The 576,716-nt window shown below is 45.1% G+C and overlaps 6 protein-coding genes, 1 long non-coding RNA gene, 2 other non-coding genes and 2 pseudogenes across 23 annotated transcripts in view; 6 read left to right on the top strand and 5 right to left on the bottom strand.

Annotated features, from left to right (window-relative positions):
- The first annotated feature begins 336 nt into the window (after positions 1-336).
- Positions 337-21,108, top strand: SEC61A2 (SEC61 translocon subunit alpha 2). 4 transcript variants are annotated; one of them, XM_072955182.1, is made up of 13 exons: positions 337-461; positions 2,517-2,584; positions 3,651-3,716; positions 6,021-6,099; positions 9,531-9,662; positions 9,783-9,892; positions 14,037-14,190; positions 15,144-15,304; positions 15,617-15,814; positions 17,045-17,236; positions 17,694-17,770; positions 20,299-20,477; positions 20,718-21,108. In XM_072955182.1, the coding sequence occupies exons 1-13, from the start codon at positions 455-457 to the stop codon at positions 20,723-20,725; spliced, it is 1,431 nt and encodes a 476-aa protein (XP_072811283.1). In that variant the 5' UTR covers positions 337-454; the 3' UTR covers positions 20,726-21,108. The 4 variants fall into 4 exon arrangements, with proteins under 4 accessions (XP_072811283.1, XP_072811281.1, XP_072811282.1 ...); XM_072955180.1 differs by lacking the exon at positions 20,718-21,108 and having other exon boundaries at positions 20,299-20,698; XM_072955181.1 differs by lacking the exon at positions 20,718-21,108 and having other exon boundaries at positions 20,016-20,569.
- A 2,276-nt stretch (positions 21,109-23,384) lies between these two features.
- Positions 23,385-42,944, bottom strand: NUDT5 (nudix hydrolase 5). Of its 8 annotated transcripts, none has more exons than XM_072955187.1 (9): positions 42,762-42,944; positions 35,635-35,739; positions 34,150-34,217; positions 30,556-30,605; positions 29,177-29,284; positions 27,701-27,796; positions 27,082-27,183; positions 25,718-25,883; positions 23,385-23,626 (listed from the first exon to the last, which is right to left on the bottom strand). In XM_072955187.1, exons 2-8 carry the CDS (start codon positions 35,695-35,697, stop codon positions 25,720-25,722), a joined length of 651 nt encoding a protein of 216 aa, XP_072811288.1. In that variant the 5' UTR covers positions 35,698-35,739; positions 42,762-42,944; the 3' UTR covers positions 23,385-23,626; positions 25,718-25,719. The 8 variants fall into 8 exon arrangements, with proteins under 8 accessions (XP_072811288.1, XP_072811286.1, XP_072811287.1 ...); XM_072955185.1 differs by lacking the exon at positions 42,762-42,944 and adding an exon at positions 42,560-42,749; XM_072955186.1 differs by lacking the exon at positions 42,762-42,944 and adding an exon at positions 42,564-42,748 and having other exon boundaries at positions 25,718-25,771.
- Positions 42,945-43,018: 74 nt separating this feature from the next.
- On the top strand, positions 43,019-86,227 carry CDC123 (cell division cycle 123). The gene is made up of 13 exons (XM_006208852.4): positions 43,019-43,159; positions 48,143-48,214; positions 52,001-52,058; positions 52,289-52,321; positions 58,027-58,122; positions 60,164-60,270; positions 71,228-71,276; positions 73,340-73,415; positions 74,933-75,055; positions 75,947-75,975; positions 83,367-83,495; positions 85,095-85,232; positions 85,989-86,227. Exons 1-13 carry the CDS (start codon positions 43,086-43,088, stop codon positions 86,013-86,015), a joined length of 1,011 nt encoding a protein of 336 aa, XP_006208914.1. The 5' UTR covers positions 43,019-43,085; the 3' UTR covers positions 86,016-86,227.
- A 43,021-nt stretch (positions 86,228-129,248) lies between these two features.
- On the bottom strand, positions 129,249-129,352 carry LOC116279862 (U6 spliceosomal RNA). Its single transcript, XR_004189161.1, has one exon. It is a non-coding gene; the product is annotated as a U6 spliceosomal RNA (small nuclear RNA).
- A 1,387-nt stretch (positions 129,353-130,739) lies between these two features.
- On the bottom strand, positions 130,740-135,406 carry LOC116279841 (uncharacterized). Its single transcript, XM_072954899.1, has 3 exons — positions 134,811-135,406; positions 133,898-133,989; positions 130,740-133,652 (listed from the first exon to the last, which is right to left on the bottom strand). Exons 1-3 carry the CDS (start codon positions 135,404-135,406, stop codon positions 133,426-133,428), a joined length of 915 nt encoding a protein of 304 aa, XP_072811000.1. The 3' UTR covers positions 130,740-133,425.
- On the top strand, positions 135,375-476,569 carry CAMK1D (calcium/calmodulin dependent protein kinase ID). 5 transcript variants are annotated; one of them, XM_072954896.1, is made up of 11 exons: positions 135,375-135,496; positions 274,049-274,180; positions 350,940-351,014; positions 420,105-420,243; positions 425,683-425,809; positions 441,954-442,029; positions 460,761-460,873; positions 461,971-462,049; positions 467,749-467,836; positions 468,773-468,894; positions 470,484-476,569. In XM_072954896.1, the coding sequence occupies exons 1-11, from the start codon at positions 135,405-135,407 to the stop codon at positions 470,506-470,508; spliced, it is 1,068 nt and encodes a 355-aa protein (XP_072810997.1). In that variant the 5' UTR covers positions 135,375-135,404; the 3' UTR covers positions 470,509-476,569. The 5 variants fall into 5 exon arrangements, with proteins under 5 accessions (XP_072810997.1, XP_072810995.1, XP_072810996.1 ...); XM_072954894.1 differs by having other exon boundaries at positions 468,773-468,890; XM_072954895.1 differs by lacking the exon at positions 135,375-135,496 and adding an exon at positions 149,489-149,563 and having other exon boundaries at positions 468,773-468,890.
- On the top strand, positions 164,850-228,740 carry LOC102526196 (ubiquitin-associated protein 2-like; annotated as a pseudogene).
- On the top strand, positions 206,487-206,616 carry LOC116279858 (U6atac minor spliceosomal RNA). Its single transcript, XR_004189157.1, has one exon. It is a non-coding gene; the product is annotated as a U6atac minor spliceosomal RNA (small nuclear RNA).
- On the bottom strand, positions 357,409-359,648 carry LOC140691391 (NELL2-interacting cell ontogeny regulator 1 pseudogene; annotated as a pseudogene).
- A 36,402-nt stretch (positions 476,570-512,971) lies between the features above and the next one.
- On the bottom strand, positions 512,972-568,877 carry CCDC3 (coiled-coil domain containing 3). Its single transcript, XM_006208908.4, has 3 exons — positions 568,224-568,877; positions 565,255-565,429; positions 512,972-514,337 (listed from the first exon to the last, which is right to left on the bottom strand). The coding sequence occupies exons 1-3, from the start codon at positions 568,595-568,597 to the stop codon at positions 514,062-514,064; spliced, it is 825 nt and encodes a 274-aa protein (XP_006208970.3). The 5' UTR covers positions 568,598-568,877; the 3' UTR covers positions 512,972-514,061.
- A 6,935-nt stretch (positions 568,878-575,812) lies between these two features.
- The window catches only part of LOC140691514 (uncharacterized), a 3,261-nt gene continuing 2,357 nt past the window's right edge, over positions 575,813-576,716 (top strand). Inside the window, exon 1 of the long non-coding RNA XR_012067223.1 lies at positions 575,813-575,922. This is a non-coding gene — a long non-coding RNA (uncharacterized lncRNA). The remainder of the gene's footprint in view (positions 575,923-576,716) is intronic.

Below are 576,716 nucleotides of genomic sequence, written 5' to 3' on the forward strand. Positions count from 1 at the left end.
CCGGCTCTGGGGGCGTCTCAGCCCCAGTCGTGGGGACCGAACACCCCGCCACAGACTTGGGGTGGCCGCTTTGGCCAGGTCTTGACCGGCCCGGCGGCCCTGAGCGGACACAGCGGTGGAGGAGAAGGCCTTTGCTGCTCACTGAGCTCGGAGACGTGCTCACAGGAGGAGGGCACCGGCCGCCTGGCCTCAAAGGCTCCCAGCCTTTGAGGAGCACGCCCACCTGAGCACCGACGGTGGCCATGGCAACGCGGCGGACGTCAGCGGCGCCGGCGGCCAACAGCCGGGGCCTCGTCAAGGGGCGGGGCCGAGCGTGTGTCACGTGGCCCTGGGCGGAGCCTGCGCCGGGCTGGCCGGAGCGCGTCGCGAGCGGGTGCTGAGGCCCGAGCCGCGGGACCCGAGCGAAGGCCGTGCCGAGTCCGCTGGGCCCCGCCGGGCCGCCCCAGCCGCCGCCATGGGCAGTGAGTAGCGGCGGCGCGGCTCTCGCCGCGGGCGCGGACGCAGACGGGCCGCGGACGGTGGGGCGAGCGCCCGCTCGGGGTCGCCCCCCCACCCCACGCCGGGCCGGGGAGGTGCGGGCCGCACGGGGCCGCTGCGGAGGGCGCGGGCCGGGGGCCTCTGCCGAGGGCCTCCGCCAAGGTTCCTCCAGCCGCGCGAAGGCCTCGCCCGGGCCGGCTGCGGGGCTGGGACCCGGAGGCTCGGGGTCTGCGCTCGAGGGGTGACGGGGAGCGGAGGACACTGCAGGAGGCCACAGGCTTTGGGGGCCGGGAGCCAGGGAATCGGGCGAAACCTGGACCACTTTTAATTTTTCAGGAGCTTAGGAAACTCATATTTTTATTCCCAACTCAGCCTTCCTTGGCATGTTAGTTGTGATGAATGAAGCTCCTTGACTTGTTTCGTTTTTTAAAAAGTGATGCATGGCGTGTATTTTAAGGGAGGAAAGGAGGCAATCGATGGCATAGCGTTTTCCTTAGAATTTTCATTTCAGCCATTGTCGTGTTTACTGAAAACTCAACGTGTATCACGTATAAGCCTTAGGGACCAGGCCTTGTATAATGGGGATCTTTGGAGGGCCCTCTCCCAAAGCCTCAACACCGCATCTCTTCACAAATACACTTACAGAGCTGTTCAGGTGATTGCTGGGCGAATGGTTTACCGCAAACCCAAACTGCACCCATTGGCCAATTAACAGAAAGGAAGCAGAAGAGACCCTTGGCCTTGAGTTTGCAGTATGAAGAGTTAAATTCTGCAACAGAATGGACAAGTGGCAGACTGGAGCATTGCTTGAACACGAGTACTCCAACACACATGATCACAAGCCAAGAAATCTGGGAGGGTGGCTTGAGGTGGGAAGGAAAAGAAGTGAAGGATTCTAGGAAGTTTCCTGATGTGATTGACATTTGTTTTGCATTAGAGATGAACACTTTTATAATTCAGATCTACTTTCCAAATAGTCTGAAATGGTGCTTGGGTAACAGACATCTGCCCCTGAGATTTCCCGAATTCTCCTGTCACACATCAGTGGCTGCCGTCACTTTGAGAGGTTTCACAAAAAGAGCATAGTCGGCTTTTGGCTAACTGCCTCCGTGTAATTACCCATGTTTGTTTTAAAACAATTTCATGATGTTAGTATACAGAATCCAATGTTGATAAGGGAAGACTATCATAACTAATAGCTAGCTGTGTCTTCTTGTTTTTCTGCACATTACAAACGCTGGCAAAGACTGAGAGATTATCATCTTCATCCTCCAGTTCTTTGGCAGGACTGGACTTAAGCCATGCCAGACAAGAGTGTCTATCCTTAAAGAACCTTGGTTTATCTTACTTTGAGATATTATGAGTTGTCTGGGAAAACAGTTCTTTTCTCATGAAATGTAATGGTCATTCTTTGGGCTGATTATTGTAAATAACACAAGTACTTTAAGATCCTTATGTGGAAGAGCGACGAAGCAGTGAATTCAGTGACTTAATGAAATGAAGTAGGGATTGTATACAGTACTTTAAAAACCCATTTATAGAAGACTTCGTGCTCTTTCTCACTGACGCATGTCAGTATCTTTCAGTCCCAAATGGTCAGTTCTGTAGTTTTTGCCCCTTTCCTGTTGTGCTTTCCTCTTTCCTCCTCTGATGTGTTCTGTCTTCCTGCATTCTTTGGGTAACGTAGTAGCTTGTGTTTGCTCTTTCTGCTGTCATGATGCTCACTAAAGGATCCCTCTTCTGTGTATACAAGGGGGCTGGGATTCAGGCGTGAAGAAGCAAAGTCGTGGTTAAAGGCGTGCTTACTTGTTACTTGCTTCTACTGACCAGCCCTTGAACTTTTGGATTCATTTGTCCCTTGAATTATTTCTCTTCCCTTCTATATTTGGAATGGAGAGCATCATGATTAATTCATTTTGTGGGTGGGGATGGGATGGATTGCCATTAAAAGAGAACATTTATGTTTGATTCTGTAAAGAGATACAGAAAACTTTAAAAACTTTGTAATAGGGGCATTTATTCTTTTTTCTTTTTAACAGTCAAATTTCTAGAAGTTATCAAACCTTTCTGTGCTGTTCTACCAGAAATTCAGAAACCCGAAAGGAAAGTAAGTAGACTGTTTTGGTAATCTAGAGGGTAGCTGAATGACTAACTCTGTGAAACTAGCTACATTAATTTATTTTCCTCAACCTTTTTCTGGTTGTGTTTGGAGAAACACTACCTGTTCCTCCTCCTTTCAAGAGGAACAACGTGAATGAAACTAGTATAGACCTTTTAAATCTAGGTGGACTGTCTCCTGGTTTCAAAATGACTGTTCTGTAAGTTGTAACATTTCCAAACCAAGGGTTTCTTTGGCCTGTGTGTTGGGTAAAATACAGAATTCTCCTCTTGTGATCCACTGCGCTCGGAATGACCCGGTCTGCTGGGTTGTTTTACATAAATGGATTGCGGCTGTGCAAGTATATACCTCCCATGTCTTGATTCATTCAGTGCAAAGAAAAATCACAGCAGTGCATTCAGGATATATTGTGACCGCATCAGATTGTCTCTCCATCACTGTAAGCTTTTGGAGCTGAGGCATTTAAGTTCCAGAAATATTGTTAATCCCAAACTGGCCAGTTCCCAGACATTCCTTTTCTACTGTACTTGCAATTTCTCACAAAACTAACCAGAATAGGGACAGAGAGAGAAGCAAAACTTTTGTTAAAATTACTGTTTCCTTTAGAGCTATATTTCTTTTTTTTTTTTATTGCTTTGAGGTTATAAAAATACTTGTTCCAATTACATGTAAGGCATCGGAAGAAACTCTTGCTTTTCATATTCTGTGAAATATCTGTATTACAGGCAGGCCTAGCTTTGTACGATACGGTGTTAACTGAAATGTGTGCATTTTGGATCTGTCTTTTCATCCTTTTCAGTTTCAGTTAAATGGTAAAATGCATTGAGGCCTGCCTGTATTTAAATTACCTAATTCTTGGAAAAGTAAAGAAAGTTACGTTTGAGAAGTTCAGCTGTTTGCTTTAGCTGCTACTAACTAGGTTGAGAGTATTTTAAGAGTAAGTAATAGGAGCATGTCATGATGAGGAATGTTGGTTAAGCTTTAATATGGATTTTTGCTTTGTATTTGCTATTTCTTGGTTTTGAGTGATCATTCTTTGTATTTTGTTGCACAGATCCAGTTTAGAGAGAAGGTACTGTGGACTGCTATAACTCTCTTCATTTTCCTAGTATGTTGTCAGGTACGTAACCATAATATTATATAAATGTCTATACTGTTGTTCTAAGTTCTTGGTTGGTTATAATTCAAGAAACTTATTTTAGTTAAAATAATAAATATACTGGGGGGTGGGAGGGGATAGACTGGGATTTCAAAATGTAGAATAGATAAACAAGATTATACTGTATAGCACAGGGAAATATATACAAGATCTTATGGTAGCTCACAGAGAGAAGTGTGACAATGAATGTATATATGTTCATGTGTAACTGGAAAATTGTGCTCTACACTGGAATTTGACACAACATTGTAAAATGATTATAAATCAATAAAAAATGTTAAAAATATACTGAATTATTTTAAGCATCATTCTTCTTGATCTGAGTTGATAGTGAAAATGGTTGTCTTTTTCTGCTGTCTATTTCTTTCGGTTTACTGGTGGGTTTGAATGTTATTTCCTTTTTTTCCTTAGTTTTCTGTTAATGATCCTTACCCATTTTCTTCTTGAGCTTTTTAAAAATTGATCTATGACAGGTTTTTATATATAAAAGTGTTAAACCTTTGACACGTATAGTACAAATATTTTTTCATTTTGTTTGCTTTTAATCATGTTGTAAATAACAGATATTATTTAGAAATTCCCCAAAATCAAATTCTAGAACCCCAGGGATATACTGTGTTTATACATTAATAAAGTTCAGTGATTTTTTAAAATAAAATTTTGCAGAGATTAAATTCATAAAATGAGGATAAAACGTGACCTTGCCCATTTCACAGGGTTGTTGGGAGGAATCAGTTAGATAATTTAGGTAAAGTTTTAGCAGATTTTGAAAAGTACCAATATACACATAAGAAAGTTTTAAAAAATTATATTAGGAAGCAATAGAACAAATAAAGTCTATGAGCTGAGGAAAAGCCAAATGTATTTTTTTGAAAAGTGAAATGATTTGATCATTAAAATATTTTAGTATTCTACTTAGGTGAAAATTCTTCTGGGTGGTCAGGGAGAATGAACTTTTAAAGAAGTAGGAAAGTAGAAAAAAAGAAGAATCATCCACATTCCTACCATCTTGTTTTGGCATCTTGGACATTCCCCCCTTTATTAAAAAAAAAAAATCAACCTTTTCAAGGTGTAATTTTTGTACAGCAAAATGCACTCATTCATTACTTTTTTTCTTTTTTATGTGTTTTTTCTTCCTTTTTTTCACTTTTTTAAGTGCACACTTTGAAGAGTTTTGACAAATGTCCAGACACCTACGTACCTACTACCTCAGTAGATATAGAGCATTTCTGTTACTCCAGAATGTTTCTTGTCATCTTTCTTAGTCCGCACCTCAGTCCCAGGCAGCCACTGATACGCTTTCTGTTTCTGTGATTTGATGTGTCTTTTCTAGACTGTCATGTAAATGCAGACTTACAGCATTACTCCTTAGTGTCTGACTTCTGCATCAGCTTTTTGAGATTCATCCATGTTGTCCCTGTGGCAGGAATTCATTTCCTTCTCATTCTCAGGAGTATCCTGTGTGATCGTATCACAGTTTGTTCATCTTGTCACTTGGTGGACGTATGGGTTGTTTCCAGATTTTGGCTATAACAAAATAAGTTGCTGTGAACATTCTTGTACAAGACTTTCTGTGGATATTTGTTTTCATTTCTGTTGAGTAAATGCCTAGGAGTAGAATTGCTGGGGTTTATGGTAAATATATATGTTCAACTTTGTGAGAAATTAACTCTGTCCCAAGTGGTCGTGCCAGCAGGTATAGGAGTTCCAGTTGCTCTGCATCCTTGCTTACTCTTGGTATTCCTGAGCATTTTAATACTAGCCATTGTAATGGGTGAGGTGTTTTTGTTTTTTTTAATTGAAATATAGTTCATTTATAATACTGTGTTGGTTTCAGGTGTACAGCAAAGTGATTCAGTTATATATATATTTCAAATTATTTTCCATTATAGGTTATTATGATATTGAATATAGTTTCTTGTGCTGTACAGTAAATTCTTGTTGCTTATCTATTATATGTATAGTGGTTTGTATCTGTTAATCCCATTCTCTTAATTTATCGCCCCTTTCCTTTCACCTTTGATAACCATAAGTTTGTTTTCTGTGTCTGTTAGTCTGTTTCCGTTTTGTATATAGATTCATTATAAGTTAGTTTCAAACTTAATTTTGGGGGGTGGATTAGGTAGGTAGGTTTGTTTGTTTATTTTAAAGGAACCCAGTACCTTGTGCATGCTAAGAATGCACTCTACCACTGAACTATACCCTCCCCCAACAAACTTCATGTATATAACACAGTTTTATAAAATACTTTATGTAATCTTACAGATACCACTATTTGGAATCATGTCATCAGATTCTGCAGATCCTTTCTACTGGATGAGAGTCATCCTTGCATCCAACAGAGGTCTGTGCTGCTATTCTTTCTCCCCCGTGCTAGTACTGACATCAAATAGATGTGGAAATGTGGAAACAACTGTTTTTTGATGTCTATGGGGAGGATATGGTAAAAGAAACTCATTGTCTCGGAGACGAGACCAACATGGAAGTAATTACAAAACTGTGTATTTATTGTAATAATGGAAATACACACAGAGTGTAAAGGCACAACAGAATGGAGTGATGAGTACTATCTAGAGCTTTGTGATGTGTTCTCTCCCTAGAAAAATGCAGGTAGTATACACTCCTACGTGCAGGTTTTCCATAAAATCTCAGGAGATCTCGTGGACCCTCTGACTCGTAATCTTGGGTTTGTCATGGGACTGAAAGACCCTGATGTGCAGTGTCAGGGAGGAGGTGATGCTGGGAGAGCATTTGAGTTGGAGTTCAGCCTGCGGACCGATGCGAGAGAGATGCCCAAGTGAAAGCGTGAGGCCGCAGGACACAGGCTGGGGGTTTGGGCAGGGGATGCTGCCCTGTGAGGCTAAGAGACAGGAAGGGGCTGGATCAGGAGGGGCTTTTTGAGTGATTTTTTTTTTTATATTGAGAAAGTAATATTTGTTTGTTATAAAAAAAATGCAGTGACATTTCAAATTGATATAAAGCTGAAAATGAAAGTCTCACTTCTCAGGGATAACTCCAGGGAAAATGACAGGTGAATATCCATCCAGACCTTTTCTCTGGTGTATTCACATCTGTGAGTTTATATACTTCTTTTAAACTGAAAAAGAAGGTCTACTATGTAACTATTCTGCTACTTGGTGTGTTATTTAATATCTTTGATGAGATATTTCATTGATGGCCGTATACATATCCATTATATGGATATGCTGTGATTTATTTAATCATTCCTTTAGCAGGTATTTGTTCAGTTCTTACTATGAGCTCAGCTTTGTGCTCAGTACTGAGATTAGCAGTCGTCAAGGCAATGTCCTTGTTGTCATGAGGTTATCATTATTCTACCTGAGTCTACATGAAGTGTGTCTTGAAAGAGGTAAGGGGCACTTGAGCAGAGACCTGCAGGACAGAGAGAGAAGGCCATGTGAAGATCTGGGGAACATTCTAGGGATAGCAAGTGCAAAGGCCCTGAGGTGTGAGTTTGCTTAATGTGTTCCAAGAACAAAGGAGAAGACAGTGTGGCTGGAAGAAAATGAGGGAAGGGGGAAATGTGGTAGGATGTGATGCTGCAGATGAGTCCAAGAGCCAGATCATGAGCTTAATTATCTCCCAGAAGCCTTGTATTATCTTACACACTCTGCTCTGGTGTGTGAGAATGACTGTTTCTCTTCTACCAGCGGATGACATTTGTCCTTGAGTCTTTGTATCAGTCAGACAGACACACATTGGCGTCTGCTGTCTCATGTGCTGTGAGCTTGAACGTCCTCTTATGTTTTGGCTAAGTTTCAGAGTTACATAGTACAGATTTGGGGGCTGGGGTCCTCTCCTATATCTTCAGTATTTTCCTGAGAAAGAGCATTATTGGGAGTGACCACATCATCTATCTCTTTTTAAATTTTTCTATATTTCTGTGTGTTTTTTTCCCCTCTGTTTTCCGTGGTGTACCATCCATCCTTGAGCCTGTCTTGGACCCAGTAGTTTGTACTTCCCACACCCCCACCTCTGTGTCGCCCCTCTCCCCGCTCCCTACTGGTAACCTCTGTTGTTCTATACATCTGTAAGTCTGCTTCTTTCTTGTTATATTCACTAGTGTGTTGTATTTTTAGGTTCCACATACAAGTTATATCATACAGGATTTGTGTTTCTCTGACTTATTTCACCTTTGTTGTTTGTTCATTTTAAAATTCATCTGTAGGAACTCTTTGCCTGTTAGAGATCTGAGCTCTTTGTCGCTTGTGTTTGAGTATTTTTCTTTTACCTGTCCTTTGCCACACGGAGGTTTGTAGTTGTATCTGGTCAGATCGTCCATCTTTTTCCTTGTGGCTTTTAGATATTTCATCATGTTTAGAAAGGCTTTATCTTTTTCGAGATTAGAACCATACTCACTTCTAGTACTTCTGGTACCTTTGTTTTTTGTCTTTTATGGTTAAATGTTTTTAAATATCCAGCCTTTATTTTGGTGTAAGTCATGGGGTAAGGAATCTAGGCTTAATCTTCTATAAATGGCCAGTCATTTGCCAAGGCCCATTTATCCTTCTTTTCCCTACTGAGTTGAAGTGCCGTGTTTCCTAAGTGAAATGTTTATTAAAGCATAATTGGATTAATTTTTAGACTAGATCCATTTGATAGTTACAAATTTTGGTGATTTGATGTAAAAAGAAATCTACCTACCTGCCCACTAGCTTTAAGAATAGAACATGTTTTTATCTTTTACCACTGAGGAAGTATCTAAGAAGACATGAAGAATCCTTTTAAGATAGAATCTTTTCTCACATTAAGGGCACCTTTTCAGCATTTATAAAAGCCAGGATTCAAGGTTGTAATCTGAGTGGGGAGGGTATAGCTCAAGTGGTAGAGTGCATGCTTAGCATGCACGAGGTCCTGGGTTCAATCCCCAGTACCTCCTCTAAAAATAAACAAACATAATTACCACCCTCTCCCTGCCTCCCCCTCCCCCCAAAAAAAGGTTGTGCTCTGACAGAATGACCACATGGTCTTGGCTGTGTGGAATTACTTCATTCTGCATAGTGTCTTATACACTTGGTGTATTTGGTTTTCTTATTTTTTTAATTAAAAGCATAATGCATGTTTTTTGTAAAGAAAAACTTAGAAAATAGAAAGGCAAAAAAAAGTTTTTTGTCCATAATCTCACTGGGTAAAAATAACAATAAAAACATCTTGATAACCAGACTAAAATAACAGGAAATGATTTTCCACTTAAATATTAAATGAAATCAAACTGTACATTATTGTTTTTGAATGTTTTTTCCTATTTACAGTGTCATTAACATTTTTCACACCTCTAAATATTCTACAATATTGATTTTGATGACTTTATAAGTTTAGATTTTATATTAGGGGAATCACAAATATTCTTAAATAGAATTTTTTATTAACTTTATTTAATTTTGGGGCTTATATGTAATTTTAAAATTTTGCGTTAAAATATTTAGTATAAATTTCAAAAATACAATGATATGGATGGAAATCTTGGCCGATTTCTTTCAAAGGTTTTTTTTAACAGTTTAAGTTTAGATTTTACAGGAATTTAAGTTTTTATAGTTTTTATAGTTTTTATAGTAATTTTGATTTGTTGCTTTATTGTGAGGTTGTGTTAACAAATAAGAGGGTTTTTTTTAGCAATTAATATTCAACAGATGAAAATTTGCTTGTTAACATTTAAGCATGTATTTCAGTAGACATGATTAAGGGCTGGGACACTTAAATTAATCTGCATTGGGTATAGTAAAGATTGTTTACTTCTTTCCCCTTCCTTTCCAGGAACCTTAATGGAATTGGGGATCTCCCCAATTGTAACATCCGGTTTGATTATGCAGTTGTTAGCCGGAGCCAAAATCATTGAAGTTGGAGATACACCCAAAGACAGAGCCCTATTCAATGGAGCCCAGAAACGTGAGCATTAACACAATTAAATAGCCTTTTCCAAATTTGAGAATTCCGTGGTTAAGATTCTTCTAGTCCCTTTTGTCTTTGATTGTAAGCGTGTACTCCTTCCTCCCCCATTTTTGCCAGTGTTTGGTATGATCATTACCATTGGGCAAGCCATTGTGTACGTCATGACGGGCATGTACGGGGACCCTGCCGAAATGGGCGCCGGGATCTGTCTGCTCATCATCATTCAGGTGAGGAAGCCTGCGTTTTAACATACACATGCCGGAGACAGTGTGATCCTCTTTTCTTTTGTAACAATTCTTTAGGCAATTGATATGTTCCTTTTCTTACTTCTGAATTATTTTACTCATAGTGTTTTGACTATTGTAAAAAATTTAAATTTATTGTAATAGCCTTGTAGATGTGTAAATAAAAGGATTACAGATCAACTGTATTCCACTGATTCTAAGATGCACGTTCCTCACATTTTGATGTCTCTCTGAAATGAGGATGTTTTGTTAGAGCTGCTAGTGTCCTACAGTTGGGGTCAGGCGGCAGTTGTGACAGTCACGATTGCCTACGGTGTGTGTCAGTAGGGTCACAGCTGTTACATTGTCGGTATATGACGCATACATACATACACTTGAAATAACGTGTCGGTGAGTTGTAATTGCTGTTTAAAATGTCTTCCAACAATCTGCTGTAATTTGTTATTGAAATGAAAAGTTATCGTGTATAAAGGCACAGAAAGAGCAAGCTAGATGGTAGACATCTATGTCTAACTCTAAGCTTTTTTCATAAGTAGAAAATAAAAGTTCTTTGTAATAAGTTATTGTGTCATAGTTAATTGGCAGTATTTTTTTCTTTCTTAGTGCTACACAAAATAATGGCATTACAAATAATACTACCTTATGGTCAGTGAAATACCACATAAACATACCTACATCGAGTCTGTGGAGTTTTAAATGGGTACTTTGGAATGGAATTTTTAAAGGCCAACATAATTCTCCCTCTACTAAGTATCTTAAAATATGTAAAATTTGAAGATATTTCTCTAAGGTATAATCCTTTAAAACTCACGTAGAGAATTTACCCAAGAACAGATTGTACTTGAGTTACATAACAGTTATTTATTGGATTTTGAAAAGAAGTTTGCTTACATTAAACACAACATCTAGAGTCCTGGTTATCTTGGAAATGCCTCTTACTCACAATACAAAATTAAGCTTAATTTAGGAAATTTTTTTTTAATGATCAAAAGGATCAAGGCCAGAAAATAGTTTAAAATAAAACTAAAATACCAGTTTTTGTGTGTGTGTGTGTATATATATATAGAAGGAGAAATAACGACCATTTCAGACTGGCATGGTTGACCGTCTTTTTTTCATAGGAAATCTTACATAGGAAGCAAATCATAGTAAGAAGATCGCTGAGTGAGTGTGATTGAGAGCCAGGAGAATGGGATTGTTGAAGTACTTATTGGATATCATTATCAATACAGAGGGCTTTTCTAACGAAATGGAAATATTTTGTCTTTTGACTTGGGGGGATTTTTAATGGACTATTTTATTAGGTAGTTTTCTGAGTCCCAATGCGTTCCCATTTGGTATACATTACATTTCTTTAAGGAATGACATTGTCTTATTTCTCCATTTACAAAATACTTGACTGGCAAATTTATAACCCTTCTAACAGGAAGCAGAGTTGCAGTGGATGGGGAGAGCAGACCCTCTGAAAGCTGGCTGTGGTGTCTTTCAGTGCTCTGGCTCTCTTCACGTGCTTGTGGGCATGTGAGGAAACTGATATACCCCTTGTTGGCTTATTTTGTATCTTTCTAGCATTTACTTTATGACTCTTGGTTAGAATAACCCAGATTTTTAAAAGACATTCAGAATTGGCATCTAGCTCTTAGAATGTCACGCATCAGTAACATTTCTGTAGAATTTTAGTAAAGGTATGTCTGTAGTCTTAAGGAACCTCAGCTGATTGATTCTGGGTTAGTTAGTTCCAGTTCAAGTTGGTTGACTTCTTGTGAAGTCAGTTATGCATTTGAATTGCTATAAAATGGAGTTAAGCTGTATTTTTTTTGCAGTACAGGAAATGAAGGAATAGTTAAGTTCCAGGAACGTAACAAGTCGAGTGGATATGTGCTAGGCTGCGTAAGTTCTGGTGCACAGATATTTGTCTTGTGCTTACTTGGTTAACTACAGAGAGATCTTTCACGTTTGATCACTGGTGGGTAGTGACCCGCTGTGCCTCTTTAAGGCCTTGCTAACCTCGACAGTGTGTGGATACACAGCAGACATACGATTGGATCAGTATGTTTTCACCTAGAAATTTTGAAAACTATTTGCATGCTGTTATGTAAGGGGCTTTTCACCTTAATTATTCTTGATTCATACACATGGTCAGTGTTTTTCCACTAGTGAGTTTTGAAATCAGAATAGTGGGTCTTGATTAAAATTTTTAAAACGAATAGGAAGTACCAGTGTGCACGGCACATAGTAGAGGTGAGTATTGTTTTGTCACCCTGGGTCATGTGTGTGCTGTGTGTGTGCTCGCACGCATGTGCCGGGTTGAAATGTAGTAGTATTTTTATACCTTTAGAGATGTGTATGTATTGAACATTCTAGAAAAGCATAGTTAGTATTCAGTTTTATTTTTTTTTAATCACTGGTTTCTAGTCAAAGAGATGCTGTCATTTCCTGATTTCTCATTCCTCTATAGACATGCATGCTTTTTTACGATCTTGTTTAATTATAGAAACCATTTCTCATTTAGGTTTCTCTATAATTCCTTTGTCCAATTAGAAAAGCATGAGTTTGACTTTCACTGGATATACACGAATCACTCTATGGTCAGATGGACATTGATGTGAACAGGGGTTTGGACAGTTACCATTGTTTCACAGTTACCTGTGTGACCTTGGACAGGTCATTTAATCAGAAGCCATGGTCACACTTTTTGGATGGCCGGTAGTTTGTGGATAGCTGTCACGCACCATACAGGACTGGGTGTCCGTATTTAAGACTGGGAGTGTGTACTTGTTACATAATTGTCAAAATAAAATCTCAGTAGTCAAGTCCTAGCTTGTCTTTTATCTTGTCAAAATGTTAAACTTGGTTTTCAAACAGTAAAGGGTTCACGAGTTCTCTTAGAAGTTTTGAGAATTTAGAACATGAAGGTGACTGTATGTCTGTCTATGCATGACTGGGACATTGTGTTGTACCCCAGAAGTTGACACATTGTAACTGTACTTCAATTAAAAAAAAAAGTTTTGAGAATTTTACCTTTTTTACAGTCCATTGAAAGTCAAACTGAAAGACTGTAAGTAGACAAGTTAGGCTCTGTACAGCCATTGAAATGAATTAAGGGGGAAAAAAACAAACAAACCCCCGTAAGGTAAGCAGGCTTCGAAGGGTGCGCTGTACTCCTCTCTCCACGCCGGGGTGTCCGGTGAATAGAGTAAGCGAGGAGGGTGGGCAGCTTTGGAGCTGGGAGGGTGGGTGTGGCATCTCCTCGCTCCTGTAGGAGGGTGTCTCCAAGGTGGGACAGTTGAAGCTGGGGGCATAGAAGTACATTTTCTCCCCCTCTTCATTAGGTGACGCAAGTGCGGGGAAGGAGTCATGTGACCAGGGAGGTCCCTTGCAAGGCTGTGGACTATGTTTAATTGATGCATGCTCCTACTGAAATGTGTTCTCCACAAGGAAAATTAAGAAATTTCAATTTCACATAAATTAAAGTTAGTATGCTTTCATTTCTTAAAAAAAATTATGAGCGTAACCTGGTAAACCCTTAATTATCTTCAAATTTACATTCAATTTTTGTCACTATATGCATCGAATGCATTTTTACATTGTTATAATCTGTGTACTTGTTTGTGCTTTACTTTTCGCCTTATTCTGTATGTGTTTTATGTTATGTATAACTTAAAAGTATCAGCGTAGTTCACATGCTTTTCCTTTAACGGCCTATGAATTTGAATCTTGTTATTTTATCATAATTCATTTGGCCTTTCACTTACTTGAAGCTATTTGGAATGCTTTCAGTTTCTTGGTGTCATAAATGCTACAACTGAACGTTTTTGTTTTAGTGTGCCTTTCAATAGGCCTTACTTAAACATTGTTAAGAGAAACTCTTTAGATGGTGTATAAATATACTTTAAAAGTCAAAATGTCTGCTTTATAATGTAACAACATTGCCAGCCCTCTGATTCGCACACTTGGCTTCTGACTAAACAAAAATCAGGTTAAAAGATGCAGAGAGTCATCACAGTGATGCTGCACAGTGAGGTTTTAATGTGGAAAGTGCCCAAACTTTGAAAACAGCCCGTATTCCCCTCCCCTTTCTTGAGTTTGTTCTTGCTTCCGCTTACTTGCCTTTCTTTCCCCACAGTTGTTTGTTGCTGGTTTGATTGTGCTGCTGTTAGATGAGCTGCTACAGAAGGGTTACGGCTTGGGGTCTGGGATTTCCCTCTTTATTGCCACCAACATCTGTGAAACCATTGTCTGGAAGGCCTTTAGTCCCACTACCATTAACACAGGCAGAGGTACAGTGCACGGTGCACAGTGGCTGCAACTGCTGAGCGCGGCGGGCGGGGTGCTGCGCGATCCGGGGGTGGGGGGAGCAGGGCGCGCCCGGACATGTCCTGGTTTGCTGTCCCAGGCGACAGCGGATGCCAGTCGTCCCAAAGCCAGTAAGCAGAGGTTGGTGGAGTATGAAATATTACTTCAGAAAGAGGAATATCTAAATTTTACCCTCTGCTCATTTGAAATGTCAGTGGTTGCAGACATTTAAAAAAATTTATTTGCCTAAGTCATTGCTGTAGAAGTCATTGATTTTGACTGATTTCAGCATTCCTGGGGTGATAAAAAGGTAGTGGATTAAGATTTTTCCGATGAAAACCCTGTTACTGTCCCATCGGGGAGCACTAGTACTTCTGCTGCTGTCCTCGGCTTTGTACTGGCGCCTCAGTTCTGAAATGTTTCCTTGTCTTTCCCTTTATCCATCTCCACTTCTCTCACGTGCCATCCAGGATTTGTAATGGTTAAAGCCGAACCTGGTCCCAGTATAGCAGTGATGGTGTATTGATGTACTTGGTAAAATAAACTGAAAGGCAGGCTGGATAGAGTAACGCAGATCTTTTGGTTCTGACATCTTTATTCTCTTTGCTGCTGCCTCTCCCCATCTCCCCCCACCCCGCCCCCAATATTCTCTTCCCTTCCCTAAAGTAAAAAGCAAGGCAAATCGTTATGAACTAAATATTTGCTTTGGTTTATTATACTTTGTTTTCATCTAGAATAAATCTGAGAAAACTTCAGATTTATACTGAAAAAGGATACATTGCCTCAGTGGTGTGAAAAATACCTTTTAGAAGCTCCTCATGTGGCTGTATTGTAAACACTGTTCTACCTTGTACTGGAGCTTCAAGGTTATTTGTTTTGCTCTTTGGAGCAACTTCGGGTCGTGAGGCTAGAGCTGATTGCTGTCTTGCTCTGCCAGGTACCGAGTTTGAGGGTGCGGTCATAGCGCTCTTCCACTTACTGGCCACCAGGACAGACAAAGTTCGCGCTTTAAGGGAGGCTTTCTACCGTCAGAATTTACCCAATCTCATGAACCTCATCGCTACAGTTTTTGTGTTTGCTGTTGTTATATATTTTCAGGTGAGCCTACTTTCTTCACTGAAGTGGGGTGTGGTTTTTGCTTGCTCTTAAAGAGGAGAATGCCATTTGAAACGTCAGTAGCTGACGAATCAGCGCTTCGAAGTCTAGTTAAGCAAATGATTCCATTGTTTAGACTCTAAGGTGCGAAATCCTTGTGGTTATGAACTAGGAAAGGATTTCTATTCTCGTGTGTCTGTCGAAGGGAGAGTTTGTTGGCATTGTCTGTGTATGTTCCCCACTGGTAACTGTTCTGCGTCCCACCTGTGTTGATTGTGCAGTTCCTCTGACTTCCTCTGAATCTCTGTTTGCCAGGGATTCCGTGTCGACTTGCCCATCAAGTCGGCCCGCTACCGAGGGCAGTACAGCAGCTACCCCATCAAGCTCTTCTACACGTCCAACATCCCCATCATCCTGCAGTCCGCCCTGGTGTCCAACCTCTACGTCATCTCCCAGATGCTGTCAGTTCGGTTTAGTGGCAACTTTTTAGTAAATTTACTAGGACAGTGGGCCGTGAGTATTTTGCTATTTATTCTAAGTATTCAAGCTGATCGTAATTTGCGTTCCATGCTTCTGTTCTTCACGGGAAGAGATGAGCCGTAATTGAAGCAGCAGCTAGAACATTTTCAGACTCACTCACCTGTAGCGGAGTTCGTCGTTTATTTGGAAGGGTTGTAAAACTGCTGTAAAACTAAGATTGGCCAAGTACTGTTCATTATTTTACTGTCTAGGGAGCATTTTCATATCTCATTGGAGTGAACATCTAGGTGAAAAACGCAGTTGCTCTTATGAAAGTGATTCCCTATTTTGTAATCTTACTCCCCTGCTGTCTAGAATAACATTTTTCTCAAAGAAGCTATTTGCTGATCGTATGGGATACTGAAATCATCCTCTCCTGCCTGCCTCGTGGTTTCCACGGCCCAAATGGCAGTCAGCTATTTGCGATTAACTGGAGAAAGGCATGTAATTACTAGACTGAAGAGAGAACAGAGTTGTTAGAAGTAGAATCCAGTGCGTCCCGACTTCCTCTTTCACATCCCCTTCATCACGGCCTCCCCTGAAGCGGTCCAGCCACATCACACCGAGGTGTGACTTACCGTAGGACTGCATTTTAATTGATTTAAATTTTTTCACCTGAGCAAGGAGCAGTTTTTTTTCCCCCCTTAAAACTGTAGAATTAAAGAAGACTAAGATCCTTTGCTTTGTAGAATATGTAATTCTAGAATTTGTATTCCAAGGAGTATTCGTTTTTACAGTCATCCCTGAGATACGGTGCTTCTTCCATGCATTTATCTTAATATGCCACCTGTTGTGTTTTAAGTTGTAGCGACATATCTTTCTGCTTTCACTGAAGGCCATTTTTTTTAATTGAAAGTTTAACAGGATAAGACGGTAACTCTTGAATATGAGTTGAAGGAAATGGGATTCCCTTTATCCACAACACAGCTGACCCTGAACAACGTGGGTCTGGGCTGCATGGGTCCATTTAGACACAGATTGTTTTCAGTAGTAAATACTTGAGTACCACACTGTCCACGGTGGGTTGAATCCTGCGACGCAGAGCCACGGATACAGAGAACTACGTGCAGAGGGACGACTGTAAGGTACCTGTGGATTTTCCACCTCGTGGAGGGTCGGCGCCCCAACCCCCCGTTCTTCAAGGGTCAGCTGTGCTGCTTTTCCGTTCTCATAACAGAATTTGATTCCCTGTGACCATTCGCCCTTTTTATTCTTGTTCTGTAGGATGTCAGTGGGGGAGGACCTGCCCGTTCCTACCCAGTGGGGGGCCTTTGTTACTACCTTTCCCCCCCTGAGTCCATGGGCGCCATATTCGAGGACCCCGTCCATGTGGTGGTTTACATCATCTTCATGTTGGGGTCGTGTGCGTTCTTTTCTAAGACGTGGATAGAGGTGTCTGGTTCCTCAGCCAAAGATGTAAGTATTTGTTTTATTTGAAAATGAGAAAAAATTCGTAATTTTTGTGTGTCAAATGGTAATTGATACACTCAAGTAATTTAAACTATAATTCATACATTCTTAATGAGGTGATTTCACCCCCAAGGGGTTAAAAACTAGTTCTTGGAAAGTGAAAAATTCTTGGATTTTACAGTGCTTTGTGACCCTCCAAAGCTCAGCCCTACCCAACAGAGTCTTATTCGTTTGTATTTAATTCCTCTTTGGGGAGGTGACAATTAAAAAAAGCTTGTGAAACCCTAGATTAAGGTATGGGTAATGTGGTTGTGCCTCAGGGAAGGCAGTTTTATATGACAGGACCTGCTTCAGCTTCTTACGTTTCACTTGTCAGAGTGCAGAAAGCACTTTGCACAGCCTGGTTGATAGTAAACAGCGCAATAGTAGTGTCTGATTTCAAAAATTGTTTTCCTCTTCGCAGGTCGCTAAACAGCTTAAAGAGCAGCAAATGGTAATGAGGGGCCACAGGGACACCTCTATGGTTCATGAGCTTAATAGGTAAGGGCACCAGACTCTCCTTGATACGAGTGTGTGTGTTACGTACTTGGTTTTTCAACCTATCTTTCATTTACTGTCAAAGTGATAATTTGTTTAAATTCATATTTGAAGCATTTTTTCTTCTACTTAATACAAAAGAATGAAAATTTAACACAAAACTGAATTGTTCTCCACATCAAAATTAACACATAAATTATTATTTTAATTGAAATTGTGTTCCCTTCGCTGCTCAGGCCAGGGTTAAAATGCTGTAGGTAAGAGGTTCTCGTTGCTGGCTGGCTGCACGTAAAATCACCTGGGAGCTTTCAAAAAATGCTGATATCCCACCTCTAGGAACTGTGATGTATTGGTCTGGGGTGGGTCCCAGGCGTCGGTTTTTTCATGTAGCTTTATTGAGAGAGAATTCACACATCATTGTATTTACTCATTGGAAGTATATGGTTTAATGGCTTTTTGGGGGTTTTTAGTATATTCTGAGTATGTAATCATTACAATAATATTTATTTATTTATTTGAATTTATTTATTCATTTGTATTATTGGGGGGGTAATTAGGTTTATTTTTGTTTGGAAGGAGTACTGGGGATTGAACCCAGGGCTTCTACCACTTGAGCTCTATACCTTCCCCCGCTACAATGTAATTTAAAAAACATTTCATCACCAGAAAGAAACCTTGTACCCATTAGTTACTCCCCCTTCCTTCCCAGCCCTCCTACCGCCCAGCCCCAGGCCTTTATCGTCGAGATTTGCCTATTCTGGACATTTTATATAAATGGAGTTACATGTGATCTTCTGTGAATATCTTCTTTCACTTAGCATAATGTTTTCAGGGTTCATCCATTATTTGTGATTAGTATTCCACTGTTTGGCTATATCATGTTTTGTTTATTCATTCATCATTTGATTAGAATTTGGCGGTTTCCACTTTTTGGCTGTACGAACGATGCTGTTGTGAGCGTACTTGTTCGGGTTTTGTGTGGTCGGATGTAGTTTTCATTTCTCTCGGAGAGGACTTGTTGGGTTGTGTAGTAACTCTGTGTTGGACGTGCTGAGGAGCTGCCAGACTCTTTCCCAGGGCAGCCGCCCGTTCTCCATCCACCAGCTACGTGGGAAGCCGCGGCACGCGCACCCCACTGCGCGAGTCCCCCTCCTGGGTGTGAAGTGGTGTCTCGTTGTGGTATTGATTTGCGTCTCCCTGATTAGTAATGATGTTGAGCATCTTTTCATGTGTTACCCATTTGAATATATTCTTTGGGAAAATGTCTCTTCAATTCTTTGCTTATTTAAAGTTTTTAATTGGGTGGTCTCTTTGTTACTGAGTTGTAAAATTAAAAAGGTACTTTGGATACGTCTCTTGTTAGGTACATGATTTGCAAAAATTGTCCTGTTCTGTGGGTTGTCTTTTCACTTTCTTGGTGATGTCCTTTGATGCACAAGTTTTTAACTTTGATGAAGTTCAAGTTTCCTATTTCTTCGGTTGCTTTGTGCTGCCTTTTCATTTTGTATATCTAAGAAACTCAGGTCACAAAGGTTTATCCTCTTACACTTAGGTCTGTGATCCACTGTAATTTTTGTGCTTGGTGTGAGATAGGGGTTCAGATTCCTTCCTTTCCATGTGGGTATCCAGGTGTTCCAGAACCATTTGTTGAGAAGGCATGGGTGTTTTAAACCTTTTATTTAGAACATAGACTAGATTGCAGGGAGTAGTACAATGAACCTCTGTGTCTAGCCTTAGCAGTTACCATTCTGCCATTCTTGTTGCATCTACCGTCCCCTACCCCTCTTTATTTTTCCCTCTCTCTGGAGTATTTTAAATACAATTCCCTTATTTTTTGACAGTTCTCCAGGTGAGTCTAACATGTGGCCAAGGTTGAGTTACTGTTGAGGACGATCATCCAGACCTTGTCACACAAATTTGATACCTAGAAAGCATTTTGAAATTTACTCTCCATCTACAAGAGGGAGCTAAAAAGGTGACCCACTTACAGACAGTATTAAACATTCCAGCACTTAAATCTCAGTTGAGGAGTCTCCTCTTCTGCCGTGAAAATCACGTATTGCCTTTCCTGGCTGTTAACTGGTTTCTTGCAATCAGGGAGTCAAATCACTCCCTTAATCACCAAGTTTTCACCAACATGTAACTGTATGTGCTCTGTCCAAGCCAGCAGTCCCGCAGACTGTCCCTGCTGGCGGAGTTCAGCTACCCCCCACCTGCCCCTCCTCTGACTCCGGGCTCTGTCTTCCAGGTACATCCCCACGGCGGCCGCGTTCGGGGGCTTGTGCATTGGCGCCCTGTCGGTGTTGGCCGACTTCCTCGGGGCCATCGGCTCTGGCACTGGAATTCTGCTTGCAGTCACTATTATTTATCAGTATTTTGAAATCTTTGTTAAGGAACAGGCTGAAGTTGGTGGGATGGGTGCTTTGTTTTTCTAAATGTTCCCGTATTTCTTTTTGTGTGTGTGAAAGGGAAAACATTTTGACACGTTGTTTTTGTCAGATAATGCTGGTCCCCTTTCTTTTCTCTCACAGTTTGTTTTCAAGTGTTAACTGTCCCATTTCTGAAATGGGCACGGAGCTAAGCCTGTGTGCAGCGTTAGTACCAGCTGCCTTAAAACCGAAGTTTACATCATTCATTACAAAACGTACACGCAGTGTTGCCTGTGATGCTGGAAACCAGTGTACCCGCCTCGCCATGTTCAGCTGTGACGGTGAGATGGTGACGTGCATCAGTTTTGCACACAACATTCAAAACACTCAGTATTCCCCTGACTTGTTTAAAAATAAAGAGTTCAAATTGCCACTTTCCAGTATTTTTGTGCTTATTTAATGAGTTCTGGAACATTTATATCTAATCTATATTTTAGATATAATTGCTTTTTATACTTTTTTAACGCATAGTGTCCATGTTCCCACCCTCCCTCCCTCCTATTTGTCTTTCCTCAAAGCAGCCGTGTAGCCCACGTGGGCAGAATCGAGCTTTCCGTCACATCTGTCATGAGAGACAACCGCTTCTGATTTCCCGATCTCCAGTCCCCCTCCTCCCCAGGGACAGCACCGTCCGTGCTGTTTTGCTGTATTGGCTATGCCTTGAATTCCAACACGTCACTTGAGAATACTCTTAGAAGAGCCTATGCTCCAGTTGTTTTTTTTTTTAATCCCTAAAGCAAAGATCTAATTCTCAAGCAATGTCTGTAGTTCAGTGGGGGTGAACGACGAGTAATTCGTGCTAGAATCTGTGTCTGTTGTACTTGACAGCAGCAACATGAGTGTTAACAGTAGACAATAAAATTTTATTTAATAAAACTTTTGGTTGGAAAAATAAAGTCTGATATTAAATGATTTCTAAGATGATTTGTCTTGAGTTCACTGCATTCACACAAAATTCATCTGAGATACCTACTGCAAATGTATTAGTTTGACCCGAAAAAATACTGAGGGATAGTGACCAACATAAGGGTACTCAGTTTTGTGACTAACATTTGGAAAGAACAGAACAGTGGTCTCAAACATCTTGGCCTCCATTTGAAATAGTACATTTCTTTATAAACAATTCATGTTTTCAAAGTAAGTGCTTTATTGTCCAAAGAGTGCAAACTTAATTTTTCAAAGACATCCTTTTCATTTGTGTGGTTTTTCTGTCATTGTTTAAGTGCGGGAAGTATATTTTATTTAGCTTAGGCTCACAAGGCCAGCTAATTTCAGGAGCAAGGCAGAGAAAACAAAGGCAGGCAGGACAGTGGCCATGGTCACTGGAGAGCATTTTCTGAGGTCCTCAGACCATTGTTACCATGGAAACATGCACCCAGCGTTAGAGGTGTTTCCTAAAAGTAGGTGGAAATACAGCTTTTATTTTATTTTGGGGGTGGGTGGGTGGGGAGTAATCACATTTTTTTTTTAGAGGAGGTACTGGGGATTGAACCCAGGACCCTGTGCATGCTCAGCATGTGTTCTACCTCTTGAGCTATACCCTCCCCCCAAAATATTATAATAATTCTTCAACTTTTAAATGCTGAGATACTAACAGCGCCAGCCAACAGACTGCCAGCTCTCAAACTGAATTTCCAAAGCATAGGCTTGGGTGTTTATAGGTAACAAAAACCGCCTTAGGGGACGTTCTAGGGTTTAGCTGTCACTTCTGCATTTCACTCTTAGGAAGAGAAATGGCAGAAAGGACAGGCAGGGGTTACAAATCTCTCCTTGGTCAGCATTTAAGAGTAGATTTCTCAATTGCCATGGAGACTGGTTTTGGAAGGGCTGGTCGGTTTGGAGACTAGTCTCTGCTTCAGTCTTATTTTATGTATGCCTTGTCTCTGATTTTGATGGAAAGTTAGTAACAAGGGAAATTACAGGACATGGGCCTTGAGAGCTCAGGGAAAGGGGTGGCAATCTCTGGAGAATCATGATGCCGATGATTTATAACAAGGATTTTTTTTTTTTTTAAAGAGGCATAGGGGAAGGCTACTGTTAGAGCAAGTTGTTGGGGCTGAGTTTTACTTATTTATGAGAAGAGTTGATCTTTGTCCTCTTGTTCCATAATTTTCTACATTCTTGTTTAGGAAGTACAACATAAAGATCTTGTATTTTTGCTCCTAAAAATATATCTAGGGAAGACAGTGACCCTGTAGACAAACAAAATATACTGCAGCCTTTCTGGCATTAGTCCCCTGATTCTCTCTGGCTCAGGGGCCTGGCTAACCCCTGGATCCAGGGCTGGAAGCATGACAGAGGCATGGCCAATGAGAACCATCTAGAGACTTCTGCTCGGGGCCACACCGAAAAGGCAGTAGTCCTGGAGCTGCTGGAGGCCACAGAAGTCCACAGAAGCGCCAAGCTCAAGAGGTAAGGAAACGGCCAGTAATGCTGGTGGACCCCTGAGGAGGATGGGGTTTTAGGCACAGCGTGAGCCCCCCACAATCCCTTTTTTTTCCCTTTAAAAACAACTGTATTGGGTTTCCGATACGTGCTATGTGGCTGTACCATGGTTTAACACCAAGACGATGCCCCACATCACGTAAACCTTATTCCTATGGATTTGGTTTTTAGAAATTTCAAGTACTCTTTGAGGTAAGGACAGGAAATGAGATTCTAAAGTATATACACGTGCTTGGGGGACGGGCTTTGTCTTTTCATTAGCCTCTTAACCAACAACCGTTTTTCTAAGAGATGGTCACCCTCCCGTAGTCAGCTGACTGTAAGGACCCTCGCTAACTGGAAACACTTGCTTATCGCAAATGTTATTGTCCACTTTATACCCTCGCTACATAGGTTAATTCCATATAGTGGGTAATTCAATTAGGAGAGGCCAAGAAAGTCCCTGTAGGCCTGTCTTTAAAAAAAACAACTAATGGCAACAGTTACTTGCACACCTCGCTATTTTTTTTTTTTTTTGGAGGAGGGTGGTGGAAATAGTTAACCTAATTTGCAATTCAGGGCTATTTTCCTATAGAAATACTGTATTCTGGACTAGATCACAAAAGTAACAGCTGAGTTTTTTGTGTTTTGTTTTTTAAAGCTGGATTAAACATACATGCATTTATGTTCTTTAATATTAGCTGTAGCTTAGCATTTAAACGAAGGCTACAACCTCCCTGTAATTACAATTCCATACTACGACATGCATTCTATGTTGCTTTTATTTTATGAAAAAGCTAATTTCAAATCTACATTAAGACTAAGCTGAATACGAAGTCTTAGTGAAGGAGGCCTGGTGGTTCTGTGTATAAAAACATAGCCACTGTCCTTTGGCCTTAAAACTTCAGGAAGGGCACTTCAAATGGCTTCGTGTTTGCGTGTTTCAGCGCCAGGGCGTAGGAATAGACTCTGGCGTCCACTGTCAGCTGTTCTTCAGCCATCAGAGCTGGAGGACATAAAGGGGACAAGTCAGATAACGAAGCTGACACCAGCTAATCATGCCCTTCTCGCTCAATCAGTGTTTACTGAGCAGCTACTGTGCACCAATTCCTGAGCTAACCGCTGGTCATACAGGGATGAACAGGACATTTGCTGCCTTCAAGGATCTTACTTCAGTGGAAGAATAAAGGATCTAAGAGCATGGTTACACTTCCAGTATGGGACAAGGACGAAGAGCGCATGTGTAAAATGATGACTTTATGCCTTAAAACAGCAAGGCCGTAAGTTAATGGATTCAATTGTTACTTCATTTATAGCTGACTCCAGGGCTTGGCTACTCTCCACCCACACAGGGATGGCGCTTCCCGCATTTTCTCCTCCTCAGGGGATACACGTTCCACATGCAGGTTAACATGTTCCACAGCGCAGGACACACTGGAATCGTCCTTACCATCAAGAATGAGGTCTCAGAAACTGACCACAGGGGCTTTCATGAGAACGCCTGTTTTCCTCAGGCCATCAGACTGCCACTCGGCCCCCTGTCTTACAGCCGCTTGTTCAGGAACAAGCTCAGAGACGTTTTGCTCCTGGAAGGCAGGGTTACGTCCTGCTCCTCCCCGCGCAGCAGGTGCAGGTAAGTGCTGAAAGCTGTTCCTTGCAGCAAACTGAACTCCCAGGCCTTCCTCCTCCTTCTCAAATGTTACTCGTCCGGGAAGTAAGTAGATTACCCCCTTGAGTCTAGTAAAGCTAGGACGACAGCTTCTTCTGCCCTCCCTCCTGATATGTCCGTATCCCCTCCACCTTCCTCCCTCCCTCCTCGAGGCCCTCTCCTACGGCCGGGAGGGAAGTCAGCTGGAAGAAGGAATTTTTTTTTTACAAAAGATACTTTTCTAATATAAAAAACAAAAACACAGCAGCATATAACATTAAGGGTCTGGGTGCCAAGGTTATCCCATTTAACTTTACTCCACCTCCTCAGAGGTAGGGACTCCTAGTTTAGGAGAAGAGCTAAGGAACTCGTTCAGAGTTGCCACTACCACATGGGCGGCTGAGCCTCCGACCCAGTCAGACCTGCCCACTTCGAAGCTGCACTGCCCGCCTGGTGGGCCCCGCTGTCCCCAAGAAGACGCCCCAGAAGTCACCGCGTCTCTTCCTGGCCAGTACTCCCAGCTCCGACCTGAGACCCTGAGGTCTGGTTTCTAGGAGGTAATGCAGGGATGGAGGCTGTCTGGGAACCTGAAACCGCAGCAGTTTCTCAAAGATTCCACTTGACTTTTTGAACACAGACATTGGAAATAAAACTGTGAGCCACTGGTAATCAAGGGAGGAAAGGAGAGCTCTCAAAAGCTTCAGGTCAAACAATGCTCCAAGCTAATTTTTAAAATAAAACTTATGAACATCCACTTCTTTATGGTGAGTGAGTAGGGACCGACCCAGCTGACAGAAGAGCCCCCCGAAGGCCCCGCCACGCCTTCTGAGTACCTCCTCATGCAGGGACACCAGAGCACGTTGGTCCACGTAACCTTCCTTGCCCAGATCTACAAAATCCTGAGATGGGCCGACCAGGAGCCACATGGCGTAACTACGCGGCGAGTAACCTACCCAGGGGCGCACTGCTGGGTGGTCTGCTCCCTGTATCACATTACATCCCACGTCACACTTGGTGTGTACCAGTATTTGTAGAAGGAACACTGTTAAATTCTCCTTTAACTCACACGCCACACAAAGAGCCACCCAACATACTAGCACATTTGAGGAACAGCTGAGAGATTTACCACACCTCTGGATGGATGGATCAAAGATTTAAGGTACAGAATAGATCTGGCTAATCAGCAGGAAGGTAATCGTGACTGTTCTGTAGAATAAACAAAGCCCCTGATGAAAGCCTGACAGAGAATGTCTTGCTCCTATTTTCAAACTCTATGCCACTCAGAAAGGAATATTATTATAGGCCAACTGCAGTCTTACAACAGTTCCCAGGTATCTGCCTTTAATGTGGAAGAGCAGAAAGAAGCAATTCTATTCAGTGCCCCGTTCACTGGGCACGGGGACAGGGAAAACAGAGCAAGGTGGGTAGCTAGTGACCAAGAATGCTTACCATCAAGCCTCTTCAGCAGGTCGTTCTTTGGTAAGGAAATTACCTCCACAAATTCTAAACAAAGTCCAAGAAAAACAAAGCTGAACGATGGGCGAGCCCCCAGAGCAACTCACAATGCCTGCGGCCACTCCCACTGCACCAGAGGCGGACAACATACCTCCTTCTGCTGAAAATAAAACAGAAGAACATTTCAGCAAGGCCCGGAGTGGCAACACCCCCTGGAAACTTCTATGCAAGACATCAAAAAGGCCATACGAGTTTAACAGAAACCTGGGGCTCTACCAATTACATTTATATTCATGGTAAAAAAAATTCCAACACTATAAAGTTACTGTTCTCCTAATCAAAAGTTTAATCACCAAATTTAAAGCATGTATATATGTATTTTATTTTGGGGGAGAATTTTACTCAATTTATTGATTAGTTGATGTACGGATTGACAGATTTATCAATTTAGTGGGTTTCAGTGGCTTTTCTGACAGCCGCATTACTTGGGGCAGGTGTGTCTGCTATGACTTCTTTATGGCAGGCTCTCAGGCATGGTTCCTCTTTCTTCAGAATTCTGGTAGCACTTGGTACAGCCCTCCTCATATTGCACTGTGATTTTTTTTTTCTTTTGTATCTTTTCCCACTCACAGGTGTGGAGTTTTTAATGGAGTCACCTTGGTCTCCTCCATGACTTAAATAACACAGTGCAAGGTCACCTCATTATGAAGGTGACTTAGAACTAAGACTGTAGAGCTCAGGGACTCGTGAGAACTGTGCAGAATCTTACTCGGTGTCAGCTTATACCTGTAAGAGTTGTCGACCCTCCAATAGGAAGAATGCAGAGAATTCAGAATGGAATCAAACAGTTAACAGATGTTCTGAATCCAGTCTAGGGTTGTTGCAGCCTGAGAGGCACTAAAGCTGCTACAACCAAACTTGCAAAGACATACAAAGAATTCCTAAAAGCTTCACTAAGTATGGAACATAGTAAAGAATCGTTAATAAGGTGCTCTCCTATAACTGTCCCATAACATTCCTGCCATTCTTACAGTACAGACGGGGACAGAAATCAGAATGATTTTGAATACTTCCACTGTTTACTCTTGAAGGCTTGTAGCTCTTACTACTAAGTGAGAATAAACTCTATACCGAAGAGAGAGAAATACAAAATTCAACATTTTGTATAAAGAAAGAATAAAATCAATGAAGTGCCAAGAGAAAAATACTAAAATACACAAGATTAGGAAAACAGCCAAGAGTACCAGTGAAGCATCTGTAAAAGACTATCCCTCTCTCAACAAAAATCAAACTAGTAGGAAGTAAAAAGATATTTACTAACAGTGCACCCACCTTACACGCAGCCAACGCACCCTTACCTGGCTTTGGCTTCGGCCTTACGTTTTCAGCATCATCTCCGTTGATAGTCACTGTCACAATGTGTGTGGTGCAGTTGGACAAACCCGGATCCATGCATACGGCTGCGGAGACAAGCACCTGTTTCATTACTTAAGTGTCTCTGGGAGAAGACTGGGTCACTAACTCAGGTAACAGAGGTCATGCAGGAGAGCCAGCACCCGCTGTCGGGAGGCGAAGCACCCATGCAGTCAGCCCCCCCCGTCTTCCCCAGGGTTCCTGGGTACAGTTTGGTAGATCTGAGGGGGTCAGATGTTGTCAGAGCCGTTCTCCACGCCAAGAGAAATGCTGTCCAGTGAGGCGTGAGGCATGTGGATGAGATGAGTCATAAGGCTCCGGCCGTGGGAACCTGGAAGGCAACTTAACTTCCTAGCTCTTCTCCCACTTCAGGCCCTTTGTGCTCAGACGTGCTCCCGTAGTGGTGGGGGTTCACTGACAGGTGACCCGTCCTCCCCCGGGCTTTCTCCTCAGTGAACAAGTGAAAATAAAAGCCACCTGAATTCCTGACCACAAAGAAACACCTACTGGGGGCTGATTTTCCAGAGCCTGTCCCCAAGGGCACACCCAGAGAGCCGCACGAACCTGGAGAACATTCAGCGACGTCACCCTTGTAGCCAGTCTCCTCCTCCAGCTCCCGCAGGGCGGCTGCTTCCGGGCTCTCGTCGCCTTCGAGGAGACCTGCAACCGTGGCGGGTGTGAGGCGGGGCTGCGGCCCGGGACACACAGGCTGCGGAGCTAGCGGGAGGCCTCGAGTCGGGAAAGGGGTTGTGCACACAGCACTGACCGAGGCTCTGATCTTCTACAGGGAAGTAAAAGGCAGAGGAACATCCCCCGGCAGATGTAGTTGGTTCTGCTCCTCGTGCAGAGACACAGATTGTTCTGAGCATCCCAGCAACAGGGGTTCTGCACAGCATGGACCTCCTGCGCGGGTGAGTGGCCTGGGGGTGGCCCAGGCCCTGGACCGGCCCTGTGACCACAGCCCAGGAAGCCCGTGGCTGTTCCCGTTTCCCCATGTCAGCCGGGGATGGGGTCACCTACCCTGCCCTTCTCCCTCAGGGCTGTGCCGAGGGAGTCACCCGGGAGGGAGAAGAATGGGAAGGAGGGAACCCAAGGCGAGGGGACCTGCGGGAACGACCCGCTCTCTGAGGGGGTGAGCAGAGGGGCCGCCTGGGAGGACAGTGGCACCGCAGATTCTTTTTCCTGAAAGGAATTTTTAAAATGCGTAGAAAAAGGGAAACATAGCCTATTCAATTACTATCTGTATATACTTGTGTGTGTGTGTGTGTGTATAGTTTTTTTTAAAATTGAAGTATAGAGTCAGTTTACAACGTTATGTCAATTTCTGGCACAGCACAGGGAAACAAATTCAATTACTTTTAAAGTTACTCATTTCTTCAGTGAAATGGCAAGTAAACGAGAAAGAAAGCTATTGAAATCGAATATATCTGTATGTTCACGTATGACTGGGGCATTGTGCTGTACACCAGAAACTGACACAACACTGTAAACTGACTGTACTTCAATAAAAATACATATACACAAATGCCCCCCAAAAAAGGGCTATTACTTATATGTTATACTATGGCATGGACTTTAAATATACAAAACTGAAACCACTAATGATAAATAAATGAGATCCAATCTCTTCAGATGGAAACAACCCAATTAAGTCGTGTCATGATGCACTGCACTGAATTCTAGACAGTTCTGCTTTCTGTACAACTGAAAAAATATTCCAGCTGCAATTAAGACAATTTCCTTGGCCTGTATACATACGTCCCAGAGGATCTTTTCCATTCACAGTTTTTGGAGTTTAGAGTTGGGCCTAGTTACTACTATAAATGTGTCAGAAGCAGGCCACTAGTGACGGAAGCTGAAATAAGCTGACAAATTACAGAAAAGCAATGACCCAAAAGAGGCTGTAATACTGCGAAGAGGAGGGCGGCAGCCTGGAGAGGCGGACGGATGGGAAGTGTTAAATGTCTAAGCGCCGCCGTGCACAGGCTCTGCCCTGCTCAGCCCCACAGCCCTTGCGAAACAAGAGGCTGAGTTACTCACCCGCGGGGAATTCTAGGCAGTAGCCTCCCATGGGTGGTCGGAACTGCTTGACCAGAACGATGCACTCATAATGCAGAGTTCTCTGCAGCACTGGGATGACCGCCACACCTGTCCCCAGGAAACACAGCCAAGGAAGTCCCTGATGAAAGGCTGGTAATGCCAGCAGTTTACTCAGAGCAATCTAACCAAAATCCTGTATATTAAAAAACGTTGCATCCAAAATCTGTCTTATATTTGCCATTAGCAATAAGAAGCTATTTTAAACTACAACACTGGCAATTAACTTTGGAAGTTATTCTCATTAAAAAAATGCAAGGAAACAAATCATCACACTTCCCAGTTGTTTTTCTTTTTCTAAAAAGCTTGGTTTTGTTGTCACAATTTCTTTAGAATCACATCAAAACTAGAAGTAAACATTCAGCCCAGGGCCAAGGACACAACTGCAGTCCACACTAACGTCTGCAGAGACCACTTCTCAGCTGCCGTGACTGGGCTGCTGGGGAAGCTACGTGGATCTGTGTGCTCTCGGACTTCCTTTCCACAAGAGATCGAGGAAGTTCCCGTTTGTGGTATATGCTAGCTAGACTGAACTGTACTGTTTCAGGATAAAAGGCCTTTCCTCCCAGGTTACTTGGCCTTAAAACAAAACAAAACAAAACCAAAAGGCACTGGATTCTGGAAAACACAGCTGCCCAGGAAGGGGCCACTTGGCTCCTTTCACTTTCCTGGCAGGAAGCCACAGTGGCTGCGGCCGCTACTCTGTCTGCTTTCGGTCAAAACTGGGCACAGAACAAAATGGAAAAATAAATGGGAAAAACAACAAAGACCTATTGCCCAAGTCCGCCTAGACCAGAGGTGGTTTTCAGGACTGTTTCTGGGCTCTTTCAGTCAAAGAACTCATGCCTGGAAGGGAAAGTGAACTGAATGAACAGTCTTTTCCTAATTCGTTTCCTCGTCAACTTAGAAAACAAGCGGTCAGTAAGCACAAAGTAGTGCCAAGGAAGTTTTCCAAACTAAAGGCTCTCACCTAGATCCCCTGAGCAGAATACGAGGGATTTCCAGAAGGTATAACATGTCTAGCACGGTATGTGGCATAAATCTCACCGATTTATGTTTGGCTTTAAGTATTATTACATCTTCCCCTCAGAAACACTGCTCTGAGCTTAGAGAACAGAAGCCAGAAGTGATTTAGAAAGAAAGCCTAACCGAGTTACACAGCGATGCAACGCAGAGCGCCACAGGTAAAGACAAAGATCATACTTGACGGCAGCTCTGCTCTGACATTTTGGTTATAGTGAAAAACCCTCCTCCACCCGGCCTCCTGCAGTGAAGAGTGGGGACTTCCTTTCTGGAGAATTAAAACAGGTTTGCATTCATACCATCAGCCGACTGTCCTCTCCTGGTTGTACGTTTGACACTTTCCCAAGTTCTGTTCAGGCAGACAAGAAAAAAATCAAAACCATTAGTGCTGAAGAGACTGTTCTTCGGTTTTGTGTGTATAACCAGCACCTTGCAAATGCAAAGCATGCAAATGTGCTAAAGGTAACAGCCAAGAACACCAGGCAGTAAAGATCTGTATGTGAAGAAGCCAAACGTGCTTTCCTAGAGCTTCTGAAAACTACCAAAGAACACCCCTGCCAGCCCGATCTAAGCCTCTATATCTTAGCTGAAGGCTGCTCATCACTGAGCTGCCTTTCAAATCAGCCCTCAAGTCATTTACTAGAATCACTTCAGTCTGGACCATAAATCCACAGGGAGCAGCACAGCTGGTGACCGAGGCCTCAAAGACCATTGAGCAGTCAGCGCAACTGAAGCCCCGACGCAAGTTCCAAAGGATGCTCCGCGTAACGTGAGCCGTAGAGATAGTTATTTACGCAGTTCAGATTTTAAAATCTGCGACCTCAAATACACAGTTTAAGAAAGTAGGGCCCTCCTATTTATTAACTGAAGAGTTATTACATTTAGGTAAGTGCTCTGCTTTGCAGGCCCCACATCCTGTCTCAGGGGAAAATGGTCCCCAGAGGAACATGTCGGGTAATGGCGGCAGGCTCCCCACCCCATCTTCCAGCTTTACTCCTGGTCAGCTGCCTGTCTCAGGGCAGCATGGTACTGAAGTCTAGTTACTGGAACAATCATGCTGTTTGAAGGGGGAGGGGCATACGAGGGGATTCCCTTCTCACTCTTTTATCCCTTAAACAGAAAAAGGCAGTGGCAAGAGTTGGGGTGAAGGAGCCAAGAACTGTGGATTTCAGAGAAGGAAGACATGTGAGTGACTCCGGGGAAAGAAAGGAAGGCGTCCACATGCGACATCAGTCTCCGGACGGGAAGAGGGTGCTGAAGCGGCTCTACATGGAGGAGCCCTCACCCTTTTTGTCTGGTCGTCCTTAAGGTCTGGACTCTGCCATGCTTCTATTAAAAAACATCAGCTATTTAGTTAAAAGGGCAAGTATGTCAGAGTGAACCTATGAGAATCAGACAGGCTCCTGTGACAAGCCAGCTGCCAACATTCCTGTTAGTAGCAAGAAGCCAACCCACAAGCCATTCGGATCAGCCAGTAACTCAGGTCGCAAGAGACACAGCACCTTTCAGCCCAGCTTCCGCTGCTGCCTCCTAAGGTCAGTCCTAAGGACTAAGACGGCAGTGCAGGGAGGGCACCGAAGGGCCCATCCCGAGCGCTAGGAAGGAGGGAAGCAAAGAGGAGCATCAGTCCAGTGGTCAAGCTGAAGTAAACAAGCAGTCCTGAGCCACAAAGAAGAAACGTGTTTCTAAGAAATACCGGAACAAGGACGCCCCCCAAGAGCTCCACTTGATGGAGTCAGAACAGCTCCATCTCCATTAGCCTACCAGCCGAGCCCACGGCCACGGCCTCCTGGAGACTGCGTCCTCGTCTGTAGAACCAGGGAAGTGCCAGTGTTCAAGGGCTCTTGTAGCTTGAGAATCCTGACTCTGGCTGAGTTACCCTGTTTTTTAGTCTTTGTTACAGGAAAGCCTGTTTTACTTTCTTCATCTTGTCAACCTGCAGCAAGAGGCAGGCCGGGTGGCAGAAGATGAGTTCAGCTCTATCCTGAACTCAATAAAGGGGCACCCAGTCAGCATATCTTCACACTCCTAATATCACTCTATGTCCTCTTCCACAAACAAGATGCTGGAACAAAGGAATTCTCTACTGCAATTTTATTGTTTTGTACATGCAATATTTTATAAATGTAAAAACCATAGCCTACTGTGAAGTACTGAGATTCATTCTTCAAAGCTTGACATTCTGGTATGAATGCTGATGTTTTACACAAGACCTCTCTGGAGGCCACAGGGAGGCCCTCTGTATGGACGGATGGAGAAGAGGCCACACTGGGTGGTGTCCGGGAGACCTCAGAACCCACCCCCAGCCACTGAAGCCAGCTCTCCGGAGCTGAGACAGAATCATGAGTTTCTAGAAACAAATCCTCCTGTGATTCTAATGCACACCCCTGATGGAAGGAGAAGCACTGGAAGGGGGGCCGAGGAGCAGGTGCTGAGCCACATGGGCGCCGACCGACACATACTCTTCACCTGACCAACACGAAGGGCTAGACTCCGTTATCAGGTCAGCCTGACGGGAGAAGAGAACCTAAGTGCACCACGGTAAGGCGGGGTCATGGCTCTGGCTCTGTTTTCACAAGCACAAGCCCAGTGCACACACTGTGTTCCCGAAGGCTCGGGCCTCACCACGTGTCTGCAGCCCAGTTCTGCACACTCAGCACTGCACACACGTGACCCTCTCCCACTCTGTGCGTGGGGTGCAGGCACTGAGCTGACTCTGGGGTTCGCTGGTGCTATGGGTAGCTTCACGGACCCCAGAGCTCTCCAACACCTGGCCTCATTACTACTTTTGCTACTTCAGGAGATTATAGTCAAACACTGTTTAAATTACTGGCCATGTACTTTCACACTGATGGGAGATGCATTTATCTCCTTATGAAGAAATTCTATATTCTTACTTGATCACTTAGCAGTTTTTATGTTAATGAATTCGTATCATATAACCTGGATACTAAACCTAGTTATGTTTTCCTATTTCCTCATTCTGTTTTCCGCCTTTTCGTATTTCACTAAGTAAATGTTTAATCTATTTTAACATATTTTTTCCTGATAGTTATTTGTAATATACAAAAATTACTAAGCAGAAAAGCTGGAAAACAGAAGAAAATAGGTTAATCCCACAGCTGCCATTAATATTTTGCTATTTTTCCTTCTTGACTTTTCTTGCACATTATTTGGCAGAGTTTAAAAAGCATATATACAATTTCCTATTTTGTTATCAGCTTATTAACTTCTCAAACTGCTACGTCTTCATGACCTGCTTGGAGATGGCTGCACAGATTTTACCAAATGAATACATTATAACCTACAACCATTATTTCTCTATTTTTAAGACGTTTAGGTTGCTTTCAATTTATCTGTCTTTTAAAATTTTGATGAACATTTTTCATGCATTAATCTGATTCCAGATAGTTTTCTTAGCACAGTCTCAGACACCACAGGGGCCTGGCCCCAGGAACTCCCTTCCCGGCCCCAGGAACTCCCTTCCTGCCCCAATATGTCTTTATGACAGTTGATACATAGTATGAAATGCCTTACAGAATTTTTTCCCCACAATTTAAATTTCCATGAGCAAGGTATAAGCGTGTCAATTTTATCCCTAGCCCAGCAGTGTTTTCTCTTACATCCTAATTCAGAGATTAAAAACTGATTTCATAAATGGGAAAACCTGTACCGTGAATGATTCTGCTGCTTTATCAGCTTAAATTAGGCTTGTCCAAAATAACTTAGGTTCACCCTAATCTACCTGGGAGAGTGGTGTTAAAAGAGCTAAACTAGATTCTTTATTTCAGTCAGAGTTACAATGAGGAAAATATCAGTTTATGCCAAACGCTCAACAGAGACCCTGAGAACCCAAACACTAAGCATTTTACAAAAGGAAAAAAAAAGTTTACCTTGTTTTACCAGTAGGATCCCTGTAAGTTGTTTTTTCAAGCTTGACCCATTTTCCTTCTGAAATTAACTAAAAGGAGATCAGACAGTAAATTGGGAAACTTTTAAACCATGTTGTTTTTTGGTTTTTATTTAGGTTTTCTTCCTTTCAAACTTCCTCTATGAGGCTCTCCTAGTGACTATTATGTTTCCCTCCCCAAAACTGATGTGCAAGTTTTCAGTTCAAAGTAATAAAAGTTGTTTTTCTGATGGGTGGGTCTACTGCTTTTTTGGAGTTTGGGAGACAGTACTGGAGGTGAAAAGAAATGAGAGTTGGAGAAATTCTTGGGCCGGGGGAGGACTAGAGGTGCCTGGAAGAGAGCAGGAGGGCTTCTCTGGGATGCTCCTGCCACGCTGTCCTCTGCTCTGCTGCCTGTCACAGAGCTGTGGTCCCTGCGTGAGAACTCAGTGCCATGTGACTGACCATGACTACAAAGCACAGCTGACTGCGAGGACACCGTGGCCAATGACCACGTTCTCCATAGTAACACGTGGGTCTACCACACAGTCGGAGGGGCACCCAGCACCGTTCAGCCTAGACGCCGAGGAGTTTTAGTTACCAGGACTAACTTAATCTACAGCACTACACTGACTGAGAGCAAAGTTCACTCTGTACGGAAAGCAATTAAGTAGGCTTTTCTTACTATTCTCTCTCGCTTCTCGCCAGCAGCAACCTAATAATTATCAGCAGATCTGGTCACAGACAACATGGAAAGAATTTTAAATCAAAAAGAATTCCAGAAAGGTATCAACCTTGTGGGGGGAGGGTATAGCTCAAGTCGTAGAGCACATGCTTGACATGCCCGATGTCCCAGGTTCAATCCCCAGTACCTCCTCCAAATAGAAATAAACCCAATTACCACCCCCGCATAAAACAAGCCGAATGTGTACTTTGATATTAAAAAAAAAAAAAGGTATCAACCTCAGAGTTTCAAGATGAAGGATTTAAAATTTATCCAGTGCAATGGTTCCTGTAGGAAGAGACTTTTTAAAAGGTAAACTGGGTAACATTCAAGACATTTATCAGCTCTGGAATTTAGACAACAACTGACAACTACTAAAATTAGGTTTTCACTGTTCTTACACACACACAGAAAGTATAAACAGCTAACCAAGATGTGCTACCTAGGCCTAAGCCCTAAAACTCACAAATGATTTATTCTTCTACCCAGGGAAACTTTTAATAAAAATTGAGAATTTTTTTTCAAACAGCAGTCAAAATCCACTTTAAAATCAGTCTCACTTTCATTAATACATACAATTCAGAGAGAGAGACGACTGCTCCCACACAAGAGCAAAAGGTCCCTGAGGCCTAAAAAGGGAGCAGGAACAAGGCTTTAAAACTGTCCTGCAGCATTAAAAACAGGCATCTGAAACAGCAAAGAGCGTATACATTTCTTTGAAACTCAGCTTTATGTGGGGAAAGAGAAGTAAGAAACAGTTCATACCTCCTCTGAAATAATAGACTGTTTGGTATTTTGAGATGACTCTGCTGGTTCCTGTTTTTCCATTTTCCAGCTCGTTTCCCTTTGGAGTCCCCGGGCAAGTTCACGCTGTGAGAGAATGAGATTGGTTCAGGCTACGTACATGTTTCTGAATTAAACATCTGTCTGTAGGTCACTGGTCAAAGCACTTAAATGGCGGAAAAACTGATGTCAGCAAAGCTGCTTTTCTCACGTGAAGATCTGGGAGAACTGTCCAAAGCGGAAGGGCCTTGGGGACACCCAGGAAAGAGCTCAGAGCTCCCCAGCGAGACCCCACCCACGCCTGCAGGTTCCTGCCGTGCGGACCAGGCCTAGCCTGACTCCACAAGAACCTTCCGAGGGGATAGAGCGCAAAGATGGTGAACCTCGCCCCACGCCCACCCCCCACTGCTGTCCCTTATCAGCCCCGGCGAGTGAGTGAGTGAGTGTGCATGCTGCTGAGAAACGGAAGCCACGCTGGGTCTTGGTCCCACGTGACCGGCTCGTGCTCCGGACACCTGCAGCTATCCGCGTGCCGTCACGGCGATGTTACCGCAGGGACCCCGTGGGGCCTTTCAACCCGGAAACTTCGCACTGTGCTTCCTGAATTGCCTCACGGGTCACTTCCTCCCGTCCGTGCTCTCTGTTCTCCGGGAAGCAGTGCTTAGCTGTTGGGCTGCCCGAATCGGTCCTCTGTCTTATCTTTTCACCCCCATTTTCTGTTCCTTGTTATTTTGTCTCCGTTTCTCAGAGGCTATTCCAGCCCTTCACTGCCCTTCCCTGGGCCCAAGGACTGACGGAGCCCAGGAGGCTGGTTTGCGGCCCGGTTTTCTGGCGGGGCCGCAAGAGCAGTTACTGCGCTGTCTGCGCTGCTGCGGCTTCTGCTGCCCTCGGGGGCTGCGTCCGCCTGAGGCGCAACACGTATTTCTGTTGTGTTATGAAAACGTTATGAACATTGTTGCTTGCAGACTATTTTGTGGGCAAAACTAGGAATTACTTTGACACAGAAGCAAAACTTGAGGCCTTAGGTAAAAAAAGACGACGATATGTTAAAGAAAGAAAAATAACCTCTTAATGCGGATGAGAGGGAAAAAAAGCCTGTATATCTTCGCACTCAGTGAAGATGAATGCTAATCGATACGGAGTGATCAGGAAAGGCCCTTAATTTGGTGACATCTGAACAGAGGCATGAAAATAATAAAGAACGTGGATATTTGGAGACAGACATTTAGCATAATAATTATATGCACACAGCATAAGAAAACAGGCAACTATTTCTTTGAAAGTATCCCAGATGGTAATTTTTAGGTAAACTTTTAAGTGGCACTGGTTTATATTAGACAAATAGTTTACATTATATTATTATAGGCAATCAAAGAAGTGTGCTGCCCCCGATGAAAACTTTGAGGTTAGGTAAACCACGGGCTGATACCTGTCTCTCTACCTGCGAGCGCTACACCCAGAGAAAAGAAGTTTGTCCATCTAGATTTTTATCATCTAGATTTTCGATCCCTTCTATTAATAACACATACGCAAGAGAAGGAAAATTTCCACAACTTTCAGATCTGACATTTAAGAGAAAATAAATTAGGCAACCAAGCAACCCCATTTAGTGCACAATATAATCTGCCCAAAACAATAGTACAAAATGCTTGGATTAAGTCAAATTTCTATCTCCTTCTAAAGTGACTCTCTGACCCCAAATAAGTTTTCTGTGTATACCCACACTTCTTATCCTTATTTTTAAATTAATTTTTTGGAAAGCGGAGATAATTAGGCTTAGTTATTTATTTTTAGAGGAGGTACCAAGGACTGAACCCAGAACCTTGTGCATGCTAAGCATGTGCTCTAGCCCTTGAGCTATACCCGCCCCCTCCAAAATTCCTAAACGCAGGGAACTGCAGTCCTTAAAAAGTACAAGCACCACCAGGAGAACAGGTAGGAAGAACTAGATGATCCCTAATTTTCCCTATGTGAAAGTTTTAAATCTGGATTCCCAGTAGACAAAGTGCTCTGTAACAGCTAATTTAGAGGAGCAAAGAGGTCCTCCTCCTAAGCCCATGTGAGTATCTTTAGGAGCAAAGGGGCATCTGGTTCCTTCAGATTTACATGTAGCTTTAAGGCACTGAGATTATCTGCAAGATTCCCTTATGTTTTTATCTTTACAGCTGTCCTCAGATTTCCAAAGGGACTGTTGACAGCCAAAAGGGCGAAGAAGCACTTTTCTGAAGGATGATTCCTCATCGACTGCTCTTCATCGAACCAAGGTTGCTCAATTCAAGCACAGAACAGTCCCAGGAATCAAAAATCCATCCTCGGTCAGCAAATGTTAAACTATAAGGAGTTGTTTCAAACACACTGTACTTTTAAATGTTTAAGCTAAAATGTTAGAGATCTAGAAAAACAGAAAACGGGCTCCAGATATAAATTACGAAAGAAAGATAGAAGAAAAAAAAGAAGTGGCCAACAGAGCCAGCTTCTCTAGGGTAATCACCTGGAAAGCAGTCAGCCCCAAGGGGGAAAGAGTATTCTGTAGTGACATATCCACAGTATAAGAGACAAAAATGGGATGAAAGAGGGATTTCAGAAGTATACTGTTTACTAGGTAATCCCCAAAATGTTCAGGATTATGAAGGCACCTCGAAAATACTGCTGAAACAGAAAAGGATGATTCTTTTTAGCACCATTTCAGAAAAAGAAGCAAAAAGGTGCCAAGGGGGCTGTCACTCCAAGGACAGCACTGCGGAAACCAGGGTCTCCGTGCCCCCTGCTCTATTCCTACCCAGACAGAGCTGGCCTCTGCTGACTTCACACTATTTTGAGATTTAAAAGTAAAGTTTACTATGAGTTTTATCCACTTCATTAGCTAGAACTTAAGGTCATCTACATTTTGCTGCTAATAGGTGTACATTATATGTAAAAACAAAAACAAAAAAAACTCCTGTGTACATAATGTTGAGTGTTCTGGTTGGTTTTTTTTTTTTTTTTGAGTGTTCTGTTTTAATTCACATAATCCATTTTAACTTAATTCAGCTTGAACACTGAAGGTCTCTGATGTATGGTTTTTCCAGGGCACAAAAAACTCCAAGGAGGGGAAATGTCACAGGATTCCTAGAATTCCTCACAGTGGCAGGCAGCAGTGTTCAACTCGTTGTGTTAGCACGGGCAGTTCACAAGTTCGAGTATAAACCAACTGCCAAGTGAGCGTCATTCCAGCTCTGGGGGCCCACGTAGTTGAACACGTAAATAAAAAACCAGAAGGGCAAATGCAGACAGTGTGCAACACTAGGCTGCTTTAAGGGAGGGACAGATGACATCCACTTAGGAGGCAGGGCAAACAGTAAAGGCTTTTAAAAAGCTACTATTAAAAGGCAGTTTGATACTAAGATAGGATTTAGAGACCAAGAAGGCAGAGAAAGCCTTCTGAGAAGGAATCACAAGAACCAAATCGGAGATGTTAACTGGGGGAAGGGTTGAGAAATCACGGGACAGTTTGGCAAGCCCTGTGGCTCTCACTCAACCTTTTCCTCCCCACCCCATTCCAAAACACCAAAAGCAAGCCCCATATGTAATGGACGATGTTAACATTTACAAACGTATATCCAAGGGTTTCCACAGATTCAGCTGGATGCCTGACCCTTCCCGGGAAGATCTGCAGGCAAATAAAGCACTCAACAACCCTAGCTGGCAGGCCACAAACTCTTGCTGCCTTGAGAGTTCCTCTTCGGGTTAGCACTAAGGTCTCTGCTAGTAACTTGGGTATTTCAGTATTAGAATCAACAGCTGGATTCGAGCTACATGGGAGTTCAGATTCAAGAAATTAAACTGAGACACTCAAAAGCCAGGCTGCAGAGTTTGCCCTCAGGCGCCTCATGATTCAACCATTACCACACCCGAACCCCTGCACTTTGCTGAGGTTGTAACAAGAGGCAAAAATCACAAAAAGAAATCATCCACTGGTTAGTCTCTCCTGGCAAACAGTTGAGTATTGTAGTAAACACCACCTCAACCAAAAAAAAGAAGCAGGAGCTCCAATCATAGGCAAAACTTCTGATTGACAAGTGAAGGTCAGGCAGTTGGAAGAGTTTAATAGGAAACAGAAATCAGCAAGGCACCTTGAAAGAAATTAAGTGGGAAATCAATTTTTGCAAAAAGTAACTATGCTCGTGGTACTGAAGTCAAGCATCCCTTGCTCAGGCACGTCTATGACGCCAGTCTACATTCCTTCCAGGACAACTGAAGGGCAGGTGAACAACCAAACAACTATGCAGAAAAGCCGCCTGATTTACAACAAAGAATCAATTAGTATAGTTACATTTAATAATCTTGGTTATAATCGTAAGACTTCAAAAATTTTAGTCTTTTTAAAGATAATATTTTAATCAGTCCTTCTTTTATACCACCTGTGGTAAAATTCTGGTGTCCACATTAAATGGGTTTCACTTTACCTGAGCTTTCCTTTGCTAGCAACAATTCTCCTCACTAATGAATACTTCTGGCAGGTGCTTTGTTAGTGACAGAGAGCCACTGAAAGTTTTCTTCTTTCTTTTCTGGTAGGTGTAAGGGCTTGGACAGGCAGGGAGGGAACTAACATTTTACTGAAATTATACTACTTGGTGATTTATAATCATTACACTTAGTGCTGGTTAAGCAACAGTGAATTGATTGGGAAAGTTAATTGGTTACAGCCACACAGTAACAAGACCAGTAAAGAACCTCTTTTGATAGCCCAGGAAAGAGATAACCTAGGCTGGGACTAGGGTGGAGCAGCAGCGAGCAAACAGACTTAACTCTTTGCAGGTGAGAGTTTACTACTTTTCCTAAAACAGTTTGTGGGGGTGGGGTTTCCAAAGCCAATTCCAAGGAGGCGATGATCTCAAAGGACATGGGGAGAAAGGGGTGGTACAGCTTTCAAATCTGGACACACTGAATTGAGACGTTGGTACAATATCCAAGTGGAGAAAACCAGCAGGGAGTTGGAAATACTAATCTACAATACTAATCATATTATGAATTCAGAGAAGGAAATGTTTTTTCATTGTGTGTTCTGAAATTGCTCAGTTACCCCTGCCCCCTGCCAATCCCTTGGCTACTGATACTTTTTTGGCAGACACGAGAAAAAACAATTTTTCCACTGTTGTGAAGGTTTCATTGAAGAAACTTGATGAGTATAAACACTTCATGGCCAAATGAAGAAAAGATTAACACAGTGGCTAAAAAATAGTGGAAGTGAATTGAGTTGTACCCATTCAAAATACTGAAGCATCTGTATTACTTGATGCTGGTTGGATGTGTGACAAGTTACTTAAAATCAGCTGTGAGTACTACTACAGTGTCACACACTACTCAAGTATATAGGCTAAATAAAAGACATCTGCATCAAATTCCTTCCCGGTAGAGTCTCTAAATTTACAAATTTAGCTGCTTCTCTACAAAAAAGTGCAATTTAGAACTAAAGCTTTGCAGCTGCTCAACCTCTACATGCATGTTTCCTGGGATGTTAATGTATTACTCCTCCCAGAGTGGCTACCTTCCGAGTTTCTCCTTTCTCCTATACTTCAATTAATTCCTATCTTCAACAGAAAAAAACCTTACCCAAATTAACCCCACCAGTGCTAACATTTCCCTCAGCTACTTGTTTATTTCTAGGTCAAATCAAAACAAATATTCGAGAGACCACTCCATCCGGTATTAAGTGTCTTTTAGACCGGGCAGTCTGGCACTGTTCTCCCAGCATTATGGAATACTGTTTCTTTCCCCCTCGGAAACAGAAGGCATTGCATAATCCTGAATCTCAAGACGTCCTGATGATCCACTAGCGCCACCTCTCCTCCAACATACTCTGCAACATTGTACTCTTATTTACCTCTGTTTAGAAGATGTATGTTTAAAAGCAATGCTCCCAACTAAGCCACTCAGTAACATTTTTTTAGCAAAGGAAAACAGGAAACAGTGCATATGGAGGGGGGGGTGGAGTCCCGTAATTATCCTAACGAATATATTTCTAGAGAGGCCTGTAATCGGTGAGGTTCTCACCTCTATTTTATTTATTTATTTTTAACATTTACCTCTTTCTATTTTAAAACGACTTAAGATAGGCCAGTTAAGATTGTGCAATTTTAAGGAGCTATACAAAATGTGAGTCCGTAGGCATAGGTGCCAGGGACAAGCCAGAGGCATATAACTGTCCAAGAAGCAAGGCTAGGTTTAAAAGGCGTTTCTCAGCACCCAGTCATTTCTCTTAAGTCATTTAAAGAAATAAATAAAAGTTAAGCTTTCTTAATACTTAATACCACCACTTTCTGGTGGCCATCTGATACGTCATTACGGAAGTAACAGGGAAAACAGGTGATCGGAGACAGAAGAAGAGGGAAAAAGAATGACATGACAAATTCGACTAGAATTCCCACAGCCTAATGAACCCAGCATGGCACGGATACTGATGCAATCTGGCTGTGTTTTCACAGGCTGCTACTTTGCGAAGCTGGAATAAATAATAAACTCTACGCTCAAAGGAGATGCCTCTCGTTTCCTCTATGCTCCCAAATTTACCACCTCTACTACGTCCAAAGTCGAACTCCCCAGGATGGTGCAGAGGGGACCCTTAGCTCTCTCTCATAACCCTCCCCCACGTACCAAGAGGGGCCACCCTCCCCTTTGCAGATGCCTCAACCGCTGCACTCACGCTAAGATTTCACTGTGGTGTTTCCTGCTTTCTCTTCTCCGAGTAGCCCACCCCTTCAACCCTGTCCGTGGTTCGCCGCTGAACCTGCCCTCCTTTCCGCGCCTCGGCGGGCGCGAGCCGGGTCCGCAGCCGGGGACACGCGCGCCGCTGCCGGCACGCTCCAGGTGTGCCTCCCTCCCTCTCCGGCTAAGAGACCCTGCACGTGAATGGCCCGCGCCCAGTTACCTACTCCAAGGCGTGGGGCGAAGGGATGGGCACTCCTCTAAGAAGGAGGAGGAAAGAGAAACCGCGAGTCCGAGGCGGCAGCGATGCGGTGCTACTACACTAGCCACAACCAAGCCTCGAGATGAGGTGGTGAGAGGGTGCGCGCTCGCCCCCTCCCGGCACCTTTAGCATGCCCGCCGGTGACCCAGCCGCACACGATTACCTTCCGGGGCAGCGCGCGGCTGGGCGGGAAGCGGGGCGGCGCGCTGCTTAGAATCTTTGTCTCAACACTTCCGGAATTCCTGTTCCGCAGCCAGAACTCTATGCGTGCGTGTGTTTGTGTGCGTGTGTGTCAGTGTACACTAAAAGCACGCCCCACGGTTCCTTCTCTCGGCTCCCTTTTCGCTCCTTCCTCCTTGCCTAAGGGACCGGAAGTGTCCTTGAACCAAACCAGCTCGGCGGGCACTTCCGGGACGGGAGACCAGGGTTCCGGGAGGGTGCTGGGAGGAGAGGGAGAAGCGGTGGCGGCGACGGCGGCGGCTGGAGGATGAAGAAAGAGCATGTGCTGCACTGTCAGTTCTCCGCATGGTACCCACTGTTCCGAAGCCTCACCATCAAGAGGTGAGACAGGAGTGGGCTTCGCCGGCGCGAGGGGCCCAAAGGACTGCGACATTTGGGGCGAGTCCCACCTCCGTCCAGACGACCGCAGGCCTGGATGGGAGCGCCGGTGCCGAGATTTCGACTTCCTAGGGATATTTCGTAGGGGGGACGGAGGGGGGTGAATGAACTCGATCCATATTTGCTGTGCGTCCTATTGCGCGATAGGGAGGCTGCTGGGGAAGTAGAGGGCGCACCCTGGCTCACTGAAGGTCAGAGAAGGGCTGAGGAGCAGATAAAGCTGGTTTAGGCTTGCGGGTTCACCATCACTGCTTTTAGAATTGCCCGAGTCGGGAGGTGACCAGGAGAACTGGGTAGTCTGGGCTTTGCCACTGACCCGCCGCGGGACTTAAAGGCTTTCGGTCACCGTCAAATGGGAACAAGGATACAGACCCAACCTCAAATTCTGTTCTGAAGCCCCAGTAGGATAGAGTACGTGGAAAGCATTAGTAAAGTATACTTATGTATTGTTAGGGATGGAAGCCACCTGGAAGAGAAGTGGAATAGTATTCGTTTAGTTCCCTGGCCCACGACAAGGAATCCATGCCCGGTTTGCAGGGCAAGCAGAGGATTAACTGTTTCATCCTTCACCCGGTCACTCAAGGTAATGTAGGCAAGGCAGCTAGGAGAATATCCCCAAATGTTCAAAAGCAGTCTTAACATCTGGAGCGTGCTGCAAGGGTAGGCTTTTCCACACTAAGACGGATAGATAAAGAACTTTGAATCCGTGGATAGGATTTTCTGTATTTTGCCCGCCCCCCTTTTAGACCTGGATTGCCACTTATTTAAATGTCAGCCGTCTGTTCCTTTTCATTCTTGGTGCAGAGAGTGTGAATACACAGAGGGAGACTTTTGAAATCCTGAGGATTTGGAAGAGCATAAAGAGATGATTCAAAAGGCAGTTCTTTTCTGTCCTGTTATTCATACATTGAATCTGCTTCTGGTTATCCAGGGTGTGATGGAGGTTAGAGCAGCTCAGAGGAGGATGAGCTTTGCATTTGAAGATAGCTGAAGTCACACCAAATCAGAAGGAAGAGCTTTAACAACTGCTGCAGACGTGACTTCCTAACATAGACGTTACTTGCCAGTAGGACATGACAGTCCTCTGTTATCTTGCATAATTGAAACAGGCTTTGGGTTTGAGGTGATACTGGAGTTACTTATTTTCTGTTGGTGTGATAGAAGGTATATTTGGGAACCTGTCAGACATTTTCACTTGGGTTTCACTCGAAACCGATATGTGCTTGGTGTGCAGGTACCTTTGTAACCTTTGGTGTAGTATTTTTTCTTTTCTTTTAAAAAAATTATATATTTATTGAAGTGTAGTCAGTTTACAATGTTGTGTCTCGCATAGTATTTCTTCGCAGTAAAGTATAATGTTTAAGAATTGGGCTCTGGAGTCAGAGCCATCTGTCTGGCTTTGAATTTTGGTTCCACCAGCATCTTCAGCAAATTGCTTAATCTCTCTCAGCCCCATCTGGAAAATTGAGAAATAATAGGATTGTCATGGGAGTTAAATCAAATAAAGCATTAAAAATGCTCGCTACTGTTTCTGGTGTGTAGTAAGCACACCCAAAGCTGCTTGTTGTTAATATTTTGGATTTAACCAAAGTTCCATTGAAGCAGAATAATTTTAGTTCACTTAAAATGGGTACCATTCATATGAAGCTGGGAATGAGACACAAACCAAGAGGTGGGGTTTTCTTACCACTAAGCTGTGCTGCCTTAAAGTAGTCTTTCCTCTGTCTTTAAACTGTAACTTCAATCTAGTTAGTTCTGTGTTGATATCACTGGAACCCAACATATGACAGGGTTTTGCTCCATCCTGGTGGAGTTGTGTTAGATTTGTCATTGTCATTGTCACCATTAATGCCTAGAGACCATATTCTGGTTATTGGCTCAGCTTTATTATCTGGTGTTTATTAATCATGGTTCAGAGGTGATTACGCAGCTAAGAATACAGAATCATTTTTTGATAAGTTCTAGAACTTTGTCTGAGGCTTAAGAATAATCAGCTAGATGACTGTGGGCCATCCACTCTACCTTTCTAGATATTTCTTTCCTCAAACACGGAAGTTATATTAAATAATCTTTTAAAGACCCCTTCAACCTCCATTCCGTTAGAGTAACTTGTCTGTGTGTATAGAATTATATCCCCTTTCTAGGGTGGGTACTTTGCCATTAAATTCTTTTACATCTGTCAGTTGGGCCTCAGTGGATTCTTGGCTGCATGGTGGGTTTCCGTGGCTTTTCTGACAGCCGCATTACTTGGGCAGGTGTGTCTGCTACGACTTGTCTATGGCAGGCTCTCAGGCTTTCTTCAGAATTTTGGTAGCACTTGGTACAGCATTTATCACATTGCACTATGATTTTTTGTTTTTCTTTTGTATCTTTTCCCACTCATAGGTTTTGAGTTTTTAATGGAGTCATCTTGATCTCTTCCGTGACTTACATAACATAATGCAAGATCATGCCATTAAGAAGGTGACTTAGAACTATGACTGTAGAGCTCAGGGACTCAAGAGAACTATGCAGAATCTTACTCGGTGTCAGCTTATACCTGTAAGAATTGTAGACCCTCCAAAAAGAAGAATTTGCAGAGAATTCAGGATGGAATCAAACAGTAAATAGATATTTTGAATCCAGTCTGTTGCAGCCTGGAGGGAAAGCCCAGCTTCACATCAAACTTGAGAATTAGTATAACTCAGAAACAAAGGACACAGACTCTGGAGTCATCGATCTGGGGACTTGAGAGATGTTCTTGACATAGAAGAGGGCTCTGCTCTCACTGTGGTCAGGAAGATCGGCAGGATGTCTAGGAACCAGCATCCTTGACTGCATCTCTCAGTCTCAGGCCCTGAGAAGATAAACTTCCCATTCTTTTGGGAAGTTCATCTCTAATCCTCTTGGGATGACATTGTTGAGTAAATATCTTTAACTCTGGGAAGAACTAGGGTTATAGAGGTGATGAAATAATTCAAACTGGAGATTTTTTTCTTCTTAAGTTTATTTAATATCCTTAAGAATTTGCCATTTTGAGGCTAAATGAGCATATATAACAGATTGGCCTTGTGGTTCCAATTTAAATCATGTAATTGGTTTAGAATCGTAATACGTTAAACTACACAAGAAAAAATTTCAAGTTTTTAAATAGTACTGGAATGTTTGCAGGAACCTTGGATTCACTATACTTATAGTTTAATTCACTGGTTTTGTAAGAGTTAAATGCTTGGAAAGGTTTATCTGTAATTAGACAGTTGACATATTTAAAAAGAAAATTGAATAGATTATTTTTATAATAGAGCTAAAAAATTTAAAGCAACTGTTAAGTTTCAAAGACTCACCTGAAATTGGTTAAAATTTACCAGATTTACAAATAAAATAATAAGATTCAATTAGCTGAACTTAAAAAGCCTGTAAAAGTAGGCTTTTGAATGTGAAACAGTAACTTTGATAAATTAGATAATTAATTAAAAAAACCAAAGTAGCCCATGAATAATCTTTTCTGTGCACAAAAACCATCTGTAATGTTCCAAAAACCTTATTCAGTAAATAAATGAAGTACAGTGTTATAAGTCAGTGATGTTCTCTCTGAAAGCAGGCCATACTTGTTTTCGGTATTTTAAAAATATATGCCTCAAGATCAAAGTAATAGCATTACTTTCAAGTTATCTGTGTCAGGACTTTTTGATGATTCATTTGTTTATTACAGAGGAAAAAGCAAATTATCCCATATGTTTTTCAAGTGATACCAGGTGTGGCTTGGCCAGCGGTCAGTAGGGTTATCTGAAACAAATTAAACTGAAGCAGGTCCAGGTGAGCAGCTGTGTAGCTCTGGTGCCCAGGTGAGTAGAATGCCACCACAGCTCATCCGAATGTATCATGAATTCTTAGCCTTATACGTTCATTGCCAACCAGAGAAAGGCTTCCAGATCTTAAGTCTACTTGCATCCTGTATCTTAGAAGGCGGTCAGATGCCTTAATCTTCTGATTCTTTTCCTGCATTTCCTGTGTTGAAGCAAATACCTGCGGGTCTCCAATTCCTTAAAGGCATATCACCCCTGTACTCACAATTCTTTAGAACTTGCTGCTTTCATACTTTGATTTCACCCCAGTTCTTTGTTGTTGTTGTTGTTGTTGTTTTAACACTTTCTTTTTTATTGAGTTATAGTCAGTTTATAGTGTTGTGTCAAATTCCAGTGTAGAGCACGATTTTTCAGTTATACATGAACATACATGTATTCATTGCCACATTCTTTTTTGCTGTGAGCTACCACAAGATCTTGTATATATTTCCCTGTGCTATACAGTATAATCTTGTTTATCTATTCTACATATGCCTGTCAGTATCTACAAATTTCGAACTCCCAGTCTGTCCCTTCCTACCCCGCTCCCCCTGGCAATCACAGGTTTGTATTCTATGTCTATGAGTTTGTTTCTGTTTTGTATTTATGTTCTTTTTTTTACATTCCACATATGGTAATTTTCTTCCTCTTTCTGGCTTACTTCACTTAGAATGACATTCTTCAGGGACATCCATGTTGCTGCAAATGTCAGCCAAATTCTTTGGATTTGACTGGTTTTTGTTTCTTTACCACAAAGACAATTGGGATAATTATATGCACCTAATTTAGTTTACTGCGATATTTATTTATATTATTCTAGTTTCTAGTCTGCCTCTACCAAATGTGCATCATTAACATTCCCCACTTCATATTAAAATAAAGGAGAGAAGAAGAAAAATATGTATAACTGAATCACTATGCTGTATGCCAAAAATTGACACAACATCGTAAAGCAGCTATACTTCAGTTAAAAAGAAAAAAGCTTCCTACAATAAAGAAGATAAGCAATTCAGAAATTAACGGAGTTTGGAATTTTTTCTCTCTGCTTATGGTTGGTCTTTTTAAGTGATGCCTTTTTTGTTATATGTATTTTGTTTTTTAGCATCATTCTTCCACTTCCTCAGAATGTGAAGGATTATTTACTGGATGATGGAACTCTGGTGGTTGCAGGAAGGTAAAGTATACCAGAAAAAAATCTTTAAATTTTAGCGTGAAGAAATGTTGTGATGATTAAATCTCAATTACCATGTAAAATAAATACTTTGGCTTTGGCCCCATCCTCTTCCATTTTTTTGTCCTGTTTGAAGTTGTGTGCTGATCTCTGTCCTGTATCCCTTGTCAGTGCTCAATTAATAAGATTTTCAAAATTGAGTACTTCCTCCTCCATTAATTACAAGTTGTGAAATTGAGTAATTCCTCTCATCTCTACCTTTAGAAAATGAATGTAACCGTTTCTTCTGTTCCCTATAGTTCCGTGTTTAAAAGGAAAGAAATTACCATGCATGTTTTTTTAATGCAAACTTGGAAAAGTTTAAGAATTATGTACTTTAATGATGTTCCTGTTTTTTCATTCGCGTCTCTGCTGAAAAGTCATGTTAAGTGTTCGTCATTCACTTTCCTTTCTGAAATGACTTAATGGTAACCCTTGCTGGTACATCACTCTTTTTTTCTTTTTCTTTTTTTAAATAGAATTCTAGGTTGGAAATAATTTTCCCTTAGAATTTTTTAAAACAATTTTTTTTATTGAGGTAAAATACACATAACATAAAATTTACCATCTTAACCATTTTAAAATGTGCAGTTCAGTGGTATTAAGTAGTTATAATGTTGGGCAACCCTGACCACCATCCATCTACAGAGCTCTTGTCATCTTGTGAAACCAAAACTCTGTATCTGTTAAACACTAACTCCCCATTCCCCCTCCACCAGCCCCTGGCAACCACCCTTCTACTTTCTGTGCCTATGGCTTTGGCCCCTCTAAATACCTCATGTAAGAGGAATCATATTTGTCCTTCTCTGACTGGCTTATGTCACTTGGCATAATGTCCTCCAGATTCATCCACGTTATGGTACATGATGCCATGGTATGTGATGCCATGGTGCAGGTAAGAATATCCTTCCTTTTTAAGGCTGAATAGTATTCCACTGAACGGACTGACACATTTTGGCACATCACTGTTTATTCCCTCACCTCACCTTAATTTTTTGTGGAACGTTTATTTCCATCTGATGTCATTCCCTCAGTATTTCTATTAGAATAGAGTCTTCCTGACAACAGGGTCTTGGAGAGCTCTGTTCCCAGCTCTTGGAACAGTACCTGATACATAAGAGGAGCTTGGTGGACAACTACTGGATGAATGAACTCAGAAATACAGTTAGAACCGCATGTGTTTTCAACAGCACTGATTTTACCCATATGTGTTTGTATGGATATATGGGGTAAATTTCGTGTCTATATGTATGTACATATGTACTTGTACAGTGGGTCTTCTGTGTAGATCTGTGATGGACCTTTCTGGATGATATTTCTGTTTTTGGTGTTCTCAGGGCCTCTTTGAGTCTCGACACTGGGCGAGTTCTCTGTCGGTCTTGCTGAGGTCACTCGTGCAGCTGTAGTCATTTGGTGGCTCGACCTCACTGGGTGGTTTCAAGGTGGCCTCACTCATGCGTCTGGCAGTTGATGCTGACTGTCAGCTGGGCGTCTCTTTCCACGCGGTCTCATCCTCAGACTCACCTCAGCGCCTTTGCACAGTGGTGGCAGCATTCCAGACCCGTGTGCTCAGCGGCTGGAAAGACCTTTGACACCGAGGCTCAGAATCACGTGGTGTCCCTGGTGCTATATTTTGTTGGTCACAGTGAGTCTCGAAGCCAGTCTGAAATGACAGGGTCGGGAAACAGATGCCATTTCTCGATGGGAAGAGTAGCAAAGTCACCCAGCAGGGGTCGGTGAGATGGGAAGAATTGTGGTGACAGTCTTTGTACATCGTCTGAGGTTCTTGTTCTTGTTTTCGTTTTTTCCATTCATTGTGACGTGTAGTTGGTGGGCTCTTTCTTTCTCAAGACTTGTATTTTTTAGTTTTGGAACAATTGAAAAATACTCTCTCTGATAATTTCCTCTTATTTTCTTGCTTCTTTTTCTGGAACTCCTATAATTTAGATATTGGATCTGCTGGATTCTCTGAATTATATTGTTTCTTGTCTATTGTCCTTTTAGTTCTACTTTCTGGAAAATCTCCTTGGTTTTGCCATTCATTCTGTTGAATCTTAAAATTTCAGCTGCCATGTTTTCAGTTTCTACAAGTTCTATCTTGTCCTCTGTTCTTCTCTTCGTTTACCTTTCAGGATACTTATGATTTTTAAAAATGTTTTTCATCTGGTTCCTTTACTGTCTTTATTTCATACATGTACCTTCTCTCTCTCCTTTTTAAAAAGTCTTTTTTTTTTTTATCTTGGAGCCTTTCTTTAGTTTTCTAATGATTCTAGACCTTTATTCATATTTAAGAGTGAGGGACACACATGCACGGAAACTTTGTGTACCTGGATGGGGCTTGTTGGCTAAGAGTGCCAACTGTCAGCAGGTGTTGATGGAAGAGTCTCAGTTGACAGTTATCTGTGGTTCTCTCTTCTGGGGTTGTCTGGTCTCTGCAGAGAAGAATCCTCTAATCACTCTGTTGTGGGAGCAGGGGTAGAAGGAAGGGGACTAGAGGCCGCACCGTTAGTGTGACTTCCATGGAAGACTGTCGTGTTCTAACGTGTCACCTCACAGTCCCCTGGGGCGTTGTGGACCTGAGTCTTGCCCTCTTCAGTTCACAGAGGAGGGTTAGCTGCTGGGCTGAGCCAGGGGAGGAAGACTGGCTGTGTCTTCCTGCCCCTTTTATGGGCTTTAGACAGTCACCCTCTTTGGAGCCCAGAGCCATGGTCCCCATCATGCACGAGAGCTCTGGGTTCTACCTGTCGTTCACGGGTACCCCTCATTGGCTTTCTGTTTTCCGGACTTTGGTTATTGTCTCTTCTCTGCACTTGTCTCCTCTTTGGGCCTTTTTTTCCCTATGGGATCTTTTAAGTCATTTTAGTAGCATTTCAGGAGGGAACTTGGGGATAGATAAATGCCCCTGCTCAACCAGAACCCTCCCTTTGCCTTTTTCCTGGCATAAATCGTGTCCTGGTCCTTAGTCTGATTAGCATTTGTTTTGGATGACGTGAGTTCTTCATCGATGAATGTTGATGGGGGGCGAGCAGGGCCCTCCCTCTGAGGTCTGTCAGCCTTTGCCCCTCCGTCACCCCAGGCAGTGGAGACCGGCTGCTAAGTGGCCCTTTTCAATGCCTGCTTTGCTCACTGGCTGCTTCTAGGACAGCGTACCTGAGTATTTCTGTCTCTCCCTCCCCCGTGCCCTCCTGTGGTGCTAGTCCAGATCCAGGGTGATTCCTGACGCTGGACGCGCTGTTCTCGCCGTCGGAGCTGTGCCCGCGGGGTGTTCCCGCAACTGCCTAGACCAGCTCCTCAGACGATGCCCTCTGCGGCGTCCTTCATCCCATCTGAACTTCCTTGTCTTGGACAGCTCTTCCTCTTATATCGGGATTCAGACGTGAGTCAGTGTCCTCAGAGATGGAATTCGAGCTTTTCTTTCCCTTGCTTCTAGTTATTTCTGAGAAGAGGGCAGAAAGCTTTTATTCTGCCGTCTCTCTTTTTCTTTTCAGTGGAGCTTGAACCCAGGACCTACCACTGACCTGTATCCCTCCGCCTCCCCCCCCCCCCAGTTCCGGCGTCTCTTACCGGACGTGTACTCTCATTAATTTCAAGTTAGATTTTATCAGTTTCTGTCTCAGAAGAGGAACTTTCCCAACATTACCCTCCAGTTCTCAGGCAGCTTCTTTAATATGTATACGCAGCACGCCTGAAATTATGACTGCATGGGACCAAAGCTTTTTCTTGCTCAATTTTTGCCTTATGTTCTTCCAGGGAAGACCCACCAACACGTTCTCAGCCAGACAGTGATGACGAGGCAGAAGAAATACAGGTTGGTTCAAAATAAACTTATGTAGAGAAGTGCATTCCGTTTAAATGCTCTCTGAAACAGTTCTGGCGTTACGATCTCAGAGTACGTTCGGTAAAGTGAGAAATTACACAGAAATCTCACTTCGACATATCGTCTCCCATGTATGTGTCATTTTTAGATGGAGCACTGCTTTTCGGAAGCCCTTGCACTTTCCACATTTAACGTTTTGTTTCTGCCTCTTTCCCCTTCAGTGGTCGGATGATGAGAACACGGCCACGCTTACGGTAAGAGCCGCTCGGTGTGGGGGCAGCTGCGTGCGGACACAGGGGCACTTCCAGGTGTCAGCACTGATCTCTCTAAATTCTCATTTACTCACCATTTCAGGTTTTTATTCATTATTTTGAAAAATAACTTAAATCTCTGTTTATAGGCAAATATAGCCTGTTCTTTTTTTCCCCTTTGATTTCAAAGGAAACATTTCAAGTGCTTGGTTGATGCCTTGACTTGCTTCTGCTCAGCTCTGAAAGAATCAAGCCTGACATTCAGCTCCGAGGTTCCCAGATCTGTGGAGCCTAACTCAAAGTGAAAATCTATATTCACTTTTTAAGTATATTTAAATGGCATAAAAATTGCAGTTTATTTCAAGTGAGAGATTGTGGCTTTAACCAGTATCTTGTATCAAAACGTAGAAGTTGCTCAAGCATGTTTGAGTCTTTCAGGATAAGTGTGTTGTCAGATTCAACTTAAAATATGTTTTAGTTAAAATCTTTTTAAATGAATGAGGTTATTTCCAAAGATATGATAGGTAAATGAAGCTCCTCATACGTTGAGATAAAAGAGAAAGGTTTTTATAAAATTCCCTACAAATAAATGTAAAGGCATAATAAAGGAAATTATTAGAGGCGGGTTTATTCTAATACAGTTCTAAATAAAGAGGTACTTCTGTTAATGTTAATGGAAGAGAGATGATGTCCAGGATACAAGAAAAGAAAAGTGGAGGTACCTCAGCTGACATTTCCTTAGGTCTGAAAAGCACACCAACACATGCAGGAAGGGGAGTTTTACATGTTTTGTTTGACTATGGGTACCACTCAGATCAGTTACTCTCCTTTTATGAAAATTCTGTTCAGTTCAACATCCATGTTAGTTATCTCCCATATTCAGTGCCCTAATAGTGGGTTCTGTGAAGTAAACAAAGATGAATTGATTCCTGACATTAGTGGAAGGTGCCCCAATTCGGGCGTAGAAGACAAAGTGCTGTCAGAACAGCACAGCCAAGAGAACAGTTACAACCAAGGGCATCTAGAAGTACTTCCGTGTGGGAAGGATGATCAGTATCAACTCACGTTTTCTAGTATAGATAGATAGATACAGAATATACATGTGTGTAATTACCAAAGTCTTGTTTGCTAAGGTCTGGAGTGACATAATGACATCATGGTGGCAATGAGCACACCTAATGCCCTAATCATGGTTTGTAAGTACCGTTCTCCACTCAAAGGAATCAAAACTTGGAGGAATTCAAGACTGAGGGTGGAAAAGTAAAGATCAACCTGTACCAACTTGTGTCAGAAAGTAAGAAGGATGCTGACCTGACAAAAAGGACCCGGAAGCCAGCCTGAATGGGCTTCCACTGTCTGAATACTTGAGTATCATAACAAAACGATAGTAATGGAGTATAACCACCGACTAAAATTAGAATCCGTGACCCCGTACTGACACAAGAAAATGATTAAATTAGGTAAGTGGAGCAGAAGAGAAAGCCCTTTATAGTAGAAAGGATGCCAGCTAATAAATGTGGAAGGAATGGTAGCATTAGAAATCACCATTGGGCAATCATTATAGTAATAATTGATAAATAGGTATTAAAACTAGTGGGTGAGTATTGGATGAGGATATTTGAATATTCTCAAAGTATCTCCACCAAAATTATATAATTATAAAGCTATAAAGAGAGGAAAGATAACCTTCCAGTGGAAGGACCTGGCGGCAGCATGATCAGAGTTAACCTCATCCGAGATGGGACAACTGACATCATGTGCCTCTTTCTAGCACAGAAGGACACATCACCTGCCAACAGCGTGCAGCCGGCCTCCAGTCATGGGAAGCATCCAACACACTCGGCGTTTTGGAGATTACATGGCATTACTGCCCCATAAGTATTCCATAATGTCAGGGTCGTGAAAGATGATGTGCAGAGAGAGGAACTGTTATGGGTGGAAGGAGATTAGAGAGACACAGCAGCTGAACGCAGTGCCCTGTTCTAGACTGAATCTTGGCCGGAAAAACATGTTCTAATTCTCTTTCACTGTAAGAGACATTGTTAGGACAAGGGGCACATTTTGAATAAATTCTGTAGATGAGATAATGTTATTGTATCAGGGTTAGCCCCCTGATTTTGATTATTTGGCTAGGTTATGTAAAAAAAAAAGTTACTACTTTTTAGGAAATATATATTGAAGTATTGTACTTAGGGGTAAAGGGACATCATGACTTCAGTTTACTTTAAAAGAGTGTAGGAAAAGAAAATACATTTTATACACACACACATATGTATATATATGGATACACACATTCCTGCGTAATTATACACAGAAAGGGGGTTAGGGAGGGAGAATCATAAAGCAATGTGGTAAAACACCTGAGTGAAAAGGATACAGAAATTCTTGTTACTCTTCTTTTAATGAAAGAGTGAAATTATTTCAAAATTATCCTAAAATTTGTTTATTTTATTTTTAGGGGTTTTGTTTGTTTTGTTTTGTTTTTGGTAGAGAAGGTAATTAGGTTTATTTATTTATTTGTTTTTAGAGGCAGTACTGGGGATTGAACCCAGGACCTCATGCATGCTAAGCACACACTCTTCCACTGAACTGTACTCTACCCCCCGAAATTATTTCACAATAAAAAGTTAATTGAAAAAGTGATTGGGTTTCACTGGTAGAACTAGATGTTGCTGGACAGGGCAACAAAAGGAATGTGAGCTAAGATCCAAGGTGGGGAAATTACTTTTGGTGAGTGGTAATAGTCCATTGGTAGAAACAGGAAAACCCCCAAATTAAAAATGGAAATAGACAATCGAGATGAGTACATTTCAAAAGCACAAATGGTGAATTTCAAAGGGCAAGTTATCAAAAGTGTACAAATCAAGTGACAGCAGTTGTGTTAGTTTTATAGAATGTTATACTTTATGGACAGGTACGCGTATCATAGGTGTGGAGCCGTGGCTCTAGAAGAGTTTGTTCAGTTTTGTGATGATGGTTTCCTGTGGGGAGAGGGAAGGACTAGGTGGGGAGCAAGGAGATTAGGAGCCTCTTTGGTATCTGTGATGCCTTAAGAAATGGTCTGGATCACATATGCCAAATTGTTGAATGTATGTATCCAGGAACATAGGTATATATTTTTGTGTATTTGAAACATTTCATGATTATATAAAAAAAATTCTTTTAAAGAGATGCCCTTTCTGAGTAGGGGGCTGTGGTGGGTAGAGTTGGAAAAATAGTGAATTTGGATCACGGAAATTCCACGGATATGATTAAAAATGTGGATTTCATCCCACTTAAAACAGGAACCTTTTCTCAGGCAGCTGAGGTGTTTGGCATATTTAAAATTGACTCGTTGAGCTATAGGCTTTAAAAGAACCCTGTTACTAGTTAAATCTGTTAGAATTTTCAGGAAAAGTTAGAATCATGACTCCCACATAGCTATAAAACTCTTTAATACATGTTGAAGATTTTATTTAACTCGAGGGAACCAAGCAGATGTCATAACTGGCTCAAAAGAGAGTCCAAAGGACAGACATATTTATAGGTTAGGACTGAGGTAAATGTGTAAATGAGGCAGAACTGGTTTTGCCTTCCTGAGAGGTTGGAGGAAGGACATTCAGATTCCTATCAGATAGAATAGAATTTTCACGTCCATGAGTAATACTTGGTTATCCCTTCCTGTAACGGACCAAGTTGTAAACTAGCTCACAGGCCCAGCTAGAATCGGGTAATCCAGAAGGTGCGGTATGTATACAATACGTAATCTTCCACTGAAGCACACATTTTTCTGTACGGTGCATGAACTGTTTATCATTTCAATTTGTTTTAGGATCCTTATGGGAGGATTTCTTAAAGTTGAATAATTTGAGGATTTGAGAGAACCTCTTTTAAAATGTAATACAGAATAGCCAATATTCTGTAATAACTGAAGTATAATTTTTAAAAATTGGGAACCACAGCATTGTACATCTGTAACTTACATAATAAAGAAAAAAATAAAATGTAATTCAGAAATATAAAGGCAACCCTTATATGTGAAGCTTTATAGAATAGGAAAATTATATTGTTTTGTCTTCAAAGATTGAACCCTTCATATTGTAAAATTTGTGCAACTGTGCCGTTTAGTGAAAATACTGCTAATGTAAATCGTGGATGAGTGTTTCTATGGGGAGAGCTTTAGGGAAGCCAAACCAGCAACTTCTGGGGATTATAAGTAAATTACTGGCTTAGCATAAATCATAATTCCTTTTGATGGGGAGAGGTGAATGGAAAATGAAAGACTCAAGGCTGTAACTCGCTTTGAAAGCCTCTCAAAATGGCTACAGTTTAGTTCCCCATATCTAAGCCGAGGAAGTGGAGCGGAAGGTAGAGACAGCGGCTGGCTGGCCGAGAACGAAGGGACAGCTGCCGCTGCGGCCCAGCGGGAAGTAGGGACGTCCAGCGCCCTTGACCGCTCCCTCTACTCGCTAGTCTGTTCCTTGACGCTAGTATCTAGTTTGGGGGGTATATTACCTTTTTTTTTTAACTTTCATATTTTAATCTTCCAATTCTTGTCACGGTTTTTTCTGTTATAACTGGCTCAGGTCTTGGAGGTCAGTGTAAGCCATTTGATTTGTTTTTGCGATATGTACTTTAGCTTGTTCTAGACCTATTCTTACTTTCCCCCCCCCCTTTTGGAAGAACTTGTCATTACTGGACTTTTTCAGTACTTTTAGTTGCCCAATAGGGGGCAGCAAATATAAAGGGATAAAATAGGGGAGGGTATAGGTCAAGTGGTAGAGTGCATGCTTAGCATGCATGAGGTCCCGGGTTCAATCCCCAGTACCTCCTCTAACAAGAGATAAATAAGTAAACCTAATTATCTCTCCTACCAATAAGTAAGTAAGTAAGTAAATAAATAAATAAAAAGGGATAAAGTGGCTGCAGAGAATCAGGGTTAGTGTTTTTGTATTCTTGTCCCTCCTGCAGGTCCCTGTGCCTTATTCCTCTTTTCTCTACTTTATGTCCATGGGCTCCTTTGCTGGTGACATAAGGCCCAAGGGAGAGCATAATAGTAATTAGGTTTACCTTCACTACTGTGTTTCTATTTACCTCCTGGTGGAAACGACCCTGTGGGTTTTTGGGTACTTACCATTATAAAATAATGCATTTTAAAATCGACCAAAAAGGAAAGAACATTTTTAACTTCACCAAGGTCCTGCTTTTTGAGTTCTGTTTATATTAAAACTTGTCTGGAAATAGCCATGTTTAAAAACAGTTAACCACATAATTTATTTCTCACTCTCATGAAGCCCTTGGGGGATGGGTCCAGGAATCTTTTCCTGCAAACAGAAAGGCTTCTGGCCCTTTAAATATGAGGTATTACTTCTAACAATCGGAGGATATGTACAGGTGATACTCCGCTCCTCTCTTTTCACTTAATAAATGCTGGTTTCATGTAGATGTTAAGAGCACCCTTCCTTCCTGATATCCCCACATCCCTCTTCGGCTTTGTGGGTCTTGATTGCTTTGGAAAGCGTCATTTGAGCACTTGTTATTCATTTCCGTTTCTCATGTTATTTGATCGTTGTGTTTATTTAGCTGAGTTCAGAAGTTCTGATGGTAATTTGTATTCTCAATTACCTTTTAACACCCTGAAGAGTTGGACCTTGAGATTTTGATCTGTTTTCTATATTTATTGTGAATGATACTGACTTGCCTAAATGATTTCTTCTTTCTCTCTGTAGGCACCAGAATTTCCTGAGTTCACCACCAAAGTCCAAGAAGCTATCAATTCCCTGGGGGGCAGTGTATTTCCTAAGCTTAACTGGAGTGCCCCAAGGGTAGGAACATTTCAGTAAATCTCTCACTGTTTGAATATTCTTTGCTCTGCTCTTCCATTTCATTTTATATCCCCACGGAGGGTCCAATTATATTCCTAATTCTAGGGAAAATACTGTGGAGTTGATTTTCACTCTCCCCCTGTTACTTTATTTCCTTCATTTTGCAGTGCACTTTCCTGGGTCTGTGAAATACTGTATATTTTGCCAGAAGACAGTTTCAACCTCTTGTGTTACTGATCACACTAGAAATCTGAGGAAAGCCTTTCTCTGCTCTTTTCAAAACTTCAGCTGTTCAGTTTGATGGAGACATTTTTCTCTATTGAAAAGTAATAAAAATTAAAATGTCACAGGATCTAGAAATAGAGCAGTTTGACAAATCAGCTGACATTTTCTTAAATTGTGTTTTATTGTTTCAACATTGCATTGAAAAGATTTTTTTTTTTTTAAGTGGAGGCCTGGGAAAAAATTCCATTATTTTTCCTACACCAGTAGAAAACAGTTTTATGTCAGCAAAGCTCATTTGAGGAACCAAGACTTATTTGCAGTTTCACAAATCATGTCACATGTTTCTCTTTTCTTATTCTAAAATGAGTGATAAACTGCTTAATCTGATTTTTATTTTGACTTATTAAAATTAGTGACACATATACATAGTTTAAGTTTTCGAAAGATCCGGAAGCTTGCTAATAAAATCAGCAGGCCCTGACACCTGCTTTGCTTCCTCATTTCCCACTGCTCAGAAGCAGCTGCTTTCAAATAGTTCAGTACATTCTCTGTTTTTTTCTTCTACTTCTTACTTCTTCTGTCTCACGTATTTATTACTGACTTCCCAATTTCAAGCAGAAACGTTCAGCTCTCTTTCATCTTCTATCCCTCTGACTTTCTGTTCCACTGACCTCACAGGAACAGCACACATTGATTAGATCCGTGTTCCATGTTTCTCCTGTTACATTTATGCAAACACCACGCACACATCGGACACATACCATACATTGCTTACGTTTTCTTCAACATTTTGTATTCCCTCGAGTTAGTGATTGTCGTTGATTCAGTTGCCTGGTTTTCTGTGCATACACTGTCGTTTCAGTGGCGTTAAATCTGTGTGTTCAATACACCACCTCTAACCAGAAGTCCATCATCTTTTTCATTGGGAGAGATTTTAAAGAAGTTATTGAAGCTCATTTTTAGATTATGAGCATCGTTCTTTACAACTGATCTGGCCTGAGGCTTTCCAGTTAAGATGGGGAGATTATTTGTGGTTTTAAGTGATTCTTTTGTTCATTTATGTATTTCTTAAGTGCCGGCTGTGCGCCAGTGCTTTCTTTCATAGAGCATGGATAATCGGACATTTTTTTTGCAGTCATTAGTTTTCTCAAAATTATATTACTGTCCTGTGTCTGCTCTATCTGTGGGAGCAGTATACTTTTTAAATGACTTATTCTGTCATTTTTTAGGCATGTTTCACTGAGATTTGTGCCTCCTGTGTCTGCTGTCCTTACCCATTTGATTCCTGTGTATGAGATGTTCACCGTTTTAAATTGCAATGGTTCAGAATATGTCACCTCCTCTCTCCCAGAGTCAATAGACATGGGTCTTACCTGCTTCAGTCACCAGACTTCAGTGTTCCAGCTGTCTCTCCCAGAAACAGGAAGAAAGGAAAGCTTCTCTATTTTCTTAGAGGGGAGCTAGTCAGGCTATCTCTTTATACCTGGGTCATATCACTGAAGTATCAGCATTTCTGATACCTCTCTATCCCCTTCTTTCTCATCTGTAAGGAAGACATAGGGAAGTGCTTGGGCACCTTTCATTTGAGGACCGTAACACCTCAGTTCAAAACTGAGTGTCCAGCATGCAATAGAGATGCTAATCCCTGTGTGGAAGTGTAATTTGACATTTGACAGTACAGCTACAATTTCTTACCTGACTTTTTCCTTTAAACCCTTGAAATGACATGCATTATTGAGTCTGTATATAGGCCTGAACGCCATTCATGGCAACTAACTTGGAATATAAACTGAGCAGCACGTGCTTTATGATTCAGGATGCGTACTGGATAGCAATGAACAGTTCCCTGAAGTGTAAAACCCTCAGCGACATCTTTCTACTGTTCAAGAGTTCTGATTTCATCACCCGTGACTTCACCCAACCGTAAGTATGTCTCGTGTTCTCTTACATCAGCAGTTTCAGTGCTTGTGAGCGTTTTTCTACAGGTGAAATTCCGTTAATTCTAGTACCGTTATAAACAGTTCCCCACAGCAAGGCTGTTTCATTTTCTCAAATAACCTATTAAAGCAAACCTTTCTTATCCTTTGGCAGCAAATACTGTTCAATGAATGGATATATGTAAATATCAAGGGCTTTCTATATATCTGCCCATTAAATATATGGGTAATTTTTTTCTTATTATAAAACCACGGGGGAGGATATAGCTCAAGTGGTGGAGTGCACACCTACCAAGCACGAGGTCCTGGGTTCAGTCCCAGCACCACCATATAAACAAACAAACAAACCTGTTACCTCCCCCTCATAAAACAAAACAAACCCCCAATATATGCTTATCATAGAAAAATTAAATTAGGGACTATAGCCAAACAAAAACAGGAAATGTAAACGCATTCATTAGCTCACCACAATTGGTTTTACATACTTGCAGGATTCTGTCTATGCGTAGGTATAGTACATAGACCTATGTCTTAACTATTTCAGTTTTTTTAAAACAAAAATGAGATCGCGTCGTTCATACTGCTTAGCGGCCTGCTTTTGCACTTCTCAGTATATAGCAAACATCTTTACGTGTCATGAAATACTTTAAAGGCATCATTGTTTTAAACTTCCTGAAGACTTTTCTCCTGGAGAGCTGTAGCACCATTTGGGTCGCCAGTCCTCTCTTCTCACGGCAGTCGTGCAGTGAATATCCTTGAGCTTAAATCTTTGTGCACCTTCCTGATTTTTCCTCTTGGATAAATTCCTAGACCTGGACTTGCTGTTCCCCTGCCCTTGCCGGCTACCCCAGGTCTCATCCTCCCCAAGGGCAGACGGCTCGTTCCCCTCCCCTTGCCGGTTACTCCAGGGCTCATCCTCCTCGAGGGCAGACTGCACGTTCCCCTCCCCTTGCCGGTTACCCAGGGCTCATCCTCCCCGTGGGCAGACGGCCGTCCACACTGCTGAGCTGTAGGCCATCTCTTTATGCTTCATTTGTTCCGTCACCAAACAGCAGTTGTTCTTCTAGATTTCTTGTCCTACCCCATTTCAAACCCGAAATCTCAGTTAAACTAACCACTAAACTGACTTTTAAAATAAAGCATATCAGAATGTCTAGAAACTAACTAAGCAGGTACACAGGGCTGGAAATCCTGTGTACACTCTCTGCATCCCCCCAGCTGCCAGGTCAGTTTGCCCTGCGCAGTCATGCCCTTTCAGCCTGGGATCCTTTCCTGAAGAGGAGCCCGGCATAAAAAAACTGCATTCTCTGTAAGTCAGCTGCGTTATCACCTCTTATGCATCTGGTTCTGCAGCTTGGGTCTATGGTTTTAGTACTATATTAATTAAAGAAACTGAAGTTAAGTAATAATAAATGAGTGTGACTGTCCTCCAGGTTTATTAGCAAAGGATTTTTACCTGTATTGGTTTTTCTGTTCCATTTACAGAAAAAGCTTGCTGTCGTTCTGACATTTAGGTATCTGCCTTTTAAGACTGTGCTGGCACCGGTGTTGTTAGGTGTTTGCTTTAGTAAGAACACAGAAGCGTTTTCATTCTGGGAGATGCCCTCTGAGTAGAGGAAGTCGTGGCTCTCGCTTTTCTTTTTTTTGCCATCATAGGAACTTTTGGACATCAAATGCTTTTGTAAAGAAACTGCAGAATATATTATATTAAAAATACTCTGTACCTATTAATTCACTGAATACCATTTTTATACACTTTTAATATTAGTTGCGGTGTATGAGGACATTATTTCCTGTCCGAAAATGATAAATCCCTCCTAGTTCTCTGTGGCTGATGGTTTTTAATATCATCTTTGCAGTCTAGCGACCTGCAGGCTCCTCTTGGCCGGCCTCTCCCTCTTTGTCTTATGTGAATTTAGCCACGGTTCCAGTGAAGGGTAGAAACACCAGTCAGCCATTGTTTTGCCTTTTGTCATTTTTCACTTTTGCACCGGTAAGAAGTTCAGTCAGCAGGTGAATTTTGAGGCCTTGGAATAGGAGCATTTATCCCCAGAGCGCCGCCCTTCTCCTTGTGTACGTGGTTGGGGGTTGGCAGGACAGACCCCGAGCCCTGAGCTTTCAGCCTCTCAGACGGGCAGTTCCCACGGTCACCCTTTTCTGGAAAGTTCTGTCAGGCGTCAGTGAGTTGCATAACTGTAAATCTTGCCACTAAATGAAAATCCCTATCGATCGTTCCTTTACTGAAAGATGAACTTTCGTCACAGAGGCCTTTCCCAACCCCTTAAAGATTAAATTAAGAGTTTAATTCTTTAAGTTGGATAGAATTCCATCAGTGATCTAATCTAACTCTTCTGTCAGTTAGAAAATGAGGCCTAAATCTGTTCAGTAATTTGCTCCCATAAACTAGTAATGGAACCAAAGCCAGAATATAATTTCAATAATGCTGTTCTAAACGATCTCTGTATTTTCACTTCATAAATTCCTTCTTTTATAAATGCTTCAAAGTAAAACATTATAGAGTGTAGTAAAAAAGAGAATATTACAGTATGTAATTATATGTGGAAAATTATGTAATATGAAAATTCTGTGATATTTTCCTATTTGGGGGGAGAAAAAACAAAGCTGTTTTTGTTGGGATTACAGGTGAACAGGATTACAGGTAGAAGACCACCTAAAAAGACGTCTAAAAATCACACACAGGGGTTTTAAAAATACATTATTGAACAAGGAGTCTGGAGATGGAGTATTTCTAGGGTGAACTGAGCTACTCATCAAGGTCACCAGGGAGCAGGCGCCCTCAGCCTCTCCCTGCGTCATCCTTGGCTTAGGCTGAGTGTTTGGGGTCATCACCTGATGGTTACATGATGGCTGCTGCAGGTGTGGGTATCATGTGGAGATGATATGTGAATCACAAGCAGGAGGAGTGGGTGCATTCCCTCATTCTTCTCTGGATATGAGCAAGTAGAGCATTCTGGAATCTTCCCAGGAGACTTCCTGATAGGCTTATGGTCACACAGACGGTTACTCAGCCTCATCCAGTAGTTGGCAGAGGGAACAGAAATGCCATGATTGGTGTAGACCTCTGGCCCTCAGACTTCAGCTTGCATCAGAATCATCTGGAGAATTTGGCAATACACGGATTGCTGGTCCCCACGCCCAGAGTTTCTGATTCACTAGGCTGGGAGTGGAGCCCAAGAATGTAATTTCTAACATGTTCCCAGGTGGTCCTGGTGCTGCAGGTGTGGGCCCACAGTCCTTGAGGAATGTGTCCTTAGGTGTACACGTGCATCCCTAGGATTGCGGGCGCCCGGGCGTCCGCATCTGAACAGCCCCAGTTCTGTTCGCATGGCTGGGGGTTGGGAATAGCTGGCAAGTAGACAGCCAGGACTGTAAGTTGACATGGAATACTGAGTACTCTTATTTTTCCTCTTCGTCACATGGTTATTGTGCATAAGAAGCTTTAAAAAATGGAGATCGAAATATGAGAGTCAGCATAATCTGTCTGCATTACACCTGCCGAGTGGATTGTCCACATAAACATTCTATGTGACTAGACTCGCCAAGTCACAAGGCTGCTTTCATTAATTATTTTATTGATTGGGTGTCAAATCTGTAGGCCAAGGCCTGAAAAAATCTGGTATTCAACTGGCATTTGGAAGAAAGGGCTGAGTGAGTGAAAAAATTAATCCATTAATTGTGTCTCTGAGAGGCGCATGACTAAGGTAGTTTGATTTGACTAAAGGTCAGGAGAGTTCACTTATCTTAGTGATTTGGGCTCAGCTGTGATCAACATAATTTTTATACATACTTACGTAAGATTATCACAAAACTCATTATTAATCCTAAAATTCAGCAGCAAATGATTTCAGGAGTAAAATTTTGTACGTAAGTTGAACCTAATAGAATCTTTACCTTTGTAGTTTTTAAGATCTGTCTATTTAGATGACAGGTCGTCTGTTTCAGATGGTTACAGTTTTATTTTGCTTACTTATTTTACTTTATTTTTTAATTGAAGTGTAGTTGATTCATAATGTTTTTGGGGGGAGGGAGCTCAGTGGTAGAGCATGTGCTTAGCGTGTACAAGGTCCTGCATTCAATCCCCAGCACCTCCATTTAAAAATAACAAATAAATAAATCAATCTAAACACCTCCCCCTGCAAAAACAAAATCCAAGAAAATTGTATTAGATTGTTCTTTTAGATAGCATATTTTAGCTCTTTTTGAAGAATTCTACGAAAATTCGAACGAACACACCCAATCACCCTTAATTCAGTATCATTTTTTTACCTTTTCTTCACCACTGGTGAGAATCTGTGTACGTGAACTCTTATTTTGGATCCTGCTGAGCAATAAAATCTTTAGCATCAGAACTTTGAAGCTTAATTTCCCCCTGGTGCTTTGTTTTTCTTTTATATTTCTGCCCATGACTTAAATTTTTTTTCCTATATACTTAAGAATTGTTTACCATGAGATATAATGTCGTAACCTTCTGACTTTTTAGGAAAGCTTGTCCATGAAGATTAGCCCCAGTAGACACCTGGGCGGCGTGCCCCTTTGAAGCAGTCCTGCTTCTGTGTACTGCCGCTTTACAGAGCTTCACTGTGCTGTTTTCTCTTTACAAAGGAAAATGATCACATTGCGATCTCAGTGGATTCACGCAACACCTAAGCTGTCTAGTCAGCTCACTGAATTACCATTCTCAGAGTACACGAATGCTGTGATGTCTCCTTCCTCCATTCCTGCCACATTTTCTGATCCAGATTAGAGAACTCTCACTGTCTGAGTAGGTGTCATTGTAAATCTGTTCCTCCCATCCCAGAACCTCACACCTTATCCATAACACATAGGACTCCTCTTCATGTGAAGTCTTTTCCGCTAGAGGGGTCCCTTGTTCCCACCTCCATGGTGCTCTTTTTTGTTCAGTACATTTCTTAGTTGCAGTGCAGCTCATCCTATACACATGTCCTTTCCTATCATTTTCCTCCTTTCCTAGTAACAAAGCATAGGACACACTTATCTTATCTTCTCTAGACTACTTCCATATTTTTTCTGATTGTGCAAGTTGCCCTAGTTCCACACATGTGCATCCTTATCATTGAACGAGCTGCATTTGTTTTCTTTCAACTTGTGAAACAGTTGGAACATCATGATAAAAACTGTGTGTTGATCACAGTTACAAAGCTCACAGAAAAAACTACGTCAATCTTAAGCCATGGTCAGGGCATCATGAATGTGCCAAAAGGTGGCATTCCTGTCATCAGTGCCAGCTAAGCACAGTTCTTACAGTTTTTGGCTTTTTTCTCTTCCTTTCTTTCTTTTTCTTTTCAAAACTTCTGATCCAGAACATTGCTCTCCAAAATTCCTGTTAACTGGGTAATTGTAAAATGTATTAAAAACATACTGGCATAATTTCGTGGTAGCTTTCATCCAAGTAGACCTTTGTTTTTTGTTTTTTTGTTTTTCCTTTTTTCAAAATAAAATCTTTACCATTATTGTCTCTGAAAATTCTTTTATTTTGTAATGCATATTGTAGATTATGTAATGTTAATTACTTAATAACACGTTTATTTTGACGTTTTAATAGCTAGAGGAGCTGAAATTACTTGCCAAGAATTAGGAGTTTATCATGAAACATAGGAGCCTCCTTTCTACCTAGACTGTAAACCAATGACTTTGATTTAATACTGCTTTCTCAGGGTACCTTGTTGAAAATTTCAAAGAAACACCAGTGTTGCAATAGGAAACATACCGTAGTGTAACTGCAGAACACCAGAGACGGAGAGAGAGAAAAGGCAAATTACGTAGAAACAGCAGTAGAGGTGTCAGCAGATTTCTCAACAGAAATTTTGTTTCATCTAGTTCGGCCTCTGCAGGGAGGCACTGGGTCGTCGGCAGTGGGGGAGGATATGGAGCAGATGTCTACATTGTTTCTCCTTTACTTGGGATGCTTATGAATCTAGGACGTAGACTAATTCTGAGTTATAACAAGGAATTGTCTTAACAGTTGCCCACCTTCCAAAGTGATCTCAAATGATTTCATATTAGTTCATCATTCAGACAAATTTCCATGTGTTATTTAAGGTATTTTTTTTTTACATTTTTTATTGATTCATAATCATTTTACAGTGTTGCGTCAAATTCCAGTGTTCAGCACAATTTTTCAGTCATTCATGGACATACGCACACTCATTGTCACATTTTTTTCTCTGATTTATCATAACATTTTGTGTATATTTCCCTGTGCTATACAGTGTAATCTTGTTTCTCTATTCTACAATTTTGAAATCCCAGTCTATCCCTTCCCACCCTCTACCCCCCCCCCCCCCCGGTAACCACAAGTCTGTATTCTCTGTCCATGAGTCTATTTCTGTCCTGTATTTATGCTTTGTTTTTGTTTGTTTGTTTTTGTTTTTTAGATTCCACATATGAGCGATCTCATATGGTATTTTTTTTCCTCTTTCTGGCTTACTTCACTTAGAATGACATTCTCTAGGAGCATCCATGTTGCTGCAAATGGCATTACGTTGTCGGTTTTTATGGCTGAGTAGTATTCCATTGTATAAATACACCACATCTTCTTTATCTAGTCACCTATTGATGGACATTTAGGTTGTTTCCATGTTTTGGCTATTGTAAATAGTGCTGCTATGAACATTGGGGTGCAGGTGTCATCCTGAAGTAGATTTCCTTCTGGGTAAAGTATTTGTTGAGTTAACACAGGGGAGGTATTAGGTATTATGATGTATTTCTTGCTTTTGCTCATAAATAAATTTATAATACATGTTATAATTTTGTATTATATGCTGAGTTGGAATTTGATAATCTGTACTAGTTCTTACCATGGCTTTTTAGTTATGTGCTTATAGAAACAAAAGCTAAAGTAGATTTAACGACTCAGTATTCCTTCTCTGTAAATTGCTTTCCTTGATCAGTGACTTGCTGTTACCTCTCTGAGGTACCTCTTTCTTTTGGCGGTTGGGAAAGTGTTATTTTTGGAAATGAGATAATCAGGTTTTTTCCTCCATTGCAGATGTAAATTTTTGGATCATCCGTGTTCTTGGTTCAGTCAGTTAAGGGAATAGTACAAACATTTTTATGTTTGATATGACTGAAGCTATTTTATTGTTCCTGTTAGGATACTTTCATTTTCTGTGAGTATTGTTTCTACTGGTATTATCAAGGTAGTAAGTAGCCTTGATTTAAGGATTTATTTCTTTTTCTTTTTTTAGTGTAACCTGGAATTTTGGAACTTAATTTATATAAGGATTGTAAAAATTTAAGTGTTAATACTAATTATCTTAACTCACTTATGCTTTTTAAACCAACTTCCTCCAGAATATAAATGGAATTTAAATATTCATAGGCAATTCTTTGCAGTATTTCAGCTGAGCTTCTGAAAATGTTACTGTTGACCTTCGCATTCAGTCTTAATTAGATGGCTCTGCACTTTCGTCTCCTTTCAGGGATGAGACTTGGCCATCTGGTTAATCATCTTAATAAGAAAAAGCCTTGTGCAGTAATCGCACATAACACATATGTTCTCACATCAACCTTTTGAAACTAGTCAAGGTTTTTAAATAACATTAAATGTTAAACCAGTCACCACTTAAAAAAATAACGTTACAGGATGGTAAAATGCAAGTGTGTTTTATAAGGTATACCTATTTTAAAGTAGCAAATGAAGATTAACCAAGGGTTGAAATCAATATTTGTAGAAATGGAGAAGCATTAAAAAATTTAGATAATGAAGACCTGTATTGGAAATGTTCCTTTTGGTTTTCCTGTAGAATTTTTAAAGTAGGTAGATATAGAGCCTTAATCTACCTGTTTATAGAATAATATATAGTATTAAGAGCTAGCCTCTATAATCAGATTTATAAAAAATATGGCACCCACATGGTTAAAATCACATTTCAAGGATTAAAATGGTAGTAGTCCTGTTACATTAACCATTAAGATAGTGCCGTGTTAATTTGTTTATTTGAGTTCCTTTGTCATTTTTCTTTCCCCATCTCTCTTGAATATTTTAGATACATTTAAATTAAGGAAAGATAGGCAATTCAGTTTTATGATAAAAAGCTGGTGGTTAGTTGGAAGCTAAAATATTAACTTTGAAAAAAATTGAGGTGTAATTGTCCAAAGATTATATTAGTTTCAGGTGTACAAGTTAATGATTTTTTTGTATATATTGCAAAATGTGAAATATTAACTTTTAAAGTAAACTTGAATTGCCTGCTTCTTATAAGAGCAGTACATGTACACTTTGTACTTTTATGTATTGTCTAATTCTTCAAAATTAAACATCAGAATAAAAGCAATGTGTATTTGAGGTGATAAGTATAATGTTAGAAATCTACAGACAAGCAGCAGAAGAAATGAACAGTCACTGCTAGGGAAGAACTGTTGTCAACGTTCTAAAAATGATCACTGTGTCATGCATGCTTTAAAAGAGGAGATTGTACTGAATGTAGTTTTGTGACTGTTTTTATTGTTTAAAAACGTACTATATTGTGAACGTTCTCTCCTGTGAAAAATTTCTCTTACCACGTAATTTTTTATTGCGCAAAACAATGTATTGATTTTTGACACATTTTTCATCTTTTCATGGAGAATTTTAAAAAGAGTTGAAGAAAAATGTTATAAGGATTAGGTGAATTTTTAGTATATATGTAATTTTTACAATGTAATTGTTTACCAATTTAAATATTTAGGCTATTAAACTAGGGGGGGAAAGGTGAGGGAATCTTCTAAAATAAAGAAAAATTTATTATGTAGAACTATTGAAAGAGATGATCAAGGTCATATGTGTTTCTCAGGGTCCATCCAGTGTTTGTGGGTTTTTAGGTTTTCTTAAGTGAAATCTGAGAGCTTTCACAGCAGCTCTAGAAGCTCCGCCCCTGAGGGAAGCAGTTCCACGTGTAGTTTAGTGCCCTGCCACCACTTCATTGACTTCTCGTGTGATGAACGTGGACAATAATAGTAGCACTTTCTCCCAGGACTGTTGCAAGGATTAAATGAGGTAGCAAATGTAAATGCTTCCTCTGGTGCCTGTTCGCTAATACAGTGAAAACCTGCTCCTTTCAACAAAGCAGCCTGTGTGTTCCTTTCTTTGTCATTCAGATTGTATTCCTTGATTCTCAACTGTTAATGGCAATGAAAGTTCTTATTTTTGGACGTTCTTACCCAGCCACATTATTTGTTTGTTATTGTTTGTAGCATAAACCATAAATGATTGCAGAGAATTCCAACTTAATTAGATATGCAGGGAAATTTAAAAGCTTTTCGAGCTCAATTTCACTTGCAAATTGCCGAAGACATCTTTAAAACTACTTTTTGGTTTGCTAGTGTATCTTCTTCATAAAAATGTCCCTTGACTGCCTGTTTTGCTTATTCTTCAGTTGTTACTTTTCCCCAGAATTCTGTCACCTGCATGAGGTGATTGCTTCTGTCTACTTCCTTGACGTTGATTCTTACAACCGCCTGATGATTATTTCCAGATGGTTATCTGCAACTCCACCCTGTCTTCTGAGTTTCCTTATTCCAGTTGTTTACTAGACATCTGTCTGTGGTTCTCCCAGGATGTGTCCCACTCTGGACACCCAGATGTAGTCATTTCCCCTTTTCCTCCCTATCCCTCCCCCAGCACCTGCTTTCCCTTCTGTCCAAGTAAATGGCCTTCGCATCACCATCCAGCTTGTCCTCAAGGCCAGCCACCCCAGTCGTCCAGCCTCTTTCTTCCTCACCCTGCACTTTGAGTCAGTCACCACATAACACAGACTTTGTCTCCTAAATATCTTTATGTAGGGCTTCTTTCCCTCTCCCTCTCATGGCCATTGCATCAGTGGGGCCCTTGTCTCTCCCGAGAACTGTTGCAACAAGCCTTCTGACTGGTCTCTGTCTCCCAACTTGCCCCCTCCGTCCCCAGGCGCCCAGCACCATCACCGCTGTGATAGTCCTCAAGCCTGTGTGCTCTGATGTCCCTCAGATATTTAGAAACTTTTAACCCTGTCCCCCCCACTGTCTGTGTAATAAAGTACAACTCCCTGAGTGGGCCAGCGAGACCCTTCATGATCTGGTGCTACTTGTCCAGAATTTCTCTCCAACCCTCCAACCTCATCTTTTGGTGAATTCTCCCCTCGCGTCCCACATCCCTCGATACGGTCTCCGGTAATTCTCTGCAGCCCCTCCTCCCTGTCGCATGAGGCTTTCCTGACTCCCAGCTCCCCTTCCCCGCACATAGCAGAGTAATCACTTCTCCCTTCGTGCCGCCAGAGTGTTTTTATTTTCATTTGCAGTGTTTTGAAATTCTTTGTCTGCTCGTTAGTCTTTCCTCACCAGACCAGCCTCCTGAAGGACAAGCGACTCTTAGTCATTTGAGCACTCAAGGCCTGGCCAGCCCCCGACAAGGTGGGGATTTAATAAAGGATATGAAAAACTCTTCGTGAAGCTGACGGTTTATTTTAAGGGAGAAGTAATATACTTAACGGAGGAATGAATGATTCTATGAATTATTTCTTAAATGGCACATGGGGGAAGGATTAGGTTAACTGTATGGCTGTAGATGGCAGAGTTGATGCTGGCCGAGAACCAGATCCCGGTCCAGCCGGGAAGCAGGGCACAGAGAGGACTGCGGTTAGACAGTCTGGCTTGTCTTGGGGACTGTGTGTGGTCTTTTCTGGGTCTTAGCTTTTTTTAAATGGACAGAAAACTGGAGATTCTAGTAGCTCACATGGTTGTTTTGAGGACCAATGAAATAACATTTCAGGGTGCCTAGGCTAACTCCTGACCCTGACTAGTGCTTAATTCAGTGAATTTGAATTAGTTTTCTGTTACTGGATTCTTTTAATTAAACCTTACTCTCCTTTTAAATATAAGCAGTGTGTGTTCATAAACTGATGCTATAAAAACAAGATTCAATTGCTTTTTTTTTTTTTGCCTCAAAGATTTATTCATTGTACTGATGATTCTCCAGATCCCTGTATAGAATATGAGGTAAGAACCTTTTTTTAAAAATCTTGATGAAGTTGATAATCCTAAATGAAGATGTTTGGAGAATTGCTGTTTATTCTTAAGTGAAATGAATCCAGTTTTTTGGACTAAATTCTCTAGGAACTTAGAGCCATTGGATTTTTTAATTTATGAAATATATACATAAAATATATGTTTTATATATATATAAATATATATATATAAATATATGTATGTGTGTATATATATATATACACATACACACACCCCCAGTATATATGCAGTATGAACATACTATAGAATATTTTATTTTGTAATAAAAGAAACACCTTTATACTAACTGTCCATCTTAACCTGTTTAAGCTTTTTTAACCTGGTTTACAAGGAAAAGTAGTCATCACCATTTTACCATTTAGGTCCAGTGGACCTTTTTATTTTTTTTTATATTGTTCACTCACTTTACAGATTACATACTGAAGAAAACAAAAGGATCACGAAAAACTTTTTACTTTTTGTATTTTTTTCAACCACAGTGTATCCAAAATGTTTCAATAAAGATTACACAGATTTTCCAAAACCTTAATGTCAGTTTGCAACAATTGCATGTTTCTTTGCTGTTTTAATAAAGATGACTGTAGCCGTAAAAAATATATTTGTGGGTTTCAGGTTTTAATAGATAACAACAGGGTAATCTTTTAGTGTGGGGTTCTTCATTTAATAATTAGGTTCTTTTCAAAAATACAGCACACGTAAAACTTGACTAATACTTCATAATGATGAAAATTGAAATCAGTGCATTTTAAATTTCTAAGACATACTTTAACAATAGTTTGGTTTTTTTTTTTTAAAGAAAAGCAACTTCCTATCAAAAACTTAACAATACAAGAAAGTATGAGGAATCTACCACCCGTATTAATTAGCATTTTGGCCTTCAACTTCCCTTGAGATGTTTGTGCGTGTTTGTGTGTGTGTGTGTGTGTGTATACACACTCTTCATGATGCTTTGTATGCCACTTTTTTTCCTCCACCTCTGGCATAGTATGAGCATTTTCACAGTTCATTAGATATTTTTTATATCATGATTTTTAGTGACTGCTTAGAGATTTGCCATTTCATTTTTCATTTGACAGACATTTCCTCAGCACCTGCTAGGTGTTCCATACTTGTTCTGGGAACACAAAGTTAAAAAGACCCAGAAGAGAGACTTGTGTCAAATTATCATAGAACAACAGGGATATATGGGCTTTCTCTCAAGTGTCATGTACGAGAAACTGTGGGAGGCACAGTAGGAAGGGCCTGGGCCCATTGGGGGATTCCAGGAATGGGGCCGAGAGCAATTCACCATCTCCTAGGTCTTGAGGGGCAGAGAGCTGTGTGCCAGGATGAGAGAGGCTGGGGGCACTAGCCAGTGATTAGTGAATACTTCAGAAGGACAGGACTAGTTTTTTTCCAAAGAACATTTAAAAACAAACTCCGAAACATACATCTGTCATCCATACTGTTTATAAATTGCAGCAATATGAGAATTTGCACAAATTAAATAATCAATCACAGTAATAAGACCCATTTATGACTTGGGCCATTGGTACAATTGTTTTACCTTAAAATAATGGGAAAATCATAGAAGAGTTATGGTGAGTCTTTGTGATAAGCCATAATAATTTTATCAGAGTAAATAGTACAGAATGATGCTTAAGGTAGATAACTTTGAAGTTATTTTATTTTCTGATATTCATAAAGGAGTAAGGAACGTATGAATTACAGGGCAGCTTGCATCCCAACAATGATAAGATTTACCTTCGTCATTCTTTGAGTTGCATTATGTTAGAATTCCCCAAATGATAAATAAGTGACAAAAAGGCACTTTGTCATCAAGAGTTTTAACACAGTTTCCCCTATTCTGTTAGGCTAGTAGATTGTAACTCGATTCCCTGCATCTCATGTCAGGAATGTTTCATTATGCCTTTTTTTGAAAAAACCATTTGATAACAGCAGTTAAGCCACAGTCTTGACATCAAATTGTCTACTAGACTAGTGAATGTCCTCTAATTACGTAGTTGGATTACTTTTTTTCCCTTTGTCTGCAGCTTGTCCTTCGAAAATGGTGCGAATTAATTCCTGGGGCTGAGTTCAGATGTTTTGTCAAGGAAAATAAGCTTATTGGTGAGTTTTTTTTTTTTAACCTTTGTAAGTAATCGTTAAAAAAAGTAAAGCTTTTGATGGAAATAAATTACTTAGTAATTAAGACAGGGTAACAGTCAGTTTTTATCTCAGATGCTGCCTGTCAGCAGTTGGCACGGACTGTCTGGAATGCTCTGTTGACGATGATCATGAGGCCACATTCCCTTCCTATAGGAAATCATGTCTGTCTGGATTCCAGAGGCATAGGTGATGGTCTTCACCATCCCCAGTTTAGGATGTGTATAATACCACCTACCTTCTCTTTGGGGCTTTCCTAAGTATTACTAGCAACACACTGCTTATTTTAAGCATCATAAAAAGCCCAGTTTTTGAACTTTATTTCTACCCAGAGAAAATACGTGAACAAGTATGTGCATTACTTTAAAAGCCGCCCATTTTCTTTCCTCTCAGGTTATTATTTTGTCTGCTATGATACACCCAAGTTAAACATTGAAAATAACTTGCTCTTACTTTGTCTAAGCACATTTTCCTTGAGGTAAAACTGATCATCAACCAAGAAAGTGTGATTTGAACAGAATCATATCAACACTGTTTGTTTATTTAATGTGATATTGACATGTATTAACTTACCTAAAATAAACTTGGGGTATTCGAATTTATCATGTTACTAGATATTCCTGAATGAAAAACTGCAATGTAAGTGCAACTAAAGAAGGGAGTCATGGCGGGGGCAGTGTAGCTCAGTGGTAGAGCATGTGCTTAGCATGCACGAGGTCCTGGATTTAGTCCCCAACAGCTCCATTAAAAATAAATAAACCTAATTACTTCCCCCCTCTAAACAAACTAACCCCTCAAAAAAGAATGGAGTCCTACATATGATTAAGAAATTGGATGGAAGTCCTCCTTTCAGAGTAGAGAACTTTTTCCTAGATGTGGAGCAAACTGAAGGAGTTTTTACAGTACTCCCTTCTGTGTATTTGGAATATCAGCAAGTCACTCTGAAGAAAGGAATGTTTACTTTTCCACGGCCTGAAACATCAGGCTTGTGAAGGCGGGACAGCACGTATGAACAGGAAAAACAGGCTGCGTCCGTGCAATGCACTAGGAACATGAAAGACATACAGTGATAGATATTTCACATTTTCTCAAAGAAAATGGAAAAGAATGCCAACTTTTAGAGAGTTCACTGGAAAAAATGAACTGACTGTGTGCAGGTTTAAAATTTCTTTCATATTTTACCCAATAAACATTTTTATGACTTTGAATTCTTTCCCTTTTACTAAATAAAAGTAACTGCCATTTCTAAAGTAAGAATGCATGGCAAGATGGAACTTCAGGGTTCACCGGTCCATATGAACCTTTATAACTGGTAAGTTTTGTTATCTGTATAAAATGCTGAGTAATGTATAATGCAGGCCTCATCTGATTGGTCTTCTGGTCTACTTTAATGGTTCTTTCAAAAAGAGGTTCAAATCACATTTTGATGTTTCGGAAAAGAATATTATATATTAACAGAATATAAAATATTTTCTTGTTAGGTATTTCTCAGAGAGACTACACACAATACTATGATCATATTTCCAAACAAAAGGAAGAGATTTGCAGATGCATACAAGACTTTTTCAAGAAACACATACAGTATAAATTCTTAGATGAAGACTGTGAGTATTTTTTACTGACCCAGTGAAATGCATGTTACTGAACCTTATTTCACAGTGGTGTATATTTTAAAATTGGATTTGAAAAACTATTTTAAGCATTTTGCTGTATTACGGTATTGCTTGATGGATTGGCATGTTGATTTTACCTTTTTAAACCAGAGTCCCTTTTTAGTACTGAGACAGTTCTCTCTCCTGTCTTTCGAGGTATTTTATTATCCATCTCAGAGAGTCTCTACAGAGAACCAGATGCTTCTGTTATTAGGACTAAAATCAGCTGGTTGACTTACCTACCTTTCTAGGTTTTTTATTTGAATGACCAGATAGCACTAGTTACGAAGCAAATATTTGTGAGTTGTTAATAAGAACTGAAGGTTTATTGTGTATGAGAAAGTTTTCATGCATCGTCAAATTATATCTTCTGTGGTTTACACTTTTCTACTTGCCAAGCCTGGGGTCTATGACAGATTTGACTTTTAAAAAAGATTAATCATGCCATAAGCACAGCTAGATTTTATGCTTTCCTACTACAGGTTTGGCTCATTTAATTCCCCATCAAATAGCAAGTTCCTGATGCACCTTTCACTAGTGTGGGTAACCTGTCTGTAATGGTGAACCGGTTGAGGCAATGTCGGTGTCTGGTTTGAATTTTTAAATATAAGGGATGATGGCTGAGGATGAGGAAAGAAAAGCAAAATTATGGAAATGAAACATTGCAGGATGCCTCTTTATAGTTTGAAGTTTTGAGATGTAGAAGCATGAAGTCCTCAAGGTCAACAATCTAGTCTTCTGTGTGAGTAGCTGATAATAAAATGTATTTTAATTTTCAAAAGGAGACTCAGTTCATGGAAATAGTAGTTCACTGTTAACTTTGAGTCTTTTTCTCCTTTGCAGTTGTATTCGATATATATAGAGACAGTAGGGTAAGTAAAAAATAATATTTGATATGCTTTAAACACATAGGCATTCTATATGTGAAGGGCTCACTGCTCAAAAAATATTTCCTCAGATCAACTAAGGTATTTGACGTACACAGTGGACAAGAATCTCCCCTTAAAATATCCTTAACACTGGGAGACACGGTGTCTTCCATCATTACGAGTCACAAGTTCAGGGATTATTGATGTAACAGACGGCTAAACGCCACCCTCTGCCCTCCTTTTCCTGGGGTCTGCGCCTGCTTAAAATAGTTCAGTTCACACTCTTCAGTGTGGCCAGGAGTTTGTCACTTGATGTTTAGATGGTTATTTTCAATCACCTGAAAGGTAATTGAGTCACTTGTACCTTTAGACTGAAGATGAGGATTTGAGTGATCTATGTTTATTCTGTAATTCTAAAGTGATGGAAACTTCTGTAATGAAACAGAAAACAAAAACCTGACCTAATAAATCTTGCAGCAAAGATTTCACTATGAAGACATGCAAGAGAAATTTGGGTCACTGAGGGTCCTATGATGGTGCTCACTGACTTAGCTGTGCAGAGGACAGCAGGTGTGTTTTCCAAGTACGTGACCCATATGTTTCCTAAACGTTACCCACAGTGTTCTCATTCCTTCTCCACACCCATGTCACCTCACTGTTGTGTTGCTTGTGATAGCTTTGAATCATTTTTTTGGACACAAGGATATGGCCTGTATGATCACGTCCTGAAATAACTTAACTGTTTACTCTCCTCTGTGGAGCTGAAGACATCAGTTACTCTGTTTTCACCTCTCTGTCTTGAAGGGGGATGGCATCTCTTAAGTTAGAAAGGGAGCTATAAATTGAGCTGTGATAAAGAAGAGGGATGTTACCTGGCAGAATTCCAACTTAGTGGAAACAAACCTAGAGAAGGGATGGGGAGCCGTTGTGGTGGAATGGCTGCGACCTGAGCTGTGGGAGCTCAGGGCTCCATTCCAGCCTCTGCCTCTGACAGCCAGACACCGGCCACGTCCGGTCACTCACGCGCCCACCATTTATCGAGAGCCTGTGATAGGTTAGATGCTGTGCTTCTAACAAGATGATGTCTCGACCTTCAAGGAGCTTACCTTGGAGACTTCCACCTGCCAGGGAACTGGCCTGGTCAAAAGCAGGAACAAATCAGTCAGTGAGGGAGTAGACCTAGCCCTTCACCCTGAGTGTGCAGCTCAGAAGAACTTTATTCTTACTTAATTCAGGACCTCCTGTAGTCCACACAACCCTGTGAAGTATGTGTCATTTGTTCCCATGTTACAGATACTAAACCTAAAGCAATTATATTTTTCACTCATAATTTCTTCAAATACATTTTCCATTCCCTTTTATCTTCCTTCTCCTTCTGGGACCCCTGTTATGTGTAGATTGGTTCGCTTGGTATTATCCCCTAGGTCTCATATGTTGCTTTCATTTTTTTTATTTGTCTTTCTGTCTGCTGTTCTGATCAGGTGATTTCCATTATTCCGTCTTCCAGATCACTTACTCGTTCTTCTGCATTATTTAGTTTGCTGTTTATTGCCTTTAGCTCAGCTTTCATCTCAGCAATTGAGTTTTCTGATTTTCATTGGCTCCTCTTTATAGTTTCTAGTTCCTTGTCACAGTGATCTGCGTTTCTGTTGAGAGCCTTTTTAGCTCCTTCAGTATTTTTATTACCTCCTTTCCGAACTTGGGATCTGGTAGACTGGAGAGGCCTGTTTCATTGTTTTTTTGAGGGATTTCTCTTGCTTTAGTTAGGCATCTGCTTCTTCATTTTACTTATATTTCTCTGACTCTGAATTTAGGAGAAACAGTTGTGTGCTGCAGTCTTGAGGGCTGTTTTCCTGTGAGAGTGTCCCCGGGTAGCCTGCATGCATCTAATACTTTTGTGCGAGGGCTGTTTTTAGTGTGAGTGGCTGCCATGTCTTTCCTCCACGTGTGCTGGCTGTGACCCCCTTGACAAGGGGTGTGACTGGTGCCGTGGTGACCAGAGCCTGCACTGGGTGTTGAGGAGGGCCTCCTCTTTGCTCTCTGGTTGTCACAGCCCAGTTGGGGGCCAGGTCTAATCCCCAGTTGCTGGAGGAGAAGTCCTCAGATCGGTTTCTGAGCTGCGGTGTGAGGTGGGCAGGACTAGAGCACTTCTGCTGGGAAAGGAGCTGCTAAGTCTTTCTCCTCAGGAGCTGTCCCCCGGGCAGTGCACACCATGGTGTCACCTGTCACCTGTTGTGCGGGCTCCCAGAGTGCACTGTGGTTGGCGCTGCCCTCGCCCCGCCTCAGCTGTGGGAATGCAGGCAGTTAGGCCAGATGTCCCTCAGGTGCTGTGCTCACAAAGCCACCAACACGGATCTGGTGGTGCAGATCCGCCGAAGTCAGGTACCAGGATCCGCACATCGTCACACACCTAGACCTGCTGTGGGAGCCAAGGGATCAGCCCAGACCCCAGCCCTGCCTCCACGTGCACACGCCCATGGAGCCCTCAGCTTGAAGCAGTTCTGTCTTAATGCAGTTATATTTAATGGCATTTGCAGATTTGTAGCTTGCCCGGGTCTCTCACTGTTTCCCTGGCACACGCCCAGGTAGGTCTGCTGTGATGTTCGGGAGGGCCGGCCAGTCAATGGAAATGTGTAGTTTGGTGAAAGAGTTATGTAGATGTCTTAAGTGAAGTTAGACGTGTCCATAAGTAATTACTGCTGGGATCTTACAGAACTGAAAGCAGCCATGTGCTTTCAAAGTGGGAAACCTGCCAGTACAAACATCCTGACAGCTTCTGAGAAGAGATACGAGCCGTGACGTCAGGCTCACTTGTATTCACTCAGTGCATGGTCTCAGACACATAATTTTACAACCATTCTTGCGACAGAACTAACTCTTCTTTTATGGTGGTCTCTGACATGAAGTGTAACTGGAGTGTGTTTGGGCTTGGCAGCACGTCGATGTGTCTGCTTTCTGCTGGCGCCCGGGCAAGGTGCCTCAGTATGGATAGGTTCTAACCCCACGTATGTCAGAGCCGTGGCCACCCAGCCATCAGGGCTGGGGTGAGGCCTTGGAATGTGTATTTTAAGAAGCTCCTTGAGCAATGATAACACATAACTGGAATTTAGAATAACGACCTTAGATACTTGAAAAATGATTCATTCGGGTCCCCTTATGGATTCTTTTTGGTGATAGTTACTGTTTTGTTACTAATTTCATTGCTTTTGGGGATGAATATGTCTGCCCTTGAGTCTTGGATATTGTTGAGAATGGATTTGCAACTTGGTCACTTTTTCATAACTCTCCTGTGTGTGATTGAAAAATGAAAGTACAGTTTCTAATGTTAAAGTATTTTGTAGGTGTTTTGTTGGATTAAGCATATTAATAATGTTAAAATCTTCTGTGTGTTATGAATGAAGTGATGTCTGAGGATCCCTTCAAAGCAGTGCAGATTTGGGGGAACAGGTGGGCTATAGATGAAACAAAACCAGCCACAGATTCGACAAGAGAACTGTGGAAACTGATGGAAGGCACATGGGCTCCTTGTACTATTTTGTCTGCTTTTGTTTATATTTCAACTTTTCCATGTAAAAACTTTTTTTTTTAACTTTAAAAAGCATGAAAAAAAATCTACATCTTTCCTAATTTTGTCTACTTAATTTATCAGTTACCGAACAGGGTATATTGAAACCTCCTGCTTTCTAGTTCTGTCTTTTTTTGTGTTACATACTTTGGGGTTATGTTCTTCAACAAATGCTAGTTCGTGATGGTTTTGTTTTCCCAGTGAATTCTCATCCTTAGGCAGTGACCCTCTCTGTCCCTAGTAACACACTGGTGCTTTTTGCATTAAAGTGTGTTTTGTCTGATTAATACTGTTGCTAGTTTTCTTTTGGTCTTAGAATGTATCTTTTTTCAGTCTTTTTATTTTTAGCCGTTAGGTTTTAGGTGTGCATTTGTGTCTTGTAAAGTAGTGTGTTGCTGGGTTTTGTTTTTTCATTCAGTGACAGTTCCTGGTTTTAACGGGCAAGTGTAGTTTGTATTGATCATATTTGATATTTGAATGTTTTCCAGCGTATTTTCTTGACTGTTTTGATTTGCTTTGCTTTCCTATGCTTTTTTTTAATCCTTTTATTTATATTACTGTTTTTTCTTTATTCTTTCCACCCTCTCCCCCAATTATTTTGAAGTTTGGCTTTTTATTTCTGTTATTTTGGTAGTTTATCATTAAATCTTAATATGGGTAATTAATAAGCTCTAAAGTTAATTTCACCTCCTGTCACCCTCATAATGCAAGGACCTTGGAACACTAGTTCCTGGCACCCATTTTGGTCTCATGTGATTTCTGAATTTTCGTTCAGCTTTGGATTTATCCCGCAAATTACGCATTGCTGTCACTGTTCAGTTTCTTTGCTCACCAGTGCTTTTTGCTTCTCACTGCTTTTTGGATCCAGTTTCTTTCTGACAGCACGTCCTTGAGTAGTTAAGTCCCTCTGCTGTTGGCTGGGGAAGGTTTTGTTTCAGTTTTGGGCGTGAATGACGATCTTAGCTGAGTACTGAATTGTCAGTTGACCAGTTCTGTTGCCTCAGCACCTGGAACACACTGTCCCATTGTGGTCGACTTTCCTTTCCTTTCCATTTTTCTCTTTTGTCTTTTTGCCATACTTTCAAAGTCTAAGAATTCATTTCTTTTGTCAGTTATGGAGAATCTCAGGTACTTTTTCAAACACTGTGTCTTCCTTCTCTGTCCTCCGGCCTCTGGGATCTGATGAGAGGTGTGCTGGCGCGTCTCCTCGCCTCCTTTCCCCCCTGTTCCTCTCGGTGCTGTGCTGTGCGGTTCCTCAGCTGTGCTCCAGTTCACTGGTTCTCTTCCAGCCACGTCTCATTTGATTCTTTTAACCTTTTTACTGTGTTTTAAATCATAGCAGCTAGATTTTTTCATTTCTGCAGATTTTGTTTGGTGACTTTTTCAATTCTGCCTATTCCTTTTTTCATAGTATCTTGGTTTTAGGGCTTTGATTTCTTTCATATTTTCAGTCGTTTAAAACTGCTGAATTTTTTTGGTCAGATTTTTTGAGATACAGTTTTCGTAAAGTTCACCATTTGTAGCGTCTGTGAGTTTTGACAGACGCGTCCAGCCGTGTGACCACGGCCGCAGCGAGGACGCACAGCTGCTCCAGCGCCGCCCCGGGCTCCTCGTGAGCCGCCCCAGCCCCCGGCGGACACCGGTCCAGAACTCGCAGAGTCTTAAAACTTTTAATTGATGATACATTCACGTAGCTCAAAAATCAAATCAGTGTGAAAATACACACAGAAGGTCCGCTCTCCCCCCGCCGCTCGGCACTGCTACAGGGACGCTTGCGTTTGTTTCTGCTGGATCCTTGCGGTATTTCTCGATGCAGAACCAAGCAGCACACTCAGTTTTTTCCCATCTTTCTTACACAAGAGTTAGCATATGATACACACTTGGACCTTGCTTTTTGCACTTTTTTAAAGCAATGTATCTCGGAGGGCTTTCTAGTTTCTTACATGGCTGTGTGTGTGTGTGTGTTCTGGTCTGGACTGAGCTCTTTAAAGGAGTAGATTCTGTGTTACTGATCTTTATACCTCAATGCCTGGCACCGTGTTTGGTGCCTAGAGATTTGCTTGGGAGGACTTGGTGGGTGGTGAGTTGGTGGATATTAGGAAGGTCAGTGTGGCCACTTTTATCTGATGGATCACCTACAGCAACTTCTCAGGATGTCCTGTTTCCGAGGTATGACATGAAAAACGTGTTATAGGTATAAAATCCTCATCTTGATAGTTTTAGGCCTGATTACGGCTGGTTTATTTTTCTTTAGATTAGAGGATGGCTTCTGACTCACAGAACAGATTCTGCCAGCCATCAGTCCTAACAGCGGTGATCTTACTTGTTTTTTTCACACTGTGGCAAAGTTTTAGTTTATGGAGTCAATATCCTGATACAGATGCAGCGAGTTTTTTTTCTTTAAAAAAAAAAGAAAAAATATAATGAGATGGTTTTACTGGTTATAAAAACTCAAGTAGAAAGGGTTTGAAGGTTAGAAAATACTCATTTTGTTAAAATAGCATGCAGTATACCAAAGACAAAAGAGTCATCGCCCAAAAAGCAAAGCTGACATCGTACGAAGGGGTTGATTGATGGCTGACATTACTTCACACATTGAGAGAACGTCTGAGTGGGCACCAGACTGAGGTGAGGATACAACTCAAGTGGCGAGAAGGAGCTGCAGGATTTCTCCTGGGGATCCTAAAAACTAGGACACTTGGCCAAACAGCGTATGGTACAGACTTCCTGTGATGGTTCTCTGCCGCTCACGAGAGGTTTCTAGTTTGGAGCTAGTGCTAATAGATGTTTCATCTGTCTTAAGTTTTTCCTTGAACCCAGATGAGAAATAGTCCTAGGTGTTAGTGATGCGGGCTCAGCAGTCTAGTTCCTTAGGTATTTGTAATTTTACGCACGCGTGTCTGATCAAGACAAGATTGCTACATATTTGCAGAAAAAAAACTACCAACAACCAAACAGTCCAATTATACGAATTTCTCAATGAGAAAGATCAAGAGGTGCAAAGACAGAAGTTTCCAGGAAACGTTTATCTACCAAATGGCACATGCGTCTCTGTGATCAGATGTGTTGGCTCTGATTTCCCAGCAGGATTTTGCAGATTCCCCGGCTCATTTATGGCTGTGCTCTCCCACTTTATACTAAGATGCCACTGTGTCTGACTAACCTGGTCTGACCAGATCAGAGCTGTTTTTTCCCTGAGGCTGGTCCTATCACGCTGTCCATCACTTCTCTCTCAGTTGGAGAAGACTGACTGTTTCTTTCAAAGGTTGATACATTGTTTTAATTTCATCTCCCTTTCCTATGTCATCAAGTTCTATCACGCAGAGAAGATAGTTATTACATTGAAATTAAAGACAACTGAGCTTTTTCTTAAGTCTTTCGTATGTTTAACAAAAAATAAAAAACAGCCCTTTCCAGCAGCCTCTCAGGGTTCAGGAACGGTGCTGAGAGCTGCTTCCTTGGGAAGGGTAACTGAAGACACCCTCAAGCGTCCCAGCTACCCTGCTTTGGGGGAAACACTTTGTGAGGGTGTCCTTTTACCTGCTTGGATTTTTGATGTGACTTCCCCCCATGTCCTGGGGCAGGAGTTGGAAGATATGTCTCCGTCAGGGCGCTCTCTTCTAGGTCTTTCCTCTGCCTTCCCTTTGGGTCTGTGCCTCCTTGACTTAGACAGGTGGCCCTTTCTCAGGTGGTACTTGGAGGAACTGCCGTTCGAAATAAATGATAAGGTTTTTAAGATTATATTTTGGATAAAATTATACGACCTTTCTGATAAGACAGATGACTTGGTTTCATCTTATGCTCATGAGACTTTCTGTCTGTGCTGCAGGGCAAGGTGTGGCTGATTGATTTTAATCCGTTTGGTGAAGTGACAGATTCGCTGCTGTTTACATGGGATGAGCTGATATCTGGAAGAAACCTAAAGGGAGATTTTACTGAAGGAGAAGCTCTGGAGCAGGTGAGATGATGAAGAGGGTCCACAGCCAACCTCTCAGGCCACTGAGCAACTGCTCGCTTGTCCTTTGGGCAGGAACACAGATTTACTCAGAGACACTGGCCCCCAGCAGTGATGGGAGAAGCGTGTGCTTTGTGACTTACTCACTTAAGTTGGTCTGAAGAAATGAGGTCACCTGATAGATTTTTTTCTTGTTTTTCTTTTTCTTGGCTCCTCTGTCCTGCCCACCTGGGAGAACCCTGACTCTGGTCTGTCTACTCTGGTGCCAGCCCCAGGCTGATAGAGGGGTGTCGCTCTGACACACAGATGGGAGCTCTTCCCCATCCCAATCCCCGACTTCCCACGGGCTGTCACTACCACCTGCGTGTCCCTCACCAGCATCCTCTCCCCTCTCCACTCTCTCCTTTCTCCCCATCTCCACAGCCACACCGTCTTACAGCAACAACTTTGTCTTGCTTTTTTTCTGCTTATAAAAGTAGTGCATGCTCATTTTTAAATTAAATTTGAAAGTCACCCATCATCTTACCACCCAGTGTTTGTATTTTGTCTGTAGCATGCCTATTCAAATGAGGCACTACGTGTGCAGTCCTGTCTGCTCAGTGCTTCATTTCCTGCTGTCTTGTGTTTTCTGCCTTTTACAGAATAGTTTTCTCTTCACCTGACTAGCCGTCTAAAGGGGAGCCTACATGGTTCTTTTCTCATCGTAGCGCCCTGTTGTTTAGTTTTTATAACCCATTTTACTATCTGGATCAGCCTTGTGAGTTTATTTATTTGCTTGCTCGTTGGCTTTCTGCCATTCTTGCTGACCAGCTTTTCTCCCATCCTGAGAACAAGGTCCAGCACACAGTAGGTGTTTGATGAGTACTTGTCAGATGGCTGGTCTGTCCCAAGAGACAGCCTGCTTTGTAGGGCTCTGTGGTCCTGTTCTGTGCCAGCTCCATCTGCTGGACTCCAGCTGTCCCTCCCCTAGACAGCTGCCGCCTGGGAAGCCCACACCCAAGGCCTCTGCTCGGAAGTTCTTTCCGGCACCAGGCACCGTGTAAATAGCCTGTGCAAGACTCTAGGCAAGTACGTTAAAGAATGTGAAGGCCCGTTAAATAGGATCCCTGCATTTGCAGACATAAAAGTCTGACAGAGACCCGCAAAGAAGTAAGTTAAATGACATGAGAAAAGAACAGAAGGCTTAGGAGTTCGGAGCCCTGGTTTGCCCCACGGTTATTCTCGCAGGCAGCCCTTCCCAGCCGTGCGCCTGCGGAAAACAGTCATGGTGGTAAAGCCTGCTGGCCCGTCTGGGACTGCTCCGCGCCGGAGATGAGTAGCCTCGGCCTGTGAGAGACCCGCCCATCCGCACCGCAGCCCTCAGGGGTCCGCCTGGCTCCCCCAGACTCTGTCTTCACATACGTTGTATTCTTACATTCTTGTGAGTCTGTGGAAGTGTTTTTCAAAAGTCTTGGTGTTTGCTTTTGCTTCAGAATTGCGTTTCCTTCCCTGCCTAGTACAAAAGCGGACACAGAGTGGAGTGCTAAGCTAGGCTCTTTTTCAGTCCGGAGAACAGACTTGAAAAGGAGCGTTCTCACCGACTCCCCTCTTCCCTTTGTGAAGGACTCCCCGGCCTTCCGTTGCACCAACAGCGAAGTCACAGTGCAGCCGAGTCCCTACCTGAGCTATCGGCTGCCCAAGGACTTCGTGGACCTCTCGACCGGCGAAGACGCTCACAAACTCATAGATTTCCTGAAACTGGTAAAGTTCACGTATGCTTAGTGCGCTGGTTCGTCTCTGCTTTCACACAGACTTTTTGCTGTTTCATTTCAGTCCTATACCACGTAGGCTTTTATTTGATTGGGAACTAAAGGGACAGAATTACTGAGTCAGGTCATTTTTAATGAAAAATGCAAAGTTAGCTGAAGGAATCATTGATTGACAGAAAACCTTTTTATGGTGTGATGCTTTTGAATGATTTTCATAATACTTCTAATTTTGAACAAAGTGTATACAGTTGACCCTTAAATAAACAGAGGAAAATCAGCATATAACTTAGAGCCAGCCCTCCACACACCCACGGAGTCAACCAGTGCGGTCTTGTAGTAACTGTAGAATTTACTCTGGGAAAAAAACCCGCACGTAAGTGGACCCGTGTGGTTCAGACCCGTGTTGTTCAAGGGTCAGCTGTGTACACTGTTACAGGTCTGAGAGAGCAGGGCTCCTCCAGGGGGAACGTGAGCATCTATGTCTGCGTGGGTCTCTGTGTGGTAATATTTGTACACAAAGAAGAAAGAGAAGAAGATGTTCACACAGTGAGGGTAGCGTGCCCAGGAGCCAGAGTGATAAACCAGCCTAGGGAGCTATGGAAGGCATGCTTCTCCATGCCGGTTTTCAACCACATCTTTTGCCAAGGCCTCCGGAAGGTCATAACTCGCCAACAGAAAAAGTGATCTCAGTCGAACAGATGTCCAGCGGGAAGGTGCTGTTTTAATGTCTCGTGGTTTCCTTTGACAGAAGAGAAATCAGCAAGAGGATGCCTGATGACGTGCCAGAGCTGAAGGCCAAGTCACAGCGGAAGCAGCGCTGCTGCTGGGGGCCGGACGCCATTCACAGCCTCCTATTAACCCGGGGCAGGGGGGCTGGGGGAGCAGGATGGAAATCAGCAGCTTTTTATATTCATGTATAAAGCTGGGGGGAAATGGAGGGGCTTTGCTACATGTAGAAATCACATAATAAAATAGATCTTAAACACAGGAGACCGACGTCTTCTGATGATGAAGTACGTTCTGTGAAATGCCGCCTTCTTTTCTGTTTCGATTCATCTCTGTTTCTCATGCTGTCATTGTTTTGTTTTTTATACCTGTCAGGTAGCTGGGCAAGTTCATATGTGTTATACAGAAACGGGTTCTTTCTTAATATTATTTTTGCATTGGAAAAATAGAACCTTATATCCCTAGAGAAATATTTTTTCCTACTTTGAGGATTTTCTTGTAATTTTTCTGTCAACTTAGCTTCGGTTTGGGTATAGTTAAAATAATACAGACTTCTCAGACTATCCACCATGAAAATTTCAGTACCTTAACTAACCACCTTCATATATACTAGTGAAACCGTCACAGAGTTAATTATAATTTGGCCTTTTTAACAGTTATTGGAATTTTGGGGAGGAAGGGTGAATTTTTTAGGCTACCATCGTAGCAGTTATTCTTCAGGGTCCTAACTGATGACGATACATCCATGATACCTGACTTACTCAGCACCTCCAAAATGCCACGACCCTCTGCTAAGTGTTCTTTATGGGTCATTTTACTTCACGAAACAAGCAGTTTGAAGGAAGCAGACGTTAGTTTCCCACAGTATCTGTCTCATGTGGTTTCAAAGGATATTTTACTAATCAGAGGTATGTTTCTCAGCATCATCAGAGAAAGTGTGAGGCTCCCACAGATACAGAGGGGAGTAGCACAGCGTCTCCCCTCCCATGCAGTTAGGGCAGATCCTGTCTGGTGGGGTGGCAGCGAAAATAATCAGCAAACCATCTAGAACAGAAATAGAACAGAGTTTTATTTGAGCCAAACTGAGAACTACAGCCTAGAAGACAGCCTCTCAGATAACTCTGCGGAATTGCTCTGGAGAAGCAAGGAGACTGTCTTCGTACTTAGCAATTGTGCAGCAAATGCAACGATATTCTTTGTATGGCTATTTGTCATGTTGACCTTTGACCAAAAAAAATCAAAGACATACCAAAATACAATTTTGAAGAGATTTTTATGGGAGGCTGAAGTAGACAAGTTTCTGATGATACAACTTGACAGAGGAACTGGAGTTTGTATTTCTTAGAAAATGTGAATGGACACATCTGTCTTGGCAAATCTACTTCAGATATCAACCATCTTGGGAAAGTTCGTGAGAAGGACTAGTAACAAAAAGTTGAACTCCCCAGTGAGAAGCTGTGATAAAAATACTCTTGCTGAATGAAGGGACAGGATTAAGCTTCATGTATCAGACTTGATTATTCATTTGCAAAAACCTTCATGTCTACTGATATTTTCTTTTACACCATTTACAACAGAGATTTGATGTCTCAAGGGAGCATTCTTGACCACTTTGACTGTCAAAAAAATTTTTTAAATTGAAGTATAGTTGATTTACAGTGCTGTGTTGGTTTCTGGTGTACAGCAGAGTGATTCGGTTATATGGATGTATATATATTTATATATTCTTCATTATAGGTTATTACAAGCTATTGAATATAGTTTCCTGTGCTCTACAGTAGGGCCCTGCTGTCTGTCTATTTCTGCTAATCTCAAACTCCTAATTTATGCCTCCCTCTCCTTTCCCCTTTGGTAACCATAAGTCTGTTTTCTGATTTTCAAAATGTTTTGATACAGATTCTACAAAAATACAAGCAGCACAGGGTTTATTATGAGGTCAGTCTAGTCCTTAGATAATTGCGTTTAAAAGCAAAGGCTGGTAATACATCAGCTCACGCAAGGGGGAAAATGACCCAGCAATGTCCCAGCACTTACAACAGTGGTTTCCACACAGCACTTATGTGTGCCTAGCCCTGTTCTAATCACGCTTTCTCTCTGTCAACTAGTTTAACCTTCATGGTAACGTGTAAGGGAAACACTTTATCATCCCATTTTAAAGACAAGAACACTGAGGCACAAAGAAGTTAAGGCTGGCTCGAGGGCACCGTATTAGTAAGTGGAAAGTTAACAGTCCTTGAATGCAGATATTATGGCCTTTGAGCCAATTTCCTACATCACACACCCAGGAGAGTGGCAGCCATTGTAGGTGACTGGATAGCCATAAAACATTTGCCGACCTTGGAGAAGCACATTCCAGTGAAGAAATAGATGTGCACATACAACTATACTTGGGAGAAAGGGAGGGCTTGTGTGGACTGCAGAGGGAGGTCACCAACCCGGCTGTGTGACCCAGAATCCAGCCGTTTCTGTAGCTCTTCTGTTCTTGAAGGTGCAAGTTTCCTTCTCTTATAATTTCCCTTCAGTCTGAAGAACTTCCTTTAGCAGTGCTTTTAGGTTTTCTTCATCTTAGAATGCCTTTATTATTTTTTAAATTTATTATCTTTTTTTTTTAAATGGAGGTACTAAGGATCGAACCTAGGACCTCATGTGTGCTAAGCATGCACTCTACCCCTGAGCTATACCCTCCCCTCCTTAAGAATGTCTTCATTGTGGCTTCATTCCTGAGGAATATTTCCAATCGTTGCTCTGTGATAAGTAAGGTGTTTTTCACCAGCTAATTTTGAAATTTTTTTTCTTCCTTTTTTTTTTTTTCCAGTTTCAGCAGTAAGTTCCAGTGTCTGTGCTTGGTTTTCTTTGACTTTATTCTGTTTGGGGTTTACTGAGCTTCTTGAATCTGCAAGTTTATACCTTTCACCAAATCTGGGAAATTTGGGGGTCATTATTTTTTCAGAGATATTTCTGTATCAACCTCCCCTCTTCCTCTGGGACTCCTATGACACAATGTCAAGCCTTCGGTTATTATTCTATGGCTTATGGGGTTCTCCTTCAGATCAGATATTTTTATCCTGAAGTTCATTGACTCTTTACTCTCCACAATCTTTCCTGAACATTATTTGTTCATGTCTGTGGACATTTGCATGGGAAGCATCTGTAGACACACCACTTTTATTACCTGTGCTCTCTCTCTGTATTCCTTGATGTGTGTTTCCATCAGGGTGGAGTTGGAGGGTTGGGTGGAGGAAGTGGGGAAGCCACAGAGAAACACCCTCTGAAAGGATGCTCAGACTCAGTGGCCTTGACCTTAACAGACCACAGAAGGCCAGCCTTCCACCCCAAGAGTCTTCCCTGCCACCAGACCAGCAGGGAATGTGTTATACACGGTGGGCTGTGACAGCAGGGAAAGGAGTAACTGTCACCTCAAGGAAATTCACCTGGAGGAACATTTGCGTTCCTATTTTCTTCCCTTTCTCTTTCCCCAGTCTGTTACTGAAGATGGCCCCACGATAATGGATGTTCTCTCTGGGGAATGGAGGTGGGAGAGCAGGGAGACCAGACCTGTGTTTTTCCTCTTACGGGGTGTCCTGTTCTAGCTGCTACTCCATCTAAAACTGAGTTTGTGACTTAATCCTTGACCCGATGATGACAGTGGCAGCAGGGCCCTGCCTGAGTTAAAGGCGGGGCATCGGAGGTGGGGGCAGCTGGAAGGGGTCCCCTCAGGGATGCAAAGGTGCCTTCAGGGGTGCGAGGGTGCCCTCCCACCATAAGTTCCGTGCCTGCCGGTCCTCCCCGATGCCTCCTGCCTTCTCCCCTTCCTCCCACACGCTGTCTGCCCCTGTCCCTGAATGACTTCCTAAGTGCCACTTCAGCTCCTCTCTGGGGCCTTGCAGTTCTTTCCACTGCTTCTCCCAGGTCTGTTTTCCCTTCTGCAGCTTGCCTCGTGCTGCCTAACGATGCCCTCAGTGTGTCTCTTTGCGTCTGTGTCTGTGTCTTCCCGGGCCTCTCCCCTCCCTTCCAGGTTACTGCATCACAAACAGATCCAGGAGTATTTTGGTAACAGAACAAGAAGGAAATGGACCCCCGCCATCCACACTTTGTCACTATCGTCCCCCCACCCCCCTGAGCCACTTAGCTGATCTTCTTTTCCTTCTAACGTGTTATGTTGGCTGCTAAGACCAACAAAAATGAACATTTCTTGTTTCAGACCCTTAGTCTCTCCCGTCCATGAGCGAGCAGCGAAATGTGGGAGGGAGCGCAGGCGGGAGCTACAGATCCTCAGATTCATCCATGTCCCTGACCTGTCAATACAACTTTCTCCTTTGTTCCACTTTAAGACAGCAAAATGACTCTTGCTCCCGGGCTCTCTGCGGCTTGCTTTGATGGTCCTCCCTTCCTGGAATCTGAGGGCCAACTTCCAATGTCTTTCTTTTGATCTCTCCTTTTTCCCCACCACATCCTCCCGCCAACTCTCACCTGAGAGATGGCCTTGTGTGTGGTTTTCTCTGTCCCGCCTTTCAAGCTATGCCCAGCACCTGGCTTCCAGAGAGCCGAACTTAGATGCCCTCCCGACCCCCAACATCATTTTCAGGCACCCCACCCTCCAATTTCCCGAAAGCTAATTGTGATCATTCGCACCCATCACTGCATCTTTCTTCCAGCAGAGTGACTTTCCACCCCAGCAATCCATGTTTACCAATTCACGTGGCCTCCGTCAGCCAGGCTGGCTGTGCAAATTTAGCCACAGTGGGAATACATGTGACCATGCCTGGACCACACCAATGGGCATTCAGCAAATGTTTGTTTAATTTTAATCTGAATAGAAGAACTCAGAGTTTGGGCAAGAGAGAATTCTGATTAAAAAAAAATTTTTTTAATGCCGTCAGCCTTGTGTTTATTTCATGGCCAGTATATTTCAGGCATGGGGCCTTCTGATATTCAGCCAGTCTAGAGCATTCACTGAGCGCCTTCTGTGAACTTGGCACTGTTGTATCTCCATGAAATAAGTGCAGGACTTAAGAAGCTTTTAAGGGTGGGGGTGTCTTACAGGCTGGTGGATTTGGGGGTGTGTTTACTGTCAGGCTGGGCTGGCAACACAAAGAATTTTGATTGTGGCCTGGAGTTTTTGTGGCCCAACTTGACAAGCTGGCCATCTTGCTCAGGTGTCTTGCATGACTGCCCAGCCACAGATCCGCAGCTCTGATTTCATAACCACACAAAATACAGAACTTCACACCCACTCTTAACCACTGTGAGTTTACAATCTAAGTGGAGCACTGAGGCCCACAGCAAAGGCGTGAGATTAGAAATTAGGAAACCTTGGCTCCAATTCTGGTTCTGCAGGCGCATGCTCGACTGTGTGAAGTTCTCCTAAGTGAACAGGCTGCCCTTCATCCTTTACATGTAAATTTTAGGGAGACACCGCTGGCTAACCCTTCCTCAAGATGAAAAAAGCAAATAGAAAAATACAGGGTCCATGTGCTCAGGCCATGGGCTTCCTTTCAAGTTATTTAAAACTAATCCACCCATGACCATTTCTGGAAAAATTCCCTTATCTTTGAAATAGTTTGGAAATGAGAAAGTACAGTTTAATCTAGAACCTGAACCTCTGGGTGAAGTTTTTTCTCAAATAAAGAAAGGTAATTTTCAGTAAAAAAAAAAAAAAAATTAATTTTCTAGTGAAACAGTCAAATTTCTTCCTCAACAGTCTTCCTGGATTTTATTTATTTAATTTATTTACCTTTTTTTTTATTGAAGTAGAGTTGATTTACAATGTTGTGTTAGTTTCTGGTGTGCAGCAAAGTGACTCAGTTATACATATATGTATATATTCTTTTTCAGATTCTTGTCCATTATAGGCTATTACAAGGCACTGAATATAGTTCCCTGTGCTCTGTAGTAGGTCCTTGTTGTTTGTCTGTTTTATATATAGTAGTCTGTGCCTGCTTCCTGGATTTTATAATTGCTGACTTTGGGGTGGGGAAATCTCAATCAGTATTTATTAACTCTTGGATCCAACAGAAAGTGTATCATGAACACTTTTTCATTATTAGGAACTCGAAGCTCAAGCTGTTCTTAGACTAGTAAAACCAGTCTAAACACTGCGCTTCACAAAATTAACAACGTGGGGAAAACGGACGTCCTGTTTCTTTCAAATCGCTAAAGGGATTCACCACAAGGTGGCACCACGCAAATGGTGGTCAATAAGCCGCTTTCCCCTGCGTGTGCTGTTCTTACAGCAGGCCCTCCTAGTACTTAAGAGGGTGGCGTTCAGCACATCTGATAACGCTCTTCTACAGAGGCAAGTGCCTGTCTTGCTTTGCGAGTTTTCGGTGACTAAGGCCTTCCTCTTGTGCTTTTCACATGAGCTCTCCCTTGCAAGGAGCCCTCCTGGTAACAGGCCATCGCCACGACAACCAGCCCACAGTTACTCACAGATTTTGAGGAGAAGGTGGCTGAGGTAGGTGGGCCTCCCACGGCAGTGAAGTTTCCCCCTCAGCTCCTGACGGAAAGTGCGAGAAGGTTGTATTCTGGTTCCTCTCTCTACCACGTTCTGTTGTTGTGGATTTCCTTAAGCACCAAGCGCTTGGTGTGCTTCATTTATCTGTAGAAGATCAGCAGCAAGTCTAGAAAAGTCCGCAGTGCCTGCGATTCTCATTTCTGAGAAAGCGAGGAAGGGTCTGACCTCCAAGGCTGAGTGACAGCCAGTCCCTTCATGCGTGAGAGCAAACCTCGTATCGTCTCCATGGGATGTTCAAATCTGGGATAACTGATGATCTGGAAATGAAAGGGGGTCCAATCTTCACATGGTTTTTTACAAAGGATGTAGCCTTTTTTATGTGTGTGGAGAGAATGAAGTGTTGGGCGTGTGTCCTTGAAGTTAAATAGAATTTTACTAGTCCTGCCCTGTTGCCATGCAGCTAGGTAAATATTTGCAAAGCGCCTACTGCCTCTCTGGATTTGGGGCATGTGTCTGCTGCCCGTGAAGCAGGCGCTGTGGGCAAGTGAGCCTACCCAGGCTTTATCTCTCTCTTGCTGCAGAATTCACTGATATGACACAACCTCCAGAGGAAAGGGAGGCCTCCCAGTTCTTATCTTGTCTAGCAACTGGCTCCGGGACATTCTGGTGGCCAAGACCAGTGGGTCCTTTGCAGGGGCCTTGAAGACAGGCGGTTGGCCCAGAGGTTCCTCTTCTGAATAAGAGACACATTCCTGGAATGGTAGTATTTCCTCAGGGCTCGTGGTCACAAGAACTGAGCAGTAGACCAGTTAGCTCACAGGTTCTTTGGGGCCATCCATTGACAAGAAACACTAACACAGTGTGGAAAATTAACAAGATGGGAAGTCATATTTTTCAGAACTCTTCTGAGGGGTAGGAAGAAACACTTTGGTAAGGGGTTTAAGGTGAAGTTAAGATCCCCAACCCCGACCCTACCCCACTCCAGAGGTCATGCCTGAGCAGCCACATTAGCTGCCACCCACCTTCCAAGTGAAGGACCGGTTTGCTATGTAGGACACACAGTGTGGGGCCTGAGCTAAATTTTTAGGGACAAAAGAGGAAAAACTGAGTTATCAGACATTTGTCCTTCTCTGTCTCCCCTGCTACCTACCAACCAATGGGCTTTCATAGTCATCAAACAAATCCCTAAAGACCGGGACTTAAAGGGGTGCCCAGGTATAAGCCTGTTAGAGCGCCGAATGGCTTTACCCTGCCCGGGTTGGGGAGGGCCGCTGGGGGGACTCCTCAAAAAAAAAACCACCAGAAGAGGTCCCCATGAGTGGATTATTATCCCAGCGCCCACTGGGCAAGGGCCTCGGCTTTTCACACCTGCCTTGTCTCTTCCCCAAGTATCTCAGGACAATAATGATAGTTATATATCCCGAATTTCCAAGAATGGTCTGGTTTTAAATAGTCTGTCCATGCTGTTCAAGTAAGATTATTTTAACTTGACACTCAAGTCTTATGTCCTGACTTTGGGCTCAGAAAATTAGCCACCACAGACAGACTCAAGAACTTTGAAATCAGCAGGTGTTCCTTCCTTGCAGTGGGAAATGCCCTACGAGATGATCAGAGGGGGGCCACCGGGAAAACTGCCAGGCCAGGGGCAGGACGTGTCTCGTGTCACCCCCAGTGGAACACTCTTGTGGATGCTTAAGTGAATGAGTCACTGAAGAAGAGGATGAGACAGATCAGAGACCAGGGTCAGTGGAGATAAATATTTTTAGAGAGCTCTGAGTTATTCAAGAAGGGCCCTCTCTGAGTGCAAATGGACCTACAGAAACAGAAATTCCATCGTTTGGTTGTAGAATTTCACTGTTTGACAGAAGGCTCTCTGAATCGTCCAGATGAATGGCACATATTCCGGGCCATGGTTGGCAGTCCCTCTTTCTTCCATTCCATTTCTTTCCCTTCTTTAAATTCCTCTTTTCTTTTGCCAAAGTAGTGATCTTTCTGTGGGCAGTAAACCTTCTGAGTTCTTGCATGCACGTCTGAGAGTCGTGCATTAGATTGATAATTTGAGCGGTATGGAACTCTAAATTCAAAGCTATTTCCCATGTTTTTGAACATTGCTTCATTGTCTCCCAGCCTAATTATTTTAAGTTTCAAACATTTAAATAAGAGTTTTCTTTCAAGCCATTTCCTTGGGCCATCAAGTCTCTCCACCCCTATTAACTTCTGCTTCTTAGGCAAAGTGTTTCCTCATAACTAGGGTGGGGTCAGAACTCCCTCTGAGACTGTACGTCTCTCAAGAGGATCAAATGCTTACACTCAGGGTGAAAATCTATTCATCGTTAGTGCCAGGGGCTGGAAGTGGGCCTTTTATGGAATTTGTGACTCATCATCTGAGAGCCCAGAAAATGGATTTGTTTCTGTTGGGCCCTAACTGCGTGGGCTGAACCTCAGCTTGGTGTCTAAAATCCGGCACCTAGACACCATTTTAACTCACCTCGGGGATTCGTATTTATGATTCGTATTTATGATTTATGATTATGTCAGGATTCAGAACACCTGCTTCATGGGTTGTCAACTTCCAGGTCTAAAAAGCCATCTGCCACGTTTGCTGAGTCACAAGGTAAGAGACAGTGAGGACACCTGGATGCCAGCACAAGGGACGGAGTAATGCATGCTCTAAGCCAGAGGTGGCAGCTGGTGATAGCTCTCTCCGCATAATTGATGAGTCTGAATTTGGAGTTAACCCAAGAGAGGGGGGTTGGGTACAGCTCAGTGGTAGAGCACATGCTTAGCATGAACGAGGTCCTAGGTTGGATCCCCAATACCTCTATTTAAAAAAAAAAAGAACTTATTAAAATACAGTAAAAGTTTTTAAAAAGTGGGAACTGAATTAGCCGCAGGGAGAACACCTCAGCCAGAGCCGACTGGAAGTGGGATGCGCTGCTTGGGAATCTGTGAGTGCCTCCTGAGAGTTATTCTGGGTGGAGATCTTGTACTTCAGAGCCAAGAACCTACTGAATGGTTGGAATGCTTGACCTTTAAGTTCTTTTCCACTGTGAGAACTTCTCTGCCGTGCTCAGTGTAGTGCCTGGCACAGAGTATATGCTCAATAAATCTAAATAAAATGTTTGTGGACCACAATATGCCTCTGCTGCCAAGGGCGAATGGCACCCCTGTTTCCATGTGCCATAATTCGTCTTTCCTCAGCAGGCTGTAGTTGGCAACTACCATGAGCTGCATATATCGAAACATTCACTGAATAGAATCTTCCACAGACAGTGGCTGAGTTTGACCCGGGGACTCAGTTTTGGTGCCAAGCACCCGACTGCTTGAAGTCACTGGAAAAAGACTTGGTATTGCGTAGATGGACGCAAGGCCCAGGGCATGAAGCAGTTAAACAGCAAAGCCCTGTTTAGCCGGCGGGATTAGGGCTTGTGAATGCTAAGAAAGAGGCTTCCAGGCGGCACTTGGCCTGGAAAACACAGCTTTTCTCGTCTGCGAGGGTTGAAGAAGATACGCCGCTCTTTTGTCTCCCTGCCTGTGTGGTGTGGTTAGGGATGGAATCTGCACAGGTGAGGACAGTAGGGACACAGATGACAGTGACCGTCAGGCAATGAGAAAGCTGGAAAAGATGGAGCCTTTCAGATAGGAGTGAGGGAGGCCGCCATGCAAGCTTAACAAAGTCCACACCAGGAGGAGACTGGCCTGCGGGGTCAGCTGACCGCCGAGGGCAACAGGCCAGGAGCGGACCCAGCAGCCCGGGCCCACTGCCCTCGCCTCTCCACATTTCTCAACCAAAAATTGGTCTGATAGAGGATGTTTCCTGCTTTGTGAATTTATTTGTATGTACAAAAATAATATTACAGGTTTATAGGAAGATGTAAAAGAAAATAATCTATCTATAATCTTATCATGACTTTTTCAAGCCCATTTAACACTCCCCAGGCTCCCCGCCGGCCCATGACGTTTATTAGAGACGGATGGTAATGCCAATACCATGTTTGTTATTGGATTATTTTCCCTACTTTATGTATCCCGTGCATTTTGCTGAATATTTTCTCCCAAATTTTATTTCACACTTTCAGTTCCTGGGGGCTAGCTGGTGTTTTGTCAAGTGGAAGGAATAATAATACTGAACATGTGTTGTGTTGATCACATGCTGAGCTGAGTGCCCTGGGCTTTCAATGTTTATCTCATTTTTTCCCCACAATTCTGGGATGGTAGCGGGTATCATTTACCTCTTTTTTTTTTTTTTTTTTTTTTTTTTTTTGCAGAGGAGGAATTTTGCAAAGAGTTTGGTAGCACAGACCTGAGGTTCTGCCCAGATCTGACTCCAGAGCAGTTCCCTTCCTAGCTGGACATTTAAATTGCTTCCTTTCATTTTCTTTTGTTATTAGAACCCACTCTGCAACTAAACACCTTTATCCACAGGCCATCCCCAGTATGTTGTCAACTCTAAACAACAAGAGTCAAAGAGTGGGGACGTTTTGATGACAGGTGATGCCTGGTGCCAAAATGACTTTGAAAAAATTATGCCACTTTATAATATATAAATTATCCATCTATCTATAAACTTAGATCCTTGCCCACATTAATTATGTTAATTTAAAATGTTTCACGAACTTAGTAGCAAAGTGATAATTTAGTATTTTAACTTCGTTTGTTATCTGAACAATTAAACATTGTTTCATGTGTTTGTCCACTGGCTTTAGTTCTTTGAACCACAGGTTTATGTACTTTCCCCATTTATCCACTGGAAATGTTTTAAAAAGATCAATTAATAATGACTTTTCTCAGAGGAATAAAGCTATTAACCCTTTGTTAGATTTGGTACAAAAATTGTTTCCTGGTCTGTTTGCATTTTTTAATTTTTTTTTCATTTTGACATGTTTTCTTTTTTTTTTAATTGAAGTACAGTTGATTGACAATGCTGAGTTACAGCGTTGTGTTAGTTTCAGGCATACAGCGCAGTGATTCAGTTACATATACACATATATTCCTTTTCATATTCTTATTCATTATAGGTTATTACAAGATATTGAATACAGTTCTCTGCGCTATACAGTAGGACCTTGTGTTTATTTGATAGTAGTGTACCTCTGTTAATCCCAAACTCCTAATTTAACCTCCCCTCCTTCTTTCCTCTTTGGTAACCGTAAGTTTGTTTTCTTTATCTGTGAGTCTGTTTGTATTTTGTAAATAAGTTCATTTGTGTCATTTTTTTAGATTCCACATATAAGTGACATGTGATTTTTGTCTTTCTCTGTCTGACTTACTTCATTTAATAGGATAATCTCTGGGTCTGTCTATGTTGCTGCAAATGGCCTTATTTCACTCTTATTTATGGCTGTATAATATTCCATTATATATATATACCACGTCTTTATCTATTCATCTGTTGATAGACACTTAGGTTGCTCGCATGTCTTGACTAATTGTAAAGATTGCTGCTATGAACACTGGGATGCATATATCTTTTTGAGTTACACACAGAGTCATTTCTAACTTTTTAATTAAATATACTGCTTCTAGACAAAGTTATCTCTTCCAAACTCTTCTCTAGATATTTCAAAAATATTTTAATTTATTTTCCCATTGTCTTTCTATTTAGTTAAATGCTATTTGGAATGTATATTGACTTTTGTGCATATAAGCGTGATGGAGAATGTCACACGGCAGAGAAAATTGGTAGCACTAGAAAGGCATCACCAATGCAAAGTTTTGACTCCACCTGGGAGCTACTGAATCAGAAACGCTGGGGGTGGGGCCCAGCACTGTGTGTTTAACAAGCCGGGCAGGTCCAGGTGGTTACAATGTACACTCAGGACTGAGCACCGCTGGTGGGGGAGGGGGGAACAGAGCAGGAAGACAGGGGCTTGGGGAGGGGGAGGGGCCCCTACAGACAAACCACTTAGGGGGATGTTTTGCTCTGACTCCTGAAAACAGAAACTGGAGGCTATTTTGGTCTTTGGAAAGTGGTCACTCCAAAGAGTGGGTAGCATTGCTTCGGGCGATGTTTGGGCTGCGGAGCACTGAGAGAAGGCCCGTTTGGCCTGGGAGGCTGGGAAGGACTTTCTCCAGGTCATTTCACTCCAAAGCAGGCCACTTCCACGCTCCTCTGAGGGCAGAGGGGCCGCAGAAGGGCTGCCTCGCACTCCCTGGGGCTTCTGGATGGATGGAGGTTCGATGTTGGCTGTTCCCATCAGGAGCTCAAATTTATCTCCCAGCCTCTCGGGAGTGCCCTGCTTCCGTTCCTGTGGTGGCCTGAGTGTGGTCACCCAGCCTCTGGGAGGGGCTGGCTGAGTGGTCCTGGGAGCAGTCTGGAAGGTTCTGCTGACCTGGCTGGGAGCACACAAGCCTGTGTTATCCTGGGACTCCCTGAGGACCAACCATTTTGTTTCCTAAGCAGAAAAGAATGGAGGGACAAGCCAGACGGACACTGGAGCCAACTTCTGTCAAGTCATGGCAAACATGTGTGCATTGAAGGGGGAAAAAAAAAGGAAAGGTAAGAAAGTGTCTTTGTTTTAGATAGTTTAAAACCACAATAGATTTGGTACAACAAAGAACGTGGGCTTGTCCAGGAAAGGGAGAACATACTCCCAGGTGCTTACTGGTTTCCTAGGGATTACCGTGCTTAAAATCTTGTTGAGACATTTTTGCTACCTGGTAGAACGTTGCTTTCACTGCATCACTCTCTTGCTCAAGACCTTGTCCCTGCCTGCCAGTTGAGGGCTGCCTTTTGCTGTAGACTAAAGCCTGGGCTCTTTCCCAGACTTTTAATCCACTTACTTAATTTGATCCAATCCCACCTTTCTACGCTCATCTCTGAATTCCTACCAACACTCAAGGCTGCCTCCTCCAGACAGTCTCCCAGCTCACCCCACCCTTCTGCTCACCACCACGCCCCTGCTTTCCTAAAGCACCTCTCTCTTCCCAGAGCCAAACTGCCCCTCCTTCATGATCTGCAACACCCTCCCTGATCATGCCAGTTCACACTAGACTCTTACTTCCCCAACTCTGATGTGTAGGCTTTACCACCAAGTTACTGGCTAAATATATATATACTGTCTTGTGTTTTTTCCTAATTAGCTCTCTAACTGGTTTGTTCTATGGGAGAGGAAGCTTGAAGTCAAATTCCTTTGGATTCTCCAGGAGAGCTGGCTTTGGGCTGGTCTCAGGGAAAACAGATATCCTGCACCATTGTTTGCTAGAGTGGAGGTTTGGTGTGTTGGGTATTGATGTACTGAATCACGGGGTTCCCAACTGTGCCCCGGGACCACCAGCTGGGTGTGATGTTAATCGTTCTGTCTGCCATATACATGCCTCTTACCATCTTAGACTGGGGACACCCATCCCAGGGGCAGCAGTTTCTTCCTGTGACCAGTGTTGTTCTGAGTTAAAGACAACTGGCTAAAGTCCAAATAGGACCGGAGAATGAAAGCGGGGTGCGGGGAGGGGGGTACTATCCTTGCTCTTGATATTTCAATGCTTTGTCTAATGAGGGGAGTATGCAAAGATACATGAGGGACAAGTGAATTAAAATATGCTGAAAGGGGAGGAAAGCAGATGCCCGAAGAGAAGGGTGTTAGAGTTTGACTTTCTGAGGGGGCCCGGCTTTTCTCACTTGGCCATTTCTGGTTAGTTCGTTTGGACCACAGCGGTTGTCCATTATTGCTTTGTGTGTTTAGCTGATCACTCAGATAATAGCGCCTCTCAGACCTGAATGAAGTTGGAATGCTCTCACCAGTAGAGAAGGCTTGTGGGCAGATAGATGAGACACAGGTAGAAAGTTAAAAATCTGGGTACTCCAGAAACTGCTACCCTTTCTCTTCCAGCTTTGGTGTGTGCACGTCCACACACACCTTTGTTTGACATGGATGAAATTGACAATCAGTCATATACAAAGACTAGTCTTGTCCCTTATTTTCTTTTGCATTGGTGAAGAACCCTTTTAAAAACTGTCTTATTTTTGCTATGCAAATAACATGATCAATTTGCGTATATTCAACATGTGGATAACAAAAAGAACACAGTCACCTGAAATCACATCATGCATTCATAACAATTCCTACTATTTTGCCAAATGCATTTCAGTTTTTTTGGTTCCATGAATGCATATATACAAACATGGAAACTTTTTTGTTTCCTTTTTTTTTTCATTAAACTATATATAGTCAGTTTACAATGTTGTGTCAATTTCTGGTGTACAGCATAATAGTTCAGTCATATATATACATACATATATTCATTTTCATATTCTTTTTCACCATAAGTTACAAGATACTGAATATAGGTCCCTGAGCTGTACAGTATAAACTTGTTGTTTATCTATTTTATATATAGTAGTTAGTATCTGCAAATCTCAAACTCCCACTTTATCCCTTCTTGTCCCCTTCCCACCCTGGTAACCATAAGTTTGTTTTCTATGTCTGTGAATCTGTTTCTGTTTTGTAAATAAGTTCATTTGTCTCTTTTTAGATTCCACATGTAAGTGGTATCATATGGTATTTTTCTTTCTCTTTCTGGCTTAGTTCACTTAGGATGATGAGCTTCAGGTCCATCCATGTTGCTGCAAATGGCATTATTTTATTCTTTTTTATGGCTAAGTAGTATTCCATTGTATAAATATACCACAACTTCTTTATCCAGTCATCTGTTGAAGGACATTTAGGTTGTTTCTATGTCTTGGCTATTGTAAATAGTGCTGCTATGAACATTGGGGTGCTTGTATCTTTTTGAATTAAAGTTCCCTCTGGATATATGCCCAGGAGTGGATTGCTGGATTATATGATAAGTCTATTTTTATTTTTTTTTTTGAGGACTCTCTATACTGTTTTCCATGATGGCTGCACCAAACTACATTTCCAAAAACAGTGTAGGAGGGTTCCCTTTTCTCCACACCCTCTCCAGCATTTATTGTTTGTGGACTTTTGAATGATGGCCATTCCGATTGCTGAGGTGATACCTCACTATAGTTTTGATTTGCATTTCTCTGATAATTAGTAATATTGAGCATTTTTCATGTGCCTATTGGCCATCTGTATGAAACTTCTTTGGAGAATTCCTTGTTTAGGTCTTTTGCCCATTTTTGGATTGGGTTATTTGTTTTTTTATTATTGAGTTGTATGAGCTATTTATATATTTGGGAGATTAAGCCCTTGTCAGTCTCATCTTTTGCAAATATTTTCTCCCATTTCATAGGTTGCCTTTTTATTTTGCTTATGGTTTCCTTTGCTGTGCAAAAGCTTATAAGTTTAATTAGGTCCTATTTGTTTATTTTTGCTTTTATTTCTGTTGCCTGGGTAGACTGCCCTAGGAGAACATTGCTAAGATTTGTGTCAGAGAATGTTTTGCCTATGTTTTCTTCTAAGAGCTACAGTGTCTTGTCTTATTTTTAAGTCTTTAAGCCATTTTGAGTTTATTTGTGTGTATGGGGTGAGGGAGTGTTCTAACTTCATTGATTTATATGCAGCTGTCCAGTTTTCCCAACACCATTTACTGAAGAGACTGCCTTTACTCCATTATTCTTGCCTCCTTTGTCAAAGATTAATAGAGTAAAATCATCACTATATGCGGATGACATAATACTATATATAGAAAATCTTAAAGGCTCCACACAAAATCTATTAGAGCTGATAAAAGAATTTGGCAATGTAGCAAGATACAAGATTAACATACAAAAATCAGTAGCATTTCTTTACACTAAAAGAAAATGAGTACAATTAAATATCAGAAAAGGAAAGTAAAGAAACAATCCCTTTTAAAATTGCATCCAAAAAAATAAAATACTTAGGAATAACCCTGACCAAGGAAGTGAAAGACTTACACGCGGAGAACTACAAAGCACTGAGGAAATTAAAGATGACTTAAAGCCATGGGAAGGTATCCCATGTTCTTGGGTTGGAAGAATTAATATTGTTTAAATGGCCATACTACCCAAAGCCATCTACAGATTTAATGCTATCCCTATCAAATGGCATTTTTTCACAGAACTGGAACAAAATATTTTTTTTAAGTTGTATAGGAACACATAAGACCCTGAAGAGCCAAAACAATCTTGAGAAAGAACAGGTCGGGAGGATTTACACTCCCTGGCTTCCAACTATACTACAAAGAGCATCGTTCTTAATGAAATAAATATATCCACTGGAGGGCTGATTTTTTTTCTTTCCTTTTTGTTTGTTTGTTTTTAGTAACTCTTACAAATCAACTACATTGAGCCTGTCTAAGTAAAATTCAGATGTACCTGACTGCTTGGGGAACTGCAGCCTTGGACACAGACCATTACCTGAGGGAATGCTGGATAAAGGACAAGAGAGAGTGTCCATGTGGGAAGGACGAGTGAGTGTCCTTGTCACATGTTTCAGGAAAGTGACATGACTGCTCTGTGTGGTTCCCATCCATTCCTCCGTCCGCATTGGTGGTACCCTGGTAAACCAGCTCTCCAAGGGGGAAAAATTGAGCCTGATTTACAGCATTTGCTGATTTCCATGGCCGATTTCAAGCTACCAACATTTTACAACTGGCTCACCACGTTCCTGACTATTTAACAATCAGCTCCTTCCTCAAGAACATCTCAGTGGTTGCTTTTACAATCTATTATTAAAGCTGGTATTCAGGGGCCACCCCATCTCACCTGTTTATTGTGATGGGCACACAGGAAAAACTGCTTCTCACTATTACGTATACGTTAGGCACCCCCGAAATCATTTTACGATCACGGCAGTGGACGGCTAACACCTTGAAGGGCAGGCTAAGTTGTCTTTTCTGCGCTTGCTGGCGCAGACGCTGGGCTGTACCTAGATGCTCTTGAGAGGTTTCTGGCAGGCTCATTCCTTTGTTGAGAAAAACTGGGGTCCTGCTGCTTGGGGAACAGTGGCTTTTGTTTGAGAAAGAGAATATTTGTCAGATCCCTTAATTTTCACAACAGTGTATCCATTCTGGGAGCTGGCATCAGGTAACTAAGGAATAGAAAGAAAACGTTTATGGGCTGTACACACACTTCCTGTTCCAGATCAGTGTCTCAAACTTCCGTGGGCATCACCACCACCGAAGCAGTTTCCAAAATGTTGATTTTGAGCCCTTCCCTCCCAGTAGTCTGATTCAGTGGGCTTGGGTCCATCCAAGAATCTACATTTTATCAGCAGTTCAGCTGAATGTGATGCAAGTTCAGGGGGGTGGGGTGGGGGGGACATACTCAGAGGCCCTGGTCTTGCCTCCTCTGACTCTCACCCTTGTACTAAGGTTGGTGATCAGACGGGAATATGCGCAGACCTGTGGCGTCCTCCTTACTTAGCTGCAAGTCAGTATTCCACGCCCTTGGCTTTTTATCAAGGGCCCATACAAGAGCCAGCCACGTGAATAAATGTATGTTTTTGCTCTTGCTTGGATTTAATAACACATTCCTTTTAGAGTTTAATTTTAGTGAGAAAAAACTCTTCTTTATTATCTGAAGACGAAGCCATCACATTTTTTTAGCCCCCAAGATGCTCAGAATGAACTAAATTTGGTGTTTAATCACAATACTTGCCCACCCCTGGTTCCTGGTATAATTACGACCATCTTTTTTCTCCACAGTTTCTGGTGTCTAAGCTTTTATTTTAAGAAGATGCCTCAAATCCTTTTGGAAGTACAAAATGTGTAACAAAGCAAAATATAGATGAAACAGAGGGCGATTTATTAGATATCATTATACCAACAAGGGACATAATTTATCTCTTGGTACACCCATAGCTGTAGACCAGTAAAGGACTTCATAGCACAGTTTTCCCTACCATGTCTTCTGTCTTTTAACGTCCAATTCCCTTCTCTCCTACCTTCATTAGAATAGGGCTGACCGTTCCTCCAACAAAACTGTCAGCACAGCCATGGACTGAATGTTCATGTTTCTCCCCTTTCATAGGTTACAGTCCTAACTCCCAGGGTGACGGTGTTTGGAGGTGGGACCTTTGGGAGGTGATTAGGTCCTCAAGGTGGGTTAGACCTGGTAAGAAGGGGAGTTAGGTGAGGTCGTAAAGGTGAGATTCTCGTGGTAACAGTTAGTGGCCTTACAGGAAGAGGAAGGGACGGAGGCACTGGCCGCCCAGTCAGTGGTATTTTGTGATGGCGGCCTGAACTAAAACCAACAGCATCTATGAGCACCTACTGTATACCCGGGAGTCTGGGCTGCCCTTTGTCTGGCAAGGGGAAAGATTGGGCAGATCTCTAAGACTGGACGAGTTAACTTTTACACCCCCTACGCCCAGAAGGACTGGTCTTTGTGGCTTTTTCTGACAAACACAGTTTCCTAAGTGTGAAAACGTCCCAGGAGAAAGTGCGACCCTTCCTCCCACAGAGAAGAACCCCCCAGTCCCGCGCAGCTCACGGGCTCTGCCCCCATCGCCTGGCTCTCACACAGTGGTGGGCGAGCTCCTCAAAGGCCCCTCGCCTGAGCCTGAGCTTCTGTGAACCGCTGCCTTCCTCATCGGCATGGCCGAGGCTCCGAGCCACCGGCAGGGCCTTTACTTTTTAACTTCGAGTCACCCAAGTTTTCTCAGCCAATTTGACCAGCGGATCCCTCCCTTTTAATTTTTACTTTCTGAATAATGCCTGAGACAGTCAGAGTCGCAGGGTTGGCTCAAGACCTGCCTTCTCTGAGCGCTCTCCTCCCAGAGGGGGCTCCGTTTCCCACGCCCACATGGACCTCAGCTGCCCCTCCGAAGGCTTCCCCACTGAAAGAAATGCTTGTTTTTGTTTTTAAGTCCAACAGAGATGATTCTAGAACTCTAAGGCAGTTATAATGAGGCCAGTCATTAGATCTTAGAAAGGGCCAGGGCAGTCTATAGGTGGGAGGTATCTTGAAAAACAAAATGGTTGGAAGGAAATACTAGAGATTTAAAAGTCGGGGGGTGGGGTGTGGTATAGCTCAGTGGTAGGGTACATGCCTAGCATGCACAAGGTCCAGGGTTCAATCCCCAGTACCGCCATTAAAAATAAATACATACATAAACCTGATTATCTCCTCCCCTCAAAAAATGTTAAAAAATAAAATAAGTCTGTGAAAGGGGGGATGGGAAGTGGGGAGCTGTTTAATGGGTACAGAGCTTCAGTCCTACATGATGAAAAAATTCTGGAGATCGGTTGCACGACAATGTGCACCTATCTCACGCCGCTGAACTGGACAGGACATGTGAAAATGATTAAGATGCTGCATGTCACGTGCTGTGTTTTTTTAGTTTTTTTTAAAAAACACAATTACAAAAGGAAAAAGTCTAAGAAAGGTTGGGGGAAGGATGGGTAGGGGCAGGGAGCACACATATCTGGAAAGCTAATGCTTAAACTTGAGTGTTGTAATAAAATTACCTGCATCCAGTGTATAACGACACCAAGAGCATCTGTCTCTCTCATTTGTGTTTTCTCTCTGTTTCCCCGTTTTCTCTCATCATGTTGATATGTAGAACCTGCTGGGAGACTAGACCAAAACTAAGGTGTCCAGACAGCCGACAGTCACAGTCATTTTGGCCACTTTTTTTTCAGGAGACCCAGGGCTGCCAGCCTTTTTTTTTTTTTCCGCTAGTCCTCAAGGCATCTCCAATAGCTAGAGAATTCTTGAATCCCGCCAATGCTAAGTCACTGCTTCAGGCCCAAGGTTAATGGATGGGGGAAGAATTAATTAATTGATTCACTGCTGGATCAGAGCCAGGTCTTTGTTTATGCTGAATTGCGCTTTGGACTCAAAAGTTCTGCCAGAAAAACCTGTGACAAGGCCATCCGATGTGAGATTGGGGTAATCAATGGAAAACAGGCTTTCCTATACTGTTTCTAGACTCCACCTGAGAAGGGGTATGGGTCCTTTCCTTCATATGCAACTGAAAATGCTCAGTGTCTGATGAGATTTGAGCTGTAGGCAATAGTAATTAATCTTACGATAACTAACATTCTATATCCTATTTGACATTTTACAATCCCTTCTACCTGAATCATCTCACATGGTCCTGGCAAAAACCACTGAAGGCGGGTCCTAGAATCTCCCTTGCATAAGCAAGGGTCCTTGCCTGCCTGAGTAGTGTAGTGGTTTGTCTGAGTTACAGAAGCAGTGATGGGAGTTAGGGCTTGAGCACTGTGATTTCAGCAATCCGAGCAGGAGGTGGCTTGGTGGTCACAGGTAATGTAGACCTAAGAAGAATTTTGCTTATGGAGGGGGCCCACATACAAACCCTGCACGAGTTCTGACTTCCTGTTTGACCGCACAAATCCATCAGGCTCGACTGTTCTCAAGGATCTCCCGAGGCCACGTGGGCTACTCGCCGCAGCTCCCCTGTGAATGTGGTTGAAATCTTGGAGGGCAATTTCTGTAGTTCTGGTGAGCCTTCATGTTCCCAGAGTGAGGGCCAGCACAGAGAGCATGCTTCTTTTTGGTCCGGAAGCGCACGCTGCCAGCTCTCCCCTAGGAGGGCCTCCCAGGGCCCAAGGCCAGTGACGTAGGTGATGCAGACGCTGCAGGCGGGCTCCGCTTAGCTCCACGGCGTCCACGGTGAGAAACGGCTGGGTTTGCCGGCCGGTCTGGTGGTGGAACCGGGCTGTGTGTGAACAAGGACCGCCCAGAATCAGTCCTGCTCTCACCGCGGGGTGGGGGGTGGGCAAGGTGCAGGAGGGACAAGGAGAAACCACACAGCCCATCGCTAAAGACTTCAGTCTTTTCGGTCCGCCTCTGGGTGCTTCCTCTTTCCTCATTCCTGCCCTAGCAGGAAGGAGAAGGATAGAGTTCCTCCTCGAGTCCAATTCTTGTGAGAGTGACCTTAGGTGCTAAATGTAATGACTACAAACCTCAACTTCCCCATGTTGTTTTAAATGGAGGTACTGGGGATTGAGCCCAGGACCTGGTGCGTGCTAAGCGTGCACCCTGCCACTGAGCTACACCTGCCCCCCTCAACCTCCCCATTTCTGATCCTTCCTTAACATGACATACTTGGAACCTTTTGATTTGTCACCATCTTCTTTTTTACTCTCTTACAACATCCCCCCCAGTGCACATTACACATGGACACAGTAAACTACAGATGGAATGCCCGTGTCCCCCCCAAAATTCATATGTTGAGACCTAACCTGCAATGGGATGGTGTTAGAAGATGAGGCGCTTTGTGAGGAATGAGGTCGTGAGGGTGGAGCCTTCATAATGGGACCAGTGCCCTTATAAGAGGCCCCAGAGAGCCCCCTGCCCCTCCACCATGTGAAGACACGAAGAAGGTGGCCATCTGTGGACCAGGAATCAGGCCCGCCCCCCCACCAGGCACAGAATCTGCGGGAGCCTTGGACTTCTAGCCTCCAGAGCTGTGAGAAGTAAACTCCTCTTGTTAGGCTGTCAGTCCGTGGTATCTTCCTGTAACAGCCTGAATGAACTAAGACACAGTAGACATTTGAGGTTCCCCCACCCCCAATGTCGTGTTTGTTCTCATCTTTGTTGCTTGCTCTTGATAATCTTTGCTCTGCCTGGAATGTTGCCACCCCAACCCCGACCGGTCGAATTCTCACTTCTCTTTTAAGATCTGTTCAAAAGACCCCTCACTCTTCTGCATTCCCACAGAACTCGGCATGTACTCGTGTTAACAGCATCTGCCAAATTTCACCAGGTTATTTCGCCCACTCCCAATCAGGGCTGTATTCATTAGAATAGTTTGGGTCCCAAGTACAGAATTTAGATCCTTGAGGGCAAATATTACATCTTTGCCCCTTCCTCACCCAAATGCTAGCTGATGATGTATAAAGTGATTAGATAAAGTAATCTTGAGATGTCAAATATTTAAATACAAATTTCTTTGATAAAATATTTTTCTTTGTTAATTATATTACAATTAATCTAGAGTGTTTTGCCAATATAAATGATCCTAAATGAACTTGGTACATTTTTGTTATGCTTTTTTTACTGAAAAAAAAAACTTTCATTAGTATTATACGTAAGGCTTTTGGTGCACTTACGCCTGCAAAATTAATTGCAGTTTTTGTAAAGTGCACCTAAGAACGGAGAATTTCTTATTAAGAAAAAGAAACAGCCTGCAAGAGGTAGAGATTTTATTGTCCAGCATATGGTAATCTGCCTCGAGAAAATTCTCCAATTTATGAGGGGGGGTTCTGACTGAGTGCCAGAGCACTTCCCTGACAAACGTTCCTATAATATTAAGTAGGAAAAAGTTTCCTGACTTGAATTTGATTCTCAAGGATTTAAAGATGTTTTCTTTGCAACCATGGCAATGGACAAAACTGGAAACTATTAAAAGGCAAATTAAACCTTGAGAAGAGGAATAACATATTCATTAGGAGCAAAACATATCCATTTGTCAACATTTAAATCCCCTCAGAATCTGTGGTTTTAAGAAGGCAACCCCTACGGCCAAGTCTTTGACTTTGGAGTAACTTTGGCTGGAGAGGACACCTCTCTGTTTCTAAGCAGAACTTGACTTTGAGGTGAGTTGTTCTAGTCAGAGAAGAAGATTCTGTCTCTGTTCCCAGGGTGAAGATGTCTCAATGAATCACAATGTTTACAGCCAACAAACTTCCCAACACTGCAAGTGCTGGGCACTTGGTCGGTGTTCAAGAAATAGTTGCTAACTTAGGTAGACCAGATGTCCTGTGGGACATTAAAAACACTAAAACTGTTACTTTCTTAACTTTGTGGATTTCAACCAGCTATTGATGCATTTTGGTCTACATGGATCTGCTGCTCCTTCGCCTTTGTTCTCTCTCTTTTTTGATCAGTGGGATTCTTGCTAACACTAAACCCCAAGAAGAAGGCTGAGCCTGGTTTTCCTATCTCTCCTATGAGCGATGGAACATCTTCACATGCCAGTGCTCTTGCCCGTCTCTCCACCCCAACTCCATTCACCCTTTCTTGGCTGAACTTTCCAGCCTTAATTGCTAAAAAATCACGGTGAACACCCATAGGCGCCCCTTTCTACCTCTCTCCCTGCAGTGATTTGGCAGTTACCAAGTTAAGATCTTGCCTCTTAATATAGCAATAACTGATGTCTATTCCCCTGAAAACTGTGAAGAGGCAATCTGCTTCCTTTCTGAATTGTCATCACAAGCACAAGTAGACCAATTTTCACAAGCACAAGAAATTTCAGTGCCCATTTCCCACCTGACACCATGGCCTCAGCATAGTTCCCACTGCTTTTGGTCCTGGAAGTGGCTCTAGGGATTAATGAGACAGAGTGGCAGTGTGCAGAGAATGTTCTGCTAAAGAAGAGGGTCAAAACCCCTTCCCAGGAGATGTAGCCTGTATCCTCTAGGGAATAAATGTTTCTTGGAGGATGAGAAGAGGATGATCATTGAAGCTCATGTCTTCAGCCTTTTTCTCTTACGATGTGGGAAGTTTGTTGGTGGTTTTCTTGACATGAAATCTGTGACTGAGACATTCTTCTTATAAAGGCCACTTGTATTTTCTGGGCACGGCACCTGAAGGGAGGCCATTGAAGAGATGTGTTGGTGCCTTTATCTTTCTGAGTCGCAGTTTCATCAACAAACTGGAGGTGACAGTGATCACACTAATAATTTGCTTAAAGCTCTGTTGGGAGCTGTAAGAGATGATGCAGGGAAAGTTCTTTGCAGCTGCCTGGAACACACCAAGTGCTCAATGAACGGCCACTTTGGAAGGTTGGTTCTCCCAAGTCCTTCCTCACTGTCACAGGCTTCTTGTGCGATTCCTCACTCTCCTTCGAGGCTGAAACTCCCTGTTGTGGCCCACCTGGGGATCCTACTCTGTGACCTCATGGCCTTCATGGAAATAATAATGACCACTAATGTTAATTCAACACCTGTTCTGTACCAGGTATGATCGAAATGCTTAATAAGCATCCACTCACTTAATCCTTGTCACTCTGCAGCAAGACGGAAGTACAATTATTTCTGACTCACATATGAGAAACTGAGGCATCGGGGTGCTTTATCTTGCTGCCTAGCTGTTGCAACCCAGAAAGCAAGCCGCTGGGCTCGGAGGTCAGGCTTTGGGGTATCCCTTCAGTGACACCTTTAACTGTGAAGTCTTTCACGGAGCTGATTGGAAAAAAAAAATCCAACAACTATTTGTAACACCTTTTTGAGGAAAGCGTGTGTGATTTCCAAAAGCCAATGAACCCATGAACTTTTGGAATGATGTTCTTCTGTCCGGGCTGGGCTGCTGATAAGGCGGTGGGGAATGGGGCCCCTGACTGTCTGTTTGGGGTGAGCTCTGTTGATAGGTCGTCCTCTCCACCCTCACCCAGAGCTGGAACTAAAGTGCTCATTTTCCACATGTCCAGGGTGTCATTCTTCTAAGTCAGTGGGTCTGGCAGGCTCCCAGCAATTACTTTATGCTTTTGGACAATCCACTCAGACTGGCCTAGTTTCCAGTGGCTTCCTACACATCACTCTCCAGAGGCAGTCATGCTGTTTCCAGTGCTGGCTCCCGGATGGGAGGTCCACTTACAGACTGGATCTTTGGGTTATCAACTATTTTAACTGTTACTTGTCACTTGGGTGAATACATTTTCTATGTTCTTTTGACATGTTAGCAGCAGGGAGATGGAATAGCAATTTCCTCTTTTCTGTTTCTTTTCTGTTAAGTGCCTGCTTATAAGGAATTCTTTTTTTTTTTTAAATTGGTGTATAGTCGGTGCACGATGATGTTAATTCCTGGTGCACAGCAGAGTGATTCAGTTTTATATATATATATATTCCTTTTCATATTCTTTTTTATTACAGGCTATTACAAGATATTGAATATAGGTCCCTGTGCTATAGAAGAAATTCTTTATTGTTCATGATCATAATCGCTCTTACTTCTTAAGTCTGTGTCCTGGGAACTGGGCCCAGATTTTTGAATATGTTCTCCCCAATTTCACCAATTTTACAGATGAGGAAACTGAGGCTCAGAGGAGTTAAGCCGTAGGCAGAGCTGAGGTTGAAACCTGGTTCTGTCTAGTACCAAAGCCTGCTTCCCAAACCACTAGGCTTTCCTGCTTGTGGCTACCTTGTGGTCCTTTCCAGGGGATAAAGGTGGGGGCCTATCAGGCTAATCCGAACAACAGGAAACTTTAAAAAAAATTCTTGTTTCCTTCTGGAATCCATTATTCATGGCATTTGCTTGTCTTCTTTAGGCTAATATTGAAATTAATTTGCATTTTGCGAGTGTACAGTAGACCAGGGTTTGGAGGGATAGATTGCAGCCTGGGAAGTCTGGGGAATCAAGGGTTAAAGAAAACCAGATTGAGCTTAAAAATTAGCCTCCTGGTACCAACAAACAGTGGCTGCAGAAGTAGGTAACCAAGGGTGTGCTGGCTACGTGCCCGAGTTTTCTGGTACATTATCAAATGATGAATTTCAAACTGTAGTGCAGTTTCATTAAGTTCAGACACTGCTAATTTGGAATTCATGGCAACTGGGCAGCAGCTGAGTTGAAGCTTTCCTGTGTTTCTGGAGCCAAACAATTTCTTTAAAGATCACGCACATGAATAAGACAAACAATGACCTGGGCTGTTCAAGGTAACTTGGTTTGGTGAATTTTCAGCGTGTTAGATGCATTTCTTTCTAGCTGACAATAAATTAAGTACATGTCTTATTCCTAGTTTATTAAAGTGGCCCCAGAGAGACCTCTGTTAAGGAATATTATTCTGTCAGGCAGTCTTCTGTTAGCTGAAGTTGTCATTCTTTTCTAGAAAGTTCTGGGATTAAGAAGGTCTTAGGTTGTGAATAGCCTTCCTTCGGATTTAATGAGGTTTGACTTGTCTCTAAAAATTTCCATTTCTGAACCCACAATTCTTGAGTTGCAGTCAATGTCTGGTGTGTGGTGCCGTCACGTACCTTGTTGTGAAGAAATCGCTGTGCATGAAGGAAAACCAATTAATTACAGTGGAAAGGGGTCGGCCTCCCCACTCAGGACTCTTTTTTTTTCTCATGGCCATTTCTGGAAAAGACAAGCTGTCCTAGATTCATATAATTTTAGGGCTGGAAGGGAGCTTAAATATGACCAATTCCCTTATTTTCAGACATTTCTCAGGAATAACCATTTCCTTGAAAAGAGCCCTAGAAAATGCAAAGAAAATCAGATGCTGCGCTGAGTCTGTCTTCCCAGACCCATGAGGTGTCTGTTGGCTTCTTTGTGTTTTATTGAAGTATAGTTGGTTTACAGTGTTGTGTTAGTCTCTGGTATACAGCATGGTGATTCAGTTATACACACACACATATATTCTTTTTCACATTCAGTATCTTGTAGTAACCTATGATGAGGCGTTTGTTTTAATGGTGCATCTGCGTACCTGCTCCCACACTCAGCCCTCTCTCTCCCCATAATCTCACTCTTATTTATTCATCTACAGAGGAAAAAAATGCAAGGCTGCCTCTCTAGCTCCAAGAAGAGGAGGATATAATGCTGCTAATCACACATACCTTTTTTTGACATTCTTTTTAGGTCGTTCGAGATGATAGATTAACAGGGGAATCACATACATATTCAGGGCACCTATAAATTTCCAAATTGCTAAGGTCATGAGTTTAACTGATACTGACTACTATTTAGCCCAGTTCACTGGTAAAAAGATGGCATTTTGAATGTCAAAATGTATTCATTTATCCATCCATTTGAGAAGGATGTACTGATCAACTGTCAGGCACCATCCACTGAAAGCAGAGCAATAAATAAATCACAGACCTTGCCCTGCAGGAGCTCACAGTGCAGAAGGTGGGGGTGAGGACTTGCCTCTATCTGAGAGCCTGAGCACCTTGACTGTTTTCTAGGGACTGTGATGGGTTGTACTGACTCACAGTTTACCCAGAGTTTGCTTGTGAACGGGGGCACTCGTTTCCCAGGCTGCTTGAGTTGGGGGTGCAAGGAAGACTCGGAGTGTGGGGAGAATCAGAGACTGGGGCCTCACTGGCACCATGTTCTGGTCAGGTAGGCTGGCCGGACTCAGCTGTGATTCATGATGATGGCAGAGGCCACAAGGCGAGCTGATTTGCAATGTTTACACCTGGATGAAGCATGTGTCCCTGAATCCTTGCCAGTTGACCCCACACTGAGGGTGCTGTGTAAGTCAGTGGTAGGTGCCTATTATCACAGACCCTCTTTAGAGAAGAATTTGAGCCCCAGTAGACAAAGTTCAGTGTAAAGCCAACGAGTCATGTGCCACTCTTAAAGAGTAGAATAAATGAATTCAGTTCCATCTCTGTTCATCCCAAAAGATTTCTGTTTAGGAAAGTAAAGCTCAGAGGATCAGAAATTTGTACCTCCAAGGCTTGGCTTCCTTTACAGTTTTAAGGTTTCCTTGAGGTGAACACACACAATCTCAATTTAGAAAAAATAAATCAAAGCAATCAAGTTCAGATTTCACTGCTGTTTTGTTTTGATTTTTCCAATTCAGTGTGTTCCATTTTAATAACCAGACTGTGCTTTTACTTTATTTTACTTTCATTTTTTTAAACCAGAGAACAGGCACAGAATTGCAAGATCCTTTTTTAGGTTTAGTCCAGATATCTGTTTCTCAGAACATTTGTCTTTTATATAACTTTGTCTTCTATATGAGTAGTAACTAGGAGACAAGAAATGAGAGAAATGGATTTTCTTTATTTTCATGTAGAGTTATTTATAAAAGTACACACATAGGTGATCTCAGAAACAGTAAAAAGTTCTACATGTCTTTCATAAGATTACGGTAATTAAAGCAGTGTATTATTGGCATAGATAGTAAAGCACAGGTGAACAGAACAGAGAAGATAGACATGAAGCTGGTCACAGCACATCATAAGAGTATATGACAAAGGAGCTTTGCAAGTCATCACTAAAGGAATGAATTTATTTAATGAATGATAGTAGAAAAACAGACAATCCGGGTGAAGTCTCTATTATCTGCTTTCACCATTGGAGGTCAAGGCATGTCTAAATGAATTCCAGATGGATTAAGAGTGAAATGTAAACATAAAACCATCAAAAATCCAAGAGACAAATGGATTTATTTACAAAACAGAAACAGACTCATAGACATAGAAAACAAACTTATGGTTACAAAAGGGGAGTTGGGGAGGGATAAATTAGGAGTATGGGATTAACAGATACACACCAAAATATATAAAATAGTTAAACAACAAGGACCTACTGTATAGCACAGGGAACTATATTTAGTATCTTGTAATAACCTATGATGGAAAGGAATCTGAAAAAAAAAATTCTTTGCATCACTTTGCTGTACACCTGAAACTAACACAATATTGTAAATCAACTATATTTCAATTAAAAAAAGAGAAATAATGCCTTATATTAAATGTTAAAATAACAGTAGGATTCTCCGAATATATGAATATATATATGTATGACTGGGACATTGTGCTGTACACCAGAAATTGACACATCATAATTGTCTGTACTTCAATAAAAAAACCCCAAAAAACTAGTAGGTTTCTCAACTGATATTGGGAAAAAGTCAAGGGAATCAGAGAGGCAATGAAGTCATTTCAATTAAAAAAAATTCAAAAGAAATGTAAGTGATCTCAGTGGAGAATGGGACCTTGTAATTTAAAAAAAATAGGAAAGATCGATAGATTAAATTCTATAAAATGTAAAATAGTTTGGTCAAAATACCATAAGTAAAATTAAAACACATGTAACAAATGGCAATCAGGTATACTAAGAGCTTGTTAAAATCCAAATTGATAAATGCTTTGCACCAATAGAATAATGAGCAAAAACCCAGATAATTCATAGAAGTACACATTAATGAAAAATACGTTAAAAAATTCAGACTCACGGGTAACAAAATGGTTATTTGGATGCACTTCTGTGGTTCCATTTTTCATTTATGAAATTAAAAAATAATGCTTAACTCTAGGGAACACCTGCGGGAAACAAGCCCTTTCATGTACTCCTGATGAATGTGCAAATTGGTGAAATCTTTTTTTAAAACCATTTGTCAATATAGATTCAGACTTCTAAAAATATTTACACCCTTTGCTCTAGTCATTTCATATCATGAAGTCGTCAGAGAGGGGCTGACTGACATTTATACACTGCAGTGTTCACTGAGGCATTATTTGTACTAATGAAAAACAGGAGACAACTTACACGTTTAAGAGAGAACGATCATTAGTAACATTTGGTACACCAAGAAACAGGAGTAGTACGCAGCTGGTGAACATGTTGTCTTCAAAGGCTATTTCATGACATGGAGAAAGCCTCATAAAATGATGTTTAGTGCCAAACAGACACGTTCATCCCACTTCTGGAAAAGAAAAACTTACGTTTAGAAATAAAACAGGAAGAAAACCTGCCAAAATGTTAACGGTGGTTATCTCTGGCTGATAGAATTACAGTGTGTTGGTTTACTCACCCCCAGATTTTCAAAAAAACTTGTGTTGTACAGTGCAGAGCAGAACTAAGAATCTTGTGAAAATAAGTTGCAATGTTTATTTTCAGTAACCCGAAAAGCACTGCCCACAAGCATTTTTATTGTGTTTATCATACTCTACCACAATCCTTTATCTAGAATTCAAGTTCCTTTCTGACAGTTTCCCTGCCTTTTTTCTGTTTTATTGCTCTTTGCTCTCAACCCACCCCCTTGCCCTCCAGGGCCCAGACCTCCTGGTCCCCTAAGCCCTTCTCTCCACCTGGAATTTCCTCAGGGCTGATCCCTGAACTTGCAGGGCCCCAGGGCTTCACCTCTACTCTGGGAACATCTTCCCAGGCCAGCCTCTGAGCTCCCACAGGCCTTTATCATGTTCCCCTGTGATCTGCCGTTCTCTGTGGGCGTCTGTTTCTACAGCAGATTCCGCATACCCTCGGGGCAGCCCCGTGTGCATCTGGTACGATCATGGTTCACAGAGGTCGTGTTAGTACACAGCAGGTGCTCAACCAGTATCTCAGATTGTCTCCTTCTTAATCTAATTGTGGTCATGCAGTCCGCCAGCCATTTGGAAAACATTTACAGGGGCACGTCTCCCCTCCACCTGACCCTGCTCCAAACAAGATCATTTAGTGACCACGGGACCATCTGTGAACCAAAGGAGCAGCCCCAATGGAGGGGAAATGAGGCTGCGGACCGAGCAGACCTTTAGTATCCCACCCCCGACCCCCACTTCGGGGCTCTCCCTCCACCTCCATACTGGTGAGGAATTGCCTTCTGTATGAACTTCAGGCAGAGGCTTGGGTAACCTCACAGAGGAGAGGGCATTGCAGAGCGTGAGGACTTCTGTTCACTCCCTTTGCAAAGAAATGAAGTCATCCTTCATTTTAGTGACGGGAGTTTTAGGGAGAGTGGGGCCTGTGTTACAGGCCCAGCTGGGTTTATACTGGAAATTAGGGCTGGAAAGGAAAATGGAGGCAGGAGCTGATGGCACAGCCTCCCAGGCCCACGGAGGGGACGGGTACTGGGCTGGGGATGAGACAAGAGGCCGTGGGTAGAGAGCCAAGCTGCAGTTCCCAGGCTCGAGGCTCGAGGCGTGTGAGCTTCCTGACCCATCACTTGCTCAGGCCCTTGGAGGGGCCCTAGCAACGTTACAGTTAAAACTCTGACTGACTTTTCTTAGGGAGGTTGCCCCAAATCACAGAAGCTTCCGGCCCCACCATCCGTGGCTCCGAGTCTGGTAGGACTTGTCTAAATAATTCGGACCCTTCAGCTCCAAGGGATGACAGTTCATCAGAAGTGCTGCTAAGGCTTCTGAGTTTTCAAGAGCAGCAAGGAATCCAGGTTTTTTCTTTTTTTTTTTAAATCTGAAACCTCTTATATTTTATTTATTTATTTTCAAGTTTTTAAAATTTTTTATTGGGGCATACTTGATTTATAATATTGTATGAGTTTCAGGTGTACAACATAGTGATTCACAGTTTTTAAAGACTATATTCCACTTATAGTTATTATTAAAATATTGGCAACATTCTCTGTGCTGTAAGCTATTACATTTTAGATGTTGGCAACTTAAAATCCAAAACCCAAACCCTCTCTGGCCAAAACAAGTCCTACGTGTAGGCTTGCTGGAGCCCATGGGCGGCCAGACTGACGTCTGGATATTGAGTCCGTAGAAATTCCAGAACTGCCGAATGCCCGGGACGGCTCTGCCACAGCTCCACCTTCCCTCCCCGGCCTTGGCCCACCGAGGACAGGTCAGACCGGGTCTAAACCAGAGAGCTGTGCTCTTTTCCATGGCTACAGCCAACAGCCAGGCCATCCCTAAGTGTCTGCCACGGGTCACAGCGCAGGGAGCTGACCGAGGGTGTGGATGGACGCGTTGGTGTCAATTCCTCTTTACAACTGGCCAGGCCAACTGGAGCACGTGGCCCACAGACAGTGACAGGCAGCAAAGTCACCTTGTGAACATCTGAAGACAATGCGGACCGGCAGTCATTCTTCTCTGGGTACCAAGTGCTCTTGGAGGTGGGCGAGGAAGTGTTTTGTGCTCCTCTGTAGGGCGGCAGCCGATGATGTCAGGAAAGATGTACGTAACGGCTAAAACGGAAAGCATCGCTTCTCTGTAAGCCCCCAGTTGTCCTGAGACTAGGCCGCCCAGTATTCCAGCCTGCAGACTTTCCGCAACGCGGACAAGCGTTAGGAACTAGAGAGGGCCCTGCAGTGAAAGGAACGGCTTCTGGGTACCACTCCACGGGCAGAACACGAGGCTCTTATCAAGCTCTGGTGTGACAGGGGACATCAGAAGGAGCTGCAGGCTGGAACTGGGAGCAGAACCTGGCAGTTAGGGCTTTAGGAGAGAGAGAGTCACGGCTGATGGGACCGAGGATGGCCAGTGGCTGCCCAGTGGGTGTCCCTCCACTGTCAGCACAGATGGGTTTATCAAGCTGCTTCAGTGGTTCCATCTTGATTGCTAATTAGCTTCTTGTGGGGTCTGCTTTGCCGCAGAGTGGCTTTGGGGGCAACAATTTGGCTTTTAATTAATCTGTTGTGGTGACTAGTCTTGTCAAGCAGGGGGCCAGAGCTGGAGGGGTCTGCTGTCAAACCCGCACTTCCTCTGCGTCTGCCGGAGGCCACAGCAGAAGTGGGGGAGCGGCAGAAGGTGGAGGGTGTGGGGCAAGTTGTAGAACGTTTACCTCTACTGGGGGACTTCAGGGAGCCGTCCTCTTGTGCACCTGCTTCTTCTGGGAAAGGGTCTATCGGAATTTCCCGCAGCAGGTTTGAGCACGTCTCACCACTACCTAGAGAGTTTGACAAATCCACACTCACGCCTGCGTTCCCCCAGGGTTTGCTGTATTCCAAGCTCTTTGTTTTGCAGCTGAGCCCCCCAGCCCCCCCGGGGGGGAGGAATGAGTGACTTATGCGGATGGGGCACAGGTGAAAGGGGCGGGACCGAGCCTGGACCACTTCATCTAGAACCTCATATCCTGACTTCTGGCATCATGCCTTTTCAACTATGACCTCCCTTACCCTGAGCAGGATGGTGGGATTTCTAGAGATTGTTAGGGACAAGATCTGGAGACCCCAGGAAGGCTGTTTTGGTGTGGCACGTGATCTGCCAAAGCACTGTGACTATTTCAGAGTCGTGGCTGGCTTTCCATGCCCTGAGTGCCAGCACCACGCTCAAGGCTTACTTCTTACGAGGATTCAATGCACTCCAATTGCTTATCAGTCCATTTCACCCTAAATTTACAAAATCTTTATTTTTCGGGAACTGCAGCAGATAATATGTGATAGGAGGAGATTAAAGAAATGAGATGAAGGGTTTTTCCTTTTTCCAGGGAGGTGGCAGCAGCCTGCCTGAAACCTTCTTGGTAAACAGTATTCCTGATATGCGCTTGGTAGACTTGCTGCACATCATGTACAAATTCACTCCCTCACAAATTAATGTATGACTCTCTATTATAATCCAGGCCCTGTTCAGACGCTGGGAAAATAAGATGAATGAAATACATTCCCTGGAGTTTGGAGCGCTCATAAAGGATGGTGTGAAAATGAGATCACCCTTCTCTGGTCATCACCCCACTCAGTCCTGAAGCCTGTTTCATCTTAGCTTCTATGAGATCACTGGGTCCCATAGGTAACTGGCCACTGAGGGAGGAGGGACATATTTTTATTGTTCTCATCTCATTCCTACCTGGCCCTGGCTGATTCTTTTGCTTTTCTGTGAGTTAAAAATTCAGTCTTGAGGGCCTGCTGAATTAAACAAGGGTGTTTCATTCTGATTACTGCTAACTGGTTGTAGCATTTTTAGAAATGTTCTAGAGTCCAGCAGTGTTTCTGCTTACACAGGAGGAGGGCCACTTAGCAGCTGATGATTCACGTAGGATGCCGTCCACCCAGGGACAGTGGCGGGGGCGGGGGCAGGTGAAAGGGCCCAACTCAGGCCTCGATGGAAAGGGCCTCCATGCACTAGGGAGGCAAACTCACATCAGATGGTCTAGGGTCAAGATTTCTCTGATTTTGGTTGCTTGCACTTTCTCTATGTTGTATCTAGGTGTGCATTTTTGCAAAATTCGTGTTACTTAGGATTTGTTGGGCTTTCAAAACTGTAAGGTGATGTTTGCCATCCATTCTGGAAAATTCTTGGCTGTCGTCTCTTCCAATATTGCCTTTGTTCCAGTATTTATTTCCTCTCTGGATGCCAATTAAATGTATGTTAGGCCTTTTAAATGTATTTTCATATATATATATATATATACATACATATATATATATATATATACATATATATATATATATTTTTTTTTTTTTCCTCCAGTTCAAGCTGAATTCTTTTGTTTTTTTTTTTCTGCCCTGTCTTCCAAATCACTAATTCTCACTTCAGCTGTGAGAACCTGTTCTTAGCCCAGCCACCGGGCGTTCTTAACTCCAACAATCCTAGTCCTCCATTTGCAAATTTCTACTTGGATCCTTTAAAAAATCTTTTACATTATTTTCTCCTGTTTTTAGTTCCCTGTAACAATTTTCACGTGTGGCACTTGTGTTTCTGAATATAGTAAGTAGAGTTCTTTAATAGTCTGTATTGAAAAATTCCCATTTCTGAAATCTTTGTGGGCCTGTTCCCACTCCTGGCTGTTTCTGCTCTGCTTGCTCATAAGGACCTGATTTCTTGGGTGTTTCTATTCTCTTAGTGGGCATTAGACATTGATAAATATATATGTGTGTAAATAAATAAATTCAATAAATAAATGCAATAAAAATACTCAATGCCATACACGCATGGCATGGAATACATTCGGGCATTGAGGGCACTGCCAGTCTGAAGCCACCTTAATCCAAGTGCAAAGGCTGAGATTCTGTGGCCTCAGTGATGATGTGAACCTGTTACAAGCCCAACAGCTTTAGCCCTCCTCTTCCCTCTCACCTGGGACCCAGCTAAAAATGGCGAGTGTTTGATCTGAATCCCAACTGTGGCAGGCCCTGGGCTTTGGCCTCGTGAGGCTATGCAAACAAAAGCTTATTTTCAAATTTGTTTTTTCTTTTATTTTTTTCCAAATTGACAAATACTTTAGGATAAAGCTTTGTGGGCTGGGCCAACCTCTTGGGAGTTTGTCCTTTCCTAGATTTTGGCAGGTGTTTTCTTCACTCCCTTATTACTGCTTTGATGCTTTTAAGAAAATTAAAGAAATATTTCATCCAGCTTTTTAAGTCATCTTTGATGGGAGGGTTGGTCTGAATTGCTTTGTCTGCCTTTTCCAAAACCGGACGTACCAGATGCCCTGGCTTTAAATCCCAGGTCTGTCACTGATGAGCTAATTGACGTTGGCCAAGTATATTCCCTCATCTCTGAGATGTATTCATGATACCCTAGCTACTTGACAGTGTGTCTGGGATATTTAAATATGAAAAATTTTGAAGTGGTCCAGTCTCATTTTTGTTGATTATTTTGTTGATTACTAGAATGTAAGCTCTGTGAGGATGGCAGAGTGACTTTTCTCACTGCTGTTTTCCCAGTGGTGCCAAGTGCACAGCAGATGCTCAGTAAACATCGAAAAGGAGAAAGGGCTACTGCATATGTTTTAAAATAAAAACATATTGGGAAAGTGCACTCATGTTGGGGGGGGAGTCAAGCTCGAATCTTCGTAACAGCTCCTACAACCTAGAAGATCCTATTCCTCTGTATTATTTTATAAACCTGGCAGTGAGATGGATACAATTGTTATTTTGTTTTTGTTTTCCCCTTGGTTTTATTTTGACTAGCATCTTCACCTTAAGTGGAAGTATTATGTCCCATTGCTTTGTGGAAACATGGTCCCATCCTGCTGCACCCTTGGACTCTTTCTAGTTTGGGGCTATTAGAGATCATGCTGGCTTCTTTATTTGCAGCTGACAGTGGAAAGAATGAAATGTGTCTATTATCAAGTCTTGGTCAGGCTCCTTTCAGAAGAAGCATGTCTTTCCGTGCTTGAAGTCTGGCATCATCTTCTTGAGCATAAACAGAATCAACAAAAATTGATCCTTGAGTCTCCCAGAGAACAGCTCAGGCTGCTTTCAAAGCCGATTAAAGAAGGAAGTCATACGATGTGGAATCCAGGGTCACTGTTGAATCCCAACAATTAACTTTTGTATTTCCTTGGACAGAAATGATTTTAATAAATGCCCTATCAATCATTGTTGCTGTGGACATTCTTTTTTTTTTTCTTTTGCAAACCAAGGAGTGATTTAAAAATGGTTATGTGGTTTCTTTTAAGGCATTGAAGCCAGGGTGCGTGACTACCTCAGTCCACACTCTTCTGCAGCTTTTGAGATAAACAACTAAATTAATTTTGTCATCAGAACAGCTGAGTAACCCAAGGATACTTTTATTTAATGATCACATGATTGGGTGAAAAAGTTGTGACAATAAGAACTACCACTTACTGATTGCCTCTGTGTTCAGTGTTTTACAGTTATTCATTCTTTAATGTTCTTAAAACCATACAGCAGGGCAGGCACTGTGGTTGGTTCCATTTTCTGAGAGAGGTTTTGCAACATGCCCAGGGCCCCACAGCTAGGGAGCAGCTGAGGCCAACCAGTGGTGCCGAATTCAGGGCCCACGCTCTTGTCCCCACCCTCACCGCCCACTGACTTCTCATCTCCAGTGAGGAGGAGATGACATTTCCTATTTCCAAGCTGTCCCCTGTTGGAGCATCCTCATGCCCAGGGTTTGGGGGTTCATTACGTTCAACAGGTGTTTCTTTAGGACCTAGCAGTGTTTGCCCCTGGGGCTCTGGGTAAGGTGACTTAAAAGGTGACAAGGGACTTTAGACACAGCTTCTGCCTTTTGGGGCTCCATGACGAAGTCAGACATCTGTCCACATGGAAATGAGCAACTCGAGTGGCCCATGGGGTGGCATGATCAGTAAATGTGATGGGGGCCCAGAGGTAGGAGGGGTGGGCGGGCTGATTGAGGAGAGGGAGCCCTGACCAGCCCATCTCTCAAAGGATCAGGAGAATAGGATTTAAAAATTCCATTTTAAAGATAGAAAAGCTGAGATGCAGCTTCCCCTGTACATGAAGATAATCATTTTGAATTAGCATCCAAAGCCAATTTTTTTAGATTTATTTACTTTATTTTAATTTAATTTATTTTTTGAAGGGGGGAGGTAATTAGGCTTATTTGTTCATTTACTTACTTTTTTAATGGAGGTCCAGGGGATTGAACCCAGGACCTCATGCATGCTAAGCATGTGCTATACCACTGAGCTATTCCCTCCCTTCCAAAGCCAAATTTGATGTGTTTAGTATTTCCTGAGTATACACTTTGGGTTTGGGGTCAGAAAGTAAAAATGTGAACCTCTCTTGGCTAGCACCCATATGCCTGCTTCTCCCTCCCATTTGCCATTTGCCATTGGCGGGGAAGGTGGCAGGGAGGGTGTGATGGCAGATGGGGGAAGAGGGCTCTGAAACCTTCTTTTGTCCTGGTTCACTTCTGAATCAGACTGGAGCTCAAGCCCTCTGTGACTCTGTGAATATTCTGGTTTCTGGTGAAAAGGCTGAGTGCAGAGGGTCAGATGAAAACTTTAGGCTTTATGAAGGCACAGCAACAAAAAAGTTCAAGTGTCTTGTCCAAGGATACCTATCAAGCCAGAAATAGAAGTCGGGTCCCTGGCCTGCCAGTCTAGGGCTTCCTCTAGTTGAACGTTCCGTGTGAGTCACAGCTTTGCCCAGTGCAGGGAGGCGACCAAGAGGCTCAGTGTCTTTTCATAACCCTCGGTAGCTGGGTTGAGGGAAAGAGAAGGTTTTGTTCATGAGCTCATTCCAATCTGAACGTGTCCAGATGCCCAAATATTTGATTTGAGCCTGGTTGCTTAGAGACCTCCCACTGGGACCCAGCTGCCTGAGGGCAGGAGGGTGGTATTGGCTTCACTTCAGATTTCTGCCAATTTATTTTGAAACCAGAAAACCTGGAACCTTGGCCTCCCCAAGGCAACCACGGGGAGAGGAGAGATCTGAGTCAGCTGAGCAACAGAGGAAAACCCCCCACTGACCTTCTGCCAGGGGTGTGTAGGAGGGTTAAGGACAGGATTCTGACACAGTCATGGTTGACTGGGGGTGAGATGTGCTGGGAGGGTGATGAGGAAGAAACTGGAGCTTCGTGCTGGATCATGCAGGAGACATCTCGAAGCAACCCCAGGGATTCCAGAGCAATGCTGGACTTCTGAGTTCGAACTGGGCGTGGTGAAGCCTGCCTTGCCTCAAAGCCAGTGTCTTGGGTTTTAATTATCCGGTGCCTTAAACCCCCTCAGGGAGTGCCACTGGCCAAAGTGAGGTCAAGAGGTGTGTGAGGGGTCAGTACCCGGGGGAGAGCTGGAGAACCCCGCTGCTCACTCTGCTGAGGACAGCTGAGCATAGCAGGTCTGCCTCCCGGTTGTCATGGGTAAATGACTACCACTGCATCCCCATCCTGTGCAGCTGAAAAGAACCCCTTAGGCCAGACCCCTGACCCCAGCGCCATTCTCAGGACCAGGCAGTGATCACTCCAGGCATGAGACTTTCTCCAGGGTATTTTGCTTCTGAATTTGGCTTTCGTGCTTATTTATAAGTGTATGCAAGTGAGAATCATAGATTTTGCTGCCAGGATTTTCGTATGAGAGTTGTCATGTCATGTCATGTCATGTCATGTCATGTCATGGAAAGGTTGTGGATGGTGACTCTTGGCTTCCCCCAAAGCCCTCCTTTCAATTACTGACTTGCTTAGAGGCAGTATAACCTAGGAGGTTTTGCTTTCGAATAGAACTGAACTGCGGGCTCCATTCTTTTCCGCATAGACGCATTCCCTTTGGTGAAAAAATACTTCAAGGAGTATTTGTCAGGTTTGAGAAGTGCAGGCAATGAGCAGTGTGGTGCTTGGGAAAAATCAGCTGGAAATAGGAAGGAGCTGGAAATTAAATATGGAAACAAGAGAGCAAAGGGACTAGTTTGGGGCATGCAGTCACTGATTTCTAAGTCATTCTGAATTTGCTCCGTGAGATTCCAATCAAGTTTGCTTGACTGGAAAGGAAGATGAGGAAGGAGATGGATGCCCAGTTCCATGCACAGAGGACTCTGAAAACCAGGAGTGACTAGTTTGAGTGTAATGGGGAAGATCGGGGGAGTCATGCAGGCATCTCACAGCTGGGTCTGTGGTTCAAGAAGGCATCACGCCAGCAGATAAAATAATTTCCATCTTGGGGACCAAAGAAAAGATACCCTCCCTCCAGCCACGAAATATGGCTGAATCCAGAGAGAAGGCCCTTCAGTAAAGCAAGTTTGAGCTGTTGTGTCCGCGTGGAAGAAATCTGCAAGAGAGCTCTGGACTCGATCCCCCCACCCTTCTGGTTAAGTATACTGCATCGTCTAAGATACCACGGATTTGTTTCCATGAAAGAAGCTGTGAGATCACAGGGCTGCACTGTGATGTCATCATAGAATCTCTGTGGCGCTTGACCAAGAGAGACAGCCTCTTGCTTCGGATACAGATATCTTGCTAATGAGGAACCTTGGCAGGGAGAGGAAGGCGGCCACTCCAGATAAGATAAATATGGCAGACAGAGGGCCAGATCCTGCACAGAGATCTCGAATATTCCACAGGATAGTCAGCCAAAACCTGTCTCTTAGTTTTTCAATAATGATGGATGACAAAGCCTGGGGTAAAAATAAACCCACTTCCAGTGTTGTTTCTGGCTGGTTCCACGGGAAACAGCATTGTTAACCTTGAGGGGACCGCCGTGCTGTCTGAGATTTGGAAGTCTGGGCCTCTCCAGGGAGGGGAGCGATTGGGGAAGGAGGGGCGTTCCGGGGCATTCGGGCCCACGTTCCGTACTTGGCGCCCTTCTTACTTCCTGTGTCAATTCAAGTAGAAGAAAGGCTCTTCTCGTGGCTGGTAATTTAAACATCCTTCCTTCACGTGCCAGTTCTAGGCCAGCAGTTTCAGGAGGTAGAGGAGCTGACATTCTGTGTAGCTAACACCCTAGTAATCCCACCGTCTGCTTTATGTCCATCTGGGGTATACATTCCACCATGAACTCTGGGAAGAGCAGCTGGGCCAGGAATGCGGAGAGACATTTTAAATTATTTTTTGCCCAATAACTTTCTGGTGAATATTTTTGCCCCACTTTCCTCTGTTTCTAGAAACACTTTGGAGAAATAGGACCACAGTGGCCCACAGGGGCACTCTGTCACCTTGAAGGAGCACATCCTTTTGAAAAAATTCAACAAGTCATTTGCTTTTATAAAAAACACTGCTCTCCACTGATAGGTCTATGGTTTAAACATAAATACTGATGTGTTGCTGGTTACAGACTTTTTTTTTTTTTAAGTTTTGATTTTGAAGAGTTAATGGCCACACTGCCAACACACTCTTAGAGAATAAGATATTAGCCGGACCCGGGGAGGTTTTCTTTAGCAAGAAAACCCCTGCCAGAAACAAGAATCCAAGACATCCCAAGATTGTGGACATTGACTATAAAATGCAGCCGTCCAGGGGAAGTCTGGTGGGTGGGTGTGTTTTTGGTACGATGTTTTTTCTTTTTAAACTATTCATTTTATAGTCCAGGCAAAAAACCAAAAAGCCAGATGTGACAGCTATTTTTAAAAAAAATGCATACTATTCATATCTTCTGTGCACCTCCTGCCTTTCTTCTGAGAAGTCCACAGTGCTTGGCTGGTGTTACTTCATCCCTGTATGGTACCCTCAGCTGAAGAAAGGATTGGAAAATGCCTGAGGTCAAGGAATGGGTTAGATATCAGACGAGACCTGGGTTCTTTCTTACTGCACCACATCTTGCTCTGGTTTGTACTCTGTATTCAGTGCACCAACATTGGAACAAGTGGGATGCCTTTCACACCAGTTGTGTTTGAAAGTGCTGTGCCCACTCCATTGTTTTGCTATTTGTAGCCCAAAGGGAAGAGTCTGAGCTTGTGAACAACTCTCACCAGACCGACTGACAAACCTGATGACTTTTTGGCTTATTTCCTGCATCAGGCTGTTTGCAAAGTCAATTTTGCATGGTGTACCCTCCCATTCACCAGTAACCGGACTCCAGGCCCACAGCTCTAGGGCACTGGAGTTAAGATTCCGTGATGCCCCTGACTGTCTCTGAGACTCACGCCCACAGAGATGCCCCAAGAGTAGTTGCATTGTAGGACCCTGGCTAATCAGTCCAGACTCGGCACATATTTAGGACTTCACCCCAAATTCTCTCCTTGGCAAAATCTTACTGATCTGTCCAGACCCAGTTTAAAAGTCTTCCTTTCAGTGAAGTCTCTTCTGACACCTCCAAGAAGTCAGACCCTTTCTAATCTGAGCTTCCCCACCACTCTCTGTGCAAACCGCCATGATAGCCTCAATCACGTTTTATCTTTACTTCCTGTTTACACATCTGTCTTTGTCTCGTAGATGTCAAACATCTTGAGGGCATGAACTTAATTTCGTTCTTTTTTCTGTCCAAAGTGTCTATTTAAAAGTCCCAGCTCAACAAATGTCTCACAGAGAAATTAAGGCACTCAGAACAGTCGATGGACACAGTTCAGGTCAGCTCACTGGTGTTACCATCCATTGTCCCGATGCCCTGATACACCAGCAGTGGTAATTTACCAAATATTGGAAGATATCTGTTAAGATTGACTTCTCTCCTTCAGCATTATTTAAGTGACTATCATTTCAAAAATGTTTGTGGTTCAATTTCAAAAATGCTTGTGGCTCAAACTGCTGAAGAGGAAGAGAGAATGTCTTACAATTAGGCTCCCATCTTTTGATAATTACTCATTTTTACAGGAAAAGATTTTTTAAAAGATTTGAGGTTTTGGAGAAAATCAAACTTTATGGGCAGTTTTTTGAGGCCATTGTGGTTGGTTGTGTAGGCCTGGCTTACAGCTTATTTATTGACTAAATGACCTCAAATTCTGTAAATGCATCTATGTACATCATTCAAGGTACCTCTCGCCGCTGTTTGGAACATACTGTTAAGTTGAAATATAAATTGATGAGAATCTATCTCAATGTCTGTTGTAGATCACGTTCAGGGTAGAAAACCAGGGGAGGTGCTGTTTTGGTTTCGGCCCGGTTCCCCAGATAAGAGGAAGCACACTTACTGTGCTCAGTGTCCTGGATTTTATGCGTATTGCCAGATGCACTTCCTTGAGTTAAGAATAGACTCTTTATTCTAACATGAACTGACAAGACTGTGTTTCAATGTCAGCTGTAGAAGAAGCAGGGTCCAGGTCTGGGAGAACATTGAGAAAGGCCTGACGCTTGTTTCAGGTCTAAGGTAGACAGAAAAGAGGTTCTGTCCACTAGGTAAAGATCCAAGCGGGTGTGTTCACTTAAAGGTCCCTGGGGGGTTGAAAAAAAAGAAGCTCAAAAAACAAACATACAAAGATACATTTGTGGATGGGGCAGTCATTTGATTGTCCAATTTGGGTTTTGAACAGCTATCATTCTCCTCTTTTCTTTACTAAAAAGATGACTTTTACACTATGGGGGACACCTATCACCTTTGCCTGCTCAACATCCATCCTCTTTCAGTAACAGCTTCTCAGTGTTTGATGCCTTTTAAATGACACTTTGACAGAGGGATCACAGTGTGACAGTTAAGGGCAGGGCTCAGGAGCCAGGCTGCTTGGGTTTTATTCATCTGTGCTGTGTGCCCTGCAGTGTGTTTCTTAACTTCCAAATCTTGGTCTCCTCCACTACATAATAGGAATAGCAATGTTACCTACTGCCTGGAATTGATGTGAGGATTGATAAGGAAATATGGTAAAGCACTTCGAACAGGGTCTGATACATGATATGAACTTGGTTAAGTGTTAACTATTATTATGAAATTCTTACATCACAATTAATTTTCTTAGGGACTTTATAAACATGGCCTCTATCACTGAATGTAGCTTTAGAAGTCGATGAAAGGCTGGTATAATTTTTTCCCCATCACATATAACTTGATTTTTTTTTCCCTGAGAAGACCAAAGGACTATTTATTTAGAGATAAGTAGTTTTACTAGGACAAGTCTTGATACTGATGATCATCCATATATTTTCTTTTTATTTTTTAATTTACAATTTAGTTTACAATGTTGTGTCAATTTCTGGTGTACAGCATCATACTTCAGTCATACACGAACATACATATATTCGTTTCCGTATTATTTTTCACCACAAGTTACTACAAGATACTGAATATAGTTCCCTGTGCTGTACAGTAGGAACTTGTTGCTTATCTATTTTATATATATCAGTTTGTATCTGCAAATCTGGAACTCCCAATTTATTCCTTCCCACCCCTTTTTCCCCCTGGTAACCATAAGCGCGTTTTCTGTCTGTGAGTCTGTTTCTGTTTTGTAAATAAGTTCGTTTGTCTTTTTTTTTTTTTTTTCCAGATTCCACATATAAGTGCTATCATATGGTATTTTTCTTTCTGGCTTACTTCACTTAGAATGACCATCTACAGTCCACCCATATCGCTGCAAATGGAAAAATATGGAATGCTTCACGAATTTCAGTGCCATCCTTGCACAGGGGCCATGCTAATCTCTAAATCATTCCAATTTTAGTATCTGTGCTGCTGAAGCGAGCACATCATCCATATATTTTCTGATACATGATGTACCCCTTCAATCTGTAGATTAAGGTCTGTCTTCATTTCTGGAAAGTTTTCTTGAATAACATCTTTGAATAATTTTTAATTGAAGTATAGTTGATTTACAATGTTGTGTTAGTTTCTGGTGTACAGCGTAGTGATTCAGTTATACATATATATTCTTTTTCATAATCTTTTAATTAAAATATATTTTGTTCATTATTTCCATCTCTTCAGAAGGAATGCCATTTATGACTATATTGAACTTCCTTTGTGTTTCATATAATTATCTTGCTAGTCTTTGCTCCTTTCCAATTTATTTTCTCACTGTTCTTGATATGTTTTCTATATCCCTTAAAAGGTTATTTTTAAAAATCAGTTTTCTTTGTGCCATTTCCAATGTAGTCTTCCTATCTATGGTGGCTTTATTCTGTTTCCTGATCCTTTCCCGAGCTGTCCAGCTAACTCCTCTAGTTGTCCTGCCCTATCTTTGCTGAGCAAATTCTTGTTATAGACAATTAAAAATTTTTTTGATATGTCTGAACACAATTTTCATCTATTCTAGAGCAATTTTTTTCTTGTGTTGAATCTTCACTTCTGTTGTTCTTCCTATTCCTTCTCTCTCTTTTTTCAATTGGAGGACTTCTGTAAAAATGTTGCGCTGGTTCTACCCTGATTTCTCATCTGAACTAGACGAGTTTCTCCATGAACAGCTATTTGCAAGAGGCTCACGGCAAGGAGGGGACCTTGGACATTTTCCAGCCTAGCTGGACTGTTTTTGTATCAGGCTCAGGTTCTTTGTGACCCAGGTTTTTGACTGAGGCTCTTTTTGTCTTTAGCTCTTTGAATAGAGAGCTGAAACAAAATCTCCGAGTCTCTCTTCTCGACCCTGCCTCCCTGCTGGACTGCTTTCTGCAATGGTGGAAATTATGCGTGATTCCTCATTCAGCTATGCTTTTTCTGTAGTGTGATTATCATGTACAATGTCCACAACCTATGCTGATCATCAGTATACAGGCACTCCTTGTTTTATTGTGCTTCACAGTTATTGAGTTTTTTATAAATTGATGGTGTGTGGGTACCCTGTGTCAAGCAAGTCTATCTGTGCCATTTTTCTAACAGCATTATTTTATTTTATTATAAAAACTGAAGTACAGTTGATTACAATGTTGTTAGTTTCTGGTGTACAGCAAAATGATTCAGTTATATACATGTGTGTGTGTGTATATAGGTCCATCCATGTTGCTACACATGGCATTATTTCATGCTTTTTTATGGCTGATTAGTATTCCATTGTGTGTGTGTGTGTGTGTGTGTATCGCATCATCTTTATCCATTCATCTGTCAATGGACACTTAGGTTGCTTCCATGTCTTGGCTACTGTAACTAGTCCAACAGTATTAGTTTTTAATGAAGGTGCATACATTTTTTTTTAGACATATGCTATTACACACGTAACAGACAACAGTATAGTGTAAACATAACTTCTACATGCACTGGGAAAACAAAAATATTGAGTGACCCGCTTTGCTGCAACATTTGTTTTATTGTGACGGTCTGGAACCAAACCTGCAGTATCTCTGATGTGTGCCTTTATGGGAAATATGGCTAAGCAAGTCTTAACTATTTCTAGAAACTATGTATACAATTTAAGGTAGCATAACTTTTGCAGGATTTGTGAGGTCTCTAACATCAGAGTGTTGTCAAACCATCCATTTGATGGAGATGATATGCCCAACTTTAAATAAGAAAACATTTTTCCTTTCAGTATTTCTTGTTGAGATTTAACCAAGGTGTTCATATAGGGCTATATGAGGTCACCTAATAAAACATTTATGATCAATGCATTTTTAGACCAAAATGTTCTTAAGTTTTCAAGGAGGAATGATATTTTGGATAAGCTTTTCATCATATGAAGAAAACACACTGATTTACAAATCCTAAAACCATCGAGTTTATATACCACTCTCCCTCTTACAATCTGGATTTTATAGGCTCAGCTAGGTAAAGTGTCTTAAACCAGACTTAGCAGCAGACTTGAGACTTAAGCCTAGTTTCCCAGATTTCTAGACTTCTAGTTCTCTCTACCACCCCAGCCTGCCTTCCTGGTTTATCATTTTAGGCATTAAAGGTAGAATAGAGGCAATTGAGACATTTTCAATTGTAACCTATGCATTTGCTTTAGATAGTGTATATCTCCCTCCACCACCTGTCCAGGTCTGAACCTGGGCCACACAAACCTGATCTGTTGGCAGGATAGTTGGTTGGAAAAGAGCTTGATGGGCATAAAATTAGTAACTCTTTAATGATGGGTGTACGGTCAGGCCACTCAAGATGGCTGTTCTCTTGCTCCCTGTGCGTCCTCTGCTGGACCAGGGCCACCTTCACCTGTATCCTACTCTCCTGACTGATCTTCCTACGTACTTGCCCCAGGCCCCAGTGATTATGATTGTTCTAGTTTTAGATCAGATCTCCCCTATAACTGGTAATCCACCCCCCCCCCCCGGAGTGAAGACTGCTGCCATGTCCTCCCGCTGACCACCTCACATGGTGGGGTATCTCTCCAGGGCCTTGCTTCAGACGTGTAAGCTCCCCTGTCCATTAAAACACTGATGCCTCTGTTGCTAACTCGGGGTTCTTTCTTCAGTCTTGAAGCTGGGCAAGGACAGGCCTTGTGGGCCTGTGGGGTGCAGCCCAACAGTGGGTTATTAAGCAACCTCCACTTTGGGTTCTGTAATAAAATTTTTAAGGGCTTAAAGGAAATATAAAGACTTGGGACCTAAACTTTAGTGATCTGGAATATCTGGCATAGCTTCCTGGAGTAGAATTGTTAGGGAACACACAGCTTTTGGCTGACAGGTAACAGCTAATTGACAATGGGGTGGAAGGAGGAGCTAGGCAGCCATCATCTGTTCCTCTAGAAAGCAGAGCAGGCTGGAGGGAATGGGCAGGTACTGGAGGACAGTACAAGCAAGGGTCCCCAGGTGAACAGCATGCAGCCACTTCCAGGGTAGAGTTTAACCGTTCTTCGGAAGTGGTGGTTTTGTTTTCTAGTGCAGTTTCCAGGATCAAGATCTCTTATTACACACGGTGTCCAGTAAGGGAGGAATGACCACACTAAAGCCAGGCTGAATTTGTCTTTGGTATTTCCACTTCCTTTTTGGGTGATGGGATCCATCCTTTGGGAATTGGCCTCATCAACTCCCCATTCAGCGTTTGGGTCTTTTCTCCAGGACCTAGTCCAGCTGAGGGGAACTTGATAATGCTGAATGAACAGCATAATGGGCAACGTGGGAGAGAAAGAAAACTCCCCATGGCACTTCCACCAGTACAGCAAATACCACATAGCTGTCCTAATTCTGTTTCTTTATCCCTGCAACACCCATTCATGCATCCGCTACTATGTGTTAGTTACTGTGCTGGGTACTGGGGATAAAGTGGTACAAGAGGCAATAAGTTCCTTGTGCTCATGGACCTTACGGGCTGGTGGGTGAAGTGGTGGCCACAGAGCCACGTGCACCCTCTTCTGCTTTCACTTCACCTTTCCTCCTCCTGGAAAACGATGTACCTTTGAAAGGAGGAAAATAGACACTAACACCACTTCTTTAGTTCTGGGGACACAAGTTGAGATCGAGAATTGTTGTTATGAGCTCTGGAGGCTCATCTCTGGGCAAGAAGCAAGGCTGAAATAGAGAGGAAAGAACTGGATAAGGAGTGAGAGGAAGGGAAGGAGGGGAAAAAAGGATGAGAAGATGCACAGGATGGGGCATGGGAGAGTGTGGGCAGGGATGTTAATCATGCCTGGTTCCTACTCTTCATATTGCCTGACCTTTGACCCCAGTAAACGATATTCTAGATCTTCAAATATATTTCTTCTTTTTTTTTAATGGAGGTACTAGGGATTGAACCCAGGACTTTTGCACGCTAAGCACATGCTCTACTGCTGAACTAAACCCACCCCACTATTTCTTATTGAAGTGGTGCTGTTTGCCTTTGGCGATGTGTCCCAACTTTGAGAGACGTTCCCTAGTAATCCACATTGGAAGCTGGGTTTGTCGATTTAGTGTGTTTCTAACAGCCAGACCCCCATTTGCTCTCCTCAGCCTGGAGAGCCTTAAGCCAACAGCCCCTGAAAGACGGAATCCAGCAGGCAGGTGTGGAGGAACAGGGAGGCCAGGTAATCTTCGGACTTCCTTGGGGTCGGGGAAGGGGTGGAGGGAGGGGAAGAGGTGGAGGGAGGGCACTGGGCCTAGATGGCTTCCACTGGCTTTGGAGAGGGCAGTCGGCCTGCGTCCAGTCTGTCAGAGCGAGGAAGAAGGTGCTGGGTAAGTTTCCTTTTCAGGGAGTAGGATTTTTTTCCCCTCTTCTACAGTGAAATTGGAATAGTCCTGGGAAAATGGGACAGGTGTCACCAAGCAAGAGACAGGACTGTTTGCCCAACTCAGCTGAGGGGCCCTCAGGGAGTGACAGTCTTGATACAAAGAAAACTGTAATTTTTTGATAGTTCTTGCAGGTTGGGGATGGGGATCCGCACGTGGCTCACCTTCTGACACGTGGACATGGGAGATGGATGGACAGTCAGAGTACACCTTCGAGATGGGAGGCCAGAGGGAGCTCTGGGTGCGTTTCTCCAGCCTGTAGGAAAGGATGCTACCAGGTACCTGCCCCAGGACAGGGTTCCCCACTAAACCCGCTGTGGCTGGGCTTAGGAGGGGCGGCCCTCCTGTCCAGGAGGATGTGGGTCTAAGTCTCTGGGTTTTGGCCGGCGGGGAGAGAGAGACCAGGAGAGGCCATGCTGGAGCAGAGGCCGGCCAACGCCCGCCCAGGCCCGCCGGCCGCCCCTGCCCGGGGACTGGGGCAGCCTGAGCAGAGCACGGAGCCCGGCAGCTAATCCACCCGCCGCCCGGCAGCCAAATAACCCCGGGAGTTAAGCTCCCAAAAGGAAAATGAGGCAGCGCCTGGCACGTCCAGAGCCTCCCGGGCCTCGAGGCTCTGGGGCTCCCCTGCTCCCTCCTCGCCGCGAGGCCCCCTCCCCCGGCCGTAATTGGACGCTGGGAGCCGATTTTGGTGCAATGCGAATCAGCTCCAGTCGCCGAGTCGGGAGGGCCAGGCAGGCTCGGGGAGCGCCAGCCGCGGGCCAGCACCGTGGAGCTTGAGTCTACGCCCACCTCCGCCAGCATCCCCGCCGCCGCCTCCCGTCGCCATAACAACCGGCCCCCGCCCGCCCGACCCCGCGCCGGGAAGCCCGGGGAAGACTCCCCCTCCCTCCGCGCGCGGCCTCGCACCCCCGTCCCCGCCCCGCCGCGTCCGAGCGCAGCGCAGAGGCGCCCCCTCCCGCCGCCGGGGAGGAAAGCCCACGCGCCCCGGAGACTTGACTGCAGAATTAAAGCAGCCCGGGGGAACCGGGGTCCTCCAGCTCGCGGCTGGGCGCTCCCACCTGCCCAGGTCCTCCGCACCTGCCCTCTCTCGGGCTTCGGGGCGCGCGCGGCGGCGGGGAGCGTGGCCAGGCGGCGACGGCGGTGCTCCCGCGGCCGGGGCGCGGCGCCCCCAGGAAGCAGGACATCCCCGAAGGCGGCAGCGCGCGGGAGGCGGGGAGGCGGGAGGCGGCCCGGGCGCGCGGGGAGGGCGGGGAGCCCGCGGGAGGAGGAGGAGGAGGGAGCAGGGCGGGCGGCGGGGAGGGAGGAGAAGGGAGGCAAGAAAGTAGCAGAAAGTGAGGCTGGCAGCGGGCGGCAAAGGAGCCGAGCGAGCGGCGGCGACGGCGGCAGGAAGTCTGTGCCCGAGACGCGCAGAAATAAGAGCCAGGGAGGGACCGCGGCGGCGGCGAGAGTGAAAGAGGAAACTGCAGAAGAGGAAGCTGTGCCGCAGCACAAAGTCTCCTCAGACTCTCGTGCCGAGCATCCCCGCGCCGCCGGCCCAGCCTCCCGGACCGACCACCACCGCGCCCGCGCCGCCGCCGCCCCCCGCGCCCCTGCACCCGGGCGCCCCCTCCTCGCGCGCCCACCCCGGCCTCTCCGCCTCGCCGCTCTCCGCACACGCCGCTCTGGTCTGCCATGGCCCGGGAGAACGGCGAGAGCAGCTCCTCCTGGAAAAAGCAAGCTGAAGACATCAAGAAAATCTTCGAGTTCAAAGAGACCCTCGGAACGTAAGTAGGAACCGGGGAAAAGACGGTGGGGGTGGCAGCGGCCCCAGGTGCAGAGGTGGCTCCGGCTGCCACTGCCGCCGCCGCCACAGCGGCAGGAACCGGCGGGTCGCCGTGTCCTCATTGTCCGGTTACCGGCTCTGCGGAGCCCCCCGCTTGCCAGCCGCGTGGGAGAGCCCGCGGCCCGGGTGGGCGCCGCTCCAGGGCGAGGGAGGCGCTGGGCTTTCGGGGACAGTCGCAGGCGGGCGATTTGCCACTTCCCTGACACCGCCGCCCTCTCGACTTCTCCCCACGCCTGACTGTGGGCTAAGCATGGTGGATATTCCTGCTTGCTGGCTGCTTGCGTCTACTCACCGTGTGCATGGGCGCATCATGTGGGCGAGAGAAACCGGCAGGAGAAAATCGGGCTCCGGGCATCCCCGTTTCTGCCCTTCCAGCATACGTTCTTACAGAACTGACATCTGCACGTACTAGGTGTAGGCAAGACTTTGGGTGGCCGCGCGGTTAGAGAAGGGAGGAATTTCGCAGTGTTCAGGGTCACGTGCGGGCAGAGCCTGTCCTGAGGGTCTGTCCGTTTCACGAGGCTCAGCCGCTCACGCGGGGGGTGCGTGTCTCTCAGGGAGGGTCTGCGAGAGTCGCGGCACAGGCCGTTTCTCTCCAGGGCTGTATTTAGTCCAAGGCTGGTGGCTGCGTCTTGAGAAGGCAGAAAGAATCAGAAGTCGATGGCAGGAAGGCTTCAAGCAGGTGCTGCCCGGCTCAGCTGCTGTTCTCCTTCTGTCTATGCGTTGGTTTTTGTTTGGTTTGCTTTGGAGCACCTCAGAATAGGTAGGGAGGCTGTTAGTGAGAGAATCGGGCGCAGCTGGAAGAGTCTGAAGTTCGAGTTATTTTTCTTCCCTCACGTGATCTGTATCTGTCAGCATATACATTCACACACATATGCGCTATATGAACTGAACCTTTTGCAGGGGTTCATGGAGGTGTTCATTAGGCTGGGAAGAGATAGAGAAGGTGTTCCCTAAGATAAATCAGTGTGTTCTTTCTTGTCTTCTTCCTCCTCCTTTTACTTGCCCTTGTGCTTGGTTGCTTTTCCAGAACAGCATTTTCAAACCTAGATTGTTTTGTGCTCCATATGCAGGGTCCACTGAGTTGCTGGATCATTTTCTACCCCCTACCCCGATATCTGCAGCGGGTCCCCCCACAGCCAAGTTGTGGAGGCTGGCATCCCTGCCATGCTTCTGACCCTGGGAGCGCACTCTTGCCGAGGATGAGAGTAGGGTTCCACAGCTGTTGTGCACCACTTCAGGGAGAGCTCCTGGAGGTATAGACTTTCTATCTTTGTTGGAAGGAAAATGGAAGGGACTTAGCCTTTTCATAGAGGGTTTTGGGGCTGCCTCTTGGCGTGGCCAGATAAGGGGTGAGGTTTGATCAGAACTCTAGGAAATTACCAATGAGGTTTATTCAGGTTTAGGGATCGTGGCTCTGAGATGCTCAAGTTGCCAAGGAACAAGAAGCGTGTCCTTGCTGGTAGTCCTGAGGCTGATGACGTGGCTGTCGTGTGAAAATGCATTCCTTTGCATGGCGCCACGGAGCCCCTTGCGCTGGTCCCTCTGCCTGCAGCCTCTGGGCAGATGGATGCAGCCTCCTCTGACTGTCTGCCTCCTGCTCCGGGGAGAGCCTTGCAGCCACGCCTCTGCAGTGGCCAGGCTGCTCAGCTCTTGAGCTGTGACTTCACTGAGGGGCTCCTGCTGTGGCCGGCGCTGTTTGGGGATGACTGTGGGTAGTTCCACCTCTGGCCAGTATGGGGACTTGCCTTACGGCGCCAGAGAGACCTGGAACTCCTGCAGAACCACCTCTTGGACTCTGGCCACTTTCGCCATGAGCCTGGGGATGGGTCTGTGTTAGAGGTCCAAAGCTTTGCCTTCTGCCTTGGAAAGAATTCTTTGAAAAGACGCTTTCCACTACGATCACATAGTGCTGGCAGGGATTTTAGAAGAGTGAAACAAACGATAAAATGATCAAAATATTTTCACTCAATAGCATCATGGTAGTACTACTACTACTAATAGTAATTGTAGGTGACTTAAATGAGTACCAAGTACCAGATGTTATTCTAAGTGCCTTACATGTATTAACTCATTTTACTCTCATGATAACCTGGTGAAGGACGTGTTTACTATTATCCCCACTTGGCAGATGGGAAAGCTGAGGCAACAGGGAGATTAAATGACCTGTCGAACACAAGCTAGTTATTACGTGGAGCTGATACTAGAATCCAGGCAGAACAGCTTGTGATTATCCTTGTGGGTTGAGCCACTCTGTGGATTATGTAACAGCAAATGTTGATTCTAATTTGACTCAACTTTAGTATTTGAAAAGCTAATTTTAATATGAATGTAAAGAAAACATAATGATGGAGTAACCTGTTACCTAAATATGTAACCTTTCAAAGCTTTTGGGTGCTTAGCACCATTTTGTCTCTTGGACTTTCTAGAAGTGGTGTGAAGTTCAGGATGCCTGTTTCATCCTGGGCCAAAATCCAGTGCCCTTGACCTGAGTCTAAACAGAGGTCACTGCTGGTCCAGGCAGTGTGGATTTTGGGTCTGGGCTTTTCACTTGTTTGTAATGAAACCCAGAGTCAGTCAAGGGCACCAACAGTTGTGACTGGAATTCCTTTCCAGGGCCCTCTGCAGGTCCAGTCATTTTGTTTGTCACACTTTTACCATATGCCTTTAAGATCCTAAGGCAGGAAAGTCCTGCCAGGAGCCAGACTGTCAGCCTACAGTGTTAAAATGCTTTCAAAATAAAGCGCTGTGAAGGCCCAAGGAACACTCACTTTGCCAAACTTTGTAATCTGATCTCCAGCTGCCTGATCCAGGTGCCTTCCCGTGCAGAGCACTGCTGAAGGCCAAAAGGTCGAGCCGTTTCATCCTTGTGGTCAGTCAGCAGCACCTTGCTGGGGGGCGGGCGCAGAATGAGAGTGGAGGCGGGCCCAGGACGGTGAGAAAAGAGCTTGAGGACACAAAGGACAGCGGAGGGGGAGGACCCACCATGAGGTCTGGGCCTGGTTGTCTTATGCGCCTCTGGGTCGGGCCTCGGGAAGAACCTCGCAACTTGCGACCTTCAGTGTGGCTCCCTCTGGAAGGGCTCCCAGAGCCTGACCATCCCTCAGAATAAGGTGGGAAGACTTAATTACTATGTATTAACCAACGACATGTTTTCAGAGGCTTAGCACACCCCATAAACGCGAGACCAAATGTATGTTGTGTGACAGCAGTTAGGAGTGGTCAACAGTTCTGTGGCGCATTTGCTGAAGCTGTTCAGACCATCTCCACCGTAGGTATCTTTGAATGTCTTCTGAACCAAGAAAACAAAAATAGGCCGTTTGGAAAAGCATGCAGATGGGCAGAAAGCTTGGATGGGGTGTCCAGGAAGTACCCTAGACTCATGGAAGTCGCTGTTATATTTTCTTCCCCATAAAAGGCACCTGAATAGAGGAGGCCTTCTTGGTTGGCACTGCCCGGAATGTCTCCCAGTACACCCCATTTCCCCCAGAGGACGGGCAATGGCACATCCTGGAGAATGTATTTTCATCTCTGCAGGGTAGGAATACATGCTTTTCCTGCAGACTGACCTTTTTGTGTTGAAGTAGTTACTGTTTGCAGGGGGAGAGGGGCTGCTGGGCCGTGGAGGACTTGGGCCTGGGTTCAAGGGCAGGCTCGGCCACTGATGGAGTGTGTGGCCTGTGGGCTGCTTGGACATTTGTCCATGTGACCTTTCCTGGTCTTAGCTTCCTCCTCTGCAAAATCGGGGGATGGGGGGCAGGGGAGATGGGGTGATTTTCAAATGCGCTTACTATTCTAAGGTTTTTTTGGCTCGTCTGTGGCAGGAAGGCCCTCACTGTCCCTCTTCAGGAGCTTTTGGGTGTATTCGTATTTGGAGGGACATTTTTTTGCCCAGGCTAGTAGCAAAGTGACACGGCGCAGAATCAGAAGTCTTATGGCACAGCGCTGCCTCTTTTTCATTAAATGAGTGCCGGCTGGGTGCTGCTTTAGGAAGAATATAAATAGAAATTTCTGTGGGTCCAGCATTGCCTTTCCCCACTAGTATCCTCCTTACCCTCCTTGTTCTGAAATTGCTAAGTAGATACACCTGTTGAGGACACATGATCGATTTATCTACAAGCCTGGGGAGAAAGCCGACTCCAGTGTTCTTTTTGGGGGGATGTATGTAGGGGGAGAGGGGGAGGTTGCAGGTCTGTCTGGGCTGGTTTGTGTATTTGACTGGCTGATTTACAGGTATTTATTCTGGGATTACTCAAAATCGTAGAGTCTGTGGGAAGCATTAGAAGGAATATTACCAAGAGGAAAATAGGGGTGGGAGGCCCCCGGAGAGCTCCCCGAGGGTATCCCAGCTGCAGAATTTGTTCGAAGTTTGCATTTCTCAGTCCTTTCTTTGAGGCATGATATAAATTCAGCCTCTCGTACATTTAAAAATATCTACTGAACACCTGCTATGTTCTAGGCACCGGGGGGGAGAGCAGTGAACAGACAGACACAAATGCCGGCTTTCCTGGAGCTCACAGTCTGAAGAGGAAGCCAGAAAATAAAAAAATATGAATCGGGAAAATGTCGAGTGTGTTATATAGTATTCCCATTAGGGAGAGAAATAAAGCCGGGAAAGGGAATTTTCTGGAGTGAGGGGGGAGTGTGTGTGGCAGTTTGAAGCAGGGTAACCGGAGCTGCTGTCTGAATACAGATCTGAAGGAGCCGTGGAGATGGCTAGAGGTAGAGTGTTTCAGTCACGGGGAGCAGCGAGGGCTGAGGGAGCAGGCCCGGTGTTTTTAAGGCCCCGCTGCTTCAAGGAGGCAGGTGAGGCTGAGAATGAGTGACCAGGGAGGAGATGGGGAGCTGAGGGGAGACAGATGGGGGAGGGGGCGTGGAGGTCAGAGTTCACCAAGTTGTAGGTCATAGTCAAGACATTGCTTTTACTTTCAGAGAAAAGGGGAACACTGGAGAGTTCTGAGCAGAGGCCTCCCTTGACCTGACTCGGGTCTTTCCGTTATGGCTGTGGTTGCTGTGTTGAGAATGGACGGGCGGGTTCAAGGGCAGAAGCCGGGAGGACAGCTCAGAGGCGGTGGAAACAACCCGGGGCAGAGAGATAGGTGGTGTCGGTCTGGGAGGCAGCTGTGGAGGTGATGAGATGTGGTTGGATTCTGGACCCATGAGAACGGGAGAGCCGATAGGAATTGCTGGTGGATTGTGTGGAATGTGAGATTCGCCAGGGTTGGAAGGCTGTGGCCATTTGTTGGTCAGTTTTTCCAGAGATTTTCTAAGCAAGTGCTCTGTGTGCACAGCAGGGCCGTCCATGTTCTGGGAAGCTCTTGGAAGCAGTTTGGATGATGAGCACACGTCTTTTGGGCTTCTGGGTTCCCCTTGTGAGGGGCCCTTGGATTTAAGGCTACTTTCTTTCTACGAGCTTGCGTCTGGAATGATGGGCTCTGGAGGTAGCTCCTCTCCGGTCACTGTGAGAAAGTTGTGATAGGCTGGCCGTCCGAGCAGTGGGAAGAGCTGCTTAACCTTCTGTGAAAACACTGGGTTTTGCCTAGAATCAGCCATTGAAAGAGCTAGATCGTGTTGACAGGTGGACCTGTAACCTCTGACTCTCTCACTTGATTTGGGAATTTAAAGTCCAGACGTTCTGTGAAAAATAATAAATGAGAACTGACTGCTTTTGCTGCTCCTTTCTTTGACAGGGCGTTTTGTGTTTGGAGAGGAAAAGCTGAACGTTTTTCTCAGGTGCAAAAAAGACAACAAGCTCTCATGGCCTTTTTGATTAGTCAGGTGGGGTCTGGGAAATGGCACTGTTTAGAGCTTGTTGCCAGAGGTGCTCACAAAAACTGTGTCTCGAGTAGAAATTTCTGGTTCAAACTTGGCAGCTGAGTGGACAGTAATTAGATTTGGCAGGTGGATATTCGTGTCCTCTCAGGGGAGGATTTTAGGGGTTAACTTGTTGAGTTTTTCTTTGGCTGGGTCTCCATAAATCCCTTTAATCTTTCCTTTCCCCAAATAAATCTCCTTAAATCCCCTTCAATCTCTCCTCCTTCTCTCCCCCTGGGAGGGCTTAGGCATTGGTCCAGCAGGACATTGCCACATTGTTGGTCAACTTGCACTCACAGGGTTGGACGCCAGGACCTCATGCCACCTCCAGTCCTCACCAGATTTTGCAGGAACTATCAGGGACATTTCTTTGATTGAAGAAGGAACTGCTCATGGGTAGCCGGCGCGAAGCCTGGAGGAGCCCTAGTTAGCTGATGCAAGTTTCTTTTCTGATGCAACATGGTCAACCTAATGCATGTGTAGCAAGAACAGGGGGACCTGTGGACTCTGGGACAGATGCCAACACGATTTTTCTCAGTTCATGTTGGGTACATCCCTCTGACTGCCTGTGTTGCAGGAGCTCACTTTTTCCTGGGGCTAGTTTTCTGTTAGATCCCACCTGATTTTAAGAAATGCTTCTTATGCGGTGTGTGGATTGTTTAGGTTCAAATCAGACCAAAGGTGACCTCCAAATGGATGCCCCAGGCCAAGTTCATTTTGTGGCAGACCAAGTTCATTCCCCGTCGCCAGCGATCAGCTATTTGTCTTGTGCCGGTTTTCCTAGTATTTCAGAAATGGAGGGGTGCTGTCTCTTGGTTGACACCAAATCTTGAGGATGTGCATTTAAGACGGAGTATTGGCTGATGAGGGCCAGGTAGGGGAGGCAATGAACCGTAATAGAAAGGTAGTTCCAGCACCACCCTGCATAGCTGTAGCCCTCTGGACGGGTTCCTTCATCTTTGGGAATTAAAATGGAGATGGAAATTGCTGCGTTGTGGGATTCTTGTAAGGATTCAGTGACATCTGTGGGGCACCAGGCACATAACTGAGATCGAGTAAACAGTAACTCATCGAGTTCTGGTTGCCTTCAGCAGCCGTGGTGGAGGATGACCACTCGTGGATATTCAGGGCTGGTGCCACGAGGAAGAACGTGTCAGCATCTGTTGGAAATTGATTTTGGAAGCTTTTGTTGCGAACACACAGAATGGCGCTTAGTTAACATCCCCCTTGAGTTGCTTTAAGAAACCAACACCTATTAAAACAGCTAAAATAAAAATGGGTGACAATACCAAGAAAGAAATAAAAGAAACCATCATCAAGTCCTCAGTCAACTGAACACAGCATAGTTGTGAGCTGCTAAGAATGGAGGCTCTGAGGTCACCAGAACCTGGGCTGAAATCCTGCATCCACTGCTTCCTAGCTTTGTGGTTTTGGGCACATTGTTTTGCCATTCTCAGCTTTCTGCCCTCCTCTGTAGAACAGGATAAGACTGGTCCCTGATCTAAGGGTTGCAGTGACAATTAGATGAGGATGCGTGGAAATGACTTAGCACAGTGCAGTAAATGTTAGTTCTATCTCCTTAGTCCCTGGGTGCTGGAGCCCTGCTCCTCGAGGCCACTTGCACAGGTCTGGAGGTTCCATTGTACCAGTCAGCATTTGCTTCCCACGGGAGGTTGATGGGTTTACCTGGCACTGGCATTAACCAAGAGTCTCATCCTGAAGCGTCCTCGGGCCAGCTCGTGTGTTGGAGTGACCTAGTTTGCTACATACACAGACTCATCCCTTCCCCTGGTTAGCTCATCAGCTTTGTCTCTCTGCACCTCTCCCTGCACCCTGAGCTGGGTTTTTTTTTTCCCCTCAATCTATCTGTACATCAGCTTGTGCAAGAGCCTCTTCTAACTGCAGTTTCTGTCTCCAGCAGTGCTTAGATCTTGGTGCAGCTGTGGCCCTTCTTCAGCTTAAACGTGCTGCTCCCTTCTGGGAATGGCTTCAGCCGTTTCTGCTTCATTTCTTCTTTGTTTAAAAAATTGAAGTATTGTCAGTTGCAGTGTGTCAGTTTCTGGTATACAGCATGTTTCATGTTTCTTATTGAAACTAATGTTCAGTTTTGAGAACTGAAGTAATTTCTTGATTTCAGTGTTACAAAGCATCAAGGAGTTTTGGAAGTTTAAAATCTCTAGGTCCTGAGTACATTTCAGTGTTAGGCTACTTCACAAATGGCAACATGTCTGCATAGACCACAGGAACATGCTGGGTCATAGTTTATTCAAAAATATCCTTTTCACGGATTGCTGGATGGGGGGATGGGAGATGACCTCAGACGTTTACTTCCCAGGTCACAGGAAGTCGGTATAACAGGTGGGGAGCTCATATCTGAATGGGGTGAGGTCCCTCATTTTGATCTCCCTTTTAGCCTTTTTGACGGCCAAACCAGATCTAGGGTCACAGTCTATTGGTGCCTCTGTAACGTGGTGGGCAGGGGAAGAAAAGCCTTCAAACTGGATGGAGTCAACATTTCTACCTGTCAAGAAGCCCCGCCTCTGACTTTTATGACCACGGCTTACATCACTGAAATGCTTTCACACCTAATTGGATTTGGGGCTATAAATGGAATCCTAAAGTTACATTCAGTAAAACCTCAGACAGTCCCTAGTTTTCAGGTGACACTCCTTCCTGCCCCTGCACACGACTCCATTCCTCTATCCCCTTCCACCAAAACCCGCAGTGTTTTGGGAAAAAACAAAAAACTGAAGAAAACTCCCCCAAACCTTTGCAGCTTTGAAAGCTTGTGGGTAGAAGAGAAGCCGTCCTCAGCGGAGAGGTCTGGTGGGGCGATGGGGTCGGCAGACGCTCGAGGGCCGTGCTCCCTGCCCTCAGGGGTCTTCCTATCTTTGGGGCTGACCCTCCTTTAACCTGGATAAAAATGGCTGCTTGAAATTTGCCTTAAAACACTAGAAGACAGAAATGCCTTGAAATAGGTTGAGAGACCAGCCATCTGTGATGTAAGTGATTTTAAAGAAAGTGCTTTGTCTCCCATGCGAAACTGATAAGAATTAGCATTTGGATGGAAGAAAGGAGGAAAGTAGGTAATTGTGGTTTGGGAACTTGGGGGCAAGCGGGGAGGCTCCCAATGAGTTGGAAACTGGGAAGTTGAAGGCCAGGTGAAAAGAAGGATTCCAGATGGAGTGACCTCAGCCATTAAACTGGGTCCTATACTGGCCTCAGTCCCCAAAGGAAGGACCCTGTGGTGCTGTGATCTCTCCCCTGTCCCTGTGATCTCTCCCCTGCCCCCTCCTCCCCCAGCTCAGCCCTGGTTCCCAGGACCAGGCCAGGACTGCTCACCCTGTAATTCAGCCTTCACAGGTGCTCGTCTTCTCTCTGCCTGAGTAGAGTCCTTCCTACCATGAAGCCGTAGACGTTACGCTTTTACTAACCACCACAACACAAAGCTTAAGATGAACTTCCGGGCAGACCATGTATGAAGGCTGGCATGGCCTGTGTCAGGTACAGGAGCCACGCTGCTGGGGTTCTTTGCACCTGTGTCAGCGGGGCCCGTGTACACAGACTTTGTGGTCCCAGTCGTGATAATACGCTGATACTGGCTTTTTAGGGCCTTTTGACAACTGTGAAATAACAAGGCCTTGGATTTGGGTGTGTGTTTTTTAATTGTAAAAAAAAAAGGCATGACATAAAATTTGCTGTCTTAACCATTTTTGAGTCTACTGTTCATTGGCACTGAGGACATTCACCTGGTTGTGTGCAACCATCACCACCAGCTCCAGAACTTTTTCATCTTCCCAGATTGAAACTTTGTACTCATTAAACACTCACTCCCCATTTCCCCTCCTCCCAACCCCTGGCAGCCTCCGTTCTCCTTTTTGGTTTATGAATTTGACAACTCTAGGTATCTTACATAAGTGGAATCATACAATTCTTGTCAGTTTGTATCTAGCTGATTTTATTTAGCATAGTATTCCCAAGGTTTACACACCGAGTGGCATATAACAGAATTGCCTTCCTTTTTAAGGCAGAATGATAGTCCATTGTGTGGCTAGACCACATATTATCTGTTCATCTGTTGATGGACATTTGGGTGGCTTCCACCTTTTGGATTTTGTGAATAATGCCACTGTGAACAAGGATGGACACATACCTCTTCAAGCCCCTGCTTTCCAGTTTTCGGGGACAGACCCAGGAATGGAATTTGCTGCATCATGTGGTAATTCCACGCTTCATGTTTGGAGGTGCTCGCACGCTCTCAGTGCTCCACAGCTGTGTGGTGTTTTGCAGTCTGCAGGATGCTTTTATGTCCAGGATTCCTTCTGAGCCTTAGGACAACCCCGTGAGTGGGTGGCAATCATTGCCCTCATTTTATGAGAAAATGGAGGTTCAGAAATTTGAAATCACTTGGTGAAAAGGTTGCTAAGTGGCAGGTGGAGATTTGAGAGCCTTCTGACTCTGAATTCACTGCAATTTCTCCCCTGTCATGCGGCTTATAAGATGGTTATTGGAGGCGGTGGGAACAGAGGACATTGATGGGTAAAAAAATGCCTCCCCCTTCTGTGAGTGTACTGTGGTGTGGTTAGGAGATCACGGGAGCCGGTGTGCCCTGGTAAACCCGCTCCGATTTCTACCACTTGCTGATTTCCATGATGTAAATACTCCCGCTTGGTACCACTCCAGGCCACCTCTGGTTTAACAACCGACTGCAGAATTCTTGATGTAGGCTCTTCTGAGCACACGTGAGTTGGCGCCGGCTCCCCTCTGCAGGAAGTAGAGGGCTGGAGAGCTGAGGTCAGTCCTGGCTCTGTCATTTCAGGATTGTGGAGCCTTGGCCTTACCCTCTGTTTGTCCAAAGTGCCTTGTTTGTTAACTGGGGATAATGACACCTGCTTACATTACAGACCTGTCGGAAGTCCTGGATGAGATAAGACGTATGCAGGGAGGCCTTATACAAATAGAAGGTGTTGTTACGTTCTGAAGATTACAGCTCCAAAATATTCCTTTCCCATACATGTTGGTATCAGGCATACTCTTTGGAACCCAGCTATCATCTTTCGGGCAGGGTTCCCAGGAAGTTGAGCTGTAGTCAGCCTTGGCTCTGAAAGGATCAGCTCAAATCCCAAACTTCATCTGGGCCTCTATATTTTATCTGGGCCTGTTCAGGTGCATGTTGTTTTTGCCCTCAGTGTTTTAAGTGATGGGTACCTTCAGAAGCACCCGTAAGAATTTATAAAAGCAACATATTATCCTAGTAGAGAATCTGAAAAATACAGAGGAGTGTAAGGAATATGATATGAATCAAGTAGTTTACTCAGCCGTAAAAAAAGAATGTGATAATGCCATTTGCCGCAACGTGGATGCACCCAGAGATGATCCTGTTGAGTGAAGTCAGGCCAAGACAAATATCATATGATATCACCTATGTGTGGAACCGAAAAAAAAAAAGATACAACTTTTATTTACAAACTAAAGACAGACTTACAGACATAGAAAACGAACTATGGTTACCAGAGGGGAAGGAGTCAGGGAGGGATAAATTAGGAGTTTGGGATTAACAGATATACATGATTATATAGAAAGTAGATGAACAACAGGCACCTACTGTAGAGCGCAGGGAACTATATTCAGCTTCTTGCAATGACAGATAATGGAAAAGAATCTGAAAGAAAAATAGCTATGTGTGTATATGTATATCTGAATCGCTTTGCTGTGCACCTGAAACTAACGGTGTAAATTGAGTACACTTCAATAAAAAATAAAATGAAAAAAAAAAAAAAGAATCAACCGGCTGGCTGGCTGGATCCTGGGACATCAGTCCCTCTAGGGGACAGAGAGGTCTCAGGGGAGACAGGAGACGTCAGCCACTGGGGTGGGTCTAAGGGGGTGGGGTGGGGTGTGGTTCTTCATCCGTGGTGTGAAGCTGTTTCAGTATTTTACCAGCTGGTCTGATTGAACCCCTGCACACAGGTTGAGCACTGGCTCTGGAAATAGGGGTGGTGGCGTCTGCTGAGTGCAGCAGGTGTCCCGAGCTCTTCAGGGTGCGGGTACTTTGTGTTAGTTTGGTGCTGGTGGTGATGCTGTCATTGGGATTACTGTCATGATTAGCTTCTCTACCCTTGTCACCACCTGTAAACACCTACAGAGTCCGCAGTGGGACAGAGCCAGGTGCCAACAGGACACCCGGCTCAGCGGACTTCCGGTGGGCTCATTATCCTTGTGGGAAGAAGGAGGTAAAAAAATACCCATATCCAAGTGTGGGTGACTCCCCGGCTTGGGTTGGACACAGGAACCTAGATTCTCAGTCACTTCATGGGGTAAAATAAATACAGTTGGCTCTGGACTGAATGCTTGTGTCACCCCAAATTCCTGTATTGAAATCTAACCCCCGTGTGATGGTACTTGGAGGTGGACGTTAGCGTAATGTCCTCAAGGTTTATCCACAGGGTAGCCTGTGTCAGCATGGCCTTTTTTGGGCCTGTGGGAGGTGATTAGGTCACGAGGGTGGAGCCCTTTAAAACGAGCTTAGTGCCCTTATAAACGAGACCCCAGAGGGCTCCCTTCCCCCGTATGAGGACACGGTTGCCTGTGAACTAGGACGTGGACTCTTGACAGACATCAGATCTGACCGTGCCTTCATCTTGGACTTCCAGGCCCTGCCTGGCAAGTTACTCACCCAGGCAGGGTCCTGATGGGGGCGTGGTGTGGCAGCCTCTGAGTCTTCAGGCTCAGTGTGGCCTCTGCCAATCTCACAGGGCTGTTCTGGTGGCTGTCCTTCCTTGTAGAAACTCTTGAGTGTGTATTCCCTGATGGGTGTGATCCCATCCCAGGGCTGCAGGAGTGGTCCAGGTAGGGGCAGGGACCTCCAGAAAGCTTGGTCAACCCTGAAGGTCCTCAGAGCTGGGTGTCCTTCACAAGCTCTCCAGGAATTTGTCATTGGGGGTCTGCTGTGTGGGCTCTTAGCATGGCCAGGGGGTTAGACCCTAACCCTGCAGAAAACTATTGGGTTCATTGAATCCTGAGTAAACCAGGCCCCTCTTTACCAGCCCCATCTGCCAGTAAGCATGAGGGAAACTTGAACTAGTCCTGGTACTGGACATTCAGATGGATTTGTCTAGCCAGAGCCACCTGGAAATGGGCCTTCATTTAGTCCCCTCGGTCAGGCTCTGGGTAAGACTTTGGAGACTTGTGAGACTGATTCAACAGTTCTTTTCTTTTTAAAAAATTTATCGCATGTTGATTGAGAGCCTGCTCTGGGTCAGGCACTGAGGAAGTGTTGATGAGACAAAATGTGGGTCTCATCCCTAGGGAACTTCCTGAGGAGACAAACATGTAACTATACTTCAGTGTGATGGTGCGGTATGGGGGGTATGCAATATGGGAGCTAAAAAGAGGGGTACCTCACTGGAATTGGGGCTTGGGGACAGTGAGCTGGGCTGTTGCCTGAGAGAGTTCCGGAAGTCAGAGGTGGAAAAGACCTAGCATGCTTCAGTATTTAATGAGTTCCTGCTGCATGTCCAAGAGAAAGCTGACTTCTGTAAGCAAGGGAAACACTTACTTTTAATAATAATAATGACTAATAATAGTAATAACAAGCATTTATTGAACACTTACTAAGTGCTAGACACTATGCCAAATACAATATTTTTCATGAATTTTTGCAATAAATCCTCATAGCAGCCCCACAAAATAGATCTTATTGTTAGCACCATTTTAGAGATAAACACATGGAGGCCCAGAGAGGTTAAGTAACTTGGCCAAGGTCACACAGAACTATAGGGAAGAATTGGGGTTTGAAGTTAGGTTATCTGTCTGGGGCCAAAGCCAGTGCTCTTAACTGTCGTTATACTGACATTATACCAACCTTATAGGTTGGTAAATTTTGTCCCGTGGACTCTTAACAGAGAACATTGGACGTGTGCCCATATACCCAGGATGCAAAGCAGCACATGGTGACATAACGTGGCCCCAAGGGAAGGAAAGTAATTTTTGTCAGAAGTAATGGGTGGAGACGAATCATAAGAACTGGTAACTGAACTGGTTTTCTAGTCCAGCTTCTCCAGTGACCCACTTCCCAGATGGCAGCCATGTGTTCATTTAATGAATGGTCGTTAAGCTCTCACTTAATGGCTAAGGCTGTACCGGCTGGAGATTCAGTGGCAAGTGAGAGGGCTGGTCCCCCCGTGTCCTCCAGGTACGCCAGACCCGTTCCCACCTCTGTGCCCTGCTCCTGTGAGTTCTCCTGTTTCTGTCGCTTACCCGTCAGTTCTTCAGGGCCTGAAGATCTTAAGATCACTTAAGTCTGCTCTCTTGCATCAACTTTCTCCAGACATAAGCAGCCCACTTTGCGCTACTCTGCTTCTTCTTTTGCAGGATTTTCTAAGATGCTCTCTTAGGATCACACTGTTGAGGGTCAGCCATTCAAGGTTTTGTTTTCTTTTTTCCTTTGCCAGCTTTTTCTCCAGCTGGTACAGCTCAGAGCTGCTTGCAGGGGACATTCTCACCCACGTGGTTTCCCTCCCGTGTGTTTCCCACAATGCCTTGCACCCTGAGTAATAGATGGAGATTTTGTTTGTTTCCCTTTAAAAAATTCCCGAGCAACGAAGTTGTCCCTGGTCTCTGAGGAAGCTTGCTTTTCTAAATGTTTTCATTACTTGTAATCTTTTCTGAATGTTCCGCCCATATTTTCTCCCTCTGGATTTCACCACTTTTCCACGTGTGGATTACTCAGCCGGTGGATTAGCTGCGGTGCATTTTTAATCTGTGGGGCTTTGCCTGCTTCCTTCCTTTGGTAGGCTCTTTCTCTTGGCCGCCATCTGGCTGTGCTCAGAGAAAGAAAACTAGCTGTCAGGCTCCAGAAAAGAGTCTCCCTCAGTAGGATGGCCCAAAGCTAAATGGAGGTGATGTTTGGATGATCACACGCTTCTGTGGGTTGGGTAGCCCCTGCCGGCTGTGTCCTGTGGAGTTCTGTTAAATACCTCTGTTTCCTGTTACTTTCCTTCTTGGAATGTCCCCCCTCAAACAGGGCTTGTTGCAGTCTTGAGATACTCGTGGATGCAATATGGAGTCGGCTTTTTTCATCTTTTCCTTTGCAGTCAGGCCTTTAATCGTTGTGTGACTTCATCTGCCTGCTAATGTGTCCAGAACCCAAGGATGACCCCTTGGCTGTAATCATCAACTATAGTATTTTTCTTCCAAAAATATGCTGTCTCTAGAATAGACGGTGGGATGAGAAATTTCAAGGCAGGTGCAGTAGTCTTTCCTGATGTCCCTTCCCTCAGAAGGCAGCACACTCTTTGTCTGGACGTCCCAGACACACTGACTTCCAGGTATAAGTTGTCCTTGCTCTTGGTACTCGGGTCAGACCTTCTCAGTGAAAAAAAAAAAAAAAAGTGAAATTTCTCTTTGGACAACACCTGATTTTTTTTTAACATTTTTAAATTGAATTATAGTCATTTTACAATACTGTGTCAAATTCCAGTGTAGAGCACAGTTTTTCAGTTACACATGAACATATATATATATTCATTGTCACATTTTTTTCTCTGTGAGCTACCAAAAGATTTTGTGTGTATTTCCCGGTGCTATACAGTATAATCTTGTTTATCTATTCTACAATTTTGAAATCCTGTCTATCCCTTCCCACCCCCCACCCCCTTGACAACCACAAGTTTGTAGTCTATGTCTGTGAGTCTGTTTCTGTTTTGTATTTATGTTCTTTTTAAGATTCCACATATGAGCGATCTCATATGGAATTTTTCTTTCTCTTTCTGGCTTACTTCACTTAGAATGACATTCTCCAGGAGCATCCATGTTGCTGCAAATGGCGGACAACACCTGAGTTTTGAATGTACCGTTATTTTCTGAGAGGGGCTCCACGCTGGTGTCCGCGGGAAGGTGTGTAGGTGGTTTGAAAAAGCATAGTAATGGCTACGAATGTTGGAATGTCTTCTGGGCCCGGGGTCCTTCACTGGACATGTGGTGGGTCATTTAATTCCTCAGTAACCCTGTGAATTCAATACCGTTTGACAGTTGAGGAGAACTGACTGGCCCCGGGGCATGTGACTCACTAGTAACAGGACAGCAGTTTGAACCCAGATCTGTCTAAAGAAGCTTCTGGAAGGGTGTGCCCAGCTCACAGCTGTACTGATTGAGGTGATGCAGGCTTCTCTGGGGTGTGTCCTGGCATGGTCCTGGGGGCTCTGATGGGGAGACTTGAGTGCTTGTTTGTTACAGTGTTTGTCACTGAGCCTCCAGGATGGCCCCCTGCCACCCTTCTCTTCAGGCCCATCAGAGCCTCGCTCTGGAGCCTGGAGCCGGGACGCTGTCTTGTGCTCAGCCTGCAGGTGAAACGGTGCTACCTGGAATTGGTGACCTGGCTCACACTGACCAGAAACCTATGTGTTGAGAGAGAAATGGGCCCAGTCATGATTTTATGGGGCCGAGGATACATTTTGGGATTGCGTGGCTATTTCCATCCTGGCAAAATGAAGCAAATCATTTTGAAGACATCGAGAGAACCCTGAGATTTTAAATTAGACAATTGGCCAAAAAGAAAAAGAAAAGATCTAGAGTGCTCACCTCAGGGTTCTAGCAAGCAAAATGTCGTATTTTATGAAACTTAGAAAAATATGCATCATTTAGAGCATAGGTTCCATTAGCAAAAGGTCATGGAAGATACAGGCAGAGAGCCAGGAACTCGCCAAGTCTGGTGTGTTTTCTCAAATGCCTAAAAAACATGTACAGGAGTGTGATTTCTATCCCCACCTCTCTCGTGTGAGCTGCCTGGTTCTCAGTGGCAGTTGAGCGACGAAGGGACAGACGTTCTTGAGTCCCAGGTCAGGGCTTTTTTTCCCGCCGAAGGGTTTTTTTTTTTCATTGATGATACACTGCTCACACTAAAATAATTATTTTTCTTTTCTTATTGCAATGTATTGTGTTTTACAAAAATTTATTAGATCAGATTTTATCATATGATATTGATATGGGGAATCTAAAAAAAATGAGACAAATGAACTTATTTACAGAGCAGCAGTAGACTCAGACATAGAAAAAATTTGTGGTTACAGGTTGGGGGAAAGGCGGGGTGGGGAGGGATAAATTGGGAGTTCAGGATTTGCAGATACTAACTACTGTATATAAAACAGATAAACAGCAAGGTCCTTCTGTACAGCACAGGGAGCTATATTCAATACCTTACAATAACCTCTAATGAAAAAGAATATAAAAAGGAGAATGTGTATGTATAGCTGTGTCGCTATGCTGTACACCGGAAATTAATACAACATTGTAAACCGACTATACTTCATACTTCAGTTTTAAAAATTTAAAAATTATTAGGTCAGATTTACTTTTTCTCAGGGCTTGGTAATTACAAAAAATTACTATTCATTGTGCAGTAAAGGCCTCATCATACATAATGTACCTCAGATGGTTTCTTTATATTGTCATTAATTGGAAACCACCAGGAGATAGCCAATAGGAATACTAAAAATGTTGAAACACCCGCTCTGTTAAGAAAGCCATCTCAGCACAACAGGCCACGGTACTCATTGTTTCTCTTCAGGAGGTGCTGTGAAATCTGTTTCTCTAATGATTTATATGCAAGATGACCTTTTCCTGCAGTCACAGACAACTTCCTAACATAAGACGCGCTGAACACTGGCTCTTGTATGGAGTTCACGTCTAGTGGTAGTAGGAGCCAGACTGTTTGGCATTCCAGTTTGAGATTCCGGTTTTGCATGTGGCTAGTTCTGGAGAAAGCACCTGGCACGTAGCTGAGCTCACAGACCATTTCATAGCCTCGTTCTTCTGAAGTCTGGAGTGATCTCCGGGGCCCTATACCCCCATCCCTCCTGGGTCCGGCTTCTTGGAGGGGGCGAGCTTCATGGTCTCATGAGGCCCAGAGGGTCCCACGCTTCCTTCAATGAGTTTTTCCCACTGTCTTGAAATTCTTAGTATTTTTTGAACAAGGACCTCCCCATCCCCACCAATTTCATTTTGCGCTGGGTTCTGCAAATTACATAGCTGGTCTGATCCCTCATAATTATAAAACTTTACACTCCTTTCAGCCTCATATCAAAGGTCTTTTACTGATTGTTTAACATTTTCTTAGGGTGAGTGGTTAAGAAATTTAGGGAATACTAAAGTTTATTAGATACTTGGAGAAGTCTTGTATTGTGATACCTTGGGTAATGAACACTACCTGGATATGGGTATACTTTTTTTAGCGTTTAAAAAAAAAATATTCCAGGCACTCCTCTGACAAAACTAGAGGTGTTCCTAGAGTGTTGTGCTTGCTGGCTTTCTTGGTGTCAGTGCGGATCTTAGAAGTAGGTCATGGTCTGTGGATCGGGACACAGAATTCTCTGGGCCTGAGCCCCGTTCATCTCCTCACCAGCCAGGTGTCTACAGGGCTGAGTCTCTATTTACAATTCATAAAATGGGGATAAAAAAATGGCCCGCATTAGGTAGGGTTGCTGTGTGGTTTCAGTGAGATGACTCATGTCAAGTTTTTATGTGTGTGCATAATGCCTGGTGTACACGAAAAGCTTATTAAATGTGAGGTGAGATCACTTTATTTTGCGCCAGTTTTTGCCACCCTGATTCATGGCCAAATATGGTACCTCTAACTCCCAGTTAGAGATCATTAAAAAAAAATGTATCCTCAAGCAGATGGATCAGTGACAATCTTTTAAGAGAACTTAAAAAAGGGGGTGTCATTTTGAGATGTCATTCCCTGCCTATGAAGGGCAGGGATTGAGAAGTTTCCTGGTAACTGATAAGTTAGAGTAGCTGGAAATACTATTTGGAGTGTCAGATGGAAAAGGGTAGGGCAGCTGCTCAGTGTACGTACACACACACACACACACACACACACACACACCCCTCCTGTATTGTAGACCGTGTGGATACAAAATGAAAAAGTCACAGTCCCTTCTCTCCACAAGCAGCGATGGGAAGGGCCCTTTCATGGTATTTTACATGGCCCCTTCAAGCTGGAAAAAGGGAGGCCTTTGCTCCTATGGTTGCTTCTCTGATGTTACAGATCGTGGGCTGTGTCCCTGCAGGGTCTTGGGGCTCTGGCTGCAAATAACGCTGGAAGAGGGGTGGATGTGACAACCCGCGAGTGTTTGGCCTGGGTGACTGTAGCAGTGGGTGGGGTGGGGAAGGGGTGCAGAGGAAGGAGGCAGGTCCGGTTCCAGGCCAGGTGAACCCCTTCTTGCCTCAGGTCTGAATCCTGCCTTGTGATGCGGTTCTGGCTTCCAATTAAGCGGATAAAGAACTTCAAATACGTGATAGCGGTTTGTAACACTTCGGTTTTGGTCACACTTGTTACCTCTCTTAGATAATAATTGTTCAGTTTGACATCAGATAGGAGGCCCCCAAAATCCGTCCTTTTTTGAAGCAGATAAGAGATACGTCTCTTCATGCGCTGGTTGTCCTTACAACGTGGATTGATTTTCATTTCGGTGCCCCAAGATCAACAGTTTTATTTCTAAGAGCATTTCTCAACTAATTTAAGGCTCACATTTTCAGTAGTGGTATACTTGGCTAGTTGGTCATCTCTCCATCTCTTTTGGGTTAAAATGAATGGCTTGAGGTTCCGACAGAAACAAAAGATATGCTACCTGTGTGAAGTCACTGGTGCATTTTATGAATTTTGCCCATTTTGATTTAGTTGAAAGCCTTCCTTTTCCCTGGAGACTTAAAGAAATAAAAAGGAGGAGGCCGTGAAAAGGACTGGCTGTGCCTTTAAAACCATTGTAAAGGAAGGTCAGGTTCGTACCTACGGGGAGCACTAGCAGTGGGCTAGGCACCTTCTGGAGTCACAGAATTCATGCCGCCCCCTTCCCGGTGTGCGCACAGCTTGACTTGGCCACATGTGATGAAAATCTGAACCCACCAGAGAGAGATCTCAGGGAGCGTTTCTTAAACTGCAGGTCAGAAGAACCAGGCCAGCATAACTCTCTATTGTGAAACGCGTCTCCATGTTCCTCTGGTGACCAGCCCCAGCACAGGGCTGTGTCCTGCCGTCCTCACATGGCTGGGAGCAGATGAGGGACATTTTGGATTTTCAAGCTTCCCAATTGTTGACTCTGGAGAGGGCCTTGTGAACGTCTTGTTCTTTGATCAGGTTGAGAAAACAGAGATCTGGGGCAGCTGGGGGCCCTCCCCAGGGCCACATAGCAAATGTGGGAGATTCAGCGCCAACTCCCAGAGCGTTTGTGCACAGGGCTCATTGCATGGTTGCATCAGGATTGTGGATGCTACACTTCTTTAGGGGACAGAAATGCATGAAACGAATAGAATTGGACTTCAGTCTTCCTTCTACTTGTCCTATTTCTGATTCTTTATTCAAATCTCAGGGAGGCCGAGGAGTGTTGTAGTCAGGGGCCCTGTCTCTGGCTCTTGTGAGAATTAGGTAAACTAACATGTGTTTCCAAGTTTTCAGCCAGCGCGGGCCTCAGAGTATTTGCTCAATCAGCCCAGATCTGACTTTCAGGAGCTGCCTGACACTGTGAGCAACTGGGTATTGTTTTCTGTGCCTTGTGACCATGTGGCCTCCAGCCTGGCTGTGTACCTGAGGGGGTGGCTGTTACTTCAGGGGACCATGTGTAGGAGCAGCACCTACCTACTAAATGATTGTTGGGTTTATTTCTCTGGTTGCCCGATGAATTTCGGTTGTTGATAAATGATGTTCTGTGGCTGACATTGCTAATTACGAGACAGCCCTGCACACGTGCATTTGTGCGCATGGGCTATTTGCTTCTGGTGGTGTCGCTGAAAATAATCAGTAATCAGCAATAAGATAAGAAAAGAGTTCTCTTTGAGCCAAACTGAGGACTAGCCGGGAAGCCTGCTCCCAGGTAACTCTGAGAAGCTACTCTGGAGAAGTATGGTTTCCAGCATAGTTTTATGTCTTGTCAGAACACAGAATGTTAAAACAAGTAATTTCTTCAAGATTTCAAAAAAAAAAAACCAAAAAACCCCCAGAACCAGACCAGCATGGCCAGTATGGCCTTGGCACCTGGGACGGGAATCTTATCATCAAAGGAGGACCAGCATTGGCGTCCCAGGAAGGAGAGGCATTTAATCTTTATTTTTAACTTGGACATTTACTTCTGGTCAGTGTGCCCTTTTCTTTAGTAGTTAAAGCAGATGTAACCAGGTATGTTTGATAGGCCACAAACAGGCTATTTTAGTTAGCATCAAATTCCAGTTAACTCATGTTTAAGCCAGAATGACTTCCCTGTGTCTCCGTATGTGAAAATTTCTTTGATCAGTAGGCATTTTATACCGGCTTAATTGTTTTGTGTTGTCCTCTGGAAAATTCAGGGCTCAGCACCTGGACCACGGGAGGTGTTCTGGCTATAATTGTGGAATGAATATAAGTCAGATATCTGGGTTCAGTTCCTCTCCTAATAACTGCTGCCTGGTGGACAGACCTCTTCCCTCCCCCTTCTTCCTTTTTCCTGCTCGCCAACCTGCTAACTTTTTCGGGACAGGAACTTTTGTCAGGTGACTATGATTTTCACTGCTATGAAAATACAGAGTTTTGAGATTCACGCTCAAGCTGTCAAAGAAGACAGAGCAGACCTCTCAGAGTTGATTAGAATCACAGCCTGAGTGTTCTGAAGCATGTGTTGTGGCATCCAGGAGCAGCCTGAGTTCCTCTTCACAGGGCTGGCCAGTCCTCATTAGCTTGTTAATTGGACAATTTCAGATGTGCCAATTAGCCTGTGTCAGGAGCACACCAAGGAGGGTGGTGGTGGGGAGGTTGGCCACTGCTGATTAGTTCCCAGAGTGGAGACGTGGCCTTTCAGGGGACTTGGGGATGGAAGATAAGAGTGGAGCTTGCAGCTCACTGGCCCCTTTCCTATACTGCCCTTTGAAGGACAGCAGGCAAACAATAGTTGCATAAGCTCATATTTGGAATTTATTAATGAAAACCGTGTTTTAGAGTGTGTGCCAAGTCACTCACTGTATAGTCAAGTCAGCCCAGTGTCCTGCACCTGCTCTCTCTGCAAGACAGTGTAACAGTAATGCACATAGAATCCTCATGGTGTGAATCTTGTTCGATTTCGCCAGCTTGTAAACTGCATGTGGATGAAACTGACACGCCTTTTGGTCACTTACATAGGATCTTGCAGGTGAAATGCTTATCAATGAGGTGGAAGATGTAATTGTGTGTCTGCCATAATACAGAGACACAAACAGTACTCCCATTGCTGAGAAGGACTTTCAGCCACAAAAGTATGAGAACCAGAAATTACAATGGACAAGACTGTTCCGTTTCCTGAACAGTTTAGTTAAGAAACACTAATACTACCACTATGTTCCAGGCACTTTATGAATAATATGTCATGTAATCCTCATAACCTCCCTGCCAGGCAGAAGTTTTTAACCTTAAAAATTTTTGTTAACAATTGGCACAGAGAGGTTAAGTAATTTGCCCCAGGATGCACAGCTGAGAATGGAAAGATCTGGAATTTGAGGCTAAGTCTTTTCAAGTCCAGATGTTTTCCCCTGTACCTCTGTGTATGTGTCCCGGCTAACCAAGCTGTTGCTCTAATATAGTTTGTTTAGGGGTCAAACCAGATAATCCAGGTTTCAGGGCGTAGTCTTTAATCTGAAGTATTTGGTATGACTAAATAATCAAATTAAGTAACTGTCAAATCCCTCTTTGTTCTAGGATTTACAGATTTAAATATAATTAGAATAGATCTTTCCAACTTTTTTTTTTTAAGCCTTTCGTGGCAGAACTAATTTTGGTGAGCAGCAGAATGAGAACGCAGGAAACATTCAAGCAGGAAAATTGACACAGAATTTCAGAACATGCTCAGATTAAAGTCTTCCTTTCTGCAGTGAATTGAGCAGCTGACAACCCAGGGAAACGTCAAATTGACTTTAACTTAATGCTCACTGCTTGGACTTTGTATTAGCAGGTGTTTATTTCACCAGACACAGGTGTTGGATTTCATTAAATCTGTCCATTTCAAGGCTCTTTGAACTTCAGAAAATTCTTGAGATTTTCTTTAACATGTCACTGTCCCTTTCCTACCTAGTAGAAAATCATAGAATGTTGAAATTCTGTTAGGGAAATAAATATTGAAGACATTGCACATCAGGAAATGGACATATTTAGGATCTCTTATGAATGGGCAAAGCATCGAAATAACCTTTTTATCTTCTCACAACAAATACATTTAAGAATTCTATTCTCGGAGCTAACCTCATACTTCCTGGTGAAAGATGAATGCTTTCCCCTCAGACCACGAACAATACGTGGGTCTCTGCTCTTGCACTTCTTTTTTGTTTTGCTTTTGCTTTATAACTTTTTATTTTTTTAAACATTTTTTATTGAATTATAATCATTTTACAATGTTGTGTCAAATTCCAGTGTAGAGCACAGTTTTTCAGTTACACATGAACATATATATATATTCATTGTGACCTTTTTTTCTCTGTGAGCTACCATAAGATCTTGTATATATTTCCCTGTGCTATATGGTATAATCTTGTTTATCTAGTCTACATTTTGAAATGCTCTTGCACTTCTTTTTAACGTTGTGCTGGAGGTTCTGGCCAGGATAGTTAGGCAATAAAAAGAAATAAAAAGCATCCACATTGTAAAGGAAGAAGTAAAACTGTCTTTATTTGCAGATGACATGATCTCGTAGAGAGAAAATCCTAAAAAATCTGCTAAAAATCTATGAGAACTAATATATGAGTTCATCAAGGTTGTAGGATGCAAGGTCAATATACAAAATTCAATTGTATGTCCGTATTCTGGCAATGAGCCATCTGAAAATGAAATTCCGATTATAATAGCATCAGAAAGAATAGAATAGGAATAAATTTACCAAAGAAGCAGAAGACTCAGATGCTGCAAACTATGAAGTGTCGTTGAAAGAAATTAATAAAGAAGCTACATAGAAGTTGGAAACAACTTATTTAATAGTACACAATTTATAAAATAAACTGCAGCACATTAATAGAATGCAACACACTGCAAATTTTAACTCGTGGTGCAGAACATCATTTAAGGGCATAGATAAACGATATACTATTTAATGTGAAAAATAAGTTATCAAATAACATCCCCAGTTTTGTGGAGCAGCGTTTGTAATTATACGCATAGGTAGCGAGCCAGAAGTAGCTACATCAATTACAGTGAGAGTAGTCATCTCCGGGTGTGGAAATGATAGATAAATTTAATTTTCTCCTTCTTGCCTTGCTGTATTTCATACATTTTCTATACTAATCAGATTATTAGTTATCAGAAAAATAAATTTTATGTACAATTTGCGTGTAATAGGATTAATACTTTAATAAAATAAGAAGGCAACAGGAAGATAACCTTACCTTCACATACTTTATTTTACTGTTACTACCATTCTCAGGATAATAATGTTCTTCTGTTGTTTTGATGTACACAAACTGTAGACATACTATATATTAGTTAACTTTCATTGAGAGCTTGAAAAAAACTATATATAGACATTATAAGCTCTTACTAAAAGTTACACACATGTATCCTACAGTGTCAAAATAATTGCTCAGTAATTGCCAGCTGTATCTGTTGGAATGTAAGTTCTGAAGTATTTTATTTATTAAAAAAAATTGGTGGGGGAGGGTACAGCTCAGTGGTAGAGTGTGTGCTTAGCATACACAAGGTCCTGGATTCAATCCCCAATACCTCCTCCAAAAACAAGTAAGTAAGCGTAACTACCTCCCCACCAAAAAAGATACTCTTTAAAAAAAAATTGGGCCCTAAAACCATCTCTTTCAAACCTGCCTCCCCTCACCTCCCATAGCAAGATGCTTTCATGAGTGAGGCAATAGGACCTCTTGTGGGAGAGAAGAAACCTCAGATATTTCTTTTTCTGTTTCTCCCCAGAGCTTCTCTCTTCCTCTGGGCACCTGCCACTTAGCATCTTGCAGGGGCCAGTGCTCTGTGTGGCCGGAGGCAATTCCCGGAGCAGTGGTTCTCTGGTGATGTCCGCTCTGCAGTGATGTCTGTCTCCCATGGCTTCTTTACTGATATTCTGGGAGACTGTTTTGGGGCACTGGGTTGTTTTTCCCTCTGCTTTGCGAGGAGACTTCTAAGCGCTCCTGGTGACTGTAGACTGTTACCTGCGTCAGCCTGGAAACTTACAGGCTTTCTCACGTTCCGCTCTTCCCCCAGACTCCACCTTCTAGATCCTTTGCCTGCAAATAAATGGTGTCAGTAAAACTGGGTAAGAGCAGAGAAGAAAGCCCTGGGATATTCTGATGTGCCTTCTTTCCCCAGAAAACATCTTTGGCAGCCTCCGTGTTTGTGCCTCTGCTGTGTGCTGTTCAGAGGCAGAAGGACGGATCCCCTAATTGCAGAGGTTAAAAGCAAAAGCTAGAACTCATCTCATCTAATGCACCTCTTGAATTAATACACTGAAAAGTGCACCGTTGCAAGGCTTCTGAGGGCCCGTTAGCGGCCCTGGGATTGCCTGGGGCCAGAGGTTCCATTTTTCAGAGAAGCTGTACCAGCATGAAGGTTTGCTCTGAAAAGAAGGACCTCACACCTGTGGAAGTCACATGCTCTGGCCTGAATGGAGTGTGTTACCACGCTCCCCGGGCTCCTGAAAGCTGTTGTTGGAAATTCTGCGTTGTGAGCCTGGATAAAGGTGAGACTTGTGATGCCAATTACAAAGGACATTTCCATTATATCTGCAAGAGTTACATGCCAGGGAGACAGCGACTGCATTTCACGGAAGGGGCTTCCGGTCTGTGTGGTTTCCTTCTGCAGGATCTGGCCGAGGAGGCACCATCATCTGGCTGGAGAAGGGGCTCTTTATTCCCCTTTATTGCCCATTGCATCAGCTCCCGAGTTAAGGGTTGTGTTGCCTAGTGTGTGGTCCCGAAGTGAGCTGAGGGTTTGGGTGGAAGGTGGGCTGTTGCTTGTGTGTTTCATGTGTCTTTCCTGCCCTGTTAGCCTTGAGCGTGTGCTTAGACCTCCAGCTACATTGTGCCTGCTGCTCTAGGGACAGGCTCTTTAGGATACAGATGCTGACCAGGAGAGCGAGACTCGGCTTTGCCCGGTGCCGCCAAGCCGCCGAGTGGCTTCATCCTGGCCCGAGTGGGAACATGACCTAGTTATTGTGCCTCCCAGCGCGTTGGCACAATAACCAGACCTTCCTTCCTCCTCTCCTCGCAGCAAGAATAATTCTGCTGAGCCTCTTGGAGGCTGGAGGGCCAGTTTTAGTAACGTGCCCTTTCCTAGTTGGCTCCTATCCAGTTATTTCGGGTGAGTGTTAATGGCTGTGAGTTTGAAATTTTCGTTTATAAGGAAACTGTCTTTCTTGACCTGGTGTCCTTGTCAACTGTTATTCTGTCCAGAGCCCTTTCCTTTTTGGGGAAGAGGCTGAGAATAAAGTGGTCACAAAATCTATGGCTTTGAACTGTCACCTGTGGTCTTCTTTTTTTCAATGCCTCCCATATGGATTTGAGACAAGGGAAGAGGGTGAATTCTGCATCTGTACTGGTAGTAAGTCTCCCAGAGCCCCAGCGAGGAGGCCGCTTTTCTGGTAGGTGATTTCTTGTTTGTTTGTTTGAGATTTGAGTAGATTTTTATTTCTGAGGTCCATATGTATATATATATATATATTTTTTTTAAATTGAAGTATATTCAGTGTACAGTGCATCAGTTATTTCTGGTGTGCAGCATAATGTTTCAGTCATACATACATTTGTTCATTTTCATTATAGGTTACTACAAGATATTGAATATAGTTCCCTGTGCTAGACAGAAAAAACTTACTGTTTATCTAACTTACATGTAGTAGTTAATATTCACAAATCTTGAACTCCCAGTTTATCCCTTCGCACCCTCTTTCCTCCTGGTAACCGTAATATTGTTTACTATGTCTGTGAGTCTGTTTCTGTTTTGTAAATGAGTTCATTAGTGTCTTCTTTTTCCCTTTTTTAGATTCCATATATGAGTGATGTCATATGTTATTTTTCTTTCTCTTTCTGTTCTACTTCACTTAGAATGATGATCTCAGGGTCCATCCATGTTTCTGCAAATGGCATTATTTTATTCTTTTTTATGGCTGAGTAGTATTCCATTGTAGAAATATACCACAACTTCTTTATCCAGTCATCTGTCGTTGGACATTTACGTTGCTTTCATGTCTTGGCTGTTGTATATAGTGCACCTATGAACATTGGGGTGCATGTATCTTTTCAAATTAGAGTTCCCTCTGGATATATGCCCAGGAGTGGGATTCTTGGAGGTGATTTTAACACTAGACATGGGAGGCACCCCCTGCAGGTGACTTTAAGTTCAGGAGGTGCTTGGTCATCCTGGATGGGATTTCATTTTGAGTCACAGGGGTAACCAGTAGATTGCTCTGGCTTCTTTAGAGGAGTGAATACATCATGTTTATATTCTACAGGACCTTTCATAAAACACTTGCCGCCCATGGCCTGTCCATTTTCAAAGCCAATGCAGAATTTTTATAGTCATCCTGTTAATGATTTGCACCAAGGGGCTGAAGAACTATAAAGTGATTTTGTTTTACTCCCCAGTGAAAGAGACTTCTCTGATGAGTAGAACTCTAGATCTACAAGGGACTTTGCACATATATGGCTTATCCACATGTTTTATAAAGGAAAAAAAAAAACCTGGCACAGAAAAGCTAAGTATGTTGTTCAGCATCACACAGCGAGCCAGGGACAGAACAGGGCCCAGTGTGCAAGAGCAAAACCCAGGTCAGAGGGCAGGGCCAGTGCTTCTGAAGACCCCTGTGTTTCCCATCTCTTGGTCCCCTGACATGCATGTGAAGTGAGGGCAGGAGCATCTCGTCCAGTGTGTGAGTGACGCAGGAGGAAACGGAAGCCCAGAGGGGTCCAGGGACTTGCCCAAGGTCACACAGCTACCGAGCTGCTTATCCTGGTCTGAAATGTGGGTCCAGCTGTGCCCATGGGGCGGTCCTTCTGGCTGGTAGATTCAGAAGGTCAGTGTACTTGGCTGTGGAATGCTGTCTTAGGTAATGTTGACTTAGGAATCAAGTCGATGAGGGGGAGGGTATAGCTCAAGTGGTAGAGCACATGCTTAACATTCAGGAGGTTCTGGGTTCAATCCCCAGTACCTCCTCTAAAAATAAATAAAATAAATAAACCTAATTACCTCTCCCACTCAAAAAACAAAAACAAAAACTAACAAAGGAAAAAAAACTAAAAAAGAAAAAAATACTAAAACTAAAAAAGAAAAAAAAAGAATCAAGTCAATGGGATTCAGTGGGGGGGGTCACTGATGTGCTCTAAGTCTGGCCCTGAGTCAGGGGACGGGTTTCCAGTTCAGTTCTGGCTGCTTCCAGAGTGGACATGTTGAGCCATCACCCTCTCCTGCTAAGAGAGAGGAAACTCGGATCTTGGTGTGTTGGAATCTCAGTCTTTTGACCACTCTGGGTATAGGGGAAGGTTTAACTTCTGTTCCCAGTCGGACTTCTGCCGGGATTCCTGTCAGTCTCAATACAAAATCCAGTACATGAATTTGAAGACTGGAGCCCTGGGAACAAGTTGTGGGTTTGCTTTTCCCAGATTCAATCAGAACCACTATGTAACTGAACTTTCCAGGGGATTGTCTTTGGGAATTCCTGAAGCAGTCCTAGGGGCGGTATCGCATGTAAAGAGAAGGCATCAAGCAATCCATCTTAGAAGCCTGCTTTCTCTTCAGGGTTTCCACGGGGAGGCAATTTCACTCCAGCTGGGATCACCGGTTGCTTTCACATTTTTAATTCTTTTGCCAGTTTTCCAGATGCCTTTGGAAATTCATGCTGACGGTTTTTTTTTTCTCATTCCATTTTGAGTACTGAATATTTTCCTGCCACTACTTAAACTGGCATGAATAAAATATTCCTTTTCAGGATGATGATTTTCAAATTTTTTTTTAAAGAAAAGCAAAACACCCCAGTTGGTGAAGTTGGACAAGCCTTTTAAAACGTCCTCACACTGCCCGTGGGTGAATTTGGGAAGAGGGGTTCTGCCCTTCGATAGGCTGCAGAGGGTCACGGTCAGTGCTTTCTGGTGATATATGAAGGAACCAGTAGAGAACAGACAAATGTGAGTGAATGGAATCGAATCATTCAAGACTCAGAAGATGAGTCCCCTTCCTCAGAACCGTCTGGGCATCTGTATTAATTTATGTGCTAGTTACTGTCCTTAACAATGATGTAGGTCTAAATGGGGAGCGAGTGTAAAATAACAAAAAATACTGGAGCCAAGTATAAAATATTCCATCCACCTGTTCATTCATCCATTCAGGACATTTTTGTGCAGCTCTCACAACACATCAGGCCTTTGAGAAAGACAGACATCTTGCACTCAGGGGACTCACCTCATCAGTGGGAAGAAAACTTACAAACCTAAATGACGGCCGCTGCTTTGTAAGAGGCACATTGGCAGGTAATGAGCGGCGGCGGGTCCCGAGTCCAGCGAGAGCAGCAGTGATTTTCTATTTTGTGCAGACGTTATTTTGTATATACTGTATATGATGACTTCGGTGAGCAGTGACTGTTCCAGAAGTGCTCGGGAAAAAACAGATTTCAGCGACACAGGCAACACAGCTACAGAAACAAGTGGTACAGGCTACAGCTGAACAGATGCGTCTCACTCAAGTGATGTTTGATAAAAACGATTGAGTTTGAAGCTAAGGTTAAACAGCTTATGGAAGTGACAGGAGAAAATCAGGATGAATGCATAGTGGCTCTATGTGACTGTAATGGAGATATCAACAAAGCTATCAATATATTACTGGAAGGGAATTCAGACAACTTCATGGGAGACTGTAGGAGGGAAGAAGAAGAATTTTGGAAAAGAGAGTTCAGAAAACAAAGAGAATAGAGAGAAAAGTGAGAGAGAAGTGAATCATGGGCGTGGAAATAACAACTGGAAAGGAAGAGGTGGCAATCGTGGGAGCGAGTTTAGGGGCAAAGAGAATGGAATTGAATGCAATCAAGGGGACAAGCCTTCAGACCGCGGAAAGCGAGCTCATGGTAGAGGATTTGGACGTGGCAGAGGGAGAGGGGCAGGAAGATTCTCAGCCCAAGGCATGGGGACATCTGATCCTGTGGACTATTCAGATTCTCCATCTATAGATGGGTGTGGGACAAAACCAGTAGTTTGGGAAGCTGCTCAGAATGGTGCAGATAGGGGAACTGGAGTCTGGAAGAATTCTGTGGAACAGTGGACAACAGAAGACTGGACTGAAGTCTTTCTGAAACAAAGGTCTTCACTTCCTCGTCTGTTCCAGCAGAGAATCATGTCACACCTGGGCAAAGTGTTGATCTGGTAGCCTTGCTCCAGAAACCTCCTAGTCAAGCCTCAGAAGTCAGCTCCGTTGAAACTTCCCAGCAGCAGGGTTTTGGCCAAGCCCTTATCTTCACGAATTCTGAGCACAACAGTCAGATGGCACCAGGGACTGGCAGTTCTACCACTGTCAACTCCTGTTCTCCTCAGAGCCTGTCATCCGTCCTTGGGTCAGGATTTGGAGAGCTTGCAACTTCAAAAATGGCAGACATCACCAGTTCCCAGATTTTGGACCAGCTGAAAGCTCTGAGTTTGGGCCAATTTGCCACCACCCTAAGTTCACAACAGAATAGTACAAGTCCCCCCACAGCCACTTCTTGGGACCTCAAGCCCTCAGCATCCCAGTCCTCAGTCCTTAGTCATTTTGACTTTGGATCTCAGCCCAAACCATCCACTGTTCTTAGCCAGTTGAGCCAGCGGCATCAGCACCAGATGCTGGCAATCACTGTTCCTGCTGGGTTGGAGTCCTTTCCTTCTCAGGTGAAACTCCGAGAGTCAACAGCCAGAGACAGTAGTACCTCCACTGTGAACAAACTTTTGCTGCTTCCAAGCATGACTGTCGAAAACATCGCTCTGTCTGCTCACCAACCACAGCCTAAACACATCAAGCTCCCTAAGCGGCGAATCCCTAAGCGGCGAATACCTCCAGATTCTAAGAACCCAGCTTCTGCAGTGGAAATGCCTGGTTCAACAGATGTCGCAGGATTAAATGTTCAGTTTGGTGCCTTGGAATTTGGATCAGAACCGTCTCTCTCTGAATTCGGATCAGCTGCAAGCAGTGAAAATAGTAGCCAGATTCGCATTAGCTTGTATTTGAAGTCTTCAAGTGATTCTTTGAATATCTCTCTCCCAATGACCAGTGCAGCACAACTTCAGTGCTCACCTCCTCCAGCCTGACCAGCTCATCTCTGAGCCCCACTGGCCCAGTAACCGCATCTTCCTCCTATGACCAGAGTCCTGTGCACAGCAAGACCGCATACCAGAGCTCTGTGAGTCTGTCAGAGTCGGCTCCAGGAACCGTCCCGAATGGACATGGTAGTTGAAGTCAGCAGACAATAGACACTTCTTCATCCGTTCCAGCTCCAGAGACAGCCCCGCCCTCTGCCCTCTCATCTGTGGGCTCCCTGCCCAGCACCACCTCCTGCACTCCACTTCTGCCCACCACGTCCCAGCACACTGCCACTCTGCCTGCCTTGTCCCAGCCTGGTGACCTGTCTGGCAGCCCCCTCTCTCAGCTAAGTAGCTCCCTCTCCAGCCATCAGAGCAGCCTCCCATCTGCGCACACAGCCCTCTCCTCCAGCGCAGCACACACACATGTCAGCGTGGAGAGCGCCCTCCCCTCCAGTCCTCAGCCACCTTCTCCACACCAGCAGCCTCTGCCTCAAGTGCCCCGTCCTCAGGGCTCAGCCTGCCGAGCAGCATGAGTGCAGTGCACAGCCTCCGCCTGGGCGGTACCGCCGTGAGTGCCCCCAGCGGCAGTGCCGGGGCCACGCCGTTGGTGACCTTAGGCAAAGCACCCCCTAACCTGCCCCAGGGGGTGCCTCCCCTGCTGCACAATCAGTACCTCGTAGGCCCCGCAGGACTGCTTCCCGCCCACCCGATCTATGGCCACGACGAGCTCCAGATGCCGCAGTCACGGCTGCCAGTGGATTTACTGTGGGATTCCTTTTGCTACACCCACAGCCCTTGCCAGTCGAGATGGGAGCCTCACTTATAACCCATATTCAGGTGATGTCGTGAAGTTTGGTCCAGGTGACTCTGCATCCCCTGTGCCCCCCACCACATTGGCTCAGCCACAGCAGAGCCAGTCGCAGCCCCACCACACAGCCAGCAGCCCTTTCTGAATCCTGTGCTGCCACCTGGCTACAGCTACACTGGCCTCCCCTACTACACAAGCGTGCCCAGTGCCTTCCAGTACGGGCCCACCATGTTTGTCCCTCCAGCCTCAGCCAAGCAGCATGGTGTGAGCCTCAGCACCTCCCCCACCCCTTTCCAGCAGGCCGGTGGTTACGGCCAGCACAGCTACGGCGCAGGTTATGACGACCTGACCCAGGGGACAGCAGCGGGAGACTACACCAAGGGTGGCTGTGGTGGATCATTGCAGGCACAGAACAAGTCTGCAGGTTCTGGGCCTGGCAAAGGAGTGTCCGCATCTTCAAGCACCAGTGGTCTCCCTGATATGACTGGTTCTGTCTACAACAAGACTCAGTATTTTGACAAGCAAGGATTTCATGCAGGGACCCCTCCACCGTTCAGCTTGCCCTTGGCCTTGGGCTCCACCGGGCCCCTGGCTCCTGGTGCAGCCCCTGGTTATGCACCCCCACTGTTCTTGCACATCCTGCCCGCCCACCAGCAGCCTCACTCACAGCTGTTACACCACCACCTGCCGCAGGATGCTCAGCGTGGCTCCGGTCAGCGCAGCCAGCCCAGCTCCCTGCAGCCCAAGTCACAAGCCTCCAAACCTGCCTACGGCAGGGCAGCTCCCCTTTTAAAAAAATTGAAGGTGCTCTTTCATCTCAATGAGAGCATGTCTCCAAGCAAAGGCTCCTGTATTTTGGTTGTCCTAAACCAGGTGGGCGACTGTTTCAGAGGTTTTCTCTTTTGCCCAACTCCATCTAATAAAATCTGAGAGCCAAAAAAAACCTAAATGACTACCATAAAATTTAGAGAAGTAATAAATTCCACGAGAGAGAGAAAGCAAAGAGAATTTAAACCCAGCATTCTTCTATATATTACCCCCCTTTATCCTCATCCCCGCAGGGAGATCGGTTCAGAGATGTTAATTCTCTGACACAGCGACATTGAGCTAGGAAGCCACAGGGCTAGGGTGGGGCACTCCCGGTGGGGCACTCCTCTGCCTCCCCTATGCAGAGATGCAAGGTGTGTGAGTTCAGGCACGGAGACGTGAACTCCATCTGCAGGGGAGCCCTAGGGGACCAGTTAGAGGAGGAGACAGCCCTTGAGGCTTGCAGGGATGTCCATCTTTGGAGGCAGGAACCACGGGCAGGATGAACAGACCAGGGCCGAGCACCACATGGGCGATGGGAGGGTTGCCATCCAGGGTGGGACTCAGGTGGGTGTGAGGGATGCATGAAAGAGCCAGTAGGAAGTAAGGTTAGAAAGATCAGTAAGGGGTCAGGTCATGATTCATTTTGAGTTCTAGGCTAAAATGTTTCTAATTTTAGCTGGTGATGCAAGCCATTAGAATATCCAGGATGTGGTGATACAAACTACTAGAATGTAATAAATTGGGAGTTCAAGATCTGCAAATATTAACTACTATCTATAAAATAGATAAACAACAGACTACTTCTGTGTAGCACAGGGGACTATATTCAATACCTTGTGGTAACCTATAATGAAAAAGAAAAAGAAAATGAATCTATGAATGTGTATGTATACATATGAAACATTATGCTGTACACCAGAAATGGACACATTGTAATCTGACTATGCGTCAATAAAAAAAGAATGAAATATTCTAATGTTAGAATACTAGAAATCGACCTCAGGTCTGGGGTAGGGGACCCTGGAGCTGGGAGGTCCTGCAGGCTGGGAGCAGAGCTGGGAGGCTGGCACAGATGTCCCACAGAGGCAGGGCTGGAGGGGACGGCACAGGGAGAGAGCTGCTTCACCTGGGATCTGGGACAAGCAGGGTTGGGTTCTGGTGCTGTCCCAAGGGACCTTCCCATTGCAGCCAGTGCCTCTCCAGTTTGACTCAGGTGTAATTTCTAGCTCCTTCCTGATGGTAGCTAGGATGGTTCTTGGTTTTTATGTAAACACCTAGCGCATAATCACCTTTTGTTCTAAGTGCTTTACAGAAACTCATTCACTTTTAATGACTCCCCTGTAGAGTAGACTCTGATGATTATTCCCATTTTACAGATGAGGAAATGCAGGCCATGATCAGATCTTTACTTTAAGCCCGGCCCTCATTTTGGTGTTGACAGTACATTGGAGATTCACATTTTACTGCCTTCCCCTGTGTTCCGACTCTTTCTCTTCCTAAAAGGAAACAATTATTTATTGTGTCCATTATTTTACTCTGTTGGCTGCTTGATCCACACGGTGGAGGCATCTAGAATGAGATTGGCCGTGGGGTTTTACATGACATTGAATTAGAACTGCTGACCCAGGAGGATGAGAGGATATTGGAGTGGGAATGTCCAGACAGGTCATCTGCGAACTCAGTTTTGGTCCAGCCTTTCCAATGCAGAGATGGGGAGGGATGTGGGGAGGTCAGGTGGTCTACAAGGGCCATCAAGGTAGGGCTGGGATGCAGGGCTTCTGACATCTAGTGCCGAGACGAATGTTCTACTATGTTAGGAGAAACTTCCTAAAGAGTAGTCTTCAGTAGCCCACAGCCCAGGCTTCTTAAACGGGCATCCAGGGTGGACTGTCCAGGGTGGACTGTCGAGATGGGGGATGCTGGGCATGGCCCTGGGGCCTAAGTGGCCTGGCAGGGAGTAGCGGAGGGATCTCTTCCTCTCACTGCTACTGTCCTCTCTTTACTCTCCTTTCATCTTCATTGTCTTCCTTCTTTTGTCTTGAAATGAAGAACTTTGGGAATTGTTGCCAAAATTGTTATTTTTCTGATGGGTGCTATTGAGGGTTTTTTTTTTTCTCAATATGTTAGCACTGTGTCCACTGACAGTGTGTTCACATTCTGTTGCTCTGGAATTTCCAGGAGGGTCTCCTCCTTCATCTCCTTTTTGCTGAAAAAAGCAGCCCTCCACTAGAGACACTGCCTTTCCTTCCAGGCCCCCACGGAGCAGGGGCTGTGCGGACAGTGTTTACTTTTGCTCTGGCTTCTTATCTCTGCTTCTGTTCTGGGCCTCAGCTGGGCAGATCCTTGACATGGCCTTAAACAAGCACTTAAAATCTTGCTGGAGTTCAGAGCCAGAGTCGGGTTCCTTGCCCCGTCGCCGGTTCCTCCGGGCGGTGCCCTGTGCTCTCCTTCCACAACTGTTGCTGGCTGGGTCCCGGAGTTCAAGGCCACATCGGCTGCCGTGGGCACTGCCCATAGGGCAGGCCGCCTGCCTGCCTTGCGCTTTTCCCCAGGCTCACGTTTTTAACTCAAGTGTCATCCCTGGGAATTGAATTATGGGCCCAGGAAGAAGCAGGTTTTCTGCGGCATCTCCACGTTTGGCTTGCAGCTGTGTTTGTGTGATCTTAAGACAATTTCTCTCTCATCTCAAACGTGGTCCGATGGCTGACCCAGCTCAGCTGTCGCTGCCGGTAATCTTGGTTTTAATTAATCTTTCAAAGAAACAGATTAAGCTGATTGCTTCACAAGCTGCGTTTTGGTGTGCGTACCTATCAGCTGCCTTCCAGAAGTGATTAAAAGAAGAAATTTTGTATGGGCTTTTATGCCCACTTAAGATTATTTTTGGATCTTGTCTCAATGGTTTATTTCCATCTTCTGCCTGTTTTAAACAGAAAAACTGGAAATGAGGAAAGGGGCTGGCTTTGTCTCAGTCTGGGTGTCCTTAGCTTTGGGACATCTTTGCTCCTGTCTGCCTGGTTGGCCATCTCCCAAGGAGCCTTCCCAAGGCAGACAATCGGGTTGACATCACTGAAGTCACACCTTGTGTTGATTTCAGGGGATGCTTCTAGTCCTGTCCTCTCTTTAGCCCCAAGCGTCCACAAATAAAGCATCTATTCCTGACCTACCCAAGCCAAGGTGCATGACCGCTGCACCCGAGGTCTAACTCCAGCCCTGGATTTCACAGACAGGGTTGCAAGTTTGTCTCCTGGTCTGTGGCCCTCTAGGCTGTCCTCCTGGAGGGCAGGTGTAGAGTTTCCACCATCTCTGGATCCCCAGGGCCCAGGATAGCGCCTGGCCCAGCCCAAGCTGTTCAGTGAGGGCTTTTTTGAATGAGTGCATCTCCTTTAAGTCTATGGGAAAGTTGACAAAGGATGCTAAGTGTTGTTCAGAGAGTCAGGGTAGAAAAGATGTTGGCCTGCAGCTATGTTTTGTTTGGCCTGCACGCTGTTTTAAAAAATTTTTGAACCAATAGATTAAAAAAAAATCAATTGTACATGGAAAAATTCAGATTTCCAGCTTCTCTTGCAAAATGTTAAGACCTGGAACTGAGGGGTAACCTACCCTCGGAGGGGGCTGTACGGTGCCTTTAACTCACCTAATGCCTAAAATCATTTGGTCAAAAAAGAAAAGAAAAGAAAAGAAAAGAAAAGAAAAGAAAAGAATCTGCCTCCTCACATATTTTGAGTTGATAGCTAAGATTTTTCATTGTAATTTAAGAGTTGCAAAGGATGTTATTTCCAGCTTATTGTGAATAGTGACATCTCTAAATAAAACAATTCCATCATTCTCTTCAGTATAACCAGTGGAATCTAAATACCATAGAGACTGATTGATACCATTGTCATTCCTGTAAAAAGTGCTTAAATAGACTCCTCTTTAACCATTGGAATTGCTACCTCATTCTCTTTTTAATTTGAATTCATATTCTATCCCCACAGAATGTTATCCTTGGGTGTTGCACGAAGTACGTCTCTCCCTGTCAATTAAATTTCCTGTGGCTATAAGGGCCTCTGAAAAGCCCTTGTATTTACGTTACTGGGGTTGATTACTATTATATCTTTGAATGAAATATTAACGCATTACAGATGCCCATAAATATATTAAAAGGAGAAGGTAATGTTGACTTGGAAATGTATCTCCTAATGAAATGCTGGGAGCTCTTTGTTGTCTTTTTTTTTTTTTTTTGCAATTGTTTTCTGTATATTACTTATTGCTGGAATAAGAAGAGTCAACATTAGTTCATTCGTGTTTTTGTGTTTTAATGGATGTCAGCACATAGAAATCGTGTATAACTAAATAGGTAAAGGAGACTAGGGGTTATGTTATAGTGGTCCTGCTTTTGGGGGGGATCTCTTTCTGAGTCAAATGCCAAGTTATTACCCCGTTGCCTCCAAAGTTAGCTGCTGCCATTAGTTTCTTCCTTTTCAGCAGGTAGAGAATTGGAATTGTGTTGGAATCGTCTGGGGGTTGAGGGGTGGGGTGCCGCCGCACCGTCCACATGCCCGAGACTCTGGTATGAGGGAGGGGGAGGTGTTCCCCAAGAACACCCAGGAGGAGGAAAGATGAGGCTTGGTGCTGGACTGGGGCTCTTCCGGGGCTGAGTCACACCTGGGGAGTCACACCGGGGCTGAGTTCTGTCGGGTCCTCCCAACCTGGTCCTGCTAACATTTTAAAGATAACACAGATGTCAGTCAGTCTTTGTCATCCCCAGATTCTATATCTGCGAATTCACCCACTCACTCAGATGTATTTGTATCCCCCCAAAACAACACCTGTGACACCTCTGAGTTCCCTTGAGGCCATGAGCAGAGCAGGGAAAAATCCGAGTTGCCTGCTGCATGTGTTCTCAGCACAGGTGGGACAGGGTGATGCTCTGCCTTCGGTCCAGCCCTCGCTGTAACAGGTGACCCCTTTGTGGTCCTTTTAAGGCCATGTTTTTTGCTGGTGACATCTCTGTTTAAAACAGTGCCCAAGTGCAGCGCTGCATGCTGCTTAGCGCTCCTGGGTGCAGGGAGGCTGGGATGTTCCTCACGGAGGAAATGACATCTGCTGGATAAGCTCCCTTCAGTGCTGTTGGCCCCGAGTTCACTGTCACCAAACCAGCAAATATATGAAATAAGATGTCTTATTTACAGTGATGCACTGATTGGTTGATGAAGGTACTGGGACCAGAGACTCGCAGGAACCCAATTCCGTGTTTCCCTTGGGAGCAGTGGCTCAGAATTTGCAAATTCAGTGTTCACGGTGTTTTTATAGGACATAACTACTGTGACTCACAGAAATAGGCAGAGTCATTTGCACGTGCATGTCACAACATTAGAAACAAAAAATTTCTGAATAACGTCTAAATGGGCAGGTTTTTCACTCAGAATATGCAGTATTTTATTTAATTAATTAATTTTTAATTAATTATATAGAAGTACAGTTACAATGTGTTCATTTCTGGTGTACATCACAATGTTCCAGTCATGCATATACATACATATATTCATTTTCGTCACTTTTTCATTAAAGGTTATTACAAGATATTGAACATAGTTCCCTGTGCTATACAGAAGAAACTTAAAAAAAAGTCTATTTTTATATACAGTGGCTAACACTTGTAAATCTCAAACTCCCAAATTTATCCCTTCCCACCCTCTTTCCCTGGTAACCATAAGACTGTTTACTATGTCTGCAAGTCTGTTTCTGTTTTGTAGATGAGTTCATAGTGTCCTTTTTTTTTTCTTTTAGATTCTACATATAAGTGGTATCATATGGTATTTTTCTTTCTCTTTCTGGCTTACTTTACTTAGAATGATGATCTCTAGGTCCATCCATGTTGCTGCAAATGGCATTATTTTATTCTTTCTTACGGCTGAGTAGTATGCCGCTGTATAAATATACCACAACTTCTTCATCCAGTCATCTGTCAATGCACAGTTAGGTTATTGTATTGTATTTGGCTGCTGTATTTGGCACTTCTGTGAACATTGGGGTGCATGTATCTTTTCAAATTAGAGTTCCCTCTGGATATATACCCAGAAATGGGACTGCTGGATCATACAGTAGGTCTGTTTATTTTATTTTTACAAGATAAAGTGGTTCCCTAATAGGTGTGGTATCCATTAGTGAATCTTTAGAGTTCACCCAAAGAAAAGTGTTCTCATCATGGGAAATGCCTTTGCTTTTTTTTTTTTTTAAATTGAAAGATAGTTGATTTACAGTGTTGTGTTAGGTTCTGGTGTACAGCATAGTGATTCAGTTATACATATATATTCTTTTTCATGTTCTTTTTATAGGTTATTACAAGTTATTGAATACAGTTCCCCAGGCTATACATTAGGACCTTGTTGTTTATCTATTCTGTATACAGTAGTTTGTATCTGCTAATCCCAAACTCCTAATTTATCCCCCCCAACTTCTCCCCTTTGATAACCATAAGTTTGTTTTCTGTGTCTGTGAGTCTGTTTCTGCTTTTATAGGTAAGTTCATTTGTGTCGTTTTTTTTAGATTCCACATATAAGTGATGTCATGTGGTTTTGTCTGTCTGGCTTACTTCACTTGGTAGTATCACCTCGGGGTCCACCCTTGTTGCCTTGGAACTGTGACCCTCCTTCTCGCTGCGAGTCAGACGGCAGCTGAGTGAGGAGAACAGCGTGAGTTACTCTCTTACTATCTGACTCAAGCTTCTGTTACCAGAAGCTAAATGACCTCAGAAAAGAAGCCTGGAGTTTAGAAGCTGCATCGCTCTCCTCATTTACACTTAGAACCATCACTTAGCCTCAGATTTCACACAGCTTCCACTGTTTTTTCTAAAAGCCACTAGTCCCGCAGCCTCTAATCCCCACTAAACTGGTACATAAAAAGTAGTCGTCATGGTCTTGAGAAATTTATATTCCGAGGAGCAGAGTGTATTTTAAGATGTGACTTGATCCTTCTGGAATCCCCATTTGAGGGCTTGCGTTGAGTGGACGGAGACTCACAGCGGGTACCCGGCGTGTCATGTGGGCATTCTGGAGTCCGTGCTCCTCACCTCATCCTCCTCTCCTCCTTTGGGGACACATCTGTAGTCCAAGAAACCCTTTCCTCGCCACACCTCTCCCCTTTGTAGAATGTTTTATAAGCTCAAATCAAATCCCAAGTGTGCCCCCCTGTAAGTTATAAAGCCAGTGCTTTTCTTGTCCATCTACACTGTTTTTATTCACATTTATTTAATCAGTAGATATTGCTGAGTCCCGCTTTGTGCCTGGGTGCTGGAGGCACAAAGACAGCGCCCAGCCCTGGGGTCAAGGAGTCCCCTTTCCGCTGGGGGGAGGGATTCACATCCCACGCGGAGAGGCTGCTAGGGGAGGTTCCTGAGGTGAGGCTCGGAAGGGTAGGCTGTAGGTGCCTGGGAGTTTGCCTGGGAGCATCAGGGAAGGCTTCACAGAGGAGGTGGGGCCACGTCTGAGGCTTGAGGGATGGGTAGGAGTTTAGCAGCTAACCAAGGGAGAGGGGGCTTCCAGGCAGATGACCCTGCTCTGGTCCTAAGACCTGAAGAATGAAAGAGCATGGGGTCTGTTTGGGGGTTCAAGCAAGAATAGGGGAGCAGTGAGAGAGGAGGCTTGAAAGGGAGTTACAGGCCTTGGATTCGGGGATTTTTTGTGCCACACTCAGCAGTTTGGAATTTATCCTCAAAGTGGGGGAATGAAGGGGAAACGCAATCATCCTTTTTGTGTGTTTGAAAGCCCACTTTGGAGCAAAAGTTGGGAAGTTGAAGACAGGTGTCAGAGAGACCAGGTATATTGCTCTTGGATTCGTGGGTGGGTGGGGGAATGGGGGGAGAGGAAGTGTCCTAACTGGAAGGGGGCTTGGGGAGATGGGGACAGACAGAAGATACACTAAGGCTGTCGGGTCTAATTCTTTGGGATCATTTTGGATTTTGGAGCCTGAGTCAAGGAGAGAAGAGCTAAGAGTTTTCATGCTTGGGCACTCGGGTAAAAGATAATGTCCTCTGCTGAGGGCATATAGGAGCACGTTTGTGGGAGTAGAGTTGCATGGACCGTGGGACCCCAGGGTGGAGCGCCTCCATCACGCAGGTGAATAGATTCATCATTATGCTATAAATACAGCTCCAGAATTATATTCTGGAAGCAGGTTTTTTTTCTCTCTTGTTTGCATGTTTTTGCCTCCATTATCTACTTAAGGAATTTTCGTTGATCTGTTTGTTAGCAGAGAAAGAACATGGAGCAAAATGTGTGAAATTGCCTGGGAGGGAGGAAAAGTCTCTCCTGCTGTGGTCTGAACACCCACGCGGGCGCATGAAACCAGATGCAGTGGAGGCTGTGGGCTGGTTTCTCAAGGTGACCTGGGACAAGCTGTCACCTCCCGACCATCCTGTGCTCGTGTCTGCCCGGTGGCATTGCACAGTGGCTCAGAGCACTGGTTCTGGTTTCAGGTGGACCTAGTTCATCCTCCCTCGGGTGAGTCAGGTCCTAGCACAGTTCTTGACATAGTGAGCACTGGGAAAAAAAAATGGTATCTTGAAATAATTACAAGAACAGATCTCACAGAATGACTGTAAATTCACAACTGAACATAAACCTGGGATTTAAGATGGATTTTCTAAGAGATTTAGTTTCCACTTATGCAAGGATGCATAGAATTCCTGTAGAAGACCTTCCTACAAGTGCACTTAAAAATAAACTATTCACAAAAATTCCACATACTTTAAAATCGTAGTCTATTATTAATAACAATAAACTGTTATATAATGCATTGGGCTTTTAAGTTTGTTCCCCCCTCCATCACAGGACTCACAGTAAGGCGACACTGTGGCCCTGACTTTATTGTGATGGCACTGGGACCAGGGAGCTCCAGGGACGTCACTCAGATGATAGCACTGGGGCCGATTGAAACCTCCCTTGATGCTTTTGAGAGAAAAGCATCAAAGAGAAAAAACAAACAAAAATGAGCATCTAGTTCCTTGAGCTTTTGAAAGAGGAAGGAATTGAGGAAGAAACTGCTAATTGAGCAAATGCAGACGATTCCCTAATAGCTTCAGAGGATATGCACTTGCATTGAATTCTATTTGGATCTATGGCACCCCTTATAAATAAATATACCCTTAATAAGTTGAAAAGACATAAACAAGTGTAGGGAAGCTAAGAGAGAAAGCTGATTGTTATTGTTAATTATGTAGCAGACAGGGCTGCACTGTGGAGGGATTGATTCCTTTTGGTGTGAAGACTTCCTGTGAAAGTTAGAATAGAATTGTAGAGGAGAAGGTATTAACTTCTTAAAGATCAACTTTTTTCATCACAGGGACCGAGGAAACTGTATTTTGGAAGTGCTCATTCATTCCCCGTATGTTTTTATTAATATAGGACAGACCAAGCTGCCAGTGAGGGCTTCTCCTCCCTGCGCTGTCACTGTGGCCACTGCACATTGAATTGACTTAATCTCAGTCCAAAGCTAACATGTTTTAGCCTGTGCCGTCACGTTGTGGGTACTGTGTGGTTTCTGCTGGGACTTCTGAAATACTGGAGATAGCCCTGGTGCCCCCATCGCTCCCTTTGGGGACATCCCCAGCCATCTCTGGTCCATCTATCTCATCTCACAAATCTCATTAGTAGAAGTCACTTGCCTAGGGTCAGAAACATAGTGACTTTAGGAGGTTATACTTTGTATCCAGTGCAGATAGGGTGCTGAGAAAACTGATGTTCTTTGTAGAAAATGCAGTGATGCAGCTGTAATACACACCATTTTGTTCTCTTTTTGGAATCTTTTTTTTAATTAAAGTATAGTTGATTTACAATATTGTGTTTCTGGTGCATGGCATAGTGATTCAGTTATACACATATGTATTCTTTTTCATTATAGCCATTACAAGATATTGAATACAGTTCGCTGTGCTATACAGTAGTAGGTCCTTGTTTATCTATTGTATATATAGTAGTTGATACACACCATTTTTGTGTTCAGTTGAAAGGCAGGCAATGAACTGGTGACACAACTCTGCTGTTTGCTTAAAATGTCTTATGTATTGGCTCAGATGCCCACCGTCCTAAGGAGCTATCTTAAAAAATTAGTCACAGTTTGTCAAATCGAACACAGAACAATTAAGACCTGTTAATTGTCTTGCTCTGTAAGTATGTACTGCATGCCCAACCTTCCAGAAAGAACCCATTCAAACATTAGCCAACAGGGCAGGCTAGTGTTTGTGAAAGAGGAGTTTGCTCAGCACACAAACAGCATCGACATGAGTGTGGTCATGTTGTTTAACCACTTAGCTTTAATATTTGCACATGTAATTAAATGTTTATTACAAGTAATTCTTACCAGGACCAACAAGACACCTGCTTAGCAGTACTTGGCCAGTCCTTTCAAGTTGTTTATGAGTTTCAAAGCATTTAAAGTACATTTCTCTCTTTTTTCAAAATTGAAGTATGGTTAATTACAATGTTGTGTTAGTTTCAGGTGTCTAGCAAAGTGATTCAGTTGTGTGTCTATATATATATTTTTTTCTTTTCCTTTGTGGATTATTACAAGATACTACAAGTTTTCTGTGCTATACAATAGGGCCTTATTGTTTACCTGTTTTATATATAATAGTATGTATCTGTTAATCCCAAACTCCTAATTTATCCCTCCCCTACTTTGCCCTTTGGTAACCAGAAGTTTGTTTTCTATGTCTGTGAGTCTCTTTCTGTTTTGTAAATGAGTTCATCTGCATCATGTTTTTAGATTCCACATGTAAGTGATATCATATAGTATTTGTCTTTCTCTGCCTGACTTACTTCCTCTGTCTGACATACTTAGTATGATCATCTCTAGGTCCATCCATGATGCGGCAGGTGGCATTATTTTTATGATCAGTGGGGAAAGTGTATGACTTGTGTGTACTGGTGCTGATGCTTTGATGTGTTTGACACAATCCTGGCACACCGGAGCTGCTCAGTGCTTATTTGCCAAATGGATAAGGTGTGTGAGTAAGTCAGTGACACCAGGATTGTGAGCTAACAAGTTGGGAAAAAATAACACATGGTGTTTCTCAGTGGGGCTCTGTGGGTTCTGTGGCCAAGATGACTCTTCCTTGCTGAGCCCTGCATCTCTGGACGTTTGGCACCCCTGATTTCCATCCCTAGTTATGGACCATGACTTTTCCTCAGACACCAAAAATCAATTTCAGATGCTAGAAAGTTAAACATAGAAAAGAAGTTTAAAAAAAATATGAAATAAAAAGATATAGATTAATATCTGACAAAATATTTAAAAAATTAAGCTATGGGGTTCTCTGCAGAATCCTCTATTGCCTAGTGAGTCTTTCTCTCTGACTGTCGGTTTGATTTTCTCAGGGGCTATTCAGAGGAACCATACTGCTTGTAATCAATTTTCTCTGCCTCTTTACAGAGATTGAGGCCAGCCGAAGGGGCTTGTGGCCACTTCACTTCTCCAAACCCCAGCACCCCTCCTTTCTTTCTAAGTTCGACTTCTGCGGGGGCCTCACTGCCATAGCTTGCTGCTCCCTCACCCAGCGCCTCACCTCTCTAGCATTTTCCATTTTATCTTCTCCTCTGTCTCTTTCCAAGCTGCCTCTAAACCTTCTCAGATGCTCCCACATTCGAAAATAAATCTTTAACATCCATGTTCCCACACCACCATTTACTAGCACATCTTGGTCCTTATGTTCATGGCTCAGCCTCTCAGTGAATTCTCCTTGGCCAGGCGGACAGAGCGTGGGTCCGCAGCCCAGGGTGGAATCCAGCCTCTTTGACCTCCCTGAGCCTGATGAATAAAATAGGGATAAAGAAGGCTACCGTGCAGGCAAAGGTCCCCATGAGGGACAGATGTAAAGTGCAGGCAGGGTCCTGTCGTGCCCCAGCTTGGAATCCTTCAGAAGCCTACCACTGGTCGTGGGAGAGAACCCGGCATTCCCGCCTCCAGCTTCAAATGTTAGTCCCTCTGAGCTGTTTATGCTACCCAGCCCCCTCCCGCCCCCTCCCCCAGTGCCATCTGCTTTGCTGTTTCCCGCCTGGGTCTTTTCTGTCTGGCTCTCTGCTTTCCAGCTTCCTCCTTCCACCCCACTGGTTGACTCCTGCTCAAGCTTTTTCAGTAGCCCCTTCTGGAAGGTTCCCCACACTCTCACTGTACCTGCACATCATACTACAGTTGCTGTGGCTGTGCCAGGCTCCACACTAGACTGTGAACGTCCTGAAGGCAGGGAGGAGGTGGCTTCCCAGCCGTGTGGACGGGCCAGCCAAGGGCTGGCTGGTTGATTGAATAGCCAACCTGGGAGATGGTGGATCCAGTCCCACCAGTTCCAGCTGCAATAGAAGTTGACAAACATCATGCAACTAGGTGATGTTCTTGAGCGTTTTACAGCAGTTCCTGGTCGAAGTGCTTTTCCCCAAACAGATCTTCTGGGGAAAATTAATTTGTCTGCCATATGTATATTTTTTGTATGCCTGCCATATTGCTAGTAAATATTTCTTGATTGACTTTATTAACAATTTCCAACACAAGGATGGTGGTCACAAGTCAGAAATTCCATTTCCTGATGTGATTGTGTGTAAATATGTACGTTTTCTTGACTGTGTGTATTTCTGTGTCTTTCATAGGTGAGGTCATCCAGTTGGTAAACATGTCTGGGAAAGATGATGGGGGAGGTAGGGTCGGAATGGCAGGAACTTGGAGCAGTTAGTCCTATCCACCTGCCCCAGAAGTATTTAAAGAAAAAGCCTGTTTCTTTTAAGATTTAATATTGTTCTGATTTACAATCTGCTCGAAACTGACTTGTATCTGTCTCCTTGTGATAAATGTGTCTCGGAAGGATGAGGAAACACATAGGGAGAAAAAAAATACTTCTCTGGAAGGCTGCTCCCCAGAGAAAGTGAATTGATAAACCTTTTTGTTGCTGGTTTCACAAATCAGAGGAGGACACATGCAGTGTGATAAGGCAGTGGGGCTAATACATGATATGTTTGACAATGGTTATTCGTTCTCTCTTAGCTGAAATCACACACATTTTAATAGGTGGCCAGAAGCAAGGCAGTTCTAGACCTTAGGGGCAGCCTGGGGTCTAGCGTTTGCTGAGCTTCAGTTTTATGCTGGAAGCTAGTATTTCCCCTGCTCTCTTTTATTTATTATTTTTAACCTATCTCTGCAGATCTACTTCATGCATTTGCTCTTCTTGGGTTTGTACCAGTTGCCCAAGGTGGCGGAGCATCGTGCTTTGCTGCAGTGGCTGCTGCGTGTCTGTGACCTTTCTAGAATGCTCAGAGATCCCATCTCACGTTGCAGGACCGGCACAGACATCCAGTGTGTCTGTTCATTTACTAAGCTTGGAGCCCAGCTTGCGGGCTCCCCCGACGTGACCTCGCTAAACGTTGACTCCTGGAGGATTTACGTGGCCTGTCTGGGTGCTGAGTAACCATCTCCGGGGTGGGGCGACCTCAGCCAGCCCTCTGCATCTTGTTTTCTTATCCCATGAGCATCACGGAGCCCTGGCCAGGTTTTGGGCGGATGCGTGTGGGGAGGATGCCAGGAACCTGAGCTCACAAAGTTTCTGGCTTCAGTGAAAACAGAATTTCAAGTCGACCTCAGTGCCTTGAGCTGCATTCAACAGTGTGAATTCATGTTGGGATCCCCATTTTGTGTCATCTTGCAGAAGTAGAGCTTGGGGCCCTGGTGGCTCTGGATGAGATGACCACTGTCTGCTTCCTCCCCCAGCCAGCTTCACATATCCGCCCCGCCTCGTGGTAGCCACTCAGGGAAGAAAAATGCAGGGGTGTCTTTTAAAAATGAAACCAAGTGTTGGGTGTAGCAGATGCTGGGGTTGAATGTAACAGAAATGGGTCGGGATGAAGATGAAGTGGGGGTGTGTGGCACTGAATTTTCCAGCCTCTTTTTTTTCTTTGGGTGAATCACATGCTCATCTGTGTTGAGTCCGCCTGGGCCCTTTGTTCCTGGAAAGCAGTCATGAACGTCTCCCTACTGTCCTTTCCTACTAGACTCACATTGGCCCTCGGCCACCCTGGCTTGTGTCCCTAGGGTGGGTCTGGGACCTGAGAAAGAGGGGCTCAACCATTCCCTTGAGAGCTGCTCCTTAGATAGAAGACAGGCCCCTTCCCTTCTCTGGGGGCCTTGCTGTCTGGAGGTTCCAGCAGTGATGCCTGCATCTCTTGGCAGGTGGGGAGGTTTACTTAAGGGTTAGGGAAGAAGGGCACATCTGTGCCTTTGACCAAGGTGAGGGCTGGCCTGGCTGAGGTGCAAGGGAATCCAGGGACATCCCAGGAAGCACACGATGGTCCTCAGGGATCCTCAGGGCAGGCCAGGCAGGACAGAGGCAGGTCACTAGGTCCGAGGCTCTCAGTGGGAACTCCTGTCCCATCTGTGCAGGGAGGTTCCAAGGCTGCTCAGGGAAGCCTTCCTTGGAAGCTCCCAGAACCTCTGCAGTGTCCTGTGTGTCCCTGCCCATCATCTCAACACCGTCAACCCACTTGGGCAATTACAAACTTGGGGATTGTACCGTGGGAAGGAATCTTATTGTGCCTAATTCCAGGGGAGAGAATGAAGGATTGTTATTTTAAAAGCAAAAAAATGTTAAGTAGGGATCAATTAGGAGTTTGGGATTAACAGATATACACTACTGTATATAAAACAAATAAATAACAAAGTCTTACTGTAGAGCACAGGGAACTATATTTAATGTCTTGTAATAACCTATAATGGGAAAGAATCTAAAAAAGAATATATACATATATATATATATATATATATATAACTGAATCACTTTGCTGTACACCTGAAACTAACACAACATTGTAAACCAAATAATAAAATAATTTAAGCGCAAATACTAACGTGCCCTCACTAAGCCAAACAGGTGATAGGTTCCATTACTACACTTATACGTCACAGGGTTGCTGTGTCGATCAGAATAAAAATGACATGAGTTTGAAAGCCGCCCTAACATACGACGTAGCGTGAGTGTTGTACGAGGGTAGTGATGGTGAGGACGGTGGTGACGACGGGTGGGTCCCAGGGCAGAAGGAAGTAGAACTGTGCCTTAAAGGAGAAGTTTCTAGTCATTTGCTGGTGTTTATGGATCTCGAATCCCTGGATATGGGATAATTCTGATTTCAAATATTCTGTTCCATTGTCATACCATGTATTTCAGGCTAAAATTGTACCACTGTTTGTTTGGAAAAATAGGCTGTTTTCACTGAGTTTGGGGACGAGGAACCTGGCTGGCCAGCCTTGAATTGGGCTCCTATGGTTCCCTTTCCTGGCTTGTTAAAAAACATGTTCTAGACTTAAGACCCAGATTTGCTTGGGATCTGAGAATTTGTCTTTCTTTTCAAAATTTATTTAATTTATTTGTTATTGTATTGTTTAATTATTTTACTTGGGGGGTAGGCAATTAGGTTTATTTATTTTAGAGGACGTACTGGGGATTGAACCTAGGATCCTTGTGCATGCCAAGCGTGCACTCTACCATTTGAGCTAGACCCTACCCCCAAGAATTTGCCTTTTTGACAAGTCCCCCAGGGATGCAGATGCTGTAGGTCCGCGGCCCACACTTTGAGAAGCACTGCTCTGTACCATCTGGACCAGTTTTTCCTGGCACTGGTTCAAAACACAGTTTTCCTGCTGTGTAGGAAAATAATGTACTGGGGTTTCTAGAAATCCAGATACGTTAAGTGGAAAAGATTATCCTTTTTCTCCTTGAAATGTTATCTTTCCTGTTTTCTCATGGTGAATAGTCTGTCTTTTGTGAAATGATTGTAACAAATGGCAACAACGTTGGTAGTTTGGATGGCCCAACCTTTCTTGACAAATTAAGAGTTGGCAACTCTACTCCAGTTCTTTGATTTGGGGGAGAATTCTGCTGCTTTCTGAAACTCAGAAGTCTGACAACGATCATCTAATACATGTATGTGTAGTTTGGTTCCTTCATTTAAAAATTTTCTCATTTTAGAAGGGAGGTGGAGGGAATGGAGGTGGTGAAATAAGAAGCTTGCGTTTGCTACTTTGGCAAAGTCATTGCTGTTTTATTTTCTGATGATAATTGTGGTAAACATTTTCTTGTTGTTAGGTTTTTTTTTTTTTTTGCAGAAACTGTCTCTCAGCAAGCTCACTGTACAAAGAAGACAGGTCTGTGTACAGTCACATACATTGGCTATAATGTGTGTTATCTTTGAAATCGTCTTTTTTCTCTGTGGTTTCAGAAATAGCTGGGGAAGGCGGTCAGCCACGATGAGGATTTGGCTAGAGTTGTTGATCTGACCTTTTGTCTGTTCTGCCTCATTATCTTCTATTCAGTGGGAGATGTTACGTTTTGTACAAACAACTTGGTTTGGGGAACTTTTTACAGATTTCTCAAATCTCACTAATCGAATAAATCTAACACGTCCACTTGCAGGCTTCTTTATGGAATTGTTCTGATAAGCTTTCCTCTTTGTTTTGGAATATTTTAGGCCAAGTGATGAAAAAACTTGCATTACACTTTCCCATAAATTTGAATTTGGAGAGTTTCCTTGAAAAATGCTCTTAGTCACAGTGTCCAGCTTTTTGCCTTGATTTGCTGGGTGATTGATTAGCTCATTTCCCCGTTTGGCTTTGCCTGGGTAGACGTCTTCTTAGTCGAGGTTTTTCTGGTCCTGCTTGATGGCCAGGTTCTGTTCAGATCCAGGAAGTAAATAATGGGGAGTCAGTTTCTTTTCTGTGCTCAAAAGTTTCCATTAACATTCATTTTGAATTTCTACTGAAAAAAGATCTCTAGTTAACCCTCAGATTGTCCCTTGTAATTATCTTGTTTCTCTGTTTGATGGTGTTACCTTCCCATGTTTATAGGCCCCCCTTAACCCCTCCTCATTTCTGGTCTCATTAGTATAATCAGGACAGCCTTTCTTAGTTTCTTAACTTTTTTTGAAAGTTGGTGTTGCAAGCGTCCCAAGATTTTCTAGTCCATTAATGTCACTTCAAATGTGTGTGACTTTCCCTGTCAAAAATAAAGTTACTCGCTCACCTAACCATTTATTTCAGTATCTTTGAGTGCATGATAGTGGTATTTATTTAGTCTGTAAGTATTTATACGTTCTAAAAATTATTTCTTCCAAGCATTCTGTGTCCATGACTCTTTTTCAAGGTCTTGCTTCTGCGTATTTTGCTCCATTATTCTAAACTCGGTGCTAAGGAATCACTTCCCTGTTGCTGCAAATGGCATTAGTCTATTATTTTTCATGGCTGAGTAGTATTCCATTGTATAAATATATCACAACTTCTTTATCCAGTTGCACAGGGAACTGTATTCAGTATCTTGTAGTAACTTATGTTGGAAAACAATATGAAAATGAATATATGTATGTTCATGTATGACTGAAGCATTGTGCTGTATACCAGAAATTGACACAACATTGTAAACTGGCTGTACTTCAATAAAAATATATATACCAAAAAAAAAAAGAGAGAGAGAAATCACTTCCCTATTTGAAGCAGATTGAAATCATGGTTATTTTTTCTTCTTTAAAATAGCCAGCTGACTGTGGGGGCAAAAGTGTTAGTATGTGACTGTGGCTGTTCTTGTGCTAAGACTTGTACAAGACAGCAGAAAAAAGACAGCATTTCAGTTCATCTAAAAAATATTATCTGTACTGGTTTCTGATTGACTACATAGTTTTTGCCTTAGGAAATGTAGGGCCGTCCCTTTTTAAAAAATCTGTGTTAAACATATTAATCGAGAGGTCTCTGCAAATGTCATTTAAAATGGAAACAGTGTGGATTTAACTTTTTCTGGAATTAGGCATGTAATGCCATTTGCATTTGCTGAGATTTGGGGTTATTAATAGAATAGGCAAATCAGCATTTTCTCGGGTGTGTGTAAGACTTGCTTGTTTTTCCTGTCTTGATTGCTGGTTGCACATAAAATTCAGAGAGGGAAAAACTGTGTCGCACATGGAGGAAGGGTGGGGATAGAGTGACTCAGGACTCCCGGAGTCCTGTTTCTGCTTCTGATGCAGCCCCTCTGGCTGGAGGCCTTCGTCTCCAGACTGTCAGGGCAGGCGGGATAAAGCTAACTCAGTCCCCTGGGAGTCTGGGGGGTGTAATCCCACGGGTTGCATATGGTGGTCTGACTGGGAAAAGGCTTTGTCTGCATACTGGGGTGGTCATAAGGTAGGAACTTCAGTGGGCATCGGAGGAGAGGTCCTGACCAGTACTTGGCAGTGGACAGAGCTAGAAACCATTAGCCATCGTCCGAGTCACAGTTTTTCCAGGCTGAGAGAAATTCTCTTTGCCTGTGGCTTCTGCTGCTCGAAGTCCTGTTCTTTCTGGCCCCTTCTTTCCTGACTGGTTTCCCACCCAGCTCTGGCACTCTGAGCATCCCTGGATCTTCTGCCCAACATGAGCCTCGTTGTGGTTGTGTCCAAGTGGTCTGCTGGTGGACTCCCTGAAAACCTCCCAGGGATGGAGGTGCCATTGACCGTGGAAGCCCATGGACTTTGTTGTTAACCTAACATTGTTGAAACTCCAGAGGTGACTGTTAGGGGCTGCGTCCCGGTTGAGTTGTGGGACTCTGGACCAATTGTTCAAACTCTGGAAGCCTCTGTTTCTCCATCTGTGAAATGGGCACAGTAACAATACTTGTCTCCTAAGGCAGTCCATGGAAAAAACTGAGCTCAGTGCTGACACAGAATAAGTTTTCAAGTAAAAGTAGTGGCTTTTATTGTAGCCTAAACACAGGGTGATGGAATTCGACTTTCTGAATTTTCTTCATATGTGTGTGTGAGTGTGTTTGTGTGAGAGCTTGCAAATAGCACAGCCACTTCATGGACAGTGGGAGATGTTTGCACAGGGTTTCAGTGTTGTGCCTTTGAAAAGAGCCAGGAATTTGGGGGGAGCCACTGTGCCAGAGCAAATAGGCTCCTGAGAAGGAAAACAGAGGAGAGATCCCTTGCAGACCAGGAGGTGGCACAAGGTTGTTTAGGGTGGCGTTCAGCCAGGGGATTGCACAGGGGGTGGCCCTGGGGCCCGGGCTGGGGTGGAGGTGGGGGCCGGGAACCAGGGTTAAGCCTCAGCGAACTGAAGAGCCTCCTGGTTCCTTTAGAAGTGGGGCCTGGGCAGCCCCCTACTGGCCACCCCTGATGAGGGGCGAGCTCGGTGCCCTGGGATGTAGTGGCCCTATTCTAACATTGAAATCAATCAGACCTGGGGTGTATTTTCTTTCAGAGAAAATTTTGTCCTGCCATCTGGGTGTTCTGCGCTGACTGACACAGGGCAGGTTGTGCAGGGATGAATAAGCAGCTCCTGGGGGTCAGAGCAGAGTCAGTTGCTTGGTTTCCAAAGCCTCGTTTGGACCCGTCCTTGCCTCAGGACCTCTCATTCTTAGGTCAGCTGAGGCAGGTGACCTGTCAGCCAAAGAGGCGTGTGGTTATCACTGCTGCCGCCCTGCAGAGGAGAGGCGTTTGGCCAGCTGTTGACAGGCTGCAGATGCAGGTGGACCTCCTTTATTGCTAGAGACGGGCTTGCTTCATGCCGGACTCACCGTAATCATCGTCCTCATGGGCAAGATTGCGTTGATCTAAATAAGTTGGTAGCACACTTACCATCTAACTTTACACTTGAGTTTTTTCTTCCAACATCCACATTATCCCTAGAATAATTTACCATGAATTATATAGCTGTTTGCAAACATGCTTTTTAATGGCATTTTAATATCTCATTGTCTGGATGAGCCTTAATGTATTTATCCACTCTCTTGTTCAACATTTGGCTTATTTCCATTTTTTTTTTGCTGTTGTAAAGAATATATGCAGAGAACATCCTTCTGCATAAATCTCTCTTGACAATCCTGATTATTTTCTTTTTTTCCCTCCTGCTTTTAATTTTTTTTAGCTTTATTGAGATGTAATTGACAGACAAAGGCGTGAGATAGTGAAAGTGTACATGTGTACATTGTGGTGATTTAATCTATGTCTGTATTTGTGAAAGGATTCCTCCCATCTAGTTAATTAGTATACCCATCACTTCACATAGTTATCTTTTGTGTGTGTGTCTGTGCACAAGAACATGGAAGTGTTACTCTCTCAGCAAATTTCAGTTATACATTACAGTGTTATCACTTGTCGTCACCAGGTTTTACATTAGATCCTCTGGTCTTATTCATTTTATAGCTCAAAGTTTGTACCCTTTTAAACAACCTTTCCCTTTCCCCCAGCCCCTGGCAACCACTTTTCTACTCTCTGTTTCTATGAGCTTTGTTTTTTTTTAAGACTCTACAAGTAAGAGATACCATGCAGTATCTAACTTATTTATAATAATGCCCTCAAGGTCCACTTATGCCATCACAAATGCAGAATTTCCTTCTTTCTCGTGGCTGAATCGTATTCCATCATATATGTTCCACATTTTATCCATTCTTTTGTTGACTGATGCTTAGGTTGTGTCCATATTTTGGCTATTGTGAAAAATGCTTCAGTAAACATGGGTCTGGTGATAGATTGTGAGATGAGGAATTAAGTTCAAAGATACATTTTTGTTTTAAGGACTTACATGGTACCATAATGGCTCTCAGAAAGTTTTTTTTTTTAACTAATTTGCACTCCTATATTGTCCATCTTATCACATCCTTGCCAGTGATTATCATCCAAAAATTGTTTTTCGGCTAATTTGAAAGTCCAAAACAAAGCTTTTATTTAAAAGCTAGTCAAGGTATTATAAGAAAACCCTGGATGTTTGGTTGAGCAAAGATCCCAATTACTGGGTTTGTCCAAGAGTTTCTGACCCCCACCTTTGTAGAAGATGGAGAGCTGTCCACAGCCTCCCTTTAGATGAAAGATGTCAACCAAGGCTGAGCTGCGGTCAGGGCATCGCTTGTAGGAAACTTTAGAACAGCTGCCTGCTGCTTTTCTCCTTGACTTTCCTGAGTGAATGAACTTCTCTGTCTATTTTTGACCTAAAATTTAAAAAGATCCCTGAGAGGTCATCCATGTCCAACCTCATCTCAAATAAATGGAAATCCATCCTGCTTTTTCAAACCCCAGGGACAGGAGATTTCATAAGCATTGATTATTTTACCATGTATTTTCTTCAAAACTTGGCAGATACGATCTCATCAGTATTTACTGCCCCCCATCTTTTCAATTTTCTTTTAGTAAGTAGGGGGCAGAATTGAGGAAATGAACCCCCAGGAGGTAAGGTTGTTAGCCATTTCCTGGAGGCTCAGAGAATGGAAGGGGGTTTTCCTGACACCCGCTGGTTCTGGTGGTGGCATTTTCTAAGGTACTGTGAAAAAATAGGAAAATCCAGTTGTTAACCAGAGCCAAGTCCTGTTTCCTGACTTTTCCACAGCTTTTATTAACAAAACGCAGGGCACACATTAGAAATGAGTCAGACCCCTGGTTTTCCTAGGGCATAAAGCACTGGGAACAAATATCTAGTCCCCACTGGGCCTCAGTAGATTCTGAATGAAGCCAGAAAGTGATTCAGCCTTAGATCCAAAGAGAAAACGCACGCACACAGACACCAAGAAGCAAAAAGAGTTCCGGCTATTCCTAGGTTGCAGAAAATACTAGCATTGGAAAAACTGTTTTTTAGCTTCTTAGGGTTTTATCTTATATATCGATTTTTTAAGTATAAGGTTATATATATATAAAACTGAACCACTTTGCTGTACACTTGAAACTAACACAACATTGTAAATCAGCTATACTTCAATTAAAAAAAAAAGAACAGGTTTAAGTCAGAACAAATAACCAGTTTAGAATTTCAAATAAAATTTCTTTCCTGCCGCCATGGGTATATCCAAATTGGGAGCAGATAAGAGTGGGGAAGAAATAAAGTGTAATTCACCATTTATATCTATGAGGCTGTTGAAGTTGGATATACGTATAGGTAAATAAATGTGGAAATGTATGTCTTTAATTATATGTATATATATAATTTCCAACTATATATAATATATAGTTTAGTTGGAACTACCTGGAATATATAAAGTTGGGAAAGACATGTGACAACATTCAGCTTATCAACCAATAGTTGATAAGTTCTAAAAATATCCCTAAGTCAAAGAAAAGGACTAGCCTCCATGCTGAAATGAAATGATATAATTTATACAGACAAAAAAGATAATAAGCCATACCACGAATCAAAAAATTCTTTTAATGTTCCCACTTTTATTCATCTGCTTTTAATTAAATATCAGAAACGCTTTCCCTGAAATGTCAATATTCAAAATAAACAAAGAGATTTTATTAGCTTATTAAAAAAAAGATTTTCTTTTGTACTTAAGTGACGACCGCCATAGCTGTTTTATCTGGAGCACGACTCTGGACGGATCCTACTTTCTTACTGACTTGAGTAAACTAACTAAATTAACTGAGTTTAAAATTTTGTTTAGTAAGCAGTGAAGAATTGGACATAACACTTTTTGAAAAATATATCACATTTGTGATAGAGATAGTGGAGGCATGATATAATAGTGATATAATAGCGCTTTTAATATTTTACACTGATGGGCCACTTCAAATGAATGAACATTATATAATAATTTTTATTATTTTATAAACTATACTATGTTTTTGTCACTCCAGCAAGGCCTTCCTGGCAATGGATCTCCTGCATGAGTACGATCTTGAGGTGGTTGAGGCTTACTAATTTAATTAACCCTTTGGGAAATTTTGGTGGGAATCTTAGTCAAAAAAACTTTTTTTGAGTTATTAAGAAAAATGCAACATCCAGGCTGCTTGGAGTCTTTCTTTCTAACAACGTCTCTCTTGCAAAGGGCTGTCGTGTCATCTTGGAGGACTGACCGTTTCAGCAGAAAACCAACTGGATTCTATCAGGACCGTTACAGCCAATGCCGAGTTACTCTCTTGAGAATTGACTCTGCTTGTCTCCTATTAAAAAAAAAGTATCAGATGTATCAGTGGAATTTGTGTCAATGGAATTTTCTCCCATTCCCAGGGGGCTGCTGTCTTTCGCCTGGGCTCACATTGGTGTCTGGCCACCCCCGGAGTCCAGTGCTCTGGCCACTAGATGAGGAGGAGGGTGGTGGGTGCAGACAGACCCCTTATACAGCACTGCAGCGTCTGCCTCTGGGCTTGCCTCTCCCCTTTGTGTAAAAAAATTAACATCTACTTTCCCTCAGGCCGGGAGGAGTCCTTCTTACTGGTTAGCACTGCCCTGCAGAGTTTCCGTCTGTCTCCAGCCTTGTGCCTCTTAGGAGGCAGGAGCCCCAGCCTGCCTCTCCCGGTGAGGAATTCCGAGACCAGGCAGGCACGGGCTCCAGGGGCTTGGGCCGGGTCTCCTTCCTAACTTCACATCCAAGCACAGGAAGAACATTCTTTCAAGCTTGAAGCAGCCTGGGCTTTGCGAGCCTTGTGAGAGAGGCGAAACCCCGTTAAGAAGCATCTTGCTTGTACTACTGATTCTAAGAGCCAGAGGCTTTGTGGGCAGAGCAGTGTCCTCCGTGCTTGTCGCCAGGCTCACAGGATGCTTAAGACGCGGTGTTCCCAAGCCCGTGCTGGAACCTCGTCCAGCCAGTCCCCACGTCCCAGCCATCGCCCTCAGGTGATTCGGTTTGCGCCTTGTTTCCCTGTCCGTTGTTTAAGCCAGGCCATTTTGCCTGGGCTCTTTCTGATCGTTCCCAGTCACGCCCCGGTGGTTTCATGTTACTCTCTTGAAGCCAGGCATTCAGGAACGATTTTTCACTGATATTTGGTAGTTGGACCACATGAAAATTCTCTCCTTGGTTTCAAGCACTAACAGAGTCCGAGGAGCAGATACATCTGTTGGTGATGACTCTTCAGTAAGGATATTTTAGTCGTGGGGAACGGGAGGGACGAAGAATACAGTCTTCTCTCTCTCTGGTTGTTCCTGATTTTCAGCCCATGTTGGTAATGAGATAATTACACAATCATCAAAAAACAACTCACTAGCTCTGACTGAAGGTGGCCCCCGTCCACAGGCATCACCACGTAATAGCAAGTGTTACAGTGGGACGCGGTCCCTCGGATGTGAATAGCTGCAGTATTTCAAGTACCAGCACGCCCTTGGAACACCCAGCCAACGTGGAGGGCAAGCTTGGTGCTTCAAAAAAAAAAAAAAGACCTCACAGATAAATGGAAAGTAGTTTTCTGGCTTCTGGAGCTGTTTTACCCAGAGCTCTCTTTAGAAAATATGTGGGTAATATAGTGATTTTTGTTTATAAAAATATTTTTAAATGATAAAAATACACTATATTTTTTATTACTTTGAAAGGGGATCGCTTATGTACGTGGAGCGTGGGTTTATGTCTAGAAGGCAAGGATGTGGTTATGGTCCAGAATAAGCAAGGAAAGAGGGGGATATGTCTGCCCCTTCGCTGAACTCATAGGCACATGAGGTAGTTGTCCTCTCACACAGCCTGCGGATCTCATCAAATCTTACAAGAGTGGCTCCTGAACTGTGTCAGACAGGAAAGGCCCCTTAGGGCCCTCTGTTTGCCTGGAAGTGTCAGTGGCGGGAATCGCGTCTTCTTCTCTCCAGTCAGACTGAAGCCAGCTTGGAAAGACAGCCTGAGTGTCTCAGATTTGGGCCTAAGAAGCATCTCCCCTAAGGTTTGTTCAGAAGCCGTGGATGCTTCATCCTCACTAATCTGGTTATGTTAGTGGGGTTTGGTTTTGTGCAACCGAAGTAAAAAAGATCCTGAGTGGCGTGCGTCTGGATTTAAGGAGACTTTTGCCAGCAGCCGGGTGATGACGTTTGCCCTGTTCACGTGCATCCGGTACCTTCCCGCTTAAAATCTCGATCTGTCCCATTCACTGTCCCCCAGCCCCTGTCAGAGTACAGCTTCCAAGACAACTGTCTTACGCCTTTTGCTTTTTCATCCCCTCCCTTTCCCGTTCACTGCTGCCCGTACGCCCTGACCCTCCAGGGAGGCTCTTCTTCTCAAGGCCCTGGCTGCCTGTTCCAGGGCTCTTTCATCATCACACGCGTGCTGACTGTCCCAAGTCCCCGTTTCCAGCCCAGGTCTGCATGCGGAGCCGTGGGCTCTGCCTCCAGTGGCTCCCTTGACGTCCCTTAATGATCTGGCCCAGCCCCCCGCTCCCCTCCCCACCTGTCCTCCATCGCCCCGTGGCCCCAGCGTCCTCCTCGCCCCAGCCAGACATCCAGTTAACAGTTGGGCTCCTCCCTCTACCTTTCATCTCTCCTCCCAGCTCCCTAATCCCTCTCCCATATCTTAAACTTCAGTGTAAATTTCTTGCATCCATCTGTGTACACTGACCCATCTTATCCCCACGTAGAAGTTCATCTCCTTCCTGGATTTCTCCGGGAACATCCCCGGTGCTCTCACAGTTTCAGTGTCGGCTCTTCTCCAGCTTCTTGTCCACGAGGGGCCCCAGTGATTTTCCTAAAGCCCAGATCGGCTCATGTGACTCCTCTCCCCAAGCCCCATCAGGCACTTTCTGTTGTCCATTTGAAATGGGAACCGTTTCACATGTCGTGTAAGTGGAGCGACCCCGTGTCTGGTGTGTCGGGGACAGTCCCAGCTTAGGTCTGTTTTCCCGGTGCAAGTATGGCCCTCTTAGCCTGTCGCAGTTGGGATGATAAACTGCACGGCTTCCCTACTGATAAGGCCACTCACGAGGTGTCAGCACACTGCCAGCCTCCTCACCTCTGTCCTTCTTGTCACAATTGGCTTTGCTCCTCCACATGCCTAGGGCAGTGGCACGTCTCCTCTTGCACTTTACCCATGTGGTCCATCTGCCTCCAGCCTGACTCCCCGTCTCCTCTCTCGGGCTGGCTCCTGCCCCACCTCTTGGCCTCTGCTTAGCTTTCATTTCATCCAGAAACCTTCCCTGTTCTCTCCTCCGCACTGGATAAGGCGCCCTGCCCCCTCTTGGAGGTTCCCCCAGCTCCTGTCCTGAGCCCTGAGCTGGACTTACCACCTTGCATTTAATTGCGTTTCCTTATCTCCTCAAAACTAGACTCTTAACTAGAGGGCAAAGGACTGCATCTTGGTCACTGCTTTCAAAAGTTTGCCCAGAGCCTGCGAGCTCGTACCAGCATCCACAGATACTGACAGATGTTAGTTAAATGTGAATAAATGGACAGGAGAACAGCAGGATGCCTCCCAGATGAGAAAATGTCACGTACCCGTCATTCCAATCCATATAAGTCCACAGGAGGAGTTTAAAATCCTACATGAAGAATCACATGTTTTAATATGCTGGTGGAAAAATTGGGAATAATAGCTAGAAAGTTCTCCTCTTGTTATTAAAGGACCCAAGCTCACAGTGATGGTACTGGAGAGCAGAGCATGCCAGGGATGTGTCACCTCTTTAACTCGAGCTAAGTTTAGCGGGTCCTGCTATTATTTTATAGTTTCCTCTTGAGTGCACCATTCATGATAAGCTGTTATTTTGAGCCCCGCAATGATTCCTCTTTAACGAGACATCTTTGCACTTTGGAATAGCTGGGTTGGGTGTGGAGTCAGTGCCTGACACCGGGAGGGCAGGTCCCCTTGCCTTTTGGGCTGCTGGGTTTCTGCTTTAGAGGGTTTTCAAGGCAACGGGGCCTCCCTGGTGTTTTAGATGGGGTCCCAGCAGGAAGGGGAACTCACTCTAGACGGTTCCAATATGGAGACTTTAATGGAGAGGCTCATGGCAGAAGTGTGTGTGTGGTGGGGACAGAGGAGGGGCCGTGGGTGATGGAATCAGCAGTAGATTCAGGTGCCCAAGAACTGGTGCCTCCTACCTCCCGTGGCACAGGGGTGAAGAGAGGAGCCCAGTGAGTGAGCCCTGGAGGATGGGTACCAGGGGGAGCTGTGGTTGTGGGGACAGAGTCCTTGCTGGAGCCCTGGACCAATTCATGGAGGGGATAGGGAAGCGATACCCTGATCTCTCTCTCTCTCGGCCTCTTCTTCTGACTCTCAAGGGAGCCTGGGTGATGCCATCCGCTGAGTTGTCCTCTGGGACAGAGAGCAGGACACAGGAGGGTGGAAGGTGGATCTGGGGTGGGGGGAGGTTGGAGAGAACCAGCCCTGGGCTGTCCTTGCTCCTGGCAGCCTCGGAGGCCAACTTGCTGTTCCCCTTCCTTCATTTGGTTTCGTGCATTTTCCTCCCTGGGAAAAGCCACAGGGGCTAGCAACGCTTTTCTAGCTTGGCCGCACTTGGCCTTTCTTGGCAGGAAAGTGCTGGACTGTGTCTGGTCGGTTCCGCATCCTGGCTGGCTCCTGGGAGCCCTCTCGCCCAGGCTCTTGATTTGGGAATTGGACGGAGGGTTTTTAGGCTGCGGCAGGTAAACACTTGTTAAGCCTTCACCGTTCTTTCTTTCTGATCCCACTTTCAAAATTCTGCCCCGTGTCTTCCCTCAGAGGTGTCCGTTCCTCTTGGCTCCACCTCCACGGCCTGAGTTCCAGGCACTGTCCTCGCTCTCCTGGGCGGAGGCAGCAGCTTCCCAGCGGTTCCCTCCCTTTCATTCTGTCCCTCTGCGATGTGGCTTTCTCCATGGGAGGCATCGCAATCATGGAAGACACTGGCAGGCAAGGCATGTTCTGTTCCAAAGCTTCCACCCCCTGACCACCACGTGTGGGTGCAGATGACCCAACGCCCTTCCCTCGGCCCAAGAGGCCACATGTGGTGGGGCCCCTGCCCCTGTCTCCAGACCCTGCTTCTTCTTACAGTCACTCCCTCCCCACTCCTTTTGGCCCCCTGGCCCCCAGCAGCCAAGCGCTTTCCCAGCCTGGGCAGGGTACCCGCAGCCCTTTCCTTGTTTTTGCCTTCTCCTCCTCCTCCCTGCTCTTCTCTCTTTGCCTTGCTGGCTTCTCCTCCTGCAGTTTCAGTATCACCTCCTCAGAACATCTTCCCTGGCCTCCCAGAGTCACAGCGCCCCTCCTGGCCCCACTGTCTCTCTCCTAACTCCTGACACGTCCATCTCGCTGTGCCCGGCACTTCGCACGGGGGCTGGCAGGCGGCCGGCACCACGTTCGGGTTTGAGGAGGCTGACCACACAGGTGCATCTGGAAGACAAGGACAGAGGAAGCTGTGCCCTGAGCTTTCACATCTGCCGAGTCCCGGGCTGTGCGTGCGTGGCTGTTTGTATTCATTGGATTTCATTGCCTGGCTTAGTGTCCCATGGGCCACGTGGACCTTGGCAGGGCAGCTCTTAGAGCAAAACTTCACCCTCCGCACCCCAGTGTGGGTGTCACTTAGGGGGCCATGGGTCACTCCTTCCTTTTGTTTTGTCCCCCACGCTCTGGCTTCCCTGCTTTCTTCTCTTCTGAGCCTCTGACTTCTGGCCGTATTTGAATTGCAGACACAGTGAGAAGGACACACACGTGTCCCTTCTTTCTCTTGCCCTTCTCTCTGGGACAAAATCGGCAGCCGGGATAATCATCAGAAACCCCTTATCACTTCAGATCCGGCTCTTTTGGAATTGGCAAGCATTTGGAGGGGATTAAACTCACGGTGACCTCGGTCCTCACCATGAAAAGAGGGATTGCTTGGCAAAGCCATGTGATAATACTGACCTGAGGGCAGCCAGCCATCGGCTCTGTAGGAACGAAGCATCTTGGGGCACTTAGGCCTGTTTGTCGGTGGCTGATGTTGGTGTGATGGGGGGCAGCAGCTGGCAGCCCCGAGTTTTCGCTTCTGATGAACGTGAAAAGGAGCAGTTTGCTTTAGACTGTCTGGTGCTTCCACTCAATCAAATGAGCCTTCTCGCCAAGTCATTTGAATTAATTCCACGGCTTTCCCCTCATCCTGCTGGTGGGCCACGTGCCGTAGTCTGAGAATGAGGCAGGACGTTGCCAATTTTGCAAAAGAAGACACGTTGGCCCGAGAGCTGCCTGGACTGGCAATCGCGGTTTCCTTAGGGCCAGAGCTGGAGCCAGAACCCACGTGTCTTGATCGTTAGATTTCCCTGGTGCTTCTTTCCGGAGCTTTTCAGTCTTGGGGCGTTTGTGCCTACAGGTGATTCATATTTTTTAATGCTTTTATTGGGTTCTGCATAACAACTCAGGAGATTGGCCTCATTTTCTTATTTTCCAAAATTTATGTTCCCACCACCTTGTTGGCATTGCCTTGTTACTGTAGCGGAGAAAGGAAGAATAAATTAAAACCATAAACCAAAGTGTTCAGGACAGTTTTGTAGGAAAGTTAATCAAACATGTGTCTCACCTCCCCAGTATGCCACTTGGAGCCTCGAGCTGTTTTTCAAGGCCGCGCCATCATCCCTGGTTATTGAGGGCAGGCGTGGACCCCGAGATCAGCTCTTAGCTCACCCCTGCCCGGATGGGAGGGAGCCCGGCTTGCAGCTGGGTCTGGATGAATCTGAGGCTGGGTTCCTTTCATTGCTGAGATGAAAAGGAGATCATGTAGAGAAATGGGGGCCCAGGTGCTGAGTAGCGTGCGAGACCAATCCTCAGACACCCCAAAGGGGACCGGTTAATCACACGCCATCAAGAGGTGATAAATCGTCCCCACCTCCCCCAGGAATAATTTGTTTAAAAGATCCACTAATACGCAAGCAGAGCCAGTGTGACCCTTCAGAGCACCAGCCTGACTGGTGAGGAGGAACCAAGGGTCCCCAGGAGGGAGCACGTGTCTCTTTGTCCAGGAGCAGAGATGTGGAGACATGTCCCTGCTTCATGAGCCTCTTCTGTTGCCTGCGTGACCACGTGTGACTTTTCTCCTCATTCTCCGCTGCCCTGAAGAGATTGCCTAGGAAGGCTACAAGTGATGACTACTATCCACCTTTTCTGTGTTGCATTATAAGCTTTATAACCCCTTCGCTTCCACTGAGGGTTTGAAGACGTCCTCTGTGGCCTCTTGCAGCTCCTGACTATTTTCTCCTGACATTTTGTGCCCCTCAACTGTGACTCTCTTTCCAGCCATGAGTTGGGGTCTGGAGAGTCAGGTCACGCATGGGAAAAGACAGCCAGAATCAGACACACCTTGACTTGTGACTTCTGACACACTGCTCTGCCTTCCCGAATCTCATCTGCAAAATGAGAGAGTCCTTCAGGCTTTGAGGTTTTGTGGTCACATGGGCCTAGATGTGGTTATATTCTGGTTATATTTTAGTCCTTTTGGATATACATATAGTTTTTTGTTTGTTTGTTTGTTTTGTTTAATTTGATGTGACAAAAGGCGAACTCTTCTCCCCTCTTGTCTAAGCTTAATTTTTCTATATATATTCTACTCTGTTCTCAAAGATGGAAACTAAAACCCTCAAATCACCCGAGAAGCACTTTATCACAGGTTCAGTAAAACCTCCAGAACAGAGAGGATTGGAAATTGTATAAATTGAATTTTCTTGCACTGAAAAAAGTGAAAAAATGGAAATTTGCAATTTGTTTTTAAAGTTGTGAAAGAGAGTCACTCTGGTGGCATAAAGATGCAGCAGTAATCATTTTTTGGGGGAGTCTTGGTAATAAGTCAGCATGGACTAAAAACTCAATAAAATGTAAGCCATATGCTTGAAGAGTTATTATAGTAGTCTTTACTGATAATTTGCTCTTCTTAAAACTTTGATTTCTCTTAAACATTGTACGAAAGTGGAACTTCATTCTCTTAATGTTTTAATTCAGGAAGATTTGCAAAACCCTTCCTTTCATGGTCAGTGTTTCTAGCTGTCACCCCAAACCTTGAACATGCACCTGCGGTCAGAGTTTTCATGTCAAAAGCTTAATGTGGTGCTCTCCTTGGTTGTGAAAGATTGTGAAGTGTTTTTCTCTCCTTTCATTTTGCTTTCTTTCCTAAGAAGGAAAAAAGATCAAAAAGAAACTTTGAACCATTGTTGAGCATTTGGGGGACAAGGGAAACCTGCTTCCTCCGTTGCGTTTGTGAGAAGGGGCACATTAGGAGTGAGTACACTTGGGAGTGTCGACAGCTCCTCCTGGAGAGGAGGCGGGGATAATGGATTCCTGGCAAAAACAAAGAAGGCAAGTGTTTCTTTGCCTCCTTCCCAACCTTTTCTTCTCATTTCCTTCACTCTTTCCACTTCTCCTCCCTATTTCTTTTCTTTCTAATCTTTCCCTTCGGTTTGGAGCCATTTTCTTTTACTTCCTTTATGCATTAGTTCACAGCAGTTGAGAAAACAGTGACACCCTTCAGAGAGATCTATTTTGTTAAAGACTCCAGAAGATAGAGCCAAAGAAATGAATCTTTCATGGTGGAATTTTGCCTTGAGTAGGAAGGATATTTACCAGCAGAAAGTCTTCTCAGGGACTGTGTGTTTATAAGACCTATTCAGTATTTATGGAATAGGGGTGAGGGGTGTCTGCTCAGTGCCAAGTGCCACTGTCATACATACAAATGGGTAAGTGATGTCACTCGTGATTTGAGGACCCTCTGATGGAGGCATGAACCATGGGTTGTGCTCACATAGTCGGGATTGAGGAGGACCACGGAAATCTCCATTTCCATGGTTTCTGAGACTTTGAGGAAGAGGATATGTTAATTGAGTTAATGTGAGAGTTCTGAAGTGAAACCACCTTGGCACTGGTTTGAATACTGCATAGCTCACGTGTAGCTAGAATTAGCTTTGGTGCTGCCATTTTTGTTTTGGCTTCTTTGATGTGAAGGATGGTCCTCCTGTCTTTTGTTGCTTGGCTGCCTTCCATCATTGGCTTTGCTGTGACCTACTGTGAGGTGCCTAACACCAAAATGTGGGCAAGAAAGGGGAGGGCACTTTTAGACTGTGGAATAGACAGACTTGCCTTTGGATTTTCCAAGTTTCATGGCTGAGGAACGTCAACACACATTTTTAAACAAGAGACTGTTCCCAGGTCCTTTCCTGACTTGCTTTTAGCTATTCGAACCATCGTGTTTACGCTGTCTGCAGTCATAAAAAGAAAAAAAAGTTCTCAGTCTTTTTAATGTAAAAGCCATAAAGCATGCCTTGACAACTGTAGAAAATTATATCACCAATTTAGTTTTATGGTCAGTGTAACTTTGAATTTCCTTCCTTATCTTCATGCCTGACGGTTGTTTTCTGGGACCGAGTTAACAATGTTTTGAAAGTCAGTTCAGAGGTGAGCAAATGATGGAGTCATAATAGCAGATAGAGGCCTGCTGTTGGCATTTGGTGAATGTCAAATACTAATTTTAACAATAATAAATTTGGGGAAGGAACAAGAAGTTCCCAGCTAGTGAGAGGAGGCTGGTTCTGTGTGAGAGGTCCTTGTCGCTTGTAGATACCAGTGTTCGTTTCTATTGCAGATAGAAATATGGCCTCTTTGCCTCGGTTTTGCCCGTGCTCATTCAGTCTAAGATCGGAGGAAACTCAGGTTTTCAAATAGGGACAGTAGCCAAGACATGAATCCTTTTTCTTTTGGTGGCCAAGGCCCTTCGCAGAAACGTCCATGCCAGGAGTTACTGAACCCACTGGAGTTCGAACGCTCGGTTCTTGTTGATCGGCTTTTTGGTCAGCCTCTCCCTCTGTGCTTTCGGAGCCTACCTGTGCTGTGTCTCCATTTGACTTTGAAGTCCTTTGAGGATTCTGTGATGTCTAAGATTGCATGAGACACCCTTAACTTACACTCCTGTTGGACTGGTGGAGGCAAAGGGCTCAGGAACGGGGCTAGGGACCATTCCAACAGGGAATCGTCCCCAATTTCATTATAAGACACCTCAGCTTTTCTTGGATTGGTTGTTTCAATCTGATTTTTTTTTTAAGTCTTGTCCTTTTAACTCTGAAGGCATAATGTTAACGTAGTAATTTAATTATGGAGATTCATTCAAAGTCATTGTCAGTCCTGGAAGCCCTAGAGAAGGTATTGGAAGGTGCACTGCATCCTCCTTTTTTTCCTGTGTGAGTGTGAAGACTTGTCTGCAGGAACGTGCCCAGAGCCCTTAAAGGAAATGCCTGGCGCCTTCCCATCCCGTCGGGACGAGGGTCTGAGCGGGCAGCCCGGGCCTCTGCTGCCTCCAGAGAGAGTTCTCTAAGGAGAAATTGCAGAGCTGCCTGGATGTCTAGCCCAGATTCGTTTGGAGAAGACAGTTAGGCAGCACTTGAATGGTTTGAATTTTTCATGAGAAAAACAAAGTGAAAGATTTTTCTGACGTCGAACATCTTGTTTTGGCCCGTGCGGTGAACTTTGTGTTTCTCGTTTACCTTTTGTTTGCATTCTTTTGTGCTGTTTTTAAGGACAATGAGACGTGTCCCTGGACCATTTCTCCCAGGGAGAAACTTGGGGCACGACTGTGTGGAAACGGAGTGCGGCCAGGAGGCCGTGTGGCACAGTCATCCCAGTGGTGGCGCTGGCCCTGCGGGCTCTGTGGCCTTGGCAAGTTTCTTAAACTCTGTGCTCCGGTCACTTCATGCATGACGGAGACAGTAATCTCTTTGAATGTTGCAGTGATTAGCTGAGATCATTCTTGTGAACCACTTAGAACAGCCCTTGGTACGTGGGAAGCAGCTCCTGGTTATTATGTATGATTTTACACTAATTCTGTTAGGTTTTGTTCTTATGGCACAAGAGAGTCTAGTCTCTTGGTCCACTGATAGGGTCTTGGAAACTCGGGACAAATTTCCACCCAGACCAGTGTTCGTGACTATTTGGCCATCACTCGGTCATCTGGATCTGAGAAGAAGGCCGCTCTGGTAACTTTCTCAGCTCATCCAAGCCCAGTTTGCCACACTAATTTGAAGCATGCAGAGTCCCTCCAAAGCTGAGTGGGCAGAACCTGAATGACCTTCTGACAGACTGCAGTCACCTTGGGTAGCTGCTCAGGTGTTGAGGGTATAAAACACAGTAAAGGGTCCCTTGTGAATCATTAGAGGAAGGATGCTTGGCGGGTAGCCAGCTCCTGCCCCGTTAACCAGCTGTGCGTACCCTGGGTCAGGGCAGCTATTCATTCATTCATTTACTTACTTAACTATCTCCATTTGTGAAAAAAAATGCTAAGGTATTTTAAAGTATATTTAAGATATCTTATTGCAGCATTATTCAGATTAACTAAGACATGGAAACAAGCTAAGTGTTCATCAACGTATAAAATGGAATATTATCCAGCCAAGAGAAGAAAGGAAATCCTGCCATTTGCAAGAACATGGGTAGACCTTGAGCTCATTATACTAAGTGAGATAATTCAGACAGAGGAAGACAAATACTGTGTGATATCACTTACTTGTGAAATCTAAAAAAGCTGAACTTGTAGAAGCAGAGAGTAGACTTGTGGTTACCAGGGGCTGAGGGGTGGGGAAACTGGGGAGATGTTGATTAAAGAATACAGACTTGAAGTTAGAAGAAGAATAAGTTCTGGGGATCTAACGCACAGCAGGGTGACAGTAGTTAACATACATATTAGATGCTTGAAAGCTGCTAAGATACTAGATCATAAATGTTCTCGCCACAAGAAAGAAATGGTAATTACGTGATGTCATGGAGGTTTGGTTAAGCCTGCAGTGTAATCATACTGCAGTATGTAAGTGTGTCAAATCAGCATATGGTCCACCGTAAACTTACACAGTTTTATGTGTCTATTATATCTCAATAAAAAAGGTATCTTGACATTCCACCCTTTACAATACTTAGTATGGATATCCACCCTCCAGTTCCCCCAAGAAAGAAAGGAAAGAAGGAAAAATGTTTTCCCATATAATCAAAATAGCATGATCACCACTAACACAATAATTTTTCAGGATCCTCTAATATCCAGTTCATATTCGATTTCCCCAGGTATGGTCAGGCCATATACTGAATTTACTTTATGTTACTACAGTTGCTTCGTATGAGGAACAAGGACGTAGGACTAACTAAATGATCTCGAAGGCTCATGGTTTTAGGTTTAATACCTTTAGGGAGTGCTGCTCTGATTTTGTTCTTTCATCTCTTGTTCCTGGAGTAGGAGTCACAGTTTACAGACACAAACTATGCCTCTATAGCAAGATGAGGTGGAAATTTGCAAATGATTTGGTTCATGGGATCGGTTGAGGCAGGTTGGGTTGACTTGTGGGTCAACCTGTAGGTTTGGCAGACTGAGCGTTAAAACTGTTTAGGTAAATTGTACCGCTGCCAATTTAGGGAAAGAGGCAGTAACTTGCTTTCCACCCAGCAGGTTTCTCACTTGTACTTTATATGCTCCATAATTGTTCAAGGACTTTGACCGTCTTTTTGATTTTTTTTTAATTGAAGTATAGTTGATTTACAGTGTTGTGTTAGTTTCAGGTGTACAGCAAAGTGATTCAGTTTTTATATATAACATATATATTCTTTTTCAGATTATTTTCCATTATAGATTATTATGAGCTATTGAACATAATTCCCTGTGCTATACAGTGGGTCCTTGTTGTTTATCTGTTTTATATGCAACAGTGTGTATCTGTTAATCCCAGACTCAATTTATCCCTCCCCCGACTTCATTTTGTTTTGTTATTTGAGACTGTGGTGTTTTATTCAAGGAGACTAAATGTTGGGTCTCTCAGGTTACCTGTCTAGGAAATGCTCATTGTTCCAGAACAAAAGAATGAAAAAGTCACACACTGTCTGCCTAGCAGATATCAGTGCTCCAGCCCCAGAGGTCCTGCTGATGGGCACGCTCTCTGCATTGTTCAGGGGCCCCTGCAAAGCCTCTTCCCAGCTCCTTCATCTTCCTACCAAACCTGCCACCTGTGACGTGTGTGGGCCCAGGAACACAACCTTTCCCACCTGAGCTCTGGACCAGCTGTGAAGAAGGGCTGAGGACTCAGCCAGATGGAGACCCGAATATTAACTTTATTGCCAAGAAAAGCTAAATCGGAGGGCCGCAGACTGTGGCAGTAAAGGGCGTCCTCATTCTGAACCTCTGGATCGGGCCACACTAGCTTAGGGGAGAAAAGCAGTAGGCGGGCTTCCAGCAGGTTCCCAGGAGTACGAGGGGGAAGGGGCTGAGTGTCCACCCTCTGTCCCTCCCAGCCAGCCCTCCTCCTTCTCCAGGAGGGGCAGCCACAGAGAAAGGGCCAGCAGGACTTCCCTCTCACAGTTACCTTGCCCTGGGGACCGGTCCCCAGCATCATGGGTGCCTTCTGGATTCTTCCCTGTATCTCAGCGTCGGTGATGAATTGACTGAGGTGAGCGAGAGACGTTCTGATGAGAGTGTGTTTCAGTAAATACTGTCATTCATACAATAGGCACTCTTGAAATAGACAAATCTTTAAAAGATGCTCATCTTTCAGATTTTGCCCAAACTCTGAATATCTGTTGAATGAATGACTATACCAATCACATGTTTGCATTTGGGGGTGGGGTGGGGAGAGACTTGAGGATGGTTGTGTGTGTGTGTGTGTGTGTTTGGTGGGCAGGGCCAAGAGGAAGAAGAATGGAGAGCTAAGGCTTTCTGCACGTTTCAGCACCTGGAGGAGAGGTGCCCATGCCTGAGTGTCCTGGTAGTCAGTGTCACTGGCTGATGGACCTTCTGTCCCTGGGGCCCAGGAACCAGGCAAAGACGTGGGGGCTTGAGGCAGCCCTTGCTTTGGGAGGCTTCTCCTTTCCCAACGTGTCCATTGTCCCTTCATCAAAGGAGAGGTTTGAGATGCGCCATCCAGGTGCTGTGAAAAGTTGGTGCCATCGACTGGGGAGGAGGAGCAGGGGGGTGGGGCTGGCAGTGTTTGCTGCTGATCCTTCACAAAGCAGAGGAAACCATCCTTTGTTTCCAGGCATATTCTGAAATCAGAGTATGGACCAGGACAGGGAGGACCTAAAAATTTTTTTTACCCCATTCTTAACACTTATCATGCTAATTAACAAACTACCAATTTCATCAAGGAAAAAAAAAATCATTTCTGAGGATCTGGTTGGTAGAGGCTCTAGCATTACTCGAATGTAATAGCCCAGGTGTTTCTAGTTGCCACTCCCAGAGTAAGGACTGCTTGGTTAGGATGCTAGCTGACCAGCTCCGATAGAATTTGCATACCGTAAAGTTCACAAATCTCAAAAATTTTTAACCCTTGTACTGACCCCCTAGATCAAGACGTAGAACATTACAAGCACCCTAGAAGGCTCCCTGGTCCCCTTTTCCCAGTTGAAACAACACCTCCCTGCCCAAAGGTAATCACCGTTCTGACCTCTGTCACCATAAGTTAGTTTTGCCTGATTTGAATTCCAGAAAGCTGGCATCCTGCTTACACTTTGTGGGATTTATTCATGTTGTTGCTTATATACATTGTTCATTTTCCTCCACTGCCATGTGGTGGTCCACTGTGTGAAATTTGGATGCCATTCTATCCTCGGTGGACACTTGTTTATTTCCAGGTTGGAACTGGTGTGAATAAACCAGCTAAGACGGTCCTTGTGCCTGTTATGGTGGGTGGAGTGTGAGCTACTGATGCAGGTTGACTAGCTGTCTCTGGAATCGAAGCTTAAATTAGCATTTAATTTAATATCATCCTGTCCATGCCAAGTGAAGGCATCGTACGAAAGTCCAGCTGACCCTTGAGCAGCATGGAGTTATGTACTGGGTGGGTCCACTTACATGCAGGTTTTTTTCAGCTTAAGGACGACGGCATTGCACCGTCTGCGGTTGGTTGATCTGTGGATCTTTTAGGTTGCAGAACTGTGGATATGGAGGAACCAAAAGGTATGGAGGGCCCACTGCAAATTATACTCGGATTTTCGGCTTCCAGGAGGGCTGGCGCCCCTAACCGCCGTGTTGTTCAAGGGTCAACTGTGTATCACACAAAGGAATGAATTTGGACAAGTATGTGTATGTTTAGCAAACGATGCTGGTGCAAAAGCAGATCATTGCTTTTGTGCTCCTTGGCTATAATAAATGTCCTAAACCAGAGGGTCAGTTTCCTGAACGCCGAGATTCTCACGTGAAAGTGTGTTGTTCCCTCATGGCTTCTGTAGAAGGGGTGGGAAAAGGACCTTTTCATTAATTCTGCAAATAGGCATCATTTTCTAATTTGAGATTCTTGCTGTGAAAAAAAAATCATGAATTACTAAAACCTCTGAGAATATAAACTTGTTTGAGGGGAGAGTCCCCTCTGAATTGGAATGAATAAGGTTTTTAAATATTCACTTGTGTTTTTCTTTCCATGTCATTTTGGGTGTTGTGATGAAAAAAATATTTGCTGCTGATTTAGAATCCCTGAATACTCTTATAAAAATTTCATTTCCCCCGTATTAACTAGGCTTTCAGGGCTGTTTTAGAGGGCCTGTTTTCCTCTAATAGGTTGCTAGAGGGAAATTCTGTTCTCCTAGAGAAATGATGGATGGATGTAGAAGAGGAATACTGATCTCTGACCACCAGCAGGGGAGGCTGCGTTGACTTAAATTTTAAAATAGTCTAGGTTTAATGAAAGTGAAGAATGTGGTTAGCACTCCCCTTGAGAAGAGTGGGAAAAATTTTAGGGACCAACACCACACACATACATTTAAGATGTCATCATGTCTTTACAGTCACCTACCAGTGTTTTTTAACAACCCTCCAGGAGGGGAATCTGACAGTATGAACCTCCGTTACTGATGTGCAGTCCTGTCCTGGAATCTTTCCCATGCCCACACCTGCACGTGTAACGAAATGACATTTGTACCTGATTATCACCAAAGCTTTGTATATCACACCAGAACATCAAAGCCACCAGGTATCCATCAGTCAATAAGGGAGTGGTTAAAGGACAGTGTACGTGTACAGTGGAATGTCGGGCAGTTGTTAAAAGAGAGTGAGGGAGAGCTATGTACTGATGTAGGGTGATGTTCAGGTACATTGCCAAGTGCAAGAAGCAAGGTGGAGAGCAGTGTATGGAGTACACTACCTTTATGTAAGAAAGAGTGGGATATGAAAATTTATAGGTGCGTTTGCTTCTTTTTGCATAAAGAAATGCTATGTGGGCAAACAGGGAACTGACACAGTTGTGCATCTGGAGCAGGCAGAGGGGAAGAGAGCGATTGAGAATAGAGGAATGACTCCTGTGTGTGTCTTTTTCTAATGTGTTGACTTTTTGAATGACGCACAAAACCACCAGCCAGCGAAAGTGAACCTGTCTGGGCATGCCCTGTGGCGCTGAACTGGAACAAAGGTAGGTGGCAGGAGGTGAAGCCGGTTGAGTGCATCGTAAAGGGCTGAGGCCATCCACTCCGTTTCCTTTCTCAGAAGCTAAGTCAGTACATTCAGTCATTCCATCCACACATGCTCCCTGAGTCAGTCTGCCAATCCGACGTGCCAGGCGCTATTTTAGATGCTGTCAGTGGTGCCTTAAGGTCCAAGCTTTCAGAAGGGCATTCTTGAAGGAGCAAACAGACAACAAGCAGGTGAGGATGGAGGGAGAGAAGGTTCCTGTTGCAGGGGTCCAGGGAAGTGGGTGAAAGAAGCCCATGCTGACATCAGAAGGTGGGGGTCACTGCTGATCTGTATTCCTGTGTCTCCGTGAACAATATTCTTGCACACAGGATAAAAAAGTGGGGGTAAACTCCCACTCTTAATCTTTTGCCGTAGCAGTCAGGATTTCATTTTACCATAAGATCAATATCACTTAAGTTTCAAATAAGAAGTAAACACATTCCAGCAGTCGCTGTCACCCAGCCTACTGCTGTGTTGGCAGCAGACCTGAATTTAGATGAATAAATAAAAAGTTGATTTGACCGTCGTGGTTTGTTTTCACAACAGGAGGGCTGTAGTGGGGATACTGTGATCTATATGATTTGTGACACTAACCCAGTTTATCAAACAGATAAGATATTACTATGACAAGTCTATCATTTGCTTTTCCATTCAAAAAGAGGTTAAATGTAATTCACCCCTGTACTGTGACGCGTTAACTATAGAGAGTTGAAACACACACGTACCACATAGCTCACATTCTGTTTATCTTCATGACAATCATTGTCTGAAACTACCGTGGAGATATTTCCACAGTAGATAATACAGACATTTGAAACATATATTTTCTGTGTTCTTTTTTTTTTTTTACCTTATTTTCTTTTACTGGCAGATTTCCCTTTCATAGTTTCTGAATCAGATGAAAGGTTAATATATATATTTTGCAGTTTCTGTGATAAAATTACTTTTTCAAAGAGAAATTTTTCTCTGGGTTCTTTGGGTTTCTTTGGGTTCAGTTCAATTTTGGTGAAACTTGACGAGCAGAGATCAAAGGCACAAGAAAGTCTGATGGTCAGAGTGTTTCTTGCATCTCCAGTGCTACAACAACTTGAGTCTTGCTCAGATAAGAAGGAATAACCAAAGACTGACAGCCAGTCTTGGGAGTCTGAAATTTTCCTGGCAACCAAAGTCCAAAATATACATCTATCTGGAGCCAGCATATTCACAAACAATCTTAGGTTGGGTGAGTTAGTTACAAAAGCACCAGAAATCAGACTCAGGGTTCAAAAATGTGCCGAGTAATACAGAACCTTATGTCATAATCATGATAAACTCCGTTCTGAAGAGTAGTGTTGAAATGTCCAGGGGCCCCAGAATCCACCATCATCCTCGGAAATGCACAAAGAAGTGATGATGGAAGCTTGCTGTTTTATCTCCCTGTTATTTATTGCTGAGCAGACTTGGGCTGTCTTTGAGGACTGGCTGTTTCAGAGCTTTGTCAGGTCTGTTCTCTCGGAATCTCAGGGTGACCTCAGAGAACGTGGTCTTTGCTTCCTGGGAGATAAAGGAAAGGAGAGGCTGTGAGTGCATGAGCCCTTACGCTCTGCCACGTGTTCTGGCCTTACCGGAACGTGCGGGAGCATCACCGGGCTTGGCTGGGGGAGTCGCTAGAGCTCATGCACGATGGAGGGACTGCTCACATTCTCCATCACTAGCAGTGAGGCACCGTGCTCTAGTGGCTGTGCTCAGGGATAACGCGAGGAGTCTGGGAACTACGAGGATACGCATCCGGTGCTTGCTAAGTTGTGTTTTCTTTGTGAATTTTATTTTCGATGAGGCGATAAGAATGACAAGGATGCAAAGGTGAGATAGGGCGATGGAGAAATTCAACGGAAGTGGGCTGATTCTCTAATGCCTTTTGCTCTTTGGGGCAGCAGTTTAACGAGAGATGTTCTTAAAGTAAGCGTACCCCAGAGCAGTGCACCAGCCTGTGAAATCTGCCACGATTATTTTAGGCATTCTTTCTCTTCGATGGTAGTTGATACACGCTCCTAATAGAAGGCTAGCGGCACCGAGTGGAGACCGAATTGCTGTGCCACTGCATCTTTGGAGGAAGAGGTTTGTTGCTTGTCACAGAAACCAAAGACTGCTTCTCCTGAGAGCATCTCCGTTTCCTGAGTAGTATACACTTTTGGTAGCTACTTCCTCCGAATACTCCCATCCAACACGTCTTACATCTTCTGCACACAGCAAGCTCCTTAGCTCCTTTGTGAGTCAGTGAAAGAAGATGAGTGTGTGTTCACAGTGGTTTTAGTGTTTTGCCCAATTCTGGTTATGTCATAAAAAGTAAATGATCATGAAAAGTAAATGATTCTTTTATGGGCATGTTTTACTGAATGGACAGTTTGTATTTCTGGCCTGTTAAGAGTTTTTTAAACTGCTGATAAACACTTGACCATACTTGTGAGAGTCTCAAGGCAGCCCAGCAGGATGGGTGTAAAATATGATAGTTAAGGCCAATAAAAATAGAGTTGACGCTTGTATGTTTCATGGGCACTCACTACCTAAGATACCTGTCATATGTGTTCGTAGAAAGGAGAGGGGTCAAAGGACGGACAAAACAGACCCAAGGGGCTGATTTGATTCAGGGAGCTTTTGTTTCTAACCAGCTAAGGTAGTGGGGTCCTCTCGTGTTGGTGAGAGTAACTCAGAGGGCAGCACTGAACAGCAGCATAGACAAGGAACATTCTGGCTGGACTGGGGAGAAGAAGTGAGCATTACGTTAAAGAAGGTGCATCCCTTGGCCAAATTCTGCCGCACAAACTGGCTGGAGTTCGTGTCGGGAGCAAACTTATTTCCTGATTAATTGGGTTAGGGAATGAAAATAAACTCTAAGAATTAAATAGATATAGATTTGATATAATATTATAATTTTATATATACATATATATAAATGTATCATGTGTTGGTGCTTATTAGAGCTGATTAGTAAATTTGATCATTTGTTTATATTCAAAAGTAGACCTTTTAAGGTAAACCACAAGAATTCATACCTCGCCAGCACATCTGTATCTACATCTACCAGTTTTCTCACGTCTGAGCTTGCCACTGGTGTGTTTTCACTGCCAAGTTCCTGGTGCTTTTTTCTCACCTCGAGCCCGAGACTCAAAGGATGTGATATAGATGCTGAGCTGGGTTCTGAAAACCTAGTTAAAATGTATGTGAAAACAATCATTAAAGTCCCTGGCTGTTCCCTCCTCATCTTCCCAGGATCATTGAATGACTAAGTAAGAAATGAACTGAGATCAGTGTGCAGACACCGAGCGCAGATCTTGGCAGGTGGGTGTTCAGTACATTGGTGTTTTCCCCTCACCCTCCGTAGTGCTTCCCAACCTTTCCCCCACCCCGAGTGCTCTCTGGTGCAGGGAGTCGTAAACACACGAGTGCAGCCATCTCTGCACGATCCACAGACTCTCCCCGAGGACACTGATGCTGCAGGAAAGTGCACCTTTGTAATCTTGTGGCTTTACCTACGCCCTGGCACTCATACTATAATTTGAGAAGTTTCATGTTAATGGCTAATGGCAGACAAATCAGAAAGGATAGGTCAGTATCTTTCCTCCAAATCTGCTTTGTCATATTTCAGATTCTTTGAACTCTGGCCTCTTATATATGGTTCTAAGGAAGGTCTCTTCAGCAGAAGGTTGAACAGCACACTGTTTCCCAGTCATCATGGACGTCAGGCAGGGGATAGAAATCAGCCCTCAACTCTGCATTTGCGTGTGCAGCCGTGATGCGGAAATTCAATGACGGCACACCCAGAAAGTACGTATCCTTCTGTGGGTTAGTTACATGCTGAGCTCTAGTGGGGGATTTCTAATCGAAGGATAAGACACCAGCGCGGCATTTCTTTACCAACCCAGATACATAAAAATAAAAAAGAAATCCTCCTGCTCACCTGGGCATTTCTGAGGCAGCTGCTCACCATGGACAGTGCTCTGTCAGCCGTGCGTCCAGGGATTCATTAACATTCTCTGATAATCCTAAAATGTCACGTTGGCTGTTAGTTTCTGGTTTTTGTTGATCGGATCCTATTTTCAAAACTACTTTTGACAAAAGGGATAACATTTGGAGCAACACCCCATATTCTCTTCAGGTGGTTGCATTTAATCATCCCTTTGGCCCTGCACTGTGGGTGTTACCCCATGTTACAGATGAAGAGACAGAGGTTCAGGGAGGCTAAATGCAAGGCCGCCCATGGATCGCGGAGCCGAGCTGTAACTTTACCTCTCTGACTCAAGACCTGTTCTCTCTCGTAAACTATTCCCTGCTCCCTGGTAGAAATGTGGTAAAATGTCCTGAAAGATAGAAGGAGGCTGGAAAAAAGGCTAAAATCATCTTGAAACATCAATTCTTGAATAACCAAGGATTGATAAATATTTGAAAGAGTTGGTTTCAGCTTCTTCATATAAAACTATCGGTACAGATCGTAAGAAGCAAATAAGAGATGTGGAACCTAGAAAATAAAGACACGAACTTATTTGCAGAACAGAAACAGACTCACAGACATAGAAAACAAACTTATGGTTACCAGGGGGTTACGGGGGTATGAAGGGATAAATTGGGAGTCTGAGATTTGCAGATACTAACTGCTATATATGAAATAGATAAACAGCAAGTTTCTGCTTCATAGCATGGAGGAACTATGTTCAGTATCTTGTAGTAACCTATAATGAAAAAGAATATTAAAAGGAATCCATGTATGTATATGTATGACTGAAACGTGATGCTGTGTACTGGAAGTTGACACATTATTGTAAACTGACTATAAAAAAAACCTTTTGATACGTACAAGCAAATAGATAAGCCAAGGAAGATGGTCAGTCCTTTAAAGCTCTGTCCCTTGGGACTGTGTCTTTGGTCCTTCTGAGTTAGACGAATGTCACCACGGTAGCCCTGAAGGGCTGTTGAAAGGAGTTGAGAGCTACATCTCGTCTAGGCAAATGGTAGCTGCCAAACAAAGCGACGTGTTAAATGACAGTTGTCATGGCCAAGGTGCTTTTTGCTTGTTTAAGAGATTTGGAGCTTTCTGGCTACACAGCACACAGTGTCATTGTTGTTTTTTCAGTTTTCAGCTTTATTAGGTAGAATTGCTACAGTTTGGCTGCACATAAACAATGTATTGCATACAAATACATATACACAATATTCTGCACTTTTTTTTTGAGTTCACATATATGTACTGTTCATTGTCTCTAAGAATGTCTAGAACTTTAGCTTTTTAAACTTACATAGTTATCAGAGGAATAAAGCCAACCACAAAATAAGAATTCAAAAAGATACACATACACCACTATTAACAGTAACATTATTTATAATTGCCAAGATATGGAAGCATCGTAAGTGCACATCAATAAATGAATAGATAAAGAAGATGCAGCATATACATGTAATGGAATACAACTCACCCATAAGAAAGGAGGATATTTTGCCATTTTCAGCCTTTCATTCACTTTTTTTTCCACTTCAAAAACCAGAATTTTACAACGGACATAAATGTTTCCATTGCATCAAAAAGAACAAAATACCTAGAAATAAACGTAACCAAGGAGATTACCTATACTTTGGAAACTGTAAAACATTGAATAGGGAAATTGAAGATGATACAAAGAAATGCGAAGATATCTTGAAGCACACAGTGTTTTGAGAACTCATTTTGAAGCAAATGAAGTACTAGCTCCTCTGTCTCCCGGCCACTTAAAAAACTTACTCTTAAATATGCAAGGAGCAGAAGGCATAAAGGGATGCTAGCATCTTTAAGCGTGTTGTAAGTAGTCCAAGGTGGTGCTTGGGAACCCCAGTTTTCTTGACAGTTGGAGCTCTGGTAACTGATGAATTGTTCCTGGAGCCAGGTCCCAAACTGAACAGTGTGGGCATTTAATGGGTGTGTAAATATTTCCACCTCTGTTTAAAAGTATGGAATCGTCAGTCACACAAGGGCTTCCTCAGTGATTTTTCTCTCATGACTGTTCATTTTCTGTGAACATCAGCTGAGACAGATGTCGTAATGCCTGGCATGGTTTCTGAGCGCTGACTTATGTATTTGCTGAAAAGTGAGTGACAGTGTGGATGGCCGCCAGGCTCAGTGTGTCTGTAAGTTGGATGACCTCTTGGTTGGTCTCTATTCACATGAAGTGTATAAAATGTGTTCTTTGGATTATCTTTAATGGACATTTTATTTTATAATTTTATTTGTTCATTATTGTATTTTATTTATTATTATTTTTTGATGGGGGAAGGGTGATTAGGTTTATTTATTTTTAGAGGCGGTACTGGGGGTTGAACCCAGGACCTCAGGCATGCTAAGCATGTGCTCTACCACTTGAGCTACACCCTTGCCCCTGGACATTTTAATTGGAGTGATTGTTGATTTACATGAATACAGGAATTATGTATATTATGAATAATACAGAGACATCTCGGGTACCTTTTACCTAGTTCCTCCCAGTGGCAACATCTTATAAAACTATAGCACAATATCATGGCTTGGATACTGTCCATCCATGTCATTCAGAGGATCTGCTGATTTTATTCAAATACGGTTTTTTTCAAGTGATTTCCAAATGAGGAAGTGTGATCGAGGAGAATAAAAGCCAGGTTGTCGGCTTCCTGGGGCAAAGATAGACCCAGACTTTGTGGACGTGTGCTGGGAAGAGGCTGGTTCCCAGATGCAGAGGAGAGCCGAGTGTGGGATGACTGGGGTTGGGGGTCCCTAGTTGGGGAGGACAGGCTTTCCCAGGGCCTTGTAGGGCTCAGAATAGAAGAAGACAGTCTGGCAGCCCAAAGGCAAGGAGGGAACTTTGGCATTTTCCAGGGATGAGCCAGCGCCCCTCCTCCCTGTGCCTTCGCCTTTTCCCTCCAACCTCCAGCCCACGTGGCAGGAACACGTGTGATACTTTAGGTTTGCAGGGGCTCCAGGTCTGGTCTGCACCCAAATCCCAGACTACACCCTACACCTTCTGAGCCAGAATTTATTGAAGGTTTGAGGAGAATTAGCTTCTATCTTTGTCATGCTTTCCTTTCATGGGGTCGTTTTTCTTATCAGAATCAGGCAAGCAACTATTAGGTACTGGATAACTGGTGGTGCCTCTTTTTTTTTTTTTTTAATTGAAGTATAGTTGATTTACAGTGTTGTGTTAGTTTCTGGTGTACAGCAAGGTGATTCAGTTACACATATATATTCTTTTTCGTATTCTTTTTCATTATAGGTTATTATAAGATATTGAATGTTGTTCCCTGTGCTGTACAGTAGGACCTTATTGTTTATCTATTTTATGTATAATAGCTTGTATCTGCCAATCCCAAACTCCTAATTTATCCCTCCCCCTCTTCCCTCTTTGGTAACCGTAGATTTATTCTCTATGTATGTAAGTCTCTTTCTGTTTTGTACATAAGTTCATTTGTATCATATTTTAGATTCTGCATACAAGTGACATCACATGATATTAGTCTTTCTCTGTCTAACTTTACTTAGTACAATAATCTCTAGGTCCATCCATGTTGCTGCAGATGGCATTATTTCATTCTTTTTTATGGCTGAGTAATATTCCATTATATATGTGTGTAATATTCCATTATGTATATATAGATTTATTCTCTATGTATGTAAGTCTCTTTCTGTTTTGTACATAAGTTCATTTGTATCATATTTTAGATTCTGCATACAAGTGACATCACATGATATTAGTCTTTCTCTGTCTAACTTTACTTAGTACAATAATCTCTAGGTCCATCCATGTTGCTGCAAATGGCATTATTTCATTCTTTTTTATGGCTGAGTAATATTCTATTATATATAAGGGTGTTCTTTATCCAGTCATCTGTCAATGGACATTGAGATTACTTCCATGTTTTGGCTTTTGTAAATAGTGCTGCTGTGAACATTGGGGTTCATGTATCTTTTTGTATTTTTAAATTGAAGTATAGTCAGTTTATAATGTTGTGTCAGTTTCTGGTGTATAGCATCATGTTTCAGTCATACATATATATACATATGATCCTTTTCATATTCATTTTCCTTATAGGTTTACTACAAGATATTGAATATAGTTCCCTGTGCTATATAGTAGGACCTTGTTGTTTATCCATTTTGTATATAGTAGTTAGCATCTGCAAATCTTGAACTCCCAATTTATCCCTTCCCACCCCCTTTCACCCCTGGTAATCATAAGTTTGTTTTCTATGTTTATGAATGGACATCTAGGTGCTTTTTGAATTAAAGGTTTCTCCAGATGTATACCCAGAAGTGGGGTTGCTGGATCGTATGGTAACTCAATTTTTAGTTCTGTAGGGAATCTCTGTTCTGTCTTCCATGGTGACTGCATCAGTTTACATTCTGGTGGTGCCTCTTTCTGTCTATTACTTGGCAGCCTCTTCCTAGTCCCAAATCTCCCCTGCCCTCAGCAGCCCGCACAGCATCCTGCCCTGGAAAGGTGGGTCCTTAATGCTGATGGAAATGAAGTCAGCTTCTCCACAGGGAGAGATTCGGAGGGAAGGAGGACCTGCAGCTCCCATGACACAGAGGAGGTGGGTAGAGGAGAGGCGGGAGCGGTGTCGGGTAGGACAAAGAGCTGGTTATCTTCCTGGGACCCTTGATGATGTCACTGCCCCACTGACCCTCAGGGGGCTTCTCTGAAGTGGGGACGTGGCCTTGTTTCTATATAGGGAGAGAAGAACCATCCAGCATTTTTATATTCCTGAGCTAAATCCAGCATTCTAGGTTACAGAATAGAGGTTCCCCCCACTCTCCCCTTGGCATAGCTAGGCTTAGAAATGTCTGCATTTCAGCCTGTGCAAGTAACTAGCATGGAATTAACTCTTTCCCTCTGGGGTGTGCAGGCCGCCAGCAGTACATTCCCTGCCTTCGCTTAGATACAGCCAAGGAAGGCGGCATTTGCATAATACTCCCTTATTTGGTTTGCCACCCTCTGCTATAGATTTGGAAAATAAAAGACACACCTTTTACAGGGAATTACTAATTCTTAAATAATTGCATAATCAACAGTCTACCCTGTGGTAACCCCGAGAACTTTTTTTCCCAGGAAAACCTAATATCATAAAATGCTTTTGCGAACATAGTGTAATATTATTTAATAAGGTTTTCAGAACCCAATTTTTAAATTTGCAGCTTCTGAAAAGAATAATGTTAGATTTCACTTGGAGATCGATGTAGTTAAAATGACCCTTTCAAGGGATTTGGGAAACGCATGTGTTAAGTTATTCTTTTAAGCTTTTGTATATAATCAGTTCTCGCTGAGCCTTGTTCTTCCTGGCAGATTTTTTCCTCTGCTCTCACTTTTTTGGTTTACTAGGTTATTCTTCTTCTGAAGTATTAAACATTTTATTCAGGGCACATTCTGGTATTCAAATAAATGGCTGAATACCAGAAAAAGGATGGTGAATTTCTGCTTGATTGCTTTGGGTTTTTCTTTGTATTCAAAGATATGTCTCAGTGGTTCCAAATGTTCACATATTAGTAAGCAACTAAATAATTAGGTTTTTCAGATTGTCTCAAAATGTCCATTATTATATAAACAAGTAGGCCTCGAGGGCGACATTTGCCTCCCAGGTTTCATAATGATTTCCTCTAATGCTTTTGAAAACCGTGGCTTTCTATGTAGTACCTAGAAGCTTGCTTTTGTGAATTAAGGCAAATGTGCTTTCCCCCGCTTTGTATAATATACAAAGACTTGAAGAAGAATATAAAAATCAACTGTGATCTCCTGCCTCTCAAAAATAACTACTGTTAAATTTTTTATGTGTTTTCCAGGCTTTTTTATGCATAACTAGTTAACACAATCACTTTCATATTATATGTTGTTTCTTCCATTTCTCGTTAAATGACATGTCTGGGCATTTTTGCATACTGTAAGTCTTTCCCCCCAAATGCTATGTATATGTTTTGAATCCCAAGAAACTCCGTCTTTGCTTGAGTGTGTGTCATAGATAGCCCAGTGCCCTGCTGCCTCTATACTAAACGGGGCCCCTGTGTGTGTATGTGTGTGATGTGTGTATATGTGTGTGTACATCTGTAAGTATGTGTGTATAGTGTGTATGTATGTGATGTACGTGTGTGTGTGTGTGCATGTGGGTAGATGTGCATGTGCGTGTGCGTGTGTGTGTGTGTAGCCAGGGTTGACTCGCCCTCTTGCAGTCAGGGGACCACTAGTACCCTCTCATCTTCCTCTTTTGCTCCCTTTCTTCCTTCCATCCTTGTGTGTTTTCCCACGTGTCTATTTTTAGTTCTGCTTCCTCTTCGGGGATTGTCGATCAGAAGCTGGAGGCTGAGCTGTCATTGATCACGGGACTCTGCCGCTGCGCGTGCTCCCTGCGGTGGTGGGGTGCGGGCTTGCTGCTCTTGAGGAGGGGGAATTAGCCCGGGTCCGCATCAGTGTGTCTGGGTGCAGATGGGGCTCCTGGTTGGATTCCCTTTCATGTTGACTTTGGGGCCTGAGCTCACACGTCCCAGTGTTGACATCTAACTGGAAACAGCATCTCATTCAAGGTGGTGAGCTCCGTTTTCAGTGGCTGGTGTGGGGCCGGCTTTAGCTTTCAGGTGACCCTGTGAAGCGTGTCCTGGGTCTTTGATTAGAGCTCAGCAACCAAAAACCTGACGGTTCAAGGCCAGGCGCTGTCCCAGCCGCCAGGGTGCTGGCCGAGGGTACGTCAGCTCATAAGTTTCTGAGAACCAAGGAACCCCTGCCACCCTCCGCCCCAGCTTGAGTTCTCCACCCATCTCTCCACCTGCTGAATGGATCTCAGGTTTCCTCCTTTACTGCTGGCCCAACAAGGAGAGACATGTTGAGAAAGCCACGTTTCTGAGCTTGGCTGCGAGTCTCCATTTCATCGGAGATGTCTCTGCCCATTTTATCCTTCTCCTTTGCCCAGTGCATGGCGAGTGGGGGGCTTCACTCAGTTTTCTGAGGTGTGAGGGCGTTTTGAGATGCAGACGCTATCCATGCAGACCCCCATCATTTGTTTGTGTTCATGTCTGGATTTATCACGTGCATCGATGACTTGGGCCCTGGTGAGACCCGTGGGCCTCAGATACTCTGTGCGCAATGTCTCAGATTGCTCAGCCCCTCATGTCCTTTGATTTCTTCCTTCCTGAGATACAAAACCTTGCTTCTCTTCCTTTCCCTGGAGCACATGCTTCTCCCGGATGAGACCTCCTGCCTTTAGTCCTGCCTGTCTCTTTCATCCTCTCCCGTCATGCCTGGTATCAGGCTCTCTCTTTCTATGCTCAGCATCCATCCGTCCATCCATCATTGGGCATCTTCTGTGTGCCAGGCCCTCTGCTCGAGGCCGCATGAGCAGCCCCTGCCTCCCAGGAGCCCTCTGTTCCTTACCGAGAGGGCCAGGTAAGCAGACATGTGTCCACGACACGCATTGCTTTGATGGTGGGCGAGGGCTGTTGGAAACACAGAGGAAAGTGGGCATAAGTCTGTCTCTGTCTGGGATTCAGGAAAGCCATCATGGGTGAAGTGACACCCTGTGAAGAGCTTGCCAGGTCAGCGTGGAGTAGAAGGAACAGCGTAGGTGAAGCTGGAGACACAAGTTCATTGGCATTGAGTACATTCACACTGTTGTGGAACCATCACCACCATCCATCTCCAGGTCTCTTTTGATCTTCCAAAACTGAAACTGTACCTACAGAACAACTCCCCATTTCCCAACCCCCAACCCCCACCCTCCAGCCCCTGGCAAGCACCATCCTACTCTCTGTGTTTGTGAATTTGACCACTGTAGGTACTTCCTATACATGGAATCATATTGTATTTATCTTGTTGTGTCTGGCTTGTTTCACTTACAATGTCCTCAAGGATCATCCACGTTGTAGCATGTGTCAACAAGGCCGAATAGTATTGCGCCGGATGGTGAGACCACATTTTGTTGCTCCATTCGTCCGTCAACAGGCACTTGGGTTGCTTCCATCTTTTGGCTGTTGTGACCCGTGCTACTGTGAACATATATCAGATATCTGCTCAGTTCCCTGCAGTCAGTTCTTTTGGGTCATGGGGTTTGAATTTGAGAACTAAAATAAAGTTGTGTTTATGGGCATGGAATTTGCCTCCTTCTCCCGCTTCCTCCCCTACCACGCTGAATCACATTTAATGTAATATTAGAGGCAGATTGCAGGAGGAGTGTGGTTTAGAATGGACTCTCCTCCCTACTTTTATGAAATAGGAGACATAGTGGACATTACACAGGCAGCGCTCACTGATAAATTCCAGGCAGGAGGTGAGGATGTCGCTCAGCTATGGAGGTGCTGGTGGAGGTGGGGTACCGGGACAGGCACAGGGACAGCAGTGCTGATCTGGGCACAGTCTGGGAAGTAGAAATAGGGACATTCATGGGTTTGCACTTCATGGTGGGGCACGAGGAAGAGAAAAGAGTCCGGAGGGAATCCCAAATTTCTAGCTTGGGCGACCACACGGTCCTATTAACTGGCAGGACTAACAGATGGGGAGGGTATTGAGAGATGACAGATAATGTGTCTCTTTTGGGCCTCTCTGAAATAGAGGAAGACGTTCCATGGGCCCGCAGGTGATCTGCAGGGTAGGGATTATTACAGCACACCTGTATAATGTGATTAGAAAATGAACCAAAGATACATTATCGTTAGTGTAAATTTAGATTCCTTTTCAAAGAAGATGGTTATATTTCTTTACAGAAATTTCTCTTATTATGTGAGGATTTTTTTTCTTTTGGAACTCTGACATGAAGGTTAATAGTCTCTTGCTTGATTTCAAAGATGACAGATGAAACTTAGGAGAGTCATTTGATATGGAATGTTGTAAGTTTTTGCACCTGAATTTTTGTGCCCTAGTCTGAAGTTGAATTTGGGGTGAGTCATAATGGATGTAGTGGGAAGGATGATGGGTTTACTTTTGGATATCTTGATCTCAAGATGCTGGTGTAACATCCAGGTGGAGGTTACTAAGCAGGTGGTGGGATATGAAGTTCCAGTGCTAAGGACTAACCCGGGGCTGGAGGTAGCCAGGGAGGTCATCCCAGTATGGAGGAGGAGGAGATTGATAGAGAGAAAAAGGGCACAAGAAGAGAAGACCAAAGACAGGAGACCAGTCTCTTTGTCCACTGTTGCATCCAGTATAGGGGACAGTGAAACCAAGGTGGCTCCAAGATGGCACCTGACCTGTGACTTCCCCATTCCGCTATCTTCATATGCACAGCACAGACTCCAGACTCCCCTGGGAATGGGATTTCAGCAGATGGGCTGGAACAGGAGGCAAGAGGCGGGGCAGGTGCATGAGCTGGGGGAGGAGCCACAGAGGAGAGTGGAAGGGAGGTCAGGGTGATGACAGGACAGCTGGGACAGGTGTGGGTTGGGAGGCAAAGGGGGCGATGGAGGGAGGTGGGAGCAGCCAACTGTCAGATGCCAGAGGGGACAAGATATTGACAAGCGTCCTGTGCATTACGCTGTTCAGGGGCCCTCGCAACCTCTGCCAGAGTTGTTTCAGGTAATGGTGGTGTTTAATCCAGGATGAACTTCTTCCCTCACGCTCTGCCCTTAGCTCGTGGATTCCGGACACTGTCAGCCTGGACAGGATTCTTACCGCTGTTCCCTACTAAAAATACCCGTCAGCGATTCAGAGCACGATACATTATAAATACTGGTGTTTGAACTCAGACACCTCTAGTTCTCCCTCTGGAGGCATTTTCTCAAAACTCACATTATCCTTATTTTAACAATAAAATGGGGAATATTTTTAATTTCTGGGATTCCTAACCCCCAAGATGCTTGAGAGATCAGAGTTTGTGGGAACCTCCATAAATCACAGGTGGCGCAGATTAGTGGCCCCAGGATCCTAGGGGACCTCGGCTGACCTTGGACAAGGTCCAGTGTACCTACCAGTTCCCCTAGCTTCTCTCCTTGGAATGTCCTTTAAACCGCTTCCCTGAAAAGCAGGGCTGCCATGGATTCTGGTCGGTCTCTGGCTGTCTCTGAGCTACTGCTGTTTTGTGAGTTGCCCCACTGACACTGCTAGTAGCAACAATAGGTGCCGTGTGTGGCGTGTCTGCCAGATTTGGGGCACCTTACCCAGGGCTTGACAGGTGTTGTCTCATTTCATTCTTACATTTTAACCTCATGAGTGAGTGCTGTTAACCCCCTTTGCTGGTTGAGAAATCTGTGACCCAGAAAAAGTTAAGGAACTGTCTTGAAGCCAGTGGTTCTCAAACCTGAGCAGGCATCAGAATCCCAGGATGGTGTTTACACCAGGCTGCTGGTCCCCATCCCCAGAGTTTCTCATACAGCAAGTCTGTGAGGGAGCAGAAGTTGCATGGCTAGCAAGTCCCCGGGGGCGGCTGCTGCTGGTGTAGGGACCGCACTTTGGGAACCACTGCTCGCCGCCATCCGGCTAAGTGGTGGCGGGACAGGGAGTCACACCAGGGTGTGTCCGACAGCAGGTGTGCCCTTTGCTTGGTGGGAAGTGCACCTCAGGCACCTGTGGTGGAGGGACGGCTGCTCACTGCCCAGGGTGGATGGACTCAGGTCTTCCCGGTCAGAGATTCAGGTGGATGCTCTTTCTCTTTTTGGTGAGATCCTGGCAGGCTTGAGGGAGGTAACGAGGCAAGGGGAAGGGGCAGGGGCAAGAGCCGAGACAGGGCATTGCCAGTACAGAACTTCAAACAGTAGTGATGACTTTGTGATGACTGTGAGCCGACCGTTCTGAACAGCATCTGGGATGACGCTCTTCCTCCTACTGCCTTCAGATGCCACTTCCTGGCAGCTGAAGATAAAAACACCGACCACCCTTCACGGTTGGGGCTCTGGAGGCTCCCAGTTAGGGACCTCATCTTCTCTGTTTTCCACACGTGGGTAAGTGCTAGGTCCACTTCTCTGCTACATCCTTCCTTCCCTCTTGATTTTAATGCTACAATTGTCTAATTTAAAACAGTCAAGAAATAAAATACTGTCCACCCGTACATTTGATAAGTAAGGTCCCTTCTCTGGTCCTCACTGCATGTCAGACAGCGGTCTGACCACTGGACACAGATGAACCCTTGAATCCTCACCGGGACCTGGTGAAGTGGCTTCCGTTATCATCCCCATGTTCGGAGTGAGGACCTCCATGTCCTCGCTGCACAGAGGTTAAGGGACTTGGCTGAGGTCAGACAACTGGCCAGTGGGCAGAGCCAGGATTCCCACTGGGCAGCCTCACTCCAGAGCCCATGTGCTTAATCACAGGGCTGTACTGGGCAGACACTGGGTGCCTAGTAAGTGTGCACTGGATGGACACATAAACTTGGATAGGCATGTCAGATGCCAGCAGGCAGGGAGCTCTGGTCTCCATGGGAGCAGGATGCTGTGTGGGTCTGCTGGGTGATTTCTCTGGGTCCCCTCAGGACAGCAGAAGATCCCTCCAGATGCACCCGTCTTCCTTGCAGGCTGCTGCAGCGTTTACCTCCACTGTAATGAAACGTGTTTTCTCTTGAGAGGGTGGTTATTGGTATTTATAGAGCATCTTATAGCTGAAGAGCTCCAGAAGCAATAATTACCTCTTTAATCCTTTTAGCATCTCTCTGAAGAGAGGGAGGTGAACTGGGATCGCCTGCTCCTGCTCGCTCTCCCTGCTTCTCTCCACCCCCCCTGCCCCTGTGGTCCACAGAATGCACTCACAGTGAGGTGATGGGGCAGGGGGGTGGGATTCGGAGGGAATAAGGGATTTCTTCCAAGTCATGTTCAGAGCTGGATGGGCGTGTGGGGACCACTTGCGGGGGCCTTGAGGTCAGCTCACCGACATTCCTACTTCCTTTGTACCACCTGGTAGCTAAATGGAGAAATAACGTTTTTCCTGCTGAAAAAATCTCCCCGGCCACGGTCCCTATTCTCCTCAGGCTCAAGGAAAAAAAGTTGGAATAATAGGATTTCTTCTGTCTCGGCAGCTACAGTGTGCAGGATGAGCTATTCAGAGGATTTGCAGAGAAAATGAAAAGGGATGAGGTCTGGGAAACTTCTCAGTGTTAGTGGGTTTTTTCCATATGCGTGTGTCTATTACACACGTATCTGCATCTCTGCCTGCTTCCGAGCCAAGCCTGCGCGGCGTGCATGATAAACAGCTCGTGATTGTGACTGTCTTTTGTTCCGCGGATGGAATCAAATTCAACGGCAGCACCTGAAGATAGACTGCGAGGAGATAAGGCTAATTTTGGTCATCTGAATTCACCAATGGGGCGCCGTGATGGTGCTCTGTTTATACCAGGGCTTTCTGTTACTAAGGATGGAATCGAGCCTAGATAAATAAGATTCTGCTATCGCTGGGATTCAGGAAATTTTCAGATGTTAGGATCGCCTGTGTGAGGGTTGTTAATAATCATTTCCCGGGCCAGATCATGGTGCTAGCGAAGAGTGCAAGAGATAATGCAGTTAGAGGAATACCCTTAGCTTCCTATTCCTTTCTTTCTCATGACCCTTCATTATGATAATTTCTGGCTGGGTTCCTTGCCTCCTTCCTGCCATTAGCCATCTCTGCTGGGCCACTTCCGGTGTGTGTGGGGCTGGCAGTGCCCCCCTAGTTCCAGACCTTGGGCGACTCCAGTCTGTCTTGGTTGAGGGGCCATCATTCGGTCTCAGGCTTTTATTTGAAAATGTTTTCTTTTCTTTTCTTTTCTTTTTTTTTTTTTAGAGATCTGATTCTGTGACTGGGGAATGCCCGCTCCAAGCTCAGGCTGGAGCACCCAGCCAAGGTCTGAGACCTGGGAAGGGCAGGGTGGAGCTGGCATTCTGAATGCGTCCGGCTGTGCTCAGCCACGTATCTGTTGCCCACAAGCATTGTAATCAGAAAGACATCAGTGTGGACCCAGCTGTGTGCTGAGCACCGGCTCCCCCCAGGTGGCCGCCTCCCTGTTCTGGGGTCCCCTCTGCGAGAGTCCCTTCTCTGCAGCCAGCAACACCCGGTCACTGTTTCCTTTGGTGTTTCACCTCCAAGAAAAGGAAAATGTATTAAATATGTGTTGGGAAAAAGGAAGATCCTAAGGTAAAACAAGAAGGAGGCAGGAATTAAGACCTTTGAAAAGTGGCCACACACGGCTTCTCCCTCTTGCATCCCAGAAGGCACAGATCAGAGATGGAGTGCTTTCATTGTCCCCCAAGTAATTGGAGGAGAGAGCCCGAGTTCTAGGAAATGCCAGGAAAGTCAGGGAGCTCTTCCAGGACGGCCAAGGGAAGCCAGTACGGAGGGATGTTGGTGCCGGGGAGGATGAGCTCATCCAAGGGGAGCACTGTGCGGTGGAAAGAATGATTTCTCTGGGCCTCAGACGTGGAAAACAGCTTCCAAGGGATGGCTGGTGGAGTCCAGCCTGGTTTGTGCCTTTCTGAGACGTTCTCCTGGTTCCTAACGTGTGTCATGTGGCTCCAGTGGAGAGGCCATTCTGCCACTGCCTCTGGGCTGACCGTGACTCTGGGGACCGGGCATGTGCCCGTGGGGGGCAGGTGTGAGCAGGAGGAAGTGTGGATGGAACTTCACTGGTGGGCCAGCAGCTGAACCTGTTTCCTTATTGGCCCTTTCCTTTCTCCTCTGACCCCAGATCTTCCTTGTGTATCCCCAGTTCCCATCCAGCGTGGGGAGGTTTTCTATCCAGTTCCCATTGGGCGCAGAAGGATTTGCTCTGCAGATTTGTGTGCTGAGCAGAGCAGAGCAGGGAGGAGCCTTCCTGAAGGAAATGCTCGAACATTCTACACGTTCTCACTGCTACCCATACGGGTATTTCTAAGCAAGAATGCAAACAGGCCTGAAATAGAATGTATTAGTAAGTGTAACAGAGGAGCGAGGTGTATTTTTAGCAAATGTGGCTAAAGCCGATGCATGCAGTCAGTGAGTGAGACGGAGCTGAGGGGAGGGCTCGGCGTTGGGGCTTCGGGGTCGTGGCTGCCTCGCTGGTCCCCCTGGAGCTGAAACATGGCTGGGGCCTGAGGCTGCCTGGCCTGGGGGTGGCTCCTGGGAGCCGGAGGGCTTCTTGAGGATGCTGTGCTGTTTTTAGAGCTGCTTCTACTCCAGTGTCTGCCTGACATAGGGGAAAAGTAGAGACAGGCAGCAGCACAGGGGTGAAGCCAGCAGGTCAAGTCCAGAAAGGCCAGTGGTGATGAACCCACCAGGCTGGGGGGAGAGGCCCACCAGCCTCTGTCTCGGTGAAGGCAGGGTAGGGCTGGCCAGATGGAGCCGGGGAAGCTGGAGGAAGTCAAGGTGCCGGTTGGCCGGGCTGTGCAGGAATCCTGGGAGGGGAGGCAGGGGCTTGGGTTGTGATGGCCAGGTGTCACCTTGACCACACCACCCCAGACTCTCTAATTCAGCTTCTTTATCTGTGACCAGATGGTGTCATACTGTCTCCGAGTCAGGGATCCAAGCAAGGTCACAGATAAAGGAAGCCTGGACCTTTCTGAAGAAAATTGTTCAAAATGCCAAGATGTAATATTATTTTTGCCCTGTGTGGATTAGCTTGGTTTAACACCAGACAGCAATATGGGTATGTCACTGCCTCTAGTAATGACACTGTTAACAGTGGAACAGAGTTCAACCCCAGGTGGGTCCTCCTGGTGTCCGTGTGGGGCTCTGGACAGACGGCCTGATGCTAAGGCACTTGCACACCTGGGGGCCCGTGGCTGTGTTCCACCCTGAAGTCTGGTTTCTCTCTGTTGGCTGAGTTCACTCCAGGATCTTCAGCCTTGCATGGATCCCTAACATCTGCTCCTGGATTCTCTCTTGCAGAAAACAGCTGTCACCATTGTGATGGTAATTTCATGCATCGACTTGACTGGACTTTGGAGTGCCCAGACACTTGGTCAAACATTACTCTTGCATGTATGTGTCTATGAGGGTGTTTTTTGGATGAGATTAATATTTATCTATCTACCTACCTATCTATCTATCTGAACCATAGTTTTTTAAAAACATTTTTATTGAGTTATAGTCATTTTTATAATGTTGTGTCAAATTCCAGTGTAGAGAACAATTTTTCAGTTACACATGAACTTATATATATTCATTGTCACTTTTTTTTTTGCTGTGAGCTACCTGAAGTATAGTTGATTTACAGTGTTTTGTTAGTTTCTGTTGTAGACCATTGTGATCAGATTAATATTTAAATCAGTAGACTGAATAAAGCAGATTGCTCTCCCTAGTGTGAGTGGGCCTTACCCAATCAGTTGAAGGCTACAATAGAACTAAAGGGCTGGTCCTCCTTTCAATAAGAGGGATTTTTTTTTAATAGAAAAATACTGTTTTATTGAGAGGTAAGACAAGTGTATTTACAATATTCAACTGTTAGACCATATAATCTGTGATATAGAATTCTGCTGGCCTTTGAACTAGGACATTGACTTTTTCTTGCCTCTGAATTTGAATTGGAATATCAGCCCTTCCTGGGTCTCGAGTCTGCTGGCCTTCAGCTGGAACTTCCCCATTGGCTCTCCAGGGAGTCCATCTTGCTGACTCACCCTGCAGATCTTGGGACTTGCCTGCCTCCATAATTGTGGGCACCGATACCTTATAATAAATCTCTTTAATGATTCTGGTTCTGTGGTTCTTTTGCTTCTGTTTCTCTGTAGAATGCTGACTAATACCACCATCTGCCAAGTACAATCAGACTGTGTGGCCCACCCCAAGTGCCCCCTTCTCCGTTTCAGGATTTCCCAAGAAGGCAGTGAGTGAGCAGAGCAGTGGAGCCTGGGGTCTCACTGTTTAGTCTTTGTGTAACAGCCAGTGGGTCAGAGACTTATAGCCGCAGGGGCCCTGCTTTTGGAAAATCCGGTGCATGAAAATTTAAACCTGTGCAAAAGGAAAATATAGGAGCTAATTTTTTCACATGAAAATAGAATTTTTCACCAGGTCCCTTTAATGAACAAGTTCCTGCTTTTATATCGAAAAATTTGATTTCCACATGGATTCAGATGAACGCCCCACCCCTTTACTGCCAGCCTCTCCTGCCTAACATTGAGTGACCTTACTGATCAATTCACAAGGTTAATAATTTGATGGCTTATTTCACTGACACGTGGATCTGGTGGTTGCCCTGTGGCAGAGAGAGCTTTGGTGGATTTGTACCTTTTTTTGTTTATTTGGGTTGGATTTTGTTGGATTGACCCTGAGTCAATATTTGAGTCTCTTTCTCATCGTTCAGTGCCCACAGCAAGCCTCAGCTCACCACTGTAATGACACGAATCCCAGAAGAAAGGCACTGGTAATGGGAACCATTTCTGATAGGTCCTACTGGGGATTCCCCTGGTCAGAAAGTGGTACCAGGCTCAGAAGAGCCCTGCAGGGTCAGTAGAACTGAGATTTTCCCCTTTTATCCTGATAGCAAAATGCTGTGTCCTGCGCAGACCCAGCAGGATTCAGCAAATGTCAGTGTTGTCTGAAATGAAAAGTGTAAAAATATCTCTTCATAGATACTTACTCGATCGTAAGCAAAGTTATGGGTTCATGGCCCCTCCATTCCAGTTTTAACAACCTGGGCATTTCAGAGCCTCAACAGGGAGACTTCTACTGATGAACCCAAGCCTGGAGACACCCTCTCTTAGGGTCAGGAAATCTTCCCCAAGCCCCTCTCCCTTCACAGATGTCATCCTCGCCAGTTCTCACTAGCTCATTCCCTCTAAGATGGAAGGGACTGAGAACTTAGTGCGATGCTGATGCTTCATAGAGTTGCAAGTCCGAGGTCACGTTTCCAATGTTAACCATTTAAAAGATGCAGAATTTTTTTCTGAGGATGGAGGCCTCCCAAGCTCCTGGATATCACAGAGGCAGGTGCCCAGATCCTTGATGTGATGGCAGTTCTTCCATATGCCCTGGACGAGGATGCAAGGAGCAAACGACTATCATCAGAGTCACCTACCAACCCCCAAATGAAGGGTCGGCTCGACTTCTCCGACCGCAGCGGTCAGCAGTGACTCCACGTGATGCAGATGCCGGGGTAGATTTTTTAACAGAAGCCGTCCCCATGACGTGAGCGCGCCGAGTGATTTCCCACACCTCCCTTTCTCGGTGGTGACGGTAGTGTGTGACTGCTCATGCTCTTTCTACCCTCCCTTCAGTCTGCACCCTCTTTTCTGAGCTTTCACCTGGAACTGCCACCTTCCTTGACCTCAGGTTGACCGTCTACATCGGCAGCTCTTTGCAGGCCAGGGCCAGCTCCGCGGAGCGCCCCACACTGCCGAGAGCTCCCCCGTGTCGGGGGCTGCATTCCAGCCGTCAGCACCAGGGGCATGTGTTACTGGAAGTGATGTCCCCCTGCTCGAGATAGCAGGGGACAGCTGTGTGTGCGAGCCCAGCACTAAAGGTGTGGGTGACACCCAACCAGGGCAGAGGAGCAAGGAGGCCACCGCCACCCTGGAGAGTCTCCAGATTTTTCTGGGTACCACCTCCAACGGCGCCTGCCTGGGAGCAGTGCTCTCTGCCGGCCACAGCCCTCGCCTCTGCTGCTAAGCCTTAATTGGGCCCCAGAAACCACTCGAGACTTGTCCCCTCCCTGCCTAGTACACGGAGGCAAAGGACTCGAGAGACATTGTTTTGAAATTAATTAGAGTGTGATAAGTGTTGTGAAACAGCAATACGGCCCTGGGAACTGTCATCAGAGCCAGCTGCTGGCACGGTGCTGTGACACCCAGACTTGCTAGATTCTTCTGTTGCCGTCGCTGTTAGGTTTCTGTGGTGTGGAAGGGGCACTTGGGGGCCCACCCTGGCTTAATTGGGAGCCATGGAAGTGATGGAGGGGGAAGAAGGCAAGGCGTGTTTCCATGGCTCATTTCTGTGCCTTCCAGAGAATCATCCTGCCCTGTGCACATTTGGTTGTCACTGTGGGTCACTGGACATCCCAGTTTGTGTGTACTCCTGACTGAAATCCATAGTTGAAACCTAACTCCCAATGTGATGGTGTTAGGAGATGGGGCCTTGGGGAGGAGGTGAGGTCATGGGGGGGGCGCCCCCACGATAGGATCAGTGCCCTTATAAGGAGCCCCTGCCCCTTCCACCACGTGAGGACGCAGGAACCAGGAAGTGGGTTCTCACCAGACACCAAATCATAACAACAATGTCCTGTCATAACAGCCTGAAAGGACTAGGACAGTGTCAGGTGTCTGAAGACGGAATCTCAGGCTTTGATAGAAAATGTCTCGGCGTGTCGGGGCCGTGCTGCTCTGCTGTGCAACTGATGGCAGGTAACTGAGCTCATCAGGCTGGACAAAGTCATCACCAAACTAAGAAGTGAAACCAGATGATGCTGCTTTTGTCAGGAGCACTTTTATTTATTTGATGAATTTTTTTTCAAGTTTAAAGTCCTATAGCCTCTTGGGAAAGGTTACTTTAAATTTACTTTTGAAGGGGATGCAGAGATAAGGGGATGTATATATTCTTCCTGTGCCTAGGAGAAGAAAACCTGATCAGAACGGACCCCCAAAGCCCGTCACCGGAGGCTGAGTCGCAGCGGAGCTCTGAGTTCCCAGGGTGGGGGTGGGGGCATGCTGACTCAATCCCTCTCTGCCACTTCCCAGCCGTGAGACTAGGAGGGTCTGCTTGTAACACAGTGAGCAGATTCACTGAGATGATACCCAGCATTTCGCACCAAGCCTGGCACAGAGAGAACACCCACTCATTGTTAATTGTTAAAAAAAATCATTCAAAACCCTGCAGCGATGGTTCACCACTATCTTCTGTTTAATACATTTCTAGCTGGAGGCTTAATTTTTTTTGATGTGACCTCTTTGAGAAGGATGATTCTGGACAGCTTCACTGTAGCTTTCATGCCTGCAGGTCCCCGGCTCTGGAGCTGTTCTCTGAGGTGGGAGGATGGAAAAAGCCTAGAACTACCATCGCGCTGGCTTCTCTTCACTGGGGAGCTGGAGGAAGGAAAATGTACACATAGCCGCTGTCATTCACAACCATAGCCCTTTGTGCAAGGGCCCTGAGGTCAGGAGGGAGACCCTTCCCATAAAGGAAGTCGTGGGGCCTCCCAGGCTGTGCAGCTGGCACGTGTGAATGGCCTGGCAGAGGCAGAGCTTGGAGCTCTCTGAGCTGGATACTGGGCCTGGCTACTCCTGTAGCTGCACTTGACCCCAGATGGTTCGTCTTCTGGGCTGGTTTTACGGCCCCACCCCTGCCAGTTTCTGGCTGTGCCCACACTCCCAGCATCTCTAGCTCCACTTCTGTGCTTCCCTGGTGGCCAGCTCTGGCAGGTGCAATGTGGTTTTATTGATGGATGAAACCCTTGAACACTCGCTTATATACTCTTGTCAATAACTTAACGGGGCATCGTGACATGTTCGCTGACCCTCATAGACAGTCTCTATAAACAGCCCTTTACAGTCTCCAGTTTGCCCCTTAGGCTGTCCCCAAAACAGGTTGCTGGTGTCTCCTAGATGCAGGTGATTTATGTGAAGGTTGAAGAGCCTGGGCTGATGTCTGGAGGTGGGTAGCTACCTTTGGGGTTGTAGCGTGGCCCCATGAAGATGTGGCAGACACTCATAGCCTACTTGCCCTACGAGGTGTTAGGGCAAGAAGGAACCTTGCAAGACCCTCCCGTGCATGTTCTTAAATCTTGTCACATTGCCTCAAATAGCTGATGCCAGCTGTACAACCTCTCATAAGAAAAAGACATGTCTGCACACACACCTGCAATTGTGCAGACAATTTCAGGAGGTCCCCGACTGCCTGAAATAGATTCATGGACCACGGATAAGAGGCACCTGAGCTGGGGTAGGCTGGGTACCCTCACGACCTTATTCACTGGTGAGAAGACTACGGTGTCCTCGTTTCTGGTCACATAACTGGTTGATGGCAAAGCCAGGGCCAGGAGCTCACTGAACTGGCCTAGACCCTCAATCCAGTGGTCCTCCTGCAACTCTCCATGGCATCCCCCGAGCCCCGGTCCTCGCTGCTGTCAGTGACATTCTCCTGGAAATGACTGTGATTTTTTTTTTTAATTGATGTATAGTTGATTTACAATGTTGTGTTAGTTTCAGGTGTACAGCATAGTGATTCAGTTATATGCGTATATATATATTCTTTTTCAGATTCTTTTCCATTATAGGTTATTACAAGATTTTGTCTATAGTTCCCCGCAGTATACCATAGGTCTTGTTGTTCATCTGTTTTATGTATAGTAGTGTGTATCTGTTAGTCCCAAATTCATAATATGTCTTTCCTCCCCGCCCTTCTCCCCTTTGGTGATCGTAAATTTGCTTTCTGTATCTATTTCTGGTTTGTAAATAAGTTCAGCTGTGTCATTTTATTTTAGATTGAAATGACTGTGATCTTAATTCATCTCATTGTAGATCTTAATTCATCTCAGTTTGCTTTCGTAACCTGGCTGAGCAGAAGGGGGCCTTGCAAGCCTTCATTGCTCGCACCCACTCCCCCAACGAGCTTAAAGCTCATCCTCAGAAGGTGGGGAGGGAAAGGGGAATTTGTGGCACCCCTGCTGGCTGCAGTGGTTTACCCATCCCACTTGGCTTGACATTCCCATTGCTAAGTGGTAGTTTCGATACAGAGAATAAGCTCCTTGTAGAACAGAAGGTGTATTCGTTGGCTGGTGTATAGTTGCCATAACAAAGTACCAGTAAACTGGTGGCTTGACTAACAGTCTTGTACAGTGTCAACATTCTGGAGGCTAGAAGTCCCAGATCAAAGTGCCGGCCAGGTGGGTTCGTCCTGGGGGCAGTGAGGGAAGTGTCTGTTCCAGGCCCTCTCCTCGGCTTGTGGACGGCCATCTTCTCCCTGTGTCTCTTCTCACCATCTCACCTCTACATGTCTCTTTGTCCGAATTTCCCCTTTTTATAAGGACACTTGTCATGTTGAATTAGGGCCCACTCTGATGGCCTCACGTAAACTTGATTATCTCTAAAGACCTAACTCCAAATAAGGTCACATTCTGAGGTACTAGGGTTAAGGACGTCGACAGATAAATTTGGAGGGGACTTAATTCAGCATGTACCAGAGGCTTTTCCTGCTGGGCAGTTCTGGGGAGGCACCTCAGTGGCTCAAGCTTGACCCGGTCCAATGAGCTTTTCATAGCATTTCACGGTCTGATGTATTGAGTCTCCAATGGGTACCTATAAAAAGTGACAAGACAGATCTTTGGAATGTTGGAGAAAAATCTTGATTTTACTGGAACCTTTGGCAAGAATGTTGAGCACTTACCCGAGACAACAAAATTTGCCTGGGGGTCCAGGTGGAGGGAAGTAAATGTGTGGGCTCAACAGCATCATTGGGTGGTTTTGATTTTCATCCTTGGGCCAGTGAGGCTGGGTTTGGGAAGAATTTCACATCTTCTCTTTTAATTGAATGAAAGATTCTTTAAATTCTATAGCGCTTTACAATTTTCAAAATTTTCACATGCACAGTGCACTCCCGTAATAACCTGTTTTCTCCCTACTCCTACGTTGCTCCTGCCTCTTTCCCTCTCCCCACCGGTAACCACTACTTTGTTCTCTGTATCTGTGAGTCTGCTTCTTTTTTGTTTTATTCACTAGTTTGTTGTATTTTTTAGATTCTGTGTATAAGTATTATGAGCTAGTGTTTGTCTGTCTGACTTATTTCATTTAGCATAATGCTCTCCAAGTCCATCCAGGTTGCTGCAGATGGCAACATTTCACTCTTCTTTTGGCTGAGTAGTATTCCATGATGTGATCTATCTATCTGTCTATCTTTGTCCATTCATCTGTTGATGGATATTTAGGTTGCTTTCATATCTTGGCAATTGTAAGTAATTCTGCTATGAACATTGGGGTGCATGTATTTTTTTGAATTAGTGTTTTTGTTTTTTTGGGTGATACACCCACAAATGGAATTACGGGGTCATGTGGTAGGTCTATTTTTAGTGTTTTGAGAAACCTCCATTCTGTTTTCCACAGTGGCTACACCAGTTTGCATTCTCACCAGCCGTGTACAAAGGTTCCCATTCCTCCACGTCCTTGCCAGTACTTGTTAGTGTTCTTTTTGTTGATGGCCATTCTGACAGGTGTGAGGTGATAGCTCACGGTGGTTTTGATTTGCATTTCCCTGGTAATTAGCAATGTCGAGTATCTTTTCATGTACCTATTGGCCACCTGCATGTCCTCTTTGGGAAAATGTCCATTCGGTTCTTCTGCCCATTTTTTCATCAGGTTGTTTGGTTTTTTGCTATCAGTTGTATGAGCTGTTTATATATGTTGGCTCTTTACCCCTTGTTGGTCGTATTTTTTGTTCATAACTTCTCCCATTCAGTAAGCTTTTTGTTTGGTCAGTGGTTTCTTTTGCTGTGCAAAAGCTTTTAAATTTAATTAGACCCCATTTGTTTATTTTTGCTTTTGTTTCCTTTGCTTTAGGAGACGAATCAAAAAGAGTATTGCTGTGATTTATGTCAAAGAATGTTGTGCCTGCGTTTCCCTCTAGCAGTTTTATAGTATCCAGTCTTAATGTTTAAGTCTTTAATCTGCTTTGAGTTTATTTTTGGATATGGTGTTAGAGAATGTTCTCATTTTATTCTTTTCCAGGTAGCTGTCCAGTTTCCCCTGCACCACTTATTGAAGAGACTGTCTTTTCTCCATTGTATATTCTTGCCTCCTTTATCATAGATTAATTGACCTTGAGTGTGTGGGTTTATTTCTGGGCTCTCTATTCTGCTCCATTGATTTATGTGTCTGTTTTTGTGCCAGTGCTGTACTGTTTTGATTACTGTAGCCTTGTAGCATAGCCTGAAGTCAGAGAGCATCACATCTTTGTTTTTAAGCATCTGACTGCTTAGACCCAATCCCAGTTGTCCTCTGCTCAGTGAGACTGGGCTTTCCATTGGAAATACATTTTTATAAATGGTGTTCATTATGTTTCTTTGGTAGTAGAGAAATCACACTCTCAGAGAATGAATTCAGAAGAAAATTAAAAACACCACCCCCAGCATAAATAGATGAGGAATTCGTAAGTACATGCAATATCTCATGTAGAAAAGATGATGTCTTTTAGCCAAGAATAGTGTCTGTGACATCAACCTGTTTGTATATCTGTTTTAAGTTACTTGTGTTCTGTGGAATGCGGTCAAGTGGATGGAGGATTAGTTGCCACAGTGAGGATACACTTTTCTGGTGGAAGCCCCTCCCCTCTCCCAAACTTTAGAAGGATGCATGGAAAATGCATGTTGTTTTAAAAACAGGCATTGCAGTTTGAGGACGGAGAGGGAAAATACCGTGTGAGAGTAACTGAAGGAAGGTTATAGGAGATTTGTCTCTGGACATGAGACCTGGGTTAATGTAACGAAGATCTTTTCACCACAGTGATTGTCGGGGGAAATACCGCTCCTGCCAGATGCTTAGCAAGTTGGAGTGTTTCAGGACTGGCAGGTGTCATGTCAGTGCCGACAAGGAAAATCTCAGCCATTTATAGTACAGTACATCTGATGAAGGTAAAGACTAGAAGAAGCTTAAATTCAGTTATAGAACCAGATTATCTAGGGTGGATTATCTCTGGGAAAGGTTGAACCGTGGGCTAGCTGCGCTCTAAATATTTTTGGCATGTGGTTTTTTTTTTTTAATTGAAGTATAATTGATTACAATGTTGTGTTAGTTTCTGGTGTACAGCATAGTGATTCATTTGTACATATATATCTATTCTTTTCACATTCTTTTCCATTATAGGTTATTACAAGGTACTGAATATAGTTCCCTGTGCTCTGCAGTAGGACCTTGTTGTTTATCTATTTTAGATATAATCATGTGTAGCTACAAATCCCAAACCATTTTTCCTTCTCAGCTGGTGTGTGGTTGGGACATGCATGCTAATTTTTAACGTTAGTTTTATATACACGCACACACATACTATATTGGAAAGTTATACATAGGAGGGCACACCTGCTTCCCTGGCACCTCTCCCCCAACCCTTATCATTCCAGCCAGGTGTGTCCCAAAGCCTGCTATTTTTCCATTCACTTTTTTTTTTCCAAATTGAAGTATAGTCAGTTACAATGTGTCAGTTTCTGGTATAGAGCACAATGTCCCAGTCACTGAATTCACTTTTGTACTTGCTGTGGCCTCAGATTTTGTTGTCACTTTTCATCTTCATTGGTCTGGTTGATTAAGAGCTATCTCACTGTTTTGAGTTTGAGATCTAGTGGAAAAAAAAACTGATTCTAAACATACACAAGAAGTCATTGGGCTTAGAGTGTCTTGGAAATGGAATTTCTGTTTCAGGTGAAAATCTCTTTTAGGATTAAAAAATCACTGTCAAAATCCTGCAATGCGGAAAAAAAGAAAGTAAACTGTGAACTTCTGAGCTGAAAACTTAGATTCTGGTTCCTTCCAAAGCAAGCACATCTTTTTTTCACTCTTGTGAATTTCTCACAACAAAATTTGTTGCCCCAGTGAAAGTCGATGCTGTTTATGAGAAAGGAAAATGCCTTCAACTTTTTTTACTGCCTAAAACATCCCCAGATGCAGACAAATAATGGTTTCTTCTAACTGTCATACGTACACATGACTTTATAGTAACGAACGACACAATGAGACATGAATTTTGTGACTGTTTAGAATGAACCAAAGGTTACCAAGGAATGTTTACAATTACTTCAAACAATGATACACCTTTTCCATGTACCCAAGGCTTTAGTGGGTCAGTTCTTTCCACTTTTTTTTGAAAAAAAAAATGGTCTGTTTCTAAAATATAAGACTTTTTTTTTTTCCAGTTAAGGGAGCAAATATTTAGCTCTCCCAAGAGATGCAGGATGTCAGAATGGTTCATTTGGGTGTCTGACTCACTTAAGATTTTATGTCCTTTGGAAAGTTAAGGAATAAATATTTAGGCAATTTTGAAGGGATGGAAACACTCCCAATATGTTACACTAGAGGAACACAGAAAGAATGTACGAGATGATTTATTGTCATCTGTCAAGGATTTAATGAAAGATTTTTAAAATTGGAGAAAGATATTCCCTGTAGGAAAAGCCTCTTTCTTCTTAAATTTTCTTTTAAACATCTGTGTTTGCTTTGGTGTTCCTTTGTCTGCTAAAGGATGTGGGACAGGTGTCTTAGTAAATTAACTTGGTTGTTAATGTCTTTATGAAGTTCATGTCCAGGTTTAAAACTTCAGACTCTTTAATGACTGTATCGGTTAAGATTAAGGTTGGCTGCAAGGCATAGAAAATGACAGACAGCTGTGAGTGAAACAAGATAGAGGCTGTTTCTCTCTTGTACAAGCCCTGGTGTGAGTTCATGGTGTCAGGGACCCAAGCTGCTTCCAGTTTGTTGCTCTGCCTGGTGTGGCCTTGAGTTCATGCTCCAGAAAGGGGGGATCCATGTCCCAGGCAGCAGAATGAAGGAAGAGACAGAAAATGGGGCCAAAGGTACATGTGAACTGGCCAGAGCTGAGAGGCCAAGAGGGGATGGGAAATGGAGTCTCTGTTCTGAGGGCTTGAATTCAGGAACTTTCTCCCCAGAGAAGGAGATACTAGCTAATGGCAACAGACTTCAGCTGTGAATACGGTGGAAACAATCCATTCATAGCATTTGCAAACAATTGTAGTTTTTTTTTTTTTGTGGTTCGTATGGACTTAAATTCTATTAGCTTTAAGAATTAGAATGTACTTGTTTATCAAGACCAGAAGTATAAACGCTGTTTGCTTAAACTTAGCAAATGCTATTTTTCTAACTCTAAGAAATTACCTTCAACTTTCTATCTGTACTAGAAATGACTGGCGTTGAAAGGGACATGATAATTTCGCCAAAGCCTGGGTTATGAAAATTGACAAAACTTAAGGCTAGGGAGTGGCAAGAAACGACAAATTGGATGGTTAGTCTGGAAGGTACTAGGCTGAGACAAGAGACGAAGGCTGCTCAGGAGTATATTTCTCTGAGTGGGATGGGGAAGGGTGGGCAGAAGGAGAGAAAACAGGCACGAGCAGACTGGGGCCGATGTCAGGGTGATGGAGACGTGCGATGCTTGGGAAGCAGAGGGCTGCAGGGTCCAGGACTGCAGCCTGAGCCACAAGGAAGGAGCTCTCGAGTGAGCATCTGAGACCAGCCTCGACTGGGGTTATCCAGTGGGGGAGGCCTTAGGCTGGTAGGGAGGTTCTGGTAACAGAGTGTATCCAGGAACTCCTTGACTAACGTATAGCAAAACTGCGTATCCCCTGATGTGCCCAGTTTCCAACTCAAAGAAAACCTGGCTTGTGAAGAAAGGGACCGCAAACTCAAAGGAAGCATTGAGTTCATTCCCATCATTGAGGTCATTAGAGGCTGGAAGGCAGGTGTTTGGTGAGTGGGATGAAACCACGAAGAGACTCTGGCTTCCGGACTGGAGCTGGGTGGTGAGGAGCGTCGAGGGAGATGATCTCTGAGGTGGAGAGGAGATGGGAAACGACCCAATTAAGGCTCTAAGCCAGTCTTGGAGCCCCAGGAAAGCACCAGGTCATTGCTGCTGTTGGACACCCTACTTCCTTACATCTGAGCGTGCTGGGATGAGTTCAGTCCTTTGTGATCCAGCGATGAACGAGGAGCAAAGAGAAACAGTAATGGTCCTGCCTTGCTTTGGGTGGGGAACCTTTGTCTTTTGTGGCATGTCATCTAAGTGAAGGATTTCTGTCAATTTTCGCACTAGCATTTAGGTAGCAGATATCCATGCACAGTTTCAGCAGTGGATAAATGAAGTCATTGATTGCCAAAGACTTGCCTTGGGTCATACCTGAAGTCTCCTTTCTTGGCTTCTACAAGTTCCTTTTTTTTTTTTTTTTTGGCATCCATATCAAACTTGGTGCTTTTATTATCATTTATATTATTGGTCGATTCAGTGGGTGTGGATACAAGGATAGAAAGGAGATGGGGTAAATAAAAACTTCCCCAGCAGTTCTTCCATATATTGTCCTTTTTTTTTTTTTAATTTACCTCAGTACTTAGAGCTGAACTGAGCAGGTCGTTTAGGGTGACTGATAACCTTGGCTAAGCTGCGGCTGGGCTGGATGATTCTGGGTCTGGTTTCCCGGCCAGCAGCCTCCACCTCTTTTCTCATTCTGATAAGAACCGGTCTCCTTTATCCTTGCTGCCCACAATCCATATCTGCATGCATATTTCATGATTTTCTTCCCCTCCAGTGGCTTCTGAAAAAAAAAGAAAATGGAAAAAAGACATGTCAAGAGGCGAGAGCAGAAACAAACATGTTCATGGTGTTGGCCCTGAGGCATCGGGATTGATTCTCCCCCCAAATCTGAGTCTCTCCCCAGGGGACTCTGTCTGGGGGGTGGCACACGTGGGGTTTTATGCTAGGATTTGGTTGGGACAACACAAACAGGGGCTATTTTTCCCTTCTGTTTTCTTCAACAAATGGGCTTGAGAGAGGTGGGGCTTTAGAGCAGACCAGGGAAAGCAGAACGTAGCATCACGGGCCGGTTCTCTGCCCTGGAGCAGTCAGACTTTGAGGAGCTCTCACGGGGCACCAATGGGCGTTAACAGCCCTGTTACATAACATAACAGGGTGCCTCTGCCAAGGCTGGTGTACCGTTCCAGAACCCCTCCCAGGTGCACCGGGACAGACTGGCGCTGCCCAGGGTCTGTTTGAGGAGAAGGAATTACAGGAAGAAGAACCTTCCACGGGTCATTTAGTAAGACCATGGCAAAGCCAGGATGCCCAGAGAGGATGTGGTTTTGGCTGCGTGGAGGATGGAGGACAGGGAGGAGGGCAAGGGAAAGAAAGTCACGTACCTTCTTCCTTTCTCTTCTGGAGCAGAATCATTCCCTTGTGCACCTGTCCAGGTGTGCTCACCTGCTTCTAGACCTCACTGAGCACAGAGGTAGATGAGGCCCAGCATCACCCAGCATCTTCTCTGATGGGGACAGGCAACCAGCATGGAAGCCTTTCTCCAGTGGGACTGGAGGAGCCTTTGCTGTCACTGCCATTGCTGTGACCTGCCTTCCCAGTGACTGAGACCAAGTGGGATGTACAGGCAGACCTTGCCCGAACGCACTTTGCTTTATGGTACTCTGCAGATAGTGTTTTTTTTTTTTGTTTTTTTTTTACAAACTGAAGGTTTCTGGCAACCCCGCGTCGAGCAAGTCTGTTGGCACCGTTTTCCAACAATGTTTGCTGACTTTATGTCTCTGTGTCACATTGTGGGAATTCTCGCCAGATTTCTGACCTTCCCATTATTAGCATCTTTGAAATGGTGATCTGTGATCAGTAATCTTTGATGTCACTATTGCAAAAAGATTATGACTCCTTGAAGGTGATGGTTAGCATTTTTTAACAAGAAAGTATTTTTAGTTATGGTATGCGCATTGTTTATTTAGACATAATGCTACTGCACTCTTAATAGACTAGAGTGTAAACATAACTTTTATATGCACTGGGAAACCAAAAACGTTGTTGTGACTCTCTTTATTGCGGTATTCAGTTGAGTTCAGGGGCTGGAAACTAACCTGCAGTATCTCCAAGGTGAGTCTGTGTAGCAGGAAAAGACCAGGCTTTGAGACCTGGCACCACCCCTTCCCCTGGTGACTTTGGACACATTTAGAGAGATTGTCTACCAGCAGTGGCTGGGGACATTCTGCCATTCTGGCCTCTAGTCATTCTTTCTTTTCACAGACACCAACCTATGGATTCTTGGTAAAGCATCAGTCAAGTTCACCTCACATTTTGTTGATGAGAAATATCATGGGTGAATTCTCGAGCTAGTCCAAACAGGAGGAAATTCTCCTGTTATTAAATGGCTGGTATGGAAATACTTTGTCATAGATCCCCTCGGTGAAGCCTCACAGTAACCTTTTGGTGGCTGGCATTTTATTTCTCCCTTCACAGATGATGAAACTGAAGGTCCCAGAGGCCCCTCATCAAAGCCATCTGGGCTAATCACTGGCGTATCTGGCACCCACACCCATGCTTACCTGAGCCCGGAGCCCAAACACCTCTCTCTACCCTACACGGTTTCTCAGCTCAAAGCCATGCTGCTCACACAGTGATGAAGGAAACACAGGGGATTTGGAAACATGATAGCCACACTAATTTTTTTCTACAAACGGTGCCCTGGGGTCAAATATATTAATTCTTCAATCTTTTGTTGGGCGCTACTGTATTCAAAGCATTATCTGCTGGCTAAAATTTACTAAGGGGCAGAGCGAGTCAGAAAATCTGGTTCTTGTTTATAACATAGTAAGGGGCATGGGGGGACCTTACGGATGCTCAAGTCTTGGTTTACCTGGGCACATGCATTGCCCGGTGCTAAGTGCTGTTCCCCAATGAGTCCCGTACTCATTCTGGCAAGCATTTCCGTGCAAGTATCTGTTGTGTGCACAGCCCTGTGCTAGGTGCTGGGAGGAAATAAAAAATAAAATAACATGGGCCTTATGCTGTAGAAATTGACGCAACATTTAAATTGACCATACTTCAATTAAAAAAATTAAAGTTAAAAAAGTAAAAAACAATAGTGGCCTGGTCTCTAGGAGCTAATGGGTTAATTAAAGAGGTAGTATATCCAGGTGATTCTCCATTGGGGGTGATTTTGCCCCCCAGGGGACATTTGGAGGTTGTGCGGGCCCCTACTGGTGTCTGGTGGGTAGGGATGCTAAACACCCTGCAACACACAGGGGAGCCCTCATGACAAAGAACGATCCAACCCAGTGTTAGTCGCGCTGACCCTGAGGAACCTAAGCGTCTATCCTCCGAAGTGCTGTGATGCTGGTGGGCCAGGTGCAATATCGCTGAGGTGAGCCGTGCCAACAGGACAGGCACCGGGGGTGGGGGGGGGAGCCCACTGAGCGGAGGTCTCAGGGGAGGCTGGACCAACTGTGAACCGGAATAGAATTCAGGCCCCTGGAGGAGGGAAGGGAAAGGGAGCCCCTGGAACCGGTCCAGGCTTTGAGGGAGGAGTGGGTGTGGAGTAATAAGCAGGCTGCTGGGAAGACCAGCCCATAGGGGGAGCGTGGACTGTAAGGTAGCAAAGTGTGGTGCAGACTCTGGGACAGAGTAATGCCATGATGGACACAGGGTTTCAGGAAGATTTCCTGACACGGGTGAGTGAGATGGGTATGAGAAAGGCTAGTCTGATGTCAGGAGACTCCACGGCGGGGCGGCACTGCAGCAGGTGGAGAATCAGACAGCAGTACGTTAGGAAAGCTGGAAGGAACATTGGCAGTGAGATGGGAAGCCCTTTGAAAAAGACGGCAGGACCCCTAGGCAGGGCCACTACCCTCCTGCCGGCACCATTCGGTTCCCTGGCCCTGCGGCATTATCTCACTTTTTAAACTATGAAATGGCTTACTTCTAGGAAAGCAGAACTTATTCCTAAGATTCTGTTGGTTCCTTGAGCTAACTCCTGATTGGTGCATTTCTACAAAGCTTGTTCCTAATTAGTCACCTTTGTTATAACTTATTTACATGTGATGTTACAAAATGTTGCAAAATCTAGACTGGTAGCCTATAAAAGCCTGTGTAAACCTACAGACGGGGTCCAGAGCTTGGAGTGTTAACTCCTCCCGGCCTGCCAGCGTAATAAACCTGAGTTCTCCACCCCTCCGAGTGCTGCTTGGTCTCTCGCCTGGATCCAGGTTGCTGTCACAACTGAGTTATAACACTGAGCTATAACACTGAGCTGTAACATACTTTGCTGCAACAACAGCAGGGATCTGGTCTCAGTTTGCCCATATGAGAAATGGGTGCAGGCAGGCTAGTGTCTGGTTCACCACCCTTATTGGGCAGGTCCTGTCCTAAGTGTCACATGAGGATCACATTCTGTCCTCTTAATACCGGCACAGGTCTTTACCAGCATTTTACAGAGCAGGCAGTGGGAACGGAGACGAACAGTAACCCACCCAAGGCCCCATCGGGAAGCACAGAGCAGGCTGTGATCCCAGTGGTGGACCCTGAGACATGTTCTCCTGAGCCAAGGACTTGGCTTTGCTCCCAAGATGGCAACTCAGGTTCCATGGAACTGGGCATTCTGACCCCGGCACTGGGAGCAGGGATGGAGGAGGGGAGATTTGAAGGGCACTGGGACGGAGGAGGGCCTTGGACCAAGGCCTAGCTGGTGCTTGGAGACCTGTGTGTGCCTGAGTCCTTTCTCCTTGGAGCCCGTCTTTGCTGCGAGAGTGGATGTATTCCAGTCTGTACTGTGGCGCAGGCTTCCTCCGCTCTGCCCTGAGTGTGTGTGTGTGTTTGTGTGTGTGCAAATATGCACATATGTGGGTGCATGTGTATATATGTGTATGTGTGTTATGTCTGCATGAGTGTATGTGTATGTGTGTGCATGTGTATGTGGATGTATGCATGTGGACATGTACACATATGTGTATGTGTATATGTATGTTTGCATGTGTGTGTGTGTGAGTGCGCGCGGCTGGGCTAGAGGGAGGAGCGATTGTGTCTCCGGCCTGTGCAGCCAGGTGGCTGCATATAATGTATTTAAATACGTTCAATGAGATGCGTGAACCAAAAACAACTCCTGAGAGCCAGGTTCCAGGCTAGTACCCTCTGGGCGGTGTGTGTCACAGCCATCTGGAGGCCTGGCATGCTTTTAACCAGGGAGGGGAGGATGGGGAGAGAAGGAGAGAAGGGGTATTGGCAGGAGCAGGTGATGGGGAGAAGTGGGGGACACTTGGGAACAGAACAAGATTTTATCGCGAGACAGAAAATTCATGTAAGGCCCAACTGAGCTGGGCTGGCTGCACCCTGATGAATAAATGCATTTGCTGGCGGACTGACTGACATAATGACTTATTCTGATATTTTTGTTTTGTGTTTCCTAACAGAACAGTTTTCTTTTCTCTGTTTTGGGGCCAGGCTTTCAGAGTTAGGTCTGCGGCTCCTGCAGGGTGGTCTGGAGGATGGAAGGTCATACTAGAATATTTCTCTCGTTTTGCTGTGCTGTTAAAGGCATGGGGTTGAAAAGTCCAAGTTCAGAACAGTAAGCAGGCAGAACACCGGCCTTGGGACAGTTGGTGTTTCTCAAGAAGACGTGAACTTCCTGTGTGAGGGCATCTGGCTGGCTCTGATACAGAAGGAGGGCCCTGTAGGTATCTGGCTGTCCTGCTTTAGCTGGAGAATGTTAACCAGACCTGGAGCGGCTGGGTTTGCGAGCCTCTGGGAACGTGACCCATCGAAGACCCTGCCAGCCACTTCGTCCTCTCCTCTTCCCTCCCAGGTTCTCCCCGAGTTCTGGAGGCACAGCCTTGGGTTACCTGACCCTGCCCTGTATGCGCGTCCCTTCTGCTCCTCTCCTGAGCATTACTGAATGCAAGTTCATGTGCCCAATGCACAGTGAGGCCAAAAAAATACCAAAACGTCAGCGTTTGGAACAGAGAAAGGCTTACTGCAGGGCCAAGCAAGGAGAGAACAGGTGGCTCGTGGCCATGCCCCCCACCAACTCCCCAAAGGGATTCAGCCGAGGGAGGGGCGTCCCGGGGTCTGTGATCAGCTGTGCATAGTTCTGATTGGTTGATGGTGCTCAGTCCTCAGGCACCAGAAGGTCTGGGGGCCACGTGCTCATGATCATCAAGTAGTTAATTTCTTGTATGTGGTGGTGGTTTTCAGCATCTGAAAAACTCAGGAAATCTGCCTTAGCTGCCATTATCTGGGTCCTTCAGAGAGGGGACAGCAGAGGTTATGGGGGAGGGGTCTGTCCCAGGAAGCACCCTCCCACCCCCTGCCACTGTAGGGTCCTGCTTAGTTACAGGAGGTGTGGGCCCACATCTTTCTCGGAGGCAGGGCAGAAGCCTCACTGGTTGGGGACTTTCAGTGGTTGATGGCAACGGAGCAGCATGCCTGAGCACGGGCTTCACCTCTCCCTGCTTCCAAAGGAGGCAGAACGGTCATCACCATCTTGTTCCTTAGTCTGAGGTGTGCTTTTGTTTTTTTCTGGATGGCTGATCCTTTTTGAGATGTTTTATGATTGTTATTACCCCCATCACATCCTGAGGGCTGCAGAAGCAGCAAGAGCATGGGACATGTGAGCGGGGAGGGTGCGTGATGGTGGGGCCAATGTCAAGGTTGATGGCACGCAGGTACGTGGTGTCCCTCTGGACATGAGGACATGTAAACTCTCAAGGGTCTTGAAGGACTGAACTTGTTATTGGGTGAGAGCTCCTGGACCTCTTTTCTCCCCAGGTACCAGGGAAATGAACATTCTTCTGCAAGCACAGTGTGGAGTAGGAAGGCAGAGATCCAGTCATGTCTGGTCTGTCATTTTAAATTAGGCAATAAAACTGTGATGTAGAAGCTTCTCGAAGGTGGGCGAAATCTTCCAAATGTTACAGCGTCAGGAAGATTGGTCTCTACTTTCTGGATGGGACTTTTCCTGGTGGTCCATCTGGCCACTTCCTTGGCTCACAGAGAAGCCGGAGCTGTGCTCTTCGAAAGCAGGGTCTGTCCTTCGGTGCTTATTCAGCACGGCCGCATGACCAAGAATAAATAAGAGTGAGAACCAGTGGGGCAGCGGCAGAGTCTGTTTCACAAGAATATAATTACGCTTCTCACGGCCGAGTCGAGCCTCTTCTGTGCTTTGAGGCTTTATTGCTGTTTGTTCTTCATCCAGGCCAGCCCTGCAAGCTCTGGCGTGTACCACGTACCCACACGATGGAGCAGAGAAGGGCTGCTCTGGTGGAACCAGTGATTTCAGACAGCTGTCTTCCTCCTCGTCCCTCTCCCCAGACCATTCCAGCCCCAATCACATCACATGTATATGAGAATTGACCATTTCCCCCCTCAAAGAAGGGGCACCCCAGAATTCATTCTTTAGTATGAGAGTCAGAGACTAGAAGAAAGGGGAGTCTAAGTTGATTCCAGCCTCTACTACGTGCTAAATGTGTGAGGGCTGGCAAGTCACTGAACATCCTAAGCCTTTATTTTCTCATTTGTGCAATGGGTGTATTATGCCTGTCCAGCTAGTTTTCTGGGACTACTGCCAGGATCAGAAGAGATCATGTAGGAGCCAGTGCTTGGGATGTTTAAGATTATCTACACTATTTACAGGAGTAAACAGAAGGATCCAGGCCATCTCTCTCCTGCTCACCCAGCACTTGGTACCACTGGCCAGTATGGTGGGGACCCTGCCTGCTTCCAGTCACACTGTATCCTGAGTTCCTTGCACAGCTCAGTAACTGTAGAATTAATAAAAGCAAGCAAAAAATAGTTCTTCAGTGACCCCCTAGAAAGGCAAATTTGGGAACATTTTTCAAAGAAACGACAGTAATTAATAGAGGAAACAATTTAGTGGGGTTGTTTGTTACAGCGCTGAGCACCTCATTACAAGCTTTCAGGAAATCAGAAGGATTGAAATCAGGATCTCCCAGAGCTGCTTGCACCCCATGCCCACTGTGCCACTGTTCACAACCACCACGACGTGGAAACAACCCAGAAGTTCATCAATGGCTGAATCGATAAAGAAAATCTGGTATACACCTACAGTGGAATATGATTCAGCCTTAAAAAAGGAAGCAAACCCTGCCATTTGCAACAACATGGATGAACTTAGAGGACATGACATAAGATAAAATGAGCCAGACACGGAAGGCCCAATATGGTGTGATTCCACTTACATAGAGAGGTGTCTAAAATAGGCTCATGGAAGGAGAGAGTGGAATGATGTGTGTCGGGAGGGCTGGAGGAGGGAGAGATGAGGAGTTGCTTTTCCATGGAAATAAGCATTTCTGTTATGTGATGAATAAGTCCTAGAGGTCTGCTGTACAACAGTGTACCTGGAGTTAACAAAACCATGTTGTACACTGTACAGTGTGTTAAGAGGATAGAGCTCATCTCTTACCCAAAACAAAAAGCAAACCACAAGCGAACACAGGAAAAAAAAAAAAGTCTTTCCACCATTCCAGGCTGACTCAATAATGTGATTCTAAATATGCTGCTTATATTATTTGTTTAAAAAAAAGAAGATTGTTTAAAAAGAAACAGAATTTTTCAGGATAGACAGGGATGAATTTTTGCACATATTGAAAATACAGACACTGTTGGAATATGCCTTCCTGTCTAGAGTGAGGAAGGCTGTGATCTGGACTTTTTTCGCAGCCCTATTTCCTTGTGATTCTTGTTCCTATGGGGAGTGTGCATGGTTCATCCCTCAAGCTGATAGACACTGGAGGAAATGAAGTGGCTCAGAAAACCCCAGAAACCATGGTCCAGGGGAAGTAAGTTTTTCTGTGGCAGCTCAGCTGGTGTCTGCCTGCTCCGCGTGGTTGCTTTGAGGATTCTGTCCTTAGAAACAGGGGACTCCCCCCACCCCCCGCCAGCCACAGCGAGGCGCCCGTTCTCTTTCATTTCAGTTCATCAAATGGGCGAAGGCTTCAGCTCACCAAGATGAAGCCTGTTGTGCTGAAGAGGGAATCTCAACTGGTTTCCACCGAGAAAGTGATTTCCTACCAACACCGGGAAATTCTCTTGTTGCTTTTCCAGGGATGACAGGGGAGTGAGAGCTACAAGAGGTTGATTTAAGTCCAGCAGCTGCTTCAATTTCTGTAGGCTGCTGGCCACTGGAGGACCCAGAGAAAAGGCAGCTCTTTCAAATTGGCACAAAGGCATCCTACTTGGGCTAGTGGCAGCCCGAGTTCTGCTGCAGACACCCTCCGGGGCCCCTGGCTGGGAGTGTATTTCCATTTGGAAGCTGGGATTGCTGAAACTAACATTCCGTGGTGTTGTCTGCTTTCATTATCATGGGGAGGAAATACGCTTAGACTTTCAAAGATCATCTGTGGGTAAAGGAAAACCTGAATTAAACTCCAGCCCCAGCCTTCAGCATCCCAGTATCCTGGTGACCTAAAGTCAAAGAGCCTCACTGCTCAATTCAAGATAGTTTGGGAAGCCATGTGGGCTTTTTGAAGCCATCTCCAATGCTGTCTTAAGATCACTTTTCACCTTCCTATTATCCATCCAGAAAAGTGCTCCTTCATTGAGAAGCACAGCTGAGAATTGAATGTCTTTTTGCTAAGGGGGCTGCACACTAGTGAAGCAGCGCTGGGACCCTTGAGCAAGAGGAGTGTGGTCCCGGTTTCTCCACCAGCTGCCAGGGCAGCCTCCAGACCGCTCAGTCATTCAGTCCTTCCCTAGAGTCACCAATGACATGTGATTCCCTTTTGGCCATCACGGAATGAATCACAGAGGTGCCTTCTGCAGGATGCGGGGTGGGGGACATGGATTTCCCAGCTTGACATTTCCTGAATTCCTGCGCATCCATTCTGCAGGAAGACAGTGAACATGAATGCAGGTGATTGCAGGTGGGCAGGGCCGACAAGCTTGGAGAAGCCTTCATTCAGCAGCAGTGTGTACACCCTAGATCTCTCATTCCTTAAAGGCAGTCCCTGGTCTCTGATGAGAAATGGAGACCAAGGGAGGGAAAGGATCAGGTGGTGAGGTTTTACGAAAGACCTGGATTTTGAAGCAGGATGGTTTGACCTTCACTTTTCATTCTCTCAGCAGTGACAGTGTGTGTGTGGTTTAAATGTGCAGTCGATGGCCCGCTTTGCGACAAAGAGGCTTGAATTTTTCGTCATTGGTATCTGCCCCATCTCCCAACGGCAGTGTGCAGTAGGTGGCAGTGAATCTAGGTTTTGGAGTTGAACACCTCCCTCCCACCCTTTATGGATTTTCACTCCAATGCTGTAGTCAACCCAGATATTTATGACCTGGTAGGGCCTCCAGGCGAGTGGCTTTCATCTGTGTCTGCAAATTAGAATCTCCTGGGGGAACTTAAAAAAACAAGACACGTCCAAGCCCGACTTCAGTCCAGCTGGATCAGAATCTCTGGGTTGTGCCCACACGTTGGTGTTTTTAAAAAATCAACTTTTCGGGTGATTCCATCCTGCAGCAGTACAGAGAACCCTGGGGCCACACAGAAGGATCCCCAACCCTGGATGGGCAGAGGGACTTGTCTCCACCGTGTAAATCCTAAGAAGGAACCGTCTCTAGTTTCTCACCAAGTCAGCAGCGTCCGCAAGAAGCCGGAAGAGCAGGTCTGAACCACGAGGGTGTGGAGCTCTGTGCTCTGGACAGGCTGCATGAGTTAACTCTGTGTGGTTGGTTTATCTGTGAAATTGGGATGATGCTCCTACCCTGGGTTCCTCCCTGGGCTGTCGGAAAGGGTGTAATGAAATCATACGTGTACGGGAAAGCGCAGTGGGAAGCAGGGTGAAACACGCTAGAGGAAGCAGGCGTGATTGTACACTCGGGCACCAATAAAATGCCCACTGGATTGTAACTCTATCTAAACCCTTAGTGTGTGGCTGGAGGGCATGCATAAGTACCAACAAGTGTCGGTTCATCAAAATATTTATCAAACCTTTGCCATCAGAGGCACACGGGTGGGTGAATGCAGCCAGCTACCTTTGTCATTCAGATGGAAGGCACTGCCTTAAGCTGCCTCTAGTTTCAGATCACCTTGAAGTTTCTACCACCAACCAGCTCCACCAAAAGCCCACTTTTTTTTTTCAGCCATTGGGAGATTCAGAGCTCATTACTGGAGCTGTTATTAAATATAGCATGTCTCATTTTAATAGGTGAGGCTTCCCATTGGCCTCCAGAATTTAGACTCCCTGGCGACCATCGTGCTGTGTTCCTTGTTCCCAGTTAGTTGCCGCTTTCTAGATGTCTCTGAGCCTGGGAGTGGGTGTGACACAACATCTGTGTGTTTTGTTAAGCCCAGGAGAAAGGTTGTGCTCATAAAAGCTCACTAAAGCTCATAAGGGCATTTGCTAAAGTCCGAGGGAAAAAAGTTTCCTGGCGCAGGTGATTTTCAGTCTGTTCAGAGAGCGTGAGGGGAAAAACAAGCAAACCGCCGGACTGATGTTGACAATTCCTGGAACAGAAGGACCAGCTGGAACAGGCTTTGTTTAACTTTGCCTCGGTTCCAGTCGTCCGTGGGGGATTGGTTCCAGGACCCCACAGGTACCAATTCTGAGGATGCTTAAGTCCCTTCTATAAAACAGCATAGTATTTACGTATAACCTATGCACATCCTTTAAATCATCTCTAGGTTCCTCCTAAAACAGTGTGAATGCTGTGTAAATAATTGCCGGTATGTGGCAAATGCAAGTTTCGCTTTTTGGGAATTTTTTTTCCCAAATATTTTCCATCCATGGTTGTTTGAGAATGTAGACTCCCTCCAACACCAAGGACCGACTGCGTTTTCTTTTCCTAAGCAGTAAGGAGCACAGTCCTCCAAGAACACAGCTGAGATTGTAGTGCCGTCCCACGATGTATATCAGAGGTCTGGATTTACCACTCGGGTCAGCCCCAGAGGAGGAGGTTCTGGTGGGGACGCAGGCCAAGTGTTCCTGGGTGCAGCTGCCTGGATGGGCATTTTGCTGGCTTTGTTGACTAGCCTCTAATTTTTCTGCCTGCTCAAGGTCTTTTTCCTGTCCTTCCTCAATGCTATCTGCAGGAGTCATTATATGTCACCTTTGAGTTCTCGGGATGGGACGAATTAAATCATGTGAGCCTTTGCAGATGGGCACTGTGTTACCATAAATGCGTGGACCTTCTGAGCCTAACCTGCTGGTTAACTGAGTCATAATGAGCTGCAGGCCCGCAGAGGAAGGCCCGTTAGGAGATGTGAACCTCCTGAGGTTGGGCACCTTGACGTCTTCATCAGAAGTGTTTAACAGATGTTTGATGAACCAATGATGCCTTAGCCTCTATTTAAAGTGAAGACTCCGGTGATGGATGTGGTTGTGTGTCCACATCCGTCTTCTGTGCTCAGATCACACACGAGCTCCCCCTGTAGTCCAGCCGCCGGCAGTGGTGGGCTGAGCTTCGCCCTGAGAGCCTTGTAAATTACACCTTCTCCATGCGGGCCCTTGTCACTGCGTCTCGGAGAGATCAGAGCTTCCCTGGGTTGTTGTGATGAGGTAGCGACATAAGGGACCTGGAAGTGCTTTTCATCTGGAGAGCAGTGTGGGACCATTAAGGTTTCATTAATGCTCATGCTAACAACAGTTAGTTATTTCACCAGACTGCGCTCATGAGGCAAGAGGGAAATGGAATGCAGTAACGCAGGGCGGATGACTAGCCGGAGGGTCGCCCTGCACTCACCTCGATGGCTTATATTTAGCCCTCTGTCTATTAATATGCAAACTTCATAGCAGTTGAGGTCCCCCTTGGACCACACCTGGAGTAAACAAAAATTTAATGATAGAAAATAACGTCCACTCCGTTCTCGTCTACCATATGCTGCCTTGTGGGCTCACAGTATCTAATTTAATTCCCACAACGACAATGAGGTAGGAGTTTTAGTTCCCTTTAACAGATAAGAAAACTGAAGTTACTTGTCTCAAGTCATGTAGTCACATGTGCGTGTCTCGTGGGTGGCCTGGGACTTGTGTGGTTGTGCAGCTCTGTTGTACCTCAGGGTGAAGCAATGCGGAAAGAAAGAGAACAAAAAGAACCAGCATCCTCTTGCAGTCTTTGAGCACGGGGCTCCCCTTTCCCAGTTCCTTTGGCTGATGAGATGGGGTATCTCTTGGGCTTTTAGACACTAGTGAGGTCTAGCAGTAGTGCAGCACCATGATTAGGTGCGGCCTGACATCAGGGCAGGAAGGGAAAAAAGAGGAAAAAAAAATCCAGAATCTCCCATCACACTCTTTGTTTTTTAGGAGCTCCTTTTCCTAGTCATCTAGCCAGAAAGAGGAGAGTTTTCCTGTAGTTTTTGTTTCCATCTCCCACGGTGCACTTCCTTGATTAGATGCACCTTCGGATCAAAGCCAAGAGATAATGGAGGAAAATTTAATCCAGGAAACTTGCCAATGTGTGTGTCTTCGATTTTTAACTTCCCTCTCAGTCTGTCTGATACTGTTTGCTCTTCAGGGTCCTCAAGAAGTTGGCTTCTGTGTTCCGTGCAGAGATTTTTGTCGTAATCAGTGGGAAAGAGACGTTTTCGTTGGCTTATTCATCTTGGCTGGTCCTGCAAGTCTTACATACTCTTTTGAAAAACAAACAGTAGCATAGTATTTGTTTGGCACTTGTTTTCTGTTTGTTTTTGTTTTTGTTTTTGTTTTTGTTTTTTACTTAATAATATATATTGGAGAGAACAATGATGTTGTTAACAGTGACAAGAAACAATAGTTATTGAATGCTTTAAGTGCCAGGCATGGTTCTAAGTGCCACACATATTAACCCATTTAATCCTTGCAGCAACCGTAGTGGGTACATAGTATTATTAGGTAGGTAATATTATTCCCATTTTGCAGATGGTGATACCTCCTTGGGGAAATTAACTTGCCCAAGGTCACAGAGCTAGTCAATGGAGCAGCTACCGAGGCTGTCTGGTTCAAAAGTCCTTACACATAACTACAATTATATAATAATAATAACAATGATGACGCTATCTTATTATTACCAACACTTACCTGTCACATACTTGCACAAGCTAGCTAGAAAATTACTATAGTGATACATGTACAGATCACCTTCAGGATGAAACGCCTTTGTGAACACATCGCATTTCCCATTCTAAGATACCAAGTGTGTTCATTCTGCGTGTAGGAAATTGGAGAAAAGCCAGGTGACTTGCCAGAGAGGTGGCAATTGAATTCTCTAGAACAGAGAAGTGATAGTTTCAGTGATTGTTCCTGCCTTCTCTGGAAGGCGCAGTACATTCCTACCCAGTAAATCTTGGAATAGTAGAATCATAGGAGGTTAGAGCTGGAAGAGACACACCAGGTCTAAATTCACCTCCTGATTTTATAGATCACACATCGTGAGGTATTGGAAAGCACCTTGTCAAAGGTAAAATGGTATATGAATGGTAGTTGTTATGCATAAGGAAATAGTTCTAGAAAGTGAAATTGATGAAATCTGTATCTTCATTATCATCATCATAACTGTGTTTATAGGACACAAATATCCCAGGGACTCTGCAGGGCACCTCTCTGATGTTCTAAATAACCTTGCAAAATAGGTGCTGTGGTCCCCATTTTGGGGGGATTTTTGAGATGATAGGTAACTTGCCCAACAAAAGTGCCACACTTGGGTCAGTATTCAGTCACATGTCTTTACTGAGCATTTCCTACCTGTGAATATTTGCTGCGTTCTGATCGTACGTGTAATTGTCATGTAATATGTTGCATTGCATATCATGTACATGTGTGTACATACCATGTACTGTGTTGTATTCCAATTGGGATACATTTTCTGAGTGCAGGGGGCCCTAGTAGTCATTATACTGGGACCGTCCTGGGCAGACTGGGACAAAGGGTCACCCTACCTGTGAGTCTTTATTTCCAGGTTGCAAAATGTATATTTGCCATGGTTTGATTTAGGTGATGTAAAATGCTGTCAGTAGCCAGCGTTCATGAGTGTTAATTAATGGATCTGTTGGTCTGTTTCCTAAGGCCATTAGAGGTGAACCACACGGAGCTGGATATTCCTTTATGGAGTGGACAGAGGTCACTTAACAAATTTTGTTCATCACTGCAGATCAAGAGAGCACATGCTTTAAGCCAATACATTTTTAAAATATGAGGGCTGTGAAAAGTCATGAAGAAAAAAATCCTTAAGCCAATATATATTTTAAAGATTTTTCTCTAGGGCTAGGTACTCATAAGCCTTTCAGGATAATTAGAATTAACTGTGGATGAGAATAGATAAGATTCTTTCCCTCTATATTACACAGATGAAGGGAGATCCATTGTCCTAGGCTTCCTGGAGGTAAGGCTTTAGAAATGGAAACAATTGAAAGGTAAATTTTTTTTCTCTTATATACTTGTGAAAAAGATATTTATCCAACCGGTCATGGAGTATTGAGCTGGGTAATGTGCCTGTAAGATATATAAGCACATATAGCTTAACTGCCATTCAAAGGAAGGGAATCGTATCCCTATTCCATGCATGGGGAACCTGAGGCTCAGAGTGGTTAAGTTACTGCCCCAAACATGCACAGCTCTTTGGTGCTGGTGTAGGGATTCACACCAAGGTCTGGCATGCTCCAGGGGTCGTGCACTCCTAAATGCTGCTCCTTGATGAACTGGGAGGCTGTTGGCCTCAGCACAAAGAACACGGTTAAGCTGCTCTCTCCCTTCAGGCTGTGAATGGGGAGCCTTGGGGAGTCTAACCTGCAAGGCAAATGTGAACATCTCATTTGAGGAAAGCACTAGACTGAATTATGACCCCAGTGTTGTAAGTGCCTGGGCCTTGGGCCAGTTGCTCAACCTTTCTTGACCCCGTTTCCTTTCCTGGGAAATGAGGTATTGAACTTGATGATGTTTAAGTCAAGTCCAAGTCTAACAGTCTGCGATCTAAAATTGACTGGGATCCCCATTCAGCATGGTAGACATTTTGGTGGGAAAATCATCTTGCTAATTTGCACACTAACAGTTTAACAAACAGAGAAGCATGAAAGTCCCGTCGTGATTTATACAGGACTTAGAAGGGTTTACAGGAAGTTCCTCACGGCCTTGGGGGTGGAGGGGGAGCCGTGGTTCTCATGGAAGAAGGGCCAAGGACCATTCTTGTGCATTACTTTTGTGGCCCTAGTCCATCTTTCTGCAATCTGAAGCTTCCTCCCTTCACTTCCATCAGTAGTCTGGAGACAGAGGTGATCAGAAGTCTGAGATTATCCAGGATCAGATCATTAGAGCACAGGGTGAAAGAACCTTAAACGTCAGGCTTCCTTGTGGCAAATAAAGCAGGAAGTGGAAGGTGCGTGACATTGACACGAACGTCTGTATCCTTGCTTTGGGCTTCAGTGGCCAGGCCGTTGCCATCTGATGATGAGCTGCTGATACTTGTGTTTCTTCAGGAGGATGTAGCGTGTCTTAGGGACCCGGTCAGGCAAAAAAGCAAGGCTCTCTCCAGCAACCTGCCACAGTGTGTTCACCCGCCTTCTGCGTTGTGCTGAAATGAGATAATGGTTGCTGGGGATGCGTGGAAATTACCAGCCTCTGACGTTTCCTCGTGCTCTGGCCCTTTCTCATCTGTATGCATCACATTTGCTTAAGCGTATTGTCTGCAGGCAAAGTCCAATTATTTGGAACCAAGTTACTAATGATGAACACAATGAATCCAGTGTCTGTCATTGTGAACTGCCCTGGAGCAGGACAGACTACAGAGAATCATCAGAACTGAACAAAACCAAACCAAGCCAAACCCATTTTGCACAAAACAGCACGGCAGGGCAATGGTTCAAGATTCATCTTCCGTGTCAAAATGAGAAATTATCAAATGCAGAGTAATTATACCTGAAACAAGACTTAAAATTGCTCTCACCTGACTCTGCTTTTCCTTCCTTTGTTTCCTAGCAATAGTCTTCTCATAATGTTCTATGTGGGTCGGTCAGAAACTAAAAAATGACTTTTGCTGGCTTTCCTCAGGGGATGGTTGATGTGGTAAATAACTGTGAAATGATGAGTTTGGGTGTAATAATTGAGGCCAGGGAATTGATAATGAAGGCAAAGGAGATTTTCTGTCTCTAATTACAAAGATTTATCATCTAGGAATCAGAGAAGTCACTCCTGGGTCACTTCTAACAGGTCACTGATCCAGAAATTCCCAGGAAAGGATATTCTCAACACTGCATGGTGGAGAGCTTTGGCCTGGCCAGCTGATCATTTCCACTTGATAATACCCTCCCTGGGTACATTATTGAGCAGATGAATCATTCCTAGAAGAGAACCATCTTAGTTTTCTCCATTCATCATTGGGCTGCTTTTTCTTAATTTAATAGAACACCTTGTGCTTTTTCTTCTTTGCTGTGGAGGCTTCAAAAAAATGTGTATCATCTCCTTTCATTCATTCAACAGATACTGATTGATCGCTTGGCCGTAAGAGTCAGGTTTAATTCTTTTCATTTTAGTTTTCAAGACTGATCTTTCTGAATGCGTCGCAGTTTATGGGCAAGTGATTGGTGTTTCTCTGCCCTGAACCCTCTCGCCCTTGCGTTTGTTTGTCTGGTTGTGAGATTATGTGAATGAAGGAAGTGTCTCACACATCACTTCATGTTACATCTCCTGGTCATTATCCTGTAATGGGGTGCAGTACTCTTTCATAGACGACCAGTCTTGAGTTTATCCTTTTAAAGCCCGATTTTCTGGCCAAAACCTTCCAGTTGTGTTTCCTGTAAAGTCCCAGTGTCCTTTGTGCTCTCCTTTTTAAAGTTTTCCATGCTTCTTTAGTTTTATATGCCATGATTTTAATGGCTTTGTATTATCTCCCCGATTTTCCTTTATTCTCATGTGTCTTCAATACGACACAGACCCTCCACTCTAACTGGCTACTTCTTATGTCCATTTTATTAGTAAAGATGTTGATTTGGCAGATGGTGACAGAGTTCCTACTTACATGGTATGAACAGATTTTTGGTTTATTATTTCATGTAAAAGAGTTTTTTAAAATAGGGAATCCAGGGCTAGCATGGTGGCCCTATGAAGACACAGAAACTGGGGTTCTCCCTAGCTTTCTCTTCTGTCGCCATTAGCAAGAACGTCTCTCCTAAAGTTCATAACTGACTGCTGGAGATCCAGCCATCACGTTCTTATTCCATAAGCAAAGGGAAGGCAAGGGGCAGAGAAACAGGCGTCACAGCAAGTCAGCCCCCTTTCAAGAGTCTTCTATGAGCCTCGCACGATGGCTTTGGCTTAAATCTCACTGACCACCTCTAGCTGAAAGGGAAGTTGGCTTGGCAGCTCGACATACTGGAATCATGTTAGCTGTTGGAATGAATAAACCCGCAAATTTTAGACCCAGATCCACGCCTCTGTGGCTCTACCTTCCTTTAGGACCGGCAGTCCTCTGTGTCGAGTGGGCAGGTGGCAAATGAGGATGGAGGGTCACGTGTGGGATGTCTCTGGGCCAGCCTGGAAGGGGCCCACACCATCCATTTAGGCCCCTTTGGCCAGAGCTCTGCCACGTGGTCCTACATACCTGCAAGGCTGGGAACTAGAGTCCAGCTCTGTGTCTGGGACAAAAGGGAAGCGGCTAGCCACCGGGCACATCTCAGCCCCCGTATCATCAGGATTCTGTTACTGGGACAGACATTCAGACGCACTGGTAACAGCCTCAGCCACGGCCGGACACAGCTCCTGCTCCTGTTTCCCACAGGGACTCTTCTTGTTCCGGACCACCCGGATCAGATCTTGTCCTTCTGCGTCTGACGATTTCTCCATTCTCCCACTTCTTGTCCATCCCACCAGATTCAGCTCTTAATTCGACAGTGACTTGTTTTTATTTGTTCTGTGCTTCCTGGATCTTGGGTTTTGCTCTTTAAACATGTGAAAGCAGGGACTTTCATCTCTTCTGCCATCATCACTAGTGGTCAGCTACGCCCTGGTGAGTGATGTGTCCTCCTCGTGAGAACAGCCAAGAAGCCCTCTGCCAAATAGTCAAAGATCAGGAGGCCAGAATGAAAGGTAAAACTTTCTGGCTGGCATGCACAGGCCATCCCGAGGACCTCCAGGCCTCTGTAGTCGTGTTCTAACCCTGGCTGCAGACTCTGAACCTGGATAAGACCCTCCCTTCTCTAGGTCAAAGCTTACTCTGGAAAATTCCCATGCTGAAAAGATTACTCAAATGCCCCTGCTTTGCGGAAGTTCAGTGCTCCATTTTGGCCAGGGCAAGTTTTGTTCTCTTTTTCCTCTGAGTTCTTGGAATATTTGGTGCATGTTTTTGTTTTAGGGCCCGTTGCCTCATCAGAATAATTAAAATATATTGATCACACCAGGGAGTAAGTGGGTAATTTTCATCTTTTTATTTAATCCTCCCAATGGCCCCATGAGGTTCGTGGTGTCACCATCTCCACTGAACTGAGAAATTAGAGGTTAAGTAATGTGGCCCAATACTATGGGCAGTGAGCACTGAGCATGCTTATTGCTGTGCTGGGGGTGGGGGATAGGCATGATGGGGACTGTCTTAAGGAAACTGGGACCCACAGCTTCCTTCCTGATGTGTCCCCAATTCTGCCGTTTGCTGAAAGCACTATTGTCTATTATGCCTTTGGTTAAATTAAAATAATATCATGAAATATTTCAACTTTGGCATAAAGTACAGAAAAATGAACAGACTGCTGTGTACCCACCACCCAGACTGAGCAAGTGTTAATTAACATTTTGCCACCTTTGACTTAGACGTCTCAAACAAATGTTATGGAGACAGGATACAGTTACAGATACATGTCATGTTCTTTTGCAACCCCCTCCTCCCCAGCCCCAAACAGCCTGTACCGGAAGCTGGTGAGTGTGCATTCTTATTGTGTGTCTTTACACTTCACTACATATGTATATACTGTCCGTCTTACAATATAGGGCTTCATATGATCGGGGTGTGTGTGTGTATGTGTGTGTGTGTGTGTGTCTGTGTTTTATGCAGTGACATCAATTGAATCAATACTATAGTATCTTTTAGTAACCTGCTTTTTCTCACCCATTATTATGTTTTTGAATTTTATCCTTGTTAATTCAAGTAGACCTCATCATTTAATTTAACTGACACAGATTATTCCACTGAATACCTCTATTTCTTATTCAAGGCATTTATGTCCCAATAGAGAAATTTGATATTACATCCCTCTAGATAAATAGATATAACTCTAACCCATTCTTTTTCATCCCCATGTAATACTCCACAATATTGATGTACCATTCCAGTATCACTGGAAATTCATATTTTATTCTTTTCTCCTTCCTACAGCGCTACAATCGTCATATTTATGCATGTCTCTGTATAGAATGTGTTTATTTCTATGGGATAGATTTCCTAAAATGAAATTGAGCATGCATAGCCAGATTAGCTTTGAAAAACGTTGTAGCAATTTAGAGGCAGCAGCTTTCCCCCATAAATTGACCTTTTCACAGCCTGATGAGAAGAAAGCTACTCCTTTGAGGTTTTATTTAGTATTTTTCTGGACTACTGGGAAGGCTGAGCATATTTTAATATGTTCATCGGCCATTCTGTGAACTTTGTATTTGTGTCCTGGTCCATATCAATTTGTAGGACCAGAGCATCTCCACTGGACATGGTTTCTGTGAGCAGTGCCCCCCTGGAGTTCTCTTGGTGGGAAGCCCTTGATGTCAGAGAGGAATTAACCCTGTCTTATGGGTTGCAATTTTAGGCTTGTTGCACTGATAGGCTGGTTACAATGATATCCCTCTCGATAATCTGGAATATTACATCCCTCTAAATAAATACATAATAACTCTAACTCATTCTTTTTGATAGCTGTATAATAGTCCATGGTATGGATATACCATTCCAGCTTTATTGAAAATTCATGTTTCCACCCTAGCCTATCTTTTGTTTGTTTGTTTGTTTACTTTGCTTAAAGTATCTTTTACTATGCTCCCGTTTTTAATTCATCAGGCTTGCATATTTTGTCTTCTCCATTAGGATTTTTTCAGTTTTGTGCGCTGCTTAAGAAGGTTAACTTGCACATACCTTCTAAATCTTTTCTCCTAAAAGGTTTCCAACCTTTTTATGGTATTTTTTAACTGGGAAATTTAAGCACCATCTTTAAAGAACCCAGATTTCCTCAATATGTAAATGCAGCCTGGCAAAGGCACCTGAACTCATTTACCAAATGTCGTTTGCTTGGATGCTGTATCACACGCTCTACTGAGGAACAAGGCCATGGCATGTGTTCTCCTCTTTTCCTTTTGAAAGTTGACACTTTGATCTCTCCTGTTCAAATCCTGCAAAGCTCCCAGAGAGAGAGAAAGGCACAGGCAGCCAACGGCCGCACACACTTAGCAGGAAGGCTGCGATTGATATTTTTGTTTAAAAGTCAAGGAAGGAAACAAGGCCATTGTAATCCTCCGTGATATTTACCCTCAAGAACCTGCTGGCATGGACGCCTCCTGGAGACTGACAGTTGCTCTCTTTCGTTCTGCCATCCAGTCATTCATGGAGGTTGAGACGCTGTGATTTGTTCCTGGAGGAGGAAGGAAGGCAGCAGAGACTAGAGGAGGGAGGTGCATTCTGCTGCTGCTCGCGAGGTAGATCTGATTTAATGGTGAAAACAGTGTACGGATCCAGTTTCTATTTTTAAGCACAATTTTCAGAAGCATCAAAGAACGTGGCAAATGAGAAAAGAAAGTTAAATCGTTTTAGTGTTACATTGTGTGTGTGTGTGTGTCTGTGTGTCTGTGTGTGTGTTGTAGTTCAGATACATTTCCACAACCTTCCTTGATTTTATGAAGTGACTTTGTCATTATGAGGGTGAAGTCCCAGTTTCAGAAGGGGCCTGAGGAGGTGCGGACCAGTTGCTAGGCATCCAGCAGCTTAGTGATGAGATACAGAAATGGCATTTTTGTTCTCTGCGCAGCCAGCCTGTGCAGAAGACGCAGTGCAGAGTGTGGGCAGGGGCGCTGTGGCTGCGAGGATCTGCGCCTTTGCTCGCAGTGGGGTCTGAGTGCAGGCTTGGAGTTCATCGCCTTTACAACTCTTATTTGATGCCGATGGTGAAGTGTCCTCTCCATCGTGTTGGTGGCAAAACTGAGGCCCCACGGGGGCACAGCGAAGCAGCGTCATGAAATGACTTGGGCAAGCACGAAGGGCCTTCTCACAGCTTCGAGACAATCTTGGACTCAGTGGGTATTAATTCTATTCTTTAGGGAGTACAAACATGACTGGTTCACTTCGCTCAAATATGGGCATTTGTGAAGCCGATGCTGGGCTTGGCACAGTTCTTTGTGCTTTTTGAAAAAAGTTTGCACTCGGAAGAAAAATGTGTCCTCTAACCAGTGGCTCTGCACATCTCTCAGAAAAACCCTCAAACCTGCCGAACGCTGGCCCACAGGCCCTGATGCTCTGCCTGGATTTCCCAGACCCCCTCTTCCCTCCTTCCCAGAGCTCCAGACCCCCTGGCCACCTGCTCTGTACCAGCCCAGGGTCTTTCCCTGGTGGTTTCTTCCTTCTGGAAAATTCTTCTAGACAGGTTTACAGCCTTCTTCCTTGTTCTGTTTAGTTCTCAGCAAAGAGGCCTGCCTCGCCACCCCATCTAGAAATGTACATGCTGTTTTGGTTTTTCCTTCTTACCCTTTGCTTTATCTTTGTTTCCAGCTCTTAACGAACACCTGATGGATGTATTTGTTTATCATCTGCCTCGCTTCTCACTGACCGGGGAGCTTACCGGGGCAGAAGGTTCACTCCATCCACCTCCCACCCCTCAGCCTGGTGCCGCATGCTCACTGGCTGCCTGCTGACTGAGTGGCCTGAGCTCCTCCCCCTCTGCTGGCTCACAGGTGTGGGACCTGCTCTCCAGGCAGCTGCAGGACTTGGGGAGGTTGGCCCCCACCCCTCACCGCCTCCAGGAAGCAGGGCCGCGGGCAGTGGTCAGCGACAGCGTGTGGTTCCAGTTTTCCTGAAGGCAGGGTTCCTCTCCGCAGGCTGGAGCTGACTGATGTTAAACTGTGCTTGTCCCCAGTGCCACTGAGGACGTACTGCTGAGTAGGTGTGAATGTGGCGTGCTCTCAGGCCATACACCTGGACTTCAGAGGGGATGGCAGTGGGGTGTTCCTTAACCAAAGACGGGGCTCAAGCACATTCATGGGCCAATACAGGGAGGTATTTTGGGGCAGGCAAGCCTTTTGGAACCTCAAGTCACCCAGGCCGGCGGAGTCTCATTGTTTGCAGAGTTGACCCTGTTGTACCTTCCATAACTCTCAGAGGGGTGTGACCTTGAATGGTGCAGTGTCAGGGGAAGAGAGTTTTGGGGTTTCTAATGGAGGCATCCGCCCTGCATGAGGCGAGAGACGTGAGCTTCTCAGTCCTATTGGGAGAAACCAAGCAGAGAGGACCAGTGGCCTCACTGGGCATTGAAACATTCAGGTCACTGTTCCCATCATTTGAGACTTGGCGAGGACTGGTAGGGGGCAGAGAAGCCCCTCCATTCCTTTCCATCGTGTCTATGATGGGTCATAACCTCCACGGCCAAGTAATTGAGAAAAGTCCAACGAAGAGTATCCCCATGCTTCTAGCCTTTATTTTTCGTACAGAGGTATCTCAGAGGATGCTCTTTGTTTTGTGGGTAGCCACCAGGCACATGTACTCTTGTTTTCCACCAGAGACAATGTCATCATCAGCCCCTCGCAACAAGTCGATTAGTTTCGTGCGTGCATGGTTGAATGGCAAATCAAGCTTTCCAGCAAGGCATTAGTGCCTACGGACGGACGGATGAACATTTCCCCTTTTTTTTCCAGCTGGGACAACATCAATGTGATTATGCTGCAGGAAATGGGAGAACTTGTCAATTGCACTTGAAGATTAAGTTGGTTCCATTCATTGGGAAATGGCGAATGGAGTGTGTGGGCAGTTTAGAAAGAGAAGGGATCTTCTCTGAGGGAGGGGAGGGGAACACAAGGGTCCGTCTTGAGTCGTGGTGGTGGCAGTGATTATCTAGGTTAGGGAAGCTTCATTCGCACAGTAATCTGTCTGGGGAAGGGGAAGTTACTCTCAATGCTGAACTTTGTAATACACAGAAGCGCTGAATAACTTGCATCTTGACCAAGTTCTGTCTCCAACCTCATTTACGGATCTGTCCAGTTGCAGCTCAGAGATGGGAAGATAAATGGACCATTTCGTCTGGGTAGTGTTGGGAGCTGCAGCCAGTTGGGAACAATCACTGAAGTAAAAAGAAAGAGAAGGGGATTTTCAAGGGGAAATGTAGAGATTGATTTTGTGTCAGTCAGGGATGTAAGTAGGGAAACATTTGCCTTAAATGAATTTCCTGCATGGGAAAGCCATATCATATCATTTTGACAGGGAGGATGCTCACCTGGTTGTGTTCAAAATGATGTAAAAAAGCACAAAGAATTACCTACGACACATTGGATCGGACTGAGAATATTAATCAGCTCTGTTTTGTGCTCTATTTATTCAAAACCCCATGTCTCCTTCCTGCCCGCTGCATGAAGTGACACCATTCCATCTGACGCTCGCGATGTCCACGGTGTGACTGTTAGCTACCTTCTCAGTGGCGACATTTCATCCATCCCGTACGCCTGGGTTTGTATCCTGGCACCTGCAGTCACTGGCTTTGAGATTCGGACAAGTCCTTGAACCTCGATAAGTTCAATTTCTGAATCTGTAAAATTAGATCTGTAACTCTAATAACGAAGATTTCTGTTTGTATTAGTTCCCTTTTGCCGTCGTGACAAATTACCACACATTTAGTGGCTTAAAGCAGAACAAATCTATTATCTTCCAGTTCTGGTTAGAAGCTCCGAAGTGGGTCTTACAGGGCTGAAATAAAAATGTTGCAGGGCTGCGTTCCTTCTGGAGGGTCTTGGGGAAAACCTGCTCTCTGTCCTTCTGAGCTGTGGAGTCTCATCTGTGTTCTCCCGCTTGTGACCCCCTTCTGCAACATGTCACTCTGACCCCTGCTTCTGGAGTGCCATCTCTTTCTCTGATTCTGACCCTCCTGCTTTCCTCTTATAAGGCACCCTCCTGGATAATCCAGGGTACCCTCCCCATTTGAAGACCCTAATCACAGCTGCAGAGTCTCATTCACTGTGAAGCTGATGTTCACAGGTTCCAGGTATTAGGACGTGGACATCTTTGGGGCCATTATTCTACCTACCAAAGGTTGCTGCAGACTTGTGAGTAGAAGTGGTGTGTTTTACAACTTTATACACACGTGCACACATATAATATGTCCTTTGCACTGTGCTCTGCACAGTAAATGACCCTCTGCTGGCACATCCCCCTCACGTGCATGTCGTCTGCCATATTGTTCTGCTTTTGTCCAGTTGCCTTTCTGGACCTCCCTCCGTCTTCCCTGATACCTCCTGAAACATACTCATCCTTCAGGGCTCATTTCCAATCCCCCTTCCCCCAGAATGAGCTTCCGAGTGTTATATATAAATGCTGTCAATGAAGAAGAGGTTTTTTTTCCAAGGAGCTATTGAATTTCTGCATTATTGAAGGTGTCCAGACTAACGGTGAGCCAAGTTGAGAGGACTGAGTCACCAGTTCACACCAGTCTTCTTTAGGCAGGTTATCCATCCAGCATGAGGGCGAACTTGGCTCTGTAATGGGATTGGTACTGACATTTTGTCAATAGGGTATATAGCTGGTTGGTTGGTCCAACCAGAACATCTAGTACAAGGCTTTAATTAGCTGGCTAGTCATTTTGCATAGATGATTATTGATTATTCTCTATTTCCCCCAAATTTTCTCTGCCTTGTTAAATAGCTTTTAATGGAAAAACAGTGCCCGTACATAGTAAAATGGTCAAAAGTAAGTCTCCCAACCAGCCTCATTCTTAGGCCTCTCCCTGGAGGCAGCACCGTCACTTGTTTTGTATCTGTTTTCTGAGAGATTGTGTATGTGTGTGTGTGTGTGTGTGTGTCTGTGTGTCTGTGTCTCTGTGTGTGTTCTGCAAGCGGGAACGCAGTAGACACTTTGCTTGGCACCTTTATTTTTTCACTTAACAGCATATCTTGGGGATAGCACCACATTAGCGCACATAAATCTGCTTAATTATTTTCAACGACTGCATACTATTCCATTGTGTTTTTCAGTTGTAATACTTAATCAGCTCCCTATTGACACACACAGGCAGGCCTCATTTTGTTGCACTTCGCTTTTTGGCACTTACAGATACTGCCTTTTTTATGAGTTGAAGGTTTGTGGCAGCCCTGCGTTGACCAAGTCCGTTGGTACCATTCTTCCAACAGCATTCGCTCGCTCCACGTCTTTGCATCACATTTTGGGAATTCTCGCAACATTTCAAACGTTTCCACTGTTACTATGTTTGTTATGGTGATCTGTGATCAGTGATCTTTGATGTTACTATTATTGACTGGCTGAAGGCTCGGACGAGGGTTAGCATTTTTTAGCAATAAAGTATCTTGTAATTGAGGGATGCATATTGTTTTTTAAGACATGATGCAGGGGAGGGTGTAGCTCAGTGGCAGAGCATGTGCTTAGCATGCACGAGGTCCTGAGTTCAATCCCCTGGACCTCCATTAAATAAATAAATAACCTAAATACTCCCCTCCCCTTCCCCCCCCCCACCAAAGGCCTAATGCTCTTGCACACTGAATAGACTCCAGGACAGTGTAAACACAACTTTTGTACACACTGGGAAATCAAAAAAAAAAATCATCTGACTTGCTTTATTGCAGTATTCCGTTCATTACCCAATCTGTGATATCTCCGAGGTGTGCCAGTATTTAGGGTATTTCTAATGTTTTGCTATTTAAAACTTTTATTTTATTTTTTACCAGATTGTAACAGGCCTTCTATTTTCTTTCTGTAGATATAGCCAAGTGTCCCTTTAATGTAGTAATTATTATGCTGTGAAGGACTCTATTTTTTTACTTGAAAGACTAATTAAAGAGCACCTTGATGTGTGAGTTTGGCTAGTTCGGAGCTTCAGAGCGTTTCCCTTCAAGTTACCTGTTGATACATCTCCCCTGAACAAGAATTAAAATAAGCTTAAAAGTGCTTGAAGTTGGAGCCCACCAGGGGGTCCCAGTGAGTAGAAATGGCCATGTGAGGGCTGGCCAGCTGGGACTGACCATGAATACCCACCCCAGCTTTGGGGTTAAGGTTTTGCTCACCACTTGACCATGGTGTCCCCCAGCCCCTCCAGAGGCTGTATATTTGGCATCAGGAGGACGCTGGAGCTTCGTAGCAGTCGCAGGAGAAGGGACATGGATGTCGCTAGGTCTGGCTTCCCTGCTATTAGGAACAGGACTGAGACAGGACAGGCCACCCCTGGAGGGAGGTCTGTGAAGGCCGCTGATCTAGGAGGTCTGCTCCAATGACAGAGGAAGCTGGGAATATAGTGGCAGTTCTAGTTTCATCCAAATCATTACCCCTCTCATCCTAGTTGTTGCCAGTGTATTCTTGCAACAAAGGCATATATGGCCCACAAGGACACTTTATGTGCCTCTTAGTGTTGCTGGCCCTTTAGCTGTGGCTCCAAGGAGACGCTGTAACCCCAGAAGAACTGAATCTTTTATTCTGCCTTCACCTCCAGAAACCAGGCTTCCATGAATACTCCCTGGTGATGTGCTAAGAAAAAATGACTGACTCACGCAGGTTCCCAGTAAACCTTTCACAAGTGACTGGAGAGGAGCAGAGATGAAATACAGGACCGCGGTGGAGAAGTGAAGGGGAAATTTGTGCTATTAAATGAAGCGTGTTTTTCAGAATCCGGCAGGATGTATTCATTTGGAATTTATTTCTCTTCCGCATTTGGATCGGTGAAGCAATTAGTGGTAATGATTTAGCACCAGAGAAAAGCCTTAAGAAACCCAAGATGTCACCCACAGTGACGGGGCTGGAGTTCTGAAGCCTTCCCCTGTGACAGGCATTGTCATAACCTGCTCCAGTGGTTTTAGACACCGCGATGTACTTGGAGTGAGAATTGATCCAGGCTACAGGCTGGCGAATCAGATGAGTGTTTAAGAACGTTTCATCATGGTTCTCGGAGATGTTCTGGAAGGTGGCTACTCATCATGGAATTTACCAGCTGAAGAGGAAGAGGAGTTTTCTGAGTGGAAAAGGATAGCTATTTTTAGTGGGAGCCTTCCAATTCCTATGTGTCACTTCCTAGAATTAAGGAGATGTCTCTGATTTGAACTGGTTGGTGAGACTCAGGTCCGTATTAATGAAGGCCTGAGACTGTTTTTTAAAAGAAATTTTCTGTTACTTTTAGTTCAAGCATCAACACAAACTAACATGACTTACTATGTCATTGCCAAGTAGAGATTTGTTTGAGAAGACACACTTTAAATAATAGAAGCCATACCTAAATGGGATGCCAGTTTTCACACACATATTTGTTCTTGAAGTGCGTAAAAGGACGACTTTCTTTTTTGCTTTGTTTGGTTGTCAGAGTTTTATTCATATTGGACGTAGCTTTCTTTAGGTCAGTGGGCTGAATTAGTACAAAATGTCATTAGTGGTATATGAATTAGTGAAGATATGTAAGTGATGATTCTACCAGAAAGAGTTAATGCCACTTCTAAAATGGCTTAATTTCCACCTGGAGAGTTTCTTAGACCCTGAGACTGTCTGGTTCCATGACTGTTTTTATCCATTTGGGTTTTCTGGGGTCAGTATGACTACCATTGGAGTTAGCAGACAGGTTTTCCTATTTTAAGAATCGATTCTGCTCTGGAACAATAGGTCTCAAAGGCATCTGTCTGTTTCTTTATTGTCTGAAGCCAAATATTACCAACTTCATTTTCTGCTGCTTAAGTCTTTTTCATTTTTCCCCCCATCAGCCTTGAATATTGTCCTGGCCTGACATTGGGGAAAATAGTAGGCTTAGTGGAAAAGAACATTTTAATTTACGGTCCAAGGCCTGGGGTAACCTCTGTCTCTCCAATTGCACGTCGCAGTAACAGCAGTAGGCTAGAGGCGATGTTAATAAAGTTATTAACACAATCAGTCTGATTTGTATGTGGAATCATTCAGAAGCATGGGAAGGCAATGACCAATAATAGCTGACCCTAAGCTAAGAGGGCAGAGCTTTCAGCACCGTCTGATTATCTCTTGGTCTAATTTGGGATTGATATAATTTTACCAAGTGACTGCTTTAGTGTGCTGTCTTGAATCAGAGCGACAGCTCTGGAATTCCTGATTCTGGTTGAAAATCAGAGACATCTTTTTGAGGTTTCTCCAGTTTAATCGAACGGACATTTAGGGAGCACAGAAAGTGTGCCGATCGCAGCAGGTCGTTGGAGACAAGTGTGTGTCCGTTTGTGACGAAAACAAACAAAGAGTTTGTTTTAAAACTGCATGTGCTTAGAGGGGCCAGCACATCAGCTCCTCTTTTTGGACCAATATTCGTTCTTAACAACGGCAGGTTAAAGATCACAGAAATCCAGAAGGCAGACTCCTTAGATTCTTGTTGCTTTTGATGATCGTAAGTGATAGTGAGTAGGTGTGTTACCCAGCGTATCTCTGGGCGTGGCTTAGCTCTGAGTTCCAGTCCCAATATACAGCATGAGATCTGGAGGTAAGGGTCTCTGAATGGCTCTAGGGATTCTCTTAACAATTGGAAGGTGAGTGTTTAGCTGTAATTCACAAAACCTGTAAATGTCTGTTTTTAGCCAAGACATCCTCAGTGCACATGGATTTTGTGCTGCTTTTTCAGGGAACTCAGGAATTCCTGGAGCCCGGTCCCACTTTGCTTGCCCTTCCGTTGGTAAGTTGGAGTTCAAATCATTTCACTCATGGAGGACGGAGTAGGGGGGGCACCCCCTCCTGTGGGCTTCTTGCCGGACGGGCGGGCGTAGTCTGTGTTGTGGGGAGTTTCCTTTACCACACCAGGTTTCCATTCTTACAACTGACTAGATAAAGCAAAAACAGAACAGCCTTTTTCAGGCCATCGTTTATGAAGTTAGAAGCAAAAGTCATTGTTTAGAATATACAATATAGAAAATGTGACATTTCCCTTGAGTCTTGGAAATTCGGCTCTCAAAAGATTGTTTGTTTTCTCCTGGACGCCTGGCTTACAATCAGAGGAAGGTGCCTCCGGCTGGTGATTTGATTTGCTTTGAAATGTGGAAGGAAAGGGGGAAGGATTCGGCTTTTGTAATTTGGATGGCTTATCTTCAGGAGATGAAAATATTTAACATTTCAAGAAGAATTTTTTGTTTGATTTTTTTTTTTTTTTTAGTATTTCATCATAGAGATTTAATTTAGATGGAAACTGTGCGTTTTTAAAAATGGAGTAGTTTTCTGTAAAAAGCACATAAATATCTTGTCTCAACTTGAAAAAAATTCTATTTTCAAAGCACTAGAATTTTTATTTTCCTGTGATTATTCATTTTCTAAAGTCCTTTTATCCATCTAAAAATCTCCCCTCTCTTTTTTCCTACCAAATTTTACTTATTTAACCAGGATGATGGTTTCTGGGGAGAAATATCCTGTCATAAATTCACAAATAGTAATCTCAGGATTATCCAACTGTAGAAGATTACTTAAGCATTCAGGCACGTAAGTGTACGGTTTAAAATATATCTGGAAAGACTCAAAGAATTTGTATGTTTCAAGAGAAACCTTTGAGGATTTTTCTGCATAAGCTTGCATAGAAATTTAGAAAAATACATTAGAAAGGGAGAAAGAGACAGTATTATTTTACTGTACATTCATTGGAGTGTATCACTTACTTTGTGAATTTACAACACGAGGAGAACCCAAGGAGAGCCCTCAGATAATGATGCTCATCAAAACTGCCTTGGGCATCAGTTGGTGCCAAATAGTCTTAGGAGTGGAGTCACAGAAAAGAATGACTTAGGACTTCTCTCATGCAGGCAAGCTCACAAAGGACCACAATGGCGTGTGTAAGTAGGGTAGTGAAGGTGGAAGCCAAGCCTGTGAGCCTGAGAACGTGGGCCTCGTTCTCTCTCATGGAAGACAACTGAGAAAGCCTTCAAAGCTAGGGAAGTATATCAGCTAGATCCTTTAAAAATAAAAATGGAATTTTGCCAAACAGTGAGAAAAAGGAATGGCATTCAAGGAAGGGGGGGAGGTGGGCAGACTTGAATCAAGGCCAGTGGTGTGAAGGGTATGGGTGTATCTGGGAAATGCTAGCTGACCTCTGTGGTCGGCAGAGGCGATGTGTGTGTGGTGGGGCGTGTTCGTGTTGGGGATGGTGGCTCTCGTGGCAGGTGGGCCTGCAAAGTTGGGGTCAGGCTGGGGAGAGCTTTGAATGCCACAGTTAACTTGCAAAGGAGTTTAAACTTTATCCTGTGTAGACTTAAGACCTCAAAGTTTTAAGTAAGGAAGCCACCGAATCACATCTTTGCTTTGGAAAAGTAATTCCAGTAGCAGATAGGAGATAGTGGGTGGGAGGTAGACTTGCTGGGGCCAGAGGGGCCAGGAGAGAGTCCTAGAAGCTGTCCTGAGTGAAATAACTGGAACCTGAAGCAGAGCAGTGACGTCAGAATGGAGGAGCACTCAGACGTCTGTGGGAGAAGGTGGGCATCCTTCTACTCTGCCACCTTGAAGCAGGTCCTTTCAGGAAGATTTCCAGGTGGGCATCTGAATCTTTTTAGCAGAAGACCTGAATGTATTTGGTGATGGAAATGGGGTGGGGGGGTGGAGAGAAAGAGAGAGAGAAATGAGATAGGGTTCTAGAGCTGGGTTCCTGAATCCACAGAAGTAAGAGTATACAGGAGAAAGAAGTTTTGGGATGAAAATACTGGTTTTTTACTTTGGTTATGGTGTTCTTGAGAGGCTGGCCAGGGGATTCAGCTGGAGAGGTGAGATTTTTGTGCATGAAATGAGGGAGGTTAAAATTAAATAAAAGTTAAGGGGCCATGAGGAGATGGGTGGTGTTGGAAACTGGAAACACAGATTTTCAGTGGGAAGGAGGAGCAGAGAATAGGATGAAGAAGGGGTGAAACCTCAGGGACCACTGACGTGTGATGGGAAGAAGGGAGCAGGTGGAGAGAAGCTGGATGTAAAGGTGGAAGGAGAGAACTGTCGTAGAACCAAGAAGAGGGGCGTTTTAGGAAGGAGACCCAGGCCATCAGGTCACACAAAAAGACCGGTAGGATGAGCAGCAAGACACTGGATTTAGCACTGGGGACCCCCTCCTCACTCCCCCTCCCCAGGGACCCAGCCCCCAGGTTCCAGTCTAGCTGTGAGGAGGGGAGAAGTCAGATGGCGGAGGGGGTTGGGGGTGCCAGGCAGGAGCAAGCGCCACCGCACAGGCGGCAGTTTCAAGAGGCAAGTGTGATTCACTCTGGCTGGCAGGCTCTGCCGTTCAGTTTTAAATGCACAGAGCTCGCATTTTACAGCTCATGGGGTGCAGCCTGCTTTGCCCTCCCTGTATTTTTAAAACTCGGTGACTCTCTGTCCCTGCCAGCTTCCTAGGAATTTACTTCCTTGGGTTGTCTGGAGGCTTCCTGGCTCTCAGATCATTTTTCTTGCTACCTTCCCTCCTGCTACCAACCCCCTCCCAGCCTTCCTCTCCACCCCGGCCTCCCTCCCACTCCCCGCCACACACACACACACACACACACACACACTCACTTTTTTGTGTAATTACATAGAAAGTGCCCTGAACTCTTCATTCATGAGTTTCTGCGTCTGATGTTTTTAATTAGCTTTCTTGGAAGAGGGGGGATGTCTTCCAGTGATTTCTGTTTACTGCAGGAACAATAACAGTTTACGCTAACCTTATACCCCCCCCCAAGGGGACCGGAGAGCTCTGTCTTTGGAAAGCTTAAAGCCAGGATAAGTGCACGTTGTTTGGCTCAAGGAGGAAGCAAGGTGGATTTGCACTCTCGGGGAGGGATGACCGCTCCCCAGAGGCAATGTCTGACCCTCCCTTACTGTCACCTTCCACGCTGTGCATCAGCCAGCACAGTGCCTTGAAGAGCACCTGGGAAGGTGAGGAAACCTCTGTTTTCTTTGCAGAAGCTCAGTGTCTGTAAAACAGAGATGACGGTGACTTCTTGTATACTTCTGAGGTTGCTGTAAGAACTGGATTTGTTGATTCAGGCCAGAGCACTTTGTAAATGTCAAGTGGTGCGCGACCTCCGGGGCCCTCCAGTCACTCATCTGATTTCTTTCTCCTTTAGGAAACTAATGACTGAAAACGTTTATCAGACTTTTCCAACATGTCCACCTCCAGACAATGCCGTTGAATAGAACCAGACAGACTTTTATTTTTATTCATTTATATGTATTTTTTAATGGTGGTACAATATACCTAATGTAAAATGTACTGTTTCAAACCATTTTTAAGTGTGCAATTCAGGGGCATTAGTGCATTCACACAGTTGTGTATCCATTACCTTTGTTCACCTCCCAAGGAACTTTCTCATCTCCCTAGACGGAAACTGTGTCCCCGTCACTCCCCCATTCCCTCCTCCCCGAGCCCCGGGCACCCACCCTTCTACTGTGTGTCTCGATGAATTTGACTGTGCTAGTGTCTCATAGAAGTGGACGGGGGAAGGATGTATACCACGGTAGTAGGGTGCACAAGGTCCTGGGTTCATTCCCCAGGACCTCCAATTAAATAAGCAAACAAATAAATAAATAAACCTAGCCCCCCCCCCAGATAAATTGTCATACAAGTGGAATTGTATAGTATTTATCTCTTGATTGTGGCCGATTTCATGGAGCATAATGTCTTCTTCAAGGTTCACCCGGCTTGTAGCCTGTGTCAGAATTCCATTCCTTTTTATGCTGAGTAATGTTTCGTTGTATGTTTTGACCACATTTTGTTTATCCTTTCATCCGTCGGTGGATATCCACATTGTCCCCACATTTTGGCTGTTGTGAATAACGTTGCCATGGACACGGGTGTGCAAGTACTGAAGGAGTCCCGGCGTGTGATTCTGCAGGCAGATGCACAGAAGTGTAACTGCAGGCCGACTTTCATTCTGATAGGATGGCAGCGTGTCCTTGGCTTTGTGATTGTACTCAGCAACTGTTGATGGAGGCCCCTGGAGTCACGAGGGGCCTTGCTCTCCATGCTTGTTCCGTTGTCCTGCCCCCACCATGGGCTCACGGATTGTCCATCCCTCCCCGACATCAGGGACAAAGGCAGAGAAACCCTCAATCCGGGAACACCATGTCTCACCTTGGCCTCAGCCCCCTGCAGCCGTCCGCCAGCACTGGCTCTGAGGGAGACCTCTAGTCCTCTCCACACTGTCGTGGGCCCAGGGGTTGATTCACATGGAAACCACACTGCTCACTCTGTTCCTGGGAGGGAATGGCCCCCATTTTAGATTATGGGCTCCTGGCAGCTCAGCCCTGCAGAGGACCTCCTCTGCCTTGGCCGGAGTCTGTTACCATCTGCACAGATTCTGAAGAGGAAGGAGCACGGTGGACCCAGAGTGGGACCCAGAGTGGGGTGAGGAGATAGAGAGGGGGAGAAGTGTCTGCAGTCCTCAGCCCAAGCTCTGGCTTCCCCACCTTTTGGAAAAGAGACACAGTAAAGCCAACAGAGCCAGGAGAGAAACCGCTGTGATGTCATCAGCATCAGGGACCCAAGTGGCAAATAGGGACACTGGAGATGGAAGCATGGGATCCGTGACATACAGTCACCTTTGGTGCTGGGATCCTGATGTCTCCTCACTGACCCTCCTTGTCGCTAGCACAGATCCTGTTCCGCTTCCCGGAGGACAGTGAAAGGGAGCACGTGTGTAGCCATCCTCCACAGTTCCTTCCATCTGAGAACCCTCACTGGGAGGATAATCACCCCGGTCCCTCCCTGAGACAGACGTGAGCGGGAGGGACAGCTCCCAGGCTGCAGATTCCCTGAAGTTGTTATGAATTGGGTTTTTTGGGGACCAAAGCCATTGGCAGTGACCAGAGGCTACTGGGAATATCTGATCCCATTTATCACTCGGCAATAAATCTGTCCTGGGTTGTGGTGTATTTATATTTCATAATCGCTGTTCTGGCTGAATCTGGAAGGTTTCTGTCTGGGCGAGGCGGGTGGGGGGAGACTCCTACGTGGCCAGCGGTTGTGGATTTGGGCAGAAGAGCTTTGCTCTGACGTATCCCACGTGGTTCTTTCATGCAGTGCCGGTCTTCTGCCCCTCGGGTTTCTATAATTAGACATGGACCTCACCGATAGACTTCTCTCGTGAGAGTTCGTGTTTTGGGAGGAAACATTTGCACCGAAGACTCACGGATAATTGCACTGAGTGGAGTGAATTCCTCTCACTGAGAAGGATTTAAAATATGTGTATTGGTCTTCCATTGGCCCCAAAAAGATGCATATCCCTCTGATCGCAAAGGAGAGGGAGAGAAAAGCCCCCTCTCCTGGCTTAGGCATGCGTCTCTTTGATGTTGGCTGAGAAGCAAAGCCCTGAGGCACCGGTATGCGGATGACAGAGGTCCTTCTGGTGGTTTCTTTTGATGCAGGAGAGTTTGACTCTGGTCATAACTATTTAGAAGCTGTGCTAAGTGTCTCTCTGAGGAAATAAGGGCTGTTCCTGAAAGTCTAGGACAGAGAATGACTCGGCGGTTTTCCTTGGCCGGTGTACACAAAGCCCAGGTTTCTGAGGTCTGGAGGGGGCCGCGGAGAGGTCTAGTTTTGTCTGAGTTGCTAGGGACGCTGTGCTCCGGGCCGAGAGCAGCACCCAGGCCTTGTCTGCTGGAAATAGAGGAGGTGGCAGGTGGGGGCCAGGGGGCCACCAAGGCACTGGGGCTCGCCGACCCCTTCCTTGGAGAAATGGGATCTCTGGCCCCAAGTGTCCTGGCTACACTTTCAGCTTGGCGCTCTGGCTTTGCGGAATTAGATTTGCACCTTCAGACAGAAAGGTCTCCCCAGCTCAGGGTATCATGTGTGTTTTCGTGTGTTTGTTTGGTTTAGAAAAAAAGGGGCAAGCTGCTTAACCGAAGGCGTGGGCAGCCCTACCAATTAATTAACCCGTGTCAATGCCATGCGTCGCACGGACGCACACGGTAAGTACACCCTTACCGGTCTGTGAGAATTAATTGCAGGTTTGTGAAGTGCTCTGAAATGGTCTTGGCAATGAAAGGACCTGGGAAGAATCCAGAAATTTTAGTAGTACCTCCTCGTCTCCTTGGGGGCGGGGGTACGGGCAACTTCAGGTGGACAACGCAGTCTTTCCTGCGGGAACCTTTCTGGAGCATTCCTGTTGCTTTCAAGTGACTTCAGGGTGGCAGGTGGCACTGGGAGGCAGCCACAGCTGCGTGGACATCCCTGTGTCCCCTTTGCAAGAGCTCCTAGTTACCTATGTCTTTCTTCGCATAAAGAAGTTTGGTCGGGAGTGTGGCTGGATAAAAAAGCCCCGGTAAGGCCAAGAATTTCTCCCACTATTACAATTACTCACATTTTGGTAGTGGGGTCAGGGGAGCCATTGGGAAACCCTACATCTCCTGACTCTAACCTGCTTCTTTTTCTCCCTGTTTGTTCACAGAGGGGCATTTTCGGAAGTGGTCTTAGCCGAAGAGAAGGCAACTGGAAAACTCTTTGCGGTCAAGTGTATCCCCAAGAAGGCGCTGAAGGGCAAAGAAAGCAGCATTGAGAATGAGATCGCGGTTCTGAGGAAGTAAGTACCGGAGGGTTGGCCACATGAACAAAATCAAATATGTATACCAAATTGTGGTATTGCAGAACCAAGTCAAAACCTTTCCTCCAGCATCATGGAGCACAGAGAACCATTCTGATGTAGTTAGATCCACCCAAAAGATGATCTAGCCTCAGGCTGCTCCCACGTCCTCATGATCAAGCCATTCATTCCCCCGCGTCTCACAAATCTTTTTATGGGACCTGCTTTTGTGTATTGGAGTGTCTTTGAGCATCGTGCTGTGATGTTTTTAAGCGCATCTGTTAATAACAGATGTTAGAGATAGCCTTGAAACTTTCGGGGTTTGGAATCAGTGCATAGCAAGAATCTCTACAGATAAGCAAAGCAGAATGGGAACGAGCTTTATAGGGTCTCAAAACAAGATGTGACACTGTCCACGTTTGTCCTGAGTAAGCTACCTCTCCTACTCCTGTCTCTCAGGGACCAAGGGTGCCGGCTGAATGATGCTTTGCTGCCATTGGGACAAACCCAGTGCCACCAAGGTGGTTGGGATTGTCCCAACCTGCAGCCCATGTGATGTGTGCTCCAGAACAAGGCTCAGCGGCTTCTTGGTATAAGGGTTTCCTCTTGTTTGTTTGTTTGGTTTCTAGTTTCCCTAGATTGTCCGTTAGGGACCCGACGAGTTTCAGATTGTCCTGTGGAGAACTGCGTGAAATGATTCTGTGGAAAAGAATGTGGGAAAGCAAATTACTCTAAGTACATTAGCATCAAGGGGGAAGACACTGTGCTAATGACACATTTCTTTAAATTGCTTCATTTCCAATATGAAATCAGCCCTCGGAGAAGAGGGCATTGGCTGGGTATTAAATTGCAGCCACGTTGCAGATATTTGACATTTTACGTGGAAACCTGGGTGGGTTCAGAGCCATCCTGCTCTGAACTTAAGGATGGTGCCTTTGTTGTTATGTGTGACTCCCTCGTGGGCTGAGAAGCTGCAAAGCCAGGGAAGTCAGTTTTTGTTCTCGATGGTGTTTTCCGTCTCCACGGGCAAGGGGAGCAGGTGTAGACTTCATCCTTGGGGGATGAGAGATGCTGTATCTCCTGTACTGATTTATTTAGTTGTTGGTCCCTCTGCCAATGATTTACAAGTGTAGTAAGAGACAGCTCCATGTCATAAGCACCTGGAAGCAAAGTATACGAATGGTAAAGAAAATCGTTTAGGAAGCTCTGTTAAAATCCACCATTGAGACATTCATTCATTTTGCGAATGTTTGTTACATTCCTCTGCATCAGGTGGCGCTGCTAGGCTCCGAGGTCGAAAAGACACCATTCTTGTCCTCCAGGAGCTAAACAAGTGCAGTAATGTTGTAGATTCTGGGTGAGAGGTCTGACCTCTCAAGAGTAGGGCTGCCCAGTTCTCTCTTTGGGGTGGGGTATGACGGAAGGCTTTCTGGAGGAAGTGGGTCCAGACAATGAGTATTTTTCCCTGGGGGCAGAAAGGCGGAATGATATTCGGACCAGGAGGAGCAGTGCAAACGGAGGTGAGGAGATGGGAGGCAGGCTGGTGTGCTCATTGGACCAGGCAGAGGGTTCAGAGTGAGGTAGGGGAGACCTGAGGTTGGAGAGGCTAGATTGTAGGGGGCTGTATACCCTGCTTTGTCCTATAGATGCTGGGGAGCCTTGACGTGTTTTAATGAAAGGAGCAATGTGATCAAGATTGTTTCATAAAGATTACTGTTGCAACTTGTGCTTACCAGAGGGGAAAGGAGTGGGGTGGAGGAATAAATTGGGAGTTCAGAATTTGCTAATACTAACTACCATACATACAATAGTTAAACAACAAAGTCCTTCTGTATAGCACGGGGAACTATATTTAATACCTTGTACTAGCCTATAATGAAAAGGAATATATATGTATGTATAACTGAATCACTTTGCTGTACACCAGAAATGAACACAACATTGTAAATCAACTATACTTCAATTTAAAAAAAGGTTATTGCTGTAGAACTTAGAAGGATAGATTGGAGGGGGCAAGACTCAGTTGAGGGGGAGCAGTTAGAAGGCCACTGGAGGAGTCTGGGAAGCAGTGCATTGAAACGGGAGCTGTGGATTGGGATGGAAGAGACAGAATGGAATCTCCAGGACTTACGGATTCAGAAGGAGTGGGTTAAGGGTTGAGGGAGAGAGGATTCTAGGATAACTGCCAGGTTCCTGATTGGATAACTGGGTGGATACCACCCTCATTAGCTGAGATGAGAGATACAGGAGCAGGAGGGCAGGTGGTGAGTTCCTATTTAGCAGGCCGGTCTTGGGCGTGGCCAGGTGGAGATGACTGGCTGACGATGGAGATCTGGAACTCAGCTATAATCTGAGCTTGCTGGATGTTCAAGTTTTCTGAAACAACATGTTAAAAAACCCTTTTGGCACTTACCATCACTAAATCATGTAGATAGGGTCTCAGAGAGGCCTACTTTATTCTGCATTCTGCCACAGACCCTGGTCGTTTGTATATTTCTGCGCGGTTTTTCATTCAGGGAGGTGCATCTGGGAGACTGCCTTCCCTCCTACGTGCTGAGTTTATTGCAGGGTGAGAGATTTATGTATTTCATTGGATTAAAGTAATGTAGCTAATGTATCCTTAAGGATGTCATTATATTGCTCTGAAAATAGTTCCAAAATGAATTTTCTATTTGATAAGTGGGTATTAAACCAAGCTCAGAGGGAGTGAAAAGAGGCAGACGTTATGGTGGGCAGGTGCTGCGTAGCGGAGATGCTGTCTGACTGGCAGGGGCAGGATCTGCGTGGCTCAGCCTGACCTTCCTCTGGAGGGACGGTTAGCTCAGGTCCCACGGATGGAGTGTTTTTTGTGCATGATGGACTATCACATCACCTGTGTTACGTACCCTAGGCTGGTTTACAGAGCTTACAGTTCCTGTGGTGTTATTTATTTAGAGGGCAGGCACTACCCAAATCTAATTTCAAGGCAGCACAGAAAGCATTTTTGGAGAAATAGAAAGGCAAATGTATAAACAACCTGCATTTAAATGAGGAGATGATCAAGCTGAAAAATAGGAGATGGGAGAGGCCAGACAGATGTATTCAGAGTACCCTCTCCCTAATAGTTGGGGTAACCAGGGCTCAGGGTGGTTAAAGGGTTACTGTGTCTGAAACAGGGCAGCAGAATTCCACATGACCATCTAATGGTTCCTTTGTCAGCTGCGGAGATTATATTCCCTGGGGAGAGAGCCTGCGTAGGAATTGCTTTTAAATTGCATGTTCTCCTCCATCTCGGGACACTGGGGAGTCTCAGGTGATGGTCTATGCCTTTTTCTCTTGAAATCGGTGGTTCTCAACCCTGGTTGCACATTCAAATCACCCGGGAGGCTTTTCTGAACCTCCTGATGCCCAGACTCCACTCCAGACCCCAGAGGTAGAATTGGAGGTTATGGTGGCCACTGGGAAATTTTAGAAAGCGCCATCTCCATTCTGAATGTCTTACGTGCAGCCCAGCCAGTGCTGGGAACAGCAGCTCCAGGGCTCTGGTCTCATGGTCTCACCTCTACGGGGATGAGGATGCTCCCCCTGTGTCCAGGAGCAGGGAAAGATGTGTACACACGCATACGCACACACAAACACACCGAACGATGTTGCCTTTATGTGAGAGGATTCATTTAGAGGAGCAAACTCACATGTGGTTCCTTTAAAAAAATTCAATTTTTTTAAAATGAAAAAGCTTTTTTTCTTTATTTATTTTTATTGAAATATAGTTGATTTACAATGTTGTGTTATTTTCAAGTGCACAGCAAAGTGATTCAGTTATGTATATACATATATATATATATTCTTTTTCAGACTCTTTACCATGATAGATTATCACAAGATATTGAATATAGTTCCCTGTGCTATATAGTGGGTCCTTGTTGTTTATCTGTTTTATATATAGCAGTGTGTATCTGTTAATTGCAAACTCCTAATTTATCCCTCCCTACGTGGTCCCTTTTGAAGAGCTGCATTTCATTCTAAGAGAGGGGCACTGACCTGAACCCATCATCCCATCTGTGGGAAGCGGGCACCTGCCACTGGCTGGGGTCACAAGCGAGACCCCGGCTCTTTGGGGGGCAGAGGAAGTGGAGGCAGTAGTGGCCATCCCTGGCCTGGAGAGGCTGGCGTGGGGGCTGGTCAAGTCAGCAGGACGCCATGACCAACCCACTCTCGGAAGGGAGTCAGGGCTGCTAAAGGCAGCAGATGCCAACTCTTGGGATCCCCTGTGGCCAAGGTCAGGATGGACAGCGGGCAGAGGGGTGGGGCTGGGCCTTCCAGAGGGAGAGGGAGTCAGCCCCTCAGCCAGGTGAGAGCGGGGCTCTGGAGGCCTGGGCGCTCCTTGCCGTAGCCCGATTCCCTGGTTATCTTGGGGCAGACACGTTTCTCTCAGTGCAGACTAACCAGAGGGAAGGCAGGCAGCTTGGGCCCCCAAAGGAGAGGACAGCTGGTTTTGTATTAAGTATTAGCCTTCAGAGAAAGGCTTTTCTGTAAATTAACTCATTTAAATCTGGCTTGCTTCTGTTCCTGCAGCTTTGTTCTGATGGCTGACTGGCCCGTTTGCTTCTTTAAATCCCTGCCAAATGCCTGTTTATTGTGTGTGTTGAAGGAACATACGCTTCAATAGAAATTCATCAATTCAGGGCGAACAAAACCACTTTTCCAATGACTGAAAATGGCTGAGCTGGTAAAGCTGATACTTGAGTTTCTCAGACACCAGTACAGAATTTTAAGGATCTGATCCGCCTCAAAGATGATGCTGCAACGTGGAGAGACCTTTTCTCTGGAAAGGTAGTGTCGGGGTTAAGGACACAGGCTAGAAGTGAGAAAAGGCATCACTGCGATAACAAATATGGGGGCAGGTCTATCTGTTAATGATCCTACAGCCCTTGACTATGCTGGAAAACCCTTACTGAAAGTTCCCTTAATTAAAAAAAAAAACCACTTGCAATTCAAGCAGAACAAGCTGAGGGGTGCGGCTAAGTTGTTTGGTGGTGGTGACTGTTGGTGGGCTGTGTGTGTGATCGTGGTCACAGTCTTGCCAAGCGTGGAGCATGCACTTGTGGGTGTATCTGCTGAATGGCCCTATGCCCCCTGGAAAGTTGACACAGCCCATCCTCGACCCGCTCAAATCAGACCCAACAAAAGCATCGAATCACATCAGGAGCTGACTCGCTCCCCCGTGGCCTTACTAGAGACCCGCCCTCCGAGTCTTGCCACACGTCCCTCTCTTAGGCTTTATGCCTCGGCCTCTCCGTTTCCACTGAATCCCGTGGATCTGACTTCTGAGTGAGGATGCTGTTCCTGCCAAGCGGATAGTGAATTCAGCTTTGTTGCAGCCACCCTTTGCTGATCATTGTTTATTTCGTCTTGACAGTGTGCGTGTATATAAGAAATAAACTGGTCTTGTGCCAAGGCTACGTTACAACCAAAAGAAGATAGTACATTTGATGCTTCTGAGTGGCCTCCCCATGGTGCTTTGTCCGTAGCAGATAATCCAGGAACTTCTTAAAATTTGATTTGACACCCAGATTCAATGCATTTTTATGAGGTCTAGCAACTTCTTGGGCATCGCTTACAGAATGCTGTGAATGGGAGGAAGATGACATTGCTGGTAGCCTTTACTACAAAACAGGGATATTTAGACTCGCTTCACCAAGTATGTGGTTTATCTTTCCAGGGACCCTGAACCTCCAGGGCCTCACCCCGCCTCGCGGTTTCGGCTTCCCAAGCATCGTGCGATGTGTGGCCCACGTGATCAGACTCCCTTCCTTGTTCCAGTAATGCTATGCAAATGAGACTTAAAATTCCTGTCTGATGTTGACCCTCCCCACCTTAATTCTACAAAGTCACCTGCTTGATGGAATCCAAACTCCTTGGTAAACAGCCCCCTGCTTTATGATCTTGCTGTGTGGCGTTCACCTCCTGTCCGCCCCCCTCCCCATTCAGTTTAGTTCTCCCCAGAGGAACAATGATTCAGGCCTCTGCCTCTCCTTCCCACTCCTCCCTGCTGCAGTGGGCTAAGCCTTGGTTTGAGACGCCCTCTCCTTCAGGATTCCCCCATTGATTGTCCCTGCCTGGATGGACCCTTCCCTCCAAGACCCCACGGCACCAAGTTTACCTCTGCCTCTCCTGACTCTGCCTGTGATGTCCTCTTCCTGAGACTCTGGATTTCCTGAATCCAGCCCTGAACTAAAAGGAGTGATGGGGAGTGTGGGTCCAGGGCTGGGGGATTCAAGTGATGGTCAGGAGTTAGAAACACCGGGCTCAGGCACTGACCCAGCAGAGATTAGGGAGGAAGAAATGTCTGCCGGTTCTGTCTGGCTCTGGTGACCGCATGCACGCAGGTCCGTCATCCAATTCTGGAAGACCAGGCGTGTTAGGGGGGAGATGATTGACCTACAGCAACACAGCTGGGTTCACCGGTCTGGCCCTTCCTCCCACCTCTTGTACCGTCTGTGTTACTCGGCAGATATTTAGAGAAGTTGGGGAAACGTGTTCGCCACACTTTCAGAAGCGGTGTCAGTTACTTGCTTGCTTACTTCCCCGTGCCATCTCCCCGTCATCCAGTCTGGTTATGCATTTGGGGAGGTCAGCCCTTGTGTGGATTAGCTGCTAGTTTAAATTCCTCTGATAATATATCCTGGCTGATGTTTTTTTCTTCCTTCTTTGGTAAACTTACGTAGTTAATGATGTATACGGATTTCACTTAAATGATTCCAGCAGAAGTGTGTGTGTGTGTGTGTGTGTGTGTGTTGGTATCTATTATCTGTTTTGTAGTCTGATATTTCTAAAACGTCAGAATAGCTTCTGTTGGAGGGTCACACAACATGGAAGATTAAGTACAAGGAGTCCTGGGATGGACTCGGATGGCAAACACAGAAAAAACAGTGATTCACACCAAAGGTTTGCTGTTTCTTTTCTGTTAAACTTTAGGTTGTGTAAATTCGGTTTTCTACCTGTTTTTGGCATTGTGTATGCGGGTAGATAAATGATCTCAGTACGGTTTTATTTAAGACGTATTATCTAGCTTAAACTCTATAAAATTTGGTGAATAAATTTCATTTCACATATCGAAGTCCGGGGTTATGGTTTGGGTGGTTTAGACAGTTCCATTTTAAAGCGCAGTCACTGACTTCTGTCCTCAATGTCAGCCTAAAATTAGGGGACTGGTCTGAAGTTTTTAGGAAATACATAACGAAAGAAATCCTTTCTAAAATGGTATATATGTATATATATATATATATATATATATATATATATATATACATATGTATATAATATTTGATAAAGGAGATTTAACATCCATTTTCTAGACATTTGTGTTTTTCTTTGATAAATATTTTATAACAATTTATTTTCATAAATTTTTTAAAGTGTAGACTGTATGATTCAGACGTGAGATAAGTGTCACTGGGGAATCCAAACATAGGTAAGGATCTTTGTAAACAAACACTGTGGTGTGATGGATGTGGGGTTCTCATTCTTGTTGAAGGCGACAGAGCTGATGTGCTAAATGCACACACTTACATGTGTGTCTGTGTGCATAAGTGTATACACACGTGTATGTATACACGTATATGTATACACACATAGGGACATATATAAATACATATAAAAAAGCTGAAATGTATTTAAAATGTGTATATCTTTCTGCTGAGGAGCAAAAAGTTGTTTTTGTTTAATTTAGTCAATCTACCATCAAGTCTGTCAAAATTCTGCATTCTAGGTGCCTAAATAAGATGGTAAGGCATCTGAAAAGCCTTTTCCAACATTAAAATGTTCAAGTGTTAGGCATCACCACTTCATACACTTATCCACTCTCATTACACTGTTATAAAAGGAAACTGTTGGTGGGAGAGGTGAAAGCAGAGAACATACCCATTTCGTGGAAGGAGAAACTGAGGTGCAGAGGGTGTAGTTTGGGTGAGCGACGGAGCAGAGGGGACAGCAGAGAGCTTCCCACTTGTGTTCCCCACCTTTTAGGGTCCCCAGCCTGCCCTTATGTTAGGAAACTGCTGTGGGAACTTCGTTCACTCTAGAAACAGCCGACAGGAATCCCAAGTCTTACGACTTCCAACAAACAGCAGGAAACAGACGGTGGTAGGTTTCAATGGACAGTAGTTGTCGATAGATGCTAGTAGATTAGTCAAAATAGATGTCAGTTAATTAAATGTATATACAAATACATTTGCTAAGTCTAAAATCAGAATTCAGCCTCTGTCCCGACCCAGTCATCTGAAATCCGGAGCCAATGTTATCTGTCCTTTGCGACTTTAAATACAGATATTCTCACTTTGTCATCATTTGGAAGCTAACTGGGACTCCTGTGAGCATTGTTTTATGTAATCTGCACCGCAAACCTCAGAAGTGGATACGATTATTGGCATTTGCTGGTGGAGGGCCTGGGACTTACTTAAGAAATTTCTGGAGGCCACATAAGGAGTAACCGGTAGAGCAGGGAGTCAGATTCGGGTCTGTTAGTGTTTCCCTTTAGGATTTGATCTGTCTGGTGTCTCCGTGTTGTTCAAGACAGGGCCGCACACTCCTGATGTGGGCAGCAGCCCAGTGCACGGAGGTGCTCATTGATAGTGAAAGAAAACAATCCCCAGCGGTCTAAGTGAGAGTGCTGTCAGAGGCGCAGCATCAAATACTGGTGACGACCTGAGAACCAACCTGCCTAATTTTCATCCAGCTACTCCACTTGGGAGCCGTGCGACCTTGGGCGAATAATGTCAATGCTGTGCCTCCACTGTCAGGAGCTTGGGGATGTGCTGGTCGTTACATCCCTTAGTTGTTTTAGGAATTAAACAGTCAGTGCATGCAAAGTGCATATAGCACAGTGTCTGGCACACGGTGTGAGCTCCCCAAATGTTTGCTCTTTATAGTGTCATGTGTATAGGGGACTTCTTCACATCATACAAGTGTGGCCTCCCCGTTGAGCCCAGGCAAGCTCTGCTGGCAGAGGAAACAGTGCCAGCTGCAGGGAGGTGCGTGGCCCTCCGCCAGCGGAGAGGGTCCTGCAGTGGTGATAACGCACGTGCTTACAGAGTTGTCGAGAATATGTCAGTCTGACTGTTTCTCTTGCTGAAAACAGCTATGAAGCTGCTGCCCTCTTTGTCCCTCTTACTGTCCGCTACCCTCACGTTAGAGTCACCCAGCATCAGAACTGGAAAAGGAGCTTAGAGGTCTTGGTCCAGGTCTCTTGACTTCTAGAGGGAGAAACAGGTCCAGAGAGGTTAAGTGAGTGGCCTGAGGTCACAGAGCTCCTCGCGCAGAGGCGCAGCCAGCGCGATGGTTTCTGGCCTCCTCGTTCAGAGCTCTTTCCACATAATCACGCTGGCCCTCTGATTGAGCCTCCCTCAGGAGAATGCAAGACAGCAACTCTTCCTCATCTTTAAAAGCCCCTTGATATGTCTGGCAGGGACGAAAGGCTCTGCCCGGGTGGCTTGGCAGGATCCCAGGGTGGGGTATCGAATCTGGTTCCAGAAACTCCCCTGGCGATCTCAGCTGGACGTGCTGTCCTTTCCGCCTCCCGCTCCGCCTGGCCGTGCCGTGCTGCTGCCGCGGCTGTGACCGCCACCCCGTTCTGCCCCCGCCGCCTCGGGTGCTCTGGAATTTGCTGGAAGGGAGCTCAGAGCCCGTGTTAAAGGTGAAACACTGGGAGTGCTTCCTTCCCACTTCGGGTGTGTTTGAGGAGCGTGGTGCTTTGTGCCAGCTTCTCATCCACAGAAGGGAGACACGACTTCTCAGGAGTGCAGTGGGAGGAAGGCAGCTCCGGACTGTGGGATCACTTGGGAAATGTGGGAAGTGCTCCTGGGGCGGGGTGAGCTCATAACCTGGGAACCCTTCTCCACCCACCCCATCTGGCCGCGGGCTGGGGAGGTGTGCTGAGCACCCAGGTTCTGCTCCTGTTCCCTCTGCTCTGTTCGACCCTTTGCCACGCCCACTCTCTGCCTTTCTGGAATGTTCTAGAAACAGAGGGGCAGCTTCTCACATACCATCCCGGACATGACAGTGGGTTGGGGGGACATGGGTCATCTTGTGGGCGGTGGCCCGGGATTGGTCCCACAGGGAAGGTGAGAGGTCCAAAGTCGACCATGGAGGAAAGGTACCATTTGCTGGATAAGCCCACCACCTCAAGAAGCCCCAGAGTTTCCCTCGATGGCAAATGTTTCTACATCAGTATGCGACTTCTAGGTATAGAAGTAAATTTCCAGAAAGAAGCTTTCGCTCCAGCACTAGCTGTTCTTTCTAGCGAGCCTCCTGGCTGGAGTGTAAGGGATAAGGTAGCTGTCCTGGGTTGAGCCGAGCTGGATATTTGACTTGTATTTCCACACATCCTACCCTGATTCCCTCGCTGTAGATGGCTAGTGTGGGGGTGGTGGTGTGTGCTTGCTCAGTCCTGTTGGACAAAGCCACTTGGTACAGTCACTGGGAGGTGGCACTAAAAGATGACAGAGTCCCGAATAGGTAGCGCCTCAGTCTTGGGCTGAATGTTAGTGATATCTCGCAGAGCATTAAAACTCAGGGGTAGATCTATTTGTGAGCGCATCTTTCTGTTTTTCTCCATGAGGATCCCGTTTTCTGGTGGATTCAGAACACAGCACATTGTAAGGGGACCCCAAGACTCCCACACCTGCTTTTACTCAGATTTTCTTTAAAGATGTTAATAGAATGGTTGAAATTTGATTTATTCTTCTGCCTAGAGTGAGTCTTCCTTCCTCCCTCCCTTCCTTCCTTCCTTCTTTCTTTTATTCCTTCCTTCCTTTTGTGTTTCTCTTCTGTTTGGAGTGCTTTTATTTTCTAAAAAAATGGTAAGCTCAATTTAACTGACCAACAGTATCCATGAATAAGTTGCCTACTGTCACTTATTTCTCAGTAAAGCTGAAAAAAAGAAAGTTGCTTCTTAGTATAATTTCCTGGAGAAACATGGCAAGTGGTTTTGCTTTCCCAAACATCATCATTTAATTAAGTGACACAGAATTTCACTACACAGACACAGGCTCTTTAGCTCGTGTAGGTGGTTAGGGGACAATCATGGTTAAGTTGTTTGTTACTCTTACTATTCAGCCCATTCTTCTTCAGTCAATATAACTTCTCCCAAAAGATGATATTCCTCTTTTAAGAAACCCTTTAGAACAGGTGGCTTTTTTCTTTATAAAGATCATCGTGTCGAGAAGCATATTACAAACTTCCAAGTGGAGCCTTGTTCTGAAGAAACTACTGGCACAAGAAATGTGCCCGAATATTTTCACAATATTGTTGGTGAGTCAGAGGAACAGATGGCAGTGACACTCTGAAGAGTAGAGATTTCAGATTCCTGTCTTCTCCTGAGGGGGAGTTCAGTCGGCATGTGAGTACACTCTTCTTTTGCAGTAACAAGCCTCATTCCCTCACTTGCAAAAACCGTAATTTCTCAGCGGAATAACCCCTAATATCAGTATATCACTCAAAAATTTTCATTGCATCTTTTTTTGAATGATACCACGTACTACATTTTTTATGTAAAGTTCTGCTATTTTGAACGTGGTTTACTCAGGATACAAGTTCAGTTGAAATTTCTCTTTTCTGCTACTCTTAAAAATTGTGTGATGAGCATATGAAAGAATAAGAAACTCTTATGAAGTTATTATAAAATCTGCCAGGAAAGTGAATATTTTTAAGTTCTTGATCCCAGTGTCAGTAATTACCTTGTCACCTAAAGAGATGGGACGGTGATCCTGGGTAGCTGTGAGTTCAAGATTCTACCAGTACTTGAAATAACTCCTTTTAAAGATATTTTATAGCTCAGACTTCTAAATCATTTAGATTTGTCCTCATATAATTACTCTGAGTTGGAAAGCTTTTAAATCTTTTTAAGAAGGTGACAAGGCGCTCCCAAGGTTATCAGTATCTTTCCGGTCTTTGATTTGCTCCCCCCCAACCATCACCCCCTTTCATTTGCCTCTTTGAGATGTTAGTGCTATGGTCTCCCCTCTGGCTGTGTTCACATCATCTCCTCTGCCTGGAATGCACTTCCCAGGACTGATCTGGACTGGCTGGGGTCTGTCTTCTGCGCACCCTTACACCCAGCATGTGGTCCGCAGATCAGCGGCAAGTCCAGGGAGCTTGTTGGAAATGCAGACTCTCAGGCCCAGCCCAGGCCTAGTGTATTAGAATGTGCCATGTAACTGGATCCCAGGTGATGCATTTGCACATTTACCTTTGAGAAACACTGATCTAGGAAACTCTTCTTCAGAAAGCATTTAGCTGCCCCTCCTGTGTGCTCCAGTAACATCGAACATTCTCCTCCCTTGTACTGCTTGTCACAATTTGGAGTAATTGCCCTTTTCTTTAAAAAAATATTTTTTAATGGAGGTACTGGGGATTGAACCCAGGACCTCCCGCATGCTGAGCTACAACCACACCCCCTCCTTGTCTTTCTTTCCCACTGTGTCAAAAGCTTCTGGAGGCAGGGATGATGGCTGAGATCTGTGTGTGTTTCTAGTGCCTGACAAGATCCTGCCACAGAGTAGGTGATTCATATGTTTTTGTTGACTTGAATTATACCAGTGTCACAAGAGGAAAGATTGAGGAAGGCAATGTGTATTCTCTTCCCTCTAAAAAATAAAATCAAAATGCTTTATTTCCTTGAGTAAATAGAATCTTCAAGTATTTTGAAAACACAAGCACGTGTATCCTAACAAGAAATGTTGAGTGACACATTTGTATCCATTTCAAGGTTGGAAGTCAGCACTAAAGAACTGAAAATTAAAAAAATTTTTTTGATAGAATACATTAAATCCCTCACAGAACTGGGACAGAATTGTCAGTTTTGTGGGTGGTTCTTATCAGATGGGACACCTGACACTCTCTTAAAATGGAGACCACAGAGGGAGATGTTTGAATGGCATACCAAAGACATACCCCTGTTGTTTAAAATAGCTCTGGTTGAGATTTTCCTCTCTTGTTTATAGCTTTTCCAGAATTTAAAAAATGAAAAGATGCTGTCAGTGGCTCTGAAATTTCGATGACTTAACTACCCCCTGTAAAGAAACTGGCACTAATTTTGAGCTGAATTAATAGATTGCATTTCTTGAGTCTGAGCATCACTGTATACATGCTTTCAATAATTAACAAAATCCAGTCCATGCCTCAAGGAGCTGATGGTGGCTTCCCAGAGGACCCAACCAATGCGCGTATGAGTGGCCCAGTGTTCTGTAGGAGCCGCACAGATGGTGGGCAGAGAGGTTCAGAGGCGGGACTGATCATAGCCACTGGGGGAGTCAGAAGAAGGTGGTATTTGGGTGACCTTGAAGGACGGGTAGGCTTTTCGTGGGTGGAAGCAGGGGGAAGGGGAAACATTTCAGCAGATGGAACAGCTAGAACAGTTATGGACAGAAAGAGATGAAGTGGGGCTGAGCCTGGAAGTGTGGCTGGAGCATTTGAGAAGATGCAGGTAAAAAGGAGCAGCGATGATAGCTCAGAGCACAGCGATGCTTACCTGTGAGATTAAAGGGTTTGTGCTTCATCTGCTAGGCAGTGGGGCAACCGAAGAGTTTTGCGTAGAGGAGGGTTGGGAGGGAACGTTGGGAAGACGGAGGGGGACTCCTGAGACGGTGCTCAGTATGAAGGTGGGTTAGAGCTGTGTCAGAAGAGAGACTGAGGACCACCTGAGATGTGGTTGTGAAAGTCTTGGCTGGAGGGGAGGAGCCCTCAACAACCACACGGACCTCACCTGAGACACTAAGGAAAAAGAATCAATGGAACTCTGCTAGTAACGGGAAGTGAGGGATGACAGACGCCAGTTTGCAAGCCTGAGTGATGGGAAAAGTGCTGGGAGCGTTAGCAGAGGTACAGCGGTGAAGAAAAAGGGCAGGACACAGTGCTGTTTATTGGACATCTCTCTTTCCTTCCAACAGGATATCTCGTGACAGAATTAACTAATATGACCCCCGAGGCCCGAGACACACGAGGCCATGGGCCTGCAGCATTTATGCAAAAGAAAGTTGCTTGTTTCAGTGAGTGGTGCCTGTGGCTGGGGCGGGGTAGGAGAGAGGGAGGGCGTGATAGGCCGTTTTCACCCTGATGCAGAGAATGCATCTGTTCTCATGGATGAAGAGACTGGCTGTCATGATGGTGTGTTCTGGTTAGTGCCACCCGGATGCATTACACTCATTAGGACAAAAATTCCAGCCCCTGAGGTGGGTCCTAATTAGTCTGGGCTTTTAGGATGGACCAAAGGATGCCAACACTTAATGTTATTGACAGCATGCAGTGGGAGGAGTGCTTCTCTGAAGTTCTGACTTCTCAAACGGTGGTTTCACCCGTAGCTTCTGATGGCTTCAGAATGCCCCCTTGTTTTCTCCATCCTTCCTCACTTTTCTTTTCTTTCCTTCCTCTTGCCTTCTTTCCCTACCAGACATCTTTAAACTGTTTCTTCATCAACTGCTGTATGTCCTGTATCTTCAAGTCACTTAACAGCCCAGTGGTGGTACTGGTGTGGTTTCCTCAAAGAGCCCCCATTAATTTTGAGTTGGCAAATGTCATAGCCTTTTCAGAGCATAGATCGCCTTGATTTGTCTGGAACACTAGACCCTGTTGTTGACCAACATTCTCTTCTTAAAATACATGGCTTAATGATGGCATGTTTTGAGTACCTTTGCCTCCTGTCTCAGTCCGCTCAGCTGCTGTAACACCAGAGTAGCAGGGGTAGTGTACAGAAATTCATTTCTTACAGTTCTGGAGGCTGGAAATGCAAGATCAAGATGCTGCTTCCCGGTTCACAGACGGCACCTTTTTGCTGTGTTCTCACTTGGTGTGGTCATTTTAAAAAGTATCTACTCTGAGCGTTTCTCCTGTGTCTTTCTTGGGCATTTTTTCCTTAAGCAGAGGATCCAGTGGTCCCATCTCTTCTCTGGAGGCAAAGGTTGCCCTGTGAAACCACAAAGGGTCTTCAGGCAGAGCCAGAATTCCCCAGAGAGGGGTATCCTGAAGGGTTAGTCATCCAAACCTGACTATGAACCTGACGGCTCCTGTCTCTAGATAATTGCTTTTTTTTTTTAATTGGCGTATAGTTGACTTACAATGTTGTGTTAGTTTCTGGTGTACAGCATAGTGATTCAGTTCTACATGCATATGTATATTCTTTTTCATTATAGGTTATTACGGGTTATTGAGCATGTTTCCCTGTGCTATACACTGTCTCTAGATAATTCTTAAGGCTACAATTTGCTCATCAACGTGATCTGTAGGTAATTTAACTAACAGATGTTTCTGAATTGGAAATCTAGTTGTACCAATGCAGTTAGACTAAAATATACATTAAAAATACATATTTATATATATTTCAACTGCAGCAGTGTTCTTTTTGAACCAGCTCCTAAAGTAATGGAAATAAAAGCAAAAATAAACAAATGGGACCCAATTAAGCTTAAAAGTTTTTACACAGCAAAGGAAACCATGAACAAAACCACAAGGCAACCTACAGAATGGGAGAAAATATTTGAAGATGACACGACTGACAAAGGACTCATCTCCAAAATATACAAACAGCTCATATAGCTTAATATAAAAAAAAACAAAAACCCAAACAACCCAGTCAAAAAAATAGGCAGAAGACCTATATAGACATTTCTCCAAAGAAGACATCCAGATGGCCAACAGGCATATGAAAAGATGCTCAATATCGCTAATTATCAGAGAAATGCAAATGAAAACTATGAGATAACACCTCACACCAGTCAGAATGAATATCATTAAAAAGTCTACAAATAATAAATGCTGGAAAGGATGTGGAGAAAAGGGAACCCTCCTACACTGCTGGTGGGAATGTAGTTTGGTGCAGCCACTTTGGAAAACAGTATGGAGATTCCTCAAAAGACTAGGAATAGACTTACCATGTGACCCAGGAATCCCGGCCCTGGGCATATATCCAGAAGGAACCCTACTTCAAAAGGACACCTGCACCCCAATGTTCACAGCAGCACTATTTACAATAGCCAAGACATGGAATAACCTAAATGTCCATCAACAGATGGCTAGATAAAGAAGATGTGGTATATATACACAATGGACTATTACTCAGCCATAAAAAAGAATGAAATAATGCCATTTACAGCAACATGGATGGGTAGCAGAGGGATAAATTAGGAGTTTGGGATTAACAGATACACACTACCACATATAAAATAGATAAACCACAAGGACCTACTGCAGGGCACAGAGAATTATATTTAATTTCTTATAATAACATATAATGGAAAAGAATCTGAAAAGAAAAAAATGTATCTGTATGTATATGTATAACTGAATTGCTCACTGTACACCTGAAACTAACACTATAAATCAATTACACTTTAGTAAAAAATAAACATAAAAAACATAAAACAAAAATATGTAGGAATATGTATATCACATCAGTAAAAGACTGGCGCCTGCTGAGGCCCACCCTGGGTTGCAGTATTTGGTGGAAAAGCTAGTGACTCTGCACATGTTGAAAGTAGCTGCAGTTAAGTTTTCTGGGAACTTGGATTCAGATGACAGTGGGAAAAGTACTGTCAGGCAAAAGCCTTACTGTTCAAACAGGGCTTGTTAGTCAGCTCAGTTTCACTTGGTACTAGAATGAAAATCCCAGCAAAACGACTGTCATATAAGCCCCACTAGGAAGAGAGGAAAACAGGTGTCATGGAATACTGTGTCACATTATCCGGGTACCAGCCCGAGAAGGAGGTGGGGGTGCTCGGGAAGATGCCACCAAGAGCCGCAGAAATGGCCAGAGCCTGGAAATTAGGTTCTGGGAGGAGAGCCAGAAGGAACTGGTATTATTTTACCTGGAGAAATGTGACAATTGGCATCCGTTAACGTATATTATTGTATTTGAGTGGCCAGCACTCTGTGAGGGCACTGTGCTGTTTCTAAGTCCTTGAATATTTAGAATCCTAACATTACTAGCCCTAGCAATCCATCTCTTTTATTTTTATAGTGAAGATAATGAGTCCCAGAGAAATTAACAACCACAGCTCCCTACTCAATGGCTGAGAAAGATCAGGACGTGGGACGTGAGGACACAGAGGTGTAGGGGAGGCAGGCGGACTTTTACCCCCTTAGGGCTTTTTGGGGCTGGACCTAAGAATTAAAATGACATCAGATGGATCAAGAGGACAAAAGTATACAGATTTATTTAATAAAAGCTTTACGCCACACAAGAACCTTCCCAAGGAGTGAAGTCCTATAGATATGGCAAAAATGAATGGCTGTTGTTCAGGTTGAACAAAGAAAGGCAGTCCTTGAAAAGTGATGAAACTATGTGGGGAAACTAAAAGGAAGGTAATCATTATTTTAACAAAGTCTCCCTGTGTAGTGTTCTCTTAGTCTCCGCTTCTAGTCCTTAATGATAAAAATAGTTTTCTTTCCAGTACAGGAAGGAGACATCTTTCATAATGGGAAATTCATCTCCTGCTCCTAAGAAAAATAAGGTGGTTCAGTGTGGTTTTCTTATATTTGCTGTTTTTAACTCAATTTTCAATATGCTTAAGAGACATATTTTGGGGCAGCATGTTCCTGAACTCCTTCAGAAGTCATAAAGGAAATTTAAGTTGGATGAAAAACAATGTCTTGCTAGGGGAAGATTATCTAATACTGGAATACAGTATGTTATTTGGAGATCTTAGAAAATATTGCCTATACTGGGACAGTGACAGCTCTACCTGGAGGGGGAATAGATAAGCTGATATCTCAGTGGCTCTTTAATTTGATGGCTCTAATTATCTGAGTTGTTTTTCCCTTGGCATCATACAAGAAATTGTTCTGGCAAACATACAGTTTGATACTTGCCTTTGTTAAAACAGCTTATCCCATTTCCAGATGTGTTTGAAGATCAACAGCAAAGATGATGGTGTTTCTCAATAAAATCCTTAGATTTTTATCTGATGTTGTCAATGACTGATTCAATTTGAGTATCTTTGGATTCCTACTAGACTCCATACTCCTACTATACTATGTTCCAGGTCTTTCACATTCAGATAGCATTTCCACTTTGAGTTTTTATTTTTTTGAGGACTACATGAGTGTGATTGTACTAAGCAGATTTACAGTAATCAGAACATTATGATGGCAAAGTAGCTGTCAGCACGCAGGCAGTGTCCACGTGATTTCTGTGGAAACAATTTCTGCACTCCCGGGAGCACCTGTTTTCCTTCTTGTCTTTGCATGCTTGGAGAGTGGAAAGCTGGACTCGGATAGCTCAGGTTCGGGTTACTACCTTGGTAGTGTAGATTCTTAAAACAATACTGAACCCTATGATTTATGTAAGTAAATAAAAAGGTAACAAGGGGAAGAGGCTCCTACTAGGTATATGGCTCTTATTTGGAAAAGTGGCAATACATTTTAAGTAATTATGAAGGATAAGTAATATGTAGCATCTCCGGGAAGAAAAAAATGGATTTCCTTCACCCAAAGCCATAGAGGCTGTTGTTCAAGAAGTAAGCATACATATGAAAGGACTTGGAGATGAGGATGATGGTGATGATCGTGCTGGTGATGATGAGGATGGTAGTGGTGATGAAGATGGTGGTGATGATGATGATGGTGGTGATGATGGTGGTGGTGGTGATGATGATAAGGATGGTGATGATGGTGTGGTGCTGCTGATGATGGTGAGGGTGGTGGTGGTGATGCTGATGATGGTAGTGGTGATGATGAAGTTGATGGTGGTGATGGTGGTGGTGGTGGTGATGATCATGGTGGCGTATCCACTGTTGAGCATACATACTCCTGTTGCTGTGCATATTTATCTCCTGACTCTACAACCACAGCACAAGGCAGGTATTGAATCTTTGTTTGACTGATGAGGAAACTGAGACTCAGAAAGTTTCAGTAGCTTGCCCAAGCTGAGATTAAAATCTAGGTTTCTCTAGAATCTAGGCCTTTTTTTGGTGTATCATATTGCCTCCTAATACAAACATGTGTTACAGTTTCTGGATTAAAAAAAAAGAAAGAAAACTAACCAACTGAAATAAAGAAAATCACACATAACTTGAAAAGACTACCAGTAAATTTTGGGGACTCTTGGTCAGCTCGGTTTGGTCATCAGGCTGGGAGCTGATATTCAGACCAAATATGCCCTTTCCCTACGCGGAGAGCAAATGAGGATAAACTTTTGCTGATGAACTCTTCACAGCTTAGCCAGTCTTTCTTGGAACTAACTGGACATTTAAGCTGGCAGTTCCTAAAATTTAAGAGGCATCAGAATTAGCTAGGGGCCTAACCCTAAAAGTAAACACATACTTTGGGGTCCAGCCCAGATACTAGGGCCCCAGATTTGAATTTCTGTTACCCCAGTGGTGCTGGTCCTGCTGGACCAGAGGCCATGCTTTGAAAAGCGCTGACTTGGTGGTCTCAGGCTGAACGCTCCATCCTGGCCTTGCCGTGGCTTCTCTAACATGGTGACCAAGTGCAGAGCCTGTGTGGGCACTGAGGTTAGCCTGGGCCGCGTGGCCGGTCACCAGTGACCTGCCCTCTGGGCCATCCTGAGGCCTCACTGGAGATTTCAGGGCAGCAGTGTCTGTCCTGCTCAAGAGAGTATCTCCTCCCTCGGGCAGGGTGCTCTGAAGCAGGGCTGGCGCGAGTTTGCCCTGAGGATCAGCTGTGGTGGGTCAGCCTCCATCAGCTCCCTTCAGCCTTTTGAAACAAGAGGAGTTTGGCGAGGGTCCACGCTCTGCCACGTGGTCTCCTGGAGACAGCACTTCAGACAGGAGCGTTCGTGAGTCTCCATCACCCCCAGGACTCGTGCATGGTCCATGTGGATGAAGAACTCAGTGGGTTCCTCCCACCAAACCAATATGAAAATCTAGCCCAACATTTTGAAAAATATTTTAAATAGCCTTAAATTGCTTCTACTCCGTTTTTCTGTAATAGCAGCCTAGCACAGACCTGGAACGATTCTGTATGGGTTTAAAGAAAACCAGCTCCAGTTGGCTTAAGTGAAAGGTGTTTATTATGAGAACCCTGGTTTATCTGAGCTAACCCAAGGGAAAAGTGAACAACCAAGATTCTCCTGGAGAGACAATCAGGTCCGTTCCTGGAATGTCATCCTAGGTTTTCAAGATCATCTTTCTAGGGTGTGACCATTGGTATAACCCAACCTCAGGTCTCACCCCCCACACCTCCATGTCTGTCTGTCTGTCTCTCCATCTCTCCCTCCCTCCTTCCCTCCCTCACTCCGTCTTTCCCTTCTCTTTTCCAAATATCAGATTCCAGGGACAGCAGAGGCCTGTCTTGGGTCAAGAGTTGTCCTTGGGTCAAGCAGACATGGTCAGACTGACATGGTAGAAACGTGACCCTTGGGGTGCCATCTTGGTGTTTCAGGAGCTGTGCCCAGAAAAGGGGGCGTCCTCTGTGATCCTAGCACCCGACTCCACCCGAAGTTGTCTGCCCTATAGGCTTCTCAGAGGTGTGTTCACACTTAAATGTGAGTCAGGGGATTAAAAATGTATAGTCTTAAGCCTTGGAAAAGGAGAATTTCTCTTACACAGCAGAGGCGTCCAGAATTTGCCCTGTGTGGACTTTAAATTCTCAACACACTGTTACCTTACAGGGTGCCTTGTAAGGAGGGTCTCAGCCCCCAGAGAGAGATGCAGTGCATTCTGGGGGGTGACTTTTAGCAAGAAAGATTTGTTTTCATTTGTAACTGTTTTTCACCCTTTGTGAAATGCCTGGATAGTTTTGAATCCATACACGTAAATGACTGACAGTCACATGGCCTGAATCTGCTGGCCTTGACACTTCCTCTTGAAGCCTGGTCCTACCAGAATTGTCTGGGGCCAGCTGGGTAGAAAGCTGTCATCCAGGGCCTGTGTAACTTGGGAAGGAAGTAGCAGGACGGGGCCTGGGGAGGCTAGGGGTGGCCATGATGGCTGCCATCTTCCAGGACTCCAAGTGGTCAAAGAAAGAGCCCGAGAGAATTAAAATAAGACCGACTCTATGTTCAAGACGTCAGGATGTTTTTGTAAGATACCAGTGAAATCTACTAAGGAAGGAATGCAGTCAAGGTGCACTTTGCATGGGTAGGAAATCTGACCCCCTTGACTGAAAACAACACCTGCTCTCCAAGCGAGTTCCAGAGAAGACCCCGCACAGACAGGCCTGACCCCCAGCCTCCTCTGCAGCCCCAGAGTCACGTTCTGCTCAGTGTTTCATGCTGAGGATCGTGACCACCTGTTTCTGCCCCTTTACACCCGGGCCTAGACACAGGCAAACAAGCTTTCCTGGGTGTCTCTTCCTTTGGTTACAGCTGGCACTGCTGAGATTGCCCAGCACTAGGCTCTCACAAAGGCAGAAATCTACGTGGCGAGTTCCATGAATCCAGGTCCTTCAAGGGATACACAGTATTTTGCTCTCCAGAGCCCAGGGCTTCTGTCCAGTCCGTGTGGGTCCCTCCTGGGGGTCTGCCTTCCTAGTTTTTAGGTTGCTTCCACCATCTCTCACCTGCCAGGTGGAAGGAAGATGCTGGACATGAGCAACTAGTCCAAGAGAGAAAGGTCCTGTTTCCCCTCTGCGTTCCCTCCATCGCATCCATGATCTCACATCCATGGCTCTGGAGGGTGCCATCCTGCACCCCAGGGGATTGGCACCAAAGACAACCACGCTTTTCAGGCAAGATCTCACTTGTCCCTCTGCCCACTTTCTCGTGGTCTCCAGTAGACTTGTTTGTTTCCAAACATAAATGGGAGCAACAGCAGTGACACGAGAGAGAGAGAGGTGCGCTCATGGTAGGAAAAGTGTTTCCCCCTGGCTCACCCTCATGACTGCCTAAGGCTGGCTTTTTGTTCTGATGTAACCATTGAAATAGACTGTGGCTCAAGCAAAGGTACCTCTCTTCTTTGAAGTGTTTGCCAAAAGGCATTATCTACCCTCTTGCTAGATTAAAAAAATGGTACTCAGAGCCTCACACAGTCGGCAGTTCCTTGTGTGCCCATAAGCTTCCAGTTCACTTGTTCTGGAAATGTTAATTTAGCAGCTACTTTGTATACGTACATCTGAACCAACGAAATCTATCATGAAAATCATTTCATAAAAGAAGTGAAGTTAACATCATAAAACACACAGGGAGGCATCATCTCAGAAGAAAGAACAGTCTTTTAAGTAAAAAATAAAGCCAGAACCCCCCAAACGCTTCCTCTCCTGTATTTTCTGATTCTGTCACTGACAGGTGAGAACCAGGGTTCTCTGACCCTGGTACTGAGAGCAGCTTTTGAGAAGGGCTGTTCCCTGGGGGTTCTCCTCTTTTTCTGACAACGAACAGGGGTCCCCAGCAGCAAAGACTGGTCTTCACCCAACTGCCTACCAGAAAGTTTGGACTCTGGTCTTGTTTTTTTGGTTCCCTCTCACGTAGGGCATCTTTTCTGTTAGTGGTTTTCATTTTATTCACTCTTGGTTTCACTTTCCTCCTCTGTTAATTGTCCAGTTGGAAACAATCTCTGAGTCCCATGCTCTGATTTTATGGTTTCCTTTCCTTTTAGAGGAAAACAGACCTCTGCAACGTTGGGAGAGGTTGTGGCAGTACAATAACCCAAAACTGATAAACAACAACTGGGGTGTAGCCAGCCCATGACCGCTTTCCTAAAATACACTCTAATTTTCAAAATAAGCCAGGGCAAACACCAGTTTGGAGTCCCTGTAATAATATCATGTATATAAAATTCCGGGAGATTTGGAACTTGCAGCCTACTGACTTTCTAGTTGTCTCCGTTTATTCAGGGTTAGTGACGGAACACAGTGACATCGTCTTTGGTTACAGCCTGTGGTCCTGGACTCTGGCTGCATATTAAAACCATGGGAGCCCATTCTGGGTCAATTAAATCAGAATCTCTGGGGTCCGCAGTAGGGTCTGGACATGAGTATTTGAAAATGAATCTCCCAGGTGGCTTTAGTGCGGAGCCATGGTTGAAATCTCCTCGGACCAGAATAACACACCCAGCAGGGAGGATAGGGCAGCGAGGGTTCTGTAGGAAGCGCAGGTGAGATGGCTTCTGTGAGAAATGATTCGTCTTTACGTATAATTTTAGAAAAATATGTTCGCCCTCCTTTTCTTATTCGATGCTCAAGAATGAATACTTTGGTTTGCCTTAGCACCTCTGTAAGTTTTTCTAGATGTATGAGTCTGTCACCAGTAAACCCCAGAGATAAATGAGGGAACGGCTGGGCCATATAAAGGATGAGTTAGCCAAGATTTTTGCCTTCAAGCTCCTATTAATGGTGACATTTTTGTTGTTTTTTGAAGGCTGTATTTACATGCAGCTTTGCAGGAGAGTATGAATATTCAGGAAGGGAGTTCACATCTATGGAGTGTTGAAAGGAGTTAGTTTACAGCAAATCTGAAGGGAATATTCTCAAGAGGGTGGGGAAAAGCTTGGGCCATTCAGTACTTACTGCCATGGCAGGGCATCTGGGGACCACTGCTGCTTCTTGTCCCTTTGTATCTCACGTGGGGTTGACTGCTTGCAAGGCATAGAGCTTGGCCAGATATGTGCCATGGTGACGGGGTGAGGGAGAATCCCATGGCTGGTCTGGCCCCCTGAACTTGTTAATAGTAATGATTAGACACGTTGACTGCAGACTTAGCTGCATCCCCAAGGGCTTTTAGTCACAGAATTTAAATAGGAGGCACACCCTTGAGAATTTCCAGGGAAACAAAGAGAAACCCTGCTCTCAAAAAGTGCCTGCTAATTGTTTGGGGATTTGCAGTAAATGCAGTCAGCATCAGGCAGGACCTCAAATCCCTCATCAAATCTAGTAAATATTGAGTCAGTGTTTGGGAGCTTGCTTTTGGTAATTGACAAACCAGGGGCTGTTGGTCTCCAAGAACTTCCTGTTTCGTGCACAGTGATCTCTCTCCCCACTGCGGTGCACCTGCTCAGCCTGTTCTCACTGTGAAGAGAATGTTAGAGAGCAAGAAAGTTTTTCCATTGAACTGGCTATCCAAAAAAATAAATAAATAAAGACAACTTATTTGCGATTCTCAACTGCTATTCAAGAAAGTAATTTATGCTCTGCATTGAACTCAAGAGAGCTGTGTCAATTTAAAGTGTCTCTTTTTGTATCAGTTTTTTCCCCCCATGGGGAACAGACTGCTAAGTGCAACTGAGAATTGTTTTGTGTGTCAGAGAGGCTTGACTTGTTTACTGTGGCTGGAGGCAGTTTGAAAAGCATGCCTGCAGGCAGTGGCTGTGCTTCCTGGGCAGAGAGCACTTTTCATCTTGTGATTTGCATGTTTCTTTTAAGTTGGGGAGAACTGTAGAATCTTTGGATGGCAGCAACAAAGCTGTAGACATTAAAGATCAGGCTTCCCAGGTAGAAAGGGGCAAATGAAAAAAATCTTCCCCAGGCCCTCCCTTGCCAGTAAAAATGTACCACGTTCTAATGTTATGAAACTGCATCTTTAAACCACCCCCCACCCCATCCCCCGCCACCACCACGAGTAACTTCAGACAGGGGTGAAAGGCAGCAGGAAACAATAATCTTCAGTATTTACCACTTCCTAGGAAGAGGACTTTGAAGAAAACCAGCCTCATGGGAACATTTTATTGCCCCTTCATTGCAGTTACTTAGTCATTTTTGAGACTGGTTTTTCTCTGGGCAGAATATCCTGTAAAATGTAGAGTTGCCAACATTCTAGCATAAACCCTCCTTTTAAATGCTTTTTGTAGTAGAAACCAGCTAGAATAACTGGTGTGCCAAACCCCTGAGTCCAGGGTTAAAGGAATGGGAGCAAGTGAAATTTAAAGCAAACAAAAATTATTTGCAAATTACAGTGTGCACCAAAAAATACAACCACTTAGCTGATCATTTTCTTTTTGCAACCTTTAGGGAAGCGGTTCAGAGTGTACAGACTATTTCTCATTTTCTGTAGCACTTTCTGTGTCATTTTAGGGCACTGAATACTTTGTTTATTTAGAGTTAATTATGCATGTATTTTCACTTCTCAACCAGAGTCCCTTAGTGCTGGGTCTCTGTCTCTGCTCTTTGTTTCTCCCATGGCTCCTGGGAGAGTGCTTTACGCATAGTTACTGTTCCGCAATTATTGTTCAATGAGTGCACTTTTACAAAACATGGACACGATTTTTTTGTTTTGTTTTTCCAGTTCAGCTCCTAATGAATGAATATATCTGGCTGGGCAGACATAGAATCAAAGAACACTCCAAGTGACCAGAATCATAGAACCATAAAATTTTATAGCCATAAAGGACCTGGGAGATTTTTAATTCAACCTATTTGTTTTACACATGAGCAGTCACAGCTGATAGAGATCAAGGGACTTGCCCAGGGTTGCCGAGCTAGCAGGGGATGAATCAGCCGTTCATCTCACTCACCCATTGATAAACCACGTAGAAACTGACATCGCTGACAATTGCTTTAGCTACCCTATTACAGTACATTTAAATTTCATCATTCTGTATGCCCCTGATTCCCCTTGGGGAAGATATTCAATTGATTTTTAGTTTTATCTCTTCTGAATTTGGGGCTAACTAACTCCTTTGGTTTCTCTGTCTACTTTCTAAAATTTCTTCATGGCGCTTACAAGGAAACTGACCTAAACGGTTTGTCTGTTTTGCCCATGTTGGACAAAGAAGTGGGGGGAGAGGAAGGAAGAGGGGAGACATTATGTAAACAGGAAGTGACCAGACCACATACAACAGGAGAACTTTGACCTCTGATCTGAAACAGCCAGCCCAGGGAGCCAAACAGCCCCTCTGTGCAGTTGGCCCTGAATGGCCAGGACTTAACCAGTCACTGATGCAATCATCTCTAATTTCTATCATGTTTCCAATGTAGGAGCAGGCTGAGAAAGCCCATTACATTCCCCAGACCAGCCACAGAGGATGCCCCCCCTCGAGTTAGAGCGCCCCCCCCCCCCCCCGCCGTGGCTTCTCCAGGTGCACAGCCCCAGGCAGGGCATGCCTGAAGCCTTCACTTTTTTCACTACCAGCTTTCCCACCTCCCTGCCTGCTCCGAGTCTCTACCAAATGCACGTGATGGTGAGTGACTCCCCGGCGCCTGCAGGTGCTGAATAAATAGTGTTCGCCTGGTCTCACTCTCACGGAGGAAGACCCACAAAGACCGGTCCTGCCTACTTCACTGTTCTCTCTCCTTATGATCGTGCACCAGTGATCCCTCTTCATAATAGGGTTTTTAAAAGCCTATTTGTGTTTCCTTTACCAAAAGAATGTAGGGAAAATCTTGGTTGATTGTTGAAATCACCATACTGTCTCTGGGATTCTTCTGACCCATCACCCAGTAACCCTGCCCAGACAGGGCACAAGGTGGGCGTGTCTCTGAGTCCTCACCTCATTGTTTTCTGGAGTGTTAATAAGATTTCCATTTCATAATCTCTCTGGAATTTCGCTAGGAAGATGATGCCAGGCATCATCTATTCTTTTCTGGACTCCATCCTTTTCTTTCATTTTGAAAATCAGAATTTTTCTTGTTCCCCAGGATTTCTTGGTACAAATTAAAGGTCTGAAATCACAAGTAAAGTTGGTAATTTACCAGTCATGGATCTCGTTCTTCTGAATGTCAGAATTTAAGGGATGAAATTAACTTGTTTTAGAGACTACCTGTATGTCACTTCCCTCTGCACAGTGACACTGCCAAGGTGGCATTTGAAGAGGTGGGGGGACAGGGATTTAGTTCTTCCCAGTGTCTGTCAATCAGCTCACACCCACCCCACCCCCATTATCTGAGCAATTGACATTAACCAACATTAAGTGAAGGGCAAATATAATGGTAAGCCCCCTCATTTCTAATTATACTGAACCCATAAGCCCTTAAGGAATAAAGGGCTAATGTGAGTAAAGTGCTGAAAACACAGCCTGGCCCATGGTTCTCATTCAGTGTCTGTCGGCTGGTGCTGTCACCTCTGCAGTGGCCACTGAGGCTGCTGCTCTCAGGCGGAATTCATGGAGCTGCTACAATCTCTTCATCAAGATCACGTCACCCCTTCCAGTCCTTGAACTTGCCAAGCTCTCTTCTGCCTCTTCCTTCACCCACACAGCCCCCTCTGCTTGAGACCCCTCCCTCTCATTTCTGCCTACCTCCTTCCTCCTCATCTTTCAGATGCCTCTTAGATGTCACTTCCTCCAGGAAGCCTTCCTGAACTCCAGTCTAAATCAGGGTTCCCATTTTATCCTCTCAGACCAGGAGTCAGTAAACATTTTTTTAAAAAGGTCCAGTAGTAAATGTTTTAGACTTTGCAGCTCTGCAGGTGACTACTCAAGACTTTAGTCGTCATGCAGAGGCAGCTATCGCCCGTGTGTAAATGAGTGGGCGCGATGCCTCCCAATAAAACTTTATTTACAGAAACAAGGGGTGGGCCTGTGGCTGTGGTTTACTGATCCCTGCTTTAGATTATGCTGTAGATTTTCTGCAGTGTGATCATGTGATTGTTTCTCTTTCTCTGAACTGCAGCTTGGTAAATACAAAGCCTCATTGGTGTTTATTTCTGCCTCTGTATGGCAGGCACAGTGCTGGGCATATAACAGGCACTTAATAAGTGTTTACTGAATGAATGAATGAATGAACAAATGAGGTGGCGATGCAGAAGGCTTTGAGCCCTCTACCACTGCTTCCTGCCTTCTACTTCTCAGTCTGTTTGCCAAAACTTTTGTTTATCTTCTAGTTCTGAATATTTCTTTAAAATAAAACCCTCAGTGGTCTTTGGCCTTTATCCTCTCCTCTCCTCCCACATCTAGATCCTTCTGGACATACCTGTCTTCCCAAGCTGGGGCCAGTCAACTGGTAATTTGGCTGGACAGCTGTTGTGCCAGATGGGAATTTGCAATCCCTTCTTCTCTAATTAAAACATGGGAGTGAAGTTACGTGTGTGTCATTATGAGTGGTGAGCTCATCATTAGAGCCTGATGGCATTCGTATTACAGGGAGGAACACTTGGCCATGTCGAATTGTCATGAATGTGATTTGGGAGAAGGAAAAACAACAAACAAACCAGCCACCACCTAGCAACCCTACCCCAAGCATTTCAGGCTGTAGTAATTTCTTTTTTACCAAACAAGTTTGTTTTGCTCAGCCACCCTTAAGTCTATAGGTGTGAGCCTTATTGTTATAGGCGTCTAATTTCAAAGTGACATTTTGGGATGTGCTAATCCCAGCTGTATTTTTCTTGCCTTAATAATGCTTTGCAGTCGAGGCTGTCAGCACTCCTCAGAGTCCACAGAGCCAAGGCTTCGCAGGGAAAGTGGAACCACCCACCAGCGGAGCCGCTGCCGGCAGACTCTGAATCTTCTGTCCTGCTGACTTCCTGCAGTAGATCTTTGGGGAGTCAGTGAACCCAGGCATTTCTCAATGTCTCCGATGTAGAAATGTTTCTCACGTTCGGGAAGTTAAAAGCTAGTTTAGGTTACAAGCATGTGGTATCTACTGGGAAAATGCTTTTTTTTTTTCCCAGACACTTGCTTTCCTGGTAAAAAACCTATTTCCAGGAGGTTGAACCTGTGTTTCTCGTCAGCTCTATCCTGCTAGTGTTGAGGTCCTGGGAGGCTGACTGAGGCAGGGAAGCCACGTGTAGCCTTGCCCAGGGGCCCGGGAACCAGGGCCAGGGAGGACAATAGATTTTACTGGTCACAGTCCAGCCTCAGAAAGCAGGAACTCCTGTCAAAGTACAAAGTCAGTAACACAGGGTGTCGTCGTCAGCTGGGGCTGCTGTAACAAAACACCCTGGACTGAGTGGCTTAAACAACAGACATTTATTTCTCCTGGTTCTGGAGGCCGGGAAGTCCAAGATCCAGGGGCCAGAAGAGTTGGTGTCTGGTGAGGGCTCTTCCTGCCCTGCAGACGGCCACCTTCTCACCGTGTCCTCCTGTGTGGAGAGAGAGCTCGTGTCTCTCTTCCTCTTCTTTTAAGGGCAGTAACCCCATCATGAGGGCCCCAATCTCGTGTCCTGATCTAAACCTAATCACCTCCCAAAGGCCTCGCCTCTAAACACCATCACATCACAGGTTTAGGCTTCAACATGTGAATTTGGAGGGAGACAGACAAAGCCCAGAGCAGAGATATTGGAAGGGCTGCCAGGAACGATTCTCAAAACGATTCCAGGAGGATTTCCCCTTTGCCAGGATCAGGAGGCAGAGAAGGATCAGGAACTCAGAGGATTATCAGGACCTGGGGGGTGGGGGGGTCACTAGGTTGCTGCCGGCTGTGGGACCAGCCCTTCCTCCCAACTCTAAATTCACAAACTAGGGCCTGCTCCCTGGGACTTATGCCACCTTGTTGGGTGATAAATCCAGGCCATCTTGAAATTCTGAATCATTCTGTCTTTGCATTTGTGTTTCACAGGCCAAGTCCAATGAACGTGCTCTGGGGACTTGGTGCCTCGGCTCATGGGAGGTTCTGCCCCCACTATATGATCGCCTCTCCAGGGTGGGTTTCCACCCTGTGGAGCGGGTAGTGTGGGGCGCTGACTTTGACTCTTTGTGCCCGAGGAAGAGAGACATGAAATAGCAAATTTAAAAATGCCATGGCACATTCAGAAAGAGATTGTGGAAGCAAGAGGAAAACCTTCCTCTCTGTGTTCTGAACAAGGGGCCGTGCATTTTTTAATTTGCACTGGACTCTGCAAATTATGTAGCTTGCCCTGGATAAATCTAATACCTCCATGACTCTCTGTAGCAGCCCCTGCCTCACTTTGGTTTCCCCTGCTCTTCTCAGCACCTGCTGGAGGAGAACCAGCCATGGGGGAGTCTGGGAAATGTAGTCTGGAGGGCTCCATCCCTGGGTGGGCATACAGCAGCCTGTGAAGGAATGGAGATGAGGGATCCAGCGGTCCTAAAAAGGGAGATGCCCCAGGAAGACCCAGGAAAAGGGGAACAGGGAGTGAAGAGGGTGTGGAGAAATTTGGGGCAGGGGTTGAATTTGTCCCCAAAGCTCCTGGTTTGAGCTACTCCTAGGTGCCCACCTGTTCCTGGGTACAGCTTCTCTCTGCGGTGTGTAGACCAGCGTGGCTCAAACTTAGACAGCAGTAGGCAAGCATGTTTGAAAATGAAGCTGTGTGGATTTTTACCCTCAAAGATTCTGATGCCGAAATCCTATGGTGAGACCCAGAACCTAAGTGGCAGGGGGTTCTCTGGAGACCCTGAGATGTGTTTCAGATCAATCACTAGTATCCCGTCTTCTGTGCCCTCTGGGCCACCTGTCCCACCCACGTTTTTTTCAGACCTGGCCTATTTGTTTTCCTTTTCTGCGGGTTTTTTTTTTTTTTCTGGTGACTGTTGGATCTGTCTTTGTTAACTGTCTCATTGGTCAAGGGACTGAAGGCAGAGTATTTTCTTTCCTGTGAGTCCTCTGGTGAACCTAGGATGTTGAAGATATGAGCTATGTTAAGATGAGGCTATTAAGTCATCTGTGGAGTTCGGGGTGGAATCCATTCAACATTTATTGAGCCCCTGCAGTGTGCCCATTGGCAGGGGTACTGAACAATGAATACACAGCCCCCTGCCCTGTAGTTCACAGCTTCTCAGGGAAGCTGAGCACCTGTCTTCACTAGGGTTCCAGCAGGTGGGGGCACAGCTTCTGTTTGGCAAAAAACCAGCAGAACATCCACTCTTGCAGATCACACTTGGGTTCTGTGGTGACTGCTCTTTGATCTCCTGAACACAAGGTGTTAAGCTGAGTTGGTCATGCCCTCCGTGTTTGGGGGAACATCTATCGACCCCCACCCCTGCCTTGAGAACAGAACCCAGCTGTGGTGTCCCAGCTCCATTACAGCTGTGGAAATGTCACTTTGAACTTCCAGGAATGGAGGCCAAGGCTTTCTCGAGGCCGTGTCCTGAAGTTCACGGCTCTGCGAACTCAAGGTCGCTGGCCTTCTGGGTTGAAAATTTCCTCCCCCAGATGTATTTACCATCTGGAGCAAACAGGATTTCAGGAAGTGAGGGGGTGGCTACCCCAGAAGGGGGTGGCTGTGACCTAGACTGTAAGCAGAAATGGGTAGCTTTCTTCTGACAGGGTGGCACATCAAGGGCTCCGATGTCCCCAGTCAGTGGGGTTTGTTTGGAGAGAGCCAGATCGTTCTGTAAATTGTAGCCATTCCGACTTTAGGTTCATTGCTTCATTCATGTCCTTGGCCAGTTCTTTGCTGCCAACTTGCCTCTTCTCCTGGGCTGCCCGTAGGACTATGTTCACCATCTACCATCAGCTCTTCATTCTCTCTCCAAAGATAAAGAAAGCTTGATATTTGCAGACATGAGCTGGGTAGCTCTATTTGTGCTCGAACCAGATCCTCTGGGAGGTCTACTCTGTGATCAGAACACCTGGGACAGTTTCCTGGACATAATGCCAGTGTTGGGCATCTTTATCCAACAACGGCAACAAATACTTGCTAGGGCCAAGTGCGTATGTCACTCTGTGAGATGCTATAGAGGAGAAACACTGAGTGGTCTGGTTACTGAAGGGCTCCCATCAAGAGAGACGGTGCTGTAAAACACATGCATTTGCAAGTTACACTACGTCTTCCTATGCGGACACTCTAATCACATTTTTTGGTGAGGGATAATCGCTTATTAGCTTCAGAAAGACCTCATTCATGCCTTGATTCTCAGTGTCGCCACACGAAAGCAATAGCTGAACCTGGGTGCCTGCTGTGAAAATGAAAATACTGAAGGATGTTCGATTGCTTCTCCATTATTCATGTGCGTCTGCGGCAGACCGTCGGCGGTAGTGCATCTGCTCGGAGCACGTGATTACGTGTGGCTCCCACTTCAGCCCGTTTGTTTCATTTCCTCCAGCTGCTCTCCAGCAGGATGATGGTTGAATGAGGCAGATATTTTGACTGTAAAAAGCTCCCAAGATATATTAATGTATGCCTTATCCAGAGAGGGGACCAAAGAAAACCCTGAGATTCAGAGTAGTTCGAACTAGTATTTATCGAGTACCTACTATGTACCAGGCACCCTTGTCCAAATCTCAGGAAGTGAATTCATTTTCAAAGGGAAATGGAATATGTTTGGGGAAAGTCTACCTCCTGAAGATTAAGAACAACCTACTGTGAAGTTGCATCCCTGGGTGCCCTGTTTTGAATTTGCTCTAGTCTACTAAATGCTTGTTGTGGGAGAGCAATGCTGAATGCAAATGATCTGTGTAAGATTGCCTGGGCCGTAGGCTGAAGGCAAGACGGAAGGTCTGCAGGGAGGAGAAGGGATCTGTGCTCATGGGTTCCTGAAACTGCCTTTGTGTGTAGGTTACTGATGGATCCTCTGTAGCCCTGAGCCCGCCCCTGGATGGGAGCAAAATGAACCGAGGCAGTTTCACCTTTTCACGCGTGGCTTGTGAACGACATGCTATCTGCTGTATGTGCGATGCCTGGATATAGCAAATCTAATTTCATTAGGTCTGCACAGTCCAAAATATCTCAGTACGTGTGATGTGATGTAATCTCTGCATTTGTTGGGGGGAGTTGAGTGGGGTGAGGATGGAGAAAACAGCCACTTTAGAATCAGCAAAAACGGACACAGTTACTGTTTAGTCTTTCAGAAGAATGTGTGGATATTAATAGAATTGAGAGAGTGGATACAAGTTCTCCATAAGTCAGGGAAGGCCACAGATGTGTCTGGGTTGTCTGGGTTCACGTGGCCCTATGGTCAGCAGTGAGTGTTTACCATCATTGTTAGTTGTGCACTAATAGTGACTTCTTATCTTTGCGGGGTTTCTGGGATCAGTCATTCTATTTGCTTGAGTTGTAAAATTGCGGGTCAAGTTTTGGGTGAGAGAGTCAGACACAGAAAGGCCTCCCTGCGCCCACCCCGTTTTGAGAGTTGATGCAGGGGAGATGCAGTCAGTTTGGGGAGGCAAAGTGCTGAAGCCTCTAGGTTCTTATTTAATCACTGTGCACTCATGGAGCCTGGAGGGGGTGCTGGGGTGTGGGACAGAAGACAGAAGCTCTTACTGGGCCCTGGAGAGTTCAGGACTCCATTGTACACGGCTGGCATCCCGGGAATAGGCAACGCAGTGCTTCAGAGGAGAGATCTTTTTAACCAAGACTTGCGTGATGGAGGAAGAAAGGACTGAACCTTTTTGCTCTTTGCTGCTCCTCTGTTCCCTCACACTGAGCCCCTGTCACGACAACCCTGTTACATGGTAGAGGCAGGAACACGATCAGAAGTGATCTGGGAGCTACCCTGCCCCTTTGGCCTCGTCTCTCCAGTTGAGAGATGCTGGTGTTTTTATGAGCACTTGTGAGCTCTTGGCGTTGACATGTGCCCCCCACCCCCACCCCGCCTGGAAGTATTAACACAGTTTCCAGACGGGCTCTCGGGGGAGGGCCTGGGGCTTCCCCATTGTAGCCTCTGGAGATGAGAATTCCAGAATTGTATAAATCCCTGGGTACCAATTAGAGGATGCTTCATCGCAGTCATTAAGGCTAAAAGCCTGCTTTCAACAAGTGGCCTTATTTTGCAACAAACAGAACAATAGAAGTTTGTGAAAATACCCAATCTAGAAGGAAAAAGGGGGAGGGACACTCAGTATGAAAGTAGATTTGACTCCAGTTCCCTGCTGCTTACGTGGGAAGGTGGGTGGGTGTCCCCGGTTCAGATTAAGTGCTCCCTCTGAGCCCTGCTCCGCTCGAGGGTGGCTTCAGAAACTACCAAACAAAACAGCGGACTCTGCATTTTACTGGAAAGGCTTTGTGTCATGCCAGGCAAGACCTGGAAAGAGCCTCCACCCTGCAGCCCACTCCCATTTTGGTTTTTGTTGAACAGACTACAGAGGGGTCACAAACGTGGGGTTTGATTCCGAGGACATTCCAGGCTCCTTTGTTTAGCAAATGTGGATCTGGTGAAGTGCGGCCTTCTCCCCCTCGTGCCCGATAATGAGAATTTTCCCTCTCATTTACTTAACCACACAAGCTGTTTGCTCCAAGATCTTTAAGTCCTTTATCGGTCGTTTGTGCCCTGAACTTCTGCCCTTAAGCATTCTGTGTCCTGTAAATAGTGTGAGCAAGTTTTTCTTTTTAGGACAAGTTTTGTCCCATTCTGTTCTGGCTGTTCCTCATCTGAGGGCTTGTTACCAAACTTACTCTGCTTGCCACACGACAGGCCAATAAATTGGGAGACGAGGTATTGGGCAAGGAATAACAATTTTATTCAGAAAGCCAGCAGACCAAGAAGATGGGGGACTAATGTCATGGAGAACCATCTTTGCCAAGTCAGAATTTCGGCTCCGTTTATACTAAAAAGGGGATGGGGTTGGTTGTTGCAGACTTCTTGGTGTCTGAATCCTTTGCTCTTGCAGCTGTCCCCCTAGGTCAGGTCATGATGTTCCTGTAAGCCTCCAACAGGACAAATGTTTTTCCCTGTCCTGCAACTTTTAGTCTCTGTGTGAATGGGAAAGTGTTAATACCCTTAAAGGGCAGAGCCTTGAGGATGGGCTCTCCTGTATATTCCAGGTTCTAGGCAACATTCTTTTACGAAAGGTGCAGAAGCAGCGTGACCAAGCGCAGGGAACAGCACAGGGTTAGAGCCAAAGGAACAGACGTAATACGGAGTCAGATTTGTTCTTCCCTTTTACAGGCTCAGTCCTCAAAGATACAGGGTGCAAACACGACTCTCCAGCATTAGAAGGGCTTTCTTCCCCCAACAGGATCCCTGACCTTGTTAAGTCATTTCCGCTCACCTGGTGTGCGTCGCATACCTGCTAGCGGGCCCCTGCGCTGACCCTGATCTGTCATTAAGTACTTGTCGCCCATCTGCCTTCGCAGGTGGAAGGAGCACCTCCTGAGGCCTGGGACCCTTTCTCAGGTATCTTTGAATTCTCCCCACCCAGCCAAGCCAGTGTCTGCTACAGAATCATTTCCAAGGGCAAACAAATGTTACAACACAGATGTGATGAGATAGATGCTAAGCAAACAATTCAGGTAAAAACCCCAAGGCTGGTGGAGATTGGGCTGGAAGTAATACAGATACCAACCAGCATCTTTGACGGACATTAATAAGTAATTGGATAAAATCCGTAACATGCAGTCAGTATTTGACTAATTAGCTAAGTGCTTGGCGGTTGGCACACGGGAAACTGAATTTCTGCCCCACCCATTTCTGTCATCAGTGCACTTAGCTTCCCGGGAGAACTTTCCAGAAGCGCTTGTTGGATGCCATTCAGAGGGCGTCAGGAGTTTGAGGGTCCGTCTTAATTATCTCCAGTTGACTCGTTCCTGAGAATAGTCATGGTTTGCCACCTGTAACTGGTGAGTGATATTTTGAGCATGTCTAGGGATTCAGATTCCAATTAATTGTCAGAATGTATCTTCATCTACTATGTGCCCAGGGGTGCAGGGAAGTGAGGGGTGTGATTGCCAGTTGCAGTGTGAGTGTCCTGGAATGAGACAGAGGTGGGGTGTGGGGTGCCGGTGCCGTAGTGTGAGGCGCTGGCAAACTTAGTTGATCACAGCATCCTTTTCCCTGGACGCAGTGTACATAAGGCCCCGCTATGGGATACTGCTCCAGTGCCGCTTCTTATTTTACAGAGGAATAACTTAGGCCTGGACAGGTGAAGGCCATGAGGGTAGGACGCAATGGAGCTAGGACAGAACCCAGGTCTCCTGGCTCCTAGTTGGGGCCCCTTCCTGTGAACCACATGGCTTCTAATGCAGGGTGAGAAAGTGGGAAGAAGCTGTGTGTGTGTGCACGTGTGTGTGTGTTAGACGGAGACAATCAGACACACACACCTTGTTCAGAACCGGCCCTGGGCAGCAGGCAGTGTTTGTTTCAGTATCTTCTCACCCTGCCCCCAGGTCAGCATCATTTTGCCCCCGGCTGCAATTCCCTTCCCAGTGCCTGGTGAGTCGAGGCCATTCAGGGGCCCACTCTGACCCCCAGTGTCTCTTCTCTATCCCCTGTTCTGTGGCCCAAGAACTTCCCAAGGAATAATTCAGATGAGGGGTTCTCAGGAGTGAACTGATGAAGGCAGAGCGTGAGGGTGGGGGTCTCTCCTGGGGCAGAGGCACAGAGCACGTGGCCTGGGTGGCCCCTGGGTCTACCTCCACCCTGGACTGCCCTTGGATGTGGCCGTTTGTGGCCACCTCCCTCATTCTCCCTTTGGCAGGGAACTCTTGGAAACAGGAGTTACTGGGAAACCAAAAGTAAACAGCCCAGCCTCTCCCTTGGGCCCAGGACCAGAGGGGCTGGTGCCAGCAGCCGGGCTCAGTCTGCGAGGCTCTGGGCCGGTGCAGGGGCTGGGAGTGCAGGGCAGCTGGAGTCCTGACTGCCAGAGGCAGAACGAGTTCGTAGAAAAGGGCAAACTGAGATGCTCTTTGTCTGTTTGTTTCTCAGCCAAGCAACTTGGAGTGGAAAGTCACCAGAATAGCTCTTTACTTTGAGTGAAAGCAGGTACTTTATCCTCATTTCCAAGCTGAGCAGAGAGGTTGTGACTAAACCAAGGTCCTTCAGGGGAGGGACCACTCGACCTCGAACACCAGGCGCTCTGACCCATGCATTGCTTTCTCTCTGCTCCTTGGATCCCTCACGGATAGAACAGCCTCCAGGGGCAGAGAGTCTGGATCTCAGAGAGACCAGGATGCCGGCTAATTTACAAATAAACCGGCTTCTCTTTTCCCTGCCTGACCCTGCCCGCTTCCCTTGACAGGCTTGGCTGAGCCTGCACAGAGGTTCTGGGGTACATACCCAGAAGTGGGATTCCTTCCTTCCCTCCTTCCTTCCGTCCTTCCTTCCTTCCTTCCTTCTTTTCTTTCCTTCCTTTCCTCCCTTCCTTCCTTTCCTCCCTTCCTTCTTCTCTTCCTTCCTCCCTCCCTCCCTTCCTTCCTTTCTTCCCTCCCTGTCTCTATCTGTCCCTCTTTCTTCCCTCCTTCCCTTCCTCCCCACCCCCCTTTTCTTCCTGGGCTTTAAAGCTTAAAGGTTTTCCAGGAAAACCTATCCCCTGCATGTCCCTTTCCCTCCACTAGTGAGGAGACTCTGGGGCTGCCTGTACACATTCTAATAAACTTTCCCGCAGCATCCCTGTAAAGGGAAAATTGCTCTTGAGAGGTGTTGTGGGGTTTGTAATGAGAGGGGTTTGGAAAGCCTCCTGGGCCATTTAGTGGTGTGTTAATTTCCCGGGAACAGCTCCCTGGACTATTTGAGTTCTCTTAGCATCCCTGGGCACGCGCCGCCTCAGTCACAGACACATGGCGCGACCCTTCAAGCAAGCATCTAGCACCCTTTCCTTACTGCGAGGATCTGCAGTAAGTCCCAGCTTTGCAGATTGATCCGGTGGCACTTCCGTACCCAAACACAAAAATGCTTTTACTTTAAAAAAATTTTTTTTGAAGTGCAGTTGATTTACAATGTTAGTTTCAGGTGTACAGTAAAACGATTCAGTTATACATATACATATATATATATATATATATATATTTTCTTTTCAGATTCTTTTCCATTATAGGTTATTATATGATATTGAATATAATTCCCTGTGCTACACAGTAGGTTTTTATGGTTTATCTATTTTGTATATAGTCATGTGTGTCTGTTAACCCCCAACCCCTAATTTATCCCTTTCCACCTTTTCCTCTTTGGTAACCATAGTTTGTTTTCTATGTCTGAGAGTCTGTTTTTGGTTTATAAGTAGAACGTGTATCTTTTTTTTTCAGATTCCACATACAAGTGGCTATCATATGATATTTGTCTTTCTCTGACTTACTTCACTCAATATGATAATTTCTAGGTCCATCCATGTTGCTGCACATGGCATTATTTCATTCTTTTTTGTGGCTGAGTAATATTCCAGTGTGTGTGTGCGTGTGCGTGCGTGCACGCGCACACATATGCATGTCACAAGGATGCTTTTACATTTAAAGCTAACGAGTTCAAACCCAGAAGACACTTTTAATTTTTTTTGGTGGAGGGGGGAACCTGAGATTCAATAACAAAACAGACCCACTTGAGAAACTGTATAGATACCCATGGACCAATGGAATTCATAGCAGATTTACATGGTGTACAATGTTTTGCTGTTTGCATGGAGAGATTTAAGATTGTTGCATTTTTAAGTAGCATTTTTTCCTTCTTCTATGCTGCATTGATACTTTCATTAGGCTGATGGTGAGAAGGAACCATAGGTTGTGTTTTACTCTGCAAAAATCCAGCCCCATCAGCGTGAAAAAACGGCAGTTGTAAAGAACTAAGTACATTGGAATCGGGAACTGTTTCATTTATTCAACAGTGTTATGAACAAGAAGTTGTGTTGAAATTACAGGACATTTACTTTTACAAGATCCCCTGCCTCTCTGTTCCTCTCTTTTACCTTCATATATATGTTGAATCAAATTCTTGGGCTGGGTCAATGGGAAGAGCTCCTGTGGGGCCATGGTTAAGGTCATTGGCTTCAACGCCTGCCCTTCAAGGTTCGCATCAGTCTGTGTAATCATCAGCAAGTTATTTCAACTCTATAAATTTCCACTGTCTCATGGGAGAAATCATAGGGTTGGTGTAAAGAGCAAATGGAACGATCTTTGCAAAGCACTGGGGATGGTGCCTGGTGGAGCGCGAGTGCCAGTAACAGCTGTCTGTCATTATTGTCATTAATGTCATTGTTGTAGTTCCAAGTCCTAGTCTTCCAGGTCCTTACCCTATAGCAGAGGGGTCACACAAGTAGACAGACATTCATCTGTGGTGGAGGAGAGGATGGAGGTATTCTAGAAATGGGCACAGTTAGGGAAGTCTTCCTGGAGGAAGCAGTGATCTTACAGGGCACACTGCAATGACCAGGGAGAGAACTGTGGGAACACCAACATTTCAGGGCCCAGTGGGGGAAGGCAATCTTGGAGAACCTGGGAAAATGTGCTCAGAAACAAAGAAAAGTCAGCAGAGAGTCTCGGGCTCAAGGATGAGGGGAGATTCAAGAGGGATGAAATAATGACTGTCAACACATTGGAGAGTTCAAGAAAAATACAACTAGACAGTGTCCACTGGATTTAGGGACAACAACGCCATTTGGCTTCCATAAGGTCCATTGCAGCACGTGGTGGGGAAGCAGCCCAGTGGTACGTGAGCCAGTGTTTAACAGCTGGCTCTCCTGTAGCTTCTACCCATTCCTCTGGTGTGAATACTCCCAACATGGCTGATGGAAAGCCACCACCCTAAGGTCTTTCTCTACTTGACTATTTAGATGGATGACCTTGGGCTCAGAAAGCAACCTTTTGATCTTAACCTGGTTTCTCAAGTAGACTTTTCTTACTTAAATGAAAATATGCAGTCCGATTGACCTGATGTTTTAATACAGGGCACTGGAAGTGTCTAAACCCTGTACTCACTTTAGCTCATTTAATCCTCTAATTAAGTAAAGGGAATGGGTGTTTAGGGGTGGGGGTGGCTGGAAATGTAGCTTTGGGATTATTGTTTTCTCCATATCTTCCCTGTTTGGTCACAGGAGTTCACGCCATGCACTAGTCACCTAGGCATTGCACCGCGAGCCTCTCGGAAGCGAGGTGACTGGTAGTTTTCCTCAAGGACAACGTGTAGCCAGATGGCTTTGGAATAAACGTATTAGTTGAAAATACATTTCTACTTTGCAGTGAAGTTATTAGTGCACCAAAGAAAGCATGATTTTTAAAGCCTTCTGACTAAGCCTGGTGCTATTATTTTTTGGAAATGTTTTATTTTTTCATAATGGCCAAAGCAGTCTGTGCTCATAGAAGGCAAAGTAGGAAAAGCGTAAGCAAAAAAGAGGAAACACACTCCCAGTCCCACCTGTCCAGAAATCCCCAGTGTTTATGTTGGCATCATTTATGTGAAATATTATCCTTTTTCCCTCCTGAATATATTAATTAGCATCTGCTGGAGTGGAGAAGCATCATGGCAGGCGGACACGGGTGCTGAGATGACCGAAGATGAGGAACTCCCCCGGCACAGCCATCTGTGTTTCCTGCTCTTGCAAAAGCTGTTTATTAGCTTCAAGGAAAGAAGTGATTTTCTGTCCCACCTGCATCTGGGTTCTGACCCTGGAGACCACATGTCAGGAGCCCCAAGGGGCTAGCACACCCTTGCTTCAGCCTTCCTGCGCTGCTTAGCTATCTGCTGTGGCATTTTATTTCTCCCGTCTGGGTGTCTCTGATTCACCAGTGATCAAAATGTTGAACGTTCCCAAAAGACACAAGAGACAAAAATACTAGTGATGCTGAAATGTTTCCCACTGGCAAAATCCTTGAAATCCTGATTGTGCCTTTTGGAAATGGAACGGACTGGAATGTGTGTTTTTCAAACCATTGATTTTGTTGTGTAACATCAATCATTAGATGAGAGCAGTTGATCTATATTTATTTTGAAATGACAATTCAAACTTTTCGACTCCTGCCTCTCCAACAAGGTCTAGGGCAGACTATTGGACCCTAACAGATTTGATGTATCTCTTTCAATATTATGGGCGCCTCCTAGAATTTGTCATTTTGTAGCACGTGTGTGGGTGTGTGAGGTTTTGTTTTTAATTTATGTGAATGGTATTTGTCTATAGAGTCCTTTTTTTTTTTTTTTACCATTTGTAGTTCACAATGTTTCAAACACCTGGCCATGCTGCTATATTTCATTCTAATTCATTGTTTTTGTTTTTTTTATTTATTTATCTTCTTTTTACTTGAAGTATAGCTGATTTACAATGTTGTGTTAGCTTCTGGTGTACAGCATAGTGATTCAGTCAAACATGTATATTCTTTTTCATGTTCTTTTCCATTATAGGTTATTACAGGTTATCAAATATAGTTCCCTGTGCTCTACTGTAGGACCTTGTTTAGCTAGTCTGTATATAGTAGTTTGTCTGCTAATCTCAAAGTCCCTATTTATCCTTCCCCCTCCACCTTCCCCTTTGGTAACTGTAAGTCTGTTTTCTATGTCTTTGGGTCTCTTTATGTTTATAAGAAATAAATAAGTTTATTTGTGTCATTTTTTAAATTTCATGTGATATTTGTCTTTCTCTGTTTACTTCACTTAGTTTAATAGGACCATCCATGTGGCTACAAATGGCATTATTTCATCTTTTTTATGGCCGAATGGTATTCCATTGTGTATTTTTACCACAACCTCTTTATCCAGTCATCTGTCGATGGACATTTAAGTTGCTTCCATTTCTTGACTATTGTAAATAGCACTGCTATGAACATTGGGTGCATGTATCTTTTTGAATTGGAGCATTCTCCAGATACATGCCCAGCAGTGGCATTGCTGGATCATATGTTAAAGTCTATTTTTAGTTTTTAAGGAATCTCCATACTGTTCTCCATAGTGGCTGCACCAAATTACATTCTCATCAGCAATGTAGGAGGATTCCCTTTTCTCCACACCTTCTCTAGTATTTATTGTTTGTGGACTTTTGAATGATGGCCATTCTGAGCAGTGTGAGGTGATACACCTTATTGTAATTTTGATTGGCATTTCTCTGATAATTAGTGATACTGAGCCTCTTTCCATGTGCCTGTTGGCCGTCTGTATGTCTAGACCATTGTTTTCAGCTGCTTCTACCCCATTCTACTCTCCATCTCTCTGGCGATGGATGTCTGGGGTCCTGCTTTCCTGCCTCCATAAAGGGTTTCACAATACACGCCCTTCTTCATGTCCCTTTGTTGAGTTGGGGGACATTTCCTGGGGCCTGATATTTAGAAGAAGACACACAGATATTTAATTTCATTAAGTTCTGCCTGATGATTATATTTTTTAGTGAGTACTTACTGAGCACTTCCTGTGTATGTATCATTCTGTTGGTGTTGAAAGGGGATTCATGCAGGAAAAACAGGGCATTCTGTTAAGAAGTTTAAAATTCATGTGCTAAGAAAGTAATGATAAAAGGACACGTAAGTAGTAATAAGAACAGTTATCACTTATCATCATTTGCTGCATGCCAGGCCCTTCCACAGATCCTCATAGTCCTCCTAGCCCTGTGGCTGTGAGTGGTTAACTAAATTACCCAAGGACGCACTCATGGATGGTGGCGGCGCTGGGGTTTAAATCCCGGTCTCTCTCTTAGTGCAAAGTCTGTGCTCTCACGCCTGGGTGGTACTCCCTCCTTAGATGAGATGTTGATTTTTAAAGAAGCCATGGAGTCTTGGCATATAGCAGGTACTCCATAAATACTTCGGAACTATTGATTGAAATAATAATGACTACTTTTGTTTCAGTAATATCTGCTGAACTGTGTCTGAGTGCCTAATGTCTAGTAAACTCTTCAACCTCACAATAATCTTATGAGGTTGGCATTGTAGTTCCTCTTTTGCTCCCAAGGAGACTAAGGTGTAGAGAGGATGAGTAACTTGACCAAATCCACACAGAGCTGGATGTTTAAAAAATTAAACTTTTTTTTTTTTGAGATGATTATAGATTCATATGCAATTGTAGGAAATGATACAAAGAGATACCACATGTCCTTTACCCACTTTCCCCCTAGTGGTAACATCTTGCAAAAGTGTAGTAACATATCATAGCCAGGGTATTAACATTGATACAGTCAAGATATGGAAGGGTTCCGGGATCCCTTCTGCTGCCCTTTTGTAACTCATCCTCTTCCCTCTGCTCCCACCTCTTCCTTGACTCCTGGCAACCTGTTATCTGTTCCCCATTTCCATGGTTTTATCATGTCAAGGATGTTATATAAATTATACCTGTAATTAACATGTACTTATACATGTAAAATAACATCATAATGTTATACATATGTTACCTTTGGGGATTTTCACAGTCACTCAACATTCCCTGGAAGTTCTTCCAGGTTGTCACGTGTACCAGGAGTCCTTTCTGTTTTATTGCTGTGTATCCCATGGTATGGGTGTACCAGAGTTTGTTTAATCATTACAGTTGAAGGACATTTGGGTTGTTTTCAGTTTTTAACCTATTAAAAATAAAGCTGCTTGAATGTCCATGAACAGGTTTTTGAGTAGACATAGATTTTTATTTCTCTGAGATAAATGCCCATGAGTTCAATTGCTAGATTGTATGATGATTATCCACTTAGATTTTTGAGAACCTGTCAAACTGTTTTCCAGAGAAGCTACCATTTTACATTCCCACCAGCAACAAATGAGTTTCTCCACATTACTGCCAGCATTCAGTGTTGTCACTGTTTTTTATTTTAGCCATTCTGATAGATGTGTAGCTGTGTCTTATTGTAGTTTTAATTTGCATTTCCCTAACGACCAATAATGTGAAACATCTCTTCATGTGCTTATTTGCCATCTGTTAGCTTCTTTGGTGAAATGTTTCTTTATGTCTTTTTCCCATGTTCTATTTGGATTGGTAGCTTTTTTACTGCTAAGTTTTGAAAATTCAATATAGTTCCAATAGTAATCCTTTGCTGGGTAAGTGGGTTGCAAATATTTTATCCCACTCTTTTTGTCTTTTCATCCTCTTAACAGGTCTGTCATGGAGCAAAATTTAAAATTTTGATAAAGTCTAATTTATTTTTTTGTTTGTTTAAAGAGTGTGCTTTTGGTGTCCCATCTAATAACTCTTTGCCTATTTTTAGATCCTGAAGATTTTCTCTTTTTTCCCCTTAAAGTTTGATAATTTTAACTTTTACATTTAACTGCAGGATCCATTCTGAGTTAATTTTTATACAAGGTTGAGACCCAGGTTGAGATTCACTTCGTTGTTGTTGCCTTTTGCTTTTTTTTTTTTTTTTTTTTGCCTTTTGCTTTAATTACTCCAGTACCTTGTGTTTAGATGACTGTCTTTCTCCATTGAATTGCTTTGCACCTTTGTCCAGAAATCTGTTGGGCATAGATAGGTGAATTTATTTTTGCATTCTCTTTTCTCCATTGATCTAATCCCTTGTATTCAACCTTTGCTCTTCTTCTTGATTTTAGTAGGAAATTAATATGTATTCATTGTATCTGGTCAAGTGACAGAGAAACATATGGAAAAAGTTAGTAATTTATGACACTACCTTAATAATCTTTAATTTCTCCACTCTGAGATAGCTCATATTAAAATTTTGCTGTTTACCTTTCTTCTAAGCATAAATTCATATATATATCTGTTATTTTTGTTTTTATTCCATTTTAAGTGAAAGCTACATCATATTCATATTAAACCAAAAGTAGCTTTCTGCACTTCACAGTACAAAATGAATGTTTGTGTGTGTCTTTACATTATTTTTAAATTTAATGTTACTTTTATCAAAGCAGGATACATAGCTTTAAAAATGAAATAGTAAGAAAAAATCAAATAGTAAGACTAGATTTAAAATGAATAATCATAGTAATTTGTCATTTTCCTCCCTTTCTTTTGATTTTCTCTCCCCAAGGGGATACATTTTAAACTATTTCTTCTGGTATTTATCTCTAGGTTTCTTTTTTTTTTTTTAACATTTTTTATTGATTTATAATCATTTTACAATGTTGTGTCAAATTCCAGTGTTCAGCATAATTTTTCAGTCATTCATGGACATACACACACTCATTGTCACATTTTTTTCTCTCTGAGTTATCATAACATTTTGTGTATATTTCCTCTCCAGGTTTCTAAACAAAATGTTTCTACTATTTCTTTTTTTGGGGGGAGGGTGGAATAAACAGAATTTAATAGGTTTCTTTACTACAGGACTTTTAAGAGCTTATACTATGCTAACGTGAATTATAAATTCTATTTATTAAGGTGAGAATTAAATCATCATTAAATATAAATTTAAAGAATAGCAACTAAGAGGGTTAGGGTTAGGGTAAAATAAAGAAAGGAAGAAAGAATAGCAACTAAAATGCAACTATGCTTTACAATACTTCAGATTATTAATAGTCTTTCAAAAGGTCATTTCTGCAGGCAGTGATTCTGATGGAGGTTTCAAAACACAATCTGTTGTTTCTACTATTTCTTGTTTCAGAACATCATCTCTTGATGTTGTACTAACTAGAGGATTTGGTCTTTTTAGTCTAACCCTGCAAACACACATGTGCTCGCTATTACGTTAAAGCTGTTATCAACACTTGTATTCAAGTCTTTGTGTAGATGTATGTCTTTGTTTCTCTTGGGTAAATATCTAAGAGGGGCATTGCTGGGTAACTTGGTAGGTAGTGTGTTTAACTGTTTTCCAGAGTGGTTGTACCATTTTCATTCTGTCCAGTAATGTAAGAGAATTTCAGCTGCTTGTCAATCTTTGGTGTGTCAGTATTTTTTAATTTAAGCATTTTAGTGCACGTGTAGGCGTGACTCATTGTAGTTTTTTTTCAAGTAACCAAATTTATTGGTTTAAGCTGTTTTAGATTTTCAGAAAAATTAAGTACAGAGCGTTCCCATACACTCTTACCCTCAGTTTCCTCTATTACTAACATCTCGTGTCAGTGTGATATATTTGCTACAATTGATAAGTCGATATTGGTGCATTATTATTAGCTGAAGTCCATAGTTGATGTCAGGGTTTACTCTTTGTGTTGCACATTCTGTGGATTTTAACAGATGTGTAATGACATGTAGCCATCGTCACAGAATCGTATAGAATAGTTAACTGCCTTAAAAATCCCCTGTTCCCCACCTTTTCATCCCTCCCTCCCTCCTTCCTCCCTTTCCCTCTCCACCCCTAACCCAGCAACCACTGATCTTTTTACTGTCTCCATAGTTTTGCCTTTTCCAGAATGTCACAGAGTTGGAATTATACAGGATGTCACCTTTTCGGATTTGCTTTTTGCTTAGCAATATGCAGTTAAAGTTTCTCCATGTCTTTTTGTGGCTTGAGAGCTCATTTCTTGTCAGTGCGGAATAACATTGCATTGTCTGAACATCCCACAGTTTGCTTATCTATGTATCTGTTTGAGGGACATCTTAGTTACTTCCTGGTTTAGCAATTATGGATCAAGCTGCTATAAAATGTCATGTGTCTTTTGTTTGGTGGGGACAGAGGCTGGCTGCCAGCATTATGGAACTGAGCTCTCCAGGGACTTGGTTCAGTTACCTGTCTTCTCTGAAGCGTTTCTGCTGCCCCTCAGCGCCATCCGACTCAGTCTCTCTGGAGCGGGAATCTGGGCTTTCTCCCTGGGTTTGCTCTAGGGCAGGAGAGAGAATCTGGGGGTCTGATCAGCTCCAGCATCTGCAGTTCCCAAACCTCGTGGGGCTCAGTGATGCCAGCCAGCCTGGCTTTTATTTGCTTTCCACCCCCCCACCCCCATGCCACCCTCAGGCTTAGGCTTTGCAAAGTCTTCTGATCTGTCAGGTTAGTTACAGCTTGTCCCTCTGCTCCTCTGCTGTCACAGGGTTAGTGACCTGTCCTGATAAATCATTTCTTCTCCTAATCTCTATCTTTCTGCTGTGCTTAATGAAAAGTCCCGCATTCATTCTTCTTAATAACATCTGCATCAGGTTCTATAATATGAATATATCATAACATATTGAACTACTTCCCTGTTGATGGACTTCTGGCTTTTTCTGTATATTTATTTCTCTTCATTTAGGTTTTGCCTCTGCACATCATGCTTTGACAAACCTCCTCCCCCGAGTGTGCTTTCTCACTGGGCCCTTTTATGTCCATAGAGAATTCCCCCAAGTGGGTGCCGTGGATCAGAGGTGTGTATGTTTTCCATTTTAATAGATATTGTCAGATTAATTTTCCAAAAGTGGGTTGTAGTTTACAGGCCCCTGGGTTCTGGAGTCCCATTCACTTTCCGTGAGAAAATTAGGGTCCCAGGAGGGCCGAGCCTGCTGCATCATTTTCAGCAGAGCATTTGCTATTAGCTGATTACTCTTTACTTTTCAATAGCACATTTTGATAAGAATGCTGGATTTTTCTTTCAGTAAGGGGGAAAACCAAAATGCAACCAAAGGCTCCTCAGGGTGGCAAAGGAACATTTCCTGTCTGGCTTTCCACGTGGCGCCAGTAGCTCTGACTGGAGCTTGTGCAGACAATCTCCGAACTCCTCCCTGAAGCCGAGGTCGTCATGGCCTCCAGGAGGGCTGTGGCCACCCGCGGTGCCCCCCGGGAGCTCCGACAGGGACATGCTCCTTTCCCCTGGTGAGGAGGACGTCAGGTGTTGTTCATTCGAGTGACGTGTGTTTTTCTTTCAGGACAGAATGTTCTGTTCCTGTGACCGTTAGAGGCTCAAAGCATTTCTTTTCTGGACCGTAGTGAACAGGGCCCAACCTCATCTTATTAAGCTTTGCGACCCCCTCCGTCACCGATTTTGACTTCTCTGATTTTAACCTACCTGCGACTCACAAGTTCACGTCTCTGGACAGTGGAAAGCCTGCCCTTGCAGGTGCCACCTGGTTCCAGGCCCCCAGCACAGAGGGTGCACGGGGACTGCCCCCGGGGAGAATCCACTGACCCAGAGTTGGAGGCATGAGGAAGACGTCGGAGTGGGGCTGGTGGCCGTGAGCCTGCCAGGGGCGGGGAGCTGCGGGAAGGTCCCCCGGAGGGACTGGGTTTGCTACCAAACGAACCTACCGATACCAGCTTGTGGTGAAGGAAAGTACAGTGTTTACTGCAAGGCGCCCAGTGTGGGGCCAAGCAGGGAGAGCCGGCAGCTCATGCTCAAAACACCCCAACTATCTGATTGCTTTCAAGGAAGGGGTTTTCAAGGGAAACTCAGGGATGTGGGTTACAGGGTAACTGACCAGCTGATGCACAATTCTGATTGGTTGGTGCTGAGGTAACAGGATGCTCTTTCTGGAATCTCAGTTATCAGTTTTCTGCCTCCATCATCCCGTCTGGGGTCTACGTGCTGGTGGTCGACATGTAGTTAACTGTTTCCGCCTGGTAGGGGCTTCAGTATCTGCAACACAGCTCAAGGCTACGGCTCAGGATATTATCTGTAGCCGCTGAGGAGGAACTGAAAGTCCTTGATTGTGGCTGAACTCTTATTATTTTGTCTGGCTTGACTGTTTGCCTTTGTTTCTGCGTTTTCTCACTTCTGTGGTTATATTTGCTCTTTGGAACTCGGGGAAGGCCTGGGAGGCTAAAGCTTTTCTGCAAACAAGAGGCAGGGGACATGGCACATTTGGGGGGGGGGGGGAGTGGGGATCTGTGTCCAGGAAGACCCTGCAGGATCCTGCTTGGTTTCAGGTTCCAGGCCCAGCTCAGAGCTTTCTAGCATCGTGGCCAACAGCAACCCAGATTCTCAAGCATCAGACAGGCCACCTGCAGAGCAGTGATAATGACATCTTGTCTGTGTCTATTAGGTTGTAGGGAAGGAGTGAAATAACGTCTGTAAGAGGAAAAATCCCCTGTGCTGGCTCAGAGCCCAAGTTGCACATTCTCCCTGTGACTCCACCCCCAGGTCAATCCCAGCTTTCCTGGGGGTGACACCTGGAGCACCACCTCTCTCTTGTGGATACAAAGATCGGCTTTCCTTTGCTTCCTTACCAACTTGGGTCACCAGCACCTGTCACAGTCCTTAGAGAGTGAGTGTTCAGTAAATAAGTCTCTAGCTTCCTTGCAGCTTTTGTGACTTTTTAAAAACCATGAGGACATTTATCTTTCATCATCTTCATCACAATGACCTCAGAGTCAGTGTCCCTGACTTTTCACTGTGTGCCAGAATCCCTGATAAGTATTTGGCATTATTATCATTATTATTATATGGACAATATATATTATATCATTATTACATAATTCTTACAATATCACATAACTTTTTATTGCTTATTTTGTCCTCACTGCAGCTCCATGAGGCATCCTGAAAGTGCTCCCAGTTTTACGGTCAAGGAAAGTAAGAATCAGAGAGGTTAAGTCATTTGCCCAGCAACGCTCAGCTGGGATTCAGACCCAGGCCTCTGGACCCACAGCCCGAGCTCTTTGCCTTCACACCCGGTTTCCCCCTTCATCCTATGACCAAGGCTGTCCTCCCAGCGTTTCCCCCAATGTCACATCACAAGAGGTCATCACAGTCCCTCTGAAGCATCTCCTTGATGTAACATATTAGGGTTGTGGCAGCTGATGCTTCAGTCCATGTAAAAAACCGAAGGCGCTTAAATAGATTCTGCCGTATCCTCCCCGCTGGTTTTCTCTCCACCCAGTGTTTTCTCCTTTGAATGCATCTTCCAGAATTACTTAGTGTAACACATACTATGGTCTAAATTCCTCACCTACACAAACTCATTTGGTCTCCAGAACAACCCAGCAGGGAAGGTACTATTATCATCCCCATTTTGTAGGCGAAAAAACCCAGGCACAGAGAGGGTAAGCCACATGCTCGAGGTCCCACAGCTGGAGTCAGTAGCTCTGGGATTCGGACCTTGGAAGTCTGACTTCGAGGTCCAGAGTCCAAGCTCTTCATTCCTGTGCTCTGCTGTTTGTTCTCAGCCTCTTTATGATCAAAACCCATTGGCAGCTACGAGCTTATAATTGAGAGATGTCCAGCTGCTGTGCCCCAGCCTTCAGAGCCCTTGAGAATCGCTCCCCAATTTACCTTATTCTCCCTCATATCCAGGAAAACAGCCTTATTCTCTACCTTTGAGCCCCTTTTCCCTTTAACACCGACTTAGAGGATGGGTCCGGCAGCTCAGTGTTCCTCCTGAATGTGTGGTTGAGGGCATGTGCAGGGGATTAGTCAGGATATACTGGGGAATGTTCTCACCACCCCTTGTCAAAGAACCGAACTGAGGCACAAGCCCTGAGCAGCTTTTGTTGGGAGCAATGAAACACACGCAGCTGAGCTGGTGTGGACGCATCTGGATGCTTGTGAAAAGGTAACAGTCTCCCACCTTATTCCTGAGAATTGGGGCTCTTTCTTTCCCTTTGGAGTGAAATGCTGTAGCTTTTTTGTTCTGAAAAGAGAGATTCATGCACAAAAAACCTATGCTAGTTTCTTTCCAGGAATACTAGAGTGTTTTAATACTTTGCATTTTCTTAGTAGAGCGTATGAAAGGTGAAAATTCACATTTAGAAAGTAATTTCATTGTCATATCTGTGGGTGTCACCAAGGAAAACCTGTGTGATACCCTTTCGGAGATTCTGACTCATTAAGCGTGGGGTGGGGTCCGGGGGTTTGTGTTTGTAGAAGATCTCAGCTTGATTCTGATGCATTTCTGAGGTTAGGACACTGCTCTGAAGTGCAGTTAACCTTGGAAGAGATAAGTGCTATGCATCGTGTTCAGAGGTGCAACAGACTCTCCTGGCCTCACAGCACTTTGACATTCAGTTTGTTCTATAAAGTGTTAAGAAGCTAAGGAGCAAAGATAAAACAACAGAGCGATAATGGTCTGCACTTAAAAGAAAGGGGATGTTTTTATTAGATGCTGAGTTCTTGCTTGTTAGTTTTTTAAAAGCATACAACAAACATTGCCCTTCTGTTTAATTTACCAGGGGATTTATTTTATTGTGATCTCAAAAACCATAACTTCATGCAATCAGCTTTGTCCTCCACTGATGTGGAAACATCTTGTTCCAAGGTATTGGAAGCCCAAGATGACAATAAACACATCTTACATATACAGTAAAACTGGTCCAGAAACAGAGCTAAAGATTTGTCCTTCCTTCCACACTGTGTGGCTCCCACGTCGAAGCTGTCAGCGAAGTTCGGGGCCCTCTGTGCGGCTGTGAAGAGCTCATTGTGTGGGAAGAGCTGGATTATAGTCATTACAGATGGGGACACATTCTCTACTCCTGGTTTTCTTTCAGCCTCCTCAACATCTTGCGGAAAAGTGCCGAATGGTGACTCTGACAATATCTGAACAGCTTTTTTTTTTTTTTAAGTTCCCGATTTTGTTATGCTGTTGCATTTTTCTGGGCTCGAACCAGTGCTGGCTGGTGGCATCTCCTAAAGTGAGGGTCTCAGGTCCAGAAGGCAGTGAATGTCTGCTGAGGTGGTTGTGAGTTCAGTGTTGTGGGCAGAGAGGAGAGGAGCCAGCGGTGGGGCTGCATCCCTCTGTATGATCAGCTGATCCCTAGTGAGCTCAGAGGGACCTCAGGGCAGAAGGGCATTAAAGCTCTCAAAGAGGGCTTTTATCCTCCTTTTGGGGTATAGTTTGGACTAATGACCTCTTTCCAGCCATGAGGATAGAGGATTCTAAAATGGAGCCCAAGTCCCTCACCTCACTACTTGAAGCCATTTGTCACCTGTTCATCTCTTACATAACTGTAGCACCTCCTTCTCCCCAAAATCCTGTCCTCTGGCAGGCTCATTTCTGCCTCTGGACCGTCTCTCTTGCTTTTCCTCATGAGGCCCCCACCACTCCCCTCCCCCACACCCCACATGTACATACACCATGACCATGGGTGGGAACCTTCTTGTCTTGTCTTTTCACATCCTGCCCAGTGACATTTCCTTTCTTCATCTCACCAGTGAAGCTTACCCTAGTGCCCTAAGCCTCCCTGACACCTCCCTTCTTTGAGATCACATTTGATCCACATCCTGCGTGACATGAGATAGCATTTTATAAAAGCTCTTTTCAGCGTGAGAATCAGTAGAGTCATCCAGGATCAGCAGACAAGGGACAGAGGGACCAGGAAGATGCATCACTGAGGGTGAAGTAGGGTCCCACATGCCTCCATCAAAGGGAAAACTCCTTGAGAGAAGAAACCGTGCCTTGTAACCCTCAGGATTCCTTCCAGGACCTGATGATTTCATCATCTTACAACATAAACAAATGAAACAAGGTAGAGGATTGTGTTCAGGCTGCAGCCAAGACTTTATTTCAGAATTAAGTCTACAGAGATCAGCGCTGATTCTTTGGAGCTACATACTGCTCTTCTCACAGTGATTTTTCTGTGTGCGAATTATTTGCCATTGAACTTGGTACCAGATCTGGGATTAGATACTTGCAAGAGCGTGGTCAATCTTAGTTTAAAAAAAAAAAGTTTTCAATCGATTGAGTATGGCCTTGAAAAGTCCAGACGTTGTCCATCATTGTTCAGGACCCATCATCAGAATAGGGGACAATTCAGATCATGTGCTTTGAAGAAAATAGAGCCATTCTGTAGATTCTGTTCAGGAGAGAGTCTGGCTGGCCCTCCAGAGCCACCTGCTCCATCTCCCCATTCAGCATCACCATGATTCTTGACTTCTTGCCAGTGTTTCATGTCCTTGCAACTGGAGTGTGTTGTCATTGTCCTTCCCACCAGCTCATTCCCCGTCATTTTCCCTGCTGTTGAGTGGCAGCATCTCAGGTTCCCTGGGTAGGACCCTACGGTGACATCAGCCAGACAATTTGAGGTGATGATAGTGGCCAGGATTCTGGCCTTGTTCAGTGGGGCTTGGGTGACAATATGCGCAGGAGATGAGAACTGGTTTTGTGCAGCTGTTCATTGGTTCATTTTCTCATTTGGCACGTGACACCTGCTGTTCTAGGAGAGAGGATACAATAGTAACCAAGACAGTCTCCCTTTGATGGGGTTTATCCTGGAGGGGGAGGGGCACGGGACATAGACAGTAAGCCAGGTAGTCCCAGAAGTTGACACAGGGTGTGAAGAATATGAGATAGGATGATGGGAGGGCGAGGGTTTGGGGGCTGGGGGGCCTCTCTATAGACTGTGGACCGAGAGGCGGGCTGTCCCAGCTCCGGGACCGCCCAGGCACGGTGCATCTAGTTTTGCTGGCAGAACACCAAGAAGCATCATCCCCTGCGACTTCCGACCCAGCACAGGCGTTTGCTTTTCTATTCTCTCAGGAAGCTCATGGCCTCTCTCAGTTGTTTGTTTGCTTTAATGCGTATAATCAATGAAACATCTGCATTAGCGCAAAACTGTTCAGACTTTACGACTTGGAGTAGATTAAATATAAAGTTGTGTTCACTCACCAAGTATTTACGTAGTGCTCCCCGAGCCCACGGCAGGAGCAGCGGGACGAGGTCCTGCCCTCACGGATCTCCAGTCTGGGGATGCGAGCAGGATACTTGCACCCTCGGTGGTGAGGAGGACTCCAGGACCTTCCTGGGGATGGAAGAGGTCCTTCTATGTTTCAGATCTGTTGGTACATGGTCCTGCAAATGTCCATCATCACTGGAAATGAAGCCTTTCTATTTTAATGCACAAAGCTGATTTTATTTGTAAATGTTAAACCTAAGTTAAAAGTGGGTGTAGTGATCTTCAGAACAAAGGCTTTTATTTTATAATGAATAATTCCTCTCTTCCTCATCTTCTAAACCATGTGATTCATGATAAAAACCCAGTGTGTCATTTTGTATTTAAATTACGCTCCACTGAACATTTTAATTAGCAACAATTCACTCCTTAAAATGCCTGTTTCAGTGATGAGAAGCAATGCCCTAGGCTGGAAAGAAAACCAACCAGTTTAAAGTGGAAGAAATCTCCTTCTTGATCTCTGTGAGTTTCTCTACCCAGATATTTTAAACACTTTCCAAATTGTCCTTTAAATTTTCTTCAATGGTGGTAAAACACACATAAAATTTACCATCTTAACCATTTTTAAGTGTATGATTCAATGGCATTAATTACATTACACTGTTGTGCAACCATCACCGCCATCCATCCACAGAACTCTCTTCATTTTCTGAGAAGACTGTGGAGTTTTGCAGCTTCTCTTGCCGGTATGCATATTTTATTTAGCCAAGGCACTGTTACTGGGTATTTTACATACATAAAATGTATCACGTATATATTCGCTATGTAATCAAATTTGTATTTGATTTAATTCTCACCATAATCCTATAAGGGGCATATTACATACAGACATAACCTTGGAGATATTGCAGGTGTGGTTTCAGACCCCCTGCCATAAAGTGAGTATCACTATAAACCGAGTCACATGAATTTCTTGATTTCCCAGTGCACATGAAAGTTACGTCAACACTGTACCATAGACCCTTCAGTGTGCAGTAGTGTTATGTCTAAAGAAAATGTATATACCTTAATTTAAAAATACTTTGTTGTTAAAAAATGTTAACCATCATCTGAGCCTTCTGCAAGTTGCAATCTTTTTGCAATAATGACATCAAAGATCACAGATCATCGTAACAGATACAATAATAACAATGAAAAATTGGAAATATTTTGAGAATTAACAAAATGTGACACAGAGACATGAAGTGAGCAAGTGCCAAGTGAGGAAGGGGCACTGAAAGACTTGCTTGATGAAGTTACCAGAAAGCTTATTTGTGAAAAACAAAACAAAAAAACAACGCAGCGCCTGTGAAGCACAGTGAAGGAGAGTTCAGTCGCGTGCCGTAAACCGCGCGGTGCCTGTTCTGTGTTTTTACTGATAAGAAAACAGATCAAGTACTTTGTTTAACGTTATATACTCAGTAGATGTTGGAATGGCATTTTGAACCCAGCTTCCTCCAAAGCCAAGGTGTTCTCTGCTGTTCCACAGTGATTTTTCAGTTCAAAATTTTGATTCTGGCATCTTGCCTTCTGTCAGTCACTGTTTCAGCACAGAGCAGAGCGCTGGTCACATTTTCCCAGAATACTGGGCATGCTTCTTTGGTGCTCAGATCTTCCTAATCAGCACACATGAGCACCAGCACAATAGGCATCCGGGAAAAAAACAAAAAAAAACAGCTGGAAATCAAAACCACACTTCCTTTTTGGAGAGGATTTGGAGACTCAGATCCCTAAAATTCAGTGACTCTATGTACCTCCATTTAGAATATTCTCCCGTCTAAAATATCATGTGTTGGTTTTTAACTCTAATAGGAAGTGAATCTCATGGTTACATTACCTTCCTGCCCATGGGTGATGGCATTTGTGTCTTTCTTTTATGAAAACACATGGACGTATGACCTAAGCTTCCTTCTTAGTCTCATCCCTGGCTGGCCTGGGTGTAGAGGGAGATGGTGGAGATGTTAATACTGTAGGAAGTCCAGAGAAGGTCCTCATGTTGCTGCCACTGGACCTGCTGACATACAAGTCCCTCGTTGGGGGTGGAACCAAGTCAGCTGTGTAAAATGGTGCAAACGTTAGCCGTCTCTTTTATTCTTGGAAGAAACAGTCTGTTAGAGAACACGGTTAGGAACGAGTGGTGAGGTGTCCTCGGCTCCTTTCCTCCTGTGAGGCTGCGGTGCTGTATCCAAGGGTATCACTCAGATGAAAACACGAAACATGTGGTGCAAGACGGGGAGAAACTTGCTCCTTCTCGTTTGACATGCAGATAAGAAGGAAAACATCACAGAGGCACAAGCAGGCTTCTAATCTTAGAGAGCAGAGGAAGGCCACCCAACACCCCCGCCCGCAGCCTCATAATATCCCCGCCCCACCTTCCCAGTCCCACCCCTCCTCCCAGCCTGTGCCTCCAGTGACCAAAGGCAGAAGAATGGTGGGGAGTGGTGGGTGGGGATCCAGAGATGCTCGTGGTGAGAAGGACCTCAGGGTGGGGAAGTGGGTGCTGCTGTGTTTGCAGGAGCCACCCTCTTCCTCCTGTGTCTCTCTCTCCATCTCTCCTGCATCTCAGTCTTTCCCTCTCCCTCCTCCCCTTTGGCACGTGCGCGCGCGCACACACACACACACACACAAAAGCACCTCCTTCATTGATTAACTGGAAGTTCATCGCAAAAGTGGAGATTGTTGAAGACCAGGATCCTAGCCAGTGTTTCAGTTCTTCCCATTCTTGGATCCGAGTCTGTCATCTGTGACCCTCCTCAGATCTACTCTGAATGGCTTTGCAATGCCATCTGGATAAAGTCCAGACTCCCAGTCTGGTTGCTTGGTTGCTCTCCAGGATCCAACCCTTGTTCTTGGCTTTATCCCACCACATGCACCCAGCCTTGCCCATCCTCATCACTCCCTGCCCCCCCCAATCCGACCATTCCATACTCCGTGCTAGTCACCGCGCCCTGTGCTCTCTGCCACCTCGGGCCTTTTGCAAAGACTCTTCCCTCTGCCTGAGGGAACCCATCCCCTCATCCCCCACCCCATGCCACATTCTTTGGGGGAATTCTACTTGTCCATCATCTCCCACATTCATTTCCATCAGGAAGTCTTCTCTGAGCCCCTACAACTGGCCAGGCTCCCCTCTGGCGTGATCCCACAGTCCCATGTTAACACGTAACACGTGGCATCAGGACAGCCTGCTCACTGGACACTCCTCAGACCACCTGCAGGGTTCATTCAAAGCAATATTGTCAGAGCTCAGTAAATGTCTCCACCCCACACTGGCAGCGCAGCCCTCCATACCCACCTCTCATTTTGTACCATCAAATCTATAAATGCGGAAGAAGTGGGGGAGGGAGGAAGACGAGGTTCTCTACCTTCCCTCTGCTGTAGTAGAAAAAGCATCCTCAGGGATGCCTTCTGCAGGCACTGTCTTCTCCATCACTGTCCCCCCTCCTCTCCTCCCTCCTACTGTTTGTTGCAGTCATAAACGATCTTGCCTGTCCTCTGTCTTTCTTCACCCTCTCTGAACCATCCTCTTCACAAGCACTGGGACCTCATCCTCTGGCTCTCTCTTTGGCTCTAATATGAAGCTCCTTCCCCCGATGTACGAAATGTTCAGTATCTGTCTGCTAAATTGTAGGAGGTAATTAATTCAGGTGACAGTGATCTAGAGGACTTTCAGTATCAGAGAGAGAGCCCTCTCTCCCTTTTTTGCCTTATAGATATGGAGAAAATGCTTTTCAGGAGGTAAGACTGGAACCAGGAAGGGCTCTGAGGGTTAATTATCCAGCTCATCCACCCACTCCCAGGAAACCTCGGAATCTTCATCTGCCATTTTTCTCCAGGACACACTCACGTGAAAACTTGTTATAAAGGAGATCTAATGTTTACTTACTTTAGAATTAACATTTTGTTTTCCAGTGCCCATCTGTTTATTATTTGTTTAGTTACATCGCTTTGCATGCTCTTGCATCCACATTACTGGATCATTTCAGCCCCGAGGTATTTCTCATTACACTGCTCTCTGGAAAGAATGATTATTTAACAATCCGCGATTTGTGGCTATGTATTCCTTATTTGGAGAGTCTATCCATGTTCCCACTGTTCGGGTTGGAGACTTCTACGCACCTGGAATTTTACATGAAAACTCTCTTCGTCGATCTGCTGAAATAATTGATGGTTTCTGATAGCACTAGTTCCGCAGTCTCTGGGACTTAACAAGAGGGAAGAAAACCTGTAATAGAATGTCCTGTGAAACTCCCCTTTTGGATGACAGAAACCGACAGATGTCCTTATTATTATTCCGCAGAACAACTCCTCCTCTCCCTGAAGAATCTGTGTTCCTAGACCCAACAAATTCAACTCCTAGAAAGCTCTTTTCACTTGCTTTGCACGAGAGCGTGTTTCTCCCGACTTGCGGTTTTGTTTGCTGTCAGCTTGCCATCACCCCATGCAGCTAGGCAAGGCCATGGCCAAGTTGCAGGTTTTGCCAGCAGGGGTGGTGGAAAGGAAAAGGATTTTAGAATCGGGCAAACCTAGCTCCAGGATACTTGGCAGGTTAGGGTGCCTCTCTGTTCCCAGATCCTTTCACTGTACAAGTAGGAATTCTTCTATCCGCCTCACATGAGGTGCCTCAAGAAGCTAGCACAGAGCTTTCCACATATTAGATTCTCAGTAAATGCAGGTTGTATGCGTGGCATTGTGCCTTACGGGGTGATTTTATTATTCGTAAGCCTGCTGGACGTATCAGCTACAAAATTTCAGAGAGCAAGTGGTACTTTGTTTTTTCTGTGGAAACCGTGAATAAGAGAAATAGATAAACAGACAAAAATTTTGTTTTTTGTGAGATGGAATCAGGCTATTTGCATCTCCTTGTAATTGGTAAAAAGGATATTAGTCACCTATGTCCGTCTTTACTGCAGGACTCTACCAGTATGATGGTTTTTTCACCACGTGGTGACGTGAGAAAGATCGAGTCTCTGCACTGCATATTCTAGGTAAATTCTTCCAAACTGATTTTAAAGAATAATGTATCCATCATTGTGGATATTCTTTGGCTTAAAATAGTTTTGAGAAACCATTTTGACTTAAAAAAAAATAAGTAAATATTTACATCATTGAAACATGTAAATCTATGACTGTAAGGACTGAATTGATCCTGGATAGATGCTAAAACATACCATGAAGGGGAGGGTACAGCTCAATGGTAGAGTGCATGCCTGGCATGCATGAGGTCATGGGTTCAATCCCCAGTACCTCCATTATAATAAATAAATAAACCTAATAACCCCCCCCAAGACAAACAAACAAAAAACCAAACCAAAACAAAAAAACTCCCCTCAAAATAAAAGAAGTTAAAATTTTTTTTTGTAATTAAAAAACCAAAAACATATACTGTGAAAGTGATGGGCTGTGAATGCATTCAGAAAGGAAGCAGGAACCATCACTTCAGGAAACTTCTGACATGGATAAACCCTCATGTGCTTGGCGATGCTGGACTTAACACACACAGTGTATTGTGATTTCTTTTTTCTTTTTTTTTTAACAGCCCGTGGAGGATTAGACAGTGATTTTCTTAAGGCCAGGGTGAAGAGTCATTTAGCCCAGTACTTGTAGGACCTGGCACATAATAAGCGTTCAATAAACGTTTGTTGAGTGAATCAAGGAATATCCTTGTAGGTGAGATGGGAAAGATAAACTAAATAATACTGCGTTTAGATGGACAGATGATCAGTTGAGCGGCCGTGCCCAAAGGCTGCTGATCAGTTGAAAATGTATCCCTGAAAGGAAATTTATGGGGACTTCCCCCAGGGCTGGCTCAGAACATATTCTTTCCAATATTGGAAAAATAAATCGCTTGGAAGAAGACATGGAAGGTATACTAATTAAATTTACATATGGCCAGAAGCTAGATTCAAAAATAGTTCTACCAATAATAAATTACTCAGTAAATTAAATTTACCCTAATACTGTTTTCTTTTTCATTTTTTATGCTTTAATTTAATTTTACCACCCACTCTTTTTAGTTTATTTTAGGATTTTCAGCTATGATTGGATCTTGACAATGTAGAAGAATGCTCTATAGTCTTTTCCAGTGAGTGTAGGGGGATGTTCTCTTTTTTTCTTATTTTTTGTTGAAGTGTAGTTGATTTACAATGTTAGTTTCAGGTGTATGTCGGGGAATTTTCTATGAAGGAAACTTGAGTTTTTCCTAGTATATCTGAAGTAAAATATACAAAAAATTAACAAGTCAGAAGTAGTCTTGGAAGAGTAAGTTACGTAAGTTTCTTTTCTTTTCTATTTTCCACGTAACTGTAAGAACTAGGCGTAGCTTATTTATTCTCCTAAGATGCATGCAGATGTTTCGTGCAGTCTGTGCAACCTAGCCTTCGTTGGGATGTAGACGTGCCCCCCAGGCCTCTTACCTACTTGTCTCTTCCACTTGAGCTGCCTGAGTAAAACAGGACAGGGTTACCTCTTTGACTCTCCCAACAAAAACAAATGTCTCTTTTTTCCATTAGTGTGAGTCAGAAAATAAATACAAGTCAAACCAGAGGGTTGTGCCAAATGACCAAACCTTTGACACCAAAGCTCCATTCTTTCATGTTTCTGACAAATCAGATCACTCGGCATCTTAACAGGACATGAGATTTAATACTTCCTTACCCAGAACATTTGCTCCATCACTGGAAACCCCATGACCTTCCTTCTTGGAAGCCAGCTGGCCTTTGCTTCCTATTGGTTGTTGCTTCCTCGTGTGTGGCTTCCCTCACCTTTTCCTCAGGGTTCCTGGCTCGTCCCAGCCATCCGAGGTTTGGCACATCCCCTGGAATTTTAGTAACTTCCAAGGAGTAGCGTCTCTCCAATTCTGAAGGGGCTCCAGGCCGTTTGTACTAAATTATACATTTTCCTTACCGGCAGCGCAAGCTCTGATTCATATCTTGTGGAACTCCTCAGAGAAATGACTTTCCTCGTTATTTTTTCATAAGCCATTACAAGTTAATTTTAATTTCATGTTAATATCCCTCCCAGGCTGCATTCAATGAGTCTCTTCCTTATCTCTGAAGAAAGTGGAAATAGTTGTCCAATCGCTCATGTAGAAATTTCCTACATTAGGGGTGGATTTCGAATACACAGAAATCGGGGTGGGGGGATGGTGCGAAGGTTAGATAATCTTCACAAATTGTTTAAATCCAGTCCTTTTCTTTTGCAAAGCTGTCATTTTTTTAGCCTCTCACCCTTACCATGTGTCTCAGATCTTTCAAAATCATTCCAAAGTTTGTGTCCTCCTCTGCCTGCCTTGTTCTTTTCACATTTTAAGTGGATGCACATTTTCATGATGCGTGTGAGGAGCAGTGACCGTTTTCCCACACTCCGTTTGACAGGAGCAACCATTTATCCCGTGCTGTTTTTAGTCAGGATGAATAATGGCATATTTGTTATTAAGGCAATGCAATCATTTTCAAGTTTATTTCTAACCCTTAGATAGGAAGTAGACTCTTGTTTTTGGTTCACGCTTATGGAATAAGTTAGAAATACGTGAACTTCTTGTTGGACCATCTGTATCAGTTAGGATGCATTTGATCAGCAGCAGCAGAAAACATAGATCAAATTGCAAACTGGCTTAAGCAGTCAAGGAGGGAAGTTGGCTGATGCGTGTCACCCTCCAGAGACAGGGCTGGCTTACAATTGGTTTGATTCAGTAAGACGATTCTGAGATCAAGACCTTTGTTTCTACCAGTTTTTTTGCTCTCTTCTCCACAGTGTCATCTGATAGTTCAGTCCTTGTGGCCACAACGTGGCTGCCAGCAACTTCTAGATTCATCGCTTCCTTATTCAAGGTCTGAGCCAAATGCCATGATCTTACAGCCAGGAGTAGAGTTAACTTTCCCCAAATCACAAGCGGTGTGGGAGTGATGTGGACCTAATGAAAACTCAGGAACTTCACAAAGGAAAGTGTTGTGTGGCTAATGGGAGGCAACCTGGTATCCATCACACTATCTGAGTTTCTAAAATATAACAAATGACCAGTTCATCTAAACATGCTGCCTAGGTCGTAAATGTTCTCAAGGAAATGTAAACGTTAATTTATCCATTTTCATCAAGAGGCTGTCTGACTTTTTACATTTTTTTCTTTCTAGTTGAAGAATTTCTATTTTCTCATACATGCCTAGTTTTTTTTTTTAATTTTAATAAGTGATTGAAACATTGTAAATAGCTTCTGTTTAGGATCTTCTGCTAAACAAAAAATACATTCCTCTTTTGGGGGAAGGAAGATAATTAGGTTTATTTGCTTTATTCTTAGAGGAGGTGCAGGGGATTGAACCCAGGACCTCATGTGTGCTAAACATGCGCTCTACCACTTGAGATACACCCGTCCCCACCAGAAAACATATTTCCATGAGAAGGATTACTTACTTTTTGGTTGATTCTATTATTTTTTACCCAGAAACTGGATTAAAAGCTCAAGTCTCAGTATGGGGGATGATTTCTAAAGTGTCGAGCATTCTTGTAATTGATTTTAAAAGATTTTTATTCCCCAGGGTCTTAGGATAGTAATTTCCTGAAATACCAGTGAGAAGTTTTAATATTCTTTTATTTGAATGTTCAGAACTTCTTTCTGTCTGACTTCTGTAGCTCTCAAGAACCCTCTCAGACCACCATTACAGATAAAGTAGAAATTTGAAAAAAAAAAATCTTGTTATGTAACCAATGTGATGATGTTACAGAAATAGTAAGATTTCTCTTTCTCTGGAAAAATTTAGTTTCTTAAAGATATGTGAAGGAACACATCCATCCTTTCCTTTCAAAGGCAGTTGCTGTCGCAGAAAATACGGAGCTTAGGAATGAGAGAGTCATGGGTTTGAATTCAGGCTGTGCCACTTAACTAATTTGGGGCCAATTACCTAATCCCCTTGAATCTTAATTTCCTTCCTTGTAAAATAAGGATAATCGGTCCCTCCCCTGGTGTTTTCAGTTATTCACATAAGTTATTGAGATGAAATGTGATCAGCCCAGTGTCCTGCACATGGAGAGCTCTAAGTAAATGATAGTTCTTGAAACAAGTGTGAAGCTGAACAAGAAAAAAAAAATCGAAATCCAGCTGAATTGTAGGAAATTATCACTTTAAGACTTTAGAAATTCTTTATCCTTTGTCATGCTGTATTGTACTTTAGAAACATATAGCGGTTTCCTTTAAAAGTTTCTGTATGGCAGTGCTTAGTAGAAAATCCATCTCTGTGAAAATGTAGACATATTTACATACATGAATGTATGCATATGCGGAGAGGGAAGGGGGCTGACTTCCTCTGGGGCAGGTTCTGCTCTCCACAGCCAGGTGCATTCTGAACCGAGGCAGAAGTTGCTCCCTGGTTCACCAGATTCCAGTGTGGTCCTGTGCCCTTTGCACGGGGTGAGGTGTCTGCAGGATCAGGGACACATGGCCAAGGAGATGTTCCACCCAGAGTGCATGCCCTCCGCTCTGACCCCAGAAGCCCTCCTCATGCCACCACCATGGAAGGAGCCCCCAAAATTCAAAATTCAAACCTGACAGGAGGTAGAACCTGTTTTATCTTGGAGTTTGTTGTTTTGCTTTGTAACTTCATTTATAACAAAAGTTGTTTCTTCACAGAATCTAAAGAAATTACCCTCCAGGACGTATTGTCATCAAAACTGGCTGAGCATCTGTGCGGAGGTCACTTAATTTTCTCATCTGGAAAGGGAGGCCTGGCTAGAACATTTGGTTCCCGAATTTGGCTAATCATCAGAATTGCTAGAAACTTTAAAAAAATTTACATGGTTCCCAGGCTCCACGGGCCTCGCTGGTGGTGGTTTCACGGGGCTGGGTGAGAGCTGGAGATGTGCATGCTTTAAGTACCATGTAGGGCGATCCTGACATCCATACTGCTCTCCTGGACAAACTTCAGTGTTTAGTCTCCACTGCAGAGTCTTGTCCTGTGTATCTGGAGGTGAGGGGCCAGTGTCCACTGAGAGACCCTGTGCCTATTCAGTATTTCTTAGGGTCTGTGCTTGGCCAAGTCTGAGCTCCCACTAAGACAGACAGGCTGCTGGTCCACCGCCTTGACGTTCACTCTGCTATGATTGGGTACCAAGCTTGAATAACAGTTAAGAAGAAGAAAGGGGCAGATAAATACGTCTCTAAAAGGATGAAAGGCTGTGTATTGGAGCCCATGGAAACTTCAGATGGGTCTCTCCATTATCAGAAATGCTATCAAGAAGCTGCCACTTTGTTCCAAGTGTTGGCTGGTTGATGAAGAGGAAAAGGGCTTTCCAACATCTACACTAGTTTCTGAAGACAAGAAATAGCCTGTGGTAACCCGATTCTAGAGATGGAGGAAGACTCCGGAGAACAAAACCCTAGATCATGACAGACGTTGTTTTCTTTCTCACAATTCCCTTTTCCTTTAGGGGAAAACAAAAACTTATCAGCGAAAAGAGTCATGAACTTGACATTTTGCAGACTCCAGCCTTTCCATCACTCCCTGCATTGAGCGCCTGCATTGACCTTGGTCCTCCAGAGAAATCTAGACTTGTGCACTCTGGTCAAATTGACTTTTTCTATTTGTTTATGATGAAAAGAGAAAAGTTTGTATGAACCTTCCACTTGGGAAATTAAACATGGAGTAAAGTGAAATTTCACGTTTAAAGTTCCCCCATCGGCAGGAGAGAGGGTTAGGATTTCAGGCATGGCTTATAAGGAACTCCTTCACGTAGCTTAATTAATAATTACTTTCTGGTATTGCTCTTTTTTTTTTTAAAGTGAGGTCAGTTGATTTACAATAATATATATTTCAGGCATACAACATATCAATTCATAATTTTCATTTATACTCCATTTATAAAATATTGGCTATGTTTAAATTTTCCTGCCAAACAAAACACTACATTTACTTTTTTCAGAGCCAGAGGTTGACCCTCGCTTATTGCTCCCTAGTGCCTTTAGCATAAGACCTCCTCCACTGAACTTGGCAAGCAGGCCTCTCATAATAGTGCCTCATCTGCCTTCATGGACTTCTCTCCCACACCCCCATCTACCTGAGTATCCCTCCGTTCTGGCACAGTGCACCCCACTGTTCTGTGTCTTTGCACATGCCGTTCCCTCTCTCTGGCGAGCTCTTTTCCTTGTCTTTCCATGCTTGGCAAACCTGCCAACACCCAGAGCGCATGTCAGCTCCCGGGGTGCAGCCCTGCCGAGGGCCCCAGCAGAGGAAGACGTGGGAGCAGCTGCGCTTCCATCGCCCGGGCTCTGGCTCCCTGGCAGGAGGCTGGTGGTGCCGTATCAGGATGTTTACCCTCACATCTGGCTTCCCACACTGGCCGGGGAGCCGCCTGGTTTCAGGGACTGTGTTTTATTTATCTTTCTATCCCCACTGCTTGGCCTCAGGTCTGGCACTCATAGGTACTCCCTCTCTCGATGTTTGATGAAGTCTATGTCTGTGAGTTTTACACCAGCCTCCTGAAAATAATGTGCCCTGATGCTCCTCTGAGGGTTCTTGTAGGCAGTGAACTTGGAAGAGGAGCGTCGGGGACAGTAAGAGGTAGTGCTTTCCGTCCCTTCCCCTGCTCCCCCACCCGCTTTAGTCCGCGGTGCCCCGGGGGCGTTCTTGGGCAGCGTTCATCGTGACATCTGCTGGGCTGTCTTTGTAAACCGAGCTTCTATGTGCTTATTTGCCGTCAAACCACATGAGACCTTCAGATGCTTGGTCCACCACCAGCCCCATCTCTCACCCCCACCCCTAAGAAAAAAGAGAGAGAAAAAAAAAGATGGAAGAGGAAAAACTACCAGATGGCTCATCTGACTCCTTATTGCAAGATCCTAGAACTGCCAGGCTTCATTCCCACGTTAGCGTTTGCTCGCCGCAAGGCTCCTAAATCCAGCAGCGCACGTCCACACCGGGGCTTCGGCTGCCCCAGACTGGAAATCATCCTGACACAGTTAGCGGCGTGCTTTGCAAGAGGCTCCGCTTTGCACCTTCCTCCACCCAGGCCCTTTTTCTTTCTGTTCCTTTACCCCTCAAATGTTCTTGGCATCCTTTCCCTGAGATAAATCATTCTGCCAGGCTCTCTCCCCGCAGAGTGTGTGCCACGGTGCTGGCTGCCACCACCCCCCCGCGCCTCTGGGGAAATGGCAGCTCCAACACAGTGCACCCAGCGCTATGTGACTTTAGACTGGGCCTAAGGAGGGGGTCCCCAAATTGTATGTAGGTGTGTGTACGTGCATGTGTGTGCATGTATATACATGCATATGTGTATGTGTATACGTGTGTGCATGCTTCTCCTCATTCCCTTCCCTGTCTCAACATGTTGTAACATTGTTGGCTTCTTTCTGATTTTAACATAACTTAAAAGAAAAAATTCTAAAGAGGCTAAAGATTCAGGAAGAAGAAGAACATTAGCATCTTAGGGAATAAGTTTCTGAGGACACATCTTCCCTTTGTATCTGAAATACATGCATAATGCTAGTCTCCTCTAGAGTAGGGAAGAAACTTTTAAATTCACTTTTAAATTATTTATTGCACTGGTTTCCTTTTTCCTATATTTTATTTCTTTTCCTTTTTTTAGTAGCAGAACCCTTTTAAAAATAAATTCTTATACATATAAAGCCCCTGTACACAAACAGATAAGAAATGTAGTATTTTATCAGTGTAAATGTATAGGTTTGATTGATTGATTGATTGATTGATTGATTGATTGAAGTACAGTCAGTTACAGTGTGTCGATCTCTGGTGTGCAGCACAATGTCCCAGTCATGCATATACATAATATATATTCCTTTAGGTTCAATTTTATAACTTTATTTATTACAAGTGCTGTCAAGGGGAGCACAAGTGAACGTGTTGGCAGTTTGCCCTGTGTTCACATGTGGTATCTGTTAGAGGTGGGTCTAACAGATAGAAGTTGTGTTTCATGATGGTTTCTAAAATATTTATTGAGAACCAGGAGGATTTCGGGGAAACCAGATTGGAAAGCATGAGTCCATAGTGACCTCAGTGAAGTCCGGCCATTGGACTAACGTGCTTTGATATTTGGAGGAAAAAATCTCCTTGCCTTTGCCGAGAAACACAGTCACCCAAACGGCACCGCGTGAGCTGTCTGTGCTCTCAGCCTGGCCTGCCTCCTCCACCTTTGGCTTCAGACTGTGGCCACCGCCAGGGCACATCAGTGTCTCCACCTGAGCGCGGGAGCATAGGGGTTACCACTGTCCCCTCCCCAGCTACCCTCGAGTCATCATCAGGGACAGTCTGTGTGGCTGGACTGCTCCCATCCCCTTATCCCTCTCAGCACAGTTGCTCTTCTGATTCCCTTCTAAACTCTGAATAGGCAATTGGGCGAATAGCACGCATTTCTGAGCTACCAGCTGTGGGCAGTAGCCTTCCTGAGAGTGTGCTCACAGCCCTGGCGCTCAGCCCCCTTGGGTTATCATCCTCTTTTACTAGCAGGACATTGTAAAACTGTGAACTCAGAAGTGCCTCAGCATTTCACACCCATCGGCCATAAAACTGTGGTTTGGAGGGGTGATGCACATAAACACGTCCTCCTGAAAAAAATTACCGACAAAGCAAAACATGCTGTTGTTTCTAATCATGAATCTAATCTCAGATTTGAAGAAACTCGCTCTTGGTTTCTCAAGAAAGAATACAGAGTTGCCCTTATTGCACCCTCAAAGAGATTATCTCTGTGTTTTTTTCAGTTACATATACAATATATGTAAAGAACACTACTGAACACAGACACCCTTATGAGTCCCCACCATGTAAGTGCTTGAACACTGTTTTCTTCTGTTGAATGCATTTGATTTTCTGAAGCCTGTGACTGACCCCAGCGGGCTGTGTCACGGTGTCAGTTACTGATGCAAAAAAGCAAAGGAACGCTCAATTCGGTGCCACTACCTCCAAACGTGGGCATGTTCCTCCAACAGCGGGGAACATTTTACAGGGCAAGTTCCACCCTCCTAAGTCGGAAATGGAGCTGGCGGGAGACAGTTGTCCGAAGCAGACTTCTCTTCATCTCTGTTTTCCCTTCTTACTCTTTTTCATCTTTTAAAAAATAATAATAATTTGCCTCTCACTTTGCCAAGAAATGGCCTAATATTCCAGCAGATTTAGTGAGCTGCCCCAGGCCGTGCTCACCTGGCCCCGATCCTTTGTTGTCTAGAGGAAGCGCAGGCAGCTGCCCTGCACCTTCCCAGGGTCTCTGGGTCAGTGTGAGGGCTGGGTCGGTGCCAGGGCCATGCTGCTGAGCCATTCTGGGCACCTCCCGGCTTGGCAGAGCCCTGCATTCATGTTGTGAAATACAGGACCTCACTGTGGGTATCGGCACAGGAAAAGCACAGGGCTTTTGTGGTAGGAAAGGAAAAGGAAATGATGCTTTTCCCCAGAATTCCAGTGCATTATTTTGGTCCCCTTTGCCTTATACTCACGTGAGTGCACGTGTTCAGAGCTGGAAGCCTCTAGGATGCATTTTGAAGTCAAGCCCAGCATCTTCAGTCGGGGGCACAGGGCGTGTGTGTGTGATGAACCAGGCCGTTGGCGCCTAGTCGTCTGTCGTCAGCAGTGTTCTGCGTAGGCATGGCTGCTAAATCTGCCTTGTGATGACCTGCCGTGAACCTGGAACAAGCTCTCTGAGATTCCCCTTCTAAAGGTGCCTTTGGAGGCTGGATTTGCACATCAGTGGAACTAGTCAATAAAAGTCACCAGACTTCATCTCTGTTCCCAGACAGGTGAGTGCCTTGTTTCCTCCAAGACTCCAAGGCACCTATTCTCATGTTAAAACATCCAGAGAAGTGTGTATTACCCTTCCACGGCAAGTTACCAAAAACCCCAGAGAAGGAAATCACAACATTCTCTTAAATGTGTTAGTGTTTCATAGCTTTGCTAAGAAATACTAGAAACATCGCAGGTAACCAGTTGAAATTTGTTAATTTTTCACATTCTTTTTCTGAGAGGATTATTATGTTGGCCAAGTAGTCTTGAACGTTTATCTTCAGGACAACCTGCATCTTACCTTTAAATCAGATCGACTGTGAAGGAAATGTGCTCGGCCAGGTATTTAAAGGTGAATCCTTTTTTGCCACCTAAGGCTGTCACTAACTCAGTAACTTACCGGTGCATATCAGACTTTGCATTCGAATCACTTGGATGTTTTTTTAAAAAAATTCTGATGCCTCAGCCACATCTCAGGCTAATTAAATCGTTATCTCCAGGGATGGACCAGATATCAGTCTATGTGAAAACTCCGCAGGTAATTCTAACGTGCAGCCAGTTTTGAGACCCACTGGTAATTTATCACGAGTGGTCATAGGAGGAGGAAAGAAATAAAGTCAAATCTTCTAGTCTTTTTTGATTCAGGTGTCCAGCTTTTGAGTGTCTTTGGTCCGTAAGACTTTAGGAAGGCCTGAGTTAATTGTTCATTCATTGATTCATTCTTCCACAGCATCCACTGAGGTTGGTCTGTGTTAAGCACTGGGTTTTTCACACTGATTTGGACCTAACCTACTTCTCTTTTGGGCTGAAGACAACCAGGCCTTGGTTGGAACTTCTGGAACAGACATGGAACAAATCGCCTGATTGTTCTTCTGTCTGCTCAGGGCATTGTAAAGGCTGACTATGAGACAGGGAAAAGGTCTTTTCCATGAAAATGGATTCTTATCTCAAGAAATTCTATTTCATGCCTAACTGACAGACTTACCCACTCAGAAGAGCCTGTTGAAGCATGAGTTGTAATCCAGGTTTCTGTGTAGCAGGCAGCATCCTGGAGAAGACTAAATGTTGGCTAAGAATCAAGCGCGGTGGGATCATATACACCTCAGGATACTTGCCTCATTATAATTTTAGGTTCATTGATTGCTCGAGTTGGAAAGGACCTGAGGGAGTATCCTGTTTGGGTAATTTCTCGATGAGGGAACTTAAGACTCTGGAAAGTGATGTGACCAATATACGGTCCCTTAGAGATGACGCCAGCCTTGTTCGTGCCCCTCCCATGGTACCATCCCAGGCTCCAGCCCTGCCTCCTTACGTACAAATGCTGGCCAGGCCTCCACCCCGTGCACCCTGTGTTGCACTAAGGATGCCTGGGATGCTTTTTTGAAACTATCATCAGCTGTGCCCAGGGTTTTAATTTTGTTGTTTGTTTTTAAGGATTCAACGCAAAACTCATTTCACAATGAGAGAATATGACATGTGGTGCTTAAGCCTTAAGCAACAAAACTGGCTTGCATGCTTAAGATGTAGCTGATTTAGGTACCTGCCTTTTGCTCCTTAGTTTCCTATTGATTACAGCTCCATCTGCTGGCAGCAGAGAAAAATTGTCTGACACTTTGGATTTTGAATTCTGGTCTTCCCTGGAGTAGCCTATATTCTAAACAGACAAGATCTCTCTCTGTATGTGATGTGATACATATATGTGTATATGTATAACATTTTTACCTCTACACATGGATATATGTGTCTCTATATAGATAATGAGTCCTCGTAATTTAATGTTCATTTAACAAATGAGGAAATCAAGTCAAAGTAGTTAATGACTTGTCCAAAATCTTGCATTTAGATTCATCACAGCTGAGACCCAGCTTGTCCATCTCTTGATTGCTTGAGCAGTTAAACTAATCAGTTTATGTCTCTTGTGTCCAGCATTATGGATACATTTTGCTGAACCAGGTGTTGGTTATTTTGGTCAAGAATCTTTTAAAAAGTACCTCTTTGTAAAAGTCTGGCATCACAACAGTCCATCAGCCTTTCTGTACTTGGGTTCAGTGAGAGAATCAGGCTCTAATGCCCTAAGGCATTCATTGTATATACTGAATTAACTTTCTCTCCCAGGCAATCAGTATGGTGCTGTCCTTGAGAGAATTGAGAAAATAGTCACTCGAATCATTTTTCTCTGTTCTATGGTTCACATGAAGAAACTCTGTTAAAAAAAATAGAAGGTAAAAACATTCCTCCCATCCTAGCACCCGTTTTGAGGTACTAGTTACCAGTTTGACATGTATCCTTCTAGACTTTTATTCTCTGCATCTAAAACCATTTGCATATGTACACACATATGCATACAAACAGATGGATGCAATGCAGTGTGTACAACAAGGTGATAAAAGGAGTGGGGTGGCCCAGAGGAGAGGGGATCAGTCCTGCAAGAGGTAAGGAATAGAAAGGGGATGTCAGTGGAGGTGATGGAGAATGGGTCTCAGAGGATGAGTGGGTGAGTGAGAAGACAGGAGAGGGATGAGTACACCTATACGGTCAGGGAAGGTGGGCACAGGTGTGCAAGAGCTGCCCGGGTCCAGTAAAGGTTTGGTGTGAAGTGGCAGCGGAAGATAGGATGGAACGGGCAAGTGAGGACCAAGCAACGTGGGACGTCGTAGGTCATGTCAAGTCATTTGACCTTTATTCCGGGCTACGGGGAGCCAGCAAAGGATTTCAAGATAAGACGTTTGATCGAGTCTATATTGTTGAATGATGGCTCAGGAAACAGCATGGAGCATGACTAGAAACAGCAAGACCAGAGGGAGGAAGGGAGGACAATTAAGTAATTATAAACTAGGAGCGATCGTCTATAAAATAGGAATGATAATGCCTGCTTTGCAGAGTGGTTGTGGGACTGAAATGCGGTAACATCTGTGAACGCGCCTGTTAAGTTATAAAAAGGAAAGGTATTATTATTTTAAACACCATCTGGCAAATATTTCAGCTCTATCACTTTCCCTTGTGACTGACAATATCCTGATTTTCTCGGCATGCTTTCCTGTACTGCTTATACTGGGAGGGAAAAAAATCTGACCCAAGAAAGGAGGAAATGATTTTGTTTATTTCAGAAAAAGAAAACATAGCCTTTACTTAGACAAGCAAGAGTGTTTGCCAAGACATCAGAATATTCTTCAAATATTTCTGAGGCCACTTGTCATGCCAGAGACCCACAGTGTCTTTTTTTGTGTGAATGAAGTTTCAAGTTTCTGGGCTGTTTTGAAAAAAATAGTGGTAGGTGGTGAAAGATCTAGTCCTTTATGGTCTTTGCTTCAGAGGGACCGTGTTTCCCCGAGAGAGAACTTTTCCAGACTGGATGGTTAACCCGCAAGTGCTTGGCAGGGGCAGACAGGAGGCTGGTCACAGCTCATTGACATAAGTTCCGCCTTGCGCCCCTGCACCCCTGCCCCCCTGCACCCCTGCGCCCCTGCGCCGAGGTCCGTTCCTCCACCATCTTTGTTCTGTCTTCGCTGCTAATCACCTTGTCTCCTGTCTGCCGCTTCTAATTATACTTCTGTCCATCTCTTACCCTCCTGGGGCCTCTTAACTTGAGCAGGAGGCAACCTTTGCCAATGAGCACACAAAGGAAAAGTGTTTTCTTGCCTTTTCCTTCTGATAATTCTCCTGATGCTTATAAATGCTGCCATGGCTTCTTCCCCACTCCAGATCAGTTAACCGTGATAGGGTGAAAAAAAGCAAAATATGTTGGACTTTCTCTTCCCTTTTGTGTTTTTCTAATTTTCTTTGTTTTACACGGAGTTCAAATTTGTGGCTCCTTAAACTGTGGAGAATTAAAGCGGAAGGGGAAAACGACACCACTGTTGTTTCAGAGAAGTGTGTGTGTTCAGTAGAACACCTGTCCTTTGGATCCTGATGTCCCTCCAGCTCGGGGGCTTTGGAATGGGGCCTGCCTGTGCATTTGGCACGGTTTTTCGCATGAATTAACTTTAAAACGTTTTCCTGGCTCATTCTGGGGTTTTCTTGCGTGGCTGTCAGTTACCATGCAGGCAGAAGTCTGCATCAGTGCCCACATGCTGTTTTCCCATTCAGCTTTTCTCTCCCTCTCTCTGCCTGGGCCCACCTCTCCTGTCCACTGTTGGAGATTATGGAGATTTTAGTGTGGATTACCACCTTAACCATTTATCCTCTGTACAGAGATGTGCCAGCCAGTGTTTACTTTGGACCTGGTAGATAAGTGATCAAAATTAAGGGAGGTTCTTTTCATCGCCAGGTTGCTTTTAGTGACAGTATTCCTTTGAATTATGCACATTTTAGAAAGGTTTGCTATTTGGGCATGAGTATTCCGTATGTATGAAGATCCCCTTGGCTGTGTTTTGGAAAGACCTACTGGGATTTAGCTATGCAAGGTCGGCAGAACCTTGGTTGTCCATTTGCTTGTAGCTAAGATTCCCCACCTCTTTTCTGTCCACTTTATTCCCCCTTCGGATGACACCAGCAGGTGTGAGCTGGTGAAAGGCTCTTCCCAGGTATAGTTTCTGGACTCCTAACTGTTCCCCCTGCTTCTGAGTACCTCTGCCTCTGGTTCGCTTTGACCTGGGGGATTTCATCCTTCAGGATATTTACAGCCACATGCCCTGAGCGCTTCCAGTACATTGCAGGGTAGGCCAACGAATCTCTACCCACCCTCCAAAAGTGGATATTCTATTGTTAGTTATGAAATTTAATACTTTGACTTTCAGTGTTATAGTTTTATACAGATAACTCTGAACTTCTACAAGTTCTTTAATATTCTCATTATAACAGCTAATAATGGAGTTATACCATGATTGCTTGAACGTGCACTTGAGAGAATCTTAGCAATTTCAGTTATCCGTTGTATGACCTTGGAACACTTACTTAGCCTCTTGGGATCTTGGTTTTTGTCTTTTAAAAATGGGTAGAACGATAGCCACTTTGTAGAGTTGCTGTATTAAATGAAATTCTTAAAAATACTTAGTATGGTCTTGACACACAGTTAACACCCAATAAATGGTATATATAAAACAGCTATGTAAGTGGGGCCTGAAGAAAGTTACAAAATTAGTTCACTCGATTTAGATGTGTTACATGCCAACAGACCAAGGAAACTGCACTTATCGCAAAAGGGTCACAGTTGAAATGTTTGAGAAAACAGTATAAGAGATGTTGGTAAATTTTCCAAACACAAAAAAGGTAGAATATGAGATGTGTAGATAGGAAAGTTTGACTCCAGTGCCCAGCAAAGTTCTGGAATGATTATAAGAAGATGGCTTATAATTATTTAGTAAAGACTGTAGTGGTTGCTAGGAGTCCCCATGGGTTTACTAAGAACAGATCTTCCCAAACATCCCATTTCCCTTGCAGATAGTATTATGTGGTGTGCAAAACTGAGGAATGTCATTGCAGCAAAGAATCACATTGTCTGCTTATGTTTAGTATGCACCATGGGCTAGACTATAGTTCTGCTGGGTTTGCAACTCAACAGCCATTGAAGTCAGCTGATTAGTGTCTTGGTTTGCTTGATGGGATTCTCTGGTGGAGTACCATGGAGCTCTGGCGGATAACTTTCCCACTTAAGACTCGAACTAGGAATTTGGATGGAAACGTATGGGATGGATGTGTACCAACAAAATATGCAGATGGCCCAAATTTGAGAGGAGCAGTAAATAAAATAGATGGGAGAATCAAACTTCAGAATATTTCTGATCATCTGAAGCATTGCATGGAACCCAAGAAGACTGAATTTTATGAAGCTAAGGTGAAGACATGAAACTCAAGCCAGAGTAAGTCTTGTCCGGTAGAAGTTCAGGTAAAAATGATCTGATTATTTAATGGACCCTGAACTTTGTCTTCTTCCACTCATCCATCCACTCATTCTTTCAGGAAATATGTAGTGAAAGTTCTACCTGCTGTGCACTTTTCTTAGCACTGAGGAGACAGCAGTGAACCAAATAGTCAAAACCCGCTACCTCCATGGAGCTTATATTCTCTATATGCCAACGGTTGTGCACCTGCCTAAAACAATGAACCTATTGTTAGACTTCATTTGCAAAAGTATAGTATTCAGCTCATGATGGTTAATAGCTCTACTCTGTTTTTAGTACCCTGTTCTTGGTTCTGTATTTTATGTTGGGATCATTACTTTCAGTTCAGAGTCCTGTAGTCTGAACAAACAAGAGTGACAGCGGCATGATGAGCGGACCATAAACCATGCTGGGGAGATAAGAAGAGTAAGTTAAGTAGGGAGATTATATCCCTTGAATAGTTGCAGGATATGTGAGAACAGGGTGTAAGCTGGTTCTGTGTGGCTCCCGGGAGTCGATACTAATTATAACGAGGCTAATTTCTGACAAATATAAGAAGGACCACCTGTGAAGTGTCATTGCTGCAGCCGATGCCCACCGTGTCACCTCCATGAGGGCCGAGATGTGGCTCTTGATATTCCTGGTACTGGGCCTGGGACATGGTGGGCTCCTGGAGATGTGTGGCTGGATAGTCACCCGGCATTTTGTGAAGATAACCTAGATCACTAAAGTAGTATTACCATTTGAAGTTCAGTTTTTGTAGATGTTAAGGAATCTGAGGGTGGAATGCAGTCCCTGAGAAGGGTGGCGGGAGGCCAGAGTGTTTTATTCCATCGCATTCTGACGCCTACGTGTTAATTACACCGCTTTCCGTAAGAGACATTTAAGAGGCCATTTTAGGATTTCTTTGAAATTTCTGATGTGCTTATTCACACATTACCCAATCAGCTCAGCCTCCATCATTTTTTGAGGCCTTCTCCATAATTCTGAACCATATGGGCCTGGCTTTCTCTGAATTTAACAGCATTTTTGCAGAGGATGGCATTTCATTCTTCCCTAATTGTTTCATGAGTCTCTCCATCAAGGTGATAAGAGTTTTGAGGGCCAAACCTTATTTTCTATTTTCCTTGTGTTCTCCCAGACACAGAGCAGAAGAAAGTCAGGAAATGGCAATTGTTTGCTCGATTGATTCATCAGCTAAGAGGGACAGTCAGTAGCAATATCATTTCAACCACTGTGAGAACTCTTGGCAGGTTAAATAGACTTTAATTTCTCCATCTCCTGCATCCAAAGAAGGGATTTCTAGTCTTAATTTATTAGTCTCCTGCTTTGGCTGGCAAGTGCTTTGTGCGTAGTTGATTCTTTGTATATAGCTGAATCACTTCCAGGGCTCAGACTGTCTTCTTGGCTAAACCTCTGAGGGGAGCTGGGGCTGCAGGTACAAACCCCTGAGCCCAGTTCGGAGGCTCGCTGTAATTCGTGTACCCAGAGTGGCCACATCTAGCTCCCAGGTACGTTTGCATTTCAGATAAACAACGATGCGCTATTTGGGACGTACTTATATTTTAAAAGTATTCACTGTTTATCTAGAATTGAATGGAACTGGGTGCCCTGCATTTTATTTGGTAATGCTGCACATAAACCCCATTCCTTTCATGTTCCCATAGCTCTAAGCTCTGAATTAACTTCCAAATTAACTCCACTGAAAGAAAATATTTGTGCCTAGGTGACTGATTCCAGTGACATTTTTTAATTTGAATAAAGGGGAAACTCCATGTGCTATATACTGGTTTTGGTCATATTCTTTCAGGGGTGTCCGATAGTGATAATTCCATAAATCTCTAAGATCTCGGCAGTCCCCAGTTAGCCTCTCATGCTTTCCTTGGTGGCATAGTCTATTTGGTTCATATGATATGTTGCTAATATTATCTTGCTCAGGGGCCGCAGAAACCACTGGTAACGAATAAATAATTAGGTTCTCGGCACTGGAATCTGGTGAAAGGTGAATTTGGTATAATCTGTCTTCTCATTTGCTGCAAATAACTGCATTGACTGCTAAGAGCTGAGGCAATCAAAGCAATGCGTCGCCTCTCTTAGTTAATGAGTTTTGTTCTCTTCTTTCATCTGCTCGAAGGGAAGATAATATTTGTTCCACCTTAGAAACTTCTTTTGAGGGGAAGACATCTCACACTTAGGAAAATCACATCTGTTTTCCTGAACTAAACAATGATTCTTGCTGTGTGGTAGCAACAACGTTTAAATATCATGTATTCATTCAGCAAACATGTATCAAGCAGCTCTATGCTAGGAAACAATGGGAGTAACATGGTGTCCCTGCTTTCAAGGGTTCATGGGAATCTGCACATTAAATGCTTGCTTTTAAATGGCACAGCAGTCATTTCAGAGAAAAAGCTTGTGGTAAGAGCTAATTAGCTCATACAGTAATGAAATGATTCTTCTCTCAAATGCTTTAAAGGAACACCAAGCTTTACATTCTGAGCAGAAGCTATTCCTAATTGGTAGTTCAAGGGGCTAGAATTAGACCATTTCCTTCTCCTTCTGTTCTGTTCTTAGGTCTCTGCTGCTCAGAATGTGGTCTGCAACCAGCAGCACCGGCAACTCCTGGGGTCTTTTTAGAAATGCAGGCTCCCAGGCCCTGCCCTGGACTCAATGAATCAAAATGTGCAGTGGGACCAGAACCCCAGGTGGTCCATGTGCTCACGGAGGTTTGAGAAGCACTGGTTTAATACAGAATTTCTCCAGCTTCACTTTGTGCAGACTGATCATCTGAGGAGCATGTTAAAAGAGTCCTGGCTCCAGCCCCAGGGATCCTGAGTCTGTATGACGGGGCGCAGCCTGAGAACGTGCATTTCTAACAATCTCCCAGAAGATGCTGGTGCTGCCTGTTTGGGAGCCGCTCTTGGGGTAGCACCAGTCTAGTTCACTCGGGGTACCGAACTGCCCTTTGTTGGTGGTGGCGATGACTGCCCAGTGAGGAGGTCAGTCTGGTTTCCCGTCGCTTACACTGGGGTCATGAACATGACAATGAGACTCTTCCCTGGAACATCCAGGCTGTTATGGGGATAGGTTTACAAACAATGGCCTGTTAGGCCATTGTGAGAGGACAGAAGAGGGAGCAGTTAAATTCTCCTCGGGGGCTCAGCCATCTGAGCTGGGCCGTGCAAGATAACGGGGATTTGGCCCATTCCTCCGTGAATAAATGCAAGGAGGCTGTGATGCGCGTGAAGCAGTGACAGTGCATCCAGTAGTGCTACGTTGTCGGATACAGAGCCTCTGGAATGGAGAGGAACAGAGAGCAGGAGAGATGGGTCTGGGGGGAAGTTTGGGGACCAGATTGAGAGGAGTCTTACTTACATTAAGGAGTTTAGATTCTGTCTCAGAACTTTTTGCAGTAATGACATCTGTCTTTTAAAGTTTTCAGGTCTCACTGTACTTACTATTGTGCGTGCTTTTTTTTTTTAATTTCAGGATTAAGCATGAAAACATTGTGGCCCTGGAAGACATTTATGAAAGCCCGAATCACTTGTACTTGGTCATGCAACTGTAAGTACCTTGTTTAATTGATGAGTGCAGACCGGGGGTTGCAAACTCAAATACCTAAAGGGCCAGCTGGTGAAAGACACTAAGGGAGTGGGCCGGCTAAGACCACAGGGAGTGGTCAGCACTGTGAGTCACCGGGGAGAACCTGTCCGTCTAAACGCAGCGGGTCGAACACTTGATCTCGCCTGCAGCTGCTGGACCAGACTGAAAATCTCGAGTCCTCACAATGGAATCCGATGCTATTACTGCAGGGTTAATGTATTTATAGGATGTCTCTTTAGCTTATTATTGTGCAAGGTCCAAATGTTGCTTCCTGAAAACACTTCAGTGGGCCCACTTGTGAAGTACATTCTGCTCTTGTCTCCAGGAGAAACTCCCACCCTTGTCTTCATCTCTAGGGAGGCTGGGGGCTGACAGCAGATGGTAGCTTGTGTTCTGTCCCTTCCCTTCTACTCTCCTGCTGGCGGATAAATACACATGGGATTCATGCCAGGCATGAGAGGCATATAATTGGAGTCAGGCTATGACATTATCACCCCCATTAGACTATTTCTGCATTCCAGTAACTCTGGAGATTACCAGAAGTTGGAAGAAATAATAAAGCTAAATATCTAGGTAGAAACGTTACTTGAATGTGTGTGTGTGTGTGTGTGTGTGTATGTGTGTGTGTTTTAATGTGAGATGAAATTAGCCTCCCTACTTTATTCTAAGTGATGTAATTCATAGGCGTATCCCAGGACTAAATTTATTATAATTAAGTGATGGAAACTGTGTAAAAGTGCTGCATTTTCACTGCTACCTGAGTAAATAAATTTTGGAACACCATGCTGTTGAGCTGAGGGGCCAAAGAAGATTTTTTGTTGAAGGTTAAAATATACACTTAAATTTCAGTTTTTATTCATGCTTTTCAGACTTTGGATTCCCCAAGGTATTTAGAAGAGTTGAGGGTCAGGCTAACAATTTATTTTTCATGAGTTCTCCTTTTCCTTACGCATGTTTAAACAATACATTCACTTGGAATCGTGTTAGGATGCTAGTGTGTGTTTATCAATGCCTTTATTTAATCTTTCGTTACCTTTAAAATACTTTTGGTAGACTATGACATTTTTGTATAAACATTTTTTTAAGTGTCCAAGTTGGAAGCTTATGGGTGACTTTTCTCTGACATGATAGTCCGAGGTGGTGACCAGCAATTTAACGGATTGGTGATGGTGTTGTCAGCTGTGATTCAGCCAGTGGCTGCTGGTTCCGTGTTAACGTTCAGTTACTTAAGTGCAGGCTTTCCTAGTTCCTTGCTATTTTGTTTATTTTATGACTGGTCACATTTCTGGTTCTTCCTGGAGAGCACAGGAGTCCCCAAGTTTGATACACTCCCTAGAAGCTCATGTGATTTTGTTTTATACAGAGCTTACCCTTAAAGAAGTAGGTGAATCACCTTCCTACCAAATATTGACTGCTCAATAGGAAAAATATGACATTTTGGTGACAAGCAAAAGCCTCACAAGTGTCAGCAGAATATTTAAATGTATGCTTTTTTTATTGGTGATGCCAAAAAAAAAGTACTAACACTTGAGTCCGAAGCTATATGTATTCACTTGCTCTAAGTTCTCTGTTTATGAAACTGTCACTAAATAAATCAGTGGAAAGCACCCCAAATATGTACATCTCAACTCTGCCTCTTACTAGCTGGGTGAATTTGGGCAAATAACTGGGCTCCTCTGAGTACCAGTTTCTTTAACAGAAAAGAAATTCGTAATAATAGGATTTACATTAGAGGACTAGAGTGAGTACTGAATGGGAAAAATGTGTGAGAAATAAATAGCCTGCTCTAAATAATAGGTCCTCCGTGCAGACTGCTTTCTTTATGGACATGATATCATTTCATCAGTTTGTCTCTGCAGATAATTTTATGAGGTAAAGGTCAAGTACCTTTAAATTCTACCTATCTAAGCAACTTGGTTGTATACGCAGCAGCAGCAGCTTGTGTAAAGAGGAGGTGGCAGGAGAGTGTGAAAGTGTCTGGAACGGGACGAACTTTGGAACAAAGTTTGTGGGTTGTATTGGCACAGCTGTCCCCACCCCTTCACTGAGCTTTTCTATCCTGGAGTTCTTCTCTCTTGTGCCGTTGTCCCCAAGACCTCCTTAACACGGACCACGCTCATTCAGAATTTGTATTAATGCAGAGAGGAGGTGGGCTAGAATAAACTCTCAGGGGGCTCTCCATAAGGTTTGTCAGGCAAATTAATCACAAAATCCAGATCTAGAGGGGATGTGAATGAGGTACTGAAGGAAAAAAAGCTTTCTGTGCACCATTAAGCAGTTGAGAGGCACTCACACACACAAATGTCGGATATGCTAATTGCAAGCTGTTAAATTCTTTTTTCATTGGTTCTCATTACTTTACTTTTTTTTAAATTTTAATTTAATTTAATTTAATTTTTAAAAATTTTGTTGGGGGAGGTAGTAATAAGGTTTATTTATGAGTCCTTGATTAGACATATGATTTGCAAATATTCTTCTGTCCTCTGAGTTGCCCTTTTATGTTCTTGTTGGTATCATTTGCAGTCCAAAGTTTTCAATATTGATGTAGTTCAGTTTATTTTTCCTTTTCTTACTTAATGGTTTTGGTGTCATACCTAAGAAACTATCACCTAACTCTTAACGGTACTTTTTGAATAGGAAAAGTTTTAATGATGGTAAAGTTCAACTTACCAATTTATTTTCTCTTATGGTTTGTGCTTTTTGTGCCCTGTATGCGAAGTCTTTGCCTACCCCAAGTCTGCAAATTTATTTTTCTAGAAGTTTTAGAGTTTTAGCTTTTCCACTTAAGTCTCTTTCAAGATCAACTTCAAGTTAATTTTTATGTGTGGTGTGAGGTAAGGATGATAGTCATTTTTCCCCCCATAGGGATGTCCACGTTTCAACACCATTTCTTGAGAAGACTTTTCTTTTCTCAGTTAATTACTTTGGCACCTTTGTCAAAAATCTGTTGACTGGCTGGATTGATTTCTAGACTCATAATATTCCATTACTCTATATGTCTGTCCTTTTGTTAATACCACCCTGCCTTATTTACTGTAGTTTTCTCGTAAGTCTTGAAATCTGATAGTGTAGTTCTTTAATTTTATTATTCTCTTAAAATTACTTTGGATATTCTAGAGTATTTGCATTTTCCTGTAAATTTTACAATTAGCTTACCCTTTACCCCCCAAAAATGCAGTGGCAATTTTGTCTGGGATTGCACTGAATCCGCAGATCACTTTGGGAACAATTGACAACTGAAAAAAATCGAGCTTTTCAATCCATACATGACCGTTCTCTCCACTTATTTATATCTCCCAGTAAAAGCACAGCTAACTAGAAAATGTGCTGTGTTTTTTATAGTGGTTTGTGAGGGAGAAAAAAAAATTTACTAAATAATATTACAGGAAATCACTAAAGCAATCTCAAGCCATTCACAGAAGTGGTCATGTTTCTTTAAGTAATTTTTTTCAACTAATAAAGGAAGGGATGAGCATGTTTTACCAATACTGTGCTCTGTTGTGTTGTACGTACTCCACGTGAGATACAAATATTTCTAACATTTCTGTATTCCTTTTATCCCATGGTAGCACTAAGATATGTATGACTAGTTACCTGCTGAGCCTGAAAACTAATGATGAAGCACACTTTCTTCGAAGAAAGTTAATTTGATTCCTGAGCAGCCCAAGACACAAAAAGATATGCAGCTTCTGGTGCACAAAGCCGTTTGAACAGCTCCCCGTTTGTGGGTTGCCGGTGTTAGCTTCACGTGGATATTGTATTCATAATTCATGCAGTGTGTTCCCAGAAACAGTTTTAATTAGAACACAAATTATTACTCCCAACAGAAAATCTTTTGTAAGTCGCCAAGCATAATAATGAAGACAAAAGTGTTTTTGACTACGACACCTTAATATATTCGCATACAAATTACCGAAACGTTATCTCTGTTCACAACAGGCACTAACTGAGAGCTTAGAGGGCCTTTGGCTTCTGTTCGGCATTGGGTGGCTGAGAAGGGGGTTGGGGACACACACGAGGCCTGGCCGATGGTCTCCATGCCTCTTTATGTGGAAGAGTCTTCATAATGCACACCACTGCAGCCCTCGAGCTTTGTGCAGGGAGCTCTGCGTCACCGGGGGGTGAGGTGGGGCACTCCACGCTGAAGAGCTGGTACACAGACACTGAGGAGCCTCAGTGGGATGTGAGGGGCTCGGTCTGCGGAGGTCCAGTTTGTGAGAGGTGTAGTCTGTGAAGAGGTCCAGCCTGTGAGGATTTAGAAAGTCGGGGTCCAGTCTATGGAGGGCCCATTCTTTGAGGGGTGTGGTCTGGGGGCAGATTCAGTCCATGGGTGTCCAGTTTGTGAGAGATTTAGTCTGTGGAGGGTTCAGTCTGTGAGGGATGCCATCTATAAGGTGCTCAGACTATTGGGATCTGTCTTTGGGGGTCACTCTGTATGCAGTTATGTCCTGTGGGGTTTCAATCTGGCTGGGACATCTTGGTGGGAGGTACGACTGGAGACCTTGGCAGAGGCAAACTCAGTACTTCTGGCTGCAGCTGCTGCTTCTTTGTTATCCTCCAGGTTAATTACTTAATATTTTGTTTGTTTTTCCTGCCACTGGAAAACCTACTGAGATTTAAAGACCTTAGATAGTTAAGAAGGAAAAGATAAAAGCCAACATCCAATATAATCATGAATCGATTTTACTAGGTTCAACTGTGTGACAACATACAGTCATGTTTTTGAGATCTTTTTTTAATGTAAAGCGTTTACAACCATAAATTTTCCTCTTAGCACTGCTTTTGCTGAATCCTGTAAGTTTTGGTATGCTGTGTTTCCATTTTCATTTGTCTCAAGAGGTTTTCTCCTTTCGTGATTTCTTCTTTGACCCTGGCTGTTTAAGAATGTGTTAATTTCTACATATTTGTCAGCTTTCCAATTTTCCTTCTGCCCTTGATTTCTAGTTTCCTTCCATTGTGTTTGGAGAAGATACTTTGTATGATTTCAGTATTTTAAAATGTATTTCCTTTTTTGTGTTTTGGGGCCTGACATATCCTGGAGAACATTCCATGTGAATGTGACAAAATGTGCATTCTGCTGTTGTTGGGTTGTGTGTTCTGTATGTCTGTTAGGGCTGATTGGTCTCTCGTGATATGCAGGCCCTCTGTTTCCACACTGATGTTCTGCTTGGCGGTTCCATCTATTATGGAGAGTAACGTATTGAAGTCTCCTATTTTTATAGAGCGCTCTGTTTCTCCGTTCAATCCTGCCCACGTTTGCGTCGTGTATGTTGGAGCTCTTATGTTCGGTACATGTTTGGTACAGGTACCATTTTTCTTGATGAATAGGACCCTTTTGCCAGTGTATAATGTCTTTCGTTGTCTCTTGTAAGTTTTGACTTTATATAACCATGTTTTTAAAGCAATCCTGTTTGACAGAAAGATTTTTACAGTACTTTTCTAAACATCATCTTACCCATTTTATCTAATTTGAACAAAATTGAACATCTTTCTGAAATTTCTAACGAGCTCTTCAAAGTATGCACGATTTAAGTCCCATGCATTATAGAACAATTGTAAAAATTTTGATAAGTAACGTCTGGTCACTAATACTCAAATTTGAGGACCCATAAACGCACATAAAGAGTAGTCATGCATAGACTATAAAGCATTCGAAACTACTCATTTATTAACTTACACGTTGTACACATATTTATGTGATTTAAGGATACATGTAAAGCTGTAGAGTCAGCAATTGGGGCTTGTAAAATAAAAAACAGAGCTATCACCATGGACTTCATTGCTTCTAATTCCCTAGTAGATAAACATTTGGGGCTTGTAAAAAGGGTGCCTGTGGAGTAATAAATTTCTGAATATATCAGATTAGACATTCTAGTTTGAGATGCCCCCCTGAATTGCAGTTCTATTTGATGACTTATTAAGAGATAAAGACGTTCTACTCCAACCAAGCCAATTTCCTCATGCCCTCCAGATAGGATGTGGGTGTTCTGGCCTCAGGTTTTCTCTCATGTCTTCCCAATTTCCTACCCTTCTCAGGCACCTAGACACTCTTTTCATTTAGAGCCTCAGGCTAAAGCCCTCCTTATCCCGCCCAGGCTCCCTAAAGCCTCTCTCTGTACCAGCCCTTCAGCCTGGAGCACAGCTCCCCACCCCGCCCTGTGCTCGGCACGTCCAGCTGGGTGGCCCTAATCACCCTCCACACAAAGACGTCTCCTCCACCAGAACCTTCCCTCTGGCCCCAGAGCATCCTGCACGAACCTTGAGGAAAGCGATCATTGTATACGATTGCTCCTCTTTTTTTTTTTTTTGCTGGGCCAGGTGTTTATCGATGAAGGAAAGTGCTGGCTCCAGGCCCTCAGCGCCCAGCCGGCCAGCAGGCACGCAGGGCCCGGCGCTCGGCCTGCAGCAGGAGGGTCTCCGTCTGGGCGTGCGGGCTGTAGGCCGTCCCCCGCAGGTCCTGCCGGGCGCGCCGCACGAACCCGAGAGCGTGGCAGCCACGCGCCGGCGGCTCTGCGCGGGCACGGCGCTCCCGGCGGCGGGGTCAGCGCGGGCCTGGGTGCCCAGCAGCTCGACGACGCTCAGCGGCAGGAGCAGCAGCCGCCGCGGCGGCGGCGACCTCGGGGGCCTGCGCCGCGGCGGGGGTGGGGGGGGCATGGCCGAGCGGAGGAAGCCCAGGCGCCCGCGGTTCAGGGACCCCGCGGCAGCAGCGCTGGCGACGCGGGAAGACGTGCTGCGTCCGGCGCCAATTGCTCCTCTTTATTTTGCTCCGGGTCCAGCAGATTATGCGGCCAGCCCTGCATGTGACGGCCAGCCCTGCGCGCGGCTGCCAGAGAAAGTGTCCCGGCAGCAGAACGGCCGGTGTGGGATGGGAGTGAGCAGGTGCGGCCTGTGGTAGTGGCAGACCAGGGGGCCTGGCCGGGGAGGCTGGATGAGGGCAGGTGAGCAGGTGCAGCAGAAGGGCTCGCAGGAGAGTGGGGGGCCATGCCAAGTGGGGGCCTGGGTTCAGGAGGAGGAAGCAGGTAGCAGGGAAGAGGTCTGAGGGGAGAACTCTAGAACACTCGGCCAAGGTGCATTTACTTTTCAGTGTTTACATCCTGGCCTGCCAATTTAAATCTAAGCCCCTGCAGGGCAGAGACCATTGAGTCATGGGATGTAGCCCCTGGTAACCTTGGAAATAATCTAATCCCACCCTAGCTTCTGTCCTTTTCAGGGAATCACCGCCCCTTCCTTGAAACCATGGAAATCCAAATGGTTTTTCAGGCTATGTCATGGGAAAAGTTGAGGCTACTAGGAGTAAAGGTGTACACTCAGTCACTTTTCCTGTTTGGGAAGTTTTGTCAGGGATGCAGAAGGAGACTGGGGGGCGATCTCACAGGGCGTATTTGAGAACCTCCTTTTGGAATGCTGCAGCTGGAAAGAGCAAGGGTCCGGGGCTGGGGGCCACGGATGCCAGGCTCCCTCCTGCCTCCTATGAGATAGATCATCCTGGCCTCGCTGGGTCTGTCGGTAAAGCAGGGGGTTCTTGTTGTTTGGGCACTTGTCCTAGACAAGCCTAAGGTTTCAGGTCTCTGGCCTCGCACTTCATCTGCTGTCCCTATTTCCTCAGTGCAAAACTCCAAGAAACAAGTGCTGACGTTAGAAATCCATTAGTTGAGTTTTCTGCATTCACTAGCCCAGTCTCTCTGTTTCCCAAGATGATATTTCTAAAACTGTGTCTTATCTCTTTGAATCCATGGGGCTTTATAAATAAGGCATGTTGGTGACAAAGCTGGCTTGGCAGCCCTGATGAGTGTAGGAAATTCGATTTCACACATGGCGGGGCGAACGGGAAAGGCTGGGGCCGTAGAGAGGTCCTCTGGTTCCGGTTTTGAAGCAGGCGTTTAGAATTCTGCTAGATTTCCCCATTGCCACATCTAGATGATTAATTTTACATCTTGAAATGAAAACTCTTGCTCCTTTGTGGCTCAGACTCAAGCTCTGTTCTTGGCCAGACTTTCTTGTCTCTACCAGCTCCCCATTTTTTTTTCTTCCAGTTTTATTTGTTTATTTTTATTCTTCCAGTTTTATTGAGATAGAATTGACAGGCAGCACTGTCCGTGTTTAAGGTGGACAGCATAATGATTTGATTGATGTACATCATGAAGTGATGATTGCAATAAGTTTAGTTAAACATCCGTCATTTCATATCAGTACAAAATTAAAGAAACAGAAACATTCTTTTTCTTGCGATGAGAACTTTTAGGCTTTACTCCCTTAACAACTTTCATATGTAACACACAGCAGTGTTAATTATATTTATAATGTACATTACATCCCTAGTACTTATTTATCTTGTAACTGGAAGTTTGTACTTTTTGACTCCATCTTCTTTTATACACTAAAGACACTGGTGTCTGACACGGCGACTTCTACCCCCTCCTCCAGTGATTGGGATGGCGAGTATGGTACTCTCAGTGTCCCTGTGGACAACCCACGCGATAACCTTTAGTGGTTTTCAACCATCTCCTCTCCTATCACACAATCCCATGGACACTTTCCAGAATGGTGTTCCCCAGAACTGTTTCGGCTCTGTAATCTTAATCTTCACCAGTCCATGTCTGTTTTCAGCCTAGCCGACAACAGTACCTCAGTTTTTTAATTTACGTCTTCTTTGGTATGATTGAGAACCCCCCAATGACTCCTTCCTCGGGCTTCCTTATCCAGTCTAAACCCTTCCAGTATCCCCCATGGTCACTTCCCTGCGAGCATCCTTCTTTGTCTGCTATATCCACCTTGCAGACGCAAAACTTGGCATCAGTGCAAGTGCCTGCATCCTCTGCCTCTACGTCAGGGCTGCTGGACACCGCTGGAGGATAGCACACATTTGGGTGGCTTGGAGCTGCTAGAAATTTAATGTTCCCCAGTCTCACCCAAGTCCCAGCACTGCTCAGCTCTCCTTTCATGTGGTTTTGGTGAGATTCTTCTTCCATTCTTTTGTTTTCCACTTTCTCCAGACATTGTTCTTCTAAGCTACCTAATGCTCCATCCACTGGATATTAGAACTGTATGAGCCTTTAAGGATGGTACTTTGTAAATTGATATAAAGACACTAAAATGGTATCAAACTTCTTTGAAAACAAATGCCCCATATTTTGGTCATCTTGGTTAAAAAACAGTTGGAAATCTTTAATCAAAATATTCAACAAGTTAAGTGAAAAAAAAAAATAAAGCAGCTTTTGATGTTTTCAGCAAATTGCACTTATTGAAAACAAAAATTAAAACACATCCCTACCAAAAAAACCAAAAAAAAACCCCACATCCCTACAAAAGAAACTGAACAAATTACATGATGAGGGCTCAGATAACATAGAAGAGTTTTGACAGTCTGTGATTATGCTTTGGAATAACTCAACCTGTGGGCGGTGTCTTGGTGGAGCTCCTATTTTTAATTGGATAATTTTATGTCCATTATGCAGTATTCAAATGTTGAGAAACATTTAAAATGTCATCAGTAGAGACAATTTATTTGACAAGGTTTGTCTTTTCTAAGTACTCATCAAAGAAAGGTAGTATTTATCCAAGAAAGAGAGCAAAATGACAGTAACTATTAAAATAATACTTGGGCTGAAATACTTATGTATTTTGATTTAAAGTTGGCAATGTAGAATATTTCTGTTTAGCAGGATTTGCCCTGAATGTACTAGGTGTTGAAGCACTTATAGAGAGAGCATTTTCCAAGTTAAAAACATCATAGTTAACAGCGAAGATTCTATTGAAGGTGTTCACAGTTTCAAACTTAGTGATTGTAAATTGTAACTTTGAAGATTATAAGCAACGTTATAAAAACTGAAAATGAAAAATCCACATAGAAAAAAGTGAATTCTTCAGATCTGGATTTGGAGACGGATATGGATTTAAAATTGATTACAATACGTGAATATGTGCTAAGAATAATTATTCTGCTTGCAGTATTTTCTGATATTCAGGCAATCAACAGAAAAAAGGTTAAAAAATCTTTTAACATACATGGATAATAGTTATTTTAATTTTTTTGGAAATAAGTTCATTTTAAAAAATAGTTATTAAGCAAAATTCTTTTTATAGGCCAAACAATGTGATAAACCAGTTGTCATTCCATAAGTAAAAATGTCAGGCATTATTTGGTTCTATTAACTTCGGTGGCTTCTTTCACTCTCTGAATGGCCTGGTTGGATACTAACTTATGCAACAGTTTTTGCCATGATACTCCTTTTTTTTTTTTTGTATTGAAGTATGGCTCATTTAAAATGTTGTGTTAGTTTCTGGTGTACAGCAGAGTGGTTTGGTTTTATATATATAAATATACATATATATATATATATGTATAATTTTTCAGAATGTTTCCAATATAGGTTATTACAAGATATTGAATATAGTTCCCAGTGCTCTACAGTAGGATCTTGTGGTTCATCTACTTTATATATAGGAGTGTGTATCTGTTAATCCCAAATCCCTAATTTACCCGCCCTTTTCCCCTTTGGCAATCATAAGTTTGTTGTCTATTTCTGTCTTATAAATAAGTTCATTTGTATTATTTTTCTTACATTCCACATATAAGTGATATCATATGATTTTGTCTTTGTCTGACTTGATAATCTGATCAATGATAATCTCTAGACATCCATGTTGCTGGAAATGGCAAAATTTCATTCTTCTTTATGGCTGACTAGTATTCCATTGTATATCTATACACATCTTCTTTTGTGATACTCTTTCTTAACCTGCCTTCTCTCTAGGAATAAAACCAGTCCTTCATGTCTTTTTTCACTGTCCCATTTATAAATGATTTTATCATACTCCTTCTGCTCTTACTTGCTCACACATCTTGTTCCTCTAACTGTAAGTTCCCTCAGAACATTGTCTCTATTATTTGTGCATTCTCAAGGTTTATCTCAAGGTTTATCCCAATGCCTGGTCCATAATAATGATTATTAAGCAAATGAATTTAGCAATCTAAGGTGGTTTTTGTAGAACACCCTAATAAGCTAACCTATCTGTAAACATTTGTATTCAACATCATACCTTGTTTTTCATCACCCCTCCAATAATCATTTATTCGGACCCCTGGTGACTAAGCACATGAGACTGAAAGCATTTCAGGGCAGCTACACATGAGATTTTCACTCATAATGGATGCAGGAGTGAACTCTAAAAGGGGTGAGGTTGCACTGCATACAGATTTGACATCTACCTTTAAAACAAACCAATGATGCATAAGGAAGATGCATCATTAAAGAAGGGGAATTTCTTGTCTGCATGAATGTGATGTATGCAGGTGTCACTGATACACAAACCACAGAGGTCACTGGCTGGTCTGTAAGTCTTACAAGAAGTTGGAGAGGCTTCTGTCCAGGGACCGGGCTGTAGCAGAAAGGGTTTTTTAATACAGTGATGTTTTAAGAAACCCTCATTCTCCCTGGAAGAGTGGAGTTCCCTTAGTCAGCAGAAGCTTTCGATGTACCAGTGACGTCTGTCCATCTCTGTGGGATCAGAAGGGATGGGGCGGAGGCAGTGTGGGGAGAGAAATTGTGTCGTGTCAGACATGGAGTCAGTGCATTAGGAAGTCAGCATCTCAGAAGTGCCAAACAGAACACTTCCTGCTGACTTAAGCCAAGTTCTTTGGAAGAAGGGACTCCAGCTATTTTAGGTTATAAACCCTTGGTCCTTAAAGAGGGTGGCCAAATCTTTTAGACATTCCTGAGATTAGAGATTATTAATTCATGTGTCTAAATACTTAAAAACATGCAAATAATGGGATTGTTCTAAAGTGACATTTAAATGAGTGCTCATTTTAAAAATTACATCACTATGTGGCTTGAACAAGTTAGCATGTAAAGATGATACAATCTGTCAGCTTCTTGTGTAAATATATGTCACTTTCTCATTTATCATCCTTATAATGAAAAGAAAAATCTAAGAGAATATATTCAGAAGATATTGGGGATTGGTGGAAAAAATTTTCAAATCATGGTGCTTTTTATTTATTTGGGGTTTGGGGTTGGGGGCGTTTGTTTTGTTTTGTTTTTGGTGTCTAGGTCTCTAAATTCTGGAAATACAGGCAATCTGAAATAGGTTACCTTTTACTTTGTAAAATAAATATTTATCTAGGGTGATTAATATGTAATACTCCAGGTAGAAGTGGGGATGGTGTCGCTGTCTCCTGAGATTCCAAAAAGGACTATAAGTGAACCAAGTTTTTAAAGGTGCCTGAAGCGTTGAACCTTGTCTTTGAAGGTTATCTAAAAACAGTCATTGCTAACTTCACTGTACCAGAACTGTGACCTTTAGTGTAGACACGTGTTAGAACTATTTAGAAACATAAGACATGCCTCAGTTTTAGCATCTTTTTCAAGGACTCGGTGCTAAGGATTGTCCCCTCCCATTTGGAAGAGCCACCAGAAATCAATAACCACACTATTAACTTTGCTCAAATATCCACCTTCCCAAGAAGTGTGTTTACTGAACTGAGTAAATTAACCCAGGCCCCTTATGAAGAGCCTGAGTTGCTCATCGTTTGTTTCCAGGAATAGTTCTCCAGCCACTGAATTATGCAAATTTATATTCGGAAGAGTCATCCCCGGCCCCTCTCTGCAGTGACTCACTGTCTTCAGTTCTCAGTCATCCCAGGCTTGATTTACAGGGAGGAGATGGTGTTTTCGAGTAATGGAAACAAAGTTATGGAAGATGAAGGGCTGGTGGGTGCCCAGAGGTGGATGGACCTGTACCTTGAGAACAGCTGAGTGGGCGGAAATAAGAATTTCAGACACTTCAGGGAAGTTTTGCAGGAGATGATGAGGGCTAGGCTGCTTTTGCCCTTCAAATGTATCTTCTTTTGTTCCATCACCTCCCAGCTACAGCCCCCTCACCCCCACCCACTCTGCATATGATCCAGAGAGCTGGTGCATTCCCCCTGCAGAGGGAGAATCAGCTTTTTGGGTTAGAGTAACAATGAGTAACAGCGAGTAACAGCCAGACCCCTGCAGTGGCAGTTACACAGGGACGGCTTGTTTCTAAGGTCCGATCTGCCTATTTAGAAGTTAACATTGTTCACACATCGAAATTTATATCATTTTTGCCAGTTACATATATGGAAGTATTATGGGCTGGATGAGGTTAGTTCCTATGTGCTGATGTGGGGTGGTTGTGAAGGCACAGTGTTAATGAATAAGCATTGTGCATAACATTACGTAGCATGTGCTCTTCTTTATGGTTTTAAACAAGATCACACAGGTTAGGTAGACACATATATGCTTATATGTACAGGAAGTCCCTGGAGGAATATTCTGAAAACTGCTAGGAGTTGATTCTTGGAGGAGAGCATGGGTATTTAGGAAGAAAACTTATTTTTTAATAAATACCCTCATATACTATTTGAATTTCTTTTTTTAACCATTTTTGTTTTTAAATTAAAGGACCCCATTTGTACTTATTCCCAGGGTTTTAAGACTTCCTTATAAACCTCCTACAGATCTTTAAGAGCCTTTGGGTCCTTTAGCAGACTGGATCTTTCCCTGCCAAACTAGAATAGTAATTATTTTGCTTCCACCAATAATTTTTACAGCATTGAGAATCGATTGTCAATATGACAGCAAATTCTATCTTTCTGACATAATCAGAGCCGAAATCTTCCTCCGTGAAGATGTGATTGAGCTAGAGGCAGTTACATTGATGCATAATATCAGACCCTAAATGAGAAAAGATCTGGTGCAGTGCATTTTCAGAACAGATTCATTTTTAACATCAGCCTTCGTTCTGAGCCCTTAATGATTTGGATCTTTAATTATCTCACTGAACCATTTGTATTGGTTCAGGATCAGCTTTTCTTTTTGATTTATTGAGTCGATGCTCAGGAAAAAATGTTGCACCATCTATTTTGACAAAGAGCCTTTCAGCACGACACCGCCTGTGTTGTGCCCTTAAAACTGTGTGCCAGAAATGTTTGCATCTGTTCTCTCTCTCCTGAGTTTTACATTTGCAGTAGATTAAAGATGCTGTTTAATCTCCATTAGGACTTTAATATATGATTATGGAACCTTTGTGAATTTATGAGCATCCAATTTTGTTGTCATGTGAGATGGTTGATGTCTGGCTGGGACTGGTGCCTCAGTCTTAACAGAATTATATTTTCTCATGATCAAATCACTAGACTAAACCGAAGGCCTCTGTGTGTATACAGCATAGGAGTGTCCAAACCAAAGATCTTAGGCGTCGGGCTAGAACAGGAGACCACATTTGCCCCAGTGCAAGCAAGGGAGTTAGCAGATGATGAAATACAGGCCTGTTCTCTTGATTCTGGAGATGAATAGAGAGGGGAACACTGAAGGTAGCAGCTGCTGGGGGCTGCCAGAGGCACAAAGCTTGGCTTTCCCATTGAAGAACTGGATGCTGTAGCAAACTGTGCTCTTCTGACAATTACCCTCATGTTCCTCCTGACAACGTCTCAGGAACATCTCGGCTCCTTAGCCCAAGAACAGTGTGTTTCAGTTCTTGTGATTTTGAGACTTTTGTGACTTTGAGCCTGGCCGTAGGTACATTTGATTAATCACACACACACACACACACACACACACACACACACACACACACGCACACACACACACACACACACACACACACACACGCGCCTCTGATGGGTTAAAATTGGTTGAAAACTAATTCCTGCTCACCAGAAATGGACATGATGAAAATCAGTTGGGGATTAAGGTAAATGCAGTATCATTTCAATCCAGGCTCTGCTCAGAAAGGATCTTCATGTTCTCATTCTGTTTTGTCAGGTCAGAAAACACCATGGTGATGCATATCCTCTTCTTTTCCAGAGTAGCCCTTCAGGGGCTGTTTAGTTCCTTCCCGACCTGACATCGCTCCTGGCCACTAGGTGTATGGGTGGCCTGTGGCTCAGTTGGCAGAGCTCCCTTTGGCAGGAAAGACTGACTCAGTGTAATGGCATCTGGCCACACATATCTGCTTTCATCCTTTAAAAACAAACAAACAAAAAATCAACAGTTGATTGATTTAAGAATAAACACAAACCAATCACTAATTGCTAACCTGTTTGGCTTCTCAAAGATGAATCATGAAGAAAAAGATCTTAAAAATTACAAGCAACTCAACAGAATTCGGTGCCTTCATATTACAGCTTCAGTATTGGTAGTTGTCCCTGCCGTGTTTGGGAAGAAAACTCATCCAGAATCCCGTAGGCACACAGGTCAGGGAGGTGGTGCTAGAATTCCTTTAATTTCCAAAACGCTTACAGCTTTTGCTTGTCCTCAGATGTCTCTATCATGAGTGATATCCTTTCAGATTTTTTAGGAGACTGTTTACGCTTCTGAGGAGAGGAAGCACTGAGTTCCCTTCTTAACCATCTTATATAACCCTTTAGAAGAGCGGGCTAATGCCCTCCCCCAGCTTGCCTTCCTGCTTCCGACAACTTGGGTTAAACTGAAAAGAAGAGAGATTATGACCACTGTATGGGGTGACTCTATTTTTCCCCTGAGGAGGGTTCCCTAGCAACCAACTTCCATAATTTACTCACATCTCCTCTCCTACCCACCCCCGCCCCTTTCAAACAGCTTCATGTCTATTGGTTACACATACTCATTGACCAAAGTATACTCTTTAATAACCTACTTCTCCTCGTGGCAGTTTGACAGCCTGCTTCATAAAGAGGTTTGACTCCTCTCCCACCCCTGATCTAAAATTTAAAATACAGTTGAACAGAAAACTCAGTTAAAAACCAGATATAAAGTGGTTTCCTCACAAAAGCATAGATACTAGGAAGGGGCTTGAACTGAGCCTACTATATATAACTCTAAAAGTCTTTACGTTTAGTTTAACATTAAGTAGAAACCAAATGAAGCTTACGTTTTGTCATTTTTATGGCGCATTCTGATTCAGGGGTTCACAATTTCATTGAAAGATTAAAAGTAAACAAGACATTAATGCACAGAGAACTCTCCGATGTGCAGAGATCATGGATGCTGAGAGATATTTAGATAGTTTTACAATTTGGTCTTGACAGTAGCTCCGCCCTGTACTCTGTGCACTGAGGACTGGTCGGTTCTTTCTGATGTCCGTTTGGACCTGTTAGCTTCACTCAGGTGTCGCCACGATCACAGGGGTTACGTGACCATAGACCTGATGAGAGTCATGGGGAACTGGCAGAAATCTACGAGAGCCCCCGTGTATCAAGCACTTCTGTGCCAGTCACTGTTCCACGCACTGTTTGTACACTGTCTCTTTTAATATCTCAGTGCCTGTTCCTGAAGGCAACTCAAGTCCCATCTCCCCGTGATAAGAGGTCAACATCATTGCTTCGTGATGCAAACGATCACACCTGTGTGGCTGAACCACTCATTCTGGAAACAAGAAAGAGGGTGTCAGGAAACTTCTTCTTCCTTTCCCCCCAGATTCTTGAAGACTGTCTTCAGAGTGATGCTTGAAACAGACAAAGGTCCAAGGTGGATAGGGCCATCCCGAAATTGGGCTGATGCATGAAATAGATGTTAGAAGCAGAGACATTGAACAGATGGGAAGGCAGTCCAGTGACAGTATGAATGGACATTTGTGAAAGGTGATGGAAAGCCTATGGACAAAAGGGGTTAGAGATCTGGCATAGGGCTCCGTTTCTCTGCAGTTTAATGTGCGACATTAAGTTCTGTGAATAAAATGAAGAGGAGGAGAGGGACACCTTCCATAACCAAATCAATGTTTGCATCCTGTGAGTGTCGATGGAAATTGATGCTGACTCCTCCGTAGCTGTGGGACCACCCTGGCCTTTCGGTCTAGCTCACTTGGGTGCCTGTCACTGACATAGTTCAGTAGTGTCACGTTTGACTCCAAAGAGAGATGAGACAGGCCTGGCTGCTCCTGTTTTGCTCGTTTTTAAAAAGTTATTTTGATTGAAGTATAGTTGATTTACAGTGTTGTGTTGCTCATTTTTTTTTTAAAGTAAAGTTATTTAAATCAAATGGTTGAGCTCTGTTCCTTTGTGATAAAGAGCCATGTTAACAAGGTACCTGTTTGATTTCATGCATTGGTAATTTTATTTCCCCTTCATAGCTATTTCTGTATTTTGATACAGCTGTTCAGTTCAGCTGCAAAACTAGCCCATTCAATCACCTGGTAGTAGAGTGTGGCCTGTTTCTTGCTGCCTGGAATAGAGGCTGTTAGTACATGGTGATTTGTGTGATGTGTGATACTGATGCAAGACGAGTAAGGGGACAGAAGGGAGAGCTCAGCAAATAGACCCCCTTCCCAGTTACAAACTCATGTGTGTATCAGAATACACACACACACACACACAATTTGGTATGTGTTAAAGAAAATATTTCAGACCAGTGTGGATGGTAGATTGTTTAATAAATAGTGCTAGTGATTTAGGAAATAAACAGATCTCTACCTTGCTTCTTCACAAAAAATAAATTCTAGTTGTCCCAAAGATACAATTGTAAAATAATGAAATAATAAAATACTAAATATCATACTACTTTTTATCACACTGAGTTGTGAAACCCTTTCTAAGCTTGATCTAAAACTCAGAAGCCGTGGAGAATAATATTGATAACTTTGACTACATGAAAATAAGACATAAAAGCTTCTTATGGCTGAAAGCAATTTAAAAAGTAGAGGGCAACAGGAAAAAAATATTTGCAAAACACATAACTGACCAAGTGTTAATTTTTGTATTAATTAAGGTGCAAATCAACAAGAAAGGTGCAAGCCATTTAAATAGAAAAATGGGCAAGAGACAGAACTAGCAATTTCCAGAAGAGAAATGCATTCATTGTCTCAGTGCACAGGGACTGAGCATCACCTGCCGTGTTAGGGGCTGGGAATTAGCAGTGAGCATGTCTGTCATCCTGCCCCATGGAGCTTACATTCTCGTGGGGTAACACAATAAACACAACATAAATGCATTAGCGAGAAAATAGCACATTGGTTAAGTGGTATGGGGTGACATGACAGTGTATCAACTGTGTATTTCTGAAGTTTTGACATCTTGGGCCCTTGCTGGAGAGATGGCCCCTCCCAGCATTTGCCAATTCCTAGAGATCATACAGGATCACCTGTAGTCACGCCATCTGTATTCAGACCAGCCCATCCAGAGCCCACCCCCTAACTGCCTCCTCCCCCATGGGGATCTTACTCTCAGGAACATTACTCCTCTCACCCCTGATCCCCCAGGGCAGATAATTTTAGACAGTCCATACAGCCTAGAAATTAGCAAACTAAAATGATTCATCACTGAAATTATTCAGACTAGCCAATCCTAAACCTGCTTGCTCTGCCTCGCCCATTCCCTCCACGACCCCTGTAATAATGGGTGATTTATTTTTTTATATTTATATATATGTATATTTATCTATAGTTTTATACAATTACTATGTGTTATTTAATGCTTTAAAATTTTAAGAGAGTTTTTCAAGTGTTGAGCTGGCTGAACGAAAGACATGCTAGTGTATTCCAGATTTATTCTCCTCTCTGTACCCCCTAATCCCCCTAAATTTAGTTGCCCTCATTAAAATGCCAAGGAGTTAATGTTTTCTATTTGAAAAAATAAGTTTTGTAATGACTGGATATTACAGGACTCATTCAGTTACAAGTATTAGCTACCCAATTCACACTGGATTAAGCACAAAGTATTGCTTCAAAATTAAAAGTCAACAGGGGTAAAACTCGCTTTTGACACAATTGGATTTCAGTCCAAATCTGTTTCCATCCTTTGGTTCTGTGTCCTCTTGGGTTCTTTATTTTCTTAGGCAGTTCTTCCAGCTGACAGTGCTAGACTCATCTCTTTACGCTGTAGAAGAACTCTCCTTTTCCCCAAAGTTCCAGCAGAAGGCAGGGCAGGAACTCATTGCCTGCTTGTCCCTTAGTCACCCTCTTGAATGCCAGGCACTGGGACAGAGCAACGGCTGTGGTTTCCATCACTGCAGTGTTGGGACTAGGGTCCTGGCCTGAACTTGCCTGGCCTTTGCCAAAGCTCCCATCCTAGAGACTCGGCCCAAACCCTGCCCCAATCACGAGCTAAGATTCTATTTCCAATTGGGTGGGTTCCCTGACCTACCCAGACCCGGCCCCCTGAGTACTGACTTCCTGGATCCTGCCCCATCTCACTCTCTTAGACACTGACATTTAGATGTTGGCTTCTGTATTCGTTCCTTGTTGCTGCTAAAACAAATCACCACAAAACTGGTGACTGAAAACGACACATATATTATCTTACAGTTCTAGAGATGAGATGTCCTAAATGAGGGTCACTAGGCTAAAACCAAAGCATCAGCAGGGCTGCGTTCCTCCTGGAGGGGCCAGCGGAGAATCTGATTTGTTGCCTTTTCCAGCTTCTGGAGACCACCAACCCCTCTTGGTTCCCAGCCCCTTCCTCCACCAGTGTAACATCCTCCCCTCTCTTCCATGTTAATTCCTTCTCTGGCTCTTTTCAGGACCCTTGTGATTAAGTTGAGCCCATCTGCATATTCCAGGCTCAACGCCCCACCTCCAGATCCTTGATTTAACCACATCTGCAAAGTCCCTTTTGGCACATCTCCTGACAGACTCTCAGGTTGTGGGAGTGAGGACATGGACAAGTTTGGGGAGCCACTGTTCTGACCACCCCAACCCCCATCCTCAGGGCCTTACCTTTAGCTTCATCCCTGCTCCCCCCTTCCCCTCCATGGTCCTGTGGCCACTGCATTATGACAACAGCATTGCTAGTTTAATTCTTTTAAGCAAAAGGTGATATTTCACATCAGATAACAGGGCACATGCTTTGGTTACTGTGGAGTGCCTTGTAGTTGTCTAAACACGCACAAGGGCGTACAGACCCCCTGACGGATGCTTTTCTTGGCAGTTATGACCACATTTTGATTACCCCTGATTGAGGTGCTGGAGTCCTGCCCACCTCTAAATGTACTGTTCTCTGATACAATCCATGCAACAATGTAGTCAATTAAAAAATAAAGGAATGTTTCATCTCTTTGGAAATCCTGCCGTATTTTTGGCCAATGAAAGAAACATGGAGCTTGAATATTTCCCAGATTTTCTTTTCAATAAGTGTCCTGGGGTGAAAAGCATGAAAATTGCTGCTTTACAATGATCTCAGGAGTCTGAATGCCTGAAGAAATACCCATCTACTGAAGTTATATATTCATATTCATGTTCAACAGTAATTGTCTTAATAGATGAAAATGTCATTCTCTACAAGCTGTCACTTACTGACTAAATTCTACTTGTAATTCTTGATGTTCTTCATTATATTTGGAAACATAAGAACTTTCGACTCAGTAGAACAAGTAGTTCTAGTAATAAATTTCAAATTCTTGCTTTCCTGGGAAAATGGGACTTCGAAGGAAACAGCTCATAAAGTTCTGTCAGTTTTATGTAAATACACACAGTTTGGGGTTAGAAATGGCTCCATCTTGGCAGTGTTGGTTAATATTCCAGGATATTTATCTGTGTGGATTTTTCAGAGTGGATCAGTTCCCAGATAAGCAGTTTGTTTGTTGTTACACTAAGGTTACTTTTCACTGAATTTAGGGAAAAAATAATGCTAAATTCAATACTGTTTATAGTGAAAAACAGGCTACCTTAGGGTAAATGGTGCAGTCCCAAGGCAAGGGGTAGGAATAATACAGGGATTCACCCAGAGTTTAGAGGAAATGACAGAATTAGACTTGGGTTAAATAGTCCTAAAATTTCTCAAAATGTTTTTACCTTTTGTACGTCCTAAAACCAGAACAGTTCAGGATTGTCTAGGGACCAGGAAATGATTCTCTACTTTTAACCTCCTGGTGTGCTAGTCTTTGCTACATAAAAAGCAACAAAGATTAAGAATAGGAATGAGGGTTTAATTTCAGCAGTATTGTTAAGGTTTTTGAGACTGCCAGGATGGTTTTAAAAATCAAGAGCAAGGGAAAGATCCTCCATGCAGGCATACTTCCTGCATTTACACCAACGGTACTGAGCCTGTGGCTCTGATCTGGGTTTCGGCCAGGCATCTCTCAGGGTCTGGGGCAGCGGCAGCGGGCTGTGTTCATTTCAGCAACCAGGTGGTGTGAAAGGTCAGTAGCTTTGCAGACAGTGCTCCGGAAAAGGCTCTGGTCGTTTCAAAACCACTAAATCTGACAAAGTCCATTCAGTTTATTTGGCAAGTGTTGTTGGTTTTGTTACCAACCAGGGCTCTTGGACTCTTTAGTCAATAGAAATTGATAAAGGGGTCAGATGAGATATTCAGGCAAGGCTTTACTGGGAATCATGCAGCAGCACCGGGAGCAGAAACAAGTAACAGGTTCCCTTGCTCGCTCCCTGAGGTGGGAGGGGGTGAGCTAGTCACTTAAATGGGGTGAGGGTAGACGTGGGTCCAGGGGTCAGGCTGGAGGGGTGGCTTAGGTGCTCTGCCCACCCCCTTGGCGGTACTGTGTGCAGGGGTCATGCACGGTATGGTGTTTTTGCTCCTGACACCTCAGAAGTAGCAGTTAGGGTTTTGATCTTTTTGTATCTAACTGTCCACACACGCAGTTAATTTTAGTCCCTTATAGTTTCTTTGTATTTTGTTGCTGGAGGAGACCTTTGTCCTGGTGCAAGCATTGCAGCCCAGGGTCCCAGGGTCCCAGGTCCCAGGTCCCAGGTCCCAGGCCCCAGGTCCCAGGTCCCAGGCTGTCTCAGTTTGACAGGAAAGCGTGTATGGCCTTGGGATGGCTGCTCTTTACTGAAGTGGTGACATTCATTTTCTCCTGGTGGTAACTTTGTATTTAGTACTCCATTGTCAGGGTTGATACAGTTTTCAAGTCTGCCTCAATTGCCAAAACATGTTTGTGAAGAAGTTTAGCATGCTCCTGAAATGTATCCATTGGAATTCCAAGAGTCAAAGTTTCTACAGCCACTGAATCAGCAAATTTGAGCTGTTGTCCTAGGGGAAAACAGGCTGAGATGCCTGCCAGCGTCTGATCACATTTTCATCAGCCTATTTAGTACATCACCTTGTTTAAAATGTCTAGTTGGTTCATTAACATTGAACTCACAGCCAACAGCCCTGTAACTCATGCCTGGACAAAGTGTACCTAACGTGTATTTTCTTCATCAGACACATGCCAGCCTTCTCCAGCTCAGAAACACTCTGCTTGGTTTTAAACAGCAAAATCAGCAACAAAAAAACACACAAATGTGAAAACCATGGCAGCAAAAAGGATACTTGTTTACAGTCTGAAAGCTGAATTAAGAAGGCAGAGAGCATCCTCGCCCTCTTCTACCTCAGCTGAGAACTACAAGTTGGGACTTAAATTTTCTCCCTTCTGCACACGTCCCCAAAGGACCACACAAGTGCTGCCAAGCATTGATTTGGGGTTCCAAAGACACATTAGCAAGTAGGCAAATTCACAATTTGGAACTCCATGAATAATGAAGGCTGACTGTTCTTGTATTTTAATTTGCTTTACTAAATACCCTTCTCTACGAATGTGTAAAGCACAAAAATTCTTTCCCCCTAAAGAGTAGCCAAAATCTAGTGACCAAAGCCAGAGGCTCAGTAACATCCGTGGAGATTCAGGAGGTACTCCTGTGTCGAGGGTCTCTCATTTGTCCTTGATTTTAAGACACATCATTGCAGTTTCAAAAAATTTAGCAATGCTGCTGAACTCGAACCCACATTCCTCTTCTTAATCTCTGTGGTTTTACATCTGCCAATGAAGGAGCCAGCCAGGAGGTCACAGGAATAATTTTCTGGTTCCTAGAGAATTCCATTCTAGTTCCAGTTCCAGTTCTGGACATATCAAAGGGAGCATCTTTCTGAGAGATTTTAGGACTATTTAACCCAAATCTGATTCTATCATTTCCTCTAAATTCTGGGTGAATCCTCGTATTATTCCAACAGCTGCTTTGGACTGTACTTTACATTGTACCTAAGGTAGCTGTTTTTCACTGTGAATTATATTGAGTTCAGTTTCATTCCTGCTCCCACCCAATTGGGTATAATCAAAAATACAGTTCTGTTTAAAAGTTCTCCTTTTTAATTGCCTATAGCTTATTCTTTAGGGTCCAATTAATTTTCATTTCCCATGGTTTATTCCCTGGAATTATAATCAAAATGATTTGCAAAAGCCAAACAAAACAGAACAAAACACCTGCAAAAATGACAAGATTTTAACCAATAAATTAATTGCAATTACTCATCATCATTTCTGTGTTTTTAAGCACAGCCCTCCACAGAATTCAGACTTCTTCCAGTAACACTGGGCAAGGACTGATGAGGAGACAGGGGGCTAGATTGCTCTTCTGTTGAAGGTAGTGTGGTTTCTTAAAGTGGTATCTCTGGGATAAATCACCCTGCACTTTTGAAGAGAAAATGTTTCTTAATTATCCATCTTTCCATGACCTGCATGTTGTTTGCTAGTATTCACTGGAGGAGCCTGGTATAAATTCAGCCTGCTTTCTTTTTCTCCAAATGCATGGTGTCATATTCACCTGCTCCTACGAAGGAAATCCAGAAATCTTTCCTGCTGAAGCAGATAAATCCCAGGTCTTAACATGATAGAAGCTTCTTTCTCATTCCTGTGATATCCAGTTGAGAGGCTGGTTGGTGGCCAGGGGTTCCCCAGCGACTGTCCTTCAGACTCCCAAGTAGGCAAAGATTCTGTCTTTGCTGGAGTCACTGTTGCCCATGCTGCAGGTGGCAGAAGGCTCAGAGGGTCTGGCTGGTGGGGCTCAGGACAGCCTGTGTGGAAGCCACCAGGCCCACGGGTGGTTTGCATTAAGTCCCGTGGTGGTCTTGTCTCCCGGTGACCCAAGTCACCATAAGGACATAGCACCCACGTGGCAGTGGCACACGTTTAGCTGCTTTGTGAAAGGGCAGTCTTTCCTACATTGCTCAGATATTTTTTAAGATGACTTTGAGTTCAATAAAAAAGTGAAATACTGTCAACAAGAAAACTCTCATATTTATTCAAAGGTATAAATTCCACAGATGAATCACCCAAGGTTTGATACTCGATTCACCCTTCCTGCTGAGCCAAAAATCGACCAATATTGTTCCCTAAATTATTTCCTAGCTTTTTTGAAGTGTGTGTGTGTGTGTGTGTGTGTGTGTGTGTGTGTGTGTGAGAGAGAGAGAGAGAGATAAGGGATTCCACTCCCCCTCCGGTTAGTGGTTGAACTCTTACTGCAGATGTGTCCACAGCAGTGTTATATTCATCCTCTTTTTCAACCTTTTAACATAATTTTAAGAAGCAGCCTCATTAGAGCAAAGTTTCAAAATGGAACATGATTTATGTCCTGCCCCTTGCTGTTACCAGTATCCAACCCACAGCCAAGTAGCTGATCACAGTCATCCGTCCCCCACCATTGCCAGAATATAAATGAGCTAATTCTACCGATTATAGTATTATCTTAGTTTTGTAGGAAATTCTGAGTGAAATGGCTAGGAACAAACAAAACTGTAGGTGCTTGGAGGTAACCTGCCCTTCAGGTTTTGAGTTGAGACCTCTGTCTGCCTAGCCAGTCATCCCAGAAGATGGCACGCTTCCAAGAGTCTCTTTTATTCTGTATCTAAGATGTTAACACTCAGAAAGAAGAGATATTTCCCCATGAATGAGTCGTCAAGAGTGGTAACTCAAGTGGAAACTCAAGTGAAGTACGTACTCTAGATGACTGACAATTTATCAGATGACAATTGGGAATACAAAGTATTCTGTAAAACCTTGTGGGGAGGGGAATGGGATAGGATGTGGTGATCATCAGAGGGTTAAGCATTATTTGAGTAATTCCTTTAAATGTTTGATGGCATTCATTTTACACATCTCCCAGGGAAAACCTACTTTTAAGTGTGTATTTATGAGTTAGGTATCATTTATTTCTCTTGTTCTAGTAAATTATTCCCTTGCAGTGGTGATGTTGGTAGTAACATTGGTTCTAGAAGCATGAGCTAAGACCCAGTAAAAGTTGTTAGAATCAAAATATAGAGGCACTAAAACAAAAACAAACAAACAAATGAAAACAAAGCGTAAATACAGGACAGAAACAGACTCACAGAGAATACAGACTTGTGGTTACCAGGGGGGTGGAGGGTGGGAAGGGATAGACTGGGATTTCAAAATTGTAGAATAGAGAAACAAGATGACACTGTATAGCACAGGGAAATATACACAAAATGTTATGATAAATCACAGAGAAAAAAATGTGACAATGAGTGTGTATATGTCCATGAATGACTGAAAAATTGTGCTGAACACTGGAATTTGACACAACATTGTAAAATGATTATAAATCAATAAAAAATGTTAAAAAGAAAAAAAAATTTAGAGGCACTGGTTTGAGGTCTCTATACCATCATTCCTGATCCGCAGGGATCAGGGATAAGTTAGGGCAGCCGACCTATGTCCTGTTTAGTTGGTTTTTTTGAATACAGATTAGATTTTCTTCATACTCAGGTCTTGACCCACCATGCAATCTTGAAATCAATTTTGTGGATTGCAACTGGCTTTAAAAAAAGAAAATGGAACAGAATAGGAAATGATAGTTACCACACACAGGAAGGAATAAGAAAATATTGTTTTATGCAACTTTTGTTTCACTTCCATGAGCATGTGTGCTTATAACATATGCTGGTTTAGGGAGACCAGTCTGGTCTTTGGTTGTGACTGTGGCTGGCCATGTCCACTGGGGCAGCTACCTCTATTCAAGAGAAATGAAACCAGGAAGGAAGGTCATTGAGTGTCACAAGGACTTAGTTGTTCATTTCTCTTGCCAGGAGCTGAGATATACTTCTGTCAGTGTCATCCAAACATGATGTATGGTTTGTGCTGCTCTAGGAAAAGCAATATCTGACATAGCTGGAATGCCTCCAGGATGGAAATGCTTTTATTAATTAAAGTCAGAGTAACTAAAAGTAGTGTTAACTAGCAACTCCTGATTTCATGATTCCATCAGTAGTTGAACATCTTTATGAGATGCATTGAAATGCTTCAGCATCCTTATCTAGCACTTCGTTGCACTGAAGTCATTTAATCTTTATCAATTTAGGAAGGTACCTCATCATCGTTCTGAAATGAAGAACCATGGTGTAGGAACATAGACACGGATATAGAAGGCGGGCAAGATCTAGTTTTCATGCATTTCCTTATTTATTTTTAATACAAACTTTTTTTTTTTAGCATCTACTATGTGCTGTACTCTGGGAACCCGAAGGCAGGCGATGGCTTGGCCCTTGGTCCAGAGACAGAAACAGATGTATAGATACACACACAACAGCAATTCCAGGATGGTAAGGGCTAGAATACAGAGAAAGGTGTGTAAAGTTATCTGGGATGTTAAAGGAGGAAGGACCAACTGTGCAGTTTGGGAAGACATCACCCATCACAAAATCTTCAAAATAAAACTTGACAGGCAAATAAGACTTCTCCATAGGAGGCGGGGGACGTACTCTGACTCCAGAGCTCAGCCTGGTATTTGTTTTGTTTAGTAAGCACCTGAAGTGCTTGGAGTATCAATTGCTTCTTTCTCTTAAAAATTGAATTCAGAAGAAAACAAATTCTAGTTATTCAGAGTACCAGTTAGGGGAGGTCTGGCTAATTAAGGTTTCACCGTAACTTTAGTGTATCAAAAAGCAGGGTTATAATAATGTGTTTTGTTTTAATTATCTTAAGAGAGTATTTTGGTGGGGGTTTTTTTATTTGTTTGCTTAGTTGTTTTGGCTTGGGTGGGATTAGACCTGTGTAATTCTGATTATGAATTCTCCCTTACAAATCCAGTTTGGCTTCTTCTTTTTTTAATTGAAATATAATTGATTTATAATATTGTGTTAGTATATAGCAAAGTGATTCTTTGTGGGGGGAGGTAATTACATTTTTGTTTATTTATTTATTTTAATGGAGGAACTGGGGATTGAACCCAGGACCTCGTGCCTGCTAGGCATATACTCTACCACTGAGCTATCTCCTCCCCAGCAAAGTGATTCTAATTATATATTTTTTCAGATTATTTTCCATTAAAAGATACTGAATATAGTTCCCTGACTATACAGTAAGTCCTTATCTATTTTACATATAGTCGTTTGTATTTGTTCATCCCATACTCCTAATTTATTCTCGCTTCCTTTCCCCTTTTGTGACCGTAAGTTTGTTTTCTGTCTGTAAGTCTGTTTCTGTTTTGTATATAGATTCATTAATACTATTTTTTTAGATTATACATATAAATGATATCATATAATGCTTGTCTCTCTGTCTGACTTACTTCTCTTAGTATGATCATCTCTAGGTCCATCCATGTTGCTGCAAATGGCAATATTTCACTCTTTTTTATGGCTGAGTAATATTCCATTGTATGCATACACCACATCTTCTTAAACAAATTGTCTATTGATGGGCACTTTGGTTCTTTCCATGTCTTGGCTATTGCAAGTTATGCTGCTGTGAACATTGGGATGCATGTATCTTTTCAAATTTGAGTTTACATCTCTTCAGGCTATATACCTAGGAGTGGGATTGCTGGATCATATGGTAGCTCTATTTTTAGTTTTTTAAGGAACCTCCATACTGTTTTCCATAGTGGCTGCACCAATTTACATTCCCACCAACAGTGTAGGAGGGTTCCCTTTTCCCCACACCCTCTCTAGCATTTATTATTAGTGACCTTTTTGATGATGGTCATTCTGATGGGTATGAGGTGATACTTCATTGTGGTTTTGATTTGCATTTCTCTAATAATTAACGGTGTTGAGCATCTTTTCATGTGGCTGTTGGCCATCTGTATGTCATCTTTGGAGAAATGTCTTTTTAGGTCTTCTGCTCATTTTTTGATAGGGTTGTTTGTTTTTTTGAAATCAAGTTGTATGAGCTGTCTGTATATTTTGGATATTAACCCCTTGTCAGGAGCAACATTTACAAGTACTGTCTCCCAGTCCAGAGGTTGTCTTTTTGTTTTGTTGATGATTTCCTCTGGTGTGCACAATTTGGTATCTTGTATCCTCTTCCCAATAAGAATTAAAGCATCTGTTAAAAAGGGGAAGAAAGATAGAAGTTCAAATGAAGATCAGTCACAAGGAAGGTGGCAAAGCCCTTGGAGGAGACAGAAGTGTCTGCTGGCGTGTTACGCAGTGGACTTGGGATGTAGCGCGGCCAGAAAATAGAGAGATGGGGAAGAGGTGGCTGGACCAGATTCAGGAATTCCAGAACATAGAGGACAAAGGTCGATACTGTTTATTCGGCATTGCACTTTGCAGCCTCTAACCGCTCATGGACTCTGACGGGCACAGGTAAGTGTCCTGAGAAGTGTGGTGGAGCAGAAAGCACAGGGCTTCTCACAGACCTGCCCCCCAAATCCATGTCTGGAGCCTCTCTGAGCCCGCTTCCTCTGCTGGAAAATCAACCCCAAAGAGACACCCTCCACGCTGTTTCTTGTGAGGATTCCAAAGGATTTATGTCTGCTTAGCAGATAGTCTAGGGCAGTGCCCCGTAAACAGCTTTCCTCTTCCCACACCTCTCACCCCAAGTATAATCTTATGTTCATCTTTAACTAGGAATATAAGGTGACAGTCACTGCAACACAGGGGCCCACACTGTAGTCAGAACAGGTTTGTACAACCGCGTCAGTTTCGGGGCGGCACGCCGAGAGCACAGTCCTTCCAGCTGCGGTCTTCACGACCCACCCGAAGTCCCCTGTGGGGTCACGTGCACGCGGCCACCTGTCATGCACGCTGACCCTGCGCCCCGAGGTGAGCCTGCTGGTTCGTAAAGTCCCGGGGATGCGTGGATGCGTTTACCTACTCCATTGTTGAAAGATACGGATTTTGGTAGGTGGTGGTGGTAGAAAGGGAAGGAAGACACAGGAGGAAGCAAGTTAACTCCATCTGGACATCAGAAAAGCATAGGAAGGTGGACAAACTCTGTATGTTTACTTCCCTTCTCTTCTGCTTGATTCCTGAGCCCAGTTACATGCCAACTTAAGAAAACCGTCATCACCGTAGCATAAATGCAGTTTGTGTTAAACTTGTGATACACTTCTCTTACTGGTTTCTCTAAAATCTTTAGGTGACTTCAGCAAAAGACTTGGCAGTCTTTTCCTCTGCCCATCATTGAAAAGAACTCGTGTGTCCCTGTATTCCTTAGTAGCACCCATTTCCTCAGCCATTTTTCAGATACCAACTCCCAACACAGTGTAATCAGAACAGCCCTGCAGGCAGATGGGCTGTTCACGCCTTCTTATTTCGGTTCCATGTGAGTCTACATCTGATTCGACTAATCTAGGATATTATTGGGTATCGAATACGGACATCTTGTGTGATGTACTGGTGCTTATTTTAAATGACCCCAGTTACATGTCCCAAAGTCCTCAGGTCACCCAGTAAGAAGCTGAGCTGGAATCCACACTCCATGCTTCGAAATTAGCTTTCCTCTCTCATTCCCGTGGGAATTTGTTACACGGCGTTCACTGCTCTCCCTCCCCTCCAAGTATTTGATTTTGGGGAACATATGACACAGTCAGCTCCACTCCACATCCAGAGAATACAGACTTGTGGTTACCGGGGGGGGGGGGGGCAGGGTAGAGGGTGGGAAGGGATAGACTGGGATTTCGAAATTGTAGAATAGATAAACACGATTACACTGTACAGCACAGGGAAATATACACAAAATGTTATGATAAATCACAGAGAAAAAAAAAACACATCCGACTATGTATGGATGCGCATTCCTTCAAAAGTGTAAAATTCAACTGAGTTGGGTCCTGATGTCCAGGCGAGGTGCTGATTATGGGGAGGGCTGTTTACCTGCCTGGGGAGAAGTCATTGGTTCGTGGCTCCAGGATTCTGTGTGGCTCTTAGAGTGAATTCCTCTCCATCCCCCTCTTAATTCAGTAAGCAGACCAAATACCCATAGGCAGAAGGGGAGTGACGATTTGTGTTCTGGAATTAGTTCAGAATATTACAGTCAAAAATGTCTTTGAAGATCGGAGCTGGTCAGGCGTCTCCCCACGGCCCCACCCGAGCCACCCAGGGGCTACACCACCCACGGCCTTTCCGTGACTTCCCCGGCTAACCAATGGCTTTTCCCTTACTGCCATTTATGAGCGTGGTGAGAGGATTTGGAAACCCAAGGATGATTAATTTTGACACTTATTTGCAATTCTGACACGATCATCAGCAACCCTAGACAGTGTGAAAATAATAGCAAATTTTAGGGGTTAAAAAAAAAATCTACCAGCTGTGGCCCCTTCAGCAAGTTACAGGGCCTGTGGGCGGAGGTCTCCACTCTGTAAAATCAGCGAGCGCCTGCCTGGCCTCGCGCACGTGTTTTGAGAGTAAAAAGGAAGGAGTAACGGAAGTGCACGGGCTGTGCAGTGTAGAGCTGAGTACCTGGACCCTCGACTTAGCAAACGCTGACGGTCTCCTGTGTACAGGGCAGAACAGAACAGGTAAGATCAGGAAGAGGTGGAGGCAGCAGAGACCGGGGTGCTCTGGGGACTGAGGTGAGACTGACTGACAGCAGTGTCTAATGGCAGTGTTCCGCGGGGTGATGCTGCACTCGTGGGTGCCTGCAGATTTGAACTGAACCGGGGTCCAAATCCAGGTCTGTGTGTCCGTAAGAGGTTTGAAAGCCAGAGGGAACCTTAGAGGTCTGAAGCCCAGAGGGTTCACAAGACAATGCTGAGACGGCGTCTGACCTTAGGTGTGAAACTGGGCTGTGGGAGAGGAGTGGGGAGGAGGTACCGCCTCTTAGCACATCCCAGTTGGCCGTGTGGCCAGGAGAGGAGCCCTGACTCTCTGGGGTTTGAATTGTGGGGGAGGAGGGGGTGGGATGGCTCTCTGGACAAGGTGACAGCCCAGCCCAGCCTCCCACATTGTCAGACCTCCCTCCTGGGTGAGTCACCCTGTCTGGGGGCCGGTGAGAATCTGATTGCGGAGGCTCAGGGAAAGCCTCCACAGTGATACAAATGGAAAGTAAGAAAAAAAAAAAAAAAGACACTCAGAGTTTGTAAAGAAGGAATACATTGTAGCTGAGAAAATTCTTGGCTGAGAAAATGTGGGGTGAGTCTTAAGGCCATTGTTGGAGGGGTTTTGTTTGTTTGTTTGTTTTTTCTTAATATAGGGAGCTATGGACTGGGAAGGACCAGCTGTCCCTACCCCTTGGGCATTGTGGAAACAAACAGACAAATTGAAAAGAAAACTTTGCAATGCAATTCGGAGTTGGTGGAGGGAAAGTGACAATATGAGGAATATAAAGACTTGACTGCATTCTTAAATCTTAAAATATCTAGACTGGAGGCTTGGAACCTACAGCTAAGAGTTTGCTGACTCAGAAACAGCAAGCAATTTTTTCAGTAGCTGCAGGATTGAAGAATCCTGTTGCCTCCCTGTAGAAGCATCCATGCAGATATCTGCGTACCCAGCACCTTGGGAGGACATTAGAAGAATTTACGATTTCAATCAGTTCGAAGATATTTCTGTGGAGTCTTGCCACTTTGTTTAATTTAGTCTAATTTCTAATTGTTTTAGTAGCTGGTAGATTTTAGGCTTATTCAGCAGTTGGGACATTTTGAAGGAAAGCTCATTTCTGATAGGGAGTCAGTAGAAAAGGGATACAAGAAAGTAGACTAGATGCCCAGAATTTCTGGCTGTTAAGTACTGTTGCCCATATCTACATTTTTTTAAAGTTTGTTTTTGCTTTTAAGTTTGTCATACTTAGGTAGAGACTCCTCAGGGACCCTCCAAGAGATAAAATGAAAGCACTGATGGTCTGTGGAGAAGAATTAAGGGAAGGACCTGTGACTGACGCACACGTGTGGTAGGAGCTGGTTGACACCATGGTCTTTTTTGAGTCTGTTCTTTAATTAACCATTTGGATACACCGATTTCTCTATTACCCAGTGGGGGAAGATGCCATCTGATCGATGGGCACTGCCCACTCGGTGGCTGGGACTGGCATTCGTTTCTGGCTCTGTTCACTTGACCCTTTGTGAGGCTGCCCACACGGTCTCAGGGACGTGTGCCTGTTTCCCCGTCCGGGAAACCATCAGCCCCTGTTCCAGGGACGTCAGCGGTTTAGGTTGGCTTTTTGAGGTATTATTCCAAATGCAAAAGCAGACACCCTGAATTACTCAGTTTAGTAAAACTCAGGACACCCAAGATAATAGTGCATTTTGAAAACTGACAATGAAAACGTATTAGGCAATGTCTTCTAAATGTTTAGTTTACACCAGCAATACCTGGCATCTGTAGGGTCCTTTTATTTCCCCAGTTTGTCTACGCTTCTTTTATCCCGTAACCTGTTCACAGCCTCTCCCCGGCCCTGACTCTCCACCCGCTCTCTGCGAGAAAGACCAGGAGGTAATATTCTCATTGTAAAATGTTGAAAAGGAGGCCCAGAAGAGCTGTGAACTATCAAGGCCTACAACTCTTTAGCTACTTAGCAAAGAAGACAAATTTCAGTCCCCGTCTCTGGGTTCTTAATCAAGGACTTCCGCTGGCAAACCAGGGCTAGGGAGCCATCGTCTGCAGGACTTGCGTTCACTTACATTTTATCGATGGGTCAGGGTGAAGGGGTATCTCCTCACCTGCTTTTGTATCTTCTTGTGAAAATCTGACATGGCTTTAAGAGCATTTCAGATCATACCACAAAACAGCCTCCTCTCTCCCCTCTCTCCTTACCAAGGCTCATTCATTCCTTGGTCCTTCTTCCTTCCACAACTGTTTGTTAAATACCTCCACCAGCCACCACGAAAAGGGCTGGAGATTAAAAAAAAATCATAAGTGCACTATTTTCCTTCTTATAATCCGAAAGGGGAAAAAAAGAAACGGATTAGTGCACTGACATTCTGTCTTCTGGAATTAGAATGTGTGTATCTTCTAAGAGATAAATCCTTTAAGGTAGCTAACTCATCTTAAAGGCTTACAAATCATTGAAATGCCTCAGTCAAGATTTCTTTGCTGCCTTATATTACCAGTCACTTCATCTCCAGTTTTAGGTATGGGCTAGTTTGGGATCCTACTTATTTCAATAGTTGATTTAGTCAGTCAGTCAGTCAGGATTCCTGGCAGTGGTTGTGAGAGACCCAGTTTTTGCAGAGATGTAGGAATTGGCATCTGGTGGTTGGTCCCCAGGCTTGTGAGCTTCTCTGAGCCTAAGCCCTGAGAAGACTCCAGCATTTCATAGAAAGGTGATGTGCTGACAGGAACAGACAGAGCCATCCATCATTTTTCATTCAACAAGTATTTATCCTTAAAAAGGGTGGCCCCTCAATGCCATGTCATTGCTATTAATTGGAAGAACACAGTTAGAGAGGTAGAAGTGGAAATACTATGGGGATAACAGCATAGTTTTTTTTTTTAAATCAGTTTGTCCATAGCTCTTTATAGCAGCTGATATGGCTTCTGAACAGTAGTTTTCAAATTTGTGCCCCAGAGTCTTAAGACATGCCGGAAGCCTGGGCTTAAGAGAGGAAAAATGGGAGGAGCCCAGTCCAGCATCCCTACTGCGACAGAATACGTCCATCTTGTTGTGATTTCTGACACCGCCAGCACTTTTGCCTTTGTGTCATCTGTCACACTGTTAACGTTCTCATCAGAGGATGATATGAAATAAGGGTTATGTTCCTTCTAATGATAACGTAGGAGCAGAAGTCAGTAGCTGCTGGGAGCAGCATCCTCCTGCTGACACAGCCGTAACCGTAAGCAATGGATGGAGATCAGCCATGGTCTCCTTTTGTGGAAAAAAAATACTAAAAATCAAGAAGCTCCAAGTTCTTGCTTTGTTTTATTTTGTATAAGCCCCTCATAGGTTGCATGTATCCTGTTTGGAGAGGGAGGGTGATCTACGTGCATGAAATGAAGAGCCAGAAAGTTCCAATGTCATGGTTCTCTCCTTTGGAGGAAAAAAAAGGAAGGGAAAAAAAATACTATACTGAAATAATGTAGGGGTTTTGAAATTCTTTTATCGATTGCATCTTCTGTTAATTCTAAGATCAGCCTGTATGGCAGAAGCTGGCCAGCTATTCATCAAACCGATTTCCTTTTCTTCTTGGGCGTGGTGCTAGGTTGAATATTCCAGTTAATCCCGCTGTTAGATCCAGCCCCATGCGTGTGTTCTGACCAATGGAAAGTGAGTGGAAATGATCTGTGCCCCTTCTGCACCGGCCCGTCAGAACCTCCCGTGCAAAATTCTTTGTGCTGTTTCTCCTGCTGCTGGATTGATGGAGATACGCACCCCTCCTCTTGGAGAAGATGAAATGACTGGAAGGAAGGCTCCTGGGCCCAGGAGTCACCCCTGGGAAGAGAGCAGTGATCGTGAACACATAAACTGTGCACAGGAAATGAATGTCTCCCACCTTGGAGCCGTTGTACATCTGGGGGCTTTGTCTGTCCCAATAGAGATGGCCATCATAATTTCATTAGATAAGCTAATTCATCCCAATTAGAGAATGGGATAGGCAGGAAGCACTTGAAAATTCCAAGAACAACAGAAATTCTAAACTAGTGTATGAATAATGTGGATGATCAGCTACTGGTAAAGTAGAGTAAGGCCAGATTTGCTAAGACTTACCTCGCCCATCCCCCACCTCCCAGCAAGAAGTTACTAGTATTAGTGTGGGTGCTGCTTAACGGCTTTCCATTAAGAGAATCAGAGACACTCCCTTGGTACAGGGAGGCAGCACAGTGTAATGATTCAGAGAACCAGATATCAAGTCAGACTAAATGCTTTTGTACCCTGACTCTGCAACTTCCTGTGTGACTTTGAGAAAATCACTTAATGTCTCTGTGCCTCAGTTTCCTCTCTTTTAAATGTAATAACAATACTTATCTCACAGATTATTGTGAGGATTACATAAGATGCTATGTAAGTGCTTAAAGCAGTACCTATCACATAATTTTTCAAAGAAGTATTATCTATTATCACTTGTAACTAACTGGCCCAAAGACACTCAAATTCTTCTTTAGTTTCCCCATTTAGAACCCAAGGTATATCTCTGCAAATTGGTACAATACGTGGGTCCAGACAGGATGTGGTTGGTTTATAAGTAAGAGTCTTCTGCCATCTCCACCAGAGTATTTTTGGCAATCTGTTGACAACTTTCTGTAGTTGGGCTCTACCCCTATTCATTCCATACGTGTTTATTGAGCACCTGTAATGGACTAGGAGCCATCCTATCTGTGGAGGATACCAGGTGAAAATTGCAGATTAGTGGAGACAGAGAAGTAAAGTAGGACTTCTGATGCAGTGTGACAGCTCTTGGTTTTTGCGTGAAAGTTGCTAGCGCTGTGGATGATGACTGGGAAGACTCGGCATGTGGGCTTCTTTAGGCTTTGGGTCCTGTGAGCTGTGGGCTGGAGCCTGGACTCATGGAGCCAGCATGCTCGGGCTAGCCCCCCTACTGCTGCCTGGAACACCATCCAACCTCTGCCAGAGAAAACGCAACGCTTTGGGAGTCAGGACCCAGGCAGAGGGAGATCCCGTGAAGAGAGATGCTGTGTTGCACTAAAGCAAACAACAGTCCCACAGCGTATCCCTAGCACAACAGAGAAACCCGAGGTGAACAGTGTCCTATCAGGGACGTCCCCCCACCCCCCGCCGTGTACACCAGGGCCGGAAGCACACCCAGCACACAGACAGTTACACACATCCCTGTTGTGTTTGACTAGCATTTGATCCATCACAGTTGGAATTTCCATCAACTTGCTGAGACCATAATGTGGATTTTTGTTTGGTAGACCACAATTTTGTGTGTATTGCTTGCCTGATTCATCCTGAAATCAAAACCCATCTCCCACATAAACCTGTCAGGTAGAACTCCCTCCCAACCATGAAACCTGTTCCTTTTTTAAATTTTCTGCCTCTCTGTATTAATTTCAGCTTAATAAAGCCTAATGGCCCTGTGATTCCAGGAACAGTTGGTTTCTGGCTAAAAGCAAAATAGAAAACTGTCCCTTTTAGTTATGTAAGGTGATGTGGCAAGTACTTGTTTCTGAGGAAACACGATCTATTTATAGCCAGGCAGCCAGAGTGCCCTGGAGCCCAAGTGCCACCTGCAGGGCTGAGGGAGGAAAACACACGGTCACAAAATCCAAACCTCGCTCTACAAGGAAGACAGAAAAAGTGAAAGGAGAGGTGGTCCCTCCAAGATACATAGCAAAGAGCCCAGCAGGATCGCTTGTGGATAAATATGCATGAGATCGCATCCTTGCAAGAGTTCTGATAAACTCCCTCCATTCCTGCCTTTTGGAGTTCTCAAAACTCCAAAAGTTTGTTATTTTCTTTTTTTTTTTCTTTTTCAGAGTGTGGAGACCCTCAAATTGTCCCCCAGAGCACTTGCTGCTTAATGCTACTGCTGGCTGATCTTTTAATGAAAAAACAGTGCTGTGCAAGGCATTCTTTGCTTTGATAAAACAAAGTGAATGTCACTGCAAACTGTGTTAATATATGAGGCAGGGAGGGACATTCTGCTTGACCACAGTCCTCACACTGCTCGGTGTCTGTGCTTTCCAGGAGAACTAAATGTCTGGCCCATGTGCACCCACCCACCTGTTCCTGCAGAAACATCAGTGCTAGTCTAGACTTAAGAGAATACTGATGATGAAGAAGATCAGACATTAGTCTTTCCATAGGCCATTGATCAAAGGAATCAGAGTAGAGAGAATGGAAGAGAGGATGGCTGGACCATCCCCATCCCCACGCTTGAAATTCATTCAGCTGCATGTGCTCATCAGGATTGGGGAAGACCTAGGGGAGGTCAGCCGCACACATGTCAGTGCCCCCAAGGGATGGCATTTACCTGGGTGAATTAATGCCCCACAATCCCAAGATCTAGACCATAGCTATTTCTCAGCACACCAAGAGTAGATCTTCTGGTCTGAATAGAATCCCATTCATCAACAGAGGGAGAAAACCACTTTATTCGTTTATAATGAAATATACAATTATCCAGGAAGCTCATGTTTGCTCAGCAGCTTGTTCTTTCCTGTTAGGCAAAAAGACCCCAAAAGGCAAACTGTCACGAGAGGATTGCTTGGGTGGAAAGAATCAGGGCAAGAGGCAGGAGTGGGATTTGTTCGAATGGCTGCCGCCATCAGGCTGTGGTAGAGGATCTGAACTCTTGGCCTCAGCTGCAGGCGCAGACCGGCCATGGTCCGTGGTCCTGGCCAGTGGGCCAGGACGTTGTGGTCCCGGATGGCCTGTCTGACCCTCTTCCCTGCATTTCTGTTGCTGCCTGACTCCCAACTCACCCTCAGAGGTGTGTTTCTTCTTTAGAATATTGATACAGATAGCTCTCCACTTTCTTTACAGACTTGTGTTCCCCGAAACACGCCCTTAGGTGCAAAACTTGACCAATACACTGACATATTTCTATTCCAGGGAGGTTTAAAAATACGTTAGTATTTATATAAATAGTTATATAAAAATATGTAAGATCCCTCAGCACCCTAAGCCTTTAGTCACAGTTTCCGATGTGATATTTCTGGCATTGCATATACTTCTTTGGTTTTTTTGTTCTTTCCTTTCATAACTAAATCCAAACAGTGGACAGCTGGAGTTCACTAAGCAGACAGTTGGCCACTTTTGCTGCCTTTAATGAGGCCCGTCTTTGTGTCATTTCCCCTCCATTAAGACCACTAGATCTTCATTTTTATCCCTAGTTGCTTCATTTGCATTTTATCATTTAACATTTATTTTTGTAAATAATAATAGAAAAAGGCCAAAAGTAGTCAAACAATTGAGCAAACACCCTTCTGTAGACAAACATAGTGATTGAACTCAAACTTGACTTCTGGCTAGAAGTCATTGCTGTAATGCCACGTTCACATGATTTGTCTGAACATCTAACTTGTGTATCCAAAAGGCCATGTCACCATATGTTACATGAGAAAGTCGTGTATTTTTAAAAGTTAAGTGTAGGAATGTTAGGGATGTTCATACCCTCTATCAGATTATACTTGGATCTTGGAGGGGCAGGACAGAAGGTATTTTGCTTATTCTGGTAAATTTAGTAAATAATGAATGCCAACTGTATGTCAGGCACTGTGCTGGGCACCTATTTTCAAGTTTAGGTAGTGGCAGAACTAGGGGAACACCTCTGTCTCTCACCCTCATGTATGCTTACAAATCATATTTTTGAAGTCATTTTCAAATCCCTTTAGACCAGAGAACATTTTAAAAGCAAGGAATTTAATCCAAGAGGAGAGGAGAGTAAGTATATTTAACCCAGAAATAAAAACATGCATTCAGTTGTGCTATGATATCATCGTATGTGTTTCTAAGACTCACTGTGAGATGCCAAATCACATGTTAAAAACCACAGAGCTTATGGGAGAAACAGTGTTAGACACACAACACTCCAGAAGTTCATCAGTGACATGTTATAAAGATGGGAACCTAATAAAAATAGCACAATTGTATGCATGGTAAAGAACTAAGAAATAAATAAACAGTTACCTTAAAAACTACCTGAAATTTGCTTGCGGAAGTGGGTGCAGGAAGAGTTGGAGCTTGTGAGTCACTGGGAGGAGGCAGGAGGAGGAGGAGGATCTGTAGTCAGGGGGAGAGTTGTAAGAGCGATGTGGGTGGTGGGGCTTATCACATGGGCAAATCTGAGGTAGCTTGTAGGATGTGCGTGTGTGCATTTTGTATGTTCCTACTCAGCTCAGTTCTTCTTTTGCTGAATGCCGTGTTGCTTACCTTTTTCAGAATATTGACTGACATTTGCTACTGGATAGTTTTGTGTTGTGGCAGGAGCTGGGGGGAGCTGTTGTGCTCATTGTAGGATCGTCAGCATCCTTAGCCTCTGCCTGCGAGATGCCAGTAGCAACCCTAGTCATGGCAGAAGTGTCTCGGGACATTGCCAGATGTCTTCTCGGGGGCAAAATTGCCCTGATTTAGAACCGACCTAGTGTTCCTCACAGACAAGATTGCATATATGCAAATAGGAAATTATGTGATCTATCAGTCATGTTGGAACAAGTTCATATTTTCAAAGCAAGTGTTATATATAGCAAAAATGACTCATTAAATTTAAAATAATGAATTTATGATTGAAATGTCAAGGAATCATTTGAGTTTTAAAGACTGAACTCTCTTTTGAATACAACAGAAAGATTAATATAAATTAAAAATAAAAATGGAAACAGGTTGCACTTTAATATCCACAGAAAATAAACATGTATGGCTATTACAATTGGAGTTTAAACTAATTTAAAGAAAACAATTCAATAAAAGGTGGAACATACACTTAATGTAATTAAAGTATTTTAAATTAACAAATAAGTAATATACATACTTCTAGTTATGAACCTCAGAAAGTGTTCGGTTTATCCGGGACAACCATAATAATAAGCAAAAATGTTAAGCAACAGCAAAAAAAGAATGCCGTTAATTTAGAAATAGCCCAGTGACGATGTACATTTCATAGTCTATGTTTCATATTATATTTGGTTTAAATTATAGATTAGGAGACATCTTTTTTTAAAGCAGTCTTTGTATTGGTTTTAAGTCTAAAAATTACATTTTGATTTTCAACATTTACGCCAACTTTCTGGTACATTTTGACAGCCAATCTATACTTTAATAATGAACTACAAAGGTAATAACAAGAAGCTCTTAACTGCTTGTTCTTCGTGGTTGCCTGTGTAATTAGTCTATTGTGTAAGGAACTGGGATTTCCTCATGTGAAAAAAACAAATCATTTCCAGTAACTTATTTGGTGCCAGGCAAATCAAAGTAATAGAAGCTTTAGAAGAAAAGTTTATAAAGTGCATTGTTACGGAAGAACCGCCTCTTACTCAAGGCAATTATCTGAAATTTTGAAGTCATCTTTCCTCCTTCCTAATGAGAATAATACATACTCTTTTTTTGACAGGAAAATAAAATGCATTACAGAGAAAAATTTTTCCAGAGCTTGAAGAAATAGACTCTGCCCTGAAACCATGAACAATTTATAAAACATGAAAGAGAGTAGTAAATACTAAAGTATTTTTATGGACTGTGCTCAGGATTTGAGTTTTTTCTTTTTTTGAGCGGAGGAACTGTGTCTCCCCATCCTACTCTACTGCTCCTCTTACAGAGTCAGAGAAAGATGTAAAGCTAATTAAACCTGTGCATCATTTCAGCATTGATGTATGGTTTGGGGACTGATTTCTAGTTTTTTAATTACTGAATTAATTGTGAAATTATTTGTGAAAAATGCAATCTTGAAATTGAGCTCAAACAGAACTTTTTATTATTCATAGCCATTATGTGGTTTCTTTTTCAGAGCAGATAGAGGAAATAGTATCAGAATGAGTCTTAAGCATACCCACTCTTAATGTTGGTTTGGTCACATCTAAATAAAGTATGCTGTTTGGCTTTTGTACAGCATCGGAATGCTTTTTGTCAACTCTTGTTTGTATTGTGCCATTTGCTCCAACGATGGTACCCACAGGGCAGCAGTCTTGTGCCGAGGAGAAGGGTTTTAATTAGAAGGCACACAAGCCACCAGATGGCTCCCTCAGGTTTTTAAATCTCCACTTGGGTAAGTAAATTGACTTGCCCTGAAAAAAATGACTTGAGTAAATCTTGAATAATGCCCTCAAGTCACAATATGAGCAGGTGTTCATAGTTTCAAGCTGAAGTGATAGGTCTTGAACTGTCAGGGGTTGTTATACAAGAGCCTCAAGATGGTTTTACCACGTGCATCATGACTTATCATCTTCACTGGTTTTTCTTTTTGATTATTTTTTCATTCAAAGTTGAAAAGCCTCACATCTCATTTCTTTTTCTTCCTTTTAAGTTTTCCCTACTGAATGTATGATGCCTTTGGAGTCTCCTGGCTGGCGCTAACCGTTCCAAATGTGATGGGAGTTAACCCTCAAAGCAGAATGTGGAGGTTGTATTGCTCGTATGACATCAGTATCTCTGCTAATTTTGCCTGCTTTCTTCCCATAGTCCTCAAATTGGACTCTTTTCCAGCCACCTAGAACTCCAAAACCTGATGGGATAGATTCTTTAATCAAAGAGAGACAGAGGAAACAGATTATGGGATTGTTTTTTCATTGTGTTAAGAACACTTGACATGAGATTCACTCTCAACAAATTTTTAAGTGCACAGTAGAGTATCATTAACTATAGGCACAATGTTGTACAGCAGATCTTCAGCTGAATAAGTTCTAGCTGTTTGATAACAGCCATTCTAACAGGTGTGAGGTGATACCTCCTTGTGGTTTTGATTTGCACTTCCCTGAAGATGAGTGATGTTGAGCACCTTTTCATGTACCTGTTGGATATCCATATATCTTTGAAGAAATGTCTATACAATTCCTTTGCTGTTTTTAAAATCTGGTTATTGATGTTTTTGCTATTGAGTTGTAGGAATTCCTTATGTATTTTGAATATAAAACCCCTTATCAAGTAAACAGTTTGCAAATATTTTCTCGTATTCTATATGCTGCCTTTTCATTCTGTTGATTGTTTCCTTTGCTTGTAGATGTTTTTGAGTTTGTTGTAGTCCCACTTGTCAATTTTTGTTTTTGTAGCCTGTGCTTTTGGTGTTATATCCAAGAAATCATTGCCAAGACCAATGTCAGAGCAATTTCCCCTATGTTTTCTTCTAGGAGTTTTTATAGTTTCAAGTCTTAAGTTTAAGTCTTTAATTGATTTTGAGTTGGTTTGTATGTAAGATGTAAAATAAGGGTCTAATTTCATTCTTTTGCATGTGGATATCTAACTTTCCAAACTCCATTTTTTGGAGAAACTATCCTTTCCCCATTGTGTATTCTCAGCACCCTTGTATAAGATCAGTTGCCATATATATGTTGGTTTATTTGGGGGCTCTTGATTCTGTTTCACTGATCTGTATGCCTAGCTTTAGGCCGGTGCCATACTGTTTTAATTACTGTAGCTTTGTAATATATTTTGAAACCAGGAGATGTGATGTCGCTAGCTATGTTTTTCCTCAAGATTGCTTTTGTTATTTAGGGTCTATAGAGGTTTTATATGAATTTTAGGATTGCTTTCTCTCTTCCTATAAAAAAAAGTGCCATTGAGATTTTGATGGGAGTTGCATTGAATCCATAGATGGCTTTGGGTGGTGTGGACATTTTAACAATATATATTAAGTCTTTCAATCTATGAAGATTGGAAGGATGTGTTTCTGTTTACTTGTGTTTAACTTCTTTCATCACTGTTCTGTAGTTTTTAGTGTACAAGTCTTTTACCCTCTTGGTTAAATTTATTCCTAAGTATTTTATTCTTGCATTTGTAAATGGGATTGTTTTCTTAATTTCCTTTTTGGATAATCCATTATTTAGTGTATAGAAACGCAACTGAATTTTGTATGTTGATTTTGCATCCTGCATCTTTACTAAATTTATTTATTAGGTCTAACAGTTTTTTGGTGGAGGCTTTAGAGTTTTTTACAAATAAGATTATGTCGTCTGCAGATATAATTTTACTTCTTCCTTTCCTATTTGAATGCATTTTATTTTTTCTTGTGTAATTGCTCTGGCTAGGACTTCTACTACTATGTTGAATAGCAGTGGCAAGAGTAGGCACTCTTATCTTCTTCCTGATTTAGAATAAAAGCTCTCATTTTTTAAATCATTGAATATGATATGAGCTGTGAGCTTATCATATGTGATCTTTATTATATTGAGGTAAATTCCTTCTGTGCCTACTTTGCTGAGGGTGTTGAATTTTGTCAGATAATTTTCCTGCATGCACTGAGATGGTCATCTGATTTTCATCCTTCATTCTATTAAGGTGGTATATCACAGTAATCAGTACATATCCTGAACCACCTTCACATCACAGGGATCAGTTGTACTTGGTCATGGTATATGATCTTTAATGTGCTGTTGAATTCAGTTTGCTAATATTTTGATGAGTTGTCTTTTTTTCTTCTTTTTCTTTTTTTTTCTTTTTGCATCTGTGTTCATCAGGGATATTTGCCTGTAGTTTTCTTTTCTTGTGGTGTCCTTTTCTGGCTTTGGTATCAGTGCTATCCTAACCTCATAAAATGAGTTTGGGAGTGTTTCCTTCTCTTCAATGTTTTGGAAGAGTTTGACAAGGATTGGAATTAATTCCTCTTTAAATGTTCGGTAGAATTCACTAGGGAAACCGTCTGGTCCTGAGCTTTTCCTTGTTGGGAGGTTTTTGATTGCTGATTTCATCTCTTTGTTATTTGTTCAGATTTTCTACTTCATCAAGATTCAGTCTTAGTAGGTTGTATGTTTCCAGGAGTTTATCCATTTCTTCCATGGTATTCAATTTGTTGGTGTATAATTGTTCATAGTGGTCTCTTATGATCATTTTTATTTCTCTGGCATCAGTTGTAATGTCTCCTCCAAAGTTTCTCATTGAAGATTCAACCTAAGAACTGATGAGAGTTTTGCTCGTTTCAGAGATGCACCACTGAAGGGCTCATGGTGTGGATTATCAGAATGATGAAAGGATCTGAAAGAATCTGTGAGGAATTCACCTGATGTTTCTGTGATCACCTAGTGTGAGACAGGGAGGAGTAAGCAGGCTGAAATGAGCAAGAGGATTCAACCATAATCCTCTTCTCTTTTTAGGGTTAGAACTACTTTGTATTGATCTTACCCAGAACCATTCACTAGAAAACACTAGGGACTTGGAAAGAACCAACCACTAGCCCTGAACTTCTGCCTCCCCTGTGAATCTTACTCCTCTCCCAGTGAACAGGTTTTACTTAGCGAGTCTCTTTTGCAGTTATCCTAGGGCAAAACCTGTATACAACACTCTGTTAGCAGTTGTAGGAACCTGAAAATAATTGCCTGTTTCTGGCTTTTGATTCCAGTCCTCTGGGAAGTATGGCTCAGAAATTTACATGGGAGTGCTTTAAAGCAGACCTCAAGTTTTAGTACACATTCAGAATCACCTGGAGATCTTCTTGAAGGAAAGACTCCTGGGCCCCACCTTCATTCAGTAAATCTGGGTGGGAGAAGAGGCATGAATTTGCATTTCCTTGAGCTCCCAGGTGATGCTGATGCTGCTGTTCCAAGGATTCCCCTGTGAGTAGCAAGACCTTTAAGAACATACTTCTGAAATTCAGTTGTCACCTCTAAGGAGAAATGCTTTCTCAGGTCAATAACAGTGATGCCACAGCAAACCATTTGCAGTTGGAACCACATGTGATTTTAGGTGACCTGAGGCTTACAATTTCAATTAGGGTGTAAGAAACCCAGCCTGGTCCATCTCCAGAATTTCTAGTGAGGAATAACTCTTGGAGTTTCAATGAGAGACAAGAAGGGCTTCAGACCACCACCTAGGGATTGCCCCTACTGGTTTCACATCTTCACTGACATCCAGAAGAAGATTGAGACAATCTCAAGACATTGTCCCATTAATGTCACAGAAGAATGGATGCCTGTTGTTGGACATGGAGAGACATGATGAGTGATGTGAAACGTGGCCTCTAACAAGTCCCTTCAAGGCATTCTTACTAATCTTTTAACCCAACCATTGTTGAACAGCAGTGAGACCCAACGTTGACGTCTTAGATAAGGTGACTGCTGACAGATTCTCTAATCTCAACTGAAGTAAACACTGATCCATTGTCCCAAGCCAGTGGCTGGCACAAAGCCCTGATTGTCTTAACAGAGGTTTGACATGGAAACGGAAGACATTCAAGCCTTTTTTTTTTTTTTTGAGAATGAAATGCTACAGTGGAGGGGGAAATAAAAAACTTGTTTCTCTTGAATGGCCCCCAAAATTCAATAAGGATTCCTGTATAAGGCTTCTCAAGTCCCTGGGAAGCTGGCGGTTCTCGGCAGGTTGTGCCAAGGAGCCTGTTGCAATGTGTAATCTTCCTTTAGTATTTTCAGCCTTAGAATTTATTGCAGCCCAAAGACATACTTCAAACCATTCTTGTGAGTAGTTCTCAGAAGCCAAGAGCTACACATCTATCGTCTGGAATTTATTAATTCATTCAACAGAGACCTTTGGCAAGGCTCTGTGAGATCATATGCCTTAGGCCTTGACTCATGGTTGGATGAGGTGTAGATGTTTACCCAAACAGTTTCAGGTTGGTGTGCGTAGCAGGCGTTCAGCCATCCCCTGGAGGCTTGGGAAGCATCAGTGATGGAGAGCCTGGACTTGCCAGGAGAGGTGCAGGTGAGTCAGCCTGGGAGGAGGGTGAATTTGCCAGGCACAGCCAGGATCATCAAAGTCAAGGGACCAGGGTCTGGAAGGCGTGGACACATGCACATTTGGACATGGGGATAGAAACCATTGACAACTCATGGGAGTCTCCTTGCCTCCCTCAGTTTCTGACACTTTGCAGTCACCCAATAAGTAATTTGAGACCGATCACAATACTTTTTCTCAAAATACATTTTCTCATCCTTGATGAGAGTGAGCAAATTCTCTGCTTCTGGCTTCTTCCATAGCCAGGTTATAAAAACACCTTCTAGAACTCTATATTAGGAAGAATGGAATTTCATCAGGAGTGTTAGGAAGATCATTTATGACTTCATTCTGCACTGTTGGTAGTTGGTCAAAATCTGGGCGCCATGGTATTTGCTGGCTCAGAGCTTCATAGTTCAGTCTTGCTTTCTCTGGCCACCATTCATTCATATATTTGCTCATTCATGCATCCAAAAAATATTTGCTGAGCATCTACTAAGTGACACACCCTTTCTCGGCACCAGGACTACAGCAGCGAACGGAGCCGACTAGGACCCTGCTCACAGAGCTCATATCTAGTAGAGGGAAACCCAGAAATCAAGTTGGCACAGGAATGATCCAGTCCTTTCAGACAGTAATGAATGTTGAGAAGATCTGATGGGAGAAGTGGGAGACGGTAGGTTTGGGGGAGCCCAGGGCCTCCCTCCTATGGACAAGCACTCATTATCGACACAGTGCTGGACTCTACCTGTCAGAATTCCCCATGCAGACCTAACATTGCGAAACAGAAGTTTTTGTAGGAATTTTTTTTTAACATTTTTTACTGAGTTGTAGTCATTTTACAATGTTGTGTCAAATTCCAGTGTAGAGCACAATTTTTCAGTTATACATGAAAAATGTATACATATAATCATTGTCACATTTTTTTCGCTGTGAGCTACCACAAGATCTTGTATATATTTAAAAATTCGTAGGAGTTACTTACACCCTTGCTGGTTTCTAAGTGCAGGAGATTCTGTAACCGGAGGGCAAGCTTTAGGTGTATTACAGCTGTACCTTGGCACCCTTGGATATAACAGCAGAATGTGGTTGCTGGACAAAAGCAAAACTTGGTAAATCCGCTTTAAAGAAGGCAGTTGAATACGTTGTTACAGATGCTGAGAAGTTCTTGCACTTAAAGGCTGTTTGGGGAGGTGTTACTACTTAGAAGCACCTGATGCCTGGGATTTAAATGTAAAGAGATGCTCCTTTTGCCTTGAAAGGGATAAAGGCCCACCCAACCACCTTCCTCAGGACCCTCCCTCGGGTCTAAGAGGTGACCTAACGTGCTCTGTCTGTGTCCCGGCTTCTACCGCTGAGATGCTTGATGTGATCGTGGAAGTATTAAAGCCATATTTCCTTCCATCCAAGTTTCTGAAAGATTTAAACTTCTCAAAGAATAAGTAAGCACATTTGTCCAGCAGTTTCATGCCATGCTTCTCCTCAGCCACGTGGTTTGGGGAGGAGTTGGGGAGCCTGTCTGCTCCACAGTCCTCTGTCTGTGAGATCGGCCGCAGATCCCTGTCCTGGCTTCTCACCAGACTGCCACGGGCTGAATTAGAAAATGCACGTGAAAGCACTTTGTGGTCACGACTATGGAAATCCTCACCGATGTAAGGCACTAGGATGCTCCCGTGTGATGGCATCTCAAAGCTTCTTTACCTCCAAGTGCAAAGACACGGTGTCTTCTCCCTAAACAAAAGGACAAAGTAGTCATTTTAAAGAGAGGGATTAGCAGATACGCACCACTACATATAAACCAGATAAGCAACAAGGTCCTACTGTAGAGCTCAGGGAACTGTATTCAATTCCTTGTAATAGCCTACAATGAATAAGAATATAAAAAGGAATATCTGTCTGTCTATCTATCTATCTATCTATCTATCTATCTATCTATCTATCTATCTATCTATCTATCTGAATCACTATGCTGTACACTAGAAGCTAAAACACATTGTAAACTAACTATACTTCAATAAAAATAAAAATTAAAAAAATAAAGAGAAACTAAATGTAAATCAGGCATAGGTAGAATCTAGCTCCCAGGCTGGGGGTTGCCAGGGGTGGGAGGGTGAGGGGTAGGAGAAATGCGTGAAGGGGTTCAAAAGGTATAAGGAAAAAAATATGGTGCATTACTGAGAAATTGGAGGAAAAAGTACTTAAAATGCATGAGCCTAGAGGGTCTTGTTCAGGATAGTTAAATTTCTTGAACAGTCTGTTAACCTCATAAATTGTACTGTGACACCGACATTGAGTATAGCACTTTATTATTTCTCCCCTGGAAGTATCTTTTGAATTTAGAAAAAAATTTCCTTTATAAAAGACAACAAAAAGACCCAAAAAAGCCTGCCAAAAAAAAAAGAAAGAGTAAAATGTAAACTCTACTCAGATGTATTAAAATTTTTTTCAAAGAATACTCATCCAGAATAGTGAATAATCAGACAACTTTTAACAGCTCCCTTAAAAAGCTGTAAGTACCCACCAGCAATGTCAATTAATACTTTATCTTCTCAGGATTCATCTTTCCTTGTCGGGGGATCCAGCACGTAAGAATACTATCATAAGGCATGTCTGCACCTGTTCCTGGGAGGGAAGGGATATAAACGTTTCCGAAATGGACCATGTTTTCCTAGCAGATTAGACGCTGCCGAATTGTATGGTGTTTGTATAGAGTGTTTCTCTCTTTAGTGAATATTCCCGATTCACACATGTTCAAGGTCAGAACCCTTTTAATGTACTTCTGAGTACTTTTAGCATCGGAGGCACACTCAAAATAACGTTTGCTCTGGAGGATTTCCAATTTTGTTCCACAGTTGATGACCACAGCAGAATGAAATTTTGGAGTTGGATATTGCATATGTTTAAAATGGATGCCCCCCAATATCTTTTTTATCATTTATTTTTTCTAAAATTCCATGGTTTACATAACATACTTACAGGCAACACTTAAAATCTTCAAAACAAAGTAAACGGTCATTTTTCTACTCTCCCCACACATTGCAAACACATTGAAAAGGAATTCCCAAGGGGAAAGTTTTCAGTATTTCATCCATATGCACAAACCGTATGCTTTTTCTAGCTAATAAATAGTTCATCAGGATTATTGCTTAGCCTATAAAGTGGAATTGATGACATTTAAGGTTATAAAAGGAATACTGAAGGCTAATAGGAAACAGACTTCCAGACTGTCGGCATTAATTAGATCTGGTTAGGCAGAATTCAGAGAGACAGTTACCTAAAAACAATTCTGCGGAAGCCACCATCAGAATATGTTATTATCACTAGTAGTTACTTATAAAACTCCTGGTACAGAGCAAAGCTGTGCTAAACTCTTTATATTATTCATTAAACCCTCACACCCGCTCTGGGATGGGTGAGTGGGCCAAGACTTGGGGAGAAAAGTGATTTGCCTGAGTGATAGAGCTTGGGTTTGCTCTCATGTCTCCTGGGTCCGAAGCTTTACCTAGGATGACTGGTTTTCAAAAAGTGGGGAGGGTTTTGAGTTCCCAGTTCCCACCTAAGTTTCCATCAGAAAAGCTTTTTAAGAATTCTTTAAAATTTCTTTAAAATTCTTCTGTAGTTGCTTGTGCATCCGGGTAAAAGTTCACGGGAACCAGGGTAGCTCTGGGCTGGGTTTCTGACTTCCCAGGCCGGGGTGAGGACAGTTGTGTTCAAACCATGCCCCTGACAGCCGTGCCTGCGATCACATCCAGACCCTCCGTCTACACAGTCCTCTGACTGTTCTACCCAGGGGCTCTGCAGCGTGCAAAGGAGAAATGGGTGAAGGGGTGAGGCCAAAAAAGCCAACAGCTGGGGCTTCCCAAAGAAGGGGAGCAGAAATAAGGCTCGTTTTGATTACCATAGACTGCAACTTAAAGCCTTCTGCAGACTTTTAAAGATAATCCCCTTCAAGTCCAGAAACGTTAGAAAGATTAAGACTCAAAAACATCCAGCCAGGATTTTGTTTGTCGTCTGAGGCTGAGTAATTGCTGAGGACAAAGCAGCTATCACAAGTCTGTTCTGATATTCAATAGTTCTTGAAATCTTGCTTCAAGTAGCTTTTGTACTGACAGCATGTGAATTCGAAGCAGTCTGTGTTTTGACGTCTGTGCAGAGATTCTGTACAGTGTGTACTGAGCCATTATATTTCGCAGAACAAGCATGATCACGGGGATGATAAATGCAACGCTCACAGGCAGAAGTGGCACACCCTGGGATGAGGGTGTCTTTGGGGCACACTCTTCCACACCATGTGGCGGCCCTCAAAGTCCATCACAACGGCGAACACAGCTCTTAGCACCAAGGCCATGAGGCTTATTAAATGTTTTATTTGGTTTTGCACAAGGTCAGATTCTGGGGTATACACTGTAGATTGTACGATGCATCTAAGAGCCACAGAATGTTTAAAATGTGGCATGTTTCCAAGTAGCTCAGAGCCATTTAAACTGGAAGAGACACTGAAATGTCTCCCTGAGAGCACAGCAGAGATGCCTCCCTAGCGCTGAGCCGCGATTCTGGACTTGCATCGTGCGTGAGGGGGCTGGTACCGTCACGGCACCGCCTGTCTTGCTAAGTGTGGCAGATTTGCAGCTTTTGAAATTCAGGGTCTGAGGAAACAGTGCATGTCTTTCCAGCAATCCATCTTGTGCTGACATCTTGCAGCGACAGCCCTGTCTGCTGTGTGAACCCAGGGGGCTGCTTGTACAGATCCTTGGGCAGGACTGGGTATGCCTGTACAGGAATTGTGTGATAATTTTAGCCCGTTAGCAGAGCCCCTTTCTGAGGGGACTCGCCACTGCAGGGCTGAGACAGCCTGTGATGGGGAATTGGCACCAGGGCAGAGCTCAGTGGCTTGACATGGTCCATGTGTAGGAACGGGAGGCTAGGAATTAGCCCTTGGGAAGGAGCGGTGCTCCACTGCATTATCCGTGTGGTAATAAGACCAAGCCAGCGACCTTGCTTCTAAAACCATCATGAGGAGATGCTGTCTTTGTGCTGTTGACGGCTGCCCGGGATGAGGCAGACCGATTTCTCTATCTGCCCCTTAAGCTCCACTCACTCGACCTCCCCCGGCCCCTTGGCGTTTTCATGCTGCAGAGCTGCACTGCCAAAGTCAGCGATTCCACTGAGGTGGCTGCTGTTGTCTGGCTTTCGATGTGTGTGTGCGTGTGTGTACCCGTGAGTTTCTGACCTCACTTACTCTTTGGTCAGTCGCTTACCTAAGAAAAGCCTAGAAGAGATTACAGTGCTGGAGATGATGACACGCAGTCTCACTGCTTAGAATGTGCAGCCATAACAACTACAGAGTCTATAACAAGGAGAAAAAAAGTTAAAGGTAATCCAACACATGGGCAATCTGAAAAATCATTGAAGTTAGCCTTCCAGCCTCACTCAGGGCATCAGTACTCTGACGGCTGCCATCCTTTGTGCCCGCGTGTCATTCTGGTTGGGTGTAATATTGTTTCCAGAACAGTGGAGTTTTGGAACAAGAGACAGGGCAGTTCTGTGTATGTCTTTCATTCAACAAATCTTTTTTTTTCTCTCTTTTTAAAAATTATTTATTGATTAATTTTACTGAAGTATAGTTGACTTATAATGTTGTGTTATTTTCAGGTACTTAGCAAAGTGATTCAGTTATACATGTATCTATCTATTCTTTTTCAGATTCTTTTCCATTATAAGTTATAAGATATTGAGTTTAGTTCCCTGTGCTGTACAGTAGGTTCTTGTTTGTCTACTTTATATATAGTAGTGTATATCTGTTAATCCCTAATTCCTAATTTATCCCTCCCCTCCCTTTCTCCTTTGGTAGCCTTACTTTTGTTTTCTGTGTCTCTGGGTCTGTTTCTTCTTGGAACGCTGAGTTGGAAGTGTCTGAGACATACCCAACTGGAGAGTTCGAATAGGCAATTCAGTACATTTTGGCTAGAGGTGTGAGCTGTAGAGAGGCATTGACAGTTTTATCTGTGACCCAGGATGAGGTCCCCAAGGTAGTGAGGCTAGACAGAGAGGAGACTGAAGACCGAGGCCTGTGCTTCCCAGCATTTAGGGGCTGGAGACAGAGGAAGAGTCACAAAAGGAGACTGAAGGGGAGTGACTGGTGAGTGGGGCAGAAAACCCAGAGCAATAGATTGGAAAGTGAGTCAAGAAAGTGTTTCAGGGAGGAAGCCAAGGCCATCGGTGTCCCCTGCCACTGGTGGGTCCAGGAAATTGAAGACAGAGACTTGATGGCTGCGTTGAGTAGTGGAGAATCGCTACGTTGGTGATTGTCAGTGATGTGCTAGGTAGGGCACAGGCCTGATTGAAGGTGAGGGGTTCAGAGAGAATTCTGCAGAGAGGATTTAAATTTGAGTGTAGAGGGTGTATTTTTGCTTTGCTACCAAGGAGACAAGAGAAATAGGACAGTAGCTGGCAGGGGAAGCAAGATCAAGATAAGAGTTTTGTTTTGTTTTAATGAGGAAAAGTTCAGTGTACTTGTATTTCAGTGAGGGTGATCCTCAGAGAGGACAGGCCGACACTGTGGAGGGAGGTAAGCAGAGGTGTTCAGACCGGGCCCTTGAACCAGGGAATGAGATCGGTGCCCAGGCTGAAGGATTTGCTTTGGAAGGATCAGGCGTAGGTAACTACGAAAGGACAGAGTGACTTGGTGTGGATGCTTTAAAGGGTGAGAGTCTGTGGACATTCTCTTCTGATTGTTTCAGTTTTCTCAAGAGAAGGAGGAAACCAACCAGGTCATTGGCTGAAAGTCTAGTGAAATAGTGGTTGGAGGAGAGGAGAAGGTGGGAAGTGGATGTCTGCCTGATGGAGTCAGAACGTGTCAGGAAAGAGAACACGATGCCAGGCAGTGTCGCAGGTCAGCACGGTCAGGAGTTTAAAGTGGGGCCCTCGGGTGCTCGTGTGTCATCTCCTGCCGTGTTCAGCTGTGCGGGGTCAGGCGCAGAGTAGGCAGAGTTGGATCAACCAGGGTCGTAGCTTTGACGAGTAGAGGAGACAGGGGAGGAGCAAGGGTGTGTGGAAGGGGCAGTTGTAATGACTGGCTGTGGAACTGAAGCTGGTTAAAGGAGCGAGAGAGAGCGTGGAGGTGAGCAGGGACAGTGAAAAGATGACAGATGGAGAAGATGGATTGGGAGGCCCGAGGGGCCTGAAGGATCCCTGGAGTCGGGCACTAGAGGGAGTGGGCTGGGAAGCTGCAAGGTGGCGATCAGAGAGGAGGATGCCTGATGTGAAGATTATGGATCTGAGGGGCGCTCTGGTGAAGGACTTGAGAGACTCAGGCCTTCAGAGACTCAGGATTCCAGGGAGCTGGAAGTCGGGGAACAAGGATTCAACCTCCAGCTCCCGGGATGTTCACCCCTGCCATCCGCACAGTGACACGGGCAGAGGCGTGTCTCTCTGGAAGGAGTTGGACACTCTCACTCAACATGGGGCCAGCCCTCTGTCTGCGGCCTTTGGCCCAGGTCACCAAACCCTACTTAGAATATTCTGCTCTGACCTTGGAGCAGGGAGCAGCTGGCAGCCTGGCAGGTTCTAATCCCCACAGAGTTATGCGGCGGCACAGTCAGTCAGTGTCTTTCCTTAAAAGAAACAGAAAGAGAGAGGGAGGGAGAGAGAGAGGTGGAGAGAGAGAGAGAAAGAGATGAAATGAAAGGTACTTGCCCTCAAAAGGCATGGAGGACACAGTACATATTATTAAATGAAGGAAAGCATCTGAGAAGGCTGCACGTGTCTGACTACAGTGGCATTCTGGAAAAGGTGGAACTATGGAGATGGCAGAGGATCGGCGCTGGCCTGGGGTTAAGGGGATGGGGTGAATAGGCAAAGCACAGATGACTTTTAGGGCAGTGAAAATACTCTGTGCCACTGTCATAGTAGAGACATGCCACTATTTGTCCAAGCCCATAGAATGTACACCACCAAGAATGACCCCTAACGTCAGCTGTGGACTCTGGGCGACGATGACGTGTCAGTGCATCTTCAGCGCATCAACATCATCAGTTGCAGCAAGTGCACCATCTGGCAGGGGCTGTGGATAACGAGGGAGGCCATGCATGTGTGAGGGTCGGGGGAAACGGGAAATCTCTATACCATCCCCTCAGTTTTGCTGTGAACCTAAACCTACTCTAAAAGAAAGTCTATTTAAAAAAAAAAACCCAACAATAAACCCTGAAGTCCTCATACCCACCCCGCCCCGTACCCCATTGCTGGAGGGTTGAGAGCTGGCTGGCAGCACGCTCAGGTTGCAGGGAAAAGAAGGCTAAGCTGACTTTGATTGAAATTCCACTGTAGGCACGTTGAGGAATTTTAAAGAAGCGCTGAGCCAGTGAATGCTGTGGATTCCCTTTGTTCAGATTTGGCACCGGCTGGAAGCCTCTGCCGTGGAGGACAGCCAGACCTGCAGCCCTGAAATGTGCCCTCTTTTCACCCTGAGATCCCCGTGACCGTGGTGCCAAATGCCAGGGCTTCTGCCAGCCCCCGGTGCTCCCAGTAACCCACGAGCCCCCTCCCCGATGGGGAGGACCGTGCTGTCACTCCCCTCTCCTCCGCCTGTCCCTCCCTTTCTCCTCTCTGGCACAGCCTTTTACTACCTCCTTGCCTTTGGAGTGTTATGTGTGTTCCTATGTTTCCATGTTACTAACTAGCACTCCTTCAGTTCGGCTTGAAACACTCCTTTCAGCACTTCTTGTGAGGCAGGTCTAGCGGCTGATGGAAAAGTCTTTCTCTCGCCTTCATCTCTGAAGGACAGCTTTGCTGTTGTAAAGCATTCTTGGTTGGCAGCTCATTTCAGCACTTCGTGCGACTGTGTCATCCCACCGTCTCCTGGCCCTCAGGGTGTCTGCTGAGGAGCCGCCTGATAGCTTTATGGAAGTTCCCTTACAGGAGAGGAACTTTTTCCCCCTCTTGCTACTTTTAAAATTCTCGTTGTCTTTGGTTCTAGGCAGTTTTATTATAACGTGTCTTCAAGAGTACCATTTTGGGTTGAAATTTGGGGAGAACTTACGAGCTTAATGAATTTGGATGTTCAGATTTCCCCCCCAGGTTTGGGAAGTTCTTTGCCATTATTTCTTTGAATAAGCTTTCTGCCCCTTGTAGGTTCCAATAACGTGTAAATTATTTCTCTTAATGGTGTCCATCGTTCACATAGGCTTTCTTCACTCTTTGTCCTCCTCTGAGTGTCAGGTGCATGGAGCGCTGGTGGTACCCAGGGGTGAGCTGATGGATTTACAGGTCGTCTTCCCTGTGGCTGATGGGTGGGCTTCCTGATGGAGTGAGCAAAGCTGTTGGTGGAATCCGTGTCCCTTTGCCCTCCAGGAGCCCAGGCTGTCATTCCTCTAGCCTCTCCCCGCCCTGCAGTCACACAGCACGCCACTGCTTTGTGGACAGGCTGGGGGAGACGTGGGTCTCTTTGACAGTGTCCTGCACGACTGGGGAAGCCGGGCGCTCACTCGCACGCCCTCACTCTCCCTTCCTGGGGGAAAGCACAGGCTGAGAAGTTCTCCCTCAGCTCTGAGCTGTGCTGACTGGGGGAGGCTGACACGGGCAAATTGAAACCAGTCCTCTGGCCCTTCTCAGTGGATCCAGTCTCAGATTTTATTTTGCTCCGGTGACATGCTAGGACATCTCCTCTGGAGCTCTGGACTTCCACAAAGGCACTCTCAGCCTGGGTGATTGAGGGTTTTGGGGGGTAAGAAAGTAGAAAACTCGTGTTGCCATTACACAGATGTTTTTGAGAAGTAAAGACTGACAACGGTTAAGAGTTGAAATACGTTATTATGCCAACTGGTTTTCCTAACTTGTTAAAGTGTGATTCAGTAGCATGGTGACAGAGCAGTGCCGTTTGCTAGTTCGTGGCGTCATTTGGGGCTTAATTTTCCTGATTTCTCACTGTGTGTTTCTCTCTCTGTATCCAGCCCCTCCCTTGGTCCCCTCCTCTCTTCTCGGGCAGCGCTCCCTGGCACCCCTGGTTTGGGGTTGTGGGAAGGCGTGCACAGAGGCCAGCCTGTAGGGGAAATTCCACAAGTAGGAGAGTGCTGTGTGTTGAACATGAATGATCCACTGATGGAGGGACCACATCAAGGGGGAGAGACAAGATCAGAAGCAGAAGATGGAACCAGGGAGGGAGACAGGACAGACCAATGAAGACAGGTGGGCTGCCAACTAGAGAAGCTAAAACACTGAACAAGGCACAAGTAGGTAGCAGTTCTGGAACGAATTGCAAGAATTTGGAAGGCAGTGCCTCCTTAGGAGAGTTTTGTTTTGTTTTGTTTTGTTTGTTTGTTTGTTTTTGCATAGGACAGCACAGTCCATAGTGCTGGGCATTATTTGGACCTACCATACATAACAGTCAATAATATACATCTCTTTGAGGACATTTAGTAGAGGACCAGCGTTCATGTAATGGGCCAAGGGGAGTTAATCATGGTAAGAAAATTAGAGATTCCTTATAGTGTTTGGGATTTTTTTAAGCAAAGCAGTTTTGGATTATCGGTAGCTCCCAGACTCTTTAAGGAAAGGGGATTTTCCAGATCATCCTTTGCTATTATAGATGGAATATGTGGAATGCCGTCTAAAATGTGACAGTATTCAAATAATTTAACCACTGAAATCTTATCCTCCCGCCTATAGGCTTCCTAGCAGAGAGCGCAATTATAGTAAATGTAGGGAAAAGGACTCAAAATTCAAGACGTTCCTGCATCTCATTGCCTTTCTGAGGGTCTCACTACTCTCGATGTCCTTGTCTTCCTTTCTCTGTGTTTGGCAGAGAACACACACTCTTAAAATTGTCACAGGCAGGGGAAGAGAAGACCCTCTGAGTTCAACAAATGCATGTGAACAGGTGGATAAGTGCGTCTCACGGTCCTTCAGACCGGGAGGGAGAAAGAGCAAGGGAGGCATTGACGCTGCGGTGGCAGGTTTCCAACTTAGAGCTCATCAGACGGCAGGTTTAGCGTTGGCAGCAGCGTCTGTGAAACATCCTGGATCATTTTCCCAGAATTTGTGGTACTTGAGTTTGGGGAACTTCTAGGTTTTCTTTTGGTTTAGTTTTTTTTTTACTTCTTGCTATGAAAAACTTTAAACACTTATAAATGTAGGAAGAATATATGAAGTGCCTGTCTTAGGTCTGGTTCCCTGGACACAGGTCCTGAAGGAGGGCTTTGGGAGCAGGTTATTTTCTGGGAAGAGCTGTTGGGATCCGTATCTGCCTGGAGTGAAGGAAGCCAGACAGGGCAAGGAGGAGGTGAGCTGCAAGGCAGTTTCAGCGAAGTCCTTAGCCGGTTCGGAGAACCCTGGCCCCAGGCGAGCGCCCGACAGCCCCAGCGGTACCCACTGCACGCGCCCATCACCGCCTCCTTTTCTGTCACCCTCCACCCATCTTGCTCTGCCTCTACTTCCACCCACATCTCCCCCTTCCACTCCCCACAATTTATTGTTTTTAGACTTTATTGATGTATAATCATATACCATAAAATGCACTCATTTTAACTGTACAAATCAGTGATTTTTAGTAAATTTACCAAGTTATACAACCATCACTCTAATCCACTGTGAGAGCATTTTTATTACCCTGATTAGCATATCCCCTTTTAAAAATGACTCCTGGTCTATTTCAAAGCAAATCACTTTAGTGAAGTATTAACGCAGTGAAGTTCTTAACTGAGGGATATATTGATAAGAATAAAAAAGACTCGCATTTGACAGTTACTTGAGGTCACATGACGTGAGTCCTTGGGAGAAGTAACTAACTAGAGGCTGCTTCCAGAGAGACAGACTCCAACTTCCTTTGTTAAGTGGTTGAGTCCCAAAGGTCATCTAAGAATAACACATCTGACAGAGTTCTCTGTGCTTTATAGTTCTTCTACTTTGTTCCTTAAGAGAAGAACCGATGTTTGAGATGAGGGCTGTTAGAGCAGGTGTAGGTGTGTGTAAGACAGCAGGCTGCAAGAGAGGAAGTGTTAGCGCCAATGAGAGACCACCTTTGTACGTCATCAGGAAGGAAAGACAGAGCAGGTATGGGGAAGATACAAAGGATAAACCAAGACAAAGGAGGAAATTCTGTTGGTTAAATGGCCAAGGCAAAACACTAGCCTACTTCTCAGGTTGGTATAAATGCCTTGTGCACGTTGGGCGATAAAATAATGGGTCTAGAAAAAGGAAAGAGGGCATTTTTTAAAAATAAATGAGATATAAATCACATACCATAAATACACCCTTTTAAGGAATACAGTTCAATGGTTTCTCGTACATCCACAAGACGGTACAATTATCACCACTCTGTAACTCCCCCAAATGTTTCATCACCCCCAAAATAAACTCTGTACCCATTAGTGGTCATTTCCTGTTTCATCTTCCTCTCAGCTTTTGGCAACCACGAGTCTACATCTCTATAGATTTACCTCTCTGGGGCATTTCATATACGTGGAATCATGCAAAATGTGGACATTTGTGTCCAGTTTCTTTCCCGTAGCATAATGTTTTGTATGTGTTTGCAGGGTTATGCCATGTATAACAGTACTGCACTCCTGTTTTTTTTTTTTTTTGAGTTATAGTCAGTTTACAGTGTTGTGTCAATTTCTGGTATAGAGCACAATTTTTCGGTTATACATGAACATACATATATTCATTGTGTCACATTCTTTTTCGCTGTGAGCTACCACAGATCTTGTATTCATTTCCCTGTGCTATACAGTATAATCTTGTTTATCTATTTTACATATGCCTGTTGGTAACAAATTTCAAACTCCCAATCTGTCCCTTCCCACCCGCTTCCCCTCTGGCAACCACAAGTTTGAATTCTATGTCTATGAGTCTGTTTCTGTTTTGTATTTATGATCTGGTTTTGTTTTGTTTTTTTTTTTAGATTCCGCATATGAGTACTCTCATATGGTATTTTTCTTTCTCTTTCTGGCTTACTTTACTTAGAATGACATTCTCCAGGAGCATCCATGTTGCTGCAAATGGCGTTATGTTGTCATTTTTATGGCTGAATAGTATTCCATTGTATAAATATACCACATCTTCTTTCTCCAGTCATCTGTTGATGGACATTTAGGCTGTTTCCATGTCTTGGCTATTGTAAATAGTGCTGCTGTGAACACTGGGGGTACTGCACTCTTTTTAGTGGCTGAATAACTGTCCTTGTATGAATTATATGGCTGTACCATTGTTCATCTAACCATCAGCTGATGGACATTTGGCTATTGTGAATAATTTTTCTGTGAACATTTATGTACAAGTTTCTATACGGTACGTGTTTTGAGGATGTGCTTGACTGCTTGAGTGTGCCATGCCCAGCTACACCAGATCACACTCACTGTTTTCTAGTGTGTGTATGTGTATTTGCTCGCATGTGCAACATCTTTGTTTATTCAACATGGATTTAGTTAGTTTTTTGTCTATGTCAGATACCTTGCTAGGCTCTGGGTGAAACTGTCAGAAAAGTGGCTGGCTGCCTTGGTGTAGTTCACAATCTGGAATAGGCGGGGGTGGAGTAGGAGGACAAGCATCGCCCAGACAAATGTGCCAATAGTTAGTTCTGCCTGGTGAGTGCTGTGCAGAGATACAGATGCTAAGAGAAAGTGTAACGGAGGAAGGAAGGACCTAATCTGGTCTAGGGGTCAGCAGGTCAAGAAAAGCTTTTTTGAAATAGTGCTATTCAAACTAGGATCTGAATGGTGAATAGGAATTAGAAAGATAAAAATATGTGATGTTTCAACAGGTAGCAAGGTGACCTAGAGCCTGGAAACCCTGCAGTGGGCAGCTGTGACCTTGCACATTTGTCAATGTCATTGATAGAAAGTAAACTTGAACTCTGCAGATCTAATCAAGTCTGAACAATAGGTAGACAATTTTTATTTGGGTTGTGGTTTTTTGAAAGCATTGTTAGATCTTTCTCATGTTTCCTAAATGCATGTGCTGTCCCACAGAGCTACTATAAGATTTTCAGTAGAGATTGGCTGAGAAACACTAGAATGAATATAAATACGTATAATCAATTAAAGTTGGACAAAGGAATTAAAATGCATTTTTTAGGCTTGTCATAAATTAGGGCCCTATTAACTTGTCTTTAGATTCTGAGTCTCTGAGCATATGTGAAATTGTGTAATTGTTCTCCATGAGTTTTTAACAAAGTCAGTTACCCAAGACAGACAAGGATGCATTTACAACCAACTGGCAATCCCCTGTACAAGAGGTAGCAATTTTACGGACTCCTGTAACCAAGCCATACACCAGACCCTTCCAGAGCCGTCTCCAATCTCTTCCAATTGTCATCAAATCCAGGAATGCAAAAGTATTTTAATACTAAAGAATTAGAATAGAAAAATCATTGTGGCCAAGCAAGATTTTCCTCACTGGAACTAATGGTAGGAAGGCCAGTAGGTAACAAATAGTTCATTATGTAATTTTTCCAAAAGTTATATTTAATATATTCAAGGACATCTGTTAATACCAAGCTTGTGCTGTGTGTGTTCTACAGGGTCACTGGCAGGTCAGTGAGTATTTCATTAACCTAGATCGTCCCAGGAAATGTCCTGTCCTAGATCAACAGCGTTCCGACCCTCCCACTGCAAGTCCTCATTATATAAGGTTATAGAAATGTATCTACCTAATACAGAAGCCACAGTACAAAGTTGTGAGATTAGGTAAGAAGGCTGACATTTTCACAAATTTCCATTCTAATCAAAGGCATGGGTATCATCAAAAAAACCCAAAACAAAACAAAAGCCAGTCTGTTTGTGGGGAGCAGAGCAAAGAGCAGGGGGCTCCTCCTGTTGGTAGAACCAGAAGCCCTTACATCACCCTCCTCTCGTTGCAACTCCCTGTTTCCAGCAGCTGATTTCTTCACTGATTTCTTGTCAGTCAGGGGTTGGCTCCTCCTCTGAGATCCCCGGCAGAGAAGGGAGAAGGGGACCCACATTTACAAACCACTGGAGCATGTGGGGAGTCAGCCTCAGGATTTTCCCTTCGTGGTCTCACTTTATTCTTAGATCAGGTATAATTCTCTCGGGTATAGATGAGAAAAACGAGGCTCAGAGAGGCCCGTCCTAGGTACCCTTTCCTGTGTACTTGGACATCAACAGCCCCAAGGTCTCTCTGCAGCATCTGTCAGGGTTGACCAGATCCTCCTTGGTTTCCACGGCCCCACACCCTTCCTTTGCTTCCTACTTCTGTCCGGTCCTTTGCAGGCTCTTCCTTATCTGAGTGTTGGCATCCTCAGCACTCAAATACCTTTCCCTTACCCAACTACAGTCACCCGGTGGTTGATCAGTTCTACCCTCTTGGTTTTAAGACCATCCACATGCCGATGACTTGCTCCTTTTGAACTCTAGCCCTGATCTTCCCACTGAACTTCAGACTCAAATCTAAGGGCACCTGCTTGAGGTCTCTATCCAGTAGGCATCTTAGATTTCCATGTCCTACCCAAGGTTCTAGATCTGTGCAACTCAGTATGGTAGAGCCACAGAGCTATTTACGTTCAGTAAAAGTAAATAAGATTTAAAAGTCAGTTTTCCAGTTGCACTAGCCATGTTTGAAATTCATGCAGCTTGCTGTGGCTAGTGGTCACCACACCAGACTGCAGACCAACAGCGTTTTCATCATCAGGAAGTTCTGCCCTCATTTTTAATCCCTCTAAACTGGTTCTTTCACAGGGATCCCCCATTTCAAAAAATGACACCACCATCTAGCCGTTCCTCAAGTCAAGAATCTAGGAGACATTCCTGATTCCTCTCCTTCCAGCATGCTTTCTGTCAGCCTGATCAGTGAGTCCTGTGTGTTGTGTCGCCAGAACACACCTCATGTCTGAGTACTTCTTAGACTCCAGTGTTCTCCAAGCTGAGCCACCAGACTCTGTCCCCCGGATCCTCCAGTAGCTCCTCAGTGATCTGCCTGCCTCTACTCTTGTCTCTATAACCTGTTCTCCACGTGGCAGGCAGCCGGAATGATCTTTGAAAACTGTAAACCAGTTCACCTGTCCCCTGGCTGAAAATCCTCCAGTGATATGTCATCAAATGTAGAATAAAGCCACCCCATTTGAATCTTAGTGTACATGACATCTTCATCCATTTGGGCTGCCATAACAAAGGACCATAGAGTAGGTGGCTTTTAAGCTACAGAAATGTATTTCTCACAGTTCTGAAGCCTGGAACTCCCAGATCAGAGTGTGAGCGTGACCGGGCCCTATAACAGGCTGAAGACCGCCGGCTTCTCCCTGTGTCCTCACATGATGGGAGTAGGGCAAGCCAGCTCTCTGGGGTCTTTATAAGGGCACTAACCCCATTCATGAGGGCTCCACCCTTATGACCTGATCAGCTCCCAAAGGCCCCGCCTCCTAATACCATCACATTGGGGGTTAGGTCAACATATGATTTGTTGAAGGGGGAATATAAACATTCAACCTGTAACTCATGGCCCTGCATGATCTGGGCCTTTGTCTTTCTCAACCACTCTGTTCATTACCTACCAGACCCCAGTCACTCTGACTTCCTTTTTGGTCCCCAAATGCCCTAAAAGGCCTGTGCTGTGCTACGGAACTTAGCACTGGCTCAGCCCTTTGCCCAGAAGCTCTTCCCCTGATCGTCACTTGGATGGCTCTTTCCCGCCACCCAGTGGGGCCGTCTCGGCGCCCACACAGAAGGGGCTGCACCCGGTAGCCATCCCAGGTTTGTTCCCACTCTCCCCACAGCATTCCACACTCTGAGTGTTGCACATCTATCTGTCTGTTCATTTATTTTCTTTCTCCTCCTCTCTCACTGGAATATAAGTCTTAGATACTGGGGATTCAATGTGAATAAGACACGCTTTACCCTCTTGGAATACACAAATCTAAAAATGATTTGTAATTAACTTATCTTTTTCTGGACTGTGAACAGGTGTTGGAGTTGGAGGAGGTTAGCTGTTTTCTCTGTATCTTGAGCATGTTGGTGTTTTTTTTTTAACAAATCCTTTTGTCCTTCTCTCACGAGTAACGCAAAAGTAGAATTTCTTTATCAGAGTCTCAGCAGGCAAGTTTCACATACAACATTAAAACGCCTTCAGTTCCTTCCTTGAGGGGCAGCTGGATGGGAACTGGAGGGCGTAGTTGGAAACCAGGGAGAGAGGACTGTAAGGAATCACTGAGGCCCCACCGAAAGCAATGAAAGCTGCTGCCTGGATGGATGGAGAATCAGTGTCCACTGCAGAGCTGGCTGACAGGGAGTCAGAGGAATGGATTTCCTCTTCTGAGGTGCATCTAAGGGTGGCAGGAAGCCCACAGGATCAAGGATGTCAAAGCAGCGGATCTCCAGGATGGCAGGGACAGACCTTCACTGGAAGACAGTGTGCACACGTGCAAAAGGACTCTTGTTCCCAACTGTCCCTCGCCCCATGCCCACATGCACAGATGGTCAGTCTCAGTGGCATCTCTCTGAGAAGTAGGTTGCCTTAGATCACAGGCGGCTCAGAATTGAGTGCCGTCCAATGCATCCCATCCAGCCTCCACCACCTGGTTTTCAGAATTCTTCATGATTTGACTTCATCCTCACCAGTCACATCTTACAGATGCATCAGGCTTCTTGGCATATCTTGTCCATCCTTGCCTCACCTCTCTTCTTGCTCCCTGCCTGTCATGCTCTTCCTCCCAGGTCCTTCCTTTGGGAATCAGCTGGCACTTTTCTGCAGTTCACTGAGAGCTGTGCTGGACTCTGGAGACACAGAGAAGGTCAGGACATCTCCTTCAGGAAGCCTTTTCTAAACACAGATTTCTCCCATCCACAGCAGCCTGGGTCACAGTTGGGCAAGTCATTGGTCACTGGTGGTCCTGATAGTCAACTTGAACTTACTTCGTAGCTCCCCAGATACAAACTAGCTGCCTGCCGTGTGGTGGGATTGCCGAAGATGCTCACTGAACCCTTCTTTCATTGACTCTCTTTCCCTGAAAATTAATTCAGCAAAAACTTTCATGATCACTCAAATGACTGGGCATTGCCTGGGCCTTTCTCCACTTGACTAAATACCGCTCCTCCTTCAAGACAGCTCAGATTCACTCTGTCCTGCCCTGTGCCCTGGGCCTCTTCTCGATGCCCTTCTGAGGTCTTCCAAAGCACTCCACCCCCTCTCCCCCCAACATCAAACCATCTGCACCGTGTTTCACTTGTTTGTGTGTCTTAGTCCCCCCGCACACACACACACACACACATACACACTGGACTGTGTACACCTTGGAAACAAGAACCCCATATTTTTCATTTGATACGAGATGATTTGATTAGGTGGATAAAAAAGCATACAATACAGAAAAAAGCAAAAGTGCTTCCCCCCATAAACCTTGAAGAAATAACAATGTATATTCAAAGACAGACTCATGGATATGGAGACCTTTTAAGTCGCCCGATGAACTCATCTGCCTGGGGTGCTGTCACATGACACCATACACTGGGTGACTTTAAACAGTAGAAATGAGTCCCCCTCACGTGGAGTCCAAGGACAGTGTGTCAGCAGGTTTGGTTCTTCCTGAAGCCTCTATCCTTGGCGTGCAGACGGCTGCCTTCTCACCGTGTGCTCACATGGCACAGCCTCTGTGTGCGTCCCTTGTGTCTCTTCTTACTAGACCTGTATGACCTCAGTTAACTGTAGTTACCTTTTTAAAGCCCTGTCTCCAAATACAGTCCCCTACTGAGGTGTGCTGGGGAGGGGGCAGTTAGGGTGAAGGCGAAAGGGCCAGAATCAAAATGTAATGGCACACAAGGGGTTAAATCCGGTCCATTCCATGGAGAGGCAAGTGTTTGTGTTTTGGAAATTTCTGAACAGATTGAGGCTGGGAAGATGCTGTGAAACTGAATTCGGAGAATAAAGATATTTTTATTATTAAAGTAGGATTTGTTGAAGGAAGGAAATGCTGAGGACAGAGGTTTCAGGAAATAAACCCTTAATCTTCCTGGAGTGGGTGAGCGCATCCCCACTCAGGAGCAGAGTGTGGGGACACCAGAGACAGATGAAGAGTGAAGATCATACGGACAGGCGGGTGGGTGCCCTGTGTGGGAGGAGGGCAGTCCCTGGGCTGCCCAGCTGGGACTTGATCGAGGAAAAGACCGATAGTTTCTTTCTCCAGGCTGGGTGAAGAAAAAGTCCATTTCTATCATCTGGGCCTGGGGGTTTCACAGCTGAAAAATGCTTTGTTTACAGCTGCTCTTAATCACAAGCTGCCTATTTCAGGACTACTTTCCCCTTAGGATCAAATGTAAAGTCAGGCAATGGTTCTTGGAAAACACATTTATAACCAGCCTTGCTCTGGGGTAAACAAGGCTGCGTGGCTCTTGTGGCCAAGTCACCTGGGTCTTTTCCACTCGCTCCGCTTAGTTAAATGACAGTCTTGTGGGTTTCAGGGCAGAGCTGCCATAACACTGCTTTAAAAAATTTTTTTACATTTTTTATTGAAGTGTAGTTGATTTACAATGTTAGTTTCAGGTATACAGCAGAGCAATTCAATTATACATATACCATACACACACACACACATATATATATATATATATTTTTTTTCTTTTCAGATTCTTTTCTGTTGTATGTTATTACAAGGAATTGCATATAATTCCCTGTGCTCTACAGTAGGTCCTTGTTGTCACATTGCCTTTTATCATCCCACTGTCACCACCAGTATTTCTCAGACTGCTGTCTAAGACTAACAGCACAGGGCTATGCTTTTTGGCCTTCTTGGAAAGAAAGAGGTTTTCTTCAGTCCTCGGAGGCTCCGTGGTTGGGTCCAAAGATGAAACTCATGAAGACTAATAGGGAAAAAAGCATATACGTGGTACTGAATTTTCACATGTGCCCAGGAGCCTTCCTGAGGAGAAGGGACATCGCGAGAAGTGACCAGAGCAGGAAGCTTTTATACCTTGTTGGCAAACAGTAAATTTGTGGAGAATGGACAAGACAAAGGGGTTTGGAATTAGGGTCGTAAATGGTGAAGACATAAGTGAGATGAGAAGAGTTAGCTGAACAAGGTTCATTTGCTGATTCCACTCTGCCGGTAAGAGTCTGTCTCCAGTGAAAGGAGAATTTATTTCCTGCCTTTATACAGGAAAGGGGAGCTTCTTCTACACTTACTTGCATCTTAACTGCCTTTATTTATTAATTTTTTAATTGAAGTACAGTCCAGTCAATTACAATGTGTCAATTTCTGGTGTTAACTGCCTTTAGCTCAAAATAATTTCATGTTAAAGAGGCGTATTTTGGGGATGACATATCCCTTTGGCCTTCTTCATGTTTTATTAAATCTAACTTCTCTTCTAGAGTGATGGATTTTCAGAGCCCACATTTCAGCATTAGCACAGGTACCATTTTTTTTAACGAATGTGTGAATGATACTGTTAGAAGATGTAAAACATTTTAAATTGTAATTAGCAGTAAATCTTAAAACAAGAGGATAATACCAACCAAAATCACATGGAGATGTTCAAGTGCATGTAGACAGCAGCATGGTGTGCCCAGTACTGGCCACACGACGGGAGCCTGGGACGCTGGCAGTTACGAATAGTACACTGCAGTATACCAGAGTGGAATCAAACCTTACAGTTTACTTGATCCAGAAACTTTGAAATTGTTTCTTGACTGTTTTTTAATTTGAAGAGATTTGCATTACTTAAAATTTGGGGGGGGGTGATTACATCCAACTATTTCATCTCTGCATGTTTAAAAGATTCACACGCAGTGATCCCAAGACAATGTAATAGGCAAGGAAGATCAGAGACTGGGCAAACCCAAGTTCACTGCAAAGGCAGTCTGTTCGAAATAAATGTCCAAGTTTAAATAGAGAAGAGTAGAGAATTTTCAAACCATATTCCTGTCTGCTCCCTTCATGTTTGGGTAGACAGTTTCCTTCTATGTCTACATCCCCCCCCAAATTGAACTGCTCTCCCATAGCTATCCCATGAAGTAATTTTATTTACTGGCCTGTTATTATGGTTCTGCTCTTTTTCCCCAATCCTGACCCCTGATCCTTCTAACTGCATTCTGATGCTCTGCATGTCTTTGCTGGGGAACTTCATTTCTAACAAGAACCTTTAAACCACCCCCATTGGAAGTTTGCCCTAGAAGGACGTTGACTTAAGAACGTAACGTGTCCGCTCAGCAGCTAGCCGCCCCAAGCTTCGCTTGTCCTGCCAGCCTGAAGATGCAGCACGCCCCTCGCCACCATCCTACACTTATTTCCTTACCAGTGATTCTGGAATTCTGTTCTGTTGTCTGCGATTTTGAAAATGACTGGGTGTCTTAGCTCAGGCTGTCATAACAAAATACCAGAGACCAGGCAGCGTAAAGGACAGAAATGTATACCTCACAGTTCTGGAGTCTGGGCGGTCTAAGATCAAGGTGCGGGCAGATTTGGATCCTGTTAAGGGCTCTGCTCCTGGCTTACAGATGGCCGCCTTCTTGCTGTGCCCTCACACAGCACAGAGAAAGAAGGAGAAGTGGAACTGTGGTGTCTCTCACTCTTCCTATAAAGACATTAATCCCACTATCGGGCCCCACCCTCATGTCCTGAACTCAACCTAACTACCTCCCCAGATTCCCACCTCCCAGTACCATCACATGGGGTTGGAGCGTCAACAAACAAATGGGTGGGACGGGGGACATTCAGTCTATAACAGTGGCCTTTTGAAATGTATAAAGTATCAAGTGATTTACAAACTTTAAGACATTTTTATCAGTATTGTTACTTTTTTTTTTAATTGGAAAGGTTTTAAACTTTTCCCTTGTTCCTCGGTTTCTAAGGAAATCAAATTCTTTCCGAGCAGTATTCAGAAAAATAGAGCCCTGGTGCAACTTGAAATTTCAGAAGTGAAATAGTAAATGTGCAGAAAATTGAAACTCGGACACTACCTACGACAGCAGTATCTTTACTTCAACTCTGACGGTGCAGTTCTTCCTGCGTTGCTGACCTGTCACCATGAAAGCGTTACTATTCAGTAGCTACCAATACCTTCTATCACAGGGCAGAAGAGAGGACGCTGAGAGAATGGGAAGCAGGAAGGATGAGGTTTGGGGGAGGGAAAGGATCTGGTAAAGGGCGGGTCATGGGGTGCTAAAGTGGGGGGGGGGCTTTGCTGCCTGAGTCTTCCACATCTTGCAGAGCATGTGAGTGGCAGGCAGAGCAGCGGTGAGAAAGCCCTGGAACACTAGGAAGGGGCATTACTGAAGCGGGGCCGCTGTGGGGGTGAGAGGACCACAGTCAAAACAGACTTTTTCTCCTGCACAGCTGATGCCGCACTGATTAACACTAACTGCACGTGGGAAAGCTGGCACCTAACGGTGCTCGGTAAATGTGGGGTGAGTGACTGAATAAATGATTCAGTGAAGTGAACGCACGCAGGTTCTCCCAACCCCTGGCAGCAGTGCATCCCCTGTGGGACATCCTCAAGCTCTGGGACGTCCTGTCGTTGAAGCAGGTTCTAGAAGAATGAAGCCTGGCGAGAACTTGATGTCAGTTGCTGAGCGGGACTGTCTTGGGATTTTGGTTTACCTCAGGATGGATCATTTAGACAACATGGTCGTCAAAATATAGCTGCTCCCCTGTTGTTTCAATTTTGTTTTCATTCTTTGAATTGCTTTCTTTCTCCTGAGCGTCGTTCTCCTTTAATCTAGATTGCTCAGTTTGCTTTGGAAACAGGACATTATCCAAGCACAATATGGCTTGGAATGACTATAGGTAATGTGAGAGACGCTAGCACATCACATAGGCCTTTTGTAGCTGCAATTGTGTTCCATTAGTTTTTTTGAAAGAGCATTTCGGTGGCTCAGTCATTGAATGTTACTTGCCTTTACTTGCAGAGAGTGAGTCATCGCTTTGTGTGTGAGGGTGTGTGTATGCGTGTTACTGCTGGGGTGTCTTTAAAGCTGTAGAAGTTGTTTATGAATCTCGAATTTTAATATCTCAAATCTTTTCCATTTTGTTTTTGGAAAATGTGTTTCATTTTTATTAAAATGATGCTGATATATCCCTTAAAGCTAATTTCCAAGATGGCTTAATTATTTGAACAAAGCACACTATTTCTCTTAGAGAAGTGTACACGAACTTGAAGGCTAAGGTGCTAGTTGAATTGTTCTATTCAGGACTGTACAGTTCTGTTCAACTCACAGAAGCATCAAATATCAGAGCTGAAAGGGTCTCTAAGAGGTTGTCCACCAGGGCTTTTTGGCCTTTGGCAACCTAGGTCCCCTTTCGATAAATGAAAAAAAAAACAAAACGGTCACTGAAAGCTGAAATTCAAAACAAATTAAAATTAAATATTCTTACCAAAAATCAAAGCAAAACAATGTAATGAAGTGTGGTTCTTCCTTTTTTTGTAAATCACAAGTCACTTTGAGGTTCTGATGCTTCTGAGGGAATGGCTGACTAGATTCACTCCCCCATTTTGCAGATTGAAAAGACTGAGGTCCAGAGATTGCAGGAGTGCTCATCCTCTCAGCATGTTAGGAGCAGAAGTGGGCCAAGAACCCAGACGTCCTGTGGGCCGCTTGCCGCTTTGCCCACAGGCCCCCTCCTACTTACCCCACCCCGTTAAGGCTGCCCTCGCATGCGAAGACGTTTTATCCCGTCTCATCTCCCTGTCACTGATGATGCTGGCACTCTGGCAGGTTACTCTGACTTTTTGTTGTCCCAGCAAGATGGATCCAGAAGCCAAGAGAGACTTCTCAGTCCATGGGTCCTGGTTTATACTTCCTTTCATCATTCGGAACCAGCTGTGCTACCCTGACACAAACACTTCCTTGGTGTAGCTTCCAGGGAATAAGGGGGCAAATTTTAAATCTGAAAATGGATTCATTTCTGAAATAAAATTTGGGTCTTTCACCGTCTTGAAAGGTCTTAGTGATAGTCTTCCCTGAACAATTCAATAGGTCCTCTCAAACTGACACTGATTTTTTTTTTTTTAAACAGGGTGTCTGGTGGAGAGCTGTTTGACCGGATAGTGGAGAAGGGATTTTACACAGAGAAAGATGCCAGCACTCTGATCCGCCAGGTCTTAGACGCTGTCTACTATCTCCATAGAATGGGCATTGTCCACAGGGACCTCAAGGTGAGGCTGTCGCTTAGCAACACCCTTCAGCTGCTCTCCCACCACAGTGCACCTGTCCGAGAGGACTGGCTCCCACGGAGGGATGAGGTGGCCTTGATGGAGATATGGGTAGAATGAATGGTGGGCATTGTTTAGTGTTCCTTATTGGAGCTTTTGGGACCCAGAAGTAGCTTGAAGGGTGATGAAGATCAATGGGGCTGGCATCGTTTCAGAGATTTGATAACTGTGAAGCAGCCAAAGGGCCCCCGGCAGACAGTCTGTGTATTGCTTCCAGCCTATCTAGAAAGTAATTTTGTTCAAGACATAGAGGCCTTGAAGAACCTTCTCCCAGCCCAGCATCACACACCACATGGAAGAAAGGGAGGAGTGGGTAGAGGGCATGAGTAGAGAGGAGGGAAATAAAAGGCTAATAAAAGAAAGCTAGGTTACCTGACCTACAGTTACAGCTTTCTCCCAGTGTCTGCTGGGGTCCTCCTTATCTTTTCCTTATGAGGTTTTGGCATAATTCACCCTTCCCCCAATAGCTCCCACTGTAAAGGAAGGATCTGGGCTTTACTTGGTCACCTTGGCCCAAAGGGCTGTGTGGATGTCGTCGAAGGGTAGATAGCAAACCTACAGTACAATCTGAGGAACAGCGAAAAGCAGCCTTGCTGACCAAAGGCTGTAACATGGCTTCATTACTTAGCAGTTCCAGGTCCAGCCCGAGAGCTCACTGCGCTGGTCAAGATAGCAGTTCCACCCCAGCACACAGACTCCCCACGCCCATCAGAAACCCAGGGGTTATATTGTGCTGAAGCCATGCTATTCATGACTCTGGGCAATCTAAGTCAACTTAAAGACTAAGTCATAAACAGGTGTTAAAAGAGAAATTTAACACCTGCCCGTTACCGGTACTGGGCACCAAGGTACAAAATAGCGTAGTCTTCTTCTCATAGGGACTCGTTGTAATGTTTTCTTTTCTCCTTGTTACCATTTTCCATTGACCAGGATAGTGGCTCCCAAATGTTAGCCTGCATCAGAACTGCCTGGAGGGCTTGTGAAAACGCAGATGACTGGCCCCAGCCCGGAGGTTCTGATTCGGCAGGTCTGCGGCGGGGGCCCAGGAACTTGAACTTCTGAGGGGTTTGCAGGTCATGCTGATGTTGGCCTGGGACCCACGCTGGGAGAACCGCCGATGGGGGTATCTGGGAATGCTGATGGAGTTCGTACAGCCTTTGCCCTTTGCAGACTTCTTGGTGGGTGACATGGGCCATGCGCACCAGTAGTTAATCGTGAGGACCTGGAGGTCCTTCTGAGGGCCAGGTGAGGGCTCTGGAAGCTGACCTGGCACCTCTAAACTGGGCAGCAGTGTCTGCTCTGCTCTCTTGTGCCCACACCAGATGCCAGTTCTGTGCTTCCAGAACACAGCAGGCAACTCTTTCTGAACAAGGTAGTGTGCTGACCGTGGAGATGTGATGTGAAGGGCAAGTTGTCTGTCCTTATTAGAAACCAAGCCATTTCCTAGATGGGCAATGTTTATTTCCCATTTAGGAAGGCAGGTTGGCTGTCAGGGAGAGGCTGTGATTTCCACCCACGTGATGCTTCTGGAGACGTGTGTGCCACTCCCAGCCTGCAGAGCTTGAAGATCACCAGCGTTATAATTGTGGAAAGAACATGACCATTTTAGAACCTTTCTGTGACCACTTTTCAGAGGCACAAAGAGATTTGATCTATGCAGAGGAAGTTGGGGTTAGGAAATTGAATTTTCATAAACCTCTAAGAAAATGAAAACAAACTCTGATGCAAGCCAGTGCAGTAGAGAACATGATCGGTTTCATTTAAGATTAGGGCGCAGTTTGGGTACCACCCCACCCTCACACGTGGCTGTTTACCTCCTTCTCCCTTCAGGAGGGTATTCTTGTGCCTTCCTCCCCCGGGAAGCCACTAGAGACGATCAGCTGTCCTTTTATCAAAACAAGGGAAATGTCCACTGCCGCCTCCTCCTATGAGGGCAGGGCTGCTCTGTTGACATTTGGGGCTGGACTGTTCTTTGTGAAGGGGCGTCCAGTGCAGAGGAGGATGCTTAACAGCAGCCCTGGTCTCTGCCCTCTAAGCCGGTACCACCTTCTAAGCTTCTGACCACCAAAAATATTTCTAGGCATTACCAAATATCCCCTGGAGGGTGAAACTGCCCCCAGTTGGGAATCACTAGATTAGAAGTATGATTATGTATAACATTAACTTTATGGGAAGTATTGATTCAGATCTTTTAAGAGCTTATGTGAAGTATTAAAGCGTTGGAATGGACATTCCAAGTCAAGTATTAGCCACCAGTTGTCTTCCAGAGATGCCATAAAATAAAGAAAAATAATTTTTTAGGGGAGTCCTAGGCCCCACTGGACCCCAGGTAGAACTGTAGGATTCCCTCCCTTCCCTGGCCCCTCGCCCCCCACAGCCCTCCTCCTGCCAAAGGGGAGGGTCTCCGCCTGATTATCTGAGCCCGTCTTCTCTCCCACTTTCTCCCCTGTTCCCCCCGTCTCCCTCTCCAAGAAAAGCCCTGCTGTCTTTTCTAAGTCTTGAGACAGTACAGACCTAGGCTGAGAAGGAACAGTCAATTGAACTCTCCTTGGTACTTGTCCTTCAAAAGAGCAATTTATTGATCCAAATGAATCTCCTGTAGGAGGAAGGAGAGGTCTGGGTTCCTTGGCCATCTCCAGCCTGGACGCAGCCTGGTTTAGGAGCATGGGATCGTTGACTTTACAGCTGCAGGAGTCCCAGGACAGGAAGGTGAAAAATCATAAACTTAAAAAAAAAAAAAGTCCTCTCTGCACGCATGATTGGACTCTTACTGTTCATCGAAGGCTCCTCCGTCAGCATTCAGGGAAAACAGGAACCACGTGCTGTTGGGTTCCACTAGTTCCCTCCCCTTTCTAACCGTCATTTTTATTTCCACTGTTGACTGGCCCATTTTATTCCATTTTATAACTCATTGAAAGCCTCCTCAGCATACATTTGATTTTCTTCTAATCTGATGCTTCATCCACAGAAGTTATGTCGCTGTGAATGATAAACACCATCCCTTTCTGTTCCTTTTTGTCATGTTATTTTTGGGTGAAGGGTAGTATTTTTTTTTTCCTTTAGGTTCTGTTAAAGAAAAAAAAAACAATTCTGACATGTTAAAATGGTCAGGAAGGCTTTATTCAAGACTGTTGTGAGAAGGGTGTTGCATTAGGGGAGGGAACTGGGCTCCATTCCAAGTTCAATGAGGCCATGTGGAGCTGTATATCCACTGAGCAGAGTGAGGGGCCATGGATGGAAAGTCCCTGAGAGGAGACAGCGAGGGTAGGGGATTCTTGTCAAAGGTGGCAAAGGACCTGGACATTGACAGACTCTGTCCTTTGACCAGACCGGAGGCGGGCCCCATGGAGTCTGCTTTCTGACCAGGCTTGGCCCTTGGGCTCCACGCTTGGTTGATTGGCTGCCCGCATAGTCCGGTCTTAGCAAGAACCCCGGCGAGTCCCGTCAAGATAAACCCCCAGCCTTGAAACCTGATCAGATTCCTTTTCCCCCCGCCCTCTGTGGCTGACCCCCCTCACCTGCCTTCTGCAAAACTCCTTAAGTTGGTGCAGCCAGAATCCCCCTTACCCTCCCTAGTAATTTCCCCTCCCCGACCCCACCCGGCTCCCAGGCTGTAAATCCCCACTTGTCCTTGTTGTGTTAGGGGTGGAGTCGAATCTTCCTCTTCTACTGCAAAACCCCGCTGCAGTGAGGGCTCCCCTGGACAAAACCTTCCTTAGGATTTTCCGCATGTGTCTGAATCATTTATTTTTCAACATCATCAAAAGTCGGGGAGAGGGGTGGGGCAACCTGACGAGCTATCTGGGGAGAGGGGTTCTCAGAGAGGTGGCTAGATTCTTGCGAAGACTGGGCTTTGTGGGAGGGGCAAGAGCAGGAAGGACACAGACGGCCAAGGTCAAGGCTGGGTGGAGAAGAGGGTGCAGAGGAGCCTGACGGAAGTCTGGTCAAGGAGGGACTCTTGGTCAGTTCTCACCATTTCTTCCTGGCAGTGGTCGTACCTCTGAAGCCCACCCCACAAGCCCCCGTGGACTTCTAAGCCCCAGAGACCTGGGCCCAGTCTCAAATTGCTGAAGATGTTTCATGCCCTCACAGGGGACTGGTTCTGCTGCACAGCCAGGCTGGGAACCACTTTTCTCAACACTTTTCCAAGTCTTGGATGTACAGTGTAGTCACTCTGCCTAAGAATAGCTTTGAAAAGCCAATGCTTAGAAACCAAAAATTCACCACAAACCATTGACAAGAGAGACTATGGCTTCACCCCTGGGGTCGGGAGGGGAGCCGGGCAGGAACCGTCGGGGGGTGGGGGTGGGGAACGGCTTTCCCAGTGCAGGTTCATGTTACTGGATGATGGTGGAGCTGTCAGTCCTTGACCTCGTCTCCCTCAGCCACGATGTCATCAGTTGAAACAACGTTGAAAAATGAAAACATGCAGGCGCCTCTCCTGTGTTCAGGCCCAGGCCCTGGGGCTGTGAACTCCTTCAGTCTCCATAAGCCCTGTCTCCATTATTTTTCGCTGGGAACAACCAGATTCCCCAGTTTCCCATAAGAAAATTGCAAAAGCTGCACTGTTTCCAGGTCAACCTCAGGACCGCCACGCTTAAGCCCCTCCCGCGTAGACGCCCTGGAGGCGCCCCCGGCGTGCAGGGCTGTAGTGGAGATGGGGCTGTCCTCGGGCCTTCACTGCACGTCCTGCATTACTGCTGCCTGAGCTCCGACATGTACAGTCAGGGAGGCAGACAAGGAAACGTCACAACCCAGGGTCTACAGATAGACAAGCAGAAGCTTGGAGTACCTCGGACACGTGGCTAGAAAGTGCTGGATCTTCCAACTCTGAGTCATTCCGTGATGACCTCCCACTGCTCCCGGGGAGCCGAGCGAGTGGGTGTCAGCTGTCCAGGGAGGGGTGGGGGTGCCATGCATCTGCCAGAACCCCGGGATGCGGATGTCCCTGGGGGCAAGGAGAGAGTCCCTTGGGTTAGAGACAGGTTGCTGACAGGGGTCAGAAAAGAGAAACAGAACAGCACCCGTGAAAGCAACCTTCTCTCCGGGAGTGTCTCCCCTAACCCAAGAAATGAACTGACAAGCGTGAGAGGAATCGCTTCCTAACTGCCTCAATAAACGGCTCGTTTTTTTCAAGTAGACCAAATACCAATGAGGGAGAGGAACTAGCATTTATTGGAAACCCGTAAGTGCCCATTACCATGCCAGGCCCCCTGAACTGCTTTCATCAAACACTGCTTTTCTTAATGCGCTCACTGTGTCCAAAAGTTCAGATCTGTTCTTCAGCTGTGACTTTAAGCTTTGGTGGCTGGGTGAGTCTCCCGCAGTTAACCCAGCTTTCAACATGGTTTGTAAATTTTGTTTTTCTAACTTCCCTTCTAGCCTGAGAACCTTTTGTACTACAGTCAAGATGAGGAGTCCAAAATAATGATCAGTGACTTTGGATTGTCCAAAATGGAGGGCAAAGGCGACGTGATGTCCACCGCATGTGGGACCCCAGGCTATGTCGGTAAGGACCCTGTGTGTGTGTGTGTGCTTTCCAGCTTGCCGACTTGATCGGTCTTCTTAAGCAGTTGAGCCTAGCACGTGATCACAGCCTTCATTCCCCCTGAGGGAGGAATAAAAAGATTGAGAGACACTGGAACAAGTTTGAAGGGAAGTGATTTCCCCTGAAACCTTTTAAGAGTTGGGTAGAACTCCTGTTTGACTTGGGTGCGGGCCTGACTGGAGGCCGGGAATTGACTTGGATGAGTTCCCAGGTTCTAAGGCCAGAAGTGTTGCATGGGCATCTATGTTTTCAAATGACTTACAGGGACACACAGAGGTAACAGTAAGGTGCAGACACACATGGAACACTGAAAATGTTGCAATAGAAGCAGCTAGAAAGAAAACATTGATGGGAGGAGTCTAGTTCAAACCTTGATGAACTCACTCTCTGTAATTAGCCAGTCCTGATCTGCCCCAGAGAAGCCAAGAATTAAAGTTTTTCCTAAAATCAGAACCCCACATCCTTTGTCCCAGACATAACATACAGAATGCAGGCAAAGCTGACAACGCAGACATACAGAATGCAGGCAGATCTGGATACTGACATCCTAAGACTCCTCTTCCATCTTCTCAGCCCTGGAGAAGGGCCGTTGGAACCGTGTGTGACATTTTTGAAACCTGTGAATGTATTTGTTCATCCCGCAAATGTGTATTAAAATGCCTGCCATGTACCAGACGCTGTCCTGGGCCCTGGGGTGAGGACAGTGAATGAGACCGGCAGGCTGAGGAAAGCAGGCCTCACACTAAACTGGTCTGGGGCCCAGAGCATTGTGGGAAACTCTGAATGACCTTGGAGGCACTTCAGGGCCCTTCAAGTGCTTGCGTGACAATGGGTGTTAAGTCACCACTGTTAGGTCACAGCTCCTGCATTTTTAAAGGAACTCGGAGGTGAAAAGAACAGAACTGAGGGAACAGAGAATAAAATGAGGGGGAAGGAAGGAAGCAATAGAGATTTAAGAGGTGTCGAGATGGGGCGAAAGGTGGCAGGGGAGGAAAGGGTGTAGTCAGCACCTCCTAGCCCTCGACTGTCGCAGGCCAGGACTTTGTCCCTGGGTCGTGTATACGCACTGGGCAGAGAAGGAGACAGAGTTCTGGTCGTGTTTAAGAAGCCAGTGCATCTGAGGGAGATTAATGGTAGGGCTAGCCATCTCCGTTGTAGGGTAAAAAGTGATGGTTTCAGGAAGAGCCGGACCCCACCAGGGGGACCCAGCAGCTGTGATGAGAGATGATGTGTAACCCCTGTGTATGCCCAGAGGTGGGGGCTGTGGGTGGAAATGTGAGTGCGTGTGTGTGTGGAATTTCTCCAGTTCAGTCCAAGCCACCAAGCAAGCAGCAAATAAAAATGAATGAGACAAACTTATTCTCATTTCTCTTAAGAGATGGGAGGAAAAAAAGCCTGTTCCAACTGTGATGAATAATAGACATCAGAAAAAGGAAAGGCCTGTGAGGTCATGGGGCCAGTCTCCTGTCCAGAGTGGCTTTGCTCTGTTCTGCAGGGGCTGCTGCCCAGGCCATGGAGGGCCAGGGAACTGGGGATGCTATAGCCTCCCAGCGAGGCTCTCGGGCTGCAATTTAGGTGTTCTGATAAAGAATGTCCATATTTACACGTGCATCACACCATTGTCTCATTTGACTCTGATGTTGGAAATCTCTAGCACTTTCTAAATTGCTTTTTGCTTTTTTGTGTCTTGGCAGAGTCTATGGAATAGCGGTTTTCTCTGGGTTTCTGAGTGGCTGCCGTCCGAGCGGTCTGGTTCTGTTTAGATGTCGGACGTGTATGAGTCTGGGAACTGGGAATGATGTTTGGATGTGGCCCTTGCCCTTACCACCCTAAAAGGTGGCAAGTAGAGCCATCGGGTAATTCTGTCATCAGATACAGAGTTTTCTTTGAGTGGGGAAAGGGAAGTCATGGACTATGGGAATATAGTGATACTGTGTTCGTATTTATTAAGCACCAAGAAGACTCTTGGGAGACCTTCTAGAGCAAGGAAGAGACAACACTGGCAAGGCCATGTCCACGCAGACATGCCTTGGGCAGAGAGCAGCTGAGCTTGGGCTGTTCCTCCATAACAGTCTGCATGGCAAGCTCCTATTCAGCCATCAAAACCCAGCTTACATGACCCCCTTTTGGTTGCTTTCCCATCACCCATCCTCCCCTTTATCATCCTGGTTCTTTACCTTTTCTTGTCATGGCTTAGATCCCATCCCATCAGGGTTTGTATTTATCTGTGTCTGTCCCCCACTGCACTAGAGCAGGGGCTGTGTCGTACTCATCTTTGCACAGGTGCTTGTTGAATTGAATAGAAACCTAAGGTTCATGGAAATAGCAATTTTTCTTCCTCAGCTCCCTTTCCATTCATTCAACATGCATTTATGGAATTCCTGGTATGTGTCCTACACAGTAGTTCGGTGTTATGAATACAAATATGAATTAGACAGTTTCTGACCGCCAAAGATTCACAGAATTGTGAGAGCCAGAGGGTTAACAAGTAAACTGAATGATGTATGATAAGCGCTACATTATTTATCATTCAAGAAATTACTTATTTAGTGCCCACCTTCTGTTCTAGCAGTGGGGATATATCAGGAGAAAGAAAAAAAAAGCAGATAAAAATCCCCAACCTCATAGTACTTAACATTTGAGTGAGAGAGAGGCAGACTATAAGCAAACAGCTTAATATATTAATTAGTATCTTAGATACTGACAAGTGCTATGGAGAAGAATAAAGCAGGAAAGAGAATAGAAAGTAAGTGTGTGTGTGTGTGTGTGTGTGTAGGGGGTTGTAATTTTAAATACACTGATCAAGCAGCCCTCACCAAGAAGGTGACAGTGGGGTAAAGATTTGCTAGATGTGAAGGAGCTGGTCATGCTGTTCTGGGAAGGAAGAGCATTCCAAGGATGGTGCAAAGGCCCTGAGGCAGGAGTGGGGGAGGGGGGAGTAGCAACAGGAACAGGATGAGAAAACAGGAAGTCAGAGAAGTAATGGGCAGAGCATGTGCAGACCAGGACTTAGAAATCATTGTCAAGACTGGGAGGTGGGAAGCCATCAGAGGGTTCTGAGTAAGACACAACATGATCGAACTTTTACCAGGATCCCTGTAGGGGACTGGCTGGGATAAGGAGAGATGATGGGGGTGCAGGGCCAGGGTGAAGACCAGTTAGAAGTCTCTGGAACTATCCAGGTGAGAATAGTGAGAACTCAGTCCGGTCAGCAGAGTGGAAGTGATGAGTAATCATCAGGTTTGGAATATAATGTGAAGATAATGTCACCAAGAATTTCTGTAAAAGTAAAAGTCGGATTTGAAAGAGAGAAGTCAAGGTTAATTCCAAAGTTTTTGACCTGAGCACCTGGAAGGGTGTAGTGGCCTTTAATTAAGATATGGGAGGAGGAAGGAGGGTACAGCTCTGTGACAGAGCATGTGCTTAGCATGCACAAGGTCCTGGGTTCAACCCTCAGTACCTGCATCAAAAAGGAAAAAAATGTGGAGGAGGACATTGCAGAAATATCACCAGGGGTTTGGATTCAGATCTGATAAAGGTAAGGAAGGCATCTGGAATTGTGGGGAGATTCTCATTACGCCAAGTAGTTATGTTCCATAAGGTCGCGGTGAGTGTGAATTAACAAATGCTGAGCTGCTGCTCCCAGGGGAAAAAATGAATTTGGGTTCCCGTGAGCCTCTGATCCCAGCGCTGACATCAACTGGTCGATACTTAGCCTTGTTGTATGTGTGTCTCTCTGTTCAGCGACACTTTATGTAGTAGTAGTTCATTAACGTTGAAGCCAGGCCAGCAGCACTGTAACTCGTGTCTAAAGGAAGCTGATCTAGCTTTTTTCCCATTTCCCCATGAGGCTCACTTGGCCTTCTTGTGCTCAGGAACACCGGACGGCTCTTCAGCGCTGACACCTGGGGGCCATTTGTAATAATGAAATCAACAAAATGCACAAACATGTGGAAACCGTGGCACTGGCTAGACCGTGAAAACTACACTCATAGACCAAACAAGAGGGCAGAGCGTTGCCGTGTTTGACCTCAGCTGGGCACGTGCACCTCCAAGTTGCGGCCACTCTGTGCGTGTCTACAAATGACCGCAGAAGCATCCTAAGCATTGATTTGGGGGGTACACGTGAATTTTGGCGAGTAGGCAGATTTGCAAATATGGAATCCCCGTGTAGTGGGGATGGACTGTATTTGGAAGCTGATAGCTTCTGGGTGCGTTTTAAAGCTGTGAACCTGATGAAACCATCAAGGGAGGTGGGTGTAGATGGAGGAGAGAGGAAAGGTCCCAGGGCTGAGTCCTGGGGACTCAGAGGGACTGAGAAGGGACAGTGGGAGGGAGGAAGATGACGAGGGGAGTATGGCATCTGGAAAGTGCTTCAAGGATGAAGAACTGTGTGTCAGTTGTGGCTACTGAGTCAGATGAGATGAAGGCTGAGTGAGTGGGGGCCACTGGTTGGGGGGACCTTAAGCTATGGAGTAGTTGAACAATTAATGAAGCCTGTGGGAGCCTGGCAGTCAAAGTGATGCCAGGGAGGACATGAAACACGTCTTCATAAGAGGAGCCCAGCATGCTGTGTCTGTGTGGGGCTGGAGAAAGCCACGTCCCCCTGCTCACCTCCCCCGACCCCAGCAGTAGCTGTAAGATGGAGACACTCTCTGGGATCTTGGACAAAGAAGCTACAGCCTCATTTTTGCCTGGCAGTTTGATTTGAACAGGGCAGAGCCATTGGGCATCTATGTGAGAGGAGGGAGGGGGGCCACTCCCCTCCCCGTCCTTGGGGCCACGCTTCCCACAAGCCCAAGCCGGGAGTGGAGGAATGCAGTCTGCTTTCAGCTCTAGTTCAGATTCCTTCTAGGGAGCGCTGGTTTCAACTGGTGAGTGCTGTTGTGTTCTTGTATCAGTTATTGTTACCTAAATGACTATTCAGCTACGTAGGTAGTTTTGCCAGCATCAGGATTATGACTTCAGTATAAATGAGTTCTTTAATAATGAAGAAATAATGAAAAAGGAGCTGTTTATCCCAAGTACCCCAGTGCACACGGTGCCTTGGGAGAAGGCAGAGGAATCTGAGCACTGTGAACTTCACCCTTGACCCTGAGCAGCTGCCTGGTCCTCACACACCCTGTATGAGGAACCAGGGTCCGTGCAGAGCGTCAGGTCACTGATAGCAGGAGATGGCAGGCATCTCTCCATCCAGGTATACTGAGTTCCTACTGCGGGCAGCTCACAGGCCTCCCCCGACGCAGTATGGCCAGTGGGCGATGCAGACCCGGATGAGGTAGCATGTTTGCAGGATGAAGTAACTGACATATTTCAGAAGCAGCCTCACAAATGCTGGTGAGAGAGGGATCAGGAGACAATTCTTAGAGGAGGAGGGGCATGAAGGAAGGCTGGAACTCGGGCTGAGATGAAGGGAGCCGTGGATGCGGTCCAGCAGGAGAACAAAGACCCAGAGTCGTGAGCCGCGTCTTGTACGCAGGGTCTGGGGGAAAGGCGCAGGCTCACTTGGCTTCGAGGGAGGGCTTGATCAATATGTTCTTGGAGATAATTTAGGAGAAATGATAGGGCCATCTGGTAGGAACCAGCTCCTCGGGGTAGTGTGGTGACGGTCTCCCTGGTACAGACCTGGATTTAGAATCCGTTCTGCTGAGTCAGATACAGCATTCCCTGTGGCATCACCAATACAAGATAGAAGTCAGAGCTACGGATGTTTGTAAAATTACTTATTTGACTTGCTCTACTGCATTAATTAAAATATCCAGCTGGCTCTCCTGAATCACTGAAGAGAAACAGTAAGTCACAGAAAGCATCCGTTTCAGCCATGAAATTGATCAGAGACGAAAGATAACAAAAGTACTTCTGTTGGTAGAGGAAAGCCCATTGTTTAGTTTCTTGATGTTGCTTTTTGCATGGTGATGTGATTTCTCAGATTCTGTGGGTCTCCTGCTCCTGGTTTGAGAAAGAAAATTAAACTCTTTTAAAAGAACTTCAAACTGTGGCTCCAGATGAAGCGACAAAGGGCCTCACCAGAGGAGGGCAAACGTGTGTTCTCTTACTTACTCTTCTGAAGAAGGAGTCTGTCTTTTTCAGGAATTGCAAACTTCACTTTTAGAAAGGGCGAGAAAGCTGGGGTGGTGCTGGGGTGGCCCTGGAGCGGCAGGACTTTTAACTGCTCTGTGATGTTTGATTTTGAACTAAATGAGACTTCTTTTTTTTTTTCTCATCGAGCCTTATTGAGTGATGACCCTTGCTTTGCAATATTCCACTGGGGGTGCGCACCAGCAGCCAGTCTTTTCATCAGTGGGTGTTACTCAAAAATAAGACAGAGCATTTATGTCTGATCCATGCTTGTGCTTGGAAGCGGAGCTACATCGTGGTTCTTTAGAGGGTGGCTAATTGGTAGGTTACTTAAACTGTGGAGAGGGAGTCATTTCCTCTCGAAACGTAGCTGCCTGCACAGACATTGCAGAAGGCTTTGGTTCAGCCCGTGCCTAAAGGAGTTTCAGCAAGTTTCGCTGAGTTCTCTTCTAAATGGAAATGGAGGCCAGTTGGTCAACATTCTTGGCGTATTTTTTCATTATTAGAAGAATGCTCTTAATTCATGGGATCATCACATTTTTAAAGCTTCAGGAAGGGCCTGAGGTTAGGATGAGAGCTGGGAAATGGGGATTCCAGCAATATTGCAATATTGGAGTGAGGACCTGTTCCCACAGTCCCCCAGCCTGTCGTCGGTGGCGGTCACAACAGTGGGTCTTGAGTGCGAGATTCTGTGTATCTCTGCCATTGGTTCGGTTAAGGGAGGTCTGAGCCCTGCCCTCAGACTCTTGGGTTCTCAGTTTCTCTCTTGTAAAATAAGTGTGCTGAACTGATGGACCTCCGTGATTTTTTTTTTTCTGGTTCCCCCATCCTGTATTTCTCCAGCTGTGTGACTTAATAACCTTTAAGCGGATAAATATTCATGTCAAGGAAATTGACTGTCACTTTCCCACATCCTTACTCAGAACAGACAGGAAAAACCTCAGCTAGGTTGACATCATCCATTTCTGTCCTCTCGAGCAAGCTGAGCCATGTCAGTTCCTTTGATCTTGTCTCCTAGACCCTCTGTTTCTAATGCTTTAATCTTCCCCCTTCTGTGTGGTCATTCTCTCCAAGAGAGCTTGGTTTTTATCTGTTGTTCACTTAAATACCGTATTTAAGTACACGGCTATGAACATGACATCAGTGTTCTCACCCTCTCAAACGGTTAGCGTTGAAACAGGACTTTATGTAACTGACAAGTTGTCGCATGGGGCACAGCTAAGTAGGCGGAGGACTCAGATAAGAACTTTCTCTTCTCTCTCAGCAGCTACTCAGTAACAGCCAGCAGCGACTATTTCATCACACTGGGAGCTGCCAGCAGACCCCGCTTGTCAGAAAGAACAGGGCACCCCCACGTGGGGAGACTTGCAGGGCCCATGGTTAGCCTGGACGTAATGAATGTGGACGTGGGCAAAGTCAACCCAGCCCTGCCTTGGAGGAACCCCCACCCCGCAGGTTCAGTCCCACTAAATCCCTCTTAACACCCTTTGTGAAGCACTTTCCATCCTTTTAGAATTCCTTAACAGCTCCTCTCTAAATCTTTAACATTGGGACGGAGTTTCATGGTTTCTAAACTGGTACCATTTTGTGGTGGCAGAGAGGAAAGAAACACTACAGCATTTTGTAACTTTTTTCTTTTAATGGTTATAAACTCCAACATTGGAATGACTGGAACAGCCTTTTTCATTCTGAAGTGCAGCGCATCAGATTTCAGAAGCGAGGATGGGCGTATGTGCAAAGTAGCCATCCGGTTGCGGTCACAAGTGGGTTAGGGCGGAGGCTGAATCTTGGGACCACCTGTACGGAACACATTACAGGGTGATTCGCTGCCACATTGCTCTGAAATGCCTTACTCAGAGCATTTTTCTTCCTCCATTGCACAGAGTTCCAGGTCTCTCCCACATTTTAAAACACCAGACACCAGCTGCCCTCCCATTTTCCACTCCCTTCCTGTGCCAGAGCCTAGCTCCACCACCCACCAGCCACATTTTGGCCTCAGTAGCGTTTGAATAGTAACCCAGCTCAGATCGGACTGGTAATGAGAAACCAGGATGGTGCTCTTATGGGGGACTCTTCATGCCTGTGGTAAAATTCAAGAAGCTACTAGGAAAATCCAAATGAGCTGCCCTTCTGTGAGGCATTTTTAGTAAATTACAACTGTAAGGGAGGATGAGAAAGGAGCCTCTAACCGGGAGGAAGAGAGCAGTGCTGGCCCAGGAACCTTCCGCTCCCCTTCACCTCTGCAACTTCCGGCTGAAGACAAACCCCAGGCAAGGAATGATTCTGCATTTCAGCTGCATTTTTATTTGCAAACAATCCAGACTGCAATAGTCCAAACCCAGGTGAAGTAACACCTGTTTATTAAGATGCTCACAATAAAGTCTCTCATTATCTGGGGTTTTCCTTTTTAATACCCCTCCTGCTGAAAATTCTACTGACAGGAAGCAGACCTGAGTAAACACACACAAGACGGCTTCCTTGTTGTGATGCATCCTAATTACATTGTAACATAATGTCTTACTGAGGCCTCACTCTCCTCTGAGTTGTATGCCTGACTCATATTTTCCTTGATCTTTAGAATTTTGTTTACCATCTCTGAGCAGGCCACTGCTGGGTAGAAATGTCATCCTTCCCTCCCACCGCTTAAACAAAATCCTTCTCTCCACCTCGGTGATGCGCGGTGTCGCTCACTGTGCAGAACCACACTGCAGTCTGGTTTAAGACCCTCTCCTCTTGTCAGGCTCTGTGGCTCCATGGATAGCACACTGGACTTATAAAACTCTCTGCTCTTATCCACCAGCAAAGGAGCCACGCTCCCTCCCACCATCTGGGGGAAATTCCTCAAGGATAGGAAGACGTGGATGAAGTATCTAGCCCTGGACACAGATCCCTAATAGTACAGTTAGCTATCTGGATCCATGGGTTCCACTTCCTCGATTCAACCCACCACAGATCAAAAATACTTTTAAAATTTTGCCTGAAGCCTTGAAAAAACAAAACTTGAATTCACTGCATGCCTGCAGTGATTTACACAGACTGTACTGGGTGCTAGAGATGATGTGAAGTGTAAGGGAGGGTGTCAGTAAGATGTAAATACTATGCTATCTTATGTGTGGGGCTTTGGCATCCACTGATTTTGGCACTGGCCGGGGGCCCTGCCCCTCCTACCCTGTGGATACTGCGGGAACACGTGCCTTAGAATGAAGGGACACGTGCAGCCGTCCAGGTGAGCGCACATTCTTTCCCATGAACGCCTAACCCCAGGACAGAGTGGCAGGTGTCCTTCAAGATGGGAAACTGAGGCATAGAAACACAATAAATGCAGATGCACTGGTGCAGAGCCCAGCCTGGAATCCTGTCCTCTGGCTCAGTGCTGGTCAAGGGTGAGAGATGCTGGTGCCACTATGTGTGCACAATCTAATCATTTTAAAGCCCGCATGGAAGTTCAGCTCTCTCCCATTAGATCACCTAATTTCTTTTAGACTCCATTCCTCTCAAGACCTTATCACACTGCCCAGCCTGTCTAGCAGAGTGGAGCTTGAAGTCAGTCCCCCAGCCCTGTGACCTCCTTTCATGAGCTGCTTGGAAAAAGCCATGATATTAAAAGAAGTCTTCACTACTTCTGACCATGACTGGCTCTCGTGTGTCAGAGCCTCTTCCTCCCCGTCATGACACGCATCAAGTTCAAGTCAAATGCCTTTCTCTGTGGTAGCCTCCGGGAGGCGAGGCCAGCCAGCAGGGGCAACAGATAACCCTTAGACAAAGCCATAGGCTGGCTGATTAATCTAAATCCCGGCACCCGTTTCCCCTCCCTTACTTCTCACTTAGTTACAGATGATGCTCTGCAGCTCTCCTGCTCCCGCATCCTTACACCTGCTGCTTTATTCTTAGAGAACAACGTGAAGGCATATTCTCACAGCACCACTAGCCCCGGCAATTTCTTGACCCGGCTGTATCTTTCCCCTTCTTTTTGTCTGCACCTTCCCTGTCATTTGACTGTTGAAAGTAATAACTCTTTCCTTGGATACTTTTGAGTTTTATTTAGAGTAAGTTCAGTATTTTCAGAGTCTGATTTAGACCGAGTTAACTCAGCCCCATCTTGCCCTGACCTTGTCTGAATCTGATCATCGTCCTTAGGAAGGCAGCTGAGACTGGCGTTACGTCTGTGGCTTGTGTCTACGCTCAACCCCCCGGAGGACAGGTGTGCCGTGGGGACAGGGCCCAGGTGGGCTTTTTTCACCCCTAAACCCAGTGCCTGAAATGGGATGCAACCCATTAAATGATGGAATAAAGAGAAACCCCACCACCCTGGTTCTGGACCCCTGGCTCTCAGTTTCCAGCATGGATGGCTGCTCCTTCCACCTTGGGCTTCCCCCTCTGAGTGTGTCCCTGTCCTTGTCCCACTGAGTGTGGTCAGCCCTAAAGTACTGAGAAGAGTGGTCCTCAGGCATCCACACAGGTGAACAAGTCACCTCGAACGTGAACGTGGTAACACGGTGAGATTCCCCGTCTCCCGTCTCCCATTGCACAGACTGTTCTCAGCACATCCTTGGATGCAGGAAAAGGGAAAATTCCTTTTCTGTTTTACTAGAGCCCGAGGATGGGTTACCACGGCCCCCACCCCCACAAGCCACTGTCCTCGTTTCCAGTTACACTTGGCTAAGCCCTTTTTCCCCTCTCTCCCTCTTCAGTAAGGAAAATGGGCAACTTAATTGTTTTAAAAACAACATGAAAGGTCTCTGAAATTCTTCTTTTCTTCTTTTTGTAATCTCTGGAGTTCTTCCCTTTACCAGGAATCCTTGCTCTAAATCAATATAAAGCAGCTCGGTTTCTAGAAGACATTTCCCACCAAGTGGAATTTTCCACCGTGGGTTGGTAGTGAATCTCAAAGCAGTAAATTCAATTATTTAAAATTTTGAACCTACTGTTTTACTAAAGAGCGTGGGTTCAGCCTGGAGCTCAGAAGGAGGGAACATCTGTCCACAGTTACCTCCAGTAGCTTGTGGGACGCTCTGCAGAGGCTGCTGGTTTACATGGAGATAAATTCTGTTTACTGGTGTAAATTAAACAGGCTGATGGGATACTGTTTCTATGGGGAATAATCAAGAAAATGGAATGAATGGCCCCCAAGATCTGACCAGGAAGGAAGTTCTGAGAGATCATTTAACAGAGTATCTTTTCTGCTGTTTAGCCCTAAAACTAGTCATTCTGAAATCTCTTTGAGGAAAACTTTTAAAAGGAAAGCAGCATGAATTACAGACATCCACACACAGAGAATTAGGGCTAATTCTGCCTCTTTTATCCCCCAAATTCATGTCGGAAATAATTTGCTTAAGGACATGTATTTAACAATCGATCTCACCTGTACCTAATACAGTCCCTCCCAAAGTTCATTTGTCACCCTTTCTGTCTTTTCCTGTACCTATTCACTGAAAATATTTGAGGCAGCTAAGTTTATTTTTAAATCAGTTGTCTGAATTTGGAAAACATTTTCTTATAGAAAAAGCGGTGTGTGTATTGAGAAGGTTGGGTGTAGTTGAATCTCCATTTAGTGAACAATCAGGAAGTTCTGCTCTTTGCAAATCCAGGCTAGAGGTGTCTCCCTGCCCTCCAGCCGCACGAAGCCTAGGGCTCGACTGTGGGCCATTGCTACATAAAGGGGTGTGTAAGGAACAGTGGGGGCGTGCAGGAGCTAATGTGTTATAGGATTTTGGTGACTGGACCTGGGAACCCAGCTGTCATGCCCAACGCATGTCACCCAGGTTGAGCTGCCCTCACCCCACTCTATTCTCTCCCCCTCTGAAAGGCTGACTTCAGCCCAGCCTACAGGGCAGGCAGGAGGTTGGACCTGCCACCTTTCTTGTATTCATCCCTTCAACACCTCCCAGTGGATGGGTCTCTACTGCGACTGATGGCCACTGATGGCCCCCAGGGACCAGGCCTTGAAATGAATGGGAGGAACACATGTGTCCTGTCCACTTGAATCTTTCCCTCATGTTATGGCTGTGCCAGGAAACTAAGCCCTTCCCTGCTCTGCCTGGGGGCCGATGGCATCACAGACAACCACAGTGCCTTAGAATGACTGCTCTCTTTGTTATTAACTCCAATTAAGTTATTTCGACTCAAAGCCTCCCTCTATTCGAAGGTGTGGGGGTGGCCAGAGCCATTGCCAACCTCCCACTCCGCACGAGTCGTGATGGGTACAGTGGGAAGAGAACATTATTTCTCCTTGATTAAGAAGTTCTTCAGCATCTGCTGACGGTGCCGGGGGAGAGATGGAATGGTGGTGGCGGTACAGAGGACCCTTATCACCTTCCCAGGTTCCAAATGGACTGGGCTCTGGGCCTCCTCTGTTGTCTGAAAGTTTGTAAATTGGATGCTGTGACTTTTTGGAATTACAGCTGAATTGTTGCCCAACTGGTATAAGATGGATGACATAACGTGAGGGAGTTTGGCTGGTTCTCAAAGGGAAAAGTGGTCTCTGAAAAGATGAGAGAGAAGGGGATTCTCCCAGCACCACCTGCTACTCCAGAGCTGAAAGGGGTCAAGGGCACATAGGCAGAGGACTGAAACCCCCGGTGGCAACAGGTTGGCTAGACAGTGGCGGCAGCGGCAGGGCCTGGGAGGAGACGGGGAGGGAAACATCCCTGCTGATCTCGGGGGTCCTTTGTGACCTGGTCAGCGTATCGAGGCCGTCTCAAATGGTCAGGAGGGTTTTGAATCGTGCCTGAGATTTTTTTTTTTCAAGAATTACTATGAGATAAGAAGTTAGCTATTTAAAGCTAGCGGGGGTTAGGATGTAGGTGGGATTGTTGAAACAATGTCCCAAAAAACACTTGGTTCCAGGAATCCTATCACAAGAGAGATTAGAATGCAGGCCGTGTGTGTGTGCGCCGTGATACCATTTTTAAAATATTTCAAGTTGGTGAGAATTTTATTTCAAGTCAGTTTGCTTTTTGTCTTTTTAATCATGACATTGCACGTTTGGCTTCACCCCTGGATGCGTTTCAGATGCAATTAAGAACCTCATCTCATGGCAAATGGTTGGCCTGCCTCCAGTCAGTTAACAAATGTTTCTATTTCGTTGTTGTTGCTCCAGATAAGATACAACACCAAAAAGAACAAGAAATGTTTGGCACAAGTCCGCAGTTTCACCCCCAGTGTGGATACCCTGGTGTTTGTTAAATCATTTAGAATTTTCCCCTAAATCAGAAATCTTTTTATTAAATAATCATATACTTGATGTTAGAAAGTTTACCATTTAAACAAAAATCTTATATTTAAAAAAATTATCTCAGTGTTATCTGTGGCTTCAAGACCCTAAATGTCCAGAGTAAATCCAAGTTCCAAGTTGCATCAAAATCAGTGACTTGCTTTTCAAGCATCTACAGTCCATCTTCTGATTCTCCAAAATGCTGGCGAATGTGCCAGACAGACTGAAGGCAAAGGGCTTCACACACCAGTGCCCCTAGGTGTGTGGATTTTAGGAGGGAAACCGTGTTCTTTATTCTTTGTTTGCTGAACAATGGATGGTGGCCAGGACTTTCTGCTTTCTAACAGCTGATGACAAAGAGGAGGATTTTTTTTTTTTTAAAGAATCCTTCCTCCCACATCCGCAGAACAAACTGTGAGGCTGGAGAGCTCAGGAGAACGCTGAGGATTGGCTCTTCCTAGATACTTGCTTTACAGGGGCCGAGTCTTACCCTCCAGGCCCCCTCCATACGTCGTGCCTTGGGGGACCAATCGGCCCCATCTTTGCTCATAAGCCACAGTATCAGCTGTCAAAGGTGCTGACAGCTTCCTTCCCCAAGCTCCTTCCCCGTGTGTCTGTCACTGTCGCCAGGTACGTGATGTTAGTTTGTGCTTTAAGTCCTGTGCTGAGTCCCGAGTGCCTTGATACCCTCTGACACTTGGCTCCATGGAGTGTTTGGGCCGAACTGTCTCCCCAGCTCCGCATAGAACCCTGCAGACCCCATGATGCGGGAGCCAGGGCCTCGGCCCCCAGGTTGGTGTGGTGCTCCTGCCTTCTGCTCTCTGCTTTGCTGGGAGGTGGAGCTGGGGCAGATGTTGCTCTGTGAGCCTTCTCTGCCTCTTCTGAGCTTTCTATCAGGCCATGAGGATGACCCTGCAGGCTCAGAAACGTGCTCCTTGCAGAAACAGTCACCTCCCACTATCTGTGACGTGTGGCTGCTCAGAGCAGAACGTCGGCTCCGAGAGCACCTGCCTCCTAAATCAGCCAGTTACTGTGGCAAATGGCTCCCTTTGGTCAGCTGCTGTCATAGAAGCATCGAGAAGAATGCTCCTAGCAGTTACAGGGGAAAGGAGGCACCGAAGCAGGCAGCCCGCTCCCCGTTGTCCGAGGCCCCTCTTCAGAGTGGGGGTGCCCTGGCCTCGTAGCTCTCTCTCCTTTTGCTACTGCATTGAGGGCAAACAAAGCAAAGATAAGATGTACAGATTTATTTATTTTGTTCTTGTTAAATTAAAAAAAACAAAAGCCTGATGGGATGTTTAGAGGAACTGGAGCTGAAACCTAAAATGAGATTTGGGGACTATCTGTGGATTGTATCTCTTGCCACCAGAACCAGAAACATCCAACAACAGTTTGTATATGTCCATGTTCTTGCTCCGGAAGGTACTCATCTGCCACAGAATGAGGGGATTTCCCTGTTAGTTTTTCTGCGAAAAGGCTCTTCTTGCAGAAACTCTCACCTTAATAGTCAGGAGACTCCAGTAGAAGGGGCTGGCACAGGGTGAGACTGAGTTACTCTCAGCCCGAGCTGGTCCATGTCTTCTGTGTGGTGTCCGCAAAGGCACTTCTCTCGGCCCATTTGCCTTATTGATCAGATGTAGGTAACGGTGGTTGTCAGAACTGCTGAAAGGATGGCAGTAAGAAGGCTTATGAATGACCCAGACCATGGCAGGCACCTAATTCGGGTCAGGTCAGGGCGGCAGCGTAGAGGCCTGCTGACACCTGGGTCCTGTGGGTGGGTCACTTGACCTGAGTCCCTGCACACCCTCGCCTGGAACTTGGGAATCGTGATGGTGACGGTAACTCAGCTGTTCACCAAGAGCAGTTGTGATGAGTTGCTGCCTTCCAACTCACCCAACTCAGCCTCTGCCAAGTGCCTTGTAAGCTCTACTGTTACTACCTCTGCCTTCTTCAATTTTCCGGGAAGTCCATGCTAGACACTTCAATCAGACGTATTTGCATGGAAAGGAGATTTTACTTCTGAAGATTTCCTGTGTTTCTTGTGTTTATTTACTCTTTACACAAATATGTCTGGCAGACACTGCTGGGCGCCGGACACCGGGTGGAAGTCCAGCCCTGGGCGCTGGCCACAGGCCAGGAGTGGGAAGTGTGGGAAGAGTGCAAAAGGAGCCCCAGCCCTGGACGGATGATGCCTGATGAGCAGTGGGTTAGGACCGGGGAAGTGAGATTAAATAGCAGTTTTCCTGTTTCACAGATGAGAAAACAAGATGGCAGTACTGATGGATGACCTCCCTCAAACCTTAGAGCAGGAACTCAGAGCAGGCCTAACGCAGGAGCCGAGGGACCAGATTTTAGGTCTAACCTTGATTTGAAGCTCCAGGAAGGCAGAGGGCGGGGGCTTCAGTCTCTTGTCCCTGCAGCACCTAGGAAGGCTCTACACCTGGGCCGGAGATGCTTCCTTGAATTGATTCGAGGTGAAGTCACACCCCAGGCCCCGAGCTGAGTAATGCCCTCCTCTCTCTCTCTCTCTGGTCTGAGCTGTAGCGCTTAGCCGGGCATGAAACAGCCTCCTGCGAAATGTTTGTTGATTGACTGATAACCTCCAGTCACACACACACACACACGGACACACACACACAGATACTCACTTTTTTCTAGTTAGAAAAGCCGACAGATACATCAGATTGTATCCGTCTCCTCTGTTGGTAGAATCATGGGAAGTTCAGCCCGAGTAGCAGACACCAGAAGCAAAACACAGCCTCCGTACGTCTGAGTCCTTTAAATGGTCAGCTTATGTCTCTCCTTTGTCATTTTCAGCTCCGGAGGTCCTGGCCCAGAAACCCTACAGCAAAGCCGTTGACTGCTGGTCCATCGGGGTGATCGCCTACATCTTGTAAGTATGGCTTGCCGCCTTGGCTTCGTTATCCCTTTTATTATTATTTTTTTAATTGTAGCAAAATGCACATTTAACTTGGCACACAGACTTTACCATTTTAACGATTTTTAAGAGTACAATTCCGTGGCATCAAGCGTACCCACACCGTCAGCACCAGCCATCTCCAGAACTTCATCTTCGCAAACTGGAACCTGTCCGTATCCAACACTCTCCCCGAGCCCCTGCCCCCAGTCCCTGGTAACCGCCATTCTGCTTTCTGTCTCTATGAATTTGACTTCTCTCAGTGTTTCACATAAGTGGAATCATCAAGTATCTGTCCTTTTTTGCCTGTTTTTTTTTCATTTAGCAGAATGTCCTCAAGGTTCATCCATGTTGTAGCATGTTCAGAATTCCATCCTTTTTTTGAGGCTGAATTATATTCCATCACGTGTGTAGACTAACTTCTGTTGATGCATTCATCCATCCATGGGCGCTTGGATTGGCTCTACATTTTGGCTCTTGTGAATAATGCTGTGATGATCACAGGTGTGCAAGTATCTGTTTGAGTCCTGCTTTCAGTGTTTTTGGCTGTAGATCCAGAAAGGGAATTGCTGGGTCATATAGTAATTCTATGTTTAACTGCTTGAGGACCTGTCATACCATTTTCCAAAGCAATGCCACCATTTTACATTCCCAACAATGACTGCCCGGGGTCCAGTTTCTCTACATCCTTGCTAACACTTCTTTTCCATTTTTTGGTAATGGCTGTCCTTAGTGTGAAACAGTATCTCATTGTGGGTTTGATTGGCATTTATCTTTTTTTTTCTTTTTGGCCCTCTACATTTTTTTTTTAATTAAAGTATAGTCAGTTATAATGTGTTAATTTCTGGTGGACAGCACAATGTCCCAGTCATGCATATATATATGTATATTCATTTTCATATTCTTTTTCATTAAAGGTTATTACAGGATACTGAATGTAGTTCCCTGTGCTACACAGAAGAAATTTGGGGTTTTTTAAATCTTTTTTTATATATAGTGGTTAACATTTGCAAATCTCAAACTCCTAAATTTATCCCTTCCCACCCCCTTTCCCCAGTAACCATAAGACTGTTTACTATGTTTGTGAGTCTGTTTCTGTTTTGTAGATGACTTCATTAGTATCCTCTTTCCTTCATTTTTTTTTTTAAGATTCCACATATGAGTGATATCATATGGTATTTTGCTTTCTCTGTCTGGCTTACCTCACTTACATGATGATCTCTAGGTCCATCCATGTTTCTGCCAATGGCATGATTTCATTCTTTTTTATGGCTGAGTAGTATTCCATTGTATACATATACCACAACTTCTTTATCCAGTCCTATGTCAATGGATGATTGGCATTTATCTTATGGCCAGTGATGCTGAGCATCCTTTCATGCATCACCTCGGCTTTTCTGGAGATACAACCCTCTCTGAAAATATGACATCTCCAACACTTATCACAATAAGAAAAATGTGATCAAAACCAAAATTTAGCCTTTGAATTCCCCCATTTCTTATCTCCATGACCCAGGAAATGCCATCATAGGTCAAAGGCTTGTTGCAGTTATTTTCAGATGATCAATTTGGGTGTTTTCGTTGTTATGTTCTGTTTTGCTGTAAAGTCCACTGTAAAGTTATTTTGAAGTTACATTTTTTTTTTTTGCAATGATACTTTGAAAGACTTTCTTTGGAACATGCTTTTGGGGTGAGTTTAGGCTGAGTGTCTGTAATGGATAGGAAGTGAATTTCTCCTCCTTATCCTCCCCAAGGAAGGGAACGTTTCGTAACTGATAGAGCCCGCTGTGCACAGTGAGAGGCTGTGAAGGATTGTGATTGGAGTCTGCCGGTGGCATCCTCAGGGAAGGCTGGAAATGCACCCCCCCATGTTGGTTTTGTCTCATTATCTGGGAAGCAAATGGTTTTTCTACAGCTTGTGTTCATCTGGGCAGGTTTTACAGCAAGGCATAGATCCAGCTGACAGCTCCCGCAGATTCCTGCCGTTCTCGCGGGAGAATTTATCCATTATCATATACTTGGCCTGAAGGGCTCCCACTTATGGAATTAGGGAAAGGCCAGATTCATCTGAGCCACAAAACTAACATATTGCATTTATATAGTGCTTTTGGCTCCAAGGCTTGCTGACCACCTTCTGCAGTAGTTTCTTCCTTTGTGTGGGGGGAGGTGGGTTCTAGACCCTTTTAAGAATCTAATGAAAGCTCTGGGCCCTCTTCCCCAGTAAGTTCACACACGTACAGTTTTGCATACCATACTTGTGGGTCCTGGGTGAGCAGACACTGGCCACGGGCCCTACGTTATTTACTTGGCTCCCTGAGCCCTCAACTGCAATTGTTATCCTTGCCCAACTTGAGTGTGAAAGACTTAGAGAAATGATCTGGCCTTCTACTTACTTGTGTCTTGACATCTGTTCTGAATCTTGAACCGCTGCGCTGGTCTGCACTAATGTCTGTAGATTCTTTCTATATGTGTAATTTATATTTAATTATCTCCCTGAAGTCTTGGCGTCGGGACAGGATGTATCAGGGTGGCCATGAGGAGGTGCTGCATTATTGGGACAAGCAGCTTAAAACTGAGCAGTGCCTTAGTCAGCTCATGCTGCTCTAACGCAATACCATGGCCTGGTGGCTTAGCCAGCTGACATTTATTTCTCACAGTTCTGGAGGCTGGAAGTCCAGCTGTCCCACGGAGACCAGGGCAGAGCCCCTCGTTCCTCGTGTCACCTATAATGGGAAAGCTGTTAGCCTCTGTCATTGTTTGGAGTGCAGCCTGATTATCTTCCTTTGATAAACCTGTCACGCTGAGGTATCAGATTGCAGCAACAGTAGCCGTGGCAGGCACCACATTTTCCCCTCTCCGCATGCCATGCAGACATTCTTCATTTTGTCAGTGCAGATCCTTGATGAATTGGTTCTCTTTTGATCTCCACACTCATTTCTGTTATCCATCACTTGGAAGGAGAAATATTTTTTCCTGTCAAGGATGCTCATTTTTTAAAAACACTTTGACGGGCCCTTACCCTGCCAGGACTCTTCCTTTGGGGATCAGGGCTGGCAAAAAACATCTTTGCCTGCAGCTTAAGCTACTGGGAAGGAATGAGGATGGAGTGGGCTGGACACTGTGATGAGTGTGTGGGTGTCTAGTCTGATGAGGTTGACTCAGCCAAGAAATACATTTGCCTCATCAAGATGAGGAGCAGCGCCATGTGAACCGAACTGGATTTTGTGATCCGGTAGGCTGCCTTTCTACTCGCAACTTCAAGGAGATTCTTTAACGATCACTTGCCTAAATTATGCCCAGGGATACAACATGTTGTGGAGAGAAACACAGTGAATGTCTGCAGACCGAAAAACAAAGAAAGATCTTATGGAGAAGAGGGTGTTAGGGCAGGCTGGATGGCTAGGGTGGACTTGCCACGGGCGGTGAGGACACTTACCCATGCCATGCCCTCTGACCTCTCTGCCTAGAAGACACCCCAGGCAAATACTTACACTGATCCCCTCACTTTGTGACTGGCCTCCTGTGCTGTTCAGCTTTTAAAACGATGTCACATAAGTTGACCCAGTAGACACAGCGTAATTAGCTTTGGAAGAGTGGAATCAGGAATGTCTAATCTGCATACTTCTGTCCGTTTTCTGAGACAAAGGGTGTCCTCACCACAGCAGTCACCATTACTTCAACCACTGGCAGCTGTCTTCTGTGGATACCTATGTCCCAGGAAGACGGCGTGAACCCAGGTTTCAGCTGGAGAGAGTGTAGTGTCATCACGGAGCCCCAGTGAGGCAGCCACGCCTGGGGTACTATGATGGGGTTACTACTCGGTATGAGGGATGGCAACCCTAATAAGAATAATTATGTGGCGTTGTCAGCAGGCAGAAGTCATCTTCTTATTTTCATAAGCTGTGCAGAGTGGGACAGTGCCTCTTTGAGGCCACGGCCCACCGTCTGGCCTCTGGCTTTAGACATTGAGAAACAAAATTAGATCTGTTGCTTCATCTTGTTCAGATAATCCCAGTGAACTGATTCACACTTGCCAGACTCAAAAGAGATTAAAGAACACACACACAACTGGAGTGCGCATTTACTAAGTCATCATGAGATGCGCGCCCTGCGAGGTCATTGAATATGCAGATCGTCAGACTAGCAAGTTATCTCCCCGTAGGAAATGCTCCAGGAGAAACCAAATTCAAAACAGCAGTTTCCTCCGTGAGTGAGGGACCAGAGCAGGGGAGTGGGATGGCTTCGGATGTCTCCATAGAGCCTGTCATGGGCTCCGGGTCACCTTCCCCCCCGAAGGGCGTTTCCATCAAGGGGCACAGCTCTTCACACTGGCTGGTCAGAGAGGCCACGTGCAGACGGTTCTTACACCTGCCTCTCCTTCCTCCTGCCTTGAAGACCGGCCACCACCGTGCTCTTCCTGTGCCACTCCAGCATCATTGTTTTTGTTTCAGCCAGCACTGATGGTTATAATTCCCAGGTTCACTGATTCTGCTTCACCGACCGCATTTCATTGTGGCTCCTTTCTGAGGATCTTCACGCACCCTTCACCCCTACCCCGCATAGTTTCTACTGAGTGGATCCTGTGGTGCCTCAGTGCCTTTTGTTTACAAGGACTGCTTGACCTCATTTCTGCTTCGTGCATGGGCCCATGATCCTCTCTTTGCTGCTTTGGGAGAAAACTTAGCTGTCTGTTGACAACTGGTTCACCTCTAACCCTTTAGGAAAGAGCCAAACATAAAATACTCTCTGGTTTCAAAAAACTGGTACAGGGATGTGCACAGCAGTGAGGGGAGGAAGTTTTACAAGCAGCGCCAATGAGGTTAAAACATTCTGTGTTTTAGATGGTGGTGGGAGCAGCTTCCTCCAGGGACTTCAGGGAAGGGCAGATCCACCCACATCTGCACCTTTGTCTCTGCAGAGGCCCTGACTGGGACGGTGCCCAGAGGGAGAAGCAGGAATGGAGTGCCTCCTCCATCGCTTTTACACACGGAAAACCGTGTGGCTTTGGGCCAAATGGAGAAAACACTTTACTTCCTCTGCTTTCTTATTTCATATAAGCATCTTCTCCTGGAGACTGTCACTTAAGTAGCAGCTAAATGCTTCGGGATATGAAGCCTGGAGAAGGGAAGGCAGGGGTTGACATTCATTCACTTAAGTAACATTTATTGCGTCTAATATGTCTCAGGCAATATGATGGGGTGGCTGAGACGGATTCATTACCACCCCGGCCAGGGAGGCGATTACTATCTGCTGGAGGCGACAGACAGTAAACACATAACTTACTGTCCAGTCTTGCTGTCATCGAGATGGGAGGCAAGAGCTGGGGTTGCTCCCTGCGGGGGGGATGTGAACCCTTCCCAGGCCAGGAGGAAGGCTCCGTAAGAGCGGCGTGCAGTGATCTGGGCTCGGAAGGACTGCCTTCAGATGTCGGCAGGGCTGTCAGGCAGGAGAGACTGACAGTTTATCCTGCAAGACCCAATTATCTAAGGGTATGACGTGCTCGCTGTGTTTGATAAAATAGGTACCATTGAGCTTCAGACGTAATTTTGAAAACATAATTTGGAAGATTTGGTTCAGCTTTGAACTTCTGATACCCAACACTTGGTGATGGGGAAACCAGAATTGCTGAATTATCAGAATGTTTAATTCACCTGGCAGCACACCCAGCAAGTGAAAGAACCAAAAGAGGCCCTTCTGATGTTTAAAAGCTTGGCCATCTGGATGCAGCACAGCAGCACAGAGGCTGGAGGGAGGCAGGGCGTGGAGAGGTGAAAGGACCAAAAGCTCTAATGACAAGAGTTGGGAGTTCAGACCACGGAGTCTGAGCAGCGTTTGCGACCGAGAGGAGCAGAGATGGGGGTGGGAATGGGAGAGGTACCAGCTCACACCAGCAAGTCGGGAAGCACTCGTGGAGGTGGTTCGGAAGGAGGGACGCGGCACCAGCATAGCTGCACCAGGGCTGGACCACAGCCGAGGCCCCTAGGAAGCGGGCTTCCGGCCACCTTGCCAGGCTCTCACAGTGCGTTTCCAAGGATGACTGGAAATTGTTGTCTGTGCACCTCAGAGGATGAAAACAATTTCTAGTTGTCCTCAGACGTGCATTGTGAGAAGGCAGACAGAGGCCAGGGGACAAGCGAGAAGTGCAGTCAAAGGCCAACGGGATGGAGGTACCAGGGCATTTCCCCAGTGTGGCTGTTAGTCTGCACGGGTTCATAGCCGCTTACCGAGCAGCACGTGAGAGAGAGAAGGAATCTGGGGGGGTTGGGGGACAGAGGAGGGAGGGAGGGAGGGAACAAGAACCCCACAGCCAAGAAAGCAACGTCTAGATGCAAAAGTGGAGTTGGAAATCCGCCCAGGGTTCAGAATCATCAGTTAACACTTGTGTTAATCACCTCCAGACTGGATGTCTGCACCCCTCAGTGCTTCACTATAAAATCCATCACTTGTGAGAACTAATTTTAGCTGCTGAAAGTTTCGCCATGTTTCTCCTAACACAACATTCCTGGCTGTTGGAAGCTCTCCTCACTCCTCCTCCTCCTCCCTGGCCGAGCCCTCCATCTAGTCAGCATGGGCTAAGTTGGAAGTACTTTTGCCTGACCTTCCTTGAGAGATGTTGCACCTAAGGGAGGAGGCCCCAGGCCTCTGGACTAATCCTGCAGACTTCCTGGAGGCGCTGTCCATTTGACTGATGCAAGAATCAAAAAGTTAGACACTTGAAAGCGGATCAGTAGATCGCAGTACAACAGCTTTGGACAATGTTATCCCCGGCCCACCCTTTACTGTGTACGGAATTTCTCTAAACTCTTTACTCCAAGTGGAGTATGCTGCTAACCTCTCGTGCTGGCGGAAGTGTTTGGTTTTCTTCCTCTCCCTGCACGGCTTCCTGTTGTGTACAAACGTTCTAAGGGATGCACTTCCTTTCTTCCCTCCAATATCCCTTTCCTTCCTCCTCTAGAGCTTTCCCTGTCCTGCTTCCTCACTCTCAGCTTTCAAGGTATTATGCAAATCCCAAGGGTGACATGGGACATTTATCCATTGCATATTACCCACAGTGCTTTGCTGCGGTCAGCCTGCACATGGTTCTAACGTGTGAACCTTCCCTTGTCTCTTCCCAGTTTGCAAGGAGAAAGCTCTGGCTTGCACATCATCAAAGACAGAGTTGCTGGAATAATTGCATTACATTTTTGTCATCATTCAGGTTTCATTGTTCATACTGGTCTATAAATCTGAATGAGAAGCTGAAACCTATTTTTTTCATAAATGAGCCTTGCAGTGAAGTTCAAGGAATCTGTCACCTTAAAAAACTTGGCTTTATTTTATTTTAAAAAACCTGTCCTATTAACCAAGATGAAAACAACTCAGATTCCTCAGTGTGGGTCCCAGACATTCATTCAGTAAACACTTGTTGAATACTCAGCGACAGCCAAGATGGAGGGGCAGATTGGAGTGGCTGTTGCATTATCCAGCAGACTCCAGTTTCCAGAGGAAGGACGCCCAGATTTGATTGATTTTGCGGGTGTTTTTCAGAGACCCATTGGGCTGGCCCAATGTGGCTTCTCGAGTTTACAGTATACGTGCAGGTTTGTTGTCTCTTCCTGGTCTACGTGCATGCAAATATTCCTCCTTCACAGATGCGGCTCCGACCAGGTGTTCTCAGGAGAGCTTGAGCTACTCCTAGAATTGAGGTCTCCTTGGCTAAGTGCTTGGAAATACACAAAAACGAAGTTTGCAGAGCAATTTCCAGACCTCCAGACCTCACAGCCTTAACAGTGTGCAAAATGAGGACCGGAGGCGGCACCCCTCTGCTTCCCCTCTGTAGCAGTTTAGAAGTTCAGGTCAGGATGTGTGGTCCTTCATGGATGATTCTGAGACTTGGCACAACATTTTTAAATATGTTGCTTCGTTTTTGTGTCTGGCACGTAGGACCCTGGGCTGAGTCCCTCAGGACTCCTCTGCTCCTCTCCCCCCTTGTCTTGTTCTTCCCAATGGTGAGCAGTGTCCCACTGCACCATATTTCAGTGGAAGGACCCTGAAAGGTTAGATGGAGTTGGTGGGATGGAAAAGGGACGTGGTGGGTAAGGGCGGGAGCGGGTATTTAATGATTGCTCTGTGACAGGCACTCTCACGTGTGTATCATTTCTCTCCATCCATCCGTGTGCGTGTGTTCTATAATCTAGATTATTTTATAACATGTTATATATGTTGTACTATCTCTCTATGAGGTGGGCCTGTTACCTTCATTTCACAAAAGAAACTGAGACCCGAAAAGGATATATCATTTCCCCAAAGTCACTCAACCATTAATTGCTGGAGCCAGGATTTGAATCTGTGTCTTTGTTTCTCTGAATCCCAGGCTGAGGAAGCCACACCACGAAACCCCTCCGAGAGCAGTGAGCCCCCAGAGCATAGCCGCGCACCTTTCCTTGAAAAGTCACCTCTCTGTTCGCCTTCAGAGCCTTCATCCAATTAGACTAAAAGGGCAAATTCCGGGTGGCCGTCTCCTGATGATTATTTGGTTGTCAGAGTGGACTGTGGCACTCGGATGCTTTTTGTGTAAAATATTTGAAATATTTGGGAGCACTTAAGAAGCGCATTTCAGGTGCTTAGAAATTTCACTCATGGATGTTACTCGGTTTCCCAGTTACCCTGGGTCAGTGCAGCAGGCCTGAACTTCTGCCCAGCCCTGTTCCACACAAGCTATTCTGTCCTCGACGTCCCCTTGCAGCTCTGTGTGGGAGCAGGGCGCTGAACGGTGGCTGCAGGACGTGATCATCTTGGGGTTCGGTTCAGTGTAGACCCGGCTGCATTCTTTTCCCAACATGCTGTGATGGTCCCAGGAATCCTCCTGCCGTCTGTCTTTTTGGAAGGCAGGCTGGGGTAGAACCTTAGGTGTTGATTTTCTAAGGACTCTGAGCTGTTCTTTATTCCATTGACAGGTCTTATAACCCTGTCTCTGGTTCTGTTTCCAAACATATACTATAAAAAAAAAACACGGCACCCTGACTTCAGAGGGCAGGTTTAGGAAGAGCACACATGTGGCATCTCCCCATCTTTGAACTGACATACCTACTGTCGGGCCTAAAGGTTGACCTGACTTGGCTCTGGAGTTGGATGAATTAATTAAGATTCTGTTCTGCCCTGACGGTGTGAGCAAGTTGCTGCTAATCTCTCGTGCATTTCCTCGTCCAGAAAGGGGGGACTGAAATACTTGCTTTCTGCATTAAATGAGGGAATACATGGAAGCTGTGTGGCCTGGCCTGGCACGCAGTGACCGCTCCGCAGGTGCTGGATGGTGCTCACAGCTGTAACGGGACACATGCAACCCAGTGAGTTTCTCTTCTGTAGGAAAATCAACATTCCCCTTGTCCTTTTTCTGTATCCGGCTGGACTCTGAACAGAGGCTGTCTTCCTCACTGCTGGGTGGGCAGCATTTGATAAACCTTAGTGCTCCGTTAATGTCTGTAGAACTGGACTGAACTGGCTTTGGTTTTCTAGGCCAGAGCGTTGAGCTGAGAGATGCCCAGGTCTGCCACTGGCTGTGGCCCCAAGGCCACCTCTTCATCTCTTTGGGACCCGCTTTGTCGGTCTCCTGTATAAGGGGTAGGACAGATGATGACTTCTGGACCCCAAAATAAAACTCTGGGATTCTGTGTGAATCCCCGTGCCACACAAAGCCCTTCTTTAGTGCCTGGCTTGAGGATTCAGGCTGGGAACAGGGGGTGTGATTGCTGGGTTGTGTGGTCACGTGAGCACTGACTGGTTGGAGGGAATCCAGAGCAGGGGGAGCTGCATCCCTGGAGGAAACCATCAGCCACAGAGCAAACATGAGCCCCGAGAGGATGTGCTGAAGATGTGCTGTGCTCACCCCCGTCCGCCTTAATGGCTGTCACTTACCATGGATGCTGTTGGCCCTTAGGAGACTTCGCTGCAAAAGTAGCTGACAAATTTTAACACTTCGGGAAGTTTAGCTGAATTACTTTTTCCAGAGTAAACACCATTTCAGGGCGTTCAACCCTGCACCTTAAGTCAACTTCAGCATGTGCTGCAGTGCACACACACACATACAAGCATGTTTCACGGAAGGATTTACCGTTTATTAAAGAGCAGTCAACCAACACAGAGTGATTGAATACTGTTGAGTGCCAATGGGAGATACAAAAGAAATACAATGTGTGACATAGTCTTTCTCCTCAAGGAATTCATAATCAAGGCGGAAGATAAACAGAATAACCGTGAAATAATAGTCTTCAATTTCTTGAGAGGGCCCAAGAAAGAGAGAGGATTACAGTGGAGTGTGAAGAGTAGAAAGTATTCAGAGAGGGGTTGAGTGGGGTGGGGGCCGCCATCTTTGACACACTGAAGCATTTATGGACTCATTCATCCAGCAGACTTTTGCTGAGCACGTGGGCTGGGTACTGGGATTGCAAAACTCAATGAGCCACGGCCTCCTCCCTCAGAGGGGAGCTCAGAGTCTAACAGGAGGTGACGTGGGCTGGGCCATAGACATCCACCAGCATGGGCGCCGTGATGGCCGTGCCTGGGAAGCTGGGGGAGCACGCGGTGGGGGTGCCTGCCCTGGCTGGGTGGGGTCAGGAAAGACATCACGGAGCCAGGGGCCACACACACGAGCTTTGGGAGTAAGGAGGAGCCAGTCCAGTTGTCCTCGAGGAGAAGAGCACTTCAGGCACAGGGATCAGTACATGGAAAGGAAGGCTTGATTGAGGTTGAGATGCTGTGACTTCCTGGGACCAGCTAGCTCCCCACCCATTACTTTTGCTGCTTAGCTTTCCTGTTTATTTGCAAATTTCATGTTGAGTGTCTGTCCCCCTCTTCCCCCAAATAGAATATGAAGAGTAGGACCCTGATGATTCATTCAATGCTGTATCCCCAGGCCTGGGACACAGCCAATACCCGATCAGCATTTAGGGACAGCCAGAGGACTGCCTCATGGCAGTTCTTCATCCTCTGTCCTCAGTGCGGAACCTGAGGGGCCTGTGCTCAGGGAAGCCAGATGTGGCTCAGGAGAGCCGGGCAGCTGCAGCTCCTCCTGAGTCACAAGGCGAGAAAGGGCAACCAGCTGATACTTGATGGAAACCTCAGAGGGAAAAATCAAGCATATTCCCCTGAAAGCGGGGGTCCTCTTTGTTCATGCCGGGGGCTTGCGAGCACGCGCAAAGAAACAAACCAGCTGTTCCTATGCAGCTGGTCCATCCAGGCTAAACTTCCAGGTAATTTGAATTCTGGTTCCCCATACACACACATACGTGCATGCTTGTAGATGCCAAGAAAGTTTCTGAAAAGCATTCCCAGGAAAGTGTTAACAGGAGTGGGAATGAGGGTCGGGGAGGAAACATTCCCTTTACTCTTCTGTACTTGATCTCTTTAACTCTGAACCTAAAGTACCTTTATAATTTTGTAAAGAACAAAAATAAAGATACTTGGGCCTGCCCTTAAAGATTCAGGTGCACTGGGTTTGGGGAAGATACAGGGCATCTTCAGTTTTGACCAGAGTCCCAGGTGGCTCTGATGAGCACCAGCCCAGAATTACAGATGCAGATGGCACAGGTCACACCTCTTCCCAGGAGCCTTCCCTGATCACTCCAGTCAGGATTCTCACCCTCTTCTGAGTTCCTGTAGCAGTTGCCAAGGAGGAAATCGCACACATGTGCACACACGTGCGTGCACACACACACACTGCCTTGGGCATCTGGGCTATGGGATCTGGCCCACAGGTCTCGTAGCTCTTGTAGCCAGCAGCACCAAACATAGTGCTGAATGTCCCCTCCTCTCCTTAAAAACTGTCCTCTCCACTGTGGAGAAAAGGGAACCCTCCTACACTGCTGGTGGGAATGCAGTTTGGTGCAGCCACTGTGGAAAACAGTGTGGAGATTCCTCAAAAGACTAGGAATAGACTTACCATATGACCCAGGAATCCCACTCCTGGGAATATATCCAGAAGGAACCCTACTTCAAAATGACACCTGCACCCCAATGTTCATAGCAGCACTATTTACAATAACCAAGACATGGAAACAGCCTAAATGTCCATCAACAGATGACTGGAGAAAGAAGCTGTGGTACATTTATACAATGGAATACTACTCAGCCATAAAAACTGACAACGTAATGCCATTTGCAGCAACATGGATGCTCCTGGAGAATGTCATTCTAAGTGAAGTAAGCCAGAAAGAGAAAGAAAAATACCATATGAGATCACGCATATGTGGAATTAAAAAAAAAAACCAAAAACACAAAGCATAAATATAAAAGAGAAATAGACTCATAGACATAGAAGACAAACTTGTGGTTGCCAAGGGGGCAGGGGTTGGGAAGGGATAGACTGGGATTTCAAAATGTAGAACAGATAAACAAGATTATACTGTATAGCACAGGGAAATATATACAAGATCTTATGGTAGCTCACAGAGAAAAAAATGTGACAATGAATATATATATGTTCATGTATAACTGCAAAATTGTGCTCTACACTGGAATTTGACACAACATTGTGAAATTATTATAAATCAATAAAAAATGTTTAAAAAAAAAAGAATCACAAGCTGGTTAAATAAAAGGAAATTCTCACTTAGCTTTGTTACAGTGAAGCAGTAGAACATCAAAGACAAAGATCTTAAAATTATCTAGAGAGGGAAGAGAGATTTACCTTCAGTGGTGTCACACCCAGAAGGCATTGGAATGTAAATACAAGGAAAAAACAATCTAGAATTCTACACCCAGGGGAAAAGGTAAGGGGAAATTCAGGCACTTCAAACAGGCAATTGGGAAGTCTTCACTAAAGGAAATTTTGAAAAATGTACCCTAGGGTAGGAGGAAGGTGATTCTCAGATGAAAGTACTGAATGTACGAAGGCTTGAAAAGAATGTGAAGTAATAAATACTTTAGTAGATCTAAACAAGTCATTTGTATAAGACAAAACAAAATTGTCCTCTCCAGACCTCCATCCTTGGCCCTTGACTCAGAGTCACAAACGTAGGCTGTGGAGGGCCAGGCAGCAGATGATGTAAATGGGTGACCTGCTGGGTATAAGGCACTAGGGAGTAGTGCGGTGGACTGGCGAGCTCAGCGCCCATCTGCGGGCATTTAGAGTCACATTTCACATACCAGAAGTCTCTAAAATAGTCAGATTCTTAGAACCAGAGAGTAAAGTGGTGGTTGCCCAGGGCTGCAGAGAGAGGGAAGTAGGGAGTTACAGCAGGTGTAAAGTTTCAGTTATGTAGGATAGGTAAGCTCTTGAGATCTGCTTGACCACGTTGTGTACATAAGCAACAATACTGTAGTCACACTTAAAGTTTGTTAAGAAGTTAGATCTCATGTTAAGTTTTCTTAGCACAATGACACCTTTTTTTAAAGTCATTCACTGCTTCATGTTCAAACACAGCTGGTACTTTCTCAACCACCATTTTTTAAAAAAATAAAAGCCCTGTGTATTTAAGAGGCACAGTATGATGCTTTGATCTACATCTACACAGTGAAATGATGACTGTGCTCAAGCTAATTTACATGTATTCTCCTTACATGGTTACTATTTTTTATGACGAGAATACCTGAAATCTACTTTCTTAGCAAATTTCCAGTATTAAATCCAATATTATTAACCATAGTCACTTGTTATGTGTGCATTGGATCTCTTGACTTATTCATATCCTTCGTAACGACACCTTGTTGCACTTTGACCAGCACCTCCCCAGTTCCCTGGCCTCCCCACCCCTGGTAACCACAGCTCTGCTCTCTGTTTCTATGTATTTGACCTTTTTTAGAGTCCACATATAACTGAGATCAGGTATTTTTTTCCTTTCTGTGTCTGGCTGATTTTACTTCATAATCTCCTCCAGGTTCATCCATGTTGTTGCAAATAGCAGGGTTTCCTTTTTAAGGCTGAGTAATATTTCATTGTATAAATACAGCATAATTCCTTTGTGCAAGTATCAGTCAACGGACACACATTGTTTTCACATCTTGGCCATTGTGAATAATGCCGCAGTGAACCCAGGAGCATGTGTATCTCTTCAAGGTCCTGATTTCATTTCCTTTGGAACTGTGTCCCACAGAGGCATTCCTGGATCATGTGGCAGTTCCATTTTTAATTTTGGGAGGAACCTCCATACTGTTTCCATTGTGGCTGCACCATGTTGCGTTCCCACCAACATAAAAGCGTTCCATCTTCTCCACATCTAAACTCTTGTGAACTTTTGTTTTTTGATAATAGCTCTCCTAACAGATGTGAGGTGACATCTCATTGCCTACCACTACTTCTGATACCAGCTCCCTCCTGTCCGCTCTGGGTCTCCCTCTGGTACCAAAAGCTATGAGGTAAAATAGAACCTCAAACCTGTAATTCACGGGTCAAAGAAATATACAAGAACGTAGAAGGTTGAGGTGAATTATAGCAATAAGGTTAACATAAAAGGGGGAAGAGGTAACAACTAATCTTTACTTGGAAATCTTTTCAGTGGGCACCCATTTTTGTAGGGACGCAAATACACGACCAGAGGCAAACAAGGAGGGAGACTGTCACTTCCTGGAGCATAATGACCACGGCACAGTCCCAGGGCTTCTCAGCAGGAGCTCTGATGGATGACAGCATTTCAGTTTCCAGGAAAAAGCAGGCACTGCTGACTCAGGCACGGTTGGCCATTGCCAATTTTCACATTTGTTTATGTTAAAAGCCCTCTTCGTGGAAAACCTTGTCCTCTATGAAACTTGTCCACAAGACCAAAGTGGCATTTCAGGGAGCCCACTGCATTCTCTGTACAGAGACAGGCCAGGTTGCTCCCAGCACCCGACCTTGCGCACTGGGTTATCTGGAATGTCTGTCAAATGTACACAGAACATTGCTTTTTTTTTTCACCACCTCCTGGGAGGGGTGATGAGCAGGAGGGAGGAGTCATGGCAGGTGGGGGCTGGAGGGCTCCCTGGGCTGGGGCATCCTGGATGCTTAGCTCTGTTTCAGAGCCCAGCCGGGGGTGCTCAGCAGTCAATGAAGAAGCCTCTTCTTCAAGAGCATATACATTGATCCAGACACTTACCCAGCATCCAGCATGGTTAAACCCTGGGCTGGGCACTGAAAATCCAAAGACGAAAATAAGACATAAGACATGGTCCTGCCTGAAGGAGCTTGTGGACAGGTCAGGGCAGCCTGCGGTGTAGGGAGTGTCACTGCACAGCTCTGTCCACTGCCGTGGGGGCAGAGCAGGACCCCCACCCTGCCTGGCAGGAGGGGCTGCATCTTCCTAGTAACACCACAGCCGGTCTCCAAGGGTCTGCCAGAGTTGATCGCAGGGGCCAGGGGAGGGTAGCCCAGGTAAAGTGAATACGTTTACCTTGGTCCAGAAGCAAAACTTGGTTTCATTGTGCAGTGAACCAACCCTAAGCATCTTAGCAACTAGACCCAGAGTGTGGGAAACGGGGTTGGGGAAGTAGGGTCCAATCACCGGGTTCTACTTGCAGATAAAGGGGCCGGTGGGCAAACAAAATGGCCCGCAGAGAGAATTCAAAGCTGAGACTGAAACATGCGGCTCAGTTCTCAAGCCACCTTCTCTTTAGTGAACAAGTGGAACAGGTAAGAACACAGACCTGGAATCAGACAGATAAGGCTCGCATCCTGACTTGGCTGCTTGTTAGTTTCTTTAACTTTAGAATGAGAGCTGGACAAGGGACTGTGTACAAGGGTGGGGTGTGAGGGAACCACAAGGGATGGCACTGCGACCCCGAGGTTTATAGCAGCTGAAATGTAAACACCCTTGGATCCTCGGTGATCAGGGGAGGGAGGAAGCAGTTACCTCACCAAAGGGAGAGCCTGACGGAGTCTCCCCACTCCAGAGGGGCAGTGGCCCTTGGTCACGGGTGTAACCAGCCTGAGCCTGGGTGGAGGGGCCAGGGCTCCACTTAGCCTGTCCCTGGTTTCCTCCTCCCTCCACTGTCTCCCTATCGACCGACCCCCTCCCGGGTGTCAGAGAGTTCAACCCTCTTTCAACCCTCCGCACAGGTCAGCCTCCCAGGGAAGGCATAGTGGAGAGTGGCCCTAAAGAGCGAAGGGAAGTTGTCGGGGACACCCACCTCCTGGGGGAGTGAGGTTTAAGGGGGATAATACAGCAAAGCTCTTGGTGGAGATTTTGACCCAATACTAAGCACTCAGTCAAGGCCGTACTAGAGTCTAGCCATGCGTTTGTGGAAGTTGTGCCGAGGTAGATAAGATGGCAGACTAAGTAGCACAGGAAAGGTAGGAGGTATAAAGCGATCTCCCTGGACGACTGTCCTGAGGCTGGGAATGGAGGTGATGGACCAGCCCGTGAAGGCCAGGTGCCCGTATTGGGCAGTCATTGGGTTGGCAGATGTAGATGTTATTTTGAACCAGGGCTTTTCGGCCTAGAACAATTGGGAGTGGCTTTATCATCTTTGAGAACCCATGGTGAGATGATTTGTAGATTATTTAAATGGTCTGACGTGCCAAATGTGAAGACAGAGATGATACCGCAAATGGACAGGTCCAGGACCATGTGGGGGAGTCAGCGTTCTGTATATGGCGACAGAAATAGCTCAAAGTTATTTCTCCCATTTGAACCCACCAGACAAGCCTACTCCTGAAATATCCCAGCCAGGGAGCTCTGGGAAATTTCGAGGTCTGAGGAAGATTTTACAACTTCTCCTTGCCCTTCTGTTCTGTTTCGATCCTTATTTCAAAATCTTCTTGCTTAATTTTAGCTTAGTCCCCAAGCTCCATCCATTTCCTTTCCTTCTTTCCTCAGTGTAGCCAAGTAAACAATATTCTATACAATCCCCCCACCAAAAGAGCTGAAGCCAGAAGAAATCAGGATTACTTGAAGAAAATTGGCACAAGAGGAATAAATCTGTCTTGGGATTATCTTTAAGACTTTTTTTTCCCTGAAAAGAAAGCCAGACTGTAAAGTAAAACACAGTCTGTTGTTAATAAACAAAAACCTCACGTGTCTAAAATTTCATTATTTTCCGAGATGAGCTAACATTTCACTCTGTCTCCTTTTCTTAATATGCACACTTTGTTTAGCCCAAATCCTCATTATGGGAAACACTTCCATATCCATCACTTAGCCCCAGGGTTTCCTGGGCAGTGAAATATGTGCTTCGTGGTTTCAGAAGCCCTGGCTCTTCTTATTCATTTCACCAAGAGCAGCAGATCTTTTAAAAAATGAAAATTTCCAGGCACTTAGCCCCTAAATCAACCTTGAGGGGATAGATGATTTTGAATCTTACCAGCCCACAGAATGTCCCACAGCCTTTAAAAAGTCATCAGCCTCTCCCCTGTGCAGCGTGGCCAGCGATCCCATGTGTGGCAGGAGGGGCTGAAAAATTGTCCTAAAGCTGTGTGTTTCGAACCTCTAGTAAATTTCTTACTTGCCGACAGCCGAAATCCCTCGAAGGCCTGGATTCTATTGATTCCTGTTCGATCGTTCCCATTAAATCGGTCTCTAGGCTGTAGCTGTGCTTTGAACAAAGTTTGGCTGTGTGGGAGGAGTCACCCACGGCTCCTCTGAGGACAGAACTCTGGCACTGTGGCTGCCACCCCCTGGGTTGTCACCAGCCCAGAACCAGGATCTACGCCATCCAGCTTTGCACCTGGCCTTGCGGAATCCAGCCTTGCCTTCTGCTCTGTCTGTCCCTCATGGCATCAGCCTAAACCCCATGCCCTCCCGATGTCCAGGCCCAGCCGGGGCCTGCCCCACGTGGGCCTCCAGCCTGCACTAGGTGTTTCCCCAGACAAGCTGGGAGAAGGAGGCATAGGGCCACAGCATCTTAGAGCCAGGAAAAATGCTAGGAACTTTCTAGTCTGGCCACTCCATGTTCAGATGAGGACATTTTGGTCCAGAAAATGCCTCACTGGCCTATTAATGGTAGAGGTCACGTCAGAGCTGGTGGCAGAACTGGGAGTGAGAACCCACAATTTCATGGAACAAATTGTATTTGGGGTCTTTAATAAAAATTTCTACTCCTGTTATGTTTGTCAGATGAACCCCTAGAACTAAAAGGTCTGTTCACCGACATCCTAATCAGATCTTTAAAAAGTCAACTTTGAAAGGGCTCAGTGGGAAAAGGGTGATCGTGTTATCGTTTATGCCGCCTTCTGCTTCTTGCATGTTAATGGGTGAAACTATAACCTTCCAAGTCCCCGATCTGGGCCGGGTCGGGGGATGCTTTGTGGTTTGGAGCCACTTGTGGCGACTTGGTTCCTCAAGCTGATAAAATTTCCTTTTCTTCCTCTGATGATTTATTAAATAAAGTGAATCTGGAAAGGTCCTGAAATGCATATTAAACGTGTGTTTTGTTTATTTCATTAACCCATCATCTCTGAGGGCTACTCTCACGAGCAGCAAGATCAGTTACATTTATGCGCAGAAGGCTGCCTGGTAGGTGTTCCGGGCGTCCAGCGGCCGGGATTAAGGTGCGCAGAGTTAAGATGAACTGAGTGCATGCGTTTGCCTCGGCTGCCACCTGCGTTTAACCCTTTTTGCTCCCTGTGAAGTCACAGGCTGACTTAGGTGCCACCTGGACACGTAGGAGGTGTGATTTCTTGGTGGAGACGGTGTCTGCAGCGCACACGGTGCAGCCTTTGCCAGCTCGGGTGAAAGCTCTTCCTCTGGGCTGGATGTCAGACCAGCCTGAGCTGCTGGGCCCACAGCCGTCTCAGGTCCTCTCGCCATCCTGTCTTACAGGCTCTGCGGTTACCCTCCTTTCTATGACGAGAATGACTCCAAGCTCTTTGAGCAGATCCTCAAGGCGGAATATGAGTTCGACTCCCCCTACTGGGATGACATCTCCGACTCTGGTAGGTCTCTCGGCTCCCCATGGGTGGCCCCTGGGGCCCGAGTCTCAGCGACTGCACCACACAGAATGTCCCCAGGGAAATGCACCATTTCCTCCTCAGAAGTAAAGATCAAACCCAAGGTCCAGGTAAACAGATGAAACATCTCCAGCCTCAGTTTCCTCACTGACCAGATGGGGATGATAGTAATACATCCCCTGGTGAATGATGTAAGAGTCAAAGGAAATAATAAATGAGCTTCAGACAGCACATTATTGGCGTTCTTGCCTCCTAGCTGGGAACACCCTGCTTTCTTCCTCAATCTTCCAAAGCCTGGGAGCAGAGTACAGTTCTCCAAGGCTAACAGGAAAGAGCTGCTGGGGGAATAGCTTCCTTCTGAGCTTGGAAGGGCACTGCCGTCCCCAGGAGTCCAGTCCTGTGGCCAGTGGGATGCCAGGCCCCAGAGGTGACAGCTCTCCCACCTGGCACACAGGGTCATCCTCCTATTCTGGAACCCAGTCCCCCACATTCCCAGCATCCTGCGTCTGGGTCATCCCTGGTCCTGGGCCTCCAGGCACACTCTGCCTCCCCACCAGGGCACCTCTCTGGCATCACAGTTTCCTTCTCACTGTCTGTAACCATTGGCACGGGCTGCAGGTTGGGCCTCTGGAAGGTGACATGTCCACAGAGCTAGTCAGGGCCCCAGTGGCCCAGTGGGTGCTCAGGTGATTTTGTTGAATTAGTGACATCTACACATGGAGAGAAGTCAACAAAACAGCTCCCTATGGCAGCACAGAGCTGAGCGACAGGCACCTGGGGACAAAGATATCTCATCTTTCCCCTGAACCGAAGATGCCGCTAGCTGCCGGCAGGAAAGGACTCGGAGCTGGGAAGGTGGGGTCCCAGCGCTGGCTCGGCTGCCTCCTCGTTTGCTGGATCAACACACAGCATCCCCAGCCTTGGTTTCCCTTTCCTGCAAATGCTGGTACCACCTCGCCTTTTTGTCCCAGGTCCCTGGTCTTGTGTTTTTTATGGTACCCTCGATACCTCTACTGGTATCATCTTGTCATCTCTCAAGTCACACATGCTGATTTCTCCCCTTGTGCCTTTTTTTTGAACAGCAAAGGACTTCATTCGGAATCTGATGGAGAAAGATCCAAATAAAAGATACACATGCGAGCAGGCAGCTCGGCACCCATGGTAAGAACCCTGTCCATCCCCGGAAAGACCCTGTCGGCTGACGCCGTCCCAGAGTAAACTTTCAGTTGGCTGATCATCACTGTGAACCCCTCGGGTGAAGCTTGCACCCCATCTGGCCACTGGCTCTCATCCTTCCCCAAGCCAGCACTTGGGGACACGGTCTTCTGAATGCAGAAATGACAACTGTGCAAAAAAATAGCTGTAGGTTTTTCACTTTATGGGAAATATTTTAGGATCATCTTTATTGAAGGTAATTCCCCAAGGAGGTGTTAAGGTTGGAGTTTTATTCCTTGAGCTATTGCTCGGTAGTAAGCGAATTGACGTTGTATGTTCTTTTTCTTTTAAGATGCTTTTCAGTTAGTGTTTCTTCACCTCCAGAGGGGTTCATGGATAGTTTACGGCCTCCTGGACTATGTCTGCAGCAGGGCCCTGAGGCCGCCTGGTTTTCATGTCGCTGACTAGGTGCGAACCTGGTGACCTTAGGTTTATGCTTTTCTGAACCTGAATTCTTCTCATCTTTAAAATGGAAATAACGATGCCTGGTGTGCAGGGTCGACGTGAGCAGTAACTGAGATCACGCACACACAGAAAGGGCTGAGCACATCTGGCATGGGGTTAATGTGTTAAGCTGTCTTATTAAAGCACCGTGAGCCTCCAGCCTGAAACAAAGGCCAGGAGTAGCGAAGCACAGTGCACAGAGCCGTGTCAGGAGCGGTCCCCCGGACAAGCCCCCTAGAAAACTGTCCCACCCACCATCTCCTGCAGCATTTTTTCCAGATTCTCACATGCTGGTTAACCTTTCCAGAGGGGGAGCTGCCTACAGTCCCTTTGTGACCCAGCTTCACAGTGTTTTAATTTATCATAACAGCCGTCATGTTTTGAATATCTGTGATGTTCCACCATGCACTGTGCTGATCATATTAAAATACTCACTTTTCCCTTTGTGATAGCCCTGTAAGGGAGGTTTTGTCTCCATTTTAGAGATAAGGAGGTAGATTTAGAAAGATAAAGTGGCTTAGTGAACAGGACACAGACAGCTAACGTCGTTTCCAGGCAGAACTGTCAGAGTCCAGAATGCTGCACTTCCCTGACAGGAGGAGAGATGGGGGAGGAAGGAATTTGCTAAAGAGGCAGTTTTGATTGTCTATCATCTTGATTTTTTTTAATAAGTCACTTCGGACAGTAGGTCAAAGTACATGATGCTGAAGATATCGAAGGTTTTTCTTATTTTGTAAACAGTAGGCTTTTACAGCTGGATGAAACTTTTTTCTTTGTGTTAGAGATAGACGTTTAAGGTGTAGCGCATAAAAATTTGACTTCTGCGTGTATTGCAAAGTGACTAGTATAATAGGTTTACTTGACATCCACCACCTTATATAGTTAGAAAATTTCTTTTCCCTTGTGATGACAACTTTGAGCATTTTCTAACAGCTTTCGAATATACCATAAAGCAGTGTTCCCCGTAATCATCACGTTGTACATGACACCCCCAGTGTTTTTTATCTTGTATGTATGAGACTTTAGAGGTTATCTTAGGAGGAAAATGACCTCGAAACAAGGGAAGTGACTTGCTTCTTGTTTACTAATCCAGCCTCGCTTGGCAGGAGGCAGGAAGGAGGCCGGTTAAAAGCCTCCTCTCTCCTTCACCAGATGTTTTTGAAGAAACAAGGAAGGGGGAGGTCAGCTTTACTTTGAGGGGCCTGGCGGGGGGGGCAGGATGGGCTCAGCAGAATCTTCACGGAGATGCAGCCTCACACCGAGGCTTCCACCCGGCTCTCTGGGGTCGGGCGATGGGACTCCAGGCCTGGCATGGGGGCTTAAATTGCACGCCCATCCTTGGAGCCTTGACTCTGGTATTCCTGGAGGAGAGTGGACAAAGGAGGGAGGTGGGAGCTGAGGCCACAGAAAGGAAGGGCCAGCAGGTGCTGACGTGAGCTCTGGCAGGGCTGCCTGGGCTCCAGCCCTGGGCTCCAGCCGGCAGGGCGGGTGTGCAGGCCCCTCGCCCTTGGGCCTCCCCTGCAGAGCTGAGACCCTAAGTGACAGCAGTGCATCTCCTGTAGAGACTTTCAAGGGGTCGAATGCAGTAATCCACGAAAAGAAGAGTCCCTGATCATCTCCCCAACGTGAGCTGCCATAATTTCCTAACTGCGCCCGGGAATCTGTACTTTTCCTTTTGGGCGGTGGGGGCCTCTGACAGGTTTTAAGCAGGGTGATCTGATTGGCATTTCTGAAAGCTCAGCCTGCGTGCAGGAGCGGGGATGAGGTGTTGGGGGTGGGGGAGGGTAGGAAGTGCAGACCAGAAGTAGAGGGAGGGCGGAGGTGGCCTGCCCAGTGCCGGCGTCTGGGGATGGAGGGGGCAGAGAGACAGTCCAGGGGTGGGGAAGCTGTGGGTCTTCGAAAGACCTGTGGGAGGAGTGAGGCAAAGGGTCAGGCGTGGCAAGGTTTTCCCAATTTTCCAGTTTAAGGGACGGGGAGGATGGTGGTGCTGGGGGAACAGGCAGATGTGAGTGGAAGAGAATGAAGAGGAAGGTGCCAGCAGTGCAGATCTGTGGTGGGCGCTTTGCTGAATGAGTCTGGAGCTCAGGAAGGAGGTCGAGCTGGAGAAGCTGACTTCACAGGCCTCCGCCTGGGTCACGTTAAAATGTGCTGGCACGTCAGCTGCAGAAATAAATGCCTCCTGACTTTAGAGGTGGGTTCTTCCCTCAGTGTTTTAGGATTTTTACTGCACATTTCACAATTCCCAGAAGTCGTGTCGGAAAATTATAAACACGGGTACACTTGACTCCAGCATCACCAAGACGCCCTGCTGGCCTGCATTTATGATAGACTTGTTTCTTTTATGTAAAATTGCCCCCAGACAATTTTAAAACTGATTCTGCTGAGAGCTTGCAGAAAGTGGAGTCATTATTCCAGTGAGTAGGGCTTTATCGACCTCACCGTTCTGGGGGGGGGGTGGTCCCAGCACATCCATGTGTCCAGAAAGCATCATCTCTTACTCTGCACTTGCTCTTCTGACTAATCGCGGCCGCCCACGGCTGGGGCCCCCCTGAGCCCCAAGCAGGCCACTGCAGCCAGGACAGGGCTCCTTTCAAAGCTGCCCTTGAAGGGGGCAGTCAGCCCATCTCACCAGATGTGTCCCCTGCCCCTCATGGAGGCCTTGTCTTCCTCTTGGTGGTGGATGGTAGGGGACCAGCAGGCCCCTGGCCGGTGGCCAGAGAGTAGGGAATGGCGAGAGGCAGGATGAGACCCAGTCCTGGTTCCAGAGAAGCACCTCGTCTGGGTTGTCCTGAACCTCTGCCTCCGGTTTCAGTGACTATCCTGGCTGTCAGCATCCCACGTGACACTGAGCCCCCGCGGCAACGGCAGTGTGCCCACCTGGGGGAATGTTGTGTGTTGGCCAGGCCAGAGTAGCATCTGCAGCCCCCGCCTCGGTGTCCCTGGAGACCCCTTCCCTTCTTGGGGCTCCAGCCAGCCGAGCCATGGTGACTGTAGGCATTGGGAAGGACCCCAGGAGTCCGGGATCCACACCAGGCATCACCAAGCCTGTCTAGAGGCTGGGAAATGCACCGTCAGTCTGGCAGGTAGATCAGACCACGCACAGCGCACCAACAGCAGAGGGCAAGGAGAGGTCAGTTTGATGACCTGCTTGTGGAGGGGGAGAGCAGACTGGCCTGATGAAGCATGATTTATACAGATGTCACCTGTGGTGTTAGTTCAGCGGCAAAAGCTGGGAAGAGAGAGTCCGTGACCCATGTGAGTGTGGTGCCCAGAGCTTTACGTCTGTGTGTACAGGTTCGTCAGGGACTTCTTCTGTCTCCGAGGCGTTGTTCAACTCCTAAGACAATCAGGGTGACCGCCAGGGTCCCTTCCGGTTCTAAGATTCCGTGCCTCCGGCTTTGTGAATGGTGCTGAGCTGGTGTCGCGGAGCGTCCTGTGTTGTCCCTGTGAACTCCCTGGCTGCCGGGAGCTGCAGAGAGATCGTGGTGCACGTCGGAGGGAGGTCATGTGCTGTCACACGCCTGGGTGGCTTCACCTCCTAGAAGACTGCTTAACAGGGGCTCTGGGCCACCGTGCGCCCCGCTTGGTTCTTACCTGGGACTGTGGGAAGTGAGCGCGGGACAGTCCCCAAATAATTGGAAGTTTGCCTTTTTCCCCATCTCGGCCACACTCACCCACAGAGAAGGGAGTATCCCTGACCCCCACCCACCCCACCCCGGTCTGTTGGTTCGGAGCAGGCTCTGCCCTGCGGCGGTGCTCAGCCCGAGGAAGCCCGTACTTCCTACCACATCTGCCCCCTCGTTTCCAAGAGCTGACCAACCACGAGGGGCACTGGCATTCTCTTCTGAGGATGTCACTTTTAAAAACAGTCTGTCCCAAATAGTCTGGGTCCAGGCTGGTTTGTGTCCAGGGCCATCTAGGTCTGGGACCTGACGGGCTCCCTCACCTACCACTCAACTTCCAGCCAGAAAAGATGGTCAGTGTTCTTGGCATCTGTCTGCCCCTTAACTCTACTGAGACCCAAGAAATTATTTCTTAGGCATCAGACATCAGCTTAGAATTGAATAGTTTGGTGCTAAAGGGAAGGGAAGATGGATGGATTCAAGCCCATTCAAGCAAAACACAGCTTCCTGTGTAACTGGGGGCCGTGGAGGGAGGATGGTGCTGAGGCGAGGGTGAGGAATGAGCTGGCGGGACCTCCAGGGCATCCACAAGACTGGAGACTGAAAGCAGAGAGAGAGAAGATGGGACACAGGAACAGATGGGGGAGGGAGGGAGACGGGGTGGGGGGGCGGGCAGAGAGGAGAAGGCACATGACAAAGCAGAGGGAGGACGTAATAAGGTGAGGGAGTGCTAAGGACAGGAGGTAAAAGGTACCCTGCCTTCCTCCCTGCTGATGGAAGGCTGAGGTCAAGCAAGAACTACATGAAAGATTATCTGGTGAGATCAGGGACCCAGTGGAATGTAGTGTGGCCGTGGTCCTTGCAGTTCTGAGAAGCTTGCGAGGAAATGCAGGAGCAGGTGTGCCAAACAGGGCTGAGCTGAGGCCGGGAGCCCTCTCACTGAGCACAGAGCAGGTGGAGGGTGCTGGGGGGAGGGTGAGAGGAACACGGTGGAGCTTAGTGTACACAGAATGGAGCCAGAAGGGAGCTGTGGGCCTGGGGATGTGAGCAGGTCCATGGATCAGAGGTCCTGGAGATGCCAGAGAGAGGGGTGTGGGGAGGGAGCTGGGAGGAAGGCCCTGGGAAGGGATCCGGTGGTCAGATCAGGTAGGGACAGGCTTGAGACCTCAGAGGTGAGGCAAGGCAGATAGGAAGCTGGGGAGAGGTAGGGAGAGGAAACTGAGTTCAGACTGTGTGCTCATTGTGGACTCTGATGTTGCAGGAATTGGGGTCCAAAAGGGAAGAAAGGGGAGCCAGGCCAAGTGGTCCACCACGGAGGTGCCGGCCATCCTGGAGGGGGTGCGGGGCAGGAAGTGGACAGGATTGGAGCATGGTGGTGGTGGATCATGTGCATTTCACCGTGGGGCGAAATAAGCAGCCTGGAGGGGCAGTGACAAGCCACCCTCTCAGCGAACCCTGGGGTGGGGACAGGATGTGGCTCCCCCCAGAAAGCAGCTTGGGACCTAGTGTCAGACGCCCCTTCCCAGCCCTCCATCCGCAAGAAACCCTCTTGAGGAAGCATCTTTGCCTGTGTTTCAGGATCGCCGGTGACACAGCTCTCAGCAAAAACATCCACGAGTCCGTCAGCGCCCAGATCCGGAAGAACTTCGCCAAAAGCAAGTGGAGAGTAAGTCCTGTGCTTACTGCAGTCCGGGTGACTTTAACCGTGAGCACGAGACTTGCCCTACAGTGGGAGCGTTTGTTTCTAAAAGTCACTGTCAGCTGAATTTGATGAAAATCCCCAGAACCTCACCCAAATAACTGTGCTCATTTTAACCAAAAAGGATTAAGACTTGAGGAGAGCATCGTGGTGTGAGAGGGCTGAAGTATATGATTTAACACCTCCCCTCTGTGATCCAAAAATAGCAATGCCACCATCTCTTCTTCACTTGCTATTTCTTAAGAACATAATCCCTGTTGTCTTCCTTCACTTTGCTGGGACTTTGGAGAGTCGACTTTTATCGAAGTGATATAAAGGGGGTAAAGAAAGGAAATCTGAGTTGAACTCATCCATGCTTTCTGGTAAAAAACGTGGTGGATTTGAACCATTACCTAAACGCCATGGTCTCTTCAGTGTGGGTAATTAAGAGCTGGCTGTTTTTCCACGAGAGCTGACAGAGAGAGACCGTGCAGATACAACAGTAATTCCACTGACCCACTTTATTCCAAGGAAATGCTATTAGGATAAAAGCACCAAAAAGTAGAAAATGAACACTCTTAAAATATCATACTTTAAGTTTTGGTGTTATTATAATATGCCTTTAATTCTAGAAGTCCCTTCTCTTCAATTATGGACGGAATTGGGTTACATTTATGCCCTAATCTACATTATTATGTCAGAAGAAAACTATTTTTTTTAATCTCCAAAATATATTTTGATGGTGGGGAGGGGAGGCCAAATGACTAGTGTGCTTTTGGAAGAAGGGGCAAGTTTCTGGAGTGTCATGAGAACGTTTTAAGAAGTTTGAACTTGGGGTCACAGCAGAAACGATAGGAGACGGTCTGAGTCTTTCCTCGTTGACTGGAATAGTGAGTCTGCTTCTTCCCCTTTCTGAAATTTCAGCAAGCGTTTAATGCCACGGCCGTCGTGAGACATATGAGAAAACTCCATCTCGGCAGCAGCCTGGACAGTTCCAACGCAGGTGTTTCGAGCAGCCTCAGTTTGGCCAGCCAAAAAGACTGTGCGTATGTAGCAAAACCAGAAATTCCCACCTGGCCTCCGAGACCCGTCCGGGGGCGGGGAGAGGCGGGAACTCGACTGACGAGTACCTGCCGTTTGTCGGGCTCTCTCAATACTTGATCCCATTTAATACCGCCCCCCCAAGATCCTAGGACACTACTTTTGTAAATTTTTTTTATATTTCATTACTTCATATTTATACAACTCTTGGGATTATCATGGCCATTTTTAGGTGAGAAACCTGTGGCTCAAGCCCCGCTCAGCCATGGGTGTCCGGACAATAGCCCAGATGCTTTCTGACCCACTCCCCGTGTTCTGATTGGCTTTTCATTTCGCATCCCCTTTAGGGGTTGAGGAAGGGATGACGGAGACTCGTGACAGCCCCATCTCATTGTCTTTTAAGATATCTTTTTTAAATGATGATCTTTTAAGCTAATTCACAGGAAGTGCGTTGGCTTTGCGATCAAAGTAATGGTGCTAATATTCTGCTGTCCGTCACCTTTGCATCACCGACACGCTCCTGATTTTTCCCTCCCACGCCCCTCTGCGTTCTTGTCCTAACCTCGCGCTAGGCTTTTCCGCGGGCCCCTTGGCACTGCAGAGCGGCTGCCATCATCGTCCCCAAAGGCCCTCATCTCAGCCCTTGAGACCCTTCAGCTTGGTCTCACTCCGGGCATCACACTCCTTCCCATGCGCCTCAAAAGGGGTCGGTTCCTTTCCTCTCAAAATAGTGCTCCCATCCCATTCCGGAATGTCCAGCCTTTAAATTCTCCCAGGAAGTCTCCACAAGCGTCCCCTGACAGTCGCACGCTGCTTAAACCCACGTTTACATCTCCGGGCACATCCTTCCCACCTTCTCGTCAAAAGGAACCCCACTATCGCGCATTGCTTTGAAGTTTCGGACAGCAGCCCTGACCACAGCGAAGCCATCTGAGTTATGTGTTTATGCACATCCCTGTGCTCCAGCCCACAAAGCTCACGGGGGCAGGGCGGGGGTGCACCTCCGGCGCCGAGAGACACAGGGTCTTTCCCATCAGGCCAGCGCATCTGCTCGGGGGCAGCAGTGGAGGGACGGCCCACGAGGGATGATCTAGGCCAGGGGGCTGCTGAGTTCCCACGGGCCTTGGTCAGCAGCCCCATGTCAGTGTCCTCTGAGTCACAAACGCTTCTCAGCCAAGAGTCCAGACCACAGGCCAAGCTGGGGTCACAAAAGGGTATCACATTCTTTATTTACTCTTAAAGTCCCTGCTTCACGGAGCTGCTGTAAGAAATAGACACTTCTTAGAAAGATGGTGTATGTTCCATACCTAACCTGATGCCGAGCACATAGTAAGTGCTCAGTAAATGGAACCTGTGGTATGGTGGTTAAGCCACGCTGTATCTCGTATCCAAATACAAAGCAGTCATAATTATTACAACGAAACAAGGAGGGGAGACTTGGGTCTAAGAAGAATTTGGATACACTGCAGATGTTCTCCCACAAGCAGGTAAAAATGTAGTCAAGCACACAAAAGTTTGCCCCCTGCCACCAACCCTTGCAGCGGGAAGGAGGACTGAAGCTTTGAACCCCTTTGTGTCCCCTGTCCCCCTGCAGGCCTGGCACCCTCCACGCTCTGTAGTTTCATTTCCTCTTCGTCGGGGGTCTCAGGAGTGGGAGCGGATCGGAGACCGAGGCCCACCACTGTGACGACGGTGCACTCTGGAAGCAAGTGACTGGCCCTGGAGGTGGGGCCCAGGGGGCGGGCCAGGGAAGGGGGCCCCCCTGAGGACCACCAGCGCCACCAGCCACTCCAGAGCGATCCCACCTTGCACCGGGCGCCTCCCTGCACAGGACTGGAAGACAGAAGTTTTTTTACGGCCATATTTTATACTGCAATTCTGAAGTGTTCATTTCTCACTAACTTTACTGACTCAAGGGAGCTGACTTCATAGGCTCTGGTGCTGTATATAGGACTCTCGCAAGGCTCTGGTAGAACGGATTATTTCCCAGTCCTCTCCCCTGCCGTTTCTGCTCTTCCCAGTAGAGGTAACCATCTGTGTTGTATTTTTTCATTCATGACAAAAAAAAAGGTTTCAACTGGATTATTTAAGTATTGGTAAATATTGTGCATTAGGGTTTTTTTTCCTTCTAAGAAATACGTCCTCTCGAGCTGTACTTCTTAGTTCCACGAGCTATTTCTTACGCTTGTCCGTGGTAGAATTTTATGTTAACCTTTACGAGATTTTTTTTTCCTCCAAAGGGAATTTTAAGAAATTACAATTTTAAAAATTGTAACAAGAGGATTGGTCGAGAATCTGTCTCCAAGGTGAAGAATGCACTTTACTTCAATTCCTTCTCTTTCTCTCCCCTTCTTCCTTGGAGGGGCAGCTCTCTGAGAAAACAGCTCAGCCGTTCTGCCGTCTTCTCCCCCAGGGTGCTGTGGGAGGGGACCTGCAGAGGAACCTTCCTGGCAGCTCCCCCAGCAAACCCCTCTCTGAGTGGAGACCCTCGGGGCCTCTTGCCATCAGCGTTCAGAAATGACGAAGCCTGCTTCCCCCAGACAAAAGGCTAGCCTCGTGGTGAAGGAGATGGACCCCTGCCCACCCCCGACCCCAGCAAAGATTTAAGAGCCTCCCCAACTGAAGGAGCAAGATGCCATCCTGTTGAGAGTGAATTGCACATGCAGCTCTCATTTCTCCCGAGGAGGATGACGCATGAAGGCCCTGCTCCCAGCGATTCAGTTTTAAAATTTATCTGTTTTTTTAAAAAATGCATTTCTCACCTTACAACTGAGAACAGCCTCCAGCTCACACAAGTTGTCTCTGCGGATTTCTGCCCTGTTCTCAGAGGATGGTGGTCCAGGGGAGGAGAGGGGAGCGGCCTTGGAAAGACACTGTTTTTCAGGATGGTGAGGAGCAGGGACCGCCTGGCAAGCAGGACACCCGCCGCTACAGTGATGGCCAGAGATCCACCCAGCCAGTGCTGGAAGCCGTCCCTCTGACCAAGGGAATCCAGAAACCAAAGACCTGTGATGGCGAGGTCGCCAAAGATCCCAGTTTGCTGAGGACTGAAGGCTTTCCTGGGATGAAGGACTTTCAGTGTTGAAACCAGCCAAACTGGATAAGAGTGTGGGACTGAGGGAGCACAGCGTGAAAACCAGGGCAAACCACTTTTCCAGGGGGCTTCAAGGATGCTCTCTTGAAGAGGCGAGCAGGTGGCGGCTCCAAACGTCTGCTTTGCAAAAGCCCTCCCTCAGCCCTTATGCCCGTGCGGCACCTTGAGTCTGCATCCAGAGTCAGCCTCTAGCCCGCCGCCGGCCCCTGTCCACCTGCCTGAGGGTCCAGGGACTTTCTGGGCCCATGTCCTCATGCTCTTCTCCCACAGTTGGCCAGACTCGGCAGATGCTGTTGGTCAGGCCGCCTTTGTCACTTCCACCCCTCTGCCCAGGTCCAGGTCAGATGTTCAGTGATGGCCACCCCAACACAGATACACACACACACACACACACACACACACACAAAATCATTAAGCATAACAGCTCCATTCTGCCTCCTTTAGGGAAGACAGGCATCTGGTCTACTCTGCATCCACATGCTTCGCAGACACTCAGCCCCTCAACAGGAATCCTATTTGGCACCTGCCGCACACGCATCCAGAGTGAAAAGTCAAAGCTCCGCTCTTCAAAATCTGTGAAAAGGCTGGAAAAGGCTGTGAAACAATAGACCCAGTTAAGAAGGACGTGTCGCCTGGGTTGGACATGAATCCATGCCCCCCCTTGAGAAGGATGGTGGTACAGATTTTATAAACAGTGTCAGAAAACTGAGGCCTCCCTCCAAGTTTTATTAGGAGTTTATTAAGGGGTTTATTAGAATGCTGCTGACTAACGAGCGTAATGGAAAAAATCAAGTTTCTATAGTATAAGAAAACAATGAGATACTGCAGGGGATGATAGTCTGCGTGACTTTGATACCTGTAACATGTGCATGCAGAGTTAGCAGCTTCTTGTACTATGTGCTGTAGGCAGTCACTTGCACTTAAAAAGGCAACATCTGAAGCCAAATTTACAGGCGGTTAAGTTATTCGCTGGAGCTGATATGTGAGGTGCATGTTATATGCAATTAGTTTGAAAGTATGTCCAACCTGGAAAGCACAGAAGAGTTGAAAGAAGGACGAGTTGGCCTGAAGTACATCGGGCCCCAGCAGCGTGCGGGGAGATGGTCACTGGTTTCAGCCCCAAAGTAGGCTCTGTTGAACTTGACATTGGGCGAGCCTGTAGTGTCCCAATGCCACCAGACTTAGGTTTTTTCCGATTGTTTTTGGAAGAGGAGAAAGTAACCCCGATACGGAAGAACCTTTGCTCTGTTGAGAGCGCCTCAGTAATAGAAGAATGGAAGTTCTCTTTCAACTGTATTTGGTATTATTTACACTTTATTACAGCAGGGAAGAGAGCTCAGTGTGCCTTTTGACAACACCTGCCAAGTGGAGGGGCAAAGTCATTGGACTGTCACTGCTGTCAAATTCCACCTATAGAAGCTGAGCCTTGCACGTGGATGTCCAGCTCACACTCCCCATCGAGGCCACTGTGTGCAGCGAGGCTAAGGGTGGACCACGGTTTCATCGCAGACTGCCTTCCAACACCCACCCCTCTCCAGCTTGGTCTCTCCACCTTCTCAGAGCAAGTGGATTGTTTTTCTCATTTGAAATGTGTCCTTAAGTGATCTTGGCCTCCACTGCCTGTCTGTCCCTCCCTTACTTCCCTCATTTTCATCTCAGCAGTGAGGCCATTGGGGAAGCTAGCATTTGTCTGAAACTGTGAGTGCACGCCCAGATAGGCATCTGATTGTCTTAACTGGGGGACCCTGGAGTCTGGGCCACACACTGCTGTCCCTCAGCGAGCACATGGGGTCTGCAGTGTCGGGTAAAGGCAGCTGGAGCCGAGAGAGAGAGTGCCCACTGAAGTGCACACCTCCACGGAAAACCTTTGAAGAGATACTCAGATGGACAGCAATTCCAGGGCGGCACGTGGCTGTTGCAGTAGGCAGTTCTCACCACCTCCTACTGCCCCTGACTCCATAGGAGGAAAGAAAAGATAATGACCCCTTCATGTTTCCTTTAAAAAAAAAAAGATGCAGAAAGCAGCAACCCACCCCCACCCCCCACCCAAAGGCAAGTGTGGCTTGGTGTTCTTGACCATGGCAGTGATCCCCATCACTTCTAAAATCTCACTGCAGGAACAGGGAGCAGCCTCCCCCTGGCACAGGAGCTTCTGACCTTTGAGAAAGTCCCACTGTCCAGCTAGCTCTTAGCATAGTGTCCAAGGAGCTGGGAAGTCAGGCTTGGGGTTAAACAGGCAAGGCTTGGGCGCTTAAGGAACATGAGCTGATGAAAGGGATTTGGCATATGACCTCCAGACTCAGTTTACCTGCCCAGCACTAATCTCCTCTTGTTCATTTGTCTCCCGTGGTATCCAGCATATCCCAGGCGAGATTGTGAGTAAGACAGGGGGACCCCCCCCCATTTAAAACAGACCAGGGGACACCAGAGACAAAGGGAGGGAACCCAAGTGACCCCTCTTGAGAACAGGGGCTGACCCTCTCTCTGGAGAAGTGACAGCATAATCTTATTAACCCCTGGAGTTTGATCTTTCATGAGCAATATTAAACAGAAAGGAAAGGCCATATTCCGGTGGAGATAACTCAGTATTTTAAGGCTTTGGCTACCACGTCCCTGTGACCCACCCAGAACCCAGTCCAGTGTTAATTCTTCACCTTGGAGAAGCCACGTGGGAACCATCGCTCAGGGCTGAAGGCAGGAGGAGGAGGGTTGTGGCCTCTGTGCTGCACCCGCAACTCTCCAACTTGGTGTGACTTCCACAAGCTCACTGCTGGGTTTCCTCTGGATGTGAGAAGGAACAGCACGGTCCAGCCAAGGGCACCTCCTCCCACTTCCATTAACAGAAATAAGACGTACTCTTCCCCAGGGTCGCACAATCACTCCTGGCAAAGGAAACGAAGGCCCTCCGATTCAGCCGGTGCACGACGCCTCTGCATGTTCTGAAACAGCACCACTCCCCATTCTGCGCAGTCACACTCTGAAAAGCTGGCCTTTTCCTTAAACACATTCCAGACCAAACACTGTTCAGTTTGTTTTTTTTTTTTTTAAATGTATATACCTGTATGTAACCCACCACTCTTTGCAAGGGGCTGGGGGCTGGTTGGGGCTGCAAGTGTACCTGTCACTGGCCAAAAAGTGTTCCAGTCTTTGGTTTTCAGAATTGAAAATCAACATTTTCAGATAGGAAAGGTGAACTGGGCAGATTTCTGAAAGAGGAGCTTGCTTCCTGACAATGCCAAGGAAAATAGTGCGCGGATGAGATCGCTTGGAAACCTCTACGCTGGACAGCAGGCAGGGATGAGGAGGAGGATAGAGGCCTGAGCCCCCTGCGCCCCCCGCCTTCATTGTGGTCTGCGTGCATCGCGATCTGCAGCCCAGGCGTGGGCCCAGGAGCCCAGCCCCACTGTGAAGTCGGCCCCGCATGCTGGCCGCGGCCTGGCCCGCCTCCTGCACTGCATCGCACCGACTCAGACGGGAAGAAACACCAGCCCTTCCTGCCTTCCCTGCCACCTGCAGCAGGAGCAGTTCGGCTTGTGGCTCCAGGGGCCTCTGCTTCTGCAAACCCAAAGGCTGTGCATTTGGCAGCCAACCCTGCAGCATGTGGCTGCCAGGCCTGGTTTCGTGGACAAAGTGTGGAATGGCTTCTCAGTATCTGTATCTCTCTACACCAAAGGGACTAACTATTGCATTTCCCCCTTTGTACCAATGCTGCTTCTGCATTCGCCGTCTCCATTTTAAACCTTTTGGTCTCCAAGGAACTTCTCCTATGTTGATTATGTCTTCTGATGATTTACCAACTTATTTTACTTTGAGGTGATTTTATTTTCTTGTGGACAGGAAAAAAGAAAGTGAAAGGAGTGTTTGAGGTTTTAGTCAGAGAGATAAGATCACCAGGGAATCAAAAGCCCCGAACACTAGATAAATTACTTCGCAAAGGAAAACCTTCTCCTGGACAGACGGGGGGTCGCTGACCCTCACAGTAGCCCTGCATTTGGTGGGGCAGGCGTGCTGGGGCAGGGCTGGCAGCCAGCTTTTTGACATGTTCCAAAAACATGTTCCAAAAACAAAAACATCTTGTTCATGACAACAATGCTGCAACATTGCAGCGTTTCAGAGGACATTTATCTCAGCCCCACGTTGAGGTTGGAAGACAAAAAAAAAAAGGTACATTCTGTCCAGAATACAATTGGGAACAATTTCTAAATTGGCTTTGGTCACCGCACATAGCGGCATAGGCCTTCTTGCAGCTCTCCCAGCAGTGAGCACGTTTTCCAAAAGCTTATGACGTCAAACCCAGGAATGTCCCCCCGTGTCTATTGTTACCAGGCTTGCAACTGGTTCAAATTTTCTGTAAAAAACATGCTTGTCCAAAAGAAGGGAAACTGTGCATTTATTCCGTGCATGTAATAAACTCTGCAAGAAGTTTACCCCCCACGGGTTGCGGCACTGCAAAACTGTCAACGGGCCTGTGTAGCAAATGATTCTCTGCCTTGACAATCATGTACACATATCAAGATTTCTATCATAATGATAATGAGACTGATGACTTCTTGTTTTCCTCCAATAAAGACAGTTAATCACCTTCAGATATATGAAGTTTGTTTTTGCCGTGCGGGGTTGGGAGGGCTGTTTCTGCCACTCTTTTCTCCTCTCTCTGAAATTTGGATTTGAAGGAAGGAGTTTGAATTGAGCCCCTGGAAGCTCATAAGGGTCCCTGAATACTTCATATCACGGCCCAGTGGGCAGGAAGGCCGGGGAGGGGGCAGGCAGACACATCTTGGCTTCAAGGCTTGTGGTGGGTGCTCAGCACCCCCTGCTCCTTGCTGCTGTCAGAAGGTGGCTGGAGGTGGGCCCAGACAGCCGGATCACACTAACTAGATATTCTTGAGTCATTTGGAGGAAAAGCCAGCACTGATTTCCAGGAAGACCTCTCTGAGTAGCACACGCCCACACACATCCATGTCCTCAGCACAGCCTTGGAATTCTTGGTGCCCAAAGGACAATTGGTTTCTGATCGGAAGGCTGGCTGCTGCTATCACTGTTGGGGGTGCGGGGAATTTAGGGACTACAGCTCATAGCTCATTAAATATATGATGGGAATTGGGTCTGATGACCAGATAATTCTTCCAGTCCACATAGTAAGTGGTCATGAAGTGGGGAAGAGTGAATTGGATGTGTGTTATAGAAATGCAGGATCAACACTGTCCCATACAGCCAGCAGCAAGTGAAAACAGCGTGGGCCTTAGTGGAAATAAGTGAGTCCCAAAGAAATGCAGTGTACACCCCCTGATGTCTGATGTCTAGTTCTCTCTTGGCTGATGTGCCTTCTCTCATCCCAGGCCCTACTTAGGCGGTGTAATATAACAAAGGGTTCATTCAGTCGGTGCACAGGTGACATTGTCAGTGCAGATTTTACAGAACAAAGGAACTTTAGTAGCCTAACCACTTTTGAAAACTATTTGTAAAAATTTATTAAAGAGAGGGCTCACCCACCGTGACTGAAAATTTAGCTAAAGACAACGCACAGGAGTATAAAACTGATCCTAATAGAAAGCTGGTATTTATTAGGGCCTTAGAGTTAGAAAGTTTAAGCTCACTTTCTTTTTGCTGGGCTCCAGTCACATTGACCAGGCCAGCACCTCCAGACACCTCGCAAGGCAGTCACTGAACCTCCCTGTGGCTCAAAAAAGTGTTCAACGTGCACTGAAATTCACCCTAAATTTCTTACACTTTTTTCAGATAAATTTTGGTCTTACATATTCCCTTGGGATGCTCCATCACTGGCCATAACACACTTAAGGAGCCAAAAGTACAAGAATTAAGCAAAAGCCTGCCTGTGTAGATACAGGACTGTCCATCTGGAAAGGAATCACGACAGGTCACAGCAAGCAGACAGTGTGATGCCAAAGAGGGGTACAAATCGTGCACAGCCAAAACCTCCCAGCTCTCTGTGCCCCCGAGGAGGATGGCTGTAACAAAACTTACTTCATAAAGAAACGTTCTGAAATCGGAGTGTCTTCAAATCATGTACACGGCAAGCCATTTGGCTGGAGTGGTTGTGGTCCTATGTACGTACTTAGCTGTGCTGGTGTCCCCTCGTTAGAGAAAGACCAAAGAAGAGCCCCCCCAGCCCCCCTTTTTTTTACATATATGGTTGCAAAACCTATGCTGAGCCCCCAGAACGTGTAATCCTCAAAAGAGCACCCCAATAACATAACAGGGAGAGTGTGTGTGTGTCAGCGTGTGCGTGTTGTTCACGTAAAACAATAAAACAGCCAGCTATTTGACCAGCAAAACAGATTTATTCAGGCACAACAAAGAACAGCTATTCAGGACATGCACCTGTGGCAAGCCACATGCAAGTCCAGTACAGCAATAGAGAGGAAACTCTTTTAGAGGAGAAGGGGGCGTTGAGAGGGGCTGTAACAAACAAGAAGTCCATGGAGGAAAGCTGGAGTTAGAAGTGTCATGGCTTTTTATTGGCTGAGTTGTAACAGTCTCTCATCGGCTGAGCTGTTGCCAGTGAGGGAGAAAATCTTCCTTCTTCCTGCTGGTGGTTGTAAAGAAGTGTCACTTCCAGCCAGAGATGCAAAGTATGCGTCATCCTGTTGGAATCCGTAGTGATGTCAAGTGGTCCCTGCAGGAGAGCTGCCCCTCTGGCCTCCCCACTGCCCTTCAGCGAGGGTTCCCTGTATTAGTTTTCACAGTGAGCACCCACCATGCAAGGCCTTCCAGCTGAGGGGACCTGTCGCGGGGGCTGATTTCCAGTCCACGCACCCTCCACGCACCCTGGCACCGTTATACGTCCAGTTTAACAGAGGTGCCACACAGGAGGCCTGCTGGCTTGTGTGTGCCCAGCAGACCTGGGAGTACGAGACTGTGTGCTGTGGGACAAGGAGAACTTTTACCAGGTTTCAAGGCCGGGGACAGCTGGGACTGAAATCCCGGGCTCCAGGGGGAGTTCACGTGGCCTCTTTTGTTGAGGGATGTGAGGCGAGGAGAGAAGCATCGCCCTCAGGAGGCTGTCACTAAGGGCTGGGACAGTTAAAAGCACTTTACAGACTTGCTGTGGCATCACAGCTGTGGAAAAACATTGGCCACGCTTGTCCTGCACAAGAAACCCAGGGAGAGTTTGCCTCCCCTTCAGGGCCAGCAGCAGCCGTGAAGTTAGGCCTCAGGGCCCACAGACCCACAAACCCGCCGTCCTCTGTTCCCCTGCCGGTTCCCTCCAGTGCCCTGGCCATAAGGTTTCTTCCATCCATCCATCCATTTATTCATTCAGCCTCTTTGAGCACCTAGTATAGTCAAGCGTTGTCATTCTGACTGAGAAAACCAAGGTACAGCCGATGCGGACGCTGCCCTCAAAGGCTGCATGAGGAAGGCTGTGGAGCTGGGAGGAGGGGTAGCGTTTGGACAGGAAGAAATCAGTAGAACAGTGTGAGCAAGAGCATGGTGGCTGGAGACACAGCGTGCGGATGGACTAGTACCTACTTCCTTGGGCTCGAAGATGGGGTGTGGGCAAAGCGTAGGGAGAGAGGGAGATGGGCTGGAGGCTCCTTGTCACTATGATCATCAACAGTAATTGCTCCTGGCAACAATGGGTCGTGTACTGACCATTTGCTGTGCTCTAGGCACTGCGCTAAGTGCGTTCCATTCAACATCTCCTTTAACCGTCAGCTTCACAAGGAAGGTGCCCTCATTGCCCAGGTGGGTTCGGAAAGGCTCGGTGATTTACCCCAATTCGGCAGAGTTCCAAACTCAGCTGGCACTGACACCAAGCGCCATTCCACTGCATTGCCTCTCGCGGTTTTGTGCAGGTCACAGATTTACAAACTATGCAATCTGGACTCCATGTATTTCACAGGTAACTGGGGTTGGGGGAGCTGATAGTTACTGAGTTGAGCAGTGGCATGATCCAATTGGTTAATGTTCCTAAGGTCCATTCTCCATCTCTGACAGAAATTTCTCCTAATAGCTGAGCCCAGCCTGACACACAGTTCTGTGAACGAGGAGCGGCAGAGAGGACACAGGCGTGACAGTGTAACACACCGAGCCCGTGTCTTCCTGCTGTCCAGCTGCTCCATGTCTCATGAGGAACGTCCCAGAAGCTGGATTTGATCTACAATCAGAGATGCAGGAATAATCACAACAGTGCTAGGTTTTTGTTTTGTGAGTTCTTTTGTTTTTCCTTAAGTTAGTCTATTCTCCTGCTCTGATTAACGTCTCGGGGAAGTTCTGTTCATGCACACTGAGTTCATCCCTGACATGCAGACTTCCCTGTCGACTGCTATTCTCCTCCAGAGCACCTTCAAAGCTGCTGATTTATTTTCAAGAAAGTGCCTCAGATCTCTGGTTCTCTGCCAGCCTCCCCTGGGAGGAACCGTGTTATACATGAGCTCATCTTCCTAATATGTTTCCACCAGCGAGCACGGCCTCTGTCCAGGAAGACTTAGTGGGCCAGGAAAACGCAATTCTTGGTCAATGTATGAACCCTTTTCCTCCCGCCCACCTCTCTGCCCACCTCTTCCCCTCCCTATAACATTTCTGTAGCTTCAATGTTGTATTTGTCTTGAGGGCACCAGGATCTATTTTGTGGGTCTTGCTAGGTCAGGCTGTGTATATCAGCTCATGGAGAAAAACTCACACGGGAGGCTGAGCCGCCAGCCCACCTGCCTGTCATCATGCAGATGAGCACCCGAGCAAGCCCTCTAATGGGGACCAGCTGCTCCCCAGCATGGACACGGCAAACAGCCGACTTCTGGACTCTGCCAGCCCAAGGTGCTTGTCACAAGGCACCCCCAGGGGAGGAGAGAAAGCTTACTCAGAGGTAAGGCTTTCAAACTGTCTTGTGTCTGGGCTGTAATCCCTACAGTGAAGGAACGTCTCAAGGGCACCAGGAGTGGGGAGGACCTTGCAACAAACATTGACCATCTTGCACTTTCTGTGGGTCAGAACGTGGCCTCTGGGTGCCTCTGGCCCCAGCTGCCCGTGAGGTTGCAGCCCAGCTGCTGTTGGCTGGAGCTAGGACATCCCAGGACATGGCTGGGACTGAAGGATGTGCTTCCAAGTTCATTGATGGGGTCATTGGCAGGTTCGTTCCTCATGGATTGAGGGCTTCATTCCTGGTCATACCATGTGGGCCTCCTCTAGGGCTGCTGATGACATGGGTAATGCTAGAGGGAGAGAGACAGACAGACAGATAGACAGGCAGTGACAGAACATGAAAGTCCCCAGAGTGGATACTGGTTTTTATAACCTAATCTTGGAAATGGTACCCCACTGCCTCTGCCATATTCTATTAATTGGAAGTGAGGATTACCCAAGGATTTGATTACCAAGATTTGGGGGCCGTAGGGGGAGCGCTCTAGAAGGCTGCCTCCCCCAGCATCGCCCCTCTGTCGGCACACTCAAGACAGCTCAGTCACCCTTGCTGACCGGAGAGAGAGCATGAGGCTGGACTGGCAGTTGTGGTCCATGTGGTGAGGGAGAGGCAGCTTGAGAACAGACACTGGATGCTGGCAAGTGCATCTCAAATCAACATGAACTCAATTACCGTCTTCAAAACCTTTAATTTGCTGTAAGAATATAGCACAGACACCAATGCATTAGCAAACTGCCCTGGGGAGGCCTCAAGCTTCTAGACAAAGCATACCCTGAGTCCTGACAGGAAGCTTTTATATCTTTAGAGGAAAAAAAAAAAAGTGGCCAAACGCTTCACATCCATAGGCATGCCCCATCTACCAGTGTCAGCGGGGTCCTTCTTAAAGACCTCACGGGTTCCCGTGCTCCATGTGGAGATGGAAAATGAAGTCGCGCCCCACAGCAGCTGGTTCTCACAACTGCGGTCACACCCAGACACGGAGACGGGCTGGAAAGGGCTTTTCCTCTGGACCAGTTAAAGTGGCTCCCTTCCACCTGAAGATGAACAGGAGGGGCACAACTCACCGGTGGACCCAGTAGACGTGGCCCCTTCTCGCCAACGCCGACACACACGTGCAGAGGGGTTTACAGTGACTGAGGCACGTTACGGTGAGTTCCCATCCAGTTGTCACCATGGCCACGAGGTGAGTGGGAATGGTCCTGATTTCTGCCTTGTACACGAGGGAACTGGGACTCAGAGGGTGGCAGTGATCAGCGTTAAGGGCTCGAGTTGGGCCTCTGTAAAGCCCAGGGCAGTCACCCCCGTAGCAGCGTGGATGAAGACGTGTCAGTGGAAACCTGGCCACGTGCAGGGTCATGAGTGGGCTTATTTCATAGCTTTGGAAGGAAAATTTGAGTTTTCATGGAGGCCTCCTGGGCAAGCAGGAAATATAACACATCCCGGCTGGGATGTTTCCTGGGTCCCTCCTGACCTGCTCTCCTGGTTGGACGCCCAGCTCTCCACCTGTGGCCACCCACGAGCCCAACAAGATCAGGGCTGGAAACTCAGCCCTCTCACTTGCCCCTGTTCCATCCTCTCCAGTGAGGACTTTTTCACAAACGAAAATTTCCTGAGCGCCTCCTCTGTGCTAGACACCATTCTAGGCACTGAGGATACAGCAGTGAGGACGCGTCCGCTCCCCCTCCCCCTTTCATTCCTCCGCAGCCCCTCAGTGTGTGTGCAGGAGCTGCAGGCATGATCAGAAGAGCTGCAGCTGTGTGTCCGTCACCCACTGTTGAAGAAGCAGGAGGTTCGCTTTCTCCTCTCCAGAGGCGGGGCTGTGCAGAGCAATTTCCCAGGCTGGAGGACACCACAGTCCACTCAGAGGATCCCACACAGGCGTGCCGAGCCAGCATGCCCAGGCGATTGCTGCTGCAACACTGACTGCGATCACTGAGCTCCAGACATTATCTGGCCGTGTCTCATCCGAGGCCAACGACTCTCCATGTTTCTCGTGGCTTCCCACCCATTTCTGCAACCCTGCATCGGCCCTGAGGGACTATTAGCAAGTCCCAGAGACCAAGTGGAATCCAAAGACTTGGTTGTGGTCCCAGATGTGCCACTAACGAGCTGTGTAATCTTGGGTGACTCATTCTGTGCTTTGCCTTCTGTGTTCATTTATACCACGATGGACCCCCAAGCTCCCAGCTCTCGAGCCTCTGACACTCAGACCTCCCCGGGTTCCCATGTTACAAGCACGCTGGGTGCCAGTGCCCCTGTTTGGGTTTTGCTCTTTGTTTGGAAAAGATTGCCACTGTCCAGTGTACCCCTTTTGCTCCCCGAGAAACATGGAAAAGAGTCTCAGCTGAACCTGTGAATTTTGGGCTTTTCTAGATTTGGATCCCAGCCCAGAGGCAAGGAAGAACACGAGTTAGAATTGTTAGAGTCATTATGAAACCTGCATTTCCTATCAGTTCTTTCCAAGTCTGGTGTTAAATTAACAAACTCAAATACGAGGGTTAACAAGGATGATTCAAGCCTAGAGAATGTGGTGGCATGACGTTGGCCTTAAATAATGGCAAGAAAAGGGCTTTTCTGATCCATTTGTTGACAAAAGACAGCAAGAGATCGTTAATCTAGTTCAGGGGTCTGCGAAAAGTTTTGATTGTGCACCCTTTGATAAAATGTTTTTGAGCACACAAACATCTCTAATAATGTGAATAGTTGGAAACTGCAGGTGTGTAGTATTATACCTACTGATGAACATATAAAACATACACAAAAGGAAGAAAATTAAAGGACAAGATCAAAACAAACTCTTGTCAGCAGAACAAAGTGTTTATCTTTGTTACATTAATGTGATTCAGTAGGTAGTTTATTTTTGTAACACGGCAACTTGAAAGTCTGATTCTAGGGCTAATTTGTCCAAATTCTTGGTTTCTGGGCACTATTTGTAACTGAAAAAGTTGCAGTGCAGAAATATATCTATATATCTACATTGAAAAAATCCATCATTGGAGAGCTTGTAACTGGGGGCATGACCGAATCCAAACTGGAAACTTACAGGACTGAAGGTAGTGTCATTATGTCACCAAGTCCAAGCTTATACTGTTCCCCTCATGGCGGGCCAATAAATCGAGAGACGAGTTTTCGGGGTAAGGGATCACAACTTTATTCTGAAAACCAGCAGACTGAGAAGATGGTGAACTAGTGTCCTGAAGAACCATGCTGCCTGGGTTTGGATGTTCGTTTTTTTATAGAGCAGAGAGGTAAAGTGGAAAAGGCATTAAGTTGTTGCAAGTATTTCCTGGTTCCAGTCAGACTCTGTAGGGGATGCGTTAGTTTCTGCTTTCCTGCAGCATTCACAGGTCGGCCTGGTCAGGATGTTTCCAGTGAGTTAAAAAAAAAAAAAGGCATTTTAAGCTTAAGCTCAGGCACAGGAGACAGGGTTCCTGGAGATGGGCCATTATGTATACTTTAAGCTCTAGGCAACATTGCTTTAGCGACTACCTTGTAGCAAAAGCAATAGAATACAAAGGTTGAAGTAAAAGAAACATCCAGTATGGAGTCAGGTTTGTTTCGCTGTTACATTTACAGAATGTTCCTTCTTTCCAAGCTTCTCCTCATACTCTTCCTGTCAAAGACCCTGTACCCCACTAAATCATGTAACACAAATACATAACTATAATCCAGGTACAAACAGTTCCTCAAAGACTATTTTTCTGTAAAACACTAATGTGGATGGCTAGAAAATGCTACTGGTCAATGTTTATATTTAACTCTTAATGAACAAATTTTTTGAAAACCCACAGTTGAATGGAAATATGTACTAATGTCTTTCTCTCAATTAAGACACTTCAGGGAGCTTGGCGCTTCAGACCACCACAGCAGTGGTCCCCAAACTTTTAAAGAATGTGGCCCCTTTTCATGGAGCTCAGCATCCTAGCAAGTAGAATTGACTAAGAAAAGACACAGTGCAAATAGCTTTTCAAAATGAATTTGTAAAGAAAATGTGGTATTTACATGTAATGGAATATTATTCAGCCCTAAAAAGGAGGACATCCTGACATTAGTGACAACATATGTGAACCAGCAGGACATTATGCTAAGTGAAATAAGCGAGTCACAGAACAAATGCTGTATGCTTCGACTTCTATAAGGTATCTGAAACAGTCCAGCTCACAGAAGCAGAGAGCTCAGTGGTGGTTGCCAGGGGCTTGGAAGGCAGGAAAATGGAGAGTTGTTATTCAGTGGGTAAAAAGTTTCAGTTACGCTGAATGAATATATTCTAGAGATCAGCTGTACAACATCCTGTCTGGAGTAAGCAATATCATCTTGTGCATTTCACACTTTAACAAAAGTAGATCTCATATTAAGTGTTCTTTCCAAAACAAAAGCCAAATCGAAACAAATCCAAAAGGACACAAGGAAATTCTGGGTCATATTGGGTATCTCTGTCACCTTGATTGTGGTCACAGTATGATGGATGTTTGCATATGTCCAAACTCATCAAATTGTACACATTAAATATGGGCAGTTCTTCATAAACCAATTATACCTCAATAAAGGTGTAAAAACTGGGTTTGTATATTATTACTCAAAGTGGTTTTTATGTCTATTAAGCAATAGTAAGGACACGTAGGAGACATATTTCATCAGTCTACAGACAAGGAATTAGGCAAACTTGCAACCACTCTGCAGTCCTTGACCGCAGCCATGACCAAGCCCCCATGAAAACATTCCCCCTAGTGGCTGGGGAAAGTATTTGGGAATAAATATGCAGACCTCTTAGTGATTGCCTTGAAGACCTAAGCCTATTACATTGTGACAAACCTTATACTAACCAAAGGGCCTTATGGTAAAGGGGGCATTGTGAAATTGTAAGTCCTTCTCTGGCTCCAGTCAGTGACCCTTGTGACCTCATGAAGCAAAAAAGCACAATGAGGAGAGGTTGTAAAGGAGGCGGAGGTAAAAAGCTTGCACAGAAAGAGAACCACCTGCATGTAATTGAGATACTGGGCCTTCCCCTCGTGCAGTGGTTCTCTTAAATGGTCACATGAAACACCTGGGCATCTCATTAAACTGCAGGTTACGATTCAGCAGGCTTGGGGTTGGGGTCTGAGATTTTGCATTTCTAACAAGTTCCCAAGAGATGCAGGTGCTACTGGTCCAAGATCATACAATGAGAAAGGAGACCGTAGCATCAGCGTGTCTTCAGCAGGGGAGTCCAGTCTTTCCTGAGCCTGTCTCCATTTGCTGGCAGCAGCCAACACGTGTGGACTCCAACTGAGGCCGGCACTGGTGAGCTATAGAGTGAACAAAGAAGCTACAGGTAGTAACCTACAGGGGTAGTAACAGAGGTAGTAACTAGCAAAGTTAGTAACTAACAGAGGTAGTAACTAAGGAGGAGGTCCACTGCCCAACCAACCGCTCCTCAGTATTACTTCCAGCCAAATCAGATGACACCTTTGTGTTCAACTTCTTTAAATCCAGTTCTCTCCAAGGAGCGGATGTTAACAGTCAAGCCAAGGAGGAGCCGGGCAGGTGGGCACCACAGCACCCCCTGCTGCAGGAGGATGCTCCAGCAGGGAGACAAGCCGCTCTTCAGGGAAGAGGAAGCAGCTGAGCCAAGAGGAGGGCTTGAAGGCGGAGGAAGTGGCGCTGCCTCTCTGCTCGGGCTGTCAGCATGAGTACCTCTTCGTAGAAAGTCCCCTGTGACCTGAGCCACCAGTGTTCCAGCTCCAGCAGGAACTCCGGCAGGAGCAGGAGTAAGCCAGCTCTGGAGGGCTGGGCGGGACTGGTTCCAGCATCCACACGGCAAAGGTGAGACCCAGGAGCCCAAAGGGCGGCCATTTCTTTCTGTCGGGACCACTGTGGCTCTTCCCCGTCCTATCTTTTTCTGAAGGAAGCTACCCTCTGTGATTCCAAGGTGACACCCTGGCCCTACTGTGACACAAGGTGACACCTACTGTGAATGACTAGAAACTGCTACTGTCTTTTGAAAGAGAGCAGGTTAAAGATTCATGGCTCTCTGGCAGGGTCTCCTATTAGATTTGGTTGAAGAAAGCAGGGTGCCCCCCACCCCGGGTTAAATGTGTGTGATTCTGTTTTTCCCTGAGGAAATGAGACGGCTTTTTGGAAAGTTTCCTAAAGTGACAGTGAATTAGCTTGTGATGCCCTTAAAGGCATCTATCTACAGTTTCACACCTTGAGCAGACTTGCCAGCGAGTCATTTCAGGAGGCTGCTAAGCTGATGTCCCCATTAGGATGGGCTGTCGGGGCCTCTCACCTCCGCTCACCTACCCCTAGCGCTTTTGTTACAAATGGTGACAGTGGCGGGTGGGTCGGAATGAAAGGTCAGGACTGTTTTCTCACCTTCTTATCCCCAGGACACTGGCCACTAAAGAACTATTTATTGGATGAGTTCATGAGTTGCCAAATTCCTGGGTTGCTAAATAGAACTCTTGGGTCAGCCTGTCTGCCAATTACGCACCCTGAGTGAATACACATGGTCCTCTTCTACTGCCCTGTCCCCCTTGCTTATGTTTCCTCTGTGTCCAGGCGGAGGGGACTTAAACTTGAGTTCAGGTATTGGTTCAGAACTGAGCATCCCAGCCTGGCATGTCAAGGCAGCAATGGCTTCTAGGAAATGGCCAGAACCCACCTGGAGCCACTAGGGATACGAGTCCACGAGCCTGCCCTAGACCTCTCCTGGTGTCATCTCCGTGTCATCGTAGGGTCATCCCATCAAGCCTGGCCCTCTAGCAGTGTTCATAGCAGCTGGAAGGGGCAGTGTCCCAAGTCAACTTAATCAGACAGCTCTAGATGTCTCCTTGCAGTTGGCCAACTGTGTGAATCTGTTGCATTCATGATGCCTGGGAGAACGCCAGGAGCTTTGAGGACCTAGTCCAGAGTAGACATGGTCAGGCACTGGTTGCCAGGGCTCAGCCAGGAGGGAAGGGTGAACAGGTGGAACTCAGAGGATTTTTAGGGCCATGGAAATACTCTATATGATACTCTAGTGATGGATACATGTCATTACATATTTCTCCAAACACCAGGAGGGAACCCTCCTGTAAACAGTAGACTCTGAATGATGACATGTCAGTGTAGGATCGTCAGTTGTAACAAACGTTCCATTGTTGGGGGTGGGAGAGGCCGTGCATGTCTGGGTGCAGGGAGTGTATGGGAAATCTGTCCATTCCCCTCAGTTTTGCTGTGAAGCTAAAAATTGTTCTTAAAAAAGTCTTAAAAAGAACAGACATGCTTCCCCCCCCCTCAAAGATGGAGGGTGTGATGGGCAGAAATCTGTTAGCAGCCGAAGAATGGCAGAAGCGGGGCCGGGGTGGGTGAGGAGCCCCTCCCCGGGGATCTTGTTGGTGATTTTGAGGCTCTGAGGTAGGTCTGCTTCTCGGAGAATGAGGTACAGGATTAGAAAGCCCTGGATTAGGAGCTGGAGCGGCAGGGACACACTCTGGCAGATGGAGACAGTCACGGGGTGGGAGGTTGTCTGCACAGGGTGAGAACAGGAGGGAGAGGATGTTCTGGGTTATGTGCGCAGGCACGAAACTCACATTCTATGTCTGATGCTTCATTTCTTCTACTGTGAATAAGGCTGGGTCTCCCTTTCTGCTTCTCTGTGGCCCAAACACCTGTTGACCGCTCGGCCAGGCGTGGGCAGGCCTGGAATGAATGCCCTGTGGCAGGGCCTCCCCACCACTCCGATGTCCAAGCCTCTAGGCTATCCCATTGGCTAAGTCCCACCGGGGGTGACTTGCTCACTTCTGGCCCCTGGGGGGCTGGGGCCAGGGGGACACTTTGGAATGATCTTTCTCACTTATTTGAACTCCTGCAATTTGGCTAAATTTCTTAAGGCCCTAGCTCAGTGGTTCTCAGACTTGGCTGCACATTGAAATCCCCCGTGTGAGTCTGCCCGGTTCTGATATAATTGGTCTGGGCTATGACCTCTACAGCGGGGATGGTTAAAGCTACCTCACGTGATTCGTGCACTAGGGAAAGGGAACCTCACCGGCCCAGCTGGAAGCACTTCTCAGTCTGATGAGGATTAAATAGCCTGATGCTGGGAACTCCTTACTGCCTTCACCTGGCTTATACAAAGCAGGGATGATCTGGAGAAGGAAGATTGAATTTGAATGCTTCTGTGGAAACCTTCCTTCTCTTCCCTCCATGTCCTTTAAGGGCAAATCCACCAGGTGACCAGTCTCTTCCCTTTTGAATGAAAGATTTGAAAACACTTTTGACACACGTATCAGATAAGATACAGAATGCCCAGTTAAATTTGAGCTGTAGAAAACAGTGAGATAGGATTTTAAGTCATGAACCATCAGGAAAGCCAAAATAAAATAAGTGCTATCATATTAACCCTATATTGGGGTTGTAAAATTATGAGAATGTAGACTCATACAAATATGTAAAGAATAACTTTTCTCACTGTTCTACGAGTTAGGATTGATAATTAATAAGGAGAGCTGTCCAGCTACTAACACGTGTCACTGAATGTGATGTTGGGAAGAAATAGCACAAGTTGGTGTGAGCAGCCAGGACCAGCAGGGCCTGATGTTAACCTACACACATCAAGATGCATGCAGCCTGGGCGTGTAACTTAACAAACACCTTTAAAGAGAATACCCATGTAACTCCGCCAAGGTCAGGGCACAGACCTCTGCCAGCACCGCAGAAGTCCACCACGTGCCCTGTCCCATTTATAATCTCTTCTTCCCCGTTAGAATTAACCATATCCTCACTTGTACGGTGACCTCTTTCATGCTGTTCTTTATTCTTTTACCAACTAAGTGTACATCCCTAAACATTCTGATTTAATTTGGACTATTTTGAACTTTATATCAATGGAATCATACTCTGTGTATTCTTTTGTCATTTGTTTATTTTGCTCCATGTTATATTTGTGAGGTTTATCCACAATATTGGTGGTGCCTGTAGCTTGAGGTCATTCATTTTTAGTGCTGTCTAGTGTTCCAGTCTACCCGATGACGTGCTGGAAGTGTCTCGTACAGGCTCACAAGAGCTGACTGTTGAACGTACAGGAATTTTGCAAGCTGGTCGATATCGTAGTGGGAGCCTGAAATTGGCCATGGGGGGAATATTTACATCACAGAAACTGGCAAATGCTACAAACCAGGGCTTTCCTCTTCTGTTGTTAAACATATCCCAGCATGCCCCTGAATGTGCTGTGATGCATTTATTCATTCTACACTAAATGGGCATTTGATTTGTTTCCAGTTTTTGCTGAGGAATATTTTCTTATGTGTATACTGGTACGTACTTTTTTTGAAGGATAGGATATCCACCTCAGGAGGGACACTGTTAGGTCACAGGATACTCACAGGTTTAATTCTAGTTAATAACATCAAACAGTTCTCTGAAATGTTTGTATCAGTTTACATAGAACCCTAGCAGCTTTGCTGGAGAATTCCTATTACTTGGTATCATTGCCGTCCCTTGGAATTGCCGGACTTTTAATATTTTTGCCAGAATACTGATTGTCTACTTAGATATCATTGTGGTTTTAACTTGCATTTTCCTGATGATTAGCGAGGTTGAGCACCTTTCCTTTTTGGCCCATTTTAATTTTTTTATATGGAAAGTATTTAAGTCCTTTGCCAGTTCTCTCACCATCTTTTTGTTATTGATTTTTGGATTTCTTTACATATGCTGGATGTTCTCATAGAAGCATCTAAGGCTGTAAACTTCCTTCTATTTCTTTTTCATTTCTCCTTGAAGTTTACTAGCCTAGTTGCTATGCCACTAACATCAAACCTTGTTTATAGTTAATATGGGTGCATTAATATTGACTTTCTGTTTACTGTGATCTGCTCATGAATTTTGCTTTTAACTTTTAAACTTCTCTGGAATGACTTTATTTCCCTTCATCCTGAGCTGTCATTTAAAGATGGAGTGTAGAGATTCTTTACATTTCTCTGAGATTTGAAGAGGCAGGAAGGAGAGAAGGGAAATTCTGAGTGGGTTATATATGGGGTCCTGAACTCCTCTCAAATATTTGTAAATATCCTGGGTTCATTTTTCTCATTTTTACAAGCTTGTGGTTGCCAAGGGGGCAGAGGGTGGGAAGGGACAGTCTGGGATTTCAAAATGTAGAACAGATAAACAAGATGATACTGTATAGCACGGGGAAATACATACAAGTTCTTAAGGTAGCTCACAGCGAAAAAAATGTGACAATGAATATGGGGTCCTGTACTCCTCTCAAATATTTGTAAATATCCTGGGCTCATTTCAAATATATGTATTTGTAAATTGAAGTATAGTCAATTTATAATGTGTCAACTTCTGGTGTGTAGCACAATGCTTCAGTCATACATGAACATACATATATTCATTTTCATATTCTTTTTCACCATAAGTTACTACAAAATACCGAATATATGTAAATCAATGAAGTTAGAACACTCCTTTACACTATACACAAAATGGATCAAAGACTTAAATGTAAGACAAGATACAATAAACCTCCTAGAAGAAAATATAGGCAAAACATTATCTGACATACATCTCAAAAATGTTCTCCTAGGGCAGTCTGCCCAAGCAAGAGAAATAAAAACAAGAATAAACAAATGGGACCTAATTAAACTTACAAGCTTCTGCACAGCAAAGGAAACCATAAGTAAAACAAAAAGACAACCTATGGAATGGGAGAACATTTTTGCAAATGAAACTGACAAAGGCTTGATCTTCAGGGTATATAAGCAGCTCATATGACTTAATAAGAAAAAAACAAACAACCCAATCCAAACATGGGCAGAAGACCTAAGCAAGCAGTTCTCCAAGGAAAACATACAAATGATCAATAGGCACATGAAAAAATGCTCAATATCACTAATTATCAGAGAAATGCAGATCAAAACTTCAATGAGGTATCACCTCACACCAGCCAGAATGGCCACCATTCAAAAGTCCACAAATGGAAAATCCTGGAGAGCCTGTGGAGAAAAGGGAACCCTCCTACACTGCTGGTGGGGATGCAGTTTGGTGCAGCCACTGTGGAAAACAGTATGGAGATTCCTCAAAAGACTAGGAATAGACTTACCATATGACCCAGGAATCCTGCTCCTGGGCGTATATCCAGAAGGAACCCTACTTCAAAGTGACACCTGCACCCCAATGTTCATAGCAGCACTATTTACAATAGCCAAGACATGGAAACAGCCTAAATGTCCATCAACAGATGACTGGATAAAGAAGAAGTGGTATATTTATACAATGGAATACTATTTAGCCATAAAACTGAATAACATAATGCCATTTGCAGCAACATGAATGTTCCTGGAGAATGTCATTCTAAGTGAAGTAAGCCAGAAAGAGAAAGAAAAATACCATATAAGATTGCACATATGTGGAATCTTAAAAAAATAAATAAATACAAAACAGAAATAGACTCATAGACATAGAATACAAACTTGTAGTTGCCAAGGGGGCAGGGGGGTGGGAAGGGACAGACTGGGATTTCAAAATGTAGAATAGATAAACAAGATGATACTGTATAGCACAGGGAAATATATACAAGATCTTGTGGTAGCTCACAGCAAAAAAAAAGTGACAATGAATATGTGTATGTTCATGTATAACTGAAAAATTGTGCTCTACACTGGAATTTGACACATTGTAAAATGACTATAACTCAATAAAAAATGTAAAAAAATAAACAAACCAACCAACCTAATTACCTCCCCCCTCAAAAAAGAAAAGATATCGAATATATTTCCCTGTGCTCCACAGCATGTACGTGTTTATTCTCTATATGTCAGTTAGTATCTGCTCCCATGTAAATGTCTGATTAGAACTGCACACATCACTTCCACACATCCTACTGGACAGAACTTGGACATGTCACACCTGGTTGCAAGGGATGCTGGGAATTGTAGTCTTTAGCAAGGGATCTAAAACTTGAGGGCTTCTAGTAACGAAAGGAAGAAGAGGAAAGCTCTGTTAGAAGTCAAGGACCAGTCTTTCCACAGGTCCTCAGCCAAGCTGCCTGGTGACAACAATCAGAGATCACCAGAAAAGTAACTTCCTCCTACCTCCATCTCTGGTCTCACTTTCCCCTGTAAGTTTTCTTCTTCCCTTTTTGTGTCTGCTCTTACCTCCTTCTCAGGTTCTGCTAGCCCTTTGCGGATAGGAGGCCTCAGAAGTAGCTCAGGACAGTTCTTTCAGAGCCCCCAAAGCTCTTCAGAGTAGGAACCATGGAAAACCTGGGGACCCTCTTGAGGCAGGTGATACCCATCATGTTCTGTGACCTTCATTCTTTGGTCACATAGTGAACCATCCAGACTCTAGTTTTAATTTTTCTGATACTGGGGGGTTTGGCCTAAGAAAATGAAGCTGCCTGGGGGAAAGGATGAGAGACCAGAGAATGGGGTCGTCCCACCTGCAAGAGAAGGTATTGAACATGGATGCTCAGTGTTACAGTCACCCAGGGAGCTTCCAGGTGCCACCGAGGCTGAGAACCATTAGTGTAGGTTGTAGAGCGCACATCCCCCATTTGCAAACCAGGCTGCACAAGTGGGTAGAGAGGATGACATGGGTCACTGGGACCCGCCAGTGACAACGTCTCAGCTCTGGACACTCAGACCTATGTCACCCCACCTAGGAGCCTTCTACAGATGTTTGTGCATCCTAAAAGACCACTGAGGGTCTGAGCTAGAAACCACCTGGAAATCAAAAGCACACCAGGGAATCTGGTTCCTACTTCAGTTGCCACATCTGTCACAGCTTCCCCTCTGCTCTCTCTTCTGAGCAGCCTCTCCTGTCCCCAGGGCCAGAGGTGATGCCCGGATGTTGTTGTCAAAAGAAGGGATGAGAGGACAGGTGGAGACTTGGGGGCTGGTTTACTGAGGGATGTGGGGACACCCTGGAGTGGTTCCCACTTCTGAATCACGCCCCTGGATGCCTTCTTGTTGCCTTGGGCACCCCTCATCTTGTAAAATAAACAGGTAGAAGAGCAGAAAATGGCTATTTTAAAGTCCCCCAGAATCTGGACTGAGCTGGTAGCTGCAACCTGGCCGCTGAATCCCTGTCAGGAAGAGGACACGCTGATGACAGTCGCACAGGGACAGTGCAGGGCTCCGCATCACTGTGCCCTTCAGGCAAACCCTATACGCCCCATGTCCTCTTGGATGGGCTCCTGGAAACCATTTTCTTCCTGCTCTATTGCTCATTCTCTGTCCCTTACACCCTTCTGTGCACCTGACCTGATCCTAGACCCAGTCTGCCTCTGTCCCTGTGTCCAAGTCTGGGCCGCCCATGCCTGGTTCCCTCTCAGAAGGGCTGGGACTGTCCCTCCATCGTGAGACCCCTCAGTCACAAGCATCCTCAGGACCCGTCCCTCCCACCCACCAAGGTGGGTTCCTTCACATGGCACAAGGCTGGGCGTTGCTGCGCAGAAAGACCCCGAAGGGCGGGACAGGATTTGCAGGGAGGGAAAGGGAGCAGAGGACCTGGTCCTGCCCACATCCTACCCTGTGTGACAAAGGAGCAAGCTCTGGGGTGACAGCGTGGGTGACATGACCCACAGGGAGCTGGAACCACCCACAAGAGTGCCGCTGAGCCTCCCTGGGCATCCAAAGTGAAGCCGAAGTTGAGAGTGACTCCAGGAGCATCATCTTCCTTTGGGACAGCTTAGAAAAAGGAGTGTTGATTCAGATTTTTCACAGAATTTTCCAATTTTGGAATTTTCATGGGGTGGGGGGGCATATGTAATTTTACTTTTGTTGAAAAATGTCTCTAGATGACTTAGAGCTGTTCAAATTCTAGGTCTAGTCCTAAATAGAATAAAACCACATTATAAAATTATAGCGTGGGAGACACAGATCTTTAAGGGAATTGTTCCATGAAGTGACGAGTCATAAGCGCGGGCAGTCGGCTCTGGGGACCACTGGCATGTTGAGAAGAGGAGAACGTCCACAGACCCGCCCTCACCAGACACCGGTGTCCCCAAGTCATAGCTTTTGTCTCCTTTACATTTTTGGCTCTTTCCCTGTGTTCCTTGCACGCCAACTCCCTGTCTCATCTGACTGGTGTGACCACTGAAAGTTGTCTCAATGGTGGGCTTCTGTGGCTTCGGCCTCATTTCTCCTTCCACGGTTCTGAAGGCAACGTACCTGCCCCATCACCGAGGCTTCCCCCCGAAAGCCTCAGGCTGAGCTCACCCCTTGTGCCTCTTCTCCCAGGCTCAATGCTGGGGGCACTGGAAGGGGCTTTGGCTCTCCTTGGCATAATAAGGACCCTCAACTCTGCTACGTGAGTAGCCTTCAGTGCTACTCAAAGTGTGGTCTGTGACGAGAGAAAAATACAGAAAGCGAGTGGAAACATCTAGAGAGTTTTTAGGACACTGACAACACTACAACATCCAAGTGGGCGATTTCGAACTTTGCATGCTGTTCCCAGTTGCCAGCCCTCTTCTAGATGCTCAAATGGACTCTGGCATTGCTGAAGCGGTGTAGGGAAGGTGACAACCCAGGTGTCATACAGGTTCTCACTGCATTATGGGTGCGACATGCAGGAATTAGGGTGACCTGTGTCATAGTTTGCCTGGGACAGTCCCAGTTCATAATGTCCCAACATAATTATGCCAGAATGTCCCTTTTCACCCTCAGAAGTGTCCCAGTTTGGACAATAAATGGTTGCTCTACTTGTTCACCATGCTCATCGCATGGCCTGTTTTCACTCTGTGTCATCACCCCAAATCCTGTAATAAGCAGCGACAGTGACTTCAAAGGAGGCCAGAGAAACTTTCCATCCAATTCAAATATGTTTGTATTCCAGGGATCTAATCCTAGGATTTCTTTTCTCCATACCCTCTTGGTGCCTTGTGAGCTATATGACAGTCATCACTGAGAAAGGCCCCCAGAGGGAGGAGAGAGCCTTGCTTGGCAAGCAACTTTCTGCAATGAGACGTCAGAGTCAGGAGCCTCAGGGTGCAAGGAGATGGAAAAGGGAGAGGCTTTCTTTTCATTCTGAGTTGACTGATGTTCTCTGTAAATTACGAATGGGTTTGTCCTGATCTGTGGTTACTGCCTACTTGGTCCCCGCTGGGAAGACACTGAAAGTCCAACTTGTCTACAAATACTTGCCCTTAACATGTTACTATGTCTAAAATTCCTACCTTCAGAGCTACTCTTTTTGTTAAACTTAGTAGCTGCTTTTTTTTTTTTTTTTGAGTGAAGGTAAATTTACTCAGAGAGATACATTGAAAGGCAAGAGACAGGCCATGAGGTGTGGGGGTTGGGTGCTCAGATTAAAAGTAGGTCCATACTCTACAGACAGAATGTGGGCCATCTCCTAAGAGGAAGAGAGAGGGGCGGCCACGAGACGCTGTGTTGCTGGTTTTTATGGGCTTGGTGGCTTCATATGCGAAGTGGAAGGACCAGTCTAAGGGGAAGGGGCTGGGACTCCCAGGAAGTTGGCCATTTCCCACCCTTTGACCTTTTGTGGCTAGCCTTGGGACTGTCATGGAGCCTGCGGGCGTGTTATTCACCATGTTAATATATTACAATGGGTGTATAATGAAGCTCAAGATCTACAGAAGTTACATCTCTCACCATCCTGAGCCTCAAGGCCTACTGGGGGTTGAATCTTTCACCATTTTCATGCTAATTGCCGTGGCATTCCTTGAACGGCTGTGCCCAGCCCCCTTCCATCCTCTCATTCCCCCCTCAGAAATTCTACTCCCATAATCTTACAGGGATGCAGAGGGACGAAGGCCTGTCTTCTGAAACTGCTTCCAGGCTGAGGAGCTGCGTTGACCCTGCTTATCAGGGAGTAAAAATCTCTGAATGCCTAATCTAGGGGCCCCAGGGGCCTCTTAATATGCAAATACCAGGGGCACAGGGCATTTTAAGAGGGATGTGAGTCAAAGAAGGGGCACTAGCTCACTCACTGAGGCAGGCAAGACCTGGGCATCCAAACACAGGTGATGCTCCGTGGGAGATCATAGGACACCAGAGAGAGGAGATGAGGAGGCATCCTCTCTCCTCCATAACTTAGCACATCGTTGGCCTGAGGTCCCTGTGTGTGACAGGATGCAGAGTGGGACTTTCTTGATCTCTCAGGAGTTAAGCTGAGATTGAGTCAAGAAAAAAAGAAAGAAGGAAAGAAAGCCTCCAATGCTTGACGCTTTAATACAAAATACTCCTCCAACCCCATCCTCTCTATCTCATGGGCATCAAGTGACATGAAGGGGGAAGAAATGGAAGTTGTGGTTAACTTGGGAAGTGGCGCACTCATGGGCATGGAGCGTCTGTTGGGGTGAAGAGGGGTGCTTTCCCTTAGAAGAGGCCAGGGAGCAAAGACTTGGGTGCCAGCAAGAAAGGAAGACCAGAATTTCTGTCTTCCAGTTGGGTTCATCTTCCCGGGAAGGATGTTTCCTAGTTAACTCAGCAGACGCGTGACTGGTCCCAATTCGTGATGCCTAACTATGCACAGCTCTCTTTAGTGTGAAGGGTACCCAGCCCAGCTTTTTGTTTTTTGTCTCCCATATTCGGCCTTTAACTGAAATTCTGGGGCAGGAGGAATCTCCATCAACATTCCATGACTCTGATCCTTTCCCTTGCAAATTGCCCTGGTTCCAGTAACTGAACTGGGGAATCAAGACTTTCCCCATGTGAGCAAGGAAGTAGGGCTGGAATGAATTGTTAGGCCATCCAGAAGGTGTGTACGCAGTGCCCTGGTCCCACACAGGGCGGCCAGGTGCAAGGTGGGCCCTGTTATCACAGGGAGGATGGCTGGGTTAGCAAGCCAGGCACACAGCGGGGATGGCTGAATGCCTGGTGGGCTTTGGGGAGCAGAGACATTTCATGGCCATGTTGAAGCTGAGAACATGAAAAAGCCCCTGAAGCCCTTGGTGTCTGCTGAACTTGGCCAGCGCTCTGTGCTGCTGGCAGGCCCGGCTGGAAATCTGTTTACCCAGAGGAACAAAGCATCGGATAAGCTTTGTGGTGGAAAAGAGCCATGATTCTCAGTCTAAATTTTGCAATTAGAGGGATACACAAAGATGATCCAGTGGAATTTGAGGCTAGTGAAGCTCTGGTGGATCTGAGGCAAAAATTTGCATCTGGGGTGAAACCTCTTTTCATTTATAGAGAAGTGACCCCAGGAGAGAGTTGTGTGTGGCCGGAGTTTTAGAGAAATCAGGACTGACTCAGAACTAAGCTATGGACCTGGGAGTTTTTGCTCTTTCTGTCCTGCTGTTTTGTTTTTTTTTTTCTTTTGAATTTTATTGAAGCAAACAGGATTTGGTAGAAGGAGGCTTACAAATTATGCAAATTTCTCTTTTTCTTAACTTAGCAATACGGAACCCACTAGAAGATGAGGATGACTAAGAAGTGGGCTTTGTGGGTTTTGTGAATGTACTACTCAGGGTTCCCCAGAGAAACAGAAAAACATAGGATGGATGGAGAGAGAGAGTGCCAGAGGGAACGTGTAAGAGGGAGCACACTGTGTGTGTGTGTGTGTGTGTGTGTGTACACACACACATATAGTTTTTTATACAGCTCTAGATCTATTCAGAAAGGGATTTATTATAAGGCATTGGCTCAAGTGATTATGGAGGTAAGTCCGTATCAAGTCCCATGATCTGCCATCTGCAAGCTGGGGACCCAGCAAAGCCAGTGGTGTAGTTCACTGGCAAGAGAGCCATCATGTAGATTCCGGTCTGAGTCTCAAGGCCTGAGAACCAGAAATGCCGAGGGCAAGAGAAAATCAATGTCCCAGCTCCTCAGTCAGGCAGAGAGAGAACTGCAGCTTCCTCTGCCTTTTTGTCCTATGCAGGCCCTCTGTGGATCAGACGATGCCCACCCACGTTGGGGAGGGCCATCTGCTTCACTCAGTCCACCAACTCAAAGTGTTCCACAAACACCCTCCCAGAGATCCCCAGATGTAATGTTTAACCATCCATCTGGTCACCCATGTCCTCCATCAAGTTGACACATAAAATTAACCTTCACAAGGAATAATGTCCTGGGAGATGACATGTGCTGGTAAAAGGGAGGGAAACTAGAATAACGGAATGAGCAAGCCCCTTGGGCCCTGGGAGAAAGTCTCAGCTCTGAAATTCACTAGTTGAATGATTCTATAATAACAGCTACCAAGGACTGAATTGTGTCCCCCCACCCCCATTTCATTCGTATGCTGAAATTCATCTATTGAATCTCTAATGGTATTTGAAGATGAGACCTTCAGAAGGTAGTTAGGGCCAAATGAGGTCAGGGATGGGCAAAGCTTCGGTTATTTAAGCCACCCAGTCCATGGTATTGGGTTATGTCATCCCAAGCAGACGAATACAAAGTCTAACACCGTTATACACATGCTACAGGCATCAGTGACCGTAATGCACCCCTCTCACCATCATCATCCACATGACGCAAACGAGGAGCCTCAAGCTCAGAGAGGTCGTATGCCCTAGTGGTGAAAGCAGTTCAGGGAGAAAAACAAAGTACAGAGGCCAATGGAAGGAAGATCAGTAGTTGCCAGGACAGTGGAGACTGAACACAAAGAGGCACAGGGAAACATTTGGGGTGACAGAAATACTCTGTATCTTGTTCTATATCATAGTGTGGTTCCCTGGTTGTATATATTCATCAAAATCCATTGGATTATATACTTAAAATGGGTACATTTGATTACGTATGTAGTTTATAGCTCAGTAAAGATGACTGATAAATTTTTGAGAAAAATAAGATTCTTACTGTTAAAAAGAAAAAAGATAACTGGAGTCAGATCACTTAGGTCCAAATGCCAGTTTCATGGTGTGATTTTGATCAAGTTACTTAATTTCTCTGGGTGTCTCAGCCTCTAGTTCCTCATCTGTAAAATAGGGATAAGAATGGTTCCTTAATATATGTTTTAAGACTGTCACAAGAGTATTTTATGCTATATTTTATTCATTTATGCATTCATCCAACAAATGTATTATGAACACCTACTGTGTGCGTCAGGCACTGTTCTAGGTAGGAAGGGTGGACCCGACCTTCTGGGTGGTGTAGCAGTATACAAAACAGACAGGGTTCCTGTTCCTTTGGGGCTAAACTTCTAATGGAGGGGGGGAGGGACCACTGACAAGTGAAAAAAAAAAAAGCTAACTGCAGATGGAAATACATGGTATGAATTAGATTAAACAAAGTAATGTAGTTAGCTGGGGACTTTATTAGAGAGTGTGCCCAAGAAAAGGCCTCCTGAGGGGGTGACTGAACAAAGTTTTAAAGGAAGATGAGGAGACCATGCAAATATCTGAAGGACAAGGGCTTCAGGCAGAAGAATAATATGTGCAAAGGCCCTGAGGCTGGAATGAGCTTGTGTAGTGAAGAATTTGAAGCTCACTATGACTGGAGAGTAGTGATCAAAGCTGAGCAAGGAGAATGGGCTGAGATAGGACTAGGGAAGTGCATGGATCAATGGCTTTTCAGGGATTATGAAGACCATGAGAAGCCCTTGGAAGGGTTACGAAGGGGATTAAGAAGGCCTGATTTAACATTACAACGATCACTCTGTCTATGCTGCGGAAAAATAGTTGTAGAGGAAACAAGGAGGCTTGCAGGAAGCTGTTGCAGCAGTACAGGTGTCGAGGGTTTGGATCACGATGGTGGCCTTGGAGAAGGAGAGAAGTGGGTGGTTCTAGATATACTGGTGAGAGGGTCATACTAACATATTGCACGAAGGGGGTGAGAAAAAGAATCAAGAAAGACTGTTTTTGGCTCAGGCTACTGGGTAGATGCTGGTGTCATTTGCAAGCTGAGGGAATCTCAGGCAGAAAATTAAGAGCTTCGTTTTAGACCTGATGAATTGAGATGTATATTAGACAACCACAGGGAGACACTATGCGTGCAACTGGACCTCAGAGTCTAGGGTTCAGGGGCAAGATCAAGGCTAAAGATACAAAGAAATGTCCATAGCAACGTAAAGCATACTGTTACTACATCTCCTTGAAATTGCAGGGGCCACCATTTTTCTTATCTCCCTCAAAGGTCCAGTGGAGTGTCTCTAGGTGCCTACAGGGAGCAAGGTGCAGGGGCCAGGAAGGGGAAGCAAGCATAGAGATGGTTCTCAACAGACACTGATAGCGAGTCACCACACTGTGACGAGTAATTCCCTTCCCCGAGGGGTCATACATATTTTCAGACTCCTTCTAACTCCCTGGTTTTCCGGTCGCGTGTTAAAGGTCACATTCCCAGAAAGGCTTTCTGGAGCCACCCTGTCTAAGATAGGTCTTTCTTGCTTTCCACCCCTACTACAGCATTTCCTCACCCAGCACACTGTTAATTTTATTCCTATCATTCATTTCTAATTATTAGCTTACAGTTTTTTTTTTTACTTCTCCCCTCCACTGGAGAGAGAATTAGACCCTGATGGAAGGAAACCTGCCTGCGTGGTCATAGCTGTCAGCCAGAACTAGCCCTGCACCTGGCACATAGTAGGTGCTCAATAAGTATTTGTTGAAGAAGTGAACAAACCAGCCCTGCCTGAGATATCATGAGCAGATTAACTGGTGCTCTGAGCGTGGGCTGGAGTAGCCTTATTCCAGATCACCAAGTCCTCTGCCCAAGACAAGGAACAGGATTTGTTCCATTCATTATAATAAGAATGTTTAACATGAGATCCACCCTCTTAACAAAACAGCCAAACTCACAGAAGCAGTGAGTAGGATGGTAGTTGCTCAGGGAGTTGCTATTCAATGGCTACAAACTTTCAGTTACACAAGATGAATCAGATCTAAGGAACTGGATATTTTTAAATTGAAGTGTAGTCAGTTTACAATGCTGTGTCAGTTTCTGGTGTACAGCGTTTCAGTCATACATATACATACAGATAAGGAACGGGATTTTAAAGTCGGCACAGGGAATAATTACTAGGGAAGACCGTGGCACTGGGCGCCACGTGCATCCAGCACTGAGCACCACAGCAGGTGCACCCTCATTAGCAGGATCATGGACCCGAGGTGGGTGGGTCCTCTCCAACTCCCTGAGCTCCTGAACCAAAAGAGTTTTGTAAGTGTTTTGAGTTGTCCTCATGAGATGTCAGGGCCAGCAAGCCAAAAAGCCATGTGGCTGTTTGCCAGCTGCCTGGCTTAAAATCTAGTCCCTTCCATGGAAAATGAAACTGAGAAAATATTTCAAGATTTCTGATCAGAATCTGTCCCCTGCAGTGGAGAAGGCTATTTTTATGTTCCATCTCAACACACTGGAGAGTTCTGGGAATGCAGCTTGTATCCAACTTCTACGAGGGGGACTGGAGTGAGATGCTGAGCGCTAGCTCCCCTCCTAAGGAGGAAACCGAAAATATCACAGAGCCCTCAGCTTCCCAGCAACGTCTATCCTCCAAATCTATTGAAAAATAGAAAGAAGGGGCAGTGGGTCCAGTTAAGAAAATACACAGTGAAGTGGCAGGAAAATTATAGAGGGAAGTTGAAACGGTAAAGACTTTTGTGAATCTGAACTAAAGGGGTATTCTTTTTTTAAAATTTGTTTTATTTTTTATTCTGGGGGAGCGGGTAATTAGATTTGTTTATTTTTTTAGAGGAGGTACTGGGGATTGAACCCAGGACCCGGTGCACGCTAAGCATGCGCTCTACCACTTGAGCTACACCCTCCCCCCTAAAGGGTATTCTTAAGAGTATTAAATTAAGCATGTGAATTGACCAATAGGGAGGTATGAAGGCAAAGAGAAAACCTGTCAAATTTTCATTACTCTAGTGGAGGTCAGAGTTCATAGCTTGCGAGAAGCCATGATCTATGCAGGGAGATACTAGAATTGGTTCTTCTTTTGAAATATTGTTGATGCCTCATTTTGGTCTGATGAAAAACTTGTTTCCTCACTAACCAGTGTGATGAAGTGCTGGAAACATCTGTCTGTATCAATCCCAGTATTTTGGAAGGGAAAATCTGAAAAGGGAAGCCTTACATCTTTGCAGCCTGAGTTTCCAGGAAAGAGGAGCTGCCAAAACCTTGCTGATATCTGATGGTTTGAGAGCAAAAAAGGGAAAGCACATGATGTATACAACCCGTTGGCTTGTTAGCACTTGGTATCTGACACCAAAATGGTAAAAAGTAGTTGTGAGTAGAGCCTTCTCCTTGGAGATGTAAGAACAGTTGTTTGGGAAATGCTGTGTGGCTACATGTGGCGTGCTGGGCTTTGTGGGATATAATGTTCCTTTTTTCCCCACCACCACCCTCCAAAAAAAAAAAAGAAAAAAAAAAGGTCATCCAATCTTTGAAAGTCCCAGTGCAAAAGTAAACATTTAAAGTGGCCAGCAGAATGGGTTAGAAACATGTGTAACCATAACAGACTTAGAATTTTAAAAGTAGAAATAGGTTCTCTGGGATGGGGGTTAGGACTGTGGGGGAATCCTCCCATTATTTCCTGCTCTTTCTCAGCTGAAAGCCAGGTGTAGCTTCCCCCACCCCCAAGGTCTCCTGCCCCCCCGTAGCAGTGACCCCGCTACAGGCTGCTGGTGGGCCATCCATCAAGGTGTGCGGATGAGGGAAGGTTGCTGAAGACCCAGCCTCACACTTCTTCCTTGGGTGGATGACAGATAGGTTGAAAATTCTGGAGTGGTGGCAGGACACATACTCTGCTCAGCAGTGATGCTCATGATCAAAACAAGAAAAAAATTTATGGAGATTAAAAAAAAAAAAACCCATCTCTCAAACTGATGTGTTGTTTTCTTCTTGGAATTCCCCGGGCTGTGGAGTTCTTGGCAAGTAGGCAGACTAGGTGGGTGTGAAAGGCTTGTGCCTCTGAGCCGTTGACAGGGGTTACCTGGAAGAGAGCTGGGAAAGGGCTAGGCTGGCCCCTCCCTCCAGCTGATGCTTAGAAAAACTTTCCACTTGGCCGTGGATTGGGGAACTCAGAGATTTACAATAACCTCTGTCTTCCAAACTAAACACTTGGGTCTGAGTTATTAATTCCAAGTTAAAAACTCCTTGGGGGATCCAAAGTAAAATCACTTCACAAAGAAAGCCAGTTTTAAGTGCTGCCTGCAAACAAGGTGGGCTGTAGGTAGAACTGCCCATTGGAAGAGACCCATGTACTTGAGCAAGTGTTAAAAAAAAAAAACAAAAAACTTTTGATGTGTTTTCCAGGGGCTCTGTTGGAAAGCAAATATAGACATAAAGATAACAGCTTGATTGATTTTAAAATTTACTGACAGGAAAAGTAGTACAGAGAAGCTAAACCATATCCACAGCAGTAGAGAAAACATTTATGAGGAACAAGACTAGAACTTAGCACTGCGGGCTTGCCTTTCACGGTGAAAGCCCTCTGCTTGGGCAGCATTCTCTCCATCACCGGGAGTTTGCCCGGAGGTCCTGGATGGCAGCAGAGAACGCGCTAGACCGAATGTTCTCCCCGCCCCAAATCTGTATGTTGAAACTCTGATCCCCAATGTGATGGTATTTGAAGATGGGGTCTTGAGGAGGTGGTTAGGCCATGAGGGTGGAGCTCTCATGAGGGAATTAGTACCCTTATAAAAAGTTACCCGAGGGGAGGATATAGCTCAGCGGTAGAGTAGTGTATAGTGTGCGCGGGGTCCTGGGTTCAATCCCCAGTACCTCCATTAAAAATAAACTTAATTACCTCACACCATATACAAAAGTTAACTCAAAGTAAAGACTTAAATGTAAGACCTGAAACTGTAAAACTACTAGAAAACAGGGGAAAAGTTTCTTGACTTTGGTCTGGGCAATGATTTTTTTTTTTTTGATATGAACCCAAAAGCAAAGGTTACAAAAGCAAAAATTGACGAATGGGATTTCATTAAAATAAAAAGCTGCTCCATAAATGAATATAGAGTGAAGAGACAGTCTATGGAATGGGAAAAAGTATTTTCAAACCATGTATCTGATAAGGAATTCATAGCTAAAATATATAAGGAACTCAGGTAACTCAAAAGCAAGGAAACAACTTCAACATGGGCAAAGGACCTGAACAGACGTTTCTCAAAAGAAGATAAACAAATGACCAACAGGCATATGAGATGGTACTCAGTACTGCTAATCATTGGGAAATGCAAGTGAACATCACCGTGAATGTTGCCCCAAAACTGTTAGATTGGTTATTATCAAAAAAGACAAAAGATAAGTGTTGGCAAGGATGCAGAGAAAAGAGAACCCTTGCACACAGTTGGTGGGATTGTAAACTGGTACAACTGTTATGGAAAACAGTATGCAGGGTCCTCAGAAAATTAAACAGACTATCATATGTTCCAACAAAGCCTACTTCCTGGGTATATATCCGAAGGGAGTGGAATCAGTGTCTCACAAAGAAATCTGCACTTCCCACGTTTGCAGTACTAACAACAGCCAAGTTACAGAAACAGCCTAAGTGTCCATCGACAGATGAGTGGATACAGATGATGTGGCATATGTATGTATATATGTACACACACACACACACACACATACATATACACATGCACACACACAGTGAAATATTCAGCCTTAAAGAGGAGGAAATCTTGTCATTTGTGACAATATGGATGGGCCTGGAGGACATTATGCTAAGTGAAAAAAGCCAGACACAGAAGGTCAAATACCACATGATGTTGCCTATCTATAAAGTCTAAAAAAGTCAAACTCCTCGAAGTGGAGAGTAGAATGCTGTTGACCAGGGGCTGGAGGGTAGGGGAAATGGGAAAATGTTGGTTCAAAGGGTACGGAGTTCAAGATACGCAGGATGAGGAAGTTCTGGATATCTAATGTGGGCACAGTGACTAGTTAGCAGTACTGTAGTGTATGCTTGAAATTGAATAAGAGAGTAGATCCTGATTGCTCTCAACAAAATAAAAAGGTGACTATATGAGGTGGCAGATATGTTAATTAGCTTGATTGTGATAAGCACTTCATAACGTTTGTATACATGTATCAAAACATCATGTTGTATACTTTAAATATGTAAAATTTTATTTTAAAATTATACCTCAATAAAGCTGGGGGAAAGTGTCCATAGGGATGCACCCTCCTTACCACAGAGCGCGATTTTATACTGTTAAATTGAATTACTAAAGCCGAACTGAGGCAGGAAGACTAAGGTGCCTTCCACAGTTCCCCAGCTCCTGGTACTGACCTCCTCCTTTGTGATGCCCTCCTTTTGCATGTGTGTAGGACTTGTGACTTGATTCTGACCAATGGAACATTTTAAGTGGATGGGGTATCGCTTTCCAGGTTAGATTACGTAAGACTGTAACTTACATGTCACTGGCAGACTTTCTCCATTGCCTTCTTGGCTTGTGTGCTTTGATGAAGTAAACAGTCAGGCTGGAGCAGCCAACGTGGCAAGGAATTGAGGGCAACTTCCAGCCAACAGTCAGTAGCCAGCTGGGACCTAAGGACCTCAGTTCAAGAGCCTGTAGGGAACCAGTCTTACAAATAATCATGTGAGCTTAAAAATAAAGTCAAGCCTTCAGATAAGACCCCAGCCCCGGCCAACGCCTCAATTACAGCCTTGTGACAGACTCTGAAGCAGAGAGCTCAGCCTAAGCCATGCTGAGACTCTTGACCACAGAAACTGCGAGATAGTAAGTGTATCTTGCTTTAAGGCACTGGAACGCACATGTTATCTCACTAAGTTATGAGCAATGACACAGTTATTACTAAGTTCATGGTATTTTGTTACACAGCAATGGATAGCTAACATATCTGTCTAAACTATTTGCATTTGGATCAGTTTGCCAATATTCAGAGGTGCTCCAAGTACCTCAAAGTATCTCTTCTTACAAAGGGGCTCCTCAAAATAATCTCTCCTAGAATAAAATGTTTATTCTGAAGATGGTTAACCTCTTTTACCCTCAGAGCAGTGACTTCTCAGTCCTTACTGCATATTCTCATCACATGGAAGGTGTTTTGTTTTGCTTTGGTTTGATGTGGAGTGTTTTGTTTTTAATGCTGATGCTGGCGCCCCACTGGGATAATAAGGGGGCAGATGGCAGGCATCCTTAATTCATATCTCCCCAGTTGTTCCTAATATGCTGGCAGAGTTGAGAACCAGTAGTTCAGAGTCATATTATGTAACTGTCTGGCACTTTTAGAATGGCAGTTTTATCCCTGTTTCCAGCATTCAGAGGTTCAGAAACATTGAAGTTCACTCTCAGAGTGCCCAGCTACACCATTAAGAAATGTTTTTAATGAAAGAAAATAGGACGTTTCAGTGTCTGGTTTGAATTTTCTCATTTTACTGGACAGGAAGAAATGAAATGCCAGGCCATCCAGTTGATGCCCAGCCATCTGGCAAATGAAGATTCATCTCTTAGGGACAGAGTGTTGAAGCCAACTTATGATCCCTTAGTGGGGTGCAGGATTAATTGGAAAAACACAGATAATCAGAAAGTTTCATTTCAGTTTCTTTGTTCAGCCTCATCTCTGAGCCTTAAGCAAAAGCCAGAGAAAGTAGCAGACAAACCCACAGGGCTTCACCCTCCAGTGTGTTCAACCTCTGCTGCCAAAGACAACAAGTTTTGCAGACACCAAGGGGGTGGCAACAGGGGCGAAGAGGCAGGAGAGAAGCAAAAGTCTTTATAATCCCCTCCCTGGAGAAATAGTGTCTAGATAACCCAAAAATGATTTTTTTTTTCCATTGAAGACCTTTTATTCTGGTTACTTCTCAGGGATTCAGCAGATACTTTCACTGCTTTTTTTTTTTTTTGGTGTGTGTTCAAGTTCAATAACCTTTTATTTATTTTTAATGTATTTTTATATATAGTGGTTAACATTTGCACATCTCAAACTCTCAAATTTATCCCTTCCCGCCTCCTTTTCCCGGTAACCATAAGATTGTTTACTATGTCTGCTAGTCTGTTTCTGTTTTGTAGATGAGTTCATAGTGTCCTTTTTTTTTTTTTTTTTTGATTCCACATATCATACGGTATTTTTCTTTCTCTTTCTGGCTAATTTCACTTAGAATTACAATTTCCAGGTCCATCCATGTTGCTGCAAGTGGCACTGTTTTATTATTTTTATGGCTGAGTAGTATTCCGTTGTATAAATATACCACAACTTCTTTATCCAGTCATCTGTGGATGGATGTTTAGGTTATTTCCATGTCTTGGCTCTTGTAAATAGTGCTGCTATGAACACTGGGGTGCATATATCTTTTTGAATTAGAGTTCTCTCTGGATATATACCCAGGAATGGGACATCCCTTCACTTTTAGGTTTTTGGGTTCTTAAAGCCAAAGTCAGTCTCTTACAGGCAGAAATAGATGAGTCTTGGTTCGGCTACTCTGTATCTTTTGGTGAGATAATTTAGTTCATTAACATTTCACATAATTATTAATAAACATGGACTTACTGACAATAATTTTGTTAATTGTTTTTTGGCTGTTTTGTAATTTCTCTGTTCTCTTCTAGTTATCTTCATTTGAAGATTTTTCTGAGTGGTATGCTTAGATTCCTTTATCTTTTGTGTGTCTTCTGTGGGGTTTTGTTTTGTGGTTACCATGAGGCTTACAGAAGACATCGAAGAGTTATAACAATCTATTTTAAACTGATAACAAGTTAAAAGGCATTCTAAAACTCGACATTTTTACTCTTCTCTCCCACCACATTTTATGTTTTTGATGTCACATTTGCATCTTTTTACCTTGAGTTACCATTAACAAACGTTTATAGTTATATTTTTCCTGTTTGGCCTTTTCACCTTCATATTGCCTTTGTAAGTGATTAACCCAGCACCATTGCAGCATTAGATTATTCCAAATTTAATTGTATATTTACCTTTATCGGGAAGATTTATACTTTCATATGTTCCCTCTTACTGATTAGTGCCCTTTTGTTTCAGCTTAAATAAGTCTTTTTAACATTTCTTGTAGGGTCAGTATATTGGTGCTGAACTCCTTCAGTTTTTGTTTGTCTGGAAAACTCTCCTTCAGTTCTGAAAAGGGCAACTTCAGTGCGACTACTTTTTATATGATTTGGTTTCCTGCAACTTTACTGAATTTGTTTCTTAGCTCTAACAGCTGCTTCTGGTGGAGTCATTAGGGGTTTTTATATGTAATATGTTCTTCAATTCTGTAGGACAACCTTGCTGGACAGATGATTCTTGGCTGGTAGATTTGTTTTTTCTTCTTTCAGGAGTTTGAATACACATCCCAGCCCCCCCTGGCCTGCACAGTTTCTGCTCAGAAAGTCAGCTGATAGTTTTATGGGGGTTCCCTTATATGTAAGACATTGTTTTCTCTTGCTGTTTCTAAGATTCTCTCCTTATCTTTACCTTTTGACAGTTAAATTATAACGTGCCTCAGTGTGAGTCTCTTTGTACTCATCCTTTTTGAAAACCCGGGCTTCCTGGATCTGGATGTCTGTTTTAACTTGTCAGGGTCCCAGAGGGGAGAATCATGGTCAGCACTGACACGCAGGCTGGTTGCAAGCTGGACCCTGAGGCAGCAGCTGGGAATGTCTGTAGAGAGGGAGAAAGGGGAGGTGGGCATTTTCGCCTGTTCCCTCTGCACTGGGTCCAGGAGTATAGCTGTGTGGCGGGGAACAGAGGTGTGCTCCTGAGCCTGGTAAGAACTTTGTTTGCTACAGGAACGCAAATCCTCTTTGCTATCAGAACCAAGCGATTTGGGTGCCTGTCCCTTGGGTGGCAGCCGTAAAAGCTGGGGCTCAGACATGCGTACGCGGGAGGTAGCTCCAGGGAGATAACTAGCACACTGGAGGCAGGCCAGGGGGAGAGGGGAGGAGACGTGTCTGCTGGCCTCCCTGGTCTTCAGGGAGGATCACAGGCAGCCTCTAGGTGCGTGGTACGTCAGGAGGCTGACCCTCAGCAAGAAGATTTTGAAGTGTGCAAATCAAATCTTTCCATGTAAAGACTGGGAGATGGACATTCGTGTCTGCTCCTTCTGTGCTGACCCCTGGGGGAACAGCCAGTTTAAAATGGCTTCTGTCTTCTGTAATCCCGTGGGACTTCTGAATGGATGCTATGGTGGCTATCAGAACCAGGTGACCTGGGGACTCATCCCCTACCCTCAGCCACAAAGGCTGGGGTGCAGGCGTGCGTACAGGTTCCTTTCAGGGAGATGCTGGCAACCTGGAGCAGGCTAGAGGGAGTGTAGGGGTGGTGTCCGCTGGCTTCCCGGGCTTTGGGGAGGAGCGCAGTCAGCCCCCAGGTGTGTGCCCAGTTAGAAGCTTGACCCTCAGGCAACAGCTTTGTAAGTACCCAGATAGACGCCATTCAGGGAAGGACGGGGAGGTGGGTGGTTTTCTCTTGTTCCCTCTGCACTGACCCTGGAAGTGAATCCTTGTGCCCATCAATAACTGCTTCTTTGTCTGCTCTTGTCTAGTGCATCTGGTCGACTCCACCTCTACTGGCTTCCAAAGCTAGGTGTGTGGAGGCCCACCTCTCGGGTGGGAGTCTTAAAATCTGGGGCTGTAGATGTGGGGTCCAAACCCTTCACCCCTCAAGGAGAAGCTGGCCTTTGGGGACTCCCTCCCAACTGTCTGGCTCTGTGCCGTGGCCGGGGTCTATGGCAAGAGCCTGTCTCAGCCTTTCCTACTCATTTCGATGTACTTCTTCTCTTGGTCCCCCACTGAGTGCTCAGTCAGTGTCTGTCTCCCATGGGGACTTGCTCTGTGGGTAGCTGTTCATCAGGTGTGTCCATCGGAGGAGGGGAGTCCAGGAGCCTTCTTTAAAGATGGCCTCAATACTTTTTAAACTATGTTTTTTTTTTTCCTGGGATGGGTAAATCTGAGCATGGTTGGAGGATAAGGGCAGGATACCCCACAAAGAAAAGGCACTGAGTCCAAACTCATTCTGCTCCCTGTACAACAGGCCAATAAATTAAAAACAAACAAAAAACCAGGGGAGGGGGTGTGGTTCATTCTTGCAAACTTCTTGCTGAAAGAATTCTTTGTTCTTCCAGCAGTCCACATGGGCCAGGCCAGGGTGTTCCTGTAAACCTCCAACAAAACAAAGGTTATTCTCTATTTTGCAACTTGCCATCTCTACCTAAGGGCAGAAGTGTGAACATTCTTCTTAAAGGCCAGAGCCGAGACTAGGCTCTCCTGTTTACTTCAGGCTAAAGGCAACACTGTTTCACAAAAGGTGCAGAGCTGGCAAGACTAAGCCTAGAAAGCAGGGCACAGGGTTAAAATGAAAGGAACAGATCCCCTACGCAGGCAGGTTCTCTGTTACAACAGAAGAGGGAACACGGGTGGAGCCAGGGACTGAGAGCAGCAGTATGAACTCGAGAACAGGGGAAGGGTTTGACACGGGTGTGGGCCAGAGGGGTGTGCCTTCCTCTGAGCTGGGAGGGAGGTGAGAAGGGGGCAAGGATCTCACAGCCATCAAGCTACTAGCCACTGCAGCCACCCCCAACTGTGCACCCTGAGAGAATGAGCCCAGGCTCTTGCATCTTCCCATCTGCAGAAAAGCACTCAATTCATTAACTTGAGATGTCTGTGTTTCCCATAATTAAGAGTAATCTTCTGATGTTCTGGCTACTTGCTTTTTTCTTTGTTTTTTTTGCAAAACCTCCCATATATCCTGGCTCTTCCCTTAACCTCTTCAGAACAGTTCCTTGGAGCTGAGAGGCTGCCTCCTGGGCTTACAGTCCTCAGTTTATTTGCCGAAAAAAACCCCTAATTCTCAACTTTTAGGCTGTGCATTTTTTATGTTGACACTAGGAAGGTGAGGAAACGCATTTCTGATGCACTGTATTTTCTTGGTTAATTTGAAGGAACAACTAACTACTGAATGTGAAAAAAAAGGTGGTTTGGAAACAAAATGGAAAAGAGCTGGAATGTTGTACTGGAGATTGGAAAAGTGACAAGAAAATGATATGGAATCTCACCACTCATTTGTGACATTGCATTGGACCTTTCTGGTGAGAATTTATAATCAAAGTTATGATTGAGGGTCATACCCATGGAGTGTTTGCAGGGTGTTAGGCATCATGGTAAACCGCTATACGAGTAAGTTCAATCCTCCTAACAGCCTTTACCTTAGGATTATTTCCCCCATTCTACAGATGAGCGTGCGCAAAGAAAAAGGAAGGTGGTGTTGGATTTTTGGCTGGCTACCAGCGCTAGTTGGGTACAACAGACAGTTTAATCTCTTGAAGCCCCAGATTCCTCTTAAAAGAATGATGATCAGAATCATTACTTGATAAAATTATTAGGAATATTAAATGGGATTGTATGTGTGCAAGAGCCTAATAATACATGCCGGGTACTTGGTTTTTAAAAAAACCATCACAGAATGTGGTTCATTGCTGAGCCAACAACTGATGGATAGTCATGATTTGAGTTTGCGTTCTCTCGCCCCAAAGGAGGATGAGGACTTGCACCGCAGAGATGGGGATCCCTGTTAATTTCTGCTGCCAGGCAGGTGCCAAAATTGTGTGATGTAGCCTGGCTTTTAAAAAAAAAGGTGCGTGGGGGGGCGCAGTTAGTAGCAGAGCAGCAATAGTGCTGTTAGTAGCAACAGCAGGAGAAACAGTAGCCCGGACCACAGCCATGTGTCTGACATTCAGAGACATGAAGCCCAGAAACCTCATCCCCACCTGAGGTGTGGCCCTCAGGCTGCCAGCTTGTGCCTCCTGGGGACCACAGTTTAAAGATGCTTGGGTCTATCGGCCTCTTGCTCATTATGTGACTCTGGAAAAGTCAGTGAGCCCCCTCGAGCCACCAAGTGGAAATAAGCCACGGCCCACAGCTCACAGATGGCACTTATATCGGCTACAGTGTGTCAGGTTCCGAGTAAGTCCTGAGTTCTTCTTGCAGAAACAATTCCGAGTACAATGAACAGGTGGCGAGGGCGATGGTGAGATAACAGCCCAGCAGACAGCAGGGATGGGGGAGTCCCCTTTGGTGAATATCCGAGTGTACGTTTGAAGACGATTAATGAAGCTGTGTGTCCCCTGGGAGATGAAGCCTGGCTAACACTGCTTTTCTGCAGGTATGTTGAGAGATGGGAACTCTGGGAGAGACAGGGTCAGACTCATCCCAATGGGGAAGGCACAGGCGGCTTGAGTGTAGTCTCCTGGGTGCCCCTGGCCAGGTGTAACTAACTCACAGATGTGTCCCCAGAGGACACAGAGCTGGAAAGCCTGCCCTCTTCCTGCTGCAAAAGAAACACACGAGGTTTTATGGTTGTGGCTGAAATATTGCTCATGTTTATTGAAAAGGCAAAATGTGGTGCATCTGTAGAGATCCCGCTCCCCCAGCTCTCCAAGCATGGGCTGCAAATCACCCTTAGGTCTGTCCTTCCCTTGGGTGACAGCAAAACTGCTAGAATGAAAATGTCCCAGACAAGAAACAGGAAAACGCACCCTCTATGGCACCACACTGTGAAGAATAAAGTGCTGGTGGAGTGCGGCCATGAGGAGCCTCTGAGCAGAAGTCCCCATGCTGTGCAGTCCGGGGTGCAAATGTCTCCCCGAGGCAGCAGCCTGCCACCAAAACTCAGGGACAGGCTGCTCAGGCCCCAGATGAGCTGCTAGAGCAAAAAGGATGTGGGTTTTCAAAAGGCAGTGGATGGAAATCTGACACTAATGCCATTTCCAACAGAGAGGACGGTGTGACGGGGCCCCGTAGTTTTGGAGGTGGTGGGGTGCCTCTGGGCAGCATCCCCTGTGGAATTTATAGTGTTGAGATATCTGAGATGCTGTTCAGGCTTTTCCCACCTGGGAACGTGGTTCGATGAAACATGACTAGGCCCATAAAGGCACATCTCCTTTAGATTAAAGTGAGCCTTAGGAATCCACACTCTGGGTAGCTGGTGTGGGAAATCAGGTGTGACTCTTGTTTAATTTCCTGCCACCCCACTCCCTGACCTGTGATGAACTCAGTAAGTCTTAACGGCCTTAGAAGGTTCCACGACCTAGCTTGAGACCACTCCTGCACACTGATGGTTGTTTGGCTGCGCACAGCTGGGACCACACTGCGGCTCTTCTAAGACAAAGGCAGAACCCCTTGAGTTCTTGGGCCACTAGAGAGTCTAAAATGTCCTTTCCCTATTAAGTGCACTTGGCAAGGCTCCTCCTGGAAGCCAGGGGCAGGCCCCAGGCAAGCACGTGGCACTGGGGGTACTGGAGCACTGGGTGGAGGACCAGGCTGGGGAGAGCGAGCAAGACTTGCCCTGGAGCCAACTAGAGTCTACCAACTGCAGAATAAAATACTCTGTGCTCAGCCACGCCCGCCCTCCGTTTCTGCTCGCTGGCTGCGCGAGGCTGGCGCCCAGCTAGCCCCGCAGGTAGGGGGCCCCCGCGGGCTCCCGCCCCAGGGCGTTGATGTGTGGAAGCGCGCCCGCTGCGGCCACCAGCTTCTCGCTGAGCTTGTGGTTGAGCAGCTCCAGGTGGCGGCCGTTCTTCCGCGCCTGCCGCAGGGACCGCTTCACCTTCTTCACCCGCTCCCGCAGCTGCCTGTTCCGCTTCTCCAGGGTGGCCACCTTCTGCTGCAGCTTCTTGACGCGGTCCTCCTCCTCAAACAGGGCCTTCTGCACCGAGGAGCACATGAGCTGGGGCAGGAAAGGCCGGGAGAGGAAGGTGAGTTGCAGAAAACCTCCCGAGGAATGCTCCCCAGTGGCCCCCACCCCAGGGCAAGGACGGCCTCATTCCCCCTTCTTGCTGTCACCCTGTGAACCCCCAAGTGAACCCAGACAGGGAGCCCCTCTTTCGCTTTCTGTATTGGGTGCCCTAGGTAAGTTTATTTTGAAAGACACGCCGTGGCCCGTCTTTTCCCTCGCTTACCAGTTCGCACTGCAGGGAGGCCTTGCGGGGGCATGTGACTCTCCACATTTTCCTCCTGTTCAGCAGTTCTGACCGTTAAATTCTAATCTGGGTCTAAAACACTTTCCAGGAAAGCCATACCTTGAGGATCACCTTGTTGGAAGGGAGTACTGGGTCTACAGAAGGCCTTCGGCGTATTTCCATCTGAAGGGCTTTGCCTGTATGGAGGCGCACGTCCCCGCGTTCTGGAAACCTTTCCAGTCATCGCGGGATGGGCTGAAAGTGTCTCTTTGGAAAACTGAATTTTGGTTTCTTAGCTAAGCCACCCTGGTTTCTTATAGGAAAAGAGAAGATATTCTAAATATTTGTCATTCCTACAAGGAGGACAGTGCTCCAATGATCCAGTAAGTAAAAAACACAAAATCCAGAGCAGGAAGATGTGCAAAAAATATGGACAGTCCACAGGAAAGGGAAAATAATCTCTCCCAAATGTGGGAAATGCTTAGTCCTACCCTTAAGATGAATGCAAAGTAGATCCACAATGAATTGCTTTCTTCCACAAAATCCAATTTTGATTTTACTCTTTGGTAAAATCAGAGTCAGGATTTGGGGAAGTGGGCATGCTCATGTACTGTGGGTAGAGTGTAAACTTGTCTAAAGAGCAGTTTGTATCAAAATGAAGACAGCATGTATCCTTTTATCTGGTCTTTCTGGGACTTCATCTGATATAAATACACATGTGGGAGTATTTATTTTATAGATACATATATAAAAATATATACATAAATAACAAACACTGCTGTTACAAGAAGGCTAAGGAATGACATCAGCATTAGGACCATGTAAGACATCCCTCATTCCACCCCCTCAAAAAAAAATTGGCATCTATCCATGAAGAAAAATGACTGAGAGAACTGTGGGGCCCACCAAGGGAGGAGTCTTGACCCCACCACCACGTATCCATGACGTCCTTGCTGGGGACCCTGCAGTGGTCCGTGAGCTGCCTCCAGACCCTCTCAGGCAAAGGACCTCAACAGATATTTCTCCAAAGGCGATAAACAAATGGCCAACAGGTAGAGGAAAGGTGCTGCAGATCACCGTGACATCACATATGTCTGGTCTAATTATAGTTATCCACCTGTGACTAAGAAAAAGATGGCGTTTTAGTGTAACACTGCTTGGGTAATGTATGCTTTAGGCTCTGGGATACACTGGCCTCAAAATGGGTTGTTAAATTACTCCACCATTCTCCACTTGGAACTGTTTTGCCAGAGAAGTGGGAAATGGGAAGAAATACCATTTATACAAGCCTTTTTGAAAGCCCATAATGAGGAGGGCAGTAAATCAGATTGATGGTTCAAAGGAAAGTAGAGAAAGAATATAAAAATGAACAGAGAAAGTACCAGACAAGTGAGGGAAGAAAGAAAAAAAGAGGAAAGACAAGCACCTTCCGATGTCACAGTCGCCCAAGGAACCACAGACGAGGAAGGCACTGGCTGACGGGGCCCGGGGCTCTCGGCCGTGTGAAAGGCCCATAACAATTGCCACCCAAGAGCCTCGGGTACAACTGCCAGGGGTGTCTCAACTAGTGCACTTTCTGGGGGGATACTGGCAGAAACTTCTGTTCCAGTACCAATGACGCAACTGCTGTTACAGCCTCTGGAATGCAAATTTTGAGAAAGGCAATAAGTAATTTGGAAACAAATAGTAATCTTAAATATCTTCCATACAAGTTAGTAAAAATGTTTAGCTCCCTAGACAGGCAACTAATTAATAACAGGAAAATATATGGAAGTATGACTCTCACTGGTAAATATATATAGTAAAATTCAGAATAATCTAAGGTCATAAAGGCAGTGGATCAATCACATAAAAAGCCTGTATGAAGGTTAAAAAATAAAAGTAAAAATAACTATCACTATGTATAGCTTGTTAATGAATACACAAGATAAAAAGATGTATATTGTGACATCAAAAACATTGGGAAGTAAGTTTTCAACTTAAAATGGGCTGTTATAAGTTGTTTTGTATAAACGTCCTGGTAATTACAAAGCAAAAACCCAATATACAAAATATGAAGAGAAATGATTCTAAGCAGACTGCTACAGAGGATAACCAAACAGCAAAGCACACGAGAAGAAAAAAGGAATTACAAACCAACCAGAAAGAAATTTAAATGGCAGTAAGGAAAACTATAAAGAATTATGTTCAATGTAAATGGACTAAAATCTCCAGACAAAAGACTATATAGAATAGTTGAATGAATATAAAACATGAGCCATCTATATATCTGGAGGGAACTCTAGTTTGAAAAGACACCTGCACCCCAATGTTCACAGCAGCACCATATTCAATAGCCAAGACATGGAACCAACCTAATGCCCATCGACAGATGCATGGATAAAGAACTTGTGGTATATTTATACAATGGAATACTACTCAGCCATAAAAAATAAAATAGTGCCACTTGCAGCAACATGGATGGACTGAGAGATTATCATACTAAGGGAAATAAGTCAGACAGAGAAAGCCAAATACATTAAATCACCCATACGTGGACTCCAAAAAAAGACAAGGACACTAACTCATCTACAACACAGAAGCAGACTTGCAAACATAGTAAATCTTACAGTTACCGGTGGGGAAAAGGGGAGGAAAAGGATAAATTTGGGAGTTTGAGATTTGCAAATATTAACTACTATATATGAAAATAGATTTTTAGATATAAGACACTATGTTCAGTATCTTGTGGTAACCTTTAATAAAAAGAATATAAAAATGAATATATGTCTGTGTATGCATGACTGGGACACTGTGCTGCGCACCAGAAATTGACAAATTGTAACGGACTGTACTTCAGTTTTAAAAAATGAAATAAAAATTCCATGGCCCATCTATATTCTGCCTGAAAGAGACTCACTTCAGTTCTAAGGACACACAGAGACTGAAAGTAAAGGGATGGGAAAAGATATTCATACAAATGGAAACCACAAGCAAGCTGGGGTAACTGTATTTCTATTTTAAGAAAAACTATAACAAACAAAGGTCATTATGTAATGATAAAGGAATCAGTTCATGAGGATATAGCATTTATAAATATTTATGCACCTAACATAGAAGCCTCTAAATATTTAAGCAAGTATTAACAGACCTAAACAGAGAAGTAGACTGCAATACCATAATAGTAGGGGGCTTCAGTACCCCCCCAACAGCGGCTAGGTCGTAAAGAAACATGGGGTTTAAACTACATGTTAGACCAGACAGACTTAATATTTACAGAACATTCCATCCAAAAGCAAGAGAATAGAGATTCTTCTCAAAGGCACAGGAAACATTCTTCAGGACAGATGATATGTTTGGTCACAAAACAAGTCTTAATAAATTAGGAGATGGAAATCTTATCAAGCGGCTTTTCTGACCATAATGGTGTACACCTAGAAGCCAATTACAAAGGAGAACTGGAAAATCCACAAATATGTGAAGATGAAGCATGAACCTGAACAACCAAGCAGTCAAAAGAGAAATAAAAAATAAAACTGTAATTTACGGGATGCAATAAAATCAGCTGTAAGAGGGAAGTACGTAGTGATAAATGCTTACATGATGAAACAAGAAAAGAGCTCAAATAACGACCTTATACCTCAAGGAAATAGAAAAAGAAAAAATGAAAAAATGAAGCCCAAAGTCAATAGAAGGAAGGAAATAACAAAGATCAGAGCAGAATAAATGAAATAGAGACTTAAAAAAAAAAACAGAAAAAGATCAGTGGAACTAAAAGCTGGTTTTCTGGGGAAAAAAAAAGTAAATCTTTAGCTAGATTCAGCAAGAAAAAAAAGAGACAAAATGAGAAATGAAAGGAGATGGATACATTCCTAAAAACATACAACCTACACACACTAAATCATAAAATAAAACAGAAAATCTGAACAGACCAATTACTAGTAAAGAGATTGGATGAGTAATCCAGAACTTCCCCTGAAACAGAAGTCCTGGACCAGATGGCTTCAGTGGTGAATTCTACTAAACATTTAAAAGAAAAATTAATACCAGTCCATCTCAAATTCTTCCAAAAAACAGAAGAGAGAACACTCCAGAAATCATTTTACAAGGCCAGCATTACCTTGATACCAAAACCAGACAAGGACACCACAGAAAAAAAAAAATCACAGGCCAATATCCCCGATGAACACAGATGCAAAGATCCTCCACAGAATGCTAGCAAACTATTTTCAAATAGGATCATACACCATGTTCCAGGGGGGATTTATTCCAGGGACACAAAGATGGCAAGTCAGTTAATGTGACACACCACATTCACAAAATGAAGGGTAAAAATCATATCAACGGATGTAGAAAAAGCATTTGAAAAATTTAGCATCCTTTTATGTTAAAAGCTTGGGTGGAGGATTACGTCTTGATGACAGAGCCCTCACTGATGGGATTAACATCCTTATAAAGACATTTTATAGAGAGTGTTGCCCCTTCTGCCATGTGAAGATACAACCAAGAAAAAAAAAACCGTGACCTAGAGGAGGGCCCTCACCCGTCACGCCAGCTCCCTGACTTTGGGCTTCCCGCCTCTAGAACTGAGGAAAAAAACTTTACAATAAAATAAAGTATTAAATATTAAATAATAAATAATAAGTAATAAAATAAAAATTCTGTTATAAGTCACCCAGTCTGTGGAATTTTGCTATGGCAGCCGGAACAGACTAAGATCCCAGGTACACCGTAAATATCCCCTAGATGTTACTCATTATTATGAGATAGAGTTCATTCTCCTAACACCCTTAACCTGTACAACTGGACCCAGCCTGCATCTGCAGTCTCACTTATCATCCTTTTGTTCACAAACTTTATGCCCAGAGCATCCTGGCTCCTGGGTGTTCCCCAGCATGTCTTGTTCTTTCCCATCTCTGAGCCTCTGTGCCCGCTTCCTCCCTCCTGGAGGGCTGGCTGACTCCAGCTCTGTCTGGCAGTCCTGGAACCACTGTGCAGGTCCACCTCTGTGACACCTTCCACAGGCGGCTCTCCAGTTACACACAAGGTTTCCTGCTCCCACGTCTCCACAGCACCTAACCCTGGAGCTGTCTAGCCAGCAAGCGCCCCACAGCCCCGGGGGCACGCCCACTGCCCTTGTCGCACTGCAAAGAGGCGAAGGCCTCTTTCACCTTGGTCTCTGTCGCCTTGTTGCCGTGGCCATTTTAGGAATACACTAAAAAAAAAAAAAATCTGAATCCAGTTGTTCCAAAAATACCCATCACTTAATAAAGAGCTTTAGTCACTGTTACAAGGTGAGAGGAGGCCATGTGAGCCACACCGCGCTCTTCTAGCCAAAATGAGCCCCTTAAGAGAAGGTGACACGGGAGACTCTGGAGGACTCACAATGTTGTGTATGACCAGGTATCATCTGCGTAACTTCCTGACAATCTAAGGTGACCGCGCCCCAGGCTCAGCGTGGACATCCGCCCTCCCTAAGCAGTGGTCTTCCTCTTAAGTTGTCACAGATTCTCCAGCCAAGAACAGGGTGAACAAGTCCAAGCAAAGTCCACTAACACAAGAGAACTGGGCTTTGACGTGGCTGGCGGTTCGCATTTTGAAAGGACAGGATCCAGTAGTGGGATGGAACATAACATCAAAGAGGAGGCTGAGTTACATTTTATGGCATTCTTCACACGCTGCATTTTAAGATAATAAATAAGAGCAAACACAGTAGGACGCAACAGATCTGTACTCTTGGTGGGTCAGCAATCATGTCTAAGACATTAGCACTCTTCAGTGGCATCCCTCAGACCCCGGGGGCCGGGTGGTCCCTGCCCCAGGGGAGTTAGAGCAAGAGGAAGACCACCTTGACAATGGCCTGAAGAAGCCAAGGTGGAGCGGAGGGACAGCTGGATGTGTGTGTGTGTCTGTGTGTGTGTGTCTATGGGGAGGTGGGGGGTGGGGGGCGGTAGTTATTAAGATGGGATGAGTGGTCTGACTGGAGTTCCTTAGGGACTATGTCACTCTCCACCCCACAGCCTCTCTGACATGGGTAGGGTTTGATTTGGAGCAGAGAGACACAGAAGGACTCTTAACTTGTCCAATGTCAACAGCAAAGCTGTGACCCAGAACCCCTGGCCGGGCAGAATGTCTTTATCTCTGTGGGAAGTGGGCTATGCCTGCAGGTAGGGAGGACTCAGGCCCTGGGAATAAGAGGCTAACCCCATAAAATGATGAAGCCATAGTCACCGGCATCTCAGAGAAGCCTCCTGCATCCTGGCCATCACCCCTTAAGAAAGTGAGAATTTCTCCATGAGAGCTGTGCTTTCTAATACATGTGTTTCTTTAAAAAACCATCCTTTGTCTGGAATGCTTTCCAAATGAAATCAATCTCTTTAGAAACTGCTTTTAAAATATAGATAAAGACAACACACTTGCTCATTTAGCTTTGTGACACTTTACAGTAGGCTGAGAAGAGGAGGGGGACAGGCCCGGCCAAGCTGAAACAGGCATTGAGGAAGAACCAAAGAGAAGCAAATGATCGTATTGGGCAACCTCAAAACAACCAAGTCCGAGTAGGCAGCCCCACTGTCAGGACATCACACCAGCTCTGACTGGCTACGGAGGAGAAAGCACGTGCCTGTCAGAGGCCCAGCATCTGCCCGTGGCCGAGCCCCACTTCTCTAGAAAGCGCCACTGCTTCAGGGTGGATGGGACGACTGTCACAGGGGAGCCTGCCCTCTTATTCTCAGTAAGACAAACTGTAGGCTGGGGTCCCCATTCTTTCTCTTTTCAAAGTAGAAACCTTTTTAAACTCTAAAAGCAACATATTTTATTATAGAAAAGCATTTAAAAATTATGGGACAAAAAAAGGACAAGATCATCTGCAATTCTGTTGCACAGAAATGGCTACTGTTGACATTAATGTATTTCTTCCGAGGATCATTTCTATTGGTATACACACATATTTGAACAAAGTTAGACTCACGCCATTATTAGATTTTCTGCTCTAATTTTTTTCCCTTTGCTATTTTATCATCATTATTTTCTAGATATTTGTTTTTGTACACTTCCATGGAGCATTTTGATGGAAGCGGGGGGAGGATGAGTCTGGTGGTTCTGCCCAGCCACCATGAACCACAAGACTGATCACTAGTTAATCCTGCACCCTCATGACCACAGGCCGACGAGGAAAGATGCCAAGAGGGATGTTTATGCATCTGTGAGGCCGAGTGATCTCAGTGTGACCTTTGGGTGGTCCCCTGCCTCCAATGACAGGACAAACCCATGAGAGTGTCTCACCTGCGCTCTACCTAAAACCCTCCCATGTGTCCACCTCTCCCCAGGAATCCCTGGTGCTGTGTGAAACTTTCACAATCAAGATCTTGAAAAGTTAAGGAACTTTACTCATGTTACCATATAGAATCCATGTACAATAGAGCATCATCTCTAAATGATTAAGGAAATCATTTCTTAACAGCTTCCACCTCCAAATGTTCGTTCATTCCAGCAAGACGCGTCTCTCGCACTGTGCCTGGCACTGTATGGGGCAGAAAGATTGCCTGAATTCTTCCACAGGACACCAGTAAGCTCTCTATCTACCTTAAGAAAAAAACAGTGTATTAAAAATGACTATTTCACGGCAGCAGACATACCAAATGCTCACTGAAAGAATTCTTGCCTTCACAGCTGCTTTCAATTTAAAGAGCCACCTATAAAGACAAGACAGCGTGCACTTTCCAAAATGTTAAAAATGAGGCAAGTCCCAAAGCGGCAACACTGACCAATAGCTTCCCTTTTTAACACTTCACTGTACTTGAGATTCAAAGAAAGAAAGAAGAAAAGAAAAATACTGAAATCGAGAACAGAGGTGAGCAAACGAATCTGGCCTGCCACCTGTTTTTGTGAATAAAATTTTATTGGAGCACGGCCACAAACACCTTCCTTTGTTGACATGTGGTCTGTGGCTCTTTTCCTGCTACTGTGGCCGAGTTGAGTAGTTATGACACAGGCTGACCCATAAAGCCTAAAATATTTAGTATCTGGCCCTTTGTAGGAAAAAACTCTGGAAGCCTAATCTTGAGAGGGGCTCGAGGCAAACAGAGACACAAAGGCAACAGCAGACGACTGGATGTAAGAGTTTGGAGAGAAAACAGCAACAATGAATGAAGGAGGATGAAAGATGGGAAGAGCACCGGGTCCCAGAGTCTCCCAAGACCCTGACTGCCCCCCTCCCCTTGCCCAGCGATGCGTGATGACGGCTCTGGGCTGCCTGGTCAGAGCTCAGGTTCCCAATGATTCTTGTCAAGAATCCTTGGACTCAACGGACTACTGCCAATTTCAAACCTCCAGGTGGAGGTCCACAAAACCGCTCTTTCCAAAGTGATTATCTGCTGGTTTTTCAAGTGCTTCCCCAGTGACACTGATAAGCTAAGCCTCCTAGAACCTCCCAACGTGCACTGGCCAAAGACATCCCCTCTCAGCAGACAGGCTCTCAGGTGGCCCTCGGCCACACCGTCTGCCAGTTCTGAGCAGTATACACTGGCATCGTGTCTTCTGTCCCAGTCAAGGCCACAGGCCAAGACCCCTTTATTCTCTGTGGAGGGGGACGATGCTCAGCCCACTGGCCTCGCCCTGAGTTCTCTCCAGCTCCCTCTGGCCCTGTCTCTCCTTGTCCCACCATTGTTTTTGCCCTTTTAGAGAGGAGGGGGGGTGAGGGGGCAGGCAGCAGAGCCAAGCCACTGCAGAATAGTTTCCTAAATGGGAACCATTGGGAAGACGCCCAGAGCTACCGAAAAAAACTCCCAAACCACAGGAGTGACAGCAGGGCAGTTCTTTTGAGGACTCTCTGGAGAAGCCACCTGGGGTTCCTAGGACTGTGTTTGACCTGGCATTGGGCCCTTTGCTCCACCCGAAGTCAGAGCATTGTCTCCCTGAGCCGGGAGCCTGGCGGAAGGGAGAGCAAATGCCCCAGCCAGGCTGTGGCTGAGGGCGAGGGGTGTGGAGGTGGGAGGCAGGCAGGCAGAAGGTTGGGACGGAGCTGGGGTGGGAGTCCTGGTCCCACTGGGCAGTGCTGGCTCAAGGGCTCCCCCGCCTTCCTGCTTCTGTCCCCACTGTCCCCAGACAAGCAGGAGGCCACCTGGCATCCCAGGCAGGAGCCTGGGCTTCAGAACCAGGCAAAACTGGAATTGCATCCCCGCTGCTCCATCATCTGACAGCAGGCCTTGCCCACGTCCGGGAAGCTGCCTTAGCTCACCCTCCTCATTTACCCAGTGGGGAAAATAATGCCTCTGCCATAGACCTGCTCTGCAGAATAAAACCAGGTAATGGATGTAAAGCACATGACATAGCACCTGACACACAGAAAACAAGAAATGAAGCTTTCTGACTTGTTATTCATCCTGAATTTGCACTTTCCTGATTGAACTGCTACTCCCTAACCACACTGGGCGCTCTCAAGTATCTGTGCCTTCTGCTGAGAACATCTCTGCCAACCACTCCTCACATCTTTATCCAACCGACAGAATTCTACTTATTCTCCAAGTCTGGGTTTAAGGGTCACCTCCTCTGTGAAGCCTTCCCTGATTCCTCCAGGAAGAGCCAGGTAATCTTTCCCTAATTCTACTGTCAAGTTTATCGCATTGTGCATCTGACTCTCTCCTGGACTGTAAGCTCTCAAATAAATGCAAGGGTTCCATCTTTACATCTGTTTATCCAGCACCTGGTGTGCAGAAAGCACTTGATAAATGAAAGGCTGAAACAAGTTCAGGGACTTAAAAGCAGACAACGAATGGAGAAGCAGGGGCTGCCTTTGGGAAGCGGGGGCTGGGTTCACTGGGATCCTTGTGGAGTTTCTGTGCCCCAAGTCCATTCTGACTCCTCTGTTCTGGTCAGATCAGGAACTGGCTTTAAGGATCTTGAACTGAGTGCACTTTCCTTTCTGATGCTCTCCCAGGCTCAGCTGACAGGGTTATTTTGTGTATTCTGAGCCAGATCTACAGAGTTGCAGGACGTGATGGAGAGGAGGAAGGACTGAATTTCAGAGAGGGGATGCGGGGTTACAGGAAACCCAGGTAAATTCAGGAGACAGACCACATTTCAGAAAGACTCCAGAAAGCCAAGAAAAGGAGCACAGGGTCTTAAACGGCCAAGGCTTAACTCCCTAATAGATGATGATTAAAGCCAGGAAAAGACCTCATGGCCTTGTCCATTCCCTGCCGTCACAGAAAGGGGAGTTTATCGGTTATGTTCCGGTACAGAGAAAGAAAGTTACATCTTTAGATAAATGCACTAGAAAGTGTTGCCAGACTGAAGTCCACCTAACACTCAGCCCATGAGATACTGGCGTGCAAACAAAAGGGTTTTTTTTTTGGGTCAAATAAAGTACAAAAATTCTGCACACTATGTCTGCTCTTTGACTTAATTCTCATTAACCTCTCAGCCATGCACTTTGATCCTGCGTTAAATCAACCTCTGTTTTTACACTCATCCTCACCTGACTAGGGCAGAGCCCTGCAACAGGCAGCAAGAACTGAACTACAAGCATGGGGAGAGGCCCATCTTCTCCGGCCTGGGGGCAGCCAGAGCCCCGGCCAGTCCCCTCAGCCCTGAGCAGCCTGCTGCCCTGTCCCTGGGGCTTCTTCCCAGTGTCCGTTAACAAAGTCCTTTAATGTTATGGTTGAAAATGGCATCATGAGCCTAGGGATTCAGGAACTTTGCAAAGAAATATTGTAGGTAATTAATATTTTAATTACCACTCATTCATAAGTAAATTTCCTCATTGCATCCCAGTACAAACTCTCTCTATACATGTATCTATATAGATACAGATTTCATATATTTACACACACCCATATATATATTCTAGGAAGCTAGAAAAATATTAATCACTCAGTTATGTGCATGTGGACTTTGCTGATGGGAACTCAACTCGTCCCATTCTATGATATTTCAGTCTACGTTCTGAGCTTCCTGTGGGGGAATCTGTATCTCCCCAGTAGTTCTGCCAACCTCATTTCCACTGTCTAGGATGGATGGGAGACTGGGAGACGATAGGCCATGGAATGCCGTTTCCAACCCCCAAGGCTTTTCCAGATCTACCAAGGGAGATGAAACTGAACTCACAGATCCTTGGGTAAGAGGCTGCTAGCTCCTCTTATTGCTCCCGGGCACTTTCCAGGGTGCAGTGGAGAAAATGGGTGCAGGTCAAGTGGGAAGGAGGCTGTGATTTTTTTTTTTCCAGATTCCCAGAAATTCCCTCCAGACTGCTGGCATCAGTGGTTTAAAGGTTTTCCAACTCTGCCACTGGTGTGCTGCTGACCTTGGAGAATCATGGTTCTCCCTCAACCTCAGTTTTAGCCTCTGAAGGACATCTTCCAACAGCTAATGCCTCTAAATGTTTGGTCATAGCCTCCTTGGGCATCTCAGTCCCGAGTCAGCCAGTCCCAGGCAGGGCTGGGATCCTCTCCCATGAAAACAGAGGGAGGGAGACAGACCCACGACAGACTTGCTCATGCAGGAATTCCCTTCAGAGGCACAGGTGTGGTTCATGGTCACTGGAACCTCCAAGATTTTTTAAAGCGCTGTCCACTGGCTGTCTGGTGGGTGTGCTTGGCCTCCAGGGCATCTCGGGCTATGGGAGAGGAGGAATGAGAGGGCCTGATGGCGTGGTGCCTCCTCCAAGACCAGCAGTTGCCAGATGTGCTACCATGGGGGATGGAGGCCAAGTTCATTCCTGTCCCCCTCCCAGCCCTGGGTGTGCCGACCACTGCTGGGTGGGGTGCATGGAGCCACCGATCGGCTCTTTAAGCTCCAGGCCTCGGATCACTGCTGTTGCCAAGGGAACAGTAGGCCAGGCTGAAGCTTCCCCCCACCCTGTGGACCTCTGAACTTGGTCCAGGGTGACCTAAAGGCAGCCCCCCTAATTTCAGGCATCCGAGTAAGGATGCTGAGTGGGGAGGCTGAACCATGGACCGCCAGGGCCCACTGAAGAAGGGAAGCCTAGAGCAGAAACTGGCCCAGAGGCAAGCCGGCCTGCTCTGCCCGGCTCTCTCTCCATAGGCACCGGTGGCCTGAACAGTCTCAGGTCCGAGGCTCGGTTCCCTGGGGCCTTTCACACTCATGGGTTTTGATGGTTCAGTATTCAGTCTCCAGTCCTTCTCCTGAAAGGGGCAGCTAAGGGCCAGGCTCTCCTTTTCCTCCTGATGGCTGATGTGTTTTCCTGGCATCCTCACTACTGGCTGAAAACCCCAAAGGGCTCCTCCTGCCACCTGCCCTGCCCAACTGTGGAATGTGACAAAGATTTATGAGCTGTGAGCACTCTGTTTACTTCCCAGAGACTGGTGACTTGTCCACACGGCCACATCCAGGGCGTGACGGCTCAGGGTCTGTCTGCTGGGGAGACTTTACCAAACCCAGATACAGGCTTTTCTGCTACTGAATCAGGACAGGCAGCCTGGGAGCTGTCTGTCCTTAGAGGAGAAAGAGCTAGGGGTGGTATTAGGGAGAGCTGGCTTCAGGCCCGGCTCCAGGCACACAGCTGTTTTTCCTTCTTTCAGAAAGTGGAGATACTGATACTGTGAGACGGGGCACAGAGGTACTTGGGAAGCCATCAGTCACTACAAGTTGACTGTTACAATGACCTACTGCCAAGCTCAGTCCACGAGCCCATGCCTCAGAATCAGTTCTCAGTTAATAGGTAAAAATATCACTGGAAAACCTTTAAACCACAGATGACAGAGACTAGAGCACAGTGATGTGTTTCTGCCAACTTTCAAGGGCCGTCCTTCCTGGCTGGGGATCTAGCACAAGGCCTTGCAAATTTGAAAGTTTCAAAAACATAGTCAGGGCAAAGCTTACATGTGAAAGGCTTTAGGTTACAGAATCCTACCCAGTGTATGGTTATAGATGGACTCTTACAACAAATGAAAAATGGGTTATTAAGCTGTGAGAAGAAAATTTAAATATGTCTTCATTACTGTCCCATTATACAAACAACATGTTATTCCTAGCCACCTCTTCAACAAGTTTCTGTTCCAGCTTCCTAGAATGCTGTTCCATGACTGCACAGCAAGCTCATTCCCATTCTGCTGGGTCCTATGTTACCTCCTTGATGTCTTTCCTTACCACTGGGTCAGTAGCCTCCCCTGATGACCATCTCAGCACCCTGCTTGTACCCCCAACAGCATAATCAGCTTGACTTAACAGTGCTTCACTGCCTCTTTCTTGCAATACACCATAAAACAGGAACTGGAAGGATGTTGACTGTTAATTGGTTGCCTCTGGGGAGGGGCCTGGGACTCAGAGCTTAAAGGAAGCTGTGTTTTTATTTATAGTGCTTACATTTTTATACCAATGCCGCATCCATGCATGTGTCACTTGTGCAACTACAAATCAGTAAGTGTTACTAAAGCCATACTCTCTGAAGGGATGATCAGCTCCTGGGGTGCATTTCTCCTGCACACGTGTTGGTGCCATGTGGTTCCTCCTGGAGCTCGGCACAGCTTAGTCCCACAGTCCCACGGAGCACCCAGGGCACTGGCCCCCAGGGAGCCATGCTATGATTAAGCCCTTGCCCTGGAGGAGTTACAGAGACGACGCAGTTGCCATTTTAGGGAAGAAAAGCCAGGCTCAGGACAGGGCGGGTGAACTTGATCAGAGCTAGACTAAGCCGCCAGGTCACCAGCTTCCCAACTGCAGTCATGAAGGAGCCATTGCTAAGCATGTAACCAGCTGGGGCCAACAGACATGACCTGGTGGAGCTGGTTCACGGCTGTGGGAGGGGGCAGTTATTTCCCCAATGCACCAAGATCCCCATCCTTGGGACTTTATCTTTCCTAGATTCTGGCATTGGAGTGAGAACAGTAACTACCATTTACCAAGCACCTACTGTGCGCCAGGCGCCACGCTACCCGTCTTGGACACGTCCTCTTATTCAGTTCTGACGTTTGACTATGGTAGGTGGTATTCTTTGTCCCATTTTAGAGATTAGGAAAACGAAGGTCAGAAAGCCAGTGCAACTTGCCCGAGGCCCCCACGGTACATGATGGAGCTTGAACTTGGAGTCAGACCACCCCTCCTCTAAGGCTGTGCCCCATACCCTTAAGCTCTGTGACAAGTCTTCAAACAAGGAGGTTTAATTTGCAAACCAATAGCTCAAGTGGAGGATTCCAGGGACCTCAAGCCCCTCTCTGGCCCTCCCTGGCCCTCGGCAGCACACGAGGGCATTCTTCTCCCAGAACCACTACCACCTGCCAACTCCTCTCAAAAAATTTTTAAAAAACCACAATGGGCAAACTACCCATGGTGATATTCGCCTGTGACCTGGAGGTTTCAGTTACCGAAAAAGAAAACTGAAAACCACAGTTCCAGATGCCCGCCTCCTCATCCTCACCCCTAATCCCACTTGCGAGCAGTCTAGATATTCAATTTAAAATGAATTAAGGAAGCAATTTCAGTGAGGAAGGACGTCAGCTCGGCTTCTAAAAACTCACAGTTAATGAACATCAAATTCCACTCTAGTCCCTGGGAAGGTGACCTTTGGACTCATAAACGTTACACATCCTCTGTGGCCAGAGCTGCCTCTGTGCTGTGATCCTGTCCCCGAGGCTGGGTGTGCACGTCTGCTGTGAGGTCAGCCCAGAGGGGGCAACCGGGCCCCCTTACATCCCCACTGGGCCTTCTCATTGACCTTGAAGCCAGGAAGCCCTGCCCACTGGCAGACTTGACCCACCAGTGGGAAAGCCCAGGCCACATTATTTTCTTCTAATTTTTTATTGTGATAAAATATACGGAATGCAAAATTTACCCACTTTTAAGTGCACAGTTCTAGGCATTAAGCACATTCCTACAGCTGTGGAGCCATCGTCACCGCCTCCAGGCCATCCCTTTGGACTCCCTAACGAGTTTCCACCCCACCCTGCCTTCTCCCATCTGTTCCTCCTGCCCTTACAAACTGGGGTCCGCTTCTCCAGATGGTCCCTCACTTTCTGCACAGGGGCCATGTTGGGGAATCGAGCCCGTGCTGTGACCAGCCCACACCCCTGGGCCTCCAAGGGGCCCCTCTCTGATGGCCTTTGGGGCCTCCTTCCAGACCCGGGCTGGACCTCTGTGCCTAGAAGGCTCAGGATCTGTCCCGAGCAAACCCCTGCGCCTCCTCCTGGCCAGCCTGCGTCCACCCTCCATCCTCTTTCTAGGCTCCTCTGTGGCAGGAGATGCTTTGGAACCCAGGATGCAACCCGGCACCTCCCTGGGCAAATGTATGGTCCTGGGCAGGTGACTGAACCTCACAGAACCTACGCACCCCTTTACAAAATGCAGCCGCTGTATCTAACTGCCGGGGTGAAGGTGAGTTCTGAAAGAGCCTTGTCCAGGGCCCAGCGTCTGGAAAGCCGCATTAGATGCTAACTGACATGCTGCTTCTGTAAGATGATACTGATGCGCTATTCCCACCCCAGCTCCCTCTCTCTGCATCACTTTCCTTCCCGTTCTCATTTCCGTCTTCCCACAGCACCCCCTTCCACCCTCCCCTCACCCTCTGCCTTCAGTGGGAACCCAGAGAGTTTACGTCATCCCAGCACGTGGTAGAAAGAGAGAGGCTGGCTCTCTGCTGTCTGAACCCCAGGAGCGTCTATTTCTAACCTCTTCCCTAGGCTGAGTCTGGCAGAACATGCCCACTTAGATGTCACATCTCACAGTAGGGGATGCACAGAAAGAGACAATTCCGCAAAGGCCAATTGACAGCCGAGAAGGGGAGCCCGGAGCCTTCTGGGCTCAGAAAACATACTCTTGTTCTGCTACTTGCCAAATGTTCGATGTACAGGACATCCTCTCCTTCCCCTCCTGCTTTGTGAGCAAGATAAGAAAGACAATCCTTTGATGGATTTGAAGAATAAATCATTTATTTCGAAAAGTCAGTGGGGGGAAAGAGATCATCTGGAGGCCCTGTAAGCCTCAAACACAGGAAAGAAACCAAGTAGACAAAAGCAGATTGGAACGGGCTTCTACTGTCAACCCACGGGCCCGTCTGTGACTTTAATCTCCTGGAAGAGAAAGGAATCTGTTCTCCTACTTGGGAAATACATGCCAAGACACATTCATATTATGTCACTTCTCTGCTCAGAAACCTTCAGAGGCAACCAACCAGAACCCACCAGGAGGTGGTCCTCACTTAGCTTCCTGATGTGACATCATTACTCTCTCATAATCACAGAATTACAGGCACCCCGAACTAGTCTCACCGTCCCCTAAACACACCCTAGCCATCACTTCTGGAGTCTTTACTCCTGACACTTTCTTCACCTGGCATGTCTCCCCACCCGCAACCACTTAAATGGTACCCTCTCTAAGGCCAGTCTCTGATGCCACCTTCACAAAGCCATCCTGGGTCCCTCGACTGCATGTAATCCACCCTCTTTGGCCTCCCCTGGTGCTTGGAACCTCCCTTTTTGCATTTATCTTGCAGAGGCAAGAATTAAAGCCAATTACGTTATATCTTATTATAAGGTACATAGATGGGTTTACCTTAGGGGTACACCACGGTCATGGGTGCACCTGCCCTCACCTCTACTCTTAGATGTCTGAACCCCAGTGTCCATCACTCAGCACCCCCACTCCATGCCTGAAACTCGGTGGGCACCCAGTAAGCACTAATCCATTAAGCTTTACAAGTTGACAACACGACTCCAAGCATACAGTCCGTGAACACACCTCTTCTGCTGTGTGTATCTTTGCAAATGTTGATAAAGAACGTGAACTCAGCAATGTACACAACCCCGTGGAACGGCTGCACTTTGCAGTGAAACCAATGGAAAGTGGAATTTCTTTCCTCCGATAGACGGATGACGCTTTAGGTCTGAGCTGAGATTCACTTATGAGCTCAGTTTTGAACCTTGAAGGAAACTGGTCTCATACTACAAAATTGGCATCATTTCAGTTACTGCTTTAAGCATCTGGTGTAATGAGCTTGGGCTATGAAAATTTCCAGTTTTCAGAGTGCTTCTTGTCGGTGTCGCGGTATCAGGTACACATACACACCGCATTTGGAGAGCGCTGTTGGCTACTCTGTTTATCCATTCTTGTAAAAGGGTTCTATAGGACATGCATGATGCCTCCCATACCATCTAAGTAATAACAATGTTAATAATCTTAAGCCATTTATGTTCCCAGGCTCCAGGTTCCCAGATTTCTGCAGTAATGTTATACGATGTTACATGACCAAGGACAGATTGTTTTAAATTTTGTCACAAAACTTCATTAAGTAGACCATCTCTTATCCAGCTGGCTGTGCCTGTCTTAGGTTGTCCTCCTCTGAGAATCTTACCTGTTGTTGGCTATCCAGCCGTCCATACTGATTACATTTCGAAGGCCATCTCTTATCCAGCTGTCTGTGCCTGACTTAATTAGGACTTAATTTTTCCTCCTGGGGGATCTTACCCGTCGTTGGCTCTCTAGCCGTCCACATTGGAAAGATTGATTAGGCCATCTCTTATCCAGCCATCTGTTCCTGCCTTAGAGTGTCCACCTCTGAGGATCCTACCCGTCGTTGGCTCTCCAGCCATCCACACTGGACACATTAAATAGGCCATCTCTTACCCAGCTGTGCATTCCTGCCTTAGGTTGTCCTCCTCTGGGGATCTTTCCCATCATAGGCACTACAGCCATCCACACTGGATACATTAAGTAGGCCATCTCTTATCCAGCCAGCTACATGACTTCTTCACAGCTTGCTTAGCTTTTCAGCCCATAACTTATTCTCTAGAGCCTTCAGGCTTGGGTCTACACTTCTCAAACCCCTGAAATGTTTAATGAAGTCAAAGAGCTGGACACTATATTTCTGACTCTGTCTCTAAACCACCTCACTATGCAGTGTGCCTTAGGATACAAAAAGCGTCTTGATCGGCTGCAAGGACTTTCAAGCAGAAGGAAGTTCGTTACGTTTCTCTGCTAGGCTTTAGGGTTCTTGTGCCTGTGGTTGAAGCAGAAATCCTAGAATGCTTTCCAAAGTGAAAACTCACTGCCAATAAGGAATTGATAACTGTGTTGCCATGGCAGCCAACTTGTCACGTGTCACTCAGCCTAAGACTAAGATGATTCTGCGAACAGGTTAAATGGAATGGCCAGGAGTGATCTCCACCAGGGGGTCCTCTGGGCACATCCATTTTTCTGCTCTTAATCCTCTGTGCCTTTGTACCAATCTTGAAAAGGCCCCAATTTCTTCCTCCGAGTGTCATTCTGTGTGTGCATGTACGTGTGTGAGGGTGAGACTCTCCAAAACATGTTTTCATCATTGATCTCCAGAGTGTGGGGGACCGTGGAAAAGAGGGGAGAATAAAATGAGAAGAGCCAGGGATTTTTAATGAGGATTTGCAGTTCCAGGAAGTGGGAATCCAGAAGTGACCTTGGGTAGCAGTGAGCACAGGAGGAGAGGATGCTGTAAGCCTGAAGTTCTAGAAGCTTCTGTGTGCTGAAGGAGAGGGAGTCACCCATACTGTTCAGTGGTGAAGGCAGTTTTGGGAGGCAGAGATGGTCTCAATGACACACAGGGTCCCAGAAGAGCCCAAATGAGGAGCACCAGACCTGGGTCAGACCAGTGGGTCTCCACCAGGAAGCAGACAGGTGGGCAGGGGGTTCCAGAGAGGGGAATAGGAAGGAAGGCCTTCAGAGATGCCTTGAGGTGCCGGCAAATCCCACCAGGGGGAGAGCTGTTAAAGTCACCAAACTGGGGTGTCCTTTTTGCCTCTCTGGCTTATATTCAATAGGTGACTGATCCTAGCCAACAAGTCATCTATATCTCCTTTCTCCTCTTTAAATTCCTTGGTGACCCACTACTAACCAAGAATGATTTTAAAATTCAGACACACTGAATCACATGTTTTGAGGTCCTGCAGGCAACCTCTCACCCAGCGTAAGGCAAACACCCCTGACAGGTGGCCAGTGGGCCTCTGGGGCGGGCACTCCAACCATATCTGGCACTCAGCTCACTTTTTCTTTTTCTGGCACAACCACCTATCGCAAAGGTGAACATACCTCTGTACCTTAAAACCAAATATAACATAATGTTTCAACGCTTGCTTCTCAAGTCACACCGAATAAAGCCATTTCCTCTTCTCCAAGTAGCATGCCAAAGGTTTGTATTACACAGAATCATACCGTCTTTAATTCTTCTCCATCCCAGAGAAAACATCAGCAGCTCCCTGGACCACTTCTCACATTACATTTTTCAAGACCCCCTCATGGTCTGATTCTATAACTCAAGAATTCTCCAGTCAACCCTTCCACTCATCACCCATCCTAATGTGGTCTCCAGAGTTGGGCACTGTGCTTAAGGGATGGTCTGAGCAGGGCCGTTAACGCTCAAACCTTACGTATGAGGCAAGAAGGAACGGGGAGAAGAGCTGGACCTCCCACAAGGCCAGCTCACTAGGGTGGACATAGGCCTGAGGAGGACTTTCCAGGCTGCAGGAGGAGAACAGGCAGGTGCAGTGGGATGTTTGAGGTGCTGTGTGCAAGGGAGAGGTTGGGCAGGAGCAGAGAAGGACAGTTGGGCACCTGGTGATGTATTTGGAGTGCTGGACAGTGTTCCAGTCCTAGATGGGGTCCAGGACATAGCGTAGTTAACAGGTGGATAGTCAGAAGCAGAAACCAAGACAAGAACATCAATCCATATCCTCGCTATGGATTGAGGAACCCAGGTGGAGTGTGAAGATGGCTGTCATCTAGTGGTACAGGCTGGTCTCTCCTCCGCACCAGGCTGTGTATAACTGGTAGTGATCATCAAACTCTAACTGACATAACCTTAAGTTCCATGGGATGAAGGTACTAAAGCTGTTTGCTTAAAGCCATTGATATATGTCTCAAGTAGGCCAAGAGCTGTGGCTGAATGGAACCTAAGGATGGCAACTGACAGTGGCCTTAGCTATGAGGTCCATTCATGATGGACTGAAATTGTAATCCAGGAGCACTCTTTTCAAAGACTGATGTGAATGAAGCCTCCTGGAATTCTGCATCTAACCTATTCAGAGAAGGCCTACTTTCTTTGCTCTGCATCTTATTTTTCTATTAAGGTGGGAACAAAGATCAAACAAGAGATTAAATAGAAAATGAGCAACATCAAGATGGTACACACAAACTCTACCATGAAATGTCAATGGACTGAACACTAATTAAAAGGACAGAAATGACCAACTAGATACAAAAGCAAGCCCCCAGTACCTGCTATTTGTAAGAAATGGACTGTAAATACACAGACACAAGTAGGTTGAAAGTAAAAGGGTGGGAAAAATGTATACATGTATCATGGGAAGCACGCAGCACAAGAAACAGCACTGAGATACACTGGCATCAGGCAAAGTAGACTTCAGCACATGGAGTACTGCTCAAGATAACAGAGGGTATTTCATCAAGGGTCAACTCATCATGAAAACATTATAATCATAAATATTTTTACCCAGAAAAACAAAAAACGCAGGAAATAAACTCAGGAAACATTTACTTAGCGCCGTGGGCATTAGAAAGATAAGTAAGCTATATTCACTGCCCCCAAACAACTTGCATCTTGTAAAAAAACACAAATATTTAAAGATTTTCAGAGCAGAGCATCAGCAGCAAAGACACTCCAACATCCTGGTCTTCCTCTCAGCTGACGTCATGTTTGCCAGCTCCTATTTTCCATTCCCACCCAGAAAAGGAATCTTTTTAAAAAAAAATCTTTTGTATTATGGAAATTTCCAAACCCGCATCAAAGTGAAGGTGAATGCAGTAAACCTCCACATACCCATCACCACCCACCCTCAGCGATTTCCAGCGTTCTGCTTTTCTCATTTCATCTACCCACTGACCCTTCCCAAACTATTTTTTTAAGAGTGTTTTAAAGGAAAGCCCAGATATCGTATCATCTAACCTGTAAACATTTGTGTAGGATTGTCTAGCAGCTAAGAACATTTTTTAAGCATAACCACCATGCCCTTATCACACTTAAAATTAATAATTTCTTAATATTCACTAATGTCCAGTACAGTTGCCTCACAGGTGTCTCTCGTGTGTGTGGTTTGTTCAAATCATGGTCCAAATAAGGTCCACTTACTGCATTTTGTTGTTCCACTTCCTGAGTCTCTTATGCTGTAATAATCCTTTTTTTTTAAAAAACCATTAATTTCTTAAGAGAAACTGGGTCATTTATACAACTGAATGACAAAAAGAGCTCTTTTCTTTACTTAAAGATCTCTTCTAGAGGTGATTATCATCACTATGTAAATTAAGAATATAGAAGTTTAGGAGAGAATTCTCTAATGCATACTCTGTCCCAACACTCCAAACAGATTGCTTCCCATGGCTTGAGGAACTTGTTCACTCTATTTTAAGCCAATCTGAACCTGATTAGAAACCCACCGATCCTACTAGAATCACCAGGATCGTAGACTTTTCAATTTCAAGGGAAATTCACTTTGCATTTCAAAAGCACTAATTAGACTTAGGTTTCACCAAACTCAGACTACACGCAAATCGAGAAAAGTAACTAAAATGAGAAACACTCCCCAAGGGCCCCTAGGCCTGAAGGAGAAGAACACTGCCAAGTCATAAGTAACTACTTAATTTTTTCTAACCTCAAGGCCTGCTGGGGCATGTGGAAGATGTCAAGGAATTCAGGTGTACACACCCAGGGCCTCAGCATGTTCAAACACAGCCACGCAAATGGCATCGCACCGCTGTTCAAATAAAACTCACTCGTATTTACGGACTCACTCGGGGCTCGGAGGAGGTGCTTATGGCAACCATGGCCCAAGGCATAGGAGCTTCATCAGCCAGGACTAGCGGGAACCATTTCCAGCTCCCGCCCCCAGCAAACCCAAACTTTGTTCACTCTTAGCTTGGAAAGCCACAATCTCGGGAAGAAAAAAATTCAAAAAGCCACAGGCACTGAAGAGGATACAATAAAGAACACGACAAAAGGAAAGAAAGAGAAGGCACAGGATGATTGCCTTCTCTCGGCAGTTTTCTGCTAAGTCTCCTCCAGTTCTTTTAAAAATGACCACTGACCACAAGTTTGTATTCTATGTCTACGAGTCTGTTTGTTTTGTATTTATTATTATTTTTTTTAAATATAAGCGATCTCACATGGTATTTTTCTTTCCCTTTCTGGCTTACTTCACTTAGAATGACATTCTCCAGGGACATCCATGTCCCTGCAAATGGCATTACGTTGTCATTTTTAATGGCTGAATAGTATTCCATTGTATAAATATACCGCATCATCTTTATCCAGTCATTTGTTGATGGACATTTAGGCTGTTTCCATGTCCTTGTGGTTGCCAAGGGGGAGGGGGTTGGGAAGAGATAGGCTGGGAGTTCAAAAATGTGTAGATACTGACAGGCATATGTAGAATAGATAAACAAGATTATACTGCATAGCACAAGGAAATATATACAAGATCTTGCGGTAGCTCACAGCGAAAAAGAATGTGACAATGAATATATGTATGTTCACATATAACTGAAAAAATGGTGCTCTGCACTGGAATTTGACACAACATTGTAAAATGACTATAACTCATTCCCTCAGGGGGAAATGTCAAGGGGCTGAAGGAGTGACCCAATGCCAGTTCCTTGTTAGCAGTCCACCTGCCTGCTGCACTGAGCCACCAGAAGGAAAGTCATCTCTTCAGTAAGGGGGATGGAATCATGGCAGTAACCTTCCCCTGGAGCTGCTCGTAGGGGTGTGTAACTTACACCGAGTCTTAACTATCATCCAAGTCACCAAAGCTGCCAGCCTGCCCATCAGCCTCCCTGTAGGAAGGAATTCCGCACAAGGACGCCCCTGGTGCAGAGGAGTGTGCAGTGTCTGGGAATTCTGTTCTCTGATCATCATTCCATCCCTGGAGCAGCAACGGCGAAGCATCAGCCCTCCCTGTGTAGCAGGTTCTGATGTGGCCTGAAGCGCTCGTCCCACTGGAGATATGCCAGACGTGCTGTGAGCATGAGGTGAAATGAATTCCCTCTTCAGTGGCTCTCAGGTTTTCCCCAAGAAGCCCAGTCACTGCACTGATGGATGACACCCACACACGTACATCCACATGCCGGTCAGAGTCATGGGAACCGAGCCCACTCTGCCAGGGATCTTATCCACCACTGCCAACCACAGGCCACTGAACACCAGCCATGATCACCACACCAAGTCCTGGCCCAGGACAGGTGTTTACCCCTTTCTTTTCCACTGGTCCAAAGACCAACATGCCTTAAGACTTACCCTATGAAGACATTCAACACCATTTGAGCCTAAGCTGGTAAACGTCACCTCTTGAGACTGTTTCATCCTGTTCAAGATGGAAGCCCTGATGCCGGGTCAGATGAAGTTTGGGATCACATCAAGCATGAATATGGATACAGAAGGTCTTTGCAAACCATAAAATGCTATATGAAAGCAAGCTAAGAAGTCACAGTGGGAGGCGGTAAGGTGCGATTCTGCAGGGCGCAGTAAGAGAAAAGCTAGAAAGAGAATGAATGTTCTGTGTCTGATCTGGCCACTGGAATTTCTTTTTATACTGAGTGGATGAAAGGTGGAGGGTATCAGAAAGCAGTCCGCAAACATACAATGGAAAAGAAGTGATGACTTAACAGTTACATTTTGTTTTTGAATCAAAGTACTGTTCACACATCTGTATGTTATAAAAGGAGATGCTAACTTGGGAGCAAGTGACGATGATGATTTTCTCTGTTTTCCGTAACTGCAGAGTCGAGACGGAATTCCAGGTGTCATCCAGCTCACACTCCAGGCAGAACCTCAGCCAAATCATTTTCATCAAATAGGTCTCTAGTCCTTTTTAAAAGGCTTTCTGGGAGAAGAGATTTGCAAAGTTTCTCTGTGAATAGCTTAACATTTCTTCACTTTCTTTTCTATTCAGTGATAATGGGCCATCTATTTGCAGTGTGCCCTCAGAACGCATGTGTCACAAAAGCAATTTGCTGACATTTAGCAGAGTGATGAGTATAATCAGAAATTATTTTGAAGAAAGGCATCACCCAGTCACTGATGATAGACACTGTGAACAGTGGGAAATGTTCTTTCCACGACTGGAATGAGAGGTCCCCTCAACTGTGACTGTTTCTCTGCATTAGTAAGATGTTAATGCGATCTTAAAGGGATGGGATGTCATTTTGATATGTGCAGTAAACTGTCTTCCTGTGCAGTTGACAATGGCCATAGCAGGTAGTGGCTGCTACTCTGGAGTTAACAGTGAAGCCATGTTCTACAGCAGCTGTTCTCAATGGCGGCGATTTTATGTCCCTCTTCCCCAACAGGGGACATCTGACAGTGTCTGGAGGCATTTTTGATTATCATAACTTAGGGGGATACTGCTATTGCCATCAAGGACAGAGGTCCGGGATGCTGCCAACACACCACAACGCACAGGACAGACCGTCACAACAAAGAAGTACCCATCCCCAAATGTCAACAGAGCTAAGGCTGAGAAAGCTCGTTCTAGAAGGAGACGTGGAGCACAGAGTAACGGAGGGGCTTATTAGGATGGGGCTTCAGTGAGAACTCTGATGACACGCGTCTGTCCCAGGCTCTGGTCCAGACCTGACAACACAGTGAAGGCATAAATCGATTTCTAGCCCTGACAAGTGTACTATAGTCACAAACCTTTATGAATGAGGTCTACCCATAAAGGCAACAATAATCAACTTTTTAAGGCAGGTATGGTGGACTGGGCGAAGCCAGAAGTCCTAAACTGCCTGCATTTCAAGAATTAAGTCCTGTGTGTGTGTTTCCTCTGTGGGGATTCTTACTCTGGGGTCCCCACTCCCCAAAGGGCCTGTGAGTAGAATTCAGAGGCTCCAGGATTTGGGTGGGGAAATCTCACATATTTATTTTCACTAGTTTCTAACAGAAATACAGCATTTCGCTCTATTACGCATTCAGTCAACAAGCCCCGGCAGTACGAGCAAGACCTCCCATTCTGTCACCGGCAGGAAGTCCAGATGTTGTCATCTCACCTTATACCTCAACAAATTATTGAAACTCATCATTACTTTAAAATTATAAATGTTACTAGACCTGTAGCTAGTTATTTTATCAGGGCATGTGTATTTCTGTATCAATTTTTTGTTTTACATTCTGGTGCATAAAATCAGTTATCTTTGTAATCCTGGGTATCTTGTTTTGTGTATTTAAAACATTATCCTGAAAAGGGGCCATGAGCATCACCAGACGGTCACAGAGCTCTAGCACAGAAAAGGTTAAAAGCTCCCCCTGGGCAAGGGCAGAGATGACTCCGAACAAGCCCGTTCACAGCCTGTTGCCGTGGCCAAAGGGATGCCGAGGGGCCTGTGGGAAGCACGCTCACTGGCCTGGCTCAGACGGAAGGCCCACCCGGGCCCTTCGGACAGTGGCAACGACCTGGGGCCCTGGCCTGCGGGGGGCCCGTGCAACTTCACACACGGCCCTACCTGGACCCTTGAAGGCAAACAGTCCACCCAGGCCTGTCATCACCCCCAAATGTTGGCCCCTTCCAGCTCCCATCCTTGGTCCTGCTCTCATTCCAGTCTTTTCTCTGTTCCCATGCTTTGACCCAAATTCCCCACACGCTCCGCCCTCCCGAATCCCTGGAACTCCGCAGTACAGAAAGTAAGTCCTCAGACACTGGCACCTGATGGGGAGAGTTCCCCTTCCATCTGCCTGCTCAGCCGAAGCCTGGCTCTTTCCCAGGAACACAGTCCCCCAGTCCCTTAGGCTCTAGGGCTGGGAGGAGAGATTTGCTCTTTTTCTCCCCCTACAATGGCATTTCCACACTATTCCTTCTCCACTCACATAAAATCACCCTGGAGTTTTTGGACTCAGGCCTTCTGGCTAGTATCAGCATCTCCACCTCTCCATCTGCCAGCCTTCTCATCACCAGCCTACGCTCATGAATGCTTTCAGCTCAGTCTTCTCTCCCATCAGTGATCACGTGGGTGATGCACCTGTGATCTTGCTTCCAGGGACCATCGTCCACGCTGGCTTCAGCCACTTTCTCCTGCCCACGTCACCAGTCCTGGGAAATCATCTGGAACCACCCCCCATTTAACATTCTGAACCCATTCCGACCACAGCATCCTAGAGGCAGGGTAAGTACAGTGTGGAAAGCTTCGATTTTGGTGCCAGTTTATCTGGGTTCGAATTCCGGCTCTGTACTGGTGGGGAGACTTCGGAAAAACTACCTAATCTTCCCATGTTTGTGAAATGTGAATAGTAATAGTCCTTTCTCATACAGTTACTGTGAGAGTTAATAAGTTAATTTGCACAGAGAATCTAGAACAATACCTGGCACACACACAGAGCTATTTACACACCGGCCTCCACTATCATCCTTCCACATTGCTCATGCCCTCCCTTCCTCTCTTGGGTCTTGACTTCCTGAGGCTTCTCATCTCCTGACCTCTCTGTTTTCTCCCAAAGTATCCATTTATTCTTGTCTTCACCTCCTTTCCTACCTAGCCACTTGTCTCCCATGGTTGCCTGACAAATATTTGCTTAATGGATGAATGAATCAATGACCCGTAACTTCAGCTATGTTCTCGTCCCTACCCTCACTGCCCCACCTTCTCATACTTTCAATAAACACTCCAGCGATACACCAGCCCCAGATCTAACCAAAGAGCTATCTTCTCTTCTTCCACCCTGTCCGATGGTGACTGCTTCCACTCCCAGCTCAGCATCTCCAATGTCCACTCTGCTCAGCCTGCCCTTATGTGTCTGCAGTCAGCTCTCTTTCCTGATGCTGACATCAGTGATGCCTGGCCTTCAGCCCTCTCCTCAAGCCCCTCTTCCTCTACCACCTCTTTTTTCAGTCCTGGTGGATGCCTTTGCTTCCTGCTTTATAGAGAAATAAAGGCTTCCAGGTGTGTGTTGAGAGAGAGTGAGAGAGAAATGCAGAAATGAAGCCGGGGTGTGGAATAAAGGGTCCTCCACTTTCTTCCCCATTCCTTAAACACACCTGCATCTGCTAATCCCCTCGCTCCCGCAGAAAAGATGCCCTTCTCTGGAGTCAGTGCTCAACGTCCATCCGACGCATCCAACTGTCACTTTAAAGCTGCATGAGAAAGCAGCTTTGTATTTTATAATGAAGATTACTAGTAGGTAATAATGGATCAATTCTGTCCAGGTATCAGCTGGCCTGTAAGAATAAATGAGGCACTCTGGGTGGGTGGGGGGGTGTCAGCTCTCCCACATGGGGCCATACAGAGGCATGCTAGAGATTCTATCACCAAATCATAATAATTACCTAAAAGGATGATGACATCAAAGCCCGATCAACCCGATTAAGAGTGACCAAAATCAGTAACTTTTCACCGCCAATGACTTAATAAAAATCTTAATGAATTGGCTAACTCCCCACTTTCCTGAAAATGAAGATTGCTAGGTACCAGCATGGCTCATCAGAGTGAGCTGGCGGCCTTGAAGACGAGGACAGACCTGGCTAGGATGGACTACATGCCTATGCCAGGGCCTTCCCTGTCTCCAGTTTTACTTCTGTGTTAACATGTCAGACCCGAATGTCTGAAAACAGGTTGATTCTTCTGACAAAGCACAAGACACTCCTGGCAGGTGTTTTACAAAGAAAACAAAATAGCTTAAAAGACATCAGACTATTTCCGTTACAGAAGCAGTGACGCATAAAGAAAAACCAAGGCATCTGGAAAAAAGAATCGAAAAAGTCCCCCCCCCCCCCGCCAAGTCCCAGGATACTGTCTCTCCTGGGAATGAGATTTTACAGTTGGAAAACGTGATGTACAAATAAGGACTACATTTCAGACATACTGCTGGTGCACACAAGACTGCAATGATGTGCTCTCCAAGGACTTCAAACTCGTGTAATCCTTTGAGAGGGCCACTAATAAGACCCACGTTACGAACGAGCTTGGAAGTCTGCACAAGTTACCTGAGGGTCAGGGTGGTGCCCTAGTCAGAGATGGCAGGAGTAAGAATCAGATGCAGCTGAAGGCAGGAAGGCACTCCTGATTCAAGGTGCCAGGGAGGGGCCACCTTGACCCCGACCTCCTTCCTTCTGTATTTGCAGGGCTCTTTCTAGAGCAGCAGACCTCTCTCTTCAACCCTAATGTGAAGGTCACTGTCAGAGAGGGTTTGCCCTTTGATGCCCTAGGTCTGAAGCCTTAAATCACTGGGAACACTCAATAAGTAGTTGGTGACCAACTGAAGACCAACAGGTCTGGTCAGAACTCAAGTCCTTGCCCTTAGGCCAGTTCATTTCTATCTTGTGACATTATGAGGATACCCGGGAGGCAGCGGGGCTGTGAGTGGAACGCAGCATCACCTTTGAGTTTTAGGGCTCCTTGCGGGGAAGACGATTTCCAGTTATTTAAATGACAGAAGCCCCGAACACCACTGCCAGTGGTCCCTCAATCTTGGTTCTCTCTTTTCTTCTGTAACAGAGTCCTAAAGGACTGCATAACTGGCCACGCGGCTGCCCAGGTGAGACCCCAGGTAGCCCAGCCTGCCTTGAGCCAAGTGTGGCCATGTGAACAAGCCATGACCGTGGGATGTAGGCAGAGTGCTGTGATGTACAGCTTCTGGGAAGTGCCTCACCAAGGGAAAAGGCATGTCCTTCTCTTACCCTTTTTTCCTTCCCAGTAGCTGGAATGCAGATGTGATGGCTGGAGCTGGAGAGGACATCTTGGGTCATGAGCTGAAGCTAGTCACAGAGGCCACGCACAGTGGAGAAACTGGATGGAAGGACCTGAGCCCCTGACGTTCTGCTCCAGCCTGACCCGCCTACCCGACTTTCACATGAGTGAGAAACAAACTTCTACCTAAGTCGCTTGGGTTTTCTGATCCTTGAGCTGAACCCAGTCCTATGGAACACATGCCAGTTTACCCAACACGACAGCACTGATTGACCTGCTCACTGGGAGAGAAGCTGTAATAACAGACTCATGGTTCTGATGAGCTCGAAGTAACAGCCTGGCTGGACTCTTTGAGGTGATCACAGCAGATTGTTGGAAAATACCAACCTATCTGGGTTTTCTGTCCAGAGGGAAGTGTAACCATGGAATTGTCTGCATGCGGATCACTACAAGTGCACATCGTCAGGGAGCTGGGTGCGGGCGTCCGGCTGAGGTTGTGTACATCTGGTGATTGTGCAGGCCCATCAAAATGGCAGGGATAGTGGACTGGGAATCGCACCGTACCTGTTTCTGAGCATGCTTCAGATGCACACACCTGTACTCTCTTCCAGCTACTGCCATCCTCCCCACCACCGCCCCGGGCCTTCACCCACTGCACGCCCCTGGCCGTCTCCTCTCCAGGGCAGCACTCTTCCTGCATCCACTGTTCCCTTTAAGGTACAGATCCAGCCCCATCTCCTCCTGAAAGCTGCTGGTCCCTTCTTCATCCAGTTTTCTGTAAGCTCCCACCTGTGTACTGATTAACACAAGGGCGCCCTGACAGGTCAGAGGTCAAAAACACCAACTGAATGAATGAACTAAATATGATCAGTAAGACCTCAAGTCTGAGAGTTCAAGCTAATAGGAAGCTCTCCCAAAGTACCCCCCAGAAACCAGAAAGTGGTGCATATTTTAAAGACAGAGAATCAGCCTGAGTCATCCCTAAGTTGCTCTGCCCACGGGGTTGTTCCACTTGGGGTGGGGGCGGAAGGGACATTGCTCTGCTGGAATGCTAAGCAAGACGCTAAAGGAAGGAATTCATCCATCACCCTTTCAGGTTCCAGCCACCGTGCCCGAAATCAGCTCAGAAACAAACAGCAGGACGAGGTGAACTGTTCTCTATTAAAACAAACCACATGAAATGCTTTTCACACACTGGGGTGGTGAACCCCAGAAAAACGTGCATTTGATGGTCGTTTCCCCCACCCCACCCCCCTGCTTCCTGATTTTCTGGCTAAATCTCCTGCAATCCATTGGAACAGCGAAGACAAATATTTCTCAATTTCCCGCCTCCTTGCCCAGCATCCGAAACCCTCAGAAGAACCCATGCAGCCAAACAGGGCCAACCGCACAAGCTCAGACCTGTAGTCGCCTCCGGGGAAGGTGTCAAGTCCCTTCTTCAGAGCTGACAGCAAGCCCCTCTGTAAGGAAGCGTCTGACTCCATCCAATGCCCAACAGGAGTAATTATGACAGGGCAGCCCAGGTGGCACCTCGCGAGGGGCCGAGTACACGTGGGACATGCGTGACCGGGCCTTCTCGGTAATACAAAGACTAAGTGGTCTGTGGCTCCGTGTGTGCACAGTGGCTTGGCTTATAAAAGGCCAAGGAGGAGCTGAAACAATCCTTCAACAGAGAGAAGTGAAGTTTAAAGCCCTGCGTCAGCCAGGAGGGAAAGAATCTGCAAAAAACACATATCAACGTATGTGTACGTATAACTGAATGTCTGCTGTACACCTGAAACTAACATTGTAAGTCAACTACACTTTAATTAAAAAAATATGAATTTAAAAAAAAAAGGAATGTTCACCTTAACGCAGTGATTCTTAGCCTGGGGGCCATGACCCAGTCACAGGAAGTCATGAGATGAGTTTAGCGGGTCTCCACCAGCTCGTGTAAACAAGGCAGGGCAAAACACTAAGCATCATCACTTCCATCACTTTGCAAAACTTCCGTTCTGGTTCTATAGTGTTCTCGTGTGTGGGAGCCCCAGGCAAAAACGCATGGGTGCCACCGCCTGAATAAATGGTGGGTCCAGTCTATGTTCTCGTGGGAAGGCCTCTTTTTATGTCTCACGTGCGCTCGCCTTCCACTCTCTTCAACACAATGTCTGATCATCATTCTACGGGAGTGATCAACAATGGCCACGAGCAGCCCCTTTTTATGGGTAAGGGATGCAGGTATGAAATAGAAAATGACTTCTGCTGGCCACACCGAGAACATGGCCACAATGGCTGTGCCAAAATCAGGCAGGACTGAAAAGCAAGCTTGTGTGGTTCTCCCCAAATCTTCTCTGTAGCCAAACCACTAGTGGGAGCCAGTAAGCACGGGAGCTCCAGGAGGCAAGGGTTTTATTTAGCTCACTGCTCTATCCTCACCTCCAGACACAGTCCCCAGCACCAAGCAGGCCCTCAATAAACATTAGTTGAATGAATAACTCAATGCAGGAATGACTTAGGACAATCCCTAAACAAAAGCAATGATGGACCGACATGGACATTTACCTTCCCCTACAAAGAAACCACATCTCACTGAGGTTCAATAAATACACTGAGGAAGACTCAGAGGACCAGCTGAGTTAGAACCAAGGTTATGTAACTGCAGCTTGAGATGTTCCGATGACATCACTTAGACTGAACACTAACCTGGTCGACCTTCACCCCCACCTTTTCTAGCCACACCTTCTTCTTCCCTTTCAACTTGTCTTGAAATTACTTCTTTTGCAGTAATGAACTAATTGAAATTCTCCAGCACGTGGGGCTGCTTTATGATTTGGCGCCACTGCACACGCACATGCCTGAAATACCAGTCTTCTCTGAGAGCTCAGCCCAACGGTCTCACCCTCCTCAAGTCCCAGGTCAGGCAGGACCTCCTCAAACCCCTCCCTGATCAGTGCCCTTGACCCCAGCCTCTGCAGAGTGAACCCAGTTCTCATTCATGCTGCCTCTGTACTGTGTGCAAGTCCAGTGTAACTGCTATTTTTCTAATATCCTGATGCAATTTATCGGGTTATGTCTTGGACTCCCCCGCTGACTCTGAGCTCCCTGAGGGCTACAGTGGCTCTTTTTAAGTGCTTATTGGAGGTATAAATGAATTAATGAATGAACAAAGGAATGAATGAGTAATCCAGTCAGTCCTTCTGGACACCTTGTGCCCACCCTTGGTCCATCTTACCTTATCCCCCAAAATTATCTGTGTGGGGACTACTGAGGGAATTTAAAACATTAAAATAGACACATGCAAAGGAAATACTGATACATCCTAAAGCGAATGGGAACTAGAAGTCAATGGCTGACCGGATTTTCACAGGTAGACCGTGGATAAGTCATTGGTCGGTGACTCTTGACACCAACTTCATGAACGCAGGCAGGGACCACTGTCCCCTGAGTCCTCACTTGCTGAAGGACCACAGGCTTAAAGGGGGGCAGGTTTCAGCCCTGTGGAACTGAGACTTCGGAGGAGCCCAGGGGGCTCGTGGACACTCAGCCAAGGGAACGCTCAAGGTCTGACCCTGAGTAAGGACCTCTGATGCAGGAAGGAAAAATAACGGAAGTCATCTAAAAGGTCCGGTGCAGGCAGGGGTCGGCGATCTTTTTTGGTAAAGGGCCAGTTAATAGGCTTTTTTAGCTTTGTGAGCCGCACGGCCTGGGATACCAGTCATCTAGGACTTTGTAGACCAGAAGCAGCCACATGCAATATGTCACTCCAACCAAGGCTGTGAGCCAATACAACTTTATTTACACACTGAAATTTGAATTTCATACCATTCTGTGTCGCAAACTTTTTTTTTTACCATTTAAAAATTTAAAAAACATGTTTAGCTCAGAAGCCATACAAAAGTATGCTGGATGTGACCAGCTGACCAGACGGAGCCTGAAGGTCAAGGTACGCTGACCTCTGGGCTACTATGGAGAAATCACACTACATAATAATGTCTGCAAACCTTCACTCAGAAAACCAACACAAGTAGTTCACTCAGAATGTCCATGATTTGACCTACTCTAAATTGCCAGTATTTCCAGAACTTGGATATTTCAAGTCCAAACAAATGTCATGTCCATAAAAGACTCCATCCAACTGAAATGCTTTTGATTTTGAATGATCTTCTGTTTCCTTCTACGGTACAGATTAGTGAATGGGGCATCCAACACTCCAAAAATGACGATTATCCATGAAAAATACAGGACCCAGTCACGATGCATGTTACCTGTGAGACTCCCATGGCAGCCCTGCAAACCTCCATGGCCATCTGACTCCCATTTTTGGCACATGCGCGAGCCCACCTAGACACCACCAGTTGTCACTCACAGCTGAGTACTTCATCCTGTCACCACAAACCACCCACGACAGCACACTGTCCCTCAACCTTCTTGACGAATTATCATTTCTTTTAAAAATGTTTAGAATAATTCTATGACTGTTCAGACACGCCTGGTATTCAGGCTCCTCACTCTGCTGAATCGAGTTATGAGTCACCAAAATTGTTTCCTTCCATTTCCCTCAAGAGTCCCGTAAGGCTCTGTTAAATACTAAGCGCTCCTAATCCAAATAAAATACAACTTAATTCACTTTACAAGGACATACGTGTTGAGCAACCTGTAGGCTTTTACTTAAGAAAATCCTACCACTTGCTGATTGGAATTCCACAACCCAGTCTACTCCGTCCCTTCGGATTCTGCGTCCCGTCTGAAAACACCACCTTTTGGAGACAAAGCCCTGTTATTTCCAGGCCCGCCCACAGTTACTGGGGCAGGATGCTGGGCACGAGGGGAGAAGAGTTCCAAGTGAACCTGGGGATCACCTGGTTTGTAACCAAGACCCAGATCCAGTAACTTCACCCTTGTTGCAGTGCCTTGTGACCACTGTGTCACCGTCTTCTGCCAAATCACCATCCCCACAGTCCCAAAGAAAAACTGTCTTATCGCATCACTCTTTGCTTTTCAAGATTTACTAAGCTGTCCCAGAAGCTCAGCATTAAACTCTTCAGACCAATTCCCCTTCATCTAGTGTTTCTGTGGTGCAGGAATATGGTGATGATGGACATGAATGGGCCCCCTACCCATCACAGCTGGCGAGTCAGCACACAGATCCAGCAGCAGACCCCAACCCACTTCTTACCTGCTTCTTCCTGCCCAGGGAACTCTGTTTTACTCACCTTCCTCCTGGTCTCGGGCTCAGAGAAAAGGCCCTTCTCAGCTCTAGAGGATGTATTTTGAGGAGTCTACAGTTAGACCCTACACTAACAATGGAAGTCACACTCCTCTTGCCACAGCGTAAGCCTGCAGCTTGTGGTGGCTTGGCTTCTCATGGGCCGATAATGCAATTCTGGCCAAGGAAATGACAAAGACCTTGACCAAGCTTTAGCCAAGCTCAAGGCCTCAACCTTGTACTGAAAGGACCGTGACTTTTGGCACCAAGGATCTTCCCCACCTCATCCCATTAAGAGACCTGAACAAACTCTAACGTGGCTTCTAGCAGTCTAAGCTCATGTCCCTGGGTTGGCCCACTGCTCCTTGAGTTCCTGTCAAAAAAGAAAAAAAAAAAAAAAAAGAAAGAAAAAACTCTCAAAGCTGTCAAAAAGAATTTACTGTTTGTTCCAGCCAAACGCCTGATAAGGCCCCTGACCTCCCTTTCTTAAAGCACTTATTTAAAAGGAGAAAAAAAAAAAGCACCTTACAATTGCACAGCCTTCCTTTGTCCCTTTGTGATGTATCTGTATCTCCCACAACCAAGGTGTCTTTCTCAAGGATCTGAAAGCCATTCCTCTGAAATACAACCATCAGGAAGGATAGAAGCCCTGTCTCCCAGGCTCTGGGGGAGGCTGGGGGTCTAACTTCAGTCAGTACCAGTCAGCAAGGCCAGGTGGCCTCATCCCTCTGACCAACCCGCCTGCCTTTTGCAGTTTTCTACCTCTCTGTCTGTGCTTGAGCCCTTGCTGGCTCTCCCCTCAAGGCCCACAGCCCCTCCGCCCGGGTCAGAGCCGAGCCTGGTTGTAGCAGACATCCAGGTCTCCTTCTCTTGCTGCCACAGCACCGAGTGGACTCTGTCTTTCCTGCCTTTAACTAGCATCGGGCTTTGTTTTTCTTTACCAGAAACACAGAAAAAAAGTCTGCTCAAGGGCTGCTAGTGGAATTTTTTCTCTCTGATCCAAAACAAAATGAAACCAAAATAGCAAACAAACCAAAAAAAAAAAAATCCAACCATCCAAGACCCTGAAGGAATCTGGGGAGAAATTTCCACCTGGGATAAAGCAGCTGTGACAGGAGGTGGTTTCTGCAGTGGCAACCTCGCACCAGGAGGGGACCAACTCAAAGGTCGTGCTGAGAGCTGCGGACGCCAGGACCCTGACAGCCTGAGCCTCTGACGACACGAGATGCCAACCCTGCACCTGCACAGCCCTGGGCTTCTTGTTACAGGAGACTGATAAGTACTCTACCGTTTAGGCTGCTTTGGGTACCATCTTGAAATCAAACATCCTCACTGATTCATCCCACAGGGTGAAGAGCTGCCCAAGGGATGCAGCAGAAAGGCAGTAGTTCCCAAAGAGCAGCACAGCAGGTAACACAAATGCATCCAAAACTCCAACAGAGAAAAAGGACCATTTGAGCTTCGTAACCGACTGGTCCAGGCCTTGCTTCAGGTTTGGGAAGAGCTGGACCCAGGTGTGCTGACCATGCCACCGGAAGCCCTTCTCTGCCCTGCTTCCCCCAGCACCAACCTCATGCTCAGCAGGTCCACCCCACACCGTGGTGAGATGCCCACAGTGTCAAGTGTCCTTTCCTCTGAGTGGCAATCCCAAGGGGGAACGGGGAGCCTCTGTCCCTGTCGTTCCAGCCGAAGTCCCCCTGGCCTGGCTTAGGTGTCTGTCCGCTTCCTCAACACTGACCATGGCCAGTGGGCCTGCGTTCCACTGGGCCAGGCCAATGTCACAGGGATGTGATCAGTTCAAGGAGACGGGGCGGCCACGGGGAAGTCGGGGTGCACTGGCCAAAAGCGCGAGGCAGGCTGAAACAGCAGATGCCCACAGTGGTGGGAATGAAAGTTAAACCTCAGACTCCGGTAACTGTCCTACAGCTACTGCAACTGCCCTTACTCACTGCAGCCGAGGGAGGGCCGAAGGCACACAAATACATTTTAATAAGCTACAATGAGTAGAAATATGCTTTACTGCCCCTCAGTGCAGCACCTGGCTCATAATAGACACTCAAACACCAACTCTCCAAGTGTTCTACACTTTGCATACACAGGGGTCAGGGTGAGCCAGGGATCAGGCCACGGGAACCCATCTTTACGGACAAGAAGAGAACGTCAGAGCTGAAAGACAGCTTGTAAATCATTTAGTCCAAACCCCTTAGATTACAGCCAAAAAACCTGGGCCCCAGAGAGGGCTGGTGATTTGGCTCAAGGCTGGTCAGGGTCAAGGCCAGGGTCAAGATCAGGCCTGGGGCATCTTCCCAGCCCAGTGCTTATTACTGCGTGGCACCCAGAATGCTTACAGGTGAGACTTAGGAAAATTAAAATGCTGTCCTCTTTCTTAAGGGTTTTCTCAGCATAGTTGTACTGTTCTTGAGGGAAAACGCAATGAAAAGAATAGACACATAAGGCTTTTGAACATCTGTGTTTTTTAATCCTTCAACTCCACAGAAGTTCAGTATTACTGCATTGTTTTTCGGTGTGGTCTGCGTGTGTGTTTGGGAAGGACGGGGGGGAGGTGCCAGCGTGAAGCAAGACTGGGGCACGGTAGACCCCTGAGAGCCGGGAAGACGTGTCTGGGTCCTGTTGCCTCGGAGGATGGAAATTCCCCATCCCTGCGTTCGTGGCTTATCTGCTCATTGGCCCCGAGCAGGCAGCTGCCAGACACGGGAGATTTACAATGTGACATTCCAGCCCTGATCTCTGCGGAATAGACAGAGCAAAGCCACAGTGCTCAGTGCGCGTCCAGTGCTTTGTGCCAGGCTCAAGAGCTCTCACACTGCAATGACCAACTATGCAGACTGGAAACACAAGGTGGGGCGGTGGGGAGAGGCAGGGACTGTGGGAAACGACCGGGGGCCCCTGGAGGGGCTGAGGTTGCACAAGCCTCCCCGAAGCCAAGGGTTTGGAGGCGTCAACACAGACCCAGAGTGACCCTGGTGCCCAAACCCCGCCAGCCATGTCCCAAGCTTCGGACTTCTGTCCTGACAATGAAAGCAGCCCTACTGACCAAATCAAGCAGGGTGATGGACGCAGACTATTCCATGGGGCATAAAGCACTGTGCACAAACACAAGGGGGCTTTTGGTGGCTTTCAGACTTTCTTCCTTTTAGAGTTTGGACTCTTAGTCTTAGAATGTGTTATCTTGTGGGGAAAAGTAGGCAGGAGGGCGAACAGAAGTCCCTCACAGCAGGGGAGAGCCTAGAAATACACCCCACCTCCACTTAGCACTATGGGCAACCTCTAAGGTGCTGGCAGAGGGCACCAGCACCCCAAAGCAGCCCTGTGGGCTGCTGCAAATTAGCACGGGCCTCGGATCCCCCAGACACAAGCTGCCACCCAGACTCTTCCCTCACTGGCTTGGTGGCTTCAGCAAGTGGCTTAACCTCACCCTGTCTCAGTTTCCACTTCTGTGATGTGAAGGTCCTAACAGTCAACCCATCACGGGCCTGAAAACCTAGTGTCACCAGAGTGTGCCAAGTGACTGTCACCCACTTCAGCGGCCCTTCCCAAAAATGCATCAGCGGGAAACGGCAGGTGGGTGGACTCCTTGCTGAAGACCAGGCTTTCCTTTACAGCCAAAGCAGCAGCATCACAAACCAAACAGCGTGAGAAGGGCAGAGGGGGGGAAAGCTCCCATCCGTCTTGAACTATCCTCGCTAAGGCCAGGACAGTTCAAGGACCTAGTCATGTGGTCACTGTGAGCCCCAGAAAAGATGCTGGCGAATGTAACAAGGGTGTGTTCTCTGTCGCTTCCTCCTCAAGGCGCTGGGGCTACTGCAGACTGGCTCCTAGCTCCCCCCTCCAGGCGTGCCCCACCACCGCTCAGGGCAGCTGAGGATGGCCATTAGACTGATTTCCAAAGGAGGGCTTTGCACTAGGACGTTTACGGAGCTTAAGCTTATAGTTCTGAGGAAACGTAAAGTCTCCCCCAGCCCCAAGAAATCAGCTGAAATCAGCAGTTTCCATTTAACCTTGGAGATCCAGGTTTGCACTAAAGACCCCCTTACCAAGCTTCCAAATAGTTACCTGCGCCCTCAACTTCAAAGAAAATACTCCGGTTGTGTAGAGGGCGACCCCCTCTGACCCCTCTTTGAGAGGGATGAGGGGCAGGAGATGTCAGGCCTGAGAAGGGAAGAAATGCTTGTCTGGACTCGCTGATGCTCGGCGCCAAGCCAGACAGACTGGCAAACAACAGACTTCACGAGGTGGATGACAAATAATGGAACGCTGCTTTCTGAGAAGATTAGAAGTCCAATTTGATAAAAGGCCAAGAAGAATGAAAACAGAAACTGCTGTTTTCACTCCGGAGTAAGAGCTCCAGAATGGCTCCCTGTCGTCTCTGAAGCGGCCGGATTTCACAGGACGGGTTCTACCGTCTGATGACCACCCTCCCTTTAAGGCGATCTGCTTCGGATCTGAGAAAAATTCCTAAGGATCAGCAAAGCCCCCAGATCTCTTCAGGCTGTAAGAACAAAGCCTGACGCATGAATGTGAAAGCACCTTTACATTTAGAGCTCTTTTCTTCCTTTCTTCTCAAGACACGAACAGTCGTTTTTATAGTTGCCACCTGTTCCACTTAAAGTGCCGTGTCAAATGGCCAGCACAAAAGCCTAAGTCCCAAATGACATAAAATGCCACCAGACAGAACAGGGGTCTTCTCTTTTTTCACCGAAGTATGGCTGATTTACAATGTTGTGTTAGTTTCTGGTGTACAGCATAGTGATTCAGTTCCACGTATATATATTCTCTATTCTTTTTCATTATAGGTTATGATAAGCTATTAAATATGGTTCCCCGTGCTATACAATAGGGCCTTGCTGTTTTACCTGTTTTATATATAGCGGTGTGTATCTGCTAATCCCAAACTCCTCATCTATCCCTCCCCCTCCTTCCCTTTTGGTAACCCTAAGTTCGTTTTCCGTGTCTGGGAGTCTGCTTCTGTTTTACTAGGGACCTTCTTAAGTCACATCGTGTGAAAATGAACTCTAAAACCATTCGGGATACGCAGTGGGAATTTTTTCTTAGGTAATGTATCAAACACGAACGAGGAAGATTATTTTTAGTTCTGGTTAAAAGCTTCAAGAAGCCCATTTTTTTCTCTTCCTTTCCCTTGGCTAGGATTGCTACAGCTTTTATATGGTGTCTTACAAGCATATGTGTGTACTTTTCATCGAGATTTACACTCACACACATAGATACACGACGCACTATTTTTCCATTTCATTCTCCCCCCCCCGCATCAAAAGTAATGGAATCTCAGCTTTTTATTTGGTTAAGAGACCTCCAGCTGTGTTAGGAATACTTCTGCAGTTAAATACCACTTTCAACGAGTGAAAGAAGATAGCTGTGGGAAAGACGGGACTGGGACTGGAATTCATTAACACATTGGACAATAGTATTTTCCCTTTATTTGGAAAGCTGCTCTAACTCCTCCCACTACACAGACTATGACCAAATATAGGCCAACTGCTCACTCGACTCCTCTTTGCCTCTGAGCATCAACGACATTTGCTCTCCTGCTCCCCTCTAGCATCTCTCCCTTCTTTTCTCTCTAATGAAACAATACCATTTGTAACACTGCTTTTTCTTGATATGGCACTCAGACTCATCAAGTACCTATGTTCAGCACAATAAGTGGACACACACATAGTGGCTCCTGGGTCCTAAGCACTGTTCCAAGTTTCATACGTGTTCACTCATTAAACCACATGTTCCACCGTCACTGTTCACAATAATCCTAGAGACTCTATGGTGTCAGTTGCCTGAATCCTTCCTCTCTTCCTATTAAACCTCAGCTTTCTTAGAGTTCCACCCTTTTTCACACGGCCATTGCTTCCAGAGGGGCTGTCCTGGAATAGGGCCCTTACTGGTCTGAGTAAGGTGGCCACTAGGTGCAGGGATGGGACACACTTCCGGCCAATGACATGCGAGAGCAAGTCTGCCAGTCGTGGGCTTGAGAATCTCTCTTTGTTGTTCCTAATAAAAGAGAGGATGTCTCCCTCTTTTGGATCTTGTTGGAGTCGATGAGGAGAGCTGGCCTGAGGACAGAAGCACCACAGAGAGGATGCCAACCCAAGGGAGTCCCCCAGAAGGGACCGAGCACCCCAACTGTAGCTGCCATAGTTTTTGCTTTCTTGCCTCATGTGATATATAACGTTTCCTCCTTGTTTTAAATTAGCTGAGTCCAGATTTCTCTCTCACTTGCAGCCAAATGCATCCTTAGTTATAAATTAACAGATGAAGAAAGAGTAACAGAGCAAGTAACTTACCTAAAACCACACTGCTAGTAAAAATCACACTACTAATCTTAATCTCCTAAGAACACGTAGGCATGACGGGACAGTTTATATTACATATCAAACCTGAAAAAAAAAAGTGCTAAGAACAAGACTTCCAAACACCAATGCTGAATAAATTACATGTACGTGTACTTTCATAATCACTCTCACACATACACATTCACACACATCACAACTCATCTTGAGATCCCAGTTAGCAAGCTGGTCAACTAGAGTTCAATATTTATTTGACACCTATTCTCAAAGACTGTTAGATTTTGAGGTCATATGTAGGAGAAAAAAAGATTACAGGTTAAGTTCACTGAAAGTGTCATAAGGCACATGAAAAAGCAAATATATTATTTTTTATTAAATTCCAATGGTTTTGACTGTTAACAGTCCACCTTAGTAAAATCAAGCAATTGGCCACCACAGTCTAGGTGTAGAAATATGGCAGTAATCTGCTGCTAATTCTGCATACTTCTTTCCCCCTGTGATCCTGAATCATTAACTCTTGGATGCCAGCCACATGGGGGTTTCAGCTGTAAAGAGGCATCACGCAAAACAGAACCCAGAGACGGATGTCCCCAAGGAGGCATCTTCTTTACTCTACACGCTGTCAAATGACACGTGGAAAAGGCAGACCCCGCACAAGTGAGACTAAGCCTGTAATTCACTCTAGATAAATTGCCGAGTCCCGTGAAAGCGAATTAAGAGTTCATTTTTAGTGACCAACCATCAGTTAGATTCTCTAGAATAGAAAGCGAATCCTCCATCCAGGCAACTCATGTGTCCTTGTAAGCCTTTCCCAGCTGTTGCTAAGGTGATGTCTCAATAAATCTGTCATGGTATGTGGACAAGAAGCATCTTGGAGTGACGGAAGTACGCCCTAGTGAATTCAAAGCCCCCAGGGCCAGTTCTGGGGACCGAGTTACTCCTAAGTGGTACTGCCAGTCGGGAGGACTCTCCTCCCCTGCTGTCCAGATTCTGTGTAGAGGGCCCTGCAGTAGACGGATGTTCCAGCGGCCCCTCCAGGGCCCCTCACTCACACCCCCTGGGGTCAGGGATTGAATTCTGACTGGTGTATTGAGGACAGAAGCCATGCCTGCCTCACTTGGTCCCATCCACTGCCCTGAACCTCCTGGGAGCTAATGGACCACAGGGAGCTCCTTGTCTCATCAAAGCCAAGAATATTAGAGCATCAGTGGGGCCCACAGACATGGGCTGTGGTTTTCCAGAGCCCCCAGTGCCTACCTGGGTGGGTGAGTCCACCCAATCCTGAATTGGTGAATCGGCCCTCTCATCTGTAGATGGGACCACATTCCCATACCACCTTCATCAGTTTAAAAAAAAAAAAAAGCAACCTTCATCTCCAATCAGAACATGCGCGAGGAAGCTGGTAGCCGTTCACAGAGCTCGCTCAAATCGCATTTCCTTAAAGCAGAGGGAGTTCACCGCGCTCTCCTGGGTACAGTGCCTGACTGCGTCTGAAACACTCTCCCACGTCCTACCTCTCTGCGCTTTTCCCAACTCACCTGGGAGAAGACAGGGTTTATTAACCCAGACAGACTCTACTGTGGAAACTGGGACCCAGAAATTTTAAATGCTCCATCCAGAGTACACAGCCCTGCACAACGTCGCAGACCTCTAGCTCCAAGCTTCTGTTCTTTGGGGATTGCCCTTCCCTCCCTGCTCCCTCCAATGCTCTTAAGAATCAAGGAGCTTGAGTGACGGAGCCAGGATGGGGCAGCCCGTGGACCCAGCATCCCTGCTCCCCTCCAACACGGCAGCTCTGCCTCTGAAAGGCTGCTTCAGTACAACACCATTTACTGCTTAGCAGAGAGCCTAATTTACTGGAAGCTCCAGCTTCATTCTTCCTACAGGCCAACAAGATCATTAAAGGAATTCTTTTGTTATTTCAACAACCTATTTTTCACTCTGAAGCAATGTCTCTATCCAAACTGGAGACGGTTCAAAAGTTCTTTAAAAGCCACTCCACAACCTAACTAATAAAGGAAGCAATTAGAGAGCCCTTGGCAAAGGCAGGCATGTCACCAAACTCTTCAGCTCCTCCGGGACCTCGCACCACACGGGACTCTGCCTCCTTACAGGGGTAGTGTCAAGGATGACATCTGCTCTAACACGTCAACCCACAAGGTGGTAATAACCTCAAGGGAGGAAAAGTCCTTGACTGTCATGATGTGGAATCAGACCCCAGGCCATCCACTGTCCTCAGATGCCTCCCTCGCTCCCTCCTGGCCCCGGGGCCTCATAGATTATATCTAAACTGTGGAGAAAAACTGGGACTCGCTGAAGCGAGCAGAAGGGAGCCGCGGTGGCCCGTGGAACCAAGGCTGGAGCAGAAAGCACAAGAGGCTGTTACTCTTTCTAACGTGAACCAGGGCGTTTCTTGCCTTAACTGATCCTGCACAGCGAACTTCAGTTAACTCTTTGAGGACCTCGGAGCACAACTTCCCAATGTCGACCATGGAGATGTGGACAAGCAGGCAGGTGCCCCCTGTGGTCCTAAAGGAGCTCTTTCTTCCCAAAGCCAGTGTTCTTCCAGCACCATGACCTTCAGCTCTGGGCACCCTTGCCCTCCTCCTCCTGGCCGTCTCTCAGAGAGGGTCCCGCCACCCTGTGGCTGCCCGCTCTCCCACCCACGTTCCCCATGGCTGTCTGTCTGTCTGCTCAGTCTTATCCCTCTGTCCACCCCTACCTGCAGCCAAGCCCCCAAGACTTGGTTCTCAACCTCAGTTGTCTCCCGTCCCCTCCAAGATGGACTCGCTCTGCTTCACGGCTGCAATCACCACCTCCCAGGCCAGGAACATCCTCTTGCCTCCACCTCCCACCCCCACTGCCTGCCGACAGCAGCCGTCCCCCGTCAGACCATCACCTCATGCCATCCACAGCCCGGACCATGCTCGCTGCTTCTCTCCAGGGCCTCCCGTGCAACCACTCCCCCAGCTTCACTTATGGCTTTGTTTTGTCTTCGTCCTTCTGTTTTTGTCCTCACACTCGCAGTCCAGCAGGTTCAACTCAAAGGATGCATGGCGTACTTGGACTTCATTGGCCCTTTACCCCCAATTCTAAACCTGGACAGACAGGTGTCCCCCAGCCTGGGCCACAGGTTCAGCTGGTTTCTGCCTTGTTTCCAGCCTGGCATCCTGAGCTCCCTGCTGGACCGGCCTGCCAACCCTATGTCATGAGCCATACTAAGCTGGAGCCCTGGTACCTTCCTAGTTCTTGCCAAGTCCCTGTCCACCAGGGCTGGGGGAGGAGCCTGTCCCATAGCCACCTGGAGACTCTGGGTCCATTCCAGGTGCCTTTAAAAATGAGGAATTCCAGATACTAGCTTGGTTTGGGAACAGCACAGCCAAGGGAAGTAGGGTGATGTAGAAAGAAGTTCAGCTTTGGAGGTGGGCAGGCCTGGGTTCGAATCCCACCAGTGCAAACCACTGAATGTGTGACCAGGCAGCCTTCTCCTCCTCGCCTGCTCACCCGCACTGTGAGACGAGGCTTCCCCACCCGGCTTTTGGAGCTGTTGCGAGGAGTAAAGATGGTGATGAGCACAATGACAGGGGCTGCCACTTCCTGAGCCCTCACTGGGTGCCAGGAGTCTGCCAGGGATGGGCGGAGACAGAGAGCAAAGCCCAGGGCTGGCTTCATTTCCTCAAAACCTGAGTCTCTTGCTAACAGTCAGATGGATCACCAGGAAGACAGCCCAGATGAGACCTGCCCTCAGGGATGCAAGGCACAGCATCTCCTAGCCCAGGCAAGCCCCACCGCCAGCCAGGAGTCCTGGTACTGGGCCCACTACAGCTGCCCATCCCCTGGGGCAAGTGACCATGCTGACAGGGAGAGGCAGGCCTGCAGAGAGTCCAACCAAGGCAGGAGGCCTGGGCAACGGAAGAAGGCAGGGAAGCAAGCCACACACAGCCTGGCCTCATCCTCACGTCCTGACGGAGCATTCCCGGGGTATGCCACTGGCTCCTGCCCACCTGGACCAGACTGGTCTGCTCTGGGAAAGGTCGGAGGAGGCAACCAGGCTCCTCCAATAGGAAATCTCCCCCGGGAGGTCAGAGGCCGGGATTATCTGGTGGGTTCCCAGCACCTCCAGGGGGCCGCTGCTGCCTCCGAGTCAGTGAAGAGGGTAAGCTCCCTCTCGCTCACTGCACACGGTACCCAATTCCCACCGCGCCGAGCACTTCCAGGTAAATCTGGACCCCATCCCACATCCCCAAGGCCTCTTGCATATAACGCCAGCTTTCCCCCCAGGAGCATGATGTAGTTTCAAAAAAAAGAAAAAAGGCACTAGACCAGACATTTGGGGACCTGAATTACTGTCTCACGTGCTGACAACCTCTACAGCCTCTGTGACTTGAATGTGGGTCACTTACCTCCACATTCTCCTCTATCATGACATCTGTGGCTGTGAATATTAAACAAGAAGTGAAAGCACCCCCCAAACTAGGCAGCATTCCAGAAAGCTCTAAGACGGTTAAGGACACCATCAGTCGCCTCTTTAAATTGTAGGGAAAAAGGGACAACGGACAAAGCAACCCAAACCGGAGATGACCTAAGCAATGAAACAGGTTAGACAGGAAAGACCTACTAGGGACGCTGAGAAAAACCTCATCCCGGGCCAAAATCATGGCCAGGTTTTCAAACTTCCTGTCTGGAGTTTCCATTTATGAGGCACTTGGCCAAGCCGGCCAGAGTGTTCCTCGCGAGGCGTCACCAACAGAGCACAGGAACAGGGTGGTTCCGTGCAGACCAGAGGTCCCTGCTGCCCCCAAAATGACCATCCCGCTGGCAGGGACCGGCCACATGCCTCTCCTCCCGGTTTCCCCTCCAAGTGTGTTTTTAGAGGTGTTATCTTTATCAGCAGAGGGGATGGAGTTGCCGGTTGATAGCTTGACGTATTTAAGTAACCGCCATTCCATTATGCAGAATTTGGAAATCATGCATGTGGGCATTTTATGCACCTAAAAGTGGCCTCAGAATATCCTGCTGGAAGCAGAAGGGAAGGGAGGGGTGGGGCAGAAAGGGCCTGACGGTCTGGCGGGAACACGGGGTACTGGGAAGCAGAGGGCACCGGGCTGAAGCCTGAGGGATCTCTGATTATGAGCCACAGTGGAGCCGAGAGCAGAGCTCACAGTCAGGAAGACCCAAGCTGGGCTGTACTTCCAGGCCAGCAGGACACCCTCATTTTTCTAGGAGAAAGGAAGCAAGGGAGGTGAGAGTGTCAAGAAGAGGCCTGGTTTTTCCCAGTGATAGGATCTCCATCCTGAATCCCAAAAAAGGACCCAGGAGGGGGTTTTAGGAGCATTCTCCCCACAGCCCAGAGAAGCCCCTCATCCTGCTCACTTCCTCTTTGCCCAGAGGGCCGTCCTTCAAGGTCGGATGAGGACACACTCTCGCCAGCTCCCACAATGGTAGGAACCAGCTTTATGCAGAGCAAGACCTGATTTCTGCCAGGGACATGGGAAGAGAACTGGGCTGACTCAGGGCATCAGAATGGAAGCGGGTGGGAGGAGGGGGCTGGATGAAAACAGCTTCTCAGGACAGTCCATCCCGACCATCCCCTGCTCTTCCCGGACACTTCTTGGAACGCAGATCAAAGGCAGGGGATGGAAGGAGACGACAGAGGCAGGGGAGAAGAAGATGGAAGAATAACCACAGTAAGAACAGAGCCGGGACTCACTGGACCTTTACTATAAGTGAATTAAGTACATGAACACTAACTTCGAACAGCCCTGGGAAGTAGGGTCTATTATTATCCTATTTTATTAGATGAGGAAACTGATCCCACAGCTGGCACTGCCATTCACTTCGATGCCAGGTGTTTGAAAAATGCCTCCAAGACATGAGTTAAGCAGCCAAGTAGAAAAGTGCAGCCTGTCCGGGAAATGGCATTCCAAGTGGCACAACAGGAGCACGGCATCCTGTGGTCCAGCGCCTCTGTGAGAGCACAGGGACGAGAAATACACGAGCTCTTGCGGGTCCCAGGGTGCCCTTGGCGCTGACCCACCAGCAGAGGTGCCCCCCTCTTCTGAGCAGCTGGGCCCACGGTGGGTTTCCATCCACCTGCATCACTGCCTAACTAACTGGGTGGGGGATCCTGTGCGGCTTTGCCCTTTCAGCATCTCGGATTCTTCTCCGGGTCTTTTTTAGCACATGGCACAGCCAGATCCTTGAGTCCCATCCAGGGATGACAGGGACAACCAGACCTGGATCTCCTCCAGAGATCCCCAATAATGTGTTCCCCCCATTTAACAGTTGACATTTATCACTTTTTGTATACCTACTGTGCATCAGAGACTTGCAGCAGCTGCTGTTTATACACATCATCTCCTGAAACCCTCATCAAGGTACTGTTAATGCCTATCCTGGACGTCCCATGACGAATGAAGTGTCCAAGGCCCCCCACAGTGAAGGGATTTTCCCAAAGGTCAAATGGCCAGCGAGGCCAAAAGTCAAGTCCATGACTAACTGATCGTGTCCAAGTCACCGTGCAGACTTCTCTGAGAGGAGGCCTCTGCTTACTAAGGCCTCAGAGCTCTCTGGATGAGACAGAATTCATTCAACAGATGGGTTAAGACACCATAAAAATGCACCAAATACACAACAGTGAGTAAAATACATCGCCCTGCCCCTGAACAGTTCAGTCTACTTGGGAAGACAGCGTCTAACAAGTAGGAAAACAGGGACCAAGATGGTTTGAACAGGACTGCTGCCATCTTTAAATAAAATGAAAAACCCCTCCCTCAACCGTTCTGCCCCCTTGACCTGCAGACGTATCTGTATTCAACCCTCCACAACCAAACGCCCCGATAGGGTTGCCAGCCCCCTGCCATCTCCATATCCTCTCGTCCCACCCTCTGCTCGCACCCCTGCAGCCTAGATTCTACTCTCTCACTCGATGGAACTGTCCTCTTCTTTGCCACCAAAGTTCAGTGGTTACTTTTACAGTCCTCGCCTTACTTGTGACAAGGAATATATGTATGTTCATGTATAACTGAAAAATTGTTCTCTACACTGGAATTTGACACAACACTGTAAAACGACTATTAACTCAAAAAAGTGTTAAGAAAATAAAAGTAAAATGAATCTTAAAAAAAAAAAAAAAGTGCTCCCTTGCCGGAACCCAATCAATTCCTTTGAATGAATTACAACATCAAGATAGCTTTTCCATCATCTGTTCCCACCTCCAACACATTCCATCACCACCACTCCGCCTTTTCGCCGGGAAGGAGGATGCTTTTTAAAAGTGACATATTTGTTATGTTTTAAAGCCAAATTTTCTAATTATCAATTTACAGTCATAAACCCTTGTAAATGCAAAATGCTTTCAAATATATGCTCTAATTAGGTCCTTACAACAACCTGTGACAGTTTATATGTTTTCAGCCCCATTTCATACTGAAGTTGTAAGAAATTAAGGGCCTTAACCAAGGTCACTCCTCTGGAAAGTGACAGGGCCAATCTCCATCTTCCGAAGAAAAGTTTACATCCCTTCTGATGCAGCTGAGAGGATGACAGCTTCCCCACCATCCTTCCCGACTCCAAAAAGGGGAAAGAGAACAATGGCACCAGGCCTTTCACAGATTTTATTTCAATCCCCTGACATTCCAGCACAGACTGATGTAAGCGTGGGTCAGCCTGGGTCTCGGTCCTGGAGGACAGTCCTTGCAGAGAGAAGAAAACAGCCAACTTCTGTTTTGATTGTTACATTCACCCAGCAAGGAAGAAAAGAAGGGAAATGTTCCTGGCTGGTGTGGAGAGATCCCTGCCAGTAAACGGGATGGATGCTCTAACTTGCCAAAGACATCCCCCGAGGTCCCATTAACACCATGATGCAGAACCCAAGAGATGCTCAACGCTCTGTAATGCTGTTGACTTCCTGGCAACTTTTGAAAGCAAGATTGTTTCTACTTATGGAGGTGGGGGTGGGACGTTTGAGGATGGCAAAGGAAGACAGGAGGGTCTGGCCGCTGAGGACGGAGTTGCAGGTCGCCCTGGGTGTGCATCACTAAAAGTTTCCCTACATAAGATTTTCCCTCGAGTCCATTTCTTAGCCTCTGGATGAACTCTAGAGTCCCAGACTCACGCAATGCTATCAGTGAAAAGAATGAAATGCGCCCTTCACAACCATTGCCTAGAGCCACGGTGGACGCTGACTGGTGGCTTAGAAGAACAAGAGCAGCAAGAGTGGGAAGGACAACTCATCACATGTTCCTCCAGGACGTCTCATCATCTAAACACGTAGGTAAGATAAGAAAGCCGTGCAACGTGCAACATCCAAGGCCATCCTAACGATCTTGAACATGCGTTCCAACTACCAGGAGTTTACCGCTACTCCAAGCAGAATAAAAAGGTGACACAGACAGCTCCTCTGGTCCCTCCTGACTGAGGACCCACCACCCAGGAACACAGACTGCTTCCGACGCAGCATGATGCATTTACCCCAGGCAGGAGAGAAAATCGGGTGCTCAACCTTCACACAGAAAAAGCTGAGAATTTAGCTTTTTTTTGTTTTCTTGAAGAAAGGAGTAAGTAATTGTCAATAGATTTTCATCCAACTCCGAGATCTTTAGTTCACAACTACTTCCATTACTCTAGAGGTTGTAAAAATGTCTTCAAAAGCATCATTAAATGTAAAAGCTGAAATTCATCAGAAAGCCAACTTAGTTTTAGTCTTATCCTAAATTCTCAAGCTGACTAGCGAATTTCACAGAGCTCTGGTGTGGTACCTACCTGAGTGGGCAGGAGATAGAGACCCAAGGAGCTGAGGCATGGATAACTGCGAGGTCCATTAGCTCCAACACCTAAATTCAGCTCTGCGGCAGCTCAGCCATCTGGAAGAATTCATTTTCTTCCTCCCAAAGCTTCCGACTCTAAGAGCAATGCAGCGTGCTCACCCCCTGTTATCTAAGGGACCAGGGTGATGAAAGGGAAAAGGAATTCTCCCCAAGATCAACATCTGATCACCAGAAATAGGACTGCGCTCGCATTGGAACAATTCTCCACGGCCCCATTGTTCTATTTTCTTCTAATGATGGAAAATCTAATTCCAGGGAAACGCTAATAGCTTCATTATGTGACCATAGCACTAATCAGTTACGCAGCTAAAGAGTTTGGGGGCTGAGCTATGAGGTATTTTTGGAACAACATCTGATCCCCTGATATAAATCTATTGTTACCAAGTGTAACTAAAACTCTCACCAAATGGAGAATCAAAGGACCTGAGACTAAAAAGATGTCCTCTGGAATCTGCTGGGGTCTGACTCAGGCTGGGGATGTTCAGCCTCACACCCAGTAGGTCCAGTTCAGTGTGGAGTGGGTGCTGGTACAGACTAAAAGGGTGGGAAAAAACCACAGGTGCTTGGAACCATGTTGGGAGTAAACTACAGGACAAGCGCTCAAAAAATTCTAGCAAACCATGGAGGAGGAGTGAGTAGAGCCTAGATCTCTGTCAGTAGGGTGGGCCTATGGAAGGAACCCTTGGTGATGTCAAGGAAGTAAGATTCAACAGTTCTCAGGTGGACGCACCTGCCTACAATGAGAACGGCTTCTGTGCAAAGAACGTGAAGAGGGTCTCCAGGTGCCAGGGAGCCCTGGGCACATCAGGATGCTCGGAATCATGAGGCCGCTACCCGATGCCAACCCACTGGGCAAGAGACTGACACCTCCCATGAAAGGCAGCAGCCACGCAACGTGCAAGTTGGTTCATGAACCCATAAACGAAGTCCCTGTCCCAGGGGACAGCCACACCCCTACAACAGGACTCTCTCTAGCACTCTGTCGTGCAGCCCTGAAGACATCTCACAGGGCAGACTGGGCCACCGCCTCCCCTGACCTGGTGCCATCATCACCCCAGCTCAGTTGTGGCCATGCCACTGCTTTGGGAAAGTGACAGTCCTCAAAACGCTCCCGCAGCTCTGGCATCTTCCCCAGGCTGGAAGACCCGTTTTAAATTTTCATGCCCAAAATTATCCCTACCCTTATGTTCCACAATTACCTTAATCATCCTGTACCTCTGCGTCTTAACAATTACACATAAGAACCACAGAGGTGTTCGATTTAACAATTATTTCATTTCCTGGAGGACTCTTCCTTTCCTCTTAGTAAATTCCTTAGAGCCCTACACCGGCAATAATGATAGTAACAGTGATGATAACGGTAGGAGGCACAGTGGCTCACGGGCATTGAGCGCTTACTCTGCACAGCACTATGCTGAAGGCTTTACACATGTACATTTCCTACACCTTTAAATCACACTGCATCAGCCCTGCAGCATAGGTGCTAGTATTATTTCCATTTTATGGAAGAGGAAACTGAGGCACAATATGCCAGCCTTCATCTTGTCCCCTCACTTTGTGAGGAGGCCCATGCCAAACAGTAAAGCCTCAGGAACCCAAAGTTTACAAGCAGTGTTTGTTCACCGCTGGGAGGGAGCAGTGAGGCGAGGATGTGACTCTTTGGTCTGGGCTTTTGGAAGACGACGCTTGACTTCCTAAGTCACAAAATTCATACAAGACATAGTTATTCTACTATTTTGCTGGGGCACAGGGCACAGCCAGCTCTTACCCTATTGTCTTCTTGGATCTCCCAGTCACTGGAGAAAGTCACCAGCTGCTGCCCTTGGGAACAGTTGGAAAACTGGAAAAGGCTGGAAAACATCCTTCTGTTTTCTTGAGTGTCAGGAAAGATGGCATCTTGGAAATTGACTCCATGAGGCAAGAGGTTATAATTTTCATCCATCCTAATGGAAAAGAGAAAAAAAACAGCTGTAAACTGGACAGGGAAGGGTTGGACCATCTGGAGTCAAGTCAGAGAAGACTGTGACAATGTTGCCAATTACACAATACTACCTCTGCAGAGGAGTTACTATTTTTAAACAACACTGCTTCCCCCTCCCACTGCTTTCAGCAGAGGAGTTACTATTTCTAATGGTTTCTCTGCCTCATCCTGCTTGAGTTCATCCTTAAACGTTTTCAAAATGGGAGCTGGGGGTGAGAGGTGGGGGAGGGTGTGCATGTGTGTTTCTCTATTTGCCAATTTCTCAAGTGGTCTTCCTTCTCACAGAGGGACTGCTCCCTGTTCCTTGGTGAAAGGCAGGCCAGTTTTAATGACCTGGGTCCAAGTCCTGCCATTGCTACATCTCTTCTGTCCGAAACGAAAGGGATTTCTTCAATTCTCTAAGTTTTAGTACTACAGTCTATAAAAAGAGGATGACACTAGCACCTCACTTTGTAGGTGGGTAAGCATCACACAGAAAAAAGTGAAGTTCTGGCAGAGTGAGTGCAGTGTAAAAGTTAACAGTTTTACAGAGCCTGGCATAGAGAGCCCGTTGGTAAGATAAAGAAAAGAAAAACGAGAGACAGGAGTTAGTTTACACTCCAGCCCAAAGGCCAAAGGGGGCACGTGGGGCTCACCAGTGAGTCTCCATGGCCCCCCTTCTCCTGTTGACACAGACCGGTATCTGTTCTCTTCTCAGTGGGTGTCAGAAAAGAGAAATGATTTGTATGCAGTTGTCAATATATGTCAGGGCAACACAGCCCCATGAAACAAACCTGTCAGATTACCATTTGACTCTGCATTTCTGCCCTAACATTTTGTAAATACGTCAGAGCAAAAGATGAAAAGAGTTGGCTGACCACCAGAGCCAGTGGACAGAACTGTAGCTCATGATAAAATCAGAAAAGAAAATAATGTTTTCTTAAGTACTCTGGCTCTTCTTTTTCTTTGGAAAATCAGATCTTTTTGTTTAATAGTTTTACCTGGGTTCCCAAAGTTTTCCCTAAAGACATGAAAAATCTAAGTTTCTCTGTATCAAGAAGGTACTGTCTCACTCCTTGCCGACTTTATTTAGAAACTGCACTTCTCCAGCAATTAAAAAAAAAAATCAACTTAATCTAGCTAAACCACCCAAGCCAACACAAAGCATGCCATGTATTCTAAACTTAGTCTGGCTTCACTATGGAAAACATGTGTTGCTGTGAGCTTACGAACGCCCTTCTGTGGAACTTACTGTTTTCTTTCTCAGTCACGTGATCTCAAGAGCTAAAAGTGAGTCTGCAGACCAAGGTCATGGTCATTCCAAATATCCTTAATGCTGCTCCGTGGACTCGGAAAACCAGAGCTATTGCCCATTACAACTCTGGATCCACTCACTCACTATCTTGATAGACGCGCTAGATTCCAAGTCAAGGTTTCTCTCAGTCGTTCTCTCTCCTTCAACTGGAAACAACCAACGCATTTAGGGTTTCATCTGCCGTTTTTTAAATTTCAGTGGAACCCATTGCCTAAATTCTTATCCACACGCATTTCATCTTGACCACAGACCAAATTCCATGGAACCGCACGAGATCCCAGGTGTCTCTAATCAGAGCGGGCCTCCTCCCTAATTCACCTCTTACATTCTTCACAGCGCTGTGACTCAGGGTCTTACCACCCCACCCCAGGCCCCTCCTCCATCAACCTTTGCTATTTGGAACAGCCTGGCATTGAGGTCCGCTGGCAGCTGATACGAGCTAATGTGAGTGAAACAAGAGGACAGCTGGGCTGCATTCCACACCATTCCGATCTTGGCTTTTAAGCAGGTGGGCAAAGGAGAAGGACTATTCAGTCTGCGTCTGACCTGCACCAGGTGTATCGCAGGAGTTACTGGGTTTTCATCACAACCAACCTGGTTTCTCACATTATGAAGGTGAGGCTATTTGAGCTTCCCAAAAAGCTCAGTAACTTGGGGGAAATCACAGGGAAGAGCAGAGCCAGGATTCCAAGAGCAGCCTGATTTCAAAGTGTGTTGGTTTTGTTTGGACCACCACCCAACCCAAACCACTCCCAGAGAAATCCAACTTACAATACAGGGTTCCACCTGCTGTTCTTTAGTTCAAACTTCATTCGAACCCAACCCCTGAATTCTTATCCACAAGCATTTCATCTCGACCAGCTTTCACAGAACTGCACAAGATTCCAGGAGCCTCCAAAAAGAGAAGGCCTCCTGCCTAATTTACCTTTAAAGCACCATGACCAGGGCCTTCCCCTCCTTCCCCCACCCTTAAACCTTTGCTGTTTGGAATAGCCAGGCTACTTGTTGCTAGAAACCACCTTGAGCTTTTGCTTGAAACCCTCTTCTGTCCACCAAACACAAGAATCATCCCTGTTTCCCCAAGTTTAGCCACAGGTACCTAGGCTCTTTGCAGAGACGTCTGGAGGAGTAGGAAGGAATAAAGAGTAAGAGGAGAGAAGAGAAGGTATAGCTCAGTGGTAGAGCGCATGCTAGCATGCATAAGGTCCTGGGTTCAATTCCCAGTACCTCTGTTTAAAAATATAAACAAAGAAACCTAAAATTACTTCCCTTCATTTAAAAAAAAAGAAAGGAAAATTTAAAGGAAACGAACAGATTTTAAAGTTAAAAACACGAAAAGAGTAAAGTAGACGGCCCAACCCCATGGGCAGGATTCCCTGCGAGTCCCTGATCCGGCCCGGGATAAAGGTGACCTTGGCTGGACACGCAAGGGGGTGGTGTGGTCGCGAGGCGGCTGGCTCACCTGAGGAAGAAGAAATAGGAGTAATCCTGGACCACGGTGTGGGAGTGACAGGAGAAGTAGCCCAAGCCGGTGAGGTTGAGCCTGGAGCCCGCCGGCACCTCGAGCATGCTGCCCCACGCCTGGTCGCACAGCATCTCGATCTCGGCCGAGTAGAAGAGCCCCGCGTCGCTGGCCTCGTACTGCCAGGGCAGGTAGTTGTAGAGGCCGGGCACCTCCTGGTGCAGGGCCAGCACCTTGGCGTACACGATGGTCTCGGCCAGCTCCGCGCGGCAGCCCTCGCTCAGCGGTCTCCACTCGGAGGGCAGCTGGCAGCCGCGCGCGGGCCCCGGCCGGCCGGCCAGGCAGAGGGCGGCGAGCAGCAGCGGGCGCAGCATGCCGGCGGCGGGCGCACTAGCCGGGGCGCATGGCGGGGAGTCCCGGAGCGCGGCCGGCGGCAGCGGCGGCGGCGGCGAGCCCGGAGCGCCCGGCCCACGGCGCCGCCCCGCCGGCCCGGGTAGCGCAGCCCTGGGCGCTCGGCTCCTCGTGCGGCTCCCACAGCTCGGCGCGCCGCTCTCTCCACCGCGAAGCTCACCCCGCCGGCCGCGCCCGCGACGCTTTAAAAGGAGCGCGGGGCGGGCGTGCCGCCGGCTGCTCCTTCCGCGAGTGGCGGTGCGTGGGCGGGAGGGGCGGCGGCGGCGGCCGGAGGGGGCCGGCGGGAGCGGCGGCAGCGGCAGGAGCAGCGGCAGCGGCAGGAGCAGCAGCGGCAGCGGCAGCGGCGGCGGCAGGTGCGGGAGGGGCGGCGGCGGGGGCGCGCGAGGCTCGGGAGACGCGCGGCGCTGGGGGCATCGCCCCGGGCCGGCGCGGTGTCCGGGGGAGCTGGGATCCCCGGAAAGTCAGTGCCAGCGGCGGCTCCCCAGCCCGCTTCAAGCGCCCGGCTGCGGGACTGAGCCAGACCTTTTCAGGCATAAAGCCTGTTCCAGACATGGCATCCTTAAAACGATCCCTGTCAATGACCATGATTATTCTATATACGTTTTTGCATTTTCTGCTAAGTTCAGTTAGAATCAAATACATAGCACTGTGACTTTACCTTTGCAGAGGTTAACTAGGAAATTCAGTGTCATCTAATAAAATTTCTAGATTCTCTCTCCCTGTTTATTTTTTTAACAATAGTCTTAGGAAAGCCTTAAAAGTTTTGGAAAGCCAAAGCCATATTGTTCTGATTTTCCTTCACTTACATGATTTCATGATTTATATAATTACTACCTCCAGATTCAGAGCACTTTACACCTGAGAAGCAAAGTCAGAAGTCAATTCCAAACAGCTTTCCACAAGCGAATGAGTGAATCTGAGGAGACCCAAATTCCAGTTTTATCTCTAAACTCAGCGATCCCTTTTCTCTCCAAATTTCCTTTATTGTTACTAATGTAGTAAGAAGAAGAAAAAAAGATATTATTTATAAATATGTATAATATTTTATATATTAATACATAACACACATACCATACCATGCATATTATATATATTACATAGTACATATTTACTGTAAGTTTACAAGCAGAACTGCCTTCAAATGGAAGGCTCCTTGTTCAGCAAGCATCTTATTACCCAGGGCTTCTGCAAGTTTAAGCCTTGGTACCCAGCTGATTTCTCTGTACTGAAGGGAAATGAGTTCTTAGGGAATTCTGGAAAGAAAGATAAGGAGAAAAGAGGATTGAGAAACAGGAGAGTAAACTCCATGGCTGGGCCTCATCTCCCGTGCCCCCTAAATCTTTTTCCTGTGATCCGTAAGTCTTCAATTAGGACAACTAAATTCATGAATGCTTGCTGTGACCCAAGTTTTTGAAAGGCAGCTCTGGGGCACAAATCCATCTGGTGTGGGACAGGGACTCGGGAGGTAGAAGCCATGGGAACTGGAAGACACCTTAGGGAGCACTTAGGGCACCCTGAGAAGTGGAAGGACCAGGACTCCAGCCATGGAAGGCAAGCCAACGTCAGGTTACACTAGTCCCAAATCTGATCAGTGACTCAATGGACCAAATTCTTATTTGTACAAAATCATCTGTGATGGGCCTAAAAGTAGAGAAAAACAAGAGTAAGAGCTCCTCACAGATGATACTTAACCACTGCTTAGCTAGTAGTCAGCCTGGGGCCTCAGTAAATCTCGTAGAAAAAAATAGTTAAACTGCGGGAAACAAGTGGACCGCAGTCCTGGTGGTATACGACTCCTCGTGGCAAACCCCTCTTCCCGCCCACGGTAGATTCTAGACTTTCACAAACTGGGGAAATGGCGTCAGGTGTTGTGTCTCAGGACTGCTCACTTGTCCCTCATTGAATATATGAGTTAAAACATTTCATGATGTCACTGTCTTAGCCCGTTCAGGCCGCCACCACAAAATACCATAGACTGAGGGGTATTTATTTACAGACATTTATTTCTCGCAGTTCTGGAGGCTGGAAGTCCAAGATCAAGGTGCCAGCAGGCCTGGCTTCTGGTGTGGTCGCTTTTCTGGGCTTGTATATGGCCACCTTCCTTCTGTGGCCTCACGTGGCCATTCTTCTGTGTACATGTAGAGCGAGAGAAATCTCTGGAGTCCTGTCCTCTTCTTATAAGGACACCAGTCTATCAGATTAGAGCCCCACCCTTGTGATCTCATTTAATCTTAATTACTTCCTCAAAGGTCCTGTCTCCAAAGACAGTCTCATTGGGGGTTATGGCTTTAAGGTATGAATTCAGGGCTGAGGGGAGGAGTGGGAATAGGGGACACAATTCAGTCCACAACAGTTATTTAGCAGGTGTTCTGCAGGTTTGCTAGAGAAAAGGAGATATAAAACGGTTTATATTCCTGGCAAGCCGCCTTAGAGCAAGCACTGCCAAAGTATAAGATCAACAACTGTTAACACTTATTGCTTACGATGGGCCGTGCACTATTGTAAGGATTTTTGTATGTTATCTTAATTAATTCTCCAAACAACACTTCAAAGTAGGTACTATTATCAGCCTCATTTTAGAGATAAGGGCGTTAGTTTCATTGACTGACCCAAGATCACAGAGCTAGAAAGTGACTAAGCCAGGATTCAAACCTAGCATCAGAATCCAGAGTCCATGTGCTTAATTACAACACTAAAATACGGACAAATTAAGTAATGTTTTAAAGGCACAAATGGGCCCTTTATCAAGAAGTAAGTGGAGTATACAAATAGTAATAACCTTAGCAGACCCTCCAGCGATGGCTGAATGAGGATGTACTTGGACTAACGTGCATCTTGTGCTGATCAGCCTCCCTGCTCTATTTTAGTCCTGCACTAGAACTTACGCAGACAAGAGAGTGAAGTTTTTCTTTTTAATTGCATCTTCAAGTGCCTCAGAGGCCTGGCAAACTTTTGTCCATTTCTAGAGACCTTAAAATTCTGACTTCTTTCCATTTAAATGAGCCAATAAATAAAAACCCTCATGCACGGCCGACGTCCCTCTTGTTGTCTAAACTTGACAGAATCAGAAGTCCTCCAACATGACCCAGGCTGTATTTTCCAGAAGCCAGGGCCTCTGACAGGTTGTCCTTTTCCTGGATTCTTCACAGACACATCAATCATGCGTTTCTTCTCTGCTAGGCCTGGCAGAGTACCTTGCTGATTGGGATTCCCTGAATTTCAAGAACTAACAAAATTTGACACAGAGACACAAAGTGAACAAATGCTATTGGGAAAATAGCGCCAGTAGACTTGCCTAACACAGGGTTGTCACAAACCTTCAACTTGTAAAAAAAAAAAAACAAAAAAACACCATATCTGTAAATCACACTAAAGTGAAGCACAATAAAATGATATATGCCTGTTTATCCTAAATATATATAAATATATATCCTAACATATATTGGGAGGAAATGCATCAAAATGCTAATGATGGTAATCTCTGGGTGTGGAACTATAGGTGATTGCTGATTTTTACTTTATGCTATTATGTATTGCTTCTTGTCTGCAATGAACATGTATTGCTTGTAAAATTAGAAAGAGAACAATAAATATTGTTAAAAATTTAACAAAACAAAACAAACAAAAAAGAAGCAATAAGCATATCGGGAACTAAACAGATCCGTATTTATAAGAACTTAATATAGGATGTGGAAACAGCCCAGATTGCCAGCAAGCAGGGAGTGGTTTATAAACTGTAGCACATTCATATATTCGAACAGTTTATCACACTTAAGCATATTTTTAAACTTTCTAGATGACATGCACAGGACACAATGCAAAGTGAAGAAAGAGTAGAAATGATGTTTCAGTGCCTGATGGGCTCCAGGGCTGCTGGCTACATGCCATGTCTTGACTTTGGTAGTAGTCATATGGTCATTCACTTTGTTTCAGAAATAGGTTTTATGTATTTTCCCAATGGATGCTACGGTAAAAGATCTTTAAAGAACATACAGGACCTCTTATCATCCTGGTCTATATACTAGACATGAACAGCTACGTATGTCAAATTTTATCACCCTCTTATGCAGATGAGGAACCAGATTAAACCACTGCACTCCAGAAGCTGATACATAACAAGGCCAGGATACTGACCCATTTGTGCTTCGCCACAACAGGATCCTGTGTCCCCGGTACTCGTGGTAAGAGAGTGAACAGTCATCACAAAGGTTACCATGACTGTGTGCCCCCAAAGTGTGTTAGACATTGTGCTGGGCGCTGTATACAAATTGCTCATCTAACCTTCACAATAGCCCTGCAAAAATGTGCTCCCAATTTACTCTCAATTTATGATGAAGGAAAGGGGGCACCTCTCAGGTAAAGAATGAAGCTGCAGGGCTGTAGATGGTAAAATGTCCTTCTTTCTTATGAGTGAGCTGTGTTCCATTACATATACATGCTGCATCTTCTTCATCCATTCATCTATTGATGTGCACTTAGGATGCTTCCATAGCTTGGCAATTATAAATAATGTTGCTGTTCAAAGTGGTGTGTATGTATCTTTTTGAATTAATTATTATTTTGTGGTTGGCTTTATTCCTCTAACTATGTAACTTTAAAAAGCTAAAGATAATGAACAGTGCATATATGTAAACTTTAAAAAAATACGTGCAGTATATTGTGTTTATGTATTTACATGCAATATATTGTATATGTGTAGTCAAATTGTAACAATTCTACCTAATAAAACTGAAAAACTACAACAACAACAACAACAACAACACTGTGTGCTGAGTAGCCAGAAAATTCCAGATCTCTTAAACAAGTAAAAAGCACCTTGGCCGTGACAACCTTCGTTTAACACATTGCTTTGTTTGGCAACTACCATTTGCCTATACGAGATGTAGTTCTCAACTCCTTTCAACAGCCCTTCAGGGCTATCGTGGTGACTTTTGTCTAACTTAGAAGGACCAAAGATGCGGTCCCAGGAGCAGACTCTCCCCAAAGGACAGAGCTTTAAAGGCTGACCATCTTCTTGGCTTAACTATTTGCTTGTACGTATCAAAGGTTTTTTTTTTTATAGTCAGTTTACAACATTGTGTCAATTTCTGGTACACAGCATCATGTTTCAGTTATACATATATATACATGTATTCCTTTTCATATTCTTTTACATCATAGGTTACTACAAGGCATTGAACATAGTTCCTCCACACTATGAAGCAGAAAATTGCTGTTTATCTATTTTATACATAGTAGTCAGTGTCTGCAAATCTTGAACTCCCAATTTATCCCTTCCTACCCCCTTAACATCCTGGTAACCGTAAGTTTGTTTTCTATGTCTGTGAGTCTATTTCTGTTTTGTAAATAAGTTCATTTGTATCATATTTTACGTTCCACGTATAAGTGAATGGTATTTGTCTTTCTCTGACTTTCTTCACTTAGTATGATAATCTCTAGGTCCATCTATGTTGCTGCCACTGGCAATATTTCATTCTTTTTTATGACTGAGTAGTATTCCATTGTGTATATATACCACATCTTCTTTGTTCAGTCATCTGTCAATGGACTTTTAGGTTCACCTGACACGGGTTAGAATGGCCATCAGTAAAAAGTCCACAAATGATAAATGCTGGAGAAGGGTGTGAAGAAAAGGGAACCCCCCTACACTGTTGGGGGGAACGTAAATTGGTGCAGCCACTATGGAAGACAGTATGGAGGTTCCTTAAAGAACTGAAGGTCGTTACCATGTAATCCAGCACTCCCACTCCTAGATACTTGCTTTTAACGTCGTAACTTTAGACCCAGTGTTGAAAACGCTGTCTGAGAGAACATACATGAAATCTAACCCCAGCACCTAGGACACTGTACCTGTTACACGGTAGGTGCTCAGGAATTACTTATTTAATTAATGAAAGAAGAAAATCTTACTTAGCATGCTGTAGTAGTTCTCTCAGGCCACCATAACAAAGTACCATGGACTGAGTGGCTTAAAACAACAGAAGTTTGTTCTCTCGCAGTTCTGGGGGAGAGAAGCCTGAATCCAAGGTGACATCAGGACTGTGTTCTCTCTCGAGGCTCCAGGGAAGACTCCTCCCTTGACTCTTCCTCCGTCCTGCACTTGCCAGCATCCCTGGCCTTCTTTGTCTTGAGGCTGCATCACTCCAGCCTCTCCCTCCGTCTTCGTGTGGCCTTGCCCTGTGTGTCTCTGTGTCGCTGGGTCTCACCTTACAAGGATACTAGTCATTGGATTTGGGGTCCACCCTGATCCAGTATGTCCTCTTAACTTGAGTACACCTGGAAAGACCCCATTTCCAAATCAGGTCACATTCACAGGTTCTGGGCAGACACGAATTCGGTGGGGGGGGCATTATTCAACCCAGTACACATGCTAATGTTAGAACTGTGGTTCTCAGTTACATTTTAGACTTTCTCTGTGTAGAATAAAATTATCCAATGACTGGTTAACATGAGAGAACTATTCAGTGAAAACCAGTCATACAGTAACAGCAACAGAAGAAAGGACTTGCCCACCGGTACTTGCAGGCTTATCATTTTCAATAATACCATAAACTTTATTTTTACTGTTTGAGATTCCTCCAGCATTTCACCAAGTCTTCCCTTCCCAGTCACCGTCTTACTCTCTCTTTCCAAATGTGGTATAAATTGCTCTCCTTAAGTTGGAAGTTCAGTGGGCATGGAATGACTTTTTCTTAATCTGCTGAGCTTTTTCTCGCACGGTGAGATGTGCTGGCTCCTGAGCTGGGGCTCTTACCCACTCCTTTCTCCTGTTCTTTTCATTGTATCTCACTGTCGCTTGTCTCTACTGGGTCTAGTGGTCCATCTTACAGGTGAGCAAGGTCTGCCTCTAGTTGTGAGCAGCGTACCTGCAGCCTTAGCCCGGCCCAATCATCCGTCTCCAACCAAAATGAAAATCTACTCTATTGACAGGATGGGGTGAGAAGAGGTGGTGGAAGGAGGGAGAGGTTGGAAGTAGGAGAGATGCGGGCACGGACCAGAGAGAGACCTGTAACTGTGTACCTTGTTACATTGTTTGCATTTTTGAACCATGGAAATAGCTTTACTAAATCAAAAAAAGAAAAAGGTTTTTAATGAGAACTATTTTACTGTTTGTCGTAGGGTTTTCAACAACTGACTTCCATAAAAATGTGCTTTCTTCCCTTCTTTTTCCTTTCCAGAAATTAAAACACAGAGCACGGGGTTGTTCACCTGATATCAGACAAATAGACCTTGATGTCAACCGCACATTTAGGGACCACATCATGTTTAGGGACAGATACGGCGTTAAGTAAGTAAAGTTTAATATTATAAAATATGAATAGCATTTATAAATCGTCTTTGTCAACTTAAAATGTGTTTAGAGTAGCTTGTATAGACTATAATTTGAATCCAGTTCTGAAGGTTTTAAGTTTTGGCAGATCATTTTGTCTATGTTTTATAAAATTTAGGAACCTATTTAACTTAAATTTTTAACCTTTGACATATAGTAGGTGCTATAAAATTGCTACAAAGTCATTTTATGATCTGAGAATTCTTAAATATGTGGTAGTTTATTAAAACTCTTAGAAAAGAAATGAGAGGTTGCATTACTTTTGAGAACAGTGTCAGTAATCTGTATGTCCCTATAATCTTGACTCCACACACTGATGGAACAAAAGAGAAAAAAAAGGAAAATGAGCGATGAAATGACTGTGGCAGTTTATGAATGAAAGGTACAGTTTTGCTGACCTCCGTATCAGGGTTCAACCAAAGAAAAGGAAACCAGTAAGGGACGGAAGCTCAGAGGTTTATCGTGAGGAGCTGGCTTACAGAGCTGCAGGGACAGACTGGACAAGTTGAGACCGTAGGCGGCGTCGGGAAGGGCCTGCTCTGGGGATGAGCTGAAGCCACTGCCCAGGGGAGGAGTTTCCTCTTCAGGGAAGCCTCAGATCTGCTCTTCCTGCCTTTTAATGGGTGGAATCAGGGTTCCCTGATTATCTAGGCTAATCTTCCCTATTTAAATTCAACTGACTGTATTTCAGTTACATTTACAAAATTTCTTCACAGCAACACCTGGATTAGGGTTTGGATAACGGGCTGCAG

The sequence above is a fragment of the Vicugna pacos genome, chromosome 35 (genome assembly GCF_048564905.1).
Source record: "Vicugna pacos chromosome 35, VicPac4, whole genome shotgun sequence".
Classification (NCBI taxonomy): Eukaryota; Metazoa; Chordata; class Mammalia; order Artiodactyla; family Camelidae; genus Vicugna; species Vicugna pacos.

Excerpts from the sequence above, each read along its gene's own strand:
- SEC61A2 (XM_072955180.1), top strand. Across the intron at positions 2,585-3,650 it reads TTCAGAAACCCGAAAGGAAA|ATCCAGTTTAGAGAGAAGGT; the intron begins GTAAGTAGACTG and ends TTTGTTGCACAG. Across the intron at positions 6,100-9,530 it reads CATCCTTGCATCCAACAGAG|GAACCTTAATGGAATTGGGG; the intron begins GTCTGTGCTGCT and ends CTTCCTTTCCAG.
- NUDT5 (XM_072955187.1), bottom strand. The coding sequence starts at position 35,697 with ATGGAAAAACAGGAACCAGCAGAGTCATCTCAAAATACCAAACAGTCT. Across the intron at positions 29,285-30,555 it reads GAGAGGACAGTCGGCTGATG|GTGTGGCGGTCATCCCAGTG; the intron begins GTATGAATGCAA and ends TCCTGGGGACAG. Across the intron at positions 27,184-27,700 it reads CGTCGCTGAATGTTCTCCAG|CCGTATGCATGGATCCGGGT; the intron begins GTTCGTGCGGCT and ends TTGTCTCCGCAG.
- CDC123 (XM_006208852.4), top strand. The coding sequence starts at position 43,086 with ATGAAGAAAGAGCATGTGCTGCACTGTCAGTTCTCCGCATGGTACCCA. Across the intron at positions 52,059-52,288 it reads ACGAGGCAGAAGAAATACAG|TGGTCGGATGATGAGAACAC; the intron begins GTTGGTTCAAAA and ends TTTCCCCTTCAG. Across the intron at positions 75,056-75,946 it reads TAAATTCTTAGATGAAGACT|TTGTATTCGATATATATAGA; the intron begins GTGAGTATTTTT and ends TCTCCTTTGCAG.
- CAMK1D (XM_072954894.1), top strand. The coding sequence starts at position 135,405 with ATGGCCCGGGAGAACGGCGAGAGCAGCTCCTCCTGGAAAAAGCAAGCT. Across the intron at positions 460,874-461,970 it reads GGATGACATCTCCGACTCTG|CAAAGGACTTCATTCGGAAT; the intron begins GTAGGTCTCTCG and ends TTTTTTGAACAG. Across the intron at positions 468,891-470,483 it reads TTTGGCCAGCCAAAAAGACT|GCCTGGCACCCTCCACGCTC; the intron begins GTGCGTATGTAG and ends GTCCCCCTGCAG.
- LOC116279841 (XM_072954899.1), bottom strand. The coding sequence starts at position 135,406 with ATGGCAGACCAGAGCGGCGTGTGCGGAGAGCGGCGAGGCGGAGAGGCC. Across the intron at positions 133,990-134,810 it reads CGAAGCCCGAGAGAGGGCAG|GCTGGAGAAACGCACCCAGA; the intron begins GTGCGGAGGACC and ends CCTTTCCTACAG. Across the intron at positions 133,653-133,897 it reads CCATGTCCACGTGTCAGAAG|ACTGGACGCAGGCCGACTGC; the intron begins GTGAGCCACGTG and ends TCGCTCTGACAG.
- CCDC3 (XM_006208908.4), bottom strand. The coding sequence starts at position 568,597 with ATGCTGCGCCCGCTGCTGCTCGCCGCCCTCTGCCTGGCCGGCCGGCCG. Across the intron at positions 565,430-568,223 it reads TCCTATTTCTTCTTCCTCAG|GATGGATGAAAATTATAACC; the intron begins GTGAGCCAGCCG and ends CTTTTCCATTAG. Across the intron at positions 514,338-565,254 it reads AGATCCAAGAAGACAATAGG|CTCATGTGCTCCTCGGTGCA; the intron begins GTAAGAGCTGGC and ends TTCCTGCCCCAG.